Genomic DNA, 468,577 nt, shown 5'->3' on the forward strand with positions numbered 1-468,577 from the left:
ATGCGGCTTGCTCAGTGACTTAATGTGGGATGTCCAGTGTAAGTAAAGGTAGGGGGGATAGTTGTACCGCCATGACAGGCTTCACAAACTCCAGGAAGATGGGAAGGCCCAATTCTCAGAAAACGAAACTTAGTAAATACTTCCTGAAATTAATAGTCTCCTACTTCCTTGTGTGACCACTTCCTTCTGAGACGCATAGTCCCGGACTTCTGGGATGCACCAATAAAATGCTCAAATTTAGGTAATTGACATATAAAGAATAAAAGAACCAGTGTACGTGCGTAATGACGCATATGCTTGTTTACTCAAGTGTATAAAAACGCTGAGAAGGAGAGAGGCGGGGCTTCTCACCCCGCCCTGCACTGTGTTGTATGTGTCGGTGGGAGCCCCGGCTCCTGGCAATAAAACCATCAATCCTCTTGCCGTTGCATCTGTGACTGTCTTCTGTGGGTTAAATGGGAAAGTTCTCGGATCCCACAATTCAACATAGCCAAGCACCTGGGACCGAATCCCACCTTGGAGTGCGATCCAGCTTCCTGCTCATGCACGCCCTGGGGGGTAGCAGGTGATGACTCAAGTACTTGGGTCCCTGCCACCTCTGTGGGAGACCCAGATGGAGCTCCTGGCTCCTGGCTTTGGCCTGGTTCCACCCTGGCTGTTGCAGGCATTTGGAGAGTGAACCAATGGATGGAAGATCTCTCTGCCTTTCAAATAAACAAAAATAAATTAAAAAAAATCTTTTTAACAGGATATGACTGCTCCTTAAAAAAAAAAAAAAAAAAAGACTGGGAACCCCACCCTGCGTGGACAGCAGGGTTTAATGAGGACGCCCTTGACATTATAATCATTTCATCAAGAGTGAAACCAGCCGTTCACGGGACAGAAGGAAGCACGCCAGAAAGCAATGTATGAAGAAAAGTATTTTAATAGCTCAAACTCAAAGTCATCGTGCTCCCACATCTGAAGAGATCCCTAAAAAAAAGGCAACTTCGGCCGTTTCAGAAGCAGTGTTCGCCCGCCGCGCGGTCTCCCTGCGCCCCCTCCTCTGGGCGCTGCCGTGGCAGGAAGCACGCACACGCCCGGGACCTGGCTGCCGCTGCGCGCGCTGCGACCACAGCTCGGGGAAGGGAGGAGACGCAGGCCGCCTGGCTAAGCAGGCACAGCCCAAGCTGGCGAGCGGAAGCACACTGCAACACAGGGGCGGGGGCAGAGCTGCTGCCTGCGGATCCGCAGCGTTACACTGGTTTTGCCTGCAAACGATCAAGAGGGGTTCTGCTGGCCAGCGAGTCACCACCCAGCAAGCAAAAGGGCAGTCCGACGTCGTGGGCGTCCCGCACCGCCAGCCCAGAGTCCCATGCACCAGCCACCGGAGGCCCTCCGAGGCAAACGTGAAGTCCAGCTCCTGCCCCGACTACGGATCGATCTCTTCGGGAATGACTGTGATCATGATGTCTTCGTTGCCCCTGCGGACAACCATGTTCAGCGTGCTGTCCTTTTTAATGACGTCACTGACGTCATTGGCAGACACCACTGACTGTCCGTTGATGCTGATGATGACATCATTTTCTTTGAGGCCGCCACTGCAACACAGAGGGAAGCCCAGTGGTTACGTTTCTGCTCCTCCTGGTCTAACTCTGCACCCACAGAGTGGCACAGCTTGGAACGGAGAAGCCCAGGGCACACAGGGTGGGCGCTGGTGAGCTCAGGGGATGACGACTTAGACCATCTCTGCTCCGAGTTTTCTTTAAGGAATTTTTAGGCCAAATTGTCAATCGTGTCCATTGCAGAAATGCCTGCCAGTACGTGGGTGGCCTTATGGTAGGCTAACCCCAAAGAGGGCAGGAGGTAGCAGGCACCGTGTGCCAGGCACTCTGACCACGGCCAACCTGCCTGGAGTAGGCATCACATCGCAGAGAGAAGCTCCCATGGTGCCGGGCAGGACGCCCCCATCAGGAGACCCTTCCTTTGTGTCTGCCACTGTGACTTCTCTTACATGTGACACTGCCTATATGCAGCCACGGTCCTCAGCGGTCAAGCACAGGGATCCACAACCTTGTTCTCTAATGGGCCACACAGGAACTCGTTCAGGCTTTGAAGGCCACATGGTTTACATGGCAGCTACCGAGGTCAGCACAAAAGCCAGCACTGACATCAAATGGGCATGGCAGCTGTGTTCCAATAAAACAGGTTGCAAAACACTACTTGCATTTTGTAGTTTTCCCAACCATTTAAAAATGCATAGGGTAGGTGTCTGGGTACTGCTTAGGATGCCACAGCCCATATGCGAGTGCCGGGGTTGGTCTTAGCTCCACTCCTGACTCCAGCTTCCTGCAGGTGCACACCCTGGGAGGCAGCAGTGGTGGGGTTCCTGCCACCCACATGGGAGACCCAGGATGGAGTTTCCATATCCTGGCTTCAGTCTGGTCTAGCCCCAGCTGTTGTGGGCATTCGGGCAGTGAACTAGGACAGAACAGCTCTCTCCTCTCTCTCTCTCTCTCTCTCTCTCTCTCTCTCTCCCTCTCCCTCTCTCTCTTTCAAACAGATGAGATAAATAAATGCCTTTCAAATGCAAAAGCTATTCTTAGATCATGAAAGGTGCCAAAGCCAGAAGAGGCCACATTTTGCTCCAGGACGCGGCGAGGCCTCCGGTCTAGCACTGCTCTCTGCTGCTGTCAACCCCGGCAGCAAGCCCTGGGCCACCTCAACGTGTGTTACTTTGAGGTCACTCACGTTATTTCTCCTTCGGAGTCAACAGGTATGGCCAAGTGGTCACGTGCCCCACTGGAGCCCACTCCTGAGGCAGCTGTGTCCCCAGATCTTGGGGACACTGCTCCTTGCACCTTCTCTCCCCAGCTAGGTTTCCCAGAGACTCACGCCACAGCCATTCTTGATCTTTGCATTTGGATGACCTTAGCGAAGCGAGGACCTGTGGGAGGGCCTGGCTGGCCGGAAGTGCCCGGGTGTCGCCCACCTTTGTCAGGGGTTGATGTGATCATCTGAGCCCATTTCAAGAGCACAAGGACCCTCCCTGAGCAGCCCGCAGGGAGAGGGGAAGGAACAGCACTCACGCCTCGGCTGGGGTGTCCGGGATCACTTCGATGATATATGCGCCCGACAGCACGTCCGGGAAGTCCCGGTGGCGATCCTTCAGCTCTTTGGCTTTGCTGCTCCGGGAAAAGGCGCCAGTGTTAACATCAAGTGACCACAGACCTCCCTCTGCAGGCACTCGGCTCCCACCCAAGTGCCCTTCTCGTCCCCACGTCTGGCCCAGGACTCCTCCAGGTTCTGACTGCTCCGACATTCCCTATCAGAGTGCAAAATCTGCTGGGTCACCGCAAGGGAAGTGCATTAATCATTAGTCATTGCTATGACCATCGCTTCTTTGTGAATTGCAGCCACCACGCAAGGAACCAGTTTGGTGTAACACTGGTCTGGCTGGCAGCCCCAGCTCTGCCACAGCTGCAGCTGTGTGACCCTGAGAAGAGGCTCCCACTTTCCCAGCCTCTCTGTTTGCTGACCCGCAAAATGGGGCCAGTTATAGTACTGTAGGACAGGGGTCCTTGTGAGGCTCAGAGGCGCTCACCAAGGAAACAAAATGCACCAGGCCACAACCCTGGCCCAGAGTAAGCATGTTGACAAATGGTGGCGGGTGCCATGGCAACCACTCACGATGCCAGCCTGGCTGCACGGCACAGTGTCCTCATCCTGTGGAGGGGGACATGGAGGCACTCAGAGGTCAAGTCATTCCCAAGGTCGTTAACCATGAAGCCTCAGGGCTGGGACCCAGGAAGCTGGACCCCAGGGCCGCCCTTCTTTCCCTTGCTTTGTCTCTCCCACTTGCAGAGACAGAAGACAGTGCACATCTGAGTCCTGGAAAATCCTCCCACCTTCTGCAATGCTAAGATGTTAGCAACGTGTTAGTAACAAATTATAACAGCTGACTTAGCCATGCCTCTGTTAGTATATCCTGCTCCCTGCCAGCTTTGCCTGGGCCCTCTGGGCCGTGCCGGCTGAGTCAGTTACAGGACTCATGCAAGCACAATTTTTCACCCAGGTGAAAACCGCAGTATGTCAGGAGCAATCACAGCGGCAACTTGCACAGGTTCTGGGAAATCAAGCCCACCCCTCTGTCCCTGGCTTCCCAGCTGGGCCCGGCCTGCATTCCTGCAGCCACTGCCCACAAGGAGCTGCAGGTGGGGGAGGGTGCTTGGGCACTCCTGGAATGTGGGTCTCAGCAGGCCTGCCTTGAGAGCGGCCAACCCCCTGCTGCCAGCCGCCTGGAGAGGAGGCAGAATCTTCTAGACTGGAGACCCAGCTCAGAGCTTCCCAGCAAACAGGAGGCAAAGCAGCAGGAGGCCAAGACTGACAGCTCCATCTCCCTCCCAGTGGCTTGACTTTAAGCAGAAACTGAGCTGGCCCAGGGCAGCATGTGAGTTTCCTTCTCTGAGAGGCTTCTCAAGTTCAGGTTTATTTATATGTAAGACACAGACACAATGACCCCACGTACCCACCTGGATGTGAGTGACATCATTCGGATACCAATATACTTCTTCTTGGTGATGGCTTTCCCTGGGGTGACAACAAAGGACAAAAGATGAGTCGGGGTGTGCCAGGGACACCGGAGCCAGGGGGGAGAAAGAGGGGCTGAGGTGTGCTTTGCTCCTGTCTGGACTCCTCCCTGCCGTGGGTCTCTGGGGAAGTCCTGTCGTGTCACCCCGTGGCCAGGAGCCTAGGCACGACCCCAAGTCCTCACCGGCTCATCCTGACTTATGGCCCATCCCCCAGGCTGGCTCAGCCCCTCACACCCATCCAGAATGGGACCCCTTCGCTCCACCTCTGCTGCCTCCCTCCGGGTCCAAGCCCCCGGGTCTCTTGTCTGGGTGAGGGGCAGAGCCTCTGCACTAGCCCCCCCCCCCCCCCAGCCACCACTGCCCTCTTGCCCGGCTCCTGCCAGACAGTGCCCCCTGAAGACATCAAATAGATCAGGAGCCTCCCTGCTCCTAGTGCCACTCAAACGCAACCCCGGTCCCTCCCCAAGGCCCCGGCCATCCGACCGTGGGTAACGGCAGGGCCACCACCCCCATCCCCTGGAGTACCCCTGGGCCATCTGCTCTCCAGCACCACAGGGCCCGCTGCTCCTCTGCCTGCCGTGCCCCCCACACCCCCTCCTACATGGGCCTCCCCCAGTCGCGGACGCTTCTGTTCCTGGGCACCCTTGCCACTGATGCTAGCTGACCCAACTGTCACTGCCAGCCTCCCCCTCCCCCGCAGGATCACAGCTGTGAGGGCCCCGGGGAGCCATCCACCCCCAGCCCCAGCTGACTCAGAGCAGATGGGTGAGTAGACTACAAAGCGAGTGATGTCCCTGATGGTCAGCCGACTCATCAACCCCATGGAAGCAATTCCTGCCTGCTAGGATGGACGACGTGGGCGACATAAAGGAAGAATCCATTAAACAATGCCAGAAATCCCCTAGGACCGTGCCCGGCACACAGCAGACTGACCCAGTCCCAGGACCACAGCAGCCAAATCCAAACCAGGGACTGTCCTTTCTTCCCTTCCCACCAGCCTCCCTGGGGGAACTGAGCCTCAGGCCTGGGTCCCCGGCACTCCCGGCTGCCCAGTCCCGCTTACCTTTGGCCTGTCGGTCGTGGGACTCGGTGAGGAACTTCTTGATCTTGTCAGAAGGGATTGCGAAGGAGATGCCGGCTGTCACCTTCAGAGTGTTGATCCCGATCACCTCGCCATCCTGCAGGTGGACGGACATGTCTCGGAGGATGCAGGTGGGCTCGGGGCAGGTGCACACCCAGAGAGCAGGGAACGTGCTGAGGGGGTCTTTGAGCTGTGTCAGAAGTCTGAGCTCCTCAGGGGGCTGTCCACCCGCTTCTGCCTCTCCCACCCACAGTGACCTCAGGATGACAGGGCCCGTGACTGCTGAGGGTTGGTCTCCGACACCAAGGGACAGGACCACCTGGGAGGGACAGGACCACCTGGGAGGGACAGGACCATCTGGGAGGGACAGCCCCCCTGGGCCTCACAAAACAAGGCCTTGACTTCCTCCTCTGTAAATGCGCCCCCCCCCCCCCCCCGCCCCGAGCTGCCCCCTGCAGGTCTGACTCTGCAGCTTCCCCTTCCCTGCGTAGGAACCTGAGCTCTTCCTGAGCTGCCAGCCCTGCTCTTGCCAGCCAGGTCTCCAGGGAAGGCTCCTGGCCAGCTCCTGGCTGTCCCGCGGAGCAGCCACCCTCTGTGACACCGCCAGCCTGAGGGCCTGCTCCTGGGCCAGTCCTGAGGGCCCTGCGGTCCGCTCGTTCGTCTCTAACTCTGAACTTGGCTTGACCTCTGGCCTGATGAGCTCAAACCTCAGCTCGGGCCTGCCTGGCGCTTTCCTGAAACCATCAGGCAGGCAGTCTGCAAAGACGTGCCCATTCAGGGAGCGCTCCTTAAACGAATGAGATCAAGGGCTTCGGCAAGCTGGGGGTGGGGCGGGGACGGCGAGCACAGCCACGGATTAGGAAGCATAACTTAACACAGGTATTGAGCGGCCTTACCAGATTGACCAAGGGGCCTCCCGAGTTTCCATACTGAAATCAAACAGAAATGGAAAGGTCACGTGTCGGTATCGCTGGTCCAACCTAAGCCCCTGCTTGGCAGCATCTAGGTGACGGGGCACGCCTCTTCCCTGTTGCCGGGGACTGTTGCGGGGACTGTTGCGGGGACAAAGGCCCTTAACAAGCTTTGGAATGTTCTGGACGTGCCATAGTGGGGAGTTTGGGGTTGTGAAGGCCAGAGGCTCACGGCAATGGCCCTAAGCATCACCCCCCGGCCCCCGCCAGCGTCTTCATCCTGGGGTGAGGGCGCAGACCCCTCCGTGGGCCTCCAGCTTTGCCACGGTGGCTGGGATCCACCCAGCTGGTTTGGGTTCTGTGGTTTGGTGCCAGCTGAAGGAAGCATGGGATCAACACGGATCAGAGACGGGGAGTGTACACACACGGTGTTCCCTGTGTTTTGGAGGAACGCAGAGGTGGGGAAGCCCTGCTTTTTGGAAATGTCAGTCCTACTGGGAGAGAGCTGACGTGGAGACGTGGCTTTACAGAGACTCTGTGGATGCCGTGGGTAGAGCCTCACGAGCCAGACCAATGGGAGCAGGCCTAACACGGAGGCTACACCCAGGGAGAGGGGCTGCTGTCGCCGCAGACCACATAGGCAGCGGTCACAGTGCCTCAGGGCACACGCCTCTGCAGGCCAGGCGCCCCCCTGCCCGAAGGTTGCACCAGCAGCTCCCCAGGACCCTGGTGTCCCCAGCTGGGTCCAAGGGGCCTCCAGATTTATGGCTGGGCCACTTGCAGCTGCAGCCCCTGCCAAATCCCAGGTCCTCTTTGCAGGAGGGCCCAGAGATTCCTAACGGGGCTCGGGGTGGGGTGGGTGGGGGGTGGTCTCCTCTGCTTTCGGGGTCCAGCAAAGCCCCTGTGACCACACCACGAGGCCCTGAGCCTGGCTCTCCTTGGGCAAAGCTCTGCCGCAGGCTGCAGCCCGAGGGGCAGCTCACGTTGATGATGGCGTCCGTCTGGATGTAGTCCATGTCGGAGTTGCGTAGCCCCAGCTCTTTGCCGCCGCGCTGCGTGGTGCTGACGATGCCGGTGGTGACCGTGTTTTGAAGGGAAAACGGGCTTCCGATGGCGACCACGAACTCCCCCGGCCGCAGCTCCGAGGAGCGGCCAAGTAGCAGGACAGGCAGCTTCCCCTGCAACCACAAGGCCGGTGTTGGCAGCTGATCGCTTTACCAGGACGGACAGACACACGGACGGACACCGTGCGGGGCCACGCGGAGACCAGGCCTCAAGGGAGTTCAGGACCAACACCCCCTTCCCAGGACAAGGCTGGCTCTTCCTTCCCTGGGGAGCAACTGAACAATGCGGCCATAGGCCAAGGACAACGAGGGGAAGGGGGGAGGCCACGTGGGGTCTCCCCCATCTTGAAGCCATCAGAGCACACTTGCTCTGCAACTGAGGCCGGGAGACCATGTAGATTCAGGGTTTGGGGCCAGGCTGCCCAGGGTGGGCTGAGACAGAGAAGCCCCAGGGAAGGATGGGAGTCCGCACATCCCTAGGGCCGTGCAGCAGAACCTGCCCCACGTAAGCGTCCACACAGGCAGCCCCCGTCCTGGTGCTCTGGGGGGCTCTGAGGGCAGGGAATGGCAATGAGTCTTCCTGGCACACCTGTGCTGAGTGGGCAGTACGCTAGTGTGAAGACCAGGGCAGCGGCCGGCAGGCATCTGGGCCCTGAGGCACAGGGGCTGAGATGCAGGCTGCCTCTCCTCTCCTGAACAGCTCCCACTTTACTACCTGTGCTCCCCAGTCTGAAGCCCTGGTCCCCAACCTCCTGCCATGGCCAGCACAGTCAGGAGTCCTGAACAACAGCCCCACAGCCAGGCAGTGCCGGCCACAGCGGCCGGGAGACACAGAACCATACCAGGACCTCCCTCAGTCCTCCGGGGCTGGGGAGGGCTCTGAGTTTTTTTTTTATTTATCTTTACTTTTTTTTCAAAGGCAGAAAAACAGAGAGAGAGAGATCTCCCATCTTCAGGTTCAGTCCCCAAATGCCTGCAACAGCCAGAGCTTGGTCAGACTGCAACCAGGAGCCCAGAAGTCAATCCAGGTCTCCCAGTGGGTGGCAGGGACCAACCACTCAAGCCATCACCTGCTGCCCACAGCGGGCACATCAGCAGGAAGCCAGGACCCCAACCCAAGCACTGGGATAGGGGAGGCAGGATCTTAAAGGCTGTGTCCACACCCGCCCCTGGGGAAGGCTGTAGGCCCTGCTCCTTCCCAGCCTCCCCCAGAGCCAGTAACCCCTCCTGAGGTTCACCGAGTCACACATGCAGCTGCTCTGAGCGAGGAGGACTGGGCCCAGAAAGCACAGAGCTGGCCAGGCCTCGTCCCTTGTGTCTGTCCATGAAAAAGAAAGAGCCAAAGGGGCTGGCGGTGGGTGGAGCGGGTGGAGGCCATTGGCCACGTGAGCGCCCACCTCCTCTGCCAGGCACGGGGCGGACCCTGCTGACGAGCTGGGTGTCACTGTGCCCCGCTCACGGAGGAGGAGACTGAGGCCCCACGAGAGTGGGCAACTTGAGACGAGGCAGAGATGTAAATCCGAGACCGCGTCCCCAATCCCAGACTCTCTCATCCCCTACAGAGCACCACGCCCCAAAGATCCCACCAACACGGCCAGTGAGGATACGCCTGAGAAAACTGGCGGAGGAAGAAAGGAGGCCGGAGACCTGACCTGGCTCCGAGCGACCGCGCGCGAAGACGTGCGCCCCTCAGCCCAGCCTGCACAGTCCGGAGGCCAGGCCGCCTGCTGCAATCCTGCCCTGAGCTTACAAGCGCCAGGGTGCTCAGTTTTCCCATCTGAAAAGTGGGACTAATGTAGCACATCTCAGCCTCTGTGAGAATTCAGGGACTCAAGACCTGAACAGCGTTTGAATACCGCCTGGCGGCTGCAAGCATCAGTGTGACAGCACCATTGCTGCTATCAGTACTCGGGTGTAAGAAAGCCAGTGGGGGCAGAGGGGCTCCCCAGCCAGTCTGTCCCCCAGTGAGGACAGGTCAGCCTCACAGTGACCCTTCCCCTCGGGGTGACCCAAGGCCACTGCAGCTCCAGGCTCCTTGAGCTCACTGGCGCCCAACAGCACAGCAGCGAGCTCAGGCCGCCTGTTTACCCTGGGCCCCGGCCAGCAGCCCCGGCCAGCAATGACCTCAGCCGTCACGGCAGGGAGGGAGTTGCGGCCACTGAGGTGCAGCTGCCACTCTGGGGAGCCCCCTGGGACACCACTGTTCCTCGGGGCCCGGGCCTGCAGGGCTGGGCTGGGGGTGGTGTGGGGTGGGCAGGCGCAAGACAGGGTGGCAGAGGCCTGTGGGCTGGGAAGGCAGTTGCAAGGTGAGAGTTGGCTCAGCCCCAGGGCGGTGGGCCTGGCCACAGCCGCTCAGCCACAAGCAGAGAGGCCTGGGAAAGGCTGCCGGGGCCGGCCTCCCCGTGAGAGCCGCATCGGCACTGAGCTCCCCCCTCCCCGCCCCCCACGGCCACCCACCTCTGCCTCCTAGGAACAGAGCCAGACCCAGGCTCCCAGCCCTCCCAGGGCCCTGCAGGCCGAGACCTAAAGATAACTCACTGTCTCAGCCAAAGTCTGAGCTCAGGCCGTGGCTGCTGGGAAGGAGGCGAAGGCCTTGGGAGAGCTCTGAGGACAGAGGGGAGGAGCGGACCAAGGAAGGGCCGGCGAGCTGCCCGCCCCCTCCCCAGGAGGGCCAGCCTCGGGGAGACACTGTCTGCTGCCACCAGCCGTCCACCCGCTGGGCAGCCACCAGCGATGCAAGCCCAGGGTCCCAATGGAGACAAACTTCACTCAGACACAGGGGAAGTACAGACACAGGGCGGCCAGCTGGTCACACCTGTCCAGGGGGAGTGGGCAGCGCTGATTACCACCTCGGTTAAATGTTTATTCCCTCAGACATGTCCTAGGTCATGCAGGGCATTGGTGAGACAGAACCAGGCAAGACTGTGTTTGGAGGGGTCCTGGGGGGTGGTCTCACGGTGTAAGTGAAAGGAAGGAACTCTGGCCTGCACACGACAGAGCGTTTTCATGACAAAATTAGGGTGTATTTTGTACCCATTGTAGAGATGTGAAAACTGAGGCTCTGAGATGAAAGGGACTTCTCAGAGCCAATAAAGCCCCTGGCTACTTGAGGGGACAGGTTCCCAGGCTCTCGGACCTGTCCTCCCAGCACAAGCGAATCCGGAATTCTAATTACAGGCAGGACTCTGGAAGGGAGTGGTGTGGGACAGACATCAGCCAGGCCAGATGAAGACAAGCCTCCTTGTGGGGACCACTCGGCCACTGCTCCCCACCGGTGCCAGCGGCAGGTACATCCGCCTCGTTCTGGGCCACACGTGGCGCCATCCTCACCTCAGGCCTGTCTGCTCAGCAGCTACACCTCTGGCGGCCAACACCCCCTGGGTCACCGCACATTTCATTCCATCACTGTCTAGACACATGCTGCTCCGTGGGGGGGCCTGGGGCGCCGGATGCAGACACAGCCGGGAGGCACAGCCCCGCCCGTCTTGACCTGCAGATGTGCTAAGAAACAGTCCAGGGCCCACCCGCCCAGCCCAGCCCAGCCCAGCGCCCCTGCACCGTGTCTGTCTGCAGGTTGTCCCCGCCCACCCACATCAAAGCCAGCTCCAGGTGGTGCTGCAGACGCTGTGTCTAGGGCTCCCTTTGAACCCGGCCAGCCGCAGGCCCCACTCCTCACAGCCACTCCACACATGGCCCACCTCGCTGGAGCCTCTCTCATGCCCACCAGTAACGGGGTCAATGTCCACCCGACCTCCTTGACGGCTGACAAGGCCAATGGGAGACACCCAGCAGGAGTCCTGCCTGCGTCAGTCTCACACAAGCCAGCAGGCGGGAAAGCCAGGCTCAGGGGCTCACAGGGGGCAGGAAGGAGGCCTCGGATGACCTGGAGGGCCCGCAGCTCATGTCTGGCACAAGTCCTTCCAGGACAAGGGACACTCCTCCGAGAGCCCCTCACACTGTGGTCCACTCTCGCGCTGCTGGCAGGCCAGCCCTCGTGCCATGCGGGGTTCCACGCAGCCCAGAGAGCAAACACAGGCACCAGGCAGACCGAGAGGCAGCAGAGGAGGGCGTGGGAAGCCCTGGGTGCGGACTCCACACGGAGCCGTGTCTGGGCAAATGACCAAATTCCAGCCCTAGGCAGGACACGGAGGCGATGGCAGATTGAGTGCTGACAGCTGGAGAGGCTGGCCCCTGCACGAGGACAGGTGGCTCTGGCCACTGCTTTCGCTGGCCACAAACAAACAAGCAGGCCTGCAACACCGTGCTTGTTAACACCGCCCACGGGAACCTGCTCAGCCAACGTCCCAGTCTCCTGTGTCCCCATCACAGGGACACCAAGATCCAGGCAGCTGCTCAGGGCCCCCGGGCATCCTGTCTGATGGCAGAGGGAGAGACTGGTCATCAGAACACACAGAGGAAAAAGACCCAACGCGCATCTCCATGGCGTGGGCGGCTCAGAGCAGTCTCTGGTGTTAAATACCAGCACGAACACAATCCAGGCACACCAGTTAGAGGGAGTCAGCTTCTAGGCCCGGAAAACCCGACTCAGAGCGGAGCCAGTCTCCGCCGGCCCAAGAGCAGGAGGGTGCCGGGGTCGGTAACGCCAAAGGATCAAAGACAGCATCAAGCCTGAGGCTCCTTCCTCCTCTCTGTCCCTGCAACTTCACCCTGCTCTCACGGTGACAGGATGGCCACTGCCACTCCAGACATCTAATCCCCGTGCTAATCGCCGACAGCAGACTGCTTCTTTAGACAGGTGAACATTCCCGAAGCACAGGCACATCCCTCCCATGGGTCATCAGCAACACCTCGTGACGCGGTTACCCTCAACCACGCTTTGGCCAGGAGCACGAGGCCCCCAGTGGCTGCCTCAGACCCTCGGGGACCATCTGAGTCAGAGCACAGCAGGGTTAGGGCAGGGGAGAGGGTGGGAAGGCGGGTGGCCAGTACAGCCCCCCACAGCCAGGACGAACGGCTCTTGTTAAGGCGCTGCTCCTAACGCCCGTCTGTGCAGCCTCCACAACGGCCGACCTGGGACAGACGGCATGGGCTCCACGCAAGGCAGGCACTGGTGGCTCAGGGCCTGGAACCCGGCCTCCTGACCTCCGCCCCAGCTCTTCTCCTCCACAGGCCACTGCCCTTGGCCCAACATTCAGGACACGTGGCCAGCAAGTGGCAGAGAGCTGCTCTGTGCCCTGGGTCGCTGCATGGTGCAAGTGATGAGATGCATGCAAGGCAGAACAGAGCAGTGGCAGAGTCCAAGAAAAGTCAGCCGGCCCAGTGCAGGAGGCCGGTGCAGCAGCCCCACGGGGAGGGTCTGGCCGTGCTGGTCGACCACCCCCATCTCTGCGGGCGTCTGTCTGATGCTCAGATCCTGCAGCTGGGGAGCAGAGGCAGCAGGAGCCCACGGCACAGCTCCGAGGGCTCCCCCTGCGGCATGGCATCTGGCACGAACCACAGATGGACCACACTGACAGAACTCCCCACCGTGACGGAACAGCTGGGCCCGGGCTGAGCGCTGTGCCAGGTGAGGGCTCCCCTGAGACTTACACCCCAATACCAACCAAGGGGTGCAAAGGCAAGGATTCAGTCAAAACACACATGGGCAAGTGTGCATGAGTGCACCCCACAGGTGCACACCCAGACACACACAGGCACGCATGCAGATGCATACACACAGTCACAAATTCAGACACGCACAGACACAGACATGTATACAGAGAGCTGCACACATGCACACACAGACATGTACACACACATACACATTGATGTACGCAGACACACATCTGCACGGAGCTGTGCACATGCACACACAGACCTATGCACACAGACACACACAGGACACAGGCACGCATGCAGATGCATACACACAGTCACAAACCCAGACACGCACAGACACAGACATGTATACAGAGAGCTGCACACATGCACACACAGACACATACACACACATACATATTGATGTACGCAGACACACATTTGCACGGAGCTGTGCACATGCACACACAGACACACAGGCACACACAGACACACACAGGACACAGACACACACAACGATATACATAGACGTGTGCACATACAGATGTGTGCACATACACATACAGAGAGGCACACACATGTGTATACACAGATGTGCACACATGCACACACAGAGTTATATACACACGTCTGTGTGCGCACACACAGAGGTACATACACGTGTGTGCACACAGAGACACACATGCATACACAGATGTGCACACATGCACGCAGAGCTACATGCACGTGTGTGCTCACATGGATGTGCACACAGGCACATGCAGAGACACACATGTGCACACAGAGACACATGCACCACCTCAGGCTCCATGGGTGCTGGGGGAACGCCGTCCCCACAGCAGCACCCCACCACGGCCTGAGCCCTGCCTGCATCACCCCACCACGGCCTGAGCCCTGGCTGCATCACTCACTCTGACGTGGGGCACGGGTGCGACTTCTCAGGTCTCAGTTTTCCCACGTCTACGACATGGGAGCAGGGCCTGGTGATTCCAACGCTGTCTCTGCTCTGACAACCGGGGGTCTTTCCAGGACACTGAGCAATTTCCAGCCAATTCTACTAGCGGAGGGGAGTTCAAGGGAGATCACCACAAGCCCCGAGTTCCTGATAAACCTCTCTGTACCACTCCCTGTAAACCGGTGCAGCTGCGCCAGGGGCGGGCCCTTCTGGAACCCCCCCGATGTGGCCAGGCCAGCCTTCCACAGCGGGGCACGGACAGCAAGGACCGCGGATACCCCGGCATCCACCCGGGGGTTTGCCCACCAGCCCTCGGGTGCCCACTGGCCTGCAACCCCATTCCTGAGGCCCTACAAGGACAGCAATAAATAAACCCATTAAACCACACTGCAGGGAAGACGGGCAGCTGCTTCTCAGCCTAACGAGCCCAGTCAATTGCCTCTTTCCCTCCTTTGAAAAGCACAAAGTGCTCCTGAGTTGCAAAAATATTTTTCTTGCTGAGTCTGCAGGATCGGCCGCCTCCACCATCTGTCCAGCACACTGGCTTCCAGGCACCGGGCCTTGCAGCTGGGCCCACGCTGCTTAAAGTTTGCTTCAAAGGCAAACGCGGCACAACTGGCCGTGGCTCAACTGAGTGATTCAGTGTGCTTTCTGGAAACAGTTACGCGAACATTTTCTTGAACAAATATGCAAAGCAGGAAAGAGCTCATCCCCCTCCCCAGCGGGAGGCAGCACCGGGAACGTGCAGGCCCCTGAGCAGAAACAGACGGGCCGTGCAGAGCTGCTGGGGGGCGTCACCGGAGAGAGCGCGGGGGAGGGCGGTGCAAAGGTGGTCATCGTGGGCTATGAGCCCAGATGAACCAAAAGTATGCTGAGCTGGGCTGCAAGGGGACAGGACTGGCTACTTACAAACTGAAAATGCAGGTCCCTGCACAGGAGTGTGGCCTGGGGGTTAGGACGCCAGGCGGGTATGGTGGCATCCGGTATCACAGTGACTGGGTTCAAGTCTTAGCTGCACTCTAGCTTCTTGCTGGTGCACCCTGGGAGGCAGTGGACGATGGCTCAAGAGACTGGGTCCCTGCCATCTGCATGGGAGACCTGGATGGAGTTCCTGGCTCCTGGCTCTTGGTTTTGGCCTGGCCCAGCTTTGGCTGTTCTAGGGACTTAGGGAGTAAATCAGAGATGGGAGATTTCTCTCTCTCTCTTTCTCTCTCTTTCTTTCTTTCTCTCTCTCTCTCTGTCAAATAAACGAAGGCCCCTTGTTCATAATAGTGATGTTACAGGTACTAGACTATAAAGCTTTCTCCTTCCTTCCACATTCTCTCTCAACCTGCCATGATGTTGTTGTGGTCCTTGGGACACGAAGGTATTTACAGGGCAACACAACTCGGCACCCCACCAGCCAGCTGCCAGACCCCACACGATGCCCCAGCTGCGGTTGGGGAAGTCAAGCCAGCGTCTCCCCTTTCCAAGGGCCCACCCCAACCCATGGAGCGAGGGTGATCCCAAAGGCACTTCGCTCTGTGCCAGGATGCAGGGCGGATCTGGATCAATGTGAGAGGCTTGCCCAGGCCCAGGGGCCCACAGAACACAGCACGGCGCCGACACCCTGAGTCCTGGGTTGCATGCCACCATGCTGTGACGCAAGGTGCACACCCAACCCCAATCCATCCCATGCCAGGTCCCTTCCAGGGATCACTGCAGAGGGACAGGGAGGGGAAGGTCAGGCAGGACCAGGGTCCCCAGGGAACAGGAAGAGGGAAGACTCAGAACCAGTCCTGGGGAGGTGGGAGGCAGGAGGAGGAATATGACTGAGCTGAGACCACTGAGCACCCTCCCTCGTCTCATCACCAATCTCCATGTACAAATCACAAGTTCAAAGACAAAATGGGTAGTGACCGCAGAGCACAAGATCCTGTGCACAGAGCCTGACAGTGGGCAGGTCACAGGGCCTCACAGTGGGCAGGTCACAGGGCCTCACAGTGGGCAGGTCACAAGCCCATACAGCCAGCCCTGCCAGGGGAGGAGGCTGCCAGTGAGAGGCTTGGGATTCAGACCAGAGAGGGTGGGGGGTATCATTGACGACGAGGTCCAGGGTATGGTGCTGAGAAGGTCAAGAGTGGCTGCAGTGAGTGTAGCGTGCGACCCAGGGACCAAGAGGTCAGAGCACAGAGAGCCTACTGCACGGGCTCAGAAGAGTGGCATCGGGCCACCACCATCCTGGTCCCCAGCTGGCACGTTACTCCAGCTGTGCAGGGATGGGAGAAGAAGAGGCAGGGTGGACGGGAGGGTGACAGAGTGGGAGCGTGAAGAGCGGTGGGGAAGATGGGGGGAGGGGGCCAAGACGGAGGGGGCGGGGCAGAACAGAGGATCCTCCGGCAAACACAATAAGGGGGCTTACACGAGCAGGAAAACAGCTTCCTCCTTGCTGTTTCGAATGCCGCCATAATATTTAGTCTCCTTCAAGCTATACCAAGCAATGTTTGCCATTTCAAATATTCCTACTCTTGCTGTTTAAACCACAAAATGTCAACACTGCTATATGGGAGCCCAACGGCCAGCGGCTGTATACCTCCTGCAGCACCCAGGCGAGGAAAAACACTGTCTCAGTCAAGTCTAACTCTTGTCCTGTCCACACGGCTGTCCTTTTGATCCGTCCCCTTCACCCACCGACCTCAGTGTTCCGCCACATCAGATGCTCCATAAATATTTATGAAATCGATGAAAGGCTAAGTGAACGGATGAAAGAAAGAACAAACCAGACCTGTAAAGAGCCATCGGGATCTCAAAATTCAATAATAACGGGGGTGGGCCTGACATTTCCGCGTGGGCAGCAGACTCTGACATGGCCTGGATTTCGGCTGTCCGTGAGGCTACACAGCCTGTCCCTTCCAGCTGCTGGAGGTGGGCAAGGGCTGAGGGCCTCCCACCAGGCCCCGTGTCCAGCACATTGCAGCCCCGTAGCGTCCGCTCCATGGGACTGACCAGGCACAGCTTGTGTAGGTTCCATATACAGGGAAGTCGCCCATGACACAGCACTCTCTTCTAATCTGTCTTAAATGTTGAAAAGGGGGCCAGCGCTGTGGCATAGCAGGTAAAGCCACTGCCTGCCCACAGTGCCAGCATCCCATATGGGTGCTGGCTCAAGTCCCAGCTGTTCCACTTCCAATCCAGCTCCCTGCTAGTGCACCCAGGAAAGCAGAGGAGGATGACCCCAATGCTTGAGCCGCGGCACCCATGTGGGAGACCTGGAAGAAGCTCCTGGCTCCTGGCTTCGGATAGGCCCAGCTCCAGTCTTGCAGCCATTTGGGGAGTGAGCCAGTGGATAGAAGATTTCTCTTTCTCTCTCTCTCTTTCTCTCTCTGTCTGCCTCCGCCTCTGCCTCTCTGTAACTCTGACTTTCAAATGAATAAAATCTTTTTTATAGAAAGATTCCTCCATGTCTTTTAAAAAAATGTTTAAAAGATGCATAACTTCCCTGTATGTAAAAATAATTTGAGATTGTGGAAGACCAAGAGCATATGTTAAGTTAATTAGACATATATTCATGACATAAAGCAGGGACATAAGAAATGCCAGTGGTTTCTGTGAGCCGCCTGGTGGATAAAGCAAAGAGGAAAACACAATGAGTCACATGTTCCTGTTATCAGCATCTGGTGCCTTATTTAACAAAAGCAACTTGTTGATTAGCACATGTATTAGAATAATCAGTCCTCAGCTCACCAGGTCTTACTCCTGCCTCGCCACAGGAAGAGGTCTGGACGGCTTTAGGAAACCACTGACGGAAACTGTATGGATCCTGCCCCGGACGAAGGCCGGCTAGATCATTAAGAACCTTTGTAGTGGCAGACTCTGGGGAGACTGACTGCGTAAGACATTGGAACTTTCCAGGGCATGAGCAGGACCCCCGAGAAACCAAAGCCAATAACTAATGTAGACAACACACTAGAAACCAGCAACCAGGAACAATGACTTGTATTCTGGAGGGTTCTGAGAAACTCACTGGAAAATAAGAGTTTGCACTTCATCCCAGACCCAGGTCCCCCAGGCTGAGCAGCAGAGAGAATTAAACTCCACCTGCAATTCTTGCCCCGCCCCCTGGTCCCCCTGGCCGGCTCCCTCTGTCCCTCCCAGCTCAGTTAGGGCTCCCCTGCCTGCATCACCTCCAGGGTCTCCCCGGCTCGTTTCTTCTACTTGCCTCCTTCATGGACTCTCATCACCCTATGCAACTCCACTGTGCCTGTTTCCTATTCCAGCTCTAAAGCCCCGAGGCTTTTGCCCATGGTCACTGCATCAGCGGCATGTACCAGAGAGTGTGGCCAAGACAGATGCTCAGAAAACAGTTATAAAATCAGCGAGTGGGGGCTGGTATTGTGGTGTCACAGGCTACAGCTGTTAGTGATGCTGGCATCCAGTATGAGAGTCTGGCTTGAGCCCAGGCTGCTCCACTTCCAGTCCAGCTCCCTAATAATGTGCCTGGGAAGGCAATGGAGCATGGTCCAGCCACCTGGGCACCTGCCACCCGTGTGGGAGACCTGGGTGAAGTGCCAGGCTCCTGGCTTTGGCCCGGCCCAGTCCAGGCCATTGCAGCCATTTGGGGAGTGAACCAAAAGACAGAAGATCTCTCTCCTTTCTCTCTCTCTCTCTTTCTCTCTGTTACTCTGCCTTTTCAATAAATAAATCTTTTTTAAAATGAATAAGAAACAACTGAAAGAATGAACAAACCAGACCTTATAAGATCCACTGGGCTTTTAAAATTGAATAACCACTTGCAAAACACCTGGGAATCCGGGTAAGCGCCTTTCTGTGGAGATAACAGAGAACTGGGCAAAAAGGAGGCCTCTCTGGGCTTTCTCCTACAAGACCACAGCTTCATCTTCAGCCAAGAAGTGCAGTCCCCACCAAGAGAAAGAGCAAACAAAATCGGCCTCTCCTGCTCCCCCAGTCACTTAGCACTCACCTCCCCTGGCCCTCGTGGGCATGTCCACCACCCAGGGCCACTTCCAGATCCTCCAGGACAAGGTGCTAATCTTTGGCACTGGGGTTGCACCACCACTGGGACTGGCAGCCTTTCTCATGAACGCTGTTAGCTTCCCAGGCCATACGGTCTCCCAACCAACTGTCCAATTCTGCTTTGCATGGGCAAAGTGAATGGGCAGGAATACGTCCAATAAAGCTTTACTAACTAAGCAAGTGGAGGACCAAATTCAGACAACAGGTTGTAGTTGGCCAAAGCCAATCTCTGACCTTGTCAAGTCTCACTAAGCTGCCGATGAGACTGGTTTCTGTTCAAAGAGGACAGGAGACGGTCCCATCAGGGCACCGGCAAATCCGGTCCCAGCAACCTGGGAGCTGCTTTGTCGGACCCAAAACTCATGGTGTGCGTCCAATTCCCTGAAAAGAGGGTGCCAGAGAGGGAAAGGCACTACCATATTAAGAGAAAAATATGGCCAAAGAATTTCCTCAAGAATCAGCTAAGTTCCTGAACCGGCGCCAGAGAACACTCAGGGCTCCAGTTGGGAGAGTTTGAGGAAGTGAAGTGTGTTCACACGTCCAAGGGGGCAGCGATCTAAACAGCAGAGCAGCGGCCAGAGGTCCTGGACGGAGCCTGACACACAGGAGCAAGGCCGCGGCCCCTCCCTGCGGGGTGTGCAGTGCCTGGTGCACACTGATCGCTGCCCCCTGGAAGCGGTCAAGATCAATAGCGTGAGAGAAGCCTCCAGCGTCAGCCGGGCTCTGCGGCATCCTTGCAAATGCAACGCGAGCCATCTGAGCTCTGGAAGAGAAAGAAGAGAGACCACAAGACGCCCAGCACGGACAGCGTGGGGGGGAAGAAGCCAAAATGGAAAAACACAGAAGCAAAATGAAAGGGTGGCTGTGGCGCGCGCGCTGCGCTGTGGACTCCCAGTGGCTTGGGGAGGATGAGTGACGGCTTCCCGGGATGTGCGGGCTCTGTGTTATCTGATCTGCTTTTGGACAAGCCTGCGCCACTGAGTCAGCACCGTCTGACAACTGGGTTTGCCTGAGGAGACCCCGAGTGAGTCACGACAAGCCCCGGGCCACTCCCCTCCCCGGCCGGCGCCAGGTCCCGGGGGGGGGGGGGCTGCCTGGACCCTCCTCACACACCGAGAGCCCAGGGCAGGGAGTCAGAGCAGGGCAGGGCTGCAGGGGGCCGGCATGCGCCCCCTTGTAGAAGCTGCCAGGATGGGCCCCTCCGGCCAGCGACCCCGACCTGACCCCCGCGCTCAGGGGTCCGGCCATCCCACGCCACAGCAAGCTCGGCCCTCACAGGGCCCTCTGCAAACACAGCAGACCCAGTTTCTAGCGGCTTCTCCCTGGACCACTTCAAACAGGCCTGTGGGTGCCGGAGCAGGCCAGGGATGGGCGCAGGCCCAGGCGGAGGGAGGAAAACTGCCTCGCAAGCCCGGGCAAGGCTGTCTCCAAATATTTACCTGGCGGTTGGCGTCAGGGGAGAGCGCGGCAGGAAACCACACAGCCTCGCCAGCACCCTGGGCCACTGAGGACCACAGGCCGGCCACGGGCCTGGCACAGCCTCGTGTCCGCTCAAAATCCAGGTGATGGGAGGAGAGGAGACGGAAGGTGGATCTGCCACCAGCCCTCTGTGTGGGCACCTCCTTATCTGAAAACTGGGGGCAGCCCAGCACACGAATTCCCAGTGCCTTTCCCCAGGCCACCAGCCGAGCAGCGGGCTCCGGGGTTCACACCAGGAGACTGTGGCCAGCACCAACGGCCCGACAAGCCTTCGCCCCCCAACAGCAGAGATGAACTTGGACCAGCAAACAAACGAGCTGGTTCCAAATGGTGATGGAGATGAGGAGGGCGAAGCCAACAGTGGACTGTGATCAGATCAAGGTCATCCCGGGCTTCTGTGTCCCCAGAGGGACAGGGTAGGGCAGAGGGGACTTGGCACGGGAGCTCCCTCCTGGAGGGGTCAGGAGAGGGTTGGCTAAGGCAGAAGTTAATGGCAGACCTGAGGCAGGGGGTCTGCTCTCTGAGGAGCTGGGGGAAGATGGCCCAGGGGAAGGGGAAGGCCAAGGCCCTGAGGTCCCCTGGCTACTGGGAGGCCACAGAGGAGCCAGGTGGCTGACAGCAGGGAGCGCAGGGGAAGGCGATGAGGTCAGGAGGGAGGACGTCACCCCATCAGGTCCCACCTTCAAGGCGCTGGTCAGGGGCTCAGGTCCCTTTGTAGGAACAGTGGCTCAGAGGGCCTGGGTTCCAGTCCTGGCTCCACTTCTGTTTCCAGTTTCCTGCTAAGGCAGCCTGGGAGGCAGCAGGCAATGGCTCAGGCGCTTGCCAGGATGGAGTTCCTGGCTCCTGGCTCCTGGCTCCTGACTCCTGGCTTCTGGCTCCTGGCTTTGGCCTAGCCCAGCCCCAGCTATTACAGGCATTTGAGAAGAGAACCAGCAGATCACAGATCTCCTGTGTCTGTATCTGTTTCTTTCCTCTACAATTTTTTTTTATAAGAACAGGGACTGGTGCTGTGGCACACGTTAATCCTCCACCTGTAGCGCCGGCCTCCCCCATGGTCACCAGTTCATGTCCCGGCTGCTCCTCTTCCGATCTAGGTCCCTGCTAATGGCCTGGGAAAGCAGTAGAAGATGGCCCACGCGCTCGGGCCCCTGCGCCCGCATGGGAGACCTGGAAGAAGCTCCTGGCTCCTGGCTTCAGATCAGCTCAGCTCCAGCTGTTGCGGCCATTTGGGGAGTGAACTAGTGGATGGAAGACCTCTCTCTCTGTCTCTCCTTCTCTCTGTCTGTAACTCTACCTCTCAAATAAATAAATAAAAATCTTAAAATTAAAAAAAAAGGAAAGGAACGAACAGTGGGACATCTGCAAAGGGTTTTCTGCGGAACAGGGAGCCAGGATCTGACAGCTTTTTCTCAGCACCCTCATGAGCACAGCTGGGACAACAGCTGTTACAAAGCCGCCCCCCTCGCCCCGCCGCCCACTTCAACGCCTCCTTGGAGTTTCTGCCCTGTGCTCTGGCCTCAGGACATCCGACAGCTTTCTTTTCACATTTCTCACTCTCTCCCTCCCCCACCTCTCCTGCTTGCGAAAAGGAACCACCTGGACAAAATGCTGCCCTTGGAAGGAAGCCACCGCGTCTGCCCACACGGCCAGCGGCTCACGGAGGCGGTTTGCAGCGGAAGCTCCAGGACCCTGTTCTCAAGGCTGCTTTCTGTTAAGATGTTTACGTGCTCACTGTGCCCGCTTCCCTCCTGCAGGCCAGTGCTGGTCCCGCCACGGAGTCCCAAGGACGGGGTCCAGGAAAGGATGCCCAGCAGGGCTGGAGGCGATGGGCCTGCAGGGGGCGCCCTCGGTCCTCCAGCTTGGCAGGCCCAGCAGGCCAGGCACAAAGGGGGCTTCTCGGTGGTCTTCCCCCAGCCTTCTCCAGCCTCAAAACACAGCACACAAAGTGAGCACACACGTGTCTGCTCAGCAGCTCAAGCCAAAAAAAAAAAAAGGAAAGTTCTCTGGTCACACGCCCAGAAACATCTCTGGCAACTGCAAGCCCAGCAACTTCGAGTCCCTGGAGGAGACGTGATGGCAGCTCCAAGAATGGGAGGCAACGCAGACACCTCGGGCTCAGAAAGTGCCAGACCAGGCCAGAGCAGGGCTGTCCGCAGCGGGCCTCAGAAGCCAGCTGCTCACCTGCCTGCTCCAACCAGGCCATGGATTCACACCCGGGCCCTGGGACCAAGGGTCCTGCCCAAGAAGAGCCCCCCAGGGGGCCAGCGCTGTGGCACAGCAGGTAAAGCCACCACCTGCAGTACCAGCATCCCATACGGGCACCGGTTTAAGCCACAGCTGCTCCACTTAGGATCCAGGTCCCTGCTAATCTGCCTGGGAAAGAAGTGGAAAATGACCCAAGTCCTTGGGTCCTTGCACTCACATGGGAGACCTGGAAGAAGTTCCTGGCTCCTGGCTTTGGATCAGCCCAGCTCTGGCTGTTGTAGCCATTTGGGGAGTGAGTCAGCAGATGGAAGATACCTCTCTCTCTCTCTCTCTCTCTCCCTCCCTCCCTCCCTCTCTCTGTCTCTCTCTCTCCGCCCCCTCCTTCTCCCCCTCTCTCCCTCCCTCCTTCCCTCTATGTAACTCTGTCTTTCAAATAAACAAATCTTAAAAAAAAAGACCCCCTCCCCAGAAGGAAATGCTGGCTATTGTACCTGGAGAAAGCAGGGAGGGGACATGGAGTGGACAAAGACAGCGATGGCCACAGACAGCATCAGGAGTGTTGGCTCAGGAAGGACGATGCTTATCCCTGGCATGAACCCTCCAAGTGCTAGGGAGGACCTGGACTGGAGGAGGAACCCCAGCTGGTCCCTGGGCCCCGGAGCCACGGCGGCCACACCAGGCCCTGCCAAGGCTGCGCCGGAGACGCCTCTGCCCAGCACATCTATATCGGTCCTCATCCCTCAAGTCCAGAATGTGCTGGCTCTGTTCTGCCTTCTCTGGGCTTTCCGGATGGTTCCTCTTTCCCTGTCCCTAAGACAACGAGACAAGAGGCCAGCTCACACCCCAGCCACTGCCTACTGCACAGTCACCAGACCGCGGGCTGGGGCGTGAACCTGCGCTCCCATTTGCTCAGGTGGGTGGCTTCGGCCAAGCCGGACCCTCCCCCGAACAGCCACATCCCAACGAGGGGACAAAAGAGAAAGAGCTGGCGGGGACGTCTGAGCCTCCCGACCTCCACCTCCGTCAGCACAAAAAGCAGCCAGGCTTTTGTGTGGGTGTCGGCAAGTTCGCATCCTTTCATTTCCCGGTCTGTTTTGAAAAGCCACATCGGTTCCATTTTCAATGTTCCAGCGCTGTTTCTGGAGACCCCGAGACACGTGTCCGACAGCACGCAGCTGGCTGAACTGCCAGACACCCGGCGGGGACGGCCAGAGCCAGGCCAGAAACCCCTCTGCGAAGCTCATCTGTGCAGAGAGCTTTCCCATCTTGCCTGAACATGCCAGAGATGACACAGGATCTGGTCTCTGTCTTGGCTCCAAAATCTGAAAAGAATATCCCTGGGCCAGAAGCAGCTGCCCAGGCTGCACCCACACACTCTGACCACGAATGCATCCTTGGGGCAGTGCACACGGCACAGGCCAGCGCCCTGGCTACACACAGCCCCGCCTGTGCCGGCTGCCTTCCAGGGGCTGGGAGGCGAGGGTGAGGCACCAAGTCGTGTGTGCAGCCACAGACTGAGCTACTGCAGCGGCCTCCTTCCGGGGGCCACCCCACATCCTGGACACCTCTCCAGTGGTGTGTTCCTGAGTGCGATGTGCCAGACTCCCCCGGGGCTATTTAAGGTCACGCTGTCCTGTCGCACAAACAGGCAGCCTCCAGCCCGCCAGTAATGGCCAGGGGCTGGGTCTCGGGCACTTGCAGGAGAGTAGCCAGGCTGGCTTGGGAGGCTGTGGTATGAGGTACGGCTATGTGGCCTCAGACAGGTTCCTTGAGTTCTCCGAGTCCGGTTTTCTTCAATAAAACGGGGACGACGCAGCTGTGCTGCAGGCGGGGTGATGTCGGAGGTGAAGGCAGAGTCTGGCCCAGTTATCTCGTGATCAGGAAGGTGGTTGTGGCTGGCAGTTCCACAGTAGCCTCAGAGAAGCGCCTCACAGCTGCGAGCTAACTCAAGGCTGGCTCCCACACCTCAGAAAGGAGCCTGGTGCTGTGACCAAACAAAAAAACCACCACCAAAGAAGAGCCAGAGTCTAGAACCCCACTGTGGGAACAGCACACAGAGCTGCTTCCGGAAGCCCAGAGCGCGCAAACAGCCGCCGAGCCGGCAGCGGGGACTGCTCAGCCGGCGCCCAGGTGGCACCCAGGTGAGGAGGCTCCGTCCTGGCCCTCAGCCAACGGTGCTTTCCTGGGCCAGGGCCGGGACTCCAGCCTGCCCTGACTCCCCCTCCCTTCTGAAGTCCAGGGAAACCGGAAAACACACTCGCTGCACGGCGCCAACCACACCTCCCGAATCAGGGTGTCCGCGCGTGCGAACGCCCGACAATCAGGAAGAACTGGATGTGCCTTCAGGATAAAGATGCGGCGGAGCAAAGAGGCAGAGAAACTGACCGCAGGGAGTATGTTTAATGGAAGGCATCTTCAGATACAGCGTTTCCCAGATTGCGCGGCTTTGCCTCCGCGGCCTCCCCACCGCCGAAGCGGTGCATTAGACCCTCCAAGTCTGGAGAAGTATGGCAGGGTCGCACCTCCTTGCAGGGAGCCACATGCGCTGTCACACAGCAAGGCTCCGAAAAGTTCTAGAAAGAAGAAACCCATTCGTTTCAAGTTTGCCAAAACTTGTTAAGTCCGGAGCGTTGCTTTAAAGCGCATCTACCAAACTTCCCAAATCCCACTTTGGGAGATCTGGCCTGCTTTCTGAGCGGTTGGTTACATGTCAATGACAGGCCAACCAACACAGAACACTGATGTAGACTGTGAATCCAGATCACGTCCACGGAGCACAAGGAGACACACTGGCCACAGGGACCGTGGGGCCAGCGGTGGGGCGGAAACTCGATTTTCACCGATCACCTTGGCAAACTGATTTCTTGACAAACTTATGGCTTTTCTTTACAAACAGTTAAACCACTGTTTTTAAAACTCTGATCTGGGGTGGCCGTTTGCCTCGATGGTTAAGATACTGGGTAAGATGTCCGTGACCCATACTGGAGTGCCTGGGTTTCATTTCTGGCTCTGCACCCGGTGCCAGCATCCTGCCAGTGGGCACCTTGGGAGGAAGTTCCAGTACCGGGGTGCCTGCCACCCATGTGGAAACCAGGATTGAGTCCCTGTTCAGCCTGGCCCAGCCCTGGCTATGACAGGTGTTTGGCAAATGAACCCTCAAACAGAGGCTATCTCTCTGTCTCTTTCTCTATGCTGCTCAAGTAAATAAATATTTTCAAAACCCACACAGATATTTAAAAACTCTGATCTGATAACCAGTTTCTTCCAGCAGCTCCCAGACCAGGACGTCACTGTCCTTTGCCTCCTTCGGACTGGACCTGCCTGGCTTAGACCAGCTTCTGTTCACTCCCTGAGATTCCCACAAGATCAGAGGGCATCAGTGCCCTTCCACCTCCAGGTCTCGCCAACTTCTTGGCCAGGCAGGACTCCTGAGAGCTGGGCCCTGCGGGTGGGAACAGATTCAGACGGCGGCGCCGAAGTCCACTCACCTGGTGGTCAATTTTGATGAGCGCGATGTCTGCCTTCTCGTCCACGTCCTTGATTTTGGCTTCATAGGTGGCTCCATTCTTCAGCTCCACCTTGACCCGGTGCTTGTTGGTCACCACGTGGGCATTGGTCACTATCAGCCCGTCTTCCGACACGATAAACCCAGACCCGCTGGCCACGGGCACCTCCCTCTTGGAGAAAGGAAGCCTGCAGCCAGAAGCAAACACAGGTGAGCCTGAAGCACCTTGCAACACACCCCTCCCCACCTGGACAAAAGGGCACTGCATCGGGACACGGGTCCAGCAGCTGCCCCGTGCACACCGGGCTTCACATCTGAGAAAAGTAAACGTGAGGCCCATTTTCTGGATGCAGCAAAGAATTCTACTTAGAAAATACTCTTAGAGAATCTCATTAGAGCCAGAGGTTCTTCAAACATCTAGAAAGGGGGGCCGGGGCTGTGGTGTAGCAGGTAAAGCCACCGCCTGTGGTGCCGGCATCCCATATGGGTGCCAGTTCAAGTCCTGCTGCTCCACTTCTGATCCAGCTCTCTGCTATGGCCTGGGAAATCAGTAGAAGATGGCCCAAGCCCTTGGGCCCCTGCATCCGCGTGGGAGACCCGGAAGAAGCTCCTGGCTTCGGATCGGCACAGCTCTAGTCACTGCAGCCATCTGGGGAGTGAACCAGTGGATGGAAGACCTCTCTCTCTCTCTCTGCCTCTGCCTTTCTGTAACTCTGCCTTTCAAATAAATAAATAAATAAATAAACAAACATCTAGAAGGGTCAAGAATGTGGATCTAAACAGTCAAATGCGGAGCCAGCACTGTGGTGTAGTGGGCTAAACCTCCACCTGAATCCCATATGGGCACCGGTTCATGTCCAGCTGCTCCTCTCACAATCCAGCTCTCTGCTGTGGCCTGGGAACGCAGTGGAGGATGATCCAAGTGCTTGGGCCCTGCACCTGCACAGGAGACCTGGAAGAGGCTCCTGGCTCCTGGCTTCGGATCAGACCAGCTCTGGCCATTTGGGGAGTGAACCGGTGGATGGAAGACCTTTCTGTCTGTCCCTCGCTCTGCCACTAACTCTACCCCTCAGATAAATCTTTCAAAATAGGCAAAGATCCTATGGGAGAAACACTTATGCTAAGGTAGGGAACAGATGCTGTAACGAATGCCTGAATGCAGCTGTGCTAATGGCAGTGTTTGCTGGAGCGGGAAGAGGGCGGGGCCTCTTTACTTGCGGAACAACTCGATGTGGACCACGGCCGGGGCGATCTTCTCCACCACGTCCGCGATGAAGTTGTATTTGTGGCGCAGGCTGTTGGGGTCTTCCTGCCCTGAGGAAAAGCAGAGACAGGACACTGAACCCGTCTGGGCTTGGTGCTGGTACAGAGGGAGAAGGGTGGGGGGCGCAGGGAGCCACTACCCCCACACACACCCCCACGCGCATGGAGACACAGGTGCACGGACACACCCATGTGCACACACAGCCTTGCTCACACACACACACACACATCCGCCCACTCACATACGCCACCCACATGCAGAAACAGGTGCACATGGAAACACACTGCCCTCTCACACGCACACACCCTCCCACGCTCATGTACACCACCCACGCGTGCACATACACATGCGTGAACATACACTTGCACGGACACACACATGCCTCCCAGGAGCCGGGAGTAAAACCGGGACTGCTCCCTGACACTCCCCTTGACCGCTCCCTGACACTCCCCGCGACCCGTGCCAGCTGCACACCCATGCGCTATTGCTCAGTTCTCGCCATGGCTGTGCCTCCAGGAACCAACGGCACCCAACGCCACACCTCCTGGCATAGCCCAGGGACACACCTGCCTCTCCAAGCTCTCCTTGCTGAGAGAGAAGGGGTGTCCCCGAGCAAAAGGGCCCCGTGCCAGCCCCCAGTCTTCAGCTGCTTTATCGCAAGGCTGGAACCTGGTCTCTGTGTGCACAGGGCGGTTTTTGAAGGTGCAGAAAATGATCTACGGCTCCCAGGGAGAGGGACCTGCAGGAAGCACACCGGCTGCCTGGCGTCACTGCAGGTCCCTTCGCCTTCCACCTTCACGCTGGTTGGTTCTTCACCTCCCCGGCACATAGGACAGTCGGGTAGAGCTCCCCCGTTATACCTAACGGCACAAACAACAGGACGATCCAGCAAGCTCCCTCGGCCCCACTTCGGGCACATCCACAACCTTTCCACTCCCCATGGGGCGGCCAGGTAGCCGTGAGCCAGGGCTGCGCCTCCCCGGATTCCAGCGGGGATGGAAAGGCTCCTCCCCAGCACGGAGCCTGGCGAACATCACGCTGACAGCTGTAAACAAGCCCGCTGGGCCTGGGCCCTGCGTCCTGGGGAGGGGGCAGGAGGAGGCTTGATCCCCGCAAGGCCAGCAACTCGGGGCGAGCGTGGCGTTTGCAGGGGGACAAGCGCTACAGCATTGACCCGCTTCCTCCTGCTGACTTCCCACACCAGATCTGGGAGAATCTGCCACAACTGGGTGCAAACGAGCACAGGTGTTTCCACCTAAAACGAGAGGCTGCTGCTTTCCTGCAGAGACTGGAGAAAGAGTCCGTCCACCAAGAAGACACCATGGAAGACCTAGAAGTCCAAGGGCCACCCTCCGTTGGCCAGGTGACCTCCATTTCCTGGCCTGGAAAATGGGGCCACAGCCCCAGTGTTGTGCGACTGAGTCCCTGTCTCTCGCTCTCACCCCGCACGCTGCGGGAAGACCGGGGCTGGCTCAACACGAGCACGGGCCCCGCACTCTCCCAGCCCTGCACACAAGCAATGGACAAGGAGCATAAGAGCAAGGGGAAGAGCCCCACGGGGAGCCCCGCCAGGCTCGCACAGCCAGAGAAGGGAAGCCGCCAGCCTCCCTCTGCATCGCCTGTGGACCAGCGTCCACAGGAAACAGAAACAAACAGAAGGAACAGCAACTATCTGCTCGCACATGGACACAGCGCCAATGCAAAGAGCAAGAAACGTTTGGCCTCTCCCCGGGCCATTTTCCAGTGAGGAATCCAAGGGTCTCTCCACCAGCAGCAGGGCTCGGGGCTAGAGTCCCACTCCAGGGACAGGCCTACCCATCAAACTAGAGGGAGCTGCTACTGCCTCGCGGGCCACACAAACCCTGGCTGGTCTACTGTCTTCCTTGCAGGGGCCAGGCCAGGCAGGGGCTCCCCATGGAGAAGCCCTGTCCCAGAATACACAGGGACTGCACGACACCCAGCACGGCCGCTACTAGCTGTGTGGCCTTACCCTTCCCCCAACCCCGAGTCTTGGCCCTTGTCCATATAATGCAAAGATAACAGCAGCTGCCCATCATGGTTTAGATGGTGATGTTGGGCGTCTCCGTAGGGAAAACACACCGGAGCAAGCCTTGGCATCCGGTTTAGAAAGAGAAAAAGCAAAGGATCTGCCAGGAGGTGGCTCTGAGCACTTCACTCGGCAGTGGCACAGCAGAGGGGACGGGAGAGGTGGAGTTCCCGCAGGCCCACTCCCCCTGCCGTGGCCAACTCGTGAGGGTCCTGAGGACGCCCCCACGAGCCATCCTGGCCACCCCTGCAGCGCATGAGGGGCAGGCCGTGCGGCAGCCACTTCCCTGGCCTTAATCTGTTCCTCAGGTTCTCAGTTATAAGGGTAGCCCACAGCCACCGCAGAGCGGGCAGGGGCCGAGTCCGCCTCGGCTGCAGCCAGCTGGGCTCCCAACCCTGCTGAAGCGACCAAGCAGAGGAAGCAAATCTCAGGTCCCCACGGAAGTCAGGGCCTTGCATCCTCCCGGCGCGGCGCCTTAGCCTAGAGGTGAGGTGCAGAAGGTGACGAGGAGGGGGAGCCCCCTGTGTGGCCACAGCCTGGCCCTGCGAGCTGCTCAGTGCTACCTAGGAAGCTGGCACGAGCTGGCATTCAGCAACTGCCCCCATAACAAGGCAAGACAAAGAAACGGTGCAAAGACTGAAGAGGGCAGTGTGAGACGGCCTGTGTGTGCAGACGCTGTGATGGTGATACACAAAGTCCTAAGGAATCTACAAAGCAGATTTGCAAGGAGAGAGCTTGTCCATAGATACCATCAATGGTATTTTCCTATGTGTCAGCAACAAACTATGGGAATCAAAATTTGAAAATATCTATTATTATAGCATAACAAAACGTTAAACACCCAGGAAAATGGCTTAAAAAGTAAGTGCAGGACCTGGGCACGGAAAGCTACAAAACAGAGCCAAAACAAAGAGTGAGATACACGGAGAACATTGGCCTAGTGGACAGAACACTCGCCACTGTTAAGCTATGAATTCTCAAATTAGGATTAAACAGATTCCAAATACAAAACCCTAGCAGGAGGTTTTTTTTTTTTTTTTTTTTTTTTTTTTTTTTTGACAGGCAGAATTAGACAGTGAGAGAGAGAGACAGAGAGAAAGGTTCACCCCCGAAATGGCCGCTATGGCTGGTGCGCTGCGCTGATCCGAAGCCAGGAGCCAGGTGCTTCCTCCTGGTCTCCCATGGGATGCAGGGCCCAAGCACTTGGGCCATCCTCCACTGCCTTCCCGGGCCACAGCAGAGAGCTGGACTGGAAGAGGAGCAACTGGGACAGAACCTGGCACCCCGACCGGGACTAGAACCCGGGGTGCCTGTGCTGCAGGCGGAGGATTAGCCAAGTGAGCCGTGGCGCCGGCCCTAGCAGGAGCTTTTGTAGAAATTGGTGACCTATTTTTAAAATTATTGTGGAAAGCAAAGAATCTAGAATATCCAAAACTATTCTCAAAAAGAAAAAAAACTAGGACGGGCGTTTGAATGCACAGGAGTTCAGACCCGGCCTGGGGTGCCCACTTGCTGTATGGGATCGCCTGGACTCCTGTTTTGACTCCACTCTCGATTCCAGTTTCCAGCTAGGGCACAGCCTGGGAAGCACAGTGGTGGCTCAAGTGACTGGGTCCCTGCTGCCCATGCACAGACCTGGACTGGGTGCCCTGCTCCTGGCCTCAGCCCCAGCACTGGTTACTGCAGAATTTGAGGAGTAACTCGGTAAATGGGAGACACATCTCCACCACTTCCACTCCCTCCTCCTCTCTCTCTCTCCCTCTCCTTCCCCCCTCCCTCCCTGCCTGCCTTTCAAATAACCTTTTTTAAAAATGTTTATAAGAAGAAAGAAGGAAAACGTGAATACTTAAGCTATGAGGCTTTCCCGTCTCTAATCCCAGGAATGAAACAGTGAGGCTCAACCACTACGGACACACAGATCTTTCCACTCACCTGGGACATACTTGTCATTCCTGATTCTAACACAACCAACGGCCCACTAAGGACGGCACCCACTAAGGATGGGACCGTTTGCCACAGTTTACAAGGTGCCAGGATTCAATCCCAAGACAAATAAAGGTTCTTCCGTCTTTCCTGCTTATAATCCCCTCGTGGAGGCCCCACTTCCTGGAGACCACACCCCTGCGCTCTCCAGGTGGCTACACAGGTACCGCTTAGCCACTTCCAAGAGCTTCCTCCTGGGAGGCGGAGCAGCCTCAGCATATCCACTACAGGTGTGGTTTTCCCAAACAGTATTTCTGATCCGCAGCTGGCTGAGCTCATGGGTGCAGAACCCAGGATGCAGAGGGCCGGCTGCCTTTGACACTTATCACACCGAACGAAGTCTGTTGCAGTGAAAATGAACATCACAGCGAGGGGATTGTGAGACAAAAGGTAATCTCTGCTCTAAAACAAGCACAACACCACACGTGCGCTTTCCACACACCAAAACGTGCTTCCTCCCCCTGCAAAGCACGAATGCCGGGTACAGATTAGACAGGCAGGAAGAAGACAGAAACAATCCTTGTGGTCTAAAGCCATGGTTCTGCAAGTCTGCCACGTGGCACACCACGGCGACACAGCACACGCGGATGCTTCCCACTTTCGAGGGAAGCACATTGGCACTCATTATCGGTTGGACACCTGGCAAAGCAGCTCTAGGTACTCCAGTTCCACAGTCAGATCTCACTACATCCCCTTGGATGATTCCGTAACGTTCATGAAGTTGGATTCCTGCAGGTTGCTGTGATAAAAAGAATGCATTGCACAAAAATCAGCGTTGACCTGGAAATGGGTGTCCTGTGGCACCCAACAGGTGCACACACCCCATTGCTAAGCCGTTGTGGTTACCAAATAATGAAATTAAAATGTCATCTTTTCTTTCTGTGTCTTTATTTCAAATAGCTACTATGTTGTAAGGATACAAACACTTACCAAGTTGTTTGGACCTAAGCACTTGATAAAAGGACCTGACTGGAGGCCGGCGCCGCGGCTCACTAGGCTAATCCTCCGCCTAGCGGCACTGGCACACCGGGTTCTAGTCCCAGTCGGGGCGCCAGATTCTGTCCCGGTTGCCCCTCTTCCAGGCCAGCTCTCTGCTGTGGCCAGGGAGTGCAGTGGAGGATGGCCCAAGTGCTTGGGCCCTGCACCCCATGGGAGACCAGGATAAGTACCTGGCTCCTGCCATCGGATCAGCGCAGTGCGCGGCCGCAGTGCGCCGGCCATGGCAGCCATTGGAGGGTGAACCAAAGGCAAAGGAAGACCTTTCTCTCTGTCTCTCTCTCTCTCACTGTCCACTCTGCCTGTCAAAAAAAAAAAAAAAAAAAAAAAAAAAAAAAGGACCTGACTGGAATTCTTCTGGCCAAGGGGGTGCCAGGAAGAACTACGGGGCCACCACGGCGTCATGGGAGCCCCTGCCTGGAGCTTCCCGGGCTCTGTCCAGTGGCTGATCCCGGATCCCTGCACAGATGCACTCATCAGAGCACAGGCCGATTTCCAGAGGAGGCCGGCAGAGCACCAGCTGAGAGCTGGCTGGGGCCCGGCTACGCGCTGTCATCACATGCTTGGGTCCAGGGCAGAAATGAGGCCATCGCACGGCAGCTGGCAGAGGCCAGGAACCCCCCCACCAACAGCTGCCACTGGCCAGGGTGGCGGCAGGCATCACGGGGCCCACACATGTGCTCTGGAGTCACTCCTGTGGCGGGGGATGGTATCTACCAGGTATGGCCACGGCGGCCAGGACTCTCCACCTGCTCACCTTGCTGGCTCCCCCAGAGTAGGCAGAGGCTGGCAGAGGTCAGAGAGTAGGTAGGTAGTGGGAAGATAAAAGAGGATAGATTAGGGGCCGGTGCTGTGGTGTAGCGGGTAAAGTTGCCACCTGCCGTGCCGGCATCCCATATGGGCGCCAGTTTGAGACCCAGCTGCTCCACTTCCTATCTAGCTCTCTGCTATGGCCTGGGAAAGCAATGGAAGATGGCCCAGGTCCTTGGGCCCCTGCACCCACATGGGAGACCTGGAAGAAGCTCCTTGCTCCTGGCTTCGAATCGGCACAGCTCTGGCTGTTGCAGCCTACTGCAGACTGAACCAGGGGATGGAAGACCTCTCTCTCTGCCTCTCCTTCTCTCTCCGTGTAACTCTGACTTTCAAATAAATAAATATATCTTTTTTAAAAAAGAGGATAGATTGGATTATTGATACTAACAATAATGGTAACAGATAACTCTCTTTTATCCCACAGGATATATTACAAAATCACTATCTCATGAAAAGGTGCTCAGAGTCCAGAACCACAGCATATAGGACAAGAAGTATTGGTGGATCAGTCAGTTAACTAGAAAAACGAATTATTTTTCTGGATTTTGTGGTGTTAGTGTTGTCTGTCCACCTGTTTAAGTTTGTGATTCGGGGTAGCTTCTTTGGCAATCTAAAGAATCATCTTATACATAATGTTGTATTCATACCTTTGAGCTCATTTCCTTAAAGAAATTCCCTGAATCCTGCAAGTCTCAGATCCCATAAGACATAGACCTGCAGGGGGAAAGGTGTCAACTGCTGCCTAGGCAGCAGGTGCCACCCCTTACCTGCCTCCAGCCAGCAGGTAGGGGCACAGGCTGCCTCGGCTGGCCCTGGGGACCCACAGGCACCAATACTGCACAGCCAGCCTGGAGGTTCTCTTTAAAGGAGCGAGGCAGCGCCCCCCACATCCTCTCTGGCAGTCCTTGAGACCCCCAGACCAACCCTCTGCCCAGCCCCCGGGGTCAGCCAGGCTATGAAGGTCACGGTGCCTAGGGAATGGCACAGACTTCAGACCCCGATTCTGCCCCTCCCAGCGTGGGACTGCAGGCAGTGCCTCCCGTTCTGAGCGCTCAGTCCCCCTTGTCTGTAACATGGGGGTTTGTGAGATGAAGCCACAGAGCCCTGAATCTTCCACCTGGCCGGTGGAAGCCAGGGACTCCGGGTCATCACCTCCCAGCTCTGAGCACACTTGTGGGGTGGGGGTGGGGGGAGTGGGGGGGTCTCCACACCCCTCCCAGCTACCCTTCACACCTCCCGCTGTCTCCCGTCACTCCTCAGGTTTTCCAGGAACTCCACGCTACCGTCCAATTCAGGCAAGTGTGATCTCTGTTCTCAGTGTCTCCCCCTCTCTGATCACGCACTTTGGGATACGTGAACCTACCACAGGATCCCCACGTCCTGTCTGAGCTGCAGTGGCCTCCATCTCACAGCTCTGGCTCCCAGGCCTCCTTGGCGCACACGCCTGCCCCTGCAAACTTCTCCCCAGCCCCCTGCATCCAGGTCTCCCTTCCTGCCTACACTACCTCAGTCTCCCCCCCTGCAGCTACCAAATCCCACCCAGCTCACACAGCACCAGCAGGAGAAACAACAGCCCCTACTTGTTGAGCACCTCCTGCAGGCCATGCACAAGGCTGGGCCCAGAGATGTTCTCCCTGGGCGCTCCCCAAGTCCACAGGGTGCATCTTGTGCTTGGTGGGCAGGGCAGGATCAGAGAAGGGGCCCACAAGCTGCAGCTCCCTGCTCTGCATCTGCGCTTCCTCTCCAGGCCCAGCCCCCCTCACGGTGGGAACACGCTTCAGGCTTCCGGGCTAGGAGTCCGGCCCGGATGAGAGATTGAGAACCCAAGTGTGCCTTCCAGCAAGAACAATCCCCCTTCCGATTCCTCAGCAGAGCTGATAAAGTACAGCTAATTTGGAAAACAGAGCGCAGTGTATTTGAGGGCAAAGACATGAATCCTTCTTTATTCCGGGGAACAGCAAGTTCCCAAAATTCAAATCAGATTGATCAAATCCCTGCATTTTAATGCACTGTCCTACATTCATGGCGCAGCCCAGGGCACGAGGAAAACCAAGATCTGTGCCAACTCGGAAAGGCGCGCCACGGCCACGGCAGCACACGAAGACCCGGGACCCTCCTGCACAGCCTCACCCTGCTGCCCGGTCACATGCATTTGGTTTAAAACCCTAAATCCAGATTAAGGACATAAGAGCGTCCCAGGAGCTGCCGGAAGGGCGGCCTTCCCGGGGCGGGGCCTGGGAGCCCTGGGCAGTCTGCACCAGCTGACACGGCAACCACCCGCCGAGGTGCGAGGCGCCCACCTCGGTGTTCTGCAGAGCTGGACAGAGCACTCACACCCACCCCCCACACACACCCAGACAGACATATACACACCCACACACATACACACACCCACACCCACATATATACACACACATACATACACACACCCACACATACACACACACATACACACCCCCACACATACACATACACACCCCCACACATACACACCCCCCCCCACACCCTGGCAGAGGGGGGCTATGTGGCCCCGGGAAGGGCCCTCCTGGCTCTCAAATCCCGTGTACTTTTTGATCCAGTTTCTCCCACTTTAATGCCAGCAAAGGTTTCCACGAGCCTACAGGAGCAGAGCCCGGTCCCCACAACTGCCAGGACTCAGGAAAGGGCAAGGGGTAAAGCAAGGTGTCCAGACTGGGCGAGGAGGGAGACTGGGGCGGGCTCGGGCTGGCCAGGGGTGGGGGGGCCCGGCCTCGTCCACAGGCCCAGCTCCCGAGGCTTCCAGTTCAGTCTTGCGTTCCCGCCTGCACATGGATGACAAAAGCTACAGAGGTTCTTTCAAAGGCAGAGGCACAGGACACAGGGGGCCAGTGACGGCCAATGCAAAGCTGTCCCACTCCCACTCCCACATCTGGGGCCAGGAAGCCACCTGGGCCACCTGGGGCCTGGAGGAGTCATCACCCAGGCGACTGGCGCTGGCCCTGGCCCCAGGTCAGAGTCCTGCCTGGGGGCCCTGGGGAGTGCCCCCTGGTCCCCTGCAGACACACAACCACTGCAGACAGCAGGCAGAACTGGGAATAAAGGAAGCACACACAGCAGGCCCCCAGTGTGCGGCGGGGGGTGGGGGTCATGAAACACGGGATCATCTAGAGGACTGGTTCAGTCTACAAACACATCTGGGACACTCTCCTCGGCTGGCGTCGGCACCTTCCCGCAGCCCAGCCCCAGCTCAGGCCAGTGTCTGGCGCCCCATCCTCCAAGTGCCATTAGCAGGCCTCAAACCCAGGGGCCCCAGCAACCCGCCACCGTGGAGCGCATGCAGGAGGTCACCCCCTCTCTTGTTCAGGCGGTCCTAGGGCCACGCCTCACGTCCGCAGTAACCCCTCCAGTCCTCAGGTAAACACGCAGATGCTGCTCACCGTCTGACTAAATCCAGCCCAATCCAGTAAGGCCCTCCAGAGGGAATGACACTGCAGGCACCTATCTGCAGAGGTCTGCATTGATCCACACTCACAGCTCAGCGCCTTGTCAGTGAGGCGCACACACACACACCCACACCCACACACATACACACACCCACACAAACACACACACACACCTACCCACCCACATACACATGGCTGTCCTCCAGGCCCCTCCTGCACAGACCGGCCCCAGCCAAAGCCCCCTACCCACACTGCTGACAGGCTGGGGAGTAGGGGGAAGGAGGGATGGGTGTGCAATACGGCGGAGAAAAGCCCCGCATGCAGACACAGGTCAACAGACACCCACTGCCTGCAACAGGCCAGCCACCAGGGTCACCAGAAGGGTGGCCCCGGAGCCCTGGGCCCCGCCTCAGGAAGGACAGAGCTGCTCCACCACTCTGGCTGCACAACAGCAGGAGGTCCAAGGAGGATGCCTGTCCCAGGCGCGGGCAGGTGCGTGCAGAGAGGACCAGGAGGCCTGTGGTTAACTCACCTGACACGCAGCTGGGAGAGAGGCTGGTTCCCTTTCAGAAAGGGCCAGGGGGATGATTTTTCCCTAAGAAAAGCTCCCTCAGTGAGGCTTCTGGCTGAATTTGCAAACGACAAACCCTGAGGAGCACAGATGGCCCCAGTAGGGAGAAAGAGAGGCAAGGGGCTGCATTTAAAGGGGCCCAGGAGCTCAGTACTTCCTCCTCCCAGAGGGTCAGGAGAGAAATCAACTGAAAAGGGTTCCCAGTGGCTAAGGAGGCTTAAGGCGCAAATGGGAGGGGCCTCCTTGTGCCAGGGGAGGTCGCCTGGGGAAGAGGGAAAAAGTCAACGCAGCCCAGGGTGCAACTCATTTTCTGTCTGAGTGGCTGTGTTCTCCTGCTCCACTCCTCGACATTCCAAGGAAACTTGTTGGTGGCGGCAGCTCCAATGGCGAGCAGAGCCCAGTGCCGGTCTGGGGTGTGGAGGCAGCAGAAACAGAAGCGAGACCTTGCACATTCCAGAAAACCAGACCCCCATTCTAATCGGTGCTGCGGCTGCACATTCCACAGCGCGGGGGGCACCGGCGCGGAGGGGCCGTGCGGGGAGGCAGCCTTGGGCCCTGCGGAGAAAAGGCACGGGACGGGCAGGGGCATCGCCGAGCTGTGGCCACCACAGCCCGCGGAGGTCTCAAATCAGCCCGAAACCCTGCGTGCTGTCAGAGGCACTGGCTGCAAACCGACGGAAGAACTAAACGGAAAAGGCACAGCCTGGGCCTGCAACCTGCCACGGCTAACGGCCTTCAGGCTCCCTCTCCTTAAAACACAGGGCGTCCACCGTGAGCAGCCACTGGTTTGTATTTTGAAGGTTAAAAATTGAGCAAAATAAAGCAATGGAATTCAGGAGGGTTTCCTGTGACCTCCTTCTTTCCTTTCCGCGGAGAAAAGAGAAAGGGGGCGGAGCCGGGAAGCCTGGCCCCAGTCTCCAGCCCGCACTGGCACTTCCAAGTGCTGGCAGCCCTGCCTTCCGGTGCCGTCTCCCAGGCAGCTCCGAGTGGGAAAAGTGCGACCCACGCCAGACCTCAGGCTGCAAATCCGTCACCCGCCCCAGTCCGTGGCACTCTGAGCAGGATTTGTTCACAGGGGCTGGGCCAAGGCTGCAGCAGGAGATGACCGGGAAAGACAGGGAAGTGAAGAGAGGAAGATCACCCCTACAAGTCCAGGACAGTCTCTGTCCCCTGGGTCGCATCGGGACCCAGCTTCCTGGGGACACCCGGCCAGCCCTGCGCGCCGCTACCCGGGCTGTCAGTCACAGGCTCAGCCCTGTTCTGCAGCTTTACGGGGGAAAAGGTGCCTATGGGTTCTCAGTCTCACTGGCGCGCGCACACACACACACACACACACACTCCGGCTTGCACACGGGAGGCAGGGTGGCATCTGCAGCCTCCTGGGGCCTGTTTCAAGTATCAGCAGTCTCCAGTCGATTCCACCAATTTCTTTTTTCAGATGTCTCCTGAATGCCCGAGGCGAGGTGTCTATTATTATCTTCTGGGAAACAGCTGACCGCTCAGCTCACAAAAACACGATTAACTTTCCTCTTGATAAGCATCTGGCTCCAGTCCTGACCTTCGCAGATTTCTCGGCTGGGACCTCTTCCGGCCTGGACTCCTCTGCTTGTTGTGTCTGGAGCTGCCGGGGAGGGCCGGGGTGGGGGAAGGGAGGGCCTGGAGCCCCTGAGCAGCCGCTCCCCCCTCCCCAACCTGTCTGCTGGTGAACTGCTGTCCTTGAGAAAGCAGAAGAGAGTAACTTGTAAAACTGACAGATGCCAGAGAGCAAGCTGGCCCCCGTACAACGTGAAAAGTGGGTCCTGGGACCCAAGACCAGCCTCCCTCCCTTTCTGGGCCCGGGTGCCTGGTCGGTAAGGTAAGGGGTGAGCCAGACCATTTCCCGACATCCCTTGCAGCTCCAGAATAGTTCTATGATCCAACAAACCTGGAAGGCGCTTTTCCTGTGTTTTCCTTTTGGCCCCTAAGTCCCATCCACATAGAATGTGCTCTGGGGGGGGCCCTTTGTCCTGAGTCCGGCTTCTTCCAACAGAACCTGCGGTGCGGCTCCGGAGCTCAGAGCGTGAGCGACTCTGCCTGGGCTGGGGACTCCCATGAGGCAGAGATGACAGAAGCAGAGTCTAGTCTGCCCGTGCCCATTCAGTGGAGTATTTTCAGGTATGAAATGCAGGGAGGCAGGGACACAGCTGCGCGCGGATGACTCCTGAGAGCACTGCTTTACGACAGAAGCCAGGCTTCCTGGGTGGTTCGCTCACACGAAACGCCCAGAACAGGCGATGCACAAAGTGGACCGGTGGCTGCCTAGGAGGGCAGAGGGCAACTGTGGCGTGTCTGCTAATGCGCCTTGGGTATTTCATGTTGGGGTAGCAAAAACGTTCTGGAATCAACTCCATGACCAAATACAAGCCCTGAATTGTGCACTTAAGGAGGGTGAATGTTACAGTGCATGAGTTGTAGCCCTATGCAGCCATTAGAAAGTCTCACGTTTCTTCTCACAGTTCCAATGTGCCCACCAGAAAACTGAACGCTGCACATGCAGCTCATGCTGATCTTCTACCAGGGGCACAAAACACCTGAACAAATGTGCTCTTCACTTCTCAAAAACAAACCTGGACGCCTCGTGCTTCCTGGTCAGCACTGGTGTCCAGAGGCTCAGCACAGTGAGCCCAGTGCCAGCGTCCAGGCACTCGGGTTCCCTGTCCTGTCCTGGCTGATCTTGGGCTAGCATGTCCCCTCACTGGCCTCTCCTCCAAAGCACCAGGGTTGTACCAGACGATCTCACGACCATGGAAGCCTCCAGGCCTGTTGGCTTGGGATCAAAACTCACCCCAGGTCCGGGAGAAGCACCTGTTCCCATGCTCATTCTACTCCAAACTTGGCTGGTTTCTTAAAAGTAATCAGCCTGGCTCCTGGCTTCGGATTGGTCCAGCTCTGGCCATTGTGGCCATTTGGAGAGTGAACCAGCAGATGGAAGATCTCTGTCTGTCTGTCTGTCTGTCTCTCTCTCTCTCTATCTCCTTCTCTCTGTGTGTAACTCTTTCAAATAAATAAATAAATCTTTTTTTTTTAAAAAAAGTGATCAGCCTAAGAATGAAAGTCGTTGGAATACTGACGTGGAGGCCGACCACTGGAACAGAATGTCGGGCTCGGGACCAACCTCTTCTGTTATGTCTGCCAGGGGAGTCCTTCCTGACTTTCAGTGACTTAAAGGGTTGAAATGCTACAGCTGATGGCAACAAACATTGCCACAACCCTCTGGGAAACAATTTGCAATGTATCTATGCACCAAAGACTACCAAAAACATCCATATCCTTTTATCTGGGCATTGCACTTCTTAATACCATCTTAAGAGAACACCCCTAGTTCCAGAAATAACCATACATGTGGAAATGTTCGTGTCGGTATTGCCTGCAGGCACAGCCGTGGGCCCAGTGGACACGGGCAGGGGAAGAGTTCAGCAAGGATGGACGATGCCCTGGACAGAGATGAGCAAGCTGCTGGAATAGTGGTCATGGTGAAACTAGGGATGTTTTCCCCCGCTTTTTGATGTGATTATGTTACATTCATAACTCTAAAGCCTCATACGGGGCTAGCACTGTGGCACAGTATGCTAAGCCTCTGGCTGTGGTGCTGGCATCCCATATGGGATGTGTCCCGGCTTCTCATCTTCTGCTCCAGCTCTCTGCTATGGCTGGGAAAGCAGTAGAAGATGGCCCAAGTCCTTAGGGCCCTGCACCCAGGTGGGAGACCCCGAAGAAGCTCCTGGCTTCCGATCAGCACAGCTCCGGCCATTGCAGCCATCTGAGGAGTGAACTAGTGGATGGAAGACCTCTCTCTCTCTGTGCCTCTCTGTAACTCTGTCCTTCAAATAAAAAATTTTAAAAAAGACCCTGACCCATCTCAGCCCTGACGCATCCGTGTGGACTGCGGCATTCCCACGGATCCCGTTTCCCATCAGCTGAGTGCTGCAGTCACCACTCAAGGGCGCTTACCCGTGCTCACAGCTCTCGAGGGCGGGAGCCGCTCATCCTCCAGATGGTTCTCTACCAAGGAGACATTGCTTTGGGAAAAGAAAAATTCCCTTCAACAAGATTTGAAAAGGGAGACTAAGAGTGAGCACCGACTGCTTCTCTCACCTCACAGGACAACCTCACGCGTGGCCCCGTCCTCACTCAAACCCCCACTGCCCCAGCAGGAGGGTGAGGCTAAGGGGGGCAGATGGACAGACCCACTGCTGTGTGCGTCATTTTGTGTGCCTCTGTCTCCCTGTCTGGGAGGAGAAGGGCTGTGGGACCAGCGTCAGGACCTCCTCCCTCTGAGATTCTGTCCTCCCTGCACGTCAGATGGTGGCTGTAGCGGGGCGGTGGCGTCCCCGTCCACGAGATCCGTGAAGACAGGGCTGATGTGGTTAGAGATGGGTTCTCAGGGTGACAGCAGCAAGGTATTCTGCCGAGGATGGAAGAACGCCAGGGTTGCCCACAGAGCGCGTTCCAAGGGAAGCGTCCCAGAACCCAACCAACAGACACAAATGCACGCGGGTCCTTCCCACACTGTCTCCAGTCCCTGCCCTCCCCCGTACCCCTGTACTGTTATCAGACTTTTCCTCTTGGGTTTCTCCCACTGGGGGCTGAACCCTATTGGGCTACATTTTTCAGAGCCCAAAGTGTCCAACTGGTATAGAAACCTCAGGCTAACATCTAAGGAGTCTCAGCTCAGGCCGCGCCTCGATCAGAAAGCGGTCATGAGGATGTACAACCCGAGAACACAGACCGCAGCTCCCAGGAAGCAGTGCATGCCCTCTGTGCTGGGGACACAAAGGCTGGCTGCACATTTGGTAAAACATCTGAGAAGCAGGTGTCTGGGACCAACGCCGTGGAGACGACGGTGATGAGCTAAGCCTTCGGTCTCCCTGAAACAGAGGGTCAAGTTCAGTCACCTTGGCCGTGTCTCCATGGCACAAGGGAACACACCTGCTACAGTCTGGGTCTGGCTTGAGTGTGCCCCACAAAGTTCATGTCCTGGAGGCCCGGGCCCCTATCTGGTGATATGGGGAGGCGGCGTGGAACCTTGAAAACACAGACCCCGGTGAGAAGTGACTGAGTGACGGAGATGCTGTCCTTAGGAAGAAGTAAGGCAGTTCTCACGGACCCTGCCTGGTTATCAGGAGAGGGATACAAGAGCAAGCCTGGGGGCCGGCGCTGCCGCGTAGTAGGCTAAGCCTCTGCCTGCAGGCACAGGCATCCCAAATGGGCACCAGTTTGTAACCTGGCTGCTCCTCTTCCGATCCAGCTCCCTGGTAATGTGCCTGGGAAAACAGTGGAAGATGGCACAAGTGCTTGGGCTCCTGCATCCGTGTGAGAGACCTAGAAGAAGCTCCTCGATCCTGGCTTTGGATCGGCCCAGCTCTGGCCGTTGCAGCCATTTGGGGAGTGAGCCAGCAGATGGAAGATCTCTCTCTGTCTCTAGATCTCTCTCTGTCTGTAACTCTACCTCTTGGATAGATAGATGATAGGTAGGTAGGTAGATAGATAGATAGATAGCACAGCCCCTCCCTCTGCCTCTGGCTCTGCTTCACCAGGTGAGCCCCCCTGGCACGTGCTCTCAGCTTTGTGACACCACCTGGGATGAGCCCTCACCAGAACACAGCCCGGGTGGGCACCACGCCCTTGAACCTCCAGCCCTGTGAGCTAAATGACCCTCTTTCTTTGTAAAATGCCCAGCCTCGGGTATTTCATCACAGTGACAGAAGCTGACAGTGTCCAGAGGAGACCGGCAGCTGGACCCCCAGGAAGCATGCTGCTTTTTCCACACTTCTGGCTCCGCAGCCGGGTGGTCAGTCTACCAGGAGTTCTGGAAGAATCTGGAGCCGCCACCTGGAGGCCCTAATCCCTCTGTGTTTCAGGACCCTCTCGCGCGGGTTAATCCCATCGCACCCTCACAGTCTCCTGCTGATGCCTCTGGGCAGCGTCACTGTTCCCTGTCCCCACGCTGGGCCCAGAAGAGGCAGGTGCCGATGCAAAATGCGCCAGCGGGCCGCCGGTGTCACAGAGCAGACTCGGGCGACCCCAGCAGCCCCCTGCAGGAACGGATGAACCACAGCTGCCCTGAGCAATCCACCAGCTCTGCCTGGCGTCTACACAGCAGGAGAACACACGCACGCTTCTCAAGCCCACGCAGAACCATCTCCAGCACGGACCATGTGCTAGACTAGAAAACACGCTCTTAGCAAATGTGAAAGAATAGAAATCACACAAAGTATGTCCTCAGACCACAATGGAATTGCCCTAGAAATTAGTAACGGAAAAACAGCTGGCAAACCTGCCCCCAAATGTCTGGAAACTAAGCAACACACTCTAAACCACACTTGAGTAAAAGAAGGCAAGAATAGATCCGGGGCAAAACAGACTTGGGTTCTAATCCTGGCTGTCTCCTCCTACAGGGTGGCCTGAGACAAGTTCTACCCCAGCTCCCATCTATTTCCTCGGCTAGGCAGCAGGCGTCATACCCCTACCTCCCTGGGTAGCTGGAAGAGAGGAGAAGCCAGGTGCATAACACAGCTAGCACAATGCCAAGCTCAAGGGCACTCAGCGGTGCTGGACTTCCGGTCACTGTTCTGTTTGGTGGCATTTCCCACTACCCTAATGGCCCTGGAGCACGTGATACCCCCACACCCTCTTCCCCCCATCTCCTGTGCCGGAGAAAAGCAGATGTGACGGCTGAATGCGGAACCCTTCCCCTCCCGGATCCAGCTGGCAGCCATGCGCCTGGGCAACCCCAACTGGCAGGACTCGGCGCCCAGCCGTCCCCACCAGATACTGACAGCAAAGACAGCTGTTCTTAGTCACGGGCTGGGGGATGACACCGGTGCTGCATGCGCGGGTAGATCTTGCCCAAGCCCATATGGAAGAGAATTCTGCGGCGAATCTCACCAAACGCTGAGCAAATCATGGCTCATCACACAGACAGAGCTGCCATCTTATTCTTGAAATCTCATTGCACAACGAAGGAAGATGTTCCTGAGGTTTCCAAATGTTGCACAAGGCTCTGACTCATTATGACTGGGTAATTCAAATTTGGAGATTATCAGAAATTCCAATCACACTGTGCCCTCAGTGTGCACAAGGAGACGTACTTGTCCTGTGGCCACGGCCCAGAGGCTGTCTCGCAATGCTGTGGACAGTTGCTTCTTATGAAACAGGCTTACTCAACAATTTGTCCTAGGAATCTAAAATAGTAGCGTATCCGAGCACTCCCAGGCCACTTTGTGGGTGTCTGGGTCCTTTCTTAAGACAAATCTCCCCACGGGAGAAGTTCCCAAAGGGTGGAGACCAAGCCGAGCATCCTTCCCGGGTCCCAAAACTTCTACGAACTCACACGTCCCCGGCGTCAGTCTCCAGGAGCGCTCATGAGATGGGAGCCGCGGACCTGCAGGCATCCACGCAGCTCTGGGTCCCCGAGCAGCCACAGCGTCTCAGGCGGCCCAGGCGATGACTGACGGCTTCCAAGGGAGGGTGACGGGCAAGGCGGCTTCTGACCCCCTCTGCCCAAAGAACCTCACGGACACAGAAACCGGCAAACGCCAAGCCAGCCCACAGCGCCTCCTTCTCTGCGGGGGCCACCCAGCTCACCCCCAGAGACAAGGGCATTCCAGCACCCCTCCTGCTGAGCTGATGCCCTTGTCACGGCCTTGATGATGATGATGATGATGATGATGATGATGAAGATAACCTTTATGCAAATATTGATAGAATCCTAGAAATGCCCCAGGCACAGAGACAGGCTTGGTCAATGTGCCCTTCCATCCTACCACGTCTCCAGGGGGTGTGCGTGCAGAGACCACTATGCCCACGCCTGTTACCTTGCTGAGTAAGGGCTGCCCAAAGGGCTGCCCTGCCTTCAGACGCCCCGCCCTGCCGCCGGGCATCACAGGACTTGAGCACGCGGCCACCAAGTCTTATTCAATTCTGAGTATACAGCAGGTGTTCAATAGGTGCCCCGAGTGAACCCAACAGTGGAATTCGTGTCACTGATTCCAGAAGCTGAACTCTGCACCGGTCCAGCACCGCCAGGCCTCCGAGGTGCACCGTTCTGGCGCATGCCCCCACCCCCACCGTGCTGTGGAGCCAGACACCTGTCCCTGCGCAGGCCTGAACCACAGCAGCTTCCACGCCATTCTCGGAGCCTTGTGGAGAGGCACTCAGAACGGCGACGCGTCTCAGAGTCTCTGTGGACGGCACTTGTCCTCTGTCTTCCGTTCTTGCTTAATGGTAGAGCAGGTGGAAAAGAAAAGGGGCGGCTCACCCCAGAGGGCCGGATGCAGCCAGGCATGGGGACGGCCCCCAGCTCAGCTCTCAGGACGGGGCCTGTCACTCCCCGGGTCCCCTGGAGACTCAAGGCAGCCAGCACAACGCCAAAGCACAAGGCAGCCGGGATGAAGAGGGGTGACAGCCACTCCACGCCAGCCTTGGCTTTCACCATCCACAACTGAAGCAAAAGAAGTAACCCCGAGAGAAACCAGCCGAGCCTGTAAGACAGGCAGGAGGTGCAAGGCTGACTTTCCCACAAGAATCACAGCGCATTCTGGCCAGAAAGGGCCTCAGAGAGCACCCGGGCCAGTGCCCTCACCCCTGGAGCCCCACGGGGTCAAGGAGGCCAGTCCCCTGGGCAGGTGACAGCCCCCGAGAGCCAGAGCCAGGTGTCGGGCCTCCAGCCCTCCACCCCCACGGCCTCCCAGGGAGCTCTCCCCGCCTGCCAAGCCTGATTTCTTCTTCAAATTAAGCCTGGCCCGAGCTATTTATTCAAGAGAAATATAAGCTCATGGAAAGTCTGGGTTCTGAATCCAAGACGGGAAAGTCATCCAGGATCCCAGCGCTCCCATCAGACGCCACGTGCAGCCCCACAGCACGGAGGCCGCCGGGCCTGCCCATGGCTGGTTCACCGTCCCCACCGAGATCGCTTGCTGAATGCGGTTATTTTAAGCTCCCATGCAAGCTATTTACGGCTCTCCTGGATGCAGTGAAGTAACTCGGACGCTTGGCTCTTCATCCTGTTAACTTACTAATTTTACCAAACCTTCATGTCTGAACTGCTTAGCCAGACCAGCGGAGCAATAAAAGAAGCTGGCCCATCAGAACGAGCGAGGCCTCCCACGCGGCTCCAAAGACCTTCGTGTTTCAAACGACTCAAGGCCGGAGACTCGGTCCCCAAACACATTGCTGGAGCCACAAAGGATGCCATTTGAATTGTGGGTGGTGGGAAGGATCTCAAACACATGCTGAATTTTTTTAAAGATTTATTTATTTATTTGAAAGGCAGAGTTACAGAGAGGCAGAGGCAGAGAGAGATAGAGAGAGAGAGAGAGAGAGAGAGAGAGAGAGAGGTCTTCCATCCACTAGTTCAGTCTCCAAATGGCTGCAACAGCCAGAGCTGGGCCAATCTGAAGCCAAGAGCCTGGAGCTTCCTCCAGGTGTCTCATGCAGGTGGAGGAGCCCAAGCACTTGGGCCATCTTCCACTGCCCTTCCAGGCCATAGCAGAGAGCTGGACTGGAGGTGGAGCCGCTGGAATTTGAACCTGCGCCCATATGGGATGCCGGCACTGCAGGTGCTTTACCCACTGCACCACAGCGCCGGCCCCCATGCTGAATTTTGATGGGCAAGTTCAGCACAGGCGGCTGCTGCATTTTCTCCCACTGGGTGACATACAGGCTCCCTGGGGACACAGACCGTCTTGTTCCCACCTCCAGGGGCACCCGCCACAGTCAGGCACTCAGTTCACAGCCGCAGAAGCAAAGCACGTGTCACAGACTGCCCAGGGCTCCAGGAAGTGAAGCAACCCCTAGACCCACGGCTCATCAGCAGGCACCTGTGGCCGCAGCCTTGCAGGCCTGGGGAGAGAGCAGGCAGGCCCTCCTGAATACTTCCCACAGGGAGAGCCTCCCGCCTTGTCTCGGCTGCTGTTCCGGGCTGGGCGCGCTTCCCCACCACCGTGTGGACAGGAGGAGAAAGGGCCGAGGCTTCGTCCTTTGGGCACTCTTTTCCAGGCGCCGTTCCTGGCTTCCTGTCCATTTTTAGCACTGCAGCACCCTGGCTGATTTCTTGGGATGCCTGGGCATTGGGAAGGGCCCTTCTCTCTCCAGGGGCAGTCTGGGCTCTGGGGCTGTGGTCTGGGAGCGTTGTCATTAAGCCCCGTGTGCATGGTCTGCTTTTCTTATCAAGAGTTGCACGGACAGCAGTGACGACAACCTTGTTCTCAGTCTCCTGAGCCCACTGCGTGAGAGCTGGGCTCTGTCCTGGGTTTCCCACGAGGGCCACGGCCACCTGGAGCACTGTTTCGGGAGTTAGCTGTGCTGAGCCGGGGTTGCTCACCGTCTCCCTTGCTGCGTCAACAGCTCGGCATGGTGGCTGTGAACCACCAGGTGCACGGGTGTGAGCCCTGAGTGAGAGGCTGCCTTGTGACTATGTGCCAGGTGTACCGCAGGGAGATGCACACACCCCACAGGACTGCTGGGAGGATGCAGTGAATTAGATGTGCCTGCCATAGAATAAACAAAGCATGCTGACTTTATCTGCTATTAATCGCAATTCCTCTTTCTGTTGTTTGTTTGCTTTTTCGTAATCTCTGCATCAGCAGAGTAGGAATGGCAGATCTTTGTTCTCAGGACTAATTGAGTAGTTTTCCATCCCCAGCGCTGATAGCAACGCTGGCTTCTGAAGTGGAGGATTTGCCTTCACTTCTGGAAGTCTTTGCTAAACACCTGCTTTTTTTTCCGAGTAGTGACCCGTTCCTCCATCCAAAGAACCACAGTGGCTCCAAAGAACACCCCTCCCCCCCCCCCACCCGCCCAGGACCCCTGATCTGGAGGCATTCCTACCGCTTCCCCGGCACAACATGCTCCACACTCTCACAATCTTTGTGGCTTTTTAAAAATTAGTTTGGGATTTTTAGATTCTTATTTATTTAGTTGATAGACACAGACCATCCATAGGTTCACTCTCTACCTGCCCCACAAGGGCCCCAGGGCCAAAGGCAGGAGCCCAGAGCGCAATCCAGGTCTCTCACAGCGGTGGCAGGGACCCAGCCACTTGGGTCATCCACCCTTGCCTCCCGGGCTCAGCATCAGCAGGAAGCTGGAGTCAGGAGCCAAAGCCAGACACTTGAACGTGGGAGGCAGGCATCTTAACCCGTCTTAAAACCACGCCACTCACTCAGCCCACAAACCCTCACCGTCTTTGAAATCATGAAGCCCGGCCCTGCCCTGGGAGTGCTATCCCCTCACCTTTGCACAGCTGGCCCCAACTTCATGCCTCTCTCTAACGTCAGTCACCTCTGGAAAAGGCCTCCCGCGGCCAGCCCAGCCCAAACAGCTCTTCTGCCAACCTGTCAGCTGGAGCAGGCAGCCAACCCCGCTCAGGAGCACCCAGCACCGCCACCGAGAGCCGCAGCAGAGCAGGGACCCAGGGAGCCGTCCGGCTCCCAGGCTTCTGTCCTTGGAGACACCTCCGGGGCGGAACCTTAGGAGCGAGAGGGGCACAGCCAAGCAACGCCTCTCATCAAGGAAAGAGAGGATGGTGGTGTACAGCCCTCCCCTCATCACTCGTTCGCTAATCGATCCACTGACCCAACCACGTCTCTATCAGGGGCCTCCTGAGCGCCAGGCAGACAGACACACGAGCCAGACGCACTGCAGACTTAATATCTGCAAAAGCAGGGAAAGGTGAGAACTCCGTCACACTCCCCTCCTCGGCAAGGCACCGTGCCCAGCCTGCTGTGGCTGTCCCTGCCTGCTGTGGCTGTCCCCTGCCTGCTGGGCTGTCCCCTGCCTGCTGCGGCTGTCCCCTGTCTGCTGGGCTGTACCCTGCAGGGGTCTGCTGTGGGCCTGATGGCCAGTGGAAGACCTATTTCTCTCCACTCCGTGACTCAACTCAGCTGAGTATCAAGGACTTTGCCACAAGTGACTCGCAGGGTGCCAGTGACTCAGGACCCGGCGCAGGAGGCAGCAAACAGTAACAGCTGGCTTGTTTTCGACAAATCCATGCAGTTTAATGTCGTCACCTCACACCCGGATTGTGGCAGTGGCCTCAACTCCAAGTCCCCACCCTGGAGCACGCTGTACTCCAATGCCAGGTCCCCCCGCCCCTGGCACAAGCTGTACTCCGATGCCAGGTCCCCCCGCCCCTGGCACATGCTGTACTCTGATGCCAGGTCCCCCCGCCCCTGGCACATGCTGTACTCCGATGCCAGGTGCGTCCCCTACCGGGCGTTCTCTGTCATGTCCTCGCTCCATCTAGGACACGGTCCCTCCTCTTCAGCCACCAGCCTGGCTCTTCCCTGCTGCACTCCTCAAATGTCCCCTCACCACCTCCCAAACCAGTCTCAGGCCTCATCACGCTCTTCCCAGCCTTCTGGAAAATTCCCTTCCTGTGCCCGACCCCTATCCCACAGACTGCAGTTAAGCCCTGGGCTGCTGGGTTCCCACCCAGCAGAGCAAGCTCGGCCAGGTTACCAAAGCAGCAAACGCGAATGAGGCCAGACACTCGCTCCTCCTCCCTCACAAGGCCACCTGAGGTCACGGGGGTGGGGGGGCGCATCTGGCACCCTGGAGGGGCGCTCGCCAGGGGTGCATTTCTGTCATGGCCACTCCCGGGCCCTCCAGACGGCTCCTCTCCCAGAATGCTCTCCACCCTGACCAGGCTGTGTCCTGAGGGCTCCGCTGCTGGAACCCCAACCTACACTCCCTCTAGCCCCTTCTGGCACCTTCCACTGCACACGAGCCAACCCGTGCCAGTCATGCTGCACCGTGTTCCTGCAAAGAAACATCTAGACCAGCTGCCCTGTCCCGGGCTCTCCTGTGTCTCTCTCCACACACCATCTACCCCGACCAGGTGGCACTGGGTCCAGGCAGCAGCTGTCGGCCAAGAGCACGGCCAAGCCCAGCTGGCTGGCCCCCACACCGCTGGCTGGCCCCCACACTGCTGGCCCCATCTCGGCTGATCTCCCTGCTGCTCCTCCCGGCCTCAAAGGCCAGAGGCATCTCTCCATCTCTGCGGAAAGTCCGCAGGGGAGAGTGTGAAATCTCTGCGCCCATCTCCTCCCCACCTCCACCCACCTACCCCACAAGGGTGCCTCCGGCAGAGGCAGCACGGACGCCCCACGGAGGAAGAGGGCAGCTCTGTTCCAGAACCCGGCCTCCTCCGCAGACGTCAGGACCCAAAGCCCGGAGGAGCTTATTCGAAAACAGCCACTTTCATTTTGGTCAGACTGGCTCAAAGCAAGGGGAGCAGACAGGCAGCGCCGGGCCCTGCCCCGGGGGGGAACAGCTGGGGGAACCGCGGCCCGACGCGCAACTCTGCTCCTGTCCAAAGACCTGAGAAAGTTTTCCCGAGAGGATCTGCGACCAAAGTTCTGCGGGTTCCCTTCCAAGGGGGAGGAGATCAGAGACGGAGAGGGAAGGGGCAGCAACAGAAGGAGTTCTCGCGGCCCCAAGGGCGCTCGCACGGGGCACCCTTCCCGGTCCTCAGCTCCGCCCTGTATGCCCACATGCCCGACAGGACCTAAGGGGCGGCCGCGGGCGGGACGCTCCATCCTTCCCGGCTCCGGGCTGCGGGGCACGGCGGAGGCGTCTCCTATCCCGGCCCCGGGCGCAGAGCTCAGTTCCGAGCGAGCCCGCGGCACGCTGCCACCCCACGGGCCCGCCCGCCTGTCCCGGCGACGGCCGAGTGCCCTGGACACTCCGCCACACCTTGTGCCCCTCGGCTGGCCCTCCCGCCCCGCGGGGCCGGGGCTGGGCCGGGCCGGGCCGGGGAGAGTGGGGAGCCGCCCGGGAGCGCCGCGCGGGGCGGACGCAGTACCTTGGCCACAGGCGCCGCGCTGCAGAACGATGACCGGCGGCTGCTGTAGCCTCTCGGAACGGCGGCTGGCGGCACGCAGCTGGCACAGGTTGGCGTAGGTGTTGGCGTCGCTGCCGCACACCGGCTCGTTGCTGGCACACACGCAGACGCCGGCCTGCGAGCGCCGCCGCACCGTGGCCGAGGCGGGCACCCCGAAGGACACCACGCACTGCAGCCCCTCGCCGCACGGGCCCTCCTGCAGGCCGCACGCGGCGCCCTCGGGCGCGCCGCACACCTCACAGCAGCCGCACGCGTCGCGGACCCGGCCGCCTTCGCAGTTGGTCGGCGGCGGGGCGCAGCGCGCCGGCTCGCAGCGCTCGGGACACCCGGCGACGGGGCTGGTGGCGGCAGGCGCCGAGCGGCCGGCCCGGGGCGGCTGCGCCCAGGCGGGCGCCGCCAGCAGCAGCAGCAGGAGCGGGAGGAGGCGCGCGGCGCGGGAGGACTGCATGGCGGCTCCGACGGCGGCGAGCTGGGCGCGGGCCGGACAGCAGCGCCGGGGAGAGCTCCGGAGCGCTTTGGGGGCAGCGGGTGCGAGTGCGCGCGGCCGCGCGGCCCAGCCCATTGGCCCCGCGGCGGTGACGAGCCGCCTTGGGGACGGGCATGGCGCCCGGGAGGGGGGCCGGCCGGATAGGGGCAGGAGGGCGGGCGGCTGGAGCGAGGCCCGCCCGTGGCGGGGGCAGGGCGGGCGCGCCCGGGCGCGGTGGGGCTCGCGGGCGGGGCGGCGGGGCGCAGGGCCGCCCCCTCGCGGGCCTCAGTTTCCAGTCTGCGCGCTCCGCGAATTCGCCTTCCGCCGGCCGCGCTGGGCGACCTGGAAACGACCCGGACGGGCTGCAAAGGGGGCCCTGCGGAGACTCCGCGGCCAGCGCCCGGGAAAGTTCCCGCAGATCGCGGCGCTGGGCACCCGCCCGGCAGTGCGGGCTGGGCAGGCCTGGGGCAGGAGGGACCGCTGCCGGAACCCTGGGCAGCCGCCGTACCGCTGGCTGCGGTCGTCGCGGGCGCTGACCCGCGGTGCCTAGCGTGCGGGGCTGTGACCGCGGGCCCCCGGGCAGCCGCACGGGCCCGGGATCGGGTGGGCAAAGCTAGGAGCGCGAGTGTCCGACTCTTGCCCGGAGCCTCCCTCTGGAGCCTGGAGAGGCGCATTTGCCTGTGCGAATTTTCCACCGCGCGGGTGATAAGGCGAAGCACTTTTGCTCCTAAGTGGGAGCGCCCGCCCTGCCTCTCCCGCCTGAGTCTCGGGTGTATCCTTTGGGACAGGGGCGACCCCAGGGGCGTGTCCCCGTGCGTGGGCTGCCGGCAGGGCCGACACGGAGCGAACGGGCACAGCTTGGGTGTGAGGACCCCAGGCGCAGGTGTGCGGCCCCGGGGGTGCTGGGACTTCTCTCGCCCATCTGTCTTTTTGGGTTGCTCCCTGTGCACACGTTCCTTTTACAAAGAAAATAGCTCGAGAAGTAAAACCAAAATACTAAGCCCCTCAAAGCCCCTCCCGAGTGTGAACTGTCCAAGAGGGGTTCCTAAGGCTAATGCCATAGAGACACGAGGCTCAGGCATGGGAAGATGCCAGAGACCCCAGCCCGGCTCCCTGGACCCCACAGCTGCATGTCACAAAACCAGACCCTGACCCGGGTGGGGAGGAAGGCGGGGCCACGACGGAGACAGGTACCTCTGCGGTGTGAAGCCCAGAGTTTCCAACTGGCTGTGATTAGCAAAGGGCGGGGTGTGTGTGTGTGTGTGTGTGTGTGTGGTGCTAACAAGCAAAGCCCACCACCAAATTGCAACCTCCTGGAGACACGTGCAACAGGAGCAGTGGTGAGACTTGTGTTAGTCCAAAGCCCTTATTCCACAGCTAAGAAAACCCAGGGCCAGAAATGGTCAGTGGCACGGGTCAAGCCACAAGTGTGGCGGAGCGGGGACACCTTCCACTCTCTCTGTGCCCGCAAGCCCCCCATCAGCCGGGTGGTCAGACTGCAGAGTGAACCAGCTGCCTAGAAACCGCCCCACTCTGACGGCTGGCGGTGGAGGGCGGTCCGCACGCTGGTGCCCTAACAGAGAATGAGTCCCCGGGCGGGGGGGGGGGGGGCGGGAGCCCACTGCATCCCCATCACCGCCTCTGGCCACCCCCAGGTCCACGCACACACTTCACTCCCTGGTGCCGAGCAACTTGCCCCTTGGGAACAGAAGCTTCCTGCCGAGCTATGCCTGGCTCCTGCTCTGGCTTCTGCCCGAACCCCTTCCCCTCCTGTGTGGCCCAGCAGGACCTGGTGAGGGGGCAGCAGCCCTGTCCTCCGAGGGGCGTGGTTCAAAGCCCACTGTGGCCTTTCTCTCCGGGACACTGGGTTGGTTGTTGAAGAGCCTGTGGAGTTTTGCCAGGAAAACAGCAGCAGCTTGCCCAGCTCCCTGGAGGCCGGTCACCGGGCCCGGGTGCCGTCTGCTCAGTGCTTGTCCAGCCCCGTCTAGCGCACTCCTCTGCGCCCTCGCAGCCTGGCTCAGTGCTGCTTCGTCAGCCAGCCCTTCCATCACTGCCTGCTCCTCTCACCTCCTGCACAGTGCAGCCCTGGAAGCACCTGCTGAGAGCTATGCTGGGGGCCGCATCAGAGGTCAGTGGAGGGAGGGCTGGAGGGCCAGGTGGTCCCCGAGGGGCAGGATTTGTTTTTTTTTTTTTTTTTTGACAGGCAGAGTGGACAGTGAGAGAGAGACAGAGAGAAAGGTCTTCCTTTGCCGTTGGTTCACCCTCCAATGGCCGCCGCGGCTGGCGCGCTGCGGCCAGCGCACCGCGCTGATCCGATGGCAGGAGCCAGGAGCCAGGTGCTTTTCCTGGTCTCCCATGGGGTGCAGGGCCCAAGCACCTGGGCCATCCTCCACTGCACTCCCTGGCCACAGCAGAGGGCTGGCCTGGAAGAGGGGCAACCGGGACAGAATCCGGCGCCCCGACCGGGACTAGAACCTGGTGTGCCGGCGCCGCTAGGCGGAGGATTAGCCTAGTGAGCCGCAGCGCCGGCCAAGGGGCAGGATTTGTAACACAGAGCATTCAGAAAGTCGCCCCTGGCAGAGGCGCTGGCCTGACTTCTGCGTGTGCTCCCTGCTCTGTTCACTACACAGCTCACGGGAAGCCCAGGCAACTTGACAGAGGAGCCCCGGGCACAGCCATCGAAGTGAGAGAAACAGAAGTCCTGGAGGAAGGACCCTGGGAGCCCTGAACCCTGCACCCAGGCGGTGGTGGGTGCATGCTGTGGGTGTGCCTGCTTGTGAAAGGAAGTGGGACAATCAGGTGCAGCCTGGCGTCGTGGGCCCGGCACCGGTCTTGCCTTTGTCCTGACACCTCCGTATCGGCCAGAAAAGCCGTGGACCGCCAAGGTCTGCCCTTTCTCTTCTAGGTTCTTCCCCAGCTATTGTGGATGAAGACATTCTTCAAAGATGCGTTTTTTGGATACATCATGAAAACTCATTTCCTACTCACCAGGTCCTGGAACAGTTTCTGGGGGGAGGATTTTTCTAGAGAAAAGAGGGGAGGTTTTGAGGCCGAACAGACTCGTTCCCTGCTGCCCTTTAACTCAGAGAGGCCCTGATGTTCAGCGTTTCAGTTTGGTTCTGAACAGTCGGGTCTATTCAGGAGCAATGAACAATGAAACGCCGTGGCTGCCAAAGCCTACGCCAGGAAACGGGGCTTCCGAGTCCCAGCAGAGCGGCCATGTCTGGCTGCCGGGAGGACGAGGCCCCACTTGGACCTCTCTCCTCCCAAACGTGCAAAGGACCAGAAGGGCTGGGGGCTCGCGTTGCCTTTCCTATCCACAGGACCCAGCCTCTTAGGAGCCGCACTCCGAATCTTGACTCTCCCTGTAATCTTAGCCCTCCCCCCCTTCAGTGTCTGGGGAGCTCCCAGCCCCAGGGAGGTGAAGTCCAGGCCCCTGAACATGAAGTCCTCCATGTTACCCAAAGTGCCGCTGCAGCCGGCTCGTCTGCTAGTCCTGGAAGGCCCACACTCCCCCCCACCCGTTCTCCCCTAGAAATGGAACCGCAGCCAGGGCCGTGCACTCCTGACGATGACTTCCCAGCCGCTCTGCGCTTCCTTCCTCAAGGTGCCAAGCGCCCCCCCACACCCTGTATCACAAGGTCATGACCTCTGTCAGCAGGTGCACCTAGTCGTGCTTTCCTGGTGATAGCCACATGTCGATTCAAGCTGGTTTAGTTCCGAAGAAAGCTCTGGAGCATCTGCCACAAGCTCGACCCCGGGGCTGCAATGTAGAATGACCGAGTGCCCCGGCCCCAAGGAGCTCAAAGTCTAGAATGTTCTGCAGTGATGGAAATGTTATGTATCTGTGCTGTGCCAAGGGTACCCGCTAACGACATGGAGAACTGAGCACTGGGAATGTCACAGTGCAAACCAGGGCCTGGGTTTTTATTTTTATTTAATTTTAATTGATTTAGCTAGCTGTATGAGTGCACCCCGTAAGCCACATGAAACTAGTGCCTATCTTGCTGGAGAGAGAGGGGGATAGGAAAGCAAGGGCGGGCTGCTGGGAGGGCATTCAGCGAGGGCAAGGAAGCAGGCACAGAAAGGGACTGGAGGGAGGGGGACAAGCACTCGGCGGACTGGACAGCAGGAGTCCACCAGCTGGGGGAACGCCAAGTTTGCAGCTGTGGCTGCAGGCAGGAAGGGGGTCTCAGGCGCAGGAGAGGTGGCCAGAGGGGAGGGGAGCCTGGATCCGGTTGTGGCTGGTTCTGGCCAACCCCCTGAGGCATTGGGCTTGACACTGGAGCTGATGAGAAACTCCGACTGGTTTTTACAGAAGTTTTTGGCAGAATGGCTTTGCTGCAGCAGGGACGATGGACTGAAGGGAGAACGTATTCTGTAGGAGTCTTTTTAAATGCAGCTGTGTGGCTGCATTTTAGGTTGAAGAGCACTTTGAAACTGAAGGTGCGGTGAAGAGATTCTGTTCGCTTTGAACAGTTCATTCACTGCAGGATGATCTCTTCGCTGCAAATCTTTTGTGCCAGAATGGTCAAAGGTGAGGATGTTTAAAATGTTCCGAGAGGCCATGTGGCATAGCAGGTAAAGCCGCTATCTGCCATATGGGCGCCGGTTCAAGTCCCGAATGCTCCACTTCTGATCTAGCACCCTGCTAATGTGCCTGGGAAAGCAGCGGACGAGGGCCCAAGTCCTTGGGTCCCGCACCCATGTGGGAGACCAGGATGAAGCTCCTGGCTCCTGGCTTCGGCCTGGCCCAGTGCTGGCGGTAGCAGCCATTTGGGGAGTGAACCTGTGGATGGAAAATTCTCTTTCTCTTCCTCCCCTCATGTCTGTAACTCTTTAAAAATAAATACTTTTTTAAAAAAATAAAATATTTCTGGGAATTTCTGAAGCTCTTTAGGACTAGCATTTCTGACATCAAATCATTGAACAGCTTGTCTCTTGCTGAAGGGGTCTCTCCAAACCTCTCCCAGGTCTGCCTCTTGCTCTACATTTACTGTGAAACCTTGAAATTCGTGTATTTTTAAGATCTATAGTTCAGTTTTTTCATTAGTTTAGAATAACCTTTCCGTTAAGTCAATTGTGTAAGACCAACAATCCATGTTTGCATTAATTGGCTCCTTCCAATGTATTTACTTTAGAAAATTAATTCTTCACTCTCGGTAATGAAACATCAGACAGACACAGTTCCAGCGGAGCCCCAGGGAGCTACCACACTGTAATGAATGACAGCTTGTCAATTCTCCGTTACTCAGGAGCACACAAAGCAAGGCCCCATTTAGGACATGCTGCCTTTTGGGCAAAATTGTTTGATTTTGAGTCAAAGAAATTATGAGCCAGCCTTCTAAGCCAACTTGACGTAGGAGCCCCAGATTCTTGCCCTACAAACGTGCGCCGCTATTTCTCACACAGTCCAGTTATTTCCTGCTGACTAAGGAATGGGAACAAGGAGGGAAGCGAAGCTCGGAGGGTACAGCAAGGAGGCCACAGACTGCAGACTCCTGAAAGCGAGACCAGAGGTCACCACGCCCAGCCCACCTGCCAAGTGTCCACTCCGCTGGCTTCTGGGGACCTCTTGTCTCTGCCCACGCAGTCCCACCCTCTTACCACGGCATCTTCCAATTTTTGGCTGACACATAGTGGATGCATTGGAGACACTGAGAGTCCTGACTCCCCAGCTCTCGAGAACTTGGCCCTTGAATTGAGCCAGAGGAGGGCTGACTTGACCTGGAGCGCTGACTGGGCCAGGGTCTTCAGACCTGGGTGTGCATCAACCTCCACCCTACAGGTTCTGGCTTGGTAAGTGCGGGGTGAGGAGCGGGATTGCATTTCCTACAAGTTTAAGCTGCTGCGGGTCCAGGGACCACACTTTGGGCAGCACTGCAGAAAACGGAACCTCTGTGGCCCTCTCCTGTCCCTCACTACCTCCCACTGGCTCTCTGTTCACAGACACATCTCTAGTTTTCTGGATTTATGCATTTATTTGAAAGGCAGAGCAAGAGAGAGAGAGATTCCATCCACTGCTTCACTCCCCACATGGCTGCAGTAGCTGAGTTGAGGCCAGGTGGAAGTAGGAGCCAGGAACTCCATCCGTGTCCCCCACATGGGGCAGGGGCCCGGGCACTTGGACCGTCTTCCACTGCTTTCACAGGCCATAGCAGGGGCTGGATCAGGACTCCAGTCCGGGATGCAGGCATGGCAAGCAGCAGCTACCCTACTCTGCCACAACGCCGGCCCCGGCTCTCTACTTGGCATTGTGGGGGAGAAGCACCAGCCGGCCTGAGGGGGTCCCCCAGGCAGACCCCAGAGCTCAGCCTTGATGAGCAGAGGGAGTGGGGGCCAGGTGAGGGAGGGCAGAGCAGGGACAGCCACTGCCCCCAGTTACTGACCGTGGGGACCCTGGACTTCACTTGGGACGGGGGCTTCAGTCAGGAGAGGGATGCGTCAGAGAGACCCCAGGACCAGGCAGGACCGCTCTGAGGGGTCAGGGGCAAGTTCTGCAGATGGCTGCCAAATGAGGGGCTGGCAGAGGAAGCTGGGTGTGCGCTTCAGCAATGGGGGAGCGTTGTGTGCCACAGAGACACAGCACAGCCCCTGCCCCCAGCCAGCCCCGCCCCCCGCCCCCATGCCATGGCACAGCACCTGCCCCCAGCCAGCCCCTCCCCACCCCACCCCCATGCCATGGTACAGCTCCTGCTCTCCCAGGGTGGAAACCCACTTCCCACCAGAAAGGGAGGAGAGGGCAAGCTGTGTAGTTTGGATCGCATCTCAGCTAGGCTGAGGGAAGCTCCGGGGTGTGACTGAGAACCCCTCAGGTCTCCCCATTGAGCCCCCCACTCCCACCCAGCCCTCCCCCGGGGACTCCCAGGAGCAGCAGGACTGAGATCTGCAGTCAGGTCACCCCCGCTGGCCACCCGCCGCTAGGTGAACAGGTGCGGAAGCCACCCGGTGACTGGCGGGACGTCCAGAGAGGCTGAATTCGAGGGCTCTGGGATTTTCCTTTGTCTACCCCGTTGCCCTGCTTCGCTGGCCTCTCCGCGGCCACGTGGGGCCGCCACACTGCCCTCCCGCTGCGGGCTCAGGAGCCGCACTGCAGTCTCGCAGCACAAGCCGGGGGCGGCACGGAGGGAGCCCCCTCCCCCCTTCCACCGGATGCCCAGTTCCTGATGCGACTTTCAGCTGTCCGCGCTCCGGGCAGGGGCGACGGCGTGCCACCAGCTGATGAGTCACGCAGGGGTACTTTTCCACTGGGCCTGCTGCCACACTCTGCATCCCCCGCCAGAGCCCTGTCGCCTTGCGCCTGGAGACGTGGGTCTCTACCGCTGGCCTCTGCTGCTTGTGGGCGGTTTCTGGGTACTCACTCCGAGCCGCTGCCCGGCATCCGGCTATGAAATTAACTCTTCCTTTAAAAAGAGTCACCACCACTGGCAGACAAGCCCACAAGCCGCACCCGCCTTCCTTCCAGGAAGACCTGCAGCTCGCCGGGAGGGGAGGGAGAAACACGCAGAAGCTCCAACCTGCAGGAAGACCACGCCCAGCCTCTGTGGCCCCTCCAGGGCCGTGGAGAAAACCCCGGCTATTGGCTGCACTCGCCCGGTCCCAGGATCTGAAAGGCAGTCAGGCCGCACGGTTATGCCCGCGCTGGACCGGCCCTGCCGCTGGAAAGCTGTGCCCACTGCTGCCCCGACTGTTCAGGAGAGCGACACTTAGACTCCGACCTGACGGCGGGAGGGAAGCCCCTGGCGAGCCGGGCTGGGTCTGGGGTGGAGGGTGACGGACAGCATCTTCTCCTAGTTGTCTGCCCTATCCATGAACTCTGGGGAGCTGGGCAGCTGAGAGAAGGAAGCAACCCCAGGCCTTTCTCGGCTGTAGCCATGCAAGCTCCTCCCCTGGGCACGCCATCCTAGAAGCAGGGGCTCCCCTCTCCCTGCCCCCCAACACCAGGCCAGGCTCCCTCCTGTGGTCCCTGCCTGCCCCTCAGGTGCTCCAGCCCGGATCTGCCCTCCTCTGAGCCCAGCCTCTGGGCAGCTGCCCATTCGTCCCACGACTGGATCGGCCACACTGCTGAGCGGGGGCCACGTGCATGAGGAGCTGGTCCAAACCTGCATGTTCTTACAAAAATTCATGTTCCTATAAATCTTCATTTTATTTCCCCCTTTTTTTGTACAAAGAGAGGGAAATTCTTTTGTAAGGTTTATTGATTTGAAAGTCAGAGTTACAGAGAAGGGGAGACAGAGAGGAGAGAGCGAGGAGAGAGAGATATTCCATCCGCTGGTTCCCTCCCCGAACGGCCACATTGGCCCGAGGCTGGGCCAGGCTGAAGCCAGGAACCAGGAACTTCTTCCAGGGCCATCTTCTGCTGCTTTCTCAGGCCATTAGCAGGGAGCTGGATTGGAACTGGAGCAGCGGAGACATGAACTGGTGGCTATATGGGATGCCAGCATCGCAGGTGGCAGCTTAGCCCAGGACGCCACAATGCTGGACCCTAAATGTTCATTTTAAAGTGAGGATGTGGGGTAAGCGTTTGGCATGGTGGTTGTTACTCCTGGGGACACCTGCTCCCCGTATCTGAGCTCCTAGACTCAGTTCTGGCTCTGCTTCCCATCCAGTTTCCTGCCAGCGTGCACCCCGAGAGGCAGCAGGAGACAACTGAAGTAGCTGGGTCCCTCCCAGCCACATGGGAGACACTGGCTGAGCTCCTGGCTCCCAGCTGCAGCCTGGCCCAGCCCTAGTTGGTGCAGGCATTTGAGGAATGAATCATCAGATGGAAGATTTGTGTGTGTGTGTGTGCCTGCCTTTCAGATAAATATAAAATAAATGTTAATAAAGTGAGGATGTATTTCCACACCTCCTAACCCCCGTGTAGGGTTTGTTTGCTCTCTTCCTATTTTCCCAATTCCACCTTTCCCCTCCCTGTACTTCTGTCTCCTGTCACAAACTCTACAGAGAAGCGGGGCCTCCCAGGAGCCCTTGAAACCGGGGCTTCGTTGTCCCAACACACCTTGACAAGCATAAGGACAGCTTGGCAATGGCTTTCAGGTCAATGGCAGAGAGAGGAGCCCAAACCAGACTCCTCAGTGCCCGGGTCAGCAAGGGAACTGCTATAATTCAGTAGGGTTAGGAGGCCCACTCCAGAAACGGGTAGACCAACTGGCTCCTCATAGCAGGGGAATGAATTTTGGTTCCATTCAAACATCAGCCAAACACATTAACTCGAACTGGGTCATGGCCCCAGCTTTGAAAAGTAATCACAGTACAAGGTCCAGGGAGAAGAGTCCCCACAGGAAGGTGCCTCTGTGACCTTGCAGTGGGCAAGACACATCACAGACACAAAAACCAGCAACCACTAACATCGCGAGAAAAGTCTGCCAACGTAACCTAATCAAAACGAGGACTCCACGTTCACCAAAAAAACAAAACAAAACAAAACAAAAAAAAAACCCACTCACCGAAAGATATTGTGTTTAGCTTAGAATCTATGTTCAGAATATATGAGTCAAAGACAAAAAAGGCACACAAGCCACTGAGGAAACAAGCCGGCCAAGAGCTTCATAAGACACTGATGACGTCAGGAAAACACGGATGGCGACAGCCAGGAGACCCGCCCACAAGAAGGGCTAAAATTAGAGACTGATCCTGGTGGCAGGCAGAATCTGAGGTGGCCTCCCAGATTTCTGGCCCCTGCTGTCCACACCCCATGTAATCCCCTCCTCTTGGGTGTGGGCAGGGCCACAGCCCAGGAGGGAGGATGTGCAGGTGTGCTTCAGGTGCCCACTCAGAGCGCCTTAGGGTCCATCCAAAGCGGGGGCCTGGCCGGCCTGACCTCACCAGGCGAACACTCTCAGAGCCCAGCCTGCCCTGAGTTCAAGAGATTTCCCTGCTGGCTCTGAAGATGCGAACAGCCCTGCGTTTCGCAGATGTTCATTTGGCCAACGATCACGTGAACTCTATCAGCAGGGCACTCCAAGCTCCCGCAGTCTTTGGTCCCCCGCACCACCTGTCCACAAATATCTATGCCAGGTGGGGGGTGGGGACAGGAACAAGATGCTCGGCTCCCGGAGGACAGCACCTTGCCTGCAGGGCTGCCCCACTCCTGTCCCAGAGCCGGCACATGTTACGTTTTATTTATTTATTTGCAAGGCAGAGAGAGAGCATGCACGCCCATCTATCAATTCACTCCCCAAATGCCCACAAGGGTCAGAGCCAGGCCAGGCTGGAGGCAGAAGCTGGATATGCAGTCCAGGTCCCCCCATGAGCGGCAGGGACCCCGTCACTTGGTCCAGCACTGCCACCCTCCAAGGTCTGTGTGGGCAGGAGCCAGAGCTAGGTAGAGAATCCAGGCACTCCAGTGTGGGACATAGGTTTCTTGCTTTCTTTCTATCTTTCTTTTTATTTGACAGGTAAAGATAGATGAGAGAGAGAGAGAGTCTTCCATCCTCTGCTTCACTCCCCAAATAGCCACAATGGCCTCAGCTGGGCTGATCCAAAGCCAGGAGCCAGGAGCTTCTTCTGGGTCTCCCACTTGGGTGCAGGGGCCCAAGCACTTGGGCCGTCTTCCACTTCTTTCCCAGGCCATAACAGAGAGCTGGATTGGAAAAGGAGCAACTGGGACAGGAACCAGCGTCTATATGGGATGCTGGCACCACAGGCGGAGGCTTAGCCTACTACTCCACAGCCCCAACCCTGGGACATAGGTTTCTAAGCCGTCAGTCTGAAGCCCTGCCCCTTGGCATATTTTAGATTAATTTATTGTGACATGCTCCTTGAAGCTAAGATCCAAAACCCATGGCCCCTACATCCAACGAAAAGATTGGTGCGATACCCTGCACTTTCATTGCCTGTTTCTACTAACACAGTGATGTTGTATGCAGCTGTCAAGTCAAAGGCAGGATTAAGGAATGCAAATTTCCTGATATCCCCATCAGAATGTAGAGACCATGTGGTACCAACGTGGGGCAGACTGCATTGTTTATTACATTAGGTAAACCACACGTTGGGGGCCGGCACTATGGCATGGCAGGTACAAGCAGTGCCAGAATCCCATATGGGTGCTGGTTCTAGTCCTGGCTGCTCCTCTTCCAATCCAGCTCTCCGCTATGGCCTGGGAAAGCAGTGGAAGGTGGCCCAAGTCCTTGGGCCCCTGCACCCACATGGGAGACCCAGAAGAAGCTCCTGGCTCATGGCCTCGGATAAGCTCAGCTCTGGACATAGGGCCATTTGGGGAGTGAATCAGCAAATGGAAGACCTCTCTCTCTCTCTCTCGCTCTTGCTCTCTCGCTCTTGCTCTCGCTCTCTGCCTCTCTATAACTCTGCCTTTCAAATAAAATAAATACTTTAAAAAAAAAAAAGCATAGGCATTGAGACATGTGGTTGTTTTTTACTTAATAAGCTGCCCGTGTCATATGAAACTGAATAACCCCTACCCCCTTGACGGCCAGCACCACCATGTCCTTTACCCTGGCCAATGCACTGTGAGGTTTAGTGGCCTGTGTCATTTCTGGGCAGTTTTAGGAGGGATTGCACTTGGCTAGCGAGTCTTCTCCCTCTGCCATGACCACAACACATTTTCCAGATAGAGGCTGCTCAATTTTTTGGATCCCAGGATGAAAATGACAAAAGCAGAGCCCCAGCCAACACACAGTAGACACTCAGCCTAGCAGATCAGTAGGACTTTTCCTCTCAGCCTCACCAGCATTTGCTATGTTTTTTTTTTTTTAAATTTGGAATGGTAATCATCCTTGGTGGCGTGAGGTGATACCCCGTTGTGGTTTTCACTTGTATCTCCCTGATGGCTAGTGACCCTGAGCATTTTTCCATGCGTCTGTTGGCCATTTGTGTTTCTTCTTTTGAAAAACATCTGTTCATTTCCTTTGCCCATGTCTCAACTGGAGTGTTTGTTATGTTGCTGCTGAGTTTCTTGAGCTCTTTATAGATTCTGGATGTTAATCCTGTGTCGAATGCACAGTTTGCAAATATTTTCTCCCTTTCTGTTGGTTGTCTTTGCATTTTGTTAATTGTTTCTGTCACTGTGCAGAAGCTTCTTAGCCTGATGCAATCCTGCTTGTCTATTTTTGCTTGTATTGCCGGTGCTTCTGGGGTCTTTTCCAAGGAGTCTTTGCCCAGACCAATGACTGGCAGCATTTTCCTTATGTTTTCCTTCTTGCAATAGAGGTAATGTGTTGGGGGGGGAGGGAGGGTGCTTCCCAAATATCCCAGAGACCAGCAAAATGTCTTGTCTGTAAAAAGCTCTTGAAAAACGCCGACTGAATTTAATTAAGCACAGTATTTTTTCCGCTGGGGGGAAAAAAATAAAGACTGCGTGAGCACAACCAAAGGCATTCGTGCGATTGTTAGTGCCAGCTCTAGCCAAAGGCATTCGTGCGATTGTTAGTGCCAGCTCTAGCCAAAGGCACTCTGTGCAATTGTCAGTGCCAGCTCTAGCCAAAGGCACTCTGTGTGATTGGTAGTGCCAGCTCTAGCCAAAGGCACTCTGTGTGATTGGTAGTGCCAGCTCTAGCCAGAGGCATTCTGTGTGATTGGTAGTGCCAGCTCTAGCCAAAGGCATTCGTGCGATTGTTAATGCCAGCTCTAGCCAAAGGCACTCTGTGCAATTGGTAGTGCCAGCTCTACCTTTGGGCTTAAGGACAAGAAGCAACTGTGAGCCAAACTGTATTGTGTCAGCGAAAATTCCAGAACAGTTAGGGCTCCTTCCAAGCTGGCCTGGAGCTCCTTTGCAAAAGCAGAGTGAAACCGTTTCAGCGTGTGTGTGCTCGCGCCTCCTCTTGGGGGCGCTCCTGTTGCGCTAAGCGGGAGAACGACACAAGCTGCGGCCAAGTTGGAGGTGACAAGTAGGGAGCAGGCACCACCTTCAGAGGTGAGGAGTGCAGCTGGGCAGGGCTCGGAGGCCCGGACGCAGGGCAGGGCAGAGGCGAGCACACGTCCCAGGGTCCTGAGGCCTCGCCAGCTTGAGAAGAGTCAGCAAGAAGGCAGCCGTGGGAGCAGGGATGGAAGACATTTTCCCGAAATCAGAAGTTGCCAGTATTGGCACAGAGAAAAGGCTGACGTCATCGTCGTGGGAGAAATGTGTGTTAAAAAAGAAAAAAAAAAGCAAAGATCACCCACGGAAAAAATTCTCAAGGCTGAGTGGTTTCATGGTTGAATTCTTTGAAAGGTAAATGAGCGGGGGGGGGGGGGGCATGAAAACGAGTGGATCCCAGTCCCACAACCTGTCAGAGAGAGCGTCCCCTCTCCCCTGCAAAGAACACCCACACATCCGACTCATTTATGGGGAGGGGCGGCACCACTAAAGAGGCTATAGTGAAATGCACCTGATAGTGTGTTAAAGAATGGAACTGAAGGCAAGACTTCTATTAATACATTTACATGTGTTCCAGAATTTGCTAAAGAATACCTAATAAAATTTCAGATCCATTCCTGAGGGCACTTTTTTGTAAACAAAATAAATAAATAAGTAAGGACCTTCATTAACATGATAGAGACCATCTGAGCTTCAAAGCCAGCGGTGACACCCAAAGAACCACAGGAGGCAGCCCCCTTAGCACCAGGACTGGAGTTAGGTTGTCTAGCGCTAGACATTCTGGCCAATTCAGTGAGGAAAAACACACCAAAAATGCAATCAGGACGAAGGAGGCAAAAGCGCCCTGTGTTACAGATGATAATATTGTTTTACTAAAAACACAGAGAATCATTCTTCAAAAAATAATTCAGGGGCCAGCGCTGTGGCACAGCAGGTTAAAGCCCTGGCCTGAAGCGCTGGCATCCCATATGGGCACCAGTTCTAGTCCCGGATGCTCCTCTTCTGATCCAGCTCTTTGCTGTGGCCTGGGAAAGCAGTGGAAGATGGCCCAAGTGCTTGGGCCCCTGCACCCGCGTGGGAGACCCAGAAGAAGCTCCTGGCTCCTGACTTCAGATAGGCACAGCTCCAGCCATTGCAGCCAATTAGGGAGTGAACCAGCGGATGGAGGCCCTCTCTTTCTCTGTCTCTACCTCTCTCCGTGGCTCTTTCAAATACATAAAATAAATCTTTAAAAAAAAATTCAGCACAGTGGCTCACTTAAAATTTTCATTTAGGGAGAGGCTTTTATCCTTGCTGTTAAGATGTCCGTTAGGAAGCCCCAATCCCACGTCAGAGCTCCTGGATTCCATACCCGGCTTCGGCTCCTGAGCCCGACTTCCTGCGCCTGCAGACCTGGGAGGCAGCCGTGATGGCTGGAAGTGGCTGGGTTCCTGCCACCCCCATGGGAGGCATGGAGTTGCCACCACCAGGCCTCAGCTCCGGCCAGCCTCTGGGCTGTTCCAGGCATTTCAGGAGGTGTCATTTGGTCCTGCCCAAGTCCCCTGTCCACCTGTGCCTCTCCCAGAGATTTCACAATGTTTAAATTAAGTTATGCAAAATTCGCTTCCCTCTGGACAAGCAATAAGCATTTCAAAGTTACAGGAAAAAGAAGCCATTCAAAAGAACCAAAAGGGCCGGCGCCGTGGCTCACTAGACTAATCCTCCGCCTTGCGGTGCCAGCACACTGGGTTCTAGTCCCGGTCGGGGCGCCAGATTCTGTCCTGTTGCCCCTCTTCCAGGCCAGCTCCCTGCTGTGGCCCGGGAGTGCAGTGGAGGATGGTCCAAGTACTTGGGCCCTGCACCCCATGGGAGACCAGGAGTGTCGCTCCCCCTCTTCGTGGAGGAGCAACACAGGACCCTGCGCTGTTCTTTCGTCTGCTCGGCCCTCCCCGGGTTTGCTGCTGGTTCTTCCCGGGTTGGCTACTATCCCTTCCACCTCCGTGGAAGGGCAGTTCCCCCTGGCCACATTCCCCACTTCCGCAGGGGAGCGGCACACCGCCGGCCGGCTCTTCTCGGGGGCTGCACAGGTGTTCCTTCAGCTAGATGTTCCCCTTAGATGTTCCCCATAGATGTTCCTGGTGCATGCCGTCTCTCTCCTCCTTTATAGTCCTCCTCCGCCAATCCTAACTCAGCTGCCCACACGCCGAGTACGCTGCTCTCCGATCAGGAGCAAGTCCTACAGTTTATTAGCTGAACTGGAGGCAGCTGTGTGGAAGCTGTTTACTTCTCTCCCAGCGCCATATTGTGGGAGAGCAGATGCATAGAATAAGTCTTAATTCCAGTAACTTAGTCTAGTCCGAGCCGCTCCCCACACAGGAGAAGCACCTGGCTCCTGGCTTCGGATCAGCGCGATGCGCCGGCTGCAGCACACTGGCTGCGGCGGCCTTTGGAGGGTGAACCAACGGCAAAGGAAGACCTTTCTCTCTCTCTCTCTCTCTCTCTCACTCTCCACTCTGCCTGTCAGAAGTTAAAAAAAAAAAAAGCGTAAATAGGGAAATTAAATGCAAAAAAATATAAATGTAAAAACAAAGGTGTTTTTAAAAATAAATGTAAGTAAAGCTATCTGGGAATTTACTTCACAAAAATACAAGAATTATGTGAATACAGTTACTAGAAGAGTTAAATGAAGATTCGATAAGTGGAAGGACACACTGTAACACTCCTAGATGAGGAAATGTATCTAGCTGGAATTTTCCATTTCGTCTGGTGTAGGTGCACGGATTTCACCAGCGAACGGGCCCAGCCGTTAAATCCCCAGCCCTCACCTTACCTCCTGGGTTATTTCTGAAACTCCCCAAGGGCCTCTGCCAGCTGGGGGCAGACCCTCCTGGGGACGCTGACCCTGCAGTTTGCAGGGAGGTGCTCTGCTCTGTAGAACCCCAGTAAAACCAGGCTCACTCACCAGACGCACAGGCAGCCAGTCGCTGACATCTGCACAGCGGGGAAAAGTCGGTGTTTATCTTGTGATGCACGGAGCTAGGCGGGCAGGCAGCCACGGCTCAGCCCCGACTCCTCTCGGGAGTGAGGTGGTTGGTGGACCTTGCAGACTCCATGCACAATCAGCTCCTTGGGCCACGGCCTTCCGTGGCCTGCTCAGCTCAGACAGCACGGCGGCGAGACTCTCTGCCACTGCTGGCGACGGCAAGGTGGGCTCTAGGCTGCCGGGGGTCTGCAGGTCGGTGGTTCTTACTGTGTTTGATTTGGGCCTGGCATTCAGATGGGATCTCAAGAGGTGGTCGTGGGGCTGGCCTACCCCATAACCCCTCCCCCAGTTCACTGAGTTATCTTCTAAGGAGCTCTCTTGCAGTCATGAACAGGGAGACAGAACGGCAAGCTGAGGGCGGGAGACCGGGGCCTGGTGAGGTCTACATCGGAGACACTAGGCCTAGGGCCTCCGGTTCACTGCCTCTGCCCTAGGTGCCAGGTCCCTCTTCTCCCATTACCTCAGTTTGTAAAAGACTTGTAGCAGGGGTGTGCAGGTCAGTTTCCAATAACCAGTTCTCTAGGGAAGAAACAGGTGATTGGAATGCTGATTTGAGTGGTATTTAGCACATGGTTTACAAGTGCGGACCACAGCACTCTTCAGTCCAGTCCATGCATGGTGTTTGCAATCTAAAACTGCTTTTTATATTGTGGAATGATTGAAAAGTCAGGAGCATAGACAAAGACCCAAAGGCAGGAGAACGCAGCCCTGGCAGGGGGAGGGAGGGACGCCCACGCAGAGCAGGCCAGCTGGACACTGACTCGTGGACAGCAAGAGTTGATGAAACAGCGGGAGGCCAGCAGGGTCAAGCCAGGAAGAAGGCACATGTCCATCGAATGGATCACCCTTGGTTCTCAGGATAAAGACGGAAAGATCACCTGAAGAACTTTCCATCTTCTATAAAAACAGGACATCGGTGTCCATGTTACTGTCACTTGTGGCACGACCCACGTGACAAGTGTTTCTGAACATTCAATGCCCAGAAGGCTCTCTTGCTCAGGGATAAGCTTTGCTCCACAAGCAAGAGGCGGTTAGGGAATTGACGTTTCTGCGTAGCGAGCGCCTTTGCTGATTACTGATGAAATTCTGCCTCCGTAGAAGACTGCGCTGTGTTCCCACCAGGTCGCAAGGTTACCTGGTCAGAGCAGCTTCACGTCTTCTCGGGGGGGCCTCTCCTCTGAGCTACAGAACACAGGCTACAGTTTGTGTCACTGCCGCCTCAGCTCTCCTAAGGAAGCCACGTCACCAGGGCCATTCTAGGAGGACTGGGGACAAGTTGATTCATTGCCTATAACCATGCCTTCAGGCAGAGGGATCCCAAACTTTGGTGGGCGTCAGAGTCACCTGGAGGGCTTGTTAAACACAGAGATGCCTGCCCGGCCTGCAGAGACTGACTCAACAGAAGGGATGGGACCAGCTTTCGTTCCCGCAGCTTCTCAGGGAGGAACCTCTGCCTCAGGCGGTCAGGGTTTGGTTTCCTCCACCGCGGGTTTAGACGAGTGCGAGGGGTGACTGTGAGCTCCCTGAGACTAAATGCAAGGTCAAGCACGCATGAACGTGGAAGGGGCCTGCGCCCAGAGCTGGAACCCCAGCGCCCACACGGGACTTCACGCAGAATGGCCAGGACTTGTTAGAGTTTGCTTCTCCTTTCAACTCATCTAACCAACAAGGAGCTACATCTGGGTAGTTTCCATTTTCTAATCTCTTCCATGTTGTAAAGTCATTGGCTTTTTCTTTTTTTTCTTTTTTTTTCTTTCTTTTTTTTTTTTTTTTTTTTTTTGACAAGCAGAGTGGACAGTGAGAGAGAAAGTGACAGAGAGAAAGGTCTTCCTTCCTTCCAATGGCCGCTGTGGCCGGTGTAACACGCTGATCCGAAGGCAGGAGCCAGGTGCTTTTCCTGGTCTCCCATGGGGTGCAGGGCCCCAGTACTTGGGCCATCCTCCACTGCACTCCCGGGCCACAGCAGAGAGCTGGCCTGGAAGAGGAGCAACCGGGACAGAATCCAGCGCCCCGACCGGGACTAGAACCCCGGGGTGCCAGTGCCAGAGGCGGAGGATTAGCCTAGTGAGCCGCGGCGCCGGCCAGTCATTGTCTTTTAAAAGAGACTGCAGTGGAGAGAGAATCACCATTTCATCAGCCCAGCGAGTAAAAGCTTAAACTGAATCCCAGTTTTGATGAACTGAATTGAAGATTGGCAAGGGAAAGGAGAGAGGATTCAGGATGCATTGTTGGGTCACCAGGGTTTGTGCTGTGGGAAGGATGAGAAAGTGATTTCCACACTTGCTCAGGGAACAAGGTGAGTGTCTGTGAGAACCGGGGGGGGGGGGCAGTGGGATCAGGTGAGTGTGAGAACCGGGGGCAGTGGGATCAGCTGATTGTCTGTGAGAACCGGGGGCAGCGGGATTAGGTGAGTGTGAGAACCGGGGGCAGTGGGATCAGGTGAGTGTCTGTGAGAACCGGGGGGGCGGTGGGATCAGGTGAGTGTCCGTGAGAACCGGGGGGCAGTGGGATCAGGTGAGTGTGAGAACCGGGGGGTGGGATCAGGTGAGTGTGAGAACCGGGGGCAGTGGGATCAGGTGAGTGTGAGAACCAGGGCAGTGGGATCAGGTGAGTGTCTGTGAGAACCGGGGGATGGGATCAGGTGAGTGTGAGAACTGGGGGGCAGTGGGATCAGGTGAGTGTCTGTGAGAACGGGGGGGGGCGGTGGGATCAGGTGAGTGTCCGTGAGAACCGGGGGGCAGTGGGATCAGGTGAGTGTGAGAACCGGGGGGTGGGATCAGGTGAGTGTGAGAACCGGGGGCAGTGGGATCAGGTGAGTGTGAGAACTGGGGGCTGTGGGATCAGGTGAATGTGAGAACCAGGGCAGTGGGATCAGGTGAGTGTGAGAACCGGGGGGGCGGTGGGATCAGGTGAGTGTCCGTGAGAACCGGGGGGCAGTGGGATCAGGTGAGTGTGAGAACCGGGGGGTGGGATCAGGTGAGTGTGAGAACCGGGGGCAGTGGGATCAGGTGAGTGTGAGAACCAGGGCAGTGGGATCAGGTGAGTGTGAGAACCAGGGCAGTGGGATCAGGTGAGTGTCTGTGAGAACCGGGGGATGGGATCAGGTGAGTGTGAGAACTGGGGGGCAGTGGGATCAGGTGAGTGTCTGTGAGAACGGGGGGGGGGCAGTGGGATCAGGTGAGTGTGAGAACCGGGGGGTGGGATCAGGTGAGTGTGAGAACCGGGGGCAGTGGGATCAGGTGAGTGTGAGAACTGGGGGCTGTGGGATCAGGTGAATGTGAGAACCAGGGCAGTGGGATCAGGTGAGTGTGAGAACCGGGGGCAGTGGGATCAGCTGATTGTCTGTGAGAACCGGGGGCAGTGGGATCAGGTGAGTGTGAGAACTGGGGGGCAGTGGGATCAGGTGATTGTCCGTGAGAACTGGGGGGGGATCAGGTGAGTGTGAGAACCAGGGGGCAGTGGGATCAGGTGAGTGTCTGTGAGAACCCGGGGCAGTGGGATCAGGTGAGTGTGAGAACCGGGGGGTGGGATCAGGTGAGTGTGAGAACCGGGTGCTGTGGGATCAGGTGAGTGTGAGAACCAGGGCAGTGGGATCAGGTGAGTGTCTGTGAGAACCGGGGGGACGATGGGATCAGGTGAGTGTGAGAACCGGGGGGCAGTGGGATCAGGTGAGTGTGAGAACCGGGGGCAGTGGGATCAGGTGAGTGTGAGAACCGGGGGCAGTGGGATCAGGTGAGTGTGAGAACTGGGGGCTGTGGGATCAGGTGAATGTGAGAACCGGGGGGCAGTGGGATCAGGTGAGTGTCTGTGAGAACCAGGGGATGGGATCAGGTGAGTGTGAGAACCGGGGGGCAGTGGGATCAGGTGAGTGTCTGTGAGAACCGGGGGCAGTGGGATCAGGTGATTGCCTGTGAGAACTGGGGGGGGATCAGGTGAGTGTGAGAACCGGGGGCAGTGGGATCAGGTGAGTGTGAGAACCGGGGGGTGGGATCAGGTGAGTGTGAGAACTGGGGGGCAGTGGGATCAGGTGAGTGTGAGAACCGGGGGGTGGGATCAGGTGAGTGTGAGAACCAGGGGCAGTGGGATCAGGTGAGTGTGAGAACCGGGGGGTGGGATCAGGTGAGTGTGAGAACTGGGGGGCAGTGGGATCAGGTGAGTGTGAGAACCGGGGGCAGTGGGATCAGGTGAGTGTGAGAACCGGGGACAGTGGGATCAGGTGAGTGTGAGAACTGGGGGCTGTGGGATCAGGTGAATGTGAGAACCGGGGGGCAGTGGGATCAGGTGAGTGTCTGTGAGAACCAGGGGATGGGATCAGGTGAGTGTGAGAACCGGGGGGCAGTGGGATCAGGTGAGTGTCTGTGAGAACCGGGGGCAGTGGGATCAGGTGATTGCCTGTGAGAACTGGGGGGGGATCAGGTGAGTGTGAGAACCGGGGGCAGTGGGATCAGGTGAGTGTGAGAACCGGGGGGTGGGATCAGGTGAGTGTGAGAACTGGGGGGCAGTGGGATCAGGTGAGTGTGAGAACCGGGGGGTGGGATCAGGTGAGTGTGAGAACCAGGGGCAGTGGGATCAGGTGAGTGTGAGAACTGGGGGGTGGGATCAGGTGAGTGTCCGTGAGAACCGGGGGCAGTGGGATCAGGTGAGTGTCCGTGAGAACCGGGGGCAGTGGGATCAGGTGAGTGTGAGAACTGGGGGGTGAGATCAGGTGAGTGTGAGAACCGGGGGGGTGGGATCAGGTGAGTGTGAGAACTGGGGGGCAGTGGGATCAGGTGTGTGAGAACCGGGGGGCAGTGGGATCAGGTGAGTGTCTGTGAGAACCGGGGGGTGGGATCAGATGAGTGTCTGTGAGAACCGGGGGGTGGGATCAGGTGAGCGTCCGTGAGGGGGGGGGGGCTGGTGGGATCAGGTGAGCGACCGTGAGAACCCGGGGTGGAGGCCGGTGGGATCAGGTGAGTGTGAGAACCGGGGGCCGGTGGGATCAGGTGAGCGTCCGTGAGAACGGGGGGTGGGGGGCGGTGGGATCAGGTGAGCGTCCATGAGAACCGGGGGGTGGGATCAGGTGAGCGTCCGTGGGGGGGGGGCGGTGGGATCAGGTGAGTGTGAGAACTGGGGCAGTGGGATTAACAGGAGACAATGATTGGGAAAGCGGTGTTCCAGGTAGAGCAGGGGCAGACAGGTGGGAAAACCAGGAAACAGGAGCGGATGGGCTGAGGGGCGGTGGAGGGCACACACGGGGGGGACGGAGAACGCTGCCGGAGACAACTTCCTCCTCTCAAGAGAGCACCAGGCCTGGAGGGAAACCCAGAACCCCTGAAGGCGTGGGTAACCACAATTCTAATAAGCTACCTGAAGCTACTGAGAACAAAGCCTACCAATGTTTCTCTATGACGCCACCAAACCTACAAAGACCTGATTCACACACAGACAGTATCCCATATTTATTGTGGAGACAGACCAATATCCCACATTTATGCAAAACAACTCAAATGCAGTAATAATAGCAACCAGAACCAAGCAGCGGACTCTGAAACCAATCCTCTTGACCAACGGGATCTGCTCGGAAATGTAATGCAAGTTATTTTTCACCAAGTTACTCTAAAGAGGGAAAAAATTATTTCTGTACATACGGAAGATATTTGACAAAATCCAACCACCATTTTTCAGTTATAATGAGACTCAAGAGGCTGGTGCTGTGGCGTAGTAGGCGAGGCCTCTGCCTGTGGCACCAGCATCCCATCCCAGCTGCTGCTCTTCCAGTCCAGCTCTCTGCTGTGGCCAGGGAGTGCAGTGGAGGATGGCTCAAGTGCTTGGGCCCTGCACCCACGTGGGAGACCAGGAGAAGTACCTGGCTCCTGGCTTCGGATCAACCCAGCTCCGGCTGTTGTGGCCATTTGGGAAGTGAACCAGTGGATGGAAGACCTCTCTCTCTCTCTCTCTCTCTCTCTCTCTCTCTCTCTCTGCCTCTCTGTAACTCTGTCTTTGAAATAAATACATAAATCTTTTTAAAAAATTAATAAAGTGTGAAGAGTTGGCTACTTCTCTAAGCTGCCAAACTTTCTGTCTCAGCCCCAAAGCCAGCTTCGTGCTGAACAGGAGCCACTGCGGGAGTCAGCGGCGATGGCGACGGTGATCAGCACCCTGCCGTAGAGCTCTCTGTGCCGTCCCGGACAGCCTCAATTTCCCCAGCCATTACTGCACAATTCTGGACCGTCTCACTCCGTTCGCCCTGCCTTCCTTGTCTCACTCACAGCTGAGAATTCCGTCCCCCAACTCACTGAGGCCATGGCAAGCAGACTCAGCGGCTCACGCCCTCCACGTCCGCCCACGGCACCCGATGCACGGGATGCCTTCCTGCCCCGGGCAAGCACCTGCACCCTGGCTTCCACCCCACCCCTTCAAGGACTTGTTCCCGCCCTCTCCTTTCTCCTGCCTCCTCAATTTTTCTTCATCTTCTTCTTCCTCCGTCTCCTCCTCCTTCTTCCCCATGGGGTCAACCTGCCAATAAACCATTTCTTCAATCCTTAAAAATATAAAAATGAGAGCATTCAGCTTTTGCTATCGGCCTCCATCCTGTTTCTCTGTTCCCCTTGCAGCAACACGCGTCGAAATAGTTCGATTCGCTCCTACCGCTCACCCACAACCGCTCACCCACAACACCGCTCACCCACAACCGTACCTGTCAAGAGCACCTGTGACCGGCACAACAGGCGTTTCCATCTGCCGTCTGCTCAGCCTGACACTCCTGACCGCCGCCTCCTTCTCAAGTCATTTCCTGTACTTGGCTTCAGGATACCACAGTGAGAGAGAGAGAGTGGACAGTGAGAGAGAGAGACAGAGAGAAAGGTCTTCCTTTGCCGTTGGTTCACCCTCCAATGGCTGCCGCAGTCGGTGCATCACGCTGATCCAAAGCCAGGAGCAAGGCGGAGGATTAGCCTAGTGAGCCGCGGCGCCGGCCCACCACACAGTCTTGATATACCAGTGTTTTCATGCCTTGTTCTTAAAGAACAAACTACATCTTAATTCCTTTTCCACTAAGTTTTTTTAGAGACAGAGACAGAGAGAAAGAGAGAGAGAGAGAGAGAGAGAGAGAGAGGTGAGGGAGAGAGAGAGCTCCCATTTGCTGGTTCACACTCCCTAGATGCATGACCTGAGCCAGAAACTCAATCCAGGCGTGTGAGTGGTAGGAATCCAGTTCCATGAGCTGCTGCCCCTGCCCCTTAGTTTCGTTTCTTTCTTTTTTTTTCTTTTTTTTTTTTTTTTTGGACAGGCAGAGTTAGACAGTGAGAGAGAGAAAGAGAGAGACAGAGAGAAAGATCCTCCTTCCATTGGTTCACCCCAAAATGGCCGCTATGGCCGGCACTGCACCGATCCGAAGGCAGGAGCCAGGTGCTTATCCTGGTCTCCCACGGGGTGCAGGGCCCAAGCACTTGGGCCATCCTCCACTGCACTCCCGGGCCACAGCAGAGAGCTGGCCTGGAAGAGGAGCAACCGGGACAGAATCCGGCTCCCCGACCAGGACTAGAACCCGACCGGGACTAGAACCTGGTGTGCCGGCGCCGCAGGCGGAGGTTTAGCCTAGTGAGCCGGGGCGCCGGTGCCCCTTGGTTTCTACGTTAGTAGCAGGCTGGAGTCCGGAGAGGAGCCTGGGGGCAAACCCAGGCACCCTGACCCAGGCCCCGGAAGTCCTGGCTGCCGTCCCAACCCCATCGTGCCTTCCTGTTCCCCAGCACCAGCCCCTCTTCCAGCACCCTGAACACGGCGTGCCCCGCCACGCATTCCTGGGGCGTCTGCTGGCACCCCCAGTCTCCAACGGTGATCTCAGGCAGCCCTCTGCCTTTAAAATCCTGTCTGCGTGCTGAAGCGTCCCCAGCTTTTATTTCCAAAAATGACTTGTCTCAATTTCGCATCTGGATATCCAGCCGCCTGTCTGACATTTCTACTTGGACACCGAACAGACGCCTCGAACCCGACCCATCCAATGGTGCACTCGGGACGCCTTCCTCGGACCTGCCCCACCTGCACTTGGCCCATGGCTCTATTCTTCCAGTCTTTCAGGCCAAAAACGTTGCCCATTATCCTCTTCTAAAATATTTCCATTTTCAAAATGCAGACAGGCACAGGGAGAGCGCGCAGAAAGGGCAGTCTGAGCAGTGACATAAACCAGACCGTGAGCGCGGGGCATGGGGAAGTCATCAACAGGCAGACAAGCAAAGGGCCCCAGCTGGGAAAACGGGGTAGAGACGCCCCCCGGGCAGGGCTGCGCGCTCCCCGTGCAGGCAGCCAAGGCAGACGGAGGGGAGAGACTGCTTCCCCGAGCGTCTGAGCCGTGGCGAGTCCCTCCCGCTGCCCACAAAAGAAAGCGAGTGAACGGTACACGGCCGCGACTGCGAAGGGAGAACGGGGCAGTGAGCCTCGAAGTGCCCGCGTGGGCTCTCGTGGGCTCATCTGTCTGTCCAGTTCCAATTCGCCTCCGCACGACGGTCACGCCACAGCTGTCGCTCAGAGGTGACGCTCTGGCTCCGGGCCCTGCCAGCTGCCTCTCCACGCCTCACTCCGCCAGCCTCACTCACCTCACTGTCACCCTCACCGTCACCCACACCTCACTCACCCTGTCACTCACCCTCACCTCACTCACCCACACTGTCACCCTCACTGTCACTCACCCACGCTGTCACTCACCCTCGCTGTCACTCACCCTCACCTCACCCACACTGTCACTCACCCATGCCTCACTCACCTCACTATCACCCACACCTCACTGTCACCTACACCTCACTCACCTCACTGTCACCCACACCTCACTCATCCACACCTCACTCATTCACCCTGTCACTCACCCTCACTGTCACTCACCCTCACCTCACCCACCTCACTGTCACCTACACCTCACTCACCTGTCACTCACCCTGTCACTCATTCACACTGTCACTCATCTCACTGTCACTCACCCTCACTGTCACCCACACTGTCACCCACACTGTCACCCACACACACTGTCAACTCACCCACGCTGTCACTCACCCACACTGTCAACTCACCCTCGCTGTCACTCACCCACGCTGTCACTCACCCTCGCTGTCACTCACCCACGCTGTCACTCACCCTCGCTGTCACTCACCCACGCTGTCACTCACCCTCACTGTCACTCACCCACACTGTCACTCACCCTCACTGTCACTCACCCTCGCTGTCACTTACCCTGTCACTCACCCATGCTGTCACTCACCCTGTCACTCACCCTCGCTGTCACTCACCCTCACTGTCACCCACACAGTCAACTCACCCATGCTGTCACTCACCCACACTGTCACCCACACTGTCACCCACACTGTCACCCACACACACTGTCAACTCACCCACGCTGTCACTCACCCACACTGTCACTCACCCTCGCTGTCACTCACCCTCGCTGTCACTCACCCACACTGTCACTCACCCTCGCTGTCACTCACCCACACTGTCACTCACCTTGTCACTCACCCTCGTTGTCACTCACCCTCACTGTCACCCACCCTTGCTGTCACCCACACTATCACTCACCCACGCTGTCACTCACCCATGCTGTCACTCACCCACGCCTCACTCTCCTCCCTGGCAGCAGGACCCACTCAGCCTTCTGCAGAGCCGGGGCTGAGCTGCAAACCCACCACCTGGTCGGGAGACAGTGATGCCTCGGCGCTGTCCTGGGTGCAGAGACTGCAAAGGCACCAGCCCCGCCCGGATCTTCCAGCAACCCCAGAAGTAGCACCATCAATGGCAGCTGCCTGTGGTGAGGACCAACAAGAAGTCAAAAGGGAGTGACACGGGGGAGCTGTGCAGTTTCAGGGGATGCCTGGGGGCGGGCTCTCTGCTTCCACGTCTGGGTAGAAGTTTCTAGAGGGACTGGCTGGTGCTCAGCCGAGGAGAGGCAGGTGAGGGGTGATGGGGATACCTGGTGGGTCACCCTGGGCTGTGGAGGCTGATGGGGCACCCAGAGCACAGAGTGACGTGGTAGATGAGTGTGGGACTGGAGCCCCTGTTCTGGAGAGAGGTTGGTGATCAGGGGAACAAGTAGAAAGACACCTATTTTGGGCCGGTACGGTGGTGTAGCAGGTAAGGCCACCGCCTGCAGTATCAGCATCCCATGTGGGCGGTGGTTCAAGTCTCAGCTGCTCCACTTCCGATCCAGCTCTCTGCTGTGGCCTGGGAGAGCAGTGGAGGATGCCCCAAGTCCCTGGGCCCCACACCTGCATGTCTCTCTTCCTCTCTCTCTCTGTAACTCTGACTTTCAAGCAAATAAACAAATCTTTTTTAAGAAAAGACGCCTATGTGGAGGCAAAGTAGACAGTGTAGGCGGGAGGACGGCAGCTTTGGGGCTGTGGGATCCAGGACTAAGCGTGTGCTGGGAGAGGTCCGCGTGACCTTCCCCAGGAAGAGCAAACCGGGGGAGGCCTGGGCTCCTCCGCAGGTGCCACCGCCTCATCTCCCAGAGGCCCCTGGCTGAGCCCGGGCTGGGGGTGCTCGGGTACCACGGCCAGGGCAGGAGAGGGCCATGCCGGGGTCTCAGGCAGGGCAGGGAGGGGCTGCAGGGCCCTGAGCACATTGAGTTCTTCCTCCTTCGTCCCCAGGCTGCACTGCAGATGGCAGAAGCGGAGAGGACTGGGGCGGGGGGAGGGTGCCCCCTGCCACTCAGAGGCATAGGAGCGAGGTCCTCGGGGAGAGTGCACCCTGCCCGTGGGCAGGCCCTTGTCAGCTGGCTGCCGTGTGACCTTGCGTCCTTGGAGACTCCCGGCTACATCGAGGGAGACACGAGTTCTGGACGGTGTATGGACTCCTGCCCTGCAGGCACACCTGGCCCTGACACGTCACCTGCAGCCCAACTAGCACAGACAGAGCTTCCTGTGGGGCTGCGCCCTCTGGCCGCCCTCCATCTACACCCGAGACGGCCCAGGGAGCTGGGGGTGGGGAAATTGAGGGGTCCCTGCTGTCACTTCAACGCGGGTCATGTGCCACGGGGTGACAGTGACAAGTGCCCGTGTGCTTCAGAGGTGGTGCGGCCAGTGCCAGCCGCAGCGGGGGCACACGCACATGTTGGGCACACATGTGTGCTGCTGTCATGCACACGTCGGAAATAATGTGCATCCCAGCGACAGAGCTGGAGCCATGAGCCTGGACTAAAGCTGCAGGGGGTTCCTTGGCCTCTGTGGAGCCAGAGGCAGGTCCAGAGGTCCAGGAAGGGCTGAGCTGCCAGTGCTACTGTGACCCCTGCATCCCGGGGGTGGGCAGCCTGGGGCCCAGCACAGCCGCGAGCTGCGGGCCTGTGACAGCTCCTGTCCCACACACGCCGTTCCTGTCCTTACGTCAGCACAAGCCGAGCGTGATCAGCGTGAGGACCAGCGGCCAGTGCTGGGGGAGGCGCCAGGGTTTGTCTTGAAAGGGGTAATGCCCTCCCTGAACCCAATCCCATGTTCTGAGAACAAGAAGTGATGCGGTCCCCCTGGGCCGGCCTCCAAACCCCATGAGCCTCCGAGTACCCGTTCCACAAGGTAGGGACGGGTCGTGCTGAGGTGCCCGTGCAGCCCGGCCCCTGCACGCAGTGCCGGTGCCATGCCTACCCCTCAGAGCCTTCTCTGCTGGGGAGCCGCTGAGCAGGCCCGCGGGGCCCCACGGCCAGGACTGGGCATTGCACCTTCCTGACCTGCAGCCAGACACCCTCCCGCGTGCCCTGAGGGCCTGCACCTGTGACAGCTCCTCCCCTCCCTGGTCTGGCCCTGCTGGCCTTACTAAGGTGTTCGTTCCTCATGTGAGAAACAGCCCCAGGGTGGCCATGGAAGAGTACGGGGCCCAGAGGCTGCCGTGGGAGTGGTGCCTGCACTCTCACAACTGATGAGAATCCATGCCGACATCCTGAGGGTCCACCCCTCCCCCGTGTTTACCTTGGCGCTTGCCCCTGCGCTGCCAGAGCGCAGTCCCAGAGGATCTGTCCGGGGCCACTGAGCACTGGGGCTGTGCTCCCGACACCAGCGGCAGCCGTGGGGCACAGGGGCCGCCCTTTCCCTCTCCCCAGGGTCTCCAGCGGGTGAGGTCACCCCAGCCAGGCCAGGTCGTCCCAAGGTGATTGGGGCTGTTGAGGAGGGGCTGCAGCAAAGGGATGAGCCAGGGGGCGGCCCTGCTGCTGGTGGGTTCTGGACAAGGAAGACATTCTCTGGGCCCTGGTGCAGCTGAAGACCCCCAAGCATGCAATGCACAAGCCAGATGGCCATGTGCCCGGGTGACTGCCTTCACCCTGGCCCCGGGGTGTTAGGGGGGTGGGGGTCCCCATACCGAGTCACGCCCCTCATCTCCATCAGCCACAGGCCCTGCCGACTTTCCATGCCGCTGTCTGTGTTAGACCCCACACGCCCATGGCGCTTTCTCCAGGGGGCTTCGATGTCCCTGCTGGCCCCTGTGCCTCAGACCAGAACATGCAGACGTCAGCAGCCCCATTCTGGGCCCCAGCCTGACTTCCCATCCTAGGAATAGCCGTGCTGCCCCCCAGTCTCATCCCAGTCACCCGGGACCAGGCAGGCCTGGGCTCGTCACAGTGCCCCGCTGACTCCCAGCATCCTCCGCTGCCTCTCTGTCCGGACTGGCTGGCTCCAGCTGACCCCTGCTAGAACCCTCCTCTTCCGCCACTGCCCTCCCAGACCCAGGGACCAAGCCGCAGCCCGGGCTTTCCTTGAGTTTTGATGCCAGCGGCACTGTCGGGCGTTTGGTTGGGCGAGAGGAGCCAGCAGGTGGTCACCACACTTCAAGATGATTTCAGGGGGATGGCGCCCCAAGGAGCGAGGACATGGAAGGGACAGAGGGGCCCTCGGGAATCGGAGCGTGGGCGGGGGAGGGATGTCCCAGCTGCCAGTTTCTCTGCACCTTGCAGGGGCCTCTGCCAAGGCGCTCAGAGCAGGTTTCCCGGCCAGGCCCTGGGCCCCGAGCACCCTCAGCCCTGCCCGTAGAACCAGGGCGTGTGCATCGGGGCCTCTGCTGAGAAGTGGCTCTCCCGGGGCGACCACAGGCCCAGGAAGCTCCTACCCCCAACAGCAGGCTCCCCTCGCTGATCCTCACCCCAGCAGGCTCCCAAAGGTCCCTGCTGGGCAGCTGGGCAGGCCCACAGCGGAGGCCGCGTCTCGGGCAGCAGGAAGGAGGTGGGGATGCTGGGAAAGCTGGTGAAACCCAGAGCCCTGAGTGGGGAGGAGGGACTTCCCCAAGGCCCCGATGTGGCCACACCCATCCGAGCGAGTGGGGCTGCTTCTGCCTCACTCCTGGAGGGCAGCCCAGAACTGAGCCCTCAGCTCCTGGGTGGCCCTCAAGGGCACAGAGCAGCTTCGGGGGGGTCCCCAAGGCATGGCTTGTGCTGGCCAGGCCCTGTCACTCCTCCCTCCAGGCCTGCAGGACCATGAACGGCCCCGCCTCCAGGGGGATGAGTCCACTCAAGTCCAGCTCAGGCCCTGGAGCAATGCAGCCTCTGGGGGTCTGCCCCTGTGTTGGGGGCACCCGCCCCACGCACCCATCCCCCAGCCGGTCCTGCTCAGGCCTGGATGGAGCGGGTATTCCCACACCTGCTGCCCTCACAGCTCCGCTCCCCCTGGCCCTGAGGACACGGGACGTCTGGATCCTTGAGGGTGAGCACGTGCCACTGTGGTGTCCTCCTCGGCCCTCAGGACCACGACGGGGCCAGCATCCCGGGAGTCCACCACTTGGCCTCAGGGAGCAGGCCTGGTGAGGCAGGGCCAGCTGGGCGGGGACTGAGGGGGCCCCTGTGGCCCCCCACCCCACCCCCAAACCATCACAGACCACAGTGAGAGGGTGGGCCCTGCCCCGGAAGGCCACCCCTGGTCAGCACCCTTGTGGGCTTGGCTCGAGCCCCAGGGCTGGCAGGAGTGACATCCAGCTCCCGCCCACACAGAGGCTGGCACAGCCTGGGTGCTGCCCCTTCCAGCCTGCTGTCCACCCTGATGCTTCCTGAAGAGGCCCTGGGACCACCTCCAGGAAGTCCTCCAGGAAGTCCTCCAGGACACACTGAAGCAGGCACGGGTCCTGGACAAGGACACAGTGCTCGGGCAACTTCAGGTCTCCCAGATGATTTCAAGCGCCTCCTGTCTCCCCCTCCCCGAGGTGGGCTCCCGCCTCCCCGCTGCCCAGTTCTCCCTCAGGGGTGAGCGCGCCCAGCGCTGGCAGTCCTGCTCCAAGGCCTTCCACCTCCTCCATCACCACCTGTTCTGCTCTAAGAAGCTTCAGAAAACTGTTCTGGGCTGGGTCTCAGGACTGGTTCCGGGGCATCCCTGGCAGCAAGGAGGCGGGCGGGCGGGGGTGGGGAATATCCCACCACAAACAGCCACGCCTGCCCTGTGACTTTAGACCCTGGTTGGGAGGTCAGGCCAGGGTCTTCGGTTGTCCTGGACCCCAGAGGGTGGAGACTGAGCCCTCTGTGAGCGTCACAGCCCCGAGTGTAGTCATGGGCCAGCACTTACTGCACCCAAGAGCCAGGACAGAGAGGGCCACCCTACAGGTCACACGGTCTCCACAGAAGAGCAAACCGAGTCTGCTGTCCTTTCAGCAAAGCCAGTGGGATGTTCCAGCAGGCCCCTAGGCCTGGCCTGTGTCTCCCAGATGCCCACTCGTCTCCCCAAGCCTCAGAGGCCCAAGATGACTGGTCAGCCTGAGCAGCCCCGATGTTAGCTTCCCAACAGACTGATCCAGAATGTTCTATCCCTGGCCTGCTTGCAGGAGGAACAGGAAGATGGAGAGTGGAGTGATGAGGAAGGCTCCACGGAGCCCTGAGGCCCAGCTCTGGCCCGCCTCTCCCTAACCCAGCACCCCTGCAGGGAAGGCAAGGCCTCTGGCGATGGGCTTCCCTGGCCAGAGCCGGCGTGTCCCTCAGAGCCGACTGTCTCCTCAAAGGGCCACGGGAGAAGCCATGTCTTGTGAGCCCGCTGGGGGCTCCAGCCAAAACCTGGCTCACATTCCACTCCTCATTCCACGGGTGACCATTTGGGAAGGGATCAAGGGGCCTCCCCAGGGCCTGCATTCCCCAGACCTGACCCAGTCTCTGGGTCCTGCCTGCCACTGCCTGAACCTCTGCACTGTGGGGTGGCAGGGCCTGTGCTGATGGGTGGCCTCGGAAGCCGTGGACTGCAAGGCCTCAGAGGCAGGCAGGCAGCAGGGCCCTAGGTCTCTCTCTCTGCCTTTCAAGTAAATAAAAACTTAAAAAAAAAAAAATCCTGGTTAAGTCACTGCTTGCAACACCAGCACCCCGTATCAGTGCATTGGTTCAAGTCACAACTGCTCCACTTCGGATACAGCTTCCTGCTAATGCACCTGGGAAAACAGCAGAAGATGGCCCAAGTCCTCGGCCCCTGCCACCCATGTGGGAGACCCTGATGAAGCTTTGGCTCCTGGCTTCCGCCTGGCCCAGCCCTGGCTATCATGGCCATTTGGGCAGTGAAGCGGTGGGTATAACATTTATCTATATATCCTTCTCTCTCTGTCACTATGTCTTTCAAATACATAAAACAAATCTTTAAAAAAAATTTTAAATGCTGGTTGTAATACTGCCTTAGTTTTTTCAAGATGTTATCATTGAAAAAAAAAAAACAGTACAGAGTTCCATTATTTAGTACTTTAAATTTGTACTTTAAATTTAGTAATGAGGTGACCAAAAGGTGGCGCTGTTACCACATGACTATTCCACAGTAAGGCAGCATTCACTTTTAAATATACCATAACTACTAGAATTTCATCAATCAAAATTGTAAATACTAACTTCAATTAATCAATATTTTCAACACAAATTTTACATAACGTTTGAAAAGCATACGATTTTCACAACTCATTCAAAAACAGTGTATTACAAATAAACCATCTTGGAGTCTCATACCGTAAGATAACGGATGGAAATAGAAACCTAAGTAAGTGAGCGTTTCTCTATGTCCTCTATGGAGCGTTAGACCCTCCAAACACCAGCAAGGTCTGGTATTAGCTGGTTATACCAGACTTGGTATTTAGCAGTCAGATCTTTCCATTTCTGATACAAATAATTCCTGCCTCACTAATGTGGTTAACAGAACCTCTGATCAAAGATAGGCACCACTTATGGAAAATTCTTGACCTACAGCCAGAACTAAAAGGGAAGCCGAGGGGCCGGCGCTGGCATCCCATATGGGCGCCAGTTCTAGTCCCAGCTGCTCCTCTTCCAGTCCAGCTCTCTGCTATGGCCTGGGGAAGCAGTGGAGGATGGCCCAAGTGCTTGGACCCCTGCACCTGCATGGGAGACCTGGAAGACACTTCTGGCTTTGGCCTGGTCAACCCTGGGCTGTTATGGCCATTTGGGGAGTGGACCAGTGGATGGAAGATCTATCTCTTCTTCTCTAACTCTGCCTTCCACATAAAATAAATCTTAAAAAGACAGATAACCTTTATCCAATCTCATCATTTTACAAAATGTAGAAAGTGAAGTTCAATATAAAATGTAGACATAGTCCCAAAGCCACACACGGCAGGCAGCAGACGCTGACTGCAGCCCCGGGACTCAGTTTCACACACCAGTGACAAACAGGCGGAAGGGGACTTTTCATGCGAAAGGCGGCATTTACGTTCTCTGCATTAAGTAAGTCTTTTTAAAAATGGGTAAAATGTGCCCATGAGTAAGTTTTAAGTAAAAATAATACAGCCACAAAACACGGCTACCTATCTGTAAGGTAGCTACAGCAGAGCAGTAGCAGACACACACGGTGGCAGGAGGGAGGACCCAGGGTGCAATGTGTCACTTTCAGGAAGGGAGACTCCCAGCCAATGTTCCAGAAACTGTTACCCAGGCTGAAGCCGGCTTTCGTGGCTGATAGGAACAAGGAAATACAGGTTACATAAGCGACAGCACTTCTTCTTCTATTTTTTACAGAATTAGACAGAGAGACAGAGAGAAAGGTCTTCCTTCCGTTGGTTCACTCCCCAAATGGCCGCCACGGCTGGAGCTACGCTGATCCGAAGCCAGGAGCCAGGTGCTTCCTCCTGGTCTCCCATGTGGGTGCAGGGCCCAAGCACTTGGGCCATCCTCCACTGCCTTCCCGGGCCATAGCAGAGAGCTGGACTGGAAGAGGAGCAACCGGGACTAGAACCTGGCACCCAAATGGGATGCCGGTGCCACAGGTGGAGGATTAGCCAAGTGAGCCATGGCGCCAGCCCCACGACGGCACTTCTGATGAGAAAAATCTTTCAGAAAAATAAGCCGCCAGGGCGTGGTAAAAAAAATTGAAACTCCCTTGTTACATCCAGATAAGGTCCTGGAAATCGCTGGAGCACTTCCCCAACACTACCACTGCAGACGGTGCCTTTTCAAAGGGTTTTGAAACAGGTATGAGCGTCATACAGAAAGCATCCTTGGAGCAGTAAAAACCATGTACAACCTCACAAGAGAACCAAACTCAACACGCATGCTAGCGCATCGAAGCAGCAGGGACTAGAACACACGTGCTGAGTGTTGCAGTGGCAGCTCCGGAGGTGGGCTCTCAGTGCCACCTGACTGAGCAAGAGGCTGATGCCAAGGTGAAGACAGCACATCACAGAAAAGTGGTCTCGGAAGAAACTGAGAAAGAGTAGAGCAATGACCACATGTAGGAGAGGGAGGGACTCCCACACGGACATCCGGAAGCACCCCAGTGTACTCAGCTGGGCTCGTCTACTCAAGCCCAGAGTAGAGATCCAGACGATGCTGTCAACAGTGAGAAGGCAACAGCTGTGGCTCTGCGGCTCATTAGTCCCATGGGTCAATGCAGACCCTCCTGCTGCCAGGTCTCCAGTTCCCTCAGCACGCACTGACTGCAGGAGCTTGGCCTCCCTGATCCCAACGCCGCCGCTCAGCTTTGGTGTTCATGCCTGCTCCGAGTGGGTCAGGAGCAGGCGAGACACACGCGCTCGCTCATTCTTGGCTGCCTTTGAGGACAGGGTGTAATGAGGGTTTGAGAGCAGACTGGAGCCAAGGAGCAAAAGGAGACACCTCAAGTGACTGAAGTTTTCTTTGTAGAAAGAATTTCTAAAAGAATGATTTCTATTTCCAAGTAGCTAGGGCAGTCCACTTCTGTAAAAAGTATCCAGGTCACTCACTGTGCGGTAACGCCCTGTCTGCGTCCATTCAAGTAGTACTTGCGCTTCACCTGGCTGAGCACTGAGCTGAGCTCTGCCACGCAGCGCCACCCGCACACAGAGCATGTGCGGAGGGAAGGTGAGCAAGCAGCACACGGGACATCGAGCTGTCCACGAGTGCACTTCAACGGCCCAGCTGGAGATCAAAACGTCCTCTGTTAGGTCACCGTCAGTCTAACCGACAGCCGAACCTGGTCAGCAGTCCAGGTAACTCACACGAAGATCTGGAACCAACATGCTTAATTCTGCTTTTGACAAAAAGTTCCTAATGAAGCAAACTAGCGAGTTTCTTTTTCCCCAGATCACCTTTTCTTACACAATTTTCACATGAAACTAGCCTTAAGAATTCACAAATGTGGGGCCGGCACTATGGCAGAGTGAAGCTGCTGCCTGCAGTGCCAGCATCCCATGTGGGCACTGGTTCTAGTCCCGGCTGCTCCACCTCCGATCCAGCTCTCTGCTGTGGCCTGGGAAAGTAGTGGAAGGTGGCCCAAGTCCTTGGGTCCCTGCACCCGTGTGGGAGACCAGGAAGAGGCGCAGTTCTGGCCTTTGTGGCCAACTGGGGAGTGAACCATCGGATGGAAAACCTCTCTCTCTCTGCCTCCTTTCAAATAAATAAATAAATCATTAAAAAAAAAAAAAAAAGAATTCACAGATGTGAAGTTTCATTATTCTTTCAAAAGTTACCAAATAATTTACTCTGTTCTTAAAGTCATTTGACCACACTATCTATTCTAGCTTTATTTTCTTGTTCACACATCAGCTGAACCAAAAGAAATGAGGAGGCAGAACGAATTCTGAGCAGTTTATTCTCAAGTCATTACAGTGTTGAACAGTTTAACATAAAGATGACAGACGCAACATTAACCACGGGGAGGCACACACCCCCATTCCAGAAGGAGACATGTTATATACACAGAAAAAAACTGCAGCAAATATTAAAGTATTCAAAGTGATTTTTTTTGACATTTCAGATGTGAAATATTTACAAGAAAAGTGTAAGTTTTAAAATAATTAAATAATTTTCATAGACTTATAAAAGAATTGAGATAAATATTAGGAGACCCTGACAATCACAAGAACACTTCCTATTCTACTGCATACAGGTATTTTTATAAAAAGGCCCAAAATAGAGTTCATATTTTGCTACCATGAAATATATCAAGTTACCAATACCAAAATATGCTAAAATGAACATGCAGTGTGGAAGCTGTACCAAAGAGAACAGTATCAGGCCTCGAATAGTACAGTGTCTGCCAAGTTTCTTCCGTGTGTTCATGGAAAAGGAGCTTTCAAAGAAGCCAATATAATGTATGTATCAACAGAAAAGTGGTGACTACTTAAAATCTGTTCATTCTATCATTTTCAAATGTAGCCGCATAAGAGAAAAAATCTAAATATAACTTTAAAAATATTAGCTTATGAATAAAAAAGTTGAGTGGTGCCTTCTTACGCATTCAGATTATGGAACTGAAACCATGCACTTCTAGTATAATATATCTTAATCTCTGAACCCCACTAATGCAGGAGGAAACCTCTCTCTCTCTGTGACAAGTCATCTTAGAAAATGAAAAGGAGAAACTGATATGTATGAATTCAAGACAAAACAGTACAGTCAAAAGGCAAAAATATAAAAATAGCAGCATGTGTAATTCAAGACTGTTTTCTTAAAGCAAATGTTTGAACCAAACACAGTATTTGCTCAAACTGGTCTACAATTCAACACCTGAAACCACAGGGATTTTTAGGAGAGGTGCTTATATTTATGATATCCTCATGACTAAATGTATACTCAAATTTGCTTTTTAAAACATACATATTGCACAGGTAGTAAAATACCAGCTTTCTGGTATCTCTAACATAAAATGCAACCTTATTTAACACACTGAACTATACTAATGGAAATTAATTTTACCCCAACGTTTAGAATCAATTATGTAGGGCTATTAAGCATATTAATCTCAAAACATTCCTAAACAAGTTGAAAAAACACAGGCACTTGAATATAGGTTATCAGAGACAAAAAGTAGAGGCCACAATAATTCCTAAGGGCAGTCATGTCTTTACATATAAACTTGAGGTCTTTTACTGATCCAAATATAGAAATAAGAACTATTTACAGAACTTTGATAAGAAAATCAGATCTCCCCCAAATTTTCTACCAAATAATTTTCACTGAAAAAAAGCGCTGGCTGCTGCCACTCTGACAAAGCTTTTTCAAACAAATGTCCATCCTATAATTGCTTGAATTCTAGTTTTCCCTTTTTTTCTAACCCGGTGTAACTCATAACCTTCACCAATGGTCTGATAAATTCCTCTACACAAAACTCACCAATCACCTTGAGATCCATGGCATCAAAAATGGTTATAATTTCAAAATAGTCGACATTGCAGAATAAATCAGACAGCACCACAGCGTCATGAGTCTAGGTATCATCATTTGATAATATTAACCAATAAGAATTTGCAAATATTGACCTTTAATGGGAAGTCATAGTAGCATTTTTTAAAATGACTCAAATAAAATTAATAAGCATTTTTAACATTTTAAGTCGTTAAACATTAAACTCAAGATCACTATGAAAACAAGACTAGCACAAACACGTTTTTACCAACCACATGAGAACACACAAAGCTTCAGATAGCTGACACTGGAACACTTAGGTTTTCTTTCTTTGTCAAATTCTGTTTCATTTGGCCACTCGCTAGATTCTTGGTTCACCAGCTTGCTGAGCACACCGCAGAGGCAGTGTAACACATGCACCCCGTCATCTCCGGCTGGACGCCTCAGGGAAGGAAGCCGAGGGGAGGAGGCGGCGGCCGGCTCCAGTGCTCGCGCCTCACACGTCACTGACCGGGAGGCTCGCGTCCTCCAGGTCCACTGGGTCACACTCTCCCTCCTGAGGGCCGTTTGTACTCTGAGGTTTTAGCAGGGCCCGCTCAGTTACTTTGGAAGCTGGTTCTCTTGGAGAGACAGCCTGGACCTTGAAGTTCCCTGACTTGACCTTGGCAAGAGATTCGTAAAATCCTCGCTTCTCCACGGCAAAGCTTGAGACCAGAGAGTTGCTGCGAGAGGCTGTGGAATGTGAGGCGGCGGCGGCCCCGGCAGGGCGGAGAGCGTGCTTGGCCTCTGAAGCACAGGCGGGATGCTCCTGCAAAGAGGAGTGGCGGTCAGACACGGTCACCGGGAGCTCAGGGCAGTCACTCGGTGTGAGACTGAACTCTGAAAAACACCCAGACACACACACGCACGCACACGCACACGCACACGCAGCAGAAGCATGAGCCATGCAGCACAAACGTGCGAGTTCTTTCCCAAAGCAATGCGTTTTAGGGGTGAGTTTAAAGCAACGACAGCCAACAACCATGTCCACTAGGAAACCAGTTCCGTCACCAAAGCCAAATTCGGCAGCCTATGACACGTGGAGGACTCAGCCAGGCTGAGCTGGGATACAGTGTTCCAACGGCAACACAGTGAACGGCTTTCAACAAGGGGCCTGCGGGCTTTATGGTTTTATTCAGAGTGTGATATAAATCAACACTAGGAACTATCCCACGTATCCTGAGATTTAAAAAGTGCAAAATACAAAAATCAAAGGCCATAGATTTCTTTAATAAGCAGGAATTAATATTTTCAAATGTTATTTTGTCTAGCTGTCTTGACAAAACTTAGGTTTTACTTCCTTGAATTTTATGGCAACCAATAATAGCATAGATCAATTTTTATTTAATTTCATTTATTTAGTTTTGAATACATCATATACTCATATGGCTTAATATTTTAAAGCTAATGAAGGGTACATATTTAATCTTTTTAGAAATTGTGAAGTAATTATCAGCTGTATTAATTTTAATGTGCATTAACTAGATCAAATCTGAAGGTATCCTTAAATATGACCATTCTAAATGCTTTGCTATGTAGTTCCTAGTTTACTGTGTATATTCATGATAACAGTGCCTCTGAAAACAAAGTGCTACAAATTACCAAAATACTATCAAATGGCTAAATTTTAACAGGTTTAAAATGCCATGCAACTTACAGTAATGCACAGCTTATCTAATGCATATGCATGCATGAGTTTGCATATACAATTAAACAAAGGAACATTTCAAGCGTTGTAATAGTAAAAAGCTGAAAATACATAAAATATAGAAATCAAAACTCCTGCAGCAACTCAGTAAATTAATTTTTAGAAGCTAGCTTAATGTCTCTATTAGTAAAGTTGTATTTTTTTAATTATCTTTTTTTAATACGCATATCCAACCTGATGACTAGTGAAATAGTTTATGTTAGTGTTGACAAAATCAGTTATGATAACTGCAAAAGGCAGTTTGGTTAACTCAACTTTCTACGATCAGTTGTAAGTAGTGAGTGAGTCCGGGCCCTCTACTAGGAAGGCACGTTTGCGTGAGGCCCACATACGTGCTGCATTCACCAGCTCTTGATGTATACCTCTGTATACAAGGGTTCGACAGCCTTCTGGCCTGCCGCATCTGGAACACAGTGCAAAGCTAAGATTAGAGTTAACCTATACTGGGGAGAGGAGGAAAGAGAAAGGTCTGCTGATAGTCACAGCTCGACAGTCCAGTGTGCCCCCACCACAAAGCACAAAACACAAACGCCCTTCTCCAACTTTCCCTCTTGCCAACAGACACTGTTTTTGCAGAGTATCTCATACTTGACTGCTGAAAAAGTCACATAGAACACAGGCAGTTACAAAACTATCATCTATGAAAGTGACTTCTTAGGTATTCCTGACTAAAGAAAGGAGAAAATGGATTTCTATTTACAGGACTATAGGTATCACTACCAGGAAACTATTAAAAGACGGTATTACCACAACACTGATACCAGGAAAAATATTAGAAATGCAGAATATCTAGCGTTCATAACGAATCTGGACGTAAGAGGCTATCACGTCACCTACCAGACTTTCTGTGCATGACATTTTAAGATATTTTACAATTTTTCACTTCTGAGAATTTATAGTTTCAGATCAGAAACCAGTGCCCAAAGTATTACAAAGCCAAATCTAATTCCTATGATTGTACATGAGCATAAGAAATAAACTGATTTTTTTTCTTACAACTTAGCTGTTTCAATTTTACTATCAAACTATCACAGAGAAGGCAGTTTTCAGAAGCAGGCTTTCAAATGACAGCACAATGGAAATGCTGACTAGGAGCACAACACTGCCAAGGCTCCGGCTTGCTCAGGGATCTTACGGCACTATTAAGTGAAAATGCCCTTAACTGAAACTGCAGGAGTTAAAGAGGAAATTGAAAAGTTCACGAAACTGTAATGCTACAACTGAAAAGTACCTTCCATGATTAGGCCACAGACCATACTAAGAATCTGACAGAGTATAGCAACTCTAGATCTGCCAATAAGTAAGAATTCCTAAAACAAAGCAAGGAAATGTTTATTCTTCAGTTGCCCTGTTTGTGCATTTAACACAATACAGTGCACAGAAAGTTATATATACATAACACTACAAGGAAGCATTAAATTAGAAATGCATTATTTTTTGCAAGTCCAATTGGTATGAACGTCAACATGCAAATAAATCTCAAAAAAGAAAGAAATCGGAAGGATTGGGGAAGAGGAAGGGAAACAACTTGACAGGGTGGGAAGGCCCAAGGGAGGACTGCTCCAGAGAGCAGGAAACATACAGCAGCTGCCGATCTGCCGGGCCCCCGCTGGGCCACGATGGCGCCAGAGACTGCCTTAATCCAGCTGTGCATCTCCTCGGGGCTGTCGGCCTGAGGGGGAAGGGACTCAGTCACTCCATTTTTCTTCAACATCACATCCACGTCTACAAATCCCATGCATTTATCTTGGTAACTTAGACTGTCAGCAACAAAATCATTCTAATGCGATGATTTCCAAAGTATTTTAGAAATTACCTTGAAAATTTTTTAAACTGATTTTCCTTTTATTTGAAAGGTAGAAAGTGACAGAGAGAGCGAGATCTTTCATTTGCTGGCTCACTCCCCAGATACCTGCAACACCCCAGGCTGGGCCAGGCTGAAGCCAACAGCCTCAGATGTGGGTGGGCACCCAAGGACTTCCCCTGGTGTGCGTTAGCAGGAAGCTGGATCAGAAGCAGCGGCAGGACTTGAACCAGGCACTCCAATACGGAATGTGGAGGTTTCAAATGGCAATTTAATCACTGTGCCAAATGCCTGTCCCTAGAAATCACTTTTGAAAACCAAGTCTTGCTGGGTAAGTTACTGTAATGCGACATAAGTTAGGCACTTAAATCGGAAACAACAAAAATGTCAATAATGAAAACTTCCAGAGAGAAAACAAGGAGAGGAAGAAGTCAAAACAAGGTCCTTCTTATTCTCTCTATCAACTGCCAATCTGCCAACAATATTTATATAATTGTGTAATTAAAAATTGTTTTACATCATTTTACATACTCTTTTTCTAGAAATCATTTCTATCAGTACACTCAATTCCTAAAGAAGCATTAGTAGTCATGGTCCAAAGTATCATACTCCTTGATTGGGCCAAGCTTCCACAGTGAATTTAAAATCCTACTATGGGACAGGTGATTGGCACAGCGGTTAAGATGCCTCCTGGACACCTGCGTCCAAGTGCTCTTGGGTTCAAGTCCTGAGCCCACTTCAGATCCCAGCCTCCAGCTAACACAGGTCCTGGGGAGCAGCGGTCACGGTTCAAGTTCCTGAGTCCCTGCCACCACAGGGAGACCTGGACTGAGTTCGGGGCTTCCGCCTGACCTGCTGAAGGCATCCGGGGAGTGAAGCAGCGTGTGAAGATCTCTGCCTGCCCTCCTTTCCAAACCTCACTATGAAATTAATCTCATGCAACAAGGTCCCAAATAGGTAAGAGACGCTACCCCTGACTGCTAGAGTCTACAATTCTAGAATCTCTTATTTCTACAAGTAAATCTAGGATCTACTTCTAAACAGAAGTCTAAGCAAATTCTAGTCTCTAAAAGTTTAAACATTTTAAAGACACAGAGTAATATTTTTGAATCAGTAATACTAACAAAGGCTTTTTAAAAGGAAAGACTCAAAGGCAAAAGTAGAATATACTTTTATTCATTGCTAATAGGGACACAATTCTAGAAATCAATTTGATAAAGTGAAAGGTTCACACTCTGACAGTTCATCTTAATCTGGAAATTTATCTTAAAGAAATAAGAAATTTGGGTGAATTTATGTTCCTCACCACATTATTTAACACATAAAATGTATAAAAACAATGTAAATGAGTTTAATAATACAACAATAAACCGTTCACTTGTGGAATATCTATACAATGTAATATAGGGCAGCTCTAACTAATGACATGGGAGGAAAACAGCACAATGCCTGACACAAACAGGATAGAACAACACAACACCCTCTGTATGACTCCACACTTGATACGACTTAATAAATAACAAAACAAGAATGGCTGCCTGAATTAGGGAGTGTGATTTTTATAAACCACTACTTTTTTTTTTTTTTGACAGGCAGAGTGGACAATGAGAGAGAGAGACAGAGAGAAAGGTCTTCCTTTGCCGTTGGTTCACCCTCCAATGGCCGCCACAGCCCGCGTGCTGCGGCTGGCACACCACGCTGATCCAATGGCAGGAGCCAGGTACTAATCCTGGTCTCCCATGGGGAGCAGGGCCCAAGGACTTGGGCCATCCTCCACTGCACTCTCTGGCCACAGCAGAGAGCTGCCTGGAAGAGGGGCAACCGGGACAGAATCCGGCGCCCCGACCGAGACTAGAACCCGAGGATTAGCCTAGTGAGCCACGGCGCCGGCCAAAACCACTACTTTCTTAATCTCTCTCTGAATTTTCTAAATTTTCTGCAATTAGCAGATATAACTTATAAAACAAAACCAAAGTGTTTTTGTTTTTATTGTCCTTATTTTTTCTGAGAGGCAGAGAGAGAGAATGCTCCCATCCACCGGTTCACTGCTCAAATGCCAGAGCTGGGAAGTCACTGCAGGTCTCCCACATTGGCAGCCAGAAGCCAGTTAACTGAGCCATCATGGCTGCCTCCTAGGGCCTGCACTCGCAGGGAGGTGGAGCCCGGTGTCCAACCCAGGCTCCTACGTGGATTCAGGCATCAACTGCAAGGCCAAATACCCGCCCTCCAGATATTCTTTTAAAAAACTTTATACTTGAATAATTCAATAGAGTAAGCAAAATTTTAAACTCAAATACAGAATGCTTACTATTAGTCAGATTTATTGCCTAGTTCTGTTATAGGTATCTGTGCCCCCTTTCACACCAATAAAAAGGAAATAAAACTAAAATTAAAATTCCAAAGCATGTGCAACAATCCAATTTGAAGGTACACAATTTAAACATAAGTTAAAACACTTCCCTGACTTTATTTCACTAATTCATAACAAAGAATTTCCCTATTTGCTGAACAAATAACTTACCAATAATTCTCAACACAATTCCTACAATATCCTTTTATTACACTGGTAAGTTACGGTTGTCATAGTTCCTTAACCTTAAAGGCAACAAACTTATGTGTGCTTGTTTCACCTCTAAAAGTATCGGTTTGGCAGGATCTATAATTTCCAAATAAGTATTTTACCTGTACATAGAAGGTTCTTGATGTTGTTACAATTTCAAAGAGGTTGTCCCTCATCATTATGTCACTGTTAGGAAAAAAAAAGTATCCAGTTATACATAAATAACAGTTAGTTGACAGTTTTTCTTTCTTTTGTTTATTTGCTACACAAATGTGCCAATAAAAAGTAATAGATAAGACACTAATGTAACAAAATCAAATTATCTTTCCCATTTATTTTGTTTGTACTAATTTTTTTGTGCATTATAGCTTTACAAATGGTTCATAAAACAATTTTAAAGCTCAAAGTTTTTAACTGTGAAATTAGTTTCCTTAAAGAAACAGTGGCACAGCTCAAGCATTTTCTTGTAGCTCTATTCTGTAGCATCTTTGAAACACTAAAATAAATAACACATTTATCAAATCTGGTGGTGTAAGTTGTTCACATTAAATTTTTTCCCTGCCATAAATAGGCTGTTTATAAATTTTTAGTTTTCAAATGAAGGAACAAGAAGATTCTGTTTCCTACTTTTCAAGTAAGTTCAAGTGACAGAATATCTCAGGGGTTTTGAAATGTCTAGCATATTCCAACTACAAAAAAGTTTAATACTAGAATCAGTACAGAGAAACACAATTTGCGAGCAGACTAATGAAACCACAGCAGTACTCTCCACGAGTAAGCTGCGCCAGGCATCAAGTCGTAGCTGCTCCTTACCTTTGCTTACATTCCTGGACTTTATGAACCTCTTTAAGTGGTATTACACGGAGAGGTTCCTTTTCCTGGCAACAAACAAACAAACAGGACATTCATTCTTAAAATCCTTGTAAGGGCTGTCTTATTTGGAGATCAATGTGAAATTCGTGATTCCTTCTTGAAGTACATCTAAGACATCAGTTTACCTTCTTAAACTACCCAGCATCAGAACAGCTCAAATCCTGCAGCCTATATCCACTGTTGTCTGACACAGTTTCTGGTCTTAGAGACAGTGTAGCTTATCAAGGGCATTCACCATTACACTCCGCATGGACACGTGTGTACCCAGCACACTACCTCCTCTTCTAGGATGTCACAACATCAGAGCAGCAACTTCTAACGTTATTTTAGAAATATTACTCTTAGACTAACACACAATTTTAACCTCTAATGTTATGTTCAAATGTACTCTTAATTAACACATTATTTTAACTCTCAACTGAACTTTCACTAAGTGCCAGCACATCTGCTACTTCTCTGTATGATTATGCTTTACTTGACAAGAGAGAGACATTCCATTCGTTGAGTCACTCCCAAATGCATACAAGGCTAGAGGGCCAAACCTGGAAGCCTGGGACTCAATCCAGGTCTCCATGTGGATGCCAGAAATCCAACCACCTGAGCTCTCCTCACCACTGTCTCTCAGGCTCTGCAGTAGCTGGAAGCTGGAATCAGAAACTGGCACCAGGTATAGAACCCAGAACTGCATCTGGGTGTCCCACTTGGGTGGCAGGGACCCAAGCACTCGAGCCATCATCTGCTGCCTCCCAGGCTTATTAGCAGGAAGCTGGGTTGGAAGCAGAGTGCCAGGGCTCACACTGATACTCTGATGCAGGATGCAGGCATCCCTAATCAGCTTTAATCTGCATTTCTCCAATAATGTACGATGTTGAATATCTTATCTAAGAGTCCATTTTCATTTCCTTTAACATGAATTGTCTATTAATGTCTTTTGTTCATTTTCCTGCTAGATATTTTCCCCTCAATTTTCTCTCACCTTTTTTAAACTTTCAAACAATCACAATTTATACAAGGTTGAAAAAATAGCACAAGAACTGATTTTCCGGACCACTGCAGAGTGAGTCACTGACCTGCACCACACTCCCTATGAATACATATATGAGTACTTATTTCCTAAAGAATATGCTCTTATACAACCACAGTTCAACCATCAGAATCAGGAAACTCCTTAAAATGCCTTTCATTGCAGCGAAGGGACTGAGTCCAGAATCACGACTACTTCTGCTTATCACACATTTCTTTTTCACCCTTTGGTTTGGAACAGTTCCTCATTCTTTCTCTGACTTTCATAATGAAGACTACAAGGCAGTTATTTTGCATAATGTCCCTCACTTCTTGAGTGTGTCTAATGCTTCCCTGCAGACTCTGCATCTTAGGCAGGACTGTCATTGATAAGCTGCTGTGCTCTCTCACGCTATCCTGCCAGTTGGTAGCTGATTTCTTTGGTTGTTGTTGTTGTTTTAAGATAGTGAGAGAGACAGACAGAGAGAGCTATAGACAGAGAGAGACAGAGAGAAAGGTCTTCCTTCTGTTGGTTCACTCCTCTAATGGCTGCTACAGCCGGTGCTGCGCCGATCCGAAGCCAGGAGCCGGAGCTTCCTCCCAGTCTCCCATGCAGGTGCAGGAACCCAAGCACTTGGGCCATCCTCCATTGCACTCCCGGGCCACAGCAGAGAGCTGGACTGGAAGAGGAGCAACCAGGACTAGAACCCGGCGCCCAAACCAGGACTAGAACCCAGGGTGTCGGCACCGCAGGCGGAGGATTAGCCAAGTGAGCCATGGCACCAGCCTAGATTTCTTTGTTGTTTTTTAAAAAGATTTATTTATTTCAAAGTCAGAGCCACACAGAAAGAGAGGTCTTCCTTCTGCTGGTTCACTCCCCGAATGGCCACAATGGCCAGAGCCGTGCCGATTCAAAGCCAGGAGCCAGGAGCTTCTTCTGGGTCTCCCACATGGGTGCAGGGGCCCAAAGACTTGGGCCATCTTCCACTGCTTTCCCAGGCCACAGCAGAGAGCTGGATCAGAAGTGGAACAGCCAAGACTCGAACTGGCACCCATATGGGATGCTGGTACTGCAGGCCGAAGCTTAACCTGCTACGCCACAGTGCCGGCCCCAGCTGATTTCAATTTATCTCATCACTGATGTTCTTTTTAGTTATCTGACCACCTCCTTAAACTGATATCTGCCAGCTTCTTCACTATAAGTAACTCTTCTCCTTGTTAACTTAGTATCTATTTTGTAGGCAGTTATTTTAAAACTATGTAATGAGTTCTTCATCATACATAGATACACAATGCACGACTCCATCAGGTTCCTGGATTCCTGTTTTACTCAGTGGACTTCTCTTTGGTGACATCATTATTTTGGTATCCTCATACACCCAAATGTGGTGAATGGGAATGTTTTCAAAGTGGCTTTCGTGGGGACTGGCGCTATGGTGTGGCAGCTTACTGGTTTGAGTCCTGGCTACTCCACTTCCAATCCCACTCCCTGCAAATGTGCCCAGGAAAACAGCAGCAGAAGACAGCCCAAGTCCTTGGGCCCCTGCACTTATGTGGGAGACCCAACAGAAGTTCTCAGCTCCTGGCTTCAGACCACTCAGCTCCAGCCGTTGTAGCCACTTGGGGAGTTAACCAGCCGATGGAAGGTAGGCGTGTGTGTGTGTGTGTGTGTGTGTGTGTGTGTATGCGCACGCGTGTGCATATGTGTCTCCTCTCACTCTCTAAACTCTGCATTTCAAATAAATATATTTTTTTTCAGGCTAGGAAATTTGGATTTATTTTTAAAGCATGGGGATGGAGAGCTGGGAACTACAGGATTTTTCCCCCCAGAAACCTTTTTTTTTTTTGGACAGGTAGAGTTATAGACGGTGACAGAGAGACAGAGAGGAAGGTCTTCCTTCCGCTGGTTCACTCCCCAAACAGCCGCTATGGCCGGTGCTGCGCCGATCCACAGCCAGGAGCCAGGTGCTTCCTCCCAGCCTCCCATGTGGGTGCAGGGCCCAAGCACTTGGGCCATCCTCTACTGCCCTCCCGGGATACAGCAGAGAGCTGGACTGGAAGAGGAACAACTGGGACTAGAACCCAGCGCCCATATGGGATGCCGGCACCTCAGGCAGAGGATTAACCAAGTGAGCCACGTTGCCGGCCCCCAGAAACCTTTTATTTAAGGAATACAAACTTCATGCATTTCATAAATACTACTTTAGGAACATAGTGATTCTTCCCACTATACCCACACTCCCACCCACACACCCACCCTGCTTTCTCCTCCCTCTCCTATTCCCATTCTGATTTTTTACTAAGATCTATTTTCAATTAACTTTATACACATACAATTAACTCTATACTAAGTCAAGCATTCAAAAAGAATGGCCGAAGTGGTGAATTTCCAGCGGTTTTTGGGGTGTTTTTTCATGTCCCCTTCTCTCTGTGAGCACTTCCATGCTTTCTGTCACAGACGGTCCTGCTCACTCTTACATTTAGTTCTCATCCTACATCTGGAATGCGCCATTTCTCCACACAGCCCAGGTCTCTTTCAGTGCAAAATGGTGGAAAATTTTTTTTCAGGGGAAAGAACTAGGGAAAATATTATATACATATTTGTCAACACATGCCTATATTATATATTTATTCCTACATCTATCTGTGTTGTTTAAAGTTACATCAATACCAGAGCATTTCAGAATCTAGTAGAAAAAATGGAATCAGAAGTACGAGCTTGGTAGCAGGAGCTTGGAGTAGGTTAACCCCCGTCTGTATATGCATCCCATATGGACTCCAGTTCGTGTCCCGGCTGCTCCACTTCTGATCCAGCTCTCTGCTAATGGCCTGGAAAAGCAGTGCAAGATGGCCCACATGCTTGGACTCCTCACTTACGTGGGAGACCCGGAAGAAGCTCCTGGCTCCTGGCTTCGAATCAGCCCAGCTCCAGCCGTTGCAGCCATTTGGAGAGTGAACCAGCAGATAGAAGACCTCTCTCCCTTTGTCTCTGTCTCTCTCTCTGTAAATCAGCCTCTCAAATTAATACAATCTTAAAAACTTCCTTTTGCTTATCTGTCACCCCTTTGACAACAAGAAATTTGGCTTTCACTATTCTTAATATTTCCCTTGTTTTATCAGTAAGTACATATGGAACCACTCTCTCATTTCTGCCACCACCCTCTTCCCCTGTGAACACATTCCTGTCCCAAACTCCATACTGGGCTAGTACCCTGAGAAGACCACATCCTCATCCTGCACAGGCACTGATGGCCCACACCAGGTAACTCCGGTTCTCTCCTCCTCCTCCCCTCAGAAGCTTCCCAGAAGAACTGACCCCTGAAGTGACTCTCAAACTATCCCCTTCCTATTCTTAGTGCCCCACTCTCCTAGTGATGTGGAACTCCATAAACCTAAATTAGTGGAAAAGAAATCATTTTTGGTTTTAAAATGAAATAGTTCCTCAGTAGTCCTAGCTATATTTTCAATGCTCAGTTGCCACATGTAGCCAGAGGCACTGGACCACACAAATATGGAACACTTCCATCCGTGTACAAAGTTCTATCAGTCAATGCTATTCTGGTGCCTTCAAACAAAGGTCCTCTCAAAGGTCCCATACAGTAAGGAGAGGTGCAGAACTCATCCTCACTATCTACAATCCACCACAAGGCTCGTGTCACCCAACAGTACCTCATATAAGAAAGCTGCTCAGTCTGCACCTTCAGAAAGGACAAGCACACCTCATGTGAGGCAATTCAAGGGTATCTGACTCAGAAAAGAAAATGCCAAGAGGCAAGGAAGAGGCAGAAGCACAAAGGGCTAACTTTTGGCCTTTAGGGACTGAATTCTGTGCACCTGCTCCCCCAGTGATGCCTCGTGCAGAGGCATTCTACAGATGAGGCGGCTCTGACACTTCCAGATTGCTCAAGGTGGAATGCTTCTTTGAAGATACGGTCTTTTTACTTAAGGAAAATACTATTAACCAAGACCATCACAAGATCAACTGAACTGCAGGTACAAATGAGAACTACTCTAGCAGCATGAAAACAACGTAACACAATTCAAACATTTTCAAACATAACAGTGACATACCAGTTCAGATTTGAAGTAGCCTATTGTGTTTTCATCCAACTGAAAGTATCTTCTCTTCCAGTTTTTCATCTACCAGAAATGAACACAGACATAACACTTCTGTTTCTAAGGATGTCCAATGTCAATCACCACTTAATTATTCTGATACGAACCCACAATCAGAAATGCCAAGCACTGAAAACCCTGCACACTACCCTCCCCACTTGGTGCGGAGATAAATGAAACTTTGTCTCCCTTTGGCTACCCAGGCCCTGAACTCCTAATTCAACTTTTGGACGTTGGTTTTCAGCTTTTAGTGTATGATTTTATCATATGATTTCACATTTTTAATGCTCTGCAAGTTAAAAAAAAAAAAAAAAGAAACACTTCCCCTTCCTTCCTCCACCCTCACAAAGTAAAGAGTAAGCACAGGAAATGTTATTAAACCACATCAAGTTTCTCCATCTGTAAAATGCACGAATCCTTCCACAAGTACCTTTATTCACAGTAATGAAGCAAAAAATATTAAAGTCAATCTGTTTTGTACAAATATTTTTTCTCATAGAAATACAGTTTTTGTGGAAGCACTAAAATATCTCTAAGTGATTGATTTTTTTGGATTTAAGAGCAAAAAAGAAAGGATTCTTTCCTTAAAAGCCCTAATGAACATACAACTGGGTGTGAGCCCAGGAAGAACGGCATCACTACCTGCAGATATTCTAGAGAGAAACCCCAGGCCTGGCCTGAATCATCTCTCTGGGCCAAAGGTCAGACAGGCAGATCTGAGGGAGCTGGAGTCACCAGGAAGTAGTGAGAAGGCAGCAGAACCGCTGAGTTCTGAGTGTCAAGTGCTCCTGTATTCAGACACTGTTTCTTTTCTTAAATTCTAGGTAAGTGCTTGGCGCCTGCAAAACTCCCCGCTGTGGAGCTGACTGTGCCCTGTGAAGGGCTACATCTCTCTTATTTACATTAAAAAAAAAAAAAAAAGAAAAAAAAGATCCCTGGGAGGCTTTATAAAACAATTTTCCTTAAAAAAGAAAACAAGAGAGGTTAAGCAGCCCAAGGTCACAGAGCTTTCGGCTGAGGTGAGCCCAATGCCATGTTAATTAATTAATTAATTAATTAATGCCATCAATTAAGGACTTTTTTCACACCTCACTCCTCCCAGCCCTGGACCTGCCACCTCTCCACTAGAGTTCTTTCCCTCTCAGGGGGTCGGAAAATCAACAGGAAAAGTTTCTGGAATAATTGTAAACTCTTAAGAAAGTCCATTCAACTGACAGTCAGTGGTCCTTGGCATTAATTTACTCAGTCCACAGCAGACCACAGAAACAAAGGGCACTGGGCTGTAACCCTAGAATAATGTCTGTCCTACCCGAGGCCCTTCCCAGCATACTGGTCTCTCACTCTGGGTCTTTGACAAAATGAAACAAACAATTTACATGTTAATTTGAGAGTCTGCTAGTGCATTCTCAGTTTGCATTGTTTCACATATTCTATAAGCTACTCACCACTGCTCCTTGTTTTACACAGTATCCAGCTTTGATAACTGCACTATCTGGAGGTGGCTTAGGAGTAAAGGAAGGAAGATGGCTTTGTGACCGTTTCAAATTATTTCTCTCAATACTTTCACCACATTCGTTTACTTCTTCTTTCTAAAATGAAACAAAATAAATTCTTTTCTTGCTTGTTTAGCTTCAAATCACACTTTCATTTCATGTTGTTCTCCTAGAAAAAAACCTTAGGATCTTAGTGCAGTTAGTAACAGACTTTGAGTGCAAACTTTCCAATTAATGTGATATACTTACTCATAATTTTCCCACCACTGATTAAAACACATTATTTCTACTTCTCTTATTCCATAAAAGTCCAGTTTTTTTGCTTTTTGGGGATGAAGGGAACTTTCATTTTGCAGTGACTGTACAGATTCACAGGAAGTTGCCCCCTAAACGCATGTAAGGGGTATTATGTAACCTTCAACTAGTCTCCCCCAAAAAGAACCAAACAAGAATGCATTCCCAATACCCAGAAACCAACAGTGGCACATCCCACAGCCCTTATTCAGATTTCTCCCATGTTACATCACAGGCACTCATCTTTGTGTTTACACAGTTCAACGCAGTTTTATTCCGTGTACAGATAGAGCTGTGTTGCCACAGCCACAACTAAGACATGGCAAGGCTCCCTTGCACTACCCCTTTAGATCTTTAGAGATCCTACCCCTAAGTCTCTGGCAACACTACTTTGTTCTCCATGTCTATAATTTTGACATTTTGAGAATATAAGTAAAAGCATCCAGAGGGTAATCTTTTGAGATTGGCTGTTTTTCACTCAAGATAATTCTCTGGAGATTCATCAGGTTATTCTTTCTGTCAACAGTTCACTCACCTTTACTGCCACATTCCATGGTATGGATGTTCTACATATTGTTTAACCACTTACCTGTTACACAGACATTTAAGCTGTTTTCAACCTTTGGTTATTAGGAATAAAGCCACTACAAACACTCACGTACTGATCTGTATGTGGACATATTTCTCCATTTCTCTGGGACAGATGCCTAGGAGCAGCAAGTGCTGGGTCATACAGTAATTACAAATCATTTTTAGTAAAAAGAAAAAACCTGCAAAGCTGCTTTTTCAGAGGGATATATTTAATATTTTACACTTCCACCAGCAATATATGAGAGCACTGGCTTCTTCTGACCCTTGGTAGCGTTTATGCTGTCAATAATTTCTATTATTTAACATTTGGATGACTTGTGCAGCAATATCTACTGTGGTCTTGATTTGCCTCTCCTTATGGCTAAGACAGTGAACATTTTTTTCATGTTCAATCTGTATATTTTTCATTTTTTGGTGAAATATCTGTTTCATTATTTGCTCAAAGATTTGCTCAGATTGCTAACTGTGTTTTTACTGTGGATTTTGGAATGTTTTAATTTTTTTAGATTTATTTATTTATTTATTTGAAAGTCAGAGTTACAGAGAAAAAAGTAGAGACAGAGAGCGCGCTTCCATTTGCTGGTTCACTCCCCAGGTGGCCACAATGGCCAACACCGGGTCAGGCCAAAGCCAGGAGAGCAAACACTTGGCCTGTCCTCTACGGCTTCTCTCAGGCTTTCAGCAGGGAGCTGGATTGGAAGTGGAACAGCAGGGACTTGAATCGGTGCCCAGGAGAGATGTTGGCGCTGCAAGCAGCAGCCTCACCTGCCACGCCACAGCACCAGCCCCAAGAGTTCTCTGGACGTTCTATGCACAGTCATTTGTTGGAAATGAGCTTTGCAAATATTTTCTCATTTTAACTTTTCTTTCATCCTCTTAATAGAGTCTTTCACAGGACAAAATTCTTGATTTTGATCAGCTCAATTTATCAGTCTTTCCTTTTGTGGATTATGCTTTTGATGTCAAGTCTAAAATATCTGCCTAGTCCCAGATCCTGATGATGTTTCCTATGTTCTTTTCCAAAAGTGTTGTAGTTTTATTGCTGACTCCAATGTTTTATTTTTTAAATTCTGTTTTAAAAACTAACTATACCCAGGTCAGCATGATCTTCAAAGCACTGGTTTCCTGTTATTTATAATATCTTATAATCCGGCCGGCGCTGTGGCTCACTAGGCTAATCCTCCGCCTTGCAGCGCCGGCACACTGGGTTCTAGTCCCGGTCAGGGCGCCGGATTCTGTCCCAGTTGCCCCTCTTCCAGGCCAGCTCTCTGCTGTGGCCCGGGAGTGCAATGGAGGATGGCCCAAGTGCTTGGGCCCTGCACCCCATGGGAGACCAGGAGAAGCACCTGGCTCCTGCCATCAGATCAGCACGGTGCGCCGGCCGCGGCGGCCATTGGAGGGTGAACTTAACTGATGCCCATATGGGACGCCGGCACTGCAGGTGGCAGCTTTACCTGCTATGCCATAGCGCCGGCCCCTCAAAGGTGTATTTTCAAGAACTCCTTCATTTTAAGATAAAGACTAAGTCCTAAGAGTCATATATTTATTGAGGAATTTTTAACCTGATCTAAATTAAGATGGGTCGACATTAATTATGTTATTAATGGTGTAATCCCAATACTTAACTCATTACATATACAATGTTTACTGAATACATCAATTAAGCGAATAATTTAACATTTTCTTGATATTATGCTATTGAAATGCTTTTATGAGTAAATACTATTTTATGATTTTTTAAAACTATATTACAAAATAATAAAGCAATAAACTTCTTTAGGACTTTTTTTTAAAATAACACCTCCCACAGAATCCTAGAATACACTGAAAAATCTCTATCAAAATTAAAATGCAACAGGGGCCAGCGATGTGGTGTAGTGGGTTAAGCTGCTGCATGCGATGCCAGCATCCCATTTGGGTGCCAGTTCGTGTCCCAGCTGCTCCACTTCCGATCCAACTCCCTGCTGATGGTCTGGGAAGCAATAAAAGATGGCCCAAGTACTTGGGCCCCTGCCAACTCCACAGGGAGTTGTTAGACCTGTTAGAAGCTTTGGCTACTGGTTTTGGCCTGTCCCAGCCCTGACCATTGTGACCATTTGGGAAATGAACCAATGGATGGAAAACCTCTTTCTCTCTCTCCCTCTCTTTCTATAACTCTGCCTTTCAAATAAATAGTCTTTTAAAAATAAAATGCAACAAAATCTTAGTTCTATACAAAATTAAAAGTCCATAGGTACAAATTACTACAATATTTTGGCAAAACTATAAACAAACAGACATGCCCCAATATCAACACAAGTCATAACTCTGGTAAAAGCAGCCTAGCAGTTGAGCTACACATTAGCCAGAAGTTTTTCCGGTGAAAATCATTACTTTTGGATAAAGTATATGTTTACATATACATATGTTTACATATACAACCCTACTTTATTTTTTATACAACACTGGTGAAAACTATTAAGTTCCCTCTAGAGTAGAGAATTTTGCTCAGAAATATACCATTTGCAGAACAAAAAGAAAAGTATTTAGTAATTCATCAGTTAATGACATAAGACTTCTTTCCCTTAATCCCCTTCTCCTTACAAAAGACCTAAAAAAATGCAGTGTAGGAGACAATTTGATTTAAAGGGTTTATAAAGCCTTTAAGTTCAAAAGGCATACAGGTCATGAAAATGCCCAGCAGTAGCAGTATCAATTAATTGTTATTTAAGAATTTTTGGTTTGCCAATAGTAATAATGTAATTTGCACTACAAACTCATTCCCTCAATAGCAATACAAGAAACCTAAACTCATATAAAAGTTTTAACCTCATCAAAATTTGTTTATGCATTTTTATTTTTCATAATGTCCAAATGAGATACCACTTAGTATATTCATACTTCTGACACACAATTAATTCAAAATTCTCATAATCTGTTTAGCTCATTTAGGCCAGGCTTTAGAAAGAACAAGTTTAAAAAATTACACATATTTGTAAACTCTGCCTCAGCAATTTTATTTCTAGAAATTCAGCCTTTAAAAAGTATCAGGGGCAGCAGGCATTTGACACAGCAGTTAAGCCCCGACTTGGAATGCCCACATACATACTGGAGTGCTTAGATTCCAGTCTCACCTCCATCCCCAAGCCAGTTTCCTGTTACACCCTGGGAGGCCACAGGTGATAGCTAAAATCTTGGGTTCCTGCCAACCATACGGGAGACCGCACTGGGTTCCTAGCTCCTGGCTTCAGCCTGGCCCAACTCCAGCTTTTATAGGCATTTGGGAAGTAAACCAGAGAATGGGAGATCTGTCTCTCTGCCTTCCAAATAAAATAAATACAAATTTAAAAAATTAAAAAGAGCATCAATGTCTATAAAGTTTAAGCTACAAAAATATTTATCAGAGAACTGTCTATAAAAGAGAAAGGAAAAAGAATTCTATGTGTCCACAGAGGATTTGTAAATTACAGTAAACCCATTGCAGGACCACTATGCAATCATCAAAAATTACGTAGAGTAACTTCTGATGACTTGGAAAATGTTCATGATGCGAGTGGAAACCACTGTTTGCCATCTAATATGTAATTCCTATCTCTGTTCCCGGAGTAGGGTTGAGGGGGGGTGAGTAACAGAAGAAAAGACTCAGAGAAAACATTAAAAGTATTACTTGTTATTTATCAGGGACATCTACTTTTTTTATAATAAACATATACTTTTGCACTAAGAAACAAAATTAATTTTTAATAGTAATTTAGCATTGTGCTAATTAAGTAAAGTTGAGCTGTTTTAACTGTGTGACAATACAGAATCAACATATAATAAGATCCTTGTACAACATAAGAATTAATTTATCACCTGAGTTGGAGTAATGATGGGAACACCACCAACAATATCTGTTCTGTAAGACACTTGCTTCTTCCCACATTCACCTTGGCGACTTGGGTTATCAGAACTAGGCTGTGAGTCTGACTGCTTTGGTACCTGGAACAGTAAATAAATTGAATCATGCTGTGACTAGCGTTATTACACATACAACAAGCACTGACCATCAAATTTCCAATTAATTGTCCATTTTTATATAAACATATACTATTTACCGAGTATGTGTGTATGTGTATAATCCTTCATGTCTTCACATTAGTTTTTCCATCACAGTAATAACTTTTTAACACTGTTTATATTTACTGAGTGCTTACTCACACAGGTACTATTTCATATTACTTTCTCTTACCTATGCATGGAGGCAGTGCCACATTTGAGAGGTAAGGACACACAACACGGGCTTTGATCCTAATGATCCTTCATTCTAGCCAGGTTCGTATAACTCTCTTCCAGACCTAACCACTATTCTCTAGTCCCTATTTATTAGCATTCTTAACACTGGATTACAGGTTTGTTTGTTTTTTTTTTCTTGCTGTTTTCTTCTCTTTGCACCGTTCTAACCCATCATCCTTCAAGTCCAAGGACAGGGACTGTGGCATATTCATCTATCTACCTTCAAGACAGAATCCTCTGCCAAACACAGGAAGCATTCAATAAATGTTGATAGAATCAGCAGAAAAAAAAAATAACTAAATCCTTAATGAATAAAAAAATGTTAAAAATAACAAAAATATTAACATACAACATAAACATTTTTAGAGTTTAAAGGAACTCCAACACTCGCTGCTTCAGGGATAAATCATAAGCATAAACAAACAATGACTGTAATAACAGGACAGTCTCAACACTTCACTGAAGTGGAATCAAATAAACAGAATATCATGAACATTTAATACATCTTTTACCCTTTCTTATGTGGTTTAAAATCAGAGAACAGCATACTCAACTTATTTTTGTCTACAGACTGTTAGCCATGTAGTCTGCACTTGAATTATAAATTTAAGGCTGTGAATAAGATGTATCAAAATACACTCAGCATCAATTTTGATTTTACACATGATTTAGTATCTCCAGTGACCTGAAAGGTATTTGGGGATCTTGTGGTACCTTTCAGAAACTTTAAGACAAATATTACTGACAATCACAAAAGCATTGATAGAAATGTATGGGAGCCGATGCTGTGGCGCAGTGGGTTAACGCCTTGGCCTGAAGCACCGGCATCCCATATGGGTGCCGGTTCAAGATTCAGCTACTCCACTTCCCATCCAGCTCTCTGCTATGGCTTGGGAAAGCAGTAGAAGATGGCCCAAGTCCTTGGGCCCCTGCACCAGAATAGGAGACCTGGAAGAAGCTCCTGGCTCCTGGCTTCAGATCAGTGCAGCTCCGGCCGTTGCACAGTGAACCAGCGGATGGAAGACCTCTCTCTCTCTCTGCCTCTCCTCTCTCTGTTTAACTCTGACTTTCAAATAAATAAATAAATCTTAAAAAAAAGAAGTATATTTAATTTAAATAATTTTCCTGTCACATGGCTAATTTCTGTTAACAGGACACTGGTCTGTCTACAGATACCATCCAAATCATGGTGAAAGACCCTAACCATGTATTACTGAGTGTGATGCCAGAACAGTGGGGTTTCTCAAGCTTCGTGACAGGGCATCAATTACCCAGGAACATTATTAAAAACTTCAGATTCCCAGGCTCCATACCCAGAAATTTTGATTCAATAAATTTACTGCAGAGCCAAAAAACAAGAAACACACTTGAAGTAATGTTTCATAAACCACACTTTGAGAAACACTGCTACAAACCCTATGCTCTCTTTACAACATGCTGTTCCTACCAGGTTTGCCACACAGCCGGTATACCACACAGACAAGGATTCTCAAAGGTTTTTTTTTTAAATACTGAGCACACATGGGCTATGTGTGTATGAGAGAACTCTGAGCTGCATTAGGTCCCAATCCACATAAGCATCTTTGTGGACAGTAATAACTTGTCTCCCGGCGGACCACTAAATCTTCCCACGCCCCTCCCTCCAGAAGCTACCCCCAAGGCCCGGTGCTCATCCACACCACAAGCCAGTCACCTGCAGAAACAGAAGAGAAGTGAGAACTGGGAAGAAAGGGAAGAGAACTGAGTCCTGAGTAGCTCTGAAATCTTCTACGAGGCTGCACGTTCTGGAGTGATTTCTAAAGGCAATATAACTAATGCCAGCCCGGAACAAGGCACCGAGGAAAACCTGCGGATGCTGACCAACCGCACCCTGTATTTCTACTGCTTTGACAGACAAAAATGTGGCTCAGCTACCTCACTGAGAACAGACAACAACGCTACAGGAATATGAAGCCAGAGGGGAAATTGTACACTCACCTATATTACATGAAATGTGTTGCGAAGAGGTGATCATAATGAAAGCCATAATTGAGAGTTCAGCCATACATGGTAATTTCCTAAGAAAAACTTTTAATATTACCTAAAAACATGCTGAAACTCATACTGCCTTTTCAATTTTTCTTCCAGAAATTACAGTACATTAAAAATCCTTGCCTATGTTGTTATAAGCCAACTGCTTATCAATTGTCCATATAATAAAATCAGATGCTAAATACAGCAAAATTCCAAGATTAAAGTCCAATGATTGGGGCCGGCACTGTGGCACAGTGAGTAAAGCCACCGCCTGTAGTGCTGGCATCCCATATGGGCGCTGATTTGAGTCCCACTGCTCCACTTCCAACCCAGCTCTCTGATGTGGCCGAAAGCAGTGGAAGATGGCCCAAGTCCTTGAGCCCCTGCACCTGCATGAGAGACCAGAAGAAGCTCCTGGCTCCTGGCTTCAGAATGGCGTAGCTCTGGCCACTGCGGCCAACTGGGGAGTGAACCAACGGATGGAAGACCACTTCCCCTCTCCTTGTCTCTGTGTAACTCTGACTTTCAAATAAATAAATCTTTTTTAAAAATGTCCAATTATTAACTTAGAATTGTACTTTACAGGGGCTAGCACTGTGGCATAGCGGGTAAAACTGCCACCTGCAGCACCAGCATCCCATATGGGCACTGGTTGTCGTGTCCTGGCTGCTTCACTTCCAATTCAGCTCCCTGCTAATGCACCTGGGAAAGCAACAGAAGATGGCCCAAGTACTTGGGGTCCTGCACCCACGTGGGAGATAAGGCTGAAGCTCCTGGCTCTTGGCTTCAGATGGTCCTATCTCCGGACACTGCAGCCGTTTGGGGAGTGAATCAGCAGTTGGAAGATTCTCTCTCTAACTCTGCCTTTCAAATAAAAAAAAAAAAAAAAAAAAAAAAAAAACTTAAAAGAAAAAAGAACTGCATTTTACAATAAAATTACCTAAAATATAATAATCTTATTCCCAAAGAACAAGAAAAACACACAAGCAAAAAACTCGTAAATACAGAAAACTCACTTAAAACTGCAGGTGACTGAATGAAAAGCTAGAGTAAATTCAGCCACTGAGATAAACAGGTTCAGAACCCCTGCCCCCAGCCTGCCAGCTGTTACTGAGAATCAGAGAGCTTCCTCTCCGGCAGACAAGACTCGGCCTCCTCACCCCTTGCTTTCTGGCCCTTTTTGTGACTCTGGGTTTTCTGTGGTGATCTTAGCAGGCATCTGTATGTACTCCCAGTAGTAGGAAATTTTAACAGTAGGAAAAGTAGAGGTAAAAACAACTAGAGAACACTTGAACAAACAGATTTCAGCATTGATGACTGACAAAATAAGTAGGTCACAGCTTTCTCAAAAATGCAAAAGACTGATGTTCTGTTCACTAATAATGCCAGGGCTTAACACTAAAACCTAGGAGCTGGTGCAGCGGGGTTAAGCAGGCTCCTGCAAGGCCGGCATCCCACAGGAGCTGTGGTTCGTGTCCCACTGCTCCACTCCAGTCCAGCTCCTCCCTGTTACCACTCCTGGGAAGGCAGTGGAAACAGCCTAAGTCCCTGGGATCCCGTCCCTCCATGCGAGACTGAGAAGACGCTCCTGGCTCTCCTGGTTTTAGCCGAGTCCAGCCTGACTGTAGCCATCATTTGAGGAGGGAACCAGCAGATGGAAGTTCTCTGTCTTTTCCTCCCTAACTCTGCTTTTCAATAAAATAAATTTTAAGAAAAAACGGGGAGGGGTGTGTGGGAGGCTGAACTGTGGTGCACCTGCAGCACAGGCATCCTATATGGGTGCCGGGGTGAGTCCTGGCTGCTCTACTTGCTATCCAGCTCCCTGCTTATGTGCCTGGGAAAGTAGCAGAAGGTAGCCCAAGTGCTTGGTCCCCTGCAACCATGTGGGAAACCCAGTAGAAGCTCCTGGCTACTGGCTTTGGAGCCACTGGGGCCATCTGGGGAGTGAACCAATGGATGGAAGACTTCTCTGTCTCTCCCTCTAACTCTGCCTTTCAAATAAATGAATTTTTTAAAAATCTGAAAAAAAAAACACCCTAAAATGTTCAGATATAAACTCCTGGGGTTCTATGTTCTGAGGGTTCTACCCTGCTCTGACCCAAGAGCCTGACCTGCTGACTGAATAACATGAGTGTGAAGTGGAAGGCCTAACTTCTGGGCACACAGACCATTATGACAAAACCAAAGCCCTATATTCAGCTCACTCTTCTACCTGTTCCAGATGTCACTTAACAACAACAAAAAGGTCAAACTTCTGGAGTTTTGGCCACAATGTCGAGACTAACTTCTACATTAAAATATGTTATTTTTTTTTAAATTAAAATCTATGGTGAAAACATACACATTTTTTTTTTAAATATAGATTTCTGTTTAGGAATAAGCCCTGGAGCCGGCGCTGTGGCTCAGCAGGTTAAAGTCCCGGCCTGAAGCGCTGGCATCCCATATGGGCACCAGTTCAAGTCCCAACTGATCCTCTTCCAATCCAGCTCTCTGCTGTGGCCTGGGAAAGCAGCAGAAGATGGAAAATGGCTCAAGTCCTTGGGCCCCTGCACCCACATGGGAGACCCAGAAGAAGCTCCTGCTTCGGGTCAGCACAGCTCCAGCTCTTGCAGCCATCTGGGGAGTGAACCAGCGGATGGAAGTCCTCTCTCCCCCTCTCTCTCTGCCTCTCCTTCTCTCTCTGAGTAACTCTTTCAAATAAATAAATAAATCTTAAAAAAAAAAAAAAAGGAATAAGCTCTAATCACTTTGGATATTACTTAATATCAAGAAGCACCCAGAGACCACCATATATATATTTATGCTGTCATTAATCTAAATGAATTTTTTTTTTTTTTTGACAGGCAGAGTGGACAGTGAGAGAGAGAGAGACAGAGAGAAAGGTCTTCCTTTGCTGTTGGTTCACCCTCCAATGGCCGCCACGGCCGGCGCGCTGCGGCCGGCGCACCACACTGATCCGAGGGTAGGAGCCAGGTACTTATCCTGGTCTCCCATCGGGTGCAGAGCCCAAGCACTTGGGCCATCCTCCACTGCACTCTCTGGCCACAGCAGAGAGCTGGCCTGGAAGAGGGGCAACTAGGACAGAATCCGGCGCCCCAACCGGGACTAGAACCCGGTGTGCCGGCGCCGCAAGGTGGAGGATTAGCCTATTGAGCAGCAGCGCCGGCCAATCTAAATGAAAATTTAAAAGCATACTTTGAAATTTCATTTTCCAACCTCCAGTTACTAATATTCCCTGGAGGGTTGATTCCTCTACCATTGCATCTGTTCTTTTATAAAATAATGGGAAAAGAATTTTAAATGGCAGCCGTTGAAACCTCATTGACACAGACTTAAAGAAAAGTAAGGAAAGCCCCAGATGATGGTACTGGAGGAGACTGCATTAAGATGGGAAGGAACCAGGGGCCAGCCTTGTGCTGTAGCAGGTAAACTGCCAACCCTGGCATCCCACTCCTCTGCTTCTGATCTAGCTTCCTGCTAAAATGCCTTGGAAGGCAACAGTCCATAGTTAGACTCCTACTCCCTGCTTTAGCCTGGCCCAGTCCTGGCTGTTGAAGGCATCCGGGGAGTGAGCTAACAGACGGAAAAAATCTCTCTGTCCCTCCTTCTCCCTCTCTGACATTCTGCCTTTCAAACAAAGAAATAAACAAATCTTTAAAAAACATAAAAGTAGGAAGAAACTATAATAAGAAAGTAGTTAAGCAAGTCTAATTCCCTTACCCGCTACCGTCTAAGCACCTCTACTTTGAAATTCAAATTCTAATTTTGGCTCCCCAAAAGTCTGTTTGTGTATCACATAGTACTCAGCATGATTAAGTCACATACCTGACCAAAATATTGTTTGGAATGATTCCATAGGAAGTAAATCGCACATATATTAGTTTGTAAACTAAAATTTCCAAGAATCCACATGTAAATCATCAGCAGCTTCCACAGGAAGATGTGACAAACTAGAGATGCCACACTTAAATACATTTAAATGTGTTAAATGCCTATGAAATTATAACTGGTAAGATTTTTTTAAGATTTATTTATTTATTTGCAAGAGTTACAGAGAGAGAGAAGGAGAGGCAGAAAGAGAGAGAGAGGTCTTTCATCTGCTGGTTCACTTCCCAACTGGCTGCCAACAGCAGGAGCTGTGCCATTCCGAAGCCAGGAGCCAGGAGCTTCTTCCAGGTCTCCCACGCCAGTGCAGGGGCCCAAGGACTTGGGCCATCTTCCGCTGCTTTCCCAGGCCATAGCAGAGAGCTGGATGGGAAGTGGAGCAGCCAGGACTCGAATCAGCACCCATATGGGATGCTGGCACTGCAGACAGCAGCTTTACCCGCTACACCTCAGTGCCAGCCCCAAGATTTTTTAAAAGAATCTAACAAGGGGCTGGCACTATGGGGTAATGGGTTAAGCCAACACCTGCAACACCAGCAACCCATATGGGTAACTGGGTTCCAGTCCCAGCTGCTCCACTTCTGATCCAGCTCCCTACTAATGTGCCTGAGAAAGCAGATGATGACCCAAGTGCTTGGGCCCCTGCACCCATGTGAGAGACCCAGATAAAGCTTCAGGCTCCTGGCTTCGGCCTGGCCCAGCCCTGGCCATGACAGCCATTTGGGGAGTGAATCAGCAGATAAAAGACCTCTTTCTCTTTCTCCTTCTCCCTCTAACTCTACCTTTCAAATAAATAAAATAAACCTTTTTAAAAAAAGAATATAATTAACAAAACCTATCTTATTAAGGAATGAAAACTTTTGTCATTGTTAGGAGTTAAATGTGGATCTATCTAAAGTTAATTTTTAATAACTATAAGTAATCCTATATTCACTTTAATGTAGGCATAATCCCTTTACTGGTTAGTTCCATCTTACATATATTTGTATTTTCTAAATATGACTCACAAAAACATGAAAATGATTTACCAACAGATTTACCTTAAAAACCATAAGGACTTCATCATGTAAAATAAGGCTGCAAAAACCACAAAGACTATTTGAGTCCACACATTTTAAGACATTACTCAGTCCCTAATTTGTTTCTCCTTCATGCTAAAAAGCTTACTAGTGTTATTTAAGATTGTTTCTTATCATTAATAAATTACACACAGCAACACAAAATTCCGCAAAATGATAAAAAAGCTTGAGACCATTTACCACTTTTTCCCTTAAGGCACAAAGAAACTAGTGCTGCTCATTACTGCGAACTGTGAAAGATAAACACATTCTGTAAAGTTACTAGATAGTGTCTTTCTAAAGACATTTTCAAAGGAGGGGATATTTATTAAGAGGTAAACCCTTGTAAGAATACATACTTCTGAATCAGTTAAAAACACTGCTTTTCTGAAACGGTGCGAACCTAAAGTCACTTCCGCTTCACGTACAGATCAGGTGCGGTGTGTGGGCGTTTTCCGTCATGTGGTAACAAGCTGTTCTGGTGCAGACCCAAAAACCTGACTTAACTCTGAGAACAGCTTGGGTTCTATTAACTCTTTATTGTGCTGTGCTGTAATCAACGGATGGAAGACCTTTCTCTCTGTCTCCCTCTCTCTCACTAACTCCATCTGTAAAAAAAAAAAAAAAAAGTGACTAACATAGCTGACTTTCAGGGGCGCCTGTTCTTGGACAGCAGGTCCTTTACGGTCCAGAAGTGACTGCACCTCATAAAAGATACACTTCAACTGACACAAAGCTCGGCCAGAACTCCTCTCAGCTTCTCTCTGGACAGTGCACCCTACGTGTGTATGGGAAACAGGAGGCCAGAACAGAAGCCACCCGCTTGCTCATCATCAGCAGTAAACGCGCGGACAAGGTTGCTCCGTGCTTTAGGAACAAAATAGCAGGGCGAGGGCTCTCTGCTCAGGAAACTCTAAGGACTGCTCGTCAGAGCGCAGGCTCAGAGCCCCAGAGACCAGACTGGGCTCCCAGCCTGCTCACTCAGCAGCTGCGAGACCTGTAAAAGGCACTCAGCCATTCTAAGAGTCTTTTCCAGATAATTTAGGTAAAACCTTCAGGCCTCACATGGTATTAATAATCAGTGAACACTGATGTCCATCAGAAAACAAAACAAAAGAAAAGCCTAGGCTGGAGCAAGAAGCTGTAGCCCTGGAAAGGAAGGAATTCAAAGAAAAGTAGCAGGTGAGGGAAGAAGTTTAGAACCCAAGACAAACCCCCAAAGGCCACATGGGAGGGGCTTCTTTTTGACACAGGCCTTCAGATTCAATTCCCAGCCTTTCACAGTCCCCTGGCCTGTTCCTATCTCCAACACCTGCCCTGTCTGTTCCAGCCATGGCTTAGAAGATCACAGGGTCTATTCCTTACCTGGCTTGAGGAGAAAAAAATACGACCTCGCGGCAGAACTCCACATAGCATGTGCATTTTCCCTAGAAACATTATTGCAGAGGCAGGCGTCTAACGCAATAGTGAAGCTGCCACTTGGAACCCACAGCCCGTATGAGAGTACCTGGGTTTAAGTCCCACCTCCACCCCCAACTCCAATTTCCTGCTAATGCACACCCTGGGAGGCAGGGGTTATAGTTCAAAGGATAGTACATGCAGACATTGAGTTCCTGGCCCATGGCTTCAGCTTGGCCCAGACTCAAGCTATTGCAGGCCTCTGGGAAGTGAACCAGCAGATGGGAGATCTGTCTCTCTAATAAATAAAAAATAAAATCTAAAAAAAAAAGAGACATTATTATAAGCAGTAGATAAAATCTACAGTAATATTCATCCTTATTAGGTTCATAATAGGTTGAAAAGGTATTCATGAGCTGATTAAAGGGCCCAAAGTCACCACATAAAAAGAAATGTGTTCACACTCTGAGTACTTGCTTAGGTAAAGCTGGAGTGTGTAACCTGTTGGCAAACCGAAGAGTCAGCAGGTACACTTTTAAACTGTAAAGATTAATGCTAAACATTGAAAATTTTCCAAAAACAAAAAGCACTTACTGTAATCTTTATAGCTTTGTTCAACACATTTACCCATTCTACTAGATCCTGCTGATCATTGGCTTGTAGGAAGTATTTCCTCATTCCTGCATTCATAACTGTTCAGAGAAAAAATAAACACACAAAGATTGAACTTGTTACCTCTAAATTTGTATCTACAGCAGCTGAAAAACCTGGCTAGTTTCAACATTCAGACACTCTTGGATTTGATAAAATCTGGGTGGATAAAATATAATACGACTTTTACCATCCAATAACATATAGAAAATTTTTCTTTTATGGCAAAGTTTTTCATTAAATGAATAGACCACATTATATTTCATTAATCTCCAAATTATGGACACTCAGGCTATTTCCAATTTTTGAAATTGGATACAGTATCATACACTTGTATTCTTTCATACAGGGTGAGAGCACTGCTATGTACTAAATTTCTTGACATAGACTTGGTTAAGTCCAAGGGAATTCACATCTAAAATTTTTACAAGTATAAGCATATTGTCTTCTCAAAAAGTTGAACCTATTTATATTTTGACCAGTAATGTAGGCTTAGTCCTCTTTCCTCTACTACCCCTTGCTAGTACTGGTTATCATCAGCTGTGATAGTTATATGGCTCTTTTCAGCCCAATGGATCTCTGACATCGAGGTTAGGAGTCTGCAAACGATATTTCCTAACTTCCTTGCCAACAGGGATCACAGATCACGGACCGCATTCTGCCAACGGAAGGTCTGATGGGTGGCTGGAAGGTGGGAGTGGGAAGGAGGAGAGAATCCTTGCTGATTCTGCTCTTGATCTCCCCTAGCAGCAGCACACAGCTGGCTCAGTTCCAGGGCCCCATGCTCCTTACACTAGCCTTGCGGAGTTCCTTAGATTCCCATCCCTAGTGCCGGGGGCTTCTCCTCCACACCCCTGCGTTACGGTGATACTACCTCTTCCCCTCTGCTCTTTAGCCCTAGTAGTGGTAGCTGCTTCATGCAGTTGCTAATTTCTGGGTTCTTTCAACATTTTCTTTGTGCTCCTTTAGCCACTGAACATTTGGGCCCCTGTAGTCATGTGGGAAACCCAGAAGCAGATCCTGGCTCTTAGCTTGGGCCTGGCTCAGCCCCAGTCACTGCAGCTACCTCTGCGTCTCTGTCTCTGTCTCCCTCACTCCCTCCTGCTTCCTCTCCCTCTCTAACTCTTTCAAATAAATAAATCTTTTTTAAAAATATGAATTTCTTTTGACTATTGAGACAAATTAGGCTTGTATGTTTATCTCTGTGAGCTTTGCTTATTTTCTTATATTTCTTCTAAGTTTACTTTTTATTACCTTATCTAGGCATTTACATTAATCCTGTTTTATTACAAGTACTTTTTCTTGTCTGTCACTTGTCTTTTCACTTTGCTCAGAATATTTGATCAAACAAGTATTCTATCAATCTTTTTCCTTTAATGCCTCTAAATTGCACATATTTAGGGAAATCTTTTTAGGTCAAGATAAAAAATAAACATCTTTCTTTCTGTAGCCTTTATGGATTTTCTTTATATGTAAACTGTTAATGTATTTGGAATCTTATAGAAATTCAATTTTTAAAAAGGATTTATTTATTTATTTGAAAGCCAGTTAAAGAGATGGAGGGAGAGACAGAGGGAGACAGAGATCTTCCATCTGCTGGTTCACTCCCCAGATGTCCACAATGGCCAGCAGTGGGCCAGGCCAAAGCCAGAAGCCAGCACTTTCATCCAAGTCTCCCACATAAGTGGCAGGGACCCAAGTACTTGGGCTATCGTCCACTGTTTTTTCCCAGGCCATCAGCAGGGAGCTAGATCAGAAGTGGAGCAGCCAGGATACAAACCAGCACTCACATGGGATGTCAGCATTGCAAACAACAGCTTTACCCACTATGCCACAATATTAGCTCCTTCAGTTTAATTTTACATACACTTACAGGGACAATCTACTTGTATAAAACATATTTGTATGTATAGTGTCTACAAAATACTACAAACAACTCTAGAATGAAAGCTATTTAAAATATAATTATACATATTTATTTTAAAAACAAGTATTCCAAGAGCTAAGGCATTGGAATAGCTATGCTGTTAAAATTGTTAAATAAGAATAACATCTAAAAGTTTCCAGCAAATTTTAAATAACTTGCTAGCACCCTTCTGAATATAACTAAGAGAAGGAGGAAATGAAAGCCCTCAAGGAAAAAAACTCATTTCTCAAGCACACAAGATTTTGAAATTGGGGCTAAGATCAAGGTACTCTAAACCAGAGCTTCCTTTAATTGAGATGAGGGTCTCAGAAAGCAAGTCAAAGCATAGCTTATGAAATGCTACAAACCAACCAGTCTGGGAACCAAAGAAACTTAACACACTGTAAATCTGTTCTTTTGTATCTTTCTGGATCCTGGAGAAATTATAAATACCACAAATGAATATTAAGGTTAAGTTAGTAACCATGAGGTCATTAAATATGTAGTAATTATTATTTTTCATTTCTAGTAAACACAGGGCATCCTGTCATAGCCTTTTTCTAGCTTCAGCTGAGCTCTCTTCATAATGGCTTCATCCCCTCAACATTGTTTTGAGCATTTGCTCACAATATCTGAAGAGTTTGAACAATTAAGCACGTACTAATAAACTATATCCAGCACAAAGTAAATGTTTAACATCTATTTTAAAATAATATTTAAGAATTTCTTTTAACGGAGAGGAGACAGACCTACTCCAAGAAAGGCTTTAAGCATACTCTATACTGTGAATAAAAGCTCACACACTTTAAGAACCTAAGAGGGTGAGCCGGAGCTGTGGCATAGCGGGTAAAGCTGCCACCTGCAGTGCTGGCATCCCACCGGTTTGAGTCCCGGCTGCTCCACTTCTGATCCAGCTCTCCGCTATGGCCTGGGAAAACAGGATGGTCCAAGTGCTTGGGCCCCTGCACCTGCGTGAGAGACCCGGAGGAGGCTCCTGGTACAGCTCTGGTTGCACCGGCCAATTGGGGAGTAAATCAGCAAATGGAAGACCCACCCCATCTTTCTGCCTCTCCTTCTCTCTCTGTGTACCTCTAACTTTCAAATAATAAATAAATATTCAAAAAGAAAAAAAGAACTTAAGAGGAGCATAGTGATGAGGCAAAGAAAATGTCAGACCCTAAAATCAGTCAGCTCTGACTAGCTCATGCACATACAAGCAACAGCTTTATATATATATATGTGTATATATATATATATATATGTATGTATATGTAAAATTTAAACTCTGTGAGCATCTTCCTCATCATGAAATGGTAATGCCACAGGCCCCTTCCTTGAAGGGTAGGATGTAAAGAAATTAGCAAGTGCTTGAGCCAGAAAAGATTTTCTTCTCCACTGCCATCAGCTGGAGAAGGGCAAGAAGGAAGTACTGTGGAAAATCTAAAGCAAGCTACTAAAACGTGGCAAGGTAATAATAGCGGGGAAAAGGAGACAGAGGAAGGAAGAATAAAAATTTAAGCAATGATAATAATAATATTAATGATAAGCCACACCTTTAAGTTGCCATGGTTTTAAAGCAAGCGTTTTCATTGTAATGCATGCACCCCCAGAGTTTTGTGTCCTCTCTCTCTTGTGTCCATTCCTAACTTTATGAGGACTTTTTTTTTTTTTTTTGACAGGCAGAGTGGACAGTGAGAGAGAGAGACAGAGAGAAAGGTCTTCCTTTGCCATTGCCATTGGTTCACCCTCCAATGGCCGCCCGGCGCACTGCACTGATCTGAAGCCGGGAGCCAAGTGCTTCTCCTGGTCTCCCATGTGGGTGCAGGGCCCAAGCACTTGGGCCATCCTCCACTGCACTCTCTGGCCACAGCAGAGAGCTGGCCTGGAAGAGGGGCAACCAGGACAGAATCCGGCGCCCCGACGGGGACTAGAACCCGGTGTGCTGGCTCTGCAAGACAGAGGATTAGCCTAGTGAGCCAAGGCGCCGGCCCACTTGAGGAATTCTTTATTTCAGATGGCTACCATCATAGTGAATAAATCAAGTGGATAAAACTTGAAGCACACTCATTTAACTGTAAACAAAATTCATTTTATAACTTATAATCAGCAGGTTAGGGTTCAAATGGTAAAGAACCGGCCGGCGCCGCGGCTCACTAGGCTAATCCTCCACCTTGCGGCACCGGCACACCGGGTTCTAGTCCCAGTCGGGGCACCATTTCTGTCCCGGTTGCCCCTCTTCCAGGCCAGCTCTCTGCTGTGGCCAGAGAGTGCAGTGGAGGATGGCCCAAGTGCTTGGGCCCTGCACCCCATGGGAGACCAGGAGAGGCACCTGGCTCCTGCCATCGGATCAGCGCTGTGCGCCGGCCGCGGCGGCCATTGGAGGGTGAACCAATGGCAAAGGAAGACCTTTCTCTCTGTCTCTCTCTCTCTCTCACTGTCCACTCTGTCAAAAAAAAAAAAAAAAAAGGTAAAGAACCAAGCGGTTACAGATACTTAATCACATTTCTTTGCCAATTTTCTCCTTTCTCTATACTTTCCCTTGATAAGGTATCTAATTTTCTTATTTCTCTCGTATTACTATCTTTGCCTTTGTTCTACTTTTAGATTTCTTTTCATTGCATTTTCACATTGTCTCATATCCCTTTACTTTTTTTTTTTGACAGGCAGAGTGGACAGTGAGAGAGAGACAGAGAGAAAGGTCTTCCTTTGCCGTTGGTTCACCCTCCAATGGCCGCCGTGGCCAGCGTGCCACGGCTGGCGCACCGGGCTGATCCGAAGCCAGCAGAAAGGTACTTACCCTGGTCTCCCATGGGGTGCAGGACCCAAGCACTTGGGCCATCCTCCACTGCACTCTCTGGCCACAGCAGAGAGCCGGCCTGGAAGAGGGGCAACCGGGACAGAATCCGGCGCCCCGACAGGGACTAAAACCTGGTGTGCCGGCGCCGCAAGGCAGAGGATTAGCCTAGTGAGCCGCAGCGCCGGCTCCCTTTACTTATTTGATAGGTACCTCTCCTCAAATCCTAAGTAACCAGGGCTGGCGCTGTGGCATAGCAAGTAAAGCCACCCCCTTCAATGCCGGCATCCCATATGGGCACCGGTTCAAGTCCCAGCTCCTCCACTTCTGATCCAGCTCTCTGCTGTGGCCTGGGAAAGCAGCAGAAGATGGTCCAAGTCCTTGGGCCCCTGCACCCATGTGGGAGACCTGGAAGAAGCTCCTGGCTCCTGGCTTGGGATCGGTGCAGCTCCGGCCATTGCGGCCACTTGGGGAGTGAACCAGTGACTCTGCCTTTCCTTCTTTCTCTGTGTAATTGACTTTCAGGTAAATAAATAAATCTTAAAAACAAAAACCTAAGTAACCCTGGGCTGTATCTTCATATTTTAGTCAAGGTATTAAAGTGACTGATTGGAGGCTCTCCTGGGTTGCTGTGGGGCAGGTCTCACGGTACGGGGAGCTCTTATGTGAGAAACGCCCAGCGGTCAGCACCAGGGGGCTCTTCTTTAGGGTACTGTGTTCTGGGACCAGATGCAGGAAAGGACTGAATTCAAGTGCAGATGTCCATTTAATCTTCCTATTTTCAGTTTCGTGCCTTATTTCTTCCCTTCTCTGGGACCAGCATTTCCAAGTATGCAGCCTCACTGCTACTATTTCTGGAAACACCACACATCGCATTTCCTGCACGGATACGGGAAAGGTGGTGCCTAAGCCAGATGGGGGTAGGAACTAGAGACTGTTTCTCACACAGACATTGCACAGCCCCATTCTCAGCTCTCCTCACTACTGCTGCCCCAGAAAGCGGATCTCCCAGACCTAACTAAGCCTATCCAAGTGGGATGGGGCAGACCACGGAGACGGTCACTCCTCCCGGGCCACTCCACTCTGCTCAGTTCCTCCACTCCTCCACCCTCTCTCCTTCCATCTTCATACACAGAGGTTACACATGTTTGCCACTTTCACAAAGATGGTTTGAGTGCTTCTTGTTCTCTGTTTTGGGGCAAGCTGAGAGGAGATATGTCACACTTCAAATGGAAGGTGTAGTTTCATTTTAGAAGTCAATGCCCCTTTCTCTAAAGGCGAGCCTTCTGTGAATCTTTACTTCTGCTAGCAGCAGATGACTAATAAACTATTCACAGACCAATAAATGACCAAGCTTAACTTTTGATTTCAACTAAAACCACCTACTCTAAATAGTTATAAATGTCAAATCTATTATGCATATAATTTTTTTTTAAATTTTTTGACAGGCAGAGTGGACAGTGAGAGAGAGACAGAGAGAAAGGTCTTCCTTTGCCATTGGTTCACCCTCCAATGGCCGCTGCGGCCGGCGCACAGCGCTGATCCGAAGGCAGGAGCCAGGTGCTTATCCCGGTCTCCCATGGGGTGCAGGACCCAAGCACTTGGGCCATCCTCCACTGCACTCTCTGGCCACAGCAGAGAGCTGGCCTGGAAGAGGGGCAACCAGGACAGAATCCGGCGCCCCGACCAGGACTAGAACCCGGTGTGCCGGTGCCGCAAGGCAGAGGATTAGCCTAGTGAACTGCGGCTTTGGCCGTATTATGTGTATAATTAATTCTTCAAAGTGTAAGCTTGAGGTTTTGTAGAAAACAGTATTATAGATGATAGAATAAAACGTGAATTTAGGATTCGCAAAGGTTCTGAAAGTGAAAAGATATATTAGGCTTTCTAAACATGGTAAAGAGGATATGAGGTGGACTTGATACACAAACAGTCCTAACAGGGATGTAATATAAGATAATATTTACATAAATTGAAAGCATGTTGGCAATTATGGAATACCATTATATAATGAGTCAAATCATTTGTTCTAGCTTAAACTAATTACCACATGTAACTTACTCCAGTCCTTTTTGGATTTATTCATAGGCTAGGCCTAGGGCTAGAATAGAGATTAAAATTCATGCTATGGTGAGCATTAAGAATTAGGTTATCTGCTTGAGATGCTCATGGCAGGAGAAGTAGGAGGCAATTTCCAAGTCAAATAATAATATAAGGGCCACAAGGAAGAAATTTATGGAAAATGGTAGGCAGGCAGATCCCATGGGGTCAAAACCACATTCACAGACTTAATCCTTCTGTGTGAATGCCTAGTTGTGGTGGTTAGAATGCAATTCAAGATGTGCTGAAGATATACTAGCTATTAGGGTTAGAATTAGGTTGACTATTATCAGGTTAAAACCAAAGCTGACTGATTGGAAGTCAACTGTACTGATTTGTCAAAAGTACGTGAAATACATGCATTTTAAATGCAATCAAAATGAAAAAACTAAACACCAAGTTCTCTCATTGACTTGCTGCTAATGACCTTTCACTCCCTTTCCTTCTGTGGTTTGCCATCCTTCCTTTCTCCCATTCTACCTCCCCAATCCAAGTCCTCAGTAGTCTAGGAGATCAGAAGCCACGTACCCAATCTGTCTAAAGACTCTCCTACTCACCCAAACCAACCCCTTTCACCGACGTCTCTTTTCAGAGGATCTCTACTTTCTTTCCTCCCATTTTCAAAAGAATAAAATGCTCTGTCAACACCCTAACTTTCTCTTTTTTACTCTCTAGCCTCCCTGTGCTCCCTCCAGTGTCATCGAGTGGTGCACTGTACACATGGCACACTCCTCCCCACTGACTCCGGCCATGTGCTTCTCTCACCTTTTCCGCCAGTGGTAAAGGATTTGGGAGTCTATCTGTCCTCTAACTAAAGAGTCTCTGCACCCACAATGGCTCCACTACTTCTGAGCTCTTCCATAAGAATGTGAAATTCTGAGTCCAGGAAGCAGCATTTGAGACACCAATGGGATACCTCCACAGCCTATCAGAGTGCCTGGTTTGAGTCTGGCTCCACTTTTAACCCAGCTTCCTGTTAATGCCCACCATAGGAAGGCATCATATGATGGCAACAAGTACTTGGGTCCCTGCCACCCACATGGGAGACCTGGATCGAGTTCCTGGCTCTTGGCCTTGATCTGGCCCAGTCCTGGCTATTATAAACATTTTGAGGAATGAGCTAGCTAATGGAAAACCCTTCTCTCTGCCTGTAAAATAAAATGAAAATAAATAAACATTTTAAAAGAAGAATAGCTGGATGTTACTCCTTGGGCTTCTCTAAGGTTGCACTCCCCTTTATCTATCAGTGGTGTAAGTGCACCTGTAATTTTATAAAGCCCTTTAAAGACAGCCATGCTCATTCATTTCATGATCCAGAGGCACCCATAGCACCTGCTGCATACAGCAGGCATCTACTGAACATTTGCCAAACAAGTTAACCCAATACCTTCAACTGCTCCTGCCCCCAAACTGTAAATTTCTCACTTTCCACAAGCTGAGGCCAAATCCTTTTCATTACTTATAGATTTCATATGGAATAATATAAGGTAAAAAGTTAAAAATTAACTAAAATCTTGCTGGAGGTTACCAGCATATGTGCTGCAGTAGCAGCTACATATGGGTCAAGGGAGAAGGCTGGAACCAGTTTGTGTAGAGGGAATAAAGTTTTATATCCTCCTGTGAGTAACAGTTACACGAGAGTTCATCTTAAAATAATTCATTAAGTCATAAGTTTATTTTGTGCAATTTTCTGTGACTGTTTTCTAATATGATTTAAATGTATCAGTCTAATTGTAAAGGGGTAATAGAAACTGCCAACTTACCAAAACAGAACTCAGCCTTTGGCCTTAGCTTAGTTGCATCGCTAACCTAAGAAGAAAAAGAGAGATGAGTTACTCCTTCCTATGCTACTATAATCAATCTCAAATACTGTACAAACTCCCACATTTAGTTTCCTAATAATCACACATGTAGCATAGAGATCTCATATTAAACTTCAAAGGCAACTGATAAAGAATAGCAGATTAAATACAGGATCTATGTCTCAATTTTTAGAAACTTAAGAAAAACAATACTTCCATGTTTTCTTTAAGCAAACTTGTTCTTTCTTCAAAAGAAGTGTGAAGAGGATGAAAGTAAACCTTAGGCTTTATGGCACATATTAAGAACTTTTAGTTTAACACAACCCCCAATGCCCTCAATGAATACAGAAACTATAAATTCTCTCAAATTGCCTATTTCTCAGTTAGCTGTGAACTGCAAGTGAAAATGGTGGTGGGCAAAGAGAAGACTGTGTATAAAATTCATAATCAAGAAAGCACAAGCTATGAAGGAAATCAAAATGGTATCTAATCTCCTCTTGAAAAGGAAATACCTTAGGATAATGAGGCCACTGTATTAAATACAACACATGGCTCATCCTAGAAGGCGAAGCAACTAACCAACTTCGTTGTTGCCATCCCTATAATTGAAGTAGTTCTCGAAAGCCCATTCACGTTACTGTCATGCTGTTGTCCAGTGACAGAACTACAACTGAAGCATCTGCTGTGTACCTTCACAAGGAATCCTATATCTGGGGTTCCTGAATGATCTCAGCTACAAATTCACAACTGAATCACACTGAAGTTTGCTTCAGGAATAAATTCTGAGAAAAAACATGATATGTCTAAAGTAGAGTCCAAACTGCAATTCAAACTCCAGTGAGCTATAGGAGAGACAAAAGCTAACAGAACTACACAGAAGAATGATTCATTAAGATTTATTTATTTATTTCAGGGCCAGCACCGTGGCACAGTAGGTTAATCCTCGACCTGCAGTGCCGGCCTCCCATATGGGCGCTGGTTCTAGTCCTGGCTGCTCCACTTCCAAGCCAGCTCTCTTATGGCCTGGGAAAGTAATAAAAGATGGCCCAAGTGCTTGGGCCCCTGCACCTGCGTGGGAGACTAGAAAGAAGCTCCTGGCTTCAGACTGGCACAGCTCCGGCCATCTGGGGAGTGAACCAGAGAAAGGAAGACCTTTCTGTCTCTTCCTCTCACTGTCTTGTAACTCTACCTCTCAAATAAATAAATAAAATCTTAAAAAAAAAAAAAAAAGATTTATTTATTTATTTGAAAGTCAGAGTTACACAGAGAGAAGAAGCCAGAGAGAGAGAGAGAGATCGATCTTCCATCCACTGGTTCACTCCCCAAATGACCTCAATAGCTGGGGCTGGGCCAGCCCGAAGCCAGGAATCAGGAGTTTCTTCCGGATCTTGGGAGCAGGGTCCCAAGCACTTGGGCTGTTCTCTGCTGCTTTCTCAGGTGCATTAGCAGGGAGCTGGGTAGGATGTGGAGCAGCCAGGAATCCATATGCGATGCCAGCAGCAGGCGGCAACTTTACCTGCTACACCAGAGTGCGGGCCCCATAATTACATTTTAAAAGGAGAGCAATGGAGCAGGGGAAAGGGGCTGGCTGGTCAGTCATCCTGCCTGTTTCACTAAGTTAACATGCTTTCTTTCAAACTCTCAACTTCAAAAAGACCAATATTTAACTGAACAGATATAGGCAGATGGGTAATCTCTCTATCAATTGCTTGTTCTAATAAAATAGGCCATCCCACATCACTGTGTTCAAAGTTCTACTTGTACTATAGGCAATCAAGCAAAATGGGAGTCCAAAGTTTATTTTACAATGGAATTATGCGCTTCCTAATAATACTCTCTAGAGAACTGAAGCTGAAAGCTATCTAACACATTTTTAAAATGTCTTAATTTATGTACTCTTGAGGTACATACTTAAACAATATCTATCGTTTGTAAAATTACATAATTTGACTTTTAACAGAAAATATTTTCTTTTAAATATGCAATCTTCACTGTTCAGGGACTAATTTTTGGGAAGGACTCAACGATAATAACAATTATAATACTAATAACAAAGTATTTTATGCATAAAAGAAAGTATCATCTTCTACACAGAGGCACATCTGTAGTAGACTCTATTGAAGTAATCTACTTTTGTCAGTCAACCCCAAGATATACACAATCATGTACACATATAAATAACATTGTATTATTTTCTGCATTGTATACTTAAAGTTATCACAAATTTTCATTGCTTTTATGTAAAACATAACAAAACCCACAAGCTAGCAGCTTAATGTCTCAGTTTCCAAAGCACTAATAAAACAAGGCAAAAAGCTACCTGATCAATACAAAATTTTGGAAAATAAAAGAAAAATAGCATTGCAAGAATGCCAGGAAAAAAAATGGTGGAAACAAAGTAAAAAGAGGGAAAAATCATCCTTTCAACATGAAGATGGTTCACATTTCCCTCAAAATAAAACAAAGAAACAAAATGTGAAAGGCAATGGGATTCAGAAGTTAGAAAAAGTCTAAATGAACACAATACGGACTTAGAAAAGTCTTCTCCAGAATTTCTTAAGACAGAGTCTAGTCCTTAACTGATGTATCCCTTTTCTGTTATTCACACATCTAATTATAAAAGAAAATGCTCATTTGTCATATACCTTATAGAAAACTAGAAGTGAGGCATCTGAAAGTTCCCAACACAAAGAAATGACAAATGGTCAAGGAAAGGAAAATGTGAATTAGCTTGATTTGATCCCTATACATTGCAACTAAGAATTCTCACACTGCACCCAATAAATATGTACAATTATCATGGACCAACTTTTGTAAAGTTCATGTTGACTTCTGCAACTTGCCACGTGCTGTAAATTAAATTCACACACATCTTACCAGTATAAAGAACTTCCTATGCATAATAATCAGATGCTATTTTCACGATAGGAACCTGAACTCCCTCTCCTTTTCAAAGAGATTTTAATTCATACATGAACATAAAACAATGTAAAAAGACTACCTTTGAAATGTAGGTAAGTTTAATGGCTCCAACACGTGATGATCCAGAGGGTAGGTTCTGGAAATAAATTATTAATAAACAATTACAATCCAATATTATAAATTTATTTCATTATATAGTAGTCTATGATACTAAAACATTTAAGAAATTATGTTTTTAAATGTCACCTTTTACAAATCAACTTTTTTCAGTGCAAGCATTTACTAGTTCTGAAATTGTCAATAACTTGGATAACAAAACTGAACTTTACTCCATTAAAATACATTCTATAACTAAAATGTTATTTTTATTATTGTAGATAAACTAATATTCATCTTCTTGAGCTTAAAAAGCTTTAAACCAGATCAGATTTTGTTCCTGAAAGCAATACTGTACTGAGTATTCCTATATAAATGGCTGAAAGATAAAGAATATTCAGAATGCCCAGTTTTTATGGACTAGTATGAATGCTGTCAGTTCCACTGGAAAAACTATGTCTCAAAATCTGTTACTTGACAATGAACAAGAAATAATTCATTAATATGACATTTAAGACAAAAATAAAAAGCCATTTGTTATTTATGCATTCCTGAACTCATTATGTCAAATACTTTTCTAAGTCTCTTCAAATTCACTTCCTAGTACATCTGCTTAATTATTTAATTCTCCACCACCACCAGTCTCCTCAACAAAACACAAAAAGCCCCAAAGTGATCCCTAGAATGCACTGGATGGATTCTAAACTAATAGAGACAAGGAAGGCAGCACACTAAGAGGAGGAGGCAGCTCCTCAGGAGCAGGGCTGTGACCAGTGTCACTGCAGTTCTGCACCCCAACATAAGCAGTGAGGTGCAGTCACATGAAACTCACTTCTCAGTAATGCAAAAGCTGCATACTGAAATTTCAAATTATCCGACCTAACAATCTTAGCAATACGTAGTACTAAAGTCTTAATAAACAGGTACTGTCCTGACTTTAACAGATCAGCAGCTGCACCAGAAAGCACATGTGAAGACACAGAAAAGTCCAGGAACTCAAATAGCAAACGTTTTACTACTTTTTTTATCTGAAATGTCATACACTTAAAAGTGACATAAAGTTGGTATTAACAGCTAATATAGCCGGCGCCGTGGCTCACTAGGCTAATCCTCCACCTTGCGGCGCCGGCACACCGGGTTCTAGTCCCGGTTGGGGCGCCGGATTCTGTCCCGGTTGCCCCTCTTCCAGGCCAGCTCTCTGCTATGGCCAGGGAGTGCAGTGGAGGATGGCCCAGGTGCTTGGGCCCTGCACCCCATGGGAGACCAGGAAAAGCACCTGGCTCCTGGCTCCTGCCAGGATCAGCGCGGTGCGCCGGCTGCAGCGGCGGCCATTGGAGGGTGAACCAACGGCAAAAGGAAGACCTTTCTCTCTCTGTCTCTCTCTCACTGTCCACTCTGCCTGACAAAAAAAAAAAAAAAAAAAAAAAAAAAAACAGCTAATACACCAGTTGGCAGAATCAAGACTATAAAAGATTCTTATAAACTAGAAAATGAAGATAGAAGCAGTAAGAAAAAAAACTGGAAAAAAAGGTTTAAAAGTTTCACCTATATCTAGAAAAACCAACGTACTAATTATAGTAGACAGGTCTGGCTTGAAAAAAGTTCATGTGAAAAAGACCACAAACTTCAGCAGTAACCTCTGTGCTATGGCCTAAGGAAACGACTCTCCAAACACGTTCTCTGGATGTCTGTGCCACACTACACACTGAGCACTGGAATACCGGCTTCCACATCTCTAGGCCAAACTTCCTAGTAAATTTCAAATGATACTATTTCCATGAAAATGTCAACTCCCCCTGCTAGCTATAATTAATATATTCTAAGCTTATAATTTCATTCAGTGTAACAAATATATTCTACTTTTTACATTTAGTTCTCTTAAGTGGGAAGGACTGATAATAGGAGGAATTATGAGAACAATCTATTATATATGAAAATAGAAAAATAGCCAAATAAGGAGTTTTTAAAAAAATTCAGGAGAAATCATATATAAGTGAACAGTATGTGAAGAGGGAGTACAAAAGCAGAATAGCGCAATGGCTCCTGAGAACAGGAACTGGAACCTAGTGTGTGGTAACTAAGGGAATCAGGAAGAACTAAGCAGTCTCTACCTTGGGAAACCAGAGTTTGTGAGGGGACTGTGTCCAAATAAAGACAGTCGTTAAAAAGAGGAATATGACTTTTTATTTATTTTTGAAAGGCAGTGTGACAGAGAGAGGAGGAGAGGCAGAGACAAAGATATCTTCCATCCACTTGTTCACTTCCCAAACGCCCACAAAAGCCAGGGCTGGGCCAGACCAAGGCCCAGAGCCTGGAACTTCAAGCAAGTCTCCAAATAATGAGGCCATAACCCACTGCTTTCCCAGGCACATTAGCCAGGAGGTAAAGCAGAAGCAGAAAAGCCAGCACTCAGATACAAGATGTAGGCATCACAAGTGGTAGCTTAACTTGCTGTGCCACATGCTGGACCCTATTCATTTATTTTTAAAAGTAAACATGAATTTTGGTTTCTGCAGACCTGTTGTTTCTCTCACTGACTCTGGACAAATAAACACAGGTAATAATCATGTAGTGGCACAGCTAGGTGGTTACCACCCAGGAAAGTTGGTCACACCCAGAGACAAGGCAGTAAAACAGGCTCTCAACGAGCTCTACAAGGGCAGCGAGAGTAGACAGTTCCTACAAGACAAGTCTCATACAAATTATCCTCCAAAAGTTGAAAGGTTATCTGTGAATAATGGACTAAACATATTTTATAGAGAATCAGAGGCAAAAGTAGGATTGATGGGTAGAAAACATAAGGAACTAGATTTTGGCTCACAGAAAAAAATTACAACTGAAGTGGTCCCAAATACAAGAAATACTTCTTAGTAATGTGTAGTTCAAATAAGAACCAAAATAAAGCCCAGAGATAGATGAGTTACTTACATGAAGTGGGGGATGAATTAATACTAAGGTTTCTTATAATTCCAATTCCATTTAAACATATATATAGCATACACGATCTTATCTAACCTAGTGAAGAATACTGGACTAGTTAGCAGAGGATCTACTTCCTGCTCTGTGAGACATGATGGAACCTCCTACAAGTCCATGCTCTTCCATCGCTCACCTGCACAAACACACCAGACAGAAGTCTGCTAGTGCTTTACATACACATCTCCATTTTCAACTTTTTTTAACCAATTTTTATTTGAAATAAAGTTTCACAAGTAGATGAAGTTTAAAAATACTTGACATGTGATCTCTAATCTTAGGTCCATCAAAGATCATAAAACTAGGATTCTGGCTTTTAATTCATGACATTTATTCCAGTGATTTGCAAGACAAAAAAAAAAAAAAGGCAAGAGCACTCAGTTCATGGATGTCCTCACAATGACACTCAAGTCTAACAAGATGAAAAACCTACACACTTACATGTGCAAAAGTATCAAGTAGTTCATCAAAACCTAACAGTCTGTATCCTAAATATAGTATCAAATCCAAATGAGTTAAGAATTTTCTATCAGAGATAGCATTTCCCTCTCAATAAGCGAAAAATACACATCCAGACATGAGTGTTTATCAAAACCCAGTTTCACCTTCCAAAATTCAAAGACACTGGGATTGGGAACCAGGGCAAGGGGAATACAGCCAGAGGAAGTAAATCTAAATATACAAGTACATGGTTTAAGAAGACAATCCTAAAACTTGTATAGTATATCAAACACTTTAACAAATAAAACTCTCATATGCTCTTGAAAGGTAACCTTCAGAGTTTACAAACCTGTGGATTATCCATGTACCATACAAAGCTATCTTCTCTGGTATCCAGTATGAAGTACCTTCGAAGAAATTTCCCACTGTTTTCATTTTCTTCAATGTCGAGAAAACCACAGATGCGATTCTGACGATCCACATAAGGCATCTCTGGGCTTGAACATTACACTGTAAAATACAAACATCACTAGTAAGCTCCCTATGAAGAAGCACAGTGCTCCTCAGTGAACCTTAAGATCAAGTCTGCACTATGGTACAGTGTGTTCCTCTTCCCAACATTAGGTGGAGCGAGTTAACATGAATTCACACCAATTTGAAGAATGAGCGAGAATCACTTTTGAAATTAGGTTTATAATGAGTAACTATTCACTGAGACAGGGACAAAGGGGAGCTACTCACCTCAGGTGAACAATTTACTTTCTCCCTAACATAAACCCAGTCAGGTTAGATATCCAAATTTCAATTTCTTCACTTACCAATCAAGGTAATCTTTCAGACTGCTTCAGAATAATCCACAAAATAACAACTAATGATTACTGATCACTTCCTGTATGCTAGTTTCTGTGCAAGCTCTTCTCTATGCAAAATCTCATTTAATCTTCACAACACCCTGTGAGAAGGCATCACTGCCCGCATTTCCCAGATGAGGAATGTAGCACTGAGAAAGAAGTGACTCACCAAGATTACAGAACTAGCAAGGAAAGAATTAAAACGTGAACGCAGATTCGAGAGTTCAAATCTTAAGGTCTGTCTCTCTAAAACCCTTTGAACTATTAAAACTGAAGTAAACAGAATAAATTAAGCTAACATAATGGAAAGAGATATGATGTACCTTCTGAGAGAAGACACATCATCTATGAAGTGAACATATAAAAATACTTTTATCTAAATCTGATCAAGTTACTAGATTTCCCCTACATCCAACTACCAATTTATAGCTAACACAGAACACAGAGGCCAATATTAAACTACACCACAGGACTCAATCAGCAAAGGCTGTGGGAAATAAAAGAACAACCCAGTTTCTTCAGCCAACAAATTAGTATAGGAGAAAAAAATACCAACTTACATGGTATTGCCATGATAGACATAGACCAAGTGAAGAGAATTGAAAGCCCAGAAATAAATCCATATACCCATGGCCAACTGATTTTCAATAGGGTATTAACACCATTCAATGGGGAAAGGAATGAGGTACTAATAGATGTTATAATCTGAACAAGCCTCAAAAATATGCCAACTGGAAAAAGCCAGTAACAAGTCAAACACTGTATGACCCTATTTATATGAAAGATGTAGAATAGATAAATCCAGAAAAACAGAAATTAAGACTGGTGTTTGCCAGGAGAGGGTGAAATAGGGAATGACTACTTAATAGATATGGATGAGGAAATGTGGTTGCACAACATCGTGAATATATTAAATGCCACCAAATTCTATATATTAGAATGGCTAATAATGGCTAACCAGCTAATTTCACTTCAATTTAAACAAAATTAACCTAGAGGATACTTTACTGTTACTTACTATGCAGTTTCTACAGTGACAATATTTATCTCGGTTCTTAGTTTCTTAGTTTGAAACAGCAGACCAGATAAATTATCTACTTGCAAAGATTCGGTCTTGGAATGGTCACTCTGGGAGAAGTCAGATGCACCACAGGAAAGAAGTCTAACTGCCTCGAGACTGCCATGTTGTATAAACGCAGCCAGTCCCATGGAGAAGCAGTGTGGAGAGGGGCGATCAGCCCACATCCACCTACCTATCCCAGCCATCTAGCAGAGGAGTGAACAGCTACCTCAACCATGAAGTCCAAGCAAGTCTTCAGACGGCTCTGGCCCTGCTGCTGCCAGACTACAACTGCACAAGAGATCCCCGAAGGGCACTACCTAGATAGGTTCTACCCAGATGGGCCCAGCCAATTCAGTAAATAGTAAGCAAAGTAATAGTAAGTAAGTAAACTGCTGCCACACACACACACACACACACACACACATTTTGAAGCACATACCACATAAATACAATACCAAGTATTGCTTATCTGAAATGATTGGAAACAGAAGTGTTTCAACTTTTGGAGTTTTTCCTATTTTAGAATATCTGCATAGGCTTTACTGGCTGAGCATCCCTAATCCAAAATTCTGAAATCTGATATTTTTAACTCACTTTTGACCAAAGAAACATATCTGAGCTCAAAAAGTTTTTGAAATCAGAGTATTTCAGACTTTGAATTTTTGGGGTTAAGAATACTGAAACTGGGGCCTGCACTGTGGCACAGTAGGTTAAAGACCTGGCCTGCAGTGCAGCCATCCCATATGGGCGCTGGTTTGAGTCCCAGCTGCTCCACTTCCAATCCAGTTCCCTACTAATGCACCTGAGAAAGCATTAGGGGATGGCCCAAGCTCATGGGCCCCTGCACCCAGAGAAGGCTTCTGGCTCCTGGCTTCAGATCACCCAGCTTCAGCTGCTGCTGCCACTTGGAGAGTGAACCAGTGGATGGAAGACCTCTCTCTGTAACTTTTTCAAATAAATAAAATAAATCTTAAAAAAAAAAATTAAACTATATAAAGTACTCATGGAATTTTATAAACATTATTTTTTGGTTTAATACTAGAGATATATATACTATATATATACATACTATAGATATAGTATATATATATACTAGCTATTCAAAAATTAAAACATATTTTTAAGTAAATCACAGATAAAAGATATTATATATAATACATATAATATATATTATATATACTATATATTATATATACTATATATAGTATATATACTAGCTATTCAAAAATTAAAACATTTTTAAGTAAATCACAGATGAAAGAAATCAAGAGAGAAATTAGAAAGCAGGGTTAACTGATAAAAAATTTTAAAAAGTCAACATTTGGAGCCACAGTTGTGGCAGTTAGTTAAGCTGTCATCTGAGACACGAACATCCCTATGACAGCTGGTTCAAGTCCTGGCTGCTCCACCTCTGATCCAATCTGGCTTCTTGCTGATATATGGAAAAGCAATGGAACATAGCCCAAGTACCTGGGCCCCTGCCTCCCACATGGAGACCTAGATAGAGTTCTAGGTTCCTGCCTTTGGCCTGGCCCAGCCCTGGTCATTGCAGCCATTTGGGGAGTGAACCAGTAGATGGAAGATCGATCTATATTTCTCTGTCTCTCTCCTTCTCCCCTCTGCCTTTCTTCAACTGTACCTTTCAAATAAATAATTTTTTTAAAAGTCAAAATTTTTAGATGCAGCCAAAGAAATTTTTACAAGGAAATTTATAGCTCTGAAACGCTCTTATTAGCAAGGCAGGTCTAAAATCAATGATGTAAATCTTCTCCTTAAAAAACTAGAAAAAGGGGACTGGTGTTGCGCTGTAATGGGTAAAGCCGTTGCCTGTGCCACTGGCATCCCATATGGCACCAATTCCTGTCCTGGTGCTCCATTTCCCATTCAACTCCCTGCTAATGTGCTTGAGAAAGCAACAGAAGACGGCCCAAGTACTTGGATTCCTGGACCCACATAGGAGACCAGGAAGAAGCTCCTGGCCTCGGACCAGCCCAGCTCCATCTGCTGCGGCCATTTGGGGAGAGAACCAGCAGAAGATCAATCTCTCTCCTTCCTCTTTCTCTGCAACTCTGCCTTTCAGGTAAATAAACCTTGAAAAAAAAAAAAAAGCTAGAAAAAGAAAAGTAAACCTAAAGTCGGAATAAATATTAGGAAAGAATTTAATGAAATAGAAAACAAAGTTAGCCAAAGTCAAAAGCTACATCAAAAAGATCAACAAAATTGATGTATCTATAGCTATGTGGACAATATAAAAGAAAGAAGACAAATTATCAATACTTGGAATTACAGAAAGGATATCACTGGACATCCTACAGTGGATAATAATACAGGGCTTATTAGCATTGTGGCATAGTAGGTTAAGACTCTGTCTGACGCTGGCATCATGCCATACAAGCGCCTATTCAAGTTTGGGCTGCTCCATTTTTGATCCAACTCCCTGCTAATGTGCCTGGGAAAGAAGTGGAAGATTGGTCCAAGTATTTGGTCCTCCGCCACCACATGGGAGACCCAGATGAAGCTCCTGGCTTCAGCCTGGCCAGTGCTGGCTGTTACAGCCATCTGGGGAGTAACCAGCAGATGAAGATTGATCTCCCTCTCTCTCTAGCTCTGAGTTTCAAAATAAATAAGAATAGGGGATGGTGCTGTGGCGTAGCAGGTAAAGCCTCCACCTACAGTACCAGCATCCCATATGGGAGCCAGTTCAAGTCCTGGCTGCTCTACTTCCAATCTAGCTCTCTGCTATGGCCTGGGAAAGCAGTAGAAGATGGCCCATGTCCTTGGGCCCCTGCACCCACTGGGAGACCTGGAAAAAGCTCCTGGCTCCAGGCTTTGCATCAGCACAGCTCTGGCTGTTTTGGCCATCTGGGGAGTGAACCAGCAGGCGGAAGAATTCTCTCTCTGCCTCTCCTTCTCTCTCTGTGTATATCTAACTTTCAAATAAATAAATAAATCTTAAAAAAAAAAGTAAGAATAATATAGGGGCCGGTTCTGTGGTATAGTGGGCTAAGCCTCCACCTGCAACATCGGCATCCCATATGGGCACTGGTTCTAGTCCTGACTGTTCCTCTTCTGATCCAGCTCTCTGCTGTGGCCTCGGAGAATAGCAGAAGATGGCCCAAGTGCTTGGGCCCCCGCACCTGCGTGGGAGACCTATAAGAAGCTCTTGGCTCCTGGTTTCAGATCAGCCCAGCTCCAGCCATTGCTGCCATTTGGGGAGTAAACCAGCCAATGGAAGATCTTTCTCTGTCTCTCCCTCTGTCTATAACTCTACCTCTCAAGTAAATAAATAAAATCTTTAAAACTCCTTAAAAATATATATCTTTAAAAAAGTATAATATAAAAAACTATGCAGCTGGCGCCACAGCTCACTAGGCTAATCCACCACCTGCGGTGCCGGCACCCCGGGTTCTAGTCCCAGTTGGGGCGCCAGATTCTGTCCCAGTTGTTCCTCTTCCAGTCCAGCTCTCTGCTGTGGCCTGTGAAGGCAGTGGAGGATGGCCCAAATGCTTGGACCCTGCACCCACATGGGAGACCAGGAAGAAGCACCTGGCTTCTGGCTTCAGATCGGTGCAATGCGCTGGCCGCGACCGGCCACAACACGCCTGCCGTAGCGGCCACTTGGGGGTGAACCAATGGAAAAAGGAAGACCCCTCTCTCTCTCTCTCTCTCTCTCTCACTAACTCTGCCTGTCAAATTAAAAAAAAAAAAAAAGAAAAGAAAAGAAAAGAAAAAAGAAACAAAAACTATGCAAACAAATTTGATAACAGAGAGGAAAGGGACAAATTCTTTGAAAAAACTCACATGATAAGAAAATCTGAATTGCCCTGTATATTCTAAAGCAGTGGAATTCATCACTAAAACCTTCCCAAAATGAAAAGTGCAGTCCAAAAATTTTCATATGTAAACTGCATTCATCACTTAAGGAAAAGAAATAATAAACCCTCTGAGTAAATAAGAGAGCAGTTTCTAACATGTTTAATGAGACAAACACTACCCAAACACCAAAGTCTACCAAAAGTATTACCAAAAAAAAAAAAAAAAATACAGGCCGGCGCCGCGGCTCACTAGGCTAATCCTCCGCCTAGCGGCGCCGGCACACCGGGTTCTAGTCCCGGTCGGGGCGCCGGATTCTGTCCCGGTTGCCCCTCTTCCAGGCCAGCCCTCTGCTGTGGCCAGGGAGTGCAGTGGAGGATGGCCCAGGTGCTTGGGCCCTGCACCCCATGGGAGACCAGGAAAAGCACCTGGCTCCTGGCTCCTGCCATCGGATCAGCGCGGTGCGCCGGCCGCAGCGCGCCGGCCGCGGCGGCCATTGGAGGGTGAACCAACGGCAAAGGAAGACCTTTCTCTCTGTCTCTCTCTCTCACTGTCCACTCTGCCTGTCAAAAAAAAAAAAAAAAAAAAAAAAAAAAAAAAAAAAAAAAAAATACAATACAATACCCCTTATAAACAAAGAAAGGAAAGTTCCTAACAGAATGTTATCAAATTAAATCCACAGTATATCACTGATTAATAATTATCCCAATGGGGCTGGCATTGTGACTAGTGGGTTAAACCACCACCTGCAACACTGGCATCCTATATGGGTACCAGTTCATGTACTGGCTGCTCTACTTTCTTTCTTCTTTTTTTTTTAAAAAGATGTATTTTATTTGAAAGGCAGAGTTACAGGTAAAGAGGGAGAGAGGGAGAGAGGGGGAGAGAGGGGGAGAGAGGGGGAGAGAGGGGGAGAGAGGGGGAGAGGGAGGGAGGGAGGGAAGGAGAGAGAGGGAGGGAAGGAGAGAGAGAGAGGGAGGGAGGGAGGGGGAGAAGGAGAGGTCTGCCATCTACTTGTTCACTCCCTAGATGGCTGCAATGGCCAGAGCCATGCAGATCTGAAGCCAGGAGCTTCTTCTGGGTCTCCCATGTGGGTGCAGGGGCCCAAGGACTTGAGCCATCTTCTACTGCTTTCCCAGGCTGTAGCAGAAAGCTAGATTTGAAGTGGAGCAGCCGGGACTTGAACCAGTGCCAATATGGGATGCCGGCACTGTAGGCAGTGGCTTTACCTGCTATGCCTCAGCGCCAGCCCCTGTTCCACTTCCAATCCAGCTCCCTGCTAATGTGCCTAGGAAAGCAGCAGAAGATGGCACAAGAAAATAGAGGAGAAAGTTTTTACAACTATGTGGGTACACGGAAATTTCGTAGGTGAGACACAAAAAGCCTGAATCATGTAATGATTGATATGTATCAACTTAATCAGAATGAAAAACTTCTCTTCTTCGAAAGACACCATTAAGAAACAAAAAGACAAGGCACAAAATGGGAGAAAATATTGAACACACATGTATCTACCAAAAGCCTAAAATACAAGAATAGCAGGTAATTATTTCAATTCGATAATAATTCAAACAGCCAAACAGGAAAATGGGTAAAAAGCTTGAACAGGTAAACTGACAAAGAAGATATGAAAATAGTGAAACGCACACACAAAAAAGATACTCATCATCATTAGTCAGGAAAGTATTGCAAATACAAAAACACGAGTAGAAGAGCTAAAATCAACAAAAGCACCTAGCAATACTAAATGCTGTCGGGGATGTGAAACAAATGACTACTACACATTGCTGGTAGGAAGGTAAAATGGTATACCAACTTTGAAAAACAGAAACAATTTGGGCAGTGTCTAACAAAGTTAAACGTACCCTTACAATACAACCCAGAAATCCCAAATGAATTGAAGGCTTATACTCACACAAAATTCTGCATGCAGATGTTTACAGAGGCATTATTCACAACTGACAAGAAAAAAGCAACCCCAATTCCCTTCAACTGCTGAATGAGTAAACAAACTGTGATACAACCAATACAATGCACTACTACTTGGCAACACAAAGGAATGAAATATTCATATACACAACAACACAGAAAATATCTCATATGTATTTTGCAAAGTGAAAGGAACCAAACCAAAAAGGATACAGAGGGACAGAGAACAGATAGACCAGCAAAGGGAGAAAGGAACTGACATAATTCTAGAGGTAAAAGAGCTGTGATGTACCTTGATTATGGTGGGATAAACCTGTCCTATGATTTATTCCATTCCTGGTGTTTACCCAAGAAAAATGTAAATACATATGCACAAAAAGACTAACTGATTAATGTTTACAGTAACTCTATTCCTAAACCCCAAACTATAAACAATCCAAAACTCCATCAACAAGTGAACAGATGAATTAAATGTGGTGTATCTATCCACTGGATTATATACATCACATCTCTACAGTAAAAGGAATTACTAACACATGCAACTATATGAATGAATCTCAAAATCATACTAAGTGAAAAAAAGACAAACATCAAAGGCCATTTACTGAATGACTGCGTGTCTATAAAGTTATAAAAACTGCAAACCAGTTTATAGGAACAGAATGTAGATCAGCAGCTGCACGGGGCTGCAGGTGGAGGAAAGGAGGACAACTAGCTTTTGGTTTTGTTTTTTAAGATTTATTTATTTATATGAAAGGCAGAGTTACAGAGAGGCAGAGGCAGAGAGAGAGGTCTTCCATCCACCAGTTCATCCCCCAAATGGCTGCAATGGCTGGAACTGGAACAATTGAAGCCAGGAGCCAGGAGCTTCCTCCAGGTCTTCCACGCGGGTGCAGAGGCCCAGCAGAGAGCTGGATTGGAAGTGCTACAGCCAGCACCCATATGGATGCTGACACTGCAAGTGGTGGCTTTACCTGCTATGCCACAGCACCAGCTCCAGGACAACTAGTTTCTTCAAAATTAAATTGAAAAGCAGTAGGAGTAAGAAACTGGAGAGGAATCTATAAATTAAGAAAGAATTTACTAGGGCCAGCACCATGGCTCACTTGGCTAATCCTCTGCCTGCAGCGCCAGCATCGAATATGGGCACAGGGTTCTAGTTCCAGCTGCTCCTCTTCCAGTTCAGCTCTCTGCTTTGGCCCGGAAAGGCAGTGGAGGATGGCCCAAGTGCTTGGGCACCTGCACCCATGTGGGAGACCAGGAGGAAGCACCTGGCTCCTGGCCTCAGATCGGTGCAGCGCCAGCGGTAGCGGCCATTTGGGGGGTGAACCAACAGAAGGAAGACCTCTCTCTCCCTCTCTCACTGTCGAACTCTGTCAAATAAAAACAAAAAAACAAAAAAACAAAAAAAACAAAAAAAAAAAAAAAAGAAAAAGAAAAAAGAAAGAATTTATTGGCATTGTGGCATAATGGGTTAAGCTGCTGCCTGAGACAATGCTGGCATCCCATATGGGTACCAGTTATGTCCTGCCTGCTCTACTTCAGAACCAGCTCCCTGCTAATGTGCCTGGGAAAGCAGTGGAAAATGGCCCAAGTACTTGGGCCCCTGCACCTTTACAGGAGACCCAGATAAAGCTCCTGGCTCCTGGCTATGGCCTTGCCCAGCCCCAACCATTGTGGCCATTTGGCAAGTGAATTAGCAGATGGAAGATCTGTCTCTCCTCCTTCTGCAATTCTGCCTCCCAAATAAATAAATAAACCATTAAAAAAAATTTTTAAAAGACATCTGGACCAATCACACATGTGGACCTTATTTAAATCCTGTGTTTTGTTTTGTTTTTTTAAAGAAAGAAAATGACATATTTAAGAAAACTGGAAATTTGAATACTGTCTGATGTTATTAAGGAAATATATATTTTTGGTGTAATAATGGTATTGTAGTTCTTAAAAGAAAAAGAGTCATTATTCAGAGATATTTATTAATAAAGATAAAATGCTATCTGGAATTTGCCTCAAAATAATTTGGGAAGAGAGAATGAATGGAGGAAACTTGGCCCAGGTTGACAGCTTTTGGGGCTAAATGACAGGTACCTAAGGTCACAGTTAAACTGTTCCGTCTACTTCTGTGGATACTGACAATGCGCTGAAAGTTAAAATAATCTATGCCATATAGAGATACCATTTTTCATCTATCAAACTGGTAAAAACTCATAAGTTTGACAACTTACTACACTGGTGAGGTGTTAAGAATATAAGAACTCTTTCACACTGCTGGTAAGAATGTAAAAGGGTAAAACCCTACTGAGGTGAATTTGGCAGCATTCAGCAAAATCATATTTGCATCTGTCCTGGAATCCAGCATGCCTACTTGGTACAATAATGTGAAACTAGTTTAGTATATGAAAAGACTATGTATATTACAGGATAATGCAAATACATTGATACTATTGATAGTTAACATAAAATTAAGATATAAAACATTTATTACTAGGAACCACGATTTTCACAGCAAAAGAGATACAAACACAAACAAAAGGAAAAACTCTGTAGAGTGCATCCACAAACTAGAAATACTATGAACACATCATTACCTTTGGAATGACAGGACCAGAAAATCATCAATTTGAAATCCGAAAATAATCCCTGATTTCAGCAAGCATCTTCAGTGAACACTAAAGCCATTACATGAAATAGTAGGGAACAGAATATTCATACAGTCTCAATATATCACCCAATAGTTTTCTTACTAATTACCAAAAAGAAAACGTACCTGTATTGCAATTCTAGAGCCCCCACCTTTATCAATGCATTAGTGTCTAATGAATCTAGAAATCAGGTACTAGTGGATACCACTTGTCTGTAAAAAGACCATATATTATACGATTCCACCGATATGAAATCCAGAATGGGCAAGTCCCCAGAGACACAGAGTAGATTAGTGGTTGCCTAGGTACAAGGGGACAGGAGGGAAATGAGGAGATGTTTAGATAGAGGGTCTCTATTTGGGATGGTAAAAAATATTCTGAAAACAATTGTGGTGATAACAGCGCAACTGAGAATACTCCTATCCACAGAACAGCTGTGGATATGAAATTGAACTATATGTTTTAAATTGGTGAGGGACAGGGTCGAGTGGGCAGGATGCCTCTTTGGGATACCTGCATTCCATACTGGAGTGCCTACCCTGGAGATCCACACTTCTGCTGATGTATCCCCTGGGAGGCAGCAAGCGATGGTTCCATTACCTGGGTCCCTGCCACAAACACAGGAGACCTGATTAGGGTTTCAGGCTCCTGGCTTTGGCAGAGCCCAGCCCCAGCTGTTGCAAGCAGTTGGGGAATGAACAGAAAGTAAGTGTGTGTGTGTGTGTGTGTGTGTGTGTGATAGAGAGAGGGAGAGAGGGAGAGAGGGAGAGAGGGAGAGAGGGAGGGAGGGAGGGAGGGAGGGACACTCTACCTTTCAAACAAGTAAAAATAAGTAAAACTTCTAAAAAATAAATGGGTGAATTACATGGTACAGATTATTTCTTAAGCTTCTTTCAGAAAGGAAATGTGGAGCCTGGCATTGTGGCAAAGCAGGTTAAGCTGCTGCCTGCAATGCCAGCATACCATACAGAAGCCAATTTACAATCCAGCTCCCTACAAATGTGCCTGGGAAAGCAGCAGAAGATGGCCCAAGAGGTTGGGCCCTTGTACCCACCTGGGAGACCCAGATAAAGCTCCTGTCTCCTGGCTTCCACTTATCCCAGCCCCAGCCATTGCGGCCATCTGGGGAGTGAACCAGCATGTGTAAGACCTCTCTCTAACTCTGCCTTTCAAATAAATAAAATAAATCTTTAAGAAAAGAAAAGGGCCAGCGCCACAGCTCAGTAGGCTAATCCTCCGCCTTGCAGCGCCAGCACACCAAGTTCTAGTCCCGGTCAGGGTGCCGGATTCTGTCCCGGTTGCCTCTCTTCCAGGCCAGCTCTTTGCTATGGTCAGGGAGTACAGTGGAGGATGGCCCAAGTCCTTGGGCCCTGCACCCCATGGGAGACCAGGAGAAGCACCTGGCTCCTGCCTTCAGATAGGCGGGGTGCACCGGCCGCAGCGCGACAGCTGCGGCAGCCATTGGAGGGTGAACCAACGGCAAAGGAAGACCTTTCTCTCTGTCTCTCTCTCTCACTGTCCACTCTGCCTGTCAAAAATTAAAAAAAAAAAAGAAAAAAGAAAAGAAAAAGAAATACTATTGTCTTTCACTCTAAAGTACATCAGAAACCTTAAGGAACGCTTCACCCTGCAGATCACTGAAAGCAAACATGACTCAAGGGTGTAGTCTATGGAACTCTCTTCTGTATATCATCAGGCTGGTGAGGTCATGCATTCTCACAGGTCTAAACACTGAAGACTTCAAAATTGCTATTTCTAGCCCCAAACACTCCACTGAAAACCACTCACCTTACCATCTCCTGCTCTACAGGTCTACTTTTCTAACAGACATCTGAGACATATCAGTAAATGGTCATTCCCTCTTCCAATGTTCAGTCCAAACACCTTGGATGCCTACGCTTAAGTCTTATATTTGTCTCCATGTGCAAATCCTGTTGGCTCATCTTCAAAATATATGCAGAATCCCACCGCTTTGCACTACTCGCTGCCACTCTGGTCCTAGCAACCATCACCCCTCACCTAAATTACTGTAGGACATCCTTGTTTTGACCCCTTCCCCACCTCAACCTATTTCAACATGGCAGTCAGTCATCCCATTAAAACATATATTCAAGGGTCGGCACTGTGGTATAGAGGGTAAAGCCACCACCTGCGACACCAGCATCCCATGTGGGAGCTGGTTTGGGATCTGGCTGCTCCATTTCCAATTTAGCTCCCTACTAAATGTACCCCAGAAAGCAGCAGAAGATGGCCCAAGTCCTTGGGCCTCTGAACCCATGTGGGAGATCCGGAAGAAACTCTTGACTCCTGCCTTCGGCCTGGCTCAGCCCTGGCCATTCTGGCCATTTGGGGAATGAGCCAGCAGATGAAGATCAAGTTATCTCTGTCTCTTCCTCTGTGTAACTCTTTCAAATAAATACAAATCTTTAAATATATATATATATATTCAAGTGTTCATTCTAAAAACACACATATTATGACTTGCAAGCACTGCTCTAAATCTTTAAATGTCGTTATGCCCTTTGTAACAACAACTACAAGTGTCAGGGCCACTGATGTCCACCACTAGGAAACCAAACTGGCATTCTGCTGAGATCTGCAGGAGACTCCCTGCTGCACAGAAGTGGATGTGAAATTTTCTGTGGTTAAACCTTCTCCAACCTACACACCCACCTGCCTGTTCCTGCCCTGCAAGGTGAGACCTCGTCAGGGTCACAGGCTTCACTGTTATCTGTTAACAAGATATCTGCTGAAACCAGTAGCCCATGTAATGTCCCTATGCACATTCTGATTCCCCAGCTGGACCCTCCTCCCCGCACCGATCATTGGATCATCTATGTATCAGAACTTTTTCAGAGCTCCCCCAGATACTTCTAATATTGAGCCAAGGTTGAGAAGCACTCAGAGTATCTCACTCGAAGTAAAAACCAAAGCCCTTAAAAAGACACACAGGCCTCACCTCCCCTACTGTCCCATCCCAACCCCCACCCCTACTCACCTGACAAGCTCCCAGCTCAGGGCCTTCTAACTCAAAGGTCACTTTCTTCAGTGACGTCTTCTCTAGAATTATCTAAAACTGCAAGTCCTACAAACTGTCTGCCACTTCCTATCTCTCTGCCCTGCTTCACTCTTCTTAGCATGCACCACTATCGAGCGAATACTACTCATCTGCCTGTTTCTCGTTTGTTTCCCGAGAGATTTTGTTGCTGTTGTTATTTACTGTTGTTTTTCCAATGCCTAAAACAGTGGCTGGCACAGGGAAGTCACTCAAAAACTATCTGTTTAATGAAGTATTAGGTAACCCATAATTACTGCATCACATGTTAATATTCAAGTTTCCAGACAGAAAGCTGCTTTCTCCTCATGAGACAAGAAATCACTTAGCAGGTGACTGGTTTGTCTAGATGATGAAAGGAAGAAAGTTCAAACCTCGTATTTCTGTTTGCATTTATATTCTTAGTCAAGCTAGTGTGAAGTAACAACAGATAAAGCTCTATTACTAAAATTCTCCTCCAAAAAGTTTAAATTCCGCTTTACTCATGCTCTAAGGTGTATTAGATCTTATAAATCAGTCATAAATAAACATATTCACAGCTAACTTTTTTTTTTTTTTTTTTGACAGGCAGAGTGGACAGTGAAAGAGAGAGACAGAGAGAAAGGTCTTCCTTTGCCGTTGGTTCACTCTCCAATGGCCGCCGCGGCGCGCTGATCCGATGGCAGGAGCCAGGAGCCAGGTGCTTCTCCTGGTCTCCCATGGGGTGCAGGGCCCAAGCACCTGGGCCATCCTCCACTGCACTCCCGGGCCACAGCAGAGAGCTGGCCTGGAAGAGGGGCAACCGGGACAGAATCCGGCGCCCTGACCGGGACTAGAACCTGGTGTGCCGGCGCCGCTAGGCGGAGGATTAGCCTAGTGAGCTGCGGCGCCGGCCCACAGCTAACATTTCATCAGTCAGGAACCAGGAAGTAATCCAAAAATAAAAGTTGTAAGGAAAGAGAAATACAGAAAGAAAATTAAATTCTACATGGAGCCATCAAGAACTTCAGGGCCACAGGACTTCGTTGTTATGTTAATAAGATGCCTGGTGGAACCAGTATCCCTACTACCCCAGAATCACTGACAGACAAAAAGCTGACCAGGGGTTGATTTCAGCGCGAGCACGCACGCGCGCACACACACACACACACACACACACACCCCTCAGGGCTCTGGCAACCTAACCACCACCTTACCAGCCTTCCACTCTATATAAGCAGCTATCAGAAGAGAAGGAAAGAATTAGAATTCTTATAAGTCTTCAGAGAGAACACAAGAAAAGCAAAAGTGGTTTTCACTCAGAACAGTGGCAAGGCCCTCTGGGAGAAATCACTCACCGAAATCAGAAGTGCTGACAAGGAGAGACTGGACAGCTCAGTGTCTACTGGTGCAGTGGACTGAGTGACTGGCTTGTGACTACCTGAACAAACGGACAAAGAGAACTGACCAGAAATGGCAGGGCACAAAAACAAGGCCAAACTTCAGCAGCCGGCATGCCAGCAGTTGCCATTCATGGACGTGAGTTTCCAGCGTGCTGACTGGAAACTGCACCAGTACCTACACTAATGCTCTTGCTGTAGTCAAAAATGTGGCCGCAAAGAGAAGATATCCACCACTACTCACCCCCATACACACTCCCAGGAACCAGGGTCTGGACTGAAGGCTCAGGAGGACCAGGCAGGGGGGTGTGTAGGTTGGAAAAGTTTAGCCACAGAAAACTTCCCATCTGTAACTGTGAGCAGGGAGTGTCCCTGCAGATCTCCCCAAAAAGGCCGGCTTGGCTGCCGATCAGTGCACATCAATGGCCTGCTGCTGCTACTCAAGAGAGGGCTAAGAAAGACTGGCCGATTCGCATTTCTCTTCTGACTAACCTCTGTCCAAGTGCATCTCTGAAGAGGGGGATGAAAAAAGCATGTGTCCCAGGAGCACCCCACACTCTCCCTAGCCTTCCAGATCTGGGGTAAGGGAGGAAAGGCGCTTTAAACTGAACATGAGATTGAAGGTTTAAACCGGAATAGATGAGGCTAGAGCTTCCAATAGCAGTAAATGATAGAAAAACCACCTATAATGTCACAAGGCAGGGGTCGGGAAAGAGAAGATCCTACAAAGCCCAGCTGACAGCAGTGAACGGTGAGAATCAAGACTGTCTTTATGTTGTTGCCACCAACTCACGCTGCTCAATAACCTGCCAGCATCTCAAGGGCATTACCACCCTTGGTGATAGGAGCACCTGCCCACCTGCCACCTGCCCACCTGCGGAGGAAATCCTCCTGGGGGACTCCTGTACTGGGGAAGATGCTGCATCAGAAACCCCGGGGATGCCTCCAGTTCTCCTGTCTGTGACTGTCCTTGCTTCCAGAAGAAAGTAAACTCAATCCAAGATGTAGAGATCTTGAGCCATAAAAGGCCAGGCCACTTAAAGAGGTAAAACCACAACTATTGCAGAATAAGGGACCCATCTAGCAAGCAACATCTTACTCTAAGTAAAACTTCCTTGATCTTTTTAAAAAAATACTCTCTCATATTCAATAGAAATTCCAGTTCAAAGGAAGCTTGCTTATAAATTCCCCCCAAACACTATCTTCCGGAATCAAAGCAATTCAACTAGTCAAATGACATACTAAAATAAACAGCAAACATATAGTTGCTTAAATATCTTACAGGAATTACAAAGTCATATTCTTTACTACACAGCACCCACAAGGAAATAATATTAGGTTTAAAAAGTTTAACATTACTCATTCAGTATAACAAAGTCCTACTATAGCAAGTATCAACAGAAAATTTTATTTTTATAGAAAAATATTCCATAATTTCCATTTTTCTACAAATAAGCATTACAGACAAGCACCTAAAGCAATCAAGTCTCTGCACCAAGAGCTCCTTTCAGATACCATGTCAGTAAGTTTCCAAACGCTGTGTACTCAGCAATGGTCCAAAGACCTAAAATTAAGCTTTAACATTTACCTTAGTGAAGCCATTTTATTTTAACACTGCAGATCTGAAATGAGATTTTAAAAAACCTTGACACTTTATGCTTTAATATTACCAAAAGTAAGCTGCTCAGCAAATGAGAAAGTAATTCTTTATATATATCACCTCTGCTCACAGCTGGAAGCAAATGCGGGAGTTGCCACCTGTATAGTACTTGGAATCTTCTCCCCAGTAAGAGTATAACTACTGTCACATCTGAAGAATTAGATTCTCTGCAGAAAACTATCTTTCTCCCTTTTTAAATGACAGTTAAACAGAACAAGAACAACCAACTTCAAACATAGTCAATGTCAAAGTCTAACTTAAATTATGCTAATAAATGACTTAAGATTTCATTTTGAATTAATGTATTATTACAGTCAAGATAACTGTGGGATCTGCAGTAAGACTAATAATAGTAAAAGCTTTCAGACTTAAGTCAAAAAGTCACTTATTAAAAAGCTTCATTAAATGTTTTGGAAGGAAAGATCTCTATAAAAAATGTAAAATTGATCTCTCTTTCCCAAGGATCTTCCCAGAAGTGTCAGTATCATCATAACCCAAATGTTATCAAACAGCAGTCCAGTACCGCCCAGTGACTTCTTAAAGAAAGAACCAAACGCTATTCTTAACCACTCTAAACATTTCTAAAAAGGTCCTTCCGGCTTGTGAACTCATGGCAGTCTCCTCACAATTGTGCACTTTTCCTGTCCTGCTGTCTCTCCCTGTCTATGACAAACCCAAACTTACACAGGGTCTCCTATCTAGCCACATGGCTAAAACTGGGAACAAAGATACAAGTCCGCTCCTGGCCCGCCTCCCCAAAGCAACAATAAAAATACTAATTAACAAGATAAAGCGAGCTAGGAAGTGAAGGCAGGTAGATCGATCACATCTTTAATATCAGGAAAGTTAGCCACCGCTTATCCCACAGTACAAACTCACAGCCAAATGATGCCAAGTAAACTCAAGAGACAGCTGTCACTGACCACCGTAGGACCCGCGCGCCACACCACACACGACCTAGTGCTCGCATCCGGCGAGCTTATTCCTGCACGAATGTATCAGTATTCGAAAATGCACTTTCCCTCGGGAGAACCCGGCCAGGATAAATATTTAAACAAACTCTATTTGAGGAAATATTTTTTTGCCACAAGTGTGTCAATATCAACAATTAAGAGAAAGAAACGCACAACAGGCACTTTAGAACAAGCCTGCTTAAAAATTAGTTTTTCAAGTCCTTCGGATTGCTAAGAAAAATCATTTCAGGAGTTGATTTTTTTTTTCACAATTTTTCTCAGATCAAAATTCCAATGTTGCTCTAAACTGTTCGGAAGGCAGGCAACGACACAGAAAGTACACAAGCTTCGTACTTGGGAGGAAATGAAGCAGACTGACCAGGAGCGCTAAGATAAAAGACAATGGTGCAAACTTCGGGGAGTGCTATTTGTTCCAGTCGTTCAACACACCGGAAATAAGATTTTCGAGTTGGAAAACTAATTCACAAAGGGCAACGGCTTCATTAACGCAAAGCAAATCTTGTTAAAATAGACAACCTGCGACTGCAAAGTCAGGAAACCAGCGGGATCCGATGCCGAGGCCAGAGGTGCAAACGCCCTGGACCCGCGCCCACGGAGCCTAAGCAGAAGCCGCCTCCTTCCGACGGCGCCTTCCCCTCCGCGAGCTCCCCACGAGGGGCACAGGGAGCATCCGAGACAAACCCCCAGACCGCTCGGCGGCCCCGGGCCCCACCTGCCCGGGGTGCGAGGCGGCCGCCGCTGCGCGCGACCCCGGCCAGGGCGGGGGCGCCTCCCCACCCAGGGGCGCCCGCGGACGCGGCCCTGGAGCCGAGCCACCCGACAGGCGTGGCCGCCGGGAATCCCCGGACAGCTGGCCGGCCGCGCCGCCGAGCGAGGGGGCGCGCCGCAGCCCCCGGCGACCCGCCAGCGGGCCGGCCCCGCCGCGGGTGAGGGCAGGCGAACAGCGGGGAGCCGCGGGAGCAGGACGCCGCCCCGAGACCCCGCGCAGGTGAGCGGGCCCGCGGCCTCGCCCAGGTGCGGCGGCGCGCAGGGTGGACACAGGCGGGGACGGGGCGCCGGCCCCGCACTCACCGGCACCGCCGGCCCCCGGGCGGACGCGCGACCGCCTCCCCGCTCGCCTCAGCCGGCGCGGCGCTCCCGGAGCCCCGCCACCGCCGCTTCGCGCCCAGTCTCGTCCCGCTCCAGCGCGGCGCTCTCCTCACGCCAAACTTTCTCGCGGCCTCGGCCCGGAGCAACCGCGCTGCGGCGGCTCGGGCTCCCACAGGCACGGAGCTGCCGGGACGGCGCCCACGACGGCCCGCCCGCACACTGCGCAAGCGCGCCCGCGCAGCTTCAGCGCCCAGACGGCGGCTGAGATTCCGGAGCGGGCACTCCCAGGCGCGGAGACTACAAATCCCGGCAGGCCCCGCGCGGTCCCCGGCGGCGTCTTCCTGGTTCCAAGGGCGGTGGCCTCGGGCGCTCCGGAGAGGGACGCGCGCGGGGCTCTGGGCCCCTGTGTCGCAATGCATCATGGGGTTCGTAGTTTTCGAGAACCACGAGGGTTGGCTTGGAGGTGGAACTCCTGGTTGTCTGATGTCATCGCCTAGAGCTGCGAGGCACAGGGATCTTTAAAAATAGGCTTTGTTGGTTTGCAGATAATTTGTTTGCAAGCTGTCCTGCAGTCGGTCCAGGAGTCATAAATTCACGGGGTACAGTATGACCTGGAGAAAAATGCTTCATGGCTCTGTGCGCCAGTTTTTCACTTCTGACCAATCCTCTCTCCCTGGAAACGTAGTTCCACTTCCTACTTAGGGTGGCGTTACTACTGCAGTTGAATGACTAGTCGACATTCTTTCCGGAGAGATGGAGCATAACTATGTATTTCCTGAGCCTTCATTAATATGCAGCATATTTGCTGACACCTACTGCATGCCTGGTAGTATGATAGACACTGGACAAGCCAATGAGACAGATTCAGTCCCTGCCTTCTTGGAGCCCGCCGTCCCGGTGCGTGAGGAGGAGCTGTCCCCTGGCTTCAGAATGTAATGCCAGCGAGCAAGTTCAAGAGAGGGGCAGGGAGGCCTCTGCAGAGAGCGAGGTCGGGGAAGTTCTCTGAGATGGAGCTGTTTCGGGGGAAACCTGAAGAATGAGAAGTATTCAGGCATGCAAACAGCGGGGAAGGAATGATATGCCACACGTTTCACAGTGCAGGGCCCAAATGAGACTCACTGTGTGTCCTGTGGGTACCTCCTTCTCCCCTGTCCCTGCACATCAGATCCTATGCTTCCCTGTTCACAATCTTTACCAACACCTCCAGAACACCCTTCCTGCCTGGAGACATCCGTAGACAGAGCAATGCCCAGACACTGGCAGGGATTCTCGACCGCTTAACCCTTTCTCTGTGTGTGAAGTGGGTTAAAGATCTGGTGACTCTCTGACCTCCTGCTTTGTTTCTGTTTATGAGACATAATCGAGTTTTGTGTTTACCTCTAAAGACCCTGAAACAGGAGTACCTATTATCTCACCCGAAACAGAGGTATCGTGAAAAACAAGCCCTGGTCGTGCCTGTGGAGACTCACCTGGGTGACTTTAGGTGGAGGAAGGCAATGCCTGGCTGACCCTTGGTGACCTCAACAGCAGGTGGCTGTAATCCACCCGACCCATTTGACAGAGTGTTCTCAGAGTCAGATAAGCTGATGGAGAGGAACGCATCTTGCCCAGCGCTGGTTCTCTCCGACTGCTCACCTGTCGATGTCATACACGGCGCGCTGGTTCTATTCTGAGAAACCTCTGGTGTGAGCTGGCAGCTGTCTCTTTGGGGGGCCCCATTTCCTCATTTTCATCCTTGTTACAGGGGTTTGGTCTCACTTTAGTTTACAAAGTTGACCAGAGCAGGCTGTTGCCTTGGTCTAACTGCGGGGTCTTTGTTGCTTTACCTAAACGTGTAGTTGTGGTTCAAGAATAAGGTGATTCACAGAGGAACGCCAGTGACCCCGTAGCCATCTGAGCTCACCTTTGCTGGCTGAAAACCTGCATGGGGGGTTTTAGCTTCCCAGTTTGTGAATCCTGGATGACTTCAGGTGTGATTTCTTTTAAGATTTATTTATTTATTTTAAAGTCAGTTACACAGAGAGATGAGAGGGGGAGAGAGAGAGAGAGAGAGAGGTCTTCCATCTGCTGGTTCACTCCCCAGGTGGCCCCTCAGGTGTGGTATCTGATGCAGTTTTGAACTCCAAAGGCTTTCCTTGTTTATCAGAAACTCAAATCCCACTTTGCGTCCTTTATTTGATCTGAAAACCCTAGCCCTGGGATGGCACCACGGAGACAGAGCCTCTCACTCGCTCCGGGCTGGACTCAGAGGGATTCATAGTCTTGGTGGTCACCACCACCTGACACCACTGACTGGGTGGTTAAAGTTCCTGCGCTCTTTTTGGCCCTGCAAACTCCAAAGTTTGTTTGGCGTTGAGAGCCGCATTTTCATGCAAAGCAGGCTGAGGGGTGACTGAGTTTGCACAAAGACCTACAGCAAGGTAAGCCCAGGCTGCTTTGGGGATGCATACAACTGATCAGCTGGGAGTCTAATGGAAGGATTTATTATGTCAAAGATTTCAGTGTTATTTTAAAAAAATGTAAGTGGAATGTTCCCTGGCTAAAATTACAGTCTGGAAACACACCAGTAAGACGCAGGACCCAGTGAAGGTGCTGAGGAATGCTGGGATCTCCCGTGGATCCTTGTCATCTGAATTCAAGGATATGCAGTTTACCTTAAAGCTCATGGCCACCACATGGAAAGCACTTTAATGTTCTGTTAAAAATATTTCTTGATCCCCTTCCGTATGCCGAGTGCTGGTGCTGGTACTGGTGCTGGTGTCTGGGTCTTCCAGACAGACAACAGGAAGTAGAGCAGCGCGGAGAGTCCTGTGATTGATTGAAAGATGCATACAAAGTTGCTGAGCCTGGCCTGACTTCTCCCCTCAGGGACACTGCCTATCGCCCTCCCCTGCCTGAATTTTCCTCCTTAGCAGTGATCACTTTCCCAAGTGCAACAGCACACGTGACTTACTTGTCTCATTCATTTCCTCCAGAATCCACAGAATGGAACTTCCACACTTAGCTGTTTTGTTCCAGGGAGACAGGGATTTTTAGCTGGGGTTTTTTTTTTCACTGCTGTTCCCTTAGTGCCTAGAATAGAAGTAGGAGTTGAGTGACACATGCTACAAGCCCCGTTTATGGATGGAGTGAGAATCGGAAGCCACACAGGAGGAACAATTTCAGAAGTGATCCCCTATCCTAAGTAGAAATCCGAATGGAGATAGAACAAGAATTCAACCGGAGCTGCACACTCTCTGGACCCAGCTTTGTTCTCCTAGTGTCTGCTTCAGAAACTGGGCAGCAGAGGGTTAAACTGAGCTCTTCCGCGTTGGTCCCTGGGAGGGACTCCTGGGATTCCCCGAGTGGTTCAGGAGTCAGGAGACTGATTTTCAAGCCCGCCCACACACCTGGCAGCCACCCAGGGATAGGGAGGGTGAGTCTGGTAAATTACCCAGGGCAGCCAGGGTGAAGGGACCGGCCCAGGTTACACATCAGGTGACTGCAGCCTCCAGCCATGCTAACTCCTGCATCCCAGGCCTGGGGCACAGTCCTGCTTCCAGAAGGTACCAGGAAGGACCATTCACATGTCCAAAGAGGTCAGCAAGCAGTTTGAATTGCAGGCCCTCAAAGGGAGAAAAAAATGACAGGGATGATGATTGCCTTCAAGACTTGCAGGGTGTAAGTTGGGTCTCTCCTGCCTTGGGATGGTCAGGAGCAAGGAAGGGGACCCGACTGGACAGCTGGATGGACAGGATATAAAATCACCTAATGCCACGGGAGCCTAAGGGTCCCCAGCAGCCTTGTGATCTCTGGGGTCTGGGAGGGTCCAGCCACAGCAGACAGCTGGGTAGACCAGACCTTAATTATCCTGCCCACATACGGCAGGGCTGGGATGCTGGTAAGCCGTAAAACTGTGGAGCACGAAATACCTGCTGTCATCCAGACGTGTGGACTCTTGCTCCACAGTGGCCTGAAAACTTGAAAAGCAAGATTTCCTGAAGTCAAGGTGATCATCTAGGGCCACAGCTGAGTGCTAATGGCTATGCTAAAGTGAGGAACATTCTGGAAGGCGAAGGCTCTTTACAAAGGTGGGAGAGGGTCTGAGAACGTTCCATGGGCCATGTACTTGAACTCCTCCGCCATGTAAATTCCTCCAGGGGCCCTACCACTCGCTCGCTTGCTCTTTCTTTCTTTCTTTTAAAGATTTATTTTTTTATTTGAGAGTCAGAGTTACACAGAGAGAAGAGGCGGCAGAGAGAAAGACAGAGAGAGAGAGACAGAGAGAGGTCTTCCATCCGCTGGTTCACTCCCCAGTTGGCTGCAACAGCCGGAACTGTGCCAATCCGAAGCCAGGAGCTTCTTCCGGGTCTCCCACGTGGGTGCAGGGGTACAAGGACTTAAGCCATGTTTCACTGCCTTCCCAGGCCATAGCAGAGAGCTGGATTGGAAGTGGAGCAGCCGGGACTCAAACCGGTGCCCATATGGGATGCCGGCACTGCAGACTGCAGCTGTACCTGCTACGCCACAGTGCCCGCCCCAGCCCTTCCACTCTTTCAACTCCGGCCCACCTCCTCCTTGAGTCAAAGACCACCAGTTTCTCTTACCCATCTTCCATTTGCCAGAAGAGTTTGTGTCCAACAACAGAGCCTCAAGTGTCCAGGGGCTGGCAGCGAGCCACGCTCTGATTCCCAAAAGGAAGAGCACCTCGAAGTCCTGACTTCCTCCACGAGGCGCTGGCTGCCAGGGGTCTGCCCCAGGAAAGCAAGGCAAGGAGCGGGAGCCCTGGAGTCCGTCCACACTGCCCAGCTGGGTGACCTTGGTGTTGCCTGCATCTCCTGGCCTCACCGTTCCTCATCTGCCAAGTGGAGACCATAATAGATCCTGCTCCACAGCCTCAGCCTGAGTCAGGGCCCCTTCACCGTCAGCGACCGTGCTATCTAGCTCAGCCCAATTCCCGAGCCTTCCGACAAGACGGTCACACTTTCAGAGTCACTGGGTAGGTTCTAGAGTGTTCCATGACTGTGGACCTGAGGGATCCGGTATGGCCGGATGGGTTGCTGGGAGACTCCGGGGGCTGGGCTGGAAGGACTCAGGGTAGCGGTCTAAGTGGGGGCTTTGATTCGTTCCCCCGCTTCCCGGCCCCAGTAAATTGATAAATTGATGTAGGTCGACGAGAGCAGGACTGTACGAGGTGCACATGCAGCATTTTCAATCATGAACCTTTGATGGGATCTTGAATGTCTGGGTAGCTCCCCTCCCCCTGCTCCTCCTCCTACCCCCAGATGAAGAGCAGAGGCAGCTCTAAAAATAGCGTGCCTTCAGGACCCCCGGGCATGTAAATACATCTTTGTTCCCCGCTGGCATTTAGTAGCTGTACTTTATGGTGAACAAAAGCTGTAATCAGAGCCCGACAATGGAAGCTGCAGTCAGCACTGAACAATACCGAGTCCCCGTGCCCGTCCCCCCACCCGCAGCTGTGAGAACCACCAGGCGCGAGCATGAGACCCATTCACGATTATTTGCCCAGCCCCATTGCGGCTTATTTGAATCACAGCTTTCCTGCCTCCTCCCTGGGCTTTTGAGGGGCTGAGAAGAAACGGGGTGCCAGGCCCGGGCCCCAGTGGAGAGCAGCCGGTGCAGGGGTTCACGTGGGATTTGGCTCTGAGAAGCCTGCGCGGTGGTGCGGTGACAGAGCCAGGCTGCCCCAGGCTGAGACTCCAGCCCCCAGCCCTGCACCTGCGCTTCATGCAAGACTTCCTTCGGATAAAAAGAGAGCTTCGCGCCCACTGCCGTCTCCGACACTGCGCCCAGCACTGGCTTCTCCTGCAGAGAACCTTAGCGAGGGCAGGCCTTTAAGAAGGACCGCCCCGAGTCACTGGGATTGCTTTTTAAAGCTTCTTGGGACAACACCCTACCCCAGACCAGTCGGAACCTCTGACCACAGGGAGCGGCATTGCTTCTCTTGTTGCCTTTTTTTGGTTGAATATGGACAGAAAGTCTACAACTCTTCTACGGATAAAACTCAATAAACTGTATATCCACCACCCAGAGCAAGATACGTTTCCAACACCCCAAGAGGCTTCCTGTGCCAGCCAGCGGTTTCTGTCCCCACAGGTTACTTCGGCCTGTTGTTGAACTTCGTGTGATTGTGGTCACGCGGTATGCTGTGCACTCTTTGGGGCTACCTTCTTTTGCTCAACACTGTGTCAGTGAAGTTTATCCGTCCTGTGTGTTTGTTGCTGTGTAATATTGAGGTTGTGAACAAAGCACAATTTACTTTCCTATTGGTGGACATTTCTGGTTTTTTACTGTTAAGAGTAAAACCAGCTTTTATGCAAGTCTCGGGCGGACAATTTTATTCTTTTCTCTTGGACGTTGAATGGAGTTTCTGGGTCATAGACTCAGAGTGCCTTCAGCTTTATAAGAATCAGCAAAAATGGTTCCCGGAACAACTCACCAATTTCAGTCCGACGTGGGAATGAGTTCCAGTCACTCCGTATTCTCACTGGCTCTCACTTGTCAACCTTCTGATTTTAGCCTTTCTGGTGGACGTGTGATGGGCTCCCACGGTCACGTCGGCAGTTTTTAAAGATCTTCAGGTGCTTCCAATGACCAGCCAGGGCTGAGGCTGAAGATTTGATCTGCCCTGGCTTGCAGGTAGGGAAACTGGAGTCGGGAGGAAGAAAGAGCCCAAGTCACGCTCAGGGTCTAGGGCTCTCCCCAAGACACCTCTCACTGGGTACTGGGGGTTCATCTGCCTTCCTATCTGAGTGAGGACAAATCTGGGCCAGTCACACAGTGTGACCACAGCGTCTCTGCAGTCCCCAGCAGGGGGAGCCTGAAGCATCGGCACAGCCTCTCAGCCTGGCTCCCGGGAGAGCCAGAGGGGCCTCAGAGCACCCCCGGCGAGGGCAGAGAAAGCCCCAAGCTGTTATTAGTGCCTGGGAGGCCCTAAAGTCTGCGGTCAGCTTCTCCAGGGCCTGCTGCAGAGCAAAGACCTTGTGTGTTTTCCTCCTGCCGCCCGCCAGAGGCCCCATCATCCGATTCCTTCCTGTGCTTCTCCCCCATATCCTGTGACGTGCCAAGTCCTGCCAGTCCTAACTCCCAAAAATCTGAATCCATCCCTCACCTCTGCCTCCCTCTTCCTAACCTAGTCCAGTACTGCCATCTGTGCCTGGACTCCTGACCAGCACCCCCCACCACCCCACCCCAGAGCCACCCACAAACCCGAGAGAACAGAAGCATCCGTGGGTCCCACTTGGCCCCCAAGATAAAAATCCAAACTGCTTGCCACAGTTCGCTCCTGGCCTCTATGCCTTCACTGTGTTCCAGTCCAACTGCACTGAGTTCCTGAGGTTCTCCATACCCAGGCTGTGCCCTCCCGCTGTGCTTAGGAACAGAGGAGAACCGGCTTTATGGTGGGTAATTTCTGTGCAATAAACTGCACCTAGGTCAAGAGGACAGTTTGAAAAGTTCGGGCTGTGAAGACACAGCCACAGACAGGACAGTGCACACGTCTGTCACCCCACAAGGTGTCCTCCTCCCCTTCACCATCACTTCCTCCTGCCTCCTCCACCCCAACTACCACTGACAGTCTGCTCTCGGCTGCAACAGATCGGCTTGTGTTTTCTAGAACTTTCTCTACGTGGAATCATATGGTATGGACTGTTTTATGTGTGGCTGCTTTTGCCCAACCCAAGTACGTTGTGGTCACTAGACTTGCGTGTGTCAGTCCTTCATCCTCTCTCACTGCTGAGCTGGGTCCTTGGCGCAGATAAAGCACAGTTTGTTTACCCACAACAGGTGTCTGGACAGACCCTTGCATTGTTCCCCCTCCTGGGTACCATTCATGCTGCTTCCTCTGCCCAGAATGGATTTTCCCTCCAGCACTGTTCCCCTCCTAATTTCCTGCAAATCTGCCCACAGTGAGAGGTGAATGCTGAAGCCCCAGTCAGAGCTCATCATTTCTGAGAAGTCTTTCAGGAAGAAGTGACACACCTGCCTTTGTGACTCCTCATTCTTAAATGTAGTAATGGCTGTGACCTGTAATCAGGGAGTCTATTTGCTCAAGAGCAGAGCCAACTTTTTATTATTGTTTGAAAGGCACAGTGACAGAGAGAGAGAGAGAAAGAGAGAGAGAGAGAGAGAGAGAGAGAGAGAGAATCATCCATCTGCTGGTTCACTCCTCAAATGCCCATAACAGCTAGGAATGGATGAGGCCCATTTAGGTGGCAGGGACCCAAGTACTTGAGCTATCACCTGCTGTCTCCCAGGTCCACATTAGCAGGAAGCAGAAACCAGATTCCAACTTGGGCTCTCTGAAATGAGATGCAGGCACAGACAATTTTGCTAGGAAGCAGTGGAGCCTGGATTAGAACTCAGGTAGCCTGGCTCCAGGACTGATGCATCCCAAGTGGCATCTTAACTGTTGTGCCAAATGCCTGCTCAGGATGCCTGAGCCCCTAGGATACAGGAAGCGTCTGGAAGAGTGGCTTGTTTCTGGGAGGCAGACTCCTGCCGGGGAGAGTGGGTGAGCCTAGGGGCCACCTGCCTTTGAGAGGGAGGCTGGCAGCCGTTAGGCAGGCACCAACCCTGGAAAGGGACCAGGACCTGAAGGACAGCAGGTCTAGCAGAACAAACTCAGCATGAGCAGTGCGACGCTGCCTGGGGCTCACTTCCGGTAGCAGCCTCAGGCGATTGAATTCCAAGGCCCCAGGCTCTGCATCAGGTCCTGCAGATGTGGGCTCATGATCTAGGGGAATGGAGCCCAGCTACGAGGGGCTGGGGGCTGGAAGGGGTCCTGGCATGACCCTGAACCCCATCTGGGCACGGCCATGTGGCTTTGATCCTTCCATTGCCTCCTCCCTGTCAGTGGGGCATTTGGAAATGCCCAGGAAGCCGGTGAGAGGGCGCCCTTGGAGAATTCATGGCAGGAGTCCCTCTCTCTGATTTCCCTCTCAGCCGTCCCCCATGGCAGTTAGAGAACATCAGTAGAGTTCTCAGTCCAACAGCACCACTCACAAAGCCCAGCAGCCAGGTCGCCAGCTCTCTATCCGTTTACTCTTTGTGTCCTAAAGAGAGACTCAGCACCGTTTAGAAAGGGTGCTTAAAAGTATCAAAAGGACTGCTATTTCCCGAAGACCAGAATCATCACATCTCTGTGGTCTAAGCTTCTGATCCATGATGCCACCGTGGAGGGATCCTGCTGGGAGCAGACAGGACCGAGTTCAAAGCTGCCACTTGCTGGCTGTGCCGCTTTGAGCCACTTACCAAAGTGCTCTGAGCTGTGGTGTCCTCGGGTTGTGAGGGGAAGTGTAGCACTTAGTAAGTGCTCAGTAAGTAGGTGTCCTGATGGTGAGTGCAGGGCCGTTAGAGGAGGCGCACACCTTACCAACCCCCGTCCCCTGCCCAGCCCTGTGCCTGCACACATCATCTTCACTTCCAAACAACACCCAGGCTTTTCTCTGGAAGCTCTCCTGGTTATCCTGAAATGCCCTCTTCTGCTTCGTTCTGGTGCCCACATGCCGCCCGCCAGACTGTTTGTTTTGGATGCAGGAGGCCAGCCAGGGAGTGGCGGGCAGGCCCGTACGGTTCCTTGAAACAAAAGTTGCTCCCTGAGTCATTGCTGGGGGAAGCCAGGGCATCCAAGCGCCCACACAGACCTGTCCGAGGTCGGATGTCCTGGGGGCAGGCCTGCTGGGGGTAGAGTGAGTACAGAGCTGAGAGGCAGCGACTGAGGACCTAGGAGGCCAGGCAATGGGTGTGGCCCGTATCCTGGAGGAGGAGGGAGGGGACACGGATGGATTCCAGGCAAGAGAGACCACCGAGAGAGACACAATCAGGTGTGTGGGTTAGATGAGTCCTCTGGAGTCTGAGCAACCTTTCTAGAAGGAAAGACCCATGTATCTCCCAGTATCTGTCCTTTGTCCAGTACAGGTGCTCTGCTGTAGCCAACCCTCTAAACAGATGCTGTGCCTCTGCCCGGCAACACTCCCCTGTCCTCAGAGCTTGGCCTCATGCTATGTCCCCCAGAAATCCTCACCTGGTCTCCAGCACACCATCTCCACCCCTTCCCTGGAACCCAGGGCTCTTCTCCATACACCCACTGGACAGAGCAGCTCAAAACACACTGCCCTATGTCCCCGAAGGGAAGCAGCTTTGGGCTCCATTGGAAGAGCAGCCAGGCCTCTGTTGGAAACAAAGGCAGACATCCTGGGGCTTCGTGGACTCAGCAGGTGCCTGCTCGGTGTTGCCAGGGGGGAGCTCAGCCAGGCGCCTTCCGGCTTGGCGTCAGGTTGCCTCTGTGGCAGCCGCCAGCCTCCTGCTGGGGTTGAGGGGGGCACCCTCTGCCTCCTTAGAGAAGATGCCAGGGAAGTGGGGTAGAATCCCAGGACGCAGGAACCTGGAGATGGCAAGCTGAGTGCGTGCCTGTGGGTCAGGAGATGACTCCGTCAGCCACAGCAGCCCTCTGAGGGCAAGGAGCCAAGACCCACCTGCAAAGCCCCCTCCACTCAGGAGCCACTCACAAGCACTGGCCTCTTCCTCATGGCCACCCCGGGAGGCAGCCAGGCAGGACCAGCCCCTCCTTCTACCCCCACGCAGACAGACAGACGCCCATCCAGAGTCACAGAGTGACAGCAGTGTGGCGCACCCTCGAGTGTCTCCACGCAACCCCTGCTTCTGGGAGCTCTCAGGATAAAGCTGAGGCCCATTTCCAGTCCAGCTCACTGCAAAAATAATTCCATTCTTCCCATCATCCACCCGCACCTGTTGCTGGCTCTCTCCTCGAGACTCTTTTGCATTTGGAGCCTAGACTTCTGATACTCCTTAAGGCAAGGGACACATCGTGCACTTGTCCTCTCCTCTTTGCAGATGGACAATGGACTGGCGGGGCACATCCAGCCTACCTGTGGGCCAGGCCCTGTTTGAGGTTCAGTTTGAGACCCTGCTTTATACATGTTGTCTTGTTTAGAGCTTCCTACAACCCCGCTAGTTATGTGTCCCATTTCACAGATGGGGAAGGTGGAGTTCATGCACCCAGGAAGGGAAAAACCAGGACTCAAGGTCTCGCATTTCCTGTCATGCAGCCGTGACTGTCTTAACAGGTACAAAGGAGTGCTGAGCTGAGCGGACACACCACACACTCACACACACACACACACACACGCCTCAGTTCATTATAACTTCATAATCCTACCTGCACAAGTAAATCAAGAACACATCAAAACCATTAACAATATCATTAAATCTGAATGTGTTTTTCTAACTGACTTGCATGAGAAGTATCCTTCTAAAATATGTTAAGAATTGGTGATATCATTGCTTGGTATTGGTGATATCATAGCACAATGGGGCTCAAAAATTATGGTTGGATTTCCACTACTCATTGTAGTAGTTAATATCCCAGTCCAAAGAACTAACGGGATCTCTACTGTTGATTTCCTATGTGGGCTTAAAATCAAATTTTAAAATTTCCAGCTTAAGTAGGAATTTGAAATTAACTGGGTCCAGAGACCCTCCCCAGGGCTTGACGAAGAGAGCTGAGTGGATGGGGTAGGTGAATGACCCAGGCCTCTGACGGATGTTCGAGGAAGTCGTTGGTGCTAAACTGGCCCCCTCAGAGAAGCTGAGACAGGTGGCGAGTAGCCCTCATTAGACTAGAGCCCCGGCCTCAAACCCAAGCCATCAGCCGTTGTCCCTGCCACCACCCCACTCCAGCCCAGAGGAAAGTGCCGTACTCCCCTGCTGCTTCTCCTTTCTCTTCCCAGGGTCTAGATGCTGCAGCCTACCTGTCTGCTTCAGATTCTAAATAAAAAATAACTCAAATGGTGCATCAACTGTAGAAAAGAAAGTAAAAAAGAATTCACTCCCAAATGCCACGCTCAGTAACCATCACTCAAAACTTTGGTGAACTCCTTCCAACTACTTCTCCCACACAGATACATTCATCGATAGGTAAAGCCGAGTGACTTGACAAAATGGGATGATAAACGTGTTTCTTAGCCGGCGCTGCGGCTCACTAGGCTAATCCTCTGCCTGCGGCGCCGGCACACCAGGTTCTAGTCCCGGTCAGGGCGCCGGATTCTGTCCCGGTTGCCCCTCTTCCAGGCCAGCTCTCTGCTGTGGCCAGGGAGTGCAGTGGAGGATGGCCCAAGTGCTTGGGCCCTGCACCCCATGGGAGACCAGGAGAAGCACCTGGCTCCTGCCATTGGATCAGTGCGGTGCACCGGCCGCAGCACGATGGCCGTGGCGGCCATTGGAGGGTGAACCAACAGCAAAGGAAGACCTTTCTCTCTGTCTCGCTCTCTCACTGTCTAACTCTGCCTGTCAAAAAAAAAAAAAAAAAGTTTCTTTTCCCAAGAACCTTTTATTTTGATATAAAGTTTCAGAGAAAGTTACACAGGAAGTACGGAGAGGCCATCCATACCCATTACCCAGTTTCCCCCAGTGCTTGAATTAACACGGTTATGGAGCAAAATCAAAAGCAGGACGTTGACCTTGGTACAAGGTGTGTATGTCTCTGCCATTTTGTGACACTTGGAGATTTGTGTGATCAAGATGCAAAACTGTTCTGTCGTCACAGAGCTCTCTTATGCTACCTTTTATAGTCTCCTCCCACCAGTCCTGGTAACTCCTCCTCTGTCCTATAGCTCTGTAAGTTTTACATTCGGAGAGAATACACACACGGATTCATACAGTATGTGACCTTTCGCAGTTGACCTTGAGCTGCATCCAAGTTATTGCATGGATTAGCAGCGAGTTCCTTTTATTGCTGAGTAGCATTCCATGGCCCAGGGACACTACAATGTGTTTAATCATTCACTTTATCAAGGGACATTCTGGTCGTTTCCAGTTTGGCGTTATTAGAAATAAACCTGTTATGAACAATCATGTGAAGACTTAGCGAGGACATTGTGATACATCTTCAAGGATAAAATAACTGGTCACAGGCCAAGTGTATATTTTGCTTTTTTAAGAAACTGCAAAGCCATTTTTGAGAGTGGCTGCACCATTCTGCATTCGTATCAGCAAGGCACGAGGGCTCCAGTTTCTCTCCATCCTTCATTGGTTCTTAGCTTTCGTAATAGGCATGTAAAGATACCCACAATTCCTCCTTGTACCGTTCTTCTTCTTTAGAGAACGTCTTTAGTCGTTCTTTCAGAGTCAGTCTTCAGGAAGCAATTTATCTTAGTTTTCATTTGAGAATGTCTTTATTTCTTATTCACTGTTTTTTTTTTTTTTTTTTTTTTTTGACAGGCAGAGTGGACAGTGAGAGAGAGAGACAGAGAGAAAGGTCTTCCTTTGCCGTTGGTTCACCCTCCAATGGCCGCCGCTGCAGCCGGCGCACCGCGCTGATCCTGGCAGGAGCCAGGAGCCAGGTGCTTTTCCTGGTCTCCCATGGGGTGCAGGGCCCAAGCACCTGGGCCATCCTCCACTGCACTCCCTGGCCATAGCAGAGAGCTGGCCTGGAAGAGGGGCAACCGGGACAGAATCCGGCGCCCCGACCGGGACTAGAACCCGGTGTGCCGGCGCCGCAAGGTGGAGGATTAGCCTATTGAGCCACGGCGCCGGCTTATTCACTGGTTTTTAAAAAAAATTTATTTATTTTGAAAGTCAGAATTACAGAGAGAGAAAGAGAGAGAATCTTTCATCCACTCATTCACTCCCCAGATGGCCGCAATGGCCAGTGCAGGGTAGGCTGGGGCCAGGCTGAAACCAGGAGCCGGAAGCTTATCTGAGCTCCCACATGGGTGGCAGAGGCCCAAGCACTCAGGGCATCCTTTACTGCTTTTCCAAAGCCACCAGTAGGAAGCTGGAATGGAAGTGGAGCAGCCGGGACTAGAGCCAGTGCCCATGTGGGATGCTGGTGTCACAGGTGACAGCTTTACCTGCTACCCCACCACACCAGCCCCGCCTATTCATTCTTGAAAGATTCTTGCACTGGATATAGAATTCTAGGTTGATAATTCTTTTCTTTCAGCACTTGAAAGAAATGTGCTACTTCCTCCAGCCTCCATGGTTTCTGATGGCACTATGCTGCCATTCAAATGTTTCTGTGGCTGTGCTGTTTTATGTTACCCCCAAAACGCCCGCGTTCTTCACCCTCACCAGCACAGGGGCCTCGCTTCCTCCTGTCTCTGCAGATCATGCTCACCCTGCCATTACTTCTCCCTCTGCTCGCCTTCACAGTCCTCTTGCTCCTCGTAGCAACCTGCGCGCACACACAAGCTGCATGGAGATGTGATCCACCAGGAATGACCTTTGACCTGAACGCCACGGTGGCACTTGTCTCCACTGCTGCTTTTTTTGGGAGAGAGACATTCAAGGAAAAGACTCAGTGGATACTGGGAATCCAGAGACTTCCTATGCCCGGAGTTATGCCTGCCACTCCCAGGTGTTCTCATGGGGTAGAAGAGAGGGCTCTGTGTGCTGTGGCATGGCAGGTAACACCCTGGCCTGCAGTGCTGGCATCCCATATGGGCGCTGGTTCAAGACCCGGCTGCTCCACTTCTGATTTGGCTCTTTGCTATGGCCTGGGAAGGCAGAAGAAGACGGCCCAAATCCTTGGACCCCTGCACCCACATGGGACACCCAGAAGCTCCTGGCTTCGGATTGGTCCAGGTCCAGCTATTGAGGCCATCTGGGAAGTAAACCAACACATGGAAGATTCTCTCGCTCTCTCTTTCAAATAAATAAATAAATCTTTAAAAAAAATAAACCTTTCCCTTAGAAAACAACTTCACAGACTCCTAGAGCCCATGTTACCTTCAAATTCTCACCTCACATCTTGATCATGAGAATTCAGTCCAATCTTTAAAACAGGAGCGCTGGCAACATCAGCATCTCATATCCCAGTGCCTCTTTGCTCCTTGGCTTCTCTGCTTCTGGTGCGCCTCCCTCCTGTTACACCTGGGAAAGCAGTGGAAGATGACCCAAATTCTTGGGTCCTTGACACTCATGTGGGAGACCAGGAGGGAGTCCCTGGCTCTTGGCTTAAGCTTGGCCCAGCCCTGCTGGCTGTTAGACTTTTGGGGAGTAACCAGTGGATGGAAGTGTGTGTGTATCTCTGTCACTCTGCCTTTCAAATAAATACATGCATCTGAAAAATGAATAAAATAAAAAACACGACACCACGACTGTTCTCCCCCACCAAAACGCATGCCGAAGCTTGGTCCCCAAGGTAATGGTATTGAGAGGCAGGGAGCCCTCAAGAGGTGTTTGAGATCGTGAGGGTTCTGCTTTCCTGAGTGGATTAACGCTGTTCTCACGGGAGTGGACGGAGCTCACGAGTGGGTTGTAGACAGCAGAGCAGCTCCCTTCCCCACCCCGTTTCCTGCGTGTGTCTGCCTCCCCTCTGTTTCCCATCGCGCGTGGAGGGTGTGAGGCCCTCACCAGAAGCAGAGAGGATGCCAGAGTCATCCTAGCCCCCAGAGCCGTGAGCCAAATGCAAATCTCTTTTCTTTATAAATCACCTGGCCTCAGACGTTCTATGACAGCAACAGAAAATGACTACAGATATTATGCAAAAGGCTCCTAAAATATATAATTTTGTGGCCCCCAAGGGACTAAAGTAATCATAGTTGTTTAAAAACTCTCCCTTTGGTATGCCTTCTAGCGTTTACCGTCCTTCTCTGATGACAGACACCAGCCTGTCTCAAGCGCCCGCCCTCTGTTCTTTAGTCTCAGCAAAGCCTCGTGGGGTCTGAGAAGAAATGGAAGGCAGTCTGTTTTCCTGTGCTGGAAAAAAAATCTAGTACCAACAGACAAACACCCCAAGACTCAGAAACCCCTTTCTCTTTAACCTTGAGTGACAGGTGGCAGTTCCCACGCCTTTAATGCACCTGACAAATCTCCTTCCAGCCCCCAGTCACTGACCCCGGACACAGCCCAGAGCCGTGCTCCAAAATCCCCTCGAGGTCTGGGGAAAGCGTGTCTTGTGCAGCCAGCACATGCGTGGGGCAAAAAGGCTCTGCCTCTGGCCTCATGGCGTGGCGGTGGGGGTCTCTGAATTCCAGCCTCTTCCTCCAAAGTCTTGTGTCCAGGTCCCCCAGACTCCGCTCACCTCCCATGCCGACAGGGGCTTCCCCAGCAGGCGCCACCTGCTCCAGCAGGCAGGATTCCCCCCCATCAATCCCTTCCCTCTCCCTTGGGGTGAGAGTGCTCCTCTGTGTCACCTGCAGTGGCTCTTCATTCAGGAAGAGGTGGCGAGCGGTTCTGTAATCGACTAGGAATGCCTTGGAAACACTTGAACTTCTCCCAGTGACTCTGGCCTCCTGGTGAGGAATTCTTTTCTGATTTATTGATTTGAAAATCAGAGTGACAGAGAGGGAGAGGTGTGTGTGTGTGTGTGTGTGTGTGTGTGAGAGAGAGAGAGAGAGAGAGAGAGAGAGAGGTTCCATCTGCTGGTCTACTCCCCAAATGGCCACAACGGCCAAGGCTGGGCCAGGCTGAAACCAGGAGCCAGGAACTCCATTCGGGTCTCCCACATGGATGGCAGGGACCCAAGCACTTGGGCCAGCTTCTGCTGTCCTCCCAGGGGCATTAACAGAGTGCTGGACCACAGCAGCTGGGACTGAATCAGCGCTCTGACATGGATGCTGGCATTGCAAGCAGCAGCTTAACCCGCCATGCCACAGCGCTGGCCCCACAGTCAAGACGATTTTAAACCTTGATCATGCGTTATAGCGTTTTATTATATTCATCAAACTCCAGGAATCCATTGACCTTCCACATCTCCTGACTCTTCTCATGGCATCTCTCACCTGTTCAAAACCATCCCTGCTCAGCTGGAGCAGATAAGCAGAGCAAGGGCCCATGCCTCTGCAAGGTGGTGGCTGGTAGTCCCAGGCTCAGATCCCGGCCCTGCTGCTGCTTAACCTCTTAGTGCTTCCTTTCCTTCATTGAAAACATGAGGGTTGGCCAGCGCCGTGGCTCACTTGGCTAATCCTCTGCCTGCGGCACCGGCACCCCGGGTTCTAGTCCCAGTTGAGATGCCAGATTCTGTCCCAATTGCTCCTCTTCCAGTTCAGCTCTCTGCTTTGGCCCGGGAAGGCAGTGGAGGATGGCCCAAGTGCTTGGGCCCTGCACCCACATGGGAGACCAGGAGAAGCTCCTGGCTCCTGGCTTCGGATTGGTGCAGTGTGCCGGCCGCAGTGGCCATTTTGGGGGTGAACCAACAGAAAAGGAAGACCTTTCTCTCTGTCTCTCTTTCTCTTACTGTCTAACTCTGCCTGTCAAAAAGAAAAAAGAAAAAAGAAAAGAAAGAAAGAAAAAAAACATGAGGGTAAAACAAGAATCTGAGGAGCAGGCATTTGGCCTAGTGGTTGAGTTGCCACTTGGGGTGCCTTCCTCCCATACAGGTGCCTGGGTTCAGATCCCAGCTCCTCTTCCAGTTCCGGCTTCCTGCTGATGCACACCCTGGGAGGCAGCAGGTGATGGCTCCAGCAGTTGGGTTCCTGCCATCCATGGAGGAGACCTGGATTGAGTCTGGCCCTGCCCAGCCCTTGCTGCAAGCACCTGAGGACTGAACCAGCAAATGGAAGATTTCCCAATCTCTCTCCTCTCTCTGCCTTTCGAATAAATCAAATTTAAAAATAAATGAAACAGAATCTGGAAAGCCACAGGGTTATGTAAGGATTAATGATTTAGTCATAATGAAATGATTTACATAATACTTGCTGCAAGGCCGGCATGGAACAAACCGAACGAATTTTATTCTCATGAGATACTGTTACTAGTACAGCATGACATTGCCATAGCTGCTGGCCGCTGAGGGTCTCACTCCTTCCTTCCTCACATCCTCTTCCCCTTCCCTCCTCTGTAGCTCTGATGTCTCTTTGGCGCCCTCCTCCCCCAGGTCCTGCCTCCAGCAAGGGTGAGTCTGAGTTCTATTGGATGCCACATGGGTCCTGGGGGGCAGGGCCCAAAGGGGCGGGGCCCTCACAAAGACCTGCACCCAGGGTAGGGCCCTGAAACCACACCTGGCCCTTCCCCACCTTGTAGGTGATGGAACTCCAGATACTGTCAACAGGAGGGCCTGGCTTCCTCCCAGCTCAGGTTCCACCAGCGAAGGCCTCCACTTGTCTTGGACTCCAGCTGCCCTAAGCTCTGGCCTCTTCACTCCGCAACTACTTACGGGGAGCCCAGCCCATCTCGAGAATAAATCAGGGGGCAAAACAAAGCTCTTCATCCTCTTGTAGCTTTTGCCCTACGTGGGTGCCGCGGGCGGAGGTGGACAGGAGGGAGAGACGATGAACAACAGACCCAGCGAGTGACTGGATCACAAGGGACCGGAAGTTGCAAAGTCCAGTCAAGGGAATCAGGATCCAGAGGAGGGTGTGGTGGGCTGGCCTGGAGGGGCGGGCAGAGCTTGTGCCCACGCTTGAGGGTGAAGGGTCAGCCTCCCCAAGACCCATGGGGAGGCCAGGAGGCCGCAGGCTGCTCCCGCAAGCACTTCCCCATGGCCTGCGGGCATGAACATTTTTTAACTTTTGTGGACATAAAAGCAGTACCTTGTCTAATGAGCCTTTAAAACAATGAAAACCAGACCAAAATCAAGAAGCCTACTAACCCCGAAAGAAGACAACATTGGAATTGATAAACACTTGACTAAATATCCACACATAACGTGACATTTAATTGTTGAGTGTTAAGAGTCTTGTGACATTTAAAAATACTGTGTGGGGCCGGCGCTGTGGCCTAGCAGGTAAAGCCGCCGCCTGCAGTGAAGCATCCCATATGGGTGCTGGTTCAAGACCCGGCTGCTCCACTTCTGATCCAGCTCTCTGCTATGGCCTGGGAAAGTAGCAGAGGATGGCCCAAGTCCTTGGGCTCCCGCACCCATGTGGGAGACCTGGAAGAAGCTCCTGGCTCCTGGCTTTGGATTGGCACAGCTCCGGCCGTTTTGGCAATCTGGGGAGTGAACCAATGGGTGGGAGATCTCTCTCTCTGTCTCCTTCTGCCTCTCTGTAACTCTGCCTTTCAAATTAATAAATAAATCTTTAAAAAAATAACGTGGAGTTCTTTCACTTCAAAAAAAAGTTTCTAAATACACACAATCGCTAAGAAATCATGGCCAGTTACGTGAGGGTACTTCAGGAAGTTTGTGGGGACATGGAAGTGAAAGATGAGTTTATTTGGTGCAAAAGAACCTGAAAACCAGGCCTTGTTTTTCATAATATGCATTTCCCAAGAGCCTTTGGAAGATCCCTTATACAGTGCGTCTTTCTTATTGTAAAATACTTTTGAGGCAAAGCTACACAACTCGCTTCAGAATCGACAGTGACGGAGATTAGATTTTAAAGAGGAAGGGCCGCAGTGCCTGGTCGGGGTCTTCACTCTCTTGCCTGACGGTCCCATTTCCCTGTGGAATCTCACTTTCCAACGCCTTCCCTTGTCATTTCGGGGCCAGGCCTGTACACCCCTAATCCTGAAAGCAAGGAAGGGGGTGCGGGGAGGAGGAAGAGTGCTGGCTTTTCTCCCCACACAGGGAGGAATGCAGGGGACTGGCTAAGCCGACAGCACCAACCTGAGAATGCAGCAAACCCCTGCTGTATACCTGGCCCTGGGCGAGGTGAGTCCAGGGAGGTCCTAGGGCACCTGCTCCCCAGCTCTGACTGTGCTGAGTTGAGAGACGCTGGTTCTTTAGAGCAAAGTGCAAGCAGCTACACAAAAGGGACGGTGGGAAGCTCCCTGGAGTGGATGGAAGAGAGAGACCCTCTGCCTCCCACCTCCCCAGACAGCCCACTCAGATCGCACCTCTGCTGTTCATTCAAAGAGCACCCGGATGCATAGCCCTACCTCCTGGGCACCAGGGGCTCCCGTGGCGTGAGCCAGGGACCGGTTGTCTCAGCACCACCTGCTGCCGTCTGCATGCAGATTCTCCCATCTCACCCCAGATACGGAGTCGGCATCACGGGGATCATGACCAGCCCTGCAGGTGACTGGAGCACGCGCCAGCCTGCGAGCCACTGTCCCCAGCAGCGCGTTGCGAGGCTGAAGCTTGCTCTAACACAGTCTCAATGCACAGAGGTCACCTTTGACCCTGAGGAGCGCCGTCCTGGGGAATCTTCCTGAAGAGGTGCAAGTAGCTGCTGAGACAGGACAGAGCACGTAGGGCGTCTGGAGATGCAATCCCAGCACCGCCCCGCTGGCAGGGCACAGGCTCTCTGAGGCCAGCCGCTTATCCGTAACATGATGAGGGGCATGATAGAACAGCGCGATAGGGCAGCTGGAGATGATCCGAGAGGCTGCCATGCGTGGTAATCATTCAGGCCGCCTTAACGCGGCTTAAGCGTGGTGACAACTTTGAGATCACAGTGAGTGCTCATCCCGAGTAACCTCAGCGCCCTGCCAGGACAGGCAAGGGGACAGGGCCTCCTCCACAGCTCCCCCCCACTGCACCTCCCCACACCCCCCACTGCACCTCCTCCACATCCCCCACCCACTGCACCTCCCCTACAGCTCCCCCCACTGCACCTCCCCACACCCCCCACTGCACCTCCCCACACCCCCCACTGCACCTCCCCCACAGTCCCTCCACTGCACCTCCCCCCACCCCCCACTGCACCTCTCCCACAGCCCCCCACCCTGCTGCACCTCCAGCTGTCCCTCCGTGTGCTCGAGTGTGACCCTCTCCCTCTTGGCCACCCCGGACAATACAACGAGGCCACCTGTCATCTGCCAAGGGGTCCGTGGCTTAGTGGCTCCTCTGTTGAAAGGAGCCTGCTGTCCCCTGGCACAAGGCCTGGACTGCCCGCAGCTGCTTGTCTTTCCCTCTGCGGAGAGCACCTTTGCCCCAGATCCTCGTGCTAAAGATCCCTGGGCTAACTCCCAGGGTCTAGCCCTGCAGACAAGCCGTCGCCCACTGCTGTACCCGAGGCTCTCAAAGCGTGCTCTGTGGGCGGTGGCAGCGCCCACGCCTTCCTTCCCCGTCCTCAGTGGGACATTGCAGATGCGAGGAGTAAGCGTTTCGAAGCATCCCTAGCATCTGGCTGCTGCCGCATGCAGTGCATGATCGGGGAGGTTCTGTTTCGTGACTGTTTTCCCCGCTGCTCACTTTTCCTCGGACTTCACAATGGTGTCTGTCTGACATGATCCAGGAGGAAACGGGTCCCCATCCAGCGCAGACGCTGTCTCGGGAAGAGGTTCTCTGTCCCCTTCTCTCTGCTTCCTCCCCACAACGCTCGGAGCTACAAATTCTGAAATGCTAGGACGACCCAGGACATCCCACCTGAGAAAGGTGTTCAGAGGCAAACTTGGAACGATGCTAAGATCCTTCAGGGAGCTCTTCCCAAGCACTGGGCAGCCAGTGGGAACTTCCCCAAGTAACCTCAGTGCTCGAGTGAGGAGCCACGCGTGGGAAGAGAGGAGAGGCAGGGCCGGGATGGGAAGGCACCATCCCTGAAGATGTCACAAAGCAGGGCAAGCAGGAGGTGGGGAGAGAAGGGCCCCAAGGGAGGAACTCCCCTTGCTTCCCCCTCCCGCCCCACCCCCATCTCCCCAGCACCCACAAGGAAGAGTACATTGTCAGTGGCAGGAGCTCCAAGCCCACTCTTCTAGAACTTTCCTCTGAACCCCCTCAGGATGGAAAACTCATCTCTTACACCCCATGTGCTCCGTGTGCTTTTTCCACTTGGCTAGTTTCTCTTTTTCACTTTTTAGGATTTATTTATTTGAAAGGCAGAGCCTCAGAGACCAAGGGAAAGTCAGAGAAAGATTGTCCACCTTCCGGTTCACTTCCCAAAAGGCCAGAACAGCCAGATCTGGGCCACGCTGACGCCAGGAGCCAGGAAACTCCAATCCGGGGCTCCAGTGTGGGTGGCAGGGGCCCAAGCACTTGGGCCACCACACGCTGCCTTCCCGGGCGCATTCTCAGGGAGCTGGCTAGGAAGCAGAGCAGCTGAGACTTGAACTTGCACGCATCTGGGATGCTGGCCACAGCGACCTAGCCTGCTGCACCACATCAGTCCACAGCTTGACTCTGAGGTTTCCCAGCACAGTGAGCAGTGGACCTAGCCCTTGCCAAGGGTGTTAGGGTTAGGGTTAGGTTATTTCAAGTCGAGACCCCTGCCCTCCACTCTCAGACTTCACGCGCGCTCCGGGTGCCAGCGATTGGAGCAGCTGAGGTGTGTGGGCGCTGCCCTGCTCCGCACTGGACGTTCCCAGGGGAGAGACGACACGCTTGCACGCAGGGAGCTGTGCCGAACATGCCAGGAATGAGCAAGGTCAATCAGAGGGTGGCAAGCAGCAGGAAGACAACCTGAGAACAGGCTGAGCAGCCCAGGGCTATGCGGCTCCTCCCTGGCCGCCATGTCTGATAGGCCTCCATGTGGACTCGGAACAGGTGTGGTGAGGACGACAGGCGATTAGAGCGAGAAGGAAGTGTGAGTGTCCTTCCCAGAGAATCAGGCAGGGGGGCCCCGTGAACAAGCCAAGCAGGAGGCCTGCTTGCACCAATGCCATGGACCAGGCCAGAGCAGATGGCAACAGGCAGGCCTTGCGGTGGCCTGAGCATGCCCCGGCCTCCCCGGTGGTTGCACACCAATCACAGTCCCCATGCCAGGGGCTCGTGCTCACCCTGCAGGGGCTGACCCCATCCTCTCTTTAGGGAACTTTCAGAGGAATTTTGTGTCTTCTTTGTGATGCTGCAGGTGGCAGTGACCACAGTGGAGGCCTGCACGTGGTCTTGAGACCCCAGCAGTCTTCAGGGCAGAGTTTACCAGGTGGTATTGGGGCTGTGTCATGTGCAGAAATGGAGCAAACGTCCCTGCCCCCTTCTGTGTCCCCCTACGTCACTCAGGCCCCAGAGCAGCACAGCGTGAACCCAGGAGGCTGTGAGAGTCCCTTGGGAAACAGGTCCTTCAGCTCTGACCAGGGAGCCCCAAGTCCCTGGGCTCCAACGTGAATCTGGAGGCCAGATCTGGGCAGCAGGCATGGTCTAGCCGCCCAGCCACTTCGAGTCACCTCCCTCCCTGAAAACAAGCTCACGCACTGGACCCCTGCGAGCTGACTCCTCGCTGGCTGCTCGGGTACACCCAGCCCGAGCGGCCTCACCTGGCACTGGCTACGTTTCAGCGGCCCTTTTTATTTTCACAGGACTTCACAAATCAGCCAGCACTTAACCCACAGCTGTAACCAATCAGCGCCTGCTTGGCGGGTCCAAAGAACACACGTGTGTCTCCAGTGCTGGGGGCCGGAAGTCTCTGGGCAGTTTCAGTGGGCCAAAGTCAAGGTGCTGGCAGGGCTGCCTCCTTCTAAAGACTTTCGGGGAGAATCTGTCCATTCCCTGCCTCTCATAGTCCTGGGGATTGCTTCTCTCCCACCTTGTGGTCACACCACTCCACACTGCTCATATCGTCTCTTCGCCTCCTCCCCTTACACCTGTGAGCACAGGCGGCCCGCCTGGTACCTCCTCCCCTGTACACCTGTGAGCACAGGCGGCCCGCCTGGTACCTCCTCCCCTGTACACCTGTGAGCACAGGCGGCCCGCCTGGTACCTCCTCCCCTGTACACCTGTGAGCACAGGCGGCCCGCCTGGTACCTCCTCCCCTGTACACCTGTGAGCACAGGCGGCCCGCCTGGTACCTCCTCCCCTGTACACCTGTGAGCACAGGCGGCCCGCCTGGTACCTCCTCCCCTGTACACCTGTGAGCACAGGCGGCCCGCCTGGTAACACAGAATGGTCTCCCCAATCCTGAGATCCTTAACCACGTTGCAGAGTTCTCTTTGTCATGCAAGGCAAGATTTGCAGGTTCTGGGGATTTGATGCAGATATTTCGGGGGCCATTATTCTGCCTGCTACATGTGTCTGTTCACTGCCAAGGTCACCCAGATAGAAAGTGGTTGGGAATCGGGGGTAGAATCCGGGTCTGTATGATCCTAATTAACTGAACAGGTTCAGTATCAGAGCAAGGAGAGGACGTGCCTGCTGCCCTTCCCTCCGAAGTTCCTGCTCACCCGGCCTGCCAAGCAGCCCTCTGTCCGTGCTGTGTGCTTTCAAGGGTTAAGAGTTGAGAGTTTGAGCACAAAGGGACACCTGCAGCCTGTCCCTGTTCAAGGAGTGACCCACATTAGAAGAGCAAAGCAGGTCACAGCTGGGCCAGTGTCCCCTCCCTCGCCCGCCTTTATGGCAGTCCAAGGGTTGCTTGCCCAACACGCTCGTGTGTGCTCTGGTCAACGATTTCTCAGTTCACCCACGAGGAATCAACTTCCTGTTGTAGAGGGAGATGCCCCTGTCTTGAGCGACAGCCAGGAAAAGAAGAGAGAAACAAGGCCTCATCTCCGGCACTGTGGAGCAGACAAAGACTCTCCACTTGTGGTAAGGAAGGCATTTAGTTGGCGTTGGAGGGGGCTCTCGGGGGCACACAGATGAAGAGTGGCACCTGCCTGGAATGCGCCTTGCTCAGGGCACGGCAAGACACCGAGTGACTCACAGGGAGCTACTGGGGAAGCGAGTGACTGGCCGCACTGCTCAGCGATGCGGAGATGAAAGAGAAGGTAACGTTGGCCTCTGAGACCGGCTGGGCCCTGCCTTTCCGGGGCACTTGGGGCAGACCGATGACAACCGCTGTGGCCAGCTGCTGCCCGCTGCGACTCACCAGGGTGCCTGGCTTCCTGCTGGCTTGCAGGACGCTGCACCCAAAGCTGCCCTCTGCTTCGGGGAGTCTGGGAGCAGATCAGGCTGGTTGGATGGGAAGTGGGTCAGGGGAAGGTACCTCTGGTTTGCCAAGAAACCAGGAAGTCCTGCTAAGTGAAATAAAGGGTGGAGCTGCCTTGCTTTAATCACATCAGTGGAGTGACCCGCCTCTCCACCTGTCAGTCAAGGAGCCTTCCGCACCAGTGGCTGCCAGGACAAATGATCACACTCATTGACAAGAGCAACTTGACAACATCAGACATGCCTCTGGACCCCTCAGTCCCCTAGGAGGCGTATTTACATACACACATTTTAATGGATCATATCTCCATACTTTTAAAAATTGCTTTTTTTCCAGTTTAGAGTGTATTCTATAAGCCTTGCTCTGGGAATGCCTCAACAGTAACTTTTTAATCATTGCCTGGTATGTGAGGTCTACATCATTCTGTCTAATTCTTGCCATGGGCATCTAAGACCACGCTGATGTTTTTTATTATAAACAATGCTGCAAGGAATACTTTTATAGCTAAATCTCTATTTTCTACATTTCTTCTATTAGCAAAAATTCCTAAACTGAATTTGCATAAGCAGGAGTGTGTATTTCGGTGATCTCTTCCTTGCTAATGAGCCGCTCAGAAACTTAGTGGCTTAAAACAACAATTCTTTTGTATGATTCTGGGGGTGTCTCGCAGTTTCTTCTGGAGTCACTCTGGGAGCTGCATGCTGTCGGAAGTGGGCTCAGCTAGAAGGTCCCAGATGTCTGGTGGTGTCTGGCAACCAGGCAGAGGCCCTTGGCTGTCCTCCACGTGGCCTCTCAACCCCCAGCCGGCGAGGGGGAGCTGCTGCACCACGTGGTCCAGGGCTCCTAGCAGAAAAAAGGAGATACTGCAAGGCCCCTTGGGGTCCCACGTCTTGAACCACGCATTCCTGGGCCGAAGCAAGGCGTTCAGGAGGGTGTGGAGACAGCAGCGGCACCCAGGCGGGCACTCGGGCGGCAGGATTTGCTGGGATATCATTACCATGGGGGCCACAGGCGCATCCTCAGCCCTTCTCTGAAGCTGCCACACTGGCTTCAGAGCCTCTGCCGCCGCAGCCAGTGTTCTTTGGGGATGTTTATCTTGAAACAAGCGGGTGCAGCCACTTCCGGAAGAGTGCGTGCGATAGGTGATGGCAGAGTTTTCTGTCCCCCCAGTGGCCACAGCCACACCCGGAGGTGGTTAACTCAGGTGGTTGACCCGAGGACACGGAGCTGTGCGCTCACCCGGCTTGTCCATCTCGAGCGTCTCCACGCTGTCACTCTGGTCCAACCCCCCTCCTATCTGCCTGGAGCCCGCAAAACCCTCTTTGCCCTGCTTGTCCCCTCTGCCTTTTGCTGTGTAGCATCCAGAATGACTTTTCCAAAATGCAAGTCACGTCAGGGCAGACCCAGGCTGAAAACTCCTGACTACGCCTCGCTGCCGAGACAGAGTGAATCCCGAGCCTGCCGGTGGGAGAGGAGGGCCTCGGTGGGGAGCCAAAGCTGGACGTGGCAAGCAGGATGTTATATCGACCGGTGTCATGGCTACTGCTCCAGGCATTGTGACTGTAGCTCTTAAAATTCTCTTCTAGGCCGGCGCCGCGGCTCACTAGGCTAATCCTCTGCCTGTGGCGCCGGCACACTGGGTTCTAGTCCCGGTCGGGGCGCCGGATTCTGTCCCGGTTGCCCCTCTTCCAGGCCAGCTCTCTGCTGTGGCCAGGGAGTGCAGTGGAAGATGGCCCAAGTGCTTGGGCCCTGCACCCCATGGGAGACCGGGAGGAAGCACCTGGCTCCTGGCTTTGGATCGTCACAGCGCCGGCCGTGGTGGCCATTAGGGTAGTGAACCAACAGAAGGAAGACCTTTCTCTCTGTCTCTTTTTCACTGTCTATAACTCTCTCTCTCTAATTCTGCCTGTCAAAAAAAATTTTTTTTAATTCTCTTTTAAGAAGCTCCCATTTGTAAGAAGGGCTTTTAAAATCATCGCAAGAATTTCTGTCTAGAGCAAGTGTTTGGTCCAGTGCTTAAAACACCACTTGGGATGCCTCCATCCCGTGTCAGTCCCTTGGTTCAAGTCTTGCCTCCAATTCCCATCTGCTTCCTGGTAACGTGCACCCTGGGAGGCAGCGGATGATGGCTCAAGTACCACACAAGTGGGAGGTCCACCACCCATGCAGGAAGACCTGGACTGAGCCCCCAGCTTCTAGTTTCGGCCTGGTCTAACCTCTGCTTTCGGGGAGTGAACCCGTGGATGGAAGATGTCTTTCTGTCTCTCTGCCTGTTTCTCGCAAATATATATATATATATATATATATATATATATATATATATACTTGACAGGCAGAGTGGACAGTGAGAGAGAGACAGAGAGGAAGGTCTTCCTTTTTTCCGTTGGTTCACCCCCGCTACGGCCGGCACACCACGCTGATCCGAAGGCAGGAGCCAGGTGCTTCTCCTGGTCTCCCATGGGGTGCAGGGCCCAAGCACCTGGGCCATCCTCCACTGCACTCCCTGGCCACAGCAGAGAGCTGGCCTGGAAGAGGGGCAACCGGGACAGAATCCGGCGCCCCAACCGGAACTAGAACCCGGTGTGCCGGCGCTGCAGGCGGAGGATTAGCCTATTGAGCTATGGCGGCGCCGGCGCAAATATATTTAAAAAAAAATTCTGTCTCCAGACTTCTGCTTCCTAGGTTCAGAGACCTTGTGCATACTGTGGCTATCTGGATAACCAGAGCCTCACCGGGATGTACAAATTTTACTTTCAACTGCTGCGCTCCGAGGCTCTGCCACTGAACTTTGCGAGGCGGACCGCGCCCCCTAGTGGAGAGAGATGGATTCTCGGGATTGCCGCAGCGACTGACGGGCAGGAGGCGCCTGGCTGCTAAGTAAGGTTGTGTCAGTTTCCACTTCTGAAGCCAGCGCGGGGCAGCGGGGTCACAGGGTCGCTCTCGGGCACCGGGGAAGGAAGAGAATCGGGCACGTGGCTCACAGTGAGAACCCCTACGTCCCTTTTGAGCTTCTGTGTCAAGATCCCCCAGAAAGTTGGGGCGCAGGCTGCACAATCAGCCTTGGCAGCCAGGCTCAGCGTCACCCGTGCGCTGGTTCCCTCCAGCCCCTCCCCTGGGAGACCAAGCCCGGCCTGCCAGGCCCATTTAGGAGACAGCCCTCAGCCCGGCCCACTGCGCCTGGAGGAACCCATGGTATTTCCTGCAGACAGCAGCCGCTCAGAGGACCTGGCCTGCCTGCGGCAAGTGCTTGGCACGTGGGTCTGTCACATGCATGGCCCACAGGTATTTGCTGAACACCTGAATTAGGCACCCCAAGACTTCTCAGCGAGACTTGGCAGGGATTGCACACAGACGGGCTAGTGGCCAGGCCTGAGTTGGAGCTTGGGACAAGGAAATGCCTGGTCCTTTCTTATCAGATGTAGAAAATTCACCTACCTCCTGGGGGAGGGGTGGGGTCAGGGAGATGGCACCTGTGTCTCCGCCACAGAGAGGCTCAGGAAGCGATTTCCAGCCAGAATCGTCACCCCTGCACAGCGAGGTGGTGGACATGACAAGGGGCCCCTCTCCCCATCACCCCAAGTCCTAGCACCTCTTCTCGAAGGCAGGAGATAGTGCCCAACCCCCAAGGCCCTTACCCTGTCAGCTGTGGGGGTCACCCTGGCATTTGGACCCCTCATGTCTTTACTGCTCGCTCTAGGGACACGTTGTGGGCATTGCTGCTTTGCAAGGTTCACCCTTGAGGATCCCTGGTGCACGAGTGTTCATGTTCCAGGGGGTTAATTGTTGCTGCCCGCAGGAAGTGGGTGTCTCTCCAGTTTTACGATGCTTCCAAGCCATGCCCCAGACACCAGCAGAGCTGCTTTCCAGAGATTCTGGATGTCACTGTCCCTGTTACCCTGTAGGGCTCTGCTAACTGTCACACCCCACTTTCTCTAGAGCCCCGAATGCCCAGCCCTGAGACGTCTGTCCAGTGACACTGTCCCTTGGTGACATTTCTGATGTCACACAGTTTGAAGGTGAGGCAAACACATCCTCTCCTTCCTCCCCAAATGCAAGGAATTGCCAAAAAGTCATGGAAAATCTGTACTATGAGAAAAGCAGGCAAAAAGCTTTTGCACCAAAAGAAATGTACCTTTTAGCTGCATTTTCCATGAACTTTGGGAAATCCGCTCCTACAGCACTCCCTATTAAAGAAACCATCCTGTTTAACGAGAGAGGGAGAGAGAGAGAGAGAGAGCTTGTGAGCAGGTTCTAAGGAGACATGGATAATCCCATTTTGAATGCAAATCAAAATTTGTCAAGGCCAGCAGCCTTGGATTTTCTTCTCTGTGATTTTTCTCTTTTGACAACATGTGTTATTTTATAGGCGTTATATTTACTGGTTAAAGAAGTGACACTATACACACCTCTGAAAACAGACCCCGGCTCCCTGTGAGGGCCTGGGCAAGTTTTTCAAACACGGTGCTCCTAACTCTGTGACCCCAGCTCTGCTTAAACAGTTTTCAAACTGAACAGCCAGGCTAGACCACAGCCACGACAGTTGGGGTGGTTGCCCTGAGGCGGGAGGCGTGGGGAGCTCACCTGCTCTCTCGGGTTTCAATCTGGGTTCAGTTATGTGGGTGTGTTCATCCAGATTCTCCCTGTTGGTTTTCCCTTTTGCCAATGTCACATTACTGTATGATTTATCTGGGTTGCTGGCCCTTTGGTTTTGTGCCTGTCCTGGCTCACCTGGTCCCTGCCCTGCAGGGCTGGGATGGACCACTGAGGGCGTGGTTTCCAGCCGTCTGCCAGCTCATGAAAACCCTGTATGTCAGGACAAGCCTGGGCGGCAACCATCGCCGCAGGGCTTCCACACAGAAGGCTATAATACAGAGAACGGGCTAGGCAGATGCAGTGCCACCCAAGAAGTCACACGGGAGAGACACACAGGCAGGGGAGAGGAAGGCGGTATCAGACCCTCAAAACCGCCAGGGACAGCTGTCAGGTGCGGTGCTCTGTGGCGGGCAGAACTAGGACACAAGGGAAGTACTTGATGCCCCCAGTTGGAGTTTGGTGTTGTGCAGGTGCTCCCCTCTGCACCCAGAGCAGGCAAAAGGTTAGGGCTGGCCCCAGGGCAGTCTGCGGCCAGCAATGGAAGTGAACTTGCACTTACGCCCTTTGCATCCTCACCTGGTGGAAATGTGGGCCAAAGTTCTAAGGAGACCATCGCAGCCCAGGAAAGTCAGCGGAACACTTGAGTCCTCCCTTTAATGTCCTTTTATTTTCTTTGACGCAGCCCGGTGAGGGAAAGATCCCATAGATTCTTCTGGAAACTGTCAAGATACTGGGAAGATGAATGCAAAGCTTGCATAGATTGGGGTGCCCACGGTTTGGATTTTCAAGGTCTGAAACATGAAAAGAGACGGAGCAAGTGAGACCTCCAGGAGCAACATGGCTGCCCTAGCAGGGGAGGGGGAGCCTAATGCCGGAGGAAGCTGCTGGGTCTCCCATCTGGCTGCACCTCAGCACCACCTTAACATGAACTTCCAGGAGTTGAGGTATAACTTAGATGCGGTCAAGGGCACAGGTCTTAAAGGTACAGCCGGACGACCTCTCACACGGAAGCTAACCTGACAGTTCAGCCCTTTGGACATCATGTTCCCTCAATATCCCAGCTTCCCCTCCCCCACCAAAGGCAATTTGTATTCTGATTTCCAACCTCTATTTCCAGGAAAATAACCTGGAAAATTAAAAAAAAATATATTGATGCCCCAGTGCTTACACATGGCATCCTGGGTGGTGCCTTGGCCAGGGAGTGAATCTCCTCCCAGGGGACCCCACTGTGCTGTGGCTCATGGCACAGCCCCATTCCCTGCAGGGCAGCCCCCAGACCTTCTTGAATTCACAGCCCCCCCTGTGCCTCTGAGGCTCTCAGGCGATTTCTAGATTGTGGCCATCAGAAGCCAGGTCAAGTGCTGATTCACGTGGATGCTGGCACCGCCCACTGAGGTGGCCAGGCTCAATCTTCCTAGGAAGAGCCAGAGTGACGCAGGCACCCCAGGCCCTGCGATTGGCAGGGGGTGGTGGGCTGTGCACGGGCCCAGGTGACACGGAGATGGCAGATGCATTCCCCTAAGCCCCCCCCCCCCTTTTTTTTTGACAGGCAGAGTGGACAGTGAGAGAGAGAGAGACAGAGAGAAAGGTCTTCCTTTTGCTGTTGGTTCACCCTCCAATGGCCACAGCGGCCGGCGCACCGCGCTGATCCGATGGCAGGAACCAGGTACTTATCCTGGTCTCCCATGGGGTGCAGGGCCCAAGGACTTGGGCCATCCTCCACTGCACTCCCTGGCCACAGCAGAGAGCTGGCCTGGAAGAAGGGCAACCAGGACAGAATCCAGTGCCCCGACCGGGACTAGAACCCAGTGTGCCGGCGCCGCTAGGCAGAGGATTAGCCTAGTGAGCTGCGACGCCGGCCTCCCCTAAGCCCTTTAACATTTATGAAATGGATTGGCTGTGGCCCCAAACCAGCAGAGTCATCAGTACGGTTGCAAGCTTTTCATTACAGAAACTTCCTCTGTGGCTTCGTCGTTTCCCATGTGAGCACGCTTCTCCTGTGGATCACTGTGGATTTGAAGTCAGTGAGAGAAAGAGCACCCAGAGATAAAAAAGGAAAGACAAAGCTCCACTCACGTGGCTCTTGCAGGACGGCTTGGAGAAGCCAAACTTCTGCGTGATCTGGTTTGTCCTGAACTCCTGCCACTTGCCGTCCACCAGGGTCTGCGCTCTGATCTCATACTTCACCAGACGCTCCGCCCGCAGGCTGACCGGGCTGTACTCTAAGACCGTAGAGGACAGCCCGAGGTCTGTGTGCCTTATTCTCTGTGAAGACAATGATCCAAGTCAGGCGCCTGGGACTGGGGCGGCCAGAGCTGGTGAAATCTGGTTCTTGGCTCTTTTTTTTTTAATTAATTAATTTATTTTATTTGAAAGTCAGAGTTACACACAGAGAGAAGGAGAGGCAGACAGAGAGAGAGAGAGAGAGAGAGAGAGAGGTCTTCCATCTGCTGGTTCACTCCCCAAGTGGCTGCAATGGCTGGAGCTGCTCTGATCTGAAGCCAGGAGCCAGGAGCTTCCTCTGGGTCTTCCACCCACGTCGGGTGCAGGAGCCCAAGGACTTGGGCCACCTTTGACTACTTTCCCAGGCCACAGCAGAGAGCTGGATGAGAAGTGGGGCAGCCAGGACTCGAACCTGCGCCCATATGGGATGCGGGCACTGCAGGCGGAGGCTTTACCCGCTATGCCGCAGCGCCGGCCCCACCTGGCTCTTACCTTCCCCCTGTAGCCCGTGTGCGGGCAGCACAAGGCATTCCCCAAGAGTGCACTACACAAACCGCTGGCCAGTGAATGGGAGTTTGGCCAACCCAGAACAACGTCACCAGCTCACGCTTCACTTGCTGGGGTTAAGACACCAACAGGGGGATAGGCGTTTGGCGCGGAGGCTAAGCCACCCCTTAGGATACCTGCATTCCCCATCAAAGTGCTTGGGTGAGAGTCCTGGCTCCACATCCCATACAGCTTCCTGCTCACGTGCACCTGGGGGAAAGCAGCTGATGGCTCCAGTGAGTGAGTCCCTGCCGCCAACAAGGGAAACCTGGACTGAGTTCCTGGTTCCAGCTTCAGCCCCAGTAAGGGACCATTGTGTGCATTTGGGGAGTGAAGCAGCAGATACGCGCTTTCTGTCTCTCTCCCACATCCCACTTTTATAGACAGATATATAGATCGACTGGTTTTAAACATCAACATTTGTATGTGATGTATTCATCGGGACATTCCAGCTGGTGCTGTGACGTAACTAATCTCTTTCATCTGGTAAAATCCATGCATTGAGAAATGCCTGAGTCACGGCACACCATGAGCTCAGGCCCCAGGAAGAGGCGTGCCCTGCTCCAGGGCACACAGGGAGGGACGGCCAAAGCTGGGATTAAACTCAGGCCTTTCCATGTGTGTGTTCAGTCATCAACTCTTCCACACAGGGACTTAAAGCTCCGCTTTGTTCCAGGCACTGTGCTTGGCAGTGGTAATAAAAGCATTAACAAGATATGCCACGTTGGGGCTGGTGCCATGGCATGGTAGGTTAAGCCTCCATCTGCAGTGCTGGCATCTCATATGGGCGCCAGTTCAAGTCCTGGCTGCTCCACTTCAATGGATCTCCTTGCTAATGGCCTGGGAGGGTGGTGGAAGATGGCCCAAGTGCTTGGATCCCTGCACCTACATGGGGGGCCCAGAAGAAACTCCAGGTCCCTGGCTTCGGATTGGCCCAGCTCTGGCTGTTGAGGGCATTTGGAGAGTAACCAGTGGATAGAAGATCTCCCTCTTTCTCTCTCTTCCTCGCTCTGTAACTCTGCCTCTCAAATAAATAAGTAAACCTTAAAAAAAAAAAAAAGCTATGGTAGTTTAGGGAAGAGAGACATAGAAGCAAGTCCTAAGTAGAACAAGGGGGTCCTTCATCATAGCTGTCTATCATCATCAGCATCATCATCACTAGGGCATATATAGTGCTTTAGGCGTCAGGTCTTGTACCAGGCCCTTTGCACAAAGTCACACATTTAATATCTACAGCAGGCTGTGAGGTAGGTCCCATCGCCTTCCCCATGTACAGGCGGGGAACCAGATAAAAGGCAGACTTGCTATGGCCACACAGCTCTCCAAGCAACGTGACTGCAATGCTGCTTTCAACACGACCTTCTCCTGCCTTTCCTAAAAGTCAAGCAGGAGCAGCGAGCCCAGGGCCTCCACCATCCTGCCTTCCCAGCATCCTACCCCTGCCCTGCTGTGCCACCCTAAACGAGGTCATTCCCTCTCCCGCTGTAGGCACCACCTCTGACGTCCGTAGAAGCATGATCACCAGCAAAGCATCCCTGTCTTCTACAGCCCCAAATGTGGGGAGCGAGGCCCAGAATTGAGCCCCCGCTTTACCAGTGGCAGCCACGTAAGTGTGACGATACTGTTTTGAGAAGCTCACCTGTTAAATGGGCCAACAATACCTCCTTCCTAAGGTTGTTGCAAAATCAACTGACATGACGTATTTGAGTATGATTAACACCGGGCTCGCACACAGTCCACAGCCATGGTTAATTAGTGATGAATCAGTAATTACAAATTTGATATGAATTGGCTCAAACATCCGCTCTATCATTCTTACCTGCATATAAAAACTGTAAGCGTTAGTAGCATGTCTGAATCCCTTTAACTCAAAGAAGAATCCATACACAGCTATCGTTTTTGACTGAGTTGTGTACTGCTACGTTGGGAAAGAAAAACAACAGAGTGAGGGCTGAGGTCCCAGTAGTCAGTGGCGAGAGCGCTGAGCAAAGCAAATTCCAGTGACAACAAAAGGGACTCCTTTGACAACTGATTTGAAAGCGGAAATGCAATAGCAGTTGAGCCTAGGAAGGTGGGAGAAGCCAAACTGTCGTGACTCCACCCATCTTGGGCAGGTGAGTAGTAAGCAGTTGCTGCCACTAATGGTTGATAGAGCTGGCAGGCATTCACAGGAAGCAGTCCTTGCTGAGCCGTGACAACATTATTTACTCCGCATGTGCCTCGGTGAGGAGAAGCAAGAGCTGGGCGTGCTCTTGGCTGACCTGTGCTCTGACAACCTTGAGATAAAGTGTTTTGTGTCCACTTGATGGGCCTGAGACACTCCATGCTTATGGTACTGGCAAGGAGCCCCACAGGGCCAGCACTGTGGAAAGCCAATGAAGCCACCTGAGACCCTGGCATCCCATAAGAATGCTGGTTCTAGTCCCAGCTGCTCCACTTCCAATCCAGCTCTCTGCTGTGGCCTGGGAACGCAGTGGAAGATGGCTCAAGCGCTTGGGCCCCTGCACCCACATGGGAGACCCGGATGAGTTATTAGGTTCCTGGCTTCAGCCTGACCCAGCCCTGGTTGGTGCATCCTTTGGGAAGTGAACCAGTCTCTGGAAGATCTCTCTGTCTCTCCCTGTCTCTCTCTCTTGCTCTGCCTTTCAAGATAAATAAATAAATCTTAAAACTAAAAGAAGTCCTGGCTCTGCAGTCTACACTGTCTGCTTCAGCCAGGCCTCATCCGAGGGGACTCTGACTGTAGACGAAGCCCCGAGTCCCTTCAACACGAGTTTTTTGAGATGACTCCTGGGTGCCTTTAAAAATACTGGAGGAGAGCCACAGTTTTTTGGCGAATTGTGCCTATCAGAGGGAGCCCAAGACAGCACAGACTCTCCCGGTGACTGACTTGATCCATGGATGCCTCATTTTTGGAGGTTTCAGATTAGCCACCCAGAATGAGCTGCCTTTGCAACCTTGAACGAGGACTTGGGGTGGAGGCTCCTGGACACTGTTGGCAGCTGCCGACGTTTGCAGGGACGGGATGACCAAGCCATCCCATTTCCCCGCCCTCTGCTCGTTCTGGAATGCACAGTCCTGCATCTCTGGGAAACTCTGCCATCCCAGGAAAACTGGGATACCTGGCCATCCTAGTGGGGAAATTTGGGACACACATGTGAGTGCTGTGCAGGGTGTCCCAGGCCTCCGTCTTTGGGTTTCATTTCCATGGAGCAGGTGAGTGCTCAGGAGAGACACTCACAATTCCTTTTCACCTTTGACCTGCCTACCGGGCATCAGAAGTGATCCTGGGTTGTTCTAGAGAGGTCCCTAACCCAGCATGGGAGGTAAGTTCTTTCCGTACCTGGTTAAGGTGCAGCCCGAATCTCACAGCCTGGGTGTCCAGGTCCCTCAGGTGGGCCATGTCACCCCCGCTCTCCAGCTGAAAGGGGGATAACACACACAGTTCCGGCAGCCCGGCCATGAAAGGTGACTTCTCACCAGGGGCCTGTCAGACCCTGAATCCCCACACCTCCCTGTGCTCCGGAGTTCCAGAGGGGCCCCACACGCAGCCACACTTCCACTCCACCAGCATTATTGCAAACCTACTATGTGTCAGTAGGCTTACTGTGCGCTCAATGCTTTCAGAGAACACAGAGAGCAGAAAAGACAAATGCTCAAGCAGTCTCACTAGGGAAATAACAGGTGCGCATCGGTAGCCCGAGCGTGAGGATGACCATGGTCACAGAGACAAGAGCAGGTGTGGCCCTGCAGGCAGGCTCCACGTGAGGGCTGGGCACAGGAGGAGTGGAATTCAGGGGATGACATTGTGGGTGGGCAACGGAAGGAGGGGGCAGGGTCAGAGGACACAGACGGGGGGTGGGAGGCTTCCCGAGGTGTCAGCCCAGGGACTGTCCCCTGTGCCGCTCCCCTGTGAGCACATGGTTCTGAGTTTTGTCCTGGAGAAGCACCACTCCGTGGACACATTATCCACCACACAGAGAGCGCTGGGCACTGTGGTTGGTGGAATACAATAGGTATTTGTGAGGCTGAGTTGAATTGTAACTAGTGACTCATGCGTGTTCAGAGCTCAAACACTGCTCTATTTCATCTCTAAAAATGCAAGTTTGGAAACACACAAGAAACACAACGGTCAGGACAGACAATTCACAAAGGGGGAGAGGCTGCATGGAAAAAGATTCGTAGTCGCTGGTAATGAAGGGAGCGAATGTTCTGCATTGCTGAGCCTCATTTATCACTTGGGAGAAGAAAAATTTGGTCCCAATATTTATTAATGTAGATCAAGAACTAAAATGCACATTGCTTTCTGTGCCAGGGTTTCTATTTTGAAAATCTCCTCTAAGAAAATAATTCGAACAACAGTAAAAATCAATCATTATGTGCAAATATGTTCTCTTTACTATCATTTACAACAGTAAATGATTAGAAACACTGCAAATTTTTTACAACAAAGGAGTCACACAGGGTAGCATTGCTCTCGGCAAATTCTCTTGGTGGAAGAGTTTAGAGCCATTAGGAGAAGTGCATTTGATTGCGTGTCTTACGTGTTTACAAAAGGACCAAGAGGCAATAAATACTGGGAGACATTAACAGTGGTTGGCAAAGGGTATTTCCTCTCCTTCGACTTCTCTGCATTTTGAAAATGCTCTGTAATAAATTCTTGTTACATTTGTGTTGGTCTGGAGAGGATGCGACGGCTGCTCCCCACACCATCTAGGTCATCATGACAGGTGCCCGAAGCACTTGGGCCTCCCTACTCCTGCCCTTCCTTGCTCCCCCTGGTGGAGGATCCACATACATCCTGAACCTCAAAGGCCAAATCTAGGTCCAGAAAAGGCAAAGGCAGAGAGGCAGGGACGGAGAGTGAGGTCCTTGCTTGGCGGGCGGCTCACCGCTTGGTAGTGGCTGGCCATAATGCGCATCAGCCAGGACTCCGGGAAGAAGTTGAGGTGCCTTAACATTTCCAGATCCTCGCCTGGAAGAGAACGAGGGGCATACGTTACAGGTGCCTTCATAGCAGAACCTCAAAAGCCTCACTCACAGAAAGAGAAAGAAGTCAGGCACCGAAGGAAGACAGAAAGCACCCAGGACTTGTTAAAGGCTGAGAAAAGGAATAAAAGGTTGAGAAAATGGGAATAAAACATCTTGGAGTCGCACGATTGTGTTTATGGTCAATTACTTGTAGTCTCCAAATTAATCCCCTGTTAGCTATTATGCAAATAAAGTTTCCGAGGAATGATGAACACACTCCAAATCGGATGCAGCATCAGCTTCAGGGGGAGATGTTCTGTGTTACTCTCAGATACTAATGTGTTGAAGGTTAACATCTTACTTTGAAAGAAATATATTCCCAGCAATCCTGCAGGAAGATACTGCCGCCTGTGCAGCCTGGAGATATTGCTGACACCGAGCCATTGGTAGCCCTCCAAGGTCAGCCACAACCTCACAAGGCTGCTCCTGTCTCACAATACCACCCAAAAATGTCTCCAAGGTAGGAAGACGTTTGTGGATCAGCCCTTTAGTTTTCTTCCTATGCCTTTCCCTAGGTCTTCCCTCCCAGGGCCCCAAGAACTCTCAAACTGACCCATCAGCTACAAGCCTTCACAGCCCCCTCGGCTGCAATCCTTCCAGGCAAGGGTGCTCTGAGGCAGATAATCCCCAAGAAGCAGCTTGGGCAAAACTCCCCGGATCCGTCAGCCACCCCTGTGACTTAGAGCTACTTATTGTACGTGGGCAGCTGGAAACAGCTTTGCAAAAGTTCTCAGAGCTCCTTTCAAAGGAAAAGGTCTTGCTGGGTGCCTGCTGGACCGCAGAGAGCATCTTCCCCAATGCTTCCCTCTCCTTTCCCCATCACAGTCTCTCCCCTGTGCCCAGAGCTTGCGGTTAAGGGAGCACAAGCCTGGGTCTGGAGCACTGATCTGGAATTTTCTCCCGAATCACAAAATAAGCCACCTAGAGGGGAATACCAAATCATGGGGCAAGGCACAAAATCCGATGGCCATAAAACAGCCCTTGGCAGCTGAGGACGGCGTCCCAAGGGATACACCTCTTCTAGCCATCACTGTAAGTCAGGAAAGCACCGGCCAGCCCCGTGGAACAAGGGGAACCGAGAAGAACTGGTTAAGGGACTTGCCCAATGTCACACTGCTTGGAAGTGACCACATCGCATTCCTTTGGAAATGTCTGCCGCAGCTTCCCTGGGAGTGGCTGGGGGATGGGGGTTGGAGGTTGGGGCAGGTCCCCTACAGCTTTCTGGGGACCCCTCACACGGGCTGGCACTCACCGCTGGTGATGTTGTGCAGACGCAAGCAGAGGAAGAGCGGCATCAAGCTCTGTCCTGCGTCCTGTTCCAGAAAGCAACACTTCTTGGGGAAGCTGAGCAAAAGCACAAAGCATAAAAGGCCTTCAGAAAACAGCTTTCGGGAGTGAGCTGGGGCTCGTGGGAGCCGTGCCACGGAGACCAGGGGTTTCAGCACGCAGGGTGGGCTTGCTGTGTGCAAGCAGGGGGGCTTAGATACCATTTGTGAAGCTGAACCCCAGGAGCTGTCATGGGACAAGTGGGTTTTGTGCAGTGTCTACCTACCACTGGATCATGCACGTAGCTGGTCCCCAACCAGCGTGTATGAAGTGGTGACGGGAACGCATCGAGGATTTCATACACATTGCTCACCTGATCTCACCAACTTTCTGTGGGACAGACAGGGCAAGCCTCATCAGCTCCCTTTCACAGATGAAAAACCGAGGTTCGGGCAGGACTCGAAACCAGGACTTCTGAATCTTCCTCTACACATACGTACTTATCAAAAGATAGGTGACCAAACCCAGGACTTCCGAAGTGCTTTCTGGCAGAATTACAGAGAAAGGAAGCAGACGTGTGGGCATCTACATTCAGCAGCTGGTTTCACCTCGGTCCTGCTGCCGTCACTGCTGGTTCTGAATGCCAGCTGTTTCCACACAGGGCAGAAGGTCAGGGTCAACTTCAGAAGGGCAGATTCCCCTCGAGAAGTTGTGCACACAGACACACATCCACCCCTGTGTTGAAGTCATTTGCTTCAAAAAATGGTCATTTTTCACCAGTGGGGACACTAAAGGGTGCCATGTCTACATCTCCTTGGAAATGCCAAGTCATTCCCTGTCGCTCCCCGTCTTCATGGGGGAACGACACAGGACCCTGCGCTGTTCTTTCGTCTGCTCGGCCCTCCCCGGGTTTGCTGCTGGTTCTTCCCGGGTTGGCTACTATCCCTTCCACCTCCGTGGAAGGGCAGTTCCCCCTGGCCGCATTCCCCACTTCCGCAGGGGAGCGGCACACCGCCGGCCAGCTTTCTCGGGGGCTGCACGGGTTCCCTTAGATGTTCCCCATAGATGTTCCTGGTGCATGCCGTCTCTCTCCTCCTTTATAGTCCTCCTCCGCCAATCCTAACTCGGCTGCCCACACGCCGAGTACGCTGCTCTCCTCCAATCAGGAGCAAGTCCTACAGTTTATTAGTTGAACTGGAGGCAGCTGGGTAGAAGCTGTTTTCTCCTCTCCCAGCGCCATATTGTAGGAGAGCAGATGCATAGAATAAGTCTTAATTCCAGTAACAGTCTAGTCCGAGCTGCTCCCCACAGAGGAGAGCAGATGCATAGAATAAGTCTTAATTCCAGTAACTCAGTCTAGTCCGAGCTGCTCCCCACAATTCCCCAAGGCAGATCCTGTGTGAGATCGGCCAAGGGCACCTGTAGATTGTTGCTCCATGAGCCCAAGGTGACGTCCAGGTCATATCCTGTCCTGGCTGGCCCAAAGGCACCATGGGCCCTGTGGCCTGCCTCTGAGAGATGCCTACCAGCCAGCCTGGGACCACTCATCATCGTGACATCTGGGCATTCCCAAGGCTCTCCAAGTCAGGGGTCCCGGTGGATGGGTCTAGGGAAGCTGAGGAATTGTGGAAGGGGAGAGGAGCACAAGGTCAAGTGTGTTCGGATACAGTTTGACAGCTGTTTGTAGAATTGGAGGAGGACAGATGAGGCAGTGCTTTCCCGAGGGCAGAGCTGGAACCAGGGCAGCTGGGGCTGGCATGGGCCAGACCAGTGCTCCAAGAACACTGGTCCCTGTGGGCTTCCTTTCCACAGAACAATCTGGAAGGCACCTCCTTCCTGCCTTTCTCCATCTAATGAAGGGGCATCATGGCGGCAGCAGGTGCCAAGGCGGGAAGCAGAGGCCAAGCTGATGCAGGCATCCCCAGCCTCACCAGGTAATCTGGCAAAGGAGCCCGTGCCTGTGGCCCACTGCTTCCCTGAGTAGTCGGCACCTGCTGCAGCTACCGCTTAAACACGGTCAGTTTCAGCCACAGAAGAGGCGGGAAGGACAGGTCTAGAGGGAAGCATTTCCCCTCCCCCCCAGAAGCCGCCTGGCACCCAGGCTGCTGCTTTGCATGGAGTAGGAGGGCAGCTGGGGGAACAGGAGGGCCCAAGGCCCTGAGGGGGTTGCAGACGCAGAGGCCCCCAGCCAGGACCTCTCTGGACCGATCTGGGAACAGATGGTTGGAGTTCACGACCCTGGGGGGAAGTGCTGAGATGCCGCCCAGGGTGGCTGACATGGAGAGGTCATGTTTATCGCCCACACAAGCTGGGCCCTGGAGCCAGGCATCCCGCAGTCACGTGACGGAGCCTGTCTGAGCTTCACCCTCCTGTGTCAGGTGGGGACGAGAGCCCGCATGCCTCCTGGGGGTCGTCAGTGGAATCAGAAGGTGGATCTCAGCAAGTGGTAGGTACAACTGTGCACCCAGTGAGCCCACCCACAGGGCCTGCGAGTGCCACCCCCAGCCGATCTCCCCCAAGTGCCTTGCACCCACACGAGCCTGCCTGGTGCCCAGCACCGTCCCAGGTGGTGTTCACCACCATCGCTACCCTCTACCTCACCCAGGCCATACGCCACCCCAGAGGGAGAATACGGTGTCCTCAGCTTCTGGCCTGAAAATCCCACTCCCTGGAAGCCATCGTGAGAACCTTGCTCCTGGCGCACAGTGTGGTCCAGCATTCAATGCCGGCCTCCCCAGCCCAGCCCAGCCCAGAGACCTCCCTGCAGCTGGCTCCGTCCCCAACGCCTGTAACAACTGGGACTGGGCCAGCCCAGGCTGGGAGCCAGGAACTCCATCGGAGTCTCCTGCGTGGGTGGCAGGGACCTGACTGCTTGGGCCATCACTGCTGCCCCCAGCGTGTATATCAGACAGAAGCTGGAATTGGGAGAAGAGCAGAGTGTTGAACCCAGGCACTCTGTTACTGGATGCGGGCATTCCAATTGGCATCTGTGCCGAACGCCCGCCCCATATATTACATTTCAAGGTAAACTTTGAAAAAAATACACACCTGGGGGAGATCAGAGTGAGAAGGGCACGAAGCTGTTTTCGAGATGTAAGTCAGTGCAGAGGACTAGACAACTCTTTCGGTCAGAGAGCTGGAAAAATGGTCCTCTTGGCTCTCAGCCCCAAAGTACAGTAAATAAGACAACAATTCCTGCTGCCAGCATCACATGGTTCCCTCCTGAACGTCACGCCGTTCAGTTGTTCCTGCCGTCGGTTGTACGTGCCCCTCCTGGGAGGCAGAGCTGAGCCCAGAGCAGTCTTGATAAATGGGTGGGTTTCCCTCCAGGCGTGTTGCCTGAAGTCTAACAGGCAGGACACGCCGGAGTGGGGCTCAGACCCAGGACGGACCCCTTCTGCTGTGTTACACAGTCACTGCTTGTCCCTACTTCCCAGATGGAAGAAGGGAATATGCGTCTGCCGTGCTGATCGCGGGTCCTCAGCGTCGGGCGCTTAGCTTGTGATTTGTTGGGAGAATTGACTGGGTGAATGATGTGGTCCCTGACCATTCTCTGGCTCCACTCCCACCATCCCACCCCTGCATTCACCCACAATTTATCTTGGAGGAGTAGTGCCAGCCCAGGTGCACAGGCTCGCACACTCTGGTGTACACACAGGATACTCCAGGCCCATATCCCACACCCGTGTGGTCTTGTCTGCAGTCGCCAGCTCATTTGTCAGGCCAAGCCCTAGCAGTCATTCATCCAAAGTCATCCATCAGTGTCATCCAACCCAATGCATCTGTATCTGGCTGTCAAGACGGTCCTGACCATTGCCAAGAAGGAAAACCAGGCAGAACCTCCAGAATCTTGTGTCGTGATCACCGCAGGTGCCCACTTCAAGGACCTCCCGCATCCAGACTCCTTCACTTCTTCCAGTCCCCCGTGTTTATGGTGGAAGATGTGCTTTGTGGCTTCTCAATAGGTCCAGGAATCCGCGAAGCCACATGGTGGAAAGTAAAACGTTGGTAAGGACTAGAAATCAATAATACATACAGCCCTTGAGAACGAGACAGATTCCGGCTCCAGAGAGGCGAGCCGGAGGGAGGAAGTGGTGAGCAGAGCAAGAGAAGACACGGACGAGGCAAGATGCACGCCAGCAAGGTCAGGAGAAATCCCCTGTCCCGGAGGACACCCACCTCTCTGCACAGGGCTCGGCAGAGAGAACAATCTAACAGCGCCAATGCCATGAGTCACGGGGTATTTCAAAACACATGTTCTGGTAAAGCGATTGACATTGTCACACCAGCAGTGCCAGGTTTCACGCTCGCTCTGTGGCTGCCTCTGCAAATGCCATTCATGAATCCAAGAGGCACATGGGGATGCCAATCACAGAGCGCTTCCTTGGAGAAATCAGGGGGCTCTGGACCCCTGAGGTGCAGGGTAGGCAGGGTGCCTGTCCTCCTAAGTTCTCCTAGGTGGTTTCCCAGGGTGGGTGGGAAGGGGCTACGGGAGGTACTGCTGTGCTGTCAGCCCAGTCCCATCCACACAGCCACACGTGTTCCGTTCTTTCTTCCAAGAGAAGCTAACAGGAGGACTCCACACAGTATGCAGGGGAGATCGGGGCAGGCCTCCTGGAGGCGGCGTTGGCCAGCTCTGTGAAGTTTGGGTCAAATCGGCTAGGGCCTGGTAAGAAGAGACCCAGCGGGACAGCACAGGAGATTCTAGAGTTGAGCTCATGTGGGAATTGGCTTCGCTGGCCACTCTCAATGACCTCCTTCCAACAAGGTTGCCAAGTTCATTGCCAGAACCCACCCACGCAGTGTCTGAGAGGGGCCAGTGTAGGGAGGAATAAGTCAGGGAGGGACCTGGATTCCAAGTCTGCTGTGGTTGGGCCTCAACCCTGAGTCAGCAGGCCCAGAAGAACCATCTCAACCCAGTCACAGCTCCATGTGAGTGTAGCACACGCCGTCCCGCCTCACTGCCCATCAAGGTCAAGGCCATGCCCAGCAGGACTGGAAGCAGCCAGTGCTCTTTGCACTTCTTGCAAGCTCTCATTCTGGGGGAAGCCTTGAGGGCTCTGCAAACAAGAACTTGTTTCCATTTAACACCAAACAGCTGATCAGAGAGTCACCTGTGTTCCTCCCGGCACAGACGTTTTCCGAGTTGCAGGCACCATTAAAGAACATTCACGCAACATTCACTCATTACTTAGTGACTCACCGTTACGAGCTGGGCACTGGGAGCACAGGACGCACGGTGCAGGTGCAGCCAGGGTGGCAGGACCATCGAGCTCTCCAGCAAGATGGCATTTTTTTTAAAGATTTATTTTATTTATTTGAAAGACAGAATTACAGAGAGAGGTAGAGACAGAGAGAGAGAGGTCTTTCATCTGCTGGTTCACTCCCAAATTGGCCGCAACAGCTGGAGCCATGCCAATCTGAACCCAGGAGCCAGGTGCTTCTTCCTGGTCTCCCACACGCGTGCAGGGGCCCAAGGACTTGGCCCATCTTCTACTGCTTTCCCAGGCCACAGCAGAGCTGGATTGGAAGTGGAGCAGCCGGGACTAGAACCAGCGCCCATATGGGATGCCAGCACTTGCAGGTCAGGGCTTTAACCCACTGCACCACAATGCCGGCCCCAAGATGGCATTTTTTAAACCCTACAGCTCTGGGCTCTTGATAAGTGAGGCGATCTATCTGAAGTCTCCATAACTAAGGCAAAACTAAAATCATCTGCCACAGATGCCATTTTTTATATAAATTACCAAGAATTCCCACTTGCAGTGGGCTGCCTCTCCCAGTGTCTCTTTTTCTCTCTCTAGCTGGCTAGACCAGATGGACGGGTGGGTCATCTTGCTGCCATCCTGTTTTGCAGCCATTCTCTCTGCCCCAGGTACATGGCGCCTCCAAATGACAGTCTGGTCTCCCCCTTTCCTCAGCCTTCAGTCCCACACCCCAACACCAGGTCAGGCCACCCCTGCCTGTGACCTGACACAGCTCACACAGTCAGTCACATGAGAGCAAAACTTGTGAGTACAGCCATAGGAAATTTACAGCCCTAAGTTAGAAAAGAAGGCAGCCTGGAAATCAATTATCTAATTATCAATGATCTAAGTGTCCATTTTCAGAAGTTAGAGAAAAGAACATCAAGTAATATGCAAAGTGCAAGCAAGAACACAGTACATTTAACAAAACATAAAAAGAAATCAGCAAAGCTGGAAGCTGTTTCTTTTAAAGGCCAAGAAACTCCTAACAAAGCTGATCAAAGGGAATTTTTGAAAACTACACAAATTACCAATACTGGGCATGACAAAGGATTATCACAACAAATTCTATAGCCATTAAAAAGGTAATAAATATTTACCAAGTGTGATAACATTCTAGGCCATAAAACACATCTCAGTAATTTAGAAGAATAAAATCATACAAAGTATTTTCTCTGATAATAATCCAATGAATTGGAAATCAACAGAAAGATATCTGGGAAAAGCCTCAGATAGGCAGAATACAAAGAACACAGTCAATTAAAACTCATGGGTCAAAGGAGAATTCAAAGACAAACTTAGAAAGAATTTTGAACTGAATGAAATTCAAGCGACAACATCATAAAATGTGTTAAAAGCAGCTGACGCAGTACGGAGAGGGGAATTCACAGCACCGAGCACTTGGGCCGTGAAAGAGGAAAATCTTACTCAGCGACCTGTCTCCAATTTATTACACTAGAAAAAGAAGAGAAAATTAAACACTTGACGAAATGCAACATCTATTCCTGAGCGACTCTCTCATCCAAACAGAAGCTAAAGGAACTCCTCAACTGATAAAGGTATCTGTGAAATACCTATAGTTAACCTCCTACTGTAGATTGAAACCAACTACTGAAAGATCGCACTCTCTCCCCCTATGATTACATGGCAAGAATGTCCACTCCCAACACTTCTATTCAACGTCGTACTGGACATTCTAGTCCATAAAATCAGGCAAGTTTTAAAAAAATACAGCATAGAAAGGAAGAAGTAAAACTGTCTTTATTCCCAAGTGATATGTAGTCCATGTAGAAAATCCTCAGTAATCTAAAAAACAGGTACTAGAATTATCAAGTGAATTTAGTAATGTAATAAAATAAAATCTCAATATACAAAAATCAATTGTATTTTTATATATTAGTAAAGAATACTCAGAAATCAAAGTTAAAATAACAACACCCCTTCCAATGGTGTCAAAAATAGGAAACATACTTTCTAGATGATGTTTAAGACTTACTATACAACATAGATGACAGGCTGGCGCTGCGGCTCACTAGGCTAATCCTCCAGCTGCAGCGCTGGCACTCTGGGTTCTAGTCCTGGTTGGGGCGCCAGATTCTGTCCTAGTTGCTCCTCTTCCAGTCCAGCTCTCTGCTGTGGCCTGAGAAGGCAGTGGAGGATGGCCCAAGTGCTTGGGCCTTGCACCTGCATGGGAGACCAGGAGGAAGTACCTGGCTCCTGGCTTCGGATCGGCACAGTGCGCCGGCTGTAGCAGCCATCTGGGGGGTGAACCAACAGAAGGAAGACCTTTCTCTCTGTCTTTCTCTCTCTCTCACTGTCTAACTCTGCCTGTAAAAAAAAAAAAAATAGATGACAGGAATAAAGGGACCTAAATCAATGGAAACACATACCATATTCATGGATCAGAAGACTCAATCTTGTTAAGAGCCAGAACTCGAACAGGCACCCATATGGGATTCCGGCACCATAGGCCACAGCCTAACCCGCTGCACCATAGCACCAGCCCGTGGTTATTCCTTAAAAAGGTAAGCACACACCTGTAATGTTATCCCACCATTCACCTAGACAGATTTCTACGCATTTCTACTGCCTTTATTTATAATAGCCCTCTCAGTCCAATGTCTTATTTATAATAGCCCCAAACTCAGTCCAATGTCTTCCAAAAGATGAACAGAAAAATAAATGTTGGTAACCCACAAATACTGGCCCGCAATAACCAGAGCACACAACGAAACATGCAACAGCAGGGATGCATCTCAGAGTGAAAGAATCCAGACAGAAGCAGTCATACTCCACAATTCCATCGTAGAACATTCCACAAACGTGAACTATTCAGAGCAGCAGAGCCAGAGCTCAACTTCTTCACGCCCATGACACATCCGTTCTACTCCTAGGTTTCTACCCAGTAGGAGCACACAATTACAGGTACCAAAGGACACGCCCAAGATCGTGTGTGTGGGAGGCAGAATCCGTCTCCTGCAGGAGGGGAAGCCCGCCTCCCACAATATGGCGCTGATAAGGAGTAACCAGCCTTTACACAGCTGATTCATCTTGACTACTAGAAGCTGCAGGAGCCGATTCATCCTCTGATGGGAAGAGAACGGCATGCTGGACACGTGGACAGGCGGGGCACGGATGGGTGGAGAGGACTATAAAGGAGAAGAGAGACGGCATGGTGGTGTGGGTTGGTTGGAGAGTGCTTTGGAGAGTTCGCGGGGAAGTTCATTGCTTCGTTCTTTCTCATTTCTCTCTACTCATTCTTGCTTTGGGAGTTCGCTGTTTGCTCATTCTTACTTTACTATAGAAAAGACTTGTAAAAAAGGGAACAACAAGCGTCCGGTCCGGTGCGGCTCCTCTGCGTGCGGAGGAGCAGCAGTGTGCAGCAGCATTGCACCTGGTCGCCCCAAATGCTTCCAAACATTAGCTTAGGGAAGTTAATCTAAGTGTGCTTTATAAAGTTTATGGAAAATGAAAATGATGGGGAAGAAAGAGAGAGATGTTCCATCTGCTGGTTTACTCTCCAAATGCCCACAACACCTGGGCCTGAGCCAGGCCGAAGACAGAAGCCCAGGTCTCACATGTGAGTGGCAGGAGCCCAAGCACTTGGCCGTCATCTGTGCCTCCCAGGTGCCTTAGCAGAGAGCTCGGTCAGATGGCAGAGTCAGGACTCCAGCCAGACACACTGATGTCTCAAGAGACGGCTTAAGCTGCTGGATCACAATTCTGCCCCAGTGGAATTTAAAGATAAGTTTATTTAGGTGCAAAAAAAAAAAAAAAATCTGAAATCCATGCATACAAAAGGGGGGGTGTCTTCAAAAAGTTCATGGAAATGAATGCTATAAAGAAATTGCACCTGGATCTCAAAAAATAAATGTTGACACGAGAGTCAACTTGTGTTTTCATTTCATTTTCCCACTAACTTGTTGTTGTATTCCTGGACTGCTTAGAGGGGAAACTAGACATTCCGAAGTGTGTGGACCGTGGGATTCTGTTTACATAAAGTTCCGAGGAGGCGGGATGTGTCCATAGCAAAGGAAATCAGGACCTTGGTTGCCTTTGGGGAGGCAGTGACGGGGTAAGGCAGGCTTGTGCTGGTTACACTTCCTGAGACAGGTGCTGGTTTTACAGGCTGTCCATTTCATGGAGAGTCACTGAGCTGTGCACGTCAGGTTTGTGTACTTCCTGTATTTTGTGTTTTGCTCAAAAAATACACTTTTCAGGCAGTTTCAGATGTGCCTGCTTTGGGCCTTCGCCAGGTGCTGTAATTGCAGCTGAACTTCCCAGGCCCAGTGGGATGCGACGATGACTTTTCCCCCACGGATGAAGCCAACAGCTTTGCTTACAGTTCTTGTTTTGCCTACAAGATGTTATGTTTAATGCTGGACAGGATATTTGTTTTTCTAATACAACCGCAGCCAGGAAAGCAGGCTGCCAGGCTGGCTGTGGGTGTGCGCGTGTGTGTATGAGTGTACAAACGTGAATGTTGTACAAATGTGAGTGTTGTCTGTGTGCATCGGCAGGTGTATGTACATGTGTGTGCTCATGTGCCATGTTCTCTTCCTACATGATGTACTTGGAGATAAAAACAAGCTTAAAGATGTTCCAAAATAGCTGCCTACGCAGAGGAGTTTCCATCTGTGTCCTGGGCACACAGTACATGTTCAAGAAGGATTTGTTGAATGAATGAAAGATTGTAAAAAAAAAAAGTCAATGAATGAAAGAAAAGAGTGGTGCAGACAGCACTTGGTATGTGCATCTCCCAGAGCAGAAGGCCCGGGTTCAGGTCCCAGCTGCACCCCTGACCTCAGCTTCCTGCGAATAAGCCTGGGGAGCAGCAGGGGTGGCTCTCATACTTGGGTCCCCACCACCCACCTGGGAGACCCGAATGGAGCTCTGCGCTCTTGGCTTTGGCCTGGCCCAGCCCCAGCTGTTGTGGGTATTTGAGGAGTGAACCAGTGGGTGGGAGATCTCTGTCTGCCCCCTCTCTCTGCCTTTCAGATAAATAAATAAATAAGCAAAATAAGAGAAACGGAAAAGGGAGGGAAGAGAAGGCCTGGGCGCTCGTCTTCCCTTGCAGCGACTACCACGGCTGCAGCGTCCGTTGCTCAGGTGCGCCCCCTCCTGGTTTCCTTCCACTTACTGCCGCTCCTTTGACTCAGCTTCTGCTCTCAACAGCCCTTTGGGATGCTGGGCTGGCCAAGGCCACTCTCACACTGCAGCTCGGCCTCTTTCCTAGCGGCCAAGGGCGTGGGACATGCAACATTTGAGTGGCTTGTGCTTTGCCGCCACCTTATGGAAGTGCATCCTGTTTGGGAGGTTCCATGAGGTGGTGGCCTCAGGACGTCCACTCTGACCACTGCTCCCCACCCCTCCACCAGGAGACCACGTACGGATCTTCTGTTGCTTAAATGATTTCATTGGTGTCTGCAACTTAAAAAAAATCTCCGAATGGTCAACTTCTCCATCCCCATTCCTGAGCTCCTGCTCACCCCCATGGGGTCTGCCTCCCCGCCCCCATCACTGGTCCCCATCACTGGCCCCTGACACTTCTTAGATTAGTTCTCTTCAGCCTCACTGCATTTTGCAGCTCAACGGCCCTGGTGACCCAGTGGTGGCCTTTGTGGCCTAGGGGTCCCCACAGGCTCTCTTCACCCCTGCTGGGAGCTGCAGCGCCTCGTGGCTGGATTCCCCAGCCCTACAAGGCAGCAGCGATGAGGCCCCATGCTGCTCCTGGACAGCCCGCGGGGCCTCGGGAAGGGAAGGCAAACCCCAGGCACGGGGCCACCAGCACCTGACCAGGGCAGACGCCACTTGTCTGCGAGACCTTCCTCTCCCTGGGCCTGGACGGGAGCCTCGGGTCGCTCTCAGCACAGTGCACACCACAGGCACCGCCTGTCGCTAAACACGGGACGCTTGTCTGTGACCCTGGTTACCGTGAGTCACTGCGCTCTGAGTTCCGCGTCAGGACGTTAGACTCACTTCCCTGAGGATCAGGGCTGCACAGGGACGCTCGATGGCACCTGGCATTGAGTCAGCTGCTACCGGCCCAGCACGGTGCTGGGGATACGATGATGGAGAGACGATGGGCCTTCTCTGTAATCCGCTCGTGCTGGGCCTAGGGAGAAAGGCCACAGACACGACCCAAGGGGATCACAGGGGACCGCTGGGTCTGAGAGGCCCTTTGGGGGGGCTCCTGCCATGAGCAGATGGAGAAAGGAGGCAGAGCAGGCTGAGCAGGAGCAGTGAGGTCCCAGTGAAGGAGCTTGGGGACTCAGGACATGCATTTGGGAAGTAGAACCATGGACAAGGGCACACCTGACAGGTGCCACCAGCGTGAGACAGAGAGAGAGGAGAGGAATTCACCGGGCTCTAAGCCCGGGCCCACAGTTCTCCCTGTGAGCCGGGAGCCGTGGGCAGAGGTGCCTGGGCGGCTGTGGGGAAGAGAATCCCAACTCTTCACTCTTCCGTCTTCTCTCCCAGCCAGACCCAAAGGTCACCAGAGAGGGTGGGGGCAGAGGTGGGAAGCAGGGGTCTGGCAAGGAAGCGACTGAGCAGGTGCACAGGTGTCTGGAGCCAGCCTGCACTGCTGCCAGAGTCCTCGGGCCCTCATGGGAGGTGTTGGCACGGCTGTGCAGACCAAAGCAGTGAGAACACCGGAAACCAGCCAGGGTTCCAGACAGAAAACCCATGCAGGAGGTGGCTTGGGGACCATGTCATGTGGCAGTGTGGGATGTGGGCGTCAAGTTCAAGTCAAAGTAGACTCAGGAGGAACGTAGAGACTCTCTAATAGCAAGGGATGGATGCCCACACCGGGAGGGGGCTTCCAGTGTAGTGGGAAGTCCCCCGCTTTGGCCAAGGGGTCCACACACTGATTACCTCTGTCCCACGTGTCCCTCTCATGTTCAAAGCACAGCTCCAGGGACCAGCGCTGTGGTGTGGTGGGTGAAGTCACCGCCTGCAATGCTGGCATTCTATATGGGTGCCAGTTTGAGTTCCGCTGCTCCACTTCCAACCAGCGCCTCGCTAAGGGCCTGAGAAAGCATTGGAAGATGGTCCAAGTGCTTGGGCCCCTGCACCCACATAGGAGACCTGGATGAAGCTCCTGGCTCTTGGCTTTGGCCGTGCCCAGCCCTGGCCATTGTGGCTATTTGGGGAGTGAACCAGCAGATGGAAAATCAATCTCTCTCACCCCTCCCCCTCTCCATTTTCCTCTCTCCCTCCTTCCCTCCCTCCATCTCTCTCTCTCTCTGTAACTCTGCCTTTCAAATAAATAATTAATTTTTAAAGCATAGCCCCTGCAAACCCCCCATCTCTGACTCACGTCCTATCTCATGGTGCTAAGAGGCTCCCAGCCCGAGCGCTGAGCTGGCACCAAGCAGCAGCTTCTCCCGCTGTGCATGACTCACTGGAAAAAGTGCTTCATGGGCTATAAGAGGGTGCAGGGGGAGGAGGAGGAGCCTAAAACATTTGCTTTCAAAGCAAGTTGCAGAGAAAGTAAGCACAGGATGCCCCGTCCTGGCCCTGAGCACCGCTCTCCCCCAACAGTGAGACAGGGCAAGACGGGCCTTTTGGCTCATGTGGTGCAAAGATGTTCCAGGAAGGGATTCAAAACAGCACGCGTGAGACGTGGCTAAACAGCTCGGCCCAAGACCTGCTGATCTGCTAGCCCTCATGTGCCCAAGGAATGGGCATCGCCACTTCCCCGGGCTGCCAGGAAGCCCCCTCCCTGCCTGACGATGCGGGGGAGGCCCCCTATCTAGGACAGACCCTCAGAGGGCTGCCCGGAGCTGCCCGGCTCTGGGGCACACACTCCACAGCCAGCCCCTTGCAGGCAGAGCGGATCCTGCTAACACGGCCCCTTCTGATGGAACACTCGGAAAATAGTCCCAGGCAGAGGGGACACGGCCAGCGGGAAGCGGGGGTCCTACGGAGCAGCTTTAGGGGTCCTCAGTTAGCAATAACACTGAGGCCAGAGGCAGCCTCAGCATCTCTCTAAACCCATGCCCAGGGAGTGACTGCTGGGCCAAGAGGAGGGGGAGCAAGAGAGGAATCCCACCCACCCCTCCAGGAACGGGCAGCAGCGTCTAAGGGCTTTAGCAGTCCAGCCCCTGACCACCTGAACAGCATCTGACAAAATATTTCATTTCTGCCTCTGTTTGCTCGTCTGTAAAACAGGAAGAATAATACCAGCCCCTTTGCAATGAGATCACGAATAGAAAGTACTGACTGGAGAGACTGCACTTAGTGACACGTATTCACGTGGCGCCTACTGTTTTACAGCAAATGCAGCGGTAGCTTTTCCCTTCGTGTTGAGACACAGAGCTTGGAGAGTTTGTAAGTTCAGAGAGTGTGAGAAAGTGTGTTAACGCTATGAAACCTCTGTACCTTCAAATACTTTTTCATTTGTCCACAAAACCCAGAATCTCCTTCGCCATCTAATGAAATCTAAGTGGGAACGAGCTGGTGTGACTTAGGCATCCTGCTCACCACCAGACGCACACGAGGTGCCAGGAGCACTTCACGATTTTGTACTCTCCAGCTGCGTGCAATGCGCCTGTCCCAGGAACTGCATGTTTTGATGGCATCCCCTAATCTTGGGCCCCACAGAACAAACAGGAGCTCCTGCCCTCTGTGTGAGGCTATGATGCACTCAATCGCTGATGCATCCCCGCACGACGTCAGGAGCAGAAAACCAGCGTCCGTGCGTCTCCCCGGCCACACCGAGCCGCCCTTACCTGCTGAAAAACGTCTGCATGGCTTCCAAGTTGGGAATCGTCTGGGCTTTTTGGTTTCGTTGCAGGAAGACCCACAAAAGTGTTGTTTTCAGAAGATGGAACTCACTAAAGGTGAACAACCTGGTCAAAACAAGAGATTGCAAAGACATTTTAGGAACAGACAAAATCACACTGTTGGCAAGAAAACGCAGTTCCAAGTGAGCTTGGGGGAGGGGTGGGCATTGAGGCGCAGTAGGTCCAGCTGCCACTTGCAGTCCCGGCATCCCTTATTGGAACACTGGTTCGAGTCCCGCTGCTCCGCTTCCATCCCAGCTCCCTGCTAATGCAGCAGAGGACGGCCCGAGTACTCGAGCCCCTGCCACCCACGCGGGAGACTTGGATGGAGTTCCAGGGCTCTTGCTGTTGTGGCCTGAAAGATCTGTCACTCTGCCTTTCAAACAAACAAATAATAAAGAAATTTGCTTGCAAAAGTGAGCTTAAGAAGGAGGCAACACCACCCTCTAGAGTGTATCAGTGGCCTCAGAGAGAAGGTCCCTCTGATAGCGAGTGGCAGAGCGCGAGTTGGCTGTCCACAGCCTGACCCTGGGGCCCGAGCTTTCGCCCTCCCACTGTTTAATGAGCTCCCACCATGTGTCAGGTGTTCCCAGGATGCGCTGTGCTCCCTCTCTATTGAATCCACACAACCACCCACAGAGCTTGGATGTGATCCTTTTATGAATGCAGAAATGCCATTGACCCTATTTTTATTTAAAATTTTAGTAGTTGTAGAGCCAGCACTGTGGCATACAGGATAAAGCCGCTGCCTGCAGTGCCGGCATCCCATATGGGCACCGGTTCTAGTCCCAGCTGCTCCACTTCTGATCCAGCTCTGCTATGGCCTTGGGAAAGCAGTGGAGGATGGCCCAAGTCCCTGGGCCCCTGCGCCCGCGTGGGAGACATGGAAGAAGCCCCAGGCTCCTGGCTTCGGCCGTTGTGGCCATCTGGGGAGTGAACCAGCAGATGGAAGATCTCTCTCTCTCTCTCTGCTTCTGTCTCTCTGTAACTGCCTTTCAAATAAATAAATAAATCTTAAAAAAATTAGTATTTGTTCATCACAGCTTTTTTTTTTTTTTGCATTGCTTTTGATTGTAAAACATTGCACAGACGCGTACCTGATGACCAAGCTTCTTCAATGGCCCCTTACAGTTTACACCTCAGGTGAGGGCCTCACCTTCCTCACCCTGCCCTGGCCCCGAGTGACAGCTGAACCGTGAGCTTCCTCGGCGGCTCAGTTCTGGGCTCAGACCCGGTCATGGTCAGGTTAGCATCTCCGCTCTTGTGGGCCTTCCAGCTGCCTCTCCTCATGTCCAAGTGGCAGGGACAAGAGCTGCTCAGAGGACGGGGGGAAGACCAGGCTGGGGGACGCACTGCGTGGCTTTCCTGTAGCAGATGTCACCAATCGTCACACACCCAGCGGCTTGAAGCAACACAGGGCTGTTCTCTCACAGCTCCGGGGGTCAGAAGTACAAAACGGGTCGCACTGGGCTGAGATGAGGGGGGTCAGCTGGGCTGGGCGCCTTCTGGGGGCTTTGTTTTGCCAGCGCCTAGAAGGGCACCAGCGTCCCCTGGCTGGGGCCCCTTCCGCCACCTGCCAGTCTCTCTCTGGTTCTGGCTCCTCTGCCTCTCCCCTCTTTATGTTTAAAGGAGCCTTGTGATTATATCCTAGATCATGCAGGGTGACCTTGGTGTTTAAAGTCAGCTGATTAGCAATCTTAATTCCACCTGCGGCTGTGACGCTCCTTTGCTGTGCAGTCCAAGCACACGAGGGATCCCTAGAAAATGCGCTTTAGGGAAAATCATGCATGGACCTGAAATTTTTCTGTTGCACCAAAATGAAGTTATTTAGACATTCCCTTTTCTACGAACTCTTTGAGGTATTCTCAGTTCCTGGGGCTTGGCAGTTGAACATCAGAAAGATCCTGCAGGTCCCAGGCGCCCAGCACAGGGCGTGGCTCACCACCAGGTGCCCGGTGAAAGGCAGCTCTGACTTCCCTGGGGCAGGGCTGGCCCGGGGCCAGAGCCCCCACTGTGCCTGCAGCTGCGTGGGGTCTGTCCTCAGAAAGGAGCCACGCCAAAGACCCGCTGCTGCCCCCTGCCACGTCAGCTCTGTGACGTGGGGACAAACAGCTCCTCCAACAGCCTCCGGCGCCCGCATTAGCTAAGGAGCCATTTCCGCGAGTTGGTGTCACAGCCTCTCCGTTCACCGCCAAAGCATTGGCTCTAAAGGGCAAGGGCAGTGTCAGCCGCCCGCCCCTCACGCCGCTCCTGGGCAGAGGAGAACGGTCGCCTTCCTCTTGTATGGTTTCCGGGCCGTGGGCTTTGACCCTGGCCAGACAGGACCAAGTTTGTCACTGTCTGGGCGCCAGCGGGGAGACTGCAGAGTCACTTGGCGTGCTGTCCCCACAAATTGCACTGTCAGCGGGCGGGGGCCGGGGGAGGGGAAGCTGCGTGACTCCCCTGGCAGGTTCCACACTAGAGGTGCCCGGACGGTTCTTGGAGATCTTGCCAAAGAGGCACTGGCAGCCACGGCGGGGGGCAGTCGGGGTTCCGAGTATTTGGGAAGCATCCGTCGCTGCAGTGAGGAGCCACAGGGAGGATGTTCCAGCACCTTGCTTTACCGGAGACGTCCGACGGCCTCAGTCACCCTGGAACTCACGGCAGTGCCGGGTCTCCCTCCCTCCCACCCACCCAGGCAGGCCACAGGGCAGGGATGCCTGGGATCACGGGTGCTCACTGGCAGCCACTGGAACACAACCGAGGTCTGTTCTTTAGGAGAAAAGAGCGCTCTGCACAAAACAGTGTCCTCTATCACGGCTTTGGAGAGAGAATTGTATCTAAACAATAAAAGCCCCTTTTGAATATGGACCCTGGTGAAAGCTGGCGCATGTGACCAAGTTCTGAACAAGGGGACCCATTGCAGCGTTGCTTGTGGCAAATGACAGAACAGAACAGAAGGGCGTTAGGACGGGCATGAGGAAAGATTGCTGTGTGTTCACTCCACAGAGCCCCGGACGCTGAAAATAAAGCGAGCTGATTAGATCCAGAAGCAGGCGCACAGGCAGGACACACGGCCGCTGGGTGCGGAGCTCAGCCTGTGACAGCGGCTCTGAGGCTGAAGCCCTGCCAAGCAATCCGGGTGTTATTTCTGCCTGCACAGGGATGTGTGAGAGCGTGAACACAGGAGTCGGAGCCACACAAGTTCCTAACAGCGGCTTGATCGTCTTTAGGAGGGGATGGAGGGAGCGAGAGAGGCACCGAGGGGAACTTAGGTGGCGTCGGCTTTATTGGTGGTGTCTCACTTTTTTTTTTTTTTTTTTTGACAGGCAGAGTGGACAGTGAGAGAGAGAGAGACAGAGAGAAAGGTCTTCCTTTGCCGTTGGTTCACCCTCCAATGGCTGCCGCGGCCGGCGTGCTGTGACCGGTGCACCGCACTGATCCGATGGCAGGAGCCAGGTACTTATCCTGGTCTCCCATGGGGTGCAGGGCCCAAGCACTTGGGCCATCCTCCACTGCACTCCCTGGCCACAGCAGAGAGCTGGCCTGGAAGAGGGGCAACCAGGACAGGATCCGGCACCCCGACCGGGACTAGAACCCGGTGTGCCGGCGCCGCAAGGCGGAGGATTAGCCTAGTGAGCCGCGGCGCCAGCCGGTGGTGTCTCACTTGTAATATACAACAAAATGCTGCCGTCTGTTCATCTGGGGGAGTGATGACTACTGTGTTTTGTAGTACCCGCCAACCTATGTAAGCTTGTCTTCAATAAAAAGTGATCATATCCTCACCGATCTTCACCCCCCTTAAGAAACACGAAGGCCTTACACAGAGCACAGTAACACACTAGTAATATGACCGTGGCTTTGAGGCCACTCGGTCTGGGTTCAAATACCAACCCTCCTGCTGAATGAGGGGTTTCAGGCTAATCCCTTTGCTTCCTGTCATCTCCATCTGCAAGTGAAAAACCGCAGAGAGCAGCTGCCACTGTAGGAATTAGTCTGGAGTGTTCTGTATACAGCTGGCGCTCAATGCTACTTTTTTTTTTTTTAAATTTTGACAGGCAGAGTTAGACAGTGAGAGAGACAGAGAGAAAGGTCTTCTTTCTGTTGGTTCACCCCCGATGGCTGCTACAGCCAGCGCTCTGCGCCGATCCGAAGCCAGTAACCAGGTGCTTCCTCCTGGTCTCCCATGCGGATGCAGGGCTCAAGGACCTGGCCCATCCTCCACTGCCTTCTCAGGCCACAGCAGAGAGCTAGACTGGAAGAGGAGCAACCGGGACTCGAACCCGGTGCCCATATGGGATGCCGGCGCTGCAGGTGGAGGATTAACCAAGTGAGCCACAGCGCAGCCCCTCAGTGCTACTATTAACCAGGGAAGGGCTCGCTGCAGGATCTGTTCCATTGAGATGGGAGCCTCTTGGTGTTCCAGCTGCCAGGGGGCAGCATCCCAGCCTGGAGGGAAAGCTGGGGACAGGGTGGACACGGTGGCTTTTCTTAGAGAATCCTGGAGACCTTGCGATTCCTCGGACCATGAACAGGGAGAACTGGAAACTCGGAGGGATGCTGTGCCCCCTTTTGTGTAGCAGCAACGATGACTCTGCGGTCTCTGCCCTCCAACGAGCAGCAGGAGCTTGGCTTCCAGGGAAACAGAGCTCGGAGTGAAGAGTTCACGACAGGAGAGTCAGCAGGACACCGTAACCTCACGGTGACCTCCAAGAAGAAAATTACTGAAAACCCAGCAAATGCCCAGGAAACTAAAAGCAAACCAGGAGCCCAGGAGGTCGGGAGCACTGTGTATGCTTAACCCCGAGGGGTTTACAGAATGGAAAGCAAACCCCAAAGGAAGGAAGACGAGGTCAGAGGAACTCCGGGCAGGAACGACTGATGCCCAGAAGCTGAGGCATCTGCCGGGAATGGATGTCGTTGCAGACACCCACGGCCACGCGTGGGGTGACGGCCACGTCAGCGGCAGGAGCGGCAGCTATGTGCAGCCAAGGGGCGCCCCCTCCCCGACCTCAGGCTGTGCTGTTTCCGCAGGTCCCACTCTGGCCACGAGGCTCCCCAGGACCCCCAGTCCTCACTGGGTTCTTGCACGCTGGGAAGGAAGCCCCAGGCTCCTCCGTGAAGGAGGCGCAGCGCAGGATCGAGGGGAGGACGTGGACTTTGCAGCCAGAGGAGCCCTGCCCGGCCCTTTTTTCTTGGGGGTCAGCACTGCACCTCCTGCACGGGGGTGGGGGGTGGAGGGGGGTGTGGAATTGAAAGAGACAATGCATGCAGCACAGCACAAGCCAAAAGCCAGGTTCTCGTAATCAGGTGTGGGCCGAGGTGCCAAGCCCACCAGCACCCTAGGAAGGGGAACCCCCTCCTGGTTAAGCGTCTAACAGGTACCCCTCTTCCTGTGTTCTCTGCCAGCCCCCTACTTCAAGCTGCAGCAGAGGCGCCCCCTTAGATCAGCCCCAGATGACGTGGCGAGTCTGGGGAGCTGATGGCAGGGTCACCTCCACTTGCCCACCTGTGGCACACGGGCCCTTACGTGCCTGAGGCTGAGCAAGGCCCTTCCCTCCTCGAGCAGGATGGCCCTGGACAGTGTGTGTAGAGGGGGGCGGAGGAGCAGCGCCCGTTTCCCCGTCAGTCATGTCTGCCCCGGCTGGGGAGTCTAGACACCTAGTGCGTCACGTCCTTGACCTCTTTTCCTGCCCAGCTGGTGTTTTGTTGGCATGTCCCATGGCCAAACTTTCTGGCTGTGGTTAGACGTTTTTCCCCTCTTTTTTGGTTAAATGTTCCTGGGGGCGGGGAGGGGGAGACAGCTCAGCCTTTCCAAGGGAGGGTCTGTGTTGTGAGGAGCCTGAGAGACGCCATGTTTATCTGTTCTGCAATGATTGTGTAAGACTTGCTCCATCGGAGGGCGGGGAAAGCAGAGGGGACCAGAGCACAGGGCTCCGGGAATTCACTGCTGCCCTGGGGCTGGAGTCCCCACGGTCTTGTGAGATACCATGGTCTCCCCAACACCAGGACTCTGTCCCACCACTACATGGCTCTGAACACAGAGGCTGCCACACGCTACCTGGTCAATTCAAACTCACAGAATAAATCTTCCCAGATCCAATTCTGAAATGAGAACACTTCCAACCACATAAGCACGAGAGAACACTGGCTTTCTAATATGCCACTAAGATTATTTTTTTAGTAGAGTTTTCACTTTTGAAATTTGCCCATAGGGAACACAATTGTCATAACCTCACAGAGAGGACTAAGAAAGTTTTAAAAGAGTCTCAAAAGGAGACACAACACACAGTCCTCTGCTGGCTCCTGCAGTGGGGGGGGGGGGGCTGTTGTGGGAGGGGCTGTTGTCGAGGACAGTATTGATCAGTGGCATTAAAGTATTGCATCGATATTCAGATTTCTTCAACGTGATCACTCTCCTGTGATTAAGCAAATTCTTTTTCCTGGGAAATGAACTCCGAAGTAAAGGATCATGCCATAAGCATGTCAGAGATCACATGTAAGCAAACACAGCAGAGATTGAACAATGGGGTGACTCAAGGCAAAGGGTATATAGATATTTTCTGCTCTATTCCTGTAACTTTTAAAGATGGAAATCATTTCCAAGTAAGCATTTTCTAAAGACTAATACACACAAACAGAAAGTTCTTTTGACTTGGAAATTTCATTCCTAGGACAATAACCAAGATAAAGATGGACACACGTGGGGCCAGCGTTGTGGCATAGCAGGTAAAGCTGTGGCCTGCAGTGCTGGCATCCCATATGGGCACTGGTTCTAGTCCTGGTGCTCATCTTCCCATCCAGCTCTCTGCTATAGTCTGGGATAGCAATAGAAGATGGCCCAAGTCCTTGGGCCCTTGTACCCACATGGGAGACCTGGAGGAAGCTCCTGGCTCCTGGCTTTGGATTGGCGCAGCTCTGGCCGTTGCAGCTAATTGGAGAGTGAACCAGTGGATGGAACTCACTCTCTCTCTCTCTCTCTCTCTCTCTCTCTCCGCCTCTCCTTCTTTCTCTGTATAACTCTGACTTTCAAATAAATAAAATAAATCTTTAAAAAAAATGGACATACATTGAAGGACGCTGGCCGAGGAGCTATTCATGTTGGTGACACATGGAGTAACCCAACAGGCCGTGTGCTAGGGGATGGGGCTGCAAAGTCCTGGAAGGAAGGACGGCATTTCGGACAGGCAGATCAGCGTTCAAGGAGCCCCCTTGTGGGTGAGAACCAGCGGGAGGTCTAAGGAAGGTCCTTGTGGCTGCCTCATGGTGCAGGAGATGGGGAAGGCAGATCAAGAGCCAATGGCCCTGGGCTCGAGGTGTGGTTGGAAGGGCTCGGAGGAGGACACTGAGTCAGAGACCCTGCAGTGGTCCCAGTGAGGTCGCGGGAGACTGGCCTCAGGCTGGGGCTGGTGCTCAGAGGAGGAGAGCCTCGCAGAGAGGGGCTCAGCGTGGAAGCAGAGCCGGCCTCATGGCTGCCGTGAGGTCACAGTGGCGCAGCGAAGGGCGGGGGGCGAGAGCATTCGAGCGGGCGTGGAATGTCTGGGTCTAGAACTGCTTGGTGAGGACTGGGGCTAAGCAGAGGAACCGACTGGGGCGGGGGGGGGGGGGGCTTTTTCCCCTGCCTCTCTCTTTCCCAAAACAATGGATTAGAAACAGTCGTAGGCCATACAGTCTTGGGTTTTCTCACCCAGGTGGGTAATGAGACAGGAGGCACCCAGAGGGTCCCTGCAGAGGGGGAGCATGAAGGGAGCCTCTGCCCCAGGGCATGCACGGGACCCCAGGCTGCGGGCCACGCTGTCCATCCGAGGACAGGATGTGGCCACGTGCAGCAGGGTGTGACTGCAGCCCTGTGAGCCCCTCCCTTCCTGAAATGCCCCCATCTCTGCCCCCCCGCAGGGGAGCGCCCCCAGAACCGGCTCTGACCTGGGCGACTTCAGCACCTTGTGCAGCAGCTCCTGTGGGATTTTCCTGAGGTGGACCTGCATCCCCACCAGAGGGACCAAGTTCATTTCCAGCCACTTCTCGCAGGCAGTGGTGAGCTGCTCCTCCTTGTACTGGGGGGAAAAGGGGGAGGGGAGGGGACACCGGATGAGGAATCCCTGAACTGGCAGCACCCTCTGCTGGCCGGCCACGAAGCCACGCCAGGTGTGCGCCTGGGGAGGGAGCCCCACGCGGCAGATGTGCACCGGCAGTAGTGACCGTGACTGAAATGCTGCCCCGGTCACTGCAGTGCTGTGGGGTCAGCTCACTGTTACCCCGACTTCACCACCGGAGAAACGGAGGCTCTGGGCTTCTCGTTCTTGCCTGGGGTCACACACAAGCAGCAAAGCTGGGCACAGACCCAGGTGGCCTGACCACGGACTGTGGGTGCTACACTGCCAGGGCTACAGTCAGTGACTGACCACAGAAGGGCCCTGGGCATAGGCGGCTGAGGTTCTTATGTGCACATACATTAAGAGTGAGAATTAGGGCCAGGTGTCCGACACAGAAGTTAGGCAGCCACTCGGGACACCCACATTCCCTATCAGAGCGCCTGGGTTTGAGTCCTGCTCTGCTCCTTATTCCAGGTCTTGCTAATGCGCACCCCTGGGGACAGTGGGTGACAGTGGCTTAAGTAGTTGGGCCCCTGCCACCCATGTTGCAGACCTGGATTGGACTCCCTGCTGCTGGCTTCTGCCTGGTCCAGGCCCAGCTGTGGTGGGCATTTGGGAAGGGAACCAGTAGATGGGAGATCTCTCATTGTCTTTGTCTTTCTGTCTTTCACATAGAATAAATAGAAGTATATTTAAGGACAGGGCAAGTGGGAAAGGCTCCCTGGAGCAGGGGACCTTGACAGATCTTCGCACACTTTGCACATCTCAGGGCCCGGGGCCTTTGAGGGGACAAAGCGCTGCTGAGAAGCTGACCGGCACGCAAAGGCACCGCGGAGAGCGACTTTCTGACCCCAGGGAGGGGAGGAGGGCTCACGTGGCTGCTTTGACAAACAGGCAGGGAAGGTCCTTCTAGGTGATAAGAGCGCATGCGCTGGAATGTTCCACGTTGTGAGTGCCCCTCCGGGCCCCTGGGCGGCCTCACAGAGGGAGCTGGAGTCCGGAGGCCTGAGCTGTGGGCCCAGCACGGCTGCTCACTGCCCTCTGATAATGAAAGCTGCCTTGTTATTTATTCCCAGCTGGATCCAGGGTCAAGATTGCCCGGTCCAGGGAAATCATCCTGGAAAGTTTTTGTTTTTTGATGAGAAAGGCTGGGCTGCCCTCCCAGGAGCCCAGGTGCCCAGGATTAAGGTCTTCCTACATTCTGGTGTTAAAGCACCCACTTAATTTATTCTAACACATGTGTTCCCTTGGCCAGCTAAAGCGCGCTCGGTCCTCGAGTCTGTGCCTTTACGTAGATTCTTTCGGAGATGGGCCTCATGGGAGAATCCCAGAGTCCGCGGTGCTCTGGGAGGGGCCCCGGGCCCTGCCAGGCTGCTCTCACCTCTCGTGGGAGAATCCCAGAGTCCGCGGTGCTCTGGGAGGGGCCCCGGGCCCTGCCAGGCTGCTCTCACCTTGCAGCCGGCCAGGTAGAAGTTCTTGATGCTGCTTGACGTGAGTCCGTTCATCATGATGGCCACACACCTGTGGGGAGAGACCTGCTGCAGCTGGTGGCCCTCCGGGCTGTCCCCAGAGGAGCGGGCAGCTTCAGGGAGCTTCGTTCAGCTCCAGGATGGCAGGGAGACCTCCAGAGGGAAGGAAGGGAGACTTGTGTGCTGAGAGACGTTGGGCCAGACCAGCAAGGTCTCACACAAAGAGCTCTGGGCTAAGAGATGAGGCCAGAAAGGATAAAGTAACCTTGGCAGCAGGCAGCAGCGCTGCGGCTCAGAGCAAAGCGGCTCAGCTGCCTACTCGGGGCTTCCTCTCAGCCAGTGTGGCCCCTGGCTGTGCCTGCGCACCGCTCCCTGTACAGACCATCGGGGCACTGGAGGGGACTCCAGCCCTGGCCCCTCTGCACACATACGGATGCAAAGAGCAACTTCCGGATGAAAATTGCGGTCCTTTCTCGTGACCGGGCCTTGCGTACTTGACTCACTCACTCCTTAAGGACAGGTTTATCGTGCCAGGCCCCAGGCGAGGCCTTTGGTATGCAAACAAGGCTGAGGGGCCTGGGGCAGGAGGTGACACATGTGATGTACATGTATAGACCGATTCCCACATTGTGGAGGCCATGGGCCTGGGGCTGCTCGCAGGCCGGTTATCTGCAGACCCGGGCCTGGGCCCATCAGCCTCAGGCAGGCCCAGGCCTGCTCATCCAGACACGGTGGATGCACAGTTCAGACCTCAGTGGCCATCTGGACAATTTTATCATGAGTGGGAGTTCAGCTGAGGCGACCTCTAGGGTCTCCTCCAGCCCCTGGCACCCCTCCCCCACACCCCAACCCTCACCAACCATACCATCAACCTGGCCTGTGCAGGAGGAACAAGAGACAAAGTGACCATCTCATCTGAGCAAAGCAGAGACCACAGTGTTGGGGTGCAGATTCTGGGGCTTCTGGACCTTGCTACTTGGAAGTGGTGAAGCCTGATGCAAGATACACAGCCCTCCAAGCTTCTGTTTCAGTCCTGCCCCCTACAGCGGCAGAGCGGATGGACAGAGGGGATCCCTGCAAAGAGCTGGAAGAGCAGCTAACTAGCCAGTGCTCCATCTCTAAGCCCCTGGTGCCAACACCCCGAGTGCCCAGCGGAGTCCCGGGAAGGGGACAGGACAAATGCTATGAACTTGGCTTTACAGGGGCAACCACGAAGGTTCATGGCAAATGGGGCAGCTTACTGCAGCTGGGCCCTGACCCTCCTCTCGGGCTCTGGGTTGCTCTTGACTCTGCAGGCAAAGTTCAGTGGCGCCGGAGACTCTTACCTTCTCAGAGCACTGCCGTGGCTGCCTGGACACAGGCAGAGGCACAGAGACCATCACTCCCTCATGATGTCCACACCCACCAGCTCTCCAGCTGTCCAGGGCCCAGGTAACTCTGGTTGGGATGAGGATGCTTTCCCATCTGGTACCAGCCCACCTTGGTGCCTCCAGGTCCCCCAGGGTGGGGTCCCCCAGGACAACCCAGATCTGAATGCCTGGGAGAAAGGCTGTGTCTCCAAATGGGCAGGCGTGGTTGCAATCAATTTTGATTTTGATCTTTGTGTTTTCCTCTCTCCCCGGAGATCTGCAATGGCCACGTGCAACAACAGAAACACTGTGTCTGAAAGGAGTGGGGGAAGAGAACAGACAGAGTGGGGAAAGTCGACTTCCTCCCCATGGCCAATTGCTATGCGTGTACTCTGTGGAGAGAGGAATTGTTAGCCAAAGATAAAAAGCAGTGAAATCGGTAGGCCAGCCTGGTAGGAGGGCTGCCTGGAAGTCACTTTGTGCACCTGCTAAACCTCCCGCAGTGGTAAAGGTGCCGCACTTGCATGCCATTTCTGTGAGCCAGTCCTTTGGCTACAGGAGCACACTGCTGATTTCTGCAAAGGGGGCACTGCTCCACGATGCACTGAGAACACGCTTGTGTAGATCACGGCCTCGAATCCTTTTCAAGTTCAAAGCTGTGCTTAGCTCAAAGGGATCCCAGTGTCTCAGCCAAGCGGAGAGAGACGTTCTGTGCCGTAGGCCAGGAAGAGCCCTCCTGGTTTTGCCCAGTGCCGGGCCCGGCCCCTCCCCATCTCCTTACCTTTGAAACAGGTGGCTGAACTGGAGGATGTGAGCGGAAGCCAACACCCCCAGCACGTCGTTCAAGTCGATCTCCACCTCGCTCAGGTACAGGTGCTTCAGAGCCGTGGCAAAGGCTGGACAGGCAGCAGCGGAGACAGCGGTCAGCTGGGGCTCTGCACACCTGGACACCACCCTCAGCCCCCACTCCTGCTGCAGAGACACTGTGGGTGGCCAGAGACACTGTGTAGACAGCATCCAGGCTGTGACGAGCCAGCTTCCAGCCCTGCCACAGGACTTGAGATGAAGCCGAAGCCAGCTGAGCCCCTGCTGAACAAACGCCCCTTTGTCCCTGTCCTGAGTCTCAGCCTTGAGGTCCTCTCCTAACCTGGGGTCTGTTGCCTGTGCAGGAATGGGACAGTGGGCAGTGGGCAAGTAGGCGTGTTTTTCTCTGACACCTACACGTAAGTAGCTTAGAGCAGATTTTCTATTTCATCTAATCCTTGAAAAACAGTCAAAGACGCTGGAAAGAGCTGGGAGAGTCTGATAGTTCAGGGGCTGGACTGCCCTGGTGAGGGCCCAGAGGGGCTGAGCTTTTCCCAAGTCCTCTGTGGTCCCCGCGCAGAGCTGTGCAGCTGTCACAGAGTGCTCAGAGGACGCTGGCTGAGGCTGGTCGCTTCCTGACCCACGCTGTCCTAAGCCCACGCTGTCACAGGATGTCACGCACACTGCATTCACACGCAAGTCTGTTCCTGAAAGGGGTGGGGAGGTGAGCCCCAGGAGCGGCCTGGGGAAGCCAGCAGGGCTCCTGGGCAGGGAGGAGAGGGTCAGATGCTGGCCAGGAGCAAGGGTGGACCTGAGGGCTTCCCTGGCTGGTGTGACCATGGACAGTGCGGCTCCATTGTTGCTGGATCTGTCTGAGAAGCCTCCTCAGCTTCCCGCCACTCGCACGCCCCTCGCGTCCCACCTCCTGCCGTGGCTCCGAGTCGGCCCAGCCCTCGCGTCCCTTCTCTCTTTGCACTGTTCTGGCATCTTCGCTCAGGAAGCACCGGACACTGCATCACTTATTTGTGTTTTGTTTGTGATCTGTTTGTTCGTTTTTAAATCTGAGAGGACCGTTGGTTCAAAGACACTCTCAGAACATGAAGGCAAGTACTAGGCCGGCGCCGTGGCTCAATAGGCTAACCCTCCGCCTTGCGGCGCTGGCACACCAGGTTCTAGTCCAGGTCAGGGCACCGGATTCTGTCCTGGTTGCCCCTCTTCCAGGCCAGCTCTCTGCTGTGGCCAGGGAGTGCAGTGGAGGATGGCCCAAGTGCTTGGGCCCTGCACCCCATGGGAGACCAGGAGAAGCACCTGGCTCCTGGCTTCGGATCAGCAAGTACGTTACCGACTCTAGTGACGGCTGGGTCATTGATCTTCAGGTAAATGGTCATCCTCTTAATCGGGGACCTCTCTTTGATCTTCCTGGGCGATTGATCTGGCAAAGGAAACCAGGTAAGGCCGCATGGACGGCGGGGTGGCCACAGCCAGGGGAATGTCGGAGGCTCGCGTGGCCCCCCACACAACTCCTTCTTGCTATTGAGCTTCTCTGGTGGCTGCATTTTAAAAATAATTATTTATTTTGAAACAGTGTAATACTCATGGAAGTTGCAACAATAATACTGAGTTCTGTGGACCTCTGCCCAGCTTCCCCTACTAATCTTATATGGCACCATGTGCTGTCAAAACTGGGAAACAGATGCTCACTGATCTACAACCTTAAAATTAACTAATTAATAAATATTGTAGCTATTTATTCCCAGCACTCATCCCCCTCTCCGGCTCCTGTCTCTCAAGAGGCCGTGAACAGTTTGAGAGGAGGGAGTGGGCCTCGGCCGTTCCTGCACCCGTCACCGGGGCAGGTCAGGCATGAGGTGGGCGGGCTGAGGACGAATGTGGGACTGGGGCACCCGCCCAGCGGCTCTTGACACCTCGCCACGAATAGGTCTACACACTGGGGAGGCTGCCACTGAGGAAGGACAGACGGGGCCCCGCCCACTCACCGCTGTGCACCTTGGGCACAGAGGCCACAGCCCCACACCCTTCCCGCCCCTCTGCTCGCTGTCCCCTCAGCTCAAGTGACCCCTCGTGCAAGGCAGCACCCCACCCACCCCTAGCTTTTATTCTTCCGGCAGACTAGAGGCACGGTGGCTGCCGTCACACCCCATGTCTGTGGGGTGTGAGCTACTGGGCAGGTGCACGGCACACACTGCCGCTGGGGAGGAGTGGGCTGGAAGCTTGGATCCCATCATTGCGAGCTCAAGGCCCCAGGAATGAAAACAGACAAGAGTGGGAGCCAAACACATGTCTCACTTCCCAACCGCAAAGACCGGAGAGCAAGGCGACAACAGGCTCCTCGGGCTCCCCTCGCCAGCCTTGAGCGCTGGGCACCATTCAGGCTCTCACTCAGCAAGTGGTCATCCCGCACCTGCTGAGGGCCGGCTTTCATTGTCCTCCCAGGCACACCTGCAGGGTCACTTTGTGCACGCCACAGGCTACCCGTCACCCCCACGCAGGGAGACAACCAGACAGTGCACCCGGTGCCTGGCAAGGAGCAGGCAGCAGGAGGTGGCCGTCAGCACCAGAGCGCTCGGGCCATCCCTCAGGCTTCTGTGCTACTGGCTCTGCCTGTCTGTCCCCCACCCTGGACTGGCTCCTTGCACGAAGCCCAGCTTAAGCTAAGCACACAACATCTCCTGAAGGAAGGAGGGAGGGTTCTCAAGTCGGAGCAGGCAGAAGACAGAGAAGTTCCACATCACCCCCAGGGCAGGCAAACCCCAAAATTGGGCAGGAAAGGAATAATTCGACCTCTGAGGTTTTCCGAACCCAAGGTTGTTGGTTTGTGTTTAAGGAGAGCTGCCGTTGTAGAGCTTCCGACCTTCCCCGGACGTCAAGGCTGCGTGGTAAGAACGACTTTCCCATTTCATAGCTGAGGAAGTCAAGGTTGGGTCACGTGGTGAGCCTTGCCCTCCACCGCCAGAGTGGTCAAGGTCTTCAAAGAGGGAACCAAGCGCCACGTCTTGGGGTCAGGCGGCAGGCGCCATGCCTCGGGGAGAGGGGTCAGGAGGCAGGCGCCACATCTCAGGGTCAGGCAACAGGTGCCATGTTTTGGGGTCAGGTGACAGGCACCATGTCTCGGGGTCAGGAGGCAGGCGCCATGTCTCAGGGGTCAGGAGGCAGGTGCCACGACTCAGGGTCAGGCGACAGGAGCCACGTCTCGGGGTCAGGCGACAGGAGCCACGTCTCGGGGTCAGGAGGCAGGTGCCACATCTCAGGGGTGAGGTGACAGGCACCACGTCTCAGGGGTCAGGAGGCAGGCGCCACGACTCAGGGTCAGGAGACAGGCACCACATCTTGGGGGTCAGGTGACAGTGCCACATCTCGGGGTCAGGTGACAGGCCCCGTACCATGCAGAATCCTCTCCACGTCCTTCGCGGAGCTTCCTGTGCCTTGGGCCAGGGCCGCCAAGTACAGCTTGGTCAAGGTCTCCGACTGGGAAAGCTGGGACCGATGGAGATCCCACTTGGAGCCCATGCACTCGAGAACCACATCTGGGGAGAGAGAGCAGAGCTGAGCGGCTGCTGGATGAGGTCCCGCCCCCAGATGCACCCCCCCCCTCCCTGGTTCAGTCGTGGCTGTCAGGCAGGGCATATGGGCGAGCGGCTCCCTGAGGCATTCAGGAAGAGAACGATGAAGTGTGGGCTCCAGGGCTCTGGCACAGGCTCCTACAGGTGCATGGGAGCCATGCACTCAGCAGAGCTGCTGAGCTCAGAGGCGAGCGGGCTGCCCATGGCTAAGGCGTGGAAGGGCAGGAACACTGGTGGGGAACCTCCTCCTGTCTCCCTCCCTCCATCACAGCGCTTCTCAGACTCAGCACTGGAGCTGAGCGCTCCACAGCTGGGCTGGTGGAGTAGCATCCCTGGCCTCTGTCTTCCGGAAGGTGCCAGGAGCGCTCCACTCCCCGGCTGTGACAAGCACAGACGTCCCCAGACATTGCCACGTGTCCCCTGGGGAGCCGCGGACTTCTCGGAATCAAGCCGAGCTGACAGGTGAGACTCCCCCGGCCTCCCCCGGGAAGGGGGCGGACGCTGACTTCAGACAGCCCGTGGTGGGTAGGGTTGGCCCGGGCAGACTCCTCCGGGGACTCCACCATTTTCCGGCTGGACGAACCAAACATGAGTCTCGGTCCTACTTCAGAAAAGTCCCCTTGGACAGGCGCAGATGTGGATGTCTGCACCGTGAGGGCTTAGCGCCCAAAGGGACAGAGGATGGCTTCCTGGGCCCGGGGTGCTCCAATGCGAAGGCTACTGACATCAGCACCTGCAAATGTGTCTGCAAGGCTGGGCTTCACCCCCTGTGTGCTTGGCAAACAGTTACGCATTTACAACGGGTGAGAACTGCAACTTCCGGGTGAGTGACCCGGCCGATGGGCTGGCTTCCTTCCATAAAGACCACGAAGATACCCCGACATCAGAACCATTCTGGTGTCATCCATGGGTGACCAAAACTCACCTGGCTCCCTGCTCTGGATGGACTTGTTCTTGCAATTCTCAGTGAAAAAATCCTGGATTTGAGAAAAGCATAACCTCAAGAGAAAACACAAACAAAAAAGGAGGCATTAACGACCTTTTTCGCCCATTCTAGCGCAAGTGGCCAGAAGCCCCCTTCATGAGCCCTATCGCTGCTCACCCTTTGGGGCTCAGCCTTTGCTGATTTGATCGACAGTGGGAGGATGACTGGCTCACCGCATGGCCCCTGTTTGCAGGCTGTGTGTGGGCTACACCTGGCTGTCTGAGTGACACCTCCTTTGGTGAGAGTTTAAAACAACAGCATGGGGCCGGTGCCGCTGTGGCTCACTTGGCTAATCCTCTGCCTGCAGCACCGGCACCCTGGGTTCTAGTCCTGCTCGGGGTGCTGGATTCTGTCCCGGTTGCTCCTCTTCCAGGCCAGCTCTCTGCTGTGGCCCTGGGAAGGCAGTGGGGGATGGCCCAAGTGCTTGGGCCCCGCACCCGCATGGGAGACCAGGAGAAGTACCTGGTTCCTGGCTTCAGATCAGCGCAGTGTGCCAGCTGTAGCGGCCATCTGGGAGGTGAACCAATGGAAAAAGGAAGACCTTTCTCTGTGTCTCTTTCACTGTCTAACTCTGCCTGTCAACAAAACAAACCAAACCAACAGCATGGAGTAGACACACATACCTGCTGGAGAACAGAGCAGAAGGTTCTGCTCATTTGTGGGCCATAAGCACAGCAAGAATTTTGTTTAGAGTCACACAGTCCCCAGTCTCAGCAGGTCCAAAAGCTAAACTCAGGATCTACCCGGACCCCCAAACCCAACTCCTCCTCCTGGAACCCTGGTGGCGAAGACACCACCAGTCTTCAGCTGCCCACCCATCTGTGTCCCACTGAGCATGGTCACGTCTGGTCACTCGCCTACACTGGGCAAATACTTTTGACGCCGTCCGTCTCTGCCCGATTGCTCGCCCTTCATCCCCTCTCCCCAGTCTCTGCCCAGTCACCTTGCCATTAGCCCTGCTCCCCCTGGGTGCACGCCCCCTACAAAAGGCAAATCTGACCTCACCTCTCTCCCGCTGAGGATCCCCCCGTGTCTCCCCAGAGCTTCTGAGGGACCCAGGCTCCTGCTGGTCTCTGCTGCCTCCCGCTCAGGGCTCCCCCTCCACCGTCTTCATCAGTCCAACCGCAGGCTGCCGCTGCCAAACTTTTGGACTCACGCCTCCGTCTGTCTAAATGCTGTCCTCCTGGTCTCTGCTCTAGGAGAGCTCCTATGCATCTCTCAGAACAAGCTGAGCTGTGGCTTTCCCTGGGGAGCTGGGCCAGTGGCCCTTCCCTGCCCACCCCGGCGCGACCCCCATTAAAACTCCTCCTGAAGCATCTTATGGCTGTCCATTGACTGGTGCATCCCTTGCTGCCCCCCACCCCTGAGCCTGGGCCATGTGGGGGGCGGGGCTCAGTCGACACCCATGGCATGACCGGTTGATAAAGAGATAAGAGGCTTTCCCACAGCGCGATGCACTCGTCCTGGTGCACGAGGGAATTAAACTCTGAGTCTCATATTCACAGCTTGGACAGTCGTCCCAAGAGAGCCAACCTGGCGACCCCAACAGGTCTGGATAACGTAGTGTTGACTTTGCCACACTAGATGCCAAGGATCCCAGCAGCCCTCAGGGCCACAGTACATGCAGACAGCTTGGGAGGGGCGGAGCCTGTGTCCCGAATAATACTGACCATGTGCTGCCCTTTGCAAGGGGTGAGGATGGCTACAAGTGACTCAGCCCCAGGAAGGCGCGGGGAGCTGGGTTTGTTTGCTCAACAGGAGATGTGGACCTGACCCAAGCCACCCCCGCTCCCTCCCTCAACCCCCTGCCTGCTTGGGTGACACTTCTGGGAAGAGCTGGTCAGGGTCAAGGGTTCAGACCGTGAGCTCAAAATGGAGCAACGGACTTTGGAAAAGATGGGGCGACGCCCACACAAACAGCACGGTCATCGGCTGAGCTCAGCGACGCCGGGCGACAGAGGTGACTGCACGTCCTCCTCCCGATGGCTGCCGGTCAAGGTGAACCACACAGCTCAGCAGACTCCGGGCTGGGCTCACTTTAGGACCATTGGGAAAACACGGAATAAACAGCATCCAGGAGCTGTTCTCTTCGCTGTTTGGGACAAAACGGCCTGAGATAAAGTAGCGGGGAATGAGCTGTTGGGGGGCTCCCCGCCCCAAGTCATGGCCTGTGCTGGAGAAAGGAGGGAGGGAAGGGGACACCCCCTGCATTTCTGGGGACATACGGGCTTCTGGGGCAAGCTATCCAAAGGCTTTGGCTTGATGCCTTGAACATGCAAAAGTTCTGTTTGACCAACTGAGGAGACCAACAGGCTTGGGGCCAGATCCCAGTCCTTCCACTTTCCGCCACGTGACCTTGGACCACGTTCTCACGTGGCGGCTGTCGGGTGTCAGGAGGAGGGCGAGAGCGGCTGGCCTGCATCCCTGCTCTGAGCGTGTGTGCGGTCCACACGTGCCCTGGTGTTCCTGCTGTAGCATGGAGCCTTTCGCCAGTCCTGCTCTGTCCAGACGTCTGGGGTCCCTTCTCGACACCCTCGCCTCTCTGCAGGACCACCTCAGAATGAACCTGCACCGCAGGCAGGACGGGAGAAAACATCAGGCAGTGCCCCAGCCGAGGATCAGGGAGGGATGCAGCCTCCAGGGTAGCTGGAAAAGAAGTTAGCATGTGTTCTCTCAGACCACACTCTGGGCCCCAGGCCTGCGGGATCTGTTGCGGTGTGAACAGGATTTGTCTTCCTCAACTTGTGCAGGCACTTCCTCCCCAAAGTTTTATGTTACTGGTTAACTGCGCAATGTTAATGGTTGATGACTTAAGGTGGAGACTTTATCCAGTTCTGAGCTCCGAATGTGGGCCTTGGGGAGAGACTGCGTTGGGTGAGGTTGCCTGGGTGGTGGCCCGGGACGGACTCTCGATGCGCTTACTAGGAGAGACCATACAGAGGGTAGGGGATGGTGCGCTCCCGTCCCTCTGCTCCCTGGCTTGTCTCATGGTCTACCCTCTGCACACACTCTAATTCGTCAGATACCGTCCACTGGGGGCACCTGACTTCGGACTGTGAGCCTCCAACATGAAACCTTCTCCCTCCTAACAAGCTCCTGGCAGCTATCTTAGTTGCAGTAGCGAGAGTCTCTGCCGCTTTCCACCCAGAGCAACCCTTCCCTGAACTGATACAGGTTGGTCTGCTCCAGTCAAGGCGGACAGCGCCCCCTGGTGGGAGAAGCAGCAGCATCACCTACAAGGCCGGCGCAGAGCCTTGAGCAGGGCCTGGGGATACAGGGGTGGGTGTGGAATGGAACAAATCCAGACCCACAGCAACCCTGGGCTGTCTTCTGAGCATCCCCTGATGCCCAGAGGGACAGTGTGTTACCAGGAATAAGACTCCTCTGTTATTACCTAAATGAAATAATTTATCTTATCTGTCAAAGTAAAATACTGGGGGCCGGCGCTGTGGCGTAGCGGGTAAAGCCACCACCTGCAGTGTCAGCATCCCATATGGGCATCAGTTAGAGTCCTGGCTGCTCCATTTCCTATCTAGCTCCCTGCTATGGCCTGGGAAAGCAGTAGAGGATGGCCCAACTCACTGGGCCTCTGCACCCACATAGGAGGCCCGGAAGAAGCTCCTGGCTCCTGGCTTTGGATCAGCACAGCTCCGGCCATTGCGGCCAATTGGGGAGTGAACCAGAGGATAGAAGACCTCTCTCTCTCTGTCTGCCTCTCCTTCTCTAATTCTGATTTTCAAATAAATACATACATTTTTTGAAAATGTAAAATATAAATAAAGTTTTTGTATCCAAGAGGTTTCTTAAAATCACATGGGATAAGAGCTGATTGATAATACAAAGGAAACACAATCTGTGTTTCTCAGAGAAAGCAGGTCCCTCCCACGCTGCCCCAGTGGCCCCGGTCCTCCCCACTCTGTGTCCACACCTTTGCTCTTAGGACTGCAAAGTCAAGTGTGGCCGAGTGACTGTCTTGGCTATGGCACATGGATGTGACTTGGCAGGTTTAGAAGGTGCCTGTGCAACGGAGCTGCCCTCCTGCTCTCTGTTGATTCCATGATGAGCACATGCCCAGGCTAGCCCACTCTCTCAGAAGGAGAAGGAGAGGCCCAGGCTATTCCACTGTCTCAGAGAGAGGAGGAGAGGCTCCCGGAACAGAGCCCGGGTGCCACTGTGGAACCGAGCCTGGAACAGCTGCCTGCCCAGTCCCTCCTGGTGTCAGCTCCTGTGACCCCGGTTGCCCTGCGCCACAGTGGAGGTGGGCGCATTTGCAAAGCTACCCCCAGGAAGACAACAGCCAGCCAGGTTCCCTGCAGCTGCCGTGTTGGAGGCAGGTGCTAAGAAGCAAAGTGAAGCACGCAGTTGTTGGCTGGCAGAGCGCACATTAACCCACCCAGGAATTGGTGACTAAAACTGCTGCTCGGGGGATGCAGATAAAAGCACTCGCTATGGAGCACCGGCTGTGAGCCAGGAACAGGGCTCAGCATTTTCAATACCCTGTCCGACTTAATGCTTAAGGTAACCATTGCACAGACAGGAAACTGAGGCTTAACGAGGCTTAGCTGGTAGCTAGAGGGCACAGAGCCAGCAGGTGGTGGAGAGGGGATGCCAGCTCTGATGGGCTGCTTCGAGCAGTCCTAATGACCCGACCATCTGCCAGTCTCCTCCAGTTTCCGCACCCACCCCCAGCTTATCTCAGCGATTCCACAACCAACCCTGGAGAACTTCACCCCTGCTTCCCAGCCCGCCCCCCATCAGTCTGGGGTCACTTTGCTCTATTGCCAGGCCCAGACACAGTGCCTTCTCCCCAGCCTGGCCCTGGACCTGAGGAACTGGGCACCAGAGCAGTGGCGGCCAGTGGCTCTAGGGAGGGAGGATTTCGCCACTTGTTCAGCAAGCATCAAGCAAGGGGCTCCCTGTGCCTGATATGGCTGTAGGGGCACAGCCTGTGACCGTGAGGTCACAGATACCCCTGTGGCCTGGGCAGGGCAGAAGCATCAAGTCAGGTCCAAAACATCTGGAAACAAAGTGACCTTCTGCAGTGGGGCCAGCTCAGTGTCCCCCAGGAGGTGACAGGGAGAGCCCCTGACACGGGGAAGCAATGGTCTAGCCTGTGACTCCGCACGCTTTAGCGTTGAGAGGGCATCAAGTGATCGAGCAGAAATGGGTATTTGGGAGAGGGGCTCGAACACTGGGCCATGGTTGAGTTGGTTTGCCAGGAAATCAGCTGGTTCCTGGAGGCTAAACATAGACTCCTGTTAGGGCTCCAATTCCCAATGCAAAGGAAAATTTAGAAAACCCTCCTGAGTTTCTCCATGGACTGTTGTCACCACCCGCAGAAGCTGTCACAAGAACTGGTCACTTCTGACCCTGTCCATGCCCTGGCGGGACAGCCCACATAGCCAGAGGCGCCAACGCCAGGCCCCTGCCCCCAGGAATGCCCTTCCCTGCCATGGCCTTTGGTTCTTTACTTGTCTGGGTTCTTCATAATATCATCAAAGTCGACACCCACAGCCTTGCACATCTGGGACAGCGCCAGCAGGTCCCCGCAGAAGGGCTCCTTGGGGATGCGCCAGCGGTTGGTCGAGCCGACGATCCTTCGCTCCAGCCGGTCTTTGTGCTGTGCCGCAATCAGGGAAAAAGAAAAATTTTAAACGTCACATAAACGGCACATTTCCCAAATGGCACAGCAGACAGCAGATCGAGATGGATTTTTAAAATACTGGTCCAAGTTCAAGCGTGCACAGTATTCCCCACAGGGCATCTCCTCGAGGTAAAGTGCCGCGGTCCAGGCTGAGGGTTGCGAGCTACACAGTGATTTGGGATCTAGGACCTGGGATAGGAGATGCCTGAGGCTAAAGGTCAGGGAGAAAGATGGTTTCTTTGTGGGTAGCTCTGAAGAAGCCACCAGCAGGGATGGGGTTAAGCCCCCAAGTCCAGTTCTGGAAGTCCTTGTCCTGACTCTGCAGAGATGGGGGCAGGGGCCTTGTGCACTGTGGTAAAATACCCAACACACACACCTGCGCACCTGTGGCATTTGTTATGTCTACTACGCTGTGCACCCGTCACATCTGCTCCAGACACTTTCTTTACCCCAAAACCAAACCCCGTATTCACGAGGCAGTCACAGCCCACGCCCCTTTCCTCGGCCCCTGGCGACCACTAATCTGCTTTCTGAGCCCAGGGATTCGCCTGCTCTGGATTTTGTGAGTGGACTCGCACACTACGTGTCCAGCTTCTCTCATTCATGTAAGGTTTCCAAGGCTCGCCCCTCTATAGGGATTCACCCTTTCTAGGGCTGTATAATGCTCCACCACGTGGATAGACCGCATTCTGTTTATCCTCCCGTCGGTCGGCAGACACTGGGTCATTCTTATCTTCTGGCTGTTGTGAACAGCGCTGCGCTCAGGGTTTGTGCGTGGGCGTGTTTGCACACCTGTCCTCCATTTCTCTGGATTATGTCTGCGGGAGTGGAACCGCTGGCTCCCTGGGCAGAGGCCTTTACCCAGACGTTTCCCTGAGCTGCAGTGGAAATTCAGCAGCTTTTCTCAGGGAACAGGAGAATCGTCAGCCCGGATGGCGCCCAGCGAGGAGGGAGCACCACAGGCTGCCTGCGGAAGGACGCGACGCTCGTCAGCCACCCGAGCTCCAAGAGAATGGGCAGGGACCACAAGCCACGGAGTGGAGGAGCTGGGTTCAAATCTTGCTGTTTAATGCCACGTACTGGGTGTGTGAACTTGGGCAAGTCATGTCAGCTTCTGACCCTCTCAGTCCAAATAAGTAAAATGAGAATGTTGACGATGATGGTGGTGATGGTGGTGGTGGTGATGGCAACAGCGGTGATAATGGTGATGGTAGTAGTGACGGCAATGGTGGTGGTGGTGGTGCTGGTGGTGGTAGTGGTGGTGCTGGTGATGTTTTCAAGAAAATAATAAGATAAATACATAAAATCTGTGAAATGTGCTGAAGTATCGTTCCCAGAATTTGGTCAGTGATTGAAAACTATGGAATAAGTCTAGGTATTGTCCTGCGGTGGTGTGAGATGCGGGTCGTGTTCAGATGTGGGGTGTGCTCTTCTGGAAGGCACTGCCTGGACACGCTCTAACAGAATCAGCCTCGGGGCGCGGTCCTGGGCAACACCACGGGACCCCAGCTGTCTTCTCCTCCCTCCCCGTTACCTGCCTTCGTGTGCGATGACCCACTCACCGGATTCAACATTTTCGTGATGGTAGCAGAGATTACAAGGGGGGAAGCTCAGCACCTGGAAGTTAAAAGAACTAAAAGTGAAATTGTCAATGAATTTCCAAAGGGGCTCTTCAAAATACTGTGGGCAAGGTTGGCCTAAAGAAATTACCTGCGTGTTGGGGTTGGCATTGTGGTGCCGTGGACTAAGCTAACATGTGGGACCTGCATCCCACACTGGGTGCTAGTGCGACGCCCAGCTCCCCCGCCTCTGATGCAGCTCTGTGCTGCTGTGCCAGGAAGGCAGCAGATAATGTCCCAAGTACTGAGGTCCCTGCCCCCCACGTGGGAGACCCAGCTGGAGTGCCCACTCCTGCCTTTGGCCCAGTCCGGTCCTGGCTATTGTGGGCATTTGGGGAGTGGACCAACAGATAGAAGTTCTCTCTCTGCCTTTCAAGTAGATTAAAATAAATATGTTTTTAAAAAGAATCTATGTTTTGCCATACAAGTGGCAAAATATACATAATTATACAAAATATACATAAGCATACACATAAGCTTCAAATGTGGGCTGTTTACCAAACAAGGGAACATCTCATATTTAAAAGCATGTTGGTGACTGGTAATTCCCTGCTATTGTGCTAGAAAAAAGCATGGCTCAGGCAAAGCAAACCAAAGCAGGAGGCAACCTTGCAAGGTGAGGACGACCACAGGTTGGCCATCAGCAGGCTCGCGGTGCCAGTCACCCCGCAGACCAGGAGACTAGAGGGGTGAGAGCGAACGGTAAAGCAGGGCTGCCCTGGAGTCTGGTGAGCTTATGTTCACCTTCGCTCAGAGAGTAATGAGAGAGGGCGAGCAGGAGGACTTTCTCGCTGTCCTCAACGTTATTAAGAAAGTTCGGCTGCAAACAGAACTCATCTGATAAACGGTGTGCAAACAATAACAGGGAGGGTGGCGATAGGGCGAGGGTGCTCATGGAATCAAGGGAGGACTGAAGAATCTTCTCTGGGAAAGAGCAGGGAGCAGCTGCAGGTGCCAGTGGCTCCCGTTGCCAAACGCTGCCTCCAGGGTGAATCAGCACCCTGAATTTGGGTCTTGGTGTGTTTATTTATTTATCTTAGATATTTATTTATTTGAAAGGCATTGTAAAAGAGAGAGAGAGATCTTCCATCCGCTGATTCACTCCCCAGATGGTCACAATGGATAGGGCTGGGCCAAGTCAAAGCCAGGAGCTTCATCCTGGTCTCCCACCTGGGTGCAGGGGTCCAAGGACCTGGGCCAATCTTCCACTGCTTTCCCAGGCACATTAGCAGGGAGCTGGATTGGAAGTGGAACAGCCAGGAGAAAAAACAGTGCCCATATGGGATGCCAGTATTGCAGGCAGCAGCTTATCCCGTTATGCCACAACACTGAGCCCCCCTCCATTCTTAACAGGTGCGCCTGTAGGTCAGAGCCACACCCTGTGACCTCAGGGCAGGCACCTTGATTACCTCTTCCAGAAAGGCAGTGGGGGGCTGGGTAGTTCCCCAGAGCCACAGTAGGGAGGAGAAGGGGAATGGATGCACACGTGAACCCAGAAGGAGCCCACACACTCGTGGATCAAGAACCTCAGCTGACTTCAAGCTTCGCACCCCAAACAGCATTTCACCTGCGACGCAACCGCACAGCGGGAAGTGGCTCAGTTACTCCCAGTGAAGTGTTTTCCGTGTAGCTGCCGTGTGGACACAGCAATGAGAAAATGGGTGTGAGCTCTGCCTCCTCCAAGTCCCGGCCCCACCTGGGCAGGTAGGCCCTCCTTTCCCTTTAATTATCTTTTCCAGGTTTCTTAAACTGCAAAGCAGTGTATTTCATTGTAACCAGTGAACCAATGCAAAGACAGGCCAAGAAGGCAGGAGCCAGGTGCTTCTCCTGGTCTCTCATGGGGTACAGGGCCCAAGCACTTGGGCCATCCTCCACTGCACTCCCGGGCCACAGCAGAGAGCTGGCCTGGAAGAGGGGCAACCGGGACAGAATCCAGTGCCCGACCGGGACTAGAACCTGGTATGCCGGCGCCGCAGGCAGAAGATTAGCCTATTGAGCCGCAGTGCCAGCCACTATAATATTTCATGCTGTAGATGCCTCATTATTTGTTAGATGTTCCCTGTAATAGCCGTTAGGCTATTTCCCGTAACCCCATACACATTCACACACAGGTGCAAACACGGAATTAGGGCAGTTTGTATATGTTGTACGTGGATACATGTTTCCTTATGTACCTAAACCTGTATATGTCTGTATCTACTTATCCTTATGTGTTACTGCTTTTATTCTTGCAGGAGATTCTTCAAGGTGGGACAGATACGTCAGAGAAGTGTATCTTTAGTTGAGACAGATCAAGCCATCTCCCTTTCCCAAACATTCCAGTTCCAGCAATTTCCATTTCTAACACCCGTTTGTAATGCTCTCTCCCACGCCACCTCCAGTGCCAGGGGTGGACATTCATTTCCATTTGCCAGTCTGGAGAGTGACAGATCGGTTCGGATTGCTATTTGAACTTCCCAGGCCACCAGCAAGGTTGCGTGTTCTTTTATATATTTATTGGCTTTCTGATTTCCTTATCTGCAAATTGCCTAATTACAGGCCTTGCCCGTGTTCCCCGTGGGGTTGCTGTAGTGACCTTGCATTTCCAAGAAGCTCTCTCTGTAGGGTCCCAGGAACTCTGACCTCTGCCTGCCATACAGTGTTGCAAATGACTGCCTGCCTGTAGCATTTGTCTTTTGACTGTTTTGCTACACCTATTGCTAATCGGGGTGCGGAAAGAGGGGACTGGTCAAACACCTACACAGGTGCTCAGTCCCTTTGACCACTCTGAATTTCTCCCCTTTGGTAGCAAGTCCACCTGTTTCCCTTTATGGCCAGGTTACCTCCTCGCACAGGGATACAGATGGAATTCTCTGAACCCTTCCTACACCCGAGGCAGCCTGGCCTTTAGCTCCCCCGCCTACAGCCCCTTACCAGCGTCCGTTGATGGAACTCCCAAGCCCTCCCAGTGTGTCTGAGAGAAGAGGGTTCCATTCCAACGCAGCCTGGAGTGCTCAGAACAAAGCCCAGCCAGACAGGACTGTGCCCCCCCCATCCCGCCCCCGGAGATCCGTATCAGCACCGAGAGGAGGCTGCGGGTCCCCCTGAGCTACCCAGCCTCCTGCTCTCTGTGACTGTTCTGGCTGATGTGGAGACCAGGGGTATCTCAGTGTGAGGGCCTGCGTCCCCACAAGTGGGCAGGGGCTACCCACGTGGTCCCTGAGCCCCAGACTCCCCCCCCCCCAGCCAGGAATCCCCAACGCCCCTCCCGCCAGTCCCAGCAGTTGTCACCAGACGCCCTCCCTGGTCTCTAACGCCCTCCCTGGTCTCTAACGCCCTCCCTGGTCTCTAACACCCTCCCTGGTCTCTAACGTCCTCCCTGGTCTCTAACATGGACGAAGGGGCCGGTCCCACTCACAGTTCTGAGGCCCTCCGGCCCAGGCCGTGTGTTTGCGGCGGAGGTGCCCTGGGCTGCACTGCTTTCTGAGTGGCAGGAGAGCTGGGGGCTGGGCACTTTCGGAGCCTGAATCTGGAAAGCTCTCATGACACCTGGGCTCCCCCTGTCTTCTTATGGGCCCCAGGGCTCTGGCAGCGGGGAGCCTGCCTTGGGTTTCCTGGTTGGGGGGTGGGCGTTGTGGGCACCATGGCAACGTCAGGGAAGATTCCAAGTGCTTCCTGTTCCTGGTTCCGGCACAGGTGCGGCTGCATCCCAGGCCCTGCCCCTGGAGCTACGCTTCCCACAGAGACCAGCTGGGGATCCATGCATCCCCCCAGGACACCCTTGTTCCCCATAGCACCTGGGGCTGCCTGGGAAACCCCCTGCAAGGGCCTCAGTGGGGTTCAGCGCCAAACCCGCAGCCTGGGTGGGGGAATGAGAAGATGGGAGTCTCTCTGGCTCCAGCAGGCTTGGGGGGGGTCTTTTTGTAGCATTTGGTACCCATGAATATTTTGACAAAGAAAATTTCAATAAAAATTAGGGTTCTACATTATTAGAAGCTATGCCAATGAGTTTCACTGTGAGTGGGTAGTTTTAAAAATTATTTACTTGAAAGTTAGACACACAAACACATATGGAGACAGCGAGAAAGCTTCCGTCCACTCCTTTTGTCCCCAGATGCCCACAACAGTTGGAGCCTGGGCCAGGCTGAAGCCAGGAGCCCAGAACTCAATCCAGGTCTCCAATTTGGGTGGAAGACACCCAAGAACTGGGCACCCAGGCCTCACCTGCTGCCTCTGAGGGTGCACATTAGCAGGAAGCTGGGATGGGACCAGAGCCGGGACCAGAACCCAGGCGCTCCACTACGGGATGCGGAATCCCAAGCAGTGCCTTACCCACAGCACCATACACCCGTCCCAGTGGGTTACGCCCGATCTTCTCTCTCTCGGAAGTTAGAACGTCCTAAAAGTTGAGGACTAGACCAAGCCTCCTCATGCCAGGGGCCAGGGCAGAATTTTTCAATCCTCTGTGAGTGGGTCTGCAAGGGCCAGGCCTGGACAGGGCAGGGTGGGCAGTTTTAGCACCAGTCCTGCTCCCCAGGAAATTTGGTCCATGGAAAGCCTGGACCATGGCTCCAGGGCCTGCAGAGGCTCCAGTCACAGACACAGCTGGCCAAAGTCAACGCAATGGGGCGGGGCGGTGGCTAAGGATGAGCACTTCAGAGGCTGCACCTGCAGCCTCTCCTGGGTCAAGTATCTTAGCAGGGAAAGCAGGAAAGCGGCCGCTCTACCCGTCATTGTGTTCTGGAAACTAGAAAACTCTCGACATGAGCGGCACTCGGAACTTGCCTCCCTCTGTAGCCCTCAGATCCTGTGATTCCTCCCCACTGACACCCACATTCTGCGTGGCATGGTTGTTGGTTGCCATGGAATGTTCTGTGAGTCCTGGGCCATCTCTCCACTCCTAGAGCCCCAGGAGCAAGCCTGGCCCACAGTACTCAAGAAACATCTCCAGAATTGCGCCATTGGGTATAGAGGCTGTAACCACCGCTCTGCCTGTGCAGGTGGACGAGCCCTGGCGTGTGTGTGTGTGTGCGTGTGCGTGTGTGTGCACATACATGTGCCTACAAGTATGGTGGAGTCTGCTTCTGCCTGGGTCATAGTCCTGGTGTTTGCACCCAGCGACCAGTGTCCTCGTTAGCTATTGTTGCCATGCACCTGTGTGCTAGGAGCATCTCTGGCTGTTTAAGCAGCCTCCAGGGTACACTTGGGTCCCACGCAACCTCTCTGGCTTGCACATGGACTTGGAGTCCAGGAGTGAAAGGGGAGGGGCTTCATGGGCGCTCACGGCCGACCCTCGCAGCCTCCACCTGCCTAGAGAGCAGTGGGCGCTCAGGTGCTTGTATTGTAGCAGAGCGGCAGCTGGTACAGCAGCCAGGCCTGGAGGGAGGGGCCCAGGAATCTGCTGTTCCCACCTCTCAGCCCAGCTCCCCCCCAGAAGGTCGGGAGAGGGGGGAGGGACAGACACAGAGGGAGAGCATGGTGGCAGAAGAGCAGAGGTGGCCAGGGCTGGGGGCGCTGCCTCTGTCCTACAGACGGGGGACTAAGAGCCCTGGCTGGGACCCCGTCCAGCCTCCCCAAACCCTCAGGGGCAGCACCAGACAGGAAGTCAGCCTCCAACAGGGCCTGCAGGGGCCGCAGGGCCAGAGGCAGAGCCCGTACTCCTGAGCTGGTCCGCCAGCCAGCTCCCTCTCTCTCTGTCACTCGAGAAGCAAAGCATTGTTGTTGTCGTTAGACATGTCTTCTCTTACAAGTGTAGCACTTTTATAGAACAAATTCGAAGGCAAAAACATTGACAATAAAATAATTCGAATTCTACCCAGCTAAGCATCATTAATAGCACATCTATGGGTGTGTGTGTGTGTGCATTTTGTGAATGGGGTCCTTTGCTGTCCAGCCTTTAAGCTGAGTCATTCACTTCGTAAGCCGCAGCAGGTGCAGTTTTTCCCCACGTTCTTGTGTGTGAGCGTTGGTGCTGCCACTGTGACTCCTGGGTGTGGAGACAATGGTGACGGGCGTGAGCAGCCTCTCTGGCTGACACATGGGCTGCTGGAGGTGCAGGCCCGCGCTCTGCAGGGGGATGACAGACTCACGTGGACTTGCAGCTGTGTTCTCCCCCAAGCATCGTAGTGCAATCCACTTCGCTTTCAGTCTGGTCCACGGCTTCCCTCCTAGCAGTGTGCACGTTGGGCAGGCGATGGGGAAGGAGAGGCGTGTCTGTAAATCTGTGCACAAGCACAGACGGGCTGTCTCCACTGCTCCTTCTCCACCCCCAGCTTCCCAGCGAGCCGTCCTGCAATGTAAGACTTCTGTTGAAAATTTTGGGAAGCATCGTCTGGCCCTTTTGATGTCACCCTATCGCTGGGGCACCACTGGGAGCAGGTCCTTGGGCTCCCCCTAGTGGCCACTCCAGGAAAGCATCCCAGGGTGCCACATTCCCCGTTAGCTCAGCCCCTGGTCACAGTCCACAGAGTCTGAGCTCAGGCACCCAGGGCCTGCAGCCCACCCCAAGCTTCTGGCTAAGGACGTGCATGAGCCAGAAGACAGGCAGGGGCCTCCATGAAGGAGAAGCAAAGGGCGGGTGGTGGGCGAGATGAAAAATGAGAAAGGACCTCTAGGTTCGGTCACACAATGGCCACAAACTTGGTGTGCAACCCTGGGAAAGCCCTGGCTTTGTCTCTAGGTGCTGTGGCTTGGATGCATTTGCCCCCAAGGTTCATGTGCCCTCAGCGGGCCTGGTGCCCAGTGTGGTGATGGGAGAAGCGGTGGCCCTCAGGGAGGCGGGGTCTCGTGGGAGGTCATTGGATCGCTGGGGCGCTGCCCTTGGAAGAGATGGTGGCTTCCAGCCTCTCGCTGCCTCCTGTTTCCAGACGTGATCACTTCCTCCTGCAGCTGCTTCTGCAGCTCTCCTGCGACCTGCTGCCGTGTGGCACAGCCAAAACCCTCCCCAGGGCCAAGCCAGTGGGGGGACTTCCAGCCAACAAGGCTGTGAGCCACACGCACTTCTTTTCTGTGTGATGTTAGCCTGCCTGCGGTAGTTCCTTATGGCAACAAAATGCAAATACACTGGCTTCAACGTTCTCATCTGCAAATCACTGTTCAGACAAAACCCTGCTCAGCTCCGCTCACCAGGACATCTCACTGCTGGCCTGAGGCCTGCTGTGGTCACCGTTCATTTAAGGACCATGTCAGTGTCAAGACTGTGCTGGTGGCCTGCGCCGTGGCTCACTAGGCTAATCCTCCGCCTGCGGCGCCGGTACACCAGGTTCTAGTCCCCGTTGGGGCGCCGGATTCTGTCCCGGTTGCTCCTCTTCCAGGCCAGCTCTCTGCTGTGGCCAGGGAGTGCAGTGGAGGATGGCCCAAGTGCTTGGGCCCTGCACCCGCATGGGAGACCAGGAGAAGCACCTGGCTCCTGGCTTCAGATTGGTGCAGCGTGCCGACCATAGCGGCCATCTGGGGGGGTGAACCAACAGAAAGAAGACCTTTCTCTCTGTCTCTAACTCTGCCTGTCAAAAACAAAACAAAACAAAACAAAACAAAACAAAAAAAACTGTGCTGGGGGCCTGCTCTGTGGCTTAGCAGGTAAAGCCGCCGCCTGCAATGCTGGCATCCTCTATGGGCTCTGTTTCTAGTCCCAGCTGCTCCAGTTCTGATCCAGCTCTCTGCTAATGGCCTGGGAAAGCAGTAGAAGATGGCCCAAGTCCTTGGGCCCCTGCACCTGCTTGGGAGACCTGGAAGAAGCTCCTGGCTCCTGGCTTCAGATTGGTGCAGCTCCAACCATTTTGGCCAATTGGGGAGTGAAGCAGGGGATGGACGACCTCTCTCTCTCTCTCTCTCTCTCTCTCTCTCTCTCTCCTCTCTGTGTAACTCTGACTTTCAAGTAAATAAATAAATCTTAAAACAAAACAAAACAAAACAAAACAGGAAGCCACCTAAATGGCCACTGACAGATTAGCCAGTAAAGAAAATATGGTGCACACATCCAACGGACTGCTATTCCCTCTGAAAACCAGAGGGAATGCTGGGATGAATGTTTGACTCAGTGGTTCAGCTGCCGATTAGGCACCCGCGTTCCTTATTGGGGTGCCGGCTTCAACTCGGCTTCCAGTCCAGCTTCCTGCTAATGCACACACCGAGAGGCAGCAGGCGGTGTCTCAGCTACCTCTGTCCCTGCCGCACAGGGCGACCTGCACTGAGTCCCAGGCTCCTGGCTTTGGCCTGGCCCAGCTCCGACCATTGCTGGCATTTGGGGAGTGAAGCAGCAGATGGAAGATTCTGTGTCCTCCTGCCTTTCAAATACATTTTATTTTTAAAAAGGAGGAAATCCTGTCACAGCCACAACATGGTAGAACCTTGTGTTCTCTATTTTAAGTAAAGTGAAGCCTGATCGTACTTATATGAGGTCAAATTCCTCGAGACAGCAGAATGGGGTTTGTCAGGAGCTGGGCGAGGGGAGTTGTTCTGTAGCTACAGCGTCAGTTTTGCAAGGTGGGAACATTCTAGAGCGTGGCTGCACAGGATGTGTACAGTTAGCAATGCCGTACACTTACAGATGGTCAAGGTGGCAGATGTTGCAGTCTTTTACCCTAACAGTAAAAAAAGTGTGAAGAGCAGAAGTTGCCAAAAAAATGTTGACGTTCGTGTTTGAGAGGGAAGGGGTGGGAGAGGAGAGGAGAGGAAGGGAAGGGGAAGGGATTAAGGGAGGGAAGGAACGAGAGGGGGAGGGCGACAGCAACAGCAGCGCCCCCCCCCCAAGACCAAAGATGAGGACAAAGGAGCAACTGCTGGGCGGCCCGTCCTCGCCTGACCCCCATCACCTGCCTGTCCACCCCAGCAGCCACGGTTTCTCTCTCCTGGAGCCAGTGCCTGGGAGGGAGCTGTCTGGGCAGCTAGGGTTCCTCTCCCCTGGAGCCAGTGCCTGGGGAGGGAGCTGTGTGTAGGGTGCTCCCTGGGATAACCTTGGGCCCCTTGGATCTCACTCCCCTGGGGGCTGAGTCCCAAACTTGAATGGAAAATAAACCCCAGCAATCCATCCTCTCTGTAGTCACCAGTGACTGCCGCCTGCTTCCTACCCCACACCCTCTGTGTGTACAAGGCGACCGTAGCATAGCAGCAAAGCCACCTTTAACCAGACAGCCAGGGGAATTCTGAGCCACACCCCCCCAAAACTCAGAAACTCAAGACTTCAACTGACTCGGCAAACTGAGGGTTTGTCCCCGAGACACCGAGAAGTCCACAGTTGCTTGGGGAGCGCTGGATGAGCCAGGTGCCTGCTGCCTGTGCCCTTCCTGCTGACCCAGGCAAGCCGGAAGCTGTAGACAGAATCAGCAGCCGCGCTGTGGGTGAGCGCGTGCGAGTGCCCACGGCGTGGGGTAAAGTAAGTGCTCCGATGGGTCCCGGACACCAGTGCTCCAGCGGGTCACTAACTGTGCAGACTTGGGCCGAGGGTAAGTGACCCTCCATCACACGGCTAGAGGTGGCAGAGCTGAGGTCGCACTGTCTGGCTGCCTGGGGGGTGGGGGAGACTCCCTCACAGCTCCCGGCTGTAGCCATCTCAGCCAGCACCCTGACTGAGGGGGGCGCCCCCGTCTGCTGTGTGTCTGGCCTTGACCCGGACCTTTAACAGTCTCAAGAGAGAAGCCAGGTGACTGGAGGAGCGATGCAGTGTTTTCTGTAGCAGCCGAGGGACTGAGCCGCATCCTAGCAATGCTGCGGTCTACAGCCAAGCACGAAGGGCCCAAGGCTGGGCATGGGACTTGTGTTTGTGCCCCGGGCTGGGCTGACAGGAGACAGAGCACTTCTTGGGCGCTGGACTGCATATCCCAAAGCAGAGAGAGTGGAGAGGTGCAACCCCAGTGGAAGGCACTTTGGTAATGGGCATCCCAGACTTGACAGATGTGCACACCCTGTGAGAAGGACCAAGACAGCCCCTGGCACCCGGGAGCCGGCCTGGTGCTCACAGCTGGGCATCGGCCACAAACGATGGCACAGAACGTGAGCCACCCTGGCCGTGATGCCTCCAAGAATCCCCAAGACCACTCGCTGCCTGTGTGAGCAGTCGAACCTGCACGGGATCCAGGGAAAAAGGACGAAATAGCTCCATCCCGTCTAACACGAACGTACTTCAAAAAGCTTGTGGAAAGATGGAACTGTAAGGTTAGCCTGGGTGCAAAAATAAAACCGGTGAAATCCATGTGTAGTTTTTCCATAACGTGCATTTTCCATGAACTTTTTGAAGACTTCCTGTGTGAGCGGCTGTTGCTTCCTGACCAGTTGCAGCCTTGCCCGACTCGTCTCCTCTCCTAGATCAGCTGCATTTCATGGAGACAGCAACCAACAGCTTCCCTAAACCCTCCTCCAGAACCCCCAACCCCAAGTCCAAATCCAAGTCCCTATGGAAATGTCTCATGGCTCCCCCTGGTGTCTGTCTTGCTTCACTGCAATGAGCAGTAAACCCAACTTGCTTCTGGCTGCAGTGCAGTGACACCTTTGGGCAGTGACCCACTTTTAAGGACTCAGACGAAAGAAACACGATCCTCAAGTGCATTTGTAATGACCGCAAAACCTCTGAGCGCGATATCAATGCCCACCAGCAGGGGTCAGTTAAACACATTTTGGTATCATGGACTAGTATGCAGCCATTCCAAATGGTAACAGAGCTGCAGTTAGGGGTGTATTTTTATTTTTGGACAGGCAGAGTTAGACAGTGAGAGAGAGACAGAGAGAAAGGTCTTCCTTTTTTCCATTGGTTCACCCCCCAAATGGCTACTATGGCCGGCGCTGCGCCGATCCGAAGCCAGGAGCCAGGTGCTTCTCCTGGTCTCCCATGGGGTGCAGGGCCCAAGCACCTGGGCCATCCTCTACTGCCCTCCCAGGCCACAGCAGAGAGCTGGCCTGGAAGAGGGGCAACCGGGACAGAATCCGGCGCCCCGACGGGGACTAGAACCTGGAGTACCGGCGCCGCAGGCGGAGGATTAGCCAAGTGAGCCGCAGCGCTGGCCAATTAGGGGTGTAAAAGGTTACTGTGACATGATGGCCACACTGCAATATTATGGGGGAAAAATGTTACAAAATGGGACACAGGACGACTGCAGATGGCTCCACAGTGTGGCACTGCATCGCTCCCAAATATCCCTTATTTACAACAAACAAGTCAGAGTTGATCGACCAGGAAAAAAGGCATCAGAAGATCCGTGAAAACGTTAACAGTCTCCGGCTTAGGGACTATGGGCTTCTTTTTTCTTACTTGAATCTCCAAGTTTTTAGTCATGAAAATGCTTTGCTTGAATAAGAAAAATAAAAACTTTCCAGAGACAAAAGCAGGGCTGCTCCGAGGACACAGCTGAGACCAGGGCAGGGCAGGGGCTCTGGAAGCAGGGTCACGGCTGGGCCCTGAGGGCAGGAGTGGCCGGGGGCTGGGCAGCGGGAGGTGCTCGTCAGGTGTGGGGCTGGAGGCAGACCCCGCGGGACGGAGGCCAGGAGAGTAGCAGGAACAAGACAAACGGTCTCAGAGCCCCAGAGGTTACCAGGCATCCTCCACTGTGTAAGTCCTGGAAGAGAGCCCCCCTCCTCATGCCACCCCATCCCTTGACAGTAGGGCTGTGGAGGATCTGTGCTATTAGGGGGTGGGGGTGGCCCTGTCATGAGGGGCGAGGCCACAGCTGCTGCGCCTGGGGCAGAGAGAGGGACACTGGGCTGAGGGGTCTGCTTTCCACATCTTCACCCCGCGCCACACCAGCACTCAGACGTCCACATCCTAAGCTCCACCCCTGGGAATGTGACCGTATTTGGAAATAGGGTCTTGATGGATTAACTGGGGATACAGGTGAGATTATCCTGGGTTTAGGGTGGGCCCTAAGTCCAATGACCACTGTGCTCATAAGAGAGAGGGGCTGGCATTGTGGCATAGCAGTTTTATAAAGCTCCTGCCAGCAATGCCGGTGCCCCATATGGGTACCGGTTCGAGTCCCAGCTGCTCTGCTTCCAATCCAGCTTCCTGCTAATGTCCTGGGAAAGCAACATGATGGCCCAAGTCCCTGGGCCCCTGCACCCACCTGGGAGACCTGGAAGAAGCTTTTGGCTTCAGTCTGGCCCAGCTCTGACTGTTGTGACCATTTGGGGAGTGAACCAACGAACAGAAGATCTGTCTCTCCCACTCTAACTCTGTGTTCCAAATAAATAATTTTTTTTTTTTTTAAATTTAAAGAGAAAGGAGACCTGACACACGGAGAACACTGAGGCAGTGATCTGAGGGCTACAGCTCCAGGCCAGCGCACAGAAAGGGTGGCCGGGGCCAGGAGAGAACCTCCTCCCAGGGAACCGATCCTCCCCCAGAGGGAGCCAGCCCTGCCTGTGCTTTGATAATGGACTTCCGGCTCCAGATCACAGAGGGGACATTGCTGCTGTTACAAGTGCTAGGCTTGTGGTGATCTGCTAGCAGCCTATGGACACAAATACACAAATACATCCCTAATGCCCCTGCCCTTTGGCCCAGCAGGCTGGGAGCAGCAGAGAACTGGACAGCAGCCATGTTGCTGAGTGGCCTGGTTGCCTGTCTCCCATCAGAAACTGCTCACCCTTCTCCAGCCATTTGCAGGGGAGTGAACAATGCTTCAGGGTTGACATTCACTCACTAAGGGACCGGACAGAGGCATGACACTGCTGCAACCTTGACCCAATAACTGGAAATCGATTTTGCCTTCTAAAGTCAATGAGGCATTTAAAACCCCAAATCTAAGCAAATCTAATGCATTCACTTAATTATTTACGTCGTGAGTCAATATTTCTCATTAGCTTCATGGTACAGAGCCAGCCATGGTAACAAAAAGGAAATGTGATTGAAACCTACAAAGAAATCTGCAGCACAGAAACACAAGGGCCAAATCTGATATTACTTAACAAAGGCAAGGAACGGCTCAACCCTTCCCAGCAAATAAATCAGAGCCACACTTGTTGCCAAGATCCAAAGAAAAAAATTTATTTACAATAGAGAATTTTATTTGAAACATGCATTTTTTTAAAACAAATCAACAAATGCAGATCAAGTTTAACTCCTTAAGGCAAGAGTCCCTATGCACGCTGTACATGTCATACGAAGTCCAAAAGGGCTCACCCTGGGAACCTGGATACAAAGGGCAAAGCCAGAGTCAAAATGTGTCTTTTACTAGAGAATCAGACAATCTCCCTGATACAGGAACTCTGAGGTCACCTTGCTATGAATGAGTCTAGGAAAATGCAAACCAATAGCAAGAACTTCCGATCGTCTCCCTAGTACTGCATACAATCAAATCAACTTTATTTAGAAAGGAAACACAGTAGTGCATACAAAAAAGTGAAAGCCACCCTCCCACGTGACTGGAAGACGGCAGTGTGCCGACGGTCATATTGCACGCAACGGTCAAGTCCAAACATTTGGTTGAAAGTTAGCTCTTCCCCATTTTGGCGATCAGTTCATCACAAATCTTGGTGAGTTCTTCAATCTCTTTGTTCTGAAAATGAAGACAAGAAAGAGGTTGTTGGGGCCGGCACTGTGGCGCTGTGGGTTAAGCCGCCACCTGCAGTACTGGGATCCCATATCAGAGTGCCGGGTTGAGTCTCGGCTGATCTGTGCCCATCCAGCTCCCTGCTACTGCTCCTGGGAAGGCAGCAGAAGATGGCCCGAGTGCTTGGGTCCCCGCCACCCACGTGGAAGACCCGGATGAGGTTCCAGACCAGAGCCGTGTGCCTTCTGGTTCCACATCCAGGCTGCTGGTGCTTTTCATCCCAGACTCAGGGCTGGCATCAAGCGGGGGCTTCAGTGCGGACACACCAAGCACGCGGGGTGCCGGCTGCACCCGGAGGCCAGGGCCCGCGCCCTCTCACCTTCTGCTCCAGCGTCCTCTCCAGTGCGTCCACGCGCAGCTGCTCCTTCCGCAGGCTGGCCTGGTAGGCGGCCTGCTCCTGCTGGGCCTTGCCTCGGACCTGGGCGATCTCAGCGTTGGCCCTGTGGGGACCGGGGGCCCAGAAAGGTCACCGCAGGCACCTTCCGCCGCCTCCCCCCAGTGCTGGGTGGGGGCCGGTCTGGCTCTGGAGCCCACCAACCGGGGCTCGGGGAGGGAGGAGCCCTGATCACAGAGCTCAGGTGCTATCCACCCGCCCCAGGCCCGCCAGGGGAGCCGTGGCAGCCCCAGCCTGCTGGGGACGGCTGCCTCACCTGTCCAGCTTCTCCTCTGCGTGCACCTTCAGGGCCTGGTACCTCTGCTCCTCCTTCTTCACGCGGGACAGGTACTCCTGTGCACACTTCTTCAGTACCTCCTCATTCTGACACAACAGACGGGCGTCAGCGCCCAGAAGGCTTGCCAGGTCCAAGATCGCCCGCCACAGTGCAGCCCCAGGCCCCCTCCTCACCAGCAGCTGGATTCCAGAGCCCCCCACCCCTGCCCCAGGGGCTCCCCGGCCTCGGCTCAGCCCCGCACGCAGCCCCACCTTGCGGAAACCTTCCAGGACCTCCTTCATCTTCTCGTATCTCCTGAAAAGGTCGGCCAGAGACTTCTCCACCGAGTTCAGGTCGGCCAGCGCCTGCTCCTTCTCCAGGACCAGCTGCTGCACCGTCTGGTGGGAGACCGACTTCTCCCTCTGTTCGTCCTCTGGCGGGAGAGACGGGGAGACACAGGATGCACCAGGCCATCTGAGCCACCGGGGTCACCTTAAGCCCTGCTCCTCCTGGGGGCTGGATGCACCCCCCTAGAGCCCTTCCAGAATGAAACTCACAGCCCCCACATCACGGCCCTGGGCCTATGCAGTATCACATGGGACAGTGGGTTAAGCCTCCGCCTACGACACCAGCATCTCACATAGGTGCCAGTTCAAGTCCCGGCTGCTCCACTTCCCATCCAGCTCCCTGCCTGGGAAAGCAGTGGAAGATGGCCCAGGTGCTGAGGCCCTGCAGCCACATGGGAGGTCCAGAAGAAGCTCCTGGCTGCTGGCTTTGGCCTGGCCCAGCCCTGGTCATTGCAGCCATTTGGGGAGTGAACCAGCAGATGCAAGATCTCTGTCTAACTCTGCCTTTCAAATAAATAAATAAATATTTTAAAACAAGCAGAAAAAGACATCGCTGCTGACATTCTGTTGGGACGACATCTCAAGGGAGCTGCAGGCTGGGCTGGGGGCGGGGGGTTGGTTCCTAAGCATTGCCAGGACGGACAGAGAACAATCTTCACCCTTAAAACACCCCAGAGCTGCCTCTATGTTCCAGGTCACACGGGAAGTGAGTGTTTCTTTGATACAGAAAATGTCTTAAGAAAAGCACCCGACGTCGGTGCGGTCAGAGCAGCGGGTCCTGCTGGCCTCTACTCGGCTGTCTGGCCTGTGGCCAGCCCCAGCTGGTGTTCTGCTCCCGACACGGAGGAAACCGTCTCTGCATGTGTGGGGAGGCGCCTCACTCCTGGCAACAACGGAGCGGGAAAGGGGGACGCGGCCAGGGGGACCTTCCTGTTGGCCCAGGTCGCTGGGGAGGGGCGGCCTGCTGCCTGGGACCGACTGGGCATGTGGCTGCCATAGGGCGGTCACAGCAACAGGACGTACAGGGGCCATGCTGGCTGCTCTGTTCACACAACGCCCCTACGCCAACACCCAGCTTCCGAAAGCATACACCGGACCACGGGACTCCCGCCCACAGCCCCTGCCCTGGGAATAAACTCCAAACCCTTTCCCCACAGGCTCTGCCCTCTGCTCCAGCCTCGATGGCCTCGGCACCCCATGCAGCCCCTGCACCAGGCATCAGCCAGCCCAGAGCTTCCCACGGCTTCCGCATTGCTCAGGTCACCGCCCCAGAGGTGTGGACGATGCCTCCTCTCCACTCCCTCCTGCTCTATTTCCCTCTGTGCAGCGGTATCCACTCTGTATCATGTCAGACAGGGCATGCACACGCACGTGTATGCACGTGTACATGTGCGTGTGTGTGTGCCTGCCCTGGGGTATACAGCGAGTGCTCATCTCCCTGCTGAACGCCCACTCCACAAGGGTAGGCACAGAGTGGCATCTCTTGTGTCCACTGCTTTGTCCCTGGGCCTGGGACGGTGCCCAGGGCGAAGGATGCCTTGATACACGTCCACACAGTGAGCGAGTGAGGGAGGCCTCCCGGCAACCCAAGGACTGATCTTCTCATGCCCATTTTACAGAAGGTGAAATGGAGGTTTGAGTCTGAACCCAAAGCCATGATGAAGACCAAGACTGACATTCAGGCCTCATAATGACAGACCTCGGGACGCAGCTCCCTCAGCAGTGGGATTTTAGCTCCAGCCCTGACCTCTCCGGGGTCCCAGGGCCTTCACTGCAGAAGCAGCCTGCCCTCGTGGGTGAGCTGAACCCGAACACGCTGGAGAAACGGATCCTACAGACTGCTGCACGCACCCTCTCCACCAGCTTCTGCTTCCGCAGGCCTGAGAATCTGCACAGCACTAGGCTACACAGACACACACACACCTCGGGCCGAGCAGGTGCCCCGTGTCCCTGCCACCTTGCCTCTGGAATCACACAGCTCTCGACGGCCTTGCTGCCAGCAGCCTGGAGCTGCACGGGCCAGGGGTGAAGAGACTGGCAAGTCCCACCGCCCGGGCTGCAGCTCCAGCTCTGATACCGTGTGTCTCGGGCACAGTGTCTGAACTCAGTGGGTCCCAGCCACCTCCTCTCGCAGAGGGACGATGCCTTTACATCTCAGGGTGCCTGGGGGAGGCTCACGGGGGAGGCTGTCTACAGGGCCCTGGGCACCTGGAGGAGTCCAGGACCAGTGACCCACTGCCAATACCAGCGTGGTCCATGAAAACTGTGTCCCGGCCACCCCTGAACCGGGCCTGGCACTGGGACTCGGGAGGGGGAGCCTCCCAGCGCGGTTCCCAGCGATCCGCCTGCTGCTCCTGACTCCTGGAGAAAGGGCGTTGCCACGTTTCGCAGGGAGCCAAGTGCTGGTTTTGATTCTTCGCCTTCGAGCCGCTTCCTCTGTCCCAGCATGCTGTGCAGCACACATCTGTGCTGGCGGGAGGCTGCCCGGCCCAGGAGCCATTTATCAGAACGAGTCAATCTCATTTCCTGGATCCAGACGCCTGCCTCAGGTTTCCTTCCCTCCTGACCTCACCCTTTCACAATACAATTGCCCAGCTCCCAGCACGCTGAGGAGCCGGAGCCGGAGCCGGGGCCGCCGCAAATCTCTTTACAAATGACAAATGCAGTTAAGTGCTTCAAGTCAGGAAATCAGCCTTGAGACACGCTAGACGCAAAACCCAAACCCCTGAAGACTCTTCTGCCTTTTTCAGGCAAAACATTATTAAATCATGTGGCAAACATGGCAAGCACACAAAAGCAAAAACAACAAAAATGGGGAAAAAAAAAAAAAACACAAACAAGGGTTGCAACAGGCGGGGGTGAAATTAGGGGAAAGCATTTACTTACCAGGCTTGCCTGTTTGTTTTGCAAGCAAAGGGCAAGAAGCAACGGAAAATGGAAGCAAAACAGATAATCAGGCAGTTGTCAGGAGAGCAGAACAAATTCAGTTGCAACAACCCGGAATGCAGGAAGCACAGACGGCCCTTGCCTGGAGTTCTACACAGTCTGTCCTTGAGTCTCAGCAAACGGAATCTCTTCAACGGACAGGATGCAGGACTGTGTCACAGTGGTGTGGACCAGCTGAGGGGTGCATGGGAGCCAAGCGCTGGCACGTGTGGGGTGGAACTCGTTCTAGCTTCAGCACTCTCTGGCATTCGCTCTGGCCCTGACCTACCTCCCTGTGCCCAAGTTTCCCCCAAACAAGGACGTGGCTGGGTGAGTGGAAATGGAAAGCAATCACGGACGCCAGGTGCGCCAGGTGCACCAGGTGCGCCAGGTGAGCCAGGTGAGCCAGGTGAGCTAGGTGACCAGGTGACCAGGTGACCAGGTGAGCTAGGTGAGCTAGGTGAGCCAGGTGTGCCAGGTGCACCAGGTGAGCCAGGTGAGCTAGGTGAGCTAGATGACCAGGTGACCAGGTGAGCTAGGTGACCAGGTGCGCCAGGTGAGCCAGGTGCGCCAGGAGGGCATGTTCTGTAGACGGAGGGACCCACACCTGCCCAGGAAGAAGGCACATCCCACTCCCAGCTACAGCGAGGCCCAGCCACGCCTCACACCCAGGTCTGCTCCAAGGACACGAGGACCATGACATCTAGGATGGCCTCAGTGAGTGACGTGTGGTACTGACTGGCAGGTGACAGCCACAGACACACCACCGTTCTGATGAGAAAAGCTCCGGAAACATGGATGGCGGAGACGTCGGGGAATGCAGATGGGGACGGCCCACGAGGAGAGGCTGCTCCCCAGGAGTGACACTGGAGGTGTGTCAGGGAGCCCCCAAAGAGCAAAGCTGCTGCTAACCGGAGCCAAGTGCACGGCTACTGAAGGGAGGACCCCGGAGGTCTAACCCAGCAGGTTTCCCACGTGTGTGGGCATGTGCACCTGCATGTGTGTGTGCGGTCATAACCCTGGGAGTCGCTCACGAGGGCTGAGCTGGGATTGGCACAGGCTCTCAGACCGCCTCACCTGCACTCTCCGAGGAATGCCTCGGTGGCGCCACCTGCTGCAAGGCCAGGCCGCTTACAGCCACTACAGAGCCCCTCAGACCTCCCGGTGTCACGGGCAATGCCTGTTTCTACCAGCTTGACCGACGGTGCAGTAAAAGATGACCGGTGCAGTAAAAGATGACCGTGGGCACCCTTCTCCCCAGGAGCAAAAGGCTCACGCCCTCTGACCCATTCTAACAGCTGCCCAGAGCAGCACCAGTGGCAAACACGGACACAAATGGGCCGCAGCAGGATGCTACCAGGGAAGCCGTGCCCCAGGAGGCCGAGAGGCACGCGCCACGGGCCAAACTCCACATGTTGCAAGACATAAATCCTGCAAGCTGACCATTCCTTTATGCCAGCAGTTTCGATTCTAGACTGTTTAACTTTATCGCATCCATATGCGGTCGTAAATTCTGATGCCGATTTAATCAAGAAATTTCCTTTTGACAGAAAGCAACACCCCAGGGGGCTGCAGAAGCACCCCCAAGTTAGCATCCCCTGGAGCTCTGGGCGGAGTGGCCTGGATTAGAACAAACCACAGCTCAAGCTCCTGGGCGTGGACAGCACTCGCATGGCGGCTGCTCCTGTTCCAAGGCTCCCGCGAGACCTGGGCGAGGCAGTGGTGGGACGGCACTCAGAGTTCCCAGCTGCTGGGGAGGGGTCCCCTGCTAGCAGGGCTGAGTGTGGACACAGAAACTGCGCTCGGCAGGGTGGGTGTTTAGCCCAGCACGTAAGACGCTGCGTCCCCTATCGGAGCACCGAGGGTCCACACTCGGCTCTGCTCCTGAATCCAGCTTCCTGCTGATACGGACCACGGGAGGCAGCAGTGATGGCCCGAGTGCCTGGGTTCCTGCCACCTATGAGCGAGACCTGGATTGAGTTTCCGGCTCCCAGCTTTGTCCTGGCCAAGCCGCAGCTGTGCTGGGCATCCTGGAGATGAATCGGGGGCTGAGAGCCCGCTCTCTCTTTCCTATCTCCAGCTCCCTAGCTCTCAAATACATTTTCAAAACAATCTGTGGTTTGCAGTGGCCTGCAGTTTTGACTCCATCTGTCTTCAGGGGGAAAAGGCTTTTAAAGACTGATTATGATGACCTTGAACAGACAATTTCCTCTCCTGGCATCACAATACCATTCTGAAGAGTGATCCGTGTAAAACTGCCATAGGGCTTCTGACAATTCTTTCACATCACAGAAGAGAGGGTGCGGGGAGCCGGGTGTGTGTAACTGGTACCTGGAAGCCTCGCACTGTGCCAGCACTGGCTCCCAGGGCCGCTGTGTGGAGGCAGACTCAGGGCGCGTCTGCGCTGGGTGAGAACCAGTGCTGCGGTGAGTTAGCGGGGTCTGTGCGGGTCACGGCGGGGAGGGCGGGCAGTCACCCCCTTTCTACTAGGTCAAGGCTGAGCAGGTATTCATCCCCCGAGTCCACACCCAATCAGGGATCGGAGATTGGATTCCTCTTCTCTCTCAGGGGTAAAGAACTGGCCCTAAACAGCTCAGGACCCACCCCAGACCTTCTTCCCTGTGACGTGGGCAAAGCCCGGCCAGGTCCTACGGTGGCATGGAGGATGCCACCCCGGCGTCCCCCAGTAGGAGTGAGGCCACGGCACATTCCGCAGTTTCCAGGCGGTCCCACGCCACGCTGGGAAAGGCCTCGGCCCCCTTCCCCGACCCCCCCCGACCCGGTAGTCTGCCCCGAGCCTCTCCCTTCAAAGCCCCCTCCCCAGTGCAGATCCTCAGGACACCCACCGATCATCTGCGCGATGGTCTTCTCGTACTCGGCCACGATCTTCCTGTAAGAGAAGTAAGAACACGTGGGGACCAGGACACAGCCTGCATGAAGCCACACACAGGGACTGGGGAGCTGGGCCCCCACAGCCTGATCCATGCAGGAAGGGACAGTGTCACCCATCAAGGTTGAGCTCACACCTGTGGGGTCACCTGCGGCCTTGCCTCTTCTCACACACCCAAGTAGCATCACTGTCCCCCATGTGCAGAACCCTCTGCTCTCCCAGTGTCCACCCGGAAACCAACGTGAGCTCAGACGCCTGGCACGCAGGTCATCCGGGCCCCGTCTCGTGCACAGCGGCTCAAGGAGAACACGCGACTTCTCTGCTCTGGGCTCTCAGCTCCAGGCTGCTGTCTGTGTTGCTCATAGCCCCTCTCTATTTCCACCTCCTGCGGTCTATTTCTCAAGGTCCAATTCAAAGAGTATGCAAGATTACGCCCGAGCTCACTGTGCCGGGAACCTGGGGCTGGCTGGGAAGATTGGATTTTCGTCAACCTCATCTTTAGCTCAAGTGCAGCTGCTTTCGTGTCGGGGACAGAGCAGAAACAGAGGCCGTGTAATAAAGACCCGAGATCTGCTCCCGCACCAGACACTTCCCCCGGGCCACACGAGCTCCAGCCAGGCGCACCGCCCGGTCCAGCACTGACCTCATCTCCAGCACTTCTCGCCTGCTCTCTTCGTATTTGTCTTTCCACTCGGAGACCTCTCTCTCCTTGGTTATGATCTGGGAGCAGGGAGGAGAGAAAGGTCAGCCCCGCCTGGTGAGTTCCGATCTGAGCAGTTCACAGACCGAGGTAAGGAGACACTGGATGAATGTGCAGCTAACGCTTCCATAGCAAACCACAGCCTCACCCAGAGAGCTCCCCCGAGCCCACGAACGAGGGAGCCGGCCCCAGACTTTCCCAGGGCCCCCTGGGGCAGCTGCAGGGAGTATGGATTTTCTCATAAATCAAACAAGGCAGCAAAAGCCCCTTAAACCGAGGGACACAGGAAGGTCTGTATCCAGGGTTTGCTATCCATCTTTGCCCGCAGCGTTCAGAGCAGAAAGCCTACCCCCAAAGCCCCCGGCTCTGTGCACGGAGGTGGAGGTGGTGCGTTGATCTGTAGAGGCCTAGCAGCCCAGGCCCTTCCCCAGGCCACGCTACCTCTGCTCTGGCCATCTGCAGCGCCGCGTCCAGGTCCGGCTGCCGGAACAGAAGGCCTGCAGGTTTGTCCACATCCGAGGCCCCGATGCGGGAGTACAAGGCTGTCTTGGAGATGGAGACGTCTGTGGGGTGAGCAGCCTCCCGCTGTGGAACAGTTTTTAGTTAAAAAAAACGGAACAGTTCTTGCGGATCACGTGACAAGGGGACCTTATTCCCTCTCTCATGAATGGGTCAGCTGCATGGTTTAGAAACAAAAACTCATCCCAAGCGAGGCAGGACGCAGAGACTAGAACAGGAAATGCTGGGCAATCAACCGCACTGCACCTGCGCAGGCTGACAAAGGGGCCGACGGTGGCGGCGGCCTGGACGACTCGGGGCCGCGGAACCAAGTGCATCTGGGGCCCGCGTATCACGGCCATGTATCAGACACCAGGTGTCAGCACAGGCTGCAGGAACCCAGTAGGCTCCGCTTCCCAAAGAAAACCCTGATGACGAATGACACTGAACTGTAGGCTGCACGCCCCTGGCTTCAGATAACCACAGTGCTGATCATTTTGTGAGACTGTGGACACTGAACTGGGGGTGGGGGGGAGGGGGGCATGTGTTTAGCTCTGTCAGAAAGGGTGTGATTCCCACAACACTTGGAGGCTACCACAGCTGTCAATCAATCGCCTCCAACAAGCCAGCGTCTGCCTGTGAGGTCAGGTCACCATCTCGGGTATAAAGTCAACGGGGACATTGACAGTATCTGCAAGTGCTGACCAGAAGCCCCCGCCCCACTCAGGGGACCCTGGTTTGAGAATTCCTAGGATTCCTCCTGCGGTGGGCAGACACTGGCCCCCTGGAGGTGGAAGGGGCCTGTCACTGTCACTCTTCTTCCCTCTCCACAAAAGGCTCAGCCGTTAGCCACACATTTGAAAGGCGGAGTTAGAAGCAAGGTCAACCAGCGCAGGCGGGCTTGTCAGCTACTCCTACTACAAAAGAACCATCGACCAACCACACTCTCAGTCCTATTCATTAACCTCTGCCAAGGCGACCTCCACCCTGGTCCCTGGAGTCGGGCGCCAGGTGAGCTCATGGGGCAGAGTGGGACTGCTCCTTCCTTGGGAAGTTATGAGAAGAAACAGCAGTGCACGGCACAGTAGAGAGAGAGATTTGGGAGAAGGAGAACTTAGAAAGTGCAAGTGAGACTAGGCCCAAGGTAAGCAGAGGGGGTGGACCTGCATGGGCTCAGCAGAATTCCTGTCTTCTGTCATAAGACCAGGTAGGCCTACCGTCCTGGTAGCCTCAGAAGACAACCGAGCAAGCCGACAGCTCAGAAAACCCAGGGGCAAGTTTAATGGATAGGACTGGAGAGGACTGAGTTAGGCCCAGTTAGTGGTACCCATGCAAGGTGAACTAAACGGTTAGGTTGTCCTGGAACGGAACACCTGCCACTTGGATTCCGCTGCCCCTGCCTGGCCTCGAGCCTTTGGGCGAACCCTTCAGTGGCCCCCGAGCGGCCCGGTCCTCACAGGGAGCACACAGCCCCGTTCCCTCAGACTCGAGCCTCGCCCAGGGGTCGGGTGGGGGCCCTCAGGACACGAGGCAGGCTGACCTCCTGGAAGGCAGAGCCACCGGACCACACGGAGAACAAGCAACCCGCCATGGGCTCCTCTCCGGGGCCTGATGACAGCTAGAGAACTCTGCTCCCCCCCAGGGATACGGATTAGGACTGCAGGTCTGTACCAAGGGAGCAGGTCGCAGACACAGAATCCCGAAGATGACTGACAAAGAGGAAAGAAACCTGCTCCTATTGCTTCTGAAGCAAAACAATATGTTCCTTAAAAATCCGAACTGGGGCCGGCACTGTGGTGCAGTGGGTTAAAGCCCTGGCCTGCAGTGCTGGCATCCCGTATGGCCAACAGTTCAAGTCCCGGCTGCTCCACTTCCGATCCAGCACTCTGCTATGGCCTGGGAAAGCAGTGGAAGATAGTCCAAGTGCTTGGGCCCCTGTACCCGCGTGGGATACCTGGAAGAAGCTCCTGGCTTCAGATTGCTACAGCTCTGGCAGTTGTGGCCACTTGAGGAGTTGGCTGGCAGATGGAAGACCACCCCCCCCCCCCTTCTCTCTGTAGCTCTGCTCTTCAAGAAAAAAAAAATCAGAACTGGTACTGTGGCACAGCCTGAAGAGCCAGCTTCCCATATGGGCGCCGGTTCTAGTTCTGGCTGCTCCACTTCCGATCCAGCTCTCTGCTGTGGCCTGGGAGAGCAGTAGAAGATGGCCCAAGTCCTTGGGCCCCTGCATCCATGTGGGAGACCCGAAGGAAGCTCCTGGCTTCAGATCAGCGCAGCTCCGGCTATTGCGGCCAACTGAGGAGTGAACCAGAGGATGGAAGACCTCTCTCTCTCCCCCCCTTCTCTACCTCTCTTTCTCTCCCTGTGTAACTCTTTCAAATAAATAATAAATAAATCTTTTTAAAAAATCAGAACCATCAAATTGCAAAACGAAGAGAGTACCAAACACCATGCACCTGTGCCTGGTGCTTCCAACAGTGAACAAGTGAGGCTCTGAGACCTGGCCTCAGGTCTTCCCCACTGAGGTTCATCTCTAAAATAGAGCCCCTTCCAATTGCATTCAGTGAACTTGACAGGGAGCACACAGGGGCAGACACCAAGCATGACCAAGAAAGGACTGGAGGATCTCTAAGCCGTCCTCTGAAAGAGAATGGAGAGGCGGTCACCGAGTGTGTCGCCACGGCCAGCGGCACCACGGCCAGAGACTCGCTCAGCCCCAGCAGCCGCCTTGGAACGCCTGCACCGTGCACACCCTGCTGCGCCTTACAACCAACAACTGCTTTCAGCTGAAACCAACAGCTTTGCCTCTCCCTGGTATTTTAAGATCGGATATTTTTAGAGTCAGCTTTGTCCCTCTCCCACCGGCTACTTCAGAGGGGCCAAGAGAGACAGGAGAATCCCAGGTTCAAGTGGGAAATGCCACGTGGCAGGGGGCACGGCCCTTCTCAGACAACAGCAACCCTTCCCTAAGTCCTGGGTCCTCGGACCATCGTCGCCCCCTTCAGACCAGCAGGTCCAGCGCCTAGGGTCCTCCCAGCCTTGCAGGTGGTGCAGGGTCCTGTCACTCACCCCTGGCTCTAGACCTCCCCGTGTTAGCTCTCTGTGGCCAGGCCTCAGGACGGGGATGAAGCAGGGAGCACTCAGAGGTCATCAGCTGCCACTGGGATCGGCAGTGTCAGGGAGGTCCACGGGAGTGAGGACCCAGAGTCAGATCAGCCAGGGGGACGACAGCACATTGGGCTCAGGCCACACGGACGGGGTGTCTGGGCCATGTGGGATAACCTGGGCAGGAAAGCAGCCTCCAGCGCGCACTGCCCCATCAGATCTGACCATGGTGGCTCTCAGGCTCAGGGGGCACACAGCACCACCGATAATCAATCCCAGAGGCGGCACCACTGGCCCCAACTGGGCACGCCTTCCGTGGAGTCAAAATGTGCCCTCACACCCTTCCCATCACAGGGTCCGGGTGAAGACTGCGAATCCTGCACAGCTAACAAGCTGGCGGCCACCTGGGCGCCCCGTCACTCCTCCCGACCTGTTCTCATGGGGCTGGGGCATCGTGTCTCCCTACCTCCAGACCCTGTGAAACGGGCCATGAGGTGTTTCTCTGCAGACCCAGAGGGAGAGACAGGGACAGAATGTGGCACCGGTGCTTGTGGGCAGCACAGGCTGCCCCAGACCTGATGGCCGCTACTCAGGTGCAGTTCAGGCACCTGCCGCCCACAGGCAGGCCTCTCGGAGGACTCAGACGTGGAGCAGTTGCGCCACGTTCCCCCTGCAGCGTGTTGCACCCTTGCTCCCACCCTGGCTCTCCCTTCGAGTGACTTTGTTCCCAAGTTACCCAGATATGCACTTAGGTATTTCCGTCGCCTCCCCCCACCCCAATCAGGAGAGGCCAACGGCACGGGGATCCTAGCAGACTTCTGCATTCTGCTCCACGCACAAATCAAATTCCCCGTGTGCCTCGCACCCTTGTGGAAAGCTACACACGTTCAAGTTCAAGTTCTATCTGACCTTGGTTAGTGTGGAAGTTGGGGCTGCTACACTGTGTGTCCACCAACCCGTGTCAGCTTCACCCCTAGGAGGACACAACCAGGCTCAGCTCAGCCAGGAGCACGTGGGAGGGAGGCAGCAGCCAGGCCGCAGCCCGGCACCCAGTCCCTGCGGGCGTCTCCTCCTCTTCTCACGTTTTCTGACCAGAGATGGAGCGATCCCTGCTGCAGCTCCTGGAAGCCGGGCTCTGAGTCTCAAGAGAAATCTCAGAGGAAGCTGCTTCAAGAACGACCAGGGGTCCCCCCCCCCAACCCCGCCATAGTTCACACTGATCTCGGCTCCGCAGCAGGACATGTTTCGTTCCAAGTGACTGCGTTTTGCGTTAGCTCCAGGCTGTCCAGGCTGGGCTAAGTCACCTGTGGCTGAAATACATGGGCAGGAAAGGGAGCACATTGGATACACGGCTGCTGCTCTCCGTTCCTGCACGGCAGCCAGGCGTCTACGGGAGACAGAGGCCTCCAGGGCCGAGCTTCCGCTGAGGTCCATGGATGCCCTGTGGACCGGCGACAGGAAAACGTGTCTGTCTGTTTCCCACTGGCCAGTACGCTTCTTTAAAAAGCAACACAAATTACTGTGGCAGAGGAAAACATCCCTTACATTCCGAGCTGTTTCTATGCCAAAGGGCTACTTCTCCAGCGTGCACCTGGGACATCCACGAGGAGGTACCTGGGGCTGCCTCCCTGGCCCACCCTCAGCGGATCCACGAGACGGTATTTTTGAAACCAGAAAACAGGACACGTGGGCTGGGAACAGGCTGTAACCGGCAGGGCGTCAGCTCCTGGCTACTGTCTGCTGACAGTCACTTCTGGCACCTACTCCCTGGAAGGGGCAGGGTCCCAGCGCCCCAGAACACTTCGTGCCCGATCTGAACATGCTCTCAGCCTTGCCCCAGACCTCTCCTGGAAGGAACATACCACGTTCATGGTGGCCAAACTGCAGGCAAGTCGCTCTGTCTGTAAGCTACTCCTCACAGATGGGCAAACAGCCTCCCTGCTCAGCGCTAACAATCCCACTTTCAGGGAAATTCAGCCCAAGTTTGGGGCTTGGCAGCAAGAATAAGGAAGCCGCTGGCCTGTGATTACATTCCTGTCCCTGCCCTGGGTCCAGGCTGGACTCCCACAGTGTGACCTCTCTGTGTCATACAGGGCTCTCCCTCTGGGGACAGCCAGAGAGCCACAGGGAGGGAGGCCCTCAGTTAGGAGCAGCTGCACCAGAGCTCTCGAGGGAAACCCCAGTACCCTCTGCACAACCAGCTTTCCCAAGACAAATAGGCCAGGGCCCTTCTGTGGAGCCCTGAGCCCTGGTCACTCCCTGACTGGAGAGCCACAGTGCGTGCCTCTCTTTTCCAAGCTGTAAAATGGGTCCTGGATCTGCCTCCAGGGAGATGCTGTTAGCATCGGACCAGCAAATAAGCAACAGAGGATGGTCCAAGTGCTTGGGCTCCTGGCACTCACACTGGAGACCCGGATGGAGCTCCTGGCTCCTGGCTTTGGCCTGGCACAGCCCTGGCTGTTGCAGCCATTCGAGACATGAACCAGTGGATGGAAGATCTCTTTCTGATTCTGCCTTCCAAATACATATATATATAAAAAAAGAAGCAACATGTTAGCTAACAGCAACAGGTTCCATTTATTGCACACCTACTGCACGCCAGGCTCCACACCTACTACGCACCAGGCTCCTGCACACCGTCTGATGCCCCCTCAGCAAGCCACACACTCACTGTAACTAGCCTCTTCTTACTGATGGAAAAACCGAGGTTCAGAGAGACTCACTGACTCGTCCAAAGCCACAGAGCACGGCGGCACGGGGGAGGGGTGTTGAGCCCTGGTCTGACACACCAGGCTCCCTGGGCTGCCCAACGTGGGGTGGGGTGAAGGGGCAGGCGGAGTCTACCGCTCAGCGACCACGGCTCGCCCTGCAGCCCTGAGGGCAGCACGGGACTCTGTGTGTCATCAGCATCTTGTTCAGATCACCAAGAAAACGACCTCCAATCCGGAAGCCAGGCAAGAAGACTTCAGTATACCCCGACAACGTCACACTCTACTCAAGAGGCGGGGCCAGCAAGTTCCTACCTCGGCCACGCGGCCAGCTGCCCTTCTATGTTAAAGCAAACACAAAGCTTTCCTGGGACAATGAAACCACAGCATGCACCTGTGTACTGGCTGCAGCTACCGCACACCACGACAGCAGGGCTGGGACAGAGCGGGACAGCCACGAAGCTCCAGTCTCTTATCTGCACTTCACCAGACTGCCGACCCTGGCCCCATCTGACCCCAGGTCTGAGCAACGTCACGGCTTCACTACTTACTACTGAGTAGGGTCCAGTCTCAGTAAAGTTAGATGTTAACTCAGAGAAAACAGAAAAGTCGGAAAATTATTTTTGTTTAATTAGAGAAGCCAACGGATATCTGCAGTGAAAAAATGATAACCAACAGTGATTTTCTTTCACCTTTGGAACTGGCACAAACCAGTTTATGCCTCACTTTGCCACCTGACGCTGGCCTTGCCGTGTCCCCTGCTTCTCCATCTCCCCGTCACTTCCTTCGGGTGGATTCCTTATTCTCGAGTTAAGTGGATCTGAGGTCCGAGTACTCATGGGAGAGCCACACTTTCAGCTTTGGAAATGAGACCGGTGGGACAGCGGCTATGGCGGCCGGACCGCTGGTTAGCGAAGCAGCTCTGGGCGTGCGGTGGCGGCACACACAGCATTCCCGGGACCACAGCACCACGGCAGCAAACCGGTACCTTGGCGTCCTGGCGGCTGCGGGAAGCCAGGGCGATCTGCCTGGCCAGCTTCAGCGCTTCTATCCGCATGATGGCAAACTCTAACTCCTCCTGCCCGGCGGGGAGGGGCGAGGAAACCACGGGGAGATGCGTGACCACGCGCGGAAGCAGCTCCCACACCCCGACCCGAAGGCGCCACACCCGGGTGTCACGCCCTGGCTTCCTTTACAACGAACTCCTCGGCAGAGCACGGAGCAAAACACGGCTCGATGACCCTGCGATGGCTGTCAGGGAGGACCGTGCAGGCGACCTGGGAGTGAATGCTGACCGCCCTGTGTCCCATGTCCTGAGGTTTCTTGCTTCGGGTTTACAATGTCGAGTCGGTCAGCAAAGGACCTGTGATCCCTCAGGGGACTGCTAAAGTGCTCTGCAGGTTTGCTCTCGTCTAGAGAACGCGGAATGAAGCTGTCAAACCTAAACACAGGCCGGTCACAGCTCTGGATCCAGATGCAAGGCCGGGACCAGATGCTGGCTCCGAGGGAGCCGGAGACGGCCTCGTTCACACCACGCCTGGCTCGCTGGTGACCCAACGCCCTGGCGTCAGTGAGTGAGCCACAGAACGCCTGCGGGGCTCTCCGAGCTGGTAACTGACAGCAACCTGCAAACTGGAACTGGACAGTGCGTCCAGCATGTACTCACACGGTCTATGTGATGTGGCATCTTGGGTAAAGAACACCACGGGGTCGGTCTTGTGGGGTCGGTGGGACACCCACAGGCACGCGCTCCGCAGTTCTTCCCTGAGTCCTGCCTGCCTCCTTCCCCTGGGGGGTCGGGGGTTCCTCCTCTACTGAGCTTTCTACAAATTCCCAAAAGGTCCTGGGGCAGGGGGGGGCTACGAACCTGTAGCTTCTGAGCAAATACTGGGGGGTTCTTTTCTGCTAAGTCGGGCTCCAGACAGTCAAGCGGGCCGCAGAGAGAGGTGGGATGGGCCAGCCTGCTGAGCAGGGCGTCAGCAGAGGCAAAGGCAGCATCGGGAGCTGTCTGAAGATGGCAGAGCAGACAGGAGAGAGAGAGAGAGAGAAAGGAGAGCAGAGAGTGACACCGATTCCAAGCACAGACCATGCATCCCTGCGCTGGACCCTGGAGACAGGCCGGCCCAACCCCCTCCCAAAAGGCACAGCCTGGGGTGCCCTCCCCACCCCACGCCACCCTCACTGCTCCGCCTCATTGGTTTCATCTGCTTATTCACTTGAAAAAAATCTCAGTGGGCAGGAGGCCAGCGAGTTGATGGGTTTTCCAAATACAACAAAGCCCATCAAGAAAATACCTCCAAGAAAAAGCATCAGAGGAAGTAAGGTTTTGGTCAAGATCATTTTCTAAACAATGAAAAGATGATTTCAAACAAAAAAAGTGTCTCCTGGCAGATCAGAAAGACTTCAGAATCAGCCCACCTACGCAGAGGGTGAGCTATGAAGACAGTCACTGTATCGGAGACTGAGCCACAAGTACCTCCTCTTCGGCTCACTCTGATCTTCCCAGTACCCAGCCCAGCATCCCCATAGCAGATGCTTGGTCAGCACTCAATGCATGACATAAGGGACAGTCTCCAATACAGAACAAAGTAACGCCCGAAATCTAGGGCTTCAAACCCACCTGGGGATTGCCAGGAGCAAGGTAAAGGAAACAGAACTAAAACCCACATGGAGGTGCAGCCTGCGCATCACACACTCCACGGAGACCCCAGGCCCGCGGTGGACGGGGGTCACACACAAGGAGTGGAGTGGGTAAAGCGTCAGCCCCACGTCTACTGCTCTGTAAGGCCCCGGGCAGGGCCTGGGAGGCGAGAGATGAAAGTCTCCCCATCACTGAAGACCCAGGAAAACCAAGTGCTCCCCAAAAGGAAGGTGCCCCTGGCCCTGCCACAGAAGAGGGACAGACAGTACTGCTGAGAACAGCTCCAGGCCAACAGCCAGAGATGGAAAATCGGCGACCTTGGAGGCAAACAAGGCGCTCAGGCGAGACCTGCAGGAGCGACTTGGGGAGGACGGGGCGCCTCTGGCTCATCTGGTGGTCCAGGGTCCCCTGGGCCGGCTTCTGTGTTTGGGAGCCAGCTGGGGTCCTGCAGCAGTGGCCAGGTGAGGAAGCTCTGAAGGCCTGACCCCTTGGTGACAGCCCAGCAGGCCTGGGCCTTGCTCCAGAAACCTCACGCCCCTCCGTCTCTACTTACAATCTCATCCGCCTCTGCAGGGGTGCCCAAGGCCATGGCCTCCAGCTCCTTCTGGGAGGGTTTCTCGGGCGCTTGCATGGGTGGCTCTTGGCTGGGGGCCAGCCCGCGTGTGACAGGATGCTGGATCTTTGCCGCGGTGTTCACAAGGGCTTCGGTCTCCTCGAAACTTGACCTGAGGATCAAAGCATCTTCAGCATCTTGTCCCCGAAGACCCCGCTGACATCAACCTGGCTGCCCCCGTGGGTCAATGCCCCAGGGGTCCCAGGCTGCCAGGGCAGTGTTCCCAGAGCCAGGGCTTCCGTGAGCACGAGGCCTCTGGGCAGGGGCAGACCACGGACCCCAGGGGCGAGGGCACCAACTCTGGGATCACACAGAGAGGGGCCCGGCTGTGTGCTCTTGGGGAAGTGTGGGGTACCCAACCTCAGCTGCCTGCTCTGTAAGAGAGAGGAAGCTTGGCTGGCGCCGCGGCTCACTAGGCTAACCCTCCGCCTTGCGGCGCCGGCACACCGGGTTCTAGTCCTGGTCGGGGCGCCGGATTCTGTCCCGGTTGCCCCTCTTCCAGGCCAGCTCTCTGCTGTGGCCAGGGAGTGCACCCCATGGGAGACCAGGAGAAGCACCTGGCTCCTGGCTTCGGATAGGCGCGGTGCGCTGGCCGCAGCATGCTGGCCGCGGCGGCCATTGGAGGGTGAACCAACGGCAAAGACCTTTCTCTCTGTCTCTCTCTCACTATCCACTCTGTCAAAAAAAAAAAAAAAAAAAAAAAAAAAGAGAGAGAAAGAGAGGAAGCTCTCCATGGGGGTTAAATGAGATGCTGCACACACGTAAAGCATCTAACGTGGCATCAAACAGGGCTGCGACCGTTGTTCTAACAGCGGCACCATGACCACCAGCACTAGCGCCCTGGTAGACCCTGGCCTGTTCGCAGGTTTGAGAAGTCGAGTGAGAGTTTCCACTGTGCCTTGGTGAGGGGTGGTAGGCATGACAGGAGGGTCCAAGCCTTAAAGCAAAGCCCCACAACTTCCCCTGTCACACGTCACGTGTGACGTGTTCAGAACGTGCAAGTATTAATGCCCACATGACCCACCTGCCAGGCACCGGGGCGGAGCTGTACCCACACAGCCTCTCTTTGGAAGACAGGTGCCCTACTCCATGCACGGTTGGGGGATGTTCTAGAAGACTGAGGGCCTCCCCTTAAATCGTCCTAAAATCCCCCCAAGTTCGGTTTTAGTCCTCCCCACTCAAGGAGACTGAGGTGCAGCAGGGTCACGTAAATCCCGTGAGGTCCCACAACCAGGACTCCGAACCCTGCACTGTGCTGCGCCCTGCAACAAATGACGGAATCGACTCTTGGGTGCACGGGACAGACAAGGGCATCTCACAGCCAGAGCTTAAAGGACGTCACCCCAGGGGAAAACCCAGCGACCAAGGCGTTGACCTCCCTGTGGGACGCGGAGAACCCCCGCTAAAGGGATGAAGCACCGATGACCGTGCAAAGGGGCTCGGGGACCGTGGGGCCTCCGGGCTGCTCCGAGCTCTCAGCACGTGGTCGTACCCTGAACACGGCGTCGGCGAGTCCGACACGCGGGCAGGAGGAGACTTGACGGGGCTCTCCTGAGAAGTGTCAAACATGAGGTACAAGGCCTGCTTCTTCGGGGCGTCGTCGTCCTGCTGGGGGATTAAAATCACAGGTCAGCCGGGCACCTTGGCCGAACATGCTACTAGGATGGAAAACCAAGAGCAGGCACTCGCCAGAGAGGAGCAAAGAACCCGTCGTGCTCCCAAAGCCAACAAGAGGAGAGGAGAAAGCTAGGCTGGCTAGGGAGGGTGGAGGCGCAGAAAGTGCAACCTGGTGCGGGCAGGAACGCACGCGGACGAGGCAGAAGGGCCCCAGAGGGGCCAGCGTGCGGGACTCTGCCCATCCACGCCTACCGGGCCAGGAACCGAGCCGGGCACCGCAGGTCAGCAGGGTGGGACTTCTCACAGACAAACGGGGGGAGAGGGGGCAACAGCACAAGGCAACGGGACGAGCATCACCCCTGGGGCACCAAGTGGAGGTGAAAGGGCTCAGCCTGAAGGGACAGGGTTTCCTTTCAGTGGATGCAGGCGAGAAGGGAACGGGCAGGGGGCACTCCAGAAAACGCGGCCACGACCTGCCAGGAGCAGTCAGTGCCCGAGGGGCCCCTGAGGCTTCATCCAAACCTGTGACCAACACCCACGCGTGCTCCATGGCAGCAGTAGCGTCTTGCCCTTGGCACAGGGCGAACAGAAGGGTCTGGGCGTCTGGACCTTTTTGGATTTTTAGAATTTGAGATCTGCATATGCATGAGCTACCATGACGAAGGGACCCAAGTCCAAACACAAAGTTCACCTACATTTCACGTGTATCTTATTTATACACCCGGAAGGTAATTTTACTTATGCTGTTTCTAAGCAGTCTGACTATGCCCCGTCACAGGAGGTCAGGTCTGGAATTCCCCATGAGGCCTCGAAGGTTTTGGGTTCTGGAGTATTTTGGATTTTGAATTCTCTGATTTATGTGGCCCCCTCCACTGAGGCCCAGCTGTGACCTCAATGGTCAGCAGCTCACTAAGAGATGAGGACAAAGGCACGTACTCTGCCTCGGAGCTGTGACTTTACCAACTTGGCGCTTGGGATGGATACAATGTCCCACCCAACCTCCCACCAGCAAGCTGCAGAAGCATCTAACACATCTGCCGAAGAGAAGTGTAGCACGTTCCCAGCCATTACTGGTCCTCCCGAGCACTCCCAGGCCCCGAGGGCATCACTGGACAAGGGCACAGCAAGGAACAAAATGCCCTGGGACGGCCACCCGCCCATCATAACCCCACGAAACGGAACAGGGGAAGGCTACTGCCCTGTAACACCTGTGACGTCTGGCAATCAGCTTGTAGAAAACAGCTATTAGTAAGTACACTTTAAAAAGATATCTCTGGCCGGCACTGCGGCTCAATAGGCTAATCCTCCACCTTGTGGTGCCGGCACACCGGGTTCTAGTCCCGGTCAGGGCGCTGGATTCTGTCCCGGTTGTCCCCCTTCCAGGCCAGCTCTCTGCTATGGCCTGGGAAGGCAGTGGAGGATGGCCCAAGTCCTTGGGCCCTGCACCACATGGGAGACCAGGAGAAGCACCTGGCTCCTGCCTTCGGATCAGCACGGTGTGCCAGCCGAGGTGGCCATTGGAGGGTGAACCAACGGCAAAAGGAAGACCTTTCTCTCTGTCTCTCTCTCTCTCACTGTCCACTCTGCCTGTCAAAAAAAAAAAAAAAAAAAAAAAGATATCTCTGACTGCTCCTTCTCAGTGCAGGGAAGTCATTCCACAGGAAGGCTGCCAACACCGCGGCATTTCCTGCCGGTGAATGCCAAATGGAGTGGGCTGAGCTCCGACCCCACCCCAGTCCCCATCACAGTGTGCCCAGGACACTCTGCCCAGAGGACAGGGCAGGAAGGACTTACAGGTAAGGAGGTGCCGATTTTTTCCATGTATTCGATTTCATAGGAGTTTCTGTAATCCAACTCTGCCAAAGAAACAAAAAGCGAAGTCAGTGCCAGAGACAAAGATGGGAAGCCTTGAGCTGGGCAGGGCGCAGCTTAGAGCAAGTTCTGAGACGTCTGTGAAAGCCCACGGACTCCAGAGACTTGGTGCTGCCGGCCCAGGAGGCTTAACTCAGCCCCGTTCCGAGAATCGGCAGACAGCTTTTATACAGGCACCTCTGCTGTGAGAGGGTCTAAGGGCCCGGAGACACCAAACCACGACCAAGCACAGGTGTGGCCGTGGACAATCAGTTTTTGCACAAAGCTGTTGGATCAGAGCATGTGCATTTTGGGTGCTGGTTTTCTCTGTGACTCTCACATCAGTGATACATCCTGATGACACGCCGGACTTGGATCCATACTGCCTCCATGAATCCTGCTCCAGTCCCTATCAGCAGCAACCAAAGGGCAGACGCTGCTCCCCCAGCGTTGCAAGTCAGAGAAGCTTTGCCAGCAACCTGGAACATTCCCCAAGTTCCATCCAAAGTAAATTTTCCAAATGCAAAGACTATTGACAATCCAAGAAGGTGGAGAGGTGACCTATTTCAAATTGAAAGGCGACTTCAGGCTGCAAAGAAAATTCTAGGTATTCAGAGACTAGAAGCCTCACTGTCAGGCTCAGGCACCTGATGGTTCCCTGTGGAGAGCCCACCCTGCTGCTCAGTTGAACTTCCCATCTAGCAAACAGACTGAGGCCCACACCAGGCAGAGCAGGTGCGATGAGGCGGGAGACGGAAATGACTGTGACCTTGCAAAAGCCCTAAGCCGGAGCTACAAGCTGTCCACAAGACGTGCCCACGACCTGCTCGGAAACCTGCTATGCAAAAGCACCTGCACTGATCCCTGGGGCTTAAGGCCTCATATTTCTTAGGTGAAAATAAATACAAAGGGCAGCTCTGACCTAAATCCTCCTTACTTCTGCATATGTTGAAGGCGTCACTGGAAAAAACAATTCTTCAATCTAAACTTTGAGTTGACATATTTCCTCAAAGACTCTTCAAACCCGCCAGCCTGCATGGCTGCGGCTGAACGAACACACGTGCCCAAGCACGCAGACGAACACGTGGACAACTCTCTAGGCCTCTCCGCGTGTCCTCGGTACAGCAAGCCCGCAGGTGGTTTGGCTGATAAACATCCAGAAAGGCTTCCTGCCTCCCGCGTGCCTGGACCACCAGCCGAGCATCCCTGGGAAAGCACAGCAGAGCCTGGGGCACACACTGGAGCCTTGGGGTGGCGCTCACTGGGATGTGAGACAGCCACGCCGTAGCCAAAGAAGACAGAATATCCTCCTCACCTGAGAAATGGGGGGGGGGGCAGCGAGGGGCAAGATGATCCCCAGGCCTTTTCCAGGACTGTCCCTTTCTGAAGGGAGGACCCAGAACAGCCACCTTAATGTGCTGTGTAGCCTCGAGAAGGCCACGGGGAGACAGTGCTTCCTCCCAGCCGCCAGGAGCAGGGCCAGTCCGATCAGCCCAGGTTACCTGGGAGGACTCTGCCAACACAGCCCAACACGGTGCACGGCACCAGCACTGTGCCAAACAAGCCAGGGCCTGCCACAGGCTTTACCAGGGACCCGTGGCCAGGGAGCACTGTCCACCTCGGCACAGCCTCCCACCGGGAGCCCAGCGCACCTCCTGGCAAGTGCATCTGTGTGGGCCTGGGTCACTAAGCTCACTTACCTGCCTTCTTCCCCCACTGCCAGGGGTCTCCCCTGCCATTGCCCTGGGTCTCCCATCCTTCCCTCAGGGGCCACACCAGGCAGTACCAAAACGGGGTGCTCTGTCGCCGAGACACACTTGCATCCAACAGCCTTGGTTCCGGGCCGCCTTCTGCGTGGGCACTGCAGTCCCAGGTGCCTGGCAGACACTCGGAGACGCTCCTTCAGAACCTGTCCCCCACCGCTGCTCACAGCCCCTGGGCCCTCATTTATAATTTACCAAGTGGCCTGGGCAGGACGCAAGCGGAAGAAAACCTCTTCCTGTCATCTGGGGTGATCTCCAACATGCTGAGGAAGCATCTTCCTGACACTGCGCCTCACATCCCGCTCATCTGCTTTCGATTTGAGCCTCCCAGGGCAGGCGTGGGGAGCACAGCCATGTCCAATTTTAGCTCCATTTTCACACCAGGCCACACGCTGCTGGCAGGCCAGGAAGGTGTCATGCCAATGGCACCAGTGGCACATCACCCTCCACCCAGAGCAGGGTCCCCCACTGAACTGCAAGATCGTTCCCCTCGGACGCTGCAGGACCAGAGGCCCAAGGTTATTTTCTGCAGGTTCCGCCCTATCCAAGGGCATTCCAGGTACTCATTCACCCGGGGGGCCAGCACAGCCAGGAGGCTTGACAGCTGTTTGCAACGGACTCTACTGGCTAGAGCTTGGCTTGGGGCCCTGAAGAGTGCAGGGGAGTTCAGTCCTCTACTCCCTGGACCCGGGAGGCCAACTCATCCACGCTGCTCTACGCCTACTGACTTCTCTGGAAAATGGAGCCCAAGTGCCTGCATCTTGCAGGATAAGATGGAACAGGGTAAGAAAATTCTGGGGCTGGCACTGTGGCACAGCCGGTTAAGCTGCTGCCTGCGATGCTGGCATCCCCTACTGGGCGAGGGTTGGAGTCTCAGCTGCTCCATTTACTATCCAGTTCCCTGTTAATACACCTGGAAAAGCAGCAAAAGATGGCCCAAGTCCTTGGGCCCTGCACCCACGTGGGAGCCCCGAATGCAGCTCTAGGCTCCCGGCTTTCAACCTGGCCCAGCCCCAGCCATCTGGGGAAGGAACCAGTAGATGGACGATCTCTCTCTCTCTCTCTCTCTCTCTCTCTCTGGCATGTGAATGTGCTATATAATTCTCTCAAGTAAGTAAATAAATCTTAAAAAAAAAAAAAAAAAAAAGGAGAGGATAAAAGCACTACAATGAGTCACAGAAATGAAAGGACCATGATCAGATCTGCTGCTGCTCCCTGCTGTCTCCCTTCTCGGTGTGCGTCATGGGGCAGCGATGCCACCATTAGGCTCCGGAGGAGGACACCTTCCCCCAGTGGGCACGGGAAGGAAAGCACCGACGGAGCTGGGAACCAGGTGGGCACCAACGGCCACCCAGACTCATGAATCTAAAACCACCTGCAAACGGCGCCCCCAGGGTCTGGGGGCCCCAGGCAGGGGAGCGCTCAGCAGCTGGGAAGCCCAGTGCTTCCTAACCTCTTCATCCCTAGGGGCCCAGGGGGAGGTGTCATCCCACGACCCTGCGCTGAACGAGGTCGCACCTCAGAGCGGGGCACTTACTGAACAGACGTGCAGAGTGGCTGGTCCGGGGCTTTCTTAATCAATAGAAGACGGTGAGTGTCACCGAGAGTGGACACAATTATGGTCCAAACGCAGGACTGTGGTCACCTGGGCATCTTTCTAAACTCGCTCCATGTGGGGCTGTGTTGAAATGCTACAGGCAACGTGAGGCTGTTCACCACTGCTCTCATGCACGCAGGCAGGGAAGCCCGGTTGGTTCAACAGCCTCCTTCTCCAGGAGTGGGCGGCAGAGAGCCCAGCGGCTGGGTGCTGAGACACCGGGCGAGCCCCTTCCTGCTCTAGGCGCCTGTCTCATTCCTACACCCCCATCCCGACCTCCACGCCTCTGAATTCTCCTACACCACGCCAAGTCCAGACTGGCCTTTCGCGGTTTTCTCTGACAGTCAGAAGCTTTGTCTCAAGCTCCAGTGGTGTGAACCAGCAAGGAAGCCTCAATGGCCAAGACCGACGCCCGTGCTCGCACGTCCTGCGCCACTGCAGGGACGACACCCCTCCCACGCAGGCGACGTCTGCTGCAGAGTTCAAGTCCGCTGAGTTGACACGGAGCTGTGCACCTGCCTGGCCTTGCACTTCCTTTCTCACAGATCTCTTTAGTCATCACTAGCTCAGGGGCTGGGGGAACACCCAGAGGAACCAGACAGAGCTTGTGCCATTAAGACACAATTGAGGAGGGAGGCGAGAAACACACCCAGGTCCTCACGGAAGCATTACGTGACCAAACACATGGCCTGGCTGTCCGGGAGCCACCAGGGAAAGGCTGGGAGGGGGCAGGCCTGAGACAGGCCAGGATGGGAAACATCCGGGGTGGGCTGGCAGCTGGGTGAGGGGATCCAGGGGAAAGATTCCATGCAGGTGAGGCCTGTGGCTCAGGTGTGAGTGCAGAGGGAGACGAGGATCTGCGGGGGGCCGGGGCCAGGGCCAGGTCCTGGGGCCTCAGGTGGCGGGTTAGGGAGAGGTCACTTGTAAGCCTCCCAAACACCAGGCCAGGGGGCCAACCTGACAGCTCACCAAAAAGGCTCTCTTTTGCAGAAAGGACCAGGAGTCCTATATATATATATATATACACACACACACACACACACACACGCACACACACACACGTATACATGAAATAGGGTCATCTTCTCATGGCTACGTATGGAAAGGCAGCTTTGTGGGGTGAGAAGAATCCAACATTCTGAAGACACGATTTCACCCGTGAAATGCATCTGACCACAAAAGCACCCGGTTCCACCATGAGGTCTCACGGACACACGGGACACCTCCAAGAGAAGCCGGATTGTGGCACAAGAAGCCGGCACTCACCACCCCCTGCCCAGCCCAGACGGGGGAGGTCGCTACACGGAGGTCTTGGTAGCAGCAAAGACGTGGCGACCAATCAAGATCTTGGAAGGAAACTCACACCCATCACGTGAGCCAGAGGGTGGAGACGCCGGCCCTGAGCTAAGACTCAGGTAGGGGTGTGTGCACTGGGACGCCAAGGACAGCTGCACCCTGCAGGAGGCAGCTCCAGCCACCTTCCTAGCAGCTCAGGAGTCATGGGAGCCCATATGCAGGGGCCTCTGTGTGGGAAGCAACTCTACGCACTTCTTGATTCACCCAGTCATGCTGTGCTGACTCAAGCCTGAGACCCAGACGGCAGCAGGAGGAGACCGGCTACTGAGCTCCGCAAAGTGCCTGGGGCCCCCAGGAAGGAATCGCACCCTGTCAGCAAGCTGGGGTGGACCTCTGTGTGGCCTCTGTGTCTGAACACCCAAGAAGGGGCACCCAGAGACCCCAGACAGGAGGGGCCTACACTGAGCGTTTGGCTAGCATGATGCTCCCTTAGCACTGGGTCTTTCAAAATCACAAAAGGAAAGAAGCACACGGCCAGGAATGCACAGAGGGCCCCTCGGTACACAGGGCACTGTGCTGCTTGTTAGAGGTGTCTCAGGGGGAGGACAGCTGGCGGAGTTTCTGGCCGTCTTCAAAGGCAGCCTCGGCTGCAAGCCTTGGGGGCGATGTGCAGACGGGACCCAGCGCACCGTGGTCACCGGCTGAGAACTTCCTCTCCCAGCCCTCCACGCTCTGCCGGCCCCCGCGCTGCTTACCCTCTGTGGGGGAACTGAACTTGGTCTCGTTGACGAAGGTGGACAGGTCCGAGGGCTGCGGGAAATCCTGCTTGTCGGCCTCCAGGTCCACCGTCATACATGTCCACTTCTGGTTGGTGACCGCCAGCTTCTCCTCGTCTGTGGCGTGGACCACGGCAGAGATGACCGGCGGTGTCTCCGGCGTCGCAGCCGGAGTGGGGTCCTGGGCGGGCAAAGGAAGCAGTGTCTTCCCTCAATCAGTCTCCCGCTCAGGAACCAAACTGCACCCGGCCCAGGGTCTGGGCCCCCTGACCCGGGACAGGTCCCTGCCGACATCCACCGCGGGTTCTCCTCGGGCCCCGCTCCACATGGTTCCCAAGAAACACATCCTTTCTCTCTGAGTGTCCTGTGCGTTTCTGGGAGTGACCGTGGGCTCCAACAAACAAATAAACAAAAATCACTATCTTGGGCTCTGGCTGTCTGAGACATTCCTGCCGGCTCTAGGACTACGGCAGCCATGCCAGGCTCACCAGCGCCCCTGGCTCGCTGGCCCCTGGCAACCAGCACCGCCTGACAATCCTCCTGCTACTCTCTGGAGGCCGAGCAAAGGTGGTCTGACCCATGTCTGCAGGAGACCGTGGCGCGGAACAGGATATAGTGGGATGAGCTGTGATGGGGACCCTCTTCCTGGGTCTGGGGTCTGCAGCTGAAGTTTTGTTGGCTTGGACTTGGAGGATTATGGGGTTTGTATGTTTTGTGACCTGGAAATAGCCCCCAAATGGTGTGGCAAACAGGCTCGAGGGTGACCAGGGTACAAGACATGGAACACACAAGCGGTCTTCAAAAGGTTCGTGGAAGACGCATATTAAGAGAAAATCATGCATGGGTTTCCAAATCTCCCACGCCCGAATAAGCTTATCTTTCAGTTATAAGTTCCATGAGCTTTTAGAAGTACTCTGGTATTTAGCTATTCCCTCTCCCCGGTTTTGTTTCCTCCGTATTCATTTATCTCCAAAGACTTTCTGAACTTGAAAGTCAGATCCGCTCCAGCAGATTCACGACCAGAACAGGCCCAGGACTCCCACAGAACCCAAGGGATGCTTTCCCTCTTCCCGGCGTTCCTTCCCACTCTCGGGACACACCCGGATCTTCCCCAAGGTGAAGGGCAGACACGGAGCAGCCTCGGTGTGGGAGGCAGGAGGGGCTCTGGGACCACGATCAGCATGACCAAGGACACCTGTGCACCCGGCAGCAGCGCGACCTCCCCAGGTGAGCCATAAACAGAGATGGAGGCGACATCGTACCTGAGAAGGTGGGTCAGAGAGAGGAGACCGCTTTGGTGACTTTTTCACCCTAAATGTGTCACTGGAAACAAAATGGAAAATGTGAACACAATGAACAGGGGCGCAGAACACTCTAGAACAACACGAGCAGGCTCAGCCCCGCCTCTGCTGAGCTGTCTGGCCACACCCCCCCCCCCCCCCAGCCGCCCGGTCCATGCCAACACCACTTCCTTAATTTTTTTTTCACAGATATTATTTTTGCCCTCAAGAGAAATAAATCCATCAAGCTGGAAATCCTTAAAGAGATGCCATTTTGGAGAGCTGACCCAGAAAATGATGCTAAATTTAACTAAATGTTCTTATTTTATAAAGCAAAGTTTTGGGGAGTGGATTAATTCATCCCGACTCTTCCAGAATGTCAGAGCCAACTCAGGTAGAGGGAGGAGCCCCAGGCTCAGGACACCAAAGCACAGGATCCCATCTGCAGACAGCCCTTCACAAACAGCCCAAGGACCTGTGCAGACACAGGAAGTTCTGGACCTCGGGGAGATGCACAGAGCCCTGCCCACTCACAGGAACGCTGGGCCTACTACAAGGGACTCTGTCCCAAGGCAGGGCTGGGGGTGGGATGACCTTTCACGCCTCCCTATCACTGGTTGAGGGACAAGATCCACGAGTCTCTTCTCTGGAGCCTCCTGGTCACCTTCATATACATAATGGGGGGGGGGGGTGCGAGGCAAAGGAAACATCGGACCAGGCTCCTGAGGGGCGGGGACGGCGGAGCCCAGGAGGAAGGGACGACTTCAGCATGAATGGCTCCATGAGGTCCACTGCAGGTCAGGAACCACTTCCACGGCCAGGACGGAGGCCCTCTCCACCCTGCAGACCGGCCCTGCCCGGGCTCCCCAGCCCCTCCACGGGCTGGTCCACTCCCAACAAAGCAAGGGCTTTGGTGGGGAGGGTCCCTCACCTGAGACCCCATCACCCTCTCCAGCTCTCCACACTAACTGGATGGGCAGAGCAGGTTGACATTCAAGTTCCTTCCCTGTGTTCTCTCGAATAAAATGCTCCAACAATGGCATTCAGTCATGAAAAGGGGCTGTAAGTGGCTCTTTCCAGCATTTATGGCATCTGCCATAGTGCAATCGCAGCTTGAAGCACATATTTATTCATGCATATGAGGAGGCAACTGTATTTTGTAATTGCTAAATGGCTTGAAAATCCTAAAGAAATCCCTTGGGCAGAAGACAGCCTGAGAGACGCCACTCGGGCCTGGGGCTTCCAGACGCATGGGACCAGGGCAGCTGCCCTCGTAAGGACAAGGAAAAAGCAGGTGTCTTTGGAGCCCTGAGTGCCACCCACAAGATCGCTGCTGGCCAGCAGAGACACAGAGGCGGTCACACGGATGGCAGCTGGGGCATGCTGGCACCCGGCTGGAGGACCAAGGCCCCGGCCCAGGGCAGCCTGGCGATGGCTCTCACAGCCGTGTGCTCCACTTGGGAGCTGACCCCGGACCTCAGGATGCTCCTGCGGGCCTCCGCGTGGCACGGCCCCAACTTTGTGTCTCATGGGCTTGAAGACTGCCTGGGCAGTCACCGCCTGCGCTTAGACAGGGCGGCCGTTTGAACATGAAGCCACCATGCTAGTGAAAGCAATCGCCTGCTTGTCCCATTTAAGTGAAAGAATGGAAGGAGGAGCTAAAAAAAAAAAAAAAAAGAATGTATGCATTTCAGATGAAGACATCCAATATGCACTGGGGAGGGGAAAAGTTTCATTCCCAACAAGCAGGCAGATGTTGGATAATCACGTTTGCACAGCCAAGCAGTCTCATTTATGCTAATCACCATGAAACGGCAAAAGAACCTTGCTGCTGGGAGCCCCGTGCCCCGTCATTCCCAAGCCCGCCACGGAAACGTATCAGTAGCAGCCACGGACAGGACATACAAAAGGCTTGGGAGCAGAAACAAAAGGCAGAGAAAAAAAGCACGTTTGGCATACGAAGCAGATTCTGTTAAATGTACTTACAACAGAGAACACACAGACATCACATCTTCAACCATCCTACGACAAGAAGACAAAGAGAAGAGAGACAGACAGAGGAACTGACAAAAAGGATCCACCTGCAGACAAGCAGTTCCTAATGGGTTAGGAGACGAGAGCCATCGCTGTAGATCCTGCCTGGGAGGCTGGGTCGCAGCCGGCAGTTTGGAAAGGCACTGCTGGGGAACAACTCCTCTCCGGGGTCTCGTGACCCCACAAGGCACGGGTGGCGTCTTCCGAGCCGACAGCCCCCAGCTGCTCCAGAGGTGGCACTGGGGGACGTGGCGTGAACTTCCCCGACCTGTGTTAGCACCGACCCCGGGACAAGCACGCGGCTGGGGACTGACTACAAGCAGGCTATCTCGGGGAAGGAGGGGTGGCCACGAGTGACCTGCTTCACAGACGAGAGGGCACGGCTTGTGGGAGAGATTCTGGATTTTTCCTCTTCCAGACTGAAGTTTCCAGCATGGGTTTTCTGGAGTCTCTAGGAAGAGCCTGGTTGGGTAACTGACCCAGGATAAGGGGATAAGGGGATGTTTTTGGCAGGGAAGGCCTAGCCACCACCGCACAGAGCAGAGGAACCCAAGGCTCATGTCAGACATTCAGTGAGTAGGGGAGCCCACGGTGAGGGTGAACGGGTCACTCACTCTGGTTCATGCCAGGCAGACTCAGAGGGGCCAGCACTGCGGCCCGCTCTCTGCGCTGCCTCCGGGGGATTCGTCTCAGCCTTGCTGAGTTACTGCTGACATGCCTCAGGGCAGCGGCAAAGCTACAAGCAGCCACCACACCACTCCTGGTCCCTGCAGCCACGCGAGCCAGAGCCGAGTCACAGCCTGGGATGAGCTCTGCGGGCACGGACGAGGCAGACACAAGGCCCGAGGGCTCCTGAGCTCCGGGGGACCACGGGGTCGGCCTCCCCCGTTCAGCTCCACATTGCCCTGCTGCACTTACAGGGCCTTCGGACTCCTGCCTAAGAAAAGAGCCTAGAGGGGCCAGCGTTGCGGCACGGCGGGTTAAGCTGATGATGCCCACAACGCCCCCACGCCATATAGGAGCACGGTCCGAGTCTGGGCTGCTCCCCTTCTGATCTGGCTTCCCATTAGTGGCCTGGAAGGCAGTGGAGGACGGCCCAGTGCTTGGACCCCGGTCACCATATGGGAGACCCAGAAGGCGTTCCAGGCTCCTGGCTGCAGTCTAGACCAGCCCCAGATGTTGTAGCTTTGGGGAGTGAACTGGTGGATGGAGACTGATCTCTCACTATCTCTCCATCTCTTTTACTCTGTCTCTCCATCTCTCTTTCTCTCTCTCTCTCTCCATATATATATATATGCACACACACATATATATTGTATTTATCACTGTGCCTTTCAAATAAATAAAATGAATCTTTTTGAAAAAGTGACTAGAGAGAGGGAAGGAGACAGGGTGGGGGCAGGGGACAGGGTTCTTCAGGGCTGGTCAGGGTGCACGCAGGGGCCCGGCTCAGCTCTCCACCAGGGGCTTCCTGGCGCCTACGACATTTGCCTCCTGGACTAAAGTTTGCTTAACAGCCAGAAATAAATGCTATGAATGGTAACCATATTTTAAAGGGCATCTCCTGGCTTTTGGCAAAGGCGAGGCTCTCCGAAAAGAGATTTCCAGGCTGAACAGGGAGGTCAGTGGCCAACAGGGGGTGTTCCCTCCTAGGGGCACTTCCCAGCCTTCCCCGAGTGGAACATCACGGTCTTCGGCTACCAACCTTACTGAGGCAAAAGATCAAGCACGGCTGAGCCCTGAAACAGCGTGTGGACGGGCAAAGGCTGCCGCGGCCCCAGAGGAAAGCACGCATGTTACCCGCCTCGTGGAACGCACGTGAACACGGCATCACACAGCAACCAGGGCCGAGGCTGGGGCAGCCAGAGGCTACGCAGGCCCACGGCCAGGGTCCCCTGCCTCCCACCCTGCCCTCCGCCACCCCTGCACTTACGTCTTGAGGGGCGTCTTCTTCTTCTTGGCGGGCTTGTTGAGCCCATCCCCGTCCATCGCACCGGCTTCGATGGCACTGGCTGGGATCTCAAAGGAGGCTGGGGACTTAGACGGGGAGCTGGGGGTCTTAGAGGACGCCTTAAAGGGGTCCACGGACTCATCACAGGCCTCTGGGTCAAAGGTGTAGGACTGTTGGGGCAGTTTGGGAGACTCCTGCATTTTTGAGGTGGAAGAAAAGGGGTTAAAGTTGGGGTCATCCCACTTGTCAATATCAAAGGTATAGGTACCTTTGGCCATAGGGATGTCACTGGGCTCGGCGGGGGAGCTGGTGGGTGAGGCAGGAGCGTTGTCGAGTTTCTCGGGGGTCTTTTTCATCTTTGGCCTCCGTAGGGGCATCTTGGCGACCGGTTTTTTGCCTGTCTTTTTGCTAGCAGGCGTGCCGTCACCCTGGCTGTCCCAACCACCCTTGTCCTCAGAGTAGTCGAACTCCAGCCTCACCGAGAGCCCTCTGGCGGGGGAGTCCCCTGCGCCCCCACTCTCCGCGGGGGTCACGGCCGCCGCCTCGGGGGCCGTGCTGGCAGGCAAGGCTTTCCTCCCCACGGTGGGTGAGTTCTGCACTCTGCCGCCCGCCGAGGCCGGGGCGCTGGCTCCTTCCGCGCCCTCGCAGTCCGGCGGGCAGGCGGCAGGTTCCGGGGGGCTCTCCTCCGACGAGGCTGATCGGGAACCCTCAGGCTTGGCTGGCTCCGTTTTTGTCTCAGATGCTACATGCTCCTTGGCGAGGACGGGACCCTCGCCGGCAGGCTCCGGCTGCGTCTCTTCCACCGGGGGGGTTTCCGTGGGCTTCTTGGTGGTCTGTTTCTTTTTCAAGGATGGCGGCCTGGGCTTTTTAGTTCGCTTAAGGGTACTGGAAGCACTGCTGGAACCCGTGCCATAGGCATCTGGGGCGAGGGCCGCGGCCTCGGGACCAGCCGCGCAGGAAGCGCCATCGAAGTCACCAGCTTGCAGGCTGAGGGAGCGGGGCAGTGAGGACTTGCAGGCGGGCACGGAGTCCGTGGACTTCCTCCGCGAACCCCCGGGGCACTCCGGGGCCTTGGCGTCTGGGGAGCGAGGCTCCGAGCTCTGAAAGGAGTCGACCAGCTCGATGCTGTCGAAGTCCAAGTTGTACGTCCCGCTGCTGGCTATCGGCTTGTCTTCGTCGAAGACGGCCGAGAAGGAGTGCGAGGGAGGACGGAAAGGGCTGCCTTCCACCGAGTCATGCCGGGGGCCGTCGGCGACGGAAGTCGTCTCAGAGCTGCATCCTGGGGAGATGGACAGAGCTGTCACTGGCAGGCCTATCTCATCCCAAGCCAGACCTCTACCTCGTGGGGCGACAAACCCTGGGCAACTCTGCCCTCTGTCCCCTCCTCTGTGAACTGGCAGCCACGAGGGCTGATGAGGGGACACCTCGGACCACGCATTCAAAACACGTCCACCAAGAGCCCAACCGGGACTGGGGATCTGACAACGAACAAAACAGACACGACCCCTGCCTTCCTGCAGGCCACACCCCTCAGGGTGAAGACGCCAAACAAACAAACAACACAGGCCGTCAGATGAGGGGCCGGTGCTGTGGCACAGCAGGTAAGGCCACCGCCTGCGATGCTGGCATCCCAGATGGGTGCTGGTTTGAGTCCTGGCTGCTCTACTTCCGATCCAGCTCTCTGCTGTGACCTGGGAAGGCAGAAGATGGCCCAAGTCCTTGGGCCCCTGCACCCGCGTGGGAGACCGGGAAGAAGCTCCTGGCTCCTGACCTCAGATCGGCTCAGCTCCGGCCGTTGTGGCCATTTGCGGAGTGAGCCAGCTAATGTCTCTTTGGCTTTGCCTCTCTGTAACTTTGCAGAAGGAAGGAAGGAAGGAAGGAAGGAAGGAAGGAAGGAAGGAAGGGAGGGAGGGAGGGAGGGAGGGGAAGGAGGGGAGGGAGGGGAGGGAGGGGAAGGAGGGGAGGGAGGGGAAGGAGGGAGGAGCTGGCCCCACTGTGACTTGGTGCTGTGTTCCTGCTGTTCCCCCCACCACACACACACACACACACACACACTGGCACAGCAGCCAGATAAATATGGTTAAATTTCAATTTCAGATAAATGGATGTTTTTAGTATAAGACTCTGCGTCCCAGTCACTCATGTTCATCTGAGGTCCAAGTTTCACTGGGCACCCTGCTAACTCTGGCAACCTTGTCCTCGTGCCAACAACCAGCCAGGGCTGGGAATGCCCACCTAGCCCCGAGCTGGCCTCTCACAGGGACGTCTCAGAGCAGCGCGGCCACGCCTGCCCCGTGCACGTGGTGTTTCCTGCAGCGCGGCCACGCCTGCCCAGAGCACTCTGTGCAGGACGCCCATCAAGGATGGGAAATGAGAGCACAGGGAAACTTGAAGCCTCCTGAGCCCAGGAGCTGCTCTTACTTACCCTTGCTTCTCCTGCAGCGGCCACGCTCTCCTGCGGGCTCGATAAATGCCTCCTGGGCGGACAGCCCCTTCCGGAAACGTGGGCGAGTGTCCTGGCATCAAGCCCTCCCCCTCCTAGGTGGCCTAACCGTGGAGCCTGGGTGAAGCCCCTGGCTCTGCTCTCTGCCGTATGACCTCTCCAGCGCCACCAAACACACAGCCCCCTTCTCATCCTAAAAGCAGAGACCCCCTCCCCTTTCTTTCCTGAAACACCCCCACCCCTTCCCCCGGGACCTCGGGCACCCATCCTCCAGCAGCACTGACCTGGTCCCCTGCCCTGTGTTACGGCCCTGGGACACCCAGGGCAGAGGGCAGAGGCCCAGGGGATGCTGGGGAGGACCAGGTGCTTTCAAGTGGCCCTGAGAGGAGGGCAGGCAGGCTCAGGCAGTGCCAATGTTCCCACAGCCAGGCCCAAGTACCCGTCGTCCCCCCCCCGTGAGCTGCCACTCGTGCCCCAGCAGCCTTCGAACGCCACTCATTTCCCCGAACCACGCGACCGTTGGCAGATACGTGGCCGAACCATCTGCTCGGTTTCCCCCAGAAAAGGCTGCTGCCTGCTTGGCACGGCTTCCTGTTCAGAACCGACACCTCCTAATTAAATCAAGGGCCCCACACCGCATCTCTGTCAGGGGCGGGCCTGTTCCCTGCAGGCACCCAGCAGCGTCCCAGCCCCTACCCACCACCAGCTGTGACCAAAACGTCTGCAGACATGGCCCCTGGCTCCCGGCTGAGCTCCTGTCTCCTACTGGGAGGTGACTGGGCCAGGCTGCTCCGTGAAGTCCCCCACAGAGCTGGGAGGGCCCTGCCCGTTAAAGCTGACAGCCACGCACACGGCCTGCAGTTTCCCAGGGCCCCTCCTCCCTCTGGATCTCTGAACACACGTATCATATCTGCATGAGGTATGTGCTAACATTCACTCATTCACAAATAATCCGGGGTGCCTCCCACACATCCACCACAGTGCAGTGTGCTGTGGACACAAGGAAGGCAAGAGCAAGACGATCATGCTGGCTCCAGGTTCCAGGTTCCAGGTTCCGTCTGAGGACAAACTCAGCATCCGTGCTTCATCATGGTAGGGGGGAGGGGGTTCCAGCTGCATGGGTCTCCCTGGGCTGCCACAACCACGGACCACAGCCCAAGCGCCTTACACAACAGAAGCGCCTCTCTCACAGTTCCAAGATCGAAGTGGTGGCAGGTTTGGTCTCTACTGAGGCCTTCTCCCTGTCCTGGGGCCCATGCCTCCCTGGCCCTGCCCTCTGACCCCATTTAACCTGGATGACCTCTTTAAAGGCCCTATTTCCAAATACAATCACATGGGAAGGGGACTGAACTTGAAGGCTGAGTAGGGGCAGACACCACTCTGTCCACAACACCAGTGCTGGCCAATAAAACCCCCATGTTAAGAAAAGGGCAAATGCATTTGGAAACAAGAGGGCATGCCAAGGAAAGGGAGAAAGCTAGTAAGTGACAGCTGATGTACCCAATCCCCTCTAACGCCACACCCCTGAGCCGTGCTGGACGTCCTAGGAATGCACTTGCTGCCAGCTGTAGGGGGCTGCCCTTCCTCTCCCCCTGCCTCAATGAGTTCAGGTTGGGCAGGGGTCCCCTGGGCCCAGGGGGCCAAAAGTGACAACCCTTATACCACTGGGTCAAGGGCAAATGATATCACACCCAGGGGACACAGCTGCACACCTTCTAGGGACACGAACAGCAACCTATGGCAACTCGTATATATCCTGGGGACAGGTCTCTGTTTTAAGCAAGTTAACAAGAGAAACTGAACATGACTTGGTCTTGTCACTGGCAGCTCTGGGCAGCCCACAGCAAGCCCGTGATGCAGTCAGTGTTTCTCAGACTTGCCCAGCCTGGACACCCCTGAGATGCCCATTAAAACCTCAGCCTCTCCGTCCACCTGCCCTTCCCTGGAGAAATGTCAGCAAGACTGGGATGGGGCTCACGACCCCTCATTTAACAGGGGCCGCAGGTGCATCTCCTGGTCAGGGAAGCCCGGAACCTGGCTCCCTGCACTGCTTTCCACCTGGGCCTATGCTCATACCAGAACTTCCAGTGGCCACGTCTACTTGCCCACGGGAATGAGTGGGATTTCAGCACGAGCTGGAATGGCTCTCTGACAGTCTCCCTGCCGTCCCTGAGGCAGGAGGCAAGGGGCTACTGCAGTGACAGACAGCGCAGCCACCCTCCTCAAGTGGCCCAAGCACAGGGCTGCAGGAAGTAGCCCTAAAACTCTGCAGGAGCGGCAGGCGGCCACGCTGCCTCGACTTCCCTGCGGTCCACTGCTGTTCACTCTCTGCTGCCCCAAGACCACTGCCCAGCAGCGCTGTGCCCTGCTGCTCCCTGGGTGTCTGTCCTGCCCTTGCGTCTGCTCTCAAAGCACAGTCAATCCCACAGGCTCGGGAGGAAAAAGTTCTGACTGAGGCCGCTTGGGTCACGACAATTATTAACCACACTGACTCAATCAGTGATGAGAAATTCTCTTCGTGAAAACCAACCGTTTCCACCAGATCCACCTGTCAGCGGCTGACGGATGTGCCCTCGCTAGGGTGCGGACGGCCTGGGTGGGGCAGGAGCGACACAAGCCACAGGCACCCAGGAGTGCCAAGGTGACAGTCCCGGCGAGGGGTGGTGCACAAGGGACTCACATGGCCCTGCGCTGGATCCTGGCTCTGCCTCAAGCCCAGCCAACGTCACTGCTCTGTCTCGCTCTGCCGGCTGCTGCTTCTGTCCTGCATCAGTTTCCCTGCCTGCTGTCCTGCTGGGACCCGATGCCCGCAGGCCCCCGTCCATCCTGCCAGGCCCCCACAGGAGCACCCAGGCTGCTGTCCATTTGCAGACCTGACCGTTCCCTGTGTGGAATGGAGGGGAGACGGACGAGCAGGGGTGACAATCAAACGTGTGCTGGGACCCAGGCCACCCCTCCTGCTTCTCAGCCGGGAAAGGGGCTCATCCCTTTCAGTGCCCTTAAGGCCTCACGGTGACCATGAAATGAGATGCTTTGCAAAAGCGCTTTGTCTGACCACGAGGACACTGCTGGGATTCAGCAGAGGGCAGGGCCAGATAGCTCAGAACCGGATAAAGGGCAGCTGAAATGGCTCTGCCGCTCATCAGCGCGGTGACCTTGGCCCAAGTTCCCCAACCTTGCCGGGCCTCATTGTCACTGTCCCCACTACCACCTCCCAAATGTTACTATTGCTGTATTATCATCATCACGTGTTGTCTGGGACAGGACAGCAGGTTAAGTCATCTGCCTGGGATTAGTAGGGGCCCCCAGCATCCTGGGGTACACTGGCTGTCGGTAGAGAGGGTATAGGGGCCACTGTGGCCATGCAGTGCTGTCAGGACCCTCCAGGACGGTCACTATGGGAAGCACCTGTGAGCCCTGCCAGGGTCTTGGTGTCCCCACTCAGGCCGCCCAGGGCTACCACGGTCAGGTGCAGTCACCACCCTCTCATGTTCCCCCACCTGTCTACACAGCCCCTGATTCCCTGTCAGCCCCCCATCCTGAGATGAAAGGGGCTGTGGACCCCCCTATAGCTCTGGCTCAATGGCTGGGGCTCCTGGGGAACAGAGTCGTACACTCACAGCAGCTGTCAGAGAAGTGGGAAGTCTCAGTTCACAGATGCCATGTGATGCAATCAAAGGTTGGCAGAGGCCGGCGCTGTGGTATAGCAGGTAAAGCCACCACCTGCAGTGCCAGCATCCCATATGGGCACCAGTTCATGTCCCGGCTGCTCCACTTCTGATCCAGCTCTCTGCTATGGCCTGGGAAAGCAGTAGAACACGGTCCAAGTCCTTGGGCCCCTGCACCCACGTGGGAGACCAGGAAGAAGCTCCTGGCTCCTGGATCCTGGCTTCGGATTGGCTCAGCTCTGGCCATTGCGGCCAATTGGGGAGTGAACCAGCAGATGGAAGACCTCTCTCTCTTTGCCTTTCCTTCTCTCCGGGTAACTTTGACTTTCAAACAATAAATAAAAAAAAAAAAAAAAAAGGCTTGGCAGAGCTGGCGCTCAGGGCAAGGGAGCTCCCAAACCCTTCCCTGCGCCCCTTAGGCTCCTTCGGTCAGAAACAGCCTCTGAGAAAGCAGGAGGCGTGGCCTGTGTTTGCCTTTGAGAACGGTTTTGTCTTTGCTTTGTGGGAAAGGAAGTGAGGCACAAGGAGGAAGGCCAGGAACAAAGGACAGACGGGGACCCCCCCCAATCCCGGGCCACCGGGACCCCTCCTGGGCCACGGCAGCCCCTCTGCACCCTCCCTGGTTTCTGGGGAGGGCACACACCGAACCACACATCCTTTCCTACCAGATTCCTATCTAAAGCATCCCACAGTCTTAGGCACGAGCCTATCAGATCCACCAAGACAGCAGCTCGGACCTAGAGATTTCCATGTTTGTCATTCAGCCACTTTCTATTAAAAACTGTGGATGAATTTTTTAAAAATTTACTTGACAGGTAGTTATAGACAGAGAGAGAGAGAGAAAGGTCTTCCTTCTGTTGGTTCATTCCCCAAATGGCTGCCTCGGCCGGCGCTGTGCCGATCCAAAGCCAGGAGCCAGGTCTTCCTGGTCTCCCATGCGGTTGCAGGGGCCCAAGTACCCAGGGCCATCCTCCACTGCCCTCCCAGGCCACAACAGAGAGCTGGACTGGAAGAGGAGCAACTGGGACTAGAACCCGACGCTCATATGGGATGCAGGCGCTGCAGGCGGAGGACTAACCAAGTGAGCCATGGCGCCGGCCCCTGTGGATGAATATTTTTAAAGATTTAATTTATTTATTTGAGAGGCAGAGTTACAGTGAGAGGGAGAGACAGAGAGAAAGGTCTTCCATCTACTGGTTCACTCCCCAAATGGCCACAATGACCAGAGACGGACTAGGGCGGGGCCAATCCGAAGCCAGGAGCCAGGAGCTTCATCCAGTTCTCCCACGTGGGTGCAGGGATCCAAGGACTTAGGCCTCTTCCCAGATCATTAGCAGGGAGCTGGATCAGAGGTAGAGCAGCCAGGACACGAACTGGTGCCATAAGGGATGCTGGCACCACAGGCAGAGGCTTAGCCTACTATGCCACAAAGCCGGCCCCAATTTTTAATAATTTTTATAAATTTATTTAACATGGGAGATCCATTTTTATATGCTTTATGATATGAATGACAGAAGGGGCTGGGCCGCGGGCAGCCTCCCACCTCTCCTTCACTGTAAAATCAAATAAATACCATTCAGTACCCTCTCAGGAGCCAGCGTCTGTGCTGACTCGGCACAATCCAGATCCTGCTGCCGGCCGCTGAGCTGACCCAGAGAAGAGAGGACACAAAACTGCATCTGTCACACACCAGCAAAGGCCCTGCTCTCGGAAAACCCGTCCTAACCCTCGGCCCCAGCACCCACACAGTGAGCGGGGAGGCAGCTGCTGGGGAGCGGAGCCCCGGGGCTGTGCAGCCTTTCTGGAACAATGGTCTGCTTGAACCAGGGCAGATAAAAAGGAAGCCAAGGTCAAATGCCATTCCATTTCCCAGCCACCTGGCCCGCAGCCAAGGCAGGGGTACAAACGGAGGCCTGGCCCTGGCCGGCCGTCCTGCTCCTCCCTCCGCCGTCTGCATCTTCACCTGGCAGCCTTGGCTCAGGCACGAGGACTCCCAGCCTGCAGGGCCCTGCCCCTTCCTGGGTTCCTCTGCAGGCACAGAGAAACCTCTGCTCTCGGGAAGCTGGGCCAGAGGGGGAAAGAGGCGGGCCCCGGAGGGGGCTGCTGGCAAGCACCCAGTGTGTGAGCTGGAGGGAGCCTGCCTTGCAGACTCCTTACGGGGAGGGCGTGACCAGAACAGCCAGAATGGAGGCGCCCTGGCCTAGTGGTTAAGACACCTGCGCCGCACTCCGGGGCACCTGGTTCAGGTCCCAGCTTCCTGCTGATGCCGCCCCGGGAGGCGACGGAGACGTCAGTGACTGGGTTCCCACCACCCACGTGGGAGACCTAGAGCCTGAGTTCTTGGCTCCCAGCTCTGTTCCCGGCCATTGTGGCCATTTAGGGAGTGAACCATGGATGGGATCTCTCGCTCTCATTCTCTCTCCATCCCTCCCTCTCTGCTCCTTGAATGAATAAATGAACAAATAAATAAATAAGCAACTTAAAAGATAAAATATGGGACCTGGAGCTGTCCTGTCTGAGGACAATACCAGCTGGCCCCTGACCAGCCTGTGTGGCCACCACTGGCAGGCCCTGCCTTCTTCCAGGCCTGGTATTAAATTTTCGCAGGACGGGTGGCCCCACTCCCAGGAACCCCAGTCTTGTGAGTGGGGTGGAGGTGGGCGTGAGGTCCGTTCCCTCCCCCGTAATAACCACATCTAAAATGAACATCAAGGTCTGTGCAGAGCGCAGAATAAGATGTGAGGCAGCCCAGGGGTACTGGGGAGTGAACAAACCACCAGGGGCTCCTCCTCCTCACCTGCCTACAGACTGTGCCTAATCTGAAGTGCTCCACAATCCAGAACTTCCTTTCTTTCTTTTTTTTTTTTTTTTGACAGAGTTAGACAGTGAGAGAGAGAGACAGAGAGAAAGGTCTTCCTTCCATTGGTTCACCCCCGAAACGGCCGCTATGGCTGGCGTGCTGCGGCCGGCGCACTGCGCCGAACCAAAGCCAGGAGCCAGGTGCTTCCTCCTGGTCTCCCATGCGGGTGCAGGGCCCAAGCACTTGGGCCATCCTCCACTGCCTTCCTGGGCCACAGCAGTGAGCTGGACTGGAAGAGGAGCAACCGGGACAGAATGTGGCGCCCCAACTGGGACTAGAACCCGGTGTGCCGGCACCGCAGGTGGAGATTAGCCCAGTGAGCTGCGGTACCGGCCATCCAGAGCTTTGTGAGCCCTGTCATAAAGCCACAAGTGGAAAATTCCACATCTGACTTCGTGTGATGAGTCACAGCCAAAATGCAGGTGCACTAAAAACACAGTATCGGGTCATGTGTGCAGGATGTGCACGAAACAAACGAATTTCATGTTTAGACTTGAGTCCACTTCCAAGAAAACTCATTATGCACTGAAAAGAATTCTAAGAAATCCAAAATATCCCAAGACACCAGGTCCCAAGCATTTTAGGGTCGGGGTCCCCTGCCTGTACTGCCCACGGTGCCCATGCCCGTGGGGGCTCTGGTTTGGAAGACAAGTATGAAGTCACCAGCATTCTGACAGGAGAGAGAAGCCACACTGCAATCCAAGACCAGGCCGGAAACTTCCGTGACTCACTTGTCCCCACTGACACTGAGCCTTCAAGGGCAAGGCCCCCAAGGGCCTCCCCCAAACACCTGCAAAGAAGGCCCAGCGTCACCCACCACACCTGCTCACCTCACATGAAACACCGCCCAGAGCCAACAAGCCCCAGCAGCTGCTATGGATGGGCTCAGGGTGGGCGCCACCTCCACCTGTGCCCCAGGAGGAGCCGCCGCAGCTGCCCCGGGAGCTCAGCGTCCTCGGTTACCTGGTTCTTCCGGGGGCGGTGGTGCGCTGACCTCAGGTTCAGGGATGACTTCGGGGGGCGGCGGGGGCGGGGCTGGTGGAGCTTTGACGGGGGTCGTTGACTCCGGGGTCTCAAATGCTTCTTCAGAGTCAGAACTCCTGATGGAGAGAGGAGATGTGGGGTCAGACAGCGGCCGAGGGCCAGGCCCGCGGCACAGCACGGCCTCCGGACTCCCCAGCCGTGAGTTCAGGCTCAGCACTCGGGCAAGCTCCGGGCACAGACACGAGGAATCATCCCAGGGACCGCTCTCACCACCAGCTTCGAAGGTGCCCAACTGAGGGATGCTCTGAACTCAGCTCTACGGGAACCACATCCTTGTCCACTTCGTGGCAAACACACAAAGCAGATTTGTGATGAACTTTGGCAAACGATAGCTCATGTAGATTCAAAGAGACGCAGAGGCAGTCTGCACGGTGCCCTGCTGGGGTCTCAACCCACCTCCCGGACCCAGCTCTCCATCACCCTGCCCGCCCACCCATCTCACCCACCTCGTCCTTCCCACCACTGCCCTGCCTTTTCCTAATGTGGACACAGATTAACGTGCATGTAATCATATTATGAGTTTTCTCTCTGGGAGCTGAAAATCCCAGAGGCAGCCAGCCCGGTTTATCATAGATCACCAAGCCTAAAAGAGGAGGCAATGAATGAACATCCATTGAGTGAATGAGTGAATAAGTGAATGAATGAATGGAAGCTAGAGAGCCAGCCAGAGGAGGGTGCACCAGACCAGGTCACACAGCACGGCCCGTGGCCCCCGCAGTGTGGCCTGTGGGGAATTCTCTCCATGCAGAGAGAGAACAGGACCAACAGAGAATCCACCCAGGCACAGACAACCTCTGCAGGCAATCTGGCCCAGGTGCCTGGTGTTGTGTGTGGCCCAGAGGGCTGAGATGCCACCTAGGATGCTGGCATCCCCTATGTGAGTGCCAGTTCAAGTCCCAGCTGCCCTGCTTCTGAGCCAGCTCCCTGCTGATGCACCTGGGAAGACCGTGGAAGATGGTCCAGGTGCTTGGGCCCCTGCCACCACGTGGTAGACCATGATGGCGTTCCTGGCCCAGCACTGGCCGTTGCAGCCATTTAGGAAGTAAACTAGCAAACAGAAGATCTCTTTCTCTTGGTCTCTCCCTCTCTCTGTTACTCTGCTTTTCAAGTAAGTAAATAAATCTGAGGAGGAAGAGAGAGAAGGGGAGGGGAGGAGAAGCCACTCTGTCCAGCACCAGGGGAAGCAGCTCTCCAGAGGAAAGCCTCACCCTGGGGTCAAGAAACCCAGCAGGTATCTTCTGCCTTGCCCAGCTCCCTGTGGCTGCTGAACTGGGGGAGGCACCCCCACCAGTCACTGAGCCTGGGGTGCGGTCTGTGGGTGCAAGCAGCTGATAGCCTGCAAAAGGTGCCCAGGGGTCCATGGCTGAGCCCAACCTCCCAACCTCCCTCTGAGGACAGCCAGTGTAGCAGCAGCAGCAGCCTCAGGATGGTGTAAACGGATCCGAATCCCCGTGCAATGAGAAGTCAGCCATCAAGAAGGCAGGCACTCGGGGTTGCTGCCGGGCACAGACAACCTCTGCAGGAAATCTGGGGGAACCCTTTCGGAGGGTGACCCTGCAGGTGCAGGTGGAAGGTGACAGATTGTGCTGGCCACAAAGCCCGACACTGCAAGAAATCTGCACAGCTGAGCTCCCACAGGGACAAAGGCCCAGTGACCTGGGCACAGACCACCCTCTCCTAAAGACCCTCAGCCAGAGGCCAGCAGGGAGCACCAGGACCCAAAACAATGACTCCACTCCCTGCTGGGACCAGGACAGGGAGCTGTTTGGTGAGCCCCCTTCAGAAGAGCTACATGGATGTTGCTTTTACAACTTGTTTCTCTGCAATTCACTGCCCCAGTGCCAAAAACCTACACCCTTCCCAGAAACCTGGGCCCCTCTAACTAGCCACAAAGCACCCCCAGGGACCCAGAGACACACAGAAACATCAGAGCCGCTTTTGATGGCTCCAAGGAGCCAGCGCCAGCACATACAAGGAGGGAGAGCCCGACTTCTTACAAACACACATTAATATTAAAGAGCTCGGCTTTTGTCTGTGGGGAGAATGTAAGATCCACGCTTGGACGACAACAGATCTAGGGACCTGCGGTAAGGCAGAATCCGCTTCTCAGCAGGAAAACACAAGGCCGGTACACAACTGGGCAGAGAAGAGGAATACGAGTTTGGATCCGCCCGGTGGCTCTGGGTGTAGCCTGGGAACCCAACTTCCTCACCCCAGCCCCCAGCACCGCACGCACCAGGGGCAACGCCAACTCCATGCACGGAGCCAACTTGCCTCTCTCCGGAGCATCCTCGAAGGGCCGGGAGCCTGGAGTCCTCACTGCTGGTCACCGCTGTCCACACCCACCGGGCCCACTCCACTGGGGACCACATCTGCCAGGCGCCAAGTGCCATCTCTGAAGAACAGCCTCCGTCCCTCAAATTCCCAACCCTAATTCCCTTGCTGGTATCTCTGGGATCTAAACCTCTTCAGATTTCACCAAAAGAGTCAGCTGCACCCCAGCCACGGACGCCGTGAGCTTCTCTGCACCCGGAGGTCCTGCGCCTGCCCCGCTCAGGCCCCGATGCAGACTGGGACTGAGCGCTCCGTCCCTGGCGTCCGCGTCCCTGGGCGCTGGCAGCCTGCAACTCGGGAGCACAAAGGGCCCCGTGCTTTCTCAGCAGCACAAGCAGGCGATCAGGAGGCCCGGACGTGGCTGGGCTCTGGCTGCGGAATTCCAATGAGGTCTGAGCTGCAGCTGCCCAGCCTGCACACCTGCTCCGAGAACCCAGCACTGACCCCTGCCCTGCGTGGGAGGCGGTACACGGGGAGGGCCAGGGCTCGGGCACACCAAACCCTTGGTGCTTCCTGCCTGTTTACTACGAGCTATGAAAACGCCACGGACCACTAGAATGGCATTCACTTCCGGTGCTGCCTGCCTCGTGTTCCTATTCCTGCATCCTCTCCAGGGAGCAGACAGCGAGTTAATCAGGAGGCGGATGGCAGCTTTTTTAATTAGCTCTTTTTTCTCCATTCAGTTTCCCAGGGGCTCAAAACCACTTCCAAGAGCAAGGATTTCTGGAATCCACCCACAAAGAGTCTGTACATAAAACATAGCAGCTTTTTGGAGTCCAATGCATAAAGACAAAGTCTCATCAGCTGTGTAATTTTTTTTTTTTTACCGAAGAAACTAAAATACAAGAAATTATTCTGTTAAGGCTGCAAAGACACTTTAAAGTGAAAGAAAACAAGGCTAATTTGCCACAAGTAGGTATCAGAAAGAAAAATGCTGCTACTATTATATGCTAAAACATCTCTAAATTATGGGATGCTTAAGCACCGGGTTCACTATGTAAGGAAATACACAAATATATTTCTATAGTGTAAATATAGTTTTAAAATTATTTATTTATTTATCTGACACAGAGAACTAGAGAGACAGAAAGAGATCTCCCATACATGGTTAATTCCCCAAATGCCCTCAAGCACTGGGGCTGGGCTAGGCTGGGGCAGGCTGGGGCAGGGCTAGGCTGGGGCAGGGGGCAGGCACTCAACTACCTGCACCTTCACCTGCTGCCTCCTAGGGTGTGTAGTAGCAGGATGCTGGCATCAGAAGCAGAGTGTCCAACACCACAAGCTTATCCCAACACAGTTCTTAATGTCCAGACGTGAAATTGTAGGCATGAAAAGCATACTAGCCACCATTGTCACATATGTTGTTCTGTGTCAGGCACTAGGCTTACCCATACACTTCCTCACAACCTTCCAAAACGTCGCATCTTACAGATGAGACGACAATGCTCAGAGATGCAGATGACTTTGTTCAAGGCCATGCAGTTGGCAAGTGATGGGAGCCAGGGCTCAAGTCCAGAGCTGTCTGCCTCTCGAATCTGTGTCCTTCTCACTACATCTGCGGCTTCCAAATGTGTTTAGCAAGCTCAACTTAGAAATTGCTTTCATTAGAAAGTCTACCGAGGAGAACAATTAGGCTGTTGGGATGAACTTGCAAATCTGACACAGGGTTGGGTAACCCATCTACAGCATTACACCCGCTGATTTCTCCCTGGTTACACTGTACTGTTACAATGCATGCTGATGGGTAACTGCAAAGCTTTTTAGCAGTTAGTCTTGTGATCATGGGATCATGGGATATTCTTTACTAAGGCGGAAGGTGGGGGCAGGAGAATCATTTAACCACACAAACCAAATTAATCTTTCAGCAGCAAGGCCAAGGCCAAGGCCTTATGCTGGTGGCCACCAGAACTGCACAGCGTGGTGCATCCAGATGAGAAGGGCAGATGGGATGGGTAGCCCTGGGGCAAACCGACTGTGCTTGCTTGCTGCGGAACCCTGAGCCTGCTGAGACACCCCCACTGTGTGTTGCAGTTTGTGCTGTTCAAAAATATTTTTTCGAGTATTTCCCACGTGCTGCTTTGACAGAGCGCGTCGTCTGTGGAGGGGCTGAGCTCAGCACTGGTGCAACAGAGAGGTTTGCAGATGGTGCGCTGTGGGACTTGAGCTCTGTAGAGATTCTTTGAAATTCAAGAAAACACCGGAAAAGGAACAGCTAGAAATTCCATCGCGGGGCCTGCCTTCATTAGGCACTGCCTCCAAAGAAGAGTCTCTGTTCTGAACGCAATGCCCACCCTGGAAATGTAAAGGCACCTGACTACCAGCGCACAGTTCCTTCATGAGCTTCGCCAAAGCAGAAGGGAAGTCTTGCATGTGTGCCCCAGATTTCCAGTTTGCAATTCCCCTACATTGGTCTGGGACTGGATGGAGCTTCCTGAGACCACCTCCCCAGACGCAAGGGTCGGGAAGAGGCCTCGCCAGAGATGGGGGTGGGCCACGCCCCCCAGGACGCCAGCACACCACCTCACCTCCAGCCCCCTGTCGAGGGCACAACCTGAGCAGGAAGTCCAGGCGCTGCCCCAGGTCCAGGAGTGCCCCTTCCTCCCCGCTCCCTTCTCCTGGAAGACCTGGCCCAGGTAAAGGCCACAGCTCTGGTCCGAAGTCCCGCACCAGGGAAGATCAGCCGGCAACGTCCAGGCCAAATTACCATCTGCCATCCCTGAAGAGAGAGGGAGGCCATCCAGAAAGCAGGCTGAGCTGCAGGCAGGCCCGGCTGCCGCGTGCATCTGGCCGTCTCGTGTGAGACGCGTCTGACGGATCTGTGAGTGAGCGCGTGTTTCTGAAACTGCTGTGTGGCAGATCCTATTCATCAGCACATTCCGCTGAGTGACAACTTTAGGCAGTCCTGTCAACAAAAGCTGTCCCCACCCCAACACACGGGCACGCGCGCCCCTCTCTCCTGCCTGCCTGCACCTGCAGCGACCTCACCAGACCCAGAGGGGTCTTCAGGTGAAAGCGCCCATCCCGGACAGGAGAAAGGCATTTTCTCTCTAACACCACGCCTCCACATTTAGGCAGGGGAAGAACGTGATCTCGACACAACCAAATGCTTGGGGGTCAGATGGCACTAAGCCAGCTCTGTAAAGCCAGGCTGCTAGAATTTTCCAGGCTAATAAAACCTAGGGTAGCCTCAAGACAATCGAAGCTGATGATGGCACAGTTATCCTCAGATCCCAGCAGCAGGAGTCTGTCAGGTTTGTGACCCATTTTCAGGTTCAAGCAACCATTACCGGGGGCCACAGTCAGGTATTAGCAGGCCTCAAAGGAGCCACGGCCATGACCATCTGGTCTGACCATGGGGGAAGAGCACGCACAGACTGAGGGTCCCCTAGAGCCAGTGGACCCAGTCATGCAGTGAGTGGAACTGCGGGAAACAGACTCTGGATGACTGCAGGAAAAGTGGGATTTATGGAAAGGCTTGAAGAACCTGGTCTGAAGAGGCTGGAGCGTGGGCATTCAGTCTTTCTTCCATGGACTTTTTGCATCTCTCAGCTCCTGGTTTCCACTCTAGGCAGGGGACATGTGATTGGCTATCTTGGGTCACAACCACAGTAGAGCCTAGGAAACCACCCAAGCCCAGTGGAATGGGAGAGAGAATGTTCCAGAAGGTGGTCAGAGGTAGAATGGCTGTCAGGCGGCCACCACCAACACCCCCCTCCCCACCATGTCACTCACTCAGCAAGGGCAGGACTGCAGCTGTCACGTGGCCCCCAGGACCTTGGATTATCTGTTGGGTAATCATAACAAGGATAACACCCTTCCCACAGCTCTGATTCTGCCCCTGGCCTCTAAGCATCAGAAATCTGGGGAGGGGTTGATGCTGTGGCTTAGTAGGCGAAGCCTCTGCCTACAGCACCGGCGTCCCATGTGGGCACTGGTTCGTGTTCCAGCTGCCCCTCTTCTGGTCCAGCTCCCTACTAATGCACCTGAGAAAGTAGTGGAAGATGGCGCAAGTGCTTGGGCCCCTGCACCCACATGGGAGACCCAGAAGAAGCTCCTGGCTCCTGGCTCCGGGTGGGCCCAGCTCTGCCATTGTGGCCATTTGGGAAGTGGAAGACCTTCCAGTGGATGGAAGACCTTTCTCTCTCTCTCTGTAATTCTATCATTCAAATAAACAGATAAAATGAAAGTAAATTAATCTGGAGACTGGCAGGTGTTTGGCCTGGCAGTTAAGATGCTGGTGAGGATATCTGTGTCCCAGATCAGACTGCCTGGCTCTGAGCACTGGCCTTGGCCCCTGACTCCAGCTTCCTGCTAATGCAGACCCTGGGAGGCAGCAGTGATGGCTCCAGGAACTTGGCTCCTGCTACCCACATGAGACCTGGACTGTGCTCCTGGCTCCTGGCTTCAACCCTAGCCCAGCTCCGGCCTTTGCAGGTAGGGGAATAAATCAGCGGATGGCAGCGTGCGCTCTCACTGTTTTTCTCCCTCTCAAATTAAAACAAAATGCTTTTAATCGGCAGGAATATGATCTGCTAGTGTTTCAGAAAGAACTCAGCGGAGGAGAACTGGCTGCCGAACAAAGAAAGAGGGCAAGTGCAAGACCACGTAGAGTGGGACTTGCTGGTTGCACTTACAGACAGGAAGTGGAATCTGACAGCCACGAGACATAAGGGTCTCTGTACCCTGAGGAAAGAAAGAGGCCTTTATAGGCAAAGTCAGCCCGAGGCTAATTGCAATACCAGAATTCTGCATCCTTAAGAGAGGCCTCAGGCTTCAGTGAGACCCACAGCTTCTTTTTACGGCTGTGTTTACCCACAGAGCAGGAGTGGGGACCATCCGGCCTCACTGGCCAGCGAAATCTGGCCCTGCCAAGTAACCGCAGGTGGGACTACAAATCCAATTAGTCTACAGCAGGCTACTTTTTCAGTTGATCATTGTGTGTGGCCCACAATGATGTTGTAAACACCCAAATGGCCCTTAGCAGAAACGTTTCCCACTTCCGGACTGTTTAGGGTGACCCCGAACAGACTTAAAGACAAGATGAACCATCCAGCTTGCAGGCTACCAGGGCCCCTAGGTGATTCGGTCCAAGCTCCCGAGCTGAGCTGGCATGAAAGAGGATGTGGAGCGTGCACGGCGTGGCCGCTGCCCTGCTGGGACGCGGCCCTGAGCCCTCTGGGTTGAACCTCGAACTTCTGGAGGGAACGCACAACCCATTCTGCAGGGACAAGGCAGTGTCTCCCGAAGGGAGGCGGCTCAGGGTGGCACAGAGCCCGTGTGTGTAAGTGTGCCCACCAAGGCACGCCCTCCACGCACACTTAGCTGGGAAACTTACTGATGACGATGGCTGTGATGGCTCAGGAGGACAGTTCCTTGCCTTCACTGACACCCCCAATTTAATTTTCATCACTAAACTCCTTGCTGCAATCTTTACTCTAAACTCTGATTCTTAAAACTCTAACGGGAAATAAGATACTTATGGGTACTGCTAGGACACACTGAATTCAGGACATAAGGAGGGGCTTCTGACAAGTTGTCATCAAGAGTCCCTCTGTGTTCCCTGGAGAGGGCAAGCACGGTGTCGCTGCCCTGCTCAGGAGCTGCTCAGTGAGCCAGAGGTATCCACCCCTACGTGAGACACAGCCAGGACCCCAGGACACGCCCTGCTCACGGAGTCACGTGGCCCGGGCTTGCACATCATGGCACCTAGCGAAGAGGCTGTCTGCTCTCCCCTTGCACACCAGTCCACAGCTTAGTATCTGGTTTCTGAACCGAAATGAAAGGAGAAGGGGCAGGGTGATGTGCAGATAGGCACACAGATAGCATCTGCAGAGTAAGTGAGACAGAAAAACCCTGCGAGGAAGCGAGAACTCAAAAAGCAGTAACATCTGGCCAACGGCTAGGGCCTCCCCAAGCTCCTGACAAGTAGCAGACCCCCACGCCGGCCCAGTACCACTGGGCTGCTAACAAGGATGGGTGTCAAGAGAGCTCCACATTAAGCGATAAGGAGACAGCAAATTAAGGAACAAGCTCATTTTGGAGACAACAGCTATACAGAAACGTATACAAACACACACACATTTATTTACAAATCAGGGTCTTTTAACAGTTCCTGCAAAATGGAATGAAAAGATAAACTTGCTTTTGGACATCCGAGCACAGAGAGAAGTTCGCAAAGTTAATGGCGAGATGCTTATGATGAAAAAAGCTCTATGTGTGAATTCTGATTCAGAAAGAGACCTTGAAACACAGGTATAGGAACACGATTGCCTTGGCAACAGGGAAGCTGCAGATTCCAGCCTCACTCCTGGGACGCCAGGGGCCTGCCCAGATGTGCTGAGCAAATCCTGTCAAATCTCATCCACGGCCAGCACACAATGGGAGGGGACCCACTGGGATGGGATTAGCTGGATTATACTCGGGACAACACGGATGAAGGGAAAACACCAAAGAGGAGTTTGGAGACCACAGAGCAGCAGGAACGCAGCTCGGCCTCTGCACGGTCCAAACACAGCCACCTGGGTCAGTGAGAAGCACCCAGCCTGCAGCCAAGGCACGCATTCCACACGGAGTGACCTGAATTCCAGTGTGGCTTCCCAGGAAGTGCCCGGCCCCCAGCAGCAGACCTGTCAGGAATGGTACTAGCGCCACGATTCCTCAGAGCTTCCCCACCCATCCTCACAACACATGGAGCCCGTGAAGAACAAGACCCATGCCCATCAGGTGCTGGCACCTGGGCAGGTGAACCGAGCGGCTCACACCTCCAAGAAGTGTGAATCCTCCTGGGCCCAGAGAACGTGGAGAATTCAGGTTCAGCACCTTGCCCAAGGGTTCAGGAGCCCCTGGGGCAGACATGACACAAGAGCAGGTATCTCACCTGCAGCTCCTGTGGGTGAAGCGGATGCACGCAGAGAGAATCTCTAGTCCATCCCTGGTTTCTGGGGGCAGCCTCACTTCGAGGGAAGGGCCCGAGTGGACATTTCTGCGTCTGGATCTGTGCCCACCTGTGGGGGCAGCCGGCCGGCCTGCCTCTCCCGCCAGCCCTTCGCTCACAGGCCCAGGTCAGGCTGTCCCAACTACAATGGCCCAAGGTTACTGAAACCTACAGGGAGCATCTTGGGGGCCACTCGGACATCTGGGTTGGCCCAGGGACCACTGCAGGGAGTCAGGAGAGCCCCAATGCCGTTACTCTCATGGAGTCACACTCTGGGCAAAAGACAATCCCATCCTAGGTCTCGGAGAGCCCATGGGGATGACAACTCTTTCAAAGCCAAGGCCGTGGGGCTGCAGCTCTGCAGGGCTGGCCCTGGCCCCAGCCCCCAAGCCCTGCATGTTGAATGCGTCCTCACCTACGTGTCTGTCTCTGTCTCTTGAGCCCACCCGCACACCTTCCTCTCCCCTCGCAGCTTCTCTCCTGTCTCCACCTCTCAGTGTGCAGCAGAAAGGAAAGCAAACACATTCGGAGGCTGCCCACCGTTGGGAAGCCTGCACTTGCCATCAATAATTAATGCTCATGCATGTTGGCTTTATTATTCATTATTTTCCCTTCACAGTGGGCTTCAAAGCCTTGCAAATGACTGGGGATCATGGGAATGGGGAGGGATTTACAGCCTCAGAACACAGGACAATAACATCCTTAAATGCATTCTTCCAAATGCTTTACAAACACACGCTGAGACTTCATCGTCTGCACACATACAAACTCAGCTACACCTTACATATGGGTTTCCACCTGCTGGCTCCATCCCAAGCCCCCCAGCAGATGCAGGAGCCCTCCGGGTGCGGTCCAAGCAGCTGAGGGTTGATCACGCACACTGGCTCCCAGCTGAGGACAGCACAGACCTGCGTGAGGCCTCGGGAGACCTGGGTCCGACCGGCCAGAAGCTGCTTCCGGAGAGGCCGTGAGTGTTTCAGTGAACTTTCCTGGAACCTGGCAAGTCTCAGGGCCCTGTCTGAATCAGAAAGAGACACCCCAGCTCTGCTGAGCCTACAGCAACCTATGGGCCACAGCGTCCCCCAACGAGTCTCAATCGCGACCTCACACATGGAAACAAAAGGCACAAACCCAGACGTGGGATGGGCGCAATCAGGAAGCTTCGAGGCTGCCCTCCCCCAGTCTGCTCATGGCGCCTTGCACAGCGAAGGAGGCCCTGAATCTTCTGTCCTTCTCCTTCCAGCTTCTTTACAGGATAAAAAGGAAAAGGAGGGCTGGCAGACAGCACGCTAGGGCAGGGCAGGAGTGATGCCCGTGCCTCGGAGAAAGACGACGGCCTTGCCACTGCGGTGGCTTTGCCCCGTTCTCTCACACACAAAGCAGCAACAGCAACTCCGCCGTTGACCCACTTATCAAAACCCCTGAACAAATCACGTCGAAATTAAAGCACTTTCATCTCACAATATGTGAATCCCGTGATTCCACATCTCATGGAGGAAAACAGAACACCATCCACCACCTACAAAACTGGACTCGGACAGATCCGGCACCAGAGCCACGCTCTGCCCCGGTGCTGTGTGTGACGTATGCGGCGGGCAGCCGCAGGGAGGGGACATCGGCGCACCTGCCACACCGGCTGCTTGCAGAGCTGCGTTTGTCTCTGTCAACACCTTGCTCTCCGAAGGGACAGTGCCCCTCCTCTCACTCTAGGCTTACAAACATCCGATAAACATCGGAAATGGGAAATGCGCACCCTAGCTTAGCCTCACGGCACACTGTGCAGCACCAGCTGTCTCCCTGTGACCCGGAGGCTGACGGGGAGCTGTGCTCGCTACTGAGAGCCAGCCCAGGAAAAGATCTACGTCCACATTCAAAGTACAGCTTTTGCCAGCCATGCATTCCTTTCATACCATGTAGTCAAAACAAACAAACAAACAAACAAACCTAACTGGAACCCTCGTAAGTCTGCATCGCTAGTGCTAGTCCATAAAGCATTAAAATTTTATACCCAAAGTGAGCGCACCCTTTCCCCTCCCAGAGCAGAAGCAAAGCAGCCCGCAGCCTGATCTTATTTCTTTAAAGCCCCGGGTTGGGGTACAGCAGACCACGGTGCATGAACTCACAGGTGGAAGGGATGAGAATGAAATTTTGGGGGTTGGCATCGTGGCACAGTGGGTTAAACCAGCACCTGCAAAGCCAGCCTCCCATTATCAAAGCACTGGTTCCTGGCTGCTCCATTCCAATCTGGCTCCCTGCTAATAATGCGCCTGGGAAAGCAGCAGATCATGGCCCACGTACTTGGGCTCCTGCCACTCACACGGGACACCACTCACATGGATGGAGTTCCAGGATCCCGGCTGCGGCCCAGCCATTGTGATCACTTGGGAAGTTTACCAGGGATGAGAACTCTCTCTCTCCCCCCTCTCTCCCTCTCTCCGCCTCTGTCTCTCCTTCTAAATCTGCCTTTCAAATAAATGATTTTCTTGCTCTCCCCACACACTGACAACCCCCCAAACACACACACACACACACACACACACACTACCAGAACGTGGGTGGGAACTGTAAGAGTGAGCAGCACATTTCACTCGAGGAGGCCCTGAATAATTCCCAGGCACTTGGAGAGAAACTGCAAAGGGCCCAGCTGCAGAAGTGCTGGCCCCCGGACTCGGGATGCTGGGGTGCTCCCTGGAAGGGGGGCTCCCCACAGTCCAGACATGCAGAGCAGAGGAGGGGCCGTCTCAAGGCTGGGGGAGAAGGTTCCAGGCAGACAGGGATGCCACAAGAAGAGGGTCGCTGGGTGGGCAGGAGGCTAGGTGCAAGCACGGTGCCATGGCACCCTGGGCCATGGGCGAGGACAAAGTGGACGGGGAGGAAGCAGTCTGCAGAGCAGTTGTGGCCACTAGCTGGGCCGTGTCAGGACACACGAGGGGTGTGGAAGGCCATCCCGACCACGCAGAGAACAGCAAGGCAAGGGTGGGAGCGACCCAGAGCCCAGCAGAGAGGAGGAGCCTCGCACTGGGCGGCCAGGTGTGAGATACACTGACAGGTGCCTGCCGGGTGTCAAGGAGAGCGCGGAGACCCCAGGTTGTGCTCTTGAGAAGTTCTGGCTAAAACAAGCATTTTTCAAAAATGTGTGGTTAAGCATTTGCCTGCAGCGCCAGCATCCCCTGTGGGCACCAGTTTGAGTCCTGGCTGCTCTACCTCTGATCCAGCTCCCTGCTGATGGCCCTGGGAAAGCAGTGGAAGATGGCCCAAGTGTTTGGGTCTCTGCACCCACGTGGGGAACCCAGAAGAAGCTCCAGTCTTCAGATTGGCTCAGTTCCAGCCGTTGTGGCCAGCTGGGGAGTGAACTAGCGGATGGAAGACCTTTCTTTCTCCCTCTGTCTGTAACTCTGCCTCTCAAGTGAATAAATAAATATTTTTTAAAAATGTGTAATCAGGAGACAGTAACTTTACCTAGTCACAGGGTGTGATGGCCACATGAGGGTAGCTGGCAAATCTATCACTCAGACGTGGATCATTTCCTGTGCTGCAAATGTTCAGAATCATCTCCATGGTTATTTTGAAACACGCTATCAGCCACAGCTACCCTGCTGTACTTCAGAACATCAGTGCCGTTCCTCCCACCCAGCCGCAGCCCTGCACCAGGCACTGCTCCCTCCCCCATACCCTCCCCCTGCTCCAGGAACCACTATTCCAGTCTCCACCGCTATGAAATCAACTTCTTACTTTCCACAGGTAATTGAGAACACGCAGTACTAAAAATAACCACTTATTTTTCACTGGCACTATAATTGATACAAGAAAGAAAATAGTTTTTCTTAACCCCAAGAGAGTCCGAGTCTCTTTCAGACCAGTTGATTTAACAGTGACAACAATATCAGGCCCATTTCAGTGGTTTAAATATGACAAGACTGATAAGTAACCGCGGATTTCCATGACAGAGAACAGCTCCGATGATGGACGGATATGATTTCTCACATCAAGTAACATTACTGTCTCAAGGTGAGAGGTTCTGTGGCAATAACCCAGCTGAGTGAAAACAGCTGACCTGCCAACAAACTACTCTGATGCATGATAATGGAACAGGAGGAGGCAGAAATCTGCCCGTGGTCACCGGGCCATTTCTACTCATCCCGCCTCCCAGCTTCTGACCCACAAGTAAGCCCAGGAAGCTCCAGATCAGGGTGCAGGTATAATTGGACTCTTGCCTGCTCTTGCTTTAAGTGAGGAGCTGTGTTTGTTTTCTCAACTCTCTGGCATTGAAGGCTCAAAGTTTTCAATTTTCTCAATGTCCTTACTATTTAAGTCAGGGCTCTGGCTTCAGCCGCAACTTAAATGTCAGCTGAATTAAATACTTAGGAGTTTATTTCTTAATTCATCACAAGCCGTACTAATTGATGAAGCATCAGAACTTTTTAAACAATATTTTAAACAATCCAGGGTCTCTGCACCAGCGCTGTGGCATAGCAGGTAAAGTTGTCGTCTGCAGTGCCGGCCTCCCAAATGGCAGCTGGTTTGTCTGAGTCCCAGCTGCTCCTCTTCCGATCCAGCTCTCTGCTGTGACCTGGGAAAGCAGTAGAAGATGGCCCAAGTTCTTGGGCCCCTGCACCCATGTGGGAGATCCAGAAGAAGCTCTTGGCTCTAGATCGGCCCAGCTCTGGCCATTATGGCTACTTAGGGAGTGAACCAGCAAATGGAAGACTCTCTCTCTGCCCCTGCCTCTCTGTAACTCAGCCTTTCAAATAAAATAAATCTTTTAACAACAACAAAGTCCAGGGTCTCCTCTAGGTTTTGGCTCACCCAACTGAGTGCTGCAGCGTGAATGGAGAAGCTCTGACTCCACACCAGAGACAGGCGCCGCATCGGCCATCGTTCCACAGCCTCTCAACAGACAAGAATGTTATAGCAAAGACAGCAGGGCAGGGAGTGAGGGCTCCCCATCCTCCCTCCTCTCCTGAGACAGGACTGGAATCAGAATGAGAGGGGATCAAAGAGAAGAGGGGAGGGCGTGGGTCAACCCCCAGGAGCAATCCCCCTCCCCCAAGTTCCTAGGTTGAAATCCTCACCTCCAAGGCCCTGGAGAGACCCTCACTCTTGCCACAGGTGAGGCTGTAGTGAGAAGGCCCTCACCAAACTCTGAAACTGCCCTGACCTCACCCTTCCAGCTTCCAGAACCCAAAAGCTCTGCTGTTCACCACCCGCAGCGTCTCCACCTGGGTGGACTGGGGCAGAGGGAAGCCCACCCACCCCATACCGCGTGTCAGCTGGATGGACTGGGACAGAGGTAAGCCCACCCACCTCATACCGCGTGTCAGCTGGGTGGACTGGGGCAGAGGGAAGCCCACCCACCCCATACTGAGTGTCAGCTGGATGGACTGGGACAGAGGTAAGCCCACCCACCCCATACCGCGTGTCACCTGGGTGGACTGGGACAGAGATAAGCCCACCCACCCCATACCGCGTGTCAGCTGGATGGACTGGGACAGAGGTAAGCCCACCCACCCCATACCGCGTGTCAGATGGGTGGACTGGGACAGAGGTAAGCCCACCCACCCCATACCGCGTGTCAGCTGGGTGGACTGGGACAGAGATAAGCCCACCTACCCCATACCACGTGTCACCTGGGTGGACTGGGACAGAGATAAGTCCACCCACCCCACACCATCTCAGCTGGATGGACTGGGACAGAGGGAAGCCCACCTACCCCACACCGCGTGTCAGATGCGTGTGCCTGAGCTCTCTGCAGACTCCCGACACCTGGAGCATGAAAGCCGCCCCTTCACCTCCTCGGGGAACACGGGGTGCCCTTGTTCTCCCCAGGGCCTGTGCTGCTTCTGGAAGGGCCCTGAGCACCCTCCAACCCACTCCACCCCAGTGACCCTCCCTGCACAGCGTAAGGTCCTTTGCAGGCAATCACACACCATGCAGGATTTGAACCATGCTCCACGGGCCTGGGCCTCATCTCCAGCTGCCTGGGAAACTGTCGGCCTCTGAGCCCTGAGCCCATGTCCACGTCGGGCCATCACCGTGCTTTTCAGAAGGGCCTGTGCACAACTGATATCGGGGAGCCTATTTTAAAATTAATATTTGGGATTTTGTCTCAAGCTTAGAGATGCATTCTAAACTTAGACATAGAGAAGACAGGCAACATGGTAAAGTTTAGGATTTATTTGGGGAAGTGAGAGAAATACACAGAAACATGAGAGCTGTATTTAAGGGAGAGAGGAGTTGCACACCAGGCAGAGAGCAGACCCAGGGCCATGGGCCTGTGTTCACAGGGCGGAGCTGCGTGGGAAGGAAATCCCACACAGGCAGGAGTGACCACAAAACCAGGAATGACCGCACAACCGCACCGGCAAAACAGGGGGAGAAGCAGCAAACCCGAGTGCACTCTCGGGAGCCGGAGAACAAGGGCAGGCCCAGCACTTCCAAACAGGGCGTAGTTACATAGTCTGACTGGCAGGTGGGCGTATACAGGTGGGATCAGGCAGGGGCGTGAGATCATGCAGGGGGCGGGGTGGGGGCGTGGTCTCCAGCTCGCCAATCTAATTACTTTAATCCCACCTGCCTGCCTGTATCACCACCAGCACCCCAGTGGACTGAGCTCCCACAGGCCAGGGCTACAAGGACCCCCCACCCTCTCCCATCACTAAGGGTGCAGGGCCTGGCCCCAATTCCTCTATGGCCATCATCCTGCCACTTGGGCCTCCTCTTCTATCTCACAACTTTCCTGCTCCAGTTTCACCATATAACATGCTTGACCAATCAGATGTTGTTACAATTGGGCTGGAGCAGAGACTCAGACCTCCCCAGCAGGGCCTGCGCAGGGTCACCTGCCTGGTTCCCTCCCACACCCTTGCCACGCCCATGCCAGCCTTTAAGTGGAAGAAAACTGTACCCAGGAAACAACAGATTCCCAACACGCTGGGCCTCACCGGGGGGTACCCAGGAGGGGTGAACACAACAAAAACTGCATCTGAAAGGAACCGGCCAGGGGGCCAGCAAAGCCTCCAGACAGACCAGGGATTCTAACACATCCTCCTGCACATGGTGCCAGCATCCCAGGGTTTTCCTTCCACAGGAATTGTATATCTAGATTATTTATGTGGTTTATTTATATGAAAGGCGGGGGGGGGGGGAGCAGAGGGAGAGACAGAGACAGAGATCTTCTATCCTGTTTTACTCCCCAGATGGCTGCAACAGCCAGGATAGGGCCAGGCAGAAGCCAGGAACCCGTAACTCTCCATGTCCCCCACGTGGGTGACAGAGACCCAAGCACTTGGGCCATCTTCAGCTGCCTTCCCAGGCGCATTAGCAGGGAGCCGGATCAGAAGTGCCCAGCCAGGATTTGAACTTGTGCGCCATATGGATGCAGGTGTCCAGTGGTGGCTCAACCTCCTGTGCCACAGAACACCTGCACTCCCACTGCCACTCACTCCAGCACCACCGTGCATGCACTTTCTAGTTCCTCTTCTCATCTGCGACAAAGGGAGGAATGTGGCACTAACCCATTTCACTGATGTCATAATGCGAGGAGTCAGAGGGGCCAACAGGCAGTCAGATTGGTCCCAGTGGAAAATGAGGAAAGGGAGTCCCCTAAGAGGGTGCAAAATGCTTGCTTCCCCCAAAGTTAGCTTTAGCTAGATGGAAGGTGCTGACTCCCACCGCGCGTTTCTCCCAGAAAGCTGCCTTTAGCAAAACAAAAGTACCGGTCTAGCTCCTGGGAAGCTTCCGATTTTATCTCGAGAAGAGCAAGGGACAGGTGGTTCCAGCCTTGACTGTGAAAACAAGCTACCTAGGCTACCCGCCCCCGCCCCAAGCCTCTTTTGTTTTATACTGAGCAAACCAGACAGGGCAAATAAGATTACAAATCAGGTCTTTTGATGGGTTTTGTCCCTGCCTTGTAACTGATTATTAGCCAATTTTCAGTTTTTTCCCCCTAAAATGGTGCTTAAAACCCCCACTACCACCAGCCGCTTGGGTTCTGCCTCTTTTGGCTGATTCAGGAGGCTTCAGACTTAAACAAATCTAGCATTCCTGCATGGAAATTCTTCTTCCAAGTGAGACAAAGAATCCAGGTAACTGAGGATCGGAAAGCTGAGGAGGCGTGGTCCTGTGCCCAGAACCCAGGGCAGGTCGTCACTGAGTGAGTGCCACTGTCCACCTGCTGTCTGTGCGACGCTATTTGTCAAGGCTTCACATCCATCCGAACAGGCTGGCTCAGCCACACTCGCCTCTTCTGGGGAGCAGCTGGCTCCATTACCAGGCACACCCCCAGTCTCCCAGCCACCTGCCTTGAGGGTCCAGGGGAATGCCCAGGTCCCAGACACAGACTGACAGTGGTACCAGTGGAAGAACACACATACTGCGCACCGGTCTATGGGCTTGCCCAGGGAGCAGGCACAGGCCCAAACAGGAAGGGGGTGCAGGAGAGACTGTGAAACAGGGTTGGGAGTCAGGGGGACACCACTCAGGGTCAGCCCACTGTCTGTCTATGGGAACAGGCAGCTGGTACCCTCGGGGACTTGGGGCCTGATGGCAAGAGCTGGTCAGGGGTCAGCACAATACTGCCGGAAGCTTCTGACCACACCCAACCACCTCCTCCTGCCACTTGCCACCTTGGTCACTTCTGTCCTGCTCTGTCCAGCTACCTGAAGTCACCCTACCATCTGCGAGAGCCGGGATGCTGTCCCAGGAGCAGGTGTCTCCCATGGCTGTCCATTTGCGGACAAAGCCAAGGCCAGGTCTGCAGCCCAGCTCTCCTCACAGCTCCTTGCCTGCTGGACCCTGCATCCCTGAAGACAGCACAGGGTTAAGGACCAGGCAGACAGAAGCCTATGGGGGGAGGCACCACAGAGAGGGCACCATGGCCCAGAAGCCTCAGCAGTGGTGGCTGCGGTAGGTCAGAGACGATTTGAAGACACATATCCTGATGCTTTAGGGGTTTCTGGGATTCCTTTTGGTGGGGAAGGGACCTGATATGTATTTTTTTTTTTTTTTTTGACAGACAGAGTCAGACAGAGAGAAAGGTCTTCCTTTTGTTGGTTCACCCCCCAAATGGCCGCCACGGCCAGCACTGCACCGATCTGAAGCCAGGAGCCAGGTGCTTCTTCCTGGTCTCCCATGCAGGTGCAGGGGCCCAAGCACTCGGGCCATCCTCCACTGCCTTCCCGGGCCACAGCAGAGAGCTGGACTGAAAGAGGAGCAACCAGGACTAGAACCCAGGGTGCCAGCGCTGCAGGCGGAGGACTAGCCAAGTGAGCCTCAGTGCCAGCCCTGATATGTATTTTTCTAAAGGCATCCTGGAAATGAGCTTTGTGGGAGCCCCACCTGTCAGTCACAGCAGACCTATCCCCTTCTCTGCAAGTTGGTTTGAACTTCTACCTGCAGCCAAAGCTGCCCGGGGGTAGCCATGAGCAAGGGACAGCCTGGGTGCAGCTCTGCCTGGGGACACTCTGCTCAGTGCACACAAACTGCTGGTCACTGGTTTAGGAGGCAAAATGCGGGGTCCCCCTGCCTCTGCCCCACCTCGGTGTTTCTCTGCCTTCCCCTTCTTGGCCCCTGGAGGCCGACGCCGTGAGAGCCCCTCTCCTTTCCCCAGCAGCCAGACGGCCCAGGAGGCACCTTGGGGACCTTTGAGAAGGGAAGGGCAGGGGCTGGAGCAGCTCTTCGAAGATGGGTCACATGACCTCTGAAGATGGGTCACGTGACCTGCACACGGGCTTGGCAGGACAGGCACACAGTTCAGCACAATCCACATGTGTGCAGAGGTTTTCCCTAAAGCAAAGCCAGCCTCTCTCTCCAGCCTCTGTCCAGGAGGAAAAGTACTACCAGCCCATCCTAGGCATCTCCCTTTCATGTGGAACAATGAACAATTAGCAACTCCCACCAGGCCCCAGGAATGGCAGAGGAGTGACTCTCAGAGGCTGCAGTCCCCTTTGATCCCAGCCCGGATCTGATCCCAGCGTTAGTGCTTGCGTGGGTGGCTGCAGGAAGCACAGCTCCTTGCGGGGAGGGGGGGGCAGCAAACAGGCTGGCAGCTCTCAGTGGGATACTGTCCCCCTGCCCGGTCCCCCCCCCCCAGTGGACAAAGAGCAGCCTGGGTGTTTTCTCAGCCGAGGCAGGCAGCCTGCTCTAACTGTGCATCCCAGGTCATGGCTGAGCCTCGGGAAGCTTCGACTCAGACCCCTCTCAGCAGGTGAACCATCTCACAAGGCCAGGAGCTTGGCTTTGAAACACCTCTGAGCTTGCTGGGCCTCGGGAGACGCCAACTTTCAGCTGCAGTTCATCCAGGGCAAAGGCATGAGCTGGGGGGGGGCGTGTTCGGAGCAACACTTAAGATGCTGCTTGGGATGCCCGCACCCCATATCTGAGCACCGGGTCCGAGTTCCGGCTCTGCTTCTGATCCAGCTTCCTGCTAGGGTGCACTCTGGGAGGCAGTGGGTGACGGCTCAGGTACTTGGGTCCCTGTTGCCCACGTGGGAGACCTGAATGGAGTTCTGGGCATTTGGGCAGTGAACCAGTGGACAGATCTTTCTCTGTCTGCTTTTGAAATAAAAAGTAAAATGAATAAATACAAAAAACTTAAAAAAAAAAAACAACATAAGCTAGAGCCTGGCCCTGGGTCCGTGGTTGGCTACTTTTACTCCCCAGTCAACCTGGCACATTTGCTCGTGGGAGAGAGAACTTGTCATGAAGCCCTTGCCCCGGGGGATGCTCTGAGCAGACTGCCAAGTGATGCGGTCCCTCTAAAGTTACGTCTTTGCAACAAATTCTAAGTTCTTGGGAAAAAGATTCAAGTGACTACCTGACTCACTCTGAATAATGACTAGCAGGAAAGCCTTCCAGGATGGTTCACAAAGGCTGGGCCTGTGGGATTTAAACCACTTTCCCTTAAGGAAAATCCCCCTGTGGTTTCCAGCTGTGAAATCCTCAGACTCTGGGACCCCACAAGCACACTGCTCAGAGGCTTGGATGCTGATGCAGCCAGGGCCCAGCAGCTGGCCTGAGCTCGGGGCCCCACAAGCACACAGTCCTCTCAGCAGGACAGAGAAAGCCCTGGGCAGAGGGACAGCCCCCTGCTGCGATGCCCCCATCCCACTGCTGTGCCCAGAGTCAGAGGCTGCAACTTCACCCAGGAAGAGCTGCACACGATTCCATTTCAGGAGACAGCAGGGGTAACGGTGAAAGCAGCCAACCCAGAGGGAAGAAGCCTTGAACAGAGGGCTGGCAGGGAGCAAGCCTGCAGGAAGTCCACCGCCCCAGCCAGGATTTCCTGCCCAGCCACGGAGAGACGCGGGACGAAAGGCCCAGCTTCCCATCCCAGGAGCGGCCTCCTTTGTAGGGGCTGAGGAGGCAGCACAAGGCCCAGCCCAGCCCCTGCCAAGCTCTCCCTCCCTGCTGGCAGCAGACCCCTGGTCTACTCGGCCAGCAGCTTCCTTAGAGGAAGCGCGGAGAGGAAGGCAGGGATGGATCAGAATGGCCTGTGGAAGGGGGCGGGGGGACCAGGCACAGAGGTTTGGGAGAAAGCAGGGAAGACGGAGACAGCAGCGAGGCTGTCGCCCCAGGAGACAGCTGTGGTGTGTGAGGGAGGGAGGACCTCCTCCCGGCTGTAACCCACACTGCATTCCTGCTCGGGGTACTCAGCGCAAGCACTCGAAGGCAGAGGCTGACTTTCTCTATGCAGTGGTACCAGCAGGCTCCTGTGACGCCTCCCCAAGGTGCCAGGCAGGCAGTGCTGGACTCGCAGTCTTCGTGGCAACAGGTCAGGTCCTTGTGGGAGGGCCACAGAACCTCAACACCCAAAGGTGTCCAGCCAAGCCCATCACAGCCCACTAAGGAGCCCTGCAATGGCTCCAGGCAGAGCAGATGTGGCTACAACTCCTTCTGCTACTAAGACATCGGCTCCTGGCTGGGCATTTGGAACAGTGGTTAAGACACTACTTGGGACGTCCACAGCCCATGTCAGAGTCCTCAGGCTCAAGTCCCAGCCCCGCTCCTGATGCCAGCTTCCTGCCAATGTGCACCCTGGAAGGCAGCAAGTGATGGCTCAGGCGGCTGGGTTCCTGCCACCCACATGGGGGACCTGGACTGAGTTCACAGCAGGCAGGCAATAACCCTAACCCTAACCCTAACCCTAACCCTAACCCTAACCCTAACCCTAACCCTAACCCTAACCCTAACCCTAACCTGGCTTCAGCCCTGCTCAGCCCTGGCCCGTGGGCATGTAGAGGATGAGCCAATAGATGAGAGTTCTTTCCGTCTGTCTGTGTCCTTCTCTCTGCCCCTCAAATTAATTAACTAATTTTTAAAAAGATACCTGCTGGGGCCGGCAGTGTGGCGCAGCAGGAAAAGCTGCCGCCTGCAGTGCCTGCATCCCATATGGACGCCGGTTCGGGTCCTGGCTGCTCCACTTCATAGCAGCTCTCTGCTATGGCCTGGGAAAGCAGATGGCCCAAGTCCTTGGGCCCCTGCACCCAAGTAGGAGACCCAGAAGAGGCTCAGCTCCGGCCGTTGTGGCCAATTGGAGTAAACCAGCGGATGGAAGACCTCTCTCTGCCTCTCCTTCTCTCTCTGTGTAAGTAATTCTTTCAAGTAAAGTAAATAAATCTTTTAAAAAAATAAAAAGACATCTGCTATGGTTGGAATATTTTGTCCCTCCAAACTCAGGAGTTTGATCTCAAAGACTTAGGGTACTAACAGGGTCTAACCTGGGGCTGGTGTTATGATACAGTAGGCAAAGCCACTGCCTGCGAAGCCGGCATCCCCCATATGGGCACCGGTTCAAGTCCTGGCTGTTCCTCTTCTGATCCAGCTCCCTGCTGATGGCCTGGAGGGCGGCAGAGGATGGCCCAAGTGCTTGGGCCCCTGGCACCCACGCAGGAAACCCAGAAGAAGCTCCTGACTCCTGGCTTGGCCTGGCCCAGCCCTGGCCTTTGTAGCCATTGGTGGAGTGAACTGGCAGATGGAAGATTTCTCTCTCTCTCTTTCTCTCTCTCTGTAACTCTTTCAAACTTATAAATAAATCTAAAAAAAAAAAAGTGCAATTTTTTTTTTTTGACAGGCAGAGTAGACAGTGAGAGACAGAGATAAAGGTCTTCCTTTACCGTTGGTTCACCCTCCAATGGCCACTGCAGCTGGCGCACCGCGCTGATCCAAAGCCTGGAGCCAGGTGCTTCTCCTGGTCTCCCATGCGGGTGCAGGGCCCAAGCACTTGGGCCATCCTCCACTGCACTCCCTGGCCACAGCAGAGATCTGGCCTGGAAGAGGGGCAACCGGGACAGAATCCGGTGCCTCGACTGAGACTAGAACCTGGTATGCCGGCGCTGCAGGCAGAGGATTAGCCTAGTGAGCCACAGCGCCAGCTCCGGCCAAGGGTGCAATCTTAATTGAATTATGCCATTTAGAGGCAGGGCCTTCAGGCTGTGGAGCGAGAGCCCCAGTGGTTTCATTAAAGACACAGACACACTCACTCCCTGCTCACCGTGAGACACTCTAAGCTGTCTCAGGACACCACCCACAGGAAGGCAGGCAATAGAGGAGGCCCCAGACCTCTCTCCTTGATAAAGCTGGGCTGCCCCAGGCACTTCGTTAGAGTAGCAGAAGCCGCTGGTACCACATTCATTCACTTGTTCACGCATTCATTCGAAAACATTTATTGAGTTCCTACTGTGTGTGCAGCACTGGGCCAGATGCTGGGGATATGAGCACAAACAATAGAAATGCCCTCATATTGCCTACATTCTGCTGAGAACAGTTTTTTTTTTTTTTTAATCAAAGAATTACAAATTATAGTGAGCATTATGGAGAACTCAAAGAATGATATAGACTTGTGATGTACAGCAGACACTTGCTTACGTGTGGTTACATAAATGTAAACTAACCAGAGCTGGTTAAGCACCACTTGTAGCACCAACATCTCACATCAGACTGCTGGTTCAACTCTTGGCTGCTTTGCTTCTGATCCAGCGCCCTGCTAGTGGGCCTGGGAAAGCAGCAGGTGATGGCCCAGTACTCAGGCCCCTGCCACCCATATGGAAGACTTTGGAGATCCTGGCTCCTGCCTTCAACCTGGCCCAGACCTGGCTGTTGCAGCCATTTTGGACATGAGCCAGTGGATGGAAGATGTGTCTCTCTGGCACTCTGTCTTTCAAATAAATAAATGTTATTTGAAAAAATAAATTAAATAAAACTTAAATTCAGTTTCTGGAATGTACAAGCCACTTTTTTTTTTTTTTTTTTTTTTTGACAGGCAGAGTAGACAGAGAGAGAGAGACAGAGAGAAAGGTCTTCCTTTGCCGTTGGTTCACCCTCCAGTGGCCGCCACGGCTGGCGCGCTGCGGCCGGCGCACCGTGCTGATCCGATGGCAGGAGCCGGGTGCTTCTCCTGGTCTCCCATGGGGTGCAGGGCCCAAGCACTTGGGCCATCCTCCACTGCCTTTCCAGGCCACAGCAGAGAGCTGGCCTGGAAGAGGGGCAACCGGGACAGAATCCAGCGCTCCGACCAGAACTAGAACCCGGTGTGCCTGCGCCGCTAGGTGGTGGATTAGCCTATTGAGCTGCGGCGCCCGCCAACAAGCCACCTTTCAAGTGCTCAACAGCCACGTGTGGCTTCTGGCTACTTATTGGGTAGTGCAGATCTTGGGGCCTTTCCGTCATCAGAGAAGGCTATACTTGACAGAACAGAGACATACTGGCAGGAAAGCCTACTGAGAACCAAATCTTGGGGAGCTGGCCATGCTGGCATGGGGCAGGTGGCTTTCTGGAGAATCTTAGGGCAGATGCAAAGGCCCTGAGGCACAGGGCACTGCAAGTGCAAAGGGCTGATGTGTGGCAGGCGCTGCTGGAGAACCTGGGCACGGGGAGGCTCTGTAGGTCCTGCCAGGGTTTGGAAGCAGATCATAGATTGAGTTCTCTGGAGGAAGGAGGTGACGAAGAGGGAGGAGACGAGACTGATGTTCCAGCTTCTGGCTCCAGCGCCAAAGGCTGAGATGGGGAAGAAAGGCAGGGCCTGGGTTAGGCTGCAGGGGAGGAAGAAGGTCATCAGAGCTATGCCTTGGCCAGGCGACACCTGAGCCACCCAGGAAGGGACAGGAAGTCACCCACTGGGCAAGCACGGTGCTCAGATGAGAGGCAAGGATGTAAACTGAGGCACTACCGCATGCACTATTATTTAAACCTAAGAGCATGGATGCGACACCATGCAGGGAGAGAGAGCAAGAAATAAAGAAGGCTGCCCAGGCAGAAGGCCTGAGGGTTCCTGCCTTGACAGACAGCCACAAGGTCGTGAGGGGAGGGACAAGGGTCTGAGCCCCGCCCCAACCATCTGTGTGCCGGGAGATCAGCGAACTGGGACCCACGTCTGTCGCTGCAAATGAAGTTTTCCTGGAAAGCAGACTTGCCGGCTGCAAGCAACAGCAGAGCTGAGTTATCACAACAAAGGCTGAGCGCCCACAGGGCCCAAGCCATTCACCCCATCCCATGCCTCTTTCCACAAAGAATGTGCTGAGCCAGGCAGAGGACTTGAGTTCCCTTAGCCAGGAAGCTCGCCTGCCTCCCAGGATGAATGGGAATATTTCTACCACGGAAAACCCCGTGCACGCAAGTCTGCTGCACCTGAGGCTGCTGGGCCGGAGCGGAAGAGCTCACTCTCAGCGTTCACGCTGCAGCCTGCACCGCTGCTCCTGTGTTTGGCAACGGCAAACGGCACATACCTGCTCCCAAAAACAGCTGCTAAAGTCGACTTGTAAATATATCCAGCACCCATGGCACCTGAGCTACTGCTTTCAAAGCAGGAGGGCTGTGTGTTCTCTGTGGCCCACCAGCCTCCCCAGACCCCATCAGACCTGACTCAAGAGTGTGGGTCCAAGAGCAGCTGAGTGCAAAAGCCTAGCCCCTCGCCGCTCATCTTATGGGGAAAGGACGGAACGGTGCGGCCTCCTCTGCCCGCCCCTCAGTCCTGCTCTAGCATCAGTAATCCATCTGGCAACAGCAGCCAATCATACTTCAGGTTAAAGTGTTTCCTAGGCAACCAAAAATCTAGCCATAGAGACAGGCGGCAGACAGTGGAAACACAGGGACAGCGATGGGATTGTCAATGGGGAGGCTGACCCAGAATCCCCCACTGTGATGTTACCCCGCCCACTGAATCACACTTGATCAATATTCGAGTCCTAACTGCTCGTCCCTCAGCAGGGACTACCGGGTCCCAGAGTGCTGGCGTAGCCTTGAATGGCCGGCAGCCACCTGCAGGGCCTCAGAATGTACCTAACTTCAGTTCACCTGTCAGAAAGTCTACAGGTTAAGTCCCACAGAGATGGGACAAGTAGCAAAAAGCCAGAAACACTGTGGAATGGACCATGGGCTTGGGACAGAGCTGGAGACATCTTGGGACAGAGCTGGAGACATCTAGGAATGGTGAAGACAGGCGACAGTGCACTTGGTTGGGAGCCTTAGCGAGCTCATGCTCCCTCCCCATTCTTCACATAGCTCTGCCGTGGGGTACGGGTCAGCATGGGGGAAGACTCATGTCCAACAATAACATCCAAAGCACGATCTGCTTCCAGGAATGCGCTCCTTTAAGCTAAGTGCCTTAGCCAAGGGGAGCCCCAAAAACAAAGCAAACAAAACAACAAAAACCTGGGCTTAAGAAGGACCCAAAGAGGGCCAAAGAAAGGTCCCTGCTGGGCGCCCCAGGTGGGAGGTGGGTAGTCAAGGGCAGAGCATAGCACCTCCACTTTTGCAGGCATCCATTGCCGGCGCCACCACCTCCTTGGAGTCTTTGTGGATGTGGCATCTCACCTCTGAGACACCCTCCAGCTGGGCAAGACCCAAGTCATCAGACCCTTGCAACAGCTCCCAGACTGCAGCAAGGACAGGGCCGGCAACCACACAAGCAATGGTTCTCTGGCCTGCGACCACAGATGGCTGGAGAGCGTCAGGCCTTCCGGGTTCGTGAGGCACTGCCCGAGGTCTCTGTCTTGTCCTGGCTACCTCTGATGCCACCTGCTTCTCACGGTCCAGTCCAATCTCATCAATTTCCGCCAGAGCCGCTCCCAGGGCAGTTTTCCTGTCGTGGCCAGTGCCCCGTCTTCCTGAGTCCCGAGGGTAAGCGCTCCACTCTGGCTGGGGCCCTGGGCAACCGCCACAGCCTGATGCAGCTTCACCTCTCATCTCCTCCCTCCCGTCCACCGCGGCCCCTCGAGTCTGATCCTCGTGTCCTACATTCTGATTTGTTTCCACGTTTGTGGTTTGAGTTTTGGAGCTGAGGCACGTACACGTTGGCCTGAGAGGGTTCTGCCAACAGAACCGCTGCTTCCGTTCTCAGCATGGCTGGCTCTCGGTGGCTGGGGTGGGAGAAACAGAGAGAGCTGGTTGGGGGGCGGGGCTCCTGGAATGGGATCCCCAATGACACACACAGAACCTGAAGCTACTTCACTCAGCAGAAGCAGGTGCACCAGGGGAGGAAGGGATGAACGGCAGTGCTAACGGACAGGTCACGCTTCCCTGAACACTGCCCGGCCCTTCCTCCACCTCCCGCCCTTGCCCTCTGAGAAAGACGGGCTTCCTGGGCAGAATCCTTCTCCTTGGTACTCATTTCTAGCTGGAAATGGCTACTGTGGCCATCAGGGCTTCCCTCCCAGTCAGGGAAGGCAGGGCTAGAAGTAGCCTGAGGTTTTTCTTTTTCATTTTGTTTATATTTATTGATTTATTTTGAAAGAGTTGCAGGGAGAGGGAGAGGGGGGAAAAAGAGAGAGAGAGAGAGAGAGAGGGAGAGAGAGAGGGAGAGGGAAGGAGGGAGGGAGATCTTCCATTTGCTGGTTCACTCCCCAAATGGCCGCAACAGCTAACACTGGGCCAGGCTGAAGCCAGGAGCCAGGAGCTTCTTTTGGGTCTCCCACGTGCTCCCATGTGGCTGGCAGGTACCCAGGTACCTGGGCCATCACCTGCTGCTTTCCCAGGCCATTAGTAGGAAGCTGGATGGAAAAGTGGAACAGCCAGGGCAGGAACCGCACGGTGCCTGTGCGGGAAGCCAGCGTCATAGGCAGTGGCCTCACCTGCCACACCACAGTGCCGGCTCCTGGATTTTCCAAGGGCCCAGATGGCAAGGGGACGCACTGGCTTGGAGCTTCTCAAACTCTGATGTGCTGATAGGGTCACGCACACCTCTATAAACCATGGTTATAATGCAGAGGCGTGGCAGCCCTGGCGGGGCCTGAGAGCCTGCATATCTAACAAGTCCCTGTGGGCAGCTGAGGCTGTGGCGCTAGGGTTTGGGGCTCCAACAAGTTCCTGTGGGAGAAGCAAGGCACTGGGCACACCGCCCCGCTCCCAGGTGTCTTCCTGCTGCTCTGGTCTTTCTCCCTCGACACCCCACCTCTCTCCTGTACAGAATGAAGGCACCCCAGGCCCGAGATCTGGAGGAAGAAACACTGAAATCGAAAAACTCAGATCCTCTGTTTCAGTTTCACTCTTAGGCACTGGTCCTTCCTAAGCCAACCTTTCACAAGAAACACAGGAGGACGAGGGCCACTCACTCCAGATGCCCGGTTCAGCGGGTGAGCGCCCGGTGCTGTCTCTGTTCCTGCATCCCCAAAGCAGACGCACATTCCTGCCAGGGGCCCCTCCGCTGTGTCCCCTATCACTCAGACGCAAGGAAACACACGCTGTCGAAGGACTTGCACCTAGGCAGCAAGCCACACTCTCTGAACACGTTTTCCTAGCCTCTGTCTAGCCTGGAAGAAAGCACACATGTAGTGGAAAACCAGCCCCGGTTAGATCTCAGGGGAGAGCTGCAGGTGCAGCACGGCACACACATCTCCCTCCCTTTCCTTCAGAACCCAAATGTTAGGTGGATCTTCTGCGGGGAACGAAGAGCCACTCTACAGATGCTATCTAAGACATTCCAGGAGCGCAGCTCTGGGATGAGAAGCTTGCGCGGTGCCTATGGGCCAACTCAACCGTGAAAACATTTGATAAGCAGCTTCAGTCACCATGTGTCCATTGAGCCTGAAGTTACAGCTGAACACCACCGTCCCCACAGCTCGAACCCCCTCAGGGAGACTGTATCCAAAAAGGCAACATGTTATTAACAGAGTGTCTCTAACAGACACTCCCCAGGGCAGTCACTGCGGTTGTTAACTCAGCTGGGCAAGAGGACAGGCTGTTCCGGACTGGCGAGGCCACTTTCCAATGGCCGAGGAGCTTGTCTTCCCAAACGGACAAAGGTCTGAGCCGTATGAGCTGCAGAGCTCAGGCCTACACTAAGTACCTGATGTCCACTCTACAGACTTTCAAACCACGGGCTACCATTGCTTTCTCCTGCTGAGGCGCGAGTCCTGCATGGCGGCCGCAGTTCTATGCACTGAACACTACTACACACGCACCAGAAGCATGGCAGGCCTACTCTGTATGGTTTGTGACATAAGAAAATAAAAAAACAAAACCCTCCATCGTGAGGGCCCCCACTGTACGACGATGCTTTTTCCAGCTGTGGGAACGAAGACAAACGAGGGGTGCACACCTGCTCCTAACGATGATTCCCTGCTGCAGGGCAGAAGCTGGAAACTGTGAGGCTTAGGACAGCATGACATCACCGCATGGGGCCAGGGCCTAAGACCAGGCACCGGTCCCCCGGAGGGAGCCCCCAGGCGGCCCCAGACCCCCTACAACACACAGACCAACCCCTGCTATATTTCAAACTACACATCAGCCACTGCTAAGAACCCACCGGTTACCACCCCCATCCCCGAGGCCCCAGAAACGCTCTCCTCTGCTTTGGGAAAGGGGAGCGGACCTCGGTGTGGCCTGACTGGCTGCAACGTGTCCCAGCCGGCAGACCTACTCAGCGAGCCCCATCCCTCTCAAGCAGCCTTGAGAGGTCACGGAGCCAACGCGAGCAGACACGGCAGTGCTAACCAACACTGGCCAGGGATAAAGGCCACTTCTGGCCACATCAGCTCTGTGGCTTAGAGAAAAGATCGGGTTCCGGGATGTGCGCACGGTCCATTATCGCCTCCACCAATGACAGGACGGTTCCGCTGCCCTGACTAATAACAGCCAGCGGCCTTGTCCTCCAGTGTGCACTGGAGAGTGAGTACATGGACCATGCTTGGGCTAACCGGCCTGGACACCCCCCCACCACGAGCTCTGGGCCATCTGCCCAGCCACATAAGTGGCTGCCTGCACACTGGTCAGGCTCCGTGGGCACGGCGCTGCCACACTCTAAGGCTCTCCCTAGGAGGAGGCCCCAGCTCATGCCGGCTGCTCCCTTGCAGAAAATACCACCGTGGCAGGCAGGGGTGCAGAGGCAAGAAGCTGATGGCTCTGAGATGCCCCCAACCATGCACACCACTGCTAAACAATCCACACCAAATTCCGGGGGTCATTTCTACTCCCAACAGCGGCCCGGGGGGTGCCAGATGCTCATCCCAGACAAGACACGAAATGCCAGGAGTCGCAGCCATCAAGGAAAACCTCGCAAGGGTACCGAGGTCCCCAGGCCCGCGCAGGCTCCAGGCTGCACAGGCATCGGTGGAGGCGACACTAACAAAGCCGGGGCTGCCTCGCCTCCTCCGGGGTGGGGGGAGGGGTCCGGGCGGAGCACTTACATTGCCTCGGAAACCTCCAGGCTCAGGTCGCTGGCTGGGGCTGGCTGCAGGGACTGCGACCCTCCCATCCTGGCTGCGCCCTGGCGTGCTGGCTAGCCGCGAGCGGGGCCAGCGTCGTGGCGCGATTCCTCCAGCCGGGAGCCCACGGCGGGCCGGCCGGTGGCCGGGGCTGCTGCACTGCAGAGGGGAGCGGCCGCGGGCATCCGTGGCGGCGGCAGCGCTGGGAGCTGCGGCGGGCGGCGGGCGGCCCGAGCCGGGCCCGGGGGGCGAGCGCCGCGGGAGGGTGCGCGCCTCCGAGAGCACGAGCGGAGCCGGGGCGCGCGCGAGTGAGAGCCCAAGCGCCGGGGCGAGCGGATCTGCTCCCTCGAAGCCCCCGGCAGCCCAGCTCCTGCGTGTGACACGATGACGTCATCAGCACAGAGCAGCCCCGACGCCCGCACCTCCACAAAGCTCCGGAAACAGGGCGGGGGGTGGAGGGGTCGGCGTAGACCCTCCCTCTGCGCGCACCCCAAGCTCCAGTCCCTGCAGCCTCACCGGGACCGCCCGCATTGTGTGGCTTTGAAATGCAAATTCGCCGTGGCTGGGAAGAGGGACCCTGGCAGGGAGGGGCAGGGAGTTGCGATCGGGCGGGCTGACCCTTGGGAGAGAGTGGGGGTCTCCGCGCTGGCTCTGCCCCCTGCCAGGGGCAAGGAAATGGTTTCTCCCGCCTTGGACCAGGGGGATGCCTGGAGGATCAGGTACCCAGGCTGCCGATTGAGACCAGCGCCCTCTCCCACGGCCACTCTGCCTCCTTCAGGCCAAGGCCCTGGGGCCCCCTGACCTGACCGCCCCCCATCTTCCCTCCCAGGCTCTGTCGGGGCCAGGGCAGTCTGCAATGCCGCCTTTGGCCACCAGATGAGCTCTCCACAAAGACAAGCAAGCACAAGGCGCACCCTGAACAGAGGCCCAGGCCCCTCAAGCAGGAACAAGAGCATACAGGAGCAAGGGGGCACGCTACACATGGGCTGGCCCTGCAGCAGTGCCGGTGACACCCCACCACTGGGACCCCCATCCCCACTCCCATCAGCAGTCCTGGCTCCTGGCTGGCTCCAAACCCTGCTTGCTGAAGGCATGGAGAGAAAGGCTCCATTTGCGCAGGGGGTGTCAGAGCCCTGGAAAACAGACTGTCCCTCTTCTGAGCTCTCAATGCCAGGCCTAGAGTAGAATTCAAACCGATCCACTTCTGTGTAAGCTGAAGACGTCTACATTTTTCCAGCATTTCATCACCCATTGCGCAAAAAGCCTACAATGTATCTAAACTGTGGCCCCCCCAAAAATTAAGTTCAAAGTAAAACCACTCACAGTATTTAAAGATTTCCTGCAAACACATTGAGTGTTTTCTAAAACTGTGGCCAAGGATGCTGGGATGGGCACTTTGGGGACTGCCCCTCAGGACATCGGGGAAGTTCCAGGAGGTGCTGGTGGGCTGACTTTGCCCTGCTTGTATTTTAGTATCAGTGTCAAACAAAGCGGCAGGTCATCAGAATCGTTTCCCAGGAGCGACACCATGAAGTTTCTAGGAACCAGTGACAAGGTTCACTTTTCCACTTATATGAAAATAGCTAATGACTATGTCAGTCTCACAGGCAGGGTAACTGCCAGGGGGAGGGTGGCGTGATGGAGCCCGCTCTGGAAAGCACCTCCTGGGGAGGCTGTCACTCACTGTCTGTGCTGGGTGCCATTTAGTGGCAAGGATGCTGCAACCTGTCCATCCTGGGAGATGCGGGTTTGTGTGTTCAAAGATTTATTTGAAAGGCAGAGTTAACAGAGAGAGGGAGAGACAGAGTGAAAGAGAGAGAGAGAGAATCTTCCATCTACTGGTTCAGCCCCCAAATGGCCACAACCAAAGCCAAGATTCTGTAACTCCCTCTGGGTCTCCCACGTGGGTGGAAAACCGGCTCCCACGTGGGATGCTGATGTCACTAGTGGTAGCTTGACCTGCTGTACCACACCCCGGGGCCCTGGGCTGTGTGTCTTCGTCAGAAAACAGACTTCTTAGACTCTGGTCCAGGTTGAGAATGGTGGGGAGGAATCCAAACAATCCCACTACATGCAGCCAAAATCGCACAACAGTGACTTGGACCACAGAGTTTAAGAAACGTGACCCTTTCCTTGGGCATGTAGGGAATGGCCTTCAGGCAAGCCTGGCACCAGGAAAGTACGTGGGGAACACGGAGGAACCACAGTTAGAACCCATCTGCCAACTTCGGTTTTGGTTTTTCTCTGTGACAGAACCAGCCACAGTGACCTTGCCCTTGCTGCAATGACAACAGGGCTTTGAAATGAGACGGGAGTTCCAATCCTGACTTCTCCATCAGCTGTGGCCCCGAGCAACATCTCCACCACACTCCTCCTCCATTTCCTCGGCTGACAAAACAGAAAAAGCACCTGCTTCGCGAGGGCCCTGGGGAAGTTAAGTCAAATACCAACCGTGCAAGTCTGGACCAGCATCCTCTGTATAAGAAACATGTTCCCCCAAGCAGACTGCCACAGAGGAAAGCGCTGGCGGCCTTGAAATGCGTGTACTCTGATTCCCGACAAGCACACCTCCACCCCCCAGTTCACCTGCTGATCCCCATGGGAGGAGGGGCCCCTGGGAGGGCTCAAGGGTTAAGCAATGAGGGTCCCTTTGTCATGGGGTTAACGCCCTTATAAAGAAAGAGACACGAGATCTCTCATTCTCCTCTCTCTCTGCCCTGTGAGGCTACTGAAGAAAGCACCACCTGCAATGGGGCTATCACCAGGACCCAAGCACACTGGCACCCTGGTCTCAGACCTGCAGCTTCCGGGCCTATGCCGTCCGCTCACGGCATCCTGCCCAGCAGCCCCGACTGAGACAGGAGCGCAGGATGCATCCACAGTACCAAGAACAGTACCGACGAGGGAACGGCAGAGGAACTCCTAAAAGGCAAACCAGGGAAACCGCAACAGATGCACAGCCACCCTGGGTTGCCATCAGCCTCACCTGGGTTGCCATCAGCCTCCGGGACTGCTATTAGCACATGGCCCAGGCCAGCCTGTTTTGCCTCCTCCACTTCCTCTCTCCTTCCTCACTTCCAAATCGTCCCACAGAGGTTAAGTCACACATTGGTACGCTAAGAAAGCACGGGGGGAATTCCTCCCTTGGAGCCCCCCACTCCTGACTGCTGCAGCAAGAGGCTTCTCATTTAAATAAATCTTGCTTTATCCACTGTCCCTGTCCATGCAGAAATTCTTCTTCAATAGGAGATAAGAACCAAGATTGCGTTCATCGTCCAGTAATCCCACCTCTGATCCAGCTCCCTGCTCAGGACTGGAAAAGGCAGCAGAAGATGGCCCATGTGTTTGAGCCCCTGCCACTCACTTGGGAGGCCTTGATGAACCTCCTGGCTCCTGGCTTCAGCCTGACTCAGCACTGGCTGTTGCAGCCATCTGGGGAGTGAACCAGAGGACAGAAGATCTGTCTCTCCCTCTCTCTGTAACTGACTTCCTTTTTTATTTTATAGATTTATTTATTTGAAAGTCAGAGTTCAGTGAAAGAGGGAGAAACAGAGAGAGAGAGAGAGAGATCTTCCATCTACTGGTTCACTCCCCAAATGACTGCAATGACCAAGGCTGGGCCAGGCCAAAGCCAGGAGTGGGCCCATGTGGGCACAGGGGCCCAAGCATTTGGGCCATTTTCAGCTGCTCTCCGAGTCCATTAGCAGGGAGCTGGATCAGAAGTGGAGCAGCCGGGATACAAATTGGCGCCCACATGGGAAACCGGCACTGCACACAGAACCTTAATCTACCATGCCACAGCCCTGTGCTGCCACTGACTTTCAGATAAATAATTAAATCTTTAACACCCCCCCAAAAAAAAATTACCCCACAAAAACAGAAGGAAAAAAGAAAGCACAGATCCCACCTAAATGCACAGGTGGGCTTTGGTATCCATGGGTTCTGTACCAACAGATTCAACTGACAGCAGATCAAAAATGCTCACAAAATAAACTGCACGGGGCACTGAACACATCCAGACTTTTTTTCTTGCTCTGATTCTGTAAACAGTAAGGAATAACAACTATGTACGCCGTGCTAGGCACCATGGGTAATGGAGAGACGATGTCAAGTGCACAGGAGGGTGTGCTGCGTGCAAACATGGCACCTGAGCAACCTGGGACGTCGGTATCTGTGGGGAGGCCTGGGACCAGTTCTCTGTGGATACCAGAGGGCAGCTAAGTAACGTGCAAGCAGTTGGCACGCCAGTCACTCAGTCCCTCGTTTATTCTTCACTGCAAGTTGAGGGTACAGAGCCCAGCAACACCAATTACCCAGGAAAGGCACTGGGACAGTGACTTGTGTTCCGCTTGCCACCAACCTTCTGGGAGGGGTGGCATTCACAAGTCTGACTTCTCCCTTCTTCACCATCGCCCATGCCGAGCCCACAGCTTCCTGGCCACTGTGTGAGGGACAGAAGCCTGCAAAGCAGAGATGTCCCCTCTGGATCAAACTGGTGATGTCCGCCACCACTAAGCACGGCCCTAATGAGACCCTGAACTCAGACAGCCCTTCCGCAGGCCTTTGGACCACACTGCACATGTTCTAGGGTCTGGAAGGCAGGCTCAGCCCTCACAGACGCCTCCAAGACACTCTAAAAACATGCTAAGTCCAGGAAGCCACCCATCATCTCTCTTTTTTTAATATTTATTGATTTGAAAGACAGAGTTACAAAGACAGAAGGAGAGAGAGAGCGAGAGAGCAAGCGAGTGAGCGTGCGAGCAAGCGAGCTGGTTCACTCCCCAAATGACTGTGACACCCAGGGCTGGGCCAGGCCAAACTCAGGAGCCAGGAGCTTCGTCTGGGTCTCCCACATGGGTGCAGGGGCCCAAGGACGTGGGCCATCTTCCACTGCTTTCCCAAGTGGGTTAGCAAGGAGCTGGATCATAAGTGAACCGGCCAGGACTTGAACAGGTGCCCATATGGGATGCTGGCATTGCAGGCAGCAGCTTGATCTGCTACAACACACCTTGCACCCACTATTTCTAAATAATTAGCAATTCAACATATATTAATGCACCTGCTAAAGGCCTGGCCTATAAATGGAGAATTGGATGATTTACTTCATATCAGAAAGATCTGCAAACTTGACAAATCCTTGTAACCCAGAGGTAAACTGATCCACAGAAAAAAAAACAGTGAGTACCACTGATACCCAAAGGAAAACAAACCTGAGGGGCTGGCAGTGTGGTGCAGTGGGTTAAGCCATTGCTTGCGATGCCAGCATCCCATATCAAGTGCTGGTTTGAGTGCCGGCTGCTACACTTGGATCCGACTCCCTGCTACTGCTCCCGGGAAAGCAGCAGAAGATGGCCCACGGACACAAGACCCTGTGACCCATATTGGAGACCAGGATGGAGTTCCTGGCTCTTGGCTTCAGCCTGGCCCAGTGCAGGCTATTGCAGTCATGTGAGAAGTAAACCAGTAGATGGAAGATCTTTCTCTCTCTGTCTCTCCCTTTCTTTCTCTAATAAAAAGTTTTTAAACAGAAAGAAAAACAAACTGCAGCAGCTCCACCTCTGGCTCAGCGAAGTCCTGTTGCCATGGCAGCAAGACTCTCCAAATATCACCAAAGGCCCCAGCAACGCTAACGAGCAGAAGCACACCACTAAAGGAAAGTGGGTCAGGCCATCCCCGACCAGCCCATGTGGAGAACGCTGAGAATGTAAATACAGATGGAGCCCGGCCTGGGGCGCGCCTGTTCCTTCCGGCCCTGGGTCTTCACCAGCACACGCTGCACCCCGGTGGGAATCGGGGGAGGCAGGGCAAAGCCCCGTGGATGAGGCCCGCCTGTGGACAGGTTCCGGCTCTGACCACTCCCACCTCGGCCCTCCCCTCAGAGCCCTAGGAGCCCAGTCCTCGTCCTGCCACACTGTACCAGCACTTCCTGAATGTTCCAGCACCTCACCGCGCCTAGAATCAGAACTGGGACGCTGTGTGGCCGAGTACAGAAGCCACAGGTGCACAGGTGCCTGCGACCCGCACAGCAGAGCAGTGGACAGGGAGAGCCCCTGATGCTGTTGGGCTTCCTCCATCTAAGCTGAGCCGGCCCCTCGTCCTGGGCTTTGGGAGGCAGCTTTCCTGTCACTCAGCCTTGCTCTGAAAGCTCCAAAGGTGTCCTCTGTCCTCACAAAGAAAGTCCCAGTTGTGCCTCCCGCTTTGACCCTGTCACTCTTATCACGCATGTAAGTCTTTGCCGTGACCTCACGGCTCTCTGTTTCTCCACCATGGCCCAGCTCCTGGGGTGGGGGAGAGGGGTCTGCTCCACGGCCAGCCACAGCCTTCTGTCCACCACCACGGAAGTTGCTTGGGTTAAAGCACTGGAGAGCCTGGGCTCAGTCCTGCCTACTCCACTTCCAGTGCACCCTGGGAGGCAGCAGGTGATGGCTCAAGTCCTTGGGTCCCTGCCACCCAGACAGGAGACCCTGGCTTCAGCCTGGCCCAGCCCTGGCTGTTGCATGCATCTGGGGAGTGAGCAAGCAGACAAACGATCTCTATTTGTCTCTATCTCTGCTTCTCCGCCTTACAAATAAAATGAAAATAAAGAAAAATAAAAGAATTCAGTATACAGGGTTTGATTTTGAAAGGGAGGAAGAGAATAAAGGATGAAAGGAGGGAGAGAGGAAGGGAGGGGGGAGGGAGGGAGAGGAGGGGGAAAGAGAGGGAGGGAAGCCACCAGTCCCGAATGCTCCAGGACTGTGATGAAACTGAGTGATGAGAGCCCTTGCCACATATGAAAAAGAAATCAGTAACAAACACCACAGCCAAGAAAACTAAGACCCTCAAAAGGATTCTTTCTTTACCAAATTAATCTGTACTTTTGAGATGCAAATGCCAGGAGACATTCTTGAGATTGCTTTGTAGAAAATATATCCTACCTAAAAAAAAAAAAAGAAAGAAAGAAAAAGAAAATATATACCCTACCTAATGTCAAAAAGGTCTTAAGCTCACAATTCAAGACAGCAAAATTAAATCTGAGTGGGAAGGAGGGGAAGAGCCCGGGGTGGGGGTGGGGAGTGTGTGTGTGTGTGCGCCAGGAAGAGCTGACTAGCCCTGGCTGCAGCAGGCTGCCATGGATCCATGTTTCTCAACAGCCAAAGCAAAGAGGGCAACAGCCATGATTCTTAAAATCCAGCAGGTGCAAGCCAAGGCGCTTTCGGGACGAAGCAGCGTCTCCTCTGCCCCCCACGCTCACGTGCTCTCACAGGCTCTGGCCAGGGGAGTGTGAGTAGGTGGTGAACATCGCCTTCCACAACATCCCCCCCACGCAGCACTGGATTTCCTGTGGCTACTTCAGCCAGCCCTTCAGAGCACTGGGCTGGGCTCCCCCCAGCAATCTGCAGTGTCAGAACACTGCCAAGTTCCTGGGGCTGTATTTGCGTATTTCTATCCTGCTGGGAGGGTTCCCACCATCCTTGCTTCCACCACACAAGGGTGTACGTGGGGAAAGCAGCGGCAGGCCTGTGTTGATCAGGAACACCAGGTACAGTGAACGATGCCATAGGGATGGATCCAGAAAGTGTGGCACTCACACACAGTGGAATTGTGCTCGGCCATAAAAAAGAATAAAGTCATGACATCTGCAGCAAAATGGATGCAACTGGAGATGGTGATGCTAAGTTAAATAAGCCAGCCACACAAAGACAGATACCATATGTCCTCCTCCCTGTGTGGAGCTCACTGAATGATTGATGTGAAGTCAGCATAGTGATGATCACAGGCCGGGGAGGGTGGGGGAAGGGAGGGGTACAAGGAAGTTGGATAACAGGCACCAAAACACAATCAGACAAAGGTGACCAGTTTGGGACCGGGATTGTGGCACAGTGGGTGAAGCTGCTGCCTGTGACACCCATATGGACACTGGTTCAAGTCTCAGCTGCTCCACTTCCGATCCAGCTCCCTGCTAATGCACCTGGGAAAGCAGCAGATGACCAAGTGCTTGGGCCCCAGCACCCACTTGGGAGACCCGGGTGAAGCTCCTGGCCCCAGGCTTCTGTCTGGACCAGCCCTAGATGTTACGGGCATTTGGGGAGTGGACCAGCAGATGGAAGATCTCTCTCTCGGCAATTCTGCCTTTCAAATAAATAAATCATGAAAAAGAAGGAGAGTGACAAGTTCTAGGGCTCCACAGCAGGGTGGGGTGTCCAGAGTTCACCACAATGTTCTATATTCTGTGTAAGGACCTGGCAGCGAGGAGCGGGCAAAGGATAAGACAGAGCAAGGCTGTGTGTCTGGTTGGTCGGTCTGTCCTGTGCATACGTGCCGAATGACCACACTGTGTGCCCCAGGAAATGGACAAGTAGTACATGTCCACCAAAGCTGTTACATTAAAGACATAAACAAGAACAAACAGAAAACGCCGCTCACAGACTCAGACACTATCAAGTCTGTCAGTCTATTGTACTGTCAGTGTGGATAGGCAATGTCCCTGAGCCCACAGCCTGGGCAGAAGACGCAAAACGTCGTGAAGTCTGGGAAAGCCGTCCTGGCCAGTCCTCAAAACCCACCTGCAGCCACTGAGGAATGGCAGCCGGCAGAGTCCGGCCTGTGAGCAACTGGAGGGGAACCCGGCCAGCAGGGGCCGGAAGATGGCAACAAGAGAACCAGGAGACGCCTTCAGGACCACAGCTGCGTGAACTGAGAGTCGGGTGCGAAGCGGGAAACCTGCAACCTTGAAATTCGGCAGGAAAATCCAACTAGGATTCCTTCTCCAGTGAAGCACTTAGTTATCCTTAAAGTCTGCACTTGGTTAAATACAAGAATCATTTTCATAATTTTTCATTGTTTTCAAGGTAAAGTCTCAAACTGCTATTAACCATAAACTTCTGGTTCATCCAGTGGATTAACTCTAAGTGGCCCCTCTCGGATACCCACTTTCTTCAGAGAAGCTGCAGTTCCCCACCCCTGCGCTCCCCACTCCACCCCACCCCACAAGCAAGAACAGACGGGGGCTCCACGATGGACATTCAGCCCAGGAAAAGCCCAGCCTCTGGAGCTCAGGCTAGGCCCTGCCAAGTCAAGCTTCCCTCCACACCTGGGGCCAGAGAACCGACGGACTCACCTGGGCCAGGTAACTGCTCCTGCCCGGGACCAAACACATAGGCAGAGCCCTGCATGGTTCTGCTTAGGGAGCGACTTCTAGGGCAGCAGGAGGTTCCATGAGCTCTGGGAACGCGGGGTGCTCTGGTTCGGAGAGCTGCTGTCTTCCCCGAGTGGCTCCCTCTGGAGCCTGGACTTGCTGGCTTCGCAGCCTACTTTGTACCGGGAACAAAAGGCCCTTTAAGGGGAACGTCCAGGAGGAAACAGACAGGAGCTCCCAGCGGCTGGAAGCCACAGCCAAGATGGCTTCTGAAGCCAGACTGGACAAACAGGTTGGGAAGGGCCGCCCCCGCCCAAGGGAGTATGTGTATGTATTGGGGGGCCTCCACAGGGTCCCCAGGAGGAGGAGAGGAGGGCTTCTAAGACAAAAAATGCAAAACAGCCGATCAGAAGCTCCCAATCTCTCCTCTTTGAGTCCAGCAGATACAAGGGACACTTGGCACTGTCCCTGCGCTGTAGGCCCAGCCCCCACTGGCTGTTCCAAGGTAGATTTCTTTGGACCAGCTGATGCAAACCCTGCCCTGCTCATGAGAGGAGCAGGGAAAACCAACCAGGTGCCGAGGCCCCCAGCTAATCCCCCAAGGACGCATGAAGGAGCAGAAATCCAACCGCAGGCTGACAGAGCCGCAGGGCTGGTAGAATGAGCCACTGATTGTGTCAGCGCGGGATGTGTGTGTGCACGCTGGCAGCTCTGGGATCCGCAAGGAGAGAAGGCCTACACTTCCAGGAGTGGAGAGTCCCTACCCCCACTTCCGGGGAAGGAAAGTCCTTGTCAAGGTCCCCACAGGTGCCTAAAGGTCAACCAGTGAGGATCAGACCTGCCTCGACCTTTAACCCCCATGCGCTGTATCTATAAAAGGAGCCCTCCCAACCTCTGACGCACGACTTGCCCGGGCCCCGCTCTGTTGGGACCAGGGAACCTCGCCCGGGAGCGGATTCCCAATAAAAGTTTGTGAATTAATTGATTCACCTGCCCGGGAAGATTTGTTACGCATGGGATACCTTCCACATGTGAGCTCCCAAGCCCTAAAAAGCCCCTCTCTTGCCATAGCCACGAGGCCCGTCTCCATCACTCCACCTGACACCAGGCTTGGAACCGTGTCTGAGGGTCGGCACGGCTTTTCCTGCAGGAAGAGGTTTGTACACGTGACGTTGTCCTGCGACACCAGGCTGGGCCCAGTCCTCATCTCGCTGCCGGTAAGGAAATGCTGCCAGCGTCATGGCTGCAGGTGTGACCAGGTTTTCTAAAAGCCTGCAGAGGCTGGCTCCTTGTAACTTGGGTACAAAACAAATATCGGTTGTTTACCTGTTGTATGTCTGAACCAGGAATCCAGGGAAACAGGGAGTCCCTACTCCACTCGGACATGTCCGCTCCACAGCGACTGCCGGCCTGGGGGTCACCCGGGGGTGTGGGCCGATGCAGCACAGGTCAGCTCCTGTGGCTAGCAGCAGCAGGGTCAGCTCAAGGAGGGAGCTTGGCTCCATGTCGGGCACGTGGGAGGCCCTTGGCAACCATGTGGACATGTGGGTGGACACGTGGTGGACAGACATGTGGGCAGACATGTGGAAATGTGGACAGACACGTGGGCAGATGTGGACATGTGGATGGACACGTGGGCAGACATGTGGATATGCAGATGGACATGTGGGTGGACATGTGAACATACAGGTGGACATGTGGATGGAAACATGGGCAGACATGTGGATGGACATGCAGACATGCAGGTAGGCATGTGAGTGGACATGTAGATGGACATGTGGATAGACAAGTGGGAAGACATGTGGGTGGATGGGTGGACATGTGGATGGACACGTGAGTGGGCACACATGTGGGTGGACATGCACGTAGATATGTGGGCAGACATGTGGATGGATGGGTGGACATGTAGATGGACACGTGAGTGGACAGATACGTGGACAGACATGTGGACGGACATGGGGATGGACATGTGGACATGCAGGTGGACACATGGTGGACAGACACGTGGGCAGACATGTGGATAGACATGTGAACATGCAGGTGGACATGTGAGTGGACATGTAGATGGACACGTGGACAAGTGGGCAGACATGTGGATGGACGGGTGGACATGTGGATGGACACGTGAGTGGACAGATATGTGGGCAGACATGTGGGTGGACATGTGGACATGCGTGTAGACACAGGTGGGCAGATCCGTACTTGCAGACACAGAACAGCAGCAAACACGATTTCCAACCCAGCCCGGAGTTTGGAAAACTCTGGAGCTGTGAGGAGGCCCTGGGCATCCCCTGCAGAGCCCAACGACAACGCCCCCTAGTGGCAGGTCTGTTATGTTTTTGTGATTTGGGGGGAGGAGAGAAGGGTGGATGTTTGGCAAAAAGCTTTGAGTCAAGTCCTCTTCCTCAGACACCCACATCAGAATCAATGGCTAGGGGAAACCTTTCACTCACCTGAACCTTTAAACTGACCCTGAGAAGTTACCTGGCCCCTCTGTGCCTCAGTTTTCTGACCTGTGCAATGGAAGTAGTAGGAGGGGCTCCCCCAGCATGCGGCTGTCGCGGGGTTTAAATGAGAGCACACGTACAAGCCCTTGGCACAGCAGATCCAGGCCTGCACACACGCACCGCACGTCAGCAGCAGCTGTTCTGTGAGACAGCGAGTCACCTCGACCAGGGCAGGACTCCACGTCCCTGCCTCACTGACACTACGCCCAGAGCTCCCCGGTCAGGCAAGGGTCTGCTGAGGTGACCCAACCCAGAGAGCTCCCACCACAGCTGTGCCCTTGGAGCTCATGACCTCAGCCGCTGGGTCTCAGCTTTCCCATCCATAAAATGGGCACAACAAAAGCCCTGCCTGGCAAGGCTGCCGTGGACATTAAAGGAGATGAAGGTATATCTAAAGCAACAAGCTCCACCTTGCCCTTGACCTCTGGCCTCTCGTCTCCATCCACCCTCCTCCCCGCCATCAGACATTCTCCCAAGCGAAAGCCCATGCTGACTCTCTCCTGCTTGAACAGAGAGACGCATTTCCTCTGGCCCCAGCAAACTCCGGGTCTGGCCGCAGGGCCCCCCTGAATCGGACAGTCGCCTGCCAGCCTGCTGCTCTGCCCCCCGCTTCTCCCTGGCCTGCTGTCGGCAGCTGCTGGGCCACTCGTGCCCCGAGCCTTGGCTCTTCTTCCCGCCTCGGCAGACACCTGCGCCTGCTGCCAACCCCAGTGGAGACGCTGGCTCCTCTGGGAGCCTCCCCAGCTTCCCCGGACAGAGTCAGCTGCTCTCGTCTCTGGAGTCTTTTGTTCTCAGCTCCACGTGGCGCTGTGCCGTGCCTGCCTCCTCACCCCAGCACCACTGAAAGCCAGGGGGAGCCAGCGTTGTTCACATGCCTCTACCTGTGGAGCACTGAGCTGGGTCCTTCTTACACACTTACTCCTCACATCCAGCCCAGGAGGCGAGCACCGCTGGCCGCATCTCCAAGGTGAGTACACTAAGGTCCAGAGTGGTCGAGTAGCTCATCCAAGGTCACACAGCTCATAAATGCCTCTTCCCCTGCACCACCTCAAGCATGGGTGTGCCACAGACTCAACTCAGAATGCACCTGCTGTGTGCCTGGGAGGTCGGATGACAGAGGGATGCGTGGATGACGGACAGATCTGCCAACAACCAGAGGGAAACACCAGGGAGCTCTGTGCGACTCCACTTAGACGCCGGCTCGCCTCGCTCCCCAGCCCTGACAGCAGCAGCCTGGGGCTTCACCCCGGGAGCCAAAGGATTGAGAAACTGACTCGCCAACAAAAGGCGTGGCGCCCAGGCAGGGCGTGGTCCTGTGCCAAGAACATCCCGTCCCACCCCGCCTCCGCGGAGCCCTCCCGTGGCCTGCGGGCCTGTTCCCCCACCTCCTCAGGGCAGTCTGTGGCCAGGCCCGCTCCCGGCAACCCCTGCTTTCTGCTCACGGGCAAGCACTTGGCTGGAAGAAAAGCGGCCTCCTCGAGTGCAGGAGCCTGAAATTAGAGCGGCGGCGCCACCCGCAGGCAGCCATGGTCTCAGCTGCCCCGTTCATGACAGGAAGGGCTGGGCCCCTCACTGCCCTGGGACCTTCCAGCCCCACCCTCGTGACTGCTCCAAGCCCCATCGCGCCATCTGCTTCTCCCTGAGTGCTCTCGGGGCTGGGTTCCCTTCCAGGCTGCTCAGGGGTGGTGGGACTCCAGCCCAGGCGGGGTCACGGGGCAGAAGTTCTGCAGTATGGCCCAGCTGTGCTCCGTGAGCCGGGCCAGAGAGACCCCGGGCAGCCAGCTCCCCTCCCCGTCCCCCTGGAAGAGGGAGAGCCGGCAGAGCCGGGATCCCGAGCCACGGCCTCTCCCACGCCTGCTCCTCCAGCCCGAGCAGGCCACCTGCCACTGACTGTCTCAGGAGAGGTGCAACCAACAGCCTCCCTCTGCTGGGAGCTCCCAGGCACACGCTAGCCCCAGCGGGGGAAACCGAGACCCAGCACACAGCAGGTCCAGCACACAGCAGGCTGCTCAGCCGCTGCCTCAGCGCTGGCTCACGTTCAGAGAGAGCCCAGGTCCGACCATGTGCACTGGTCGCACTGCATGGCAGGTTCATGTCCCATGTGCCCCAGAACAGGCCCTCAGGGGAAGAGAATGATGGGCACGTGGCTGCCAGGGCGGGGGCAGCACACCGTGGTCTCCAGGCCCTGCCACCCGCCTCTCTCTCTAGCAAGTCAGGGAGGCTCACATGCAGACCCCACCCACCAGACCAACTGCCGAGCTGGGGCAGGGGTTCACACCGTGGACTTGGGGGGACGGAGGATGGGGAGAAGCAGACTGCCCTCTCCCTTCTGCCTGGGCAGAGTTCTCAAAGATCAGAGCGGCATTGGCAGAGAGAAGGGAGCGAGAGGGGCAGGAGACCTCAGAGGGGTGGGGATTCGGCATGGGAAAGCCTACGGAGCCAAGTCACATCCCCCCACCTCCGGCGTCAGCCTCAGGGGACAGGCCTCCGCCCTGCAAGAGGCTCCGCCGCTCGGCCCAGCTCCTTGCACCGGGAGTGGCCAGCAGCCCCTGGCCCGCTGTCCCCAGCAGGGAGAGGGGAAGGTCAGCTCTGAGCGGGCCAGTGCCTGCTTGAGCTCACACCCTGCCCAGCCCTGGTGCCAGCAATCAGGCTCATCACCAGCCCCCAGGGCCACTGCGGCTGCCTTGGCGTGGGTGAGGCTGGAAACTCTGACTCCCTCTTTGCAGCTCTGAGAACAGCTCGGCTTGGGATGGTCGAGGCCGTGGACGGCCGTGCTGGAGGAGGGGGAAGCCGGGCAGAGGCCGGCTGGGCAGACGCGCCCCTCCTCCCAGGACGAGGGTGGGACGCAGGCACTCGAGCTGTCTCCCGCTGGTGGCCTCTGCTTTCTCCCTCCCAAAGTCACATCTGTTCTCCCCAGGCCTAATGACTTCCAAAGGGCATGGGGGAAGGGCAGTGAGCAAAGTCCTGGAGCAGAGCCATTTGCTCTGGGAAGGGGACTGTGTGGTCACTCCCACGGTGGCCAGGAGGAGCAGAGGCAGCAGGAAATGGCCCAGCAAGTTCGGAGAACAGAGCGGCTGTGCTCAGAACCAGGTGCGCCCTGGGTGTCTCCCGCCCTGCCACTCCCCTGCAAGCTGAACATGGGAAGCTGAAGCCACAGCTTCGTGTCTGCTCTCACAGAAGCCTCGCTGCGGGGTGAGGGGTGGCTCTGCACAGCAGGACCACTGAGGACCTCAGACGCTGGCCCAGGCCAAGCGCACGCGACCTCTGTGTGACAGCAACGTGCACCTGTGTGTTTGTGAAGCTTTGCCGTGAGAACCTCCAGAAATGACAGCCCCGAGAGAGGAGAAAGTGGAAGCTGCATTTGAGGCCACGGAAGTCCCCCTGGCCCTGCGCTGGCTGGGCACAGGGTCCTGTCCATCAGCGGGCCACACCCAATGATGTCACTGGCCTGCCTCAGGGCCTCGGGACACTGTAGGAAGCAAGCCCAGGGAGCCAATGGCCAGCGCAGCAGCAGCCCGAGTGATGCAGTGGCAGCGACCGCACGCAGGAGCCCACGCCGACGTGAGTGAATAATGGAATAAATGCATGCGTGGAGAGGAGACGGATCCCGCGTACAGAAGGTGCAGGGGCTGCTCCCGGAGAGAAGGGGGTGGGAGTCCCCGGCGCCTCCGCACTCCACGTGGGCTACACCGTGACCTCCGCACCAAGACTGCACTGGGAAAGGAGCGGGCAGGGACTGGGCAGTGGAGAGACCGCAAACGCGACCTCACCAAGCAGCCGAGGCCAACGTCGACATCACAGCCTCGGCGACGGCACATGCGCACCCGGCAACAGGATGAGCACGGCGCTCTATCTGTGATCTTCCCCCACCCCCACCCCAAATCCCAGTCTAATCATGGGACACTCGCATCAAATTCCAACAGTGGGGCACCCTACCAAACACCGGACCCCTCTCCTCAAAACCACCACGGCCATCACGAGGGAAGTCTGAGAAATCGCCAAGAGGAACCTGTGCGGACTACAGGCACGGTGCTGGCCCGGCTGGCGTCCTGGAACGGGAGCAGGGCATGAGGGGAACCAAGGAAATCCGAATAAACCAGGATGTCAGTGAAAATAATGCATCACCATTGGGTCACTGAACACCCCACATCACTGTAGCATTGCTCAGATGCTAACAGAGGGACGAGCATTGTGGCACAGTGGGTTAAGCCACCACCTGCAATGCTGGCATCCCATATGGGTGCTGGTTCAAGACCCGGCTGCTCCACTTCTGATCCAGCTCCCTGCTAATGTGCCTGGGAAAGCAGCAGAAGACGGCCAAAGTGTCTGGGCCCCTGCACCCAGGAGGGAGTCCCAGACAGAGTTCCAGGCTCCTGGCTCTCAGCTTTTGGCTTTGGCCTGGCCCAGCCCAGACATTGCGGCATTTGGGGAATGAAGCAGTGGATGGAAGATCTTTCTCTCTCTCTCTGTCTTTCCCTCCATCTCTATAACTCTGCCTTTCAAATAAATAAATCTTTTTGTTTTAAAAAAGAAGCTAATAGAGGAACTACAGGCTTAGATAAATGGAGAATCTCAGTATTTTCTTAATGATTTTCTGTAAATCTATATTCTTCTCTTAGAAGGGCCTATTATGAAGAGAAAAAAAACAAAAAACAAAAAAAAACCCTACCAAAGGAAACAGCAGATGAAGCCCCCAGTCCTCACCATGGCTACCATGTGCGCCTGCCTGGCCGGCCCATGGGGTGACCCCTGCTGCCAATCCTCACCACCGTGCAGGCCCCCGACACAGAGCCCACTGCCCTGTCTCCCTGAAACCCTGGGGTCAAGGGGTCCAGGGCAATGTAGTTTGCAGGCAAAGCGAATGCAAACAGAAGCAAAATGGCAATGCAGGGCCCCGTTGGTTTGTTTGTTTGTTTGTTTTTTTAAAAGATTTACTTAATTATTTGAAAGGCAGAGCTACAGAGAGGCAGAAGCAGAGAAAGAGAGGTCTTCTATCTGCTGGTCACTCCCCAGCTGGCCGCAACAGCTGGAGCTGGGCCAGTCTGAAGCCAGGAGCCAGGAGCTTCATTCAGGTCTCTGACGCAGGTGCAGGGGCCCAAACACTTGGGGCATCTGGTACTGCTTTCCCAGGCCATAGCAGAGAGCTGGATCGGAAGTGGCCTGCCCATGGGGCCACCCCTGCTGACAGTCTTCACCATGGTCACCGTGCGTGCCCGCCTGGCCTGCCCGTGAGGCCACCCCCCACTGACAGTCTACACCATGGTCACCGTGTGTGCCTGCCTGGCCTGCCCGTGAGGCTACCCCCACTGACAGTCTACACCACGGTCACCGTGTGTGCCTGCCTGGCCGCCCACGGGGCCACCACTACTGCCTTCTCTTCAGACTCCAGCCACACTGAGCACCTGTGGCTCGGCTCCTCTGTGGCGCCTCCCCCTTCCTCAGGTCCCGGCAATGCTCTTCCCCTGTCCTAGCCATATCTTCTCCCTCCCCCAGCATCCTCAGCAGCCCCCTGGCCTGGACAGCCCTCTGCTCTCAGTCACTGCTCCCCGGAAGCCCTCAGAACCACCCAGATGCCACGCCTGGCATCCCCAGAGGGCTGTGAGCCCCAGGAGGGCAGAGTGGGGCTTTGCCTTCTAGACCTCCACGACCCAACCCCAGCACAGGTCTGGCCAGGGTCTCCCTAAGTTCACGCAGCCGAGCGAGCACTCAGTGTGCAAATGCATGAGCTTCAGCAGCAACTCACAGGAGCAGGCTCCAGGGCACAGATGCCGAAGGGGAGGTCACCCAGTGCACCCCACGTGAGAGGCAGACACAGCTTCGAGCCCAGGTGGCCTCAGAAAGGAAGAGGAGGTAGAAGATCTCTCTCTCTGTGTCTCTGTCTCTGTCCCTGTCTCTGTCTCACTTGCTGTGATGGTTAACTGTGTGTGTCAACTTGGCTGGGCCACTGTACCCAGATACTTGGCAAAATCCCAGACCTGATATCACTTCAGATGAGATTAACATTTAAACTTCAAGGAAAGCAAATTATCCGCCCTGGGTGGGCCTCACCCGATCAATCAGTTGAAGATCTCAAGAGGAAAAGAGCCAGGTCCCTAAGGAAGAGGCACTTCTGTCAGCAGACAGTCTTGGAATTTTTCAAAAGCTTTATTTATTTATTTGAAAGGAGAAGACAGAGAAGAAGAGAGGAAGAGGAGGAAGAGGAGAGAGCAAGAGTGAGTGAGATCTCCCATCTCTTGGTTCACCCCGCAAGTGCCCTTAACAGCCGGGGCTGGGCCAGGCCAAAGCCAGGAGCCAGAAACTCCATCTGGGTCTCCTATGTGAGTAGCAGAGACTCAAACGCTGCAGCCATCGTTTGCGGCTTCCTAAGTGCACCAGCAGGAAGCTGGATCAGAAATACAGAGCAGCCAGGATTCACACCAGGCCCTCCCACACGGGCGCTGGCGTTCCACGTGGCAGCTTCCCTGTGCCCAGTGCCCACGGTGGCCTTAGAATTCTGCAACATTAACTCCTCCCTGGGTCTGCAGCCTGCCAGCCTGCTCTTGTCATGTGAGCCAATTCCTTAAAACACAGCCGCATCTATACATACAAGAGACAGCCCTCCGTATCCAGGGGCCTGAGTATGCACATTCAACCAATCACACATCAGAACCATCCAGGAATAAAGTAGGTGCCTCATCCTTACTCCTTAAAGGGCAGTGTAACAACGATGGATGGTATAAGGGGTCATCCAGATACCACATAAAGCACCGGGAGAGAACCTAGGTTCTAGACAAGCTCTAGGCCATTCTCCCTAAGGGCCTGGAGCATCCGCAGATGTGGGGACAGGCCAGGGCGACAGCCCCAACCCCCTGTGCACAGCTGTGTAGGCACACACACCCACGCACACTCTGCTGCTTCTTGCTTGTCTGGAGCGCCCTAATACACTCGCTCACACAGGCCGTCCATTGTCCCATGAGCCTAACGTCAGCTACATCACAGCCCGTCAACGCCTCGTTGGCACCATGAGAAATGCCGCCCAGCCACAGCCTCGGGGCCAAGGGCCACAACCCCTCTCTCCAGGAGCCGCTGCTGCAGGGAGGGAGCTTCCCCAATACCTGCTTGTGTCCTGGACCAGGTCCTGGCAGGAGGAAGCGGAGGCTTCTGCTCTGTGGACAGCTGGGGCGGAAGGCAAGGCTGCAAGTCCTGAGGCCGGGGCAGCGAGGTCCACACGGGCAGCAGCCGGGCAGGCGCTGGGGACACAATGGGAGAATTATTCCGAATGGAACTCGGCTCACTAATGGCACATTCATCAGCCCCCCCGCCACGCACACGCACACACGCATGGGGCCCTTTAAAGACCCAGCACACGGCTCCCAGTGCTCCGCTTCCACCTCCCCTCGGACACCATAGAGGCTGCAGCCTCCCATGCAGGACCTCCCTCATCTGAATCCAGCAGAACCTGAGTTTCCTTACAGCTGCAATGTTCAGGACTTCTAATGATTTTTTATAGCCAATGAGAATTAAATCAGAACTTTGGCGCCCAAAAACCCGAGTCTGGAAAAAGGCCAGGTGGAAAGGCCAGTGGGTCATCGAGGAATCTGCATGAGGTCCCGCTAAGACCCTTCTTCCTCCTGGGAAGGGCTGTCCACAGCACAGACGCCTGGCGAGTAATGGGAGAGTGCCCTCTAATGGGCATCCAGGGAACCACACGTGTGCAGGGGCCTTTGTGGCATCTTCTTTGGCAAAAACCAAGACCAACAATGCCACCCACGGATGAGAGCCCGGGAGCGGTTTCCAGGGCAGCAGCTCCCCCAGCCTCGACAGCCGTGCCTGGGGGAGCTGCCCAGCCTGAAGATGTCTTGGTGGTGGCCAGGCTGCAGGCGGGACCCTGCCTGAGGGGGCAGCTGTGGGGAGGCCTCACAGCCCCGGGGTGGAGGACCACTCCCCTCTGGGCTTGAACAACGCAGAAAGCTCGCCCACCACACAAGTCTGGGCGTGCGAGTCCGCGTCACTCATTGCGCTCATGCCAATGTCCTAGGCTCACTCAGCCAAGGAGGCGGCATCCTGGCCTGGGGGCAGTGGCCACAGAGGCTCACGCCCCTTCCTGGGGAGGGGATTCTCAATCTCACCCCCTGCCCCAGCTCCGGCTCTGCAGGCCTCCTTGGGTTCCTTCCCCGCTAGGCCGTTGTACCTCTCCTTCCTCCCCTTCCAGGTGCGCCCAGCCACGTGACACCCCTGTGGCCGCCCTCCTCCAGTGACCGCCCTGGCATACACCCCTGGGCGTCTGCTGGCCCCTGGGGAGACCGACCCACGTGCCCCTTCTGTCTCGGTCACCCCGTGCCCCACACCCAGCCTGGCCGTCCCCAGGAGGCAGCAACACACAAGGGCCCAAAAGGGTCAGACTGGCTGCTGGGACCCATGTGACCCTTCCCCCAGGACCCCATGGGAACAAGGAGAACAAGAGAGCCCAGACAGCACCAGCCCTGTGGCCCAGCCACCGGGGACAAGAACTACAAAGAAGCGCCGGGACCGGAATCCAGCAAAAACGTGAAGTACATCTAGGAGGGATGGAGTGACTTCTCGGTTGCACAGGGACAGCGGCAGGGGCCGGGGCGGTGGCTGGAAGAATTTATTTTGTAAGAGAACGACACCAACTACGGAGGCTGCTGGGGCTCCTGTGGGAGCTGCCGCTGCACTGCAGGAGGCCACAGCCCGTCGCATGCGTCAGTGAGCAGACCAGGTACAAACTCGGGCTCTGAGCCGGAAACTTGGCTTTCTCGAGGAACTGCCCTGGCACACCCTCCCTACACACACACACACAGAGTCTGCACATCTCCTGAGATTTGTTTAAATGTTTGGAAAGGAGGAAGGAGGCTATAGTTTGGATTCTGCTTCTTTGAGGACACAGGGAGAGGGGTGGTGGCGCTGATCAGAGGGCCAACGCAGTCGAGGTGTGACCAGATCCATCCACTGCCCCTCCCCGACCGTGAGACCTCCCTCTGCCTAGGCCTAGAGCTCCGGCTGCCCACAGAGCCACCTCCATTCCCGGGGCCACCTGGCTGCTTCCTTCTCTCCCACCACGGCCACACCCTTCCTGACCTGGCTCAGTCCCATCAGCCAAAGGCACCAAACAAATGACTCAGCCGCCCAATGGAGAACGGCACTGCCTCGCCCAGCGCCTGCTCTCGGCCCACCCCGAGGCCAGCGGTCAGGCCCCACAAGGAAAGGCTCCGTGACTCAGCACAAGCCCAACACACAGCACCCCCCTCTGTGGTCCCAACAGAACTCCTCCTCTTCCCACCCAGCCCTCCTGCCCCCAGACCGCCCCGATTTGGGAGTGGTGCTGCAGCAGGCCAGGCTCCGCTGCGGAAGCCGGATCCCCTCAGTCTTCCCGTTCTCTCCCCCCAGGGCTCCCTCGTCTCCTCTTCCTGCCGAGTCATCTCCTCTGCTCCTGGAATCCGAGCAGCCCCGCGGAGCAGGGCTCTGGGACATCCTGCTGTGCCTGCATCCCATTCTGACCCCTCCGATCCACACTACTGAATCAACCCAGCTCAACTTCTAGGCAGGTTCTTCCCTTGCTTAAACCCCCAATCTGCAGGTGGGCTCCCTGGGCCGGCTCTGAGCCCACCAGGCCTATCTGTGGCTGGCTGCTCCAGGCACACAAAGTCCCTCCCAGGCTGCAACAGGCCCTCCCCCAGACGGCCCCCAGTCTCGCTCTCGCTCTCTCTCTCCCCTGGCTAGCCTACTGCGTAACCATGCTGGTGGCTCACACAGGCACTGCCAGGCTGGGCTGGGCCCCTGACTGCTGACCTCTCCACTTTCTGCTAATGGGTCCTCTCCCACTATAACACCAAACCCCAGAGTGGGCCCAAGCCTCAGCCACCTTGGGCCCTGCCCTCTGCCCCAGCCCCACCACCGTGCAGGCCCCCGACACAGAGCCCACTGCCCTGTCTCCCTGAAACCCTGGGGCCAAGGGGTCCAGGGCAATGTAGTTTGCAGGCAAAGCGAATGCAAACAGAAGCAAAATGGCAATGCAGGGCCCGTTGTTTTTGTTTGTTTGTTTGTTTGTTTGTTTTTTTAAAGATTTACTTAATTATTTGAAAGGCAGCACTACACAGAGGCAGAAGCAGAGAAAGAGAGGTCTTCCATCTGCTGGTCACTCCCCAAATGGCTGCAACGGCTGGAGCTGGGCCAGTCTGAAGCCAGGAGCCAAGAGCTTCATTCAGGTCTCTGACGCAGGTGCAGGGGCCCAAACACTTGGGGCATCTGGTACTGCTTTCCCAGGCCATAGCAGAGAGCTGGATCAGAAGTGGAGCAGCTGGGTCTTGAACCGGCTCCCATATGGGATGCTAGCACTGTAGGTGGTAGCTTTACCCATTACTCCACAGCTCCGGCCCCCCATGTTTTCAAGAGTATTAAGAGTTTCAAGATGGAGGGGCCGGCACTGTGGCATGGTGGGTAGAGCCACCACCTGCGATGCTGGCATCCCATGTGGGTGCTGGTTCGGGTCCTGGCAGCTCTACTTCCGATCTAGCTCTTTCCTATGGCCTAGGAGGGTGGTGGAAGATGGCCCAAGCCCTTGGGCCCCGTACCCATGTGAGAGACTCAGAGGAAGCTCCTGGCTTCTGGCTTTGGATTGGCTCAGCTCCGGCCATTGCAGCCATCTGGGGAATGAGCCAGCTGATGGAAGATCTCTCTGTGTGTCTGTCTCTGCCTCTCTACAACTCTTTCAAATAAATAAATAAATATTTTAAAAAAAGATTTTCAAGATGGAAACAACAGAGAACGGACTCAGGCAGGGGGCCCTTCCAAGTGAGGCCCACTGGGTGACCGCCTGGGGTGCACACTCAGGACCCAGAGGAGGAGAGAACACAGGACCCCTGTAGCTCCCCCGTGCTACAGAGGGCAAGGCCTTCCCAGCACAGACAGGAGAGTGGTCATGGCCACTCATGGCTCAGCTTCTGCACAACAGCTCCTACCTCCACTCAGGTCCTAGGGCCAGCAGTGGCTCACCTCCAAGTCAGTAGTCCTGGGAGGTGGCCACCTCCAGACAGCTGCCCAGCAAGGGCAGAGCCCTGGGCGCCTCCCAGCCACCTGCTGCCTTTCCAGCTCACCCGTGGGAGGGTCTCCTTTGAGAGTGGGCTGGGGCCGAGGTATGCAAAGGCCCTTCTGGTGGCCTTGACCCCTCTTCCCATGTAGGGCGCTAATCAACGTTTTCCAAACCTCACTGGAACAACAAAGAGTATTACTGCAGTTCATGCAGAATCTCTCTCTGTTTGGAAGGTGAAGGAAACGCTGCTGTAAGGTGAGGCCTGTTTGTTCCTTTTCAGAACAGAGTTGACAGAGAGCACAACACTCACCATGCTTTCAGCAGGGAGATGTGACGCAGAGATCAAGGGGAGCATTCTGCCCTGCTAAGCCTGGCTGCAGAGGACCTCGGAATCCTCCTCCACACAGGTCCCTGACAACCTCGAACCCCCAGCTCAGAATCTGCGTCCTCATTTAGTACAACAATTAGGCCCACAAGTCCCTTGGCCAGGGTCCCCACCCACCCGGGACACACAACATCCCTCCAGGGCTTGCATTCGCCCGACAGCCCCGGGCGTCGGGCTCCAGAGAGGCTCTCGGCAGCTAGCGTCCTCTGATTCTCTGTTCAGGGCTCCTAGCGTCCTCTGATTCTCTGTTCAGGGCTCCTGAGTGCTTCTTGGCAGACTCCCCGCTGCTCTGAGAGCAAATTTCATTTCGGGGATCGGTCAGAGCTGCCAAATCCAGGCCCTGTCTAAGGACAAACCCCAGAGCGGCGCGGGCTGTCAGGGCAGGGCGATAACGGCCCCGGGGGTACAAGCCGAACACATCACGTCCTGTCAGGCCAGATGGACGGCAGCAGCTTATCTCCCTTCCCGCATCACCATCTGGAAGGCATTTAGCACAACAGCCCTTCCTCACAGGCCTGTAGGCTTTCTTCTCCCTGAACCCCCAAGTGCACACCATCACGTAATAGGGCAAGCGTCAAGGCCAAAGACTCAGCTCAGATTGAAAAGTGAGATGCAGCCTGGAGGGAGGGGGGAGGAGCTGTGCCTTGGTTGGTTTGGGGAGCCAGGCTTGGGCGACGCAGGCCCTGCGCGGTCAGTCCATCATAGGCCTGGGAGTCCATCGTAGGGGCCTCAGCACGCACCTCCGAGATGCTCCCGGGCCAAAACCAGGAGGCCCTGCGCGAGGCTTGCTAAAGGCCTGGCGCTCCGAGGTGGGCACACCCACACACTTCGAGAGGCTCATGAGACCCACTAGCACGTGAGGGCCAGCCCAGGAAGAGTGTGAACAGCCCCCAGACACGCTGACCTCCGGGTGCCCAGCTCGAGGCTGGCTCCTGCACAGCCGGTCCTGGACACCAATCTTCCAGAACTCTCTCCTCCTCCCCTCCCAGAGTGCGTCTGTGCTCAGAGGAGAGAAATTATTTTTAAGCTTGGCCCAAGCAGAATTTAAGCAGGAAGGAAATTATTAACTAGGAAAAGTCATAAACACCATCCCAAAACCAGAGGAGAAGCTTGGATTGGGGTTGGCACATCGCAGGCACGAATTCCACCGTGGGTACCAGCAGTCCCATGGGCTCTCCGCGCAGGTGCAAGGTCTCCTGAGCTGCCCCAAGCCCTGGCTGTAGAGCAGGGATGGGGACCATCTGGCCCATGGGCCACACCAGGTGCACAGAATCATTTGTTCTGGCCCTGTTGAGGCAACAGCAGGTGGAACTCGAGATTCAATAAATGTTTTGGAGGCTACTTTTTAAGTTGGTAATGACCCACAAATTATTATAAATATCCAAATGCCCTTGGCAGAGAAAAGATTCATCACCCCTGTTACGGAGGACTGGGGCCATGGGGACATGCAGGACAAAGCACAGACCTCAGATGTCCGAGACTTACCCATCTACTCAGAAAGTCAAAATCCACCTGCCCATGAAGCGACTCAAGAACCAAGGGAAACCATAACAAGGACACAGAGTGGGAGAGCTGGGACCACACGAAGTTGTCAGTCTTTGACAACTGCCAACGCGACAATGCGGTGGCTCAACCTGGCAGCCTGCCGGATACTGGGAACGCAAAGCTCGGAGTGAGTCCACAGTGCACCCCAATTTACTCAGCACTCCTGGGTACCGGTGCAATCACTCCGTTCCTGGACATCAACGTGGCTCTTGACCGGTACTAAGGAATTCGTTATTTAGAGGCGGTTTGCTGGTGACCCTGCTCTAGATGAGAAACAACAGTAACTCCTCCACTCTGTCATTCAGCTTTTAACAAGGTGTGTGCTTAAAGGCTCAACCTTGTGAGGAGAGAAGTCTTCCTGAGCAGCTGAAACCAAAATAAACCACACGGTTTGGGAGCAAAAGGCAAAGCTGAAACGCAAAGTCAAGAAAAATCCCCTATGCCTTCAGTTTCTGCAAATTTTATTTTTAAAATTATTTAATTTTTTTGCCAGAGAGAAAGGAAAGACAGAGAGAGCTCCCATCTGTCAGTCCACTCCCCAGATGCCAGCAACAGCTGGGGCTGCATCATGCTGAAGCCCGGAGCCCAGAACTCACGTAAGGATCTCCCACGTGGACAGCAGGCACCCAGCTGCTTACACCACCAGCTGCTGCCACCCAGAGTGCACATTAGCAGGAAGCTGGAACTGGGAGCGGAGCGAGGACTCGAACCCAGCATGCCAATGTGGGATGTGCTTGCCCCATGTGGCGGCCTAACTGCTGAGCCAAACATCTGCCCCAAGTTTCAGAAAACTTGAGGCTCTGTTTCCGAATTTGCAAACCCTCCTGCGAGGCTTGAGGCTGAGCCCGAGCCCCCGAGCCTGAGCCCCCCAGCCCCAGCCCCAGCCCCAGCCCCAGCGCTCCTTCATCTGCAGTGGGAGATCAGAAACTTCCGCCACCAGCTCCCGGGTCAGGTGTCTCCACGCCCCACAAGCCGTGACTGGCACGAGGCTGCCGACCTCAGCAGTCCTCCAAGCATGGACCCGGTCCAGGCTCATAAGCGTCACCCGGGAACGTGTTAGAAATCAAAGTCTTTCCCCCTTCCCCGAGACCTCCCAACTCAGAGCCTCTGGGGCTGGGGCAGAACCTGGGTGTGACGGCGTTGTTCTGACGCACTCTGGGGTTTGAGCCACGGAGGCTGAGTCAGGTGAGCCGTTTTCCAGACGTCAGTGGGGCTCCCGACCACAGAAAGGCACCGGAGGCTCCTGAATGCAACCAGACCACCCCACTTCCCTCTGCTTAATAAGGGGGGCACGGCTGAAAGGGTTCACTTGAAAAAACCACTCTGCTGCTTTAAAAAAGAAAGGGGTGGGCGCTGTGGCGCGTGTCCCATCTCAGAGTGCCTGGGACTGAGTCCTGCTTCTGTTTCCGACCCCACTTCCTGTGATGTGCCTGGGTGGGAGGCAGCGGATGATGGCTCAAATACTGGGGGCCCTGCCACCCACACGGGAGACCCGGATGGAGTTCCTGGCTCCTGGCTTCAGATGACTGCTGCAGGATTTGAGATGTAGACCAAGATCTTTGCCTTTCTAACAAATAAATCTTTTTCAAAAACAGAAGAAGGAATAAACAGAAGGAAGCACAGGTGGCCATGGGCAATGTGGCCACTTGTAGAAGGCTCCAGAAGATGCGGGCCCAGCTTTCTATGTCACCCAGAAGCACACAGGAGCCTCACCACCAGGTGCTTCCCGGCTCCTGGCTGCAGGGGGCGCATGCTTCTGCGTCCCCTCGCCGGTGGCCGTACCCGCAGGGCAGGGGCCCAGAACCCCTTCCGTTCGTCTGCACACGCCCCAGGGGTGCAGGTGCCTCCTCCCGCTCTGCTCTTGGGAAGAAAGAGTCCTTCGAAGTCAGGGATGCAGCACCCAGGAGGGAGCGGGCGTCAGGGCAGGAAGGGGAGACGCCCACCGTGCGTTCCTCGGCTGGTTTAAAGCAAACGCTCCTGCCCCAGTTTTAATACTTTTTTTAAAAACCACATTTAAAATTTTTTAAATTTCTTAATGTAAAGTGGTAGCCAGGGCGGCCTCCCCTGTACCCCGTCTCGCATCCTCCCCTCTTCCCCGCACCTGCCCTCTGCCTCTGTCCTTAGGCGGGTGGAGGAGGCAGAGCCACTTCCGAGGCTAGCAGTGTCGCCCACTGCACACCCCGGATGCCCCTCTTAGCTATGCCAACAGATGGTCACGATTAAGTGCAGCTGCTTCTTGCTACCTACAGTCATGTTGGAAACGCTGACTTGGGCAGTGCGGAACCTCTGCTCCTACAGGCCCCGGCCTCAGCACTGCCATCAGCCAGGGAAAACACGGCCTTGTTCTGTGTGAAGACACCTTGGCCATTATCTAATATTCATTCATTAACGGAGCACTCACAGCCACCAGCTGCCACCCCGACAGGATGCACTTGGGAAGCACTGTGCTTGACGGTCATTTTAAACAGCACAAAAAACACGGAAAGCGTGGCACTCAATGTGCTTTGAAAGGACACTGGGCAGCAGGAGCAGAGGTGCACGGAGCAGGCAGAGCGTGCACACTTGGCAACTCCAATTGTCTCTGCTCTGTGAGGTCCACCAGCGACTGAGAAAGAGCCACAGTACCGATTCTGGGGCTACAAATGCATCTGAACCAATCCGTAAATCCACGGATATGGAATCTGCAAATCCTGAGGATGGGTGGTCTTGGCGGAGGCTTTTAGAGACCAAGGTCAGGCCAATCTCAGCTCCTGTCACATCGTCCCTTATGCCAAAGAAGAGGATCCGGCCCTGGCACACACCTGCTCAGGACAGGTGTACTGTCCCTGTGTGGGAGGTAAGGGGCGGGACTGCAGGTGAGAAGAGGGGAGGGGAAGCAGGCAGTCTCAAATATTCGGTGGGTCCTGGGGTGCCACCCCTTGCCCCACACACAGCCCTGGGCTGTCAGATCCACAGAGAACCGGCCGAGGCCATCACTGTGGTGGGATGAGGCCTGAGTGTGGGCTCTCCAGGTCCGTGGGGGCAGCTGGCTGGTGACAGCCTCTGTCCAGGTGAGCGGGGGAGGAGAGGAGAAGGCCAGGGCCGGAGGCTGCCTGAGGTTCCCAAAGGTTTCAGCAACGCATTTCACCCAGACCCCGAGCAGGGCCTCGGCTCCCCTGTCCATGACAGAAGGGCTGGTGCTGCTGGTTTGTCACCGGCCAACAGAAACCCAGAGCAAGGATTTAGACATCCGCACAGCGATTTGACAGAGCACTTTTGTGTCCGAGAATCTAAGAAAGCCATGACTTTTATCTGCAGGTCTTTTAAAAAATTAAAAAAAAAAAAAAGATTTATCAATTTGAAAGAGAGAGAGCAAGGGATAGATAGAGAGATCTTCTAACCTGCTAGTTCACTCCCAAGATGGCCACAAAGGCCAGGGCTAGGCCAGGCAGAAGCCAGGAGCCAGGCGCTTCTTTCAGGTCTCCCACCTGGGTAGCTTTCCCAGGCCACTAGCAGGCAGCTGGATCAGAAGTGGAGCAGCCGGAACTTGAACTGAGGCCCATGTGGGATGCTGACGCTGCATGCAGTGGCTTTACCGCTATGCCACCACGCTGGTCCCTATTTGCAGGTCCTGAGCAGTGGTTCCCAATCAGGATTTGTCCAGCGGGAGCCACACCAGCAATGTCCAGTGACATTTTGGGTTGTCACGATGGGGGGCGGTGGTGAGTGGATGCCACTGGGGGAGGCCAAGGACGCTGCTGAGCAGCCTACAACACACAGGACCTTGTCCGAGGAGTGTCGATGTAACAGGACCACCCTGAGGGTTATCCAGCCCAGAATCCCAGCGGTGCCAGGGTTGGGAGCCCCAAATCTCGAGTTCTGTTTCATTTTCTAGCAACTCATGTAATTGTATTTTCACAATTTATTTATTTATTTGAAAGGCAGAGTTACGGGGGGGGGGGGGGCGGGGAGAGGTCTCCCATGCACTGGTTCACTCCCTAAATAGTCACGATGGCTGAGGCTGGGTCAGGCCAAAGCCAGGTGCCAGGAGCTTCCTCCAGGTCTCCCACAGGGGTGCAGGCACTTGGGCCATCCTCTGCTGCCCTCCCAGGCGCATCAGCAGGAAGCCGGATGGGAAGCAGAGCAGCTGGGACTTGAACCAGTGCTCGTAGGGGAGGCCGGGGCTGCGGGCGGCAGCTTAACCTGCAACACTACAGCGCCACCCCATTCTCACACATTTTGATCTGAATCACTTTGAAAAGAAAAAATACAAATAAGTAAACAAACGGATGGAGCACCGGTCCTTCACCGGCACCAGCCGACACAAGAGCGGCCTGGCTCTCAGTCCTGGGACACGTGTCACAGCACTGCGGGGACAACCACACCATCGAGGATGTCACACTGCTTCCCTGGGAGGCCCGGGGGGGCTCTATTTCTGATGAGCCCTACTTGGTAGCCGTAAGAAGCAGGGCCAGCCATGACGGTCACTCCTGGAGCAGATACTGACCGCAAACCAACCCGGCTATGCGTAAGAGGGAGCTCACGGTCCCAGGTGAGAGTCAGAGTTCTGAAATCTGCTTACTCACTTGGAGTAATCGTGGCAGAAGGCAGGTGCAGATGTCTGTAAGAGCAGAAACTAGGAGCGCCTGGGCGCAGAGGGGACGTGTGTTCACTGGCGCATACTGAGTGCTTACGCATATCTCCAGATCAGATCCTCGCAGCAGCCCCCTGAGGTGGGAACCACTATTACCCCAGATGTACAGAGGTGGAGACCAAGGCACAGAGAGGTGAGTCACTTGCCCGAAGCTGCACAGCAGGTACATGGCAGAACCAGGACACAAACCCAAGCCTGACCCGGTGCCCACGCTTCAGTGCATCCCAAAGGTTGAAGAGGAACAGGGAGGAAGAGCGGCCCCAGGACAGGAGCCACGCACCGCACTGGGAAGCCCCGGGTCAGAAAGGAGTCTGGCACCATGGACACGAGTACAAGGTCACCGTAAGTAGAGCAGACCAAGAAACGGGGGCCTTGGAGGGGAGAGGTGTACAGGAGCCAGATCACAAGGCCAGGTCACGGGACTGGGACTCGACGGTGAGCCACAGGCTCGCAAGCCCAAGGCCTCTGGCACTGCCATACACTGCTGTCCCGGAAACCAAGAGCGTGGGGAGGCCCAGGTGACACTGCTCAAGGCACGGGCACTGGCGCCCATGTGTGCCGGCTCGTGCTAACTATTCTCGCTGGTTCCCACCCACCAATCCAGTGCCCCCAGAACAAGACCCTGGAGCCCTCTGGTCCCTGCTAAGGAGTCAGCAAGGGATGGGCACAGGGAGAAATGAGGGAGGAGCCAGCCAGGAGGAGGGAGGGTGGCAGGGACTCCGGCTGTCTTCGCTGGGTCACAGTTTGCAGAATCCTAAATGACAGGCACCAGCGACTTTCCAAAGTCATAAAACCTGTGTGGAAACGCAGAGGCTGGGGCTTTGGCAACGCACACCGAGAGCTGGGAAAGATGCCGTTTGCTCAGATGGGGCCGCTGCACTACCAGGAGTTTATTTTAAGGAGATGATTAAGGGTGGGGGCAGAGTTGTTGATGACAGCTGGGATCACAATAGCAAGACGCCTGGAAAGAATCCCAGTGCCGACTGAGGGGACAGTGAATCAAACTGAGGCACGGCCACAGAATGCATGAAGTGCAACTGTGAAAAAACAAGGTAGGGGCTGACGCTGTGGCATTAGCAGGTTAAGCCACTGCCTCCAGCACCAGCATACCATATGGGCGCTGATTCGAGTCCCGACTTCACTTCTAGTCCCGCTCCCTGCTGATGCATCTGGGAAAGCAACAGAAGATGGCCCACATGCTTGGGCCCCTGCACCCACATGGGAGACCAGCATGAAGCTCCTGGCTCCTGGCTTCAGTCTGGCCCAGCCCTGGCCATTGCAACCATTTGAGGGGTGAACCAGCAGATGGAAGACTTCTCTGTCTCTGCCTATCTCCCTCTCGGTAACTCTGCCTTTCAAATAAATAAGTAAGTAAATAAATAAATAAATAAATCTTTTATTTTTAATGGCAGGTCTGTGATTGGCCGAAAGCAGTTCTAAAAGCTATAGGTGGGACCAGCACTGTGGCATAGCGGGTAAAAGCCGCCACCTGTAGTGCCATATGGGTGATCCACTTCGATCCTGGCTGCTCAACTTCTGATCCAGCTATGGCCTAAGAAAGCAGTGGCCCAAGTCCTTGGGCCCTGCACCTGAGTGGGAGACCCAGAAGAAGCTCCTGGCTCCTGGCTTTGGATCAGCCCAGCTCTGGCTATTGCAATCATTTGGGGAATGAACCAGAGGATGGAAGACTTCCCTTTCTCTCTGCCTCTGCTTCTGCAACTCCACCTTTCAAATAAGTAAATAAATCTTAAAAAAAAAAAAAAAAGAAAAGAAAAACTATAGGCAAGATGAGCCAAACTTGATGCCTATGTGTGCATCTGTCTAAGTGTGCTTCAAAAGTTAACAGAAAATGGAATGAAAAGGTAAGCACAGAAGATGGTGCAAAAAAAATTTGCAATCCAAGTAGACTTGTACACACGGGCACACACACAGCAAGCAACGGATTAACGAGCCAGGAAAGAACAGCAGATGCCAAGGTGGTACAAGCCTTCGTCTTCCAGCGGTGCAAGCACCAGAGGATTTTCACCTTCACAGAATCTCTCTTTTCTAGGTCTACGCTGACACACACTGCTTGTCCAAGAAAATAAGAAAAGATATTGGAGAGGCTGGTGCCATGGCTCACTAGGCTAATCCTCCGCCTTGCGGCGCCGGCACACCGGGTTCTAGTCCCGGTCGGGGCGCCGGATTCTGTCCCGGTTGCCCCTCTTCCAGGCCAGCTCTCTGCTGTGGCCAGGGAGTGCAGTGGAGGATGGCCCAGGTGCTTGGGCCCTGCACCCCATGGGAGACCAGGAGAAGCACCTGGCTCCTGGCTTCGGATCAGCGTGGTGTGCTGGCCGCAGCGCGCCAGCCGTGGCGGCCATTGGAGGGTGAACCAACGGCAAAAGGAAGACCTTTCTCTCTGTCTCTCTCTCTCACTGTCCACTCTGCCTGTCAAAAAAAAAAAAAAAAAAAAAAAAAAAAAGATATTGGAGAACAATTTGAAGTGCCAGGGAACAAGGCTGAGCGAGTTTAACGAGATGGGATCAGTGAGGAAGAACACCCGTCCCTCCTCTGCGGTCACATTTTCCACTGCCGGGACCCAGGCTGGCCGGCCTGACTCCAAGACAGAAACACGGCCACACCTCCCTCACTGGGACAGGGAAGGGCCCGGAGCGGATCACGCATCTGCCCAGACTCCACAGTAACTCTAACACGGAAGGACTTCTCAGCACACAGCCAACACTCCCCTGATGGAGACCCTTGAAGCTGATTAAATATTTTCTCAAGGGCTTTCGGTCAGCATCCCGTGTGAGGGTAATGGAAGCGGGCACAGGTGCCACAGCACTGAAGAACAGCAGTTACAAGGGCAGCGTGGAGGATGGCTCCCCAGCAGCCCCAGGGGCCCGCCAGGGGATCTCTCGGACCTGGAGCTGTGCAAGACTCGGCTCGGTCTCGTCCCTCACTCCTGGGCTCTTAGCTGCCCCTTCTGCTCACCAACTCCTGGGCTCCTTCCGGCCACTTCTGCCTTCCCAGTCTCTCCCCTTAATACACGACAGACCAAGAAACTCTTCTGACGGTGTTAGAACAGTGGGCAAAGTTAAAAGGCTCCAAGCAAGGATCTATAAACTACCCTATAAAACGGTAACAAAAATGCACACGCATGTGCGCACAGACACACATGGTAGGTTGAACCAAGAGAAACTGCTGCGACACGCATGGGACTCGCACTGTCGTCCCCGCTCTGGACCCTTCTTACCTCCTCGTGGTCTGGCTACATTCCAGGTGGCCACGCCTGGGGTGGTGGCTGTCTAGGGAAACGGAGAGATTCCTACAAAACAGCTCTTCTCAGGCCAGCCACAGAGCCTATCCATGGCTTCCACATTCTGCTGTACTCGCACTGGGTCTACAGAGACTGAAATATTTTTTTCAGAGGAGGGAAAAAACAAGTCTGTCCGAGCTCTTCTCCGCCAGCCGCTGCCACCAGCTGCTGGGGCCAGCCCACTATAAATGCAGTCAGGGCAGCAGAGGGTGGCTCTGCCACTGGAATGTCAGGGAGGGAAGCTTGTCTCAACAAGTGCTGTTTGGAGCAGCCGTGAGTCACCCCCACACACTCACACGCACAGGAGGACGCTCGGGTCCCAGTCTCCGAAGCCCACACCTGCAGCTCCACACAGGTGAGCCGTGCCACAGGAGGCGCCCAGGGCAGGCTCCAGGATGGACGCCGTGGTGAGCACCTGCCCAGGGAGGGCAGGCTGATCAAGATCTCACCCGAGGAGCCGAAGGCCCCTCCCTGGTGGGGATTAGAGCGCGTTTCTCGGTCCATTCGGGCTGCCATAGCCAAACGCCATAAATGGGTCGCTGCCATCAACAGGCCCATATTTCTCACAATTCTCGGGGCTGGGAAGATGCAGTGTCTGGCAGGAGCCCGTGTCCTAGACACCGCGGAGGAGAAGCAGAGGGAGGGCAGGTGCCGGCTTTGGGGTGGCTCAGGTTCTGTGAGGTTCTGTGAAGGGAAGGGCTGCAGCCCTCACCCGGGCAGTGGGCAGTGCAGATTTCTAAAGGCTCCTCCCTCCCTCTCCCTGACAGTTCAGCTGGGAGGCCACTGGACTACCTCCGCTCCCCTTGGGTGAGGGGCAGCAGGGCCACAGAGCAGGCCATCAGGGTCTCAGGGGAATCACCACCCAGCGGGGGACAACAGCAAGAGCCACACCGAGCACACGGGAGCCGGGTCAGAGAAGGGTGTGTGGATACGGAACGGAGCTGGGCTGCACTCAGGTACGAGACAAACACGGAGCTAGAGCTGGGGCTGCACGTGTGTGCAGCTGTCCACACATCTCTTTCCCAGCTACGTCTGCTGACAGGGGTTCTGCCCAAAGGACGTAAGAACTACTTCGAAGGCTGTCACTGGCCAAATCAGGGGAGAGAGACACAGAAATGGATTCTAACCCACTGAGTAAAATAATCCACTAACCCACTTATTCAGACACTAACAAGGATATGGACACATGAAGGATGCGGGGTGGGGGAGGGGGCTCCCTTCCCAAAACGATGCCAACCGTAACTGTGGTGGGAAGGAGGGACCCAGGAGGCACGGGGCCGGGCAACTCAGCCAGGAGCTGTCAGAGGTGCTGAGGCGGCGGGCGGACACACGTGGACCATGGCGTGGCCCGCAAATGGGAAGATGAGAGTTGATGGGCACCAGGTGGGCCAGGTGCTGGCCAGGATTTCCAGGGAAGGCCCAGGGGTCATCAATGGCCAGCGAGAGTCCAGTCAGGAGGAAACCGACAGGCCGAGGGCCCTCATCCAGCACGAACGTGCTGCATCCCCAAGGCCATGAAAGAGAAGAGACTGCAGGCCTGCCAGAGGGGATCCTGGATGGGATGGAAAGGGACAGAGCCGCTCGCGTAGACGGATTCTGAGCACTGAGAGCTGACTTCCCGCCTGCACCCTGTGTCACAGGTGCGAGGGACAGCACCTGTTTGTCTTTCCCAGGTTTGGGGGGGTCTTTCTGCGAAGGGGTCAGCTTTACGTCTGTAACTTGCTCTCACATACTTTAGAGAAGGCCCAGCAATAACAATATACATGAGATCTGCGTGCAATAAATGCCAACAACTGGGGCAGCAGGGAGGAAGGAATCTGGGAGCTCTTTGTGCTGTGCCTGCAATGCTTCTGCGAGCTGGCAACTGGGGGCAGCAGGAAGCCAACAGCAGCTTCCTGAGCAAAACCAGCAGGCAAGCAGCCACTCCCAGCACCCCGGGCTCAGCCTGGCCCCAGAAGACGGAGGTGGCTGTGCCCCGGGGGTGGCCGTGGGACCTGCAGCAGGTCGGCTCAGAGGGGGCTCCGAGCCCCGGGTGGTCAGGCCAGGAGCCCGCAGTCCTGGGGGAGATGTGGGCATCAGAGATTCATGAGGAACCTGTGGTCGAGTGTTCAGAACCGAACGTGTGGGCCATGGAGGAAAAGCGGAGGAAGAGCAGGTGCCGGCTTTGGGGTGGCTCAGGTGCCAGGAGAGCCCGGCTGTAACTCAGGCCACTGCCAGGGAGGCTTCACGACACTCACCCAACACCACGCACAGGGCGGGGGGTCGAACGTCTCAGTGGTTGGAAAGCCACATTAACTGCAGGCCTTGCCCATGGAACCAAAGGCCCCTGTGTCGGTATTTGCTTATCTTTAACAGGGATTAAAGACGATTACCTGCTTATCTTTAAATGAAGCCAGTTGTTCAATTTAAACAAATTGATTTCATTCTAAGTAATACTGCCTATGAGTGAACGTAGGTCCTTTTCCCGACACAGACTACCACAGAACTTATTTTTTTAAGTCTTTTTTTTTTTTTTTTTTTAAGATTTATTTATTTGGGAGGCAGAGTTACAGAGAGAGGGAGACACAGAGGGAGGTCTTCCACCCATTGGTTTGCTCCTCAGATGGCCGCAACAGCCGGAGCTGGGCTCCAATCTGAAGTCAGGAGCCAGGTGCGTCATCCTGGTCTCCCACGTCAGGGCAGGAGCCCAAGCACTTGGGCCATTTTCCACTGCTTTCCCGTTAGCAGGGAGCTGATTGGAAGATGAGCAGCCGGGACCAGAACTGGCGCCCACATGGGATGCCAGCGCCACAAGCGGAGGCTTAACCTTCTGTACCACAGCACCACCCAACACAGAACTTATTGAGATTTACTTATTAGGCCAACGCCGTGGCTCACTTGGTTAATCCTCCGCCTGTGGCGCCAGCACCCCATCTGGACGCCGGGTTCTAGTCCCGGCTGCTCCTCTTCCAGTCCAGCTCTCTGCTGTGGCCCAGGAGGGCAGTGGAGGATGGCCCGAGTGCTTGGGCCCTGCACCCATGTGGGAGACCAGGAGGAAGCACCTGGCTCCTGGCTTCAGATCAGCGCAGTGCTGGCGGTAGCAGCCATTTGGAGGGTGAACCAACGGAAGGAAGACCTTTCTCTCTGTCTCTCTCTCTCTCTCACTGTCCATAACTCTACCTGTCAAAAAAAAAAAAAAAAAGATTTATTTTTTAATTTGAAAGTCAGAGTTACAGACAGGGAGAGAGAGAGAAACCTTCTATCCGCTGACTTACTCCCCAAATGACCGCAAGAACCAGGGCTGAGCCAGGCCAAAGCTAGGAGTCAGGAACTTCATCTGGGTCTCCCATGAGGTTGGCAGGGGCCAAGTACTTGGACCATCATCCACAGCTTCTCCCAGGCCATTATCAGGGAGCTGGATCAGAAGTGGAACAGCCAGGACATGAACCAGCGCCCCGATGGCATGCCGGTGTCACAGGCAGCGGCTTTACCTGCTGTGCCACAACACTGGCCCGGGAACACAGAACTTTGGAAATGACCACACAGCAACCAAACTCAAAGCCAGGATCCCTGGAAACCGTGCACCACAGCACAGGAAACGCGGGGGCTGTTCTCACCAACGCAGCTAAAACATGAGGCTATGTTCAAAAGGTCAAGAGAAAACGGAATTAAAATATGGGTTTAATCAGGGGCAACACATTTTGCAACAACAACGAGGGGTTCTTCAAAAAAATTATGGAAAATACATATTATGAAAAAAAAGCTAGGCATGGATTTCAAAAAATTCTGCACCAAAATAAACTCATTTTAATTCCATTTTTTCCACAAACTTCTTTCCCACAAACAGCAGTCTGTGCTACTCCTATCCATTAATTCCATCTGAGAAAAGAGAAGGGAAGCGAGTCACAAATCTGCAACATGGTGGGGCTTAACCGGCTGCGCCACAGTGCTGGCATCCTATATGGGCACCAGTTCAAGTCTCGGCTACTCCACTTCCCATCCAGCTCCCTGCTGTGGCCTGGGAAAAGCACCAGAAGATGGCCCAAGTGCTTGGGCCCCTGCACCCAGATGGGAGACCTGGAAGAAGCTTCTGGCTCCTGGCTTTGGATCAGCCCAGCCGCAGCAGCTGCAGCCATTTGGGGAATGAACCAGTGGATAGAAGACCTTTCTCTCATTATCTCTCTTTGTCTCTGTAACTCTGCCTTTCAAATAAATAAGTCTTTAAAAAATAAATAAACGTGTCACGAGCTTTCTGAAGTACTCTCGCATGTGCTGAGACTGCGTGGACAGCGTTGCACGCCTTCTCCGCCGAGCTCCTCCCCTGGGAGAGGATGAAGACAGAATCGGGACTTGGATCTGGGTCCAAGGGTACAGGGGCCAGGAAATCCCTGGGCCTGGCTTGAGCAGAGGAACAGGAAGGCAGCCCCCACAGGACTCTGGGGGGGGCCGCTTGTGTAAGAGGTCCCACCGCCTCCGGGTCTGGGAGAACAGAGACGGAATTTCCACTCCCCGATAAGAAAGCTCAGCAATTTAAAGACGTTTTCCACTGGAATATACAGCAACTTCCATCTGAGCGGTATCTCAGAGCTTTGCCAAAGGCTGCCCCTTCTCACTCTGCACCACGCTTACCAACACGACAGCTAAGTCATTTTACAGAATGGGAGACTGGGACTCGCGGAATCAAGTGACTTGGCAAAGACGTACACGGCAAGAACCCAGGCCTGCCACCGCTGACCCTGTCCCCATTTGGGAACCTGCGCTGTCTGCCCAGTGCCTTCCCGTGGGAAAAGCACATCGCGGCTCCAGGTCCTGAGCTGAGGGGCACAGCCCCAGGAGAGGCACCTGCAGTGGGGGCAGGTGGAGGTGTCAGGACCAGCAACCACTACCTTCACTGCTGGATTTTCAGTCCCAGGTCAGCAACACAAACCTTAGCAGGCAAAAACGCATGAATAAACCAAGAGGCAGAACCACAGGCAGCCAAGGAGGCTGATACAATGTAACGTTTTACAGCCACTGGAAATTGGACTCCTGCCTGTTTCAATTATGAGCTGTACTTTTCTGATTTCCAAGCCCAATTTTTAAGGTACATTCTTTTTTGTCTGCTCCTGAGCAGCTCAGGAGCCTTTGCACATGAAAAAAATTAAACTTATCCAAGTCCCCCCCCCCCCCCCCAACCCCTGGTGGAGAGGCAGGATGGCACAGGTGCCAGGAGGTCAGAGCTGGGGCCACACTGCCTGTGCTTGAACCCCACTCCAGCAGTGAGAAGCCTGCAAACCTGGGAGGAGCCCCCCTCACCCCCTTCCCCGGCACAGAGACCAATGGCAGCCCCTGCCTGGAAAAGAGGTGGGAAGATTCTAAGACCAGCCATGGAAACGTTTGTCTAGCAAGGTGCTGGGCAGAGGGGAAGTGTGCCACCACCCACGATGACATCACCCAGGCAAATACAACAGGTATACTGTTGTCAACCACAAACTACTGGTCGTGCTTTTATGACGTCCATGTGCCCCACCCTGCCACCTCCGCTGCCCAGGTGTTAGGAGAAGCTATGTGGGCAGACAAGGGATACTGCCCTCCCGAATGGGCCACAACGGCCCGGGTCAAGATCCCAGCAAGAGCCTGCCTACTTCCCCCTGAAGCCAGTGCATCAGATGCACAGGTGACTATCCCTGCCAGCACACCAGACACAGAGAGAGACTGAGGAGTCCAGGGGCTGGGGGGCAGCGCCAGCAAGCACAGTCCAAGGAGTTCAGACTCGGGGCACAGATTGGAGCCAGAATCCACCTCTGCCACTGACCAGCCATTTGCAGCCAGAGGCAAACCCAGTCCCTGTTCAAGCTCGGGTCAGGCAACTCATTTCACCAACAAGCTGAAGCCACAACAAACAGCTCCAATGTTTTTACATAGACTGGCAACATTTTAGATGTTTATTATGTCTTCTTCTTTATTCGAAAGGTGGAGAGACAGCGATCTCCATCCATGGTTTCACTCCCCTAAATGCTTACAACAGCGAGGGTTGGACCTGGCCAGTGCCAGGGTCTAAGAATTCAATCTCAGTCTCCCACACCAGAGGCAACCATTTTTTTTAAAGAATTACTTTATTTGAAAGGCAGATTACAGAGAGCCAGAGAGAGAGAGTGAGAGAGAGCGAGAGAGAGCGAGCGAGTCTTCCATCCGCTGGCTCACTCCCCAAATGGCCTCAACAGCTGGAGCTGGGCTGATCCGAAGCCAGGAGGCAGGAGCTTCCTCCAGGTCTCCCACATGGGTGCAGAGGCCCAAGGACTTAGGCCATCTTCTACTGTTTTCCCAGGTGCATTGGCAGGAAGCTGGATCAGAAGTGGAGCAGCTGGGACTCGAACCAGTGCCCATATGGGATGTTAGCACTGCAGGCGGCGGCTTTACCCACTACACCACCGCTGGCCCCGGGACCCAGCTATTGAAGCTAGTACCTATTGCCTCCCGCAGTGCACACTGGAAAGAGGTTAGAATCTGGAGCAGAGCTGGAACATGAACCCAGGCTCTCTGGTCTGAGATGCAGGCATCCCAAGCAGCTGCTTAGCCACCCAGCTAAATGCCCACCCCAGCTGTTTCTTTTTAGAAAAAAAGAAAAACCCATTGAGTCCTCAGTATCTTACCAGAATCACAGATTTTCCCTGATTGCAAAACTCCGTAATTAGCAAAATTACCTATACTGCAGCAAGGTCCAGAGCTTGAGTGCAAAGCAATGAGACTGCTGCAAAGTCAGCCCTGCCCAGCCCAGCACAGGCACCACGGACGCAGAGAGGACCCAGGCAGAGACCCTGGCCCACGCTGGTCACACGATGACCTGGGAGTTGTACACGGGGAGCCCAGGAATACAGATTCCGGGGTCAGGTAACCGGCAAGGCTGCATGAGCTTCGGTCAAGGTGCAAAAGGTAATCCCTGTCCTGCTCGGTGTGAAGCAGCGAGCCACAGAGCAGGAGGCTTGGGGGCCGGAGGGGCCGGAGGGGCCGGGCCCCAGCCGTGACCCGAGGAGGGGGAAGGAAGCTGCTGAGGCTGATCCAACCGCCGGCTCATCCTCCCGTCTCGCTCCATACGCACCCCACCGGGGGCACAGTCGTGACCTGAGACCCAGCTCATGCCTTCGAGAAGCTCAGCCCCCAGATGCCGGCCACGAGCCTTCTATTCTCAATGACACAGACCCTGGGGGAGATCCCAGAGCTCAGAGGACCACACGTGGCCACAACCACGGGAACAGCTGCAGAGATGAGCCGCGGGCGACTGCTTTCTCTCCTGTTTATTTCGCCCCAGATTTGCTCTCCGGGAGCCCAACTGACCCAGGTGCCGAATTCGTTTATTTTCACTTGTTTTCACGGGAAAGGGGAAATAAACCGTGAGAGGGTGCAATGACCGAGCAAGGGAGGGGGAACCAAGAGGAGTCCAGACAGCCAGGTCCTGGATAGGAGAGTCGACCAGAAGCCTCTCATAACAGACTCGCGTAGGCTGGTGTGTCTCCTTGGTTGCATTTACAATAATAATAATACAAGAAAGCACTCAGTGGTTAGTAGTCCCGCTCCCCGAAATAAATTCCTTTCATTACGACGAGGTGAAAACATTAGCCTGACTCCTCTTCCATTTGCACAGCACTTCCCAGGTTCCCAAGGGTGTTCCCACACATGATTTCACCACCGGCCTCTGCAGCTCTGGCAGGACAGCCCTCCCCACCACCCACTAGGAGGAAAGGGACCCAGCGGTGGTTCAAGACTTGCTCAAGGTCACAAAGCACGTCGGGGAGGGGCAGGGACTCATCTCTAAACTGAGCTTTCTCCATACTGCCCCTCCCCATCCCAGGGGAGACAACATCTGGGGCACTTCGCTTTCTCTTAGCCAGCAGCCTTAAATGCGACAGCTACACTACAGCGGCTGCAGCAGCGTGGATGGGGAGGATGGGGGTGGGGGGACAGCCTCTGTGTATCAGAAACGGAAGTGTCCCCTACACTCCCCGGGGAATCCCCCTAGCCCTCGGCTCCATTTTCAGATGCACGCCCCGAAAACTTCGGCTTCCCCATGCTTCGTTCATGAGCCTCTGGCTTTTCCCAAAGGACGTCATAATCCTTGGGATGTTTGCTCGTCACAGTGAGTTGCTGTGGAAATGGTTACTGGGGTTAGGAAGGACTGCGACCTCGGCTGCGGGAGAGGCAGACGGGTTTCCCAGACCTGGGTTCCAACGGGAGAGCCAAGGGGCCCGGGCCCTCCAGCTGTCCTTGGCAGAGAGCTGCTCCTCTCGCCAGCATCGCTCGCTGCCTCCACCTCCCACTCCCCAAGGCTTCTCCCGATTCCCTGTGCAAAGGTGCCAGGGCCTGCTACACCCACACCACAACAAAGCCAAGGGCCGTGGAGCCCAGTCCCATGAGAACACAGGCACACCCACCCACACGTGTACACACACACACATACGCACACAGGTGCTCTCCCCTAAGCCTCCTCTTCACCTATAGCCTGCGGCCTCGCAGGCTGCAGACCCCTTTTTTTTTTCCATTCTCCTATTTAGGGCTCTCTCCCAATTCCTCACACACACCCTGGCAGCAACGTCTGCATGGGATGCTACCGGCATTGGGGTGGGGGCAAGTCTTGGTTACTCAGGGGTACAGCACCCCGGCCCTCACCCACCTCCCTGACCCCAGTCCCTGGGACAACCTAAACCACCTCACACACGTCCAGATGACCCCTCCTGGGCCTGACCCCCCCTCCCCCACCAAGTCTGCCCTGGATGTGTACGTTCAGGTCACACACACACACACACACACACACCTGGAAGGCAAGGACCACGTCCTACTCAACACAACCACCAGCTACCCTCAGGCGGAGTGGTGCTGCAAAGCAGACCCAGACACGTCTCCCCCACAGCGGTATCTGTTTCCATAGAAGCGACAAATCACAACCAAACAGATCCAAATAAAGCTGAAGAGGCCGCCTGCAGGGCCCAGCACAGAGGACGCCAGGCCAGGTGTCTGGGGTCTGGGGTTCAGCCTGTCTTGATGCGTGACCCTGGCTCAGCCCCAGGCTTCTCTGAGTCTCCCTCTTCCTACCTGTGACATGAAGACTTGATTTCAGTTCCTCCCAGCTCCTGCAAAGTGCCCGGGCACTGGGGAACAAGGGAGAGGTGGTGAATGGAGGCTGAGTCTCTGTCTGGGATTCACGCACTGGGGAGCATCTGACCCGTGGATTTCCACAAGCAGCAAGGCCTGGGCACCAATGCTTACACAGAAAGCAGGTCACACTCCTGAGCTCCGGCCAGAACTTCTGACCAGGAACTGGCCACAGTGCAAGAGCCAAGGAGGAAGCTGTGAGTGGCTGTGTCGGCCCTGGACGAGGAGGGTGGCCGCTGCCCCACTTCCTGCTCCAACTCTCCCTGGAGGAAAGAGCTCACCTGGGCAGAGCCTGGGAGAAGAAGCCCCAGGGGGAATCCACTCCCTGCTGGCCCGGTTCTCAGGAGGCCCTGGCCTGGCTCAGGACACAAAGCCAGGCGCTCTGGGAGTAACTCACTGTGCTGTTCCCAGCAAAACCCTTCCTGGGAGTTCCAGCCACCGGCTGCCCCTGAAACACTGAGGAAGACGCACTTTCTCTGTGAGTCTGAACAGAGGGAAACCACAGATGAAACAGCTTCAGGTCACGGCCCTCCATAAAATGCTTTCCGAATGCAAGTACAATGGAAGTGGCTTTTGAAATGTGGCTTCAACAGGGAGCCAGAGGGTGAGGACAGACAGAAGGCTCTGCCTGCAACAGAGCTGCCCCTTCCCGGGGCTTCAAACAGCAGGAAACGGTCCTAGGATGCTTGACTTCCCACGCGCGGGATGGAGGCCCCGGCAGTCACAGGTGCACGCGGACACAGTGCACCCTGCGCTGGGGTCCTGCCCTCCCGCGAGATGGTATGGCGGGGCTGTGCGGCCACCCAGCCCCTTCTCCCTGTCTGGCCAGGGGCTCCCGTTCCCCTCCACCAGGTCTGCTTCCGTCTTAGCCTTCCAGGGCCAGAGGCAACAAGAACAGGGAAGACCAAGCTGTCCGCCAGAAAGGCACGCACGCAGGGCCACGCACGCCGCGCCCCGCATGCCGCCGCATTTCCAGGACTCCCGGAGCCAGAGGACGCCCGGGGGACGCTCCAGCGGGTCACGTGCCGTGCTCAGCCGCCCGTGCGCTCGGCCCCGCTGACGTAACTATTGGAGAATTTAAAAGTCCCAAACTCGGAGGAAACCCAGAGCAGCGTTTTATGGCGAATCCACGCGCCCGCTGTGGCCCGCCAGGGGTGCCCCAGAGCCACCCACCAGGACCACCCCGACTCGGAGCCAGTGGGGATGGTGCGGAGGCCGTGGGGACCCCACCCCGTGCGGGGACCCCAGCCGCTGGCGCAGATCTCGCCGGCCCCATTCCGGCGAACGAGCCTCCGGGGCAGGCGCCGCGGCCCCACCGGTAGCCCGGCGGGCGCGCTCTTCTGCCATTCGGCCGTTTCGCCTCCCTTCGCCAGTCCCGGTTGGCATAAGCCGAAAGGAGCCCCAGCGAGTGCGTCCCGCAACGCCTTTGTCTGGCGGCCGAGGTCCCGGGTCCCGGCTGCCGGTCTCCTCCCTGACCCCGGGCGCCCGCCGGCCCACCCGTGGCCGCAGCAGTCTTACCGGCTCGGGGCGGTCAGGACTGGCCCTCCCGGAGCCGCCTTCCTTCGGGGACGCCACAGCCACAGAACCCTGGAGCGGTGGAGTTTTCCGAGTCCGCCGGTGGCGGCGCGACGCGTGGAGTCTCCACGGCCCGCTCGGGCCGGGGGACGCAAACTTTCCCGGGGCAACGGCGCGGGGACCGCACAGCTCCCCCGAGGGCTCGGGGAAAGTTGCAGCACAAAAGGCCAATGACTGGGAGCGCGGCGCCGGCGGCCGGGCCAGGCTCCTCCCCCAGCGCTGGGCGCTCCGACCCGGCCAGCGCGCAGCCAGCTGCTCGCTCGGGCGCCCGCCGCGCTCTCCGCCCGGGCCAGGAATGCGCGGCGCGCCCAGACGCACGGAGGCGCGGCGCGGAAGCGCACCGGCTCTCGGCGGGCGGCGCGGCCCCGCAGACTCCTTCCAGGAGCCTCTGAGTCATGAGAAGTTGGTGCCGCGCGGGGCCGTTCCACGGCGCTTTCCACTACCTGGGGCAACCCGAGGAAGGTCACCGCGACTCGGTGATCCAGCAGCCCGTCGCAGCTCCTCCTGCGGGGGTCGCCCGCTTGCAACCCCAGGTAGCTCAGAAAGAGGTTGGGGTGACCTGGCGCATCCGCGGTGCCCAGAACCACATTCTGGCCCTTTCCTCCCCTGTCCTAAGGGTGCCTAACCACTCATCGGGGGCGGGCTCCGCACCGGGCACGCTGGTTCCCTGCAACCCTGGCTGTGCTGCACCCCTGAAGGAGGCAGAGGTCAGGTGCACCCCACCTCCCGAGGGGGCAGGCTGCTGCTAGGGGTGAGTTTGTTGTTTGTTTCCCATGATGGAACTCCTGCGCCGACGCTGACCTCACACCCACAAGTGGAGCTTCCCTGCCCACACCCACTGCAGGTCACCTTCTATATGTGGCCGCCAGGCTTCCTGTTTTAAGTTTAGTGTCCACGAAAGCATTGCTATATTTTATATACTCAGGGGCCAAAGGCCGAGAGGCTCACAAATGACTCAACACTTCCTTTCCTCCTCTTAAAGAAACAGATGCCCCAGGCTCGAGGGCTCTGTGGTATCAAGAAATGGAATCTTATAATCGAAAATGAATCTTGATGTGAATGGAAGGGGAGAGGGAGTGGGAAAGGGGAGGGTGGTGGGTGGGAGGGACGGTATGGGGGGGAAAGCCATTGTAACCCATGAGACGTACTTTGGAAATTTATATTCATTAAATAAAAGATAAAAAAAAAATGGAATCTTAATAGCCTGCTTGAATTGTTTCTCAAAGCATCGTGAGAGTCTAAGGGTGTCATTTCCGAGAGAAATCGAAACACAAGCGTATCAGGGACTTACCAGCGTGGTACTAGTGTGCCCATTTCACAGACTGATAACTGAGACCCAAATAGGCTGATTTGTTTACATCTGTACCATTGGCTACTGATGAAGTTAGAACTGGGATGCAGTCTTTAGGGTCTTGTGCCCTAACCCTAAGGGCACAGTCGTGTGTGTAAAAACATAACCACGCACCACCTCGTGAACTGGAACGTGGGGCTGAGAGCTGAGATGAGATTGACAGGTGCAGCTTCATCACAACACAGGTAGGCACTGCTGTCTCACTAAGGTCAGCAGAATGCAGGCCCGCCCCTTCATCCCTGGAGGATTGAATACATTAAGTGACATGGCAGAGGGGATTAGGTGGCACTTGGAATTGAAGCTGCTAATCATCCGACCTTAGTCCGGAGAGATTATTCTAGATGATGTGGGGGGGGGGGCCCAGAGTAACCACCATGGTTCCTCAGAGGGGAAGGAGGGGAGAGAGAGGGGGGAGTGGGAGGAGCAGAGGCAGACACTTGCAGATGCTGTGTTGCTGGCTTTGGCCCGGTGGAAGGGGACCATGAGCCCGGAATACAGGTGGTCTCGGAGCTGCACAAAATGCAAGGGCGTGGCTTTTCCCTGGGGCTTTGGGAAAGGAACAGGGGCCGGCTGAAGCCGTGGCGTTAGCCCGCTGAGACCCTTGTTAGGAGTTCCACCTGCAGACTGCAGGGAAGTATGCTCCTGTTGTCTTCAGCCACTAATTTTGTGGTGATTTATTCGAGCAGCAATAGGAAACTAACACAGGAGGACTCTGGTGGTTCCTGTGAGCTGATCTCTTCTTGGAAGCATTGTGAGAGAGTGCCTTGAATTCCATGGCTGTCTCCAGAGTTTACAAGCACTCACTGCCGGAGAAACGCTCTGGCTGACCCCATTCCCCCTCAGAGAGGCCCCAGGCTCACTCACTGCACTGCAGCGGTCTTGGGCAGCTGGCACTCACACAGCTAGGGCCCCATGGGACTTACTCATTGGCGTATGAATTCCAGGGCTCCCACAGTACAAGCAATTGAGATTCAAGTCCCACTATGACAAACACAAGAAGAGGTCCACATTGGGACCTCTCAAGCAACCCACACAGCCCTAGTCCTAGCCACAGCCAGAAACATTGCCTGGACAATGAACTTGAACCTACGGCAAGTGTGCACTTCTATCTCCTCTGCTCCTGTTCAGGTGACAACACAACACCACACTCAGGACAGGTGTGTGCTGTGACCTCTGTCCTGGGCTACCTGGAATCTATAGGAGACTCAATCACAGGCAAGAGAATGTCTGAGAGACCGGATCCATCGCTGAATCTGTACCGTCCTCAGGAGTGCTTGGGTCTGAGTTCTGGGGATGAGCTGTGCAACAACATGGGCTGAGAGTTTGCAGCAGGACTGGGAGCAGACACTATTGAATGATCTTCTCCAGAGTCCTGTGGTTCCTGGAGTTATATTTTTTTAAAAAAAAGATTTTATTTATTTATTTGAGAGGCAGAGTTATAGACAGTGAGAGGGAGAGACAGGGAGAAAGGTCTTCCATCCACTGGTTCACTCCCCAAATGACTGCAATGGCCAAAGCTGGACCAGTCAGAAGCCAGGAGCCAAGAGCTTCCTCTGGGTCTCCTGTGTGGGTGCAGGGGCCCAAGTGCTTTGGCCATCTTCTACTGCTTTCCCAGGCCACAACAGAGAGCTGGACAGGAAGAGGAGCTGTTGGCACTAGAACCTGCATCCAAATGGAATGCCAGCATTGCAGGTGGAGGATTAACCTACTGCGCCACAGCGCTGGCCCCCTGGAGTTAGCTTAAAGTGTGCCTGGGAGGCACCTGCAGCACCAGGCAGAGCTGGTCATGTCTTTGGGCCCCACAGAGGTTTTGTTTGGAGAAGACATTCATTAGGAAGGAAGGGAGAGGAGAGAAGAAAATATGAAAGTACCACCATCGCCACTTGAGAGCGTGCTTCTGCTGTTGAAATCCCAGAATCCCACCTGAGAGGGAAGAGGATGACGTAGTCAAGGTCGCAGGCAATGTGGCATCTAGAACGCAGGTTTTAGAAGACTTTAAAAGAGAGAAGCCTTTGGAAGCAGGGTTCATGGAGTACAATGGGTCCTATGTATGTTACCCAGCTCCAACATGATCAGTCAAGGCCAAATCTGTTGTTTCCACAAGCTTTCTTCCCCTCCCCCCCAACTCAGATTATTTTGAAGCAAATACCAGAGAGATCGCGTCATTGCATCCATCAGTATTTCTGTGTTGAATCTAAAAGGCCAGAACTGGGACCTCCCTTCACAAGGACCAGTCCGTAAAAAGGGCTCCTACTCCCTGGAGATGTTCACAGGAGACAAGCAGCTGCAACAGCGCCAAGGAGCGCGCTGGGTTACTGTTTCAGAATGCAGATTCCCGGGCCCAGCTCCTAGGCAGTCAGGGAAGGGGCTCAGGCGTGTGCCCTTCAGCAATGGGGTTCGGGATCATTCTGATCTCTTTCAAACCGCACGGAGAAACTCTGAACCTGACCTTTGGGGGCCGTCATGGTTTCCTGCCTGCTTCAGCTTTGTTCAGGTAGATGCTTTAGGCGTGGACCCCTGGGTCATTCCCCTTGCTCTTCGGAGGAGCCCATGCAGCACAGCCCCACCCTGCACCTGTGTCCCTGCCTGTCAGCACTGTCATGAGGGCATGCTGCCTGGAGCCACTGCGGGCAGCTTGAAGTGACAGAGGGGACATCAATCACGCCCTGCACGTGGGAAGCAGAAAAGGGCCTAGGTCCTCAGTGGTGACAAGAGCTGATGAATTCCTCAACCTCAGAGGTGCCCGGCCTCCCACTCCCCACTAGGTAAGGTGACACACCCCTGGGGCCGGTGTTGCAGTGTAGCAGGTAAAGCCGCCACCTCTGACAACAGCATCACATATGGGTGTCTGTCGGTTTGTGTCCCAGCTGCTCCACGTCCCATCTGGCTCTCTGCTAATGCACCTGGGTAAGCAGCAGCAGACGGCCCAAGTGCTTAGGCCCCTGCACCCACGTGGGAGATCCATATGGACTTCCAAGCTCCCGGCTTCGGCCTGGCCCAGCACTGGCCATTGCAGCCATCTGGAGAGTGAACCTGCAGATGGAAGACCTCTTTCTCGCTCTCTGTCTCTCCCTCTCTCTCCTCTTTCAAATAAATAAATGAATAAATCTTTAAAAAAAATTGCTACACCCGTGATTGCTGAAGTTTTCTGGTCCTGGTTGCCTGTTACTTGCAGCCAAAGCATTCTCAAAGGACTGTGATGTTGACAAGATGCTGCACGGAAAGCCACAGAAAGGAATGAAAAGCCACACTGCAAGCGAGTCTCCTGGAATAGGAAAGGCCAGTGGGTGCCCAGGAAATCTCACGGGCCCAGTCCACCAGGCAAGGCGTTGCTATGTGTTTGCTGCTGCCTGTAATACTGTGTTGCGATGGAATGGGCAGTTAGCTTCGTGACTGATACAGTGAAGATGTCTGTCCCACATTGGACTCGAGTTCACCGCTAGCTCCGGTTCCTGACTCCAGCTTCCTACCAACGCAGACCCTGAGAGGTAGTGGTGACGGCTCAAGTAGCAGTTCCTGCCACTCACAGGGAAGATGACCTGGACTGAGCCCCTGGCTCCTGGCTCCAGCCCAGCCCAGTGCCAGCCACTGCAGGTATTTGGGGAGTAAACCTGTGGGCGTGCTCTCTTGTAAGCTAGCATTTCTCTCTCTCTCTCTCTCTCTCTCTCTCTCTCTCTCTCTCTCTCTCTCTCTCTCTCTCTCTCCCCCTCTCTCCCTCTCTCCCTCTCTCCCTCTCCCCCCCCACCTCTCAAATAATTTTTAAAAAAATGCTCTGCTGTGGCAACAATATTTTGCTTTGACTGAGAAGTGACAAGTGACATGACAATTAGAAGCCCGGCTAGAAACCTGTACCCAAACGTCTTGACACAGACATACCCATTAAGCCATCAAATCGTCACTGCGCGGCTGCCATCACCACTCGTCTCCCGGCGTAACATGTGAAAGACAGGGCCAAGCTCACAGAGAAGCACGAGCATCGAAGACGCCGGCGTCAGAGCGGGAAGAACGGGGCCGTGGCAGGTGCATTAGAAGTCTTTCCAGGAGACGGAAGGGAGCGCCCTTGCATCCCACGGGGCCGCAGCCCCTCCTCTGGGCTCCCCCTGTGCTCCCAGACTGCCAGTACCTCCGGTCCATCCTGAAGAGGTTCTGGGAAGTGAGGTGCAGGACAGGGGACACTGAGGCTGGCTGGGTAACTGCCGGGGGGGTACGCGATGCTGAAGGAAGGGGGGCACACACAACCCCCCCAGACAAGGAAGCTGCCAGCCCCCTGCTGGGAGCCGGGGTCCAAACTGAAGCTCATGCAACTGCTTTGTTGACCGACCACCAGTCAGAAGCTTAGCAACGCCGGGACCCTGGATTACAACACGCCGTCCTCAGAGAATCAGAGAGGCTCCGGTTTGGACACACACAAGCCAGACAGCAGACGCCTCCTGACACTAAAAGGGCTCAGGCACTTATTAGAAATCACTTGTTCCGTACACCTGTGGTCCTGGCCCTGTGCCAAGCACCAGGGTGAAAAAGGCAGCGGCCATAGGGTTCCCGTGTACGCTTCTACGTCCAGATGAGGGAACAGCTACCATGTGAATGTGACAGACAGAAAATGACTGTTTTATTACACCAGCCTGGAGAGGCACAGGCAGCAGAGGAAATACTTAAGCTGAGTTTTACAGAGCAAGTGGCTGTTGGCTCAGACTATTAGTTATGCACTTAAAACATATTAGGAAACAAATATAATTAGCACACCGAACTCCCAATTTCAGAGACATCACTGGGGCAAAGCTCAAGTGATGAGTTGAAATAAAAATGATGCGGGTTAGGCCACCACTGTGTTGTGGGGCGCTGGGTTGCGTCCCTGCTGCTCCACTTCCATTCAACTTCCTGCTAATTCACGTCACGGGAAGGCAGTGGAGCACAGTCCAAGAGCCTGGGCCCCTGCCACCTACATGGGAGACCAGATGGAGCTCCTGGCTCCTGGCCTTGACCTGGCCCAGCCCTGGCTGCTATGGGCATTTGGGGAGTGAGCCAGCAGAGGGAAGATCTCCCTTTCTTTTCTATTACTCTACCTTTCAAATAAATGAACCTTTTTTAAAAACAGAAACGGTACAATTTAAAGAAAGGTAGTAAGTAATGATACAAGTATTACATAGCTGTGGCATGAGAATGATTGACACTGATAACACTGAGCTAAACAGAAAGTGGATTTGAACCAGAGTAGAGAAATGGAATGTTCCAGACGGTGAGAATTCAATCACTTCTTTTTTTCTTAAAGATGTATTTATTTATTTGAAAGGCAGCATTGGGGCCGGCCCTGGCCTGAAGTGCCGGCATCCCATATGGGTGCCGGTTCAAGACCCAGCTGCTCCATTTCCTATCCAGCTCTCTGCTATGGCCTGGGAAAACAGTAAGAGGATGGCCCTAGTCCTTGGAACCCTGTACCCGCCTGGGAGGCCTGGAAGAAGCTCCTGGCTCCTGGCTTCAGATCGGCACAGCTCTGGCCATTGCAGCCAAGTGGGGAGTGAACCATCAGATGAAGACCTCTCTCTCTCTCTCTGCTTCTCCTCTTTCTGTGTAACTGTGACTTTCAAATAAATTAATAAATCTTAAAAAAAAATCACTAAAAAAAAGAAAGGCAGCATTACAGGGAGAGAGAGGGAAAGATCTAGAGACAGAGGGAGGGAGAGGGGCAGGGAGGGAAGGATAGAAAGAGAGAGAGAGAGAGAAAGGAGAGAGAGAGAAGGAGAGAGAGAGAGAGAGGTATCTTCCATCTATTTGTTCATTCCTAAATGGACACAATGGCCAGGGCTAGGCCAGGAGGTCCATCCTGGTCTCCCACGCAGGTGGCAGCGGTCCAGACTCCTGCACCATCTTCCACTGCTTTCCCAGATGCTTTAGCAGGGACCTGGATCAGAAGTGGAGCAGCCGGGACCCAGAATCAGTGCTCATTATGGGATGCCGGCATCACAGGTAGCAGCTTAACCTGTGCCGCAATGCTGGCCCCACAGTCTGTTCTTGCAGAAACCCAGTAGCTTGTGACAGGAAACGTCTGATTGACTCACTCAACAGGTCTCTCTCAAGCACCTTCCATTGGCCACGGGGCTCTAGGTGTTGGAAAGAAAGAAGGGAAGACACGGGGCCCTTGCCCTGGTGAATTCTTCCCAGATACGGGCAGAAGGCCAGGCCAGGCCAGGCAGGTGGGCCGGGAGCTCTCGGTCTTCGGTGCCGTGTGTTGTCTGTGGACCACAGCATGATCTCCTGGGGGGGGGGGGGGAACCAGGCCTTCCCCCAGTGCACCCTGCTCCCCACGCCCCTGCAGCACTGACCCCCGCCTGCTGCTCTTCTCCTCCATCTGTGTACTCTCCTGGGAGATGAGTGCCCCTCCTCAGAGGCCAGCCTCCCCCGCCCTGCCCCGTGAGGCTGTTCCTGGGCGATGGGCGGCACCTCAGGGCTTTACCTAGCTCCCGGTGCTCACCCTGCAAGATTAGCTTGTCACCTGCCAGCTGGGAAGAGGGTGACACACCAGCCAGGTGACAGCTCGCCCTGTGCCTCCTGACTGCATCACTGGAGAGAGGAAATCAAGAATTGGGGCTGGCACCAGGGTGCACGAGATTAAAACACTATGGGCATCCCTTAGGGGCATCAGTTGGATTCCTGGCTGCTCCCCTTCCAATCCAGCTCCCTGCTAATGCACTTGGGAAAGCAGCAGAGGACGGCCCGCGTGCTTGGGCCCCTGCTATCCATGTGGGCCACCCAGATGGAGTTCCTGGCTTCTGGCTGTGGCCTGGCCCAGACTGGGCTGTTGCAGTCATTTGGGGGAGGGAGCCAGCAATGAAAGATCTCTGTCTCTCCCTCCCTGTCACTCTGCCTTTCAAGTAAATAAATATATTTTCAAAGAAAAGAAAAATCAAGAAGGCAATTTAAAACTTCAGAAAGCAAGGGCTCTAAGATTAGTTAACACTGTGGATGGCAGCTGCTGGCTGGCACCCTGCTGAGTGGCGTCCACCTCTTCTCCACTTTAAAATTCTCATCAAGAGTCTGTGGGGGTGGGAGACAGTACTGTGGCGTAGCCGGTGAAGCCACTGCCTGCAAAGCCCACATCTCTCTAGCTGGAGCCCTGGCTGCTCCACTATCGATCCAGCTCCCTGCTAGTGGCCTGGGAAAAGCAAGGAAAGCTGGCCCAGTGTTTGAGCCTCTGTCACCTATGAAGCTCCTGGCTTCAGCCTGGCCCAGATCCGGCTGTTGTAGCCATTTGGGGAGTGAACCAGCAGATGGAAGATCTTGCTTGCTCTCTCTGTAACTCTGCCTTTTAAAATAAATAAATACTTGAGGGGCTGGCACTGTGGCACAGTGGGTTAACGTCCAGGCCTGAAAGGCCAGCATCCCATATGGGCGCCGGTTCAAGTCCTGGCTGCTCCACTTCCAATCCAGCTGTGTGTTATGGCCTGGGATAGCAGTAGAAGATGGCCCAAGTCCTTGGGCCTCTGCACCCGCATGGGAGACCTGGAAGAAGCTCCTGGCTCCTGGCTTCAGATCGGCACAGCTCTGGCCATTGCAGCCAATTGGGGAGTAAACCATAGGATGAAAGACCTCTCTCTCTGCCTCTCCTCTCTCTGTGTAACTCACACTTTCAAATATATAAATAAATCTAAAATAAATAAATATATAAACACTTGAAAAAAAATAAAGAGTCTATGGGAACAGGCGTTTGCCCTGTGGTGCTACATCCACATCCTATATCCAGGTGCCTGGGTTCGACACTCAGCTCCCGCCCCTTACACCAGCAGACCTGGGTGGGGGGGCAGCTCAAGTCACTGGGTCCCTGCCACCCACGTGGAAGATGTCTGCTTCTCTGCCTCTCAAATCAGTTTTAGAAAGAGTCTATGCAGTGGGTGCTGCTATCATACTTCATCCGCAAGGGAGGAAACGGGGGGGGGGGGGGGGCCAGGGTCGGGGCATGCGCAGAGGCAGGGAGAGCCGAGCTGAGGTTCACCCACAGGCTGTGTCCACAGACCCCAAGCTCTTACCCACCACCAGGGCAAGGGGTTAAACACGCGTTATTGCTCTGTGTGCGGGACATGTCAGGACATGTTTGAAGAACCAGGGCCAGAGCCCGCTCTGCCGTACCCACCAGAGTGGACTCTCATTGCAATATCGTGAGGTCCATTTCACTTGTTACCCCGGTGCGGGGGGGGGACTTTCTCTCTAGAAGGAATCGCAGGGCTGAGCGTCTGAACTGAGTCCTGGCATTCCACGAAGGGCCGCACAAGCACCAGGACGCATTCCTGAGCGGCAGCCCCGCAACACTTGGATGGAGGGCGGAGGCAAGTATCTGTAGGCGGAACTCAGGCCTTCCAAAAATTCAGCCATGAGCTCCGCCCAGGCTAAGAAACCCAGAATACACACGCGGAAACGATGCGGCGGCTTTCCAACGGCTCTCAGCCCAGCGAGTTTCTCCAGGTGGCCTTTGGGTTTGCCAGGAGGGCGCCCCGGGCTTGCTTCACACACGCAGGCCTGCCTCGCTCAGACCTGTGTTCAGGGAGTCCTGGTGCTGGGTCCCTGGTCAGTCTCCTGGGCGCAGGGCACCTGGCCCAGCTCCTCCAGGGGCCAAGGTGCTCCCAGACTGAACTTGGCCTTGCCCTAATTTCAAGTAAGCCTCTGACTAAACAGAAAGCCCAGCTCTGCCTGCTGTACCGTCTCCCCTGGCAGGAAAACAGCCTCCTCCGGGAGGCAGAGTCAGACACCCCTGGCCCACAGCGCGAAGGTAGAAGAGCAAGCACCTGGTGCCCCTGCTGCAGCAGAGCCAGGGTCCGCTTCAGCTTCCACAGGGGTGCTGAGCCTGCGAGTGTAGACAGCTCATCACCCATGAGCAGTGCTGAGTCTTTGATTTGCTTCTGCATCTCTTGGAACCACAGCTCTCTCTTGTGCAGATTAACCCTGGGAGCCTCAGAGGCCCCCTGCTCCCGGGCTGCACCACCTGTCCATTAAATCAGAACCTCTGAGGTGGGCATTTCAGGGCCAGCCAGGACTGAGAACAGTGCAAGCCCACGAGCCTGGTGGTGCTCTGGGGGAACAGCACGCTCCTGACACCTGCCCTGGAAGTCCTGACTGTTGCAGGCATCTGGGAGAAGAATCAGATGGAAGCTTGCTCGCTCGCTCACTCACTCGCTCTCGCTCTCTCTCTCCCTTCCCTCCCCTCCATCCCTCCCTTTCTGTGTCTGTGTCTGTCTGTCTGCCTCTCAAAGAAATACTTAAAACTGCAGATTCTAAGGCTGGTGTCATGGCTTGCAGGCAAAGCTTCTACCCGTGATGCCAGCATCCCATATGGGCACTGGTTTGAGCCCCAGCTGCTCTACTTCCAATCCAGCCCCCTGCTAACACACCTGGGAAAGCAGTGGAAGATGGCCCGAGTCCTTGCGCCCCTGCACCCATGTGGGAGATCCATGGGGAAGAAGACCCTGGCTTTGGTCTGGCCCATCCGTAGCTGTTGCAGTCATCTGGGGAGTGAACCAGGAGATGGAAGACCTCTGTGTGTGTCTTTCATCTCTAACTCTGCCTTTCAAATACATAAATAAATCTTAAAAAATAAAACAAAAAAGGACAGATTCCCCTCTCAGCAGGCCTGGGGTGGCGCCTGAAGCGTTACCCCTGCAAGCTCCTGGTGAGACTCTGTCCGCGTGGTGAGTGCTGAGCTCCTACAGCAGGGACCCCCAGGGGGCAGTTTTGCCCCCGGAGGAAACTGGGCGGGATCTGAAGACATCTGTCATGGTCGAGACTGGAGGGATGCCGCCGGCACCTGGGCTGCTCAGATCCTACTGCACACACAGCAGCCCCACAGCGATCATCAAATCATCAAGTTCTGGGGCTGCTGAGGGTGAGAAGCCCTGCCCAGAGCACCCAGCACGGGGCCTGCATGTGGGAGACTCTCTGCTCCACGCAGTGAGTGGACAGACTGGGGATCTGTAACTCTGTGCCTTTGTTGTTGCATTCCTGAAGTGGCCTGGCCAAGGGATTCCACTGCCTACTTGAGGGAATTAAATGGGCACTCCTTGTATCCACTGGGCAAGACCATCATCGTACAGACATCTGTTGAGGAGTGGCTATGTGCAGCCCATGGTGCTGAGGGCTAGGCAGCAGGTGCAGGCCCTGCACTGCCGTAGTGAGCACTCCTCACTGGGCCCCCCTCTGCACCAGCCCTGCTCAGCTCTTCCTGAAATCAGAGAAGACCTATATGGCTGCCCACTTCATTCCTGTGCTCCAGCAGGTACTAATTTTATACCCATTTTACAGATGAAGAAACTGAGGCTTTAAGAGATTAAATCAGCGTGACCACTGTCCCACAGGGAGTAAGTGACAGATTTGAATCCAGCTCTGTTCAGCCGAAAACATTCATACTCTTAGAACGGACTCTTAGAAAGTGTTCATACTCTTAGCCTAGAATGAAATCCCACTCAGCAAACTGTAACGGATTTGTTCCTGCGGGATACCTGGGGTCTCCCCACTTTGCTGAATCACTCCCCTGCCTGGGTTTTGGCCGACTCTGGAACCAGGATTTGGTGGGGGAGGGGCAAGACAGGCTGCTGGGGGTGGGGGTGGGGGTGGGGAGGGGTCGCTCCTGCCTCTACAGCTTTTGAGGCCCAGGTCCACTTCTGCCTTTGGCCCTTCCGCCACTGTTTTGTACCAAAGGAAAATCCATTAGAGGAGGAGACAGAAAACAGCCTTTGTTGGGCAGTAGAGCAGCGGCTTCTGGGACTGCCAGGAAGCAGCAGGAAGGGGGGTCGGCCTCCCCACTGCTGTGGGTCCCGACCCGAGTGAAAACGCAAAGGGAGTTTCGGACAGCAAAGGCCGTCCCCCGGGGCCATCTCCAGGCCCCGTTCCTGCTGAACCCCCCGGCCGGTGGCGAAACTGGAACCAGAGAAGATTCCGAACACAAATTCCGCAGGGAGCCTGCTGGTTCCCACAGGCAGCTTCTCTCATCCTCGAGCAGAAGCCAAAGCAAACCCCAGGCCCATTAGGAGCATTTTATCTCCCCAGCGCTCGGGGCCCAACTGTGCAGCAGGAAACCTGACGCGGCCGCCGCGTCCTCTGAGGGTTTCCTCCATCCACGGCTCACTCAGCTGGAGGACGTGAGGCTGAGGGCCGGCTGGGCCGCTCCTGCTGACCCCAGAGGGCTGTCCCCCTCAGCGTCCACCCGCTGCCGGCGCCCGGGTGAACAAGGCAGTCTGAGGACGGTTTTCCTGCAGTCTCACTGCCAATGCAGAGGCAAACGGCCACCGCACGGCGCACAGGGTGAAGCCAAACTCTTCTGCAGAGCAAGATCGCCTTGTGCGACATCCTCAGATACAACCAAGGACAAGGTCAGACCAGCACCACCTCCAGAGAGCCATCGAGAACAGGAGTGCGAGCTGGCTCAACCCCGGGCCAACTTCCTGGCAACGGCAAAGGCAGGCTTGCTCACCCGAGGGCCAGCGGGTGCTGGAAGGAGCTCTGGCTTTTTTTTTTTTTTCCCTAAGATTTGCTTATTTGAAAGTCAGAATTAGAGAGAGAGAGAGAGAGAGAGAGAGAGAGAGAGAGATCTCCCCTCTGATGTTTCACTCCCCAGATGGCCACAACGGCCAGGACTGAGCCAGGCCGAAGCCAGGAGCTTCATCCAGGTCTCCCACATGGGTGGCAGGGACCCAAACACTTGGGCCATCATCCACTGCTTTTCCCAAGCCATTAGCAGGGAGCTGGATCAGAAATGGTACAGTCAGGACACAAGCCAGAGCCCATATGGGATGCTGGAAGCAGCTTTACTCGCTATGCCACAACACTAGCCCCAACTGCCCTGGCCTTGAAGATTCTATATGAGTTGGACCAGTGGCCCCTGGCAGGCTGTGTGGCTTTGAGGAAGTCACACACCCTCTCTGGGTCTCAGGTCTCAAATCTGTAATACAAAGAGGCTAAGACTCCGAAGGTTCTCTCATGACTATGAATGCCTGAGCCAGGCACGAGGTGCTCCTGTCTCAGAGACCAGATCTCTGCTCCTCCACCTTAGGTGCCCAGATGTCCTGCAGGGTGGCCCCGACGAGCAGTCTGGCCTACGACTGGGACCTCAAGCCCGGGTTTGGCCCTCCCACCTGCTCAGAGCCACACTGTCTGCCAGCGCTGGCCAGGCAGTGGAAACACCAGCTGGATCTCTGGCCAGGAAGGGTCTCCTCCTCTGGCCGCCATGCTGTGCACCTGCAGGCAGGTAGGGTCACCCCACTCTGCCTCCAGGGCGTCTGGGACAGGCCAGCAGCTCGAAACCTCAAGCCAAGATGGCTGAGGCTGTTTTTCCCTGAAGACATCTCAGTGTTTACTTCCCACTGGTGCGGCCGCTCACCCACACGGGCGCTCGCTCCCTCCCACTAATGCTAGCTCTCAGCCCCTCGGCAGCTGCTCTTGGCCAGAGGTTAACCCCAAAGCAAGAGTTCCCACCAGCGAGAGAATGCATTTGCCATGAGTACCAGATGGTTTGACTTTGTATCCATTACAATATGGCTACAGCGAGGGCCGCCGCCAGCCATGCCCAGGCTGGGGCTGCAGGACGGGAGACAGCAGTAGAGAGCAGGGGCAGAGGCACAGGAGCCTCAGCAAGGTTCGCCCAGCGCCCCCACGTACCCCAACAACAGTGTTATCATCATCATCATCACTCCAACGATGCCAGCAACACACTCGTCAGTACTAACACAACCTGTAGCCCCTGATTCTTGCACGTAGTAAGTGCCTACTGCATGCTAGGCAGGCACTCAGCTAAGCTTTTATTTATTTATTTTTTAAAGATTTCTTTCTTTATTTGAAAGGCAAGAGTGACAAAAAGAAAAGAAAAGAGAAATCTTCCATCTGCTGGTTCACTCCCCAAATGGCCACAACAGCCGGGGCTGGGCTGGAGTAGGAGTCAGGAGCTCCTTCCCAGTTTCCCAGAGTGGCAGGGGCCTAAGGACTTGGCAGGGAGCGGGACTGGAAGCTGCACGTCTGGGACTGGCACCGGCACTCCGATACAGGATGTCCGCACTACCGGCCCTTCAGCCGAGCTTTCGATGCGTGTTATTTTTATGGAGAATCACAGAAACTGTGCAGCGCACCCTAGCATTTGAGCGTTTTTCAGGAGCGGAAACTGAGGGTGGCAAAGGTTTGAGGTCACAGAGTCCAACGGGAGAGGCAGACGTTGGGCTCAGCACCGCCTGCAAAGCCCTAGCTAGGAAGCAGCCCTCAAATGCACCTGATGGCAGCCGTGCTCAATTATTCAGTGACCACGGGGTCCCTACTGTGCATCACGCAGAGTATCAGGTGCCGGCTCAGCCGGAGCTGCACCACGCACGTCTAACTCTCCAAGGAAACAGGGCTCACCTACCTTCTCGCCAGAGGCCGAGACTCGCCGGGTAGCAAACACAAACACAGCTTAGGAGCAGGATGGCCGACTGACTTCCTGGCCCCAAGTGGGAGGACAGTGAGACACAGCGAGCAGCAGGTGCCCGTGAACCTGACTCCTCAGGAGTGCACTGGGCACTGGGCTGGCAGTCAACCAACCAGGCCCATGGCTCACCTGCAGCACGTCAGCCGCCTACCTCCCCCCCATTGGTTCCTCCCAAACCTCCTCCCTGTGGAGGAACCCGTGTCCCCTCCCCCTCCCCGTGCCCTGAATGCCCATCTCAGGGCTTTCCTAGTGGTGGAGACCTTGGTTTTGCTTCTCTGCACCTGAGCCGGCTGCACATTTGCTGAGCTGTCTGTGGGTGGAGCTGCCCGGAGACCTCCCAAAGCCCAGGGGCCTTGTCCACGGAGTCTCTGTGAGCCGATGGCCCCCACTCTTTTTGGAGTCCAGGCACTGCTCAGTGCCAGCCCACTGCAGCATTCTCCGTGTCTTGCCTCATCTACTGTCCCCGTGCAAGCCCTCTACCCCGGGAGACATTGTCAGCCCCGCTCACTGGCCAGAGGTCCAGTTGGGTTTGGCCCTCTGACCACCCAACTTGGACTCCCGGAGTGAGAGCTGCGATTTGAACCTGGGCTGCTGACATGCCCGCGCCTCCAGCCGATTTCATCCTCAGCCTCACCTCTGTCCTCCTCCAGCCCCTGAAGCCCCCGGGGCAGCTCCACAGCCCCGCTCGACTCCATCGCACTCCTGAGAACTCAGCTGCCACAAGTCTGCTGGGCACCACCAGGCACGACCCCCCCTCCCCAGAGATTTTATTCCCAAACCCCTTCTACTGGCCCTGCAAAAGGAAAGGGAACCCAGTTTCAGGACTCAGACCCGCCCCAGCGCCTCCCTGGAAACAGAGAAGCCTGCATCTGCACCGCCGGCTGCTGAAATATTCAGCGCCCGCTGGCTGCACGGCGTGGAGAAGGAGAAGGAGGAGAAGGAGGAAGGGGCCTGGACGCTGTGAGCTGAGCTCTCTCACCCTGATGGGTCCTCAGGACGGCGCAGACGCCGATTGAACAACCACATCTCTGCCGTCCTGGCCCTTCCCGGGTGTGAGCAGCGCCCTTGCAGTCCGGGAGGGCCGCTGTTTGGAGCCAGGAGCAGGGAGGATCCTGGCCCTCACACCAGGCGCCCGAGGAACTTCCAGTGTTTCCCACCGGAACCCCATGGAGCCGACTCCGGCTCTGCCGTGAGGATCCCTCCCTGTGCAGTCATGAGTTAGGCTGTCTGTCCCCCATGGAAGCCACTAGCCCCGTGTGGCCACTTCTGATTATATTTAACTAATATTATATTAGTTAAAATCCAACAGAATCGGGGCTGGTGTTGTGGCACAGTTGGGTTAAGCCGCCTCGTTGTGATGCTGGCAGCCTATACCAGAGCACGGGTTCAAGTCCCGGCTGCTCCACTTCTGATCCAGCTCCCTGCGAATGCACCTGGAAAGGCAGCGTAAAATGGCCTGAGTCTCTGCCACCCATGTGGGAGGCCCAGATGGAGCTCTAGGCTCCTGGCTTCAGCCTGGCCTAGACTGGCTGTTGTGGCCATTTGTGCCTCCCTCTATCACTCTGCCTTTCAAATAGATGAGTAAATCTTTAAAAAAAAAAAAAAAAATCCAACAGCACGAACAATCCAATTCCCAGCATCAAGAGCTTCATTGCAAGTGCTTGGTAGGCACACGGGGCCAGCGACTCTGCACGGCAGGGTGGCGACAGCGAGGGTTCTATCCTCGGTAGGAAGTTTCAGCGGAGGTGTATTTTAGAGAATAACCTCCCAAGACTCCACCTGGCTGGGGCGTTCACGGTCAAGGCCCTTGGCGTGGATCTGATGAAACGTGATGCTGCCTGCAAAAGCGCTTTGGCCCAGGGGGAGGAGGCACCGAAAGGGAACAGAGTCAACACCATGTGCCAGGTGCTCTGGGTAACGTGGCTGCCTTCCTCCTGACCAGGCTGTGAGTCCTACTGTGGGCATACTGTCACGCTGCAGGTGCAGCAAGGGTGATGCCCCAAGGTCACAGAGCCAGACCTGAGGCCTGTGCGAGTCCCACTCCAGACCTTAGAGTTATGCAGTCTCCTCTCAAAGGCCTAGACGTGGAGGTGGGGCGCTGGTGGTGCCGGGAAGGACGGCCCCTCCTGTGCAGGCTCAGTGCCTCCAACGGGCCAGAATCCAGCTCTGGGTCTGCACCTCGAATCAGGTCCCCGCCCCTCCCTGTGCTGAGCCTCAGTTTCCTCCTCTGGAAGCTGGTTCCTTCCAGCTCTCACCAGGCAACATGAAGTCTCCACTTCTCAGCCATTGCTGCCGAAACAAACCCAGATCCAGGTCTGACGTCGGGGCTTCCGCCAGTGACAGTAATGAGAGGTTCTAGAGAGAGGAGCCAGCTCACCTTGGACACATTCAATTTGGAAAATCACCACCTTGCCCTGAAACTGGCCCTGGATTTTCACGGCTCTTCCCTGACCCCGGTGCAGGTGCCCCACACACCGCAGGGCACAGGGGCCAAAACCGGAAGCCATGGCCGTAGCGTTCTCTCCCAGCCAGCCTGTGTGCAGGTGCCTCCCCGTCCAGATTCTTACAGAGGCTGGTGCTTTCCAAATGAGAGACTCACCTCTCGAGAGAAACTCGTCTTAATTATGTAACACAAAAGGCTCAGGACATAAAGGCAAAGCTGTAAAAGGGCCTTTGATTTTTATACGGCACAGTTCACAGTGACTGGAGCTGCTAACAATGCAAACCCACATCATCTGTGGAGCGTTTGGTGTCCTGAATGCTTTTGAATCGATGTGCTTATTCCTTTTAATGAGCGACCGTGGGCCAAGCTGGGTTAGTGCAGCCCCATTTCACAGACACAAACTGGGGCCCAGAGCAGTCACTTGGGCAGAGACAGACTCTGGGGATTCCTGCCGCTCCCTCTTCCTGCAGGCTCTGTTGCTGCTTCATTGGGGATTCTTGGACACCGTCTTCTTTGAGTTAATTCTCAGGATGCTCTTGGAGAAACACATTTCAAATGATGACAGCCCTTAGCATTTTTTTGCACGCACTTCCCTCGCACCACACACTGTGCTGCAGGCTTTGGAAGTCTTGCAACTTTATACCAACAGGGCTCTGCTCTTTTCCCATCCTGCCGATACAGAAACTGAGGGCTGGAGCCTTAGACAGCCTTAGACGCCAGCACAGCCTCCCACGTGGGAAGAATATTGTTAGAAAATCAAACCCAGAGGGGTCTTAAGGGTGGGACTCCTGTCCTGGCTGGATCTGCCCAGAGAACTACCCTGAGGCACTTTTTTCCTTTCCCTTAATTGATATAATTGTAGTCATTGTCCAACCTTAAACTTGAAAACCTGGTGTCACAGCTGGTGACTTTCGAAGGGGCTGGAGAGAGAGAAGGAAGGAGCAGACTGAGTGGGAAGGACTGGCGGGAGGGAGGGACCTCAGCAGCCCAGCCTGGCCTGCAGCTGGGGCAGGAGGTCAACCGTCCCTTGCTGCCTCTCTCCTCCAAGACTCTGAGCATCTGGGGACATTTCCTTCTCTTGGAACACATTCAGAGTTGAACCTGATACCCTTGCCAGCTGTTTCCCCAAATGCAAAAGAGACAGGCAGCCCCTTTAAGTGACTATTCAGCCAAGGCAAGGCTGGTGATGTCAAGGACTGGTCAGAACTATGTGTCTGAACGAACGGTGGCGAGACCATAATCAGGATGCCAGGAGCTAGATGGCCCACAGCACGCATGTCAGTGTCATATCTGCAGGGGGAGATCACTTCTAGCACCTTCGAACAGCCTGAAATAAGTGAGGCTGCATATGCATCCCCGGCTCCTCTCCAGGAAGGACCACACAGTGTACAGAAAGGCACCTGAGCCTCCCAGTGGGTCCCTGTGCCCGGGCACGCGCCAACCCCCCTCAGCACCTTGTTGATGGTGTAAGCTGGGAAATACGGCAGTAACCTTGTTTGCACTACCTCTCCACGGGAGCGAGACGGGACCGTCAAACTGTCCCCACCAAGACAGCAGAGGAGACGCCTCCTAGATGGGGATCAGAGCCGTGGCCTCAGCCCTCAGCTCCCGAAGGTCTTCCAGTGCAACAGAGTCCATCGAAAGCTCATCACCTGATAACCAGCAAAGAGCAGACAACTTGGTTTTGATTTGCTTTGCTGTTTATATGCAACTAAAACCATTATCTTGATGGTAAAACACAATACAGTGAGGTTCACCAGGAAAAATACACAGAAAAGTTTACAATAAAACGCAATCACATTTTAACTTTCAGTACACCCTGGGCTACTCAGTAGGGGGTGTGGAATCACTCTCCTCAGCCATTATAATGTTGTAGCGAGGGCCAGCAGGGCATGGCGGGCTTGGGCCACAGCCTGTGACACCAGCATCCCATGTGGGTGCAGTTTGAGTGCTGGCTGCTCCACTTCCAATCCAGCTCTCTGCTAAGGTGCCTGAGAAAGCAGTGGAATACGGCTCAAGTCCTTGGGCCCCTGCACCCACATGGGAGACCCGGCAGAAGCTCTTGGCTCCTGGCTACAGCCTGGCCCAGCCCTGACCATGGAGGCCTTTTGGGGAGTGAACCAGTAGATGGAAAACCTCTCTCTGTCTCTAGCTCTCTCTGTAATTCTCTTTCAAGTAAATAAAATAAATCTTAAAAAAGACTAAGTCTGAAAGCAAGAATGCAGGCCGTGGCCTTCATAATTTTTATATTGGCCACACATGAAAATAGCAATACTTTTGATATACAGGATTCAAAAAAATGTCTTATTAGAGTTAATTCTACCTGTTTCTGTTTGGTTTTTGGAATGTGGCTGCTGGAGATTGGAGATTCCATCTGTGGCTCCTGTTACGCTATCGGCCAGAGATGGTCAGTTCCCTCCTGCTGAGCTATCATCATCTCCCAACAGAAGACACCACCTGTGATGGCCTCTCTGCCCTTGTGCTTCTCCTCCAGAAAGGAGCCAAAGGTTCCCCCGGCCCCAGCAGGCAGAATTTTTACCGGAAAGCTCATACAACAGAGGGGGAGGTGGCGGGAGGCATTTTCTCCAAGAGCCCAAAGCAGAGGGAGGTGACCCCTCTGCCGTCCCCCACTCCCTTCAAGAACCAGAGAGAAGTGGGTGCTGGTGCACAGGACCCGGCACAGAAACACAAACAGAAATAAGCACAATAAATGTGAGTCATACACCTTAACCCGGTACGTCCAAAATATCCTCTCACATATAACCAGTGCGAAAATAATCGTGGACGTATCTTATCCTCTTTTTTTGCACACTGAGTTGTCCGTGTACCCTGCATCACCACTCGCACGTGGCCAGTGGCGGCTGCACTGGGCCTCACGGCTCTAGAGAGCATGAAGGTCCCAACAGGGGCAAAAGCAACCGAGCGGCTGCAGGAATCCACGTGTCCACTGCTCAGGAAACCGCGAAGTCACACAACCCTGGGGACGAAAAGACTCCGGATATTTAAACCAAAAAAAGGTCAGTGAGAAAACACTGCCATGCTAAACCACGGTCCTTGTTAAATGGTGTGGGTGTGGGGTTTTCCCTTTTTCTTTATACTTTGCTATTCCTTACAATGGTCCAGAAAAGTATAATCTCTAATACTGACATGGAGACATTCTTGAAATTTAGGATGATTGCAACAATGAACCGTGATGTATTTACTGGGCCACTGTCCGTCTGGCCCTGAGGTCTCCAAGAACATCTGACAACACAGCCACTTGTGGGGTAGGGGAGCTGGTCCCTAGCTAGGCAGGCACTTCCCACACCTTAACCGGGAATGTAAAAGCTACGTGCCAGCAAGGGCTGTAGGAAACTCTTCGCTAAGTCAGCAGCAGAGAAGTGTCAAGTGCATCTGTTTCAGCCGCCTGCCCCGCACCCGCGCCAGACCAAGAGTCCCTGCACAGGCAGCTGGGTGTGGGAGGAAGTGCTCAGACTCGAAAAACAGGTGATCACACGTTCCTTCGGCATGTGCAAAGTATGAATCAGATCCTTGACACAATGCCTGCCTGGGACACACAGGCACGGCTCTACAATGTAGCCCCACCCCTCGTACGCGCAAGCAAACACACATGTATGCATGTGCATGAACACACAGCCTGGAACAGCCATCGAGGTCCAGGGATGCTGCCGCGCTTGTCCACGACGTGTCCATATCCCCGGGAATGTGAGACGTGCAGCAGCAGCTTCAGCACAACCCCAGGGAGCCCCACGCTCGGAGGACGGCAGCCAGGCACGCTGCGGGCGGAAGGTGTGGGGTGCACAGCTGTGTTTGCCAGCTGGGCTCATCACAGACCTCTGCCGAGCATGATTGCAGGTGGGGAGGAGCCATTTCCGGCTTCCGAGATTAAAGTAATGCTGACCCATTTGCCCCAGAAGGCAATGCACTAGATGAGTGACTGCCAAGTGCTGTGGAGGTGGAGGTGGAGGGCAGTGTCCAGTGACCTGGCCTCTCTTAGGGGCAGGAAGATGCTCTGAACTTGGGGTAGCCACAGCTGCACAACTCTGATCACACACAAGCCAGGGAGATGTATGCTTTAAATGAGTTCTAGGAATAGAATCCTATCTCAGTAAAGCTGGAGTTGGTTTAGAAGTAACAAGCTCAGACACGAAAGCAACCCATCCAGTCCCTTTGAGCAAAAAAGGAGGTTTTGGTCGCCTCGGGCTCCGCTTTCCCGGTGGACAGGACAGGAGTGGCCATCCGCTCCCTTATGCTACTGAAGACTCAGGTAGGAGGACCGGGGCCCCCAGAAGGGCTGCTCTGCTCTGCTAAACACCCAGCGTACCCCTAAAGGCAGGCGAGGCAGCCTGCTGAAGGCCATGACCTTTCTCTTCCCCCGACACCTCTGGCCTCATTACAAGTGCCCTGGCCCAAGACTGCTGGAGCATCCTTCCCAGGAACTAAAGGTGAGGTGGACAGGGCAGGCCCGGGGCTCTTTTAGGGATAATGGAAAAAATGCCATCGATTGGATGACGCAGCTAGGAAGAGGGGCATTGCCCTCCACCTCCTACTGCTTTAAGTGACTCCTCCACCGAAACCCCTGGGGAAACAGAGCTGTGGACAGTCACTGGCTTTGAGATGCTTTTGAATTATTTAGGCTCCCTCTGCCTAAATAAATCCAGATTCAAAACCAGATGGCTCTGGACTCCCGAACACGGCCAGGCATCCCCTACCACTCAGCCACCGCAGCCAGCCAGAGGCATTTCAAACTTTCCCAACAGCTTCAGTTGGACGAATTGAAAGAACACAGGGTAGAGAATATGTTTGGAAACAAACAGCTGCCACGCCTCCAACCATTCCTCTCACTGTTTTCCACTTCTCAACACACTGATAGCATGGAGCAGGTGTGCCTAAGCAAGCCGAGATGGAACTCAGCACTCGGGGGAACCTTTGCCGCTGACCCCACACCCCGACACCCCCACGGGAATTTATTCTTGTAAATACCTGGCAGCCTGGAGCTCTTCCGGAACCAGGGGTGGCAGCGTCTGGTCCTGCATGTTGCCAAGTTCTGGAGGTGAGGAGACACACACCTTCCTGTCCCCGGCCGCAGTGGGGTGCTCACGCCTCGGCTGCTCCTCAGCCTGCTGGTGCCCGGCTGGGCTGCCCCCGGGCGAGGTGGCTGCATCCTCCATGGGTTGCACTGAATCAGGGAAGCCTGGGTCTTGACGGCTCCCTGGCAGAGCTGTGTCAGGAGCTGACCTGGCGAGCACCCCTGTAGGACCTGTTTCGGGCAGGTCACCTGAGGCACGTGCCCGTGTCTCACCTGGGCTCAAGATGATGTCACCCACTGCTTCTGCAGCAGGTCCTGCCACTCTGCCAGGCTCCAAGGCAGTGCCCAGCGCTTTCCCAGCTGGCGGCTCTGGGGCACTCTGCTCCCCGGGGACATTCTGCCCTCCTGCGATGCCGGCAGCACCTCCAGGCCTCCTCTCACCTCCAAGTGTGTCCAGGGTCCAGGCCTCATCGCTGGCCTCAGGCCCAGTCAGGACGTCCCCACGGGGAGAAGAGATGTCCGGGGCATGTGTGGAGCTGGGCACGTTGCCTGGACCCTCTGGGCGAGCAGGCTCCTGGGGACCGTCTCCTCTGTGCTGCCTGTCACGGGCAGCTGTCTCCTGGTGCTGCTCTCCGGAAGGAGGTCTATCGGCCACAGCCAAGGCTTCTCTGTGGCTCGTGGGAGCCACCTGCAAGTCAGCAGCTCTCTCCGCACAGGTCCCACGAGAGGAAGGGCCTGAGGCTGCAGCCTGCCCCTCGCTCCCTGACTGGGAGTGAGCCTGGGCTTCCCCAGCCCCCTCTGGCCCCTCGCTTCCCCTCGCTGTGGGTGGGACACCTGTTGTCACCTCCCCCACCCCAGCACCTGGCAGGTTCTGCTCAGAGGCCGGCACCCTGAGACCCAGCAGCTTGTCTGGAGCTGGATCCTGGGGAACCAGAAGGGAAACCTCAGCCAACTCTTGCTTCTTCTCCATGTAGAACCCAGCAGGAAGTGCAGGCAGAGGGGGAATGGCCACACCCTGAGTCCCATCTAGAAGCTTCTCTGGGCTGAGCGCCATGGTGGGGTCCTTGCCCTGCGCAGACTTCTCAGGTCCTGGCTTTCCTGCAGGTGCACTCCGGGGCCGCTCGGAGGCCAGGACGCCCAGCACGGACTGCTCAAAGATCTTGGTGATGTGCTCCCTGAAGTCAGGGAGCCCGGCAATGGCGCTGCTCTGCTTGGAGCTTACGTCCACACCACCTGGCGTGCTCCTCTTCAGGTCGCGGGAGGCTCCTGTCCTCTCCCCGCTGCCCTCCGTCTCTCTCGCTGCCCCGCTTGCACTGGCAGGACACGCTGGGGTCTCACTGGCCTCAGCATCTACACCCGGAGCGGCCGCTGTTCTCTCCTGCCCTGCTGTCTGCTGAGCCTTGGCCGGAAGCAGCAGCCTGTCCAGGTAGGGCACGGAACCCAGGGGGGCCTCAGTGGCTCCAGCTTCGGGGCTTTCGCTGCTGGGTTGCACGTTAGAGACTTCCTCACCTGCAGCTCCTGGTGGCAAGAGGGAGGTGCAGGAGCCAGCAGAGTGTGTCACAGAGATGGCGTCGTCCACGGCAAGCAGGGATCCCCCTGGGGGACAGGCGACTTCGGCAGGAGTTCTGGGGCAGGTCCCCCAGGAGGCAGCTTTCACCCCGCCATCTTCTGCTCCCTTCCCAGCGGCTGCACCATCGATATGTAGATAAGGAGTGTAAGGAGTGTCGGGAGCAGCCTCCACAGGGGGCGCACCCGGCAGGAGCCCCTCAGGGTTGGGCACAGCCTGCTGGGCGGGCGTATCCACTGCACTCCTGGGAGCCCCACGCAGCTCTCCGGCTGGCAGCCAGGCATCCTGGCAGCTGAGCGTGGGCTGCTCAGCCTGGCAGGGCGCACCGAGGGCCAAGGTAGATGCTCCCTCCTGGGGGGTGAGGCAGGGGTCAGTCTGAAGGAAGCTGCCATTGCCAGCATCTTCTCCTGGGTGCTGGGGAGCCCGCTGCACCCCTGGGTCTCCATCAGCATTCCCACTTCTCTCGGCAGCCCCGCCTTCACTGCTTGCTGAGAAACCTCCAGGTAACTTTCCGGCCTCCGTGACGGAGCCCGGAAGCTGCTCCATCTCTAGCCATGGGGCCGGCACTGGCTGCTGCCTGCCTTGCTGGGTTTCACCACACGCAGGCTGAGGGGGCGTGACAGTGGGGCCGGCAGCCACTGGGGCTGGCAAGCAGGGAGCTGCCCCTGGGAGGGTCCCTGAGTCAAGTGCATGAGCGCTGCTGCTTGCCATCTCCGGCTCGCCCAAGCCTGGGAGCCCGGGCCAAGCCAAGGAAGTTTCAGAGACTCCCGCATCCCCGGGACGTGCTTCTTCATGCCGGCCGCCTGCTCTCGAAGCATCGGCCAGGTCCTGCCAGGGCTTGTCCTGCCCCTGCCCAGCCTGGTCATATTCCTTTCCATTCACATCGCCTGCAAGATTGGAGTCTTCCAAGGCGTGCTCTGCAGGAGGCGAGACCCCTGAGGGCTGACCTCTGTCTGCTCCCTCTTGCTCATCTGCCCCCTGCACCAGCAGCTTCTGTTCTATGGGGGCGGCCGACTCTGAGTCCTCTGCAGGAGAAATCTCTGGATCTGCCTTCCTGGGAGATGAACTTGGACCCTGAGACACACTGCCCTCGGGGGGCTCACGTGGGGGGTCTGAGCCAGAAGCCTGCTCCTGTCCTCCGGGAGCAGGTGAGCACGCAGCCCTGCAAGGTTCCACAGGTACAGGTACACGGGGCATCTCGAAGCCTGCATCACCTGGAGAAGTCTCTTTCCCACTGTCGGGCGGGTGGGGCTTCTGTTTGAGCACATCAGAGATCGGAGTTTCTGGGTCCAACTGGGAGGACTCCAGACGGCTTTTAGCAGACTGCGGGGGCCTCTCCGATGTGGCCCCTGTGGTCTGGGTGTTGCCTGAGACGGATGGATCTCCCTGCCCATCTCGCTCCAGGTCAAGTGTGGTGAGTCCAGGGGCCACTGTCGGGTTCTCCCCATCCTGGGGAGGTGGCCCATCAGCATGAACTTCCTGTCCAGCTGCACCGCACCCCAGCCCACGGGGTTGGCCCAGGGGTGCGGTCGGCAAGCCCTCCCTGTCACAGCTGCCCGTCAGCGTGGTTTCTGGAGCGCTCTCCTGGGCCTCGGGTACAACCTCTGCAGCGGGCCTTGCTGCGAAAGCTGGATTCTCAGATTCTAACGCAGATCCTGAGCCTCCCTCGCCCTGAAGGATGTCGGGACATTTGCTCTGTGACCCCGGCTGCTCCCCGATGGCTCCTTCTGAAACAGTGCGCTCAGCAGCTCCATCCAGGGCAGGGCCCTCCTCCTCACGGAATCTGTGCAGCACGGCAGCTGAATGGGCTGCGTGGGTTTCGGCCAGCACCTGCCTCCCTGCCTCTGCTGGTGGGCGCCCAGGCCCTTCTGCCCTTCTGGGTGGCCCGTCTGCGCCTGCGTCTGCGCCTGCACCAGGAAGAGCTCTGCTGTCTGCACCGCCTGTTGCCTTCGGGGCCACATCGTCATCCACCTCCGGATCAGGCTTGCCGTGGAAGGCCTGGGACTCCTGTCCCCCCCAGTGCCCAGGATCCGCCCCACCAGAAGGCTCTGGGGCTTCTTCCCGTGCCCTCGGGTTGGCTCCGGGGGGTCTGCTTGCTTCCTGGGCCCCTGCTGGGCTCTCAGCATCTTCAGGAACCTCAACGCCACCCTTTGGCCCCAGTGGGCTCCTGGAACTTTCGCTTGATGTGCTGGGAGGGGGAGGGGGCGGGGGCGGCCCCCCTGCTGGGACTGTGTGCCTTTGCTCCCTGGTGGAGCACTCCCCCTTCTCCTGGAGGGATGGGACAGGCACGTCCCCAAGGCTCCCTTCTGGATGCCCTTGCTCATTTCCTGGATCGGATGCTTGCTTCTCCGATCCTGCCAACCCTGCGTCCACCAACTCTTCGGCTGGATCTGTAGAAACCGGCAGCTCGGCTCCGGAAACGGGCTCGCTGGCCAACCTGCTGGATGCTCCCGCGGCAGCCGGCAGGGAAGCGAGGCTTGAAGCTGAATGCACTCCCCCTGGCAGGGAGGACTCCACGCTCAGCACCCCTCCTGCAGGCTGGCCTCCTGCGGCCACAGGGACAGCTTCCTCTGGCTCAAGTCCCCCTGTCCCGGTCCGCAAATCACCTTGAGCCGTGCTAGTGTCCAGAGTTTCCGTCCAAGAGCCACCGGCCCCTGCTGCCGGGGCAGGGCTCGGCATGTCCCTGGGCAGCTCTGTGTGTGGCAAGTGGTCCCTGGGTGGCTGCTGGCAGCCTCCCTGGAGCACGGCCTCCCCTTCGGCTTCTCGGGAAGCCCCTGAATTACTCTGAAAGGGGTGGCCCCTCTCGAGGAACTCCAAGCTATCAGCTGGACCCCAAGGTGAGTCCTGCACTTGGCATTTGTCTCCGTCTGAGGCTCTTTGGGAGGGACGTGGTGGGGGCAGGGCCTCTGGTTTGAGGGGCGACTCCTCCCGGCTGGCCGGGCACTCCTCGCCTGGCTGGGCTGCAGCAGGTGCCACGCCCTGACTGAACTCTGCACCCTGTGAGCCTGCAGGCCGGTCCCCCTCTGCACACAGCTGGCCCTTCACCGGCTCTCCGGGAGGCACTGGGGGATTTCTAGACGACCGCTCAGCACAGCTGGAGGAAGAGGTCTTCTGTCCCTCTACATCCTCCAGCTCACTCTCTCTCCCAGCGCTGGGGACGATGGCAGCCACGATGTGCGGAGCAGGGCTGTCCCCTTCCAGGGCCAAGGCTGTCCCAGCATCCCCTGGGGCACTCGGGGACGGTCCCCTCCTGGGGAGCTGAGCGAGGGGACCATCTTCAGGTGCTGCTGCTGGCCTGGCAGAGCAACCTTCCGGGGTGCACTCGGCGAACGGCATAGCGGGCCGCTCCTGCTCCCAGGGCAGCGGCGGGCTGGGCAGCGCAGAACCTTCCAGCCCCTTGGCTTCCTGTGGGCGCTTCCTCGGCTCGGTCACCTCTGGGGACGCGATGCAGGGATCCGGGCCGGCGGCACTCTCAGAAGTGGAGCAGGAGCCTCCGCGCCCAGTGCTGCCAACAATGAAAACACTGAATGTTTCACTGGTTCTCACGGAAACCAAGGACAGAGCCACACTGCAGGCAGGCTCGCTCCCAACCCTCCTCCCCAAAAGGCCACCAGGTGCCTCAGCCACAGCCAGAGTCCCCACGCAGCCCTCAGCCTCTACCCCCCAACATAGCCATGCCACATGCCCTCACTTTCTCCAAAAAGAACCAATGCAATGCGTCACAGTCAGTGTGGGACTTGCTATGCTCATCAGTAGTGAATATGGAAACACAATCGTACTTGTCTAAAATGCAAGAAGCCCAGAAAGTTTTTAACAAGAAGAAATCATAAGAGGGTTTTGTTTGTTTGTTTAGTTGTTGCTGATTTTTTTTTCAGATTTATTTGAAGGTCAGAGTTACAGAGAAAGAGGGAGAGATGGACAGAGAGGGATCTTCCATCTAATGGTTCGCTCCTCAGATGGCTGCAATGGCCAGGGCTAGGCCAGGCCAAAGCCAGGAGCCAGGAGCTTCTTCCAAGTCTCCCACATGGCTGGCAGGGACCCAAGGACTTGGGTGTCTTCCACTGCTTTTCCCAGCGCATTAGCAGGGAGTGGATCAGAAGCAGAGCAGTCAGAACACTAACCAGCACCCATATGAGATGCTGGTGTTATAGGCAGTGGCTTAACACACTATGCCACAGCACGCCAGCCCATAACAGGGACCTTGAACCAGTTCTGTAGGGATTACAAGGGGGGCTTGCATGGGGGTCCTTAAGTGTTCAGGAGAGGACACACACTCTGATAAAGCCATGGTTTGAAGGAAGAGCTAATCTTGAAGACAGCTCACTTGCATCTTCGCGTTTAACAAGTGGTGCAGTGAGAGGCACAACCCAGAAATCACTTCTAGCTAGCCAGAGAATTTCTGCACGAGGCCAGTTCGTGAGGCGTATTCAACAAGTCCACGAGAAACATGCGTATCTTTCAACTCCATCTTATGAAGTCTCCTGTCCAGCTGCCGGGCTCTGAATCACCTGTGTATCCGCATTGATCTCAACATGGACATGCTTAGCTGGGCGACATGTGTATAGAAAAAAGTGTGAAGCACACAGGAAACTTAGGTCTGAATTATGGACTTGGTGTAGATAACCAGTTACCCAGTAAGTATAAAATAGCTTATTGCACAGCATACTTGAACCATGTTGCAGACTTCTAGTTTTATTTAAAAAAACACTTTATGGCCAAAATAAAATTTGGAAGATATAGAAAAAAAAATCCCTTTAGCACTTGCCACTTTGTGTTCTAATCAATTTCTTTTCCTCTCTCTATATTTTAAGGGGGTACAATTTTTTGTCATTTCTACACAGCTGTGATTTTGCATACTGACTCCAAGCACATATCAACATTTACTCCAGGTAAAATTAACAGAAGTAGGGATTTTTCTAAGCCTTTTACTACTTTCTTTAGCTATTATAGGGAAGAATAGTAGCAAAGGCAAATGTATGGAAATTTTTTTTTCTTTTGGAGCTGCCTGCTACGTCCGCACCTGTTTACACAGATGCAGACCCACTGAGTTCTGGGTGTGTCCGGAGGAAAGATTCTATGCTCCACGTCCACTCCCCAAATTCCAGCTTCCCACGCAAGGCACACACGTTCCATTATGATGGACGCACACAGCGGGAAGCTGACGTGCATTCCTGTTAAAATTTTTTAAAATATATGCCTGTGTCCCCCCAGATCCATATGTTGACTCCAGTGTGTCAAATGACCCCCAAAATGACTATTTGGAGACAAATAACGGAAATAATGGGGGTTAAACAAAGCTACGGAGGGGAGCCCCCAATCCTCCAGGACGGGTGTCCCCGTAAGGAGAGGAACAGGGGCAGGCGCATGGCACAGCAGCTGAGTCACCACTTGGGGTGCCGGCGTCCCACACCGGAGCACGTGGTTTGGGTCCCAACTCTTCCACTTCCAATCCAGCTCCTGGGAGTGGCAGAGTGCGGCTCAAGCACTTAGACGATAAGCTGTTACCCGGGTCACCTCTCTGAGACTGAGTTCACGTGTGTGGAGCTGAAAAATGTGGTCAAAGTTTCTTTTTAGACTAAACCCCAGTAACCAGCCTGTTTCCTTGAGATTCGTCTCACGACCCCATTGACCTAAACGGGGGTGGGGAGCAGGTGCTGGAAAGTAGCTGAGTCAACGATTGAGAGCCAGGCTGGTTCAGTGGCAAAGACCTAAGGGCTCCAGGCTCCTTCCCAGCGAAAGGCACCCGCGGTGACGGCTCTGGGAGGGTCCCTGCTGTCCGAGTTTGTGTCCGAGCCTCAGAAGGACCCAGGGACCGCGCGTCTCTGTGAGATGAGAAAAGACATTGGCTTCTGCCCGTGGCTTCCTTTCCCTAACTCTTTTCCCACTGCTCCCAAAATAAATGGCAAGTGTTTGGCAGCATTTCCATTTAAAGACCAAAGGAAGAAACTTGATCTGGTGCCTTCTGAATGCCTCCAGAGAGCCTGGGTTGGACAATGTCACATAAAGAATCATTAACTACGAGAGGCTGGGAGAACGGCAGGTGGCTAAGGACAGAGGCACAGGAAAGGAAGGACAGTTGTCCTTGGACACGAAAAACTGTGAGGGAAGCCGGCTGTCGCCCCAGCTTAAGGACTGGAGAGGGCGGCCTGGGGGTGGGGAAGGTGACCTAGGCAGACCCCAGCGGCCTGGAGAGACCAAGGCAGCGAGAGTTCCCAGGGCAGAGAACCAGAGAGGAGAGGGTCGATCGAGAGAACCCTAGAGAGAGGCAGAGCGGTGCTCATCGTGAGCCCGTGTGGACCCCCGAGCCTCGGCACAGACCACCTGCCCGGCTCAGAGGGAGCGGTGCTGGAAGCCCGCACACAGCTGGGAGTGGCTCCAGGCTTCTCCAGCTGGGGCAGCAAACCTCACAGCTCAGGAGGCATCAGGAGAAAGGTTTGTAAGAGTGCATATTTTTCATTTTATTTGAAAGACAGAAAGAATCTTCTATCCTCTGTTTCACCCCCCAAATGCCCTCCAACAGATAGGGTTGGGCCAGGCTGAAGCCAAGAGCCCAGAATTCAATCCAGGTCTCCCCGTGAGCGGCAGTACCTGTGGTTAGCAGGCACTGGTTAGCCATTACCTGTGGTTAGCAGGAAGCTGGAGTCAGGAATGGAGCTGGGACGCGAACCCAGACATTCCAACGTGAGACGCAGGCACGCCAACCGGCACCTTAACTGCTGTGCCCGACGCCCACCCCCAAAAAAGACCTCGCCTCGGTAGGAAAATCCAGCCCTCACCTACACACTGCTCTGTCTACATAACAGAGCGAGACCCACAGGATTAAGCTGTTCCAGATAGCTACACCGCAGAGCAAAGTTCAACAATATTTACAGGAATATGGAAAGATCCAGATCCCCGAAGCTTAAAGCCACAGTCTCTGGCATACGAGAGGCAGGAGAATATGGTCAAGCAAGGAGAGAAAGCTCTAGTCCTCAAAACCGACCCTGAGACGACACACGGGTGACAGGGTCAGTGCACGGGGGAATTTTAAACAGTGTTATTCTGTGTGCTCTGGAGGCTAGAAGAAAGATTAAGCATGGTTCACGCAGACACAAAAGATAGACACATCTCAAACTCCTAGAGATGAAAACTGCAAGGCATAAAGTGAAAAACACACGGGGTGAGAATAAAATGACGGATTAGCCAGCGAAGGGAAATGATGGGCGAATCTGGACAGGGCACCGGAAGCCCCAAACAACATGCAGATGAGAAAACAACGCCCACACAGAGCAACACTGAGCTGTGGGACGAGGCTGAGCAGCCACACAGGTGAGTAATGGGAGCCCCAAAGGAAGGCGAGAGATTAAAAATATATATATGAAGAAACAGTAGCTGGGGCCGGTGCCGTGGCATAGCAGCTAAAGCTGCCACCCGCAGTGCCGGCATCCCATATGGGCACTGGTTCAAGACCTGGCTGCTCCACTTCTGATCCAGCTCTCTGCTGTGGCCTGGGAAAGCAGTAGAAGATGGCTCAAGTCCTTGGGGCCCTGCACCCACGTGGGAGACCTGGAAGAAACTCCTGGCTCCTGGCTTTGGATCAGCACTGCTCTGGCCATTGTGGCCATCTGGGGAGTGAACCAGTGGGTGGAAGACCTTTCTCTCTCTCTCTCTCTGGCTCTGGCTCTAACTCTCTGTAACTCTGCCTATCAAATCAATAAATAAATCTTTTTTTTAAAAAAGGAGAGAATGGCTGAGAAATTTCCAAATATCACGTGAACTAGAAACCCACACATCCAGGAATTGCAACCAACTCCGAGCATAAGAAACAGAGAAGCCCAGGCTGCGGTATGTCGTAACCAAATTGCTTCAAACCAGTGAAAACCACGAAACGACATTCATCTTCTGCTGGAAATAACGCACGCCGGCATCTCGTGGAGCACCAGCTCTAAAATCCGGGAAGAAGGAAGCTGACGCCTGGCACCCTCCACCCAGAGGAAACACTCGGCTCAGTCATGGGGGACATAGCGGCTTCTCAAACACACACAAGCTAAGAGAGTTCGTTGCCAGGAGACCTACGTTTCAAGAAATGTTCATGGAAATCCTTCAAGCAGAAAGAAAAAGAACAGAAATCAAGATTGTCACAAAAGAATAAAAAACACTGGAACTATAACTAAGCAGGTTTACACCTCTTTTACAAGATAGATAAAGCAAAAGCCGGCACTGTGGCGTAGCACGCTGGGCCATGGTCTGCAACACAGGCATCCCATGTGGACACCAGTTTGAGTCCCAGCTGCTCCGCTTCTGCTCCAGCTCCCTGCTAATGCACCTGGGAAAGCAGTGGAGGATGACCCAAGAGCTTGGGCTCCCGCATCCACATGGGAGACCTGGAGAAGCTTCTGGCTCCTCGCTTCAGCCAGGCCCAGCCCAGGCTGCTGTGGCTATTGGGGAGTGAACTAGTAGGTGAAAAATCTCTCTCTCTCTCTCTCTCTCTGTAACTCTGCCTTTCAAGTAAAATACAATTTTTTTGAAAAAAAGTTTTTTTCAAAAAAAATTAAAGCTAAAACAATAGTATCATTGTGGAATTTATAACTTATATAGAAATAAAATGTATGATGACAATAGCACAAAGACCAAAGAGGAAAAATGAAAGTATGTCGTGAGCCTCTTCAATATACACAAAACGGTCTAATATCACTGGAAGCGAGATTGTGATAGATCAGACACATAGGGGCCAGTGCTGTGGCGCAGCAGGTAAAGCCACCACCTGCAGTGCCGGCATCCAGTATGGGCGCTGGATCGAGACCGGCTGCTCCACTTCCAATCCAGCTCTCTGCTGTGGCCTGGGAAAGCAGTGGAAGATGGCCCAAGTCCTTGGGCCCCTGCACCTGCATGGGAGACCCAGAAGACTCCTTGCTCCTGGCTTCGGATTGGGGCAGCTCCAGCCATTGCCACCATCTGGGGAGTGAACCAGCAGATGGAAGAGCCCCCCCCCCACCTCCTTCCCTCTCTGTGTAACTCTTTCAAGTAAAATAAAAATATATATATTAAAAAAAAGATTAGACACATATATATAGTTCCTAAAGCAACCACTAAAATAGCACAAATAATTGTAGCTAATCAGTCAAAAAGGAGGGAAAATAGTCATAGAAATAGTTAATCCAAAAGAAAGGAGGAAAGAGGAACAAAGGATGAATATATAGAAGACAACAAGACTATCGATTTAAACCAGCCATATCAATAATCACATTAAACGTAAATGTTACCAACACTCCTGTTAAGAGACAGACAACACTATAGTGTTGCCTACAAATTAAGGCATTTTTAAAAATAAAGGATAGATTGAAAGTGAGATGATGAGTTGAGGGGAGAGAGACAACAGAAACACTATTCAGAAGAAGGCTATTGGAGCTGGCACAGTGGCAGAGCAGGTTAAGCCACCACCATCCCACATGGATGCTCCACTTCCAACCCAGCTCCCTGGTAATGCCTCTGGGAAAGCAGTGGAAGATGGGCCCCTGCACCCATGTGGGAGACCCAGATGAAGCTCCTGGCTCCTGGCTTCATCCTGGCCATTACGGCCACTTGGGGAGTGAACCAGCAGATGGAAGATCTCGCTCTTTTCTTCTAACTCTGCCTTTCAAATAAATAATGAATACATATTAAAAAGAGAGGGCTGTTGTGTTTGAATTCCATCAAAGTAGCTTTAAGAGCAAAGAATATTACAAACAAAAAGGTCATTTCATAGTGGTAAATGATTTAATTAATAAGACGTAAACGTTCTAAAACTCTATGTACCTGACAAGAGCCCCAAAATACAAAAAACCAAAGATGACAGAACTGCAGGAAGAAACGGACAAGCACACGACTTTAGTCTGGTATTCCACATCCTTCTCTCAGCTGCTTGAACACGTGGACAAGAGTCGGTATGGATGCAGAAGACCTTAACAATCCTATCAGCCAACCTGACTAACTCCCGTTAAACACTGTTCCTAGCAGCAAAACAGCATTCTTTTCAAGTACAGATGGAACATGTATAATATAGTCTGTATTGTGTGTATAAAAAGTCTCAGTAAATTTAAATTAAGTTATATAAAATACTTTATCTGCCTACAATGGACTGAAATTAAAAATCAGTGATATCCGGAAAATCCCGTATCAGGAAATAAACAATACACTTTAAATAGCTCGTGAGTCAAAGAAGTAGTCAGAGGCAATTAGAAAGTACTTGAATACGAAAACGAACACACAACCAGCAAAATGTGAGATGCAGCTGAAACCGCACTCAGAGAACACAGAAAGCAGTAAAACACCTGCATCTCAAAAGGTCTCAGTTAGTGACCTCAGCTCTGCCTTACAAAACTCTGGGGACACTGGTTGCGCAACGTGAATCACTTAGAACATTAGTGAACTGTTCCCTGAGAAACAGTTAAGACGGTAAAGTTATGTCCTATGTTTTTAGTACGATAAAAATAAGTCTAAGAATCAACAATAGCAATGTATAAAAGAAACCAGATACCAAAGCATACACACCACGTAATCCCGCTTTACACAAGGTGTGGAATTAGCAAAACTAATCCACAGACGTCAGCCTAGTTGTCCCTCTTGGGCAGAGAGGAACTGAGAGAACATTCTGGGAGATGGAAATGACCTAGGTCTAGACCTGGGTGTATAGAAGCGTACACTCCCACCAGGCTCTCAGAGCAGATGCCCTTCAGTGTTACTGTATACTAATTTTAAAAACTGGTGGGGGCCAGAGCTGAGGCGCAGTGGGTTAAAGCCCTGGTCTGCAGCGCCGGCATCCCAGATGGGCGCCAGTTCGAGTCCCAGCTGCTCCTCTTCCAATCCAGCTCTCTGCTGTGGCCTGGGAAAGCAGTAGAAGGTGGCCCAAGTCCTCGGGCCCCTGCACCCACGTGGGAGACCCAGAAGAAGCTCCTGGCTCCTGGCTTCGGATCAGCGCAGCTCCAGCCATTTGAGGAGTGAACCAGCAGATGGAAGACCGCCCTCTCTCGCTCAGTAACTCTATCTTTCAAAAAAAAAATTGGTAGCAAGAAGAATCTACAGAGACAGCTTTGAAGAGGGCAAAGGGGTCAGTGATGGCCGTGGATTTGAGGGGCGGAGGGAGGACGCACCGTGGAGCACAGGGCGTGGCAAAGGCAGGAAAATTCCGGAGTGCTCCAGTGATGGTGGCTTCCTGATCTTGTGACTTCGTAAGACGCACAGAGCACACGGCGGGCGCAGTGAACCCTAATGTCAGCCGCAGACTCCGATCAATAGTAATGGATCCACATTGACTCATTAACTGCAACAAATGCATCCCACTAATGCGAGCTGTTGGTATCAGAAGCCCCGCGTGGAGGAGGAGACGGGGCTCCAGAGCTCCCTGCACTGCTTTTCTGCAAGCCTCAAACTGCTCTAAAACAACCTGAGATTTCATTATTTATTTGAAAGGCAAGTTACAGAGAAAGAGGGAGAGAGGGAGACAGAGACCTTCCGTCCACTGTTTCACTCTGCAAATGGCCGCCAATGGCCTGGGGCTGGGCCAGGCTGAAGCCAGAACCCTCATCCGGGTCTCCCACCTGGGTGGCAGGGGCCCACGCCCATTGGACCATCTTCTACTGCTTTCCCAGGCGCATTAGCAGGGAGCCGGATCTGAAGCAGAGCAGTCGGGACTCGAACCGGTGCTCATATGAGGTGCCGCCGTTACGGGTGGCAGCTTCACCTGCTGTGCCACAATGCTGGCCATATTTTAGTATTTTCAAAGTATACATTACAGGTATATATTAAAGTGTGCGTGTGCACACACACACAGGCAGTTGGCCCTCTGTATTCCTGGGTTCCCCATTTGTGGATTCAACCACAGAAAATACTAAAAAAAAATCTGAACTAAACATACAATTTTTTGGTCATTACTCCTAAACAATGCAGCATAACAACTGTTTTCTTAGCCTTCGTATTGCATTAGGTATTGTAAGTAGTCCAGAGATGATATAACGTGTGTGAGAAAGTTGGCTAGACAATAACTAAATATGACACCACTCTATGGACAGGAATTGGGATCCGTGAATGTTGGCAACTGCCAGGGCCCTAGAAGCAATCGCCAAGGAACACCGGGCAGCATCGGTATGCATGCAGTATCTCGTGGACGCTTTGCCACCTAAAAAATACAACTACCGCACAATCAGTAGAGAAAACAGCTAGAGGGGCCGGTGTTGCGGCACAGCGGGTTAAGCCACCACTTGCGATGCCGACATCCCATGTTGGAGTGCCGGTCTGAGTCCTGGCTGCTCCACGGCTGCTCCAGCTTCCTGCTAATGCACTTCGGAAAGCGGCAATGACCCAAAGTGCTCGGGCCCCCGCCGCCCACGTGGGAGACCAGGGTGGAGTTCCAGGCTCCTGGCTTCAGCCTGGCCCAGCCACATGGAGAGTGGACCAGGAGCCAGCAGACGGAATATTGATCTCTCTCTCTCTCTCAAATAAATAAACCTAAAGAAAGGACGAGGGGGCCAGCGTTGTGGCATGGTGCTTAAACTGCCCCTGTGGTGCTGGCATCTGGTATGGGTGCTGGCTGGTATCCTGGCTGCTCCATTTCTGAGCCGGCTTCCTGATAACGGCCTGGGAAAGCAGCGGCAGACGGCCCCAGTCCTTGGCCCCTGCCATCCACGTAGGACACCCAGATGAAGCTTCTGGCTTTGGCTTGGCTCAGCCCCAGCTATTGCAGCCACTTGGAGAATGAACCAGCAAATGGAAGATCTCGCTTTCTGTCTCTCCTTCTCTCTCTGGAACTCTTTCAAATAAATAAATAAATCTTTAAAAATAAAATAACTAGAGAAAAACCCAGAAAATTGCACACCAGTATTTCAAGAGTAATTGTTGGGGCCGGCGCTGTGGTGTAGTGGGCTAAGCCCCTGCCTGCGGTGCCGGAATCGCATATGGGCACCGGTTCAAGTCCCAGCTGCTCCACTTCCAATGCAGCTCTCTGCTAGGGTCTGGGAAGGCAGCAGAACATGGCTCAAGTGTTTGGGCCCCTACACCCACATGGGAGACCTGGAAGAAGCTCCCGGCTCCTGGCTTTGGATCGCCTCAGCTCTGGCCATTGTGGCCATCTGTGGAGTGAACCAGCAGATGGAAGACCTTTCTCTGTCTCTCATTCTCTGTCTGTAACTCTACCTCTCAAATAAACAAAATAAAATCTTTAAAAAAAATTGTCTGCAGATGGTGCCAGAGTTGGTGATTTTACCTTTTCTCTATGCCAAGTGTTACCGTAAATGGGTATTTTCTCACTGTAGAAAAGCGCTTCTCATCCCCTACTGAGGCTGAATGCACTGCTGAGACCAGCTGAGTGGAAAGCACACGGCCCACTCAGCACCAGCTCCTCTGGCTCAGCCTGGACGGAGTTAGGAGGCCCCTCCGCCCTCCTGCTGGTGTGCGCTTCTGGCCTGAGAGAAGCCGTGAGTCAGAGCAGGAGGGTGGAGGCAGCACTCGGCTCTGCCCGGCACGCCCAGCCTGGCAGGAGCAGGGCAAGGAGACAGCAAAGGAAGCCACAGAGCCCCAGCCCGCAGGGCCCACGGCTGCCCGAGACACCTGAGCTCCGCCCAGTCTCCCTTCTTCCCATGTGTTTTCTTTCTTTCTTTCTTTCTTTCTTTGAAGACTTACTTATTTATTTACCTATTTATTTGAAAGGCAGAATGATGGAATGTGGGGGGGGGGGATCTTCCATCCGCTGGTTCACTCCCCAAATGCCCACAAAAGTCAAAAGTCAGGGTTGGGCCGGGCTGAAGCCAGGAGCAGAGAACTCCATCCAAGTGAGTGCAGGAGCCCAAGCACTTGGGCCATCCTCTGGCGCCTTCCTAGCTGCTTTAGCAGGGAGCTGGTTCAGAAGTAGAGCAGCCAGGACTCGAACCGGCATTCCGACACAGAATGCCAGCATCCCAGGTGTCAGCTTTCCCACTGTGCCACAGCACGGGCCATCAGCTCTCCTTTACCCAAGAACCGACACTGTCTACCGGGAAACAATGCTCTCAGGGAGACGAGGTCTGCTTTCTAGTTACGAGCCCACAACTCACACACAAGAGCAGACAGGTGGTCATGGGTCTGGGTTTTGGGTGGTATCAAACCCTTCTGGATTCTAGCCCTCCCCACGCCGCATTCTGTGTGACCTGGGCCGCATTCCTGGACTTCTCTGGGCCTCTGTGCCCTTGTCGGGCCACTGGGTCATCCACCTGCTCCACTCAGGCTGCCGGGCGAGGTGGCGCGGGCCAGCACGCAGCAGACAGTCCACCAGTGCCATGGAGGCGAGCGCTGGGCCCTCCCCAGTCTTTCTCATGAAGCCACTATCGCTTCATGAGAAGCATGTCAAACCAGATCATGCCTCGCCCCAAGCTGCTGCCACTCAAACAGGAGCGTGTCTAAAGAAAAAGGCAAGAAATAGGTTCTAGCTGGTGCCCCAGGCAAGTCTGCCAAGGTGGGCCCGGCAGCCGCAGCGCCTCTCACGGAGGTCCCTGCTCACACAGGCGACTCCCTACCAGCACTGCTGCTCCAGCTCCCCCGTGACTCTCAGGTGAGCCTCACCGGGGAGGCCGGGAGATCGCTCGGCCCTGGGATCCCCCACTCACTATAGCTCTCCCCACCCTGCCCTGCCCATGCGGGTAAACATGGCTTTGAAGACACAAACCCAAGGGTGCTGGAAGGGGCCCACCTGCCTGAGGGCAAGTTGCATAAATATTTGAAACCACCACGGGTGGCTCAGAGGATCGGGCCGTAACCCACCATAATCACCCCATTAAGCTGTCATCCTTGCTGTTGCCGGGGTCCCTCAAACAGGAGCAGACAGCAGCCTCCAGCTTCCCCGGCAGTGGCCCAGGCGCATCGGAGGCTCCCGGCGGCAGCAGCTCCGAACCTCGGCTCCCTCGCTGGGTCCTTCGTCCACAAAGGTGGCATCTTGTCACCCACACCCAGGCCGTCTCCATGTCCCTCTGGGTCCACCTCGAGACTCTCTCCTGGCCACCACCCCTCCATCTGCAAAGGTGTTGCTACCGCATGTCCCGCCTCCACCGTATCGCTCACGGCCCCTAACTTCACCTTGGGAGCACCGTCCTCCTTCCTGGCATGCGTAAGGCCTTGTGTGTAGGTGAGCAAACCTGGCTCCTGGTACTGCCAGGAGGGCACTGGCCCCTCAGCTGCCCCAGCTGCTTCTTCATCCGGCCCCAGTCCTTTATTTGCAATGGACGCCCATCACCTGTCTGGTGTCACTTTCTGCTCAGTCCCACGGAGATCTGATTCCAGAACTCTGCCCCCACCTGCAACGACTCCAGAGCTTGTCCCTGGAAACCCCCCCACCACTTCCCCTTGGCCAGTGCCGCCCGGGGGAAGACTTCTTCCCCCAGCAGCGTGGCACCTGTGACACTCCCCGTGTGTCATGCACCAGTGTGGTCCCTGGAGGTAGCATCAGCATCACCCAGGAACTCACCGGAGATGCCCCTTCCCAGGCCTTGCCCAGGCCAACAGGGTCAGGCGTTCTGGAAGAATCCCCAGCAATCCTGCAAGCCCTCCCGGCGCCCACTCCGGTGCCGGAGCCCCAGCGGCAGTGGGGACTCCAGGCTGTGGAGTGTTTCAATGCCTCCTTCTTAGCAGCAGGAACTCACCAGGAATGCCCGAGGGGTCCCTCCTCGGGAAGAGCCAGTCCTGTCTACGACGTCTCCCTTGGAATGATGTGGACCCAAGCACATGGCTGCTGTCCAGGCATTCCTGACCTGCAGGACCAGCTGTCTCTTCTGGTGCCCCAACAAGGTTTGGATAGGTCCGTCGTGGGCTGAGCCTTCAAGGGCAAAGGCTGACCAACCCCTGGCTGTGGGTATCCGAGGACGGAAGGGCGCCGTGAGACCGTGGGCCTGGGACCCGCCCCGACGCAGGCATCCAGGATGGCTGTGCCGGGCCTGGGCACGGCTGAGCAGTAGGAGGCGCTACTTGGGGCTAAGCTTCCCCCCAGGAGCAGGGATGTCAGAAACCCAGGATCCCGGCCAGGACCTGCAACAGGGAGGCGCCGCCCAGCGGCTGTGTGTTTCCACTGCATGGGATTGAGTCCCAACAGCGACACCATGTGGCAACGAGGAAGCAAGGCAGTTGACCTGATGGGACCCTATGCTCTCCCTATATGGATGATGAACTTTGCTCATTGGGGGACGTGTAAACCTCAGGTTCTAGAACAATTCAGAGGAAGCGAAGAGCCTTAAGGGGGAAAAACAAAACAAAAACAAACAAACAAACAAACAAACAAAAAAAAAAAACAAAAAAATGGAGTCTCTACCATTAAGGCAGATTGCAAGCCTGGCCTTCCTCATCTGCAGAGTAGCGCTCACTCCCGGGCAGAGGTGCAGCCCTGGCAAACACTAACCAGTGCCTTCCTCCCTCTGTCTACTGCCCTGCCCCCACGCCGGGCCGTTGGCCACTGCAGGCCCTGCTGGGGTTTCTGCCTCTGCAGTTTTCAAAAATAGAAAACAGACTTTGAGGTCAGTGGCTCTTCCCACCTGCCGTGGAGCCCCGCACCCTTTGTGGAGGAGACGTCGGCTGTCTCACCAAGCCGAGGGAGAAGGCGAGGGCTCCCGAGGGTGAGACAGAGCACAGGAAGGGCCCTGGGCAGCGGGAGACCGAGAGGCCCTCCCTGGCTTCAACAGTGCCCTCAGGCCACAGCAGGAGGGGCGGGGCGCAGTGACCATAAGGGGGTGACCCTAGGCTCTCAGGTACACCAGCGATACCTGTGGCCCAAGTATGTCAGGGACATAGCACTGCTGCATGGCCTGCTGGACAGTGGCCTGGTCTAAGGGACAGCCCCGGGTGGTGCTGGGAGGGGTCGGACGGCAGCCTTGAGGCACCAGGCTTCTGGGGAGAGAGGCGCACGGTAGCTGCCATGGGCATCCCACCAGCCTGGCAGAGGAGACTCAGAGTCAGAATGGAATTTCTTTAAAGGAAATAAAATGTCATTTGTACGCATAGAGCGCTGGTGCAGGATCCGGCACCCCCACAAAATGATCGTTAACTGCTCTCATTAACTTTCTTGCTAGCACCAAGGGCGTGTTTCCCGTCTCCTCCTGGCAACCCCTGACTCCTCAACAGGACTCAGCACAAAGCCCTGGCGACACGGGCATGTGAGCACGGGGCCCACACCGCAGACCTGCACACATGCAGGGTGGGGGCGGGGGGCTGTGAACAGGAAGTGGCTTCTTTGGGGAGGCACCTCTTTAGACCAATGAGACACAGTTCTTAAGGGGAAAATAACAATTAACTGAAGCCGAGGTACCAGCCACAGAAGACCCGCGGGCTGCGGGACTGCTCGGTCCAGCGCCTCCTCAAACTCTTCAGAGGTCCCAGGGCAGCGCGGAGGTGAGGAGGGGCTGGGTGCTGGGTCTCAGCCAGCCGTGTGGGAGTCCAGAAGAGATGACTCCATCTGCTAGTTCCATGGCCATCCGGAGCCAATTCAGGAGCCTAATTAGAACCAAGTGTCCAAACCCTTGTCCTACCACCCGGATAAAGTTCACGGAAGTGGAGCAGCCGTGGCGTTTGGAGCAACAAAAGAGGTGCACCTGCTTCGGCAGAGAACAGGGGTTGAAGGCGCCTTTCAAGGCATCTTCGGGGATTATTACCGCACCAGATCATCAGACCCCTAAGGAAACCCAATGCCTGGCGCCAGCACGGTGGCGCAGCGGGTTAAGCCTCTGCTTGTAACACCAGCATCCCATATCAGAGCGCCGGTTCCAGTCCTGGCTGCTCCACTTCCGATCCAGCTCTGTGCAACCACGCGTGGGAAAGGAGCAGAGGGTGGCCCAAGTGCCTGGGTCCCTGCCGCCCACGTGGGAGGCCCAGATGGAGTTCCTGGCTCCTGACTTTAGCCCAGCCATTGCGGTCATCTGGGGAGTGAACCAGCAGATGGAAGATATCACCCCCTCCCCCCTCCCCTGGTCACGCTTCCTGTTAAATAAATAAATAAATAAATCTCTAAAAAAAAAATTCTAATGCTTGTGCCAAGAGATTCTGAGTGCTTCCTCCCCAGAAACCACAAAGTCTGAGCCCCCCAGAAAGTGAGGTAAAGAACCAGCTCCCCCAGGCGTGGAAATTCCTGCCACCAGGGGTCGCTCTCACTAACCCCAAACCCAAACACACCAGGTGGAGTCTGACGCATTTGTACCAGGCTGTGTACCAGAGCTCCCCCGCTAGCACAGAGGCCCCATCCTGCAATTTCTCACTTTGTTCCCCAGAGCTCCTGTTGCTCGAAGGCCCCCAGAAGCCAGGTGACAGCTGTTCTAGATCCAAGGCCAATTTGTGAGTTGGCCCCACGGGAAGTTAACTGCCCCAGTGTGCCTGGTCTGTGTCTGCGCGGGGGACCGCCTGCTGGGGGCTGCTGATCCTCTGCCCCCCCACCAAAGCTACAGGGAGGAGCATCCAGTAGAGAGACACGGCCTGGCTATGGGCCAGGCTGAGGGGCCACGGCCACGGGGCCACACCTGCCCTGGCCACGGTCCACTGCCACGCTGTGGCCTTGCTGGTTTCTGGATTTCATCCGCTGGCCCCCTGGAACCAAAGGTTTGTGAGGTGCTGTGGTTTGAATGATTCTAAGAGGCAGACGTTCCAGGGCTGCTAGGGCGCTGCCCTGTGCGTGGGTCCCTGATCTGGGGAGGGGCTTTGTAAGGAATGCGGCCTCTCCCTCCTGGGGCTAGGACAAAGTCTCCTGCACTCCAGTCTCAAGCTCGGGGCTGCGCACTTCCCAGGGACTTCCCAGGCTCTCGGGCCTCTGGCCTCGCCTTGAGAACGAAACCAGGGGCTTCCGCAGTTCCGACACTGAGGCTCGGGCTGGGCCACGCCGCGCCCCTGCTCTGCAGTGTGCACCTGGCTGTCACGGACTTCTCGCTCCCAAAACTGTGGGAGTCAGGTGCCCCTGCAGACCCCTCACCTGTGTCTCCCTCCTATCGGTTCTGCCTCCCTGGAGGAGCCAGACCAACACAGGTGCCTTAGGAGCTGCTCAGTTAGCTGTTGCATGACCTGGAATGTCTCAGCGCCCACATGGCTACCGGACTGGGACACCGACCTACAGATCGGACTTCCAGACAAGACCCCCGGCAGCCCCGATCTCTTCTACTGCAAGCTCAGACAGTGAAGACAGCGACCTGGAGTGGATGCCCTCAGTGTCTCTGTCTTTGGGCCGGAAAGCAGTGCCAATCATCCATCGCAAGGCAGCCTGGGAACCGCCTCTCTGATCCTGTCACCAGTGAGGACCACATCCTGCGCTTTAGGCTCAGTTCCCCAGAGTGAGCGGAGCCAAGCGGAGGCTGCAGCAGGCAGTGAGCTGGCCACGCCTCGGGCAGTGGCCTGACCCCAGGGCCGGCTCCCTACCTGCACGAGTCCTTGTGGCCAGGGCTTCTGGGCGCGTCCACCTGCTTCCTCTGTGTATCCTGACTGCTCCCGGGTGGCTGAAGAGATCCTGGGCTCTGAGCTGATGAAGTTCTCTGAGCCAGAAAGAAACATTAGAAAAGAAATCAGATTGGTGTCTCTGAGAACATGAACGCATTTAGCAACAGGCCAGGGGCGCAGTGTCCCAGGCTGGGCCTTTCTCATCCCAGGGGGTGCCCACTGGGTCCCAGGCACGGAGCAAAGCTCTGAGGTTATGTGCGGAGCAACACAAAGGTGGCCCCTGCTCTCAACCAATGGGAGGAAGCACGATTAGACGGGCACCTGCAGCTGGGCCGGAGGACGGTGGAAAGAAACCGGGGCTGAGCGCACCACCCCTATCCTGGAGAAAGCCAAGCCCTGAAGGTTTCCAATTTGCTTGTGGCGCCACCTAGAGGAAAGAACATCTCCTTCCCCGGCTCCAGATGGCCCCACATATCAGAGGCTACCCCTCCACCCCCACCCTGACAGCATGAAACAGAGGAGAACTGGTGAGCCCTCGCAAAGCTGAGGCCGGCCTACCACTTGGGGCACAGAGCACTGGCCACGCTTTCAGTCCCACCAGAAGCTCCTCTACTGTTTTTTTTTTTTTTTTTTTTTTTTTTTTAAGATTTATTTTATTTATTTGAAAGACGAGTTACACGGGTTGCCGGCACCACAGCTCAATAGGCTAATCCTCTGCCTGCAGCGCCAGCACACCGGGTTCTAGTTCTGGTCGGGGCACTGGATTCTGTCCCGGTTGCCCCTCTTCCAGGCCAGCTCTCTGCTGTGGCCAGGGAGTGCAGTGGAGAATGGCCCAAGTGCTTGGGCCCTGCACCCCATGGGAGACCAGGAGAAGCACCTGGCTCCTGGCTTCAGATCACTGAGATGCGCTGGCGCAGTGTGCCGGCCGCAGAGGCCATTGGAGGGTGAACCAACGGCAAAAGGAAGACCTTTCTCTCTGTCTCTCTCTCTCTCACTGTCCACTCTGCCTGTCAAAAAAAAAAAAAAAAAGAAAGACGAGTTACAGAGAGAAGCAGAGAGTGAGAGAGAGAGGTGTTCCATCTGCTGGTTCACTCCCCAGATGGCCCCAAAGGCCAGAACTGCACTGATCAGAAGCCAGGAGCCAGGAGCTTCTTCTGGGTCTCCCACTTGGGTGCAGGGGCCCAAGGACTTGGGCCATCTTCTCCTGCTTTCCCAGGCCACAGCAGAGAGCTGGATTGGAAGTGGAGCAGCTGGGACTCGAACCGGTGCCCATATGGGATGCTGGCACTGCAGGTTGGAGCTTTAACCTGCTACGCCACAGCACCGGCTCCTGAGTCGCTTTTTAAAACCAGGATGCAAACACATAAGGCTGAGTCAACACCTAAATTCTCATGAAAAGATGAGATTTTCTAAAACACTCAGATGAAAACACTCACTTAAACATAATATAAAAATCAGGAGAGGAGAAAGGCCTTCCATAAACCCCACGCTGTGTGTCCCAAAGCAGTGGGGGCTTGTAGTTTGCCTCCCCGGCCGTGGCCCTGGAACTCCACACTGCAAACAGCACACACACCTGCTCCGGGACTGGGTTTGCCTTCTTTTAAAGAGCTGTCCCACCCATAGCCTCCGTCCCTGAGGGTGGAAAATCCCGGCCACGCCCTGCCCGCAGCCAAGCACAAGACTCAGGTCAAGCGAGGCCGCCCGGGGACTCCCCCAGGAACCAGAGCGCTGCCTGCTGGCCGTGGGTCCTGGAGCTGGGGAGGCAGGAGGCACTGGTAGCTTGGTCCTGGTTGCCTTGGAAGGAGGCGGCTGAAGGCAGAGGCAGGGCAGAGAAGGAGAGGGTGCTGGGCAAGGGGCTCCCAGTCCCGCAGCGAGCGGCTGAGGCCTTGAACTCCCTATGTTATCTTAGCTGTGCAAGTTGGATCTCTGCCTTGCACAGATCACCAGGTCGGCTTTGATGGGAACCCAGTGTCCTATGGCCAAATACATAGGAGAACGGCCACGTTAGGAAGCCCCCTGTTAGAAAGTGGGAAGACAGCACATTGATTCTTAAGTGTTTCCCGCATTGTTTGACCACAGGATGCCCTTGGTTTGTGAAGACCTTGAACGCGTGTCCCATGGAGCACACTCGTGAAGACAGTGAGCACAAGCCCTGCTTTCCTCCCACCTCGCTCGCGCCTAGCAGGTGGCCCAAATCCACGGCACAGCATTCCCGAGCCTGTGGGTGCCTTTGTGGGAACGGGAAGGCACCGGTCTCCTGGGAAAGTGTGTGGCTGTGCCACTGTGTGAATGAGGAGCAGCTCAGATGTAGGCACGTGCCTTATCGGGTGCCTGGAAGAAGAGTTCATGGAAGTGGAGAGGCCCTGTCCATCTTAGGGAGGCACGTGGGGGAGGTGGCACCAGAAGGCAGCCGGGAACACCCCCAGGCTCTCGGGGACTCCCATCAGTTCCTGCTCCTTGTTGCTGGAAATCTCTCTCTTCTCAGGGCTGCTGCTCCCCCAGTACACCAAGAGAGAGACCCATGGCCCTGCCCATCACTGGGGCAACTGGAGATGCCCACGGCCTCTCTCGAAGCAGCCAATTTACCAGTCGTGACCCTGGTCCCTGGCACAGCCCAGTATTGAGTACACATCTCATTTCACCCAGGCCTTCCAACGTAAGAGTTCTCCAGAAAGTCCACGAGAAATGTGTTATGACAACAACTATACATGGATTTCAAAATGTTGTTTGCACTAAAATAAACTTACTTTTTAATTCAATTTTTTCCCATTTTATTTGAAAGGCAGAAAGAAAAAGATTCTCCATGTACCGGTTCACTCCTCAAATGCCTACAGCAGCCTGGGCTGGGCCAGGCTGAAGTCAGGAGCCTGAACTCCATCCTGGTCCCCCACATGGGTGACATCACCTGCTGTCACCCAGTTTACACATTAGCAGAGGTTGGATTACAAGTGGAGGATCCAGGACCCAAATCATGAATTTCACTTTTCCGCTAACTTTTGAAATACCGTCATATAATGCCTAATTCATTGATTGGCTGAGCCATTCAATCAGCCAAGGAACTCATCCACAGTCCACCCGACACCGGGAGTGGGAGCTACAAAAGTGCACACACTCCATCCCTCCCCCGACCACGACCATAAGACGTGAGTGCACTCCAGGAGGAGCCCAGCTGAGGCCTGGTCTGCAGAAGCGGCTCGCAGCTTCCAGAACCCTCGGGAAGGGAGGATCCTACCCTACAGCCCCTGCCAGCCTCTATGCTGGGGATGCTACAGATTCATTCCGGCATCTCCATGGGACATTGAGTGACCGTGACCTCTGCCCCTGGCAGACTCCTTGGACCCTGAGTCTATGGTTGAGTAGGCTGTGGTCCTCGATCTTCAACACCACCCTGAAGGGCGAACTAGCTTTGCCTGTTTCCCACCTGGTGCACTTCTGAGAGGTCGGCTAGCTGCATTCATCCAAAGGTGTCCAAAGGCAAACTGTAAAAGATGCCTCCACTCCCAGGGGCCCGTGCATCCCAGCGCTCACAGGAACATCACAACGAGGAAATCTCCCTTCACGTCAACTGGGAGAACAAGGGGAGACACAACGGTGGAAATAACAGCTTCTGCTTCTGGAACACTTACGGAGCCCCGGGCACTGGGCCAGCATCTTCCCATGAGCTGTCTTAGGAGAAAGGTGCTAGTTATGTGCCCAGTTTAGAGCTGAGGCTTGGAAGATTCAGGAACTCAGCCAAGGTCACACAGTGGGGAGTCTGGATGGCCCCAGTTCTATGGGATCCAAGGGTGAGGACAAGGCAGCTCTGTTGGATCCTTTGCATGGGTAAGGATGCTGGGGGCAGAGGGAGCGGGGCGAAGTGCTCACCTGCAGGGTGGGGGAGGTTTGCTGACCGCCAGCTGGCTGGACCCCCATCTCCTCACACCCTTCCTTGCACACAGCCCCTGCTCCGCACACCCAGGAAGACAGCTATCCAAACAGGACAGCAGCAAGACAGCTCAAAGTCAGGTCACCTAGGCCGGTGCCGCGGCTCACTAGGCTAATCCTCCGCCTTGCGGCGCTGGCACACCGGGTTCTAGTCCCGGTCGGGGCACTGGATTCTGCCCCAGTTGCCCCTCTTCCAGGCCAGCTCTCTGCTGTGGCCCAGGAAGGCAGTGGAAGATGGCCCAAGTGCTTGGGCCCTGCACCCCATGGGAGACCAGGAGAAGCACCTGGCTCCTGCCTTCGGATCAGCGCAGTGCGCCGGCTGCAGTGCGCCGGCAGTGGCGGCCATTGGAGGGTGAACCAACGGTAAAAGGAAGACCTTTCTCTCTGTCTCTCTCTCTCACTGTCCACTCTGCCTGTCAAAAAAAAAAAAAAAAAAAAAAAAAAAAAAAAAAAAAAAAAAAAAAAAAGTCAGGTCACCTGCAACCAGGTCAGGGCCCTTGGCTCCAAAGCAAGTTCTTTATATAAACTACCTTGGGACGTAGGATGTCCAGCTGTGCTCTGATAACTCTGGAATCACACTAGAGTGGCCTTTTTATGCCAGGGTTCTGAATTCAATTCCTTCTCGCCTAGTGCAGACCTCACTCCTGACACTGGCCACCAGGCCTCTCTTCCCATCAGCCCGTCATCCGAAGGCAAATATTCCGCAGGGTTTACCGGGTAGCTCTCCCGCCCTGGACTCCTTCATCAAGGTTTCCTGAAGGCGATTCTGGAAAGATGCTGGCTCGCTCGGCAGCTCAGACAGGTGCAACAGGAGGCAGATCTTTGCTCTAACTGCCGCAGCCGCGAGGACTCCGGGATACGTCCTCAGGAAAGGGGGTAGGATAGGGGCTCAGATCCACCTCTTCTCCCCGCCACGCCTCCTGACCTGCAGGAACCAGGCCAGGCCTCTCTACAGAAGGGAAAGTCAAGGCCGCAGAGATCCCCACGGGAACGGCACTCGGCACTTTTCAACGTACTTCGACTTCCCCCGATTCTTGTAAAATCCCCGCGAACTGAACCGGCAGGTAAAACAATGTTTCACTGTTCATATGAGAAACAGAAGCGCCTTGAAATCCAGTGCTCTCTCCACATAACAGCCCACATGGACACGGCACTCTTTCTGCTAGGACAACAGCAAACTTAACACTGTACACGCTTTCCATGTGGGGTCATTGCTGTGGCACAGCGGTAAAGCCACTGCCTGAGCGCCGGCTTCCCGTATGGGTGCTGGTTCAAGTCCCAGCTGCTCCACTTCCCCTTCAGCTCCCTGCTCATGGCCTGAGAAAAGCAGTGGAGGATGGCCCAAGTGCTTGGGTCCCTGCACCCAAGTGGGAGACCCGGACTAAGCTCCTGGCTCCTGGCTTTGGCCTGGCCCCACCCCGCCCATTGTAGCCATTTGTGGATGAAAGATCTCTCTCTCTCTTTCTCTCTCTCTGTCTGGCTCTACCGCTTCCTCTGTAACTCTTTCAAATAAGTAAATGAATCTTAAAAAAAAAAAAAAAAAAAAAAAAAAAAAAAAAAAAAACACCTTCCATGTGTCTAGTACTGTTGCTTTAAGTGCTTTACAAATTTAAACTCATTCAGTCCTTACAGCCACATCTTAGAAATAAGAACAGCAAGCACAGAGGGGTTAAGCCACTTCCCTAGGAGCACACAGCCCAGAAGCCACAGAGCCAGGATTTGGCCCCAGGGGTTTGACCCCAGAGTCTGTGCTCTTGGCCCCTCCCCTTTGCTGCTCCACCACACACGGGGCACAGTCGCTCTTGGTCTCTGCTGTCTAGCCGCCTTGCACCTGGTAACTAAAACAACTGGTTGTTGTGAATACTGTGGCCCAGGAGCCTGGATTTGATACCCAGAATAGCACTTGGCACAGAAGAGGCTGTCTGTAAATATTTGCTAAATGTATGAAAACTGGATTATTCTCCTTGCATCTGGTAGCCGCTCCTGCAAATTGAGGGGTGTGTACACAGCCCCGGGAGCCCTTGCTTGCACCACGTGGCCTCTGGTGTCTGTGGCCCCCTCCCCCTGGCTCCCCAGCCTAGCAACAGCACTGAGCCCCGTTGCTTACAGGATTCCAAGGGATCTGTTGTGTCCACAGACGTCACTGCAAGAGAGAACGCGTCTCTAACATTACCCTTCACGCTTCCAAACTGCAGCCTGGAAAAGCAATTGGCAGCCCTCACCCGGCAAACCGACTTGCCCAGCTGCTTCTTCATGTCTCAGCTGCACTCTCGGGTAAACAGCAGCCTCTCCCTGGCTCCGCGGTGCCTCAGAGCCCTGGCTGTATTTTAAAGCAATCTTTAAACAGTTACAGCAACTTTCCACTCCGGGGGCCGCTGTGTTGAGAGCTAATGCTTTTTACCATTAAAAAAACAAAAATTCCACCAGCCTTACCTCCTAAATGTGCTCCTGATCTCTGAACCACTGCCTATGGGTCATGCCAATCAAGCTAATTAAGCCATGCTAATGAACATGGCTGGGTCATGACCAGAGTGCCCGCCCAAGCTGCCCGATCCCTGAAGCTTTTTGCGAGCAGTGTGACTGCAGGTGAATGCCGGGAAGTGGAGCAAAGGTCATTCCCATGGCATCAGGAGTCGGATTTCAGAAACAACTGCCCAGCTGGCTGGCTGAACACGGAGGACGTGCTGGGGCCAGCAGGCTGCCCATCTCCCCCAAGAGAAAGCAAATCGCTCACCCCGATCTGCTGGAGCATCCCAAGTGCTCCTCCGAAGTGAACAAGCCAGACAGCCCCCGTCGAACCCAGCAGGCTCTTGGTCCAGCTGGCTAGAGGCAGGCTGCAAGGCCAGGCTACTTTGTGATGGAGGCAGCAGGAAACAGAAGTGGACGAGCTGTGTCAGAGAGCGCCGGGCTCCAGTCCTCACTCTCCACTTGAACAATGGAACAGACTCTGCCGTGTGTGGGGTGAGACAGTAACTTTCAGACGAGCCAGCACAGGCTTCCGTATCAGGATTCTCTACACTGTCTTTGCTGTGTTTTTTATAAAGATGTATTTACTTGTTTGAGAGCTAGAGGTGGGGGGTGGGGAGAGTGAGAGCAAGAGCGGGGGACGGGGGGGGGGGGGAGAGGGAGGGAGAGGGAGTAAAGAGAGAAATGGCCACAGTGGTCAGAGCTGGGCCAGACGGAAGCCAAGAGCCAGGAGCCTCCTCCAGGTCTTGCACATGGTGCAGGGGCCCAAGCACTTGGGCCATCCTCTGCTGCTTTTCCAGTCATGTTAGTAGGGAACTGGATAGGAAGTGAAGAGGCTGGGACTTGAACTGGCACCTGTATAGGATGCTGGTGTCACAGGCGGCAATTCAACCTGCTATGACGCAGAGCCGGCCCCATTTGCAACTTTCTATAAATCTGAAAATACACTAAAATAAAAAATTTAATGTGGGGCTAACGCTGTGGTGTAACAAGTAAAGCTGTTACCTGCAGTACCAGCATCTCATATGGGCACCAATTCAAGTCCCGGCTGCTCCTCTTCCCATCCAGCTCTCTGCTATGCCCTGGGAAAGCAGTGGAAGATGACCCAGGTTCTTGGGCCCCTGCACCTGCATGGGAGACCCAGAAGAAGCTCCTGGCTCCTGGCTTCAGATTGGCCCAGTTCCAGCCATTACGGCCATTTGCAGAGTGAACCAGTGAATGGAAGACTTCTTTCTCTCTGCCTCTGCCTCTCTGCAACTCTGCCTTCCAAACAAATAAATAAATCTTAAAAATTAAGAAAGATTAAAAAGAGACCCAGCGTGCTTTAAAGAGGGCTAGACACGGTCAGCCAACCCCGGTCCATGCACTCTTGCAGCTCAGCTCCTCTCTTCCAGCCTCTCTCTCCATCTGAGGACCAGAATCCCTCACCTTGCTCCCCGGGCCGGTGACAAGAGCACCTTGTAAATATAGCAAAGAACTGCGCAAGTGGAAGAGAGTCCCTATGACACAGCTAAGCCTGAAAGATGGCCTAGAATATGCCGAGATGTTCACTGGACTAGACTCGGAATGCAGGCATAAACCCTGTTATTGTTATATTCTTATTGCCCCTCCAGAATTCCTGAATCCACTCAATTTTCGTGTTGGAGACTAGGAGCCTTGGCTTAAGAATGAGGAGGGGCTGGCGCCGCGGCTCACTAGGCTAATCCTCCGCCTTGCGGTGCCGGCACACCGGGTTCTAGTTCCGGTCGGGGCGCCGGATTCTGTCCCGGTTGCCTCTCTTCCAGGCCAGCTCTCTGCTGTGGCCCAGGAGTACACTGGAGGATGGCCCAAGTGCTTGGGCCCTGCACCCCATGGGAGACCAGGAGAAGCACCTGGCTCCTGCCTTCGGATCAGCGCGGTGCGCCAGCCACGGTGGCCATTGGAGGGTGAACCAACGGTAAAAGGAAGACCTTTCTCTCTGTCTCTCTCTCACTATCCACTCTGCCTGTCAAAAAAAAAAAAAAAAAAAAAAAAAAAAAAGAATGAGGAGGGAGGAAGCCACATGGAGTAGCCATGAACCCCAAACGTGACCTCTAACTGGGCTCTGTGCCTCCAGAACCATATCTGCAGAGGGGGCATAGTTGCAGGGTTGTCTCGGAAGTTAAATAGCACGTGGGCATCACTCAGCACAAGACTGGACCACAGTGGATATCCTAGGTGTGATCATTATAAAGAAGAATGCGATTCAAACTCAGTCACAGGGCGGGGGTTGTGATGCCGCCGGCTAAGCCGCTGCTTGGGAAGCCCACGTCCCTGTCAGAGCGCTGGGAGTCCTGGCCGCTCCGCTTCTGATCCAGCCTCCTGCTAACGCAGCTGGCAAGGCAGCAGGGCCACCCACGCGGGAGGCCCAGGTGGGGTTCCTGCCTCCTGGCTGCCGCCTGGCCTGACCCTGGCTGTTGCTGCCATCTGGGGTGTAAACTAGCGAGTGGAAAATCTCTTTCTGCTCCTCCCTGTGTCAACTCTGCTTTTCAAATAAATAAATCTTTTAAAAAAATAAACACATGAAAATTCATTAACAAAGAGTTCCAACAGCTCCCCCTGCCTGGGGCTAAAGCCCTTCCTGAGACTCGCTGGAAGATGCATCTGGCGTACACCTGAATGTCTCACGCTTGCCTAATGGTGCCAGTGGAAATCAGCACCAGCCCTGTGGATAGAGTGGCCACCACGGAGGAGCAGACGGCTTACGCCAGGAAGCACTCTGTTGTTATGAACATCGAATTCGTGCTGCTTACTTGTCTCTTTGCTCAATTTCTTACCCATTAAACACAGCTGAATCATCCCAGATGTCTACTTACTGTCAGAGGATCTGAGAAAAGGCTTATTCCAGAGCCTGTTGAACACAGTCGTGATGCGGAATTCCTGGGGCTCCTTGTGCACTAAAGAAGGCATCTCCCAAGGCTGGTGTTGTGGGGCGATGGGTTAAGCCACCGCCCGCCCGCCGTGCCGGCATCCCATATGGGCTCCAGTTCCAGTTCCAGCCGCTCCTCTTTCAATCTAACTCCCTGACATGCCTGGGAAAGCAGCAGGTGATGGCCCAAGTGTTTGGGCAACTGCCACTCCTGTGGGAGACCCAGATGAAGTCCTGGGCTCCTGGCTTCAGCTTGGCCCAGCTCCAGCTGTTGTAGCCATTTGGGGAGTGAACCAGTAGACGGAAGATTGATTCTTTTCCTCTCTTCCTCCCTCTGCCTCTCTGTAACTCTTGCCTTTCAGATAAATAAATAAATCTTAAAAAAGAAGAAGGCTTCTAGCTAAGGCCACAGTGACTGCTTTGACCTGCCCAGTAAAATAACCACACGGTGCCTGAGAAGCAGCCGACCTCGGCCCACAGCCGTGAACTCCATGACCGTTCTTGGTGACCAGACCCCAGGGGTGACTCGCGTGGCACAGATCCTCCCATCCTGTGCTCCTGAGATGGCAGAGAATTCACACCTGAGCCCCCCGTGCACAGCGAGCCTCGGCACTGGGCTGCATCCTGTCGGCTGAGCCAGGACGTGGGGAGACCCGCCCAGGCGAGGACTGGGCTGGAGTAAGTGTGCAAGCAGTACTGGCTCTCGATCCTTCTGAGCTCACTGCCTTCCTGCTCACCTTCAGCTCTGAGCTCAAATAGCAGCTCCCCAGGCTGGGCTGGGGGTCTCTGCTTCATAGCATCAGTCACAGCTACTGTAGTTGAAGCTCACGTTTTACGGAACTGAAGTGACACAGAAACATCTAGACAGTGGGAGTGCTTAAAACGAGTAATTTAAGAGTTAATATTTCTAAGTGAGGTCATCACAGATTCGATGTCTTTCCCTACACTGTCAGAGCCCTAAACAGGGGTCACAGCAACCCCTTGGCTAGGAAGAAGCCCAGAAGGCAAAGACCTGGGTGGGTCTGAGTGCTGCCCTTCCAGTCTGGAACCCACCTGCCGGAGCTCGGCTTACCCTGTGGGGCTCCCAGGACCAGAATGCCCTGCTTTCGTGACTCGGGGTGTCGGGCTGGCAGGACCCTCACTGCTCCACAGGTCCTTCTGTTCAAGTCACAATGCACAAAGCCCCAGGAGGGGCTGTGAGGCAAGACCACTGTCACAGTTCCACCAGACAGAGCAGGGACAGCAGAGGCTCGCCGGGCCCAGAGCTGGACATTCTACTGACCCCTAAGTGTGTCACTCCCACGGCCCAGGTTCTACATGTGGCTTTGTCTTCATCTCAGCCCACAGCGGGGCAGGAAAGGGGTCTCAGGAAGGAAAGGCCGGACCTGGGTGTGAGCCCTGGCGGGGTCAGGGGGAGGAGTGGGAGTTCTATCCAGGACTCAGCGTGCAGCGTGGGAGCCAGGCAGAGCCACGGCCAGGCTGGCTGTGGGAACTTTCTCCGTCCCTGGCTTCTCTTCCCTGGGGAACCAGGACAGAAACCAAGGCCAGGCTACTCAGTTTCAGGGTTTAAATAGCATTTGTGCTGATGAGACACAAAATGGCTGGGACTGGTTAGCGGGACCCAAAGTGGGGCTGTTGTGAGGTTTCATTAAACTCGACTTCTTAAGTGAGAGAAAATGCTTGGTGATTAAATCAACATATTAGATGCTGGCCAAGACTTTCAAAAGCAAAGGCCATGAAAATAACTTGCCTGCCGCTGCCGAGAGGCCCGGAGGAGAGGTCCCACGATGCCACATTCCCGCTCCCTGGGTGACTGTGGCAGGGCTCGGTCCCCAGGGAACTCAAATCTGGCTTTGGGGTTGCTTCGTCCAGCCCCTACCTCCCTGGCTTCTTCATGACACCCAAGTGCTCACCCCTTTCTCTGCACCCACATCAGCAGTTCCTGGCTCTTTCACCCACGGCTCAGGGCCCTCGGAGTGGATCCCGGCCCTCTCACCTCCCCCAGCGCCTGGCTGATCCCTGAGAGCCCACTGCAGGGGGGAGGCGGACTTTTCTTCTCACTTTCAGAACATCAAGGCTAGGAAACAGAATCAGAACCCTTGTTCCCTACTCTTATTTTTTAAAGATTTACTGGGGCCGGTGCTGTGGCATAGTGGGTAAAACCGACACCTGCAAGTGCTGGCATCCCATATGGACACCAGTTCGAGTCCCAGCCATTCCACTTCTGATCCAGCTCTCTGCTATGGCCTGGGAAAGCAGTAGAAGATGGCCCAAGTCCTTGAGGCCCCTGCACCCATGTGGGAGACCTGGAAGAAGCTCCTGGCTCCTGGCTTCAGATCAGCTCAGCTCTGGCCATTGGGGCCAACTGTGGAGTGAACCAGAGGATAGAAGACTCCTCTCTCTCTCTCTCTCTCTCTCTCTCTCTCTCTGCCTCTCCTTCTCTGTGTAACTCTGACTTTCAAGTAAATAAATAAATCTTTAAAAAATAAATAAAGATTTATTTATTCATTTGAAAGTGTTGGGTGGTGGGGAGGGAGAGACAGAGAGCCCTCCTCGTGTGTCCCTTTCCAGCTGCATGTGCTGGGCTCTTCTTTGCAACTGTTGCGGGATGAGGTCTGTGGGACTGGCACTGTGGCACGGTAGGTTAAGCCTCCACCTGCGGTGCCAGCATCTCATGTGGATGCCAGTTTGAATACTGGCTGCTTTACTTCCAATCCAACTCCCTGCTTTTGGGCTGCGAAAGCAGTGGAAGATGGTCTAAGTGCTTGGGGCCCTGCACCCATGTGGGAGACCTGGAGGAAGCTCCTGGCTCCTGGCTTCGGATCAGCCCAGCTCCGGCGGTTGTGGTCATCTGGGGAGTGAACCAGCGGATGGAAGACCTCTCTCTCTGTAACTCTACCTCTCAAATAAATAAATTAATTAATTAAAAAAAATAAGATGTGATTTGTTTGTACAATGGATATTATGAGTCTATAAAGACATTCTGATGTGTGGGACAACATGGATTCAAGGACGCTCATGCTTAATGAAATAAGACAAACAATTGATTCTCCTTCCACAAGGACATACGGCAGTTGGACTCAGAAAGGACAACAGTGGCTGCCAGTGGGTGGGGGAAGGCGAAAGGGGAGTCAGCACTGAAGGAGCACAGTGTTCCAGTTGGAGTTAAAAAAAAAAAAAAAGCCCTGGAGGGGACAACGTTGTGGCGTAGCCGGTAAAGCCACCACCTGCAGCACTGGTGTCCCCGATGGGTGATGACTGAGTCCTGGCTGCTCCACTTCCCAACCAGCTCCCTGCTACTGTGCCTGGGAAAAGCAGTGGAAGATGGCCCGAGTGTATGGGCCCCTGCCATCCACGTGGGAGACCCAGATGAAGCTTCTGGCTCCTGGCTTCTGCCTGGCCCAGCCCTGGCCATTGTGGCCATCTGGGAAGTGAACCGGTCGAGGGAAAATTCTCTCTCTCTCTCTTCCCCTCTAAGTCTTTCAAAATAAATCTTTTTAAAAAAAATGGTTAAAATAGTAATTATGTCTATTTTAACCCAGTAAACCTGGGCCTGGTTCCCATGGGAAAGGTTAGGCTGTGCCTGGTGCTGAGCTCACCGTCTGCTTCCCCCTGGGGAGGGAGCTGCACTGGGGCAGACCATGGTGACTGTTCACTGCCGGCTCCTGTGTGCTGGGACAGGGCCTGTAAACCACAGCCGCTCAGTGAGCTCCGGCATCAGGTCCTGGATCTGCTTCTCCTCTTGCCTGTCTGACTCCTCGGCTGGATGTTAGGTCCCACAAGGCAGGAACCTGGTTTGTCTTCTTCCTCTTTGGACCCACGACACCTAAACCAGCTCCTAGGACCAAGCCGGGGTGGGGCTCCTCGAATGTTCCTGGGGTGGGAGCTTTGGGGCTCTGTTGCAGGGTTCTGTGCAAAGTTCTGAGGCAGACAAAGTGTTCCATGGCAGGGGCCCCCTCAGCAGCCCTGGTCTAGAACCCCTAGACGGGGTCTTACCCTGAACCTGCCATGATTTAGGGCAGTGAACATGGGCCTTGAGCTTCTGGCCCATCAAACACAACCCTGGAAAATGAGAGGTAAGGGGTGGGCATTCAGACCATGGTTAAGACGTCACTTGGGATGCCCTCATTCCGTAACAGAGTGCCTGGGATTCCTGCCACACTCTAGCCCCCAGTCCCAGTTTTCTCCCAGTGCAGACCCCAAGAGGCGGCAGGTGATGGCCCAAGTCGCTGGGTCCCTGCCACTCATGTGGGAGACCTGGGCTGAGCTCTTGGCTGCTGGCCTCAGCCCAGCCCAGTCCTGGCCTTTGCAGGCATTTGGGGAGTGAACAGGAGTCTGAGCTCTCCATCTGTCTATTGTCCTCTGTCCCTTGAATAAGTTTGTTAAAAAGGATGGAGGTGGACCAGATCCTTGTATATTTCCAACTCTGATCCCAAAACTTTTCCTTCCAGAGGCCAGCTTTCGATATGAGGTCATAGAAAGGAGGAGCAGCAACCAGGATTCTCCTCCACTCAGCTCTGCCGGCGCGCTCCCCCGCCCAGACCAGAACCCAGTTTGAAAATCACTGGGCGCCTGGACACTGAGACTCTGATTCTCACCCCTCCCCTCCCCCAGACAATCCCTGATGACCTCATGAGCTGCTTCCTCTGCCCACAGACAAGACTGCTCAGCCTGGGCCTGCCTGCCTCCCGGGGTTGGCAGGTGAGCCACCTGAGAACACGGGCCTGCAGAGGCGTCACCATGCTCCAGGCAAATGGTCGCCTGTGGCCACCTCACAACCTCAGATGTCACTCCTTGCTGACAGTGGACAAGAAACACGCACATCAGGAACCCTGACCCAACAGAGAACACGTCCCCTGGGGCGAACCTCACCAGGTGTGACGGGGATTTCAGAGCAGGCCACAGAAGAACCATTGCTTCACTGTATCGCCTGACCACACCCAAAAACAGGATTGAACCTCAACATCCTCTGCAGGGAAAACCACGTGAAACAGATGCCAAGCTCCTGACTGAACCCCTTCCCCAGTCCATAGCAAACACTCTGCACAGTTAAAACTACAGAACTCCAGGCCGGCATCGTGGCATAGCAGGTTAAGCCTCCACCTGGGATGCTGGCGTCCCATACGGGCACCAGTTTGAGACCCAGCTGCTCCACTTCTGATCCAGCTGCCTGCTAATGTACCTGGGAAAGATGTGGAAGATGGCCCAAGTATCTGGGCTCCTGTTTCCAGACAGGAGCCCTGGCTTTGGCCTGACCCAGTCCTGGCCATTGCAGCCATTTAGGGAGTGAACCAGCAGATGGAAGATATCCATCGCTCCCTCTCTCTGTAACTCTGCCCTTCAAATAAATAACAAATAAATCTTCAAAAAAAAAAAAAAAAAAGAAAAAGAAAAACCTACAAAACTCAGCTCGCTGCAGTAGAGCATAGCAATTCAGGGTTTAATCCTTTTGTATAACAAATCAGTTTTGTTCACTGGCAGTGAAGTGGGGCTGCCACCTATTCCCAGAGACACTCCAGGATAAAGGAAATCAAAGTAGGAGACTTGGAGAGGGTTAGGCTGGCTCTCAGCATCTGTGTCCCGTTCTTTTAACAACACACACTTCACTCAGCATCGCAAAGCACATCAACTCAGCCAGTTGTCGGCAGGCACACAGAGAGGTTATTTGTAAAAGTCTAAATGTCAGTTTCAACCTTGGTTTCCAACTTCTTTCGGGAGGAGGTGGTGGGCGAGGGAGAGGAGAAAGCCACATATCAAAATGCACTTGCCGGGCCACGTTCTGCAAGCGCCCAGCGGTTAGGGCGGGGCCAAGGGGCAAAGCATGCAGAGCGCCACGTGCCCAGTACCTGTAGAGGCTCGGGGTTTGGAGGCCACAGGATGACGCTATGTGAGCCGGCTTCCTCCTGCTGAAAGCAAAGGGTCTCACTGTTAGGATGGACCAAGGGATCAGGACCCTCGCACGAGCCGAGATGGATTTCTGCCCAAGTACAAGCACAGTGTAACCGCCCAGCACCCTCACTACATCACCCTGGAATGCTCGTGCCTCCCGGGAGATGCCCAAGAACGGAGCTTAGGACAGGCTCTGGCTCCGTGAGATCACCGCGGGGTCAGAGTGAGCTGCCTGGCTTGTAACAAGCAGGGAGCAAAGGCCCGACTACATCTGGCCCCTTTCCTGTGGCTGCCGGTGAAGAACACTCAGCCGACGGCCCCGCCCTCCTCTACAGACCAAACAAGCCCGCAAGTGGAGGTTCAAGGATGGTGCCCTGAGCCAACCCCAGCCAGCAGGCACGACGGCTTGGCCCACAGAATGTTAAAAGTGATTGAAATTGCTTGCCAACACTTTTTTTTAAAATGTAAGATTTCTTGTTTAATCTCTTCTAGGACATAGGAAGAAACACTTCCCAACTCACTTTGTGAGGTTGGTATTATCCTGATACCAAACCCAGACCCCAAAATAAAACCCCAGAGCAGTCTTTCTAATGAATTCAGACACAAAAGTCCTCAACAAAATAGCAGTGAACCAAATCTAACGATGTGTAGAAAAAGGACACGCCATGGCCAAGCTGGGGCGTATTCCCGGCACAGCAGGCTGGCTGGACATCCGAGACTTCCCCAGCACCACCGAGCCCACGGATGGCCAGGGAAGAGAGATCATCTGATCAGGAGAGCAACCCCCCTAAAGGAAAGGCAGGACCCAGCCTCCTCTTCTGTCTCCTTAGTCCAAGGTGTCCTTGCCTGTCCCTCACCAAAAGGAATCACTGGATTGAGCGGTGGTGCAACTGGCACGGGACTCAAAAGTCATCCATTTCTCCAGCAGATAAAACCCTGTTGGCCAGCAATGTCCCGAGGGGTTTGCGCAGGGGAACTCCAGGTCTAGCCAGGGGAGTTGCATGTCTCCGTAGAGGGTAATTCCCACTTTCATGGAACCCCCAGACCAGCTAAAGCCCACCGGCCATCAGGGAGGTTCCCTGGAGAGCACGACTCCACCAGCCAATGAAAGGAAGGTCACGAGCTCACTGACCAACCAGAACTTGGGTGCGGGCTGAACATCCCCTCCAGTCCCACTTTCAGTCTAAGAGCACCCTTCCCCCAGCTCCTCAGGGAGCCTCGAGTGGAGCGGTAGATGCCGGCTGCTTGCTCTGCACCGAGCAGCAAACACCTACAGTCCTCCCCCGCCCGGCTCAGCGACTGCCTTTCTGTGCCTCAGGCGAGCCGGCCCGGATCTGGGGGCTCCATAGCGCCTCCTCCGACTAGTTTGCGGGGTGGTTTGGCAACAATTACAATGGCTGGTGCACAGAAAGCTCTCGGCAAAATCCAATACCCTCCTGTGATTAAAAATGAGCAACTCTCAGCAGACTAGAAGGGTTCAATGGGATAGAAAGAACTTTTCAGTTTGACAAAGAATATTTACAAAACAAAACAAAAAAAAAACCCACCCGCTGAAGGTATCTCAGTTCACAGTGAAAGACTGAGTGCCTGCCCCTGGGACTGGGAACAGGGAACAGCGTCCATTCTCACTGCTCTTAGTTGACATAGACTTAGTTGACATAGACATAGCTGCTCTGAGAGAGGAAAAGGGGAGCGAGATAAGGGGGTGACAGGAAAGGCAGGCAGGCAGAACGGAAAAGCAGAAATAAAACTGTCCACGTTCACAAGCAACATGGTAATATGCGCAGGAAATCCCAAGAAGTAACAAAAATAACCTTGGAACAAATAAGTGGGTTCTACACGGCCACAGGCTACAAGATCAGTACACAGAAATCAATACACTAACCATGAATGTGTGGACAGCAGAGTTAAAAATGCCAATTCATTTGCAGTCACTCCAAAGAAAACGTACTACTCAGGCTATGCTTGACAGGACCCGTGCTGGCTCTGCATGCTACAGATTGGGAAAGCTGATGAAAAACCAAAGGACTGAACGAAGAGACAGCCACGCTGTGTACTCACGGATTCGCAGACACGACACAGGGCAGCAGCTAATTCTGCTCCAATTGATCTATAGATTTAACCTAATTCCTGTGGAAATCTCAGAGAGATTTATGCAGACTTAGGTTTATTCTAACATGTGTTTGAAAAGCCACGTATCCCAGAACAGCTGAACCAATTTTGAAGAGGATGAAGCTGAGAGAATCATTACACCTGATTCAGGACACTTTACTTGAGGGTACTTCAAAAAGTTCATGGAAAACAAGGTCAAAAGATAAGCTTGGGGGCAAAAACTCTTTTGGAATCCATGCACGTGAGAGGTGTTAAAATTCATGAAAAATGTATATTGTGAAATAAACTCTGCACATATTTCAGAACTTTTATACCAAAAAGAACCTACTTTTAATTCCATTTGTGAAGCCCCTCCTTTAGCTACAGTCATTCCTACAATCAATAGAACAGGAAAGAAATCCCAGAAACAGACCCACACGGATGTGCCTGACTGATTTCTCACCAAAGTACAATGGAGGAAGGGTAGACCTCTCAGCAGTGGGACCAGAATAATGGACAGCAGCAGGCAAAACAGTACGAAACACAGAGACACGAACCCCGGCTTCAAGAGAACACGGACTGGGGGAAAATATTTGCCAAAGACACCTCTGAAAAATGAGTCATCTAAAATGTACACAAGGGGCTGGGTGGTGTGGCACAGGGAGCCAGGCTGCCGCCCGTGTCACCGGCATCCCATATTGACACATCAGTTTGAGTACTGGCTGCTCCACTTCAGATCCAGTTTCCTGCTAATATGCCTGGGAAAGCAGTGGAAGACGGCCCAAGTACTTAGGTTCCTGTCACCTATATGGGAGACCCAGACGGAGTTCCTGGCTCCTGGCTTCGAAGATATTCATTCATTCATTCATTCTCTCTCTCTCTCTTCTCCTCTCAGCCTTTCAAATAAAAAATAAATGTACAAAACCTCAACACTAAGCAAGTGAACAACATGATTTCAAAATGGGCTGAAGACCATCCCAGACACTACACCCAAGGAGACACGCAGAGGGAAAGTGAGTTGCCCCATGCCAGACAACAATGAGACACAGCCAACACCTATCAGGATGGCCACTAATCAGAGGCACTAATCAGAGCAGCTGCTGGGGAGGATGGCATTCATCGCTGGCGGGGATACAGGCTGGTGAAGCCATCGTGGAAGGCAGTTTGGCAGGTTCTTACAAAACTCAACCATACTCTCATCATGTGATCCAGTGACCACGCTCCTTGGCATCTACCCAAGGCAACTGAAAACATACGTCCACAAGAAAACTCGTATTTGGATGTGGATAGCAGTTTTATTCATACTTGTCAAAACTTGGAAGCAGCCAAGATGTTACTTAATAAATAAACTGTGGTACTGCAGACAATGGAACGTTTTTCAGCTCAAAAAAGACATGAACTGTGAAGCCATGAAAAGACATGAAGGAACCTTCAATGCACATCACGAAATGAAAGCCGTTCCTCTGGAAAGAACTTCACACCATCTACACGACATTATGGAAAACACAAACCTACGGCAACAGTGGGGAGATCAGTGGGTGTCAGGGTTTGAATAGGCAAAGCACAGAGGGTCTATAGGGCAGTTACAGTCCTCTATACAGCGCTAGAGAGCACGTGTGTGAAACCAAGGGTGAGCCTCCCCGTACACCTCAGGTTAGTGGGTGGCAGGGTGTGGCATGGAGGTTCATCGGGGAAGCAGACGTGCCCCCTGGTGGGAATGCACCCAGTGGGGGTGGTTACGCACGTGTGAGGGCAAGGAATACGGAAATCGCTGCACCTTCCTCTCCATTTTGCTGTGAATGCAAAACTGCTCTATGACAGTAGTCTTCAAAGAAAGAAAAATGAATCCAAATCTTCTACCCTGCTATGGTTTGACGTCTTCAAAATCCATATGGAGATATAATTGCCGTTGTGCCAGTATTAAGTGGGGAAAAGGGCCTGGTGTTGAGGCACAGTTGGTCAAATCGCAGCATTCCATAATGGAAGGCAGGCTTCAGGCCTGGCTGCTCCACTTCTGATCCAGATCCCTTCTAATGTGCCTGGGAAAGCAGCTGATGATGGTTCAAGTACTTGGGCCCCCCGCACCCACGTGTGAGACCCTGTTGGGGTTCCAGGTTCCTGGTTCGTGCCGGACCAGCCCTAGCTGTTGTAGCCATTTGGGGAGTGAACCAGCGGATAGAAGATCTCAATCTCTTTCTCCCTTTGAGATAAATACTCTTTAATTGGCAATTAGGCCATGAGGGCTCTTTGCTTGTGAATGGATTAAAGCCATGACTGGGGAGTGGGCTGGCCAGGGAGGGAGCTGGGCTCCTTTGGCTCTGTCTCACGGCTCTCGCTTGCCCTCCTGACCGTGGTGCTGCGGATCGAGGCCCTCACCGGAAGCCAGTGCTGTGCTCTCAGAATTCTCAGCTCTAGAGCTGGGAGCCAAGTTAACCTCTATTGCACGTGTGAGGACAAGGAAGATGGAAATCTCTTGTGGTATTTTGTTATGGCAGCAGAAATTAGACTGAGATTTCTGTACAAAAATTAACTCAAAGTAGGCCAGACTCAAATATAAAATTTAAAAGTCTTAGAAAAAAAATCTCCAGGCTGTAGGCAAAAAGTTCTTCAACTATCTGTAAAAATAAAATGTGATACATTGTGCCTCCTCAAAATTAAAAATACTGTGAGGAAGACAGAAAAGCCAGTTATGGAATGGGAGAAAATACTTGCAAATCATGATCTGACAAAGGGTTGGTATCAAGACCAAGTGAGTTGGGGCCAGTGCTGTGGCACAGCAGGTTAACACGCTGATCTGAAGCACCAGCATCCCATATGGGCGCTGGTTCGAGGCCCGGCTGCTCCACTTCCTGCTCAGCTCTCTGCTGTGGCTTGGGATAGCAGTGGAGGATGGCCCAAGTCCTTGGGCCCCTGCACCCACGTGGGAGACTCAGAAGAGGCTTGAGGCTCCTGGCTCCTGGCTTCGGATTGGCACAGTTCCGGCTGTTGTGGCCAATTGGGGAGTGAACCATCAGATGGAAGACCTCTCTGTCTCTCTCTGCCTCTCCTCTCTCTGTTTAACTCTTTCAAGTAAAATAAATAAATCTTTTAAAAAAAAAAAAAAGACCAAGTGAGTATAAAGAATCCCCAAACATAACAGCTGAATAGTAAGTAATAATAATCCAACTACAAAATGGGCAAAAGGCATGAACAAGTATTTCATCAAAGAGAATATACAGATGGCAAATAACACATGGAAATTGTTCAATGTCATTATGCTTCACCAAAATGCAAATTGAGGGGGCTGGCGCCATGGCTCACTTGGTTAATCCTCTGCCTGCAGCACTGGCATCCCATATGGGCCCCAGGTTCTAGTCCTGGTTGCTCCTCTTCCAGTCCAGCTCTCTGCTGTGGCCCGGGAGGGCAGTGGAGGATGGCCCAAGTGCTTGGGCTGCTGCACCCGCATGGGAGACCAAGAAGAAGCACCTGGCTCCTGGCTTTGGAGCAGCACAGCACTGGCCGTGGCGGCCATTTGGGCAGTGAACCAATGGAAGGAAGACTTTTCTCTCTGTCTCTCTCTCTCACTATCTATGACTCTACCTGTCAAATAAAAAAAAATGCAAATTGAAATCACAATAAGACATCACAAGACAGCTCTAAGAATGGCAACACTGGGGCTGGCACTGTGGCACAGTGGGTTAATGCCCTGGCCTGAAGCGCTGGCATCCCAGATGGGCACCAGTTCTAATCCTGGCTGCTCCACTTCCGATCCAGCTCTCTGCTATGGCCTGGGAAAGCAGTAGAAAATGGCCCAAGTCCTTGGGCCCCTGCACCCATGTGGGAAGCCTGGAAGAAGCTCCTGGCTCCTGGCTTCGGATCGGCACAGTTCCGGCCTTTGTGGCCAATTGGGGAGTGAACCATTGGATGGAAGACCTCTCTCTCTCTCTCTCTCTCTCTCTCTCTCTCTCTGCCTCTCCTCTCTCTGTGTAACTCTGTAAATAGATTAAAAAAAAAAAAAAAGAATGGCAACACCAACTAGCAACACCATCCAGTCAATGTAGGCCAGGATGCAGAGAAACTGGGCCACTCATAAATTGCTGGCGGGGCTGTGAAATGGTTCAGCAGCTCTGCCCGAGAGCTGGGCAGCTCCTTATAGAACTAAACATGAACAGTCACGCAATCCAGTAACTGCACTCTTGGGCGTTTATCTTGGAGAAAGGAAGATGCGCGTTCACAAAACAGCTTGCACACAAATGTTCACGGCAGCTTTGTTTGTAATAGCACGAAACTGGGAACAACTCAGCTGTGCTTCCATGGGTGAATGGTTCAACCAGCTACCACACATCCACACCCTGGAACACCGCTCAACTGGAAACAGAAATGAACTGTAGAACACCCAACAGCTTGAATGAATTGCAAGAGAATCATGCCAGTCCTCCAAGGTCACCCACTGTGTGATTCCATGTATATGACATAACTGAAATGACAGAATTATAGAAACAGAGAGCAGTGGTTGCTGGGGTTAGGGGTGGGGAATGAGAGGGAGGTGTGGCTACAAGAAGGGAACAAGATGACTCTGGAATTGAAAACATTCTGCAATCCCGATGGCCCCGATGTCTGTATCTAAGCTGTGATACTGTGCTATAGTTTCAAGAGGAAAAAGTTTTATCTAAGACTTTCATCATTTTAAAAGGAAAACTAAGCGAAGGGTACATGGGGGTTCTCTGTTATTTCTTAAGACAGCACGTGAATCTACCTCAAAATAAAAAGTTTAACAATTGAAAAAATTCAAGACTTCATAGAAAAATACAGGTTCCTGGCTTCTTTTGAAGAACTAGGAAAATCATGGAACATGGAACCCACGCTCTCCCTTGGTGACCATCAGCTGGAGTTGATGATGGCAGCTTCCCCCAGATAAGGGACAAGAACTCCCCTGAGCACGTAGTCTCCACCTCTCTGTAGTGCCTCCCACCCAGGCACTTGAAACATTCATTGTTTCTTGCCTGCCCCTAACACTCCTGGCATTTTCCACCTTTTCTTTGCACAATTCCTGCTCCTGAGAAAATAGGACAACAGGGAATAAAAAAAAAAAAAAAAAAAAGGCAAGGGGAGAGCAGGTCACGGTAGGCTGGCTCCAATTTTGGACCTGATTTTCCCATCAATACCATTAATCCACGTTTTCCACACACTTCGTGGGACATGAATGGGAAAGTGTCTCCCTGGTTTTATTTTCCAGAGTGCTAAGTCAAAACTCCCAAAGTTGACATAGACAGTGATAAAATCTGATTATATTTTAAGATCCCAGGCTGATGCACCGTACCCGTTCCATACCATGAAACCCTTGGCCTGATGTAAAAACCGCAGGTCATGTTTAGTCTGCTCAACTCCGGTTGATAGATTTTTCAATCATTTTTCTAACGGTCATAACTTCATTTGGAGGATGAATACAGAAAAGGCTCCGGTTTAACCTCCTCTACCAAACCCAAGTCAGAAAGTTTACAGAGAGACACAACCAAGGAGCAATGTGCCAAGTTCCCAAGCTGTGCATTTTAAAGGCAGGGAATAAAAAGTAAAAGTAGTGTTTGTGGCTTATAAAGCACAGCCAGGCTGCGTTCTCCGGGGCACACAACCAGGCGTGGGCTGCGTCTCAGCCTGCTCCCTCTCGTGCAGAGACGAGGTGCTGCGAGGAAGGGGTGCGGGAGCCGAGGCCAGCCCCGAGAGCCTCAGCGGCCCGGGGAGAAGCTTCCTGCCACCCACCTGGTTGTCGCTGGTGCTGTTCTCATTGCCCATGGTGATTTGGGGTGCCCCACGGCCCTCGGGATTTTGTCGGAGGCGACTGGAAGAGACAAAAGGATGTAAACATCGGGAACGTGGAAGAGGCACCAGGGCTTTTCCCCAAACTCATCTCCCCAAGCTCAAAAGCCAGATGTTGGGAAGTGCGCCTCTCCGCAGCCCCATCCCGGAAAACAGCTTTGCGAGGGCTGTCGTTCTGCGCTCTGCCACCCAGAACCCGCTCCCGGTACGGGCTACTGTTTGTATTCCCCACCCGAGCTTGGCAGACATTTCTGAAAAACGAGTTTGCTACCGAGTGTGAGAGGCAGCGCCAGCATTCCCATCGGTGTGCACACACGGAGGCGTGGCAAAGGGGCCCATGCGCCTCGGCGCGGAGCAAGCCACTCATCCCGGGGTTGCTGCGTCCTGTCCTGCCAGGGCTGGTCCCCGCTGTTGGTGACAGCGGGAGGCGTGAAATCCATCTCTCAACAACATATGCTTTTCGTATGTGTCACTCTACACACTTGCTTCATCAGCTCGGTCTCACTCTGCACATGGTTTTCTGAAGGCACCCGGGTTTCCTGGCCTAGCAGAATGGGGAGTTGGGGTCAGACACGGGATGTAGGAGCACATGAAGCCGCCGAGACAACGAGAGTGCTCTCCTGGGGCTCAGGGAGGGACCTGGTGCAGCAAGAGCAGCATAATCGGGATGCATCCCGTCCCGTTCACAGAGCAGCCCAGCACCACGCAACCAAGTGCACGAGACTCTGCGACCTGCGTGGGACGGGCACTATTGCTCTCACGTTTCCTACATGAACGGATGAAGTTACAGAAACTCTGATATTGACCATGGTCTCAAGCCTGAGCCTTAGAGGCGATCAATCTATTGCCGGCAGGAAATGGAGGCTGGAGAAGGTAAGGAGCTTGCCAAAGACCCAATTTGGGAGGGCAAAAGCCGGACACAGACCGCAGCCACCTGCCTCTGACACTGGGATTTCTTCCATGGCGATCCGGCCTTCCTCATAGATTTCCTCAGGAAACGGAGAAGTCGCACCTTGATCCACTTATTCACCCAACCAAGATTGCCACACAGCCCCCGGGGTCTGTAGCACGGAGCAAGCACTAGGAAAGCCCGGCTCTTTCTAGCAGCCCGATTAAAGTGCCTCCATACAGAAAATCGTGATGTCACCCCAAGTTCAATGCTCTCACTCCCAACCCCTTAATGAAAAGGATACAATTCCTTAATCTCTGCTTGCCATCTGCTACGGGCACACACATACACACACTCACATGCTCTTACAGAATGCACAAATCTTGCCTTATTTAAAGTTGATCACTCCCGTTTCATTTGGAAGCTGATTCCTCATTGGAAAATCATGTTGAGTGTTGGGATCTTATGGCCCTATCACTTGCTGTAACTTCTGACATCTGCCTGTCCGAACCTTCAGAAACCAGAATTTCCTAAGGTTCAGAATCGTGCTATGTTTGGGTGCTCATTACCCAGACTGAATTCCACAATCCTACTAAAATCCAGGAAATCCGACCTACCTGTTTTAACAAACAAGCAGATGAAAGAGGAAGGCCACACTCCTTCTAGTAAAGCGTATCTATCAACACCTCAAAGGGAAGGCCTGGCTGATCTGGAATCTTCTAGGCAATTCTGCTACGACCCCCTCTCAGGCTTTCCCCAGACCAGAAAGCAAGGCCTGCACAGCTCTGCCTTCTACTCACGTTCGGGGCTGGTCCTGACGTTGGAGGCTGGGAGTCCACGGAAAGTCTGCCTTCCACCAACTGGACTTTCTCCTCCTCCATTCAGAAGCCTGCGAGGTCTGTACTGAGTGCTGACCGACCTCAGCCAGCCCAGCAAACAGCCTGTCTCCACCCTCGCACCGGCCCAAACCAGCTGTGCTTCATACCTGGCCCGCGGCCGTGCCGTGATTAGACAAGGCTCCTGCCCACGTGGAATCCGCCTTTCCCGGGCCAGCCCCCCCAGGGCCTTTCACACAGGATTTCCCCATTATTCCACAACGGGCTCCTTTCAATAAAGGCTTATCCAAACGAACATGGCCCCTGCCATCTGATTGGCCACATCGGCAGACACGGGGCTGTCCTGGCCAGGGAGCTCGGTGCCAGGAATCACTCGCTTGCCCTTTCTGTGTTAGAGCCGAGAACAAACCGTTCTCTCTAGAAAGGAGTCCAACGCTCACAGGGCTCTCGGCACGCACCTGGGGCAGCTCCAGAGTTGGGGTACGGAAGGTCAAAGAAAACTGTGGGAAGGCGCTGACGCGCGGTCTGGCACCTGCTGATGGTGTGTGCGGAGCACTTACCCAGGCGTGGCTGAGTTTCAACGAGTGAAGTCATAAAAAGTGCAGCCTGGCAGACAGGCCTGCCCCCCTCCTGGGGAGAGGAGGCCCTGCGGACCCACTCAGATACCCTCCTGCTGGTGCCCGCCCACCTCCTGGGACTGAGCCAATCACGACCACTCAGCCACCCTTTGCCTGAGTTTCTTTCTTGTCCTTTGCAGTGGCAGAGCCTTTGAAAGCTTCTACAGAAGCCCCTGACCCCTGCCGCCAGGCACAGCCACGCCAGGAAATCAGATTAGCATTTCATCGCAGGCTCGTGGAGACCAGGGGGCTTACCTGGGGTGCTGGAGACCCCTCCTGGGGAACACTGGACAAGGAGAAGCCCAGCGCCCTACTTCTGGGTCAGAGCAGCAATGTGTAGGTTTCAATGGATGAACGGTTAAACACAATGTGGCTTGTGGCTCAGACATCGAAAGGTAGGAAACACTGACAGGTGCTCCAACTCTGATGTGCCTCAAAGGCACTGCACTAAGTGAAAGAACCGTTTCGACTTACTGAAATGCTGAGGGAGACTCACATTAGCCCAACTCATACAGGCTAGCTGTAGAAAACAAGGGTGCCAACTTAGTGGTGTGGAACAAGAAACCTGGTTGCAAGTAGACCAGGACACTCGAGTTGGCCAGAGCTCCAATTTGTCCCCCAAACGTGACACATGGGAATTCACAGGATTCAGAGGAGACTGGATAGCGGAGAACCAGGGTTGGGGCATCAGCTGGTGGTCTACACTGGCTGCCGCCATGGTGCCTGTGATCACCCTCCCACCAGCTCCAGTCATGGCTGATGCTGTGTGCGGTGCACTTACCCAGACGTGGCTGAGTTTCAGTGAGTGAAGTCATAGAAAGTGCAGCCTGGCAGACAGGCCTGCCCCCCTCCTGGGGAGAGCACAGACAATAGTGGAAATGACTCTGGCTAACTTGGACAGAAAAGGGGTCTCCAGGGTGGGATCTGAGGGAAGCCTGGAGGCCAGGCCCAGATTCAGTGACATGGGGGGCAGCCAATCAGCTCGCACCACTGCCAAGGTCAGCCAAGGAGTGGTGCTGCTGCTGTCCCTGGACACTGTCCCTAGCACCAGGTCTGCTAGGCACTGGGCATCACCTCCAGCACCTGTCCCAGCACTGATGTCCTGGCCATCATGGGGCACCAGGGGCTGCCACCCCCAATAGGGGAGAGAGTAAATAAATATATGATGTTTCTTGCTCCCATCCAAGGAGCTGGGACTCTGTCGTAATGATGGGCTGACGAGGCACAGGGGTCCACGGCAGCCACTGGGCGCTGGGGAGTCTGGGTGCCCACATTCCTCAGCCACCAGCACCCTTTCCCTTGGTAGTGCTTGGTTGGGGCCCCAACGGCCGCCTCCGGCTCGCCACTGTGGACGTCAAAGTCAGCTTCCCCGTCTTCAGGCCGCCTTCCGCCCAGCGAGGCGCAACGTGGGGCAGCCGAACAGTACCCCCTCCCTAAGTTCCAGGGGCCGTGACTTGACTCCTCTACCCCTAGGGACGGCCTCACTCCAGGGCTCCGAGGGCCAACGTCACCACTCGCGTTGGTGTAGAAACTCGGGCAAGTTATTTAACTTCTCTGTGCTGCGTTTCCTCTAAAACCGGTGTCCGAGTAATCCTCCCCTCCCCTTGCTACGAAGACCTCGGAGTAAGGCGAGTGCTCAGCTGTTGGCCGCGGCCTTACTACCCACAGCAGCTCATTTGGAGCCCCAGGAAGCAACGCTCTGGGTAAAACAGAGCTGCTCCGGCCTCCTCTCCATCCCTACTGCAAAACCATGAATCCGGATGCTGCCAATTGGAAATAGGCGCATCTTCAGTAAAGGCAGAGCCAACCCCCCTGCACTGGCAGAAAGAAATGACTTTTACCAAGAACGTTCATAACAGAGGTCAGCTCAAAAAAGTCAACGGCTCAAGGGCTTTTAGCCAGCATGGAGATTGGAATTCTTCCTCAGTTAGTGACCCATCAATCCAAGCCTCTCTGAGGCTGGGTGAACTTAGCTACGCTACGTCCTTGGGGAAATGAAACTGAATTTCTTTACAAATGATCGCTGACTTAGGCTTGTAATGGATTTCAGGTGGTTTACCATAAATAAGACTGAATTCACGAAGATGTCTTCGACTCGTGCGTTCTGTGGATGGTGTCTACACAGCGAGCTAAAATGGAACTCTTCTCTCACGCTAATCTCTCCTAGATTAAAATAGAAAATTCATTTGTTTCTTGCTTTTAAAAGATAGGTGCTTGAGAGAACTTTTATTTGTGGGGTCATATGATCAAAACCACAGCAGGCCCTGAATATAAACCAGGACAACCTTCGATTCATTGATTCACTTATCAATGCATTAACGTCACTTACGTAATGTCACACCATAACTATTGAGCCCTTCTCGTGTGCCGAGCACCGTGGCTGGCACTGTGGCTCAGAGGCTTAAGCCATGGCTTACAGTGCTGGCATCCCATATCAGAGTGCCAGTCTGCTTCTGATACAGCGCCCTGCTAATGCACCTGGGAAGGTGGTGGGAGACAGCCCAGGTACTTGGACACCTGCCACCCCTGTGGGAGACGCAGGTAGAGTTCCGGGCTTTTGGCTTCAGCTTGCGACAGGCCTGGCTGTTACAGTTATGTAAGGAGGGAACCAGGGAATGAGAGATCTCTCCCTCTCTTTCTGCCTTTCAAAAAAAAAAATCAAATAAATCATTAAAAATAAAAAAATTAAAAACTTGCAGCAATGCTATGTGGTAGGTATTTCTTTTTTAAATGGGTGAACAGTCAAAGCTCAGAGATTGAATGGCCTCGCCAAAGCCTGGCAGAGAGCGAGAGTTAGGATGGGGACCTCCACAGTCTGGCCAGTGGGAGGCTACTGCTTGAGGTTGTGTAAAGCGTCCCAGGACAGTCTCCTGTCTTTAAGTCTCAGTCCGTTAGTTCTGCAAAGGAGCACGGACTTGCTGGCTGTTGGCAACTGAGGCTGGTGGGAAGGTCCCAGCTCGCGAGAGCCCCTCTCCTGGATCAGGAAGGCGGGTCCCTGTATGGACCAGGTGGCTGCTTACCAGGCTGGGAAGCCAGAACCACGGCTGAGAAGGGAAAGAGCAAACGTGGGGAAACGGGGCTTGGGAACAAATCGGAAAGAGAAGGGCACGTGGGAAGAGCAGAACCAACAACGCAGCCAGGCCGTGTGGAGGCTGCCTGCGGGCAGGTCAGGGGAGGACAGCGCTCAGCACCAGAGACACCCAGGCCAGGCCAGGCCCCACTTGATACGCAGGGATCTGGGAGGTCAGACACAGGGTCACACAGAACCCATTCTGTTGATGATAAAATAGAGGCTCAGAGAATTGTTACAACTTTACCAATGCCTTTGTCCCACACTATCCTGTAAGAATAGCTTATTGGGGGGCCGGTGTTGCCGTGCGGCAGGTTAAGCAGCCACTTGCGACACCAGCATCCCATAGGAGCACCAGTTGGAGTCCTGCTGGCTGCTCTACTTCTGATCCAGCTCCCTGCTAATGCACCTAGGAAAACAGTGGAAGATGACTCAAGTAATTTGACCTCTACAACCCACCTGGGAGACCCAGATGAAGCTCCCTGCTTTGGCCTGGCCCACCCCCAGATGTTTCAGCCATCTGGGGGGCGAACCGGCAGATGGAGGATCTCTCTCTCCCTCTCTCTCTCTCTCTCACTCTCACACTCTCTCTCTCTCTCTGTAACTCTGCCTTTCAAATAAATAAATAGATCTTTAAAAACAAAAAAGGACTAGCTTATTGGGATTTGTTGATTCATTAGACAATCACATCAAATTTTCTATTAGAGTTTTTATTCACTGTCTGGAAACATCCATTTCTTGGTATGTGATAAAAATTCTGATATTTCTCCTAGTGAAGTAACTTAGATCTTTAGTGCTGAGACCTAGAGACTAGAAATGATTTGGCCGAGGTCTCACGGCAAGACAGGGCTGGGGCCAGAACCAGCCCCGCACAGGTTGGCTTCCAACAGGCAGCCTCCTCCCAGCCAGGCCCCGGCAGGCTCAGAAGGTGCCTTTGCAGGCCGGACCAGCAAGCTTACCTCAGAACGCATTTGCTGCCAGGCCTTGGGTGTGGGCCACGTGGCTCGTGGAGCCCAGATTAGGGCCGCTTATCCCAGGTGAGCTCAGGCCCTGACACACCAGCTCCTGTTTAGTGGCTGCATCACTTCCAGCTGCGCCGTCCACACAGGGCCGAGCCCTCGCCCTCGCCCTCGCCTCAGGCACACGGGAGACCTTGGCGCTCCCTCCAGGGACCTCATCCAGTTGCCCCAGTGCCTACCTTGCACAGCTGTGCATGGAGCTACTTATAGCTCGGTTATCATGTTCCTGTTTGAATACAAACAAACAGCCGTAGCTGGGGAGAGAGATTATTAAGAGACGCTGCTGGCTTTCTGCTCTGGCAAGGGGCAGAGGACCTGCTTGTGCTTGGGCTGCAGTGAAATGACAGCTCCTCCCCTCAGCCTCCCCCTGCCTCCCCCAGCCTCCTGTCTTCTTTCCTGTCTCTGTCTCCTGACGCTGGCTTTGGCTGACCCAGCCCTAGCCATTGCAGCCATTTGGGGAGTGGACCAGAGGATGGAAGATCTCACTCCTCTCTTTCTCTCCCTCTCTCTCTGTAACTCTGCCTTTCAAATTAAAAAAAAAAAATCTTTGTAAAGAAGAAAAAAGAAGGGGCTGAGCTGAACTCGCTTGGGAATATGGGCGGAGTATTGAACAGGAATGCATTGAGTCAGGAGCCCCGGAGCGGGCGTTCGGTAGAGCAGCTGAGAAGTTCATGTCCCCGTCAGAGATCCTGGGCTCCACACCCAGGTCCACTCCTGACGCCAGCTCCTGCTAGGGTGCACCCTGGAGGGCAGCAGTGATGGCTCAGACAATCGGGTTCCTTCACCCACACTGCAGACCCGGACTGGGTTCCAGCTCCTGGCTTTAGAACCTGTAAGCATTTGGGGAGTGAACCAGGGGATAGCAGCTCTGTCTCTCTCTTCCCTTCAAAATAAATAAATATGTTGTGAAATAAAGAAGCAGGAACTTGGAGGCAGAGGAGGCAGCCAGTATAAGCCCTTGGAAAGTCACAAAAATCTGGGGAGGACTTTGGAGATGCACTGGGCACGGACTCTAGTGCAAAGGAGCAGGGAGGGGCCGGTGCTGTGGCACAGTGGGTTAAGCCTCCACCCACAATGCCACCATCCCATATGGATGCCGGTTCCTACCCTGGCTGCTCCACTTCTGACCCAGCTCCCTGCTAATGTGCCTGGGAAAGCAGTGGAGGATGGCCCAAGTGCTCAGGCCCCTGCCACCCACATGGGAGACTTGAATGGAGCTCCTGGCTTCAGCCTGGCCTAGCCATGGCTTTTGCAGCCAATGGATAGAATATCTCTGTCTCTCCCTCTCTGTAACTCTGCCTTTTGAATAAATACATGAATCTTTAAAAAGAAAGAAAATATCTTCAGGGAATAGAAAATTGAAGAATGGCCAGGAAGTTTTCACAATGAAAAACCAATGAATAAAATAATTAAAATCTGTTTTTAAAAAAAGGAACAGGGTGCCCCAAGCTGACGTCTGGGCTGACATCTTTATCTTTTTTTTTTTTTTTTAAGATTTATTTATTTATTTGAAAGGCAGAGTTACAGAGAGGCAGAAGCAGACAGAAAGAGAAAGAGAGAGAGGTCTTCTATCCGCTGGTTCACTCCCCACTTGGCCACAATGGCCAGAGCTGCGCCCATCTGAACCCAGGAGCCAGGAGTTTCTTCTGGGTCTCCCACGTGGGTTCAGGGGCCCAAAGACTTGGGCCATCTTCTGCTGCTTTCCCAGGCCATAGCAGAGAGCTGGATCAGAAGTGGAGCAGCCGGGACTCGAATGGGCGCCCATATGAGATGCCGGCACTGAAGGCGGCGGCTTTACCTGCTACACCACAGCACCAGCACCATCTTTGTCATCTTAAAACCCACAAAAACAAAATTGGGGTCATACATACTGTGCATATTCTTTTTTTGTCTTCACTTAAAAGTAGCCTATCAAGGACATTCCCCATGACTACAACATGACCTTTAACAGCTCCAAAGGACACACAGTCCTTTCCTAGTCTTAGCTGTTGACTGGCACATACTTACTTTTTCAGTTTATCTCCACCTAGGATGGCTGAAGAGACTGCAAAGCAAAGAGGGCAGGGCTCAGCCTAGACTTGGCCCTGGTTGGACAAGCAGGAAGGTATCGACACCAAAGCAGTGTGGGTGGTGGTGCAGGGCACCCTGGGCTGGGAAGGATGGGACATGGGATCCAATCCGTGGGATCCGGACGTGGACTGCGCCAGCACAAGCTGTGTGGGTGGAGGACAGGACGGGGGCTGGGTGAGCAGTGGTGTGATAAGTTCTGAGGCTCCGGTGGGGACAGAGCACAGCTCCGGGGGCTTCTGATTGTCAGGAGGGCTCCGCAGCCCTGTGTTGCCTCCCAATGTGGAGACCTGGAGCGATCCTGTCCCAGGATGTTTGAAACGGGGCTCAGCTCATCAGTTGGAAATGGGTTCTTTGGGTGCCAAGTTAAGAATCTCTGGAGTAGAACCCAGGAGAAGTCTACTTGAATCCTTCCAGCGATGGGAAACTCACTACCTCCGGAGGCATCCCATCTGGAGAGGAAAATGCTGGACCACTGGGAAGTTATTTCGATTTCTCCACAATCCAGATCCCACCCATGGTTCCCAGGGCTCTGAACAAAGTTGGTTCCACTCGGCATAAGCCAGGCATTGGCCAGTGGTGAGGCGCGAGGCCCAAAAGGGGCCATCAGTTTCGACTGAGCCACGGGCATTTCCCCAAGGACCAAACCTAAATTTGCCCTGTTCTGGGACTCCACTGAGCCTTGTATGCTCCCTCATCCACACGGCCGATGCGTGGGAGCTGACAGCTGGCCAGCCCACAGCTGACCACACACTCACCAGGGGCTGTCTGGGACAGAGAGACCCACCCAGACGAGCAGTGGAGCCCAGCCCAAATTGTCATCTCACAGAACCAAAAGCTAAACAAGCGGTTCTTGTTTGAAACCACCGAGTTCTGGCATAGTGTGTGATGTAGCAAAGGCTGGGGTCCGTTTAACTCTTTCCTCCACACCACACTGCGCCAGACCTGGCTGACCATCAGATCACAGAGGACGCACTGAGGATGCTGGAGGCTGGTCAACCCCCGCCCCACGGTTCAGATGACGATCGGCGGGCATGGCTCCCTGACTGGTGGCCACCCGTGTCACCTTGGCCAAACCGAGGCCTCTGAGGATGAGCTGAGCGTATCCCAGACTGGGGTAGCAGAACATGCTGGAATCCAGGCAGAGCCCCTTAGCCCCAGACGGGAACAGGAAACCACACATGGATTTGCAGTCAAGGGTCTCTGTTCTCCTGCTCAGACAGATACTTGATGACGCATCCAAATATACGGCTCCCCTTACGGTTTCCATACCACCCTCCCCGTTTCTTATGAAATCAAGCTGTTGTAACCCACAAAAATTCAGACATCAGTTTGAATCCCAAAGCTGAACTGTGCTGTCAGTTTTTGGAGATTAAACACAGTATCGATGTCTCTGGGAGTGGGGCGGAGAGGGGGAGCAAGGAGAGAACGGAGGGAGGTGGGGGGGGGGGCTAGACACTCTGCTGATGCGACATGGTAAAGCTGAACCAAGAAACTGAAGATGTCTTCCTTCTGAATGACATCATAGGACCTTGCAAGGGCAATGATGAGCCCTTAGAGAGAGTTTTAGCTAACACCAGGCAACTCTGACTTAAATGGAAAATAAAACCCTGTTCCTTGCACAAGATTAATGTAAATTTATCCTTTAAAAGTTAAAGATTATTATTATATAATTTAAAAGTGCTTTTAAAAAAATAGAGGCCAGAGCTGTGGTGTAGTGGGTTATGCTGCACTGGCATCCCATATTGGAGGGACAGTTGGAGTCCCCACTGCTCCACTTCCGATCCAGCTCCTTGCTAATGTGCCTGGGAAAGCAGTAGGAGATGGCCCAAGTGCTTGGACCCCTGAGACCCAGATGGACTTCCTGGCTCTCGGCTTCAGTCTGGCCCAGGACCCCGTTGGGGCCATTTGGGGAATGAACCAACTGATACAAGATATTTCTCTCTCTCTTTTTTTCTTTCTCTCCCTCTCTCTGTCACTCTCTAATAATCTTTAAAAAACAAAAGTGCTTAGTAAATAGGTCTTGGCTAAGCGTGCATTTGTGCAGTCTATACTTCTCACCAGCAAGAGCAAGGAAAAACCACCTGCATCAGATTTGCTTATTTTAAAAATAGCTTCTGGGCTAGCTGAACATAGTAGAGGCACCCCAACTTCCTCTCTCCCAGTATTTCCTCCCAGAGCAATGGAGAACAATGAGGAGAGGAAAAAAAATCAGACGAAAATCGCACAAAAATCAGACCTTCTAATAGCGTGAGGGCAAGAGAGAAAAACCGAAGCATAAAAAGCCAGGTGCAGGATTTCTCTGCTCGCACCCTCGCCCTACCACAAGCGTGCGCAGAGAGCGAAGGCAGACCTCGCTTCCCAGCAAACTGGAGAAGAGGGCAGGAGCGGCCGAGTGGGGTTCTGTGGAGCTTATGTCAGAACGATTCAGTCCGTCCTAAGTCAGGAAACCGTCTGCTAAGTGAGGAGGTCAGAGCAGGGAGTGCAGGAGGGTTTCAAGGCGCGGGGGACTGAAGGAACAGGCCAGACTGTAAAGGAACAGTCTTCCAAATGCATGGCTTCCAGGGGAAGAACAGGCAAACAGAGGGGTGATTGGCAGAGCTGTTAGCACCCTCAACTCCATGTCAGAGAGTCTGGGTTTGAAATCCACCTCTGCTTCCAATTCCAGCTTCAAACTCATGTAGACCCTGGGAGGCAACAGGTCAAGTACATGGATCCCTGTCACCCATGCGGGAAACTTGGCTAGGGTTCCCAGCCCAGTCTAGGTTGTCCCAGGCTTTTAGGAATCAGCAAATGGAAGATGTTTGTCTATCTCTCTTTTCCTTTCACATAAAAGTGATTTAAAAAAATTTTTTTAAAGTTTATTTATTTGCAAGGCAGAGTTACAGAGAGAGGAGAGATTTTCCATCTGCTGGTTTACTTCCTAAGTGTCCACAACAGCCAGAGCTAAGTCAGGCTGAAGGCAGGAGCCAGGAGCTCCATCTGGGTCTCCCGCATGGGTGCAGGGGCCCAAACACTCGGGGCCATCTTCTACTGCTTTTCCCAGGCTGCTAGCAAGGAGCTGGATCAGCAATGAAGCAGCTGAGACCCGAACTGGCTTTGCAGGTAGCAACTTTACCAGCTATGCCACAATGCTGGCCCCTAAAGAATTTTTAAATGCATAAAGATAATAATAGTTAAAATTCTACATTTTTTAAGGTATAATAAATGACAGGAGAGGGACCTAATGGCGATGGGGTGCTGCCTGGGGAAAAGCATGAAAAACAGGATACTTCAAGCCAACTACAAGAAACCAGGCATTCTGTAAAACATCCTAAAGCTATACACACGGACAGGCAGGCTGACCCGGCTATACAGAGCTGTTTTAAAAGTCAGGAGACAATATTTCATGCATACCACCTGAGGGAAACCTTACAGCCAGCTAGAAGCAGAAAAAAATTGTTAAGTCAGCACTCCCAGCAGGATTAACTAGAGCAGGTGAGTACACGTGAAGTGACTTGAAACAGAAATTTCAAAATGTGAACAGAAGAATACCCAGATCTGCACAGGACTCACTAGACACAGAGCAATCAACCCCAAGTGGAATTATTAGATTTCAAAGACAAAAAGCAAAGGCCCTCAGATAAATAGATCAAGTAACTGGCAAGGTCAAAAGAATTACACTGGCATCATAGTTTTTAAAATATGCAAGATAACAATTCAATAACTTCTTCAAAAACCTCCATAAGCTGAAGTGCAAACCAAGGATTTTACATTCAGCCGAGCGATTCTTCAGCTGTCAAGGCTCGGGAAAAGCAGTTTTCAGCGTACAGTAGCTGACTGAGTTCCGCACCATCCGTTTCCTTCCCGAGGAGTCTACTGGATAATGGACTTCATCCAACCAAGTGGTAGCTGGGAAAACCGGCAAAAGGACTGGCAGTGAGGATTTCAAAACACGAAAACGCATGTCCAGCTCTGAAGCAGAGGGAGGGGGCTGGATTGAAGGCCAGGGTTCAAACATTGTCTGCTGTAACAAAGTCGGAATAATGCATCTAAAAAACAGGAGAATAATCCAGAAAGAGGAAGCCAGAACAAGCTCATTCCTGGAGAGGCAACAGGTAAGTTTTAAAGGATACTGGGGAAGGGGCTGGTGCTGTGGCTCAGCGGGTTAAAGCCCTGGCCTGAAGCGCCGGCATCCCATATGGGCACCAGTTCTAGTCCTGGCTGCTCCACTTCCAATCCAGCTCTCTGCTATGGCCTGGGATAGCAGTGGAAGATGGACCAAGTCCTTGGGCCCCTGCACCTGCGTGGGAGACCCCAAGGAAGCTCCTGGCTCCTGGCTTTGGATTGGCGCAACTCCGGCCGTTGTGGCCATCTGGAGAGTGAACCAGTGGATGGAAGAACTCTCTCTCTCTCTACCTTTCTCTGTAACTCTGTCTTTCAAATAAATATAATAAATCTTAAAAAAAAAAAAAAAAAAGGATATCGGGGAAAACACCCTGATGAGCCAGAGAGTAGAAGATGAAATAAGAAAACAGTACTGAGCACATTAAAAATATATATAAAAACAAAACCACTAGAACAAAAATACAAGCCTAATTAGAAAAGAAAGAAATCCTGCAAATATAACTAAATGCACAAAACTGTACAACGTCAGACCTGAGGCTGATCCTATCAGTCATATGAGTAAAAGTCAATGGGTTTACCTCACCTACTGAAAGGGATATGTTCAATTTGGTTCACAAAACAAGACCGAAGTATAAGCTGTATACGTAAGACACACCTAAAACAAACAAAGAGATGGATAAAGATATGACAGGCAAATGGAAACTAAAAGATAACAGGGCCATGATCCTGATATCAGAAAAAGTAGAAGACCAAAAACATCACACATGACAAAGCAGGAAGCGTTTTTACGTGAGAAGCCTAAACTGCAAATGAACACCCAGCACTTAGGAATACAAATCTACCACCCAGCAATGATCTTTGTGAAGCAAAGACTAAAGAAAATGCAGGCTGGGAGCAATACATACAAGCACTCTAATAACAGGACTGTTTAAGTGGACAAAAACTAAGAAAGCAGATAGAAGACCCAAACAGCAGTAGCAGTAGGGCATACCTTAGGAATACCTGTTAAACTCCACACCCAGACAATAAGGATACAGCTTCCTCCCAACTGCCTATGGGCTAATCCCTCCCCAAAAATCTTCAGCTGTCAGGTCACAGAGGAAGATGAGGAATTTTCAGGTGAACACATGAGAACCTGCGTTCTGGAGCAGGCCTGGTGGTGGAGCAAATAAATACATAGATTTTTTTTAAATAGCATTCTCTAGTCACAATGCTGTAAAACCAGAAACAACACAAAGCAAAACAAAAAACAGAACAGGCCCTACACCTGGATTTTAAAAATGTCCTGTGGAGGCTGGCGCTGTGGTATAGTGGGCTAAGCCTCCACTTGCAGTGCTGGCATCCCATATGGGTGCCAGTTCTAATCCTGGCTGCTCCTCTCTAATCCAGATCTCTGCTATGGCCTGGGAAAGCATAGAAGATGGCCAAAGCGCTTGGGCCCTGCACCCGCGTGGGAGACCCAGAAGTCCCCGGCTCCTGCCTTTGTGTTGGTCTACCTCTGGCCATTTCAGGCATTTGAGAAGTGAACAAGTGGATGGAAGATGTCTCTGTCTGCCTTTCAAATAAATAAATAAGCTTTTAAAAAATGACAGTGACAATGGAAACGCTATATATCAGAGTCAATGTGATATATTTATAGCTGTGATAGAGGAAAAATGATAGTATTAAATGTATTTATCAGTGAAAATGAAGGAAGAAAAACAGTGATTTAAATTCCCAACTCAGAAAACTCAGGAAAAACAAAGTAAAGTAAGAAAAAAGCAAATAAGAAAATAGCAAAGGTAAAAGCAGAAATGAATAATAGTTCCTTAAAAAAAAGAATACACTAGGAGCAGCACAGGCTAACTCGATCAAGAAGAAAGCAGGAGAAGGCACGAATGCACAGAATGACGAGGAAGCAACTATTACAACAGAAGGACCTTTTTAAAATGACCAAGCAACTTTGCAGACTTCTATGCAAATGAAAAATCCATGAATGAATAATATCCTAGGCAAATTCAGATTACTCAAACTGACTTCATTAGAATTATAAAGCTTAATAATATCTGTTTCCATAGGAAAATAGTAGAGAAATTCATGAATGAGCTATACCACAAAACTAACACCAGGTCCAGTTGAATTCTACCAATGCTTCAAAAGTCAAAAAGTCCCAAGTTCTACAAATTACTCAAGAGCATTATAAAGGCAGAACATTTTATTAATTCATTTTATTTAGAATAATGATTCCTATATCTGTTAAAGATGGCATACACACACACACACACACACACGCAAACTGCAGGCTAATATCACTCACAGATATGGATGCAAGTATAGGAACCAAAACACCAGCAAGCAAACTCCAACACCATCGTCAGAAAATACTTGACCACAGTGTAGTAGACTGAATGTGGGCCCCTGGGCCGATGGGAGGGCACTAGGAGGTGATGGAACACGAGGCCTGCCCTCCCATCAGTGGGATTGGTGCCCTTGTGGGAAGAGACATGAGAGGGATGATTCTGTTCTCTGCCACGTGAGCAGACAGCAGGACGGCACTGTCTGCAAGCCGGGAGGGAGGCCCTGCCCAGGGCCGTAGCCAGCACCTTCATCACGGGCTTTGCCGCCTCCAGAACTGTGAGAAATAAGCGTCTTGCTAAAGCTGCCGCTCTGCGGTCTCCTGTTAGGGCAGCCAAGCTGACCGAGACAATGACCTAAAGCAATCAGAGAAGGTGCGGAGAACACCCAGAGGTGGGAAGCAGCCCGGGAGGACTGAAGCCTCATCACTACAAGATAGCTGCAACAGCAGAGGACAGAGACCATTTCTGGAGGGTGGTGGAGAAAGACGGAAATCCAGGGGACAGCACGGGGGAGTGCCCTGCCTTGAGAGATTTACCATACAAACACAACCTATGGCTCTTGCTGGGCATCAAATAAACCAACTGTCTTCTCCTTCTTCTCCTTCTTCTTTTTGACAGGCAGAGTGGACAGTGAGAGAGAGAGAGACAGAGAGAAAGGTCTTCCTTTGCCGTTGGTTCACCCTCCAATGGCCGCCGCACTGCGGCTGGCTCACTGTGCTGATCCGAAGCCAGGAGCCAGGTGCTTCTCCTGGTCTCCCATGTGGGTGCAGGGCCCAAGCACTTGGGCCATCCTCCACTGCACTCTCTGGCCACAGCAGAGAGCTGGCCTGGAAGAGGGGCAACCGGGACAGAATCCAGTGCCCTGACCAGGACTAGAACCCGGTGTGCCGGCGCCGCAGGTGGAGGATTAGCCTAGTGAGCCGCGGTGCCGGCCCCAACTGTCTTCAAAAATGAGCCCTCCAGGGGCGTTTGAGCACGGATAGGATTTTCAGTATGAAGGAATCACGACTTTTTTAGGTATTACAGGGTACTGTCACTGTGCACGTACAAAGAGAGTCCTTATCTTAACCGCCACTGACTGAATGACGGAATTATTTGCTTTAAAACACTCCAGCCGGGGAGGAAGGGGAAGATGTTTTTGGAAAGTGGAGCAGTACACGAAGGAAGACTGGGCACGTGTGAGTAATCGCTGAAACCAGCACTGGGGATGCTGGCGCTGGTCTCTGCCTTTGTGTGTGCTTGGAAATTCCACGGTAGAATACAAACAGAGGAAAGGGGGGAGGGCAGGGGGAGGAGAAGCAGCCCCCTCCCTGGTCAGCGCCCAGGCCCTCTGCAGTGCTGGGAGGACCCTGGCCAAGCCAGCGCTTCCTACGCAGGTCAGCCCTTCCTACGCAGACATCAAAGCCATCAGCAGCCAGGGATTCTGGCTACTAAAGCAAAGCACTTCTGGTTGCGTTTTCTAAATTCAACTTACCTGTTGCACTTTAGATGTGGGAACCTGTGCCTCCAAAGGTTCTCAAGTCTAAGCGTTGCTTGCCAAGTCCTGGTCCAGCCCTTCTCCCTGAACCGTGCTGGACTGGTCCCTAGGACTGTGCATCGGCTCACTGCCCCTGGCTCGCAGAACTCGGGCCTGAGGAGCAGTCTTGTCTCAAATCCCCTAAAGGATAATGTCTTAAATATCCACTGCCGGGCCTGCCCATTCAACAGAAGCTCTGGAACTAGCGGCCCTTCTTTCTCACCTAGCTGCTTCTCCAAGGTTGGTATCCCTGTGCCCCGAGATGCGTCAGCCAGTCTCAGTCTCTTTGTCTATGCTGAGGAGGAGCCGTTGGCAAAAGCATTGACAGTCCTGGGTCATTGCGGTGCCTGGCGTAGGAGGACAGGCAGCTCCAACAAGCTCCAGACAGGCAAAGCAAGCCATGATATGACCGGGACTCTTCCAAGAACCGGAAGACACCAGATGATGATCCTGTGACTGGATCTAAGGGTCGGTTGTCTCATCTGTTTGCTATGAAACATGAGACCTAGAACTACTTTGTCAGAGCCTACCTGGAACCTCATTACCGGTTTCAGCAGAAGCATGCTCGCGGGAATGACTGAATGATCGGCAGTGAATGCAGACCGCGGGTTCTCAGCTCAGAGTCACCTGCGCCATTAAATCCCCTGAAAACGAGAATCTCGGCCCCACAGGGAACCGGCCGCTCCAGCTTTGCGCGATCCCTGCCTTCAGATCCTTCCATACAGCCAGGAAGATACACGCCTTTCACCGCCTGGGCCTTGCAACTCGGGACTTGGTGAGAAGGATCAGGGCCTGGTGGAGCCTGGACATTTCTCTGGAATCCCAAAATACTGGGGACGCAACCAATCTTAGTCATCCGTAACTTTACCCAGAGGCAAGCAGCCTGACGACCCAAAGCCAGTCCTCTTTGCTTGCACAGCGTCAGCCGGTGTTGCTGGGCTTAAGCTCTGCAATTCTTTGGCACCAGTTCTGGCACGGAGCTCTGCCGAGGCTGTTCCCTGACTTGAGACCGGAGCAGAATTTCCCCTTTTTAGGTCACAAACTCAGGGCACTCACTCATCACCTCTCTCTCCGCTGTGTCAATTTTAAACACCCGTTTTAATAACATTTATGAAACACTGGCAAGGTGGCAACGATCCTGAGTTTCTCCTGCTGTACGCGGGCATTGCAAGATTGAAACTGAAGAAACTTGGCGCTGCAAGCCGGGATTACAAAAACACACGACAGGGCCCCACGCTGGAGCGTGGTGGGGTAAGCCACCGCCTGCACTGCCGGCATCTCATACGGGTGCTGGTTTGAGTCTCGGCTGCTCCACTTCCCATCCCACTCTCTGCTAATGAGCATGGGAAGGCAGTAGAAGATGGCCCAAGTGCCCTGCACCCACGTGGGAGACCCAGATAAAGCTCCTGGCTCCTGGCTCAGCTCCTGCCATTGCGGCCTTTTGGGGAGTGAACCAACATGTGGAAGACCTCTCTCTCTCTCTCTCTCTCTCTCTCTCTCTCTGCCTGCCGTTCTCCCTCTCTGTAACTCTACCTTGCAAATAAACAAATAAATATATCTTAAAACAAAAACAACTGCGACATCCACCTTTTCCAATACAGTTGAATGAAGAACCCTAGGACAAGGGTCGCAGTGGATTGTCCAGTGACCTGCAAGAGCCATCTTCCTGTGCCGGTTCCATGGGCCATGTCTGGCTGGCTGCTCTCTTGTTGCCTTACCATCTGCAATCTTGATGCCCATGCTCTGCCTCTGGGGCTGGGATGGGCCTTCCTGTGCTAAGAGGGACACCTCACCTGGGCTCATGGCCTCCTTGGGCGTCAGAGAGGCGGACCAGGGTCTCCTGCAGAGAGTCGGGCTCCTGCCCGCCAGCGCCCTACGGTCTGCGCTGGCTCTGTCTGCACTGGCTCTCTTCCATTCCTCATAGCCGCCCCGTGCTGGCCCCTGTCCCCAGCATCCTCCAGCCCGAAATACATACCCTGGCATACAGTGAACGCATGTGCCACTACAAACTAGCTTTCACACTTCAGTCTCATGAAGCCACACAGCTGAGCAGCAACTCGTGCGGGCCTGCCTTTGTTCTTGGCTCTGAAGGTACACATCTTTCATCCCTATGCCTCCACCCAGGCCACTGTTTGAGTGGCCCTTGGCTGCCACGCCAGCACCCATCCTGGACTTTGTGAATCCCACTCCAGGTAGACTCTGGCTTAAACTGAGTCGATCGGATTTTCTGGCTTAATATTGGTTATGGACCCTCCGTAAAAGTCAGGCCAGGGGTCAGCACTGTGGGGTACCAGATAAAGCTGCTGCCTGAAGTGCTGGCATCCCATATGTGTATAGGTTCTAGTCCCAGCTGCTTCACTTCCGATCCAGCTCTCTGCTATGGCCTGGGAAAGCAGTGGAGAATAGCCCAGGTCCTTGGGGCCCTACACCCGCGTAGGAGAGCCAGAAGAGGCTCCTGGCTCCTGGTTTTGGATTGGCACAGCTCCAGCCATTGTGGCCAACTGGGGAGTGGACCAGCGGATGGAAGACCTCTCTCTCTCTCTCTCTCTCTCTGCCTCTCCTCTCTCTCTGTGTAACTCTAACTTTCAAATAAATAAATAATAAAAAGAAAGTCCAGCAAGGCCACTTGTTGTGAGGCCATGAGGGATGGGGCCAGGGTCAGCGGCAGAGAAACTTGGACCTGGGTACCCTGAGCATAGGGAGGGTAGGACTAGGAGCCCAGCAGAGGAGGGGTCCACGGTGAGCCAGAATGAAGCTGGAGGCTGCTGAGACAGGTGAGGGAGGGGCTGCAGCCCAGAGCATGCCCACTCCTCCCCTTGGAGCGGGTCTCGGTTTCTTATAACCAAACAGAACCTGCATGCCAGCACACCCATAAGTCACCATGGCCCGAGACTCTGGCCTTGTCTCCAGCCTCAGCCTCTCTCAGCATCTCTGCGTACCTGCCACTGTCATCCCCACCCTCCTCCTCTGACCACTCCCCGGCCGTGATGGTCACACAGTGCGGCCAGCGCTGCTCTGCCTCCTCCAGCAGCACCCCCGCCCCGCCCTCTCGGCACAGCACAGGCTGAGCTCTGGGGGCTTGGTCTTCTCCCTTCTCCTGGGAGAGACCCGTGGTTCCCCAGACTTCTCACTCCTACCTCGAGCGCAGGTTTAGCCTGACGTTTCTGCTTAGATGACTCACAGTCCTCAAGCTCTTAGGTGTAAATTCTCTCCCCCACCAAGCCAACCCCTCGCTGGCCCGCTCCTGGCATTGTGCAGAAGACCTCGTTGTTTCGGTGACACACTGGTCCTTGGCGGGAACGCTGTGCCTCTCTGTGGCTGCCTGCCCGGCATCTGCCTCCTCAGCTGACCTGGCAGTCCACGGGGCAGGGCTTAGGTCATCGTGGCAATGGCCGCACCCTTGGCCCCAAGGCCTGGTGCCCTAAGTAGGCACGGTCACTTACTGTTTGCTGGTCACTTAGTGTTTGGATTGCTCTCTTACGTTTTCCCCTCTGCTTCCTTCCTCACGCATCCGCCTTTTGGGCGCTTCCCTCCCAGTGTCCCTTTCTCTGTCCCCTTTGCCTCTGGACCAAACTCTTATCTCCCCACCAAGCGGCTGCAGAAGCCAGCTGGCCGGGCCCCTGCTTGCAATATAAAACCTGACCAGTGGCATCCTGGGAAGGTGGCGGCAGAAGTGTTTTGGCTTCTCCAAGTCCCCTGAGATACACAGACGTAGCCGCACGGAGCGAATCCATGAAACCTAGGCACAACACGCCCAGCGGAGCCAGATAACGAAGTAGCCCCTGAACCTGCCTAGCGTGGCCACGGCGCAGGAGGAAGCGAGGAAGGCGGCAGGCTGTTCAGGCCTGAGACTGGGAACCCTGCCCACAGAGACCGGCACTCACTGGCAAGGGTGCAGGCTGACTTGGAAGCAGCAGCCAAGGCGGACAGGCGCTTTGCCTGCTGTGCACACAGGCAGCGGCAGCATCACACGGCAGATGTATGGGTGGTGCAAGTGGGAGAACTACGGCAGCCTTGCGTTTCTGTTGTGTGGCACATGGTATAAAATAGCGTGTACACACACTCACACACACATGCACACACTCACACTCACATACACTCTCTCACACACTCACACACACTCACACACTCACACACACACACACGCGCGCGCGTTCCTTCGCTCGTGAGGCTTGGCGTTCTGCCAGATTTCAGCTGCGGCCTGACGATTCACTCATGGCCGTCACCAAGCCAAACTGGAAACGGGGTTTGTGGCGATCCTGCGGCAGCTCGGGCAGCGGCAGAAGCAGGTCTGAAAAGCGATGGGCGAGAGTCTGGAGAGAGCCAGCCTGCGCAGGCACGTCAAAGCCAACACGACGCCGGGTTTTCTCTCAAAGCTTCGCTGCGTCAGGGCCATGGCACCTCTCTGACGTCACCATTCCACAGGTCATCGGCACTTGCGTGAGGCTGGAAGACGTGTCAGTACACAGCTAGGCAACCCCCGTTTCACGGGGGTTGTGGGTGGAGGGGGCCACAAGCGACCAACAGCAAAGGCAGCCCGTCTGCCTCGGGAGAGGATGCGGGGAGGGGGAGCCAGCGAAGCTCGCATGTGAGCCTTTAATGTCACTGTATAAAGGCAGAGGCATGCAGGAAAGAAATGCACTTCCCCTCTAATCTCAGCAGCCCAACCAGTTTGAAGCCACACCTGGCTCAAAGGAACAAAGTCCTTCGCAGTTTGAGACTGACTTACCCGGAGGGCACAGAACAGGGCCAGGCCCTCTCCTCCTGCGGCTGCCACCTCCAGCACGGCCCCAAGCGTGCTCCGTCTGCCCAGGATCACATGCAGAGGTTCTATAAATGTGCACTGGCGTGGGGCTGGGAGCAGGGCCTGCGAGGCAGCCGAGTGTGAGCAATCCGACCCAGGCCAGGCGGCAGTTCTCCAGCAGGCTGCGCTGCCCTGGGCGGGGTGGGGTGGGGGTGGGGGTGGGGGCAGGCAACAGTGAGCGCTCTTTCTCTCTGTTTATCTGGGATCCAGAGCCGGTGCCCCCTGCCATCTAATTTTCTTGGAGAAGTTTTATATTTTGTCTGGGACCAGCCTTGGAAAGCAAAGCAGCCTTAAGAAAATAAAAAAAGCAATAACATCCAAAGCGCTCCTAAGAAAAGTGGAACAGGTCGTCGTCGGCTTCAGCTTAGCTCGTAGCAGCAGCTGTCCTTTTGGGAAATGTCAGGATGCTCCCTTAGAGCCTGTTCAAGCCGATTCGATTCCAGTCCAGCTCCCTGCTGATGCTCCTGGGGAGGCAGTGGAGGCCGGCCCCAGGGTGTGGTCTCTGCACCCACGTGGGAGACCCGGACCGAGCTCCAGGCTTTTCAGCCTGGCCCAGCCCAGGCCTGCTTCAGCCATCTGGGGGATGAACAGGTGGATGGACGATCTCTTTCTCACTCTGTCTCTCCCCTTTCTCTGTCAGTGTACCTATCAAATAAATAAAAATGTGTTCCCTTGAGAAAGAGAGAATGAGCAGGTAGACCAATGCTAAATAGCAGACGAGTAGAGTAAAGGTACAATCACATGACAGAAAACTAAGCCGACTATGATCCGGAGACTGGAGTTCCTTGTGGACCAACACAGGAAACTCCCCCAAGACACAGCATCAACTGAAAAAGATTACAGGGCAAAACAGTGTGTATAATGCACTTTCTTTTCTTTTCTTTTTGATTTATTTATTTGAAAATCAGAGTTACACAGAGAGAGGAGAGGCAGAGAGAGAGAGAGAGGTCTTCCATCCGATGGTTCATTCCCCAGTTGGCCACAACGCCCGGAGCTGTGCCCATCTGAAGCCAGGAGCCAGGAGCCAGGAGCCAGGAGCTTCTTCCTGGTCTCCCACGAAGGTGCAGGGGCCCAAGAATTTGGGCCATCTTCTACTGCTTTCCCAGGCCATAGCAGAGCGCTGGATCAGAACCAGGGCCCATGTGGGATGCCGGCACTGCAGGCCAGGGTGTCAATCCGCTGCACCACAGCACCGGCCCCAATGCACTTTCAATATGTGTGGTCAAAAAAAGGAAGACATCAATGCATATGCACGCACTACACTGTATACAGCACGAGGGTATAAAGTCCAGGACCTCAGCATAACCATACAGTGAACTCCATCATCATGGAGAAATGGGCCTGGAAACCACACAGGAAACTCAGAACCCCAGCTGGCCTGGGGCAGGGGTGAGGGGGTTGTCTCTTCTCACAGTTTCTTTTCTAGTCTAGGGACTTTATCTCATGGGAATGTAGTAATTGTTTCAAAGAAAATGTAATTTAGAAATATTTAGTTTTTAAAAATTATTCTACTGTTCAAGGTGGGTGTTTGGCCTAGCAGTTAAGCCACTATTTGGGACACCCACATCCCACGTTGGGGTGCAGGGTTCAAATACTGGCTCTGCTCCCAATTCCAGCTTCCTCCTAAGGCACACCCTGGGAGGCAACAGGTGATGGCTCAAATAGGTGACTCCCTGCCACCCACATGGACGACCTGGGTTGAGTTCCCAGTTCCCAGTTTGGGAGAGTGAGCCAGGGGATAGGAGCTCTCTCTGTGTCTTTATCTCTCTCCCTGTCAATGAAAAAAATAGAATAAAATAAATAAGTGCACTACTCAGTCAATTAAAAAATCATTCACTGGGGCTGGGTTGTGGCACCGTGGGTTAAGCCACTGCCTGTGGTGCCAGCGTCCCATGTGGGTGCTGGTTCAGGCCCCAGCTGCTCCACTTCTGATCCAGGCTTCCTGTTAATGCGCCTGGAAAAGCAGCAGAGAAAAATGGCCAAGCGCTTGGTCCCTGCAGCCAGGTGGGAGACCTGGATGGAGTTCTCGGCTCCTGGCTTCAACCTGGCCCAGCCTCAGCCATTGTGGCCATTTGGGGAGAGAACAAGTAGATGGAAGACCTCACTTGCTCTCTCTCTCTCTCTCTCTCGCGCCCTCGCCCACTCCCCCTGTCTCTGTAACTCTGCCTTTCAAATGAATAAAGGAATCTTTTTGAAAAATTGTTCTACTATTCAGAGTGCTAGGTTTAATTGACCAAAATTCATTTTTTTCACAAATGTTAACTTTTGATGGAGTTGTTTGCCTTAACAGTTTTTTAAAAATAACTTAAACGTTTCCTGGGCTTTTATTCGCAATCCACCTCCTTTCTGGCAGCCAATTGGATCCACTGCCAAATGCTGAGCCCCTCAGTCTCACCAGGTGTAAAATGGGATGCCCCCACCCACCTTCCTCACAGGCCGCGGGAAGACAAGATGCCATGCGTGAAAACCATCCGAAAACAGAGAATCTCTACTCCAGAAGAGGTGCTCAGGGCGATCACACCCCTCACGCTTTCCCGATGTTCTCATGTCAGTCAACATTCAAATAACTTAAGTCAAATTTCCCACAGAGCGGCGTAAACGTAGAGGGGTGCCCCAGAGGGCCCACGGCTGCAGCGACTGTGGGCCTCTCTGCCTGTTTTCTCAACATCACTGCTCTCTTCCCAGCCCTGTGCGGCTTGCTATGACATCTAACTTCCATTCCCAATTTATTAACCCAGGAGCAGCTTTTCAGTCTTCTCACTAGTAGTACTTGGGTGACATTCCTCTGAGACACGAATTTTTCAATTACATTAAAAATCACCAGCCAGGGTCCCAGTACTTGCAAACGGCAAGCAGCTGAAAACCTGCAGGCACTTCTGATCCCTGGCTGACCAGCGCCCCCACAGGACAGCAGTGTAAGTGCAGCCATTCATTTGGCCTGGTGGCCATGAAATGATCCTTGACCAAAACGTTAATTAATTAACAATAGCAAAAACCTCTTTCTCTCTCTCTTTGTTTGGGGGAGATTTGAAATATTTCAAAGTTTAATTATAAAGAGAAGGTTTTTTCGAGTTTTAAAAAATATTTATTTATTCGAATGACAAAGTTACAGAGAGGAGAGAGAGTGTCCATACACTGGTTCACTCCCCCAAATGACTGCCAATCCCCCAGGGCTGGGCCAGACTGAAGCCAGGAGCCAGGAGCTCTATTCAGGCCTCCCACGTGGGTAGCAGGGTCCCAAGTACTTGGGCCGCTGTCTGCTGCTTTCCCAGGTATATTAGCAGGGAGCTGAATTGGAAATGGAGCAACCAGGACTGGAATTGGCACTCATACAGGATGCCAGAGTTTCAAGAAGTGGCTTAACCCACTGTGCCACAATGCCAGCTCTAGTTTTATTAGTTTTTAAACTTTTTTTGTTACCTCATATTTGCCCAATTAAAATTCACAAAATAGCCTGCTCAAATTACTACCATATGTCAGACAACACAAAGAAAACAAAGTATTTGCCAGGAAAAGCTTAGAATTGCTGATTATTTAAAAGCTCTCAAATAAACTCAAAGTGATAGTATCACACTAGCAGGTGAATTTATAAAACAAAAAGATAATATTTAAAGTTCATCATCTTCATACAGTGAGAAAGAAAGTATCCTTACGGGAGCAGACAGAACATATAAGGCAGGTCACTGAATCTTCCTCTCTCTCTCTCTCTCTCTCTCTCTCTCTCGCTTCCCTTCCTAGTCCACTCTATTCCGAAACATGGTCCGTGTGTGTGGCTTCCTCACCTTTTTAATAAACTTTATTACTTTGAAACTTAACTCAAGAGCCTGGAACAGGAATTTATTTGTGTTTATTTTAAGTTATTTATTTGAAAGGAAAAGTTACAGAGAGGCAGAGACAGTGGGGCCAATCTGAAGCCCAGGGTCTGGATCCCGGTCTCCCACCTGGGTGCAGGGGCAGATGGGATTCGAACCAACACCCATATAGGATGCCGGCACCCCAGGCGCTGGCTTTACCAGATATGCCACAGCCCTGGTACAGGGATTTAGACTCCGCTTAGCCGATAGCATTGAGGCATTCCTCAGACTCACACAACGCGCCTCCTCGGCGTCTCCTCTAAGAGGGCGCCTCAGCAAAGCCAGGGCGTGGACCGAGAGGGCAGCAGAGGGGAGCCCTGCGGGCACCTGCACGGCAAGAGCCAAGGGCGGCCAGTCCAGAGGACCCTGGGACGAGGGCTCCAGACAGAAGGCAGGCAGTGGGACTGTGGGTCGGGAGGTTGGGGAAGGGGATGATGTAATCAGAAACTATAAGCGAAGCAACACCTTGACAGCAGGGACTCCATTTTGGAGCGCCAGAGCCTCCATCCTGAGCAAGCACCCCCCCCCCCCCCCCCCGTGAGACTCTGGTCTGAAACTAGGATCTAAAACTCAGACAACAGTCGACAGCATCCCACTTGGCAGAGCGTAGAAACTCCCTAGCATGGTCACTCACGCTTAAAGAGATAGGCTGCACCTGGGTGAATGCTAAGCTTGTAATCTATGTCCCGCATATGATTTAGGCCGTACCTGGATTAATGTCAAGATTGGAATTGGAATTGTGGAGACTATAATTGCTGATGTCAATATTGTAATCAATATCAGTTTCGCACATGCTTTAGGTTAAGATTGTGATTGGTGTTGTCAAGATTGTAATTGATACTAGTTTCGCAGAGGCCTTAAGTCAGCTTGACCCTAGTACCATGTATTCCCACTCCCGTCCTTGTGGCTTTTGCCTTTATAAATCCTGTTGCTTTGGGCTTTTGGGTCAAGGTTTTTTTGGGCATGAGTCTGCCGGCAATAAAGAACTCCGAAGTTGATCAGTGTGTGGCGCGCCTCTGTCAGTACTGGCTCAGGCACAGCACAAGGAAGAAAATGGACCCAGGTGTCACATTGATCACTGGCTCTGGGTTAAGTAATAGTCATGGAAACCTAAAAGAAAGGCAATCCTTGTTGATGTTCCGATTCCAGACTCAATCTGTAGAGGACGTACGGCTGACTCTGTTGTTGGAGCGAGCTCAGCCTCGGTGCTGTGGTGGGAGAGCCTGTGATTCACTGTCCAGGGGGAGCAGGACATTCCCCCAGCTGTGGGACGTGCAGCCAGCTGCTGACCCCTGGGGTCTGCCTGGGGTGAAGAGAGCTGGGCTCCCTCTGCCCAGGGCTGCTTGCTGCCCTTCCTGCATGCCCATCTGTTGCAGGGTCTGCTTCCTGGAGAGGCCAACCCACCCGTGAGAGGTGGTGCTGGAAGGGGGGCGGACAGAACAGATGATAGGACGGGATGCTGGAGCCGGGTCTCCTGCCAGCGGGACAGCGTCGCTGGTGGCAGGTGGCACAGACTCTCCCAGGCACGAGGTCGCAGTGCAGTTGCTAAACTGTCTCGGTGTGAACTCGGGGGGTGCATCCTCAGAGGAGAGCTATTAGCCTCAACGATCAGGCGTTAGAGACGTGAGCCGCTTAGTCATTATGAAGCTACTGCCTTTAATCAGCGTGAAAGCCAGAGAGCCAAGCATGCAGCCAGGGAGGCCAGAGACCGGTCATGAGGATTAGGCAAATGAGGAGAACCAGATTTCTCGCTGTTGGGAAGGGACTGACATATACAGAAATGTCACCGGAGGAAAGGTGGTGGAAGCCTTCATGCAAGAAAGAATTCAGGTGTGAGAGAGAGCAGAGTGGTAAGGCTTTATTGGGGATAGGGCACCTGTCAGAACGGAAGGGACAGAGAGAGGGTGCCCAGTCACTCTGAAGTGGGCAGGCATACAGGTTAAAATTGATTAGGTTTGTCCGGTGCCGCAGCTCACTAGGCTAATCCTCCGCCTGCGGCGCCAGCACCCCAGGTTCTAGTCCCGGTTGGGGCGCTGGTTCTTTACCGGTTGCTCCTCTTCCAGTCCAGCTCTCTGCTGTGGCCCGGGAGTGCAGTGGAGGATGGCCCAAGTGCTTGGGCCCTGCACCCACATGGGAGACCAGGAGGAAGCACCTGGCTCCTGGCTTCGGATTGGCGCAGCGCGCCAGCCATAGTGGCCATATGGGGGAATGAACCAATGGAAGGAAGACCTTTCTCTCTGTCTCTCTCTCTCACTAACTCTGCCTGTCAAAAAAAAAAAAAAAAATCTGATTAGGTTTGTGAGCTGGAAGACCACGCCTTCACCACACACCTATGTGACTGCATGCCACTACCTGGCCACACCTGAGTGCCCACCAGCCAATTAGATTAATTAACCATTCCCCTTTGGAAGTGGGTTAAAAGCCTGGGATACAGTGTGTCTGCCCCTTCCTTGTTTTTCCTTTCCTTGGCTTGCTGCAGCCCCTGCACCTCCAGGGTGTGTGGCCTTGGGCCACCGGCCCCATGCCTCCTGGCCTGGATGCTCTTCCACGTGGCTGGTTCCTGGTACTCGGAATGAACCCAGATCTACCTCTCTCCTATACATAAAGCCCTCACTCTCCTATGCATCTTTCACACTGAATAAAACTTAAAATGTACCATGCTGTCTTGTTCATTTTTGCCGGTAATCAGGATTCTCTGAATATTAGGCAAGAACCCTCACGGGCTTATTAATATTGGGAACTTGTTAATAAGATATGGTGATATCATATGGCACCCCAAATTCTGATAACATGTGGTGACCCAGATGGGACTTTTGGGGAACTTTAAGGGGCCACATTCCGATATTATATTTTAGGGGGCCAAATTCCATTATCAACTCGGAATGGAGAGAGCGAGGTTATGTTAGGTAGGAAGTCAGAAACTGAGCCTATGTGTGTGTGGGACAGGCCTGAAGCCCAGCATCCTGCACTTCAAAGTCCTGCTCATGATATCGGAAATGACCCCCTAAAACATATCAAAATGTGGCCCTTAAAGTTCCCCAGAAGCACCATCTGGGATGCCGCATGTTACTGGAATTTGGGGCGTCATACGATCTCACTGTATGCTTATTAGTAAATCCACCATATTAATGAGCCCACGAGGGTTCTTGCCTAATATTCAGAGAAGAATTCTAAATACCAGCATCATTACGAGGAGCAGGGTACATTTTAGGCTTTTATTTAGTGCAAAAGATGCATAGGAGAGTGAGAGCTTTATTTAAGAGAGGTAAATCTGGTTCATACCGAGCACCAGGAAGCCTAGGGCGGGTGGCCCTGGAGGCACAGGGCTACAGCCAGCCCCTCCTGGCCAGAAGCCAGGGCAAAGAAGAGAGGGCGGACACACCGTGTCCCAGGCTTTTAACCCACTTCCAAAGGGTAGTGGTTAATTAACCTGATTGGCTGGTGGGCACCCAGGTGTAGCCAGGTAAGGGGATTAGGCCACACAGGGGCATGGCGAAGGTGTGGTCTTCCAGCTCACAAACCTAATCAGTTTTAACCTGCATGCCTGTCTACTTCAGAAATAGCCCAAATGGACACCAACTGATGGATGTGTAAACAAACTGTGGTATGTCCATAGGGAACATTATGAGGCCAGAAAAAAGAGTGAGGCACGCATAGCTAGGCCTTGAAAACACTGTCCTAGGGACTGGAGCTGTGGGATCCAGCTCCCTGCTAATGTGCCTGGAAAGCAGTGGAAGATGGCCCAAGTGCACCCAAGTGGGAGACCCGGGTGAAGCTCCTGGCTCCTGGCTTTGCGGGCCCACTCCTGGCCATTGCAGCCACTTGGGGAGTGAACCAGCAGATGGAAGATCGCTCATCTCTCTCTCTCTCTCTCTCTCTCTGCCTCTGCCTCTCTGTAACTCTGCCTTTCAATTAAATAAATACATCTTTAAAAAAAGAAACACTGTCCTAGACACAGAGACAGCGTATTGTATGTTGTCACTTGTGTGAAATGTCCAGGACAGGTGAACCTATAGAAACAGAAAAGAGGCAAATGGTTGCCAGGGGTGGGGGAGGACTGGGGGTGAATGGGGAATGACTGTTAGTAGGTATGAGTTTTCCACTAGGATGATAAAAATCTTCTAAAAATGTGATGGTTACACAACCTTGGGAGTGTAATAAAGACCATAGATTTGTACACTTTAATAGTATGAATTTTGAGGCCAGCACTGTGGCTTACTGGATAAAGCCATCACCTACAATGCCAGCATCCCATATGGGCAGCGGTTCAAGTCCCGGCTGCTCCATTTCTAATCCAGCTCCTTGTTGATGGCCCGGGAAGGCAGTGGAAGAAGGCCCAAGTGCTTAGGCCCCTGCACCCACGTGGGAGACCAGGAAGAAGCTCCTGGCTCCTGGCTTCAGATCAGCCCAGTTCCAGCCGTTGCAGGCATTTGGGGAGTAAACCAGCGGATGGACGATCTCTCTCTCTTTCTCTCTCTCTCTCTCTCTCTGTGCCTCTGCCTCTCTAACTCTACCTTTCAAAAAATAAATAAATCTTTTTTAAAAAGCATGAATTTATACTATGTGAACATTGATAGGAATAAAGCAAAGGGTCTCCCTCTGGCCTTCTGGGCTGAGTAAACGTGTTTGAGCTGCTCTGTGTCCCTCAGGTATCACAGCTGAAAGTGTAGTCCATGGTCGGCAGTACCAGCATCACAGGGGCTGTCAGAAACGCCCCAGGGGCCCCTCCCCAGAACACGGAATCAGAATCTGTGTTTTTATCTTTTTTTTTTTTTTTTTTTTGACAGGCAGAGTTAGACAGTGAGAGAGAGAGAGACAGAGAGAAAGGTCTTCCTTCCATTGGTTCACCCCACAAATTGCTGCTATGGCCGGTGCTGCGCCAATCCAAAGCCAGGAGCCAGGTGCTTCTCCTGGTCTCCCATGGGGTGCAGGGCCCAAGCACTTGGGCCATCCTCCACTGCACTCCCTGGCCACAGCAGAGAGCTGGCCTGGAAGAGGGGCAACCGGGACAGAACTGGCGCCCCAACCGGGACTAGAACCCGGGGTGCCGGTGCCGCAGGCGGAGGACTAGCCTAGTGAGCCGTGGCGCAGGCCAGAATCTGTGTTTTTAACCAAAGCCCCAGGTGAAGCGAATGCACATTAAACTCTGAGAAGCACAGGGCTACTAAGGCAGGCTCTGGTGTTGGGGTCCCAGTACTTTCTAGATGTGCTTGTGTTAACAGATCCCATTTTGTTGACAGAGAGAGAGTCAAAAAAGATTTTTAAATTTAGGGGCTCTTTTAATTTTGAGGGGGTTAAGCATGTTACACAATGGCCCCAGTCTTATTTCAATTTTTCCAGTTGGAAATGGCTTCAGGTGCAGAACTCGACCTGGAGAGCCGTGTCTGTTACAAGAGCCGTTTGCTGTTGGGGCACCTTCGTCTACTCCTCTTCCTCCCACCTGTGTCTGCCCGCCCCCATCTGGCACTGACTCCGGTGTCTGGGTCAAAGTTCTCACCTCACACCTTGTGCTTTCTTCCCAGCGGGAATTCTGTGTTTGCATTTGTGTTCCCTTAGTGACTGTCTGACACCCTTCAAACTCTATAAGCTTCATGAGTGCAAGTGCTTTGTGCATTGTCTTTAATACAGTATCTCCAGCGTCTCGCATGTTGCTTAGCACGTGGTGGGCACCCAATAAACATTTTATTAATAACTGAAAGACACAGAAAGGGATGCATGCAATCACTGGCACAGACAAATGTTTTTAAGAATGTCCTGCGTTTCCTGGAAGCCAGAGGCACGCTGACTGTGGACTTGTATCACAAGTGATACATTCATGACAGTTGCCACAATGAACACACTGTTGATATTACTCAGCCCAGGCTGGACTGTACATGACTGCTATGGTCAAAAATCCTGGGAGCCAGCATTGTGGCATAGTGGGTAAAGCCACCGTCTGCAGTGCCAGCATCCCATATGGGTGCTGATTCAAGACCAGGCTGCTCATTTCCGATCCAGCTCTCTGCTATGGCCTAGGAAAGCAGTAGAAGATGGCCCAAGTCCTTGGGCCCCTGAACCCGCATGGGAGACCCAGAAGAAGCTCCTGGCTCCTGGCTTTGGATTGGCACAGCTTCGGCCATTGAGGCCAATTGGGGAGTGAGCCAACAGATGGAAGATCTCTCTCTCTCTCTCCCTCCCTCTCTCTCTCTGCCTCTCCTTCTCTCTCTGTGTAACTCTGACTTTTAAATAAATAAATAAATCTTTTTTAAAAAAATTCCTAGCAGCAAATAAGATCTGATCTGATCTGAAACTTTTAGTTTGCTGTCCTTCATAGAGGTTACATTTCCAGAACTATTAGAAATTTTGTTTTCCACCTGAGAATTTGCTTTCCCATTTGGTTTGGGAGAGAACTGTAACATTGTATCTTTTGAGGGACTCCTTGACAGCAGGGGACTCTCACTCCCTCCCTCAAATAAATGATTAAATAATTTTTTAGTTTTGGATTAGTTAATTAATTTTTTTCACCTGGGTTAAACAGTTTAATGAATACATCATGATACATATTCACAAAATTTACAGTGTTATAACTGGTATATTATACACACAGAAAACCCCCTATAAAAACAAAACGATAAGGTTGTTACACATAATCTATATTGAAGTCATAAGAGTAAATACTTTTTTAAAAGGAGATTGTTTCCCAACCTCCCTTGCTGCTGGTTTGGGACTGGGTGACTCGTGCCTGCCTTGGGTTCAGTACGCACAAGGACCACACAGTATCTTTGTAGACTTGCCTGGCATCCTGACTTAAGAGTTGTTGTTGTTCCTTTAAAAAAATAAAATGTGTGGTTGGCAGATGAGTGAGCTGTTAAACCAATGTACCAAACCTTCCCTGCCTACTTTCAGACCTCTAGTTTCACAAGGAAAAGGATAACTATTTTAGCTAGTGTACTCTCATGGGGTTTCTATTATACCTAGCTAAACAGACTGCACCGTATCATTCACCCACAATACTCACTTGTCCCCATGCCCCCTCATATCCATCTCAACCTTTCTTGCCCTGTTCTGCCCCACGACTGACCGACAGGCTACATCATGCAGGTTCTCTTGTCTTCTGGCTTCTTGTTGGCCGCAGCCATGGGAGAAGTGGGGAAGCCAGGTCAGGGTATTTCTGCCCCACTCTCTCTCTCTTTGTTTATACTTGGTCCTGGCATGGCTGCATCCCAGTAGGGCCATAGCTCCTTTCCTGGCTTTATCCCCTGTGGGCTTCTGCTCACACCACTTCTTCCCTGGGACCCTCCAGGCCTAAGATGCTAACGTCTTTCCTCTTGTTCATCCTGGGCACTTGCTTTAATTTCCTCGTGCAGCTGTAGCTCATGACCACAAACCTGGTCTCCAAAGGAGCTATTTTTTTTCAGTTGCAAGTTCTTTTGGTGTCATATCTAGGAAATTGTCACCTTGTCCAAGGTCAACAGGGTAACACCTATATTTTTCCCTGAGAGTTTTATAGCACAGTTGTACCCCTTACCCATGGTTTTGCTTTCCACAGTTTAGATTTCTTGTGGTTAACTGTAGTTCAAAAATTTCAAGTGGAAAATTCCAGAAATAACTCCAGTGTTTTAAGTTGCATGCCATTCCGAGCAATGTGCTGACATCTTGTACTGCCCTGTCCCCCCTGAGGTGGAATTAACCCTTGGCCTGGCGTATCCACACTGTATGCCCTACCCTTCCTTTAGTTGCTTAGTAACTACCTTGGTTATCAGATGTACTGTTAGCTATCATAGCGCCTGTGTTCAAATAACTTTTACTTGAACTTTTGGGAAACATTTGCAACACAACCCAAAATGCATGGGTCAGAATTTATACTTTTATCTTTGAAACTATTGTGGATCTAATTCTGCATATACCTTCTTGAGCCCTTGAGGAGTTTTTGTTTTTAAGAACATTTGAAAGGCAGAGAGAGAGGGGGAGAGAGAGAGAGAGAGAGAGAGAGGTCTTCCATCAGCTGGTTCACTCCCTAGCGGCTGCAGACGCCAGGAGCCAGGAGCCTGGCGCTCCACCTGGCCTCCTAGCGGGTGCAGGGGCCCCAGGTTCCGCTTTGCCAGGCCCAGCAGCAGGGAGCGGGGTCGGAAGGGGAGCAGCTGGGACTGGAAGCGGCTCCCCCCTCTTGATGGAGAGCACGGATGTGCAGAAAGACGGTAGCCGATGCGCGGCCACGGAGGCCGGGCAGCCCAGGAGCACGGGTCCCTCGGTCCGCGAGCGCTGCTGCCGGCTGCCCCAGGCCCCGAGACCCCGCGCGCCCGTGCCCTGGGGAGCGAGGGGACGCGGCGGGAGGCCGCAGCGGCTCCCCGCTGGGCCCGGCCAGCCCTCGCCGGCCTCCCGCCACAGGCGTCGCTGTGCGCTCGGCGGCCGCCGGGAGCCGCGTTCGCGGGCAGCGGGCGCTCGCGCCGAGCCGAGCTTTCAGTTTCTGGCGCGAACTTCCGCCGTCCCGAAGTTGCACCGCCGATTGGCGCGATGTCCGGCGACAGCAGCGGCCGCCGGCCCGAGGGCCGGGGCCGGGGCCGGGACCCGCACCGCGATCGCACCCGCTCCCGCTCGCGGTCCCCGCTGTCGCCCGCGTCCCGCCGCGGCGCCGCGCCCGAGCGCAGGGAGGCCCCGGAGCGCCCGAGCCTGGACGAGACGGAGCCGTCGGACTCCGGGGACGAGATGATGGACCCGGCCAGCCTGGAGGCGGAGACGGACCACGGCCTGTGCCGCCAGATCCGCCATCAGTACCGGGCGCTCATCAACTCCGTGCAACGTAAGGCGGCGCCGCGGGCCCGCGCGGGCGGGGAGAGGGCGAGGGGCGGCGGCGGGCGCAGGCCCAGGCGGCGCCGGCTCGGCCCGGTCGCGGGCGCCCGCGCTCCCGTGTTGTGGCCGGCGCGGCCGGACCCGACCCGGGCTGCGGCTCCGCGGAGAGCCGGGGCGGCCCGGGCGCGACGCGGAGCCTGCTCCTCGCCCTGCGTGCGGTGGCCTGCGGGCCCCGCCGCGCGCCGTCCGGTGCTCGGGCCCCTCCCCGGGGCTGGGGGAGCGCCCGGCGCTTCACGGGCAGGTCGGAGGCAGCCTCTCCTGGCTGCAGAGATGTTCGGAGAAACCCCCGGGGGCGGGGGTCGCGGCTGTGCCGCCGCAGGGGCGACACTGTCAACTCCTCCTCACTGCGTTTTTATTCTCGAATAGAAAACCGGGAGGATATACTGAACGCCAGCGACAAGTTAACAGAGGTCCTCGAGGAGGCCAACACGCTGTTCAATGAAGGTGATTGATCCTTTGCCATCTCCTGTGTCTTAGGGTCATTTTAATTGGCTTTCTGTCAGAGCCGATGTACTAACGTCAGGCAGCTGCCGCGTTTACATGGAGCTCCCCCAGTTTTGGGGCTTTCATGTGCACCTGCCATTTGCCCAGCCTAAAACTGAGAGCTCCAAGTGAAACCCCAGGGGTGGGTGCCGACCCCTGATCCAAGTCCAAGTCCTCTTCGTTTGTTGAATGGCTAGAGTACGGAACCCAGCCTGTTTCTTTTCCTGGCCGCCTCCAAGCTCCTTGCTGTTGGGCCTCCTGTCCCTCTGCTAAGGGGTCCCTGCCTGCAGGTGCACCTGCTGAGTGTCCGTGAGACAGGGAGCAGGCCTGATGGAGCTAGAAGCTGCAGCAGTGGTCTGTGTTCAGCCACGGGAGAGGTGCAGTGGGTTCTCTGGGGGCTGTGCGTTGGAGCCTGGGACAGCCACCCAGAGCGCTCTCCCCTGGGGCCCTCTCCCAGTCTGTGCCAGGCGGAAGGCAGATGGCGGACAGGCAGAGTGGAAAAGAGGAATCCATGGCACCACAGCTCCTCATGGTCTCCCAGGACGGGTGTTTATTTCTAGTCGTTTCCTGGGATGGCCACGGTTCCTCGACGAACCCTTTTCTCCACGGTTGCTGGGTCGTGTTGGGTAAATCTCATCACAGCCTTCAGGAACTAAGCCTTTCTCTCCGCCTGCGCCTGCTTAAACCCCACCCTCAGCCTTGCCTTCCCTCCCCAGCCTGGACCGCTGTCCAGCTCCTGCCTGTTAATGCTCAGCTGTTCGCTGCCTTGGCCTGTGCAGCGCGTCTTACCAGCTTTGTCCACAACCCTCCCCCTGCTCAGCTGTTTCTGCTGTTCCAAGCAACACGTTGAAGGCAAAGTGATTCACTCAGCTGGGCCCTGGGAGTCGCTCAGCCTGCAGAATTCTGACCGCTTGGCGTCTGTGGGTCTCAGTTCCCTAGTGACCGAGACGTCTCCCCTGAGCTGACATTGGCCGTGAGCGGGGGGAGAGCTGGGCTAGAGCCCCCTGGTGCAGCACCCGCGTCCACCATGTTCCTCCCGTGGCCACTCCCCCAGGGACTTTCCCGAGGTGACGGATGAAGGCGCAGACTGGAGGCGGCAGGCTCTCCGGCCACCTCGGGGCTGCTTCTGTGAGCCTTGGAGGCAGCCCTGCGCTGGCATTTGTGTGTTTGTATTATATGTGTGTTTCTGGGTTCCCCTGTTGGCTCTCTTCCTGGCTCCCTTTAGCGCCCCCCTTTGCAGGGGTGCCCACAGGGCTGTCTCTCAGGCTCTTGCCCTCTCTGAGCCCGGTTGAGCCAGGGCCACCTCCCCGTGAGCATCCAGCTTGCCTGCCCCATTCCCCTCCGAGCTTCGTCCATAGCGGACTCTAAACCCTTCTTGAGCGTCTGTCCTCGGGTCACTCCCTCCTGCCCGTGGGCTGCTGGTTTGGGGTTAGCTGTGCTGCCGTGTGCAGGATGCCTGCCCCATACGTACCCACACATCCACTTGGGCCTCCCTGACTGTGCTGGCGTCGCACACGCACTGGGCCTCAGCACGGGCAACGCTGATTGGAATGGGTTAGCTGAGTCCGAGGGAAAAGCGAGTGTGAGAGGTGTGTGCACGTCTTCGTCAGCTGGCCGTGAGGTTGCAGGGCAGCTGCCGGGGTGTGGACAGCAGGCAGCAGGCTGGGGTTTGTGAAGACTGGCAGCCTGCGCTGGAAACTGGGGGCTGAGCACGGGAGCCAGTTTTAGGCCACTTTTCAGCCCTTGAGACTTTGGTCCAGTGGGAGATCCTGATTTAAGGGGTGGGAAACTTAGGGCAGATCTCGGCGTGGATCCTGCGGGTTCTGTAACGTGTCTGTCTTCCTCCTTCGTCGGGTAGTGTCCCGGGCAAGAGAAGCAGTCCTCGATGCTCATTTTCTTGTTCTGGCTTCGGACTTGGGCAAAGAGAAAGCGAAGCAGCTGCGCTCGGATCTGAGCTCGTTCGACATGTTGCGATACGTCGAGACTCTAGTAAGTGCCCGGCTACTCTGTCTTCCCAAGAAATGTCTGATCGGTCACGTGCTGTATAATGATCCACTTTGCTTATGTTAGTAGGCAAGTTGTTCTACTTCATTTCCTTTGCCTCCCCAAATCCTGCTTTTTGGGCCTCAGGTTCCTCTGAAAAGATCGGATTAAATGAGGGAAGCAGAGCTATGTGGTGCAGGATTGGGTGGGCGCTTAGAGCGGTCTGAGCATCTCTGCATTCTGGTTTAAGACTCTGGAGTGTTACAGATATTTACAAATGACCGTTTTTTAGTTCATAAGTGTTCTGGGTCATTCTCAGTGACCTGGAACCTTTGTGCTGGGCTGCGCAGAAGCCTGGAGAAGGGGGATGTTCTGTCTTTGAGAATATTTCAGAACCGCACAAATACGGTTTTATTCATCCTTCTTTGTCTTTTAAGCTTGAATACTTGTTACTTGAAATTTTATAACTTTTCCTTGGTGGATTTACCAAAAAAAGAGACTGACCTTGTATCTTACCATATTAAAAAAAAGACAGAGAGAGAGAGAGAGAGAGGCAGAGAGAGAGAGAGATACATGTATAGAGACAGAGATCTTCCTTCTGCTGGTTTGCTCTACAAATATCAGAGTTTTGGTCCAGACCCAAGCGAGGAGCCTGGGACTTAATCCAGGTCTCCCATGTGGGTGGCAGGGACCTAAATACTTGAGCCGTCACTTGCTGGCTGCCCCATAGGCGGCACGCGATCAGGAGCCAGACCTGGAAGCAGAGCGGGGACTCACACCCAGGTGCCCTGATACCGGGTGTGGATGTCCCGAGTGGCATCTCACCGCTGAGCCAGACCTGCCCCTTGTCTGTTTCTGATTCTGCTCCGAGGCAGCCTCTGTCCTGGCACCTTCATTCAAACACTGAATTTCTGTCGTTGTGTCACGTGGTTACTGAACAGATTTAGTGCTGTGACGTCTCAACCTGATAAAGCATGTGTAGAGGCATGAGGCAGACAGTTTCCAATTTGTAGTTTTTAAAACCTTAAATTAAAAAAATTTGTGAAGTGAAACACGTTTAGGAAAATGCACACTCATCGGAGTGGCTGTATATTGGGTATTTTTAAAAATTACTGTTTATGGCTGGCGCCGCGGCTCACTAGGCTAATCCTCCGCCTTACGGCACCAGCACACCAGGTTCTAGTCCCGGTCAGGGCGCCGGATTCTGTCCCGGTTGCCCCTCTTCCAGGCCAGCTCTCTGCTGTGGCCAGGAAGTGCAGTGGAGGATGGCCCAAGTACTTGGGCCCTGCACCCCATGGGAGACCAGGAAAAGCACCTGGCTCTTGCCTTCGGATCACCGCGGTGCGCCTGCCGCAGTGGCCATTGGAGGGTGAACCAACAGTAAAGGAAGACCTTTCTCTCTGTCTCTCTCTCTCTCACTGTCCACTCTGCCTGTCAAAAATAAATAAATAAATAAATTTTAAAAAAATTACTGTTTATGAGATAAAGCTCTCAAAAATAAATTCCTGAAGTCCTAAAGTATTACTTGCAAAACCTTAAGTGAATGACGGGTCAAATGTCTTGCTACGAGGGTGCCGTGCTAGGAGCGGCGGGCAAGGGTAGAGCAGCGCTGACCGGGCCCTCTGACCAGGCTCTGGCTGCCTTTCTCCTCTTCAGTTTGGTTGTCTTCAATAGGGTTATGTTCCCGGGGCCTAGTGATTATGGTTTCTATATGATACGGCCATCGTGACTTGGTAACTCCTAGGTACTTTACAATATAATGTAATAAATGTGTCCTTTCATAAAAGTAAATTCAGTACAATGCATTTTCTGGAAGGTAGAATTGTTTAACTTCACCAGTTCTGCCCTGGAAGGCACTTTTAAAGCGAGCTGAGCTCTTGCTGATGCTAAGCAGGTGGGAGGCTGGCTGAAACCTAAGGTCTGAAGGCCAGCTCCACCCCCGGCTCTGTCCTGGAGCTTCTGTAGGTTTATGCTGGTCGAGCTGGCCTGAGCCCGGGACAGCCTGGGATGCAGGCGTCCCCAGGGGGCCTAGTTCTGGGTCTGAGTCATGTCGCTTCCCACCTCAAGAAAAGCTCTGAGTGCACGGGAGAGTATTTTCTGCCAAAAAGAAGAGACCTTGGAAAACAGGCGTTTCTGTGTGAGATGCCGTGTAGGAGGAGAAATCTGGGCAGCCGAGCAGGACCCCGAAAATAGCCTTCGCCTCTGGCACTGGAAGGGTTAGTGATGCAGATTGTTGAATGTGGTGAATGATTGCTCGCGGCTTAACTGGGGTTTTTTTTGTCTTCCTTCATTTTTTGTAGCTGACACATATGGGTGTAAATCCACTAGAAGCTGAAGAACTCATCCGTGATGAAGATAGTTCTGATTTTGAATTCATAGTCTATGACTCCTGGAAAATATCAGGCAAAACAGCAGAAAACACCTTTAATAAAACCCATACATTCCACTTTCTGTAAGATTATTTTAAAAATCCGACAGACCAGCCATTTGTAAAGCTTACGCTGTTTTTTCTCGTAGGGACAAAGATGATTTGGTAGGGTGGTGGTGACAACCCTGATGCCAGTGCTCGGCGCCTTCCTACACTTGCAAAGCCCATAAACTCTCCACAGGGAGGGGAAGCTAAAGGATCCCGCGTCCTGGCTTACCATCCTTGTTTGAGTGTCTTTGAGATCTTGGGGCAGGAGGACGCGGGTGCACCTGCTGAGGCTGGCGTCAGGCGTCCCATTGGGCGGTCACTCACCTATATGTGAAGACTACTCAAGCCCTTGTCCAAACATACACTGCCCAGCTCTGTTTTTGGATACGGCCCTGGTTTTAAGACAAGTTTTTCTTGGTAGTCACGTGAAATTTTCTTCTGTCTTCCTAGCTGGGAGACCCCTGGCGGAACCAAAACCAGCTCCCTTGGTGGTTTTGTGTAAGGCAGCCTGCAGTTCCCAGTAGATGCTTCGTTCAGAGGAAACTGTCCCTCTTGTTTCCGTCCTTTCCTCCGTAACAGTCCACCTCCTGGACGTTTGTCTGTTCTGATCGGCCTCTGTAAACTTCCTGAGACGCGTGGTGTCTCCCTGGGCAGGCTTCTGTGGAAGTGGCAGGGCTGTGGTGTGGGCCAGGCCTCCGTTCCTGTCCAGCCTTAGGTCACTCGGGCTGAGAGCCATTGCAGATATTACAAGAAAATGACCAGACCTCCTTAGGATAAAAATCCAGGTCTTTGTTATTTTGCCGTTGAGTGTTGAGGTCTGTCGTGAATCCTGGGATCTAAACATGGAGCCTTAAGCTTCATCTCAGCCCCCAGCCCCGCTTCTCGCCACGGGGCAGTTCTGAGTGTGGCCTTGTACTCGCTTGTCACTCAGTCTCCAATGTCCTCTCCCTCTGGTGAGGTTTGCTTAGCCCAAAGCCGCCCCCGAGAAGCCCCCAGGACCTTCTTCGGCAGTGGTCTTAGCAGTGTAGGATCAGGTTTCCCAGCAGGGTCTCTCCTCTGTCTGCCTGGACGCCATCACTGACTTGAGCTGGGCTCTGTTCTGGCACTCCAGGATCTGCCGTATTCTGTAGAAGTGGATCTGTGTGCATGAATGTCTGTCCGGCTACACCTGTGCTTTCGTCTCAAGTGTAGGGAGATGAAATCTGTACACATGTAATATTTATGTCCTATGAATATATGTTATGTAAATACATATAATAAACATAGCCCTGGGTCCATAGTCTTGGGGCCTTGATCTCTGCACGATGCATCTCGCACTGCACGTAGCCCGAGTCTGCCTTGGGGCTTTTGGCCAGGAGGAAGGGTGAGAGAGTGCAAAAGGAAAAAGGCTCATGGCCTCTGCTTGGCCCATTACCCCGGCAGGCGTGGTCTCAGCCCTGGGCTCTGAGCCTCTGCCCTGGCGCCTCTAGATCGAAGGCCTTCGACCCCTGGAGCTGCCCACTCCTTCCCCACCCCCTTCCTCGCCCTCGTCTCAGAAATGGGCTAGAACAGAGACTCCAGGCCAGCGGGAGACGTCCCAGGCACGGTCGCAGGCTTGCTGTACAGAGAGCAGGCGTTTGTGTTTGAGCAGAGCTCCTAGGGACCAGAAAGGGTGTCATGAAGCTCACCGAGAAGGAAGGACTGCCATCAGCCCGACGGCACCCATGCTGGTCTGAACGTGGCTGCACCAGGCCAACCGCTCTTAGTTAGTGGAATTAGCTTCCTGAAAAGGCAAACAAAGACATGAAAACATGTTTCTCATTAGGTTGGGTTCAATACAAGGAGAATGCCCTGTGCCAAAGCCGCGCGTCGATCGTCCAAGGAAAGTTCGCATGATAGAAGAGCAGCGAGCGATGCCTGCCGAGGTTTGTTCTCCTAAAGTTAACTTTCTCGAACGCTGAAAGTGAAGATAGCCCCTGATATAATGCACATGCAGTTGGCCATCTCTTTGAAGCTTTTCAGGCAGGACTTAGTGTCTGTTGCATAAATAGTCATTGAAGCCTTTGCACATTTTATTGGGTTGGCCACTTGCCCTTGATTCATTTCTGTAGTTTTCACTGGTTCTTCTGAACGAGGATTTGTCAACCCCAGCACCATTAGGCTGGGTAATTCCTTGTTGCAGGGAGCTGTCCTGGGCACTGTAGGATGTAAGTGCCGACAACAATCCTCCTCGTGCCTGTGCCAACCAAAAATGCTGCCTGGTGCTTAGCCAGATGTTCCCTGGGGGTGCGGGAGGGGCAGTCAAAGTCACGCCCCACTGAGATCCCCTGCTGCAGAACTTCCCTTTTGGAGTTTGCTGTTTTATGTTCAACCTGCAGATGGCTGGTTGGGTACTGTTACTCTTCTGTTAAGAAATAACGCAAATAGTCTTCAGACAGTTCCTGGAAAAGGTGTAGTGTGAAAAAACTACACATGGATTTCAAAAAAATGTTTTTGCGACAAAGTTAACTTAGATTTTAATTCCATTTTCTTTGAAATTTTTGAAGTCCCCTCCTCCATTTGAAAATGTGGCTAAGAGTAGAAAATGTTCTCTTGAACGGTAACGTTCAAGATGGGCATGAAGACTGCTAGCAGTCTCCAAGAAAAGACGCTCAGAGGAGTCTGGGCCGGCAAGAGGGAGAAGGTTATTAACTGGCAGGTGAGTTTCTCAGCTTGGTAATGACTTGTGTGTGTTTTTTGTTTTTCCAGTTAAAAAGAATGGAAGAATCTCATCAAGAAGCAACAGAAAAAGAAGTGGAGCGAATCCTGGGACTGTTGCAGACATATTTTCGAGAAGATCGTGAGTATGGCACCGTATGGAAAGTGGAGCAGCTTGTGTTGGTCAGATGGGTCACTTCCAGTGAGACTATTTTTATTTAAAAGGCATTTTTTGCAGTTCTGTATAATGTTTGAATCATTTTGGTTCTTTCTTGGCATATGTGTTTATTAAAGATTTATTTTATTTATTTGAAAGGCAGAGTTAGAGATGAAGAGACAGAGATCTTCCATCTGCTGGTTCGATCTCTAAACGGCTGCAATGGCTTGGGGCTGGGCCAGGCTGAAGCCAGGAGCCTAGAACGCCATCTGGGTCTACACGTGGGTGGCAGGGGCCCAGACATTTGGGCCATATTCTGTTTTCCCGAGCACATTAGCAGGGAGTTGGATCAGAACTAAAGTAGCTGGGACCAGTGCCCATATGGGATGCTGGCATTGTAGGTGGTGGCTTAACCTACTGTACCACAGTGCTACCTGCTGTGCCCCTCTCTGCATACGTATCTAATGAGGCTTCTCTTTTATAGAATTCCCATGTGAGAACATTGGTGAATTGTTCATTTTTATCTTTAAAAGATAGGATTTTTTTCTGTTACAAAATAAAATGTGTCATAAAGTGAGACAAATAACAAAGTCAAGTGCCTGTTCTACTGCCTCCTCTCACTCCCCAGAGGAAGCTGCTTGTAAAACACGTGTGTATTTCAGATTGTTTCCTTCCGTTTGTGGGTTTTTTTTGCTTTTCCACAAGCTAACCCTAAAACATGCATTCTTCTGCCATGTGGCTCTTACACGTGCACTTCCCTGCAGTCCGTGGACAGCTTCCTTCATCTGTCCAGTGGTCCCCCTGCTGTGCCTCTGTCACAGGTGCCCTAACCGAGCTCTCTGAGTGGACGAGTAATTTCTGGGTATCAGCGTATCAGTGGCTCCGCCACTGCAGTGGCACGTCGTGGGGTGTCGCTTTGTGCGCAGTAGGACAGCCTGTTCGAGGGCTGCAGGTCGGTAGGTACCCCTCTTTTTAACAGAGATACCATGTTGACCTTCTGAGAGCTGCACTGATTGGCACCCCACAGCAGGAAGCGTGCTCATCTCTTTGGTGTCTTTGGCTCATGCTAGGGAACATTGGTCTTGCTGATGAGCAAAAATTGTTTTTCCTGTGTTGAAGAATTTTTTTTCTCATTTGTTTGTAGCTGACACTCCAATGTCCTTCTTTGACTTTGTGGTTGATCCACATTCTTTCCCCCGGACGGTAGAAAACATCTTTCATGTTTCCTTCATTATACGGGTAAGATTTAGGGTTCTCTAATTGCTTCTTTTTTTTTTTTTTTAAAGATTTATTTATTTGAAAGACAGAGGCAGAGAGAAAGAGAGAGAGGTCTTCCATCCGCTGGTTCACTCCCCAGATGGCCACAATGGACCCATCCAAAGCCAGGAACCAGGAGCTTCTTCTGGGTCTCCCATGTGGGTGCAGGGGCCCAAGGATTTGGGCCATCTTCAGCTGCTTTCCTAGACCGTGGCAGAGAGCTGGATCGGAAGTGGAGCAGCCGTGACTAGAACCAGCGTCCATACGGGATGCCAGCACTACAGGAGGTGCTTTACCTGCTGTAACGCAGCGCCGGCCCCTCTTTACGCCTCTACAAGGCTGCACGATGAAAGTGAAAGATGGGAACTAGCGGCGGGATCCGTGCTAACCAGCATTTAGTGTGGACTCAGTGCAGCGAAGCATTCATTGGCAGATTAGAAGAACGTGGCTAACAATCTGTGTGCTAGCTTTTATATTTTATAGATAAAGGCTGAGAATCCCTAATTTGGAAATCTGAAATGCTCCCAAATCTAAACGTCAGTGCAGACTTGATGGCACTCATGGAAGATTCCACACAAGGAAGCTTTGCCTCATGGTGTCTAGAAACGTTTGAGATACCGTATCAGATTACCTTCAGGCTATGTGTTTAAGGTGCATGTGAAACATAAATGAATGAGTATTTAGATGTGGGTCGCATCCCCAAGATGCCTCATTATGTATACGCACATGCTCCAGAATGTGGGAAATAGAACACATTCTAGTCTTAAGCCTTTCAGGTTAGGGGTAGTCAACCTGAGTTTAGCGAAAGTATTGGCAAAATTTAAGTATGGAACTATAGACTTGACATCAGTATGGTAAATGTTATATGAGAGAATATTCTTATTTTCAAGAAATCGACATTGAAGGATTAGGGAGAGGAGGCAGACTGTATGTGGTCTTCAAATAATACAACAGAGCTAAGAGAGTGGTGAAGTACATGTACCAAAGCTAAGTGGATATGAGTGAAGGAGCATGGGAGCTCTTTACAGTCTTTTTATGTATGCATGTATGTATGTATGTTTCTGTTTGAAAGGCAGAGTTACAGATAGCTAGCTGGTGAGCGAGCGAGCGAGAGAAAGAAAGAGGGATTTTCCATCCACTGATTCACTTCCCAAATGGCCACAATTCCCTGGGGCTGGACCACCCCGAAGCCAGGAGCTTCATCCAGGTCTCTCCCAGGGGTAGCAGGAGCCCGAGCCCCTGGCCCATCTTCTGCTGCTTTCCCAGGCATATCAGCGGAAGGCAGGGTCAGGAGGAGAGCAGTTGCCCATGTGGGATGCCGGAGTTGCAGGCAGCGACTTAACCCGCTGTGCCAAACACTGGGCCCCTTCAAAGTAGTTTTGTAGCTCTTGAAATTCAAAAGTTTCAAAATAGGTTTAAAGACTATATTGCACTCAGAACTGTACTGTGGAAATGTGCTTTTTACAGTTGTTGGTTTTACATCAGCCTTCATCCTACACATGTGAGATGAATTTGATTTTAACCTTATACTTGTATTGACCAAAACATTGGCCGTTCATGGTCTCAGTGATAGAATTATGCACAACACAATGCGGGGTTATTCCAAACTGTGTGTCAGGGAGCTACAGAGGCGGGATGGAGGCTGGGTTTGGGTCGGTGCTAGTTAGACCTGAGAGGCCCTGTCGGGACGCTGGCCTGCAGCTGCTCCTCATTGTTTACGGGACATATTAATGATCTGAGATGCAGAATTGCTCAGTCACTTACTTCATCCAGTGCTTGCAAGTTTGAGTCTAAATATTGCCCAGCTCCTAAAAGCATGTGTTTGTTTTAGGATGGTTTTGCAAGAATAAGACTTGACCAAGACCGACTGCCAATAATAGGTAAATGATACTCTTTGGGAAATTCGTTTTGGAGAAAAAGTTGTTTATTACAAGAGTTTATGAGCTTCATCTTCCTAATTGTGAATGAGTTTTCATTGTAGGTAGCAAACTTAGAGTGTTGTATGTTGTTCTGCTGCTGAACATACTGGAAACAGGAGCAAAGTTTAGAATTGCTGTGGATTTACCTGTGTCATTGATTCAGTGTCTGCCGCTGCTGTAAGATTAGCCACAAAATGATGCAACTCCCCTCAAATGCTAATATACAAAGTTTGTGATTGCAGTCACTGTTTGTAGCCTGTCTTTTTTTTTTTTAAGGATTTTTTTATTTGTTTATTTGAGAGGTAGGGTTACAGAGAAAGAGAGAGACAAAGAGAGAGTTCTTCCATCTGCTAGTTCACTCCCCAGATGGCTGCCATGGCTGGAGCTGGGCCAGTCTGAAGCCAGGAGCCAGGAGCTTCTTCTGGGTCTCCCACATGAGTGCAGGGGCCCAAGAGCTTGGGCCATCTTCCACTGCTTTGCCAGGCCATAGCAGAGTGCTGGATTGGAAGAGGAGCAACCAAGACCTGAACCGGTGCCCGTACAGGATGCAGGCACCGCATGTGGAGGCTTAGCCTACTATGCCATAGTGCTGGCCCTGATAATGAGTTTTTTTTTAAATTAGAGATTCGCAGCTACAATTGTATGATGGCAACTCACTAATGCATGGCATCCTAATGACTGTGTAATAGCCTAAGTGTTTTTCTCAGTTCAGGCTCCATTCCTATTACTCATCAGCTTCTGTTCCAGTTACCTCTTCCGATTTGATAACCTTTGAAAATTCTGTCTTTCAAACAGAACCTGTTAATAATGAAGAAAACGAGGAAATTGACCAGAACTCCCAAATCAGGAATCAAGGGATTATAGCTCTGAGTTACCGGGACTGGGAGGTAAGCTGTGTTTCTGCTGCTGCCAGCTGGCACTGGCTTTGCTCTCCACCCAGGGCGCCGACGCTCGCTCTTGCTTCCTGCCAGGAGATCGTGAGGACGTTTGAGATTTCCGAGCCTGTGATTGCTTCGAGTCAGAGCCAGCAGAGTGCTTGACAGGCGCGGAAGGTGAGCTCCCCCTGGGGCAGCTGGGCTTTTGCCTCCCTGCAGGGCCCCACGTGTGCTAACTGGCGAGAAAGACAGAGGCCAGGCAGTGGTTGGAAGATCCCGTCCCAGGGTTGACTGCTTGGGTGTTCTTCAGAGACGCGGGGCAGTAGTCATGCCCCCCCACCCCCATTCTGCCTGCTCCACACCATCTGCTTGTTTCCCACGTGCAAAGCAGAAAAGGGCGAGGACAGAGCTGCCTCAGGGTGACGTTGCTAAATGGGCATTTCTTTTTTTTAAATGAAATCCACTCAGGTTTTTTAAAAAGATTTATTTTATTTGAAAAGCAGAGAGAGGTATCTTCCACCCGCTGGTTCACTCCCCAAATGGCTGCAATGGCTGTGGCTCGGCCAGGCCAAAGCCAGGAACCAAGAGCTTCTTCCTGGTCTCCCATGTGCATGCAGGGGCCCAAGGGCTTGGGCCATTTTCTGCTGCTTTCCCAGGTGCATTAGAAGGGAGCTGGATCAGAAGTGGAGCAGCTGGGACTTGAACCAGTGCCCACATGGGATGCTGACACTGCAGGGGGAGGCTTAGCCTTCTACACCACAGTGCCGGCCCTGAATGGGAGTTTCTGAAATGGGAGTTGTGCTGTGAAATCCTCATTTTGATGACCGAGAATATTTTTTTTGAAAGAACGCTTAGTCGTGCTCATTCTGTACTGCCGGTAGCTGTGGATGGGCAGTGGAAGAGGTTCTGTGGTTCTGTCCCCACTTTAAGATCTCTGGCATGTCACCTGGTCCCACTCAGCACCTGTCCTCACCTCAGGTCACCCGGTCCCACTCAGCGCCTGTCCTCACCTCAGGTCACCAGGTCTCACTCAGCACCTGTCCTCACCTCAGGTCACCCGGTCCCACTCAGCGCCTGTCCTCACCTCAGGTCACCGGGTCTCACTCGGCGCCTGTCCTTACCTCAGGTCACTGGGTCTCACTCAGCGCCTGTCCTCACCTCAGGTCACTTGGTCTCACTCGGCGCCTGTCCTCCCCTCAGGTCACTGGGTCCCACTCAGCGCCTGTCCTCACCTCAGGTCACCCGGTCCCACTCAGCGCCTGTCCTCACCTCAGGTCACCCGGTCTCACTCAGCGCCTGTCCTCACCTCAGGTCACCCGGTCCCACTCAGCGCCTGTCCTCACCTCAGGCCACTGGGTCTCACTCAGCGCCTGTCCTTACTTCAGGTCACCCGGTCCCACTCGGCGCCTGTCCTCACCTCAGGTCACTGGGTCTCACTCGGCGCCTGTCCTCACCTCAGGTCACTGGGTCTCACTCGGCGCCTGTCCTCACCTCAGGTCACTTGGTCCCACTCGGCGCCTGTCCTCACCTCAGGTCACCCAGTCCCACTCTGCGCCTGTCCTCACTCAGGTCACTGGGTCTCACTCGGCGCCTGTCCTCACCTCAGGTCACTTGGTCCCACTCGGCGCCTGTCCTCACCTCAGGTCACCCGGTCCCACTCGGCGCCTGTCCTCACCTCAGGTCACTGGGTCTCACTCAGCGCCCGTCCTTACCTGTGTGTGTCTGTGAATGGGGGTGGGTGGGGGGACGGGGAGAGTGAACTAAGTAATTGCTAATTTTCTTCTAGCTCAAATTTTATGTGATTTCTGATAAATAAAGTGTTTTTAAAGGTATTTAGTGTAATCTCTTAAAATGTGCATCAATTAATTGAAATTTGGTTCTAATTTATTTCTGTGAGAACATATTTTGAGGATTTTTAAAGAGACAGATATAAGATGTACAAAGTGGATTACTCTGGGCACTACTCACCAAGGGAGGGTTACTTGTTAGATTTTATTTATGTATGTTGTGTGAACTTGGAGCGATCATTTATCAACTGTTAACCAGTTATTCCCCCTCCCCTCTTTTTAGGACTCCAATGGATGGTGAAATCCAAAAAGGAAAGTAGCATGTATTGTATATATTGTATGATTACACATTTTTAAAGGAAGATTGTTTTTTGTAACATGTAGCTTTTGATAGTTAATGAATTTGTCATAGTTGTCTTTGATTAAAGGAAACTCACTGCCATACTCACAGCTGGTTGTGGTTACCCTTCTTTTTCTGATCACAGGAGAGTTTCTCCTTTTCCCAGTCCTGTCCCCTGGAGAGCCCTGCCCTGTGGGTCACTGTGGGTCCTCTCACGTCTCCCGCTGTCAAGTTGCGAGTCAAGTCAACAACTAGGTGGTACCGTGTGGAACTGTCTGTGTAGGCAGGATGGTCGAGGATCCGTGGTTTCACAGTTCAGCCTGTGATGCACGCCAGGAAGCACTTCAGTCTCCTGGCAGGCGGGCTGGACCGCTTCACCAGCAGCGCCGTCACTGGACCCATCCTAACGTGCGCTGCCCTACCTCGTCTCTGCTGGGCCTTGTGTATTCTGGGTCCTCGGCCGTTCCTGCTCCCATTCCACAGCTTTTTCTTTTCCTGCTTTCTCCCTCCTTCCCTCTGGCCTGGGGGAGGGGTGTCTGCTCCTGGAAGACTCTGGTCCATCAGTCATCTCAGCTGCTCTGTCTGCTGTTTGCTCACCTCTCATCTTAAAATGAAATTACTGTGACTCAAGTCACTGTCCCATCTCCTATTAAAAAAGAATCACTGGGGCTGGCGCTGTGGCGCAGTGGGTTAACGCCCTGGCCTGAAGCACTGGCATCCCATATGGGCGCTGGTTCTAGTCCCAGCTGCTCCTCTTCAGATCCAGCTCTCTGCTATAGCCTGGGAAAGCAGTAGAAGATGGCCCAAGTCCTTGGGCCCCTGCACCCGTGTGGGAGACCCGGAAGAAGCTCCTGGCTTCTGGCTTTGGATCAGCGCAGTTCCAGCCGTTGAGGCCAACTGGGGAGTGAACCATGTGGGTAGTACACAGTCTCTCTTGTGGATAGTACACAGTCTCTCTTGTAGGTAGCAGGGACCCAAGTACTTGAGCCATTACTGGCTCTCTCCCATTAGCAGGAAGCTGGAATCAGGAGTGGAGCCAGTATTTGGACGCAGACACCCTGATATGGGATGTGTGCATCCCAAAATGATGTCTTATCCCCTAGGCGAGATGCACCCCATTTGTGTACTTGCCTAAAAAAAACTTAAAGCTTTATTCTTTTGCAAATCAAGGTGGAAAAGCTGTTAATCTTCTCTTGTTTGTTTATTTTGTGCTTAATAGTTTTCTAACTTCATACTTTTTTTTTAAGATTTATTTATTTATTTATTTATTTATTTATTTAAAAGGCAGAGTTAGAGAGAGAGAGACAGAGTTCTTCCATCCACTGATTTCACTCCCCAAATGGCTGCAATGGTTGGAGCCAGAGGGATCTGAAATCAGAAGCCAGGAGTTTCTTCTGGGTCTCCCACGTGGTTGCAGGAGCTGAAGCACTTGGGCCATCTTCTCC

At 53.6% G+C, this 468,577-nt stretch overlaps 5 protein-coding genes and 5 long non-coding RNA genes across 59 annotated transcripts; 6 read left to right on the plus strand and 4 right to left on the minus strand.

The window, feature by feature from the left end:
• Positions 1 to 907: 907 nt before the first annotated feature.
• On the minus strand, positions 908 to 51,907 carry HTRA1 (HtrA serine peptidase 1). Its single transcript, XM_051824326.3, has 9 exons — positions 51,265 to 51,907; positions 27,537 to 27,636; positions 26,306 to 26,510; positions 7,547 to 7,741; positions 6,549 to 6,581; positions 5,635 to 5,749; positions 4,512 to 4,569; positions 3,069 to 3,164; positions 908 to 1,580 (listed from the first exon to the last, which is right to left on the minus strand). Exons 1-9 carry the CDS (start codon positions 51,863 to 51,865, stop codon positions 1,412 to 1,414), a joined length of 1,572 nt encoding a protein of 523 aa, XP_051680286.1. The 5' UTR covers positions 51,866 to 51,907; the 3' UTR covers positions 908 to 1,411.
• A 1,536-nt stretch (positions 51,908 to 53,443) lies between these two features.
• Positions 53,444 to 56,652, plus strand: LOC149121899 (uncharacterized). Its single transcript, XR_016221043.1, has 2 exons — positions 53,444 to 53,897; positions 54,400 to 56,652. It is a non-coding gene; the product is annotated as an uncharacterized LOC149121899 (long non-coding RNA).
• Positions 56,653 to 86,553: 29,901 nt separating this feature from the next.
• PLEKHA1 (pleckstrin homology domain containing A1) lies at positions 86,554 to 149,553 on the minus strand. Of its 7 annotated transcripts, none has more exons than XM_008270616.5 (13): positions 149,301 to 149,547; positions 131,231 to 131,391; positions 127,448 to 127,504; positions 124,408 to 124,453; positions 115,788 to 115,885; positions 106,420 to 106,545; positions 101,653 to 101,796; positions 100,163 to 100,231; positions 95,030 to 95,094; positions 94,339 to 94,402; positions 91,435 to 91,524; positions 90,215 to 90,255; positions 86,554 to 88,913 (listed from the first exon to the last, which is right to left on the minus strand). In XM_008270616.5, exons 2-13 carry the CDS (start codon positions 131,369 to 131,371, stop codon positions 88,706 to 88,708), a joined length of 1,149 nt encoding a protein of 382 aa, XP_008268838.1. In that variant the 5' UTR covers positions 131,372 to 131,391; positions 149,301 to 149,547; the 3' UTR covers positions 86,554 to 88,705. The 7 variants fall into 7 exon arrangements, with proteins under 7 accessions (XP_008268838.1, XP_008268837.1, XP_051680280.2 ...); XM_008270615.5 differs by having other exon boundaries at positions 90,185 to 90,255; positions 149,301 to 149,440; XM_051824320.3 differs by having other exon boundaries at positions 90,108 to 90,255; positions 149,301 to 149,440.
• Positions 149,554 to 150,037: 484 nt separating this feature from the next.
• Positions 150,038 to 168,299, plus strand: LOC138845278 (uncharacterized). 2 transcript variants are annotated; one of them, XR_011382200.2, is made up of 3 exons: positions 150,038 to 156,958; positions 167,125 to 167,175; positions 167,304 to 168,299. It is a non-coding gene; the product is annotated as an uncharacterized LOC138845278 (long non-coding RNA). The 2 variants fall into 2 exon arrangements; XR_016221486.1 differs by having other exon boundaries at positions 150,045 to 155,957.
• A 10,207-nt stretch (positions 168,300 to 178,506) lies between these two features.
• On the minus strand, positions 178,507 to 228,831 carry BTBD16 (BTB domain containing 16). The gene is made up of 17 exons (XM_089313878.1): positions 228,574 to 228,831; positions 226,744 to 226,806; positions 225,120 to 225,174; positions 223,385 to 223,533; positions 217,854 to 217,927; positions 216,749 to 216,892; positions 214,690 to 214,779; positions 213,325 to 213,439; positions 211,177 to 211,246; positions 209,556 to 209,686; positions 201,600 to 201,719; positions 187,605 to 187,696; positions 186,214 to 186,296; positions 184,665 to 184,742; positions 183,141 to 183,239; positions 180,629 to 180,817; positions 178,507 to 179,343 (listed from the first exon to the last, which is right to left on the minus strand). The coding sequence occupies exons 3-17, from the start codon at positions 225,129 to 225,131 to the stop codon at positions 179,275 to 179,277; spliced, it is 1,515 nt and encodes a 504-aa protein (XP_089170004.1). The 5' UTR covers positions 225,132 to 225,174; positions 226,744 to 226,806; positions 228,574 to 228,831; the 3' UTR covers positions 178,507 to 179,274.
• Positions 226,528 to 229,091, plus strand: LOC149121900 (uncharacterized). The gene is made up of 3 exons (XR_016221487.1): positions 226,528 to 226,880; positions 227,411 to 227,648; positions 228,852 to 229,091. It is a non-coding gene; the product is annotated as an uncharacterized LOC149121900 (long non-coding RNA).
• Positions 229,092 to 238,103: 9,012 nt separating this feature from the next.
• TACC2 (transforming acidic coiled-coil containing protein 2) lies at positions 238,104 to 440,637 on the minus strand. 41 transcript variants are annotated; one of them, XM_051824261.3, is made up of 23 exons: positions 440,482 to 440,637; positions 419,239 to 419,317; positions 411,369 to 411,425; positions 396,228 to 396,340; positions 375,256 to 380,373; positions 328,571 to 328,705; positions 279,870 to 280,006; positions 269,918 to 271,214; positions 267,937 to 267,972; positions 265,933 to 265,993; positions 264,650 to 264,851; positions 259,182 to 259,243; positions 257,263 to 257,378; positions 255,711 to 255,882; positions 254,384 to 254,524; positions 253,505 to 253,594; positions 246,647 to 246,790; positions 246,149 to 246,225; positions 245,462 to 245,505; positions 239,616 to 239,776; positions 239,344 to 239,450; positions 239,013 to 239,133; positions 238,104 to 238,639 (listed from the first exon to the last, which is right to left on the minus strand). In XM_051824261.3, the coding sequence occupies exons 2-23, from the start codon at positions 419,269 to 419,271 to the stop codon at positions 238,574 to 238,576; spliced, it is 8,490 nt and encodes a 2,829-aa protein (XP_051680221.3). In that variant the 5' UTR covers positions 419,272 to 419,317; positions 440,482 to 440,637; the 3' UTR covers positions 238,104 to 238,573. The 41 variants fall into 41 exon arrangements, with proteins under 41 accessions (XP_051680221.3, XP_051680219.3, XP_089170014.1 ...); XM_051824259.3 differs by having other exon boundaries at positions 411,369 to 411,428; XM_089313888.1 differs by lacking the exon at positions 440,482 to 440,637 and adding an exon at positions 436,283 to 438,871 and having other exon boundaries at positions 411,369 to 411,428.
• On the plus strand, positions 338,394 to 340,836 carry LOC149121901 (uncharacterized). Its single transcript, XR_016221491.1, has 2 exons — positions 338,394 to 339,201; positions 339,287 to 340,836. It is a non-coding gene; the product is annotated as an uncharacterized LOC149121901 (long non-coding RNA).
• Positions 402,605 to 408,409, plus strand: LOC149121902 (uncharacterized). 2 transcript variants are annotated; one of them, XR_016221489.1, is made up of 2 exons: positions 402,605 to 403,130; positions 405,885 to 408,409. It is a non-coding gene; the product is annotated as an uncharacterized LOC149121902 (long non-coding RNA). The 2 variants fall into 2 exon arrangements; XR_016221490.1 differs by lacking the exon at positions 405,885 to 408,409 and adding an exon at positions 403,704 to 405,172.
• A 12,160-nt stretch (positions 440,638 to 452,797) lies between the features above and the next one.
• Positions 452,798 to 467,242, plus strand: NSMCE4A (NSE4A component of SMC5/6 complex). 2 transcript variants are annotated; one of them, XM_008270611.5, is made up of 11 exons: positions 452,812 to 453,189; positions 453,606 to 453,683; positions 455,581 to 455,711; positions 458,006 to 458,157; positions 459,926 to 460,025; positions 460,849 to 460,939; positions 462,099 to 462,193; positions 464,043 to 464,091; positions 464,926 to 465,017; positions 465,102 to 465,182; positions 467,076 to 467,242. In XM_008270611.5, exons 1-10 carry the CDS (start codon positions 452,904 to 452,906, stop codon positions 465,168 to 465,170), a joined length of 1,143 nt encoding a protein of 380 aa, XP_008268833.2. In that variant the 5' UTR covers positions 452,812 to 452,903; the 3' UTR covers positions 465,171 to 465,182; positions 467,076 to 467,242. The 2 variants fall into 2 exon arrangements, 1 of the variants encoding a protein (XP_008268833.2); XR_016221492.1 differs by lacking the exon at positions 458,006 to 458,157 and having other exon boundaries at positions 452,798 to 453,189.
• The last annotated feature ends 1,335 nt before the right edge of the window (positions 467,243 to 468,577 follow it).

This window comes from Oryctolagus cuniculus, chromosome 15 (genome assembly GCF_051225735.1).
Source record: "Oryctolagus cuniculus isolate XC-2025 breed Fujian yellow rabbit chromosome 15, ASM5122573v1, whole genome shotgun sequence".
Lineage (NCBI taxonomy): Eukaryota > Metazoa > Chordata > Mammalia > Lagomorpha > Leporidae > Oryctolagus > Oryctolagus cuniculus.

Coding starts and splice junctions, on each gene's coding strand:
- HTRA1 (XM_051824326.3), bottom strand. CDS start 51,865: ATGGGCTGGGCCGCGCGGCCGCGCGCACTCGCACCCGCTGCCCCCAAA. Junction 26,511..27,536: donor CACATCGAGTTGTTCCGCAA/GTAAAGAGGCCC, acceptor TTCTGGCTGCAG/GCTTCCTTTCTCCAAGAGGG. Junction 3,165..4,511: donor ATGATGTCACTCACATCCAG/GTGGGTACGTGG, acceptor TTCCCGGAGCAG/CAAAGCCAAAGAGCTGAAGG.
- PLEKHA1 (XM_051824320.3), bottom strand. CDS start 131,371: ATGCCTTATGTGGATCGTCAGAATCGCATCTGTGGTTTTCTCGACATT. Junction 95,095..100,162: donor GCTACTTCAAATCTGAACTG/GTATGTCACTGT, acceptor GTTTGTTGCCAG/GAAAAGGAACCTCTCCGTGT. Junction 90,256..91,434: donor CCGGCAGATCGGCAGCTGCT/GTATGTTTCCTG, acceptor ACTGTGTTCCAG/ATGCGGCAGGCCAGAAGGCT.
- BTBD16 (XM_089313878.1), bottom strand. Junction 214,780..216,748: donor CGTGGAGAGGATTCTGCATG/GTACGGGGCCTG, acceptor TTCCTTTGCCAG/ATCAATCGCCCAGGAAGATC. Junction 186,297..187,604: donor TCTGCACAACATCACCAGCG/GTGAGTGCCAGC, acceptor GTTCTCTTCCAG/GCGAGGATCTGGAAATGTTA.
- TACC2 (XM_051824259.3), bottom strand. CDS start 419,271: ATGGGCAATGAGAACAGCACCAGCGACAACCAG. Junction 271,215..279,869: donor ACCGCCCCCGGAAGAACCAG/GTAACCGAGGAC, acceptor CCATCTCCCCAG/GATGCAGCTCTGAGACGACT. Junction 238,640..239,012: donor AGAGGACGCTGGAGCAGAAG/GTGAGAGGGCGC, acceptor CTTCATTTTCAG/AACAAAGAGATTGAAGAACT.
- NSMCE4A (XM_008270611.5), top strand. CDS start 452,904: ATGTCCGGCGACAGCAGCGGCCGCCGGCCCGAGGGCCGGGGCCGGGGC. Junction 462,194..464,042: donor ATGTTTCCTTCATTATACGG/GTAAGATTTAGG, acceptor TGTTTGTTTTAG/GATGGTTTTGCAAGAATAAG. Junction 464,092..464,925: donor AGACCGACTGCCAATAATAG/GTAAATGATACT, acceptor TCTTTCAAACAG/AACCTGTTAATAATGAAGAA.